Source organism: Heloderma suspectum, chromosome 4 (assembly GCF_057233095.1).
Source record: "Heloderma suspectum isolate Gila_16-S chromosome 4, 16-S_ref, whole genome shotgun sequence".
Lineage (NCBI taxonomy): Eukaryota > Metazoa > Chordata > Lepidosauria > Squamata > Helodermatidae > Heloderma > Heloderma suspectum.
Genome location: NC_139461.1, coordinates 141,114,603 through 141,573,886, shown reverse-complemented (window position 1 = coordinate 141,573,886; position 459,284 = coordinate 141,114,603). Strand labels below are relative to the sequence as shown.

The 459,284-nt window shown below is 44.1% G+C and overlaps 4 protein-coding genes, 1 long non-coding RNA gene and 1 pseudogene across 9 annotated transcripts; 2 read left to right on the top strand and 4 right to left on the bottom strand.

Annotated features, from left to right (window-relative positions):
- Positions 1-591: 591 nt before the first annotated feature.
- MTRR (5-methyltetrahydrofolate-homocysteine methyltransferase reductase) lies at positions 592-34,681 on the bottom strand. The gene is made up of 15 exons (XM_084850686.1): positions 34,540-34,681; positions 32,469-32,626; positions 28,489-28,642; positions 26,288-26,405; positions 17,255-17,600; positions 15,852-15,971; positions 14,979-15,132; positions 13,257-13,345; positions 9,660-9,840; positions 8,640-8,682; positions 7,372-7,537; positions 5,855-5,973; positions 3,594-3,686; positions 3,306-3,488; positions 592-1,404 (listed from the first exon to the last, which is right to left on the bottom strand). The coding sequence occupies exons 2-15, from the start codon at positions 32,610-32,612 to the stop codon at positions 1,260-1,262; spliced, it is 2,055 nt and encodes a 684-aa protein (XP_084706812.1). The 5' UTR covers positions 32,613-32,626; positions 34,540-34,681; the 3' UTR covers positions 592-1,259.
- Positions 34,682-34,728: 47 nt separating this feature from the next.
- Positions 34,729-48,803, top strand: FASTKD3 (FAST kinase domains 3). 5 transcript variants are annotated; one of them, XM_084850688.1, is made up of 7 exons: positions 34,729-36,479; positions 39,159-40,624; positions 41,911-41,996; positions 43,000-43,174; positions 44,349-44,418; positions 46,633-46,747; positions 47,946-48,803. In XM_084850688.1, exons 2-7 carry the CDS (start codon positions 39,184-39,186, stop codon positions 48,042-48,044), a joined length of 1,986 nt encoding a protein of 661 aa, XP_084706814.1. In that variant the 5' UTR covers positions 34,729-36,479; positions 39,159-39,183; the 3' UTR covers positions 48,045-48,803. The 5 variants fall into 5 exon arrangements, 4 of the variants coding, with proteins under 4 accessions (XP_084706814.1, XP_084706815.1, XP_084706813.1 ...); XM_084850689.1 differs by having other exon boundaries at positions 36,456-36,736; XM_084850687.1 differs by having other exon boundaries at positions 36,456-36,977.
- Positions 48,804-49,278: 475 nt separating this feature from the next.
- Positions 49,279-53,996, bottom strand: CFAP90 (cilia and flagella associated protein 90). The gene is made up of 3 exons (XM_084850692.1): positions 53,717-53,996; positions 50,687-50,803; positions 49,279-49,722 (listed from the first exon to the last, which is right to left on the bottom strand). The coding sequence occupies exons 1-3, from the start codon at positions 53,903-53,905 to the stop codon at positions 49,543-49,545; spliced, it is 486 nt and encodes a 161-aa protein (XP_084706818.1). The 5' UTR covers positions 53,906-53,996; the 3' UTR covers positions 49,279-49,542.
- A 3,278-nt stretch (positions 53,997-57,274) lies between these two features.
- Positions 57,275-248,273, bottom strand: ADCY2 (adenylate cyclase 2). Its single transcript, XM_084850684.1, has 25 exons — positions 247,692-248,273; positions 210,356-210,553; positions 184,395-184,556; positions 168,744-168,893; positions 152,637-152,785; positions 151,249-151,360; positions 149,180-149,307; positions 140,017-140,175; positions 138,607-138,739; positions 137,629-137,805; positions 132,879-132,922; positions 131,056-131,136; positions 127,864-127,933; positions 125,691-125,788; positions 121,163-121,247; positions 116,410-116,547; positions 96,804-96,935; positions 94,697-94,881; positions 90,862-90,946; positions 84,735-84,893; positions 79,784-79,930; positions 68,253-68,360; positions 65,813-65,927; positions 59,529-59,653; positions 57,275-58,102 (listed from the first exon to the last, which is right to left on the bottom strand). Exons 1-25 carry the CDS (start codon positions 247,938-247,940, stop codon positions 57,950-57,952), a joined length of 3,342 nt encoding a protein of 1,113 aa, XP_084706810.1. The 5' UTR covers positions 247,941-248,273; the 3' UTR covers positions 57,275-57,949.
- An 80,951-nt stretch (positions 248,274-329,224) lies between these two features.
- On the top strand, positions 329,225-346,806 carry LOC146347465 (uncharacterized). The gene is made up of 4 exons (XR_014789882.1): positions 329,225-329,554; positions 335,769-335,890; positions 338,880-338,961; positions 346,490-346,806. It is a non-coding gene; the product is annotated as an uncharacterized LOC146347465 (long non-coding RNA).
- Positions 346,807-408,134: 61,328 nt separating this feature from the next.
- Positions 408,135-408,230, bottom strand: LOC146347464 (small nucleolar RNA SNORA17; annotated as a pseudogene).
- Between the last annotated feature and the right edge of the window lie 51,054 nt (positions 408,231-459,284).

Sequence of the window (459,284 nt, the reverse complement as noted above, 5' to 3'; positions counted from 1 at the left end):
AAAAAAAAACAGTGTTTTGTTTGATCATCTGCCACATAAACCCTGGATAGTGCAATAAACAATGGGTTAGATAAACCATGGGTTAGTGTTATGTGCTAACCAGGTCTAAGGCTAATCTATATATATCAGGAGAGCAGACTTCAGGCTTGCGAGATCTACTTTGTTAGGGCGGTTTACTAGAAACCCCAAGATCAATCACCTTAATCCAAGGAATTTGTTTGGAGTAACAAAACTGAATGGAACTTGGTCCATCCACACAAAAATCTACTGCTGGTTACCCCAAGCTTTATTCATTTCAACAATATAATTTCATGGTTGTGTGTGTGGGTGTGTAGGATGATCATTTTGTTGCTGCTATTATTAAACAACTGGGAGTCAAAAATCCTTGCTGATCTACTGCAAATCACCCAGAGATCTGCCAGTAGAGGCGGATCTACCTTCTGCCCACCCCTAGTATACGCACTTACTTGGGAGTAAACCACACTGAACTTACTTCTGAGCAGACATGCATAGGACTGTCCTGTTAATCATATCTGAATTTGATACAAAGCAGCAGAAATATTTTTTAAAAAACTAATAAAATAAGCTATAAATAGTTGAGATTTTTTTATTTTCTCTCTCAAAAACTGGGCTACTGCACAATGTCCAACCGCATCCTAAGGTACAAAAGTTGGGCTTGAAGGATAGCTATGAAGTAATCCGGAAGAAAATCCTTCTATTCCCAAACTCCCCTACAATATTTTTTAATGTTATTTACTAACACCATTTGCTAAACAATAACAAAAAAAGTTATTGGTCAAAATGAAATAATGTTACATATGCTACCTTATTTTCAAATGCATTCTTTAGAATATTTCCTGCTTCAGCATGCTTTAGAATATTTACTACATCCATGCTCTAAGACAAAATAAGTTCCATTTGTCAACGTTTGCTCAGAAAAGACCTACAAACGAAAAGGCACGTATAAAAGTTGAATCTTCTTGAAAAATTAGGTGGCAGTAGCTGATGTTGATTCTGAAAAATCACTTAGATTGTGAAAAAATCTCTGAAAACAATTACTTCTGATTGTGCAGGTAGGAGTATCTTTTAAGTAGGAGAAGATAATATACATTCAGTACTGGACAAGAAAACTTGAGTGACCAGAGTATAAATTTAAAAGGTTATTGGTTTAAATTGTTCACATGAGTTAAAACTGAAGATCAGAAGGGTCTTCCTGCAGATCAACAGTTCTAAACTGTCTAGCTGAAAGTGGCCAATTCTTAGGTCCAGATGTCCTGCAGATATCTTTTTTCATCTCTTAACACAGCCAGGATTTTCAGTGCTTCCAGTTTGTCAACTCCTTTCTCAGTGATGAAGATATCCACTAAAGTATCACTCACATCTTTTGCCATATTCTTTGCATCTCTGACAAAGAAAAAAAAACACACATAAATGATCAACCAGACAAAACCAAAACTGGAAGACAGGCACTGATTCAGACAGCATCACTTTCAGACTGGTATGGGGAAATATGTGGAAGAGAGCAGTTGGTCACATTTAAAAGGGGCTGGTATTCCAGTCAATTGACTGGTCAAATTATTATTTGACAAGGTTTGAGAAATGCAAAATATTGCATACAGTCAAGCATGCCACTGTATCATTGGAAGCACCCCCTTTTAATTTGCATAATGGTATTATTAAATAGCAAATACAGACTCCCTGCTCCCCAGCTCTGCAAGACTATGAGCATAAATACTCCCCCCCACCCCCGTTTAGAAGAAGGCACTCACTATAATAATAACCAGATTTTAAAAAAAATGAAATTAGCTTTTTGTAGTTGCTTTGTTTGGTTGGTTTAATTTCAGGTCCTGCTTTTAAATTTGTAACTCTCTGCATTATCCCTGGGGTTCCAAGGTTCATGCTTAGAAGAACTGTTTCTTGAATACTGTCTGCATACATTTATATTTGCATATGACTTAACTGTAAGTAAAATATATTACAACAATTTTAGAGTTTAAATTGTATAATACAACATGAGGCACAATCCTCCGGGAGCAAATCCGATCTCACTTTTCCACAACTCCCATTAATTCCAGTGGACTTGTGTAGGAGACGCTCTCAATGGATTCTGCCCAAAAGTTGTTGCAATTTGCATAGGTCTCTCATTTCATTATATTTTTACTGAATTAATGGTTTGAAGACCTGACTAATATTTAGGCATTATCTGACCAGTCAAGTATCCAACCTAAAAAAGCAGTTGTCTGTTGTACAGAATCGGACCTCCTGAGATATTTGAGGTTAAGTGACCACTTGCACAAAGATTAGATGCCTCAAAGCATCCCACACCTGAGGGGGTTTTTTTCACTTCAGCACAACTGCTGATTGTGGTGTTTCTAGTTTCAAGGATACTGAAGTCAAGGAGGTCTTGATGAGATTAGATGCCATGGGTCAGTATAAGTTGTGATAATGCTAATGGAATGCAACTCTTACAGCTTTAAATTCTACAGTCTTGAGCCATAAATTTTTCTTTAGTGACTAGCCTACACCATTTTCTCGAGGATTCCTGAGATCAGTTTTTTTTATGTAGCAAAAGTTCAGCACTTCGAAGTCCAACTGATAGGAGAGCTATGCACATTCTTAAATATTTGCCATTGTAATCAATGGGCCATAAAAGTGGTTAACTGTTTAGATGGTGCCCACATAAAAGACCATTTAGCTTAGGTAAAATATACTACTTAAGAGGCCTGATGGGATGAGACAAAAGGCCCACCTAGTCCAGTATCCCATACAGTGGCCAACCAGAAGCCCAACTTATGTGCATGTAAAAGCTACAACAATTTCAATTTTCCTAGTGTCCATTAGTGTTAGATGAGAAAGATCATGTTTGTGTCATCAGCAGTGTATGTAGGGCACTAATTTGCTCTATTATCTCAACTCCCTTTCTTGCCTTAACTTGTGCCCTGCCTTTCTCTTATTATTTTGTCTCAACAAGCCCAATCTAGAAACTATTGCCCTTCCAGTTCACTTTTTGGCTTTTTAAAGAAGTTCTGCAAGCCTCTCTTATTGCAATCCTCTCATCTTCCCGCAGAGCACTGTAATGAAACTGTGCCTCCAGGAATATTTCCTTTTCAAAAAAACACACACCCTACCAACCAAACCACCTGGTCTCCCCATTAATTCTGTTTTTCTGTCTTTTGTTCCCTGCTCTTTGTGCTGCCAGTATTGAAAGCCTGAAGGGCTGAGTCTGTAAGTGCTAATCTAAAAACAGTTAACTGTTTTACAAGTTCTTGCAAATCCAACTTTTATAAAAATTCAACATTACTCACCCACACACATAAAAATATCCTTTTTCCTGTAGCAGAATCCTGCTAATCTCTTTACCACAAAGCCGAAGGTTATCTTGAACATATTTAGGAGTGGCAGTTTCCATCATAGCTGGGGCGTCTCTCGAGAAACAAACCCTCAGATGAGTTAATGTGCCATTTTCAACAAAGCATCTGAGCTCATCTCTGAAAGATAAAGCCAAGGATCACAGCAATGATGAAGACATAATTCCCATGCACAGCAGCTAGGGGGGTAAAGTACTAACAGGGAACATGCAGCAACTAACTTACTGAAACAAGTAATCCTTTGTCTTATGGCGGCAGCCAAAAAACAACCACGTCTCTCCAAACATCCAATCTTTGTGATCTTCTTTAAGCTTCTGTCTAAATAAGAACTAAAACTTTAATAAACATAGCCATATATCCTGTGCATTAGATAAATCAGTAGCAACCTAACCCAAGTTCTGTATCCTAATTAGTTATGCTGATTCGCATTTATTTTCTGATTCTGCGTGATTAATTCTGGTTCTGCTGGTCATGAGGCAGATCAAGAAGCTATCTTGCACCCTCAGACTACTGCCAATCCTACAGAGTCCCCCAGTGGCTTCCGACAGTTCACTAAACATTGGCCGCACCATCTATTCTAGCCTATTTGCCCATCTTGCGATGTTTGTTTTGTGGGGGATAAGATGTCATACACTGCCTTGATTTTAACTGTCTCTCTGGAATGACCACCTATAATCTAATTCTCACTGATCTTATTCAAGGACTGAGTACACTGAGTGAAATCTAACCAGGGAAGTGGGGGGAGCCATTTGTGCGCCCTTGAAATCTGCTCTGGAGGGCTGGAGGACCTTTTGGAGCAGATTTTCGGGTGTGTTGTTCTCACTGATTAAATCAAAGAAAAACAGAGAAAGAGAAGTTTCAAAGTAGAAAGGAAGCTTGAAACACCGCTCCTCATCTTTCACCTCGCTATAGCTACTTAAAGTCTGATGAATGCAAACAACCTTCCTTGAGGTTATCACATCCTCTGCTTCTGCCACTTGATACTCATTCAGCACCAACAGCGGGCTTCACGGTGGCATGATAACTCTCAAATGCTTTCTGTTGCAACTACATCAAGGTTTTAGTCAATTTCAGTTCGTGGCTGCCGCAAGCTGCCTTTCAGTAAAAAGCACAGGCCATTGCAATAATTTGGAATAAATTAGTCACAGCAGCTTGTTAAACATTACAAGTTCCCATTATTAGCAGTAATGATAGCAAGTCCGTTTCCCCTCCATTTTCAAAGGCAGCTTCTGGCTGTCCCAATTAATGTTTCCCCAAGAATTTATTACCCAGTTTAAAAGAGAAATCATCTAGCACTGCAACAATTCAATTTCATGCTCCACATACAGACACTCCCCTAGATTGTTCCCCTTATTACTCTTCTCCAGATTGCAAACCCAGGCACCAAGTTGACACTTTAAATGCATGTTAAATCAAATGTGATTTTGAAACATAAAATGGCAGAGATGAGTCAAACGTTGAACTTGGGATGTTCTGCACATGAACAGTTCAACTCTGACAGCGATGATCTTCAAGCATTGTTGAGGTGGTGTGAAAAAAAGTGCCGCAGCCCAGATCAACCTACAAGAAAAGGGGTTGGCACCTGGACAAGCATGATCTGCTAGTGAAGATGCCTTTCTTAGAGTTACTGAAGTAAACAAAGCCCAACAGGCCAAAATTCAAACAAGCTTGGAATGTATGGTCCTGCATTTTAGCCCTTCTATACAATTGTAGTCGTCACTTACCCAAATGTACAACATTTGTATAATGCTTTTGTTTCCTAGCCTGTGTGTAAGAGGGGTGGGGGTGGGGTGGGGTGGGGTGTCAACTGCTCCACAGTGTTTGAGAGCAGATAATTCGAAGATGCAAATATCATTCCCATTTAAAGCCACCATATCTCTTATATTGTTGCAGCAGATAAAGTGTTGACAATCTGTAACTGAGAGTTAAACTGAAGGAGAAAAAATGTAAGGACATTATCGGGGGCTTGCGAGATCCCATAGGTATTAACACTGGAAATTGGTCCAAGTGGTCCAGTCCAGGTGCTCCTCCACCATTCCTGTATCATTGTATACCTTTATTATTAAACACCCCCCACTGCCCAGCACCACACATAGAAGCCACTTTCCCATGGTGCCATGCATGAGTGTATTTTTTCTCCCAAACAGATGGGTGTGACCAGTCACAAGGGTCTTCCTAACTTGACTGGCACCTTCTCTTCTGGCAAGGTGCTAACTCCTTTCCCCATCATATAGTTACAGGCATCACAATCATGTGGGATAGCAGCATAGGGAAGCATACGGAGAGGCCTTCAGTTGCTCAATGCAGTTGGAGTGGCTGAATCTCCCTTTCTGTACATCACACCAGACATCAGCTGGCTGGCTGAGACAAAGGGCTCTGTGCCTCTGTGGTAGCTGCTGTACCTTTCTGCTTCTTATTGGCAGTGATCAGGTAAAGAAGTTGCTAGACACCAACAGCTTCATCCATTTTTTGTATAAAGTACTTGCCTATGTTGCAGAAAGCCAATAAATGGTGCAATTCCAGTTCCTGGACCAACCATAACAAAGGGAATTGATGGTTCATTTGGTAAGTGAAAAATGTTGGCTGGACGAGAAGATATGGAGATCTAGAACGTAGTCAGGATATCATTAAAATGTAGCTGGGGAAAACTGGCAGGCCCATTTACAAACTACCCAAAAGATCAGATGCAATTGCTAAATTACTCAATTAAAAAAAATTAAAGTTTCTGGAGAAGGAACAAGATTGGAAATCATGACTCCTGTAGAAAGAGGGAACAGAGGGGAAAACAGACAAACAAAAGTAATGGCTTAACTAAATGCACACATTTGTCTTTGAAACTCACTGCCACAGCATGTTGTTATAGTCACCAGAATAAATAGCTTTTATTAAAAAAAGAGAGAGAGAGAGAACAGAACCAGTCTTCCACATTTTCATAAGGAAGATTCATGAATGCCACATCAGAAATGTTATGAGCTACAATACAGCGGATTTAATTTCCTGTAAACACAGTTTCTGCTAATGGAATGAACATCTTGTGTCATGAAGTACATCTCCCACTCTGCTGGAAGGACTCCTGCTACTGGTAGTAAAAAATGTTTTATGTCACAAGGTAATCACTTACATGGAGCTGTTGCCATTTCTCTTTTGGCTATAAAAACATTTCATATAGTCACATGTTAATCCCTGTAACCAGGAGAGGTTAGTTTGTTTCCTTCAAATGAATACTGAAATTGTTAGAATTCCCATACAAGAGTGTACAAACCACATTCAGAAACAGGCACTCTTTATAAGTTGTCAATTTCTCCTACATTTGTAGACTGCTGACTAAGAACCCATACAGATGATCAAAGCATCAACAAATGACTCTCCCTCCCACTGGAATAGCCTATATCATCCTGCCAAGTGGTGAGGAGGATTTTTACCTCACATCAGATGTCGATATTTGGCAAAACAATCATGTGAATCCATCTTGACAAACCCACATTCTAGAGTTTAGAATGCTCATCCCAACCTGAGTCATTCAGTGGAGTACATATGTTAAATCAACAGTCTTCAAACATTTCAGGTCTGGGACCCACACTGAACACCAGCCGACAACATGGAACCTGCTTCCAATTCTTTATCATATCAGTTGTCCATCCTTCTCTTTCCCTGTCTGGTTCCCTCCACGTTTCTCCTCTTAACCCTCAACTAAAAAAAGGAAGTAGTGCAAGCCACCTTCAGTCAGAGTGTGACCCACTTGCAAATCAAATTCTTAATCCCTCAGCTGAAGACCAAGGTGTTGGAAAACTATATTAGCTGAATTAATCTGAAACACACACACACACACACCATTTGCTGAAATAGGTCTCAAGGATTGATGTTACAACTGAGAATAGACTTTATAGCTTCCACTACCAAAACCAAAATCATTATAACAGGAGTGGAAGACAGTTTTTATTTCAAACATACACAACCTGTACCTGGCATAAGAAAAACCTGCAATTTGGACTAGTTTTGATACCTTTGGAATTAAGAGTCCCTCACCCTTCGTACTCGACTGAAGGACAGGGACAACCAACTTCGCCAACCAGCCGGTACAGACACCTCTTCGCAGTTGACCTAGATGGGATGGAATCTCCAGAATATTAAAGATGAAATGCATTTTTCCAGGCTGAAATAAACTGGAGCTGCAATGAAACAATGAAAATAAAATCAAAACGTTCATACAATAAAAGGATTCCACCACAGACAAGGGCTATTGTGGTCATCCTCGCCCAGAAAAATGGAACACTATAATCTCCAAAGTCATGTTGCTGCTGCTCCTTCCTGGAAATCTTATGCAACATCCCCTCCAATATCTAAGATTTTACCTGGAATTCCCCACACACTTTCAAGTGTATCTTCCCAGCCAAAAAGGCTAGAAACCTTTAGGCAATAGAAGCAGAGATTCTCAGGATGCTGAATTCTGCACCTAACTCAAATTTTGGCAAGATTTCTATGCTAGCCTAGAATACACACAACCCTGATTATGGACTCTCCTGAACAGTACTGATATACAAGCCTTTCAAATAATTTTAACTCACTAAAGGTGCACTTTTTACTTTCTGCAAGCCTTTGTTCAATTACTGGTCTTGTAGATATTATTAATAATAATAATAATAATAAAAATGAGCATTTACATACGTTGTAATCCTTACAACAATCCTGTAATTTTTATTTTCATTATTTTGAAACATCATCACCATCATCACCATATTGCAGATGAGGATCTGAGCTGAAAGAGTATGGCCTGCCTGAGGTCAGCATGGAAGAGGCAAAGTTTAAATAAGTGTTTCCTGATTCGTAGTTCAGTCTCTTATCACTGACATTATACCAGGGTTGTGGTGACTGGACTCACACACAAATTGGCTAGAGAACCACAACCAACACCATCAACCAGAAAGCTGTGGTGGAGAGGAAAAAGCTGAAAATTGCCAATACACTGTTTCCCATAAAGACCTGAGATGTGGCTGTAACTTCCAGAGGTGACTTGCATGTACAAATGAGCTATCACAGACCAAATGCCACACATCGTACTTTTATACTAGATACAATGCAAAGATGTTAATTCACACATTCTGCTGAGTAACAAAGTGATGAGAAATCAAGTGAAGTACATGTATATGGGATTTATGTATCCAATTTACCACCTCAACAGCCATTTCCATCCATAAGAGGGTGAGGCCCAATTCAAGAAAAAAACACCGCCACTCAGTTTACAATTAAAACAACATTCACATATTACATTACCTTGCAGCCGAATAGGGTCTGGCTTGCAATTTTGGAAGATGTTCTGAGGGGAAAAAAACAACATCAAGTAACTAAGTTTTCACCCTTCATGCCATTCCCACCTACATGTAAAACCAAGACATCTATAGCATCTTCCAATAATAAATAGGTATTCCAAAGTGCTTCACACATGTTATCTCAGTAATCTTAGGAAACAACTCTGTGAGGTAGACCAGTATTATGATTTCCATATTACCGGGGGTGAGGGGCGGTGAGGCTGAGAGACAGTGCTTGGCCTATGGTCACCTACTGGATGACAGTAAAGAGCTGAACTGGGGACTTTCTAGTTCACAGCTTTGTTTTTAGCCACTATGCCACATCAGCTCGTTGTCAGATATGTATAATTATAATATACAACAAATGCAATGTGAGAGTTCTAAATTTAAATGGGATATTTTCACATGACATTCAAGTTAAGCACATGAGTTTCTTGGGTAGATATAGGGGAACAGAAATCCCACCATTATAATTTTGATATCTTCTTCTATTCTTAAAATAAGAGGAACTTCAATGAGAATCTTCCTTTTTAAGAAGAAGGTTGACTGCTCTTCTGGAGGGATGTGTTAACTTAGGTGCTGCAATATTGATAAATGAAAGGAGACTGCTGGTAGATGACATGGGAGTACCAGATATACCAAGCACACTGCAATCAGTGATCCTTATTTTTGATACACCACTGTGTTCACAGTGATCTGGTTCGCATGATCATCACAGCTTAAACAGGCCATGGTGGCTTATTTAAACCACAGGCCAGGATGGGCACCATTTTCCTAATTACCCACCTGGGCACCGCTTGTTGTATTGTCCAACAACAGCCTGTGGGTTAGTTGAGGGTTGTTTCCCCCTCCAACAAGCCATGCCGCCTGGGTTCAGATGATACAACAAGCCACACCTGGCCAGGTAATTAGGCATAAGGCGCCCAGCATGTGTGAACTGATTATCTTACTTCTGTAGCGGTATATACTCCATTCAGCTACTCACCAATCAGAAGGCTAAGTGGAGGCTTGCATGTTGGGAAAGTATGGAGTAAATCCAACAAGCAGACACCAGCATCCCTTATGAAAGTGTTATAATCCGAGGATCCTTGTTTGCTACACAGCTCCTGAAGTCTCCTTTTTTCGCCAGCATCAGTGGTATATTCTATCAGAGAGCGTAAAAATGCCTAGCAGAAGAGAAGAGGCTGTTTTCAATTTGGTTTGAAGTGAAATATTAGAGAGATGCTTAACCACCAACACATATGGCCCCACTAATCTTATTTATCAGATTTGTGATAAATGCCTTTCCTTTGAGCCTTGTCCAAGTGCTTTGCACACTGAAGTACCACAGAAATGGTTAACAGAAGCAAGTGTAACACCCTCTAACCAATATACTGATCTTAAACACTATTAAAATGTAAATATACACTACAGATGCATCTACAGAGGGGAGACGGCTAGAACGCAGGTGGAGGAAAACTTGTGCTGAGTCTGACCAAACACAGGTAAGAGCCCACTATCAAGCCTACTCTGTGGCGGTGAGGGTGGCAAAGAGACAGTTCTTTTCCACCAGCATTGCATCTTCTCAGTGTCGTCCAGCGGAGATTTTCTGAGTGGTTCGCGGCCTGTTACATTCTCGGCCAGGGAGAGAGATGGTGGAACCCTCGGTAGCACGCTGTGACGAGTTTGCACGGCACTTTAAAGATAAAGTCGCTCAGATTCGTCATGAATTGGACACCACCATTAATGCAGTTCCATTGGTAGAGGCGTTCAGAGCACCGTCTGGTCCAGTCTTATTGGATGAGTTTCAGTTACTGAGGCCTGAGGATGCGGACAAGGTGCTTGGCCCAGTCCGATCGACCACTTGTGTGCTTGACCCTTGCCCTTCATGGCTTATTAAATCAAACAAGGAGGGGATGTCTGGCTGGGTCCAGGAGGTTGTAAATTCCTCCTTGAGAGAGGGAGTGGTGCCTGCCGCTTTAAAAGAGGCGGTAATTAGACCACTCCTGAAAAAGCCTAACCTGGACCCAGAGGATGTTAACAATTATAGGCCAGTGGCCAACATCCCCTTCCTGGGCAAGGTGCTTGAGCAGGTGGTTGTAGGACAGCTCCAGGCACTGTTGAATGAAACGGATTATCTAGATCCATTTCAATCGGGCTTCAGGCCTGGTTTTGGAACAGAAACTGCCTTGGTCGCCCTGTGGGATGACCTCTGCCGGGAGAGGGACAGGGGGAGTGCAACCCTGTTGATTCTCCTGGACCTCTCAGTGGCTTTCGATACCATCGACCATGGTATTCTTCTGGATAGGTTGTCTGAGTTGGGAGGTGGAGGCACTGCACTACAGTGGTTCCGCTCCTACTTGGATGCCGATTCCAGAAGGTGGTGCTGGGGGATTATTGCTCTGTGCCATGGCAATTGTGCCATGGGGTTCCACAGAGCTCTATTTTATACCCTATGCTGTTTAACATCTACATGAAACCGCTGGGGGAGGTTATCTGGAGGTGTGGGCTGAGGTGCCATCAATATGCGGATGACACCCAGCTCTACCTCTCTTTCTCATCAAAACCAGGTGAGGCAGTGGCTGTTCTGAATCAGTGCCTGGGCACGGTAATGGACTGGATGAGGGCCAATAAACAAACTCAATCCAGACAAGACGGAGGTACTGTTAGTGGGTGGTTCGTCTGCCCGGCTAGGTGATATTCAACCTGTTCTGGAGGGGGTTGCACTCCCCCTAAAGGATCAGGTTCGTAGTTTGGGGGTGCTCTTGGATCCAGAACTGTCACTTGAGGCACAGGTGAACTCAGTGGCACGGAGCGCTTTTTATCAGCTTAGGCTGGTATACCAACTACGCCCTTATTTGGACAGAGATAGCCTAGCTACAGTTATCTATGCTCTGATAACTTCTCGTCTGGATTACTGCAATGTGTTATACGTGGGGCTGCCTTTGAAAACGGTCCGGAAACTTCAGCTGGTCCAAAATAGGGCAGCACGTTTGTTAACAGGGACTGGCCAGCGAGCTCATATTACGCCAGTACTTTTCCAGCTGCACTGGCTGCCAGTCCATTTCCAGGCCCGATTCAAAGTGCTGGTGTTAACATTCAAAGCCCTTAACGGCTTGGGGCCAGGTTACCTGAAGGATCGCCTCCTCCCATATGTGCCTGCCCGGACCTTAAGATCATCGTCAGCGGCCCTTCTCCGTGAGCCCCTGCCAAAGGAAGTGAGGCGGGTGGCTACTAGGAGGAGGGCTTTTTCTGCTGTGGCATCCCGGCTCTGGAATGAGCTCCCTAGTGAGGTTTGCCTGGCACCTACATTGTATTCCTTTCGGCGCCAGGTGAAGACCTTTTTATTTTCCCAGGCATTTTAGCTTTCTAAATATTTAGCTTTGCTGTTTTAAATCTGTATTTTAAACTCCTGCACTGCTGCTAGGTTTTATTGTGGTTGTATTGTTATATTGTGGTTTTAATGTTCTATATCTTTTAAATTGTTTTATTGTGTGTTGTTTGGTTTTAATTTTTGTGAACTGCCCAGAGAGCGTCGGCTATTGGGCGGTATAGAAATGAAATAAATACATACATACATACAGCCAATACATGCTTCTGCTGACATCTACTGGGCTACTGGGAAAAAGAACACCTCAAAATTAATCTGCAACCACATTTAATCTAACACTGAGTGTTCAATTACTGATTATTTTAGTTATAAAATCACCTGTCACCCTTTTAATATCTGTATTTTCTTATTGTTCAAACATGTTGTTTTTAAACTGTTCTTCTACCACTTTGAGCCCTGCAAAGTGGATTATACAAGTTTTAAAGAAAATAAATGCACATTTTTCCTCCACTGCTTTATAGCAGTAGCAAGATGTCTCTGGGCAAGAAGCAACCAGCAGCTCTAACAGTTACTATAGACACCCACAGAAAGCCTTTTCCAACCCAATCTTCGCACCACTGCTAACTATTCATTCACCCGTCCCCTCTAGCAACACCTGACTTCTTTATGGACTGAGCAGCAGAGAAAAACAAGGAAGCTGTAGTGAGCAGCCAATTTCTTGTTCCTCTTTGCTGCTCCAACTCCCAAAAGAAGGTAAGTATTGGTGGGGTGAGGGAGGTGAGTAGACAAGCAGGTGCTAAGAGAGGAACTAAAAGGGATTTTCTGCAGATGGTTGTAGTAGTTGGAATCACTGGTGCTACAAGAATGGGTGGCTTTTCACCACAGCAAGCCTCATTCATTGGCTTCTGTGCAAACTGGAGTCAAGTCTTTTCTCCTCACTAATTAAATGGTCATAAACACTCTATGACATTGCAGAAATTCAAATTGGTTGAGTGGCTTGCAGTCAGGTGACAACTACTTTTTAAAGGCTTATGATTCTGTACTGGTTGGCAGAGATGAGAGGTAAAATGAGAAACAACATCAGTCAAAAATGGGTTTGGATGGACAGTGCTGATGTTCCAAGTTCTGGACATTACTATTACAATATGGAACTCGAATCAGATGGAAAATATACTGCAGAGTTATTTAGAAACTGGACTTTAAATGTGTCAAGAATGGTAGTTAATAATTATTTGAAAAAGTACGTATTTGGAAAAGTGTAAGGGAAATAACCTTTTTGGGAATTGCTCTTATTTCCAAACACCACATCAAAATGAATTTCACAGTACTCTTTTCTGGTATATACTGCGGAATAGCTGCTCCTGTTTAAAAGAACAATAAATTAGAATAGGTTGCATACCAAGAATTAGTTTTGCTCTTCCATATGATTACTTGGGAGTTAGTTGTGAAGCTAACTCCTTGAAGACTCAATCATACTATAAAGCAGTGGCTTTCAAATTGTATTCCAGGGAACCCTGGGCCTCCTTGCAAGATTATCAGAGTTTCCTTAATTAGAAGAACAGTAATTGTGGACAAGCTCCCTTGAAAAACAGCTTGCCCACCACATCCCAGGTGTTGAGTATGTTCTGGAACAATGAACAGGCCTAACATTCTTGGCCACCACTCCACATAAACCGAGCATGCACTCTGAAACACTTCCTTGTTCCTCTGTGTGCAAGGGTTCCTTGGCATACAAGTTAAAGTGTAAGGGGATCCCTGTAGATAGGAAGTTTGAAAGTCACCTATATAAAAATAATAATAGTAAGTGCAGTTCATAAGAATGTAACTTCTGATGGATTCCCAGGACCTACAATGCTGAAAAAGAGCCCTGCTAGTACTTAGATTTTCACCTTCACTATTATTAACAGGGAATACTGTAGAATGGAATGTATCTTGATACACTCCAGAAGAGAGATATGAGACTTTACTATTAAGGATAAAACAGCTGCCTGTTACTTAGCAGTCAAAATCTGTACTGGGCCAGGTTATTTAACTTATACATAAATTGAACTGAACTTTGCAGATGGACAAATTATTCAAGATGGTGAAATCCCAGTAAGACCAAGAAAAACTCTGAGAAGATCTCAACAAGCTGGGCAAATGTGCCAAAATAGATAGATTAGATTAAAGCTACAATCCTGAACACATTTATTGTGGAGTAAGTCCCATTTTTCATGAATGGGACTTACATTACAGTAAACATCTGGGTTATATCTCAGGTCTGAGCTGAAAATAAAAGCAAGAATAAAGCAATGCACATTGGGGGAAAAACTCCCAACTTCACACATAAATTGATGGTATCTGAATTAGGGGTATGCATTCGTTTTAAAATGAAAGGGGGGGAAAGGATCCCCATTCATTTCAGTTATAAAAGCCAATGACAACTGAAATGGATGAAATGAAAGCATTCATGTTTATTTCCATTTTGTTTTCCCATTGACTTCCATGGGAGAGCCAGCCAGTCTTGTGCTGCTTGAAGCTTTGGGGTTTTCAGCCTCAGGCATGCCAAATTTCAGAAAGGGAGCAGAAAGTGTCACAATGCAAGTCATGCTCACCACTATGTTGCTACTCACATGAAACAAGGTTCCAGCTATAGATAGGCAAGGCAGTGGCATCCCCAAGCTTTGGGATAAAAGGAAAAAGAAAAAGCTATGGAGCCCCCAAGCTTGTCTGATCAAGCTTCATGAAAGCTTTTTTACCAAGCTCAGAATAAAAGCTACTGAAATTTCTGCAGCCAGACCCCCCAAAGTCTATATTGCCCTTAGCTCTTGAGCTCATTGTTTGAAACCAAAGCATGGTCTCCTGGATGCCTCAGGATTGCAACCTACACTGCAATGTATGGAGAACTCCCGAGTAGCCTTTTTGGTCTCTAAATCAAAGGGTAGTGAATTTACAGTATTTGTCAAAGGGCAGTATCACATACAATGTAAATCGTGGTACATATATAAAGCTTACCTCTCTTTTTAGTGCCTGCTTTAATCTTCAAGCAAACAAAGTAATCTTGCTTCTCCAACAGCCCCAAGATTTGAAGAAGGTCTTTCACCTCACTGGTATAATTGGGGCAAATTACATTAAAGGCATCTCCAGGCTGGTAGCTAAATGTTGTTTTCTGTTTTTTAAAAACAAGTTTATCCCTATAAAACAGTGCTGAAAATGTGCCTTTTCCTTCCCTCCACAATACTATATCAAACATTTTATCTTTGAAGGTTACTATTCATGAAAATGGCTAATTCACAAAGCAATGTTTCCCCTTGTCATCCAATAGCTTTGCAGTTTATTGGCAACTATAACATTCACTGATGAAGCATTGATCCATATTAATCTGACCATCTACAACAGCATATGGAGACACACTTCAATCATTCTATTTCTCAAGTTGAAGGGTGAATGCTGATGCTTAGGTAGCCAAAACAGTTACCACTCATACACAACAGGGAGGCATCAGCTGGCTTGGGGTAACACCTAGGGTTACAGAAGTACCAAAAAGACCCCACAGCAAAACCCTCTTAAGTGCGGGGGGGAACGGCTCAGTAAGGACTGAGCATGCTCAGTGAGCACAGAATGCTGACTGACTGGGGTGGGTGGGGGGAGGAATGTAGGGGGAATGGAATGGAACATCCTGGAAAAAGGCATGAGTGCCTGGCCAGAACCCTGAACAGGATCACTCCACACTGCAACCTTTATTGCAGGTCCAGCTTGTAAAATAATATTTTAAAATTCCCATAGTATTATCATTGAAACAATTTTCAAAATGTTTTTTTCTTATACAGTAAGTTCATCAGCATTAGTTCCTCCAAGAAATTAAAAACAAAAACAAATTCAACTTACAGAAATATCAAGTTCTAGCAGCAAAGCCTTTTTTACTGCATCATCCCTAGTAAGCTGAACAGCCTTGGTGACAGGAACCTGGAAGACTGAGCTCTCTGAAACACAATGCAGGCTGGCATCCTGAAAACAAGCTAGCAATAGTTTAGACTGAAGGAACATATGTGATAGCAGCAAAATAGGGGCATGATCCTGCCCAATAAAGCACTTTTAAGGCCCACTGATTTAAATGGAAGAGTTTACTATATACTTAAACTGTCCCACTGAAGTCAGTGGGACTTAAAAGGTGCTTCATTCTGGATGGATCAACTTCATCTTGTGTCTCTTCAAATAATGTTTAACTGCCATTCAGAAATAATCTTCCTGCATACTACCATACACAAAGCCTGTGAAAGCAACAGCAACAGCAAATGCAACAAACAAACAAATGAGATTTAACAAATCAGGTAGGTGTTTGGGGCAGGGGGGGGTGGGGGAAGAGAAGACATCAGAATGATTAGAAAAGTAGACAGTGAACAAGAAAGAATGCAATTGATAATTAATGTTTCTTACTAATTGTTGGGAACTAGTAACATAGGGTATTTTGAAGGCTGCAAGCCAACATCAAGTTGCCTGCATTAGTTATTTATAACTATGTTCCAGCAATAGTCCATCACACTACTTCAGCATCTTGTACATGGAGCTGAACTCTGGAGACTACTCAGAAATTTCAACTGGTCAAAAATACAGCTGCTAGGTTATTGACCAAGACCAGACAGCTGGAACAATGCAAAGCGCCTGTTCTAAACTTTAAAGACCTCAATGACTTGGGACCCATATATCTAAATGACGGCCTCCTCCCATGTAAACCTCCCCGATTATTATCATCTTCTGATACTACATGAGACTACTGGGGGAGTCAAGTCAAAGCAAAAGAAAACAGAAGCAAATGGGTTTGAGGCACAGTCACAGAACTCTAGTCAGGAGCTGTTGACCACCTTGTCAGCAGATTCTTCCAGCTTCCTTTTACAGGGGCTGTAACCAAAGAAGGTGGGGAAGGTGAGAGTGGCTTCTGGTGAGCTTGCATCTCAAGAGAGGACAAAATGGAGGAGGAGCAGTCCCTTCTAACCTTCTGGCAATCAGTGGAAACACAGAGTCCAGAGAATGGGGCACATGCACCCAACATCCATCAGCAGTATGAACTAGCCCCGAGTACTACCTTTGTGAATTACAGTGGCACATCCATCGTAGAGAGACCATTATTCACAAAGGAACAGCTTCTTAAAGATATCCTTATCTTCCTCCACAAATAAATACACATTTATTTGTGGATGTATAAACATTTATACATATTTAGTTCAGGAATGCAAAATTCCAAAAGATCAGAGTTCTGCAGCTAGAATTCTCTTCACCGTGGGAGACCTTACCTGGTCAGAGCTTTCCTGAAACTCTACTTCTAGGTATTCTGATGGTAAAGCAGGAACATTAAGAGAAGACTGTGAAAGAGGAGGTACCGATCGAAAAAGTGAAGGCTGAGAGCACCGAGTGGAAAGTTCTGAGTTAATATTTGCTTTCGATGAAAGACCATTTCTCACTTCTGAATCTTCTAGCTTCAAATGTGCTATTTTGGATCCAATGCATGAATTAGAAACTGTGTTGGCACAAAAGGATGCAGTCTTGTCATTGAAGTTTGTGACTTCTTTCCTGGATGCAAATTCCTGATTAAGGGCAACCCAAAGTCCAGAAATCCATGGCTCAACCACCAGTTCCAAACTGAAATAAAGTAAATGGATCAAATTTTTAAAAATAAGTGAAAAATCAGAGTAAATGCCAGTACCTCAACAACAAATGTCAATTATTTGTCAATTATCAAATGTCAATTATTGTCAAATGACAATTATTCTGCTCCGTTTACGCTGGCTGCCTGTATGTTTCTGAGCCTGATTCAAGGTGCTGGTTTTGACCTATAAAGCCTTACACAGCTTGGGACCATGATACCTGATGGAGGGCCTCTCTCGGCTCAGAAGGCAGCAACAAGGGACAGGGCCTTTTCGGTGGTGTCCCCCAATTATGGAATGATCCCCTGATGAGACATTGTTATATTTTCGGCACCAGGTTAAAACTGCCCTCTTCTCTCATGCATCTGGCAGCATATAATTTCAATCATGTCCAGGACTGTCTTTGTCTGATTGTTTAAAAATTGTTTTTAGATATGCATTGTGTGTGCGCACGCACTATCTGTTGATATGTTTCTACATAAATGGCTTTTCTACTTTGTATAATGCATTTTAATGATTTTTAATTTTTGTGAACCGCTCAGAAAACTTTGGCTATGGGGCGGTATAGAAATATAATAAATGAATGAATGGATGAATTATTTAGACACAGCAATGAGTGTTATTTAAAGGGATGTTGAAACAGAGTCCTTCACCACCAACAGACATATAACCACAAGTAAGTATCACAGTGAGGGAAGTCATGTGCTGCTCCTTGGACTGAATTTACACAAAGAAAAGCAAGGAACTTACTGAAACAAAGAAGGAAAAAATGCAGGTTGCTCACCTGTAACTGTGGTTCTTTGAGTGGTCATCTGTGCATTCACACATACGGGCTCTGCGCCTGTGCAGAGCCTCGATTCGGGAAACTTCTATAGCTGAGGAACATTTTTGGCGGGGACCCTCCCCCACCGTCTACTGTGCATGTCCTACTGGGTTCCCGCCCATTCCCTCAGTTCCTCGAGACCACCTAATGTGGCCTTGGACCCAAGGGAAAAAAATGACGCCTCGGTAGCAACATCAGATCCAACATTGACAACGAAGCACGGATGGTGGGAGGGTTGTGTGAATGTACAGATGACCACTTGAAGAACCACAGTTACAGGCAAGCAACCTGCATTTCTTCTTTGTGGTCTCTACGGATCACACATATGGGCAAATAACAAGCTAACTTACCAGAGATGGGTCGGTGTTTCAATGTAAGATAGACGATAGGACTGTATGACCAAAAGTACAGTCTGCTCTAGCCTGAACATTGAGCCTGTAGTGTCGTATGAATGTGGATGGCTTCGCCCAAGCCATAGCCTTGCATAGATTAGGCAATGCCACACCTCTGCTGAATGCTACCGAAGTAGCCACTCCTCTTGTTGAATGAGCTGTTATGTGTGGCGATAGCGCCAGGCCAGCTAGTTCATAGGCCAAACGAATGGTTTGGACAACCCATGAAGCTAGCCGTTGCGATGATTACATAAAACCTTTTCACTGCCCTCCGTAGCAAATGAACAGTCTATTGGACTTACAGAAAGAGTCTGTATGAGCTTTGTAGAAAGCCAGTGCCCTCCGAACATCCAGCAAATGTAAAGACACTTTCAATGGAGATGTGGGGTTTGGGAAGAAAGCTGGCAAATTTACGTCTTGGTTCAGGTGAAACTCGGACACTACCTTAGGAAGGAAAGTAACGTCCAGGTGGAGAACTACTTTGTCTCTATGAAAAATCAGATATGAAGAATCTATTCTCAACGCAGAGAGCTCACTCGATCTCCTTGCCGAAGTAATGGCTACAAGAAAAGCCACCTTCCAAGACAACAGACGTAAATCGACCATGGTAAGTGGATCAAAGGGTTTAGTTGTGAGGGCATGCAGAACCACTGATAAACTCCATTGAGATACTGGTGATTGAACTGGAGGAGCAATGTTCTTTAGTCCTATGAGGAACTGTCTTAGTAAAGAATGAGAAAAAAATGTACAGCCATCCACGGGTGAATGGAAAGCAGAGATGGCTGCTAGGTAAACTCGGATGGAAGAGTATTTCAAGGCTTTGAGAAATAAGGAATGCAAAAAATGCAGAATGCAATCTGAAGAACAATGCAGAGGATCCACGTCATCGGTGGCGATAAACGTAGAGAAAGCTTTTCATTTATTAGCATAAAAGCACCTTGTTGAGGGTTTCCTCGCCACTTCTAGAACCGACCACACAGCAGGTGATAAAGAAATTAATGAATCTTCCAAGCTGTTAACTTGAGAGTTTGCAAATCTGGATGCCTCACTTGGCCTTGATCCTGCGACAACAGAGTTGGAGTCAACGGGAGGAGCCAATACCTGCCCTTGGAAAGGGCTAGCAGGGGAGCAAACCAGCTTTGTTGTGGCTACCACAGTACAATTAGAATCGCCTTTGTCTTGCCCATCATTAATTTCTCAATGATTTTGATATCAGTGGAAAGGGGGGAAACAGGTAAAACTGCCTGTCAGTCCAAGAAAGGAGAAAGGCATCTTCTCTGGCAGATGCCTTTCTCATCAAATTTGCAGATGACACAAAATTGGGTGGGATAGCTAATACCCTGGAAGACAGAAACAAAATTCAAAGTAATCTTGATAGGCTGGAGCACTGGGCTAAAAACAACAGAATGACATTTAATAGGGATAAATGCCAAGTTCTGCACCTAGGAAAAAGAAAACAAATGCACAGATACAAGATGGGTGATACTTTGCTAAACAGTACTACAAGTCAGAAGGATCTTGGAATTGTTACAGATCACAAGCTGAATATGAGCCAACAATGTGATGTGGCTGTGAAAAAGGCAAATGTTATTTTCAGCTGTATTAATAGAAGTATAGCTTCCAAATCACGTGAAGTACTAGTTCCCCTCTACTCAGCACTGGTTAGGCCTCAGCTGGAGTACTGTGTCCAGTTCTGGGCACCACACTTTAAGAAGGATGCAGACAAACTGGAGAGGGTTCAGAGGAGGGCAACAAAGATGATCAGGGGACTGAAAACAAAGCCCTATGAGCAGAGACTGAAAGAACTGAGTGTCTGGAGGGCCCTGGCGGCCTCTTTCAGTCTACTCCAATAGCTAACTCAAGACACAGACAAAAGGATTATTTTCAAGGCTTTAATCCTTTTACAATTTAATGACTCTTTCAGATGCTAATCACCAGCAACTAAGCAAGGAACAGCAGAGTAACTTATGCTCCAGGTTAGGCAGTTGGTCCCCATTTGAAGGAGAATCACGAGAAGACCCTGAACTTATGAGCTAGGGAGAGTTCCTCCCTCTTTCCCTTGGGTCCTCGGGACGCGACCGTTGCTTGCGCACCAAACAAGCGCTACGCCTCCTTTCCGCGCCCTCCATCGCTCGTCGCTCCCTGCGTCTGCGCCGAGCATCAAGCAAGCCCCCTCCCTCACTCTCTCACTGCCAGGGTCACTATCTATCCCAGGAATGCTGGCAGGAGGAATCTCTGCTAGCTGCTGTGCCAGTGAGAGATGAGTGCACTCTCCCACGGATTGCTGTTCCTCCTCAGAATCAGAACTGCTCTGGGGTTCTATTGGCTCAGTTTCCACCCTGACACTGAGCATGTTTAGCTTTGAGAAGAGAAGACTGAGGGGAGATAGGATAGCGCTGTTCAAGTACTTGAAAGGTTGTCACAGAGAGGAAGGCTGGGATCTCTTCTCAATCATCCCAGAGTGCAGGACACGGAAGAATGGACTCAAGTGACAGGAAGCCAGATTCCATCTGAACATCAGGAAAAACTGCCTGACCGTTAGAGCAATATGACAATGGAACCAATCACCTAAGGAGGTAGTGGGCTCTTCCATACTGGAGGCATTCAAGATGAAGCTGGACAGCCATCTGTCAGGAATGACTTGGATTCCTGCATTGAGCAGGGGGTTGGACTCAATGGTCTTATAGGCCCCTTCAAACCCTACTATTCTATGATTCTATCTCCTAGAGATAGATTTCCTATCCCTGCTCTTGTGCAAAATTTCTCGCATACCGCATTGCTTGGAGTCACAAACAGGTCCACCGTGAGGGTCCCCCACATCCGAAAAAGACAGCGGAGAACGTTGGGTGCAAGCTGCCATTCGTGGGATTGTTGAAAAAGCCTGCTTAAGGAGTCTGCTAGTACGTTGTCTTTCCCTGCAATGTGTACTGCTGACAAAGAAATTCCCCTGCAAATGGCCCAATGGTAAATCTTTAGGGTCAGAGATAGCAAACCCTGTGCTCGAGTCCCGCCTTGTTTGTTTATGTACCAAACAACCACTGTGTTGTCTGACGCAATTCGTACACGATGACCGGACAAGATGCATCTGAAGGCCTTCAATGCCCTCCACACCGCTAACAGCTCTAGGTGATTTATGTGCCACCTTCTCTCTGATGGGGTCCAGAGACCTTGAGTTTGAAGAGAGAGACAATGCTCTCCCCATCCGAGGAGTGAAGCATCTGTTTTAAGTACACAGTACAGTGGAGGTGGGTGAAAAGGGAGCCCTTGGCAAAGATTCTTGACCGTTATCCACCACAGGAGAGATCGCCAGATGCCTTGCGGCACTCATAGTCGAAACTGATGACCATTTTCTGTCATGGAGAATGCCCGCAAAAACCAATTTTGAAGAGGCCACATCCAAAGTCGAGTGCGCTCCACCACCGAAACTGTGGCTGCCATAAATCTGAGGAAACGTTGGATATAAAAAGCTGTGACTTCCTTCCAACGGAATATTTCTGTGGCTAGACCAGTAATGGCCGCTATTCTGCTTGGTGAGAGAAAAACCTGTCCAACTCTGGAGTCCAAAACAGCCCCAACAAACAGGATTCTTTGTGAGGGGAGAAGTTGTGATTTCTCTTTGTTGATGCGCAAACCTAAAACCTGCAAAAGGTTGCATACAAAAACGATTTGTTGAGACAGTCGCTCTGGACTGTCCCAATATTAGCCAATTGTCCAGATATGGATATATCTCTATTCGCTGGGTCCGAAGGAAAGCACAAACTATGGCCATGCATTTTTTAAATACCCTTAGAGCCATGGCCAATCGGAAAGGGAGCACTTGGAACTGAAGAGCCTGCTGGACAACCGCAAAATGAAGGTACTTGTGATGCGAGGGGTGGATCGCTACATGAAAGTAAGCATCTTTGAGATGGATTGCTGCAAACCATGCACCCTCCTGTAGAAGTGGTAGGATGGTCACAAGTGTGGTTATGCGAAACTTTGGTGGAGACAAAGAAATTTAGATTTCTAAGGTCCAGGATCGGCCAAAGCCCTCCATCCCTTTTCAGTACCATAAAATAACAGGAACAGAACCCGTCCGGGTGTAGAATCCGTGACACATGCTGAATGGCTCCTTTCTCAAGGAGAGAATCTGCTTCCAAAAGCAGTATGTCTGTAGGCGTAGAACATTTTACGGTATCGAGGGGTGGGAGGGCTTTGAATTCAATCCTGTATCCCTCTTGAATGATATTTAGCGCCCAGGCATCTGATGTTATTACCATCCAATTCGTGAAAAAATAAGCCAGATGGTCTCCGAACAACGGGTCCAGTAGTATAGGAATATGTGGGAGCTGGAAATCAAAGATGATGCTTTGAGGCTAATTAATTCTTCCCTCTGTTTTGGCGAAAGCGACCAGGCACATAGGGATGTTTCTGTTGAGTGAATGGCTGTTGGCGCACTGCACGGTCATTACCCTGATGAGGACTGTAATAAGGTTGTTGCTGGAACCAACGACATGGTTTGTAAGGCTGCTGAGTTTGTCCCAATCCCATTTTTTTCGCTGTGTTCTTAGCCTTTTGGACATTATCCATGGCCTCATCGGTACCAGCATTAAACAAGCCTGCCCCATCAAAAGGCAGGTCTTCAATTCATGATCTGGCCTCCGGGGTTAGACCAACTGAGTGAAGCCTGTGGAGCACTCTATGCTCCGGATCTCCTATGGAGATTGCTACCGCTCCGACCATCGCTTTTGCATTGCAATCAGATTGGTGTCGAGCGGTATTGATTTGCTGCTTTGACAATGTGAAAGCCTCTGCTTGAAATACTCTGGCCAGTTCGCACTGATTGCCTGGTAGATAGTCACACAATGATCCAACTTTTTCCCACAGAAAAGGTTGATATCTGGCCATCATTGCCTGGTAGTTAGAAACACGAAGTCCTAACGCAGTGGATGAGTAGATCCTCTGACCAAGTAGATCTAGTCGACAGCCCTCTTTGTCAACTGGTGAAACATGTATTCTCTTCAATTTCCCCTGTGAAAATTCTACAATAATGGAATTTAGTTTCGAGTGCGTGAACAAAAAACTTGCCTCTTTCTCCTGCACCTTGTACATTGATTCCAAATGTTTGGAAGTTGGAGCCATTGAAGATGGAGCCTTCCTCGAGAGATGTACGGTTTGAAAAAAGGGAGGTAGAAATGGTACTGTTACCAGAACGGTAGTCTCCGTACAGATGGCATCAAATACGGGATCTTGCCATTTTTCCATAGGTTGCTGTGTTTCAATTCCCAGCAATTGCACCATACGAAGCACCTGATCAGTGAGATGCCCCATATCCTCCGAAGGTGATGCCCTGTCATAGGTACAGACATTTTCATCCGGCAAAGAGATAGGAGGCACTGACAAATAAGAAGTAGAATCCGACTGATAGTCTTCAAGTTCAGACTGTTGTGATGTGACCGCAGGGGCCTCTTATCTGCGTGGTCTCCGATGTAGCCAAAAGAGGTAGATCACGACATGATTCTTGTTGTCTGTTCGCCAACGAAGAAGCACGCAGAGGGACTGGAGGAAGAAAATCATGCCCCACTGGTGGAGGCGGTGACGAAGAGATTGGTCCTACTGGAAGGCAGGAAAGCGATGCTGAAGGGGTGGCTCGGTATTGAGGTACTGGTGCTCTCAGGTAACACATACAATCATGATATCTGTCTCGATCATATTGTTCCCAATTCTCCCAATAATTAAATCTTCTAGGTGGGTCTTGGTAATTAGAATATCGGTCCCACTCTTGCATTGGTGACCTAGATCTAGCATGAAAATCTCCATGCCTATAGGGCTGCAACCTACAGTCCAATGTGAACGATCTTAGTGATTCCAGAGAACTGTCTCTTGAGCATGGGGCATCAGGGTGACAAGTCGATGGGCGATAAGGTTGTACCAGCGGTGGTGTAGACAAATGAGACTGAACAGGTGAGGGGTCACGTATTTCACCCTCCGATATGGATACTGGACGGCCTGTATATACAGTCTGTACCGAACCCCTCGGTACCGATGCCAAGATGGTCGGTACTGGATATTCTAAGAGTGGAGGAGGAGGGGGGAATAGAAAGTTTCTCCTTTTTCTTTCTTCTTTGCTCATCCATGGATAGTTTTGGAGTCTTCACTTTCTTTGTGAGCTTCTTAGCTGCTGAAAGCAACAAGGAGCGACCAGGCATCAGTGGAACTGCAACTCTGTTGCTGGAGCCAACTGTTTTGGTGACACAGGTTTTGGTGACACCATACTTGAGGATTTTGCAGAGGCCTCTGAAATGCAAGACCTCTGTACCTTGGGTGTGTCCACTGCTTCCAAAGCCTTTTTCCAAAGGGCCGCCTTCAGTCTATCGGCCCTATTCTTCTGCGCTTGTTTCGAAAAAGACTGACACTGCGGGCAGGCCTCCACTACGTGAGCTTCTCCCAAGCAGAAAAGACACAAGGAGTGTCCGTCTGTGGGGGGGAATTTACTCCCACAATGGACACACTTATGAAATGTTGCCCATAGGGCCATCTGCCTAAGGCAGACAGCGATCAACCATCGCAACGTGAATGAAATAAAAATTCAGGAAAGAAAGACAGAACAACAACAGAAGAGAAATGCTAGAATAAAATGGAAAGCAAAAATAATTGAACCTCAGCAACTGCAACTATCAAAATGACGCAGAAAAGCTCCTGACGAGGCAACCACTACAGCGGTTGAAAGAGAACTGAGGGAATGGGCGGGAACCCACTGGGACATGCACAGTAGATGGTGAGGGAGTGTTCCCTCCAAAAATGTTCCTCGGCTATCAAAGTTTCCTGAATCAAGGCTCCGCGCAGGCGCAGAGCCCATATGTGCGATGCACAGAGACCATGAAGAAGAATCCAGCCTTTCTGCTTTCCTCCCAACCAACTCCCTCAATTTTCCTTCACCTTACTTTTGCAAGCTTAAGACACAAGAGCAGCTCCATGGAGCAGCAGGACAAGACAAAAAAAAGGAAGCTGTGCCTAAGAGTTTGGGATTCCTCCTGCCCAGTAGTTCTGCAGAGCCTGCAGGCAAAAAGTACACAGTGTGGGCATATCAGCTGAGGCCAAGCAACTTGTGCTTGCTTAACCTGAGTCATCAAAATTGCCCCACAGGCCCAAGGCTAGTGCCTGCACTCTACCTGCTGCTTCTGGGAATATTCCCTGGTGCCTGAGGGAAGGTTGGGGCATTTGGGGAGCAGTGGAGGGTCATTCCAGCCCTGTTTTTAACCAGGAAAGGGGTAGATGATCTCTATCATCCCTCCCTAGTCCAGACACAGACAGATGTGGACACTGGGAATTACAAATCAATAAAAGATTAATCCAGCAGAAGGAGCAGCAACCTCATTCCACTGAATTCTCTGGAAACAAAACCATGTCATACAGCTGAGACTGGGACCTAAATACATTTTGGAGGAAATGAAAAGCAGACTTATCAGAGAAGTTCTGTTCTCTTACCCTGTAGCATCATCAGCTAATCCCACCTCACAAAAACGCTGTGCTCCAAGTTCCTGGAACCGTCTGTCTATTATCTTCCCACCATTGCAGAAGAATGTGTATTCTGAGTCTCCCAGACCTGAGAAAGCCAAGGTTTAAGGAAAGAGACAAACACAAAAACCTTCATCAGCCCGCCAGAGCAATTCAGTGGATAAGGACTTTCACAATAATTCAAATTAAAGAAATTAAAACAAAACACCAAAACAAAAATCCCATATAAGTGCAATATCCCAAGATTGTCAGCCTAGGTGTCCTTGTGCAGACTTGTACAGCAAAGAGCAGCAAGGACACCGTTTTGCTCCACATAAAGGAATTCCAATTGTGTTTTGTTCCAAGCTCAACCTAAGGGGTTTGGGTAGGTCAGGGTGAAATTTACCACAGCAAGCCATCCCACCGACTACTCTACCATTCAGGTAGGGCAGACCAGAGAAAGCGAAAGGAAGGGCTTTGCTTTTGAACTGGAAATTAATGGCCCCCCAGGACCAATACAGCCCTCGAGCAGGGCTGGCCCCCAGATGCCAATCCAGAAATGCTTCTCTTCCAACCTCTTCCCTACACTACTTGAAGTCATTGGCACGAGGGATGGAACAGAGAGAGGAAAACTTGCAAATGAAGAGAAATGTAGGATGAAAAGCTTTCTTTCCCCACCTCGCCTCACCTCCATCACACCATTCCTCCTCTCCAAATCGCTGCCCCATGTGCAGGAGGAAACTGCTGACACATGGGTACAGTTACTAGGCAGCAACCTCACAGGATCTCTTAGCACTTCCAAACTATCTGCAACTAGCTGCAAAGCAGACAGAGCTGTTGCTAGAACAGCCTCATGTGTCAACAGCCCCACTTTCTCCATGCAGAGGGAGAACAGAAAGAAAGGGAAAGAGGGACACAAAGCTGGAAGCTTGGGCTCCTGCTCCCGTTTCTCAAAGCAGCCATCTAGCAAACCTAGTTGTTAACCAGACTCCAGGAAAGTAACAACACACCAGCAGCATTCAAACAGCACGCTAAGCCATGACTTTGCACAAACCACTGCAAGCCTTGAACTTGCACTCCCCCCTTGGACTTGCACTCCCCGCTCGTCCTGCTGCAGGGTCAAGAGGAGCAGCTTGGAAATTTCCGTTTTTAGATAACTGGGGCGTGCCATGCTGTCTAGAGCAACAAACTGCAATTGACATCAACTATGTTAAGTCTAAAACAAGCCATCTTCAGAACCATGGATTGTGAAGCACACTTGTTTGAACGATGGTTGTGCCCTCAATGACCGTAAGCCCCCAAACTTGGAGGCTTACCAGGATCCAACGCAAGGCGGGAGGTGCGGTGAGGCAAACTTCACCTCCGCATCCTCCTGCCCTGCATTTTTCACTAGGCAGGCTTTTTTGCCTGTTTACCTGGGACACTTGGGGTGGGGGAGGAAAAGAGACTGGAAAGGCCCTAGGGTAACTCATATCCTGGTCTCTCCAGTCTCCTCCCTTCCTCTCCCCTCGAAATGCCCCCTTCTCCAAGGTTGAGTTCCCAATCTTGGAGAGCAGCCAGCACAGCTCTTTCTGTGCTGGCGGTAAGGGGAAGGGGGGGTTCGATTCCCCCTCCAAGGTCTGAGTGCTGTCTCCCTCCAGATCAGGGAATATGAAATAACCTATGGCCCCTCAGACACTGTCTAGGTGCCACAGGATTGCTCCCTTAGAAGGTTGAAATATGGAACGATATAGCAAAGACAAATAGCAAAGACAAATCCGCAAGATGTTAAATTTCATTTAGAAAATAGGGTGCATATTTCCCAATACAGAAGAAACAGCTAAATCCATATTTCAGAAATAAGTCACATCCTAATTCTATGACTGACAGTTCAAAGTTGTTTTTAGTTATATGTTGTTTGTGTATGTTCCCTGTGTGCTTTTATGTAAATGGCTTTAAAACTTCTTATATTGTATTTAATGTTTTAACTGCTGTAAACTGCCCAGAGAACTTTGCCTATGGGGCGGTATAGAAATATAATAAAAAATAATAATATGAGGTTATTCATAAATGCCTTCAATGAGAACCACATAAGAATATAACACTAACTGTAACTTTTTCCCATTTATAAATAGTTTGATAAAAAATTATAATTATTTGCAATGAAAATTCTTTTTCTTCACTATATAAATAACAGATTACAAGTCAATTACCTAGCAATCCATATCGTAAATGGGAAAAGTGGTCCGATGGCAGAGTTTTGTTGTTAATTTCCTTAACAAACTTAACTGCCGTGTCTGGTGGTTCTCCTGTACCCGTAGTAGAAGTAACGATAACCACGGGGTCCTTTTCACTGTCCAAGTTATACTACAAATCAAGAGGAAGACACCAAATTAAAGCTTCATTGGACAGACATCCAAAACAACAGGATATTTGCATGCACAATCAAAACTGAACATCTAGCAATGTGGGGTTAAACCTTTGTAATGCTTTAGCTGTTATCAGGCTTTCAAGTAGATAGCTTGCTTTTAAATCTGTTGTTTCTGACCTGAGCCTGCAGTATGTGGTGGGCTACATATAGACAAAGGTACTCAGGATATATACTCATGATGTCCCCAGGGCCCCTTGGAGTCCTTAGCCTTCTTCTTTAACACATACCAAAGGGCATCACTAGGTAAGATAAGTGCCTAGTTGCTCCAGCTGTACCACTAGGGCTAGATCTAGGGATGTATGAATCCCTTACTTGGTTTCAGTCGGGGCATCCGCGGGCAGGGGGGGAGGCGATCCGTCCCTCCCCCCCGGAATTCTCCCCGGCCAGGGTCAGACTTCCGGCCACTGCTGCCACGCTGCAGACTCACATGGCGGCTGCTACGCCGGCCGCCATTTGCATCCCTGCCTTAGGCCGTGATAGGCCACGTAAATATTTACGTAGCCTATCACGAAAAGAGCAGGGACACGAATGGCATAACGGGCGCCATTTGCATCCCTGCTCTTTGCCGTGATAGGCTACGTAAATACTTATGTAGCCTATCACGGCCACGGGCAGGACTACGGATGGCGGAGAATTTCTCCCCAAAACTTCGGGGGGCCAAGCGCCAACGTATTCGGCCCCCCGAACAAGTTTCGGGGAGAAATTCTCCGCACCCCCCCCGCACCCCGCACCCCCCCCGGGACGGGACTTACCTTTGCCGAATGTCCCTCCCGGCGGCGGGTCCGGCCAGCGGTTCGGCGGGTCTTCGTCCGGGGCGGGAGCGGCAGCCGGTCTTTCGACCGGCTGCCGCCGCCGCCACCATTCCAATGAAAGAAAAAAAAACAAAAATGCCCCCGTGATAGGCTACGTGACGATTAACGTAGCCTATCACGGCTAGATTTGCAAAGTCAGCCGTGATAGGCTACGTAAATCGTCACGTAGCCTATCACGGGTGACTTAAAAAAAAAAAGCGCGTACGGATAATGGCGGCCCCCATAGGGAGCCGCCATTCCCGTTCCTTATTTGGTCGCTGTAGTCTACGTAAAGATTTACGTAGACTACAGCGACCAAATAAGGAACGCGAATGGCGGCTCCCTATGGGGGCCGCCATTAGCGTACGCGCTTTTTTTTAAAGTCACCCGTGATAGGCTACGTGACGATTAACATAGCCTATCAAGGCTGACTTTGCAGATCTAGCCGTGATAGGCTACGTTAATCGTCACGTAGCCTATCACGGGGGCGTTTTTGTTTTTTAACTTTGGAGTTCGCGGCCGGGCGAGGCGGGAAGCCTCCTCCCCGGCCTGAATTTTGGCCGGGCGAGGCGGGAAGCCTCCCCCCTGGCCTGAATTTCGGCCGGGCGAGGCGGGAAGCCTCCCCCCCGGCCTGAATTTCAGCCGGGCGAGGCGGGAAGCCTCCCCCCCCGGCCTGAACTTCGCGGGGGGAGCAGCGAAGCGCCTCCCCCCCACCGCGAACAAGCTTCGACGATGGGTGACTTTTGTCCACCCCTAGGCAGGACACAAATGGCGGCCGCTACGACAGCCGCCATTTCGTTCCGCAGGCTGGCTGCGGAAGGAGGACAACTTGACCCGGAGCATCCACCGCCAGGTAGGGTCCGTCCCGGTGGAATTTCAGGGGGTGGCGGTGGGGGGGGTAGTCTGTTCCGCCACGGACTCCATTCCGCCACCAACACCTCACTGGAGTCTGTGGCGGATTTCTCCAACATCCCTAGCTAGATCAATCTTAAAGAATCTACAGCTGCTGCCACCTACTGAATTATCAGAGCAGTACAAGAGATCTAACAGGGCTACCAAGGGTGTATCTACATTAAGCACCCTGCACTCCTTTCTGGGGTTTCCTGCTTTCACTTTCTTTGTGGGATTAGGATGGGCTTCTTTACAAAGCAGACATGTGGTTTGCATAGAGGAAGCACCTCCCTGGCATGTGTGCAAAGAAAAGGGGGGGAGACTTGCTTTCATCACTTAACTTGTGCTGTACCATTTCCCCGCAGCCCTAGGAACACTTGGGAGTAAGGCCCAATGAAGTCAATGGGATTTCCTTCTGAGTAGACACAAGATCATGCTGTAAGTCTGCAACCCTTGGTACACTTACTTGGGAGTAAGCCCCACTGAACTTAATGGGTTGCTCTGAATCAATAGAGGACATTTATTCTGAGTTTGGTGGGGTGGGGCATCAGATCTCTTTCCCTTCATTGCAGGAAGGCATTTTACTCTCTTCTCCCTCTGATCGGCAATGATTTGAATCGAGGAAAATTCTTCCTCTGCAAATTTATGGCACTTAGCCAGTATTACACACAGCTGATATGGCGGCATTAACTTTTATTACTAGTTTATCTCCGATCTTTTTGAAAGCGTGATAAAGTGGGGAATGGGTGTGTGGCATCCTGGAGGTTGACGACTTCATGTAAAGGACCTGCAAAATTCCATGAGTGACCAATCATGAGTGTGCAATAAACTACTCATGTAGAGATACCCTAAGTCACCACTCCACCAGTTCTCAGCTCTGTCCACCCAACTTCCCTAGTAGGTCAACACATTCTTTTACAGTAGTTTGACCTGAAGGATTAATATGGCATGAGATAAGGTAGGGTAGAATCTCCCCAGATCAGAACACATCAGCTGTAATTAACAAACAAAAAAGTTAAGGTTATTAACAAAAAGCAACAAACACAGCTATACAGTCAATGAAAGAAACAGATAAAATGGTTCTAACTCTTGAGATTTACCCTAGCTTGTATAATAAACAGGTTGGTCACATATTTTGTGTTGCAAAGGATCTCAAGTAAGAGGCAATAGTTGAACTGAGAATCAAAAGCCTCTCTACAATGCCTTCTTGGCAGAAGATACAACTTGTACTTCCAGGGAGCATAACGAGCTAATTCCAACTGACTACACTCAGCAGAGGACTGGCTGTACATTTATAAATCTTTGCTGTGAAACTGACAGAGGCATGATCAGCCTCAGGATGCCGAGCATAGGTGAAAGAAAGGTCAACATATACTTTTGCCTCTTAGGGAAGAAGTCAGGAAGGGTGTCCAGGTGAATTAAAAGTCAGATACACTTAATCTGTTGCATTCCAACTCTTCATGACAATATCTATATAATAAACAGTGTGGTGTCTGGATCTGATACTGTGTTGGACTTGGTCCAAAAGTACCTGCATTCAAATCCCTACTCAGCCATTAAGTTCACTGACCTTACCTATGCCAGTCACTCTCACTCTCTCTCTTTACCTAACCTACCTCACAGAGTTGACATGAAGATAAAGCAAAATAATCTCCCTTTAAGCCAGCCTAAGGAAGGGAGGGATACAAGTGTGAGAAATTAATGTACAGGTAATTGAGATGAAGCCCAAGTGCATGTAACTGCATTTGCTTACGTTTCCACCTTCTTATCCTCTCCCCTTTCCCCTCTCAAATTTATTTTCCCTGTAACAAAATTTGGACTGTAAGCTCCTTGAGGCAAGGAGCAGTCTTCTGTGTGTCACTGTAGGATGCAACCTGCACTGATGGCGCTATATAAATAACAACAAACAACCTTCTTTACCCAATGACTTCAACAGAGATTTAAAGAAACTGAAGTGTACCTTCCAACATAAAGTTTTCTAAGGAATACTTTGTTCAAAAGAAATGCCACAAGAGAAAGTACAAATCACATGCCCCGCCTCATTCACCGCTTCTTTGGCTGTCAAGTATGAGAACCTCACCTCGTCCAACTCACTAATGCAGTGAATATCAGCTTCAAATCCATGTTCCTTTGCCTGCTGGCATATTTCCTCAGCTATGGCTTTTGCCTGGCCCTTCTGGCTTGCATAAAGCAGCAAAAACCTCCTATTTGTTTTACAGCACATCTTTCAAGGTTCAGCTACATGGGAAAGAGAAGGACAAAGGCAAGGCAATTACTTCATATGGAAGTATTAGATCACAATCATTTCTAGAACCAGCAACTCCCCCCGCCCTCCTCCCAGTACATCACTCACGCTCTCTCTCTAGTTCTCTAACCAGCTGCAGGTTGCAGCATACTTTCAGGGTCATGTAAGACAATGATTACACAGGGAGCACAGTAGCTCCCAACTGCACCAGTCCCTTGACCCATCTTTTCTCCTGCCTCCTGCAGAGCAAAAGTGAGTCCCATTTACACTAGCAGGAATGGGAGGTGGGTTGCTAAGGAGCAAGAGGAAACTAGTGGAGGAGCACGGCAGGAGGCACAGAGACTGCTTAGGCCTTTAAGGGTGCAATCCTACGGCCGCTAGTTAGTGGAGACAACCATAGGATAGGTCTGTTCCTGGAGAACCGACCCCCACCCCCTCCTGCGCCGCCTCATAGGCAGCGTGGATCAGCCCCGCACTCCGTGCTCATAAGAGCAACACAGAGTGGAAAAAAATGGGCATTCCCAGGGGCAGGGAGATTGGAAATGTCAGTACAACACATCCTATGCGTCGTCCGGCCGCTGCTTCCCACGCTCAAAAGGTCCCATGGCTAGACAGCCGAAATTGGCTGTCTAGCTGCGAACGCTGAGTGGGGGAAGCAAGGAGGAGATCCGCTCCTCACCACTCCTCCTGCCCTGCACTGGATAGGCGGTCGCCCCTGGGCTCAGAGGAGACCATTGATCCAGATAGGATTGCTCCCTAAAGGTAGGCATGATATCTGTGTTGACATCTGGCAATCCTAGCGTTACACAAATAGGTATTGCCTAACATAGCATTCAGCTCTCTCATCCATCCTTTGATGCTTATAAAACAGACGGCCACAACAAAGGCCAATAAGCACAAGGATCAGCTCCTATCAACTTGAAAATCCCACCCTCCCTTTTGAGAAAACCTTGTGCAGATTATTTATTTAAAACATTTGTATCCTGCCCTATATCATTAAGCTCTCACAGCGGCATACAGACAAAATCAATTTAAGCAGTATAAAACAATGAATAATTTAAACAGCTAAAAGCATATTAAACCATGAAACAAACTAATACCAATTAGAAAATCTAAAACAATAAAACAGTTAAAACAGCATGCAACTTTATGGAATTCAATTAGACCTCAAAGGTTTGGTGAAAAGCCATGTTTTAACTTGGCACTGAAACGCCAAGATTATCCTATTTGCTGCTTATGGGGAATCCCACAAAAAGTTCTATTTTTTCCACTTTAAAAATGACCACAGACTAAAGTCTTGCTGAGAAAATGCAGAGTGCTTCTCTCCATTCCAACCATGATATTTTTTGAAACACATGACTGCCTATCTACACAGACAAAGCATCTGTGAGCATATGAAGAGTGTTTTTCCTTCGGGAAATACACATGTACGTGTATCTGCACAAAGCATCTCTGAGCATATGAAGAGTATTTCCTTTGGGGGTCGCTTCTGCTCTGAAAAACGCTGAGCTCAAGATGGCTTCTGAGCACGTGTGGAGTGCCTTTCACCCTCAGACGGAAAGCATATGCGAATAAATGGAAAGACGCAGTCCCCTTAATAGAAAGTAGGAGAACAGCAAGCAAAACCCTTGGGCGCAGACCGTCTTCTGGCTTTCGATCCTTCCTTCATTCTCAGAAAAAGACACAGAGGCCCCGACACATGCTAGTTATGCCGCTGCTCGGGTTCTTCTTAGGACGTCGCCGGCTGGATTAATTCCGGCCGGCCGAAGGCCCCTCCGGCCACGGCTCCGGCAGAAGCCGCGCGAGCCCAACGCGGCCGGGCGGACTCGGCCAGCGCGTCCCCTCGGGAACCGGCGCCCCGCCCCCAACCGGCCCAGCGGCCCCGCCTCGAGCTGATCAAGCTCACCCGTCCAGCGGGCGCTGGCCGGAGCCCCCGAGCCCTCCGCGAGCCGGGCCGTCAGGAGAGCGCGGCCAGGACCGCGCCTCACGCCCGCAGGCCGGCAGGCAGGCAGGCGGGGCGGCCTCCTCAGAGCCGTCGCGCCTCGCCCAAGGGGCGGGACCAGTCCCCGGCTGCGCGCAAGAGAGACCAAAAGGCGGACCGATAGTGCCACTGTCCGAAGAGCGGACTTCCAGGCTCCTTCTGGCATTTCCCCCGAGCGGGGGTGGGAGCTGCTGTTCCTCGAAAACAATGGAGAGCTCCGGACTGCCGTAGCTGGGAATGAGCAGCCGCGCGGAAGAAGGGGCTGCGGCGGCGGCGGCCGGTGGCTCCAGTCACAGACTCATAGAATAGCAGGGTGGAAGGGGCCTACAAGGCCATCGAGTCCAACCCCCTGCTCACTGCAGGAATCCAACTCAGAGCATCCCCGACAAATGGCTGTCCAGCCTCGTTTTGAACGCCTCCAGTGTGGGAGAGCCCACCGCCTCCCTAGGGAATTGGTTCCATCGTCGTATTGCTCTAACAGACAGGAAGATTTTCCTGATGTTCAGCCAGAATCTGGCTTCCTGCAGCTTGAGCCCATTCTTCCGTGTCCTGCACTCTGGGATGATCGAGAAGAGATCCTGGCCTTCCTCTCTGTGACCACCTTTCAAGTACTTGAAGAGCGCTATCCTCTCTCCCCTCAGTCTTCTCTTCTCAAGGCTAAACATGCCCAGTTCTTTCCGTCTCTCCTCATAGGGCTTTGTTTCCAGTCCCCTGATCATCTCTGTTGCCCTCCTCTGAACCCTCTCCAGCTTGTCTCCATCCTTCTTGAAGTGTGGCGCCCAGAGCTGGACACAGTACTCCAGATGAGGCCTAACCAGTGCTGAGTAGAGGGGAACTAGTACTTCCCGGGATTTGGAAGCGATGCTTCTATGAATGCAGCCCCAAAGGCTTTGTTTCCAGTCCCCAGATCATCTTTGTCAATGTCAGTAGGGCAGTGAATCCGCTCTGGATTTCCGTCAGGACCAGGCAGAACTCTAAAGGAGCTATCCAAACTGCTGAATCCTATCCCCCGAATGGGTTCAGAACCTGGGAGAGCTCCTTCACAGTTCTGGCTGGTTCTGACCGAAACCCAGAGCGGATGCACCACCCCACTGATATCGGAGCCACCAGCCTCCACCGCAAGTAGAGTCAAATTCAAGAGTTTGCGCTGCTTTTAACAGGTTTTTATAATTAAACGTCTCCTTTTTTAAGTGCCCTGCCAGCATAAATACGGGCCATAGCTATTATTCCCATACTGCGAGGGCAAGGAAGGGCAGCAGCCACAAGGAGGGTGGACTACAACAGCCCTGCAGTGCAGTCCAGTGGTTCTTGTCCCGCTACATTGCGGGCTGGGGCAGGACTGAGAGACAGTAGTCGCTTCTGGTCCCCTAGAGATGTAGCCTACTGCTAATATTGCTCGTTTGAGGTGAGGCTGAAAGATGGCTTTTTCCGACAAGCTGCTCCCCACATGTGCGGGGCTACAACTCCCATCATCCGCAGCTAGCGAACCCCTTTGGCTAGGGAGGGCTGTTCTAAATCAATTGCCATCTCTAACTCCGCCCTCCCGTGAACGGAGACGCGAGTTACGCGGCTTCGTTCATTTTCATACAAAGGGTTGTTGCGCCTTTACTCCGCTATTGGCGTGAAATGGAGCTCCGAGGTGCAGGAAGCCGAGGAATGTGTCACTCTACACTTTCTGCCTCTTCGGAACAGAACAGCGAATCAAAACCAGCCTGAGGGGGGAGGCGGCCCGCGAAGAAATGTAGCCAATTAATGAAAGAGGTAGGAAGGGCGGGAACAGGGAGGCGAAGGAGAAATTCGATTGGGTCTCTGGTTATGACGAGAGGAAATCAGAGGTCGTTGAGGCCGGAAACGCGGAGGCTGAGGTAAAACTCGCGTAGAACATGCGGGGCCTCGGAGGGGAGTGTGAGCGCGGGGCTGACCGAAGCGTTGCCGTGGGCGTGCTGTGTGCCACCCGTTAACCCCTTCGCCGACAAGTTGGCGGACTGCCTGTCCCTGACTCAGGACTAGTCTCTTGTTGTCCTTGTGGGCTACGGGCCAGCAGAAGGCCCAAACTTCATCTCCGCATGTTTACGCTCAGCCAGCCGTAGGGCGGGGCTTTGTCTCTGCGCGAGTCGACAAGGTGAAAGGAGTCGCTGGGGGGCTGGTGAAGGGACGGGCGTGACTGCGCACGTAACTAGGGTTGCCGGCTTTGCGGGCTTCAGAATTTCCGGCACCATTGGCAGAGCGTCCCAGGGCAGGTGCCGCTACCTCCTCTTGTACTGAACAAAGCTCCCCCCCCCTTTCGAAGAGGGCCTAAGAGCAAGGCCTTTTTGAGCATGGTGTGAGTGCCTTCGTCCATCGTCCCTGCCATTGGGAGAAAGGTAAACAGGGCTGCTTTTAAGGGCTGGAGAATTATAAAGGCAAGGTGACTCTCCGCTGTAAAGGGAAGCAGCTGTTTGGGGTGAGGGACTAAAATAGAGAGCCCCTGAGCAAGTGCAGTGTGTCATCTACCCTTAGACCAGGGGTACACAATTTGTGGCCCTTAAGGGCGCAGTCCTATGCGTGTTTAGACAGCAATAAGTCCCAGAGTTCCCCAGCCAGCAAAGCTGAGAGTCGTAGGGCTTATTGCTGTCTAAACATGCATAGGATTGTGCCCTGAGCAGTTTTGGCCTACAACTCCACTGGCTATCTTGGCTTGGGCTGAAGGGAGTTGTAGGTTAAAACATCTGGAGGGCCACAAATTGCCCACCCTGTGAAAGCAGCTCTCTTTGCCCTGAGCTCCTTTCTACTTTTACAGTGAGCTGCTTCTCTCTGTTCTTCAGGCGTTAGTTGTTCCTAACTGCATTCCTATCCACATGTGAAAATAAGGCCTGTTGAACACAGTGGAGATTATTTATGGGTAAACATCGCAAAGATTTCTAGTAGGGTAGCCTTGTTAGTCTGCTGCTGCAAAAACAACAAAGAGCCTTGTGGCATCTTAACATACTTATTATGGCATAAATTTTCATGGACTACTAGGTGCATCTAATGAAGTGGTCTGTAGTCCACAAAAGTTTGTCCCATAATAACTAAGGAAGCATTATAGTAAAAACCCTTGGCTTTAAGATGTCACAAGCCTTTGTTGTTTATTGTTGTTGTTCAGTCGTCAAGTCTTGTCCAACTCTTTGTGACCCCATGGACCATAGTATGCCAGGCCTTCCTGTCCTCCACTCTTCCCAGAGTGTGCTCAAGTTCATAGGCGTACATTCTTACTGTATTTTATGAGTCACTTTTCCAGAACATTCAAAGCAGCATAGAATAAAAATGCCCACCCGCCCCCAAATCACGGAAATAAACCCGCACAGCCAAAACCTAGTATTGCCTTAGTTGGGTCCGCCTCTCGCAAACCAGATCCACTCTTGAATAGTACAATATAAGCCAGCCTTCCTCAACCTGATGCCCTCCAGTTGTGTTGGACTGCAACTCCCATAACTCCATTGGCCATGCTGGCTGGGGATCATGGGAGTTACAGTCCAACACATCTGGAGGACACCGGATTGGGGAAGGCTGGCATATGAAGACTTAACGATAGGCCGGTGAGCATGCCTTTTTGTGGACCCTTGTGATGCCAAATCCTGTCACAGTGAGAGCTGCAGCAAGGTCTTGCTATTAGACCTTAACTGGTGGCACAGGAGAAGGATCTCTTGAGAGCATTTTGAAGTCGTCTTTTCCCTTGCCCCACCTGATATAAGAGATTATGTGCATTTGTTTGTACATTATTGTCTGCAATGCCTCCCAAAGGGAGTCCTGTTTAATTTGAGGTTAGGTTGGTGGGAGAGAGGATGGTGGAACTGGGGCAGGTGACAAGCAATAGCAGCAGTTGTGGGTGACCCTGCAGCAGCAAAACTTCAAGGATTCTTTATAAGTGAAGCTGCACAAGGTTTTTTACTATAATGCTCCTTTATTGATTGTGTGCTTGTATTCCTGTTAGCTGCCCAAATTACACTAAATGAGATAGGCAAAGGCCCAGTGGATCACTACAAATACTTATTCACTGCCTCTTCATTATGGGCAGAGCAGTTTGTACTTCTTGCCGCCACCACCACACCCTCCCCAAAATTCTGTGCCCCGGTAATTGACATTCCACAACAAGAAAAGCTGAATCTTGAAAATTGAGAAGAGCTTGCAGAGCTGTACTTGGCTTGCGCAATTTATCTTGCCTTTTAAAATTATTTTGTGTAATTTCTTCTGTGGGGAAAGGCAAAATGCTGCAGGATACCACAGCCTCTTACCTGACTGCTGGAATTCTTATTCAGCTACTTCTCTGGCTTCTGGGACTAAAGTAGCCCATCATACTTTCAAGCATACCTTTGCAGCCTTAGGAGGTAAGAATGTGCTTTTCTCAGAAGATGAAAACTTCTCGGGAAGCTGGATTCTTTGGCCATCATCACATTCTGTACTTTTTCTGCAGAATTATGGCATAAACATGGCACTGATGATGGGACCTCCTGGCTGCCCTTTCAAGCTGCTTTATAGGAGGTGACCTCTGTGGTGACGCTGACTTTCCTTTTTTTGTCTTCCAGGGGCAATGTTCAGAGCTGACCTGAGATGGCCTCAATTAATTTCAAATGTTTCCAGGCTTATACTTCCAGAGTACAAGCATTCACACAACTGCTAACTGGAAGCAGAGCCTTGAAGCTCTTCAGGCAGCAAATTCAACAGCTCAGGTTCTGCCACTGTGGTTCTTCAGCATTACGAACAGTGTGTTCAGTTAATAGTTTTCGGCGTGTGTTTTGGAGAAACTACCATGTGGAATTGGGAAACCATCCCAGTTCTGTTATGGGAACGGTGCAACTCCATGGTGAGGCTGGTGACAATTTAAAATCTCATGGCAAATGGACAGATGAACAACTGTTCTTGAAGGAGTTGAACTGTTTTTCTTCATACAAAGACATTTTCAAATTTGTACATTCATTGCAAAGTTTATCTGACACCATGGTGGCAGCTGCCTTTCAGAGGGTGTGTGACATCCAACTGGAGGACAACATACTGAAAAATCCTGAGGAGGTGATGGAGGATGATGTCTTCAAGTCACTTTGCTTCCAGCTGGAGCATGAATCTCAGAATCTATCTGACTCTGGTCTTGTAAACTCACTAAATGCTTTGATAAAGTTGCGTGTGGACCCTTGGAGCACCTTGATGGTTCGTTTGGTGTCAGAGAGCCAGGAACGTCTTGATAAGGGCCAGATGTCTATTAGAAATTTGTGCGTTCTTGGAGAAGGGTTATTTAGCCTGGAGGGTCCAGGCTCTGCTGTGCTGGAACAAATCATGAACCAAATTCAAAGTACAAACCTTAAGGACTGGAAGGCTGATGAAATGGCCATGGTCTACAGAATTCTACAGCTGGGTGTAGAGGGGAGAGGGAAATACCAAGACCTGCTAAACAAAATGAACAATTTCACCATAACTCAAGTTTCTCAGTTCAGTCCCAAACTGACAAGTACTGTATTAAATGCTCTGGTGGTTCTTGATCAAACCCAAGCCATTCCCTTGGTGATAAAGCTTTGTAAGCATTCGGTACGGCACATCCCACGCTTCACAGATGACGAAATAGTAAACGTCCTGGAGGCTCTAATTCATTTTGGGCACAACGACCAGTTCTTCACAGAAGCTCTGGAAAGACATGTTGCCAAATATGCTTTCACCATGCATTCTGATGCAGTTTCCAAAGTCATGCAGTACTGCAGCAGGAAGCACATACTTTCCAAAACCATCTTCAATGCAGTAGCAGAAGGTTTTATCTACAATGCTGACAATTTCACCACTTCCCAGATCACTGAACAGGTTGTCCCATTTGGGAAACTCAACTATTTACCACCATGTGCTGCATCTCTTTTCCGAAAGCTGGAAAGGATACTCAGCACTCGATTTGCTCAGTTTCAGCCTCATGTGCTCTTGAATCTTCTTCATGCATGCATCCTTGTTGAGCGCTATCCACTCAATTTTCTGGCAAAAGTATTTAGTCCCTATTTTCTGCAGCAGTTGCAAGGTAAGCATGTTAGGTCTATGTTCCTATTACTGCATTCTTCTTAGAGTGGTGGTTTTCTGACTGCTCTTAGGAACCCCAGGGGTTCCTCACTACGAAGATCAAAATGGAAGGGGTAGGAAAACATGGAGGGCTATAGTGAAAAAGATGACCATTATTTGAAAAATAGAAAAACTCAAACGGTTAGTTTTTAAAAAATCAATAGGGTGGCCAACTTCCTGGAAAACTACTCTGGTATTTCTGATCTTTCTTAATAATGTGTAGTCTCAAGGAAGCCCTGAACACATTGTAAGGGTGTTACAGGGGGAGAGGGTGTGGCCATCTGGGAACACACACACCCCGGGGGGGGCAGATTGAGACTCCAGATGGGCTGGATTTGTCCCCTGTAGCAAGACATTCTCTGTTCACATGGAGCAACAGTGAGGCCCCAGGCCTGGTTGTTGCCCTGCAGAAACTGAGAATCCACCCTAGAATGTGCCCTAGAATCCTTTCAGTGGCTGGTGGCAGAGACTGTGGGGCAGACAAATCAATAAAGAAAGTAGGTTTGAAAACTACTGATTTGGGATACCCCTAGACCTGTTTGAGTCATCTGGAGAGCTGCGATAGCGTAGGAGCTAAGAGACTGAACTATGAAATGTGAAGTCGCTGGTTTGACTCCCCCCTCTGCCATGAACTCACTATCTAGCTACTCTGTCAGCCTCAGTCCCCCTATCTGTAAGATGGGGATAACAATATTAACCTTATAGGGTTGTTGTAAGGATTACAATTAGATAAAGTGTTAAATGCTTTGAACACTTGAAAGCACTGTACTAATTTTAAGTATGATTAAGAATTATCTTGCATCACTTGTCTGTTGCTTAAGATACTGCAAGTATAAGAAGCATTTAGGGCTGAGAAAGAAAGGGATGTGGATCTTAAGAGAAATATTTCAGACCAGTGACATGTCCCTGTTAGGTCAGTTATCTCACATGGGGCCCATTCTGAAAGTTGGGTATTCACACTGGTGCTCAGGAGTGGGTCTCAGTGGGTTTTTAGGCACAGGACTGCACATCTGCCCAGGACTGAAGTGAGGCAAATGCTCAGGGATATCCTTCTGGCATGTTGTCAATAGTGTGAACAGTTTTGGTTGGGCTTTGCCTACTTTTCCCTCAACTTCGATGACTACTATAGCTTTATACTTAAATGAAAGCTTAACAAACAGCTTTGAATAGCTATATTTCTTGCCTTAAAAACAACAACACGTAACAAAAATCTTCCTTGATGTGTCTGTGTGGTTCTTTGTGTCTCAGCTGAAGGACGTGGCTTGGAGAAGTTGGTTCTTTCTCAATTGACCCAGCTATTTCTAACAGTTACACTGGAGTGTCCATCCTATGAGGTATGAAATAAAGGCTGATCTCTTTTGTTCCTATGCCTGATTCTGTGCATGTTTACTCAGAATCAGTAATAATATTGCTTTATAATACTAGCAATCATAATAATGCTACAGTTTATGTCAAGTATTTTTATCCCGCTCCTTAGCCAAAAAGGCTCCTGGAGCAGCTTACATGCAGTCAGTAAAACACGACAGTCCCTACCCACAGGCTTACAGTCTAAAAAATACACAACACACAAGGAAAAAGGGATGGGGAGGGAGGAGGAAAAAAATGAAGTAGTCTTTTGGCATGGCTGGTGAGATGGTCTCGCTTCCCCCTCTGAGCTCCCTCAGCACAGCCTGCTGCAATGGCTGGTGGTGGTGGTGACAGTTGAGGGAGGAGGAGCTCCCTCCTCCCTCAACATAAGTAACAGCAGTGATAATGAATTCTGTTGGTAGTTTAGGTTGCAATCCTGTTGTTCCTGGGAGAGCATTCAAAGGGCCATGGGCTATAGCTGGCCTTCCTCTCCATCTGCAAAAAGGAAGGTCCATCCTCCGAAACCTTGGTGCAGCAGTGGAAACCTCTGCTGCCGACAGCATTTCTCTATCTTTGCTCTGTTCTGGTGGCAATAGCCCAAGGGGGCATGCCAGGGGCTGATCCCTGGACGTGCCCCCAGACTGTGCCCAGTGGGCTTGTTTTCTTTCCCATTGGAAGAAGAGCAGCTGGCAAGGAAAAAAGGAAAGGAATGGGTAAAAAGCCACACACACTTCCTGCCCTGTCAGCACAAGCCTGGCAGGGCTTTGGATTTAGTAGTTCCTCTGCCACTGGTTCTCCCTTTGCTGCCCCGTGGGGCTTGCTCTGCCTGCTAAGCCTTCAGTTCAGCAATATACCAATGCAAAAGCCACTCCCAAAGCCAGGCTACAAGTAACTTGCCAAGTTACTCCTGTTTGCTTTCCACTTGTTTATCTATATGCATTTGTGCAGCTGGCATAAATCAACTTTGCTTTTCCTCTCCTGTGTTAACAGGGTCCCAAACTCCTTTCAAAATATCAAGTCAGGTCCTTTCTCACTCCAGGCCATTCGCTAGAGTCCTTGGTAGATATTCAGCTCTACAACAGAGTGAAGGCTGGCCTGACTGACCTCCTGGGGGCCCGGATATATTTTGCCTCCCATGTGTTAACACCGTACTGCTATACTCTAGGTAGGCACACTGTTGCTCATTTTAGTGTAGCTGTATGTAAATGTGTATGTAAAGCTGTATGTAAAGGGGCCGCGGTGGCTTAGTGGTTAAGACGCTGAATTGCAGACCGGAAGGTCAGCAGGACAGCAGTTCGAGACCCGAGTGCTGCGTGACAGAGTGAGCTCCCGTCTTCAGTCCCAGCTCCTGCCAACTTAGCAGTTCGAAAGCAAGAAATTGCAAGTAGATAAATAGGTACTGCTTCGGCGGGAAAGGTAACAGCGTTCCGTGCACCTCGGTGTTCAGTCACGCTGGCCACATGACCACGGAAGCGTCTTCGGACAATGCTGGCTCTTCGGCTTAGAAATGGAGATGAGCACCACACCCTAGAGTCGGACACGACTGGTTGGGGACACCTTTACCTTACCTTATGTAAATGTGAATGGCCCTTGCCTGGAATTTTGCAATATGTTTTGTTTCAGTGTGTAAAATAACGCTGTGTTCGTCCTAAAGAGGCCTGCACCTGGCATGCATGAGTGCAAGAGTTACGGCTGGGCCTCCAAATGATTGTAGGGGTTTGGGGGAGGCTCACGCAAAACACACAGCAGGCATATGCTTCTCCCAAGTGGTAATTCAGCCACCTATCAGCCTAGATGTTACTTGTCAAATGCCTTTCCACCTAGCATATAGGAGTACTGCATGTACTTCTCGGGGATTCTGTGAGTAAGGGCCATTGGCCCCCACACACTGCAGGGGTGGGCAGCCTGTGGCCCTAAGGCTCTCTGTGGCCCTTAGGCTCTCTGTGGCCCTTAGCCTAATTTTAAAAGCCCTGTGCAAACTGTCAGTTCAAACTTCTGGCAAGAGCAGATTGCCCTATCCTGCCAGCCTGCTGGGCGGGGAGGAAGGGAGTTGGGAGAGACAGGAAAGGGTTGCAGAAAGAGAGAGAGAAAATGCGTGGTCCCACCCACCATCAGCTTGTGACCCCTGACAGATTACCTGAGTGAATGTAACTCTTGACAGAAAAAGGGTTCCCCACCCCTGCGCTACACTCTTCTGTGAAGGCAGACAAAAAAAACATGCTGCAGTGTCTGTGGGTTTAACTGTATAGGGCAAACAAAAAGAAATATAACAAAGAATAGAACAGCAGAGCTGAAGGAGAATTCTTAGCTTTTTCCTCTTTGTTCCTTCCTCACACCAGATATTGAGATTAAACTTGATGAAGAAGGATTTGTATTACCAGCTAATAGATATGAAGAGGTGTACCGAAGGTAAGTGCAACTCAACTGTTGGTGACAGTGTCTTCATGGGTAAGGGAACCTTGGGCTTGTTTTTAAAAAGAACTCACAACAGGTTGTCTGACCCTGAACAAGCTTTTTCTGTTATTTCTTTTTCATACAGTGGTCAAAGTAGTGTAAAAATTTTTCCTACTCTTTCAATGTGTGTTTATATTTGAAATGTTGGTTCTAAGCCATGCTGGTAAGTGGTAGATTCTCACAGATCATGAGGACAGAAGTAGGGGGTTACTCATGTGCTGCAGTTGCCAGATTATCAGTTTGGAATTTTTCTCCCAGAGCTTTAAAACTCTCTGGTCTTGCTCAGCACATGGGCGCGGGGGGCGGGGGGAGTCTCCAGCCTTGGCCTCTTCCTGCACCCTTCCTCTTTCTCTCACAGCTGCCACTTCACCTCAGGAAATGTCTTGGGAAGCAGTACAGTTGCCATGTTCTTCCCTGCCCCTCACGTCCAAACTAATTCAGGGTTCTTCCTGTTCTCTGCATCTTTCTCCCCTTCCCCTTTGCATTCCTTTTCACTCCCCCAAGGGTGCTATCACAGGAGGGAAGCAGTGTGCAGTTCCTCAGGGTAATCTGAGAGGGAAGGAAGCCCCACCCTTCACATGTTGCTGCCGCTGTAGATGCTCTTTGTGCAGGAGAGGTGTGAGAGGCCTTCCTTTCCCCAGCAAGCCACCCCTGATTTGAGCAGCAGGAGCAGTAGACCAGATAGAATCCACCCCCTTTTCATCCATCCATTACATCCTTCCACCTCTGCCCTTGAGATATGGTGGCCATGCTACGAGCTGCTGTTGTGCTTCCCTTCTCATAGGAGCCAATGTTAGGGCTATTCTGAGCCCTTCTTGTATATTTATGCACAGGAGTGCAAAAGCTCTTGGATCTTCTGTGGATACAAGATTACTGTACATCTAGTCATTCTCTAGTGTGCATGTAGATTTAAGTAAGACACTGCTATTCAGTGCCTAAAGTTGGCTAGGCTGTACCACAGCCTTCCCCAGCCCAAAACCTTACAGGTGTGTTGAACTGCATCTCCCATAATTCCTAGCCATGGGGTCAAGCTTTTCGTGTCAGTTGGCACATGGGGAGTTTTGAGAGGGTGACATGGATGCTCTCACAAAATGGCTGCCATAGGGGTGGGGCTTGCCCATTCATAAATGCCTGTTGAGGCAGGCATTTGGGGTGGGCTAGGGTATTTTAGAAAATGTTTTTATTGTAGAATTTTATTGTTTTAAACTGTTTTTATTGTATGTTGTACATCGCCCAGAGTGGCTGGGTGACCAGCCAGATGGGCGATTAATAAATTTAATAATAATAATAATAATAATAATAAAATGGCTACCATGGTGGGTCACAAAACACTTATTTCTCAACATGGCAAAAGAAATGTGCTCATGCACCTAAATACAAGGCAGAGGTGGGGGGGGTCAGCGCTCCAGAGCACAACCCCACTCTTTTGAACCCAAATAAAGATGGCACTGGAGGGCAGGCCTTCGTTTTGCAGCAGGTCACTGTCCCAGTTTTAATTTAAAAAATCTTAAGAAATAAAATAGACATCAGAAAGGGCAGGAAGCCCAGCAGGCACCAAGAGAGGGGTCTGTGGGCAGATTAGTGCCCACAGGCACCGTGTTGGAGAACTTGGTCCTAGCCAGCATGGCCAGTTATGGGACTTGCAGTCCAACACATGTGGAGGGTTGGGGAAGCCTGCTGTACATGTCTCATAGACTGATCCACCTGGGGTTGCAAACTGCCTGCATTGTAATTAAGGAGAGTGTTCAGGGCTCGCTTACCTCCTAGTTGCTGCTTACATGTGGCTGGATCCTACATGAATCCAGAAATATCCCAACAGCAGCATCATGTTGACCTGACAAGATGACACAGGAACATCCCGTGTCTGTGCCACCAGCCCATGACAGGGTGCAGTGCTGCTGCCACTGCAGGATCTTTCCCTGACGTCCAAGTGCCTCATGAGAGTCTGCTGTTCAGATGTTACTGGAGTAATATAGCATCCAGCCACAGGGAAATGGCACCCACACCACATCAGTAAGGCATGAATCTGGCTGGGTACTAGCATTATCCAGACATGTAATAGCCTACAGTTTTAGGTCTTAAAAATTAGGAACAGTGTGGGGTGTCCTAAATGTTTGATTCTGCTATGGTGATAGCTCAATTTAATGACAAATTGTGTTTAATTGGCAGGATAGCGCTCTGCATTGATGGCCAAAAGAGATTTTGTGCCAACAGTCACAATCTTCTTGGAAAAGAAGCCATTAAACAAAGGCACCTGCAACTCCTTGGTTATGAAGTTGTGCAGGTAAATCTTCAACATAGATCTTGTAAATCAACCAGCTTACTATGCCAAGGTGTACTGAGAAGTGCAGCTGTCCCTTTCAAATGACAAGGTGCCATGCACACCACATAGTTCTTGTAGCTTATTGTTCCAAGCACCCCTCTCTTCCCAAATGTCTGGGTCACGCTTGCACTGGAAGTCTGTATCTGGGTCACTCTCCAGAAGCCTGGATTTCTCCAAGAGCAGATTCCCTGCCCCCCTTCCAGGCCATGCTGTTCATGGCTGCACAGCTTCAAACTGCTACTCTCTATCCTCCATGAATTGAGAGAGATGGGCAGGCTCTGTGTCCTTGGCCCATGGGTGGTCCACAGAGAATGACCAGGGTATGTTCAGCCATTTGGCCTTGGACATCAGAAGGACACAGGAGGCTGCCTTACACCAAAGCAAGCTATTGCTCCATCTAGCTCAGTATTGTCTTCACTGACTGGCAGCACCTCTCCCAGGTTGCAGACAGGACTCCTTCCTAGCCCTACCTGGAGATGCTGGGGAGGGAACCTGGGACCTTCTGCATGTAAAGCAGGGGCTCTCCCATTAAGCTCTGGCCTCTCTGAACTCCGTGGGACTGACTTATGCCGTTAGATGAGTTCAGTTAGTACCTGTGCTTAGAGCTGCAGCCTCAATAGAAGGCAACTGTTGTGTAAAACTGAGATCCCACTATTAAAGCAAAGTCCAGGTGGTTTTCGCCTTGCAATCCAGATGCTGGTCAAAAGTGGGAGGCAAGGTGGTTGCAGCTCCTTCTGCCCTTTTCCTCTGAAATCCTGTTCCTTCCCCGGCTTCCTCACCTGCTATGCAACACACCTGGAGCCTTGCTCACAACAGTAGGTGACCCAGGATGGATGACAGGATCACAAGGGTGGGCAGGAGGAGCCATGGCTGCCTTGTAAGAGATTTACAGTGGACAGGTCATTCTCACTGAATTTAGGTGAGTATAGGATTTCAGCCCTAAAAGTCTGTGTCTCATGTCCGGGTTGCAAGGTGGCAATCCCAAAGCCAGGTAAATGCTGAGGTGTCTAGCTGTGTGGAAATGAACCAAAGTAAAAATGCTTTATGTCACAGACCTACTGAGCAAATTTCACAAGGGAAAACTTAGAAGAAGTTTTATCGACATTTGCTCCCTACAAAAATATTTGAGTAACAGAGTCTTTGTTTTTTTAACTTTCAGATCCCATTTTTTGAATTTGAGCCACTGAACAACAGAAGTGATGTACTGAAGTATCTGCACAAGAAAATCTTTCCTAACTCATATAGACTGAGCTGGTGATAAAACAGAATCCACATGATGCTGAAATGTCTGTGGAGACTGGTTTATTTTTACATTTTAATGCTGGGCTTGCTAAACTACTCTGATTTTTAAACTAAATATTGGAATTAATTTTATCTTGTTTTCAGGCTCTTGTCTTCCAATAATATGAAGGGAGAAAATGTCAAAGAGTGGTAACATGCAAATAAATTTATTTTTTTGTGTGCTCTGTCGAATTCAGTTGGAGAACATTTGGGCGATGCTTGCATCCTTTTTTTTTTTAAGCATGGAGAACTGCCCTTGAAAATGCATGAGGTTGCTGCCAAAGGATGCTTACATCCTTTGTGCATTTGAGGGCTAGACACATCACTTGAAGTTGTGTGCATTTTATTTTACTGTTAATCTACCATGGGGGAATTTTTTGTACAGGCTGAAGAGATGAGGCTTTTCCCTTTCCTACCTCACTGCAATCCTGATGAAAAAAACAGTCTCCTCCAAAATCTGATGTTAACCCTGGGGCATGAGGAAGCTCCCATTGGTGCCAATGGAAGCATCCTTTCTGGTGCTGATAGCAAATTGTGTCCATGGGGGGTGGTTGGTTCTTGGGGCAACAGTGGGGAAAGAGTTAACTCTTCAAGCATCGCATCTAGTTTGGCCCTGATTGCTTCTCATTAGCAGAGTCTGTCCCTTGCTTTCTTCAAGTGATCTTTGTGTCTTCCTATTTTGACAGGCATGTCAATGGCTATACAATAAAGATACTGTATAGGAATATAGAGATTTGAAATAAGGCTTTACACTTACTATCCCATCTATCAAGTACTAGGCATACCCAATAGATGGGTGGGCATGTTTGGTTTATGGAAGTCATAGTATGTGCAAAGCTTGATGTAGTATAGTCAAGTTAAATACATACCTTTTCCTTAGCTTTCCATAACATACCTTATGAAGAAAAGTTCATAATCAATGTAACTAGTGCGTTGGCACCGTAAGACATGGTCATGAAGAGCAATGTACAGTAGAGTTTTGTTTCCAAGACTGAGAGAAAAGACATTTTAAGCAAGAACAAGTACTGCCAATGCCTTCATTTTTAATCAAACATCTGATTCATTTACGAATCAAAGCTGCAACAGACATATTTTTTAGCAGGTAACAAAAGATGGCAGAGGTGGCTAAGGTAGCTACTCACAGACAAACACATGGCTACTTGGGAAAGCCAGGTTACTGGAAAAAGCGAACATCCCTTTTCACCAAAGGAAATGCATGATTTTCATGAGTATTCCAGTGTTATGCTATACAGATGAGTAGAGTACTAGTGTGAGCTGCTAGCAGCACACATGTCATAATGTTACGGGTGCATAAGAATAAGGTATGCCCCACTTAATTCAGCTAAAAACCCTCTGGTCAATTCATAGGGATGGTATGATGATACATTTGAATTGACGCCAAATCACAGCAGCATTATTAGAGGGTGTGAAAAAGAGACCTTATTGCTCTCTGATACCAAGCACAGCAGACGGGCTCAGACGGGCTCAATGCTTCTGGAGGATTTTTCCACCAAGCAAGCTATTCCGTTTTTCCTGTAGAATTCTGCCTGTACACGGTTAATGCGCACGTGGTCTCGGATCAGCTCATCCACAGGCTTGTCTATGCGTCGTCCATATTCAGAGGAGGACAGGACAGCCATAGGCCTTGCTTTTTCCTGTAAGAATGTTTTGAGAAGTTTTTTCTCAGTAAAAGCAACCCAGATGAGGCAGTCAAAGGGTGAAAGTAGATGTGACATTCAGCACAGTCCTGACTGCTGATGCCCAAAATTGCAGTCATGTGATGTGCTGAGTTCCTTAGGATTGGGGTGTGCATTTGGTTCGGTAGAATCTTGGACGAAGTGGGCCACTTCTGACACACTCAGGCTTTGTTCGAAGTGACATTTGTATCCTGCCCTTCTTTCAAAGACCTCTGAGCACCCGACATTTCTGCCCTGCCCCTAATTTTGTCCTTGCACATAGTGTGATATCAGTGCTGTTGGGTGCTTTCCTGCTTTTGTGCCACCCCATTGGCGTCCACTGGTGGTAGCAGGGAAACAGCTGGGGTCTTGAACTTCTTTCAGCCTGAGGGCTGAATTCCATTTAGAGAAGCTTTCGGGGGCTACATTCTAGTGGAAGATGTGGCTGAAGGTAAAGAGGCAGAACCAAAGGCAAGGAGCAGGCTCAAAAATTCCAGCCTATTAGCATACTGCTCTTACAGCCATTAACAGCCTTAGGAGAGGCATTTTAGAAAACCTTATAGAAAAACATGCAGAACCTGGAAACCACAAAATGATTGGTGGTTGGGGGAAAGGGTGTGGGGCCAGCGAAGGGGGAGTGGCATCTGGGGAACCCTGGAGGGCTGAATTAGGACCTCAGGAGTATTTGCCTCCTGGGCCTGAGGCTTTGCACCCCTGGGTTACAGGGAGAACAAGATGAACATGACAAGGCAGCCTCATGTGGAATGCAACATCGAATTCCACCCAAAGCTGTGAGGCCATTGGACAGCACAGTGCTATCAGGCAGTGAAATCAATGATGCTGGTGGTTTCAGAGTTTCACCCAAAGACAACCAGAAAGAAAGTTGAGAACTGTGGTTTCCATCAGACTACAACCTGATCAACAAAGCCAGCACAACGGTCACCTCATCATTAATGTGAAGTCCTCTGCTTTTCGCATGTTCCCGGTCACACCGGTGGAGTTTTTCATTGTAGCCAATGGGTCTTTTAAAGATGCAGTCATATAGGGAAATGATTCCTGCCTTAAAATAAGGAGGACAGGGGAAGAAACACCATAGTGTTACTTGACAAGGTGAAACAGGTTACAAAAGAGCAAAGAGTGATACCAATAATATTGGGTTGATTCGGTCCAGTGGGGGCATAGTGGCCATGTGCAAAAGGGTCGCTATGGGGCAGCCTTCCCCAGCTGGCTGGGGCAGCCTTCCCCAGCTGGCTGGGGCAGCCTTCCCCAGCTGGCTGGGGCATGCTGGGAATTGTAGTCCAGCACTTCTGTAGAACACCAGGCTGGGGAAGGCTACCATGGAGTATAACAACCATGGTTCTCCCCCAAACATGCACACTTCACATGCATGTATGCGCATCTGCAGAGTCACCACACACATGGCCATCACAGGGAAGACTGCATGCCCACTGTATCCTCAGCCTGCCCTGGGGGTCCATCACTGTCCTTAAATGACAGAGCTCCCAAACAGAGATGGTTAAATGTTTTTTTCAGGAACAAATCGCTGAAAAGCTTTTATAAGTATGGCTTCTCAGATGACACCATCCCATGTTGTTTGCCAGGAGGCAATCAGAAACAACGTTTTCCTGGGCTTACTATGACCAGCTAACATTTGTACTCATCCACCATCGTTGTGAGAATGAAGCTAGTTCACAGCCATGCATAAAAACATAATCAGCACCTTATTCAATCAGACCAAGATCCACCTTGTCCCAGCATACTGTTTCCAACAGTGGCCAGCCAGATGATCCCAGGAAAACCACAGGCAGGACAGGAATGCAATAGCCCTACTGTGATGGTTTGTCCTGGAATTCTAAGTACCAGATGCTGAGAAGTGCACTGCCTTTGAACATGGAAATTCAATTTCAGACATCATAGTGAATAGCCACTGATAGGCCTGCCCTCCAAAACTGTGTTTAAATTTGCCCTTTTTAAAGGCCATCTAAGGTAATGTCTATCACCACATGTATGTGAAGGAATACTTTCTTTTGCCAGTCCTGAATCTACTGCCAATCACAGGTTCTGATATTATGAGAGAAGAAGAGAATCTAGCTATTTTCTCCACACTGTACAATAATGTTATAAATGATTACCCCGTCCCTTCTTAATGGTCCATTTTCCAAACGAAAAGTCCCAAACCTGTTGGCCTTGTCTCGGACGAAAGGTGCCCCACCAACCCCTGGTTCATTTTGGTTGTGGGGTCCTTTACAATTTCCAAGTCCTCTGCAGCTCCCTGAGCCAGGGCAGCAAGGGGAAATGCCCTTGTTACTCTTGTGCAGTACTTACCTTCTAAAGTGACATGTGCTGGGGCTCAGACACACCTGGAATGCACAGCATGTGCCTTGCAAGACCTCCTACTTAATGCTAGCTTTGTGTGGGCCAGACTGTGATGTGGTGAAGGAAAAGTACTTTGCACATGGCCAGAGACACTTTGCATTACTAGTACATCAAGCAGTTCAGCATTCAACCCTGGCATCGAAAATTACTCCATAGGTAAGCTCTGGGAACAAATTTAAGGACTGCGTTTTGCAATAAGAGAGCAACTACTATGGCTGTGATGCAAACATACATGACTCCTGTGATAATTCCAAATGTGTTGGCATGCCACATTTATTTCCGGGCAATTTATCATGTTAAGAGCTTTTGTGATGGTGCTGCTAGCTGAAGCCCGTAGCAGTGATTGGCTGAGCTGCCCTGATGTCACAGAAAGGCAGGACAGGCAGAAGGTTCTTTCGTGGCCATTTATTATTGAGATGCTGAGATCACAAAGAGAAGCAAGGCTAGCAAAAGGGTTCTAAGAAAGGGAGAAGAAACACGAGCCTAAGAAAGCAAGAGCCAGGGGGCTGAGAAGCCAGTATGCCCAGAAAGCCTGTGTGTCTTGGGGCAGGTGATTGGGAAAGAAAAAACTGGCAGAGAGCAGAGCTGCACATGGCCAAAGGCTGCAGTGGTGTGGAAGCAAATTGATCAGAAATTCACCAACCACACCTTTGGCAGTGGGTCTCCACCACTTGCAGGTCTTCTGCTGGTGTGAGATGAAATCCGTATCTGTGGCAACTAAGCCACAAAAGGGGTTCTACACATTCATCCAGAGAAGCCAATGAGCACATTTGGCTATTATATATGTGGGACAGACGGGTGCATGGGGCGAGGCAGGCATGAGATATGGATGCTGGCAGGCAGGAGCTGCCCCTGCACTGAGTAATGGTGTGCAGCAGTGCAACTAGGTGGGGAGAATAAGGGCATCTCACCCCAGGCAAAAATCAGAATACAGCCAAAAAGTAAGCCTCAGAGGTTGCATAACATCTTGACAAGCAATTAAAATTGTTTTAATTGTGCCACCCCCACCCCCAGTTTGGAGCAGACATATTTTCAAGGTGCTAAACAGAAAGGCAAAGATCAGGGAGCCTTCAGAAGCTCAAGAGGCAGCAGGCAGAGTGCCCTCACTTCTCAGCTGCTTTGCCTACAACTCCCATCATGCCTCCCCATTGGCTCTGCTAGCTAGGGCTGATCGGAGATGCAGGCCAAAACACTGAGCGAGCCACAAGTTGCCCGTCCCTGCCGTAGAGCTTGGGTCCTGCTGATGTGCACATCCCAACTGCAGACTAATACGTGAAAGCATATTCAGGGTATTTCTGATAGAGGAGAAAATCGACACATGGTCCATTCTTATTTTGCCAGTCATTCTCCAAATGGGCCGGTCCAGACCTAACTCCAGCCAGAGGCTGTATATATAAAAATTGGGAGCGTACTTGGGGCATAGATATACGTCATTAGTAGTACATGACCAAATTTCTGGTGGGTTCCTGAAAGGTTTTGAAAGACCCTTCACTTCCCCTCTGCCCCTTCTAATATGTTCCTCCACCATAACACCAGTTCAAACTCTGATCCCTTCCGCCACCACTACCCCATTGCTCCTCCGCCTTTCTAGACACACCTTGCTCTCTTGGTGAAAATAGCTGAGTTCAGGGGGGTCTTTGTGTCGGGGTGGGATGTAGCTGAAGGCTGACTGTGCAGAGAGTGGGAGCTTATGTTGTCTTATTAGCTTCTCATTGATGCCTCCCAGTTCTTCCAACTCCTCCTCCTCGTCTGCTCCCAGTTCCTTCCCATTCTGGGCTTCTTGCATTCCCTAGCCAAGCCCACAGTTTGACTGGGAGGCAGGCTGGGTTGATTTCAGGGCTCCCACTGTTTTTTCTTTTCTTTTCTCCAGCTTGTGTGTCTGCAGAATTCTTTGGTTACTAAGAGACAGTCTTTGTGTCCACTGTGATGTCAAGTAACATATAAAGGGGACTAGAAATCTGAGTAAAGCTGCTGCTGGGGAAGCAAAGCCTCAAGCTGCTCTTAACAACCTGTCCAGCAAGTAACATGTCTCTTTATGAATTCATATTTGGGTGCAGGAACATGTAGCAAAAGAACATTAGTAATGACTGGATCAGATCAGAGTTGCTAATACTGTGCTTCTGAATGAATTCACTATGGAGTATCTTCTGGATGAAACTGCACAATTTCTGAAATAGGAAACACTCTTATCAGGGGTGGATAGGGTCCTCCCAGGCTCCAGGAGGTGGGGATGAAGCGAATAAAGCACAGAGAGTGACTGAGTTGCATTCAGCTGGAAGACGGACACAGGGTTCCAAAACAATGGGGAGAGTATTAATGATTGAATAAGCTGGGAGCTCCATCTATAATTGATTCATGATTGCAAAGAGACTGATAGGAGTCTCAGACGTGTCTCAGCTGCTGCTGCTAATAAAGAGTACTAACAGCAGGAACCAAATAGCAGACCAGTTTGCATTTTGTCTGCCCCAGTTGTGCATTGTAATGAGGATGGAATGTTGTATGGACTACACAACGGAACAGCTTTCAAACAAAACACTGCTACTAGTCATTAGGGTTGCAGTGATAAGCTTGAAAAAATGAGAGCAATGCCTAGTGAAATTACCAAATGTAGGAGAGAAATCCAGAACTTTTGGGAGATCAGGGAGAGATGGCAGTACTCCGCAGAGCTCCTGCTTCTGGACTCATTGCTAACAGAATGAGAATATATTACAGAAAATGAGAAAACAAATGCAGATTTACTTAGTTTGCATCATTCATTCAATCCTCAGAACTGGGATTTTCTTGGTGTGAGAAGGTGGGCGGTGTTGGTACAGAATATCAGCAGCCTTGTTATAGATGCTGTAATATAGAGAGATAGACGGCAGTTGCTTCCACATGAGCCAGTTTCTCTGGAATTGCCCTTAGTTCATTTGTGTTTTACAGCGCATTCACATTTTTTCAGACCTGATTTGTAATATTTTGGTAATAAAGCACAGTTGCAGCCAGTGGTGTAGTGGTAAATTTTGAAGTGCAAGCGCTCATTGTGACAATCTCCATCACCGTGCCCCCAGAGTCCAAAAATGAACCATATCAACAAACCAGTTCTATCAGTTTTCATCTCCATCAGGAGCAGGGGCGATCACTGTGTTTGCAACTTTGTTGCGATGTTTCTCCAGTCGCATCTTCTCCTTTTCCTGTTTCCACAGTCCTTAAAGACCCGGCTTATCATCGCTGCAGCCTGGGTCTACACAAACAGAGTGCTGTTTCTACTGAACTCTAATCGAATTATTTTTTTGATGGCTGGGTGGAGTCTGGGTTGGGTCTGATTACCTCATCAATGTTCCCCCCTCCTCCTCCTCTTGCCGATTCCCCCCTCCCTTGCCCCCTTCTGCTCTGCTCCAGTTAGTAGCTGGCTAACTAGCTGGCTAACTAGCTGGTTCTCCCCCCCCCCCCGCGCACACACCCCCCCTGCTGTTGTTGCTCTTCCCCCTTATTCTGGCTTCCCAACCACCCTGCAAGGTGGGCTAGGAGATGCACTCCTATGCATGCCTACTCAGAAGCAAGCAACACAGATTTCAGTGGCACTTACTCTCAGGAAAGGAAAGCCTTACAGCCAATGAGTTTACTCAGAAGGAACACCCCTAGCACACAACCACACAAAGCAGGGCAAAGCACTAAAGGAGAACTACACAGGGAGGAAATGGTGAGGACAGCCAGTGGATGATATACTAGTTGTACATCCCTCGCCCCCTTCTGCTCCGTTCCAGTCCTTCTGTTTTTTCCTTTAGTTTTAAAGCACACTTTCACTACGGAGTGCAAAGTCATGTGTGCATCCTCCTTCCCTTTCAAACTCTTTCTTCCCCTAAACCAGAGATGCGCCTTAATGACTTAACGACTCTCCATGAAGCCGTCTTCGCGGCTCTCCTGATTTCCCTGCCACTACCTTGACTGGGAACTTCATATGGATACCCAGGGTAGGCAGACACTGCACTGGTATGTCAGGGGTGCTTCTGTGTGCATATCTTCATCTCTGCCTGACTGCTCCCTCCAGTATCATCTCCCCCTCTCCTTCACACACTGCTTCTGGTGATGTCACAGGCAGGTGAGCGATGCACCAAGGGCTGGGCTACATGCCCCATGGGCAGGACTATGATACCGAACCCATTGTGGTTGTGGAAACAGCTCAGTAATGGAGCCGAAGTAAGCTGGAAAGGTTGGACTATAACCAGTCTCAGAAGAAGAGGTTTTTCAGCGATACAACGCGGGGCTGGTGCTGAATGGCCATGACGTCATGGAAACACAGAGACCTGTCTGCGCTGCCAGGTTGGAGTAAATTGCTGGTGGAAACACAGGTCTTTTTTTAAAGCTAATGAGTTTAAACTGTGCACTCAGGACCAAGCCACCCCCAAGTACCTGTACTATAATAGAGAGACTTCACAACAGTATACTGTTGCTGGAAAAACCCAGTCTCCTCCCACCTCCCCAGCTACTGTGAGGATTGCAGCAAAGCTCAGAGGGAAACGGGAAACCTGAGGGAGGGTGGTGGCAGATGATGTCACCATCCCTGCTAATTAAAACATTCAGGTGCTTCAACCCTGTGAGTTTTCGCTCCGCTACAACAATGCCTGTAGTACCAACTTGTCCAGTGTGGACAGGAAAAGCACTAATAAAGTTTTTCAGGGTGCCTGTGCCTTTAAACTAAAAATACTTCCTCTTTGCAGATTCAGCCTATTTTATTGCTTCCTGTTGATCCCAGCAAGAGAATGACTGAGGAGTAGCCTATTAATTGCCCCTTGAATTGCTCCAGTTTCTGTAGCTATGGTGTGGGAGGCTATCATCATCATTGAAACTGGGCTAAGCAGCACTAAGGGGCTCTAGTGCAGAAGTAAACCTCCACCCCACCCCCACCCATACAAAAAGCAAAATTTGTAACCATAAAAGAGAATAAAAAATATGAATTACTGCATTTGTTCACTTTCTTTCCTTCTTACTCTGGCCTCTCCCTTGCCACCTTCCCTTTTGCTGTCTTCCACACTGCCAGAATTTAGATTGTAAACTCATTGGGCCAGAGTTATTTTTTCCTTCTTTTTTTCTTTTTTGCATATGCTATAAAGCACTGTGTGCCATGTATGTATGTATGTATGTATGAATGAATAACATAATATAACCTCAAGTTTAAAGAGAAAGTACATATAAACTTTTAATGAGTTCATTTTACAAAAGACAATGGCGTCAAAATGTTGGACACATTTTATACAAAACTGGTCCTGCTCGGCTACTTCCTTCAAGAAGGTGGTCAGCCAGGGGCCCCATTTTGCATCCTGGTTGGCTGTGAGAAACCTGATACACACACCCTAGCTGTAGTAGATGGAAGGGACAGAATTAAATATTACAAATTCAGGACTAGAGTATGTTATTGGGGAGCTACCATACTTTCCACAAAGTTCCATGCAGCTCTAGTTTTATTGCCATAAGGGTTTTTTTTTGTTTTGTATTTTTGTTTTCCCTCTTAAAACCTTCTTTGTACTTCTCCACCTCACCCGAAGTCTCAGACCTTTAACTTCTCAAACTACGTTCAAGTGTTGTCTCTTTTCTTTTCTACTTAAGAGTTGACAGTGCAAGTTGCCGCTAGTCCTCTCAGCCCATAGCACATGCTTCAGCTATCCTGGAACATTAAGACTACTGAGGTCTCTTGATGTTGGACGGTGGAACTAGACTGTAGATATGACTACAGCAACATTTCTATATACCAGAAAACTACACACATGTTCATGGTATGGGCCAAAAGAGTTAAGAAAGATGTGATGCTTTTTTTCAAAAATGTGGGACTGCCCACACCAAAGAGTATATTTCAGGATGCCACATTCCCTTGTGAAAGGGACTTTGTCATTTCAGTATGTACAAAATAGGTCTGAAGATCTCCTTTTCCTTTGACGTTAATGATGCCTCGGCAGGTACAAATGTAGCCCAGTGTTTGTAAGACATTACTTGTCTCTTCTGTAACCTGAAATGCAAAACAAGTTGTTATTTTTTCCCCCCAAAGAAAATCTAGATGTGCCTACGGGTGCTTCCAGCTGAAGGGCTCCTAGCTCTACCAGTCAAAAGGCATTGTGCACCTACTCCATCTTTTCCTCTTAATAATTAAAGAGGAAAAGATGGAATAGGTGCACAATGCCTTCTAATAATAATAATTATCATTATTATTTTGCAGGGGAGTGGGTAAAACAAATACGGAAGAAGTGGTGGGAAATCACAGGAGAGAAGCCAAAGCTGCCTGGATCTCCCATAAAATTCCATGAATGAGGCCGAGCAAATGCACAATAAAAGCCTCATATGGGAGCACCCTTTATGTCTCCCCGCCCCCACCACCCATTCTTTATTCTGAGTCTGGAACAACTGACATAATAGCAAGAAAGCTTTTCATTGCACCCATGTCAGCTTTACCTCGCAGAGGAGAACCCCATGCACATTCTATCACTTGCTGATCTTAAAGGGCAGGTGAGTGACCCAGTACATATAATACGTTATAGGACAAAACCATCACAAGATTGTTTTTAATTGTATTTTTTAAAGTGTATATAAATTTAAACTTAAAAAAACAAGTGTAAACGTAACGTATCATTTCTCTCAAGTTACAAACAGAAAAAAAAAACATCAGACAACACTACTGCATATTAGAATCAGTTAAAAACAAATGTGTAATTTCTACAACATTAATTTTTCAGGCTAGCCATGAAGTATATTTGTCATTCAGGCCAATACAAGAACAGGATTCTATATTGTTGTGCTCTAGTCCATTAGTCCTCACCTGGTAGACTGGAACTCACAAGTGGGCCACACCCCAAGCTAAGGTGAGTTGCACTGGCAGCGCTGCCACTATTTTCTGTTATTTTTGTTTATTTGGGTTTCTTTTTAAAGAGAAGGAGAGAGGCAGAGAGAGTGCAAACTTATTCGGAGAAAAGGGAAAACAGAGGCAAGGGAGATCCATTATCTTAAGTTGTGCAAAAGAAGGTATTTTGGTAGATTCACACCTTTATGAGAAACTCAGCCTGGAAAACGTTTCTCTTCCAAACTAGTTGAAATATAGGAGCCCTGTTCACCTTTCAATCTGCTCCCCCTAAAGAGAGGAGGAGGAGAAAAACAGGCATAAACTGTTAAATAAAACTGAATTGTTGCAGTTTCCTAGAAACCTGAAAAGGTATAAGACTACAGCTGTAGACCCTTAGGGAAGTTTCCTATGCATTTTATCCAAGGAAGCCACAACTCTTTAAAATGTATTTGTTTTCTGGTGTCCTGCTGTTATCTTCACGTGGTGAGTTAAGTTTTCCATTTGTGCAATATTCCACATTTTGGCATGGCCCTGATTTTTAGTTGGAGGATTCCTTTGCTATGCAGGAGCTGTTGGCTATTAGCAAGAATGGAAACCATACCTGTATTTTATCTAAGACGCCAGTGCTGTCCATCCTACTAGCCACGTTTACAGTGTTGCCCCAGATGTCATATTGTGGTTTCTGAGCTCCAATAACACCAGCAATTACAGGTCCGTGGTTAATACCTGTAAAAATGGCGAGTTAATTTATTGTTTGTCATATATACAAAGATGCTTCAAACTGACTGACTGAGTCATAGGGGTTGCAAAAGTGTTAGGGTTCTGTCATAGTACCTAGAACCCTGGAATTAGGTACAGAAATAACCCAAGGACAAAAGTAGACGTGACGGTGGCAGATCTGTACCTTGAAATCCAAGAATCACACCGACAGCAGGGGCTGGGGAGATTTTAAGGAGCAAAAAGGACAAGGTGGGTGAGGAATGTGGAACTCTCCCCCCACCTGCAGTGCACTTCCCCACATCTCCTCCCCAAGTGCTTTTCTTCAAGCCAGGCCTACCTCCAACATCGCATCCTGTCTGAGGGGAATGTAACAGGCTTTCTGGGGGTCAGAATGCAAGGAGGTAGGCCTCAACGGGGAAGTTCTGCATCCTCACCCGTATGCCGATTTGCTCTCCAAATCAGGCCTCACCCCCATTTTCTATGTGGGGCACTGGGGATGCCAGCCACTAGGACAAGTTTCACGGCTGCCACCAATGTCACAGGCGGTGGCAGAAATACGACTTTTTAAAGCCAGTATACAAAAAGAAATACAGAGGGAGGGAAACACCCATCACTTGCCATAATGCCAAGCTCCCCTCTGAAACCAGACACAACATTTTAGTTATCCACCGAAAAAAAGAAAAAGCCCCCCACCCCCAATCTGCCAGCTGAAAATGGGCTGGAAAAATTGGAGGAGGATTTCATCCCGATCTTAACTCTCTCTCTCTCTCTCTCTCTCTCTCTCTCTCTCACACACACACACACACACACACACACACACCATGTATAGCTTATTATTTCCTACTGACATTGCTTACTTTCCCCTTATATGAGAAAAAACTGCCTAAACATTAGATGCGATTGATGTAAACTAGCCATTTCAAAACTGGTTGAAGCTCCCCACATCCACAGCGCCTCCCCTATTTTGTCTCTACCTTCTCCTTCCTGTCATAGCTCCCACCAACATCAAGGACACCAACAGCATGGATGGGCAACCTCTGGCCCACAGACCAGAAGCAGTCTGCAGGGGGACCCACCCAGCTGGCGTTCTCCTCTCCTTGCACGATGTGACCCCCACCCTCAAATCTCCTGATGGGGCAATAGGCTTGAGAAAATTCTCCCAGTGGCTTCAATATATGTCATGTGTCAACATATGTGCGGTGGGGGGTGTATGTGTATATAAGTGTGTGTGCTGTGTGTGCATGCATGACTGAAAATGAATAGGTGTGTACTTTGTTTGAGAATTGATGTATATGAATGCATGTGGATATGTGTGTGTAGGAATGGTTTCAGCCATACCCACTGCTGGTATGCTTTCCCCAGAAGGTTAATCATGAGGGAATGTGAAAAAGGTTCCCTACCCTTGTTCTACAGATGCTGTCCCACATAAACTTGTTCAGATCTAAGGCTGCCAAATGTGACGTCCTGGCTAGAGAGTTGGTTGAGTTTAGAAGTATGGATCCAGGCATTCAGTTGGTCGAGTTTAGAAATATGGATCCAGGTTCAAATTCCTGCTCAGGACTGAAGCTCACTGGGTGGTCTTGGGCAAATCACTCTCTCACAGCCTAAGCTACCTTGCAGGGTTGTTGTGAAGCTAAAATGCTGTTCAGAGCTCCTTAGAGGGAAGGTAGGGTTTTGAAAACACACACACACGGTGGCTTTCCTTCCAATTTTAAACATTTTGGAGCGTGTAGTACATGAGCAAATTAATACTTATTGATCCAGTGTTCGTTTTATTACTGACCAAAAGCCCTGGGATCCAGGTGGAATTCATAGAATCATAGAATAGTAGGGTTGGAAGGGGCCTACAAGGCCATCGAGGCCAACCCCCTGCTCAAGGCAGGAATCCAAGTCAGAGCATCCCTGACAAATGGCTGTCCAGCCTCGTCTTGAAGGCCTCCAGTGTGGGAGAGCCCAGCACCTCCCCAGGTCATTGGTTCCATTGTCGTATTGCTCTTACAGTCAGGAAGTTTTTCCTGATGTTCAGCCGGAATCTGGCTTCCTGTAACTTGAGCCCATTATTCCGTGTCCTGCACTCTGGGATGAACAAGAAGGGATCCTGGCCTTCTTCTCTTTGACAACCTTTCAAGTACTTGAAGAGTGCTATCATATCTCCCTCAGTCTTCTCTTCTCAAGGCTAAACATGCCCAGGTCTTTCAGTCTCTCTTCATAGGGCTTTGTTTCCAGTCCCCTGATCATCTTTGTTGCCCTCCTCTGAACCCTCTCCAGTTTGTCTGCATCCTTCTTAAAGTGTGGTGCCCAGAACTGGACACAGTACTCCAGATGAGGCCTAACCAGTGCTGAGTAGAGGGGAACTAGTACTTCCCGGGATTTGGAAGCTATGCTTCTATTAATGCAGCCCAAAATAGCATTTGCCTTTTTTGCAGCCACATCACATTGTTGGCTCATATTCAGCTTGTGATTGACAACAATGCCAAGATCCTTCTCGCTTGTAGTGTGGTTGAGCCATGTATCCCCCATCTTGTAACTGTGCATTTGGTTTCTTTTTCCTAGGTGCAGAACTTGCCATTTATCCCTATTAAATGTCATTCTGTTGTTTTCTGCTCAGCGCTCCAGTCTATCCAGATCACTTTGAATTTTGTTTCTGTCTTCCAAAGTATTAGCTATCCCGCCCAATTTTGTGTCATCTGCAAATATGATCAGCATTCCCTGCACCTCCTCCTCCAAGTCATTAATAAAAATGTTGAAGAGTTGAAGAATTATTTAAGGTATTACTAATGGCAAGTGTCGATATTAAAAAAAAATTGCAAAATTCAATATATTAAGCATTGGCTAATTATGGTATAGCAGATCATGTTATTGGGCTGTATCCAACATTATGCTAATGCAAAAGTACAAGAGTTGGCATTCTGCTAGTGTGTACACAACTGTTAGTGAAACAGCCAGCACAACTAGTGCAAGCAACACTTAGTCTAATGAAGTTGTAATAAAATACTTTGTGCAAGCAGAATCAAAGTATTGGGTTAGGCACATTTCCAAGGATGAAAATGGGATTTCTGCAAGTGGTAAAGGCTTTGTGCTAGTAGAATGGCACCACTGGATACGACCCATTAAAATTACCCACTTTTGACTGTGGGGAAATATGGGGAAATTGAGAAGTATTAATCCATTAATGGAGCGATATATGCAGTATTGTAGAATGTGTTATGATGGCACAAGTATCGATTGTTTTGAAGTTGGTTGTTTTCTTTCTCTGGTATAGTTGTAAAACATTTGTTATGGAAATGAACTTTGCTCAATTACTGATTTGTATTTTCTATCTTACCTTTTGTTTTCTTTCTTACCTTTTGTTTTCTATCTTACCTTTTGTCTTCTAGGAGTATGTTGTACAATTGGACAAATGAATGAAAAGACGGGGAAGATACAGATATGCGCATGCTCACACACACGCACACACACAACCTTTTAGAGGTGGATCCACAGTTGGCTACAGAATCGGACTCAAAGAGTGCTTCTCAATGGGACCTTCTCAAACTGGGGAGAGGTAACGAGCGGGGTACCGCAGGGCTCAGTCCTGGTATACATTAACATTTTGTTAATGACTTGGATGAGAACATGCAGGGACTGTTGATCAAATTTGCAGATGACACAAATTTGGGTGGGATAGCTAATACCCTGGAAGACAGAAACAAAATTAAAAGTGATCTTGATAGGCTGGAGTGCTGGACTAAAAACAACAGAATGACATTTAATAGAGATAAATGCCAAGTTCTGCACCTAAGAAAAAGAAACCAAATGCACGGTTACAAGATGGGCGATACTTGGCTCAACAAAGCTACAAGCGAGAAGGATCTTGGAATTGTTGTAAATCACAAGCTGAATATGAGCCAACAATGTGATGTGGCCGAAAAAAAGGCAAATGCTATTTTGGGCTGCGTTAATAGAAGTATAGCTCCCAAATCCTGTGAAGATCCCCTCTATTCAGCACAGGTTAAGCCTCATCTTGAGTACTGTGTCCAGTTACGGGCACCGCACTTTAAGAAGGATGCAGACAGACTGGAGAAGGTTCAGGGGAGGGCAACGACGATGATCAGGGGACTGGAAACCAAGTCCAGTAAGGACAGACTGAAAGACCTGGGCATGTTTAGCCTTGAGAAGAGAAGACTGAGGGGAGTTATGATAGCACTCTTCAAGTGCTTGAAAGGATGTCACAGAGAGGAAGGCCAGGATGTCTTCTCAATCATTCCAGAGTGCAGGACACGGAATAATGGGCTCAAACTACAGGATGCCAGATTCTGGCTGAACATCCTGACCGTCAGAGCAATACAACAATGGAACCAATTAACCAGGGAGGTAGTGGGCTCTCCCGCACTGGAGGCATTCAAGATGAGGCTGGACAGCCACCTGTCAGGGATGCTCTGACTTGGATTCCTGCATTGAGCAGGGGGTTGGACTCAATGGTCTTATAGGCCCCTTCCAACCCTACTGTTCTATGATTCTATGAAGAAGAATATACAAGAGAAGGTAGGGGGTGGGTAGAGGGTAGGGCAAACGAAGAACTGGAACTTTAGATCTTGTCCCCTGGATGGGCCCCTTTTGTGACAAAATATTCTCCCGCAATCTGCATAGTTAGAAAACAGAAATATTTACTGATTGCCAGATGTTTGCCACTAGGTGACACTATAAGCTAAGATGACCAGAATCAGCAGGAAGGCTACACTATAATTATACAGAATAGATGAGAATAGAAAGAAAAAAGTACAGTTGAATTAAACTTCAAATATTTTAGATATATTTTTACAGGACAGATTTATTCACTGTTTGCATTTCATACTTCCGAACCTCATAGTGTATTCAAAAACACTCGGCATTACTAAAAGGATATTAAAATCTTGGAATGCCCTTTGTCAGCAAGGAATTTAATGTTCCATTTTTGCATTCTACAAACCCTAAATATTTTTAAAAGAAAACACAGTATTTTATTTAATATATATTTACCAAGTATTTTAATGAAAGAAAGAAAACACATTGTTCAGTAGAACTGTTAGCTGTGTTGTTAAAGGCTCAAGATCTCTAGATGAAAGAAAGTAAGGGCCAAACTAAACCTTCTGCCTAGTAAGCATGGTGGAGCCCTGCGTGCCCAATTTCTTTACCTCCATGTAAGCGCACGCAGCCTCAATTCGGATCGGGACCAAGATGCTCTGGGAAAGGGTATTGACGCTGAGGGAGGGGGTTAAAAAAGAAAAAACATCTCCATTAGAATCAACAGAGCAGTTTTTTCTTTTCTTTTTAACACCTCCCCCCCCCCCCCCCGAAGGGGGTGAAATTTCTGGATAAAAACAGGTGGGCTGAGGGGGAGCTTTTAAAAACTAGTTTTTAAAGTACATAAGCCAATCACACATCATTTGAAGAACATTTAGTTTGGCTCTAAGCAACAGAGGAGAAACATAACGTAATCCATTAGGTGAGATTCTTCCCACACTTCTAAGCTTGTTCAGAAATGCATAGATGATCTCACACTTTTTTAAAATTACAAAAAACACATGCTGTCAAAGCAGTAATGTGAATAATTTCATTAAAAAATTAAAAATCCATGTTTTCCGTATATGTGTAAAAGGTGATCTTTTTCTTACTTGTTCTAGGCAGCTTCCCAAAGAAAAGAAAACCAACCAGCTTCTTTATTGTTATTATTTATTTCTTTAAAGCAAAAAAACTGCTCCTCAGTCAAAAAGGCTCCCAACTTCACTGTTGCCTTGATTTTCTGTGATGGTTGTGCTCATTACATGGCCGCTACTTTACCTTTCTTGACAGAAATGATAACAGCAACTTTCTGTATTGATAAAAGGATCCACACTTTATTTAGCCTTTCTCTAGCTTGTGATGTATTTCTAGGAACTCCGCTTATATTTTTGTCATCCGTTGGATTAACTTTGATCCGCCATGTTTTTTTCTTTGTCTCGCAACATTCGTGTGTTATTTCTCTACTTGTTTTCTACATCTTTATCTGCAGGGATGTGTTGAGATTATCACAGGGTGGGGGTGGGGGCGTTATATGAACTCAAGATACTGGAATAACAAAGTGGAGGAACTTGCATCATTAGCAGTATATACAAAAAGGATCTTATCACTGTAGCTGAGACAAGATGCAATATTTATGCTGCTTACCTACTCGTAGCTTGAAGTCATTGAAGGAATGCTTGTTGATAACATCCAGTTTTGCTCCAAGGGCAAATGCAAACTCCACCATGGTCCCAATATGCATGTACTGTCGTTCAGGTTCCTGAATGTACACGCACACACACACACACACACACACACACAAACATCAGTAAGGCAACTGCAATCATCACAATGTTTTCGCTATTTTTTTGAATGTAAACCCCCATATGGACATTGCAATTTACTGTGCACTTACTGGGAGCAAATGTCTTAATTCTAGGGTTACAATCCTATGCATCTTACTTGGGTACAATTCCCACTGAATTACACCTCTTTAGGTTTATTACTGATAAATAAAAGTGGAATATTCACTGTTTAAATGAAAAGAAAATAATTGAGCTCAGTGGGACTTCTGAGTAAGCATGCCTTGGATTAGGTTGTACATTATTTTATTCATGCTGTATCTATGTAAGCATATATCACTTTTACATTAGACGCATCCTGATGGGAAAACAACATGCATGATCAGCATAGATCCAGGACTGACTCTAGGGGTCTGCGAGAGCTTTTCTACACAAGGCATTTGTTGTGCACTTGTCATTTTCTACTCAGGGTTATTTACGGGTTCTTTAGATGGCATTGTGACCCTCCAGTTTTGCTTCTGTTTCTAAACAGCACATTTGGCTAATTTTTTTTACAGCAGGGAAAATGGGGTATTATTTCTGATGGTGAAAAAAAGGGTTGTTTCTACATGTGCATTTGTGCTATTCTACTATACCACAGTGCCTCCTAGAGTTTATGTAGTGGAAAAGCAGAAAAGGACACCTCAGATCTCAATTCTGAGATGAAACCGAAAGTAGATGCAGAAAAGCGCATAGCTGCTGGGCAAGACTTACTGTTGGCCTCCTGCAGGTAAGAAACCTTCCAACCTCCTAGCAAGACCACGCCACTCGGTCATTTCAGTGATCCTTAGTCCACGCTCCCCCACTGATATTCCAAATGCTTGAAGAATAGCAGGGAGAGTGGGTAAGGAACATTGCTAGATGTTAGTCTTGGAACAATGGGAGGATTCTTCAGTTTTAGGTCTCAGGCAGCTGCCTAAGCACGGATCAGCAGCATAACACCTCTGTTTGAAGTTGCATTCCCAATTTTATCTAAAATGCAGTTAGACTGGAGGGAGAAATCCCTCAGGGGCTCATATCTGAACTTGCTTCTGTCCTTACTGGTGATAGCTCAGCTGTCTTTTGGGCCAGGTCTTCACTAATAATTATTACACCCCAGAGCACAAGCCCCTTTTTGAGCTGCCACAATAAAAAGAAGAGTACAGGGTGGAGCGCTTTCAGGGTGCTGCGAGTATGTGGCATGATTCTTCAAAAAATACCCTATGTGCTCAACAGGCATAAATCCATTCTTTCCCAGAACCCGGCCAGGAAGGGCACTGTAAGTATGCATGAAGAATATTTTCCCCCTGAAATTTTGGAGCCTTTCATAGGCATTGTACATTTACTGTAGAGAAACCAAAAGTAAATGTTGTATTATAATAGCAAATTATTCTGCAGATTATTTCTGTAGAGAAACCAAAAGTAAATGTTGTATTATAATAGCAGATTGTTGATTTGGGAATTAAAAGCATAGAAAAAAATCAAACGTTATTGTTTTCTATTTCATTAGAGAGAACTGTATTTTACAGCTGGTCAAGAAATAGTCAAAACATGAATATTGATAAAGAAATCTTTGTTGCTGGAAAAATGGTGAATCACACACCATTGTGAGGACGGAACTGCATGTTTATGAGGCAAAGAGGGCTCCCAACCCCATGTTTGCTTTGTAACATGAATGTAGGGATTGATATTTGCTGGGAAGAATCAGCAGACAGGAAGAACCTAACTGTCTGTGCACTCCTGATTCCCCCTTACAAACGCTGCCTGGCCCTCTGTGTGTGTGTGTGTGTGTGTGTGTGTGTGTGTATGTGTTGGGGAGGGGCACCTGAGGCAGGAACTCTGCAAAGAAGAGTTGCTTGGTGGTAGGCAGGTGAGGTGCCCCTTTTCTTATCACTGCTTCTGCCCTGCAAATGTCCCCTCACCCTCATATTTGTGTTACATTAGTAAATGTGGGTTTGCAAATGGCCATGCTGGCTGGGGAGGATGGAACTGCATCTGGAGGGTGCCAGGTTGGGGAAGCTTAATCTAAAAGCTCCACAGGTGCAAGCCGATGCTTCTGGACACAAACCGGGACTTTCTCAGTTTATTGTTTGGTCTGTAACCCCTCAGATTGCATCTCAGAATGCTCCAAAAGTTCCCCAGAGTTTCGAAGGGGCTTCCTTTGGATGGGGGTGATTTCGAGCTCTGCTGCACACCCACAACTCCCCACACAGGTCTTTGAACCCCAGACTAAATTGGAAACAAGAGTGATATACAAGCTGCATTAAGCATTGATGTGCATGTACCTGACTGTGTTCTTGGCTGGGTGTTGCACTTAATCCTGTGGCTGCCATGTATGTGCTTCCAATGGTCTTGATCTTTTCAACGCCACTAAATTTGGGTTTAGACAACAGCTGTGAAGAAATAAGGTTCTCAGATATCTGATGGCTAAGTAGTAATGCATGAGCATTGTTAATACAAGGGTCCTGGGCATTGTCTCTGACCACCTGTTTGGAGGAATATTTCAAGCACAGTTAGCAGATCCGCATCCAGAAGTAACTCATTTCCACTTAGGACTAAACTAGATGCAACGGTAGTAAACTGTTCCTTTAAACGCAACTGCACCCAAATCACATATAAAATAGGGGATCGAATTTTAACGCAAAAGGGGCCATGCTGGTGAGAAGACCTGAACCCACCCCACACTCTCTGCATGCCAAGCACTTCTCTCCCAATAAGCTGACTAATGGCACTTACTGGAGCTCAGCTGGGGAGGCTGCCCTGCTGGGCTGGTTTCTCAAACTCCAGAGCTCAGTCTTTCCTAGCGCAATATGACAGTGGGACCAACACAAGAGGCAACTCTACACATGGACATCACCAGATGGTTAATATCGAAATCAGATTGATTATGTACTTTGCAGCCAAAGATGAAGAAGCTCTATACAGTCAGTAAAAACAAGACCTGGAGCTAACTGTAGCTCAGATCATGAGCTGCTTCTTGCAAAATTTCGGCTTAAATTGAAGAACGTAGGGAAAACCACTAAACTGTTCAGGTATGACCTAAATCATATCCCTTATGAATATACAGTGGAGGTGAGGAATAGATTGAAGGGATTAGACCTGATAGACAGAGTGCCTGAGGAACTATGGATGGAGGTCTGTAACATTGTTCAGGAGGCAGCAACGAAATCCATCCCAAAGAAAAAGAAATGCAAGAAAGCAAAGTGGCTGTCTGATGAGGCTTTACAAGTAGCTGAGGAAAGAAGGGAAGCAAAAAGCAAGGGAGAAAGGGGAAGATATATCCAACTGAATGCAGAGTTCCAGAGAATAGCAAGGAGAGACAAGAAGGCCTTCTTAAATGAACAATGCAAAGAAATTGAGGAAAACAACAGAATGGGAAAGACTAGAGATCTCTTCAAGAAAATTGGAGATCTCAAGGGAACGTTTTGTGCAAAGACAGGCATGATAAAGGACAAAGAAGGCAGGGACCTAACAGAGGCAGATGAGATTAAGAAGAGGTGGAAAGAATACACAGAAGAACTATACAGGAAAGATCTGAATGTCCCTGATAGCCATGACAGTGCGGTCACTGAACTTGAGCTGGACATCCTAGAGAGTGAAGTCAAGTGGGACTTAGGAAGCATTAGCAACAACAAAGCTAGCGGAGATGACAGTATTCCAGCTGAGCTATTTAAAATCCTAAAAGATGATGCTGTTAAAGTGCTGCACTCAATATGCCAACAGATTTGGAACACTCAACAGTGGCCGCAAGACTGGAAAAGGTCCGTTTACATTCCAATTCCAAAGAAGGGCAACGTCAAAGAGTGTTCAAACTACCGCACAATTGCACTCATTTCACATGCCAGCAAGGTGATGCTCAAAATCCTGCAAGCTAGGCTTCAGCAGTATGCGAACCGAGAACTACCGGAAGTACAAGCTGGGTTTCGAAGAGGCAGAGGAACTAGAGATCAAATCGCCAACATTCGCTGGACCATGGAGGAAGCAAGAGAATTCCAGAGAAACATCTATTTCTGCTTCATTGACTACGCTAAAGCCTTTGATTGTGTGGATCACAACCAACTGTGGCAAATTCTTCAAGAGATGGGAGTACCAGACCACCTTACCTGTCTCCTGAGAAACCTGTCAAGAAGCAACAGTAAGAACCAGACATGGAACAACCGATTGGTTCCAAATTGGGAAAGGAGTACGACAAGGCTGCATATTGTCACCCTGCTTATTTAACTTATATGCAGAGTACATCATGACAAATGCCGGGTTGGATGAATCACAGGTCGGAATTAAGATTGCTGGGGGAATTATCAACAACCTCCGATACGCAGACAATACCACCCTAATGGCAGAAAGCGAAGAGGATCTAAAGAGCCTCTTGTTGAGGGTGAAAGAGGAGAGTGCAAAAGCTGGTTTGAAACTCAACATTAAAAAAACGAAGGTCATGGCATCTGGCCCCATCACTTCCTGGCATATAGAAGGGGAAGAAATGGAAGCAGTGACAGATTTTATTTTCTTGGGCTCCAAGATCACCGCAGACGGTGACTGTAGCCATGAAATTAAAAGATGCTTGCTCCTTGGGAGGAAAGCTATGGTGAACCTAGACAGCATAGTAAGAAGCAGAGACATCACCTTGCCCACAAAGGTCCATATAATCAAAGCTATGGTTTTCCCAGTAGTAATGTATGGCTGTGAGAGGTGGACTGTAAGGAAGGCTGAGCGCTGTAGAATTGATGCATTCGAACTGTGGTGCTGGAGAAGACTCTTAAGAGTCCCCTGGACTGCAAGGAGGTCAAATCAGTCAATCCTAAAGGAAATCAACCCTGACTGCTCATTGGAAGGATAGATACTGAAGGTGAAGCTCAAATATTTTGGCCACCTAATGCAAAGAGAAAACTCCCTGGAAAACACCCTGGTGCTGGGAAAGATTGAAGGCAAAAGGAGAAGGGGACGGCAGAGGATGAGATGGCTAGATAGCATCACCGTTGCAATGAATATGAACTTGAGCACACTCCGGGAGAGAGCGGAGGACAGGAAGGCCTGGCGTGCTATGGTCCATGGGGTCACGAAGAGTCGGACACGACTTAACGACTGAACAACAACAAGTGGGCTCTCCCACACTGGAGGTATTCAAGATGAAGCTGGACAGCCATCTGTCAGGGATGCTTTGAGTTAGATTCCTGCATTGGGCAGGGGGTTGGACTCGATGGTCTTATAGACCTCTTCCAACCCTACTATTCTATGATTCTATTGAGTTTCTCTGGAACCCAGAGAGGGTTAAAGGGCTGAAGCTTGTGAGACAGTGGGTAAAGCTGTCCCAAAGTGAAAGCAGGCATTCCTGAGGGGTTTGGTTCTCAGTTTCTGAGGGGGAATCTGGAGAAAGGTGGAGCCCCAGGCAGGTATGTCAAAAGCAGTATGAGGAACGTTCCGCTTGCAGGCACTGAACCCATGTCAGAAATCAGCTCTGGCATATTTCTTTTTGTGCTAGTAAGCCATCATGATTTTAGTTCAAAAGAAGGGCAGATGCAGATTCAAAAAAAGTAAATAAATGAATCAACCTGTCTTACTGTCAATTATTTTGTCAAAGAGGCTATCATGAATACTGTTTACCCTAATACTTTTTTTTAAAGACCTCTATAGCTATGGGATAGCTTAATAAGGCTTTCCATGCTTTTGACAGCAGAAATGAGTTTGCCTTCTGTCTGTTGAGCAAAACACATGCTGCATTCTTCTGAGAGGGACTTTGCTTGCTGTCCCTGGAGTTTCATGTCCATACCACATGCAGCTCAGGTTTGCTGCACTTCAAAGTGAAAAGAACATTTCATATAGTCCTGCAAGATGTACAAATTCAGCCAGAGCATCAAGCTGTGTTTTTTCTTCTTTCCATACCTTCACCAACAATGGCAAAAGTACATAGCAAGCCATGTTACATTTATACCTCTTTGGCTTCACAGTTGGTTCTAAAGCTTTGCATGTTTAAAATAAAAAATATTAAGCAATGCTTTTGTGGGCATGCTGCTTTGAATACTTTATTTGTTTCAGCCATTGACCATGAGATAGCAACTGGAAAACAAGAGATAATTAGAAGCTAATGACTGGAAAACAATAGATAAATCCAAACAATAACAGAAGAAAAAAAATGGTAGACTGCCTAAAAGAACATACTGTACAATGGAAGTTCGATTTAGATTCAGATAGTGCTCCACAGCAAAAAACTAAATTACAATCCACTACACGTAAATCAAAATAGTTTTGCAATTGCTTTGCAGCCACAAAAGCAAAAACAGACAGTTTGAGTAATCTTCTTTTCACTAGCTAAGAAATTCTGTTTTCTGCCAACATTCACCATCTTTCAGTAATGGCTATAGATACCTGTTCTGTTCATTCTCACAGATGACAAGATAAAATCTATAATGGGGATTGTATTCAACAGTCTCCTCCCCTCAGATATAGTGCCATGAACTGAAAAGCACATTAAAAGCACATTTTAATACCACCCATTTAAAATTGCTGAGGGCATTTGTTGAAATCTCAGTAAAATTAAAGCACACTTAGACTGCTTCCACACTAGCCCTTTTCTCTGGAGTTGCTGTCCTTTGTCCACACACATTTTACAGGGAATGTACACAACATCACTGTAAAATTGTTGCCTCCCATTGTTCTCTGGGCTCTTTCTGTGCTTTTTCAGTTAGGATTTGTGGTGCTCTTTGGGGGCTATAAAAGCATAAGTGCAGCACAAGCCTCTCTAGTGTGGACAGGCAACACTCTATTAAGGCTTTTAGGGAGAACTGTTGCTTTCAGTGGAGTTTCCTCTTTGCAGATTCAGCTTATTTTACTGCTTCTCTATTCAGTCTGGCTGTGAGATTAGTATTTAGTCAGCTTTTATACCTCTGCTAGGGGATATAAAATTACTTGTTTCTGTTATTTTTTCTTTCTATTATAGTGAAATAGTGCTATCATGTAGGGATGGCAGAGAATTCCGCCACGGATCTCAGTGAGGCCGAATGCCAGTGCATTCGGCCCTCCGAAATCTGTGGCAGAACGGCCTGCCACCCCCCCCCCCGCCGCCCTGCGGATCCCCACCCCCGGGATGAGACTTACCTGGGGCGGATCTTCTGGGCTGCGGTGGCTGGTCTTCCAACCGGCCGCCACCGCCATTTGCGGTCTTGTTAAAAAGAAAAAAAAGAAAAAGAAGACGTGATAGGCTACGTAAAGATTTACGTAGCCTATCATGGCTAGGTTAAAAAAACCCCACACACGACGTGATAGGCTACATAAATCTTTACGTAGCCTATCATAGCTGGGTGGGTTTAAAAAACAAAACAAAACCCGCATCCGCAAATGGTGGCGGCTACGGACGCTGCCATTTGCATTCCTTATTTTTCGCCATCTTAGTCTACATAAATATTTACGTAGACTACGACGGCGAAAATAAAGGGGAATGCAAATAGTATAGCGGGCGCTATTTGCGTCCCTTTTTGATTTGCTGTTTGAGCCTACGTAAAGATTTATGTAGGCTAAAACGGGGAATCAAAAAGGGACGCAAACAGCGCCCGCTAGGCTATTTGCGTTCCCCTTTATTTTTGCCGTCATAGTCTACGTAAATATTTACGTAGATTCAGACGGCGAAAAATAAGGAACGCAAATGGCGGCGGACACAGCCGCCGCCATTTGCGTAGGCGGGTTTTGTTTTTTCCCCAGAGCCCTCCGTGTCCGGAAATCCAGCTGTGGATGGCTCTGGGCTGGCTGGGCCTGGCTGGCTGCTCCGCGGAGCTGCCGCGGAGCACAGCCAGCCATCGAGGATTCCTGGGGGGAGGAACAGATCGCCTCCCCCCCCATCCAGAATTCTGGGGGGAGGGACGGAACGCCTCCCCCCCCCAATCAACATAATCCGCGAAAGGTAAGTCACTTTCGTACATCCCTACTATCATGGAAAGTAAAGAGAAAAAGTCACAGAAACAAATAATTTAATACATCTGTCTTTCCTGTGTGGCACAACAGCTGACTAAGGCTGCAAGCCTATACACACTTACATGGGAGTAAGTCCCATTGAATATGATTAGACTTACTTCTGAGTAGACATACTCAGGATTGTGCTGTAAAGCACCAATTTCAGAGCAATTCAGCACCAATCCCTCAGCCACCCTTATCAGGAAAGTGGTAAACTTCGCTGAACCTGAAAACAGGTAGCTTTTAATTAACATTAAAAAAGGTCCTTTGCTGAATGAGCAATAACTACACTTATAAGAGTCATTCTAACAGTGTATTAAAGAAGAGGGGGTAAAAGTATGCAAAAGGTGTAAGCTACAATATATTATGGGTTGGGTCCAAAGTTGCACAGAGCAGAACTCCACAGTTTGGATTGTCCCATGGGTGGAAGGGAGGCGATTTTCACTCATTCCCCCTCACTCCTGCGGTCCCCTGCCCTCTCAAAAATCTGCTCTGGAGGGTCCAGAACTGCATGTGAGGTGGTGCTGTGGGCGCCTTTCTCCAGTGGAGATGCTCTGCTGGACCCTGGTTTCCTCCATCAATGGAAGAAGCCCTCCCATTTGCAGAGGGTGAATTCTGGATCCATCCCAATGTTTCTGTTAGCTGATATGAACACTTCTAGAAATGGAGTTTGAAACACAGAGAAAGAAAAATCTAGAGTGGCTCACAGCTTGGAATACTGGAACTACTGAAAGCTACCATTGGCCATTTATAAGCACAGAATGGAATCACTCCATCCATTGACACATCCCTGAAGAAACAAAACAAAACAATTTAACTGGAAGTGACTCAGTTGTAACTGGAAGTGTCAATATTTACTATCTCTAAAAGGAGAGGATCTTTTAAGTGGTGGCACCCCTGTTGTGGAATGCCTCTCCAGAGAAGCTCACCTGGTGCCTACATTGTGGTCTTTGGGGCACTCAGTGAAGACCTTCTTATTTTCTCAGGCATTTCAGTCAATCAGCTTTGTTTTAAAATGTGTTACTGTGCTTTTAGATTTTTATACTGCTGCTGGCTGTTACTCTGGTTTTTACTTTGGATTGATGCTGTTTTCAACTTTTAAAGGTTTTATATTTTATCATATTGTATTTTTAGGTTTTAACTTCTGTGAACCATCCAGACAGCTTTGGCTATTGGGTGGTAGAGAAATGTAGTAAACAAACAAACAAACAAATAAAACATGTTATATTTCACAATGTTACACTCTGTGGTTTGACTTCCATGATACCATTGCCTGTCACAGCATTGCTCTACAAGTCACTCTGCTGTGTATAAAAACATAGCATGGGATGAGTCTGTACTACCCATGAATACTTTCCATAGAAGCACAAGCACTGCTGTTTCTCTCTTGGAGAAGTAGTTTCCTGGGAAGTAGTCCAAATTATGAGCCCTTCCCATGTAACTTTCTGATGAGATACAAGAGTGTCTTATACAGCCCAATGTGTTCCACAGTGCCCTATGCCAGGACTCATATCCACAGTGAGTTTTCAGGTTGTGCACCACTGTTCAGCTCTGGCCAAAGGACAGAAACTAGCCGTACCAGCCAAGGAACCTTCCTTGCACCAATATGCTGGAGTGGGTCAGAACTGATGCTTTCTGATTCCTCTAAAGGTGTCTGAATCAGACAAACTTAATGGTCTGAGCAACTTGGAGACAGGCTCCTCTTAAAAAAAAAAAAATTCTATATTTTTGTAGAAATATAGAAATTTTCTATATTGATGGTCAACACCGAAATCAGATTGACTACATCCTTTGTAGCCAAAGGTGGCGGACATCTATACAGTCGGTAAAAACAAGACCTGGAGCTGACTGTAGTTCAGATTACGAACTTCTTATTGCACAATTTAGAATCAGACTAAACAGAATAGGGAAGACCCACAGATCAGTTAGATATGAGCTCATGAATATTTTATTTATTTATTTATTTATTTCATTACTATACCGCCCAATAGCCGAAGCTCTCTGGGCGGTTCACAAAAATTAAATCCAAGCAACACACAATAAAACAATTTAAAATATACAGAACATTAAAACCACAATATAACAATACAACCACAATAAAACCTAGCAGCAGTGCAGGAGTTTAAAATACAGATTTAAAACAGCAAAGATAAAAATTTAGAAAGCTAAAATGCTAAAATGCCTGGGAAAATAAAAAGGTCTTCACCTGGCGCCGAAAGGAATACAATGTAGGCGCTAGGCAAACCTCACTAGGGAGCTCATTCCAGAGCTGGGGTGCCACAGCAGAAAAAGCCCTCCTCCTAGTAGCCACCCGCCTCACTTCCTTTGGCAGGGGCTCACGGAGAAGGGCCGCTGATAATGATCTTAAGGTCCGGGCAGGCACATATGGGAGGAGGCGATCCTTCAGGTAACCTGGCCCCAAGCCGTTAAGGGCTTTGAATGTTAACACCAGCACTTTGAATCGGGCCCGGAAATGGACTGGCAGCCAGTGCAGCTGGAAAAGTACTGACATAATATGAGCTCGCTGGCCAGTCCCTGTTAACAATCTTGCTGCCCTATTTTGGACCAGCTGAAGATATAAATAGCACAACAGTTTAAAAGAATATAAAAGATAAAATAGATAAAAGAGAACAGCAGCTAAGAAGGAGCAGATAAAGTCCACGTTTGCCCCTTTCCCCTTGTCTTTAAAGCTGCTGCCCTCATATTCCTCATGAATATGCAGTGGAGGTGAAGAATAGATTTAAGGGACTAGATTTAGTAGATAGGGTCCCGGAAGAACTATGGACAGAGGTTCGCAACAATGTTCAGGAGTTGGCAACAAAAAACGTCCCAAAGAAAAAGAAAACCAAGAAGGTAAGATGGCTGTCTGCTGAGACACTGGAAGCAGCCCAAGAAAGAAGGAAAGCAAAAGGCAACAGTGATCGGGGGAAGATATGCCCAATTAAATACAAAATTCCAGAGGTTAGGCAGAAGAGATAAGGAATTATTTTTAAACAAGCAATGAGCGGAAGTAGAAGAAGATAATAGAATAAGAAGGACAAGAGACCTCTTCCAGAAAATTAGAAACATCGGAGGTAAATTCCAGGCAAAAATGGGTATGATCAAAAACAAAGATGGCAAAGACCTAACAGAAGCAGAAGAGATCAAGAAAAGGTGGCAAGAATATATGGAAGATCTGTACAGGAAGGATAATAATATCGGGGATAGATTTGATGGTGTGGTCAGTGAGTTAGAGCCAGACATCCTGAAGAGTGAGGTTGAATGGGCCTTAAGAAGCATTACTAATAACAAGGCAGCAGGAGATGACGACATCCCAGCTGAACTGTTTAAAATCTTGCAAGATGATGCTGTCAAGGTGATGCATGCCATATGCCAGCAAATTTGGAAAACACAAGAATGGCCAACAGATTGGAAAAAATCAACTTATATCCCCATACCAAAAAGGGGAAGCACCAAAGAATGTTCAAACTATCGAACGGTGGCACTTATTTCACATGCCAGTAAGGTAATGTTCAAGATCTTGCAAGGTAGACTCTGGCAATTCATGGAACGAGAATTGCCAGATGTATAAGTGGGGTTTAGAAAAGGCAGAGGACCTAGAGACCAAATTGCCAATATCCATTGGATAATGTAGAAAGCCAAGGAGTTTCAGAAAAACATCTATTTGTTTTATTGACTATTCTAAAGCCTTTGACTGTGTGGATCATAACAAATTGTGGCAAGTTCTTGGTGGTATGGGGATACCAAGTCATCTTGTCTGCCTCCTGAGGAATCTGTATAACGACCAAGTAGCAATGGTAAGAACAGACCACAGAACAATGGACTGGTTTAAGACTGGGAAAGGAGTACGGCAGAGTTGTATACTCTCACCCTACTTATTTAACCTGTGCGCAGAACACATCATGCAACGTGCTGGGCTTGATGAAGCCAAGGCTGGAGTTAAAATTGCTGGAAGAAACATTAACAATCTCAGATATGCAGATGATACCACTTTGATGGCTGAAAGCGAGGAGGACCTGAGGAACCTTATGATGAAGGTGAAAGAAGAAAGTGCAAAAGCTGGGTTGCAGTTAAACCTAAAAAAAAAACACAAGATTATGGCAACCAGCTTGATTGATCACTGGCAAATAGAGGGAGAAAACGTGGAGGCAATGACAGACTTTGTATTTCTAGGCGCAAAGATTACTGCAGACGCTGACTGCAGCCAGGAAATCAGAAGACTTTACTTCTTGGGAGGACACCAATGACAAATCTTGATAAAATAGTAAAGAGCAGAGACATCACACTGACAACAAAGGTCCGCATAGTTAAAGCAATGGTATTCCCTGTAGTAACCTATGGCTGCGAGAGCTGGACCATAAGGAAGACTGAGCGAAGGAAGATAGATGCTTTTGAACTGTGGTGCTGGAGGAAAATTCTGAGAGTGCCTTGGACTGCAAGAAGATCAAACCAGTCCATACTCTAGGAAATAAAGCCAGACTGCTCGCTTGAGGGAATGATATTAAAGGCAAAACTGAAGTACTTTGGCCATGTAATGAGAAGACAGGATACCCTGGAGAAGATGCTGATGCTAGGGAAAGTGGAAGGCAAAAGGAAGAGGGGCCGACCAAGGGCAAGTTGGATGGATGATATTCTGGAGGTGACAGACTCGACCTTGGGGGAGCTGGGGGTAGTGACAGCTGACAGGAAGCTCTAGCGTAGGCTGGTCCATGAAGTCACGAAGAGTCGGAAGCGACTGAACGAATAAACAACAACAAATATTTCTATTTACAGAATAAAAATGTAAATCAATCCAAAGACTAAGTGGCTACAGACCACCTTTATTTTGGTTCTCTCTCCCCCACCACCTCCCATTTGCCTAATTCTGGCCTCAGCTTCACTGGAACCTCGAGCCAATCTACATGAAAACAGGTTTTGAGGTGAGTCCATTGAAATTCAGATTTTCATGACATCAGGTTAGCTAGTCCCAGGGCAAATGGTAGCCAGTAATGCAGTGTACACATTAAAAAAAACCCATTTGCATGGGGCAAATGAGTAGAACTGAAGGTCATCAAATGGGTGGGTGCAGGGAAGCAAGGAAGCTTGTTCTCTGTCCCCTCCTCTCGTGCTCAGTGAAGCTTTTAAAATCAATAAGGGACTGGCAGTGATTGCGCGTAGGGTCGTAACAGCGTCCTTTCAAAGCAGCTCCCCACTCCTGCACTCAGTGAATATTTAAAGGGACAGGCAGCGATTGAGCGCAGGGTCGACACAGTGTCCTTTCAAAGCAGCTGGGCTGACTCCCATCTCCAAGGCAATGAGTTACTTCCGGGTAGACATAAACCCCTGCCCCATGCAACTCTTACCTTCCACAAATCAGCGCTGCTTCCACCAGCCCACGCTGAAGCCAGCTGAGGTCACATGGATGCCCAAACTGCACTGAAGCCGCTGTGACTGGAAAACCCGCCACAAACAGAGTTTCAACCCCCCCCCCCTGGATTTAGGGCAAGAAATACACATTAGCTATGGGAAGGGGCATGCGTCATCTGTCATGATCGACTTGGGTGTGAAGCAGAACCGGAGTAAATTATGAGCCCCTGGTCTTGTCAACCGGTGACTCTGCAAATAATTTTCTGATGCACTCTTCAGTTTGCACATAGATATGCTGGAAGCAGCATGGTAGGCCCTGCTTGGATTTTACTCATCTAGGCAACTGTCTTTTCTGCCTGAAAGGATAAACAGGCCTTTTGCGAACAAAGTAAATATATAGGACATTGTAAATTGTTTCTATTGGGATTAAGCACATTTAAATTTGTGTTGGATTGTGCCCATAATACAGGAAGTATCTCTGCAACAGCTTAACTGCTTGCTCGTATTTTAGCTGAAGACATGAAGTACTTACATCATCAAAGTCAGCAATGATCTCATTTAGAAGCCTGAGACATTCTAAGCCCTCTTTGTTGACATCAGATTCTGTATAAAACTCTTTGAAATCTGGAATGGAGGCAAACATGACACAGACGCAGTCATACGACTGATGGTATAAATCCTGTTCAAGAGAGGAGAAGGGAGACCTTGTTACACAATGTTCTCAGTAGATGGCATTCATAAAATAAAGCACAGATGAGGGGGAAAAGAAAAAGTAAGAAGGACGATGAATTATATAGAAGGTGTCCTTGCACCTGTTTATCACAAAGATAACTTGTCTCGTTTACTATTACTGGTTTTATGATGAATTGCTTTCTTCTATGAATCTTTTCCATGAGTAAAACATTAGTACTACCTAATTAACCTATTTATTAAATTAAAATAATTATCTACACAAACTTCTCTGTGGTGCACATAATATATGTTGGTGATAGTCAAGAGACAGACTGGCCAAAGCAGATGATAAAATCTTGAAACTAAGAATACGGAATTGAAAGATTTCTGTTATTTTGAAGAAAAGAGTTTAGACAACCATGACACTGTTTTTTTCATGTTTTTAATTAAGTTGGAAGAGCATGAAAAATGCTATAACCAAAGAGAGTCAAAGCTACTTATCATCACAAAGTTGTTTCAACACAGGAAACTGGAAATACATTTCTGATTCAGAGTCCCAAGTTTGTTCCAGTTTTCACATAGAACTCCTGCACAAGTGTGCTTCTCTATTCATTTTAATGGAAGAGGCAGTTCAACGAATTCTTCCCTGTGCATATGCACAACTGCACCCTCCAAAGCTGTGCCCTGGTGGTAGAGCTCTGGTGCATGTCAGTGCTCCCAAGGCTGCAATGGATCAGTGAATCAGGGTGAGCAAATATGAATATTCAGTTGTCTCTAATCAGCTGAACTGATTGTGTTTTGAGTAGCTACAATGCAATGTTATCTCTGAGAAAGCAATCCCCTCCTAAAGTAGCGTGTAGCAACAGACCTGAGACGAGGAATAGTGCCATTGGGACCACCGTAACCCTTGCTAATGTTTATTTCATGTTTGCACTACACAAAGTGCTGTAATAGCTGTTAAATGGCCATCTTTTGTTAAGTAGATTGGTTGGTAAGATTTAGCACTTGGTAAGATTTAGCACGTGGTCTATTCTTTTGTTCCATCCAGGGTTAGAGACCAGTGTTTTTCCAGGGTGTGAGAGAGGCTAGTAGAAATGTAATTCTGAGTGGAACATAGCAGTGAAGACACAAATCTGGGGTGTGTTTCCACACTATCGCCTTCACTTCTTTTCCAACTTTGTGCTGTTCCCATGTTCCAAAAGGACCTGGTCTGGCTGCGCTGTTTCCACAGGGCCCTAATCACATTATTCTCTTGATGGCTGGGTGGAGCCTTTTTGGAGTGGGTTGGGTCTGCTTACCCTATCTGTTTTCCTGCCTCCTCCTGTTTCCGATCCCCCCTCCCTTGCCCCCTCTGCCCCGCTGAAGTTTCCTGCTCTGACCTAGGGATGTCAGAGAATTCCGCAACGGATCTTGGTGAGGCCGAATGCCAGTGCATTCAGCCCACCGAAAACCATCGCGGAACAAAGCCCCCGCCCCCCCACCCCACGAAAGGCGCAGGGGACGAAGTGCCCGCCGCCCCCACCCCATGAAAGGCGTGCGAAACGGAGCACTTACCTGCTCCCGTCTGCGCTGCTGTGTGAATGGCGGCTGTCCTGCGGCCGCCATTCGCTTCCTCCTTCAGTCGTGATAGGCTAAGTAAATACTTACGTAGCCTATCACGGCTAATGCAGGGACGCCATTTGCGTCCCTGTGGAGGCCGTGATAGGCTATGTAAGTATTGGCGTAGCCTACCACGGCGGCGGGGGGGGGGGGAACCCCAGCGTACGCAAATGGTGGCAATCGCCACCATTTGCGTATGCTGGGTTTTTTTCCCCCCTGCTGTGATAGGCTACGTAAATATTTACGTACTAAATACGACAGCCGCCATTTGCGTCCCTGCAGGGCTGCCCAGCGGCCGGATGTCCGGCTGCAGGTGGCCGGAGCCGACCAGCGGCTCCGCAGCTTGGCCGCAGAGTGGAGCCAGCCGACCAGGATTCTGCGGGGAGGCACGGAGCACTTCCCCCCCCGGCAAAGATTCCGGGGGGAGGGACAGAGCGCCTCCCCCCACCTGCGGAACCCGGCGGAGCCAGGTAAGCGGGGTTTCGTACACCCCTACTCTGACCAGTCTCCTCCTTGCCTTCCCAGCCCTTTTGTTTTGCTTTAGAGAAGGAGCAAAAAATCAAAGCACTGTGTCTGGAGTATCCCCCCCCCCCTTTAAACCTTCCTCGTTGCCCCTAAAACAGAGAGTGAAACCACAATTGTGCATTAACAAAGGGGCAAAAAATCAAAGCGCTGCGTCTGGAGCATCCCACACACCCTTTAAACCTTCCTTGTTGCCCCTGGAATGGGGACTTAAAGCGCAACTGTGCATTAATGAAGTGGTGAAAAATCAAAGCACTGTGTCTGGAGCATCCCACACCTCTTTAAACTTTCTTTCTTGCCCTTAAAACAGGTGCTTATGTGTGTATCTTTTCATCTCTGCCTGACTGCTCCCTCCAGGATCATCTCCTCCTCTCCTTCACACAACTTCAGTGTTCTCGTCTCCTCAGAAGCTAATGGAGGAGTATGGGATTTCTAAAAAGGCTTTCCCCTTCTCCCCGCCCCCCTTTCTCCTTTCCCCTGAAAGTCCAGATGCTCCTGCATTTCAGGAGCAAGCCTCATTGAGCACAATGGGAGTTACTTCTGAGTAGACACACATATGCTTGTGCTGGGAAAGTGCGGGGGGGGGGGACACAAAGAGGGAAAGAAGCCCCCATTTTAACCCAGAGGACCTCATTGACCACAATGGGAGTTACTTATGACAAGACAGTAATGGGTTTGTTGTGGGAAAGAGAGCAAAACCAGCCTCCATTTTAACGCACAGGATCTGTATTTGGAAGCTGTGAAGGAGTTATGCCCTAAGGAAATTAACTGAAGCTTCAAGATTGAGATCTCTGTAAATTCTGATGTGGGCATTCAAAGGCAAGCCTCACTCAGCACAATGGGAGTTACTTCTGAGGAGACACTAATATGTTTGTTGTGGGAAAGAAAGTAGTAAAGACAAAGACAGCATTTAGCCCCCATTGTAACCCACAGGATAGCTATAAGTACTGCTAAACTGCTAAGTACTTTTGTCCTAAGGCAATTCATTGGAGCCTGGCTTGGTCACTTAAAGGCATTTAAGCAATTGGGCTTTAATGTGTGCCATTTCAATTGAGGGGGAATCTCAGCCTCATCCACAGCTATGGGAATTACTTCTGAGGAGACGCTAATGGGTTAGTTGTGGGAAAGAGACTGAAACCAACCCCCATTTTAACACACAGGATCTCTATTTGGAAGCTGTGATGGAGTTACGTCCTAAGGCAATGGACCAAAGCCTTGAGATCTGGGCTTAATCCCATTTCAAGAACTGAGGGCTTTGATATGTGCCATGTCAACTGAGGGGCTTCTCTGTCATTTCTGTGGTCACTGAGAGGGCAAGCCTCATTCAGCACAATGGGAGAAAACACCCCTTGACTGGGGTCATGGGCTGTGTTCTAGTGCTTATTTTCAATGAAAGCTATGGCCAACCTAGACAGCAGAGACATCACCTTGCCGACAAAGGTCCGTCTAATCAAAGCTATGGTTTTCCCAGTAGTAATGTATGGCTGTGAGAGCTGGACTATAAGGAAGGCTGAGCGCCGAAGAATTGATGCTTTCGAACTGTGGTGCTGGAGAAGACTCTTACGAGTCCCCTGGACTGCAAGGAGGTCAAATCAGTCCATCCTAAAGGAAATCAACCCTGAGTGCTCATTGGAAGGACAGATAATGAAGCTGAAGCTCCAATATTTTGGCCACCTAATGCGAAGAGAAAACTCCCTGGAAAAGACCCTGATGCTGGGAAAGACTGAAGGCCAAAGGAGAAGGGGACGGCAGAGGATGAGATGGCTAGATAGCATCACGGATGCAATGAATATGAACTTGAGCACGCTCCGGGAGAGAGCGCAGGACAGGAAGGCCTGGCGTGCTATGGTCCATGGGGTCACGAAGAGTCGGACACGACTGAACGACTGAACAACAACCCTTGGCACCCTGCTCCAAAATGGCAATGACACTTCTGGAAAACAGGGAGGGAAAGGGTTGGGTCACTGAGGTCAGAGCGACACACCCACAAAAGCTGGGCTACATGCCCCATGTGCAGGGCTAAGACAGCGAACCCAGTGCAATTGTGGAGACAGGTCAGTAATGGAACTGCCATAACCGGGAAAAGTCAGACTATAACCAGCCTCAGAAGAAGCCGTTTTTCAGCAATAAAATGTAACGCTAGGGCTGAATGGCCACGATGTCATGGAACCACAGAGCCCCCATGGCGCAGTCAGGTTGGAGTAAATTGCTGGGGGAAACACAGCCCTGATTTTTGTAGCTAGCTTGGAAGAAGGAGCCACAGAACTGGGGGACTCCAAAGACATGCTGTTAGCTTTGGGGAACTGATGCAGCTTCAAAAACTGTCACTGCCTGTCTGTCTTCTCGTGACTGCAAGTTATTTGCAAATAAACCAATAATGGGAAATGTAAGGTGCCAATAATCTTTCATCCAGAGGAAATAAAACCCTGTAGCACTGTCCTTGGAACTCCTCACTGCTTGGGCACAGTGTACACCCGACAAAATTTTCTACAATCTACCTTTCTCATGCTTTGTTCTTGCAAACTGAAACTAGAAATGGAGGCAAGCTGCTTTGCCAATTCTCACTTCCAGTGAAGGCAGCAATCTACAGTGTGCTTTGTGTGTACCGATTGAAATTGTTTCTAAAGGTGTGCATAACCCTGGTCAGTTTTATCTCAGAACACCTGAGGCGAGATATGGTAAGGACTGACCTCATTCTTCAAGTTCCTGGCCAAGAAATGCTCAGCCACGTGAGCTGGCAGCACGTTCTCCAGAAGCAGTCGATTCAAATTCTCCATGGTCTCTATCTCCTCACGCTCTTTTTTGAACTTGTTCTTCCACAGGAAATCTAACCTACAGTAATATTCATTCTGTTACAAAGAGGACACAGAAGTAAAGAAACAATAGGCATCTTGTCCTATCAGATGGTTTTAAGAGAGAAAAAATACACATTCACATTGAAGTAATGAAGCAGTGTGTACTCACCCTGATCCAGCAAAGGACTGAATGTGCACGTGTTATTGATTTGATTTGATTTTATATTATATTATGTTTATGTAGTCACCCCTTAACATGGCTCATGCAGGCTTCTGCATACATACTGCTAACTGGAATAGGGACTGCATGTGCCAAATGAGAGCTGTACATACAAGTCCCCGGCCTGGTCCAGCAACTACAACTGTGTGCAAGAAGCCCCATCAGACAGTCAGTGGCGAGGGAAGATATGTCAAGGCTATGGAAGAAGGGCACTATAAGAAGAGGTCCGGTGTCTGAATAGTTACAGCTGAATGGTAAAGTTGTACTACCCAGATTTAGGTGCAAACAACACACAAGTGTAGCTGGAAAGTCATTTAAAATGTGGGAGGGGGGACTCTTAGGTGGGGGCAACTGGGAGTGGAAAAGCTATGGTGAGACCCTTAACCCCCCCCCCACACACATATACACACCATGTTTCCCTTTCAAAACTGCAGGTATTATTTTTCTAGACCATGGCTGGGCAACTTGGGCCCCTACAACTGTTTTGGCCTGTAACTCTCTCACCATCCCTCACCATTGGTTATGCTTCCTAGGGCTGATGAGAGTTGTTGGTGAAAACATCTGGAAGGCTACAAGGTGCTCATCCCTATTCTAGGTAGTTTAGGGTGGGAGGAGAGAATGAGAAGTGTGAGTCAGTCAAATTTCAACCCTTCCCCATAGCATTTTTGGAACAGTTGCAGTGAGGAGAGAGCAAAGGTAACTAAGGGAGGATAACGGGGAGGCACATCGATAGTTTAGTTGTGGCAGCAGCTGCTTGCCTCTTTCCAATGCCATTGCACTAGCCTCAGTTTTACAGCAGGAGTATGAAAAATGTTCATACAGACAGAACAAGCCCCAGTTGGGAAGTGGGAGTGAGGTGCAGTAAAAAGAGCAAAGAATTAAAAAAAAAGAAGAAGAAGAAAATGCAAATATTAATGCTCTCTGCCTTCCATTAATCTCACCTAAAAGAAGGAAGGTACACAGAGCACAGCAGCTCCAAAACTCAAGAGGCCAGGGAGAGAGATATGGGATATAGGAAAAAGCATTCCTTAATAACCTACACAATGCACAGGCTGTTTGCAAGATAGTACATGAAATGAACCAGAAATGCCATCCATAGCTAAATTAATTTACAGTGAGATTTTCTTTTGGGCTGAAGGAGGGAGAGTCAGGGAGTTCCCTCTGTTTGCCAAATGGAAACAAAAGTTTTACATAAAGCATTAGAACACACTAGTAAATCACAGTGTTCAAGAGACCTTGCTTCAGAACTCACATCACAATCTGCTTTGCATTCTCCCCATTTCAAAACAGGTGTGTAGGGGTCAAATCTGACACTCTGAATATGTCTCCTAACTTTCACTGTGATATCTCTCTTCTCCAGAGAGATATTCTACTGCATTATGTTTTACATCTTTCCTTCCCCCTTGAAAACAGGTGCAGGGAGCAAGCAGGGGTTTATACTTGAAACAGAGAATAAAACTGCGCACCGATTTTGACTCTGATAACTCAGTCTTCAAGGTAGATATCACAATTATGATATTTTTTATGATGTGATATTTTGGATTCTCCCCCTTTGAAATCAGGTGTGTGGACTAAATGAGTCTTTGAACTTGAAATGTAGACGTGAGGCCTGAACACGTATATCAAATTTCATTTCAAATTTCACATCTCAGCATGAATGAGAGTCATTGTGTTATAAACAATAAATGGCATGTGGAAATTCAAAACATATACCAAGTAAGAATGACCTAGCCACAGCAGCAGTAATTGGTAACATCAATGTAATAGACGTAATATAAATGTACTGATGACAGCTATAACAGTATTTATTGGATGTGACTCTAATATAGCTTTATAAAAAGAAATGCTTTAAAAATCATGTTCTGATACTTTCCAGTGGACTATCCATATGGCATGTAATACTTTTACAGGCTTTTAGAACTCCCACACGCTCACACACTCAAAGTGCCTGGTCACACTTTGTTATATTTTAACTAGCAGTCAATCCCTTATTTACTATAATTTTCCTACATCCTCCCTCCCACCACTTCCCACCTTGATGGATGGTCTACAGGATGAGGGCTTCTATTGGTCAAAGGTTCAGCTAGCCCTTCAAAAATAATAACTTGAGCAAATAATAACTCCTCTCTCTCTCTCCCTTTCCCTCACTACAGCAATGCCTCTGCGCTTTCTATGGTAGTATTCACTTCACAGAATTGAAGCGGGCAGGACATTTGCCAAGAAACATCCTTTGTCCCTCTCCCACCGACAGATAAAAAACACCGCCCCCATCCCCACATTTCCTACCTTTTGGCTGATTCTTAGACCCAGTGTGCACATAACATCAGCAAATCGTGGGTTAATTAACCCACAATTTGCCATGGTGTCTGCTGCAGTCATTTTGAATATTCAACCTCTAATTGGGGATTGCTACGTAATGTCCAAACCTGGACACAGTAAGTTAATCGTGGGTTAAACAGCCCACAGTTAACTTACAATTAATAGTTGTTTAACCCACAATTATCCTATAGGCTGGGTTCACACAATGAGTAGGGGCAACTATGTAGTATGGGTTGTTTCCCCCGTGCATGCCCATCATTTGCTTAATTACCTGTGCCACGGGGTGCCAAGTCGTCTGAACCTGGCATACAACATGGTGGGGCTAGCTTCTAACCCACTCCACAACCCATGGCTTGTAGCAGGGGTTGTGGGGTGGGTTAGAAGCCACCCCTACTGTGAGGCACACCAGGTACAGACAACACAGTGCGGGTAATTAAGGAAATGCTGGGCATGCGAGCAGGACGTGCAGGCAGGGGGAAAAAATCCATACTGCGTCGTTTCCCCCACTGATCTTGTGAACCCGGGCATAGTGTCTGGGTTCAGATGTTGCGTACAAACCCCTGTTCAACTTGATCGGTGGCTAAATATTCAAAAAGGCTGTGGAATGTGCTCTGCACATGCTATGGCAAATCATGGGTTAATAATTCATTAACCCACAATTTGCCACCATGTTCTGTGAACAGCTCCATTCTGTTGCTGTTCACCGAGTTGTGTATTTATGCAGCACTTTTAATATTCTACTTATTTTTTATTATATTTTTATATTTGTGTGTATCAAATCAGGTATTGATTTTATTTTCTATTAAAAGATGAATCATCATCATTACTAATCATAAAAATCTGTCAAAAGTTTTAAATAAGCAAATGAAAACTTTTTTGGGGAAAGGTAAAAAATTGCACTGAAATGGATATGAACTAGATCAAAGATCTGCCTTCCGCAAGAGGAAGAGACCTTCCTGAGAGGACGGCTCTGCTCATAGATGGTCCTCCTGCCTGAGTTTTGTGATCTCCCCTCTTTTCTACACCATAGCTCACCCCATTCAGCAGAGACTCTTGATTCTTTGTGTAGCATTTTCAGGGTGCTGTAGGGGCTGCCATGAGAAGGATGAGTGGGGAACTCCACTTCCGCCAGTGCAGCTGATCCAGCGTAAACCCTGATCTAACCCTCTATGTGTGTGTCTTGTAATCAGTGATGTCAAAAGCACTATACATTAGTTGTCCGTGAACCACATTACACACCAGAGCTCAATGCGGTGGTGGCACTAGTGACAAGACTGAGGGTGTGGGGTAGAATTACAAGCTGCAAGTGTTAATTAAAACTAACGTAATAAATTACTCGACTTGCTTCACCCGAGCTATAAGAAATAAAGGCTACTCAGGGCTTAATAAGATACTTCATTGCAGTATTAATAATTCCACAGTGGTATGGAGAGTTTCAATTAAACTGCACACCACAAGCACAACATTTGCACAGACCACAGGAGAACAATATCTTGATGGAATTAAACAGCCTTACAGTCTTTGGCTGTTCCTGCTGGCCAAGCCAAGGCTCCTCTTGGCACCACAGGGCAATAATTCAGAGCAAGGCAACAAATCTGCAATCATGCTGAGGCAGCAATAAGTATAGTTATAATGGGAAAGCCAAGAAAAACAACAGTGGTCTAAGAGAGACATGTGCAAAACTGGCAGGCGTTGTTTTTTAAGCCAACATAAAATAGAGAGTTATAATAATATTATGAATGGTGTTGAGAGAGAGAGAGAGAGAGAGAGAGTTCTCTTTCTCCATACCATTCATAAGATTATTAAGTTCTCTCTCTCTCTCTCTCTCTTGAGGGAACTGGTTCAGGACTGGCAAAAAGAAGCACTTTCCCCTCACAATGCACAATTAACTGAGAAAATCCACAATCACAACTTGTGGTGATAGTCACGAGCTCAGGTGGCGTTAGGAAAGGATCGGACAGAGCTCATGACTGTCGGCCATGGTACCTCTCCATGTAAAGGGGGAGTATACCTCTAAGTACCAGCTGCTGGGGACATGCAACAGGAGAAGATGTCACCTCATGGGGGTCTTATGGGCTCCTCATCTGGAAACAGAATGCTAGATTAGACAGACCTTTGATCTCATCCAATAAGGCAAGGCCTACACCAAGGAATGAATAACTTGTGCAAGGATCTTGGCCTTGACCTTGGTTCCTACTCACAGACATTTACAAGTACTGCCATCATGAACAGTCCAGGTTCAGCACTGACCTTTTAATGCAAAATACAGTGGAGAGACACTTTTTCAAATGCATATTTATCATGGAAATTAGCACCGTGGCCTTTCAGTGCCTCATTGCTATCCTAGGCTAATTTAGTGAGAGAAAACAAACAATTTCTCTTCCAGCCTATAAAGACAGAGCACCAGTCCTTGTGCTTTAAAAACACACCTCTCGCAAAACCAGTCTAAAAAAATTCCTGCAGTAAACTGGTCATTATCAGGGAACTGGAAAGTGCCAACACAATCCTGAATTTATATTTAAAGACCTCTTTTAGAATGTTATGAAAAACCTTTACTTAAATATAAAATAATGTGAAAAACTCAACACCATGAACATTGCAGTTTTTCAAAAAGCTAATGGATTGTTTTTATAATCAACAGAATCCTCTACTTTACATTAGAATACATAAACACAACATTGTTTTTCATTTGTCTCATTTATTCCCTACATATCCACTCAACAGGCCCACACAGCAGCTTATAATCCTCACCCCCCACCCCCAATGCAATACAACAGTAAAAGGGAGCTACTTTAATTGTTAATTCCATTAGAAGGTCTTTATTGAGCTGGGAAGCATATTCTCTTGATTTTGCATTCTAGACCAGGAGGGATTCCTTCTTAGTTAGACAAATTGTCCCCTACCCTACCTGCAGACCAAAAGAATGAGGAAAAATCTGATATAATGAACTGAGGTATCCAAAGAAGTTGTTCTAACCATAACAGAATATGTTCAAGATACTGTAGAAAAACTGCCCTGTTGTTTAGTATTGCTGATATAAACTAGTCATGCTAGCAGCAACTTCAGAAAAAGCAAGCTGCATACAAGCAAATACAGTCAGAGTAACAACATAAAGGCAAGCTTCACGGGATGGAGGTTCAAAATGAAAGATTAAAGAAAAATTACAAAAGAAGGCAATAATTTCATGCCTTAGAAAATATACAGTGTTAAATTGGTTTTTTTCTTCTGCGGTAATCTGATTTCAAGCCAAAACATTTTTCTAACAAGAGTGAGGGATTCCAGCTGTGTGATGTGAGGTTAATGTGAACATTTGTGTATTTTATGCTTGTGTGCTATGGTCCATGGGGTCACGAAGAGTCGGACACGACTGAACGACTGAACAACAACAACAAACGTTTTGAAAGAAAAAGAGCCGGAAACAATGGGAGCATCATAAACAAGCTCATAGTGAAGCTTAAGTAATATGAAAGTGGGGGCTCCTACCTGTCTGCTGAGTACCAGCAATGTGATGAAGAAGATGAAGAGAGATACCGAGCCCATTGTCTTCAGATCTTTCAAGATCCCTGGCCTGTGGAAACAAAGGCACAAGTGGAATTTGCAGGGAAACAATAAGGCTATACAAATTCTGAGCCTGATTATTTTACTTTGAGGGGCACGAATTGCTGTCTAGTACTACAATGAAGAACCATGTTGTACAATTGGCAGAATCAAGTTGTAAAGCACTTTGGGTTGCCAACTGGTGCAGGATTGCATGGTTTAATGTTCTTCTACACAGGAAATTCTCTGCATGAAGAAAACTGGGAAGCACAGCCAGCCCAAGATATTTTTCTGCCTAAGGTGGAGCTGCAAATGCTGCCCACCCCCTCCAATCTAGCTGCAGACTATCCAAGGCTAATCAAGCTATCTGGCACCTGAGGCCCAAAATCCCACAAGTACCTCTCCCCATTCCTGGCAGTAAAACTAACTAACAATTTGCTGCTCTTCCAGATAGCCAAAACCAGTGGCCTGAGGCAGCTCTTTCACTCTACCTAGTGGTAGGACCAGCTAAGTCTTCTCTTCGACTTGATCATTTTATATGTGTTTCATGTCTCCCCCCGCCCCTTCATTTTATTGCAGTGAGATTTCAGACAGTAAGGACAACTGCTGTAAAGAGAAGGCATGAGGAAAGATTATGCCCTTGTGAGTCAAACATGGCAGGCAGAAATCTTGGACCATTGTTTGTTCACATGCCCCCTTTTAATGCATATATGAAATCAGTGTCATTTTATTGACAGTATAAAATTTTGTACATGGTAAAGAATCAAAATACCTCATTTTTAGAAAAGATTAATTTCTTATTCATTATGCTGCAATAACTGCACTTATAGCTACTAATGTAAGAACAGTTTCTATGACAGAGAATGCTGTCTCTTGCCAGCACAACGGAGCTAAAGGGTTTGTGATTCCTAATTTAATGACAACAAAGGGACCTGTGGCACTTTAAAGACTAACAAATGTATTCTGGCATTTCATGGACTGCAATCGATCCTCTCTGGAACTTATTTAATGAGTTGGTTCTGCAATCATGAAAATTATTTTTTGTCCTTAATTATTGTTTTTGCCAGTGTTGATGGAGGTTGGACTCGATGGTCTTATAGGCCCCTTCCAACCCTACTATTCTATGATTCTATGATGATGGTATTGTTATTGTTTCTGTTATGCTAATAGCCAAACCAACAAAAAACATGTGTACAGAATGTAACTCTTTTCTCCCCAGCTCAACTCCACGAAGAAGGAGCCACACTAGACATGGGCTGTTCTAGAGTTTTAGGGAGGTTTGTAAACCACCCCAGCTATCCACCCTTGCCAGGTTCAGACGTCATGACAACTTGCACCCAGCGAGGGTAATTATGCTAGTAAGGCGGCTTGCAACCAGCACACACGGGGAGGGAAAATAAGCCACTGTAGCTTATTTTCTATCTGTGATCACATGAACTTGGTCATGAAGTGGCCACCGTTCTGAGTCTTTTCTCTCTTCTTTGTAATATCTAACACAGGGGTCCCCAACCTTTTTGGACCTGTGGGCACATTGGGAAATCTGAGAAACTGCAGTGGGCACCACCACAAAATGCCTAATCAGTGGATCACCACTTTGGAGTCTACCTGTCACATCTATGGATCTTAAGCTGCATCTTATTCAGCAAAAACATTCATTTCCTGTCTACTGGACACCACAACGTCTCTTTCATAAGGGACTGTCTAATTGCTGGCAGTGCCATAGAGCAAATGCTTCTTTTAAACATATGTTTTGGCAATGTTCAGTAATTGTTTCTTTGGGGGAGGAGATTATCACGCAGATAAATTTTGTACTGGAACAGTCTTTAATATTCACAGATGTACACACCCTTTTAAATTATTTGCCTGCTTAATGGAAATGAACAAATGGTCAGCGTACATGCATGCTCTGCACCCTGTTGACAACTAAAAAGCTGATATTACAACACTGGAAGGATAAACGTTCACCTCCTCTAGTGTAATGGAGGGCCTTACAACGCTTTCAATATTTGAATGGGTAGCATATAGATGTCACCTTCAAATGGATACTTATTTGGATATTTGGTCTGCTTCTGTTGAAGCCTATGTATAATTGCTAGAAAGTTGTATACATTTCATACAAATCCATGTAAGTATATTAAAAAATAGGATTATTTTTAAGGTTTGGGTGCCCACGGCACCGTGTTGGGAACCCCTGATCTAACACATGATATCACGGTCCAGTTTGCAGGATTGCGGGGTGGTTAACAAATCACCATGGCTTGTTAACCACCCTGCACATGTCGGTTGAATGCTGGCTAGATTTGCATAATTACCCTCGCTGATGTGGCGTCTTGTGTTATCTGAATCTGGCAAGGGCGGCTTGTTGGGATGGGTAATAAACCACCCAGAACCCATGAGCTGTTGTAGGGTTGTGGGGTGGTTTGTTACCCACCCCAGAAGCCATGCTCACAGGATTCCAATAACTCAAGAAGCCGCACTAGCAAGGGTAATTCTGCAAATCTGGCTGGCATGCAACTGGAACGTACAGGGTGATTAACAAGCCACCGTAGCTTGTTAACCACCCTGCAATCATGCAAACCAGGCCCTTTTGTGCTCTGGATCTTCCCAGGCCACCTCAAACAATTGGTTGACAGGAATGCACAACACATATTGCCACATGTTGCTTCTCTTTGATATTACAGAAGATATCTAGGTTTGGATCCAGATTTACACAGGATCCACTGCCCAGACAGAAGTGGACTTCTCCGCCCCTTCCTTCGCACAGCAACCCCTGCATTCCCTGCAAAATGTTACACAAAGAGTCAAGAGACCCTGCTTCATTGGGGCAAGCTCTGGTGTGGGAAGGAGGAGGGTCCTCAAAAGACGGGTGGAGGGACCTTCCATGAGTGGAGCCCTTCCTCTCACAGAAGATGCCTTCCTCTTGTGGAAGGCAGATACTGGATCCAATCCTCGGGGTACATCTTATACCGACCTGGTTCACACAACACAGCAACCCACCATGGCTGATCACCCATGGTGGGTTGTCGTGCTGTGTGAACCTGGCACAGTTTCTGCAGGGTGGCTTATTTATCATGAACATGCCATCCTGAGAGCCCATGGTTTGTTTTAGGGTTGCGGATATCCATGGTGGCTTGTCGTGTTGTCCAAACCAAGCATGGCAACTTTGTCATGGATTGTCAGGAACGGCTGCAGAACTGGCTGGCCAGAGTGAAAAAAACAAGGCACCTGGCATAGCTGCTGGAGCCAGCGGGAGGACCAACAGGGAAAGAGGGGGGAAACAAGCCACAGCAAGCCTGACTGTCTGTCAGGTTAGCAACCAAACAACTAACCCATGCTGTTTTATTCACAGGGTGGCTTAATGTGATGTGCAAACCCTCCCAGTGGGCTGGTTCACATGATCAAAGAAGCAAAATAAGCCATGATGGTGTATTGGCTGCACGCTGCCTAATTTCCATAATTACCCTCACTAAACATGGGTTGTCATGTTGTCCAAGCCCTGTGAGGGTGGGTGGTGACTTACAAACCATCTCAGAACCCATGGCTTGTTTTAGGGTTGGTTTGTAAGCTACCTCCTGCCACCCACCCTCACTGGGTTCGGACAACACAACAACCCACGCCCAGCAAGGATAATTATGGAAATTAGGCAGCATGTGACCGGCATGTGTGGGGCGGGAAAATAAGCCACTATGGCTTATTTTCCCTCTCTGATTGTGTGAACCCAATCATTATCTAGTTTGGTCTTAAGTAGCTCCTTAACCAAGTGACAGAATAACTCGCCTACCTTTTTAGAGGTGCCATTGTATATAGGAACTTGCTGTAGTTGTCCAGCACAGAGCCATGCATGTGCAGAAGAATGACATTGTAGACAACCAGAGCAACCAGCATGATTGCCATTTTCAGCTCATGATTTATCCGGAGGAAAACGGAACAGGAAATCAAGCCCAAGATGCAGCTGTAGATAAAGTACTAGAAGAAGAAGAGAAAGACCAAACCAAACAAGGATTTGGGTTAGCAGCTAAGGCTGAATCCTCACTATCATGGTAAATCTGTGTCTGGGCTGTACCACTCAGCACTTAACTGCGTGCTCCTTCATAAAAATACTCCAGCCACATAGAAAATTAGATGTCAGGGTAAAGGATTCTAGCTTAGCCTTCTCCCTGACACACACATTTTTTATGTATAGGAATCTCCCCCCAACCCCTGTCACACACAACATGCGCTCCATTAAAACTGATGAGACGACGGGCACCTCATGCATTACCACAATGGCATGGATGCTGCATTTCTGGGGTTTCATACCACATCACGGTGATAACATTTAAAAGACTGGAACCCCGAGGGCAAGGCCAACCACTCAAATTCTTCCAATACAACTGTTGTATTCACTTCCCAGCCAGGAGACCTTTGAGTGAGTAGGGCCCACATAATGGCCCCCTCCCCTTTGTTCCAGCCTTTGAAACTTTACCAGCAGTAGTGTAGCGGAGCGAGGGCTCACAGGGACACAGCATTGACACTTTTTTATTAGCAGGGATGCTGAGACGGTCTCCCACCCCTGCCTTCTCAGACTTCCCTGTTCCCTCTGAGGTTAGCTGCGATCCTCACAGTAGCTGGGGGTGGAGTGAAGTTTCTCAGCAACAACATACAGTTGTGAGCTAGTCCTGTTGTAATGCGAAATATTTTGGGGTGGTCTGGTCCTGAATGGCCAATTAAGACCCAATAGCTTTATAGAAGACTTGTTCCTGGTACAGATGAGAACTGCTAGAACTGGTTTGTTGATACCAACACAGCTGCCTGCATTTTTGGATTCTCCTCGGGGGTGTGGCAGTGGGGTCATGATGAGTGCCTGCACTTCAAAATTTATCACTACACCACTACTTCCCACAATGGTGTGGGATGAAGCCATGGAAAAGCAGCTCCCACACCTCGGGGATGCTGACTTCTATGCATACCTAGTTAAGATTGGGCTAGAAGACTGCAATCCTTTACACTCTTACTTGGGAATAACTTAATTATTTATGTATGTATTTATTTTATTACATTTCTATACTGTCCAATAGCTGCAGCTCTCTGGGCAGTTCACAACAATTAAAACCACAAAATGCATCATAAAATACAATATAAAATGTAAAAGCTTAAAACTGCAGTATAAACGTACAAACCACAATAAAGCCTGGCAGCAATGCAGAGATTTAAAATATAATAACAGACTTAAAAAAACAGAGCTTGTTTATCTTATTTCTGAAGATGGAACTTGGAATTATTTCAAGTCTTTGGTTTTTCTTTCATTCTAGCATCTACATTTAAGTAAATTTAATTTTTCACATGCCTACAGGAACTTAGTAATGCTTTAGCTTAGCTTTTTATTTTCAAGTGCAGGAGAAAGTAAAAAAGGAGAGTTAGCAATTTTAACATGTTTTAGTTTAGCTTTACAACACAAGTAGTGAACAAGAGGGTTTTGAGGAGGAGTCTTAACAATAATGTTAGAAGCTCAATTTGTTATCTTGCTCACTACATTTGTAGTGCTAGCTTTGTAAGTCCCATCAAACCCTGTTGGGTTTTCTTCTGTGGGATCAGACTGTAAGGCTGGCTTCTCACAAACTAGCAGCAACATGCTGGCCTCTTTCAATGCAGCGTCTGGATACTGCTCTGCAAGGCCCTTTGGGAGTGTGACTAGCAGCTCCTTGGGTGGGATGTCATTTGCACGGAATGGTAAACAGGTAATCAGAATGAGCTGTGTGAGTGGAGGTCTTCGTACAGACCTGGATCAATGAGGGAGCAACTTCAGAGAAACTGCTAGATGTGCATGTAAATGGGATCTTGGTCTTTCTCATTCCATTGACAGTAGGTGTTCCTGCTACAAGCCATAAATAAATATAATACAAACTTACTGGTAGGAAAAAATGGTTGCTTCGAATATACCAGAGTGTCTGATCACTCGCATCGGGAGAACTTGCATTTGATGAATTCAGAATAGGGAGGAATTCAATCACATCAGCATCAGCATCAGCATCCAAGAAAAACTAGAACAAACAAACATGAAATCTCTTAGGGTCTTCATCAAGTATACAGAGAGTGTCAAGAAGAAATCTAACATCCGGAAGGATACAGACAAATGGAAGTTTTGATATTAATTTAAACATGAGGTATGTTGCACTCTTTATTACTTTAATTTTTCCATTGTGAAGAGAATAAAGCTACTATGATACTGCATGTTTCATAGATAATTGTCTTCAGCCTATTTGAAGTTTCCCATTTGACACATTACTCTGTTACGCACACTCCTCTGTTAAACAGCCATACATTATTTTAAGAGACTGAAGGAGATAATAAAGTCTACAAGTTTTATGCACAGTCTTCGATGCTAGCTGAGAATTATAGTAAAAACATCCTGAAGCAGGCTAAAAATAAAAGCAGAGTAAGAACTAAAGTCCTTCTTTTGAATGGATGCAAGAGGTTCCGTCATGCAATCACCTCCTCATGCATACATGCTGTGCAAATAGTCTGGACTCTGCCCCCTTACCACCTGCCCCTCTGACAAGTTTGAAAGGCACTTTTCTCCCAGCCCTGCTCCAATGGGGGAAGTGAGAAAAGTATCCTGGGAGATGGAACATGGGCTGGTAAGTTAGGGAAAGGTTCAGCTCTCCCTCTTGCTGTCAAAATTAAGACTCCCTCAACCTTCCCCCGCACATGAGAACAGGGCAGGCAGTCGTGTGAAATAACAAATGTGGTTGCTTCTATTACATCACGTTTGATCCTCAGATAGAATGAATTTTGATGCATAGTATTATCTTCACAGCTGTGCATGTCCCACTTTGACCCATCCAAGCAATGCATTTTCTGAAACTACATTTCATCTAAAGTTGTACTGGATATTGTTGTTGTTGTTCAGTCGTTAAGTCATGTCCAACTCTTCATGACCCCATGGACCATAGCACGCCAGGCCTTCCTATATTGGATATATTGGACATATTTGATATTAAATGCTAGTGCCTGAAGTAATATGGAAAGGTGGTTTTGTTTTAATGAAAAGATAAAAGAAGGAAAATGTAACAGAAATGTCAGTTTATGGGAGACAACTGTCTCTCTATCCAGTCACACTCCACCTTTCGTCTACTACTTATTAAGTGGTATGTGTTCTTTTCATCTCTCTCAGATATGCAACTTACATATACAAAGGAGAGACTTAGGGAGCAACCTTATAAGGTTGCCACCTGCTGAATGGAAGCTGCCTGCGAGACAGGAGGCTTCCAAGATTTCTATGCCCTGCCGGGCTGCTGCTAACTGAACAGGAGCAGCAATGGAGGTGATTTTCACCTCTCTGTCCTCCTTTTAAACTGCTTCCGCTAGACAGGACCCATCTTAGTTAGGCCTGTGGCTGTAGATACCACAGGATACTTCCCACCCGCCAGCACGGCCTCTCCCCATTCTTGTCCGACGTGGTCACATGGACCTCGGAAGAGGAGCCACGGTGGAGCTTCTGCAGTGGCTGTGCGAAAGGCGGGGTTGAAGATCCAAGCAAGTATTTTCACTTCCAAGGTCATAGCTCTGTCTATCCTATGGCCCCTCAGACATAGGGTTGCACGCTTAATAGTATTTAGAGGGAACTAAAAAGGGTTTGCTTCCTACAGTTCATATGCATTTTTGTCCCATTCTTATTTCTGATTAAACAGGTTTTGGAGTCTTACTCAAACTGAGAAACCTGATTTACCAGAGGCAGAAGTGGAATCAGCATGCACCACCACCAGCAGTTCTCCTTTCAAATAGCCTGAACCCCCGGAAAAAAAACTATCGTCTGTTCCAATCTATCTTGTTTCCAGATTGGCCAATTGCTTCTGAATCATTAATTCTGGGGATCTTAAGTGTGTAACATGGCCTAACAAAAACCTTGTTTTTATATATATTGTATTTTATTTGTCTGAAATATTTCCAGTTCATGTTTTCCGAATGTCTAGCTGAACTATGAAAAAAATTACCAAGACGCAAGAAACCCAGCTGGGCTGCATGAGAATCATGATTATTCATCAGCAGGAAACTGTTAGCAAGAGAACATCCTTAAACGCTGCAGATTTAGATAAGAGTGTAAGGAGAACCCTGTGGATCAGACCAAAGGTCCATCTAGTTTCCTACAATAGCCAGCCAGATGCCTCTGGAAAGTACACAGAGGACATGAAAGCAGTTGTTACCGTTAATGCTCTCCTGCAATTGGTATTCATTAGTTTGTTCTCACGGCAGCTTTCAAATCAGAAGTCAAATGTCAGTTTGGCTGGGAAAATCTTAAGCAAGGCCCAGGGACCAGAGAGCTTGTATGCCATTGAAAGGCATGGTGGAGGAAGAGGAAGTCAGCTGGAAGCCTAAGGGCAGAGAAGCTGATGAGTACAGCTACCCTAAAGAAGTGATATGAAGTAAACTGTGGCAGGGGAACTAAGGATCTGAATGAAGGATGAGTGAAGGAGGCAGCACCTCCGTTAAAGGTTCTGGTAGTGGCCCTGGCTCTGGAACGCCCTTCCCAAGGGAAGTTCGCCTGGTGCCCACACTGCTATCTTTTTGTTGCCAGGTGAATACTTTTCTGTTCTCCCAGGGTTTTTAACTGTTTTCATATTACTAATATTTAAGTCCTATTATTTTAGTCCTTGTGGCATGATTTTAATTCTTGTGCCAATTCATGGTGGTTTCAGTTTTTCATCTGTATTATAGTTTATGCTGTGTCAGTATGCCTATTGGTTTTATGCTGTGTTATTGTTTTTATTGCATTTTATTAAGTTGTTATTGGGTTGGATTCAGGACCTGGCTTCTGTGGAAGGGCTCCGTTCACAGAACGCCCCTCCACCTGATTTGGGGGTTCCCCCACACACACACACACCACAGCTCAGCCCATGCAGCAGGGTCTCCTGACTCTCTGACCTGGTTTGCACAGCATGGTATAAGCCACCGTGGCTTAATTTACCTGTGGAGGCTCTGTGCCATGTACCAGCTACCATCTTGCATGTGCAAGCCACGGCAGGGGTGTGCCGTGGCTTGTTGTGGTGTGCAAACCCAGTGAGGGTGGGTGGTGGGCATGGTTAACATATCGTCCACAACCTACGGCCTGCAAAATGGTGGCCAGTGTGCAGCACGGAGTTCCACAGGTGAATTAACCCATGGTGGCTTGTCGTGACATGTGAACAGGCACTCTGCTCTGGGCAGCATTTTCAAGAGGCTGGAGGGACTATCATGGGGACAGGGAAGTCCACTTCTGCCAGCACAGTCAACCCAGCATAAATCTGGATCCAACCCATTATATTTTAAATTATATTGTACAATGTTTAGAGCAGGGGTGCAGTAGTTCTTTCAGTCCAAGGGCTGGGGGCCTCATTCTAGTGGTGTGTGTGTGTGTGTGTGTGTGTGTGAGAGAGAGAGAGAGAGAGAGAGAAGGCAAATTTGGTGGGGCCAAAGGCAGATGGGCAGAGGCAAAAATACCTGCATATTTTAGCTTAAAACTCTTACTGACAATAACTAAGCCTTTGGGGAAGCATTTCAGACTGTTGGAATAGGGCAAAAACTGCACAAAAGCCAGGAAACCACCATGACTGGTGGTTGGAGAAGAGGGGGTGGGTCCGGGGAAGGGGGTGTGGCCAACTGGGGAACCCAGGAGGGCTGGATTTGGCCCATGCACCTGAGGTTCTCCACCCCCGGCCTAGAGAAATCTATTTTAGGAGGCATTTAACAAATAAAATACAAATAAGTAAATAAGTAAATAGGAGCACAACAGGAAACTGAGGAAAGTGGAGGAAGGAGAAAGAATTCTTGGGGGGGGGAACCTCATACAGGGCTTCAAGACAGGGAAGACTGTGCACTCAAGGTAAGTGAAGGAGCCTGAGAGTTTGGGAAGTCTGGACTCACTAGGAAATGAAGCCAAAGATGATGCATGCAGACTGGCAGAAGTGAATTTTACATAATGATTGTTTAATATATAGCCAGTGGAAAGTCTGTAATTGTACTTTTACTTTATTTGGCCAATCAGACCTACTTTTCCAGGTAAAGCATCTAAAAAAGAGCAGATTTGCTTCCTGCTTCCACACTGGCCTATCAAATAAGAAAGAATGAAATACTAATAGTAACAACTATTTTTGTTGTTGTTATTTAAAAAATCAAATGGTAACCTGCACCTATTCCTGACACAGTTTTTCATGCACACAAAATCAGTCAGTCAGTCAGTCAGTCAGTCAGTCAGTCAGTCAGTCAATCAGCAAACCACAGTGGAGGATATTTTCTGAAGTACTTCTCCTCCTTTCCCCCGGTCTTCACAGCTTCCTAATGATGCTTCTTGTCATAAGGCTGGTTTCATATCAACTAGAATTCAACCTTATTGAATGAAAAACGACTCATTACCGAGAAGGAAACTCAGCAGCTTGGGACTTTGGACAAACTCTTTCAAAAAGAGAATTATTTCAGCTAATACTACAAAGAGAACGAGATCATGTCCCAGTTGTCAACATCTCTAGACGAGAAGGAATTTGGAGTGAATCTGACCCAAATATCTTTATCTTCTGTCACAACTATCAGTTGATGTTTCTAAACCTGAGGTGAGACACAGAAGCCCTTTCCAAGGATTAGGCCAGTCGTTGGCTCCATCTACCAGCCGTGCATTGTCACAAATGAAGTGCATATCAGCATGGTTGGGCAGCTGCTGGGCAGTACCACCTCCCTGCTCTGCTGTTCCTCCTCCTCCCTAGGTGCACTGCTGCTTCTCCCAGCTGCACTTTCTACTTCCCAGCTGTGTGTGGGGAGATCCTGCCAACACACTGAAAGCTGACTTTAATAGGACAGAGGGGCAAAAGGACAAGACAGAAAACTGAGGCTGCCTGTCGCCCACTGTAATGGGGGGAATGGGCATGGCGGGGTGGATGTAAGGGCTCACATAACTCTAGACCTGGCTCTGCACATGCTGATTCCCCAACCATAAATCAAGCCTTTCCCATAAACCCTTTTACAATAAGACCAGTCACTCTGCCAAAGTGGCTTAAATCATGCAAAGGTATCCCAAAGGTATCCTTTCAGTCTAAAAACATTTTGCAGGTATGAAGTCAACAATGAAGTCAATAAAAAATATTGAAACTAAGGATTCTGCAATAATCCAGCAGGTTTGATTTCTGATACAGATATTTAGCTCTGCTGGTGTATACAATTAACTCATGTTATGTTCAAGATGTACCCATAAGAATATAAGAGACCTGCTGGATCAGACCAAAGGGCAGTATGCAATGGGGTGCTTATGCCCCCGCCGATCTGTTGCACCCCACCAATTCCCTTCTGCAAGCGGCACCCACCACTTGCGGAACAGAGGTTAAGTGCTTCTGGAACGGAGCAGGTCAGTGTAGCTTGCATAAGGGAGCTCCGCTAACCTGCCCCTATCCAGATATGAGCAGTTCTGCTCATTTTGGGGCTTTCTCGAGGAAGCGTTAAATCTCTGTTGTGCAAGTGGTGCATTCCGCTTACGCAACAGACTTGGTGGGACCCACTGTTTGTGTAACAGAATTGATGGGGCACAACAGAATCAGTGGGGGAGTAACTGTCCCTTTGGATACTGCAAAGTTGTCTGTTATTGAGAAGCTCAGCGCTGACAGCTTTTATATTTGTATTTTGGGGCATCACACTAGCACTTTGGCTAAAGTATCCATTTTATTCCAGAAGGCTGTTTGAGTGAGAGACTCATGGCAGCTGGGAGCCAAGAGTCCTAGGCAGTAATGTGCAACCTAAAGCATCTAATAATCAAGGTGTGACCTATGCATCCTCTACTATAATTGAATTAGCAGGAGTTGCTCTCAAGTGAGTATGCAAAACATGGAAACTCTGGATAAATACAAATACCTTCCTAACCATCAAGGCCCCATCCTAGTCAAACAACACACAAGGGTAGTATAAATTGGCCAGTCCCTTGATGGGAAATAGTTTTCAATCTGAAAGTGTCCCCACCTCGGGAAAGGTCATTAACAGTCACTGGTGATAGTTAGGATAAAGTATCACCAGATTGTCCCTTGGAAGCATGGCTTTGTGATGCCTAATTAGCCAGCTAATTAGTCAGGAGTTTTAGGAAGATTTCTATTCACTCTAAGAGCCAAGCTATTGAATCCTTTGTTTAACTCCTACTCACAGTGATCTCCACTGTGTTCCCTAGGCAGTAATGTGCAACCTAAAGCATCTAATAATCAAGGTGTGACCTATGCATCCTCTACTATAATTGAATTAGCAGGAGTTGCTCTCAAGTGAGTATGCAAAACATGGAAACTCTGGATAAATACAAATACCTTCCTAACCATCAAGGCCCCATCCTAGTCAAACAACACACAAGGGTAGTATAAATTGGCCAGTCCCTTGATGGGAAATAGTTTTCAATCTGAAAGTGTCCCCACCTCGGGAAAGGTCATTAACAGTCACTGGTGATAGTTAGGATAAAGTATCACCAGATTGTCCCTTGGAAGCATGGCTTTGTGATGCCTAATTAGCCAGCTAATTAGTCAGGAGTTTTAGGAAGATTTCTATTCACTCTAAGAGCCAAGCTATTGAATCCTTTGTTTAACTCCTACTCACAGTGATCTCCACTGTGTTCTCTGCGCTTACCCAGTAACAACTATTGAGTTGAAACTCTCAGGGTGACTGAAGGACTTATTATACACAGACCCTCTGTTGCATTGACTTGCAATTCTCCCATATTCCACCTGGCATGCTGCCTGATCCTCATGATCTGCTCCTAGCACTATGCCTGCCGCTGGGGGTGAACCCACATTTACAGGCCTAGAGCTTTTCTCCTTGCTTGTGCTACCTTGTTGCCTTGTTTTCCAAAACAGAGATATATCCCTTGTGATGCAGCCATTGCTGCATTTAGGCCACTTCCACTGCAGTGGTGTTGCCAACCTGCAGTGGGAGCTTAGTTACCTGCCCGAAGTACTCAAGGGACTTCCACAGTGTGTGTATAGCTGCAATACTGGGCCTGCAGAACTGTGTGAGTTGACCCCCTCAGAGATCCAGAGACACCCATGTCTCACAGTGGGAGTAAGAAGAAGGGCTATTTTGAGTTGTTGGGTTTAAGCTCAGTGGTTCACCCTTCCGCTGGTAAAGCCAAGAGTCAAAGGAACTTTGCTAAGGTTTTGCAGGTTCCCAAACCAGGTGTATCCAACATCTAGCTGGCTTTCCTCCTTTGCCTCTTTTTCTCAGTTCCCTTTCCTCTCCCCAATGGTTGTCATTTTCTTCAGGTTAATTAGGACCTCAGGAGAGGCAGCACTTTACTGGTCTCCCCATACAACTCTATTTTTGAAACTGCATTTTACACTCTGCAACGCTCAGGGATTCCAAGAAATGGCTTAGCCTGCCATCGGTCCTCCATCATCGCCTTTGTCCACACAGGACAGAAAAATCACAGAATACATGGTGGTTTTCAAGCCTGGGATGATCCCACCATTGTAAATGTGTGACCAGATGTTTGCAGGAGTTAGGACAGCCATTGCCCTATGTGAATTTCCCAGTGATTGTGAGCAACTAGGAAGTGACAGCCTTTCCCCCTCCTGTGAAACCGGTAAATATATCCGCTGACTGCTTTCTTTTCCTTATATCACTCTGAAACTGTCCATTATGCCCCTTGTGTAGCCAACCCTGTTGCACTGAAACTCACATTTTCCCCACTGAGTAGAAGCCTCCAAGTGCCACCTCTCCATTACCAAGCCACCCTCACTCGGTACTCCTTATTTGGTGAACCATAACTCCATTTTCTTCTCACTCTGTCACTACTATTATGAATCATAAGGGAATAGTCTGCTGGTGCAGTGCTAAGGGAGGAGTACTAACCAATCTTTTATTTCTGTAACACTTGTGGTAAAATAAAAACTTGTGTCCTTTAAGCTTAAGCTTTGTTGGTGTTCTTGAACTTATTTACCCACTATATCTGTCAGAGCACATGGCAGGAGTCAACAACACAATAGCTGCAGCCACCTGGGGCGCCCTCCAAGAGGGCCCACCAGACCCTGCTGGACCCCTCTGGCCTTTCCTTCCTCTCCCTGCCATCTGCCGCCATGGCTTTTCCTTCCCTCCTGCAGATCAGGAGATAAAGTGAGCGTGGCAGGAGTCTGGGGGGGAAAGGAGGAGGAAATAGTGAGGGGAGGAGCAGGAGGAAATAGTGAGCAGGGTGGGGGGAGAAGATCAGGAGGAGGAAGAGGAAGAAGAAGGAGGGGATCATGAGCAGGGGCAGGGGAGAGGAAGAAGGAAATAGTGATGGGGAGGAGGAATAGGAAGAAAAAGAAGATGCACCCACTCACACTGACAGCAATTTTTGGTAGGGCTGTGGACTCATTTCAAAATGTAAAATGTGCCCACAGACCCAAAAAGGTTGCTTATCTCTGGTGTACTGTCTGCCCTGTGCATGCCACATCTCTGCCCAAGAATCTAGTATCTCCATGCATGTCGAGTACACATGTATAGATATGTGTTCTTATGCATGTGTGTTCAAGGACAAGAAGGAGCAGCCCCTGTAAGAGGTCTGTCTAGTCCAGGATTCTGAATCAGATTCAGAATCTAGTCCAGGATTCTGCTTGCCACAGTGGTCAACTTGATGCTTCTGAAAAGCTTACAAGCAGTGCTTGAAGGCAAGAGACCTCTACTACTCCTGGTCCCCCCCACCCCCCAGGAACTACTACTCAGAAACATATTGACTATGAACCTGAACCTGGACGTTCCATACAGCCATTGTGACAAATAGCCAGGGAGCTGGTACTGTACTGGTTCGAGTGTTGGATTAGGACTGATGAACCCAGGTCCAAAGCTCCACTCAGCCATTAACTCACTGGGTAACTTTTGGCCACTCACTAACTCTCATCTTAATCTACTTCCCTTGGCTGTTGTGTTGTTCAACAAAACTTACATCAGGATTAAGTCCAAGACTCTTCTTCTGGTTAGTTTCATGATCAACTGTTCAAAGGCATAATCATTTAGGATATGAACATAAATTTACACAAACTATATGACAGTAACTGAAGTCAACCATTATTACAATACTTTCTCCATTGGGATGCCTCCCTGATTTCTTCCTGTGTCTCAAAATCACCTTCAGTATTTTGGTCAGGTGGTTAATAGTATGACTCAAATATTAAATTACTTTTGGTTCTGGTATTATTACTTAGAGTGATTCTTTGGAGGAGTTTGTTCCTCTTAAGCTTTTGAGTTTATTGGACTCTGTGCCTAATACACCCTTCCCAGTTCTTTCTACAGAATCTGTATCTATTTGTGTTCCACTGATGCCATCCCACCAGGTTTCTGATACGCCCACTATATCTATGCACTATGTTCTTGCTCACTACCAACCAAGCACTCCAGCTCCATCTTGGCTTGGAGACTTAAACCCAAGTTATTTTCCATCAGGGGAAAAATATTGGTAGCTGGATGTTTGCTCTGCAGGTATCTCTTTACTATGTTCCCGCTCTTTGAGTACATGTACACAACAAACTTAAATTAGTTTTATACTATTTTAATGGGAATTGTAGCTTGGTGAGAGTGCTGGATATTCTGTAGAAATCCCTAAATCCTCTGCACAGAACTATTTTCCTCCAGGGATATCTCCGAAAGAGGGAACTACTGTTAAACCAATTTAAGTACAGACATGCTATTTGCAAATGGTACACTGTGCTCTGGATTGCACAGATCTGCATATGGCCAGTAAGGATGAAAATGGTTCTGTCTTTCTGAAGGGCTTTGGCTAAACGACTGCCACTTCCTACCAACTCTACAATTCTATGATATGATTCTGTTTGGGGTGCTGGCGAGCAGCAGAACATAACTCTGCATGTAGATTTATTTAAAGTTTTACCCTGCCCTGTACAGAAGGTTCATGTTTCACTTTTCTTGGTGCAAGTCAAGTAACATCAGAAATCTAAAGAGGGTTTAAAGTCTACATAGCTCGTGCATGTGTTCAGTCCAACATGCATGGGCCCAACAACACATGATCGTTATCCAGAACATTGTACAGGCATAGGCACTACTTACACCAAGTAGGTGTAAGTGAGCTGGGTAGAAAATAAGCACGCAAATGATACCCTTCCCCACTTATTGTGAAAACAATGCATGTTAAGGAATATGAAAATAGCCCTTAAAAGAAACACAGCCGCCTGCTAATTCCCAATGCTATTTGCAACCCGAGTCACATCATGAGCATAACTGCTATTAGCACATTATGAAATTGTGAATTTTTGCAGGACTTACCAAGCCAGTGCATAATGAGGGAGTGTATGACCATCATTTATCTTGTAGCTGCCCTAACTGTTACCTGGCAGTCACAGGTGTCATCACAAAATGAAGTTCATGGGAGAAATACTTCCTGGCTTTAGTCGCTGCTATCTGAGAATTACTACTGTGGGCAAGAATCCCTTAGAAGAAATGGAGTAGCACTCATAGTCAACAAAAGGGTGGGAAAAGCGGTACTGGGGTACAATCTTAAAAACGATAGAATGATCTCAGTATGAATCCAAGGCAAACCATTCAACATCACAGTCATTCAAGTCTATGCCCCAACCACTGATGCCGAAGAAGCTGAGGTTGATTGGTTCTATCAAGACCTACAACACCTTCTAGAACTAACACCAAAAAAAGATGTCCTCTTCATCATAGGGGATTGGAATGCTAAAGTAGGAAGTCAAGAAATCACCGGGATAACAGGCAGGCATGGCCTTGGTGCACAAATTGAAGCAGGACAAAAGCTAACAGCGTTTTCCCAGGAGAACACACTGATCATAGCAAACACTCTTTTCCAACAGCACAAGAGGCGACTCTACACATGGACATCACCAGATGGTCAATATCGAAATCAGATTGATTATGTCCTTTGCAGACAAAGATGGAGAAGCTCTATACAGACAGTAAAAACAAGACCTGGAGCTGACTGTGGCTCAGATCATGAGCTTCTTGTTGCAAAATTTCGGCTTAAATTGAAGAACGTAGGGAAAACCACTAAACCATTCAGGTATGACCTAAATCATATCCCTTATGAATATACAGTGGAGGTGAGGAATAGATTGAAGGGATTAGACCTGATAGACAGAGTGCCTGAGGAACTATGGACGGAGGTCCATAACATTGTTCAGGAGGCAGCAACGAAATCCATTCCAAAGAAAAAGAAATGCAAGAAAGCCAAGTGGCTGTCTGATGAGGCTTTACAAGTAGCTGAAGAAAGAAGGGAAGTGAAAAGCAAGGGAGAAAGGGGAAGATATATCCAACTGAATGCAGAGTTCCAGAGAATAGCAAGGAGAGACAAGAAGGCCTTCTTAAATGAACAATGCAAAGAAATCGAGGAAAACAACAGAATGGGAAAGACTAGAGATCTCTTCAAGAAAACTGGAGATCTCAAGGGAACGTTTTGTGCAAAGACGGGCATGATAAAGGACAAAGAAGGCAGGGACCTAACAGAAGCAGATGAGATTAAGAAGAGGTGGCAAGAATACACAGAAGAACTATACAGGAAAGATCTTAATGTCCCTGATAGCCATGACAGTGCGGCCACTGAACTTGAGTCAAGTGGGCCCTAGGAAGCATTACTAACAACAAAGCTAGCGGAGATGACAGTATTCCAGCTGAGCTATTTAAAATCCTAAAAGATGATGCTGTTAAAGTGCTGCACTCAATATGCCAACAAATTTGGAACACTCAACAGTGGCCACAAGACTGGAAAAGGTCAGTTTACATTCCAATTCCAAAGAAGGGCAATGCCAAAGAGTGTTCAAACTACTGCACAATTGCGCTCATTTCACATGCCAGTAAGGTGATGCTCAAAATCCTACAAGCTAGGCTTCAGCAGTATGCGAACCGAGAACTACCGGAAGTACAAGCTGGGTTTCGAAGAGGCAGAGGAACTAGAGATCAAATCGCCAACGTTCGCTGGATCATGGAGAAAGCAAGAGAATTCCAGAAAAACGTCTATTTCTGCTTCATTGACTACGCTAAAGCCTTTGATTGTGTGGATCACAACCAACTGTGGAAATTCTTAAAGTGATGGGAGTACCAGACCACCTTACCTGTCTCCTGAGAAACCTGTACGAGGGTCAAGAAGCAACAGTAAGAACCAGACATGGAACAACCGAGTGATTCAAAATTGGGAAAGGAGTATGACAAGGCTGCATATTGTCGCCCTGCTTATTTAACCTATATGCAGAGTACATCATGAGAAACGCCGGGTTGGATGAATCACAGGTCGGAATTAAGATTGCTGGGAGAATTATCAACAATCTCAGATACGCAGACAATACCACCCTAATGGCAGAAAGCGAAGAGGATCTCAAGAGCCTCTTGTTGAGGGTGAAAGAGGAGAGTGCAAAAGTTGGTTTGAAACTCAACATTAAAAAAAACGAAGGTCATGGCATCTGGCCCCATCACTTCCTGGCATATAGAAGGGGAAGAAATGGAAGCAGTGACAGATTTTACTTTCTTGGGCTCCAAGATCACCGCAGACGGTGACTGTAGCCATGAAATTAAAAGACGCTTGCTCCTTGGGAGGAAAGCTATGGCAAACCTAGACAGCATAGTAAGAAGCAGAGACATCACCTTGCCGACAAAGGTCCGTCTAATCAAAGCTATGGTTTTCCCAGTAGTAATGTATGGCTGTGAGAGCTGGACTATAAGGCTGAGCGCCGAAGAATTGATGCTTTCGAACTGTGGTGCTGGAGAAGACTCCTACGAGTCCCCTGGACTGCAAGGAGGTCAAATCAGTCCATCCTAAAGGAAATCAACCCTGAGTGCTCACTGGAAGGACAGATACTGAAGCTGAAGCTAAAATATTTTGGCCACCTAATGCGAAGAGAAAACTCTCTGGAAAAGACCCTGATGCTGGGAAAGACTGAAGGCAAAAGGAGAAGGGGACGACAGAGGATGAGATGGCTAGATAGCATCACCGTTGCAATGAATATGAACTTGAGCACACTCCAGGAGAGAGCGCAGGACGGGAAGGCCTGGCGTGCTATGGTCCATGGGGTCACGAAGAGTCGGACACGACTGAACGACTGAACAACAACAACAATCTGAGAACAGCCAGGAAAGCTGCAAGACAACTTTGTGCCTTAAGTCCCTCACTGCTCACCAGATCAATCCTTTGTCAGTCATGTTGGTATGAAGTAAGAAACATTTGAAACTTCACAGAAGTATTTTGCTTTTAAGAAATAAATTAATCTGAGATTCATAAAAGTCCAGTGCTCATATACAACAGTACACAGCACATTTTAATAAATTATTTTAAGTTAATGGACTTGTGCAGTAGATTTTGTTCTCCCAACAGTACACATCTGAACATGAGAAATGGTTTTGTGCTCTCACATCAGAATATTTTAAGAGACATTTGAGTCCTTTTAATTAACCATTTTGCACAAGAAGCCTGCAGTGAAAGAACTGGCTAATTAGTTCAACTTCATATGTGAAACTCAGCTTTTCATCCTGTCTCTGTCCCCAGTATGCACACTGCTTCGTGACCCCAGTTCCTCCTTTAGAATTGCCAGGTTACACTGCTGCAATAACAGTGGAAGCCACAACCAGCGGAACATCTCATCTATGCGTTTCCTTCAGGCTTATCGGTCCTGTTGGTATCAAGATGTTAGACCTAGAAACCCAGCCCCCCTTGGCTCCCGGGCTTATGGTCCAGAGCCCTCCAAACCTCCCTTGCCAATAGCACACAGCCCCACCATACGAGATTTTGCTTCTGTCCTATTTTCTCCTTGGTGCCTCCTTTCTTCAATGGGCGGGTTCACACATGACACTAAGCCACGCTGTGAATAAGACACGGTGTGCTGGTTGTTCACTTAACGACCCATGGTACAGCAGACAGACAATCGGGTTTGCTATAGCTTTTTCTCCTCCTCCTTCCCCTTCAGTCCTCCAGCCAGCTCTGGTATGTGTCCCAGGTACCTTTGGGGCATAACCCATCTTTTCACCTTATCCCAGCCCCCTCCCCTTTTCATTTGCCGCCATTTTTTCTGGTGCTTCAGTATTACACAAATGTGTTTGTAATTTTTTAATTATCCCCCCCCACCGTTCTTTTGCAAATGCGCAAGAGTGCACTTCCACCTATCCAATATGCGTAGTCTTGCCTTTCAGTGACTTTGTATACTGCAGTGTCAATGGACTGCCGAAGTGAAGTAGGTAATATACAAGGAACTCGAAAAGGGAGGGGGTGTTAATAATTCCCATTTCTGGACTAGCTGGAGATTCAGGGAAGTGTTGAAAACATGGAGGACACTGAGAAGTGTCAGTGCAACAAATGCAAGAGTATTACATTGCCAAGTGGGAGATGTTGTCTCCCCCTCTTTTGGTGCACTTACTTCATTCACCTTTCCCCCTTATTTTCAGTGCTTCTGAACTGTGCTACTGGATCCCTCCTTTCTCTTACTATTATTTTTCCCTTTGTCCTTTACAACTGTGCGCAAAGTAGCCTATATGGAGCCTCGTCTTGTCAATTTCCTCATATACTACCTACTCCACTTTGGCACTCCCTCTGACAGCTGCAATGTACAAAGAAATTGACCAGGCAAGACTACACGTATTGGACAACCAACGTAGGGAATGGGCTGGCAATAAGAGACCCGAGGGTGAGATGTCTCATGAGAAGGAAGGAGCAACGCTGAGTTGCGAGGCACTCCATGAGGTTGGCAGCCAGAGAGGTGATTCTCTGGAAAGACCCAACTTGACAGCAGGACAAGGGTTAGACTCCTCAGGTTGGGAAAGGATGGCCATTAGGGATGGCGGAGAATTTCTCCCCGAAACTTCGGGGGGCTGAGCGCCAACGTGTTCGGGCCCCTGAACAAGTTTTGGGGAGAAATTCTCCACCCCCCCGCCCCCCGCACCCCCCCCGGGATGGGACTTACCTTTGGCGAATGTTCCTCCCGGCGGCGGGTCCGGCCGGCGGTTCGGCGGGTCTTCGTCCGGGGCGGGAGCGGCAGCCGGTCTTTCGACCGGCTGCCGCCGCCACCATTCCAATAAAAGAAAAAAAAAAACGCCCCCGTAATAGGCTACATGACGATTAACGTAGCCTATCACGGCTAGATTTGCAAAGTCAGCCGTGATAGGCTACGTAAATCGACACGTAGCCTATCACGGGTGACTTAAAAAAAAAAAAAGTGTGTATGGATAATGGCGGCCCCCATAGGGAGCTGCCATTCCCGTTCCTTATTTGGTCGCTGTAGTCTACGTAAATCTTTACGTAGACTACGGCGAAAATAAGGGCAACGCATATAGCGTTGCCCTTATTTTCGCCGTAGTCTACGTAAAGACTTACGTAGACTACAGAGACCAAATAAGGAACGCGAATGGCGGCTCCCTATGGGGGCCGCCATTTGCGTATGCGCTTTTTTTTTTTTTTTAAGTCACCCGTGATAGGCTACGTGACGATTTACATAGCCTATCACGGCTGACTTTGCAGATCTAGCCGTGATAGGCTACGTTAATCGTCACGTAGCCTATCACGGGGGCGTGTTTTGTTTTGTTTTTTACTTTTTAGTTCGCGGCCGGGTGAGGCGAGGCGCCTCCTCCCCGGCCTGAATTTCAGCCGGGCGAGGCGGGAAGCCTCCCCCCCCGGCCTGAACTTCGCGCGGGGAGCAGCGAAGCGCCTCCCCCCCACCGCGAAAAGCTTCGAGGACAGGTAAGTGACTTTCGTGCACCCCTAATGGCCATGGGGGCCACCACAGTTTCCTTGCAAGTTTCTTTTATAGTGCTGTAACCTGAGGCAGTTAACTGCAGCTTATGTAGGTCTTTATTATGCAAAGCCAGCTGGTGAAGTCTGCTCCTGATTTCTGCATATGGATTACATCTGTAGCCTGAGGCAATGCTGATCTTAGTCTGCATAATAAAAGTGTTTGACTAGCAATAAGACTGACTTGTGTGACTACAAAAGTAGCCAGGAGCTAGGCACTTGACAGCCGAATCTGTGCTCTTGTGCAAAAACAGGGGCAGAAAAATAATTTTTAAAAGATTACAAACACATTTGCATACTCCCACGGATGGGAAGATCTAGATTCCCCCCGCTTTTCACAGCTCCCACTCACAGCTGTTACTGGCACGGTTACTGAAAATGGAAGCCATGAAAAGTGGGGGGAGTCTAGATCATCCCTTTCTCGAGTAGCTAGAGACTCCAGTAAGTGCTGAATGGAAGGAGGATGCTAAGAAGTGTCAGTTCAACTCTTAAAACCCAGAGGATCACCTTGCTAAGTGGTCAGTTTTTCCCCAGCCCCTTTTTGGTGCACTTACTTTTCCAACCTGTCACTGTCAACAGTGCGCAAATTAGCCTATATGCAGTCCCCTCTTGTCAATTTTCTTGTATGTTTCCTACTGCATGTCATTCCCTTTGACGGCTGAAACACACAAGGGCATTGACAAGGCAAGGCTATATATTGTCAAGGGCTCCTTGGAGGGCTCTCTCAGTCTAATCCAGTAGCCAAGTCCAGACGCAGACAAAGGGATTCTTTTCAAAGCTTTATTCTTCTTTTACAACTTAACAACTCTACAGGTAGCAACTAGATCTGAGCAGCAGCATCCCTATGCCCTAAGTTGGAACAGTTGGTCCCCGTTTGAAAGGCAATTACTGGCAGACCCCTGAATATAAGGACTAGGGAGAATCCCTCCCCTTTTCCCTTGGATCTTCTGGGCGCAACCGTTCTTTGAGCGCCAACTGGGCGCTACGCCTCCTTTCCGCGTTCTCCATTTGGCGCCGCTCTCTGCGTCTGCGCCACGCATCCAACCAGTCTGCTATCGGTGCTGGGTCACTCCCTGGATTGCTTTCTAATCTAGGAATGTTGGTGGGAGGAATCTCTGTCAGCTGCGGGCCCTGGGGAAAAGGGGCATGCTCCTCTCCCAGGAGCGACTGCTCTTCCTCCGAATCAGAACTACTCTGGGATTCTATGGGCTCAGTGTCCACCCTGACATATATATTGGACAGCCATACATGTGCACTTGCGTACCTGACAAATAATGAAACAAAATTACAGCCCCATTTATACACATTTCTGGGCTAATTTTTTTTTAAGGGGTTGGCAAACAAGCGACAGCCCCTCCAAAGTGTGATTTGGACACTGTTGGAGGGCAGTCACTAGCAATAGAGGCCTGAGGCGGCAGGTGCAAGCACAATCAGGACTAGCAGCAGGGGTTTTTGCCGCTCTTGCCAAGCGGCTTTGTGCCCGATCACCACAACCCATGATCGACTGGCTCTGCCAGTCTGGACATCACAACAACCCATCGTGGGTTGAAACAAAACAAAACAAAACAAGCCATGGGTTTTCAGGGTGGCTTGTTGCCCCAAAATAAGCCACCCTGTGGGAAGTGGTCTCAGTTCAGATGACACGACAACCTGCCGTGGCTAGCTACCCATGATGGGTTGTCATGTTGTGTGAACCCAGTCACTGTCTGTCGGCAATCTTCCCTAGCCATCCTATTTCCCCTTCCCTCCTGACAAAGTTCTGAGATGTTTCTTTAGAGGACCTTCTCTTGTAGCCCCTTCTTGCTTCATTTCCTTGTCTTTACTGCTCTTGACTCCTTCTGCCTCTTATTTTCCCTACCTCCTAGGACAGCTTTCCCCACCCCTCCAGATGTGTTGCACTGCAACTCCCATTATTCCCAGCCAGCATGGCCAAACAAATGAATCCAGTTTCTGTCTTTTTTCTGTCACTCTAATAACACATTAATTTTGCCATCCAAGCATATTCCCATAACTTCTCAAATTATGGACTGGCTCTTGGGAATCTTCCTTCTCTCTAATACATAAAGTGCAATCTCATACATGTCTACTCAGAAGTACAGCTCATTGCATTTCATGGGAATTATTCTCAGGTGTGTATAGGATCTCTAGAGATGTCAGACAAATCTGCAATGGAACCAAATGAATTTGGATTTTCATGAATCCAACCTGTTGGGCAGATTCCCCAGACTTGTAGACCGGTTTTCTAACTTTCGGGAATTTTGTACATATTTTGTTGTAAAAAAATGCACAAAATAAAAAAAAAACCAACCAAAACCGAACATTTCCCCCACAGGCTAAAATGTGAAAATGTGCATTTGGGGGGAATTTGCACATTTTTGCATGTGCAATTTTGTGCAAATTTGGAAATACCCCCCCCCCCCCGATTCCATCCATGGGTGGAGGACAGAACAAATGGCACCTGACAATCCATGAAGCACAGACAGAACAGATTTTACACAATCGGTACATCCCTAATACATACTTACCTGGAGTAAGTCCCATCGAACTTAGTGGTACCTACATATGAGTAGACATGCATAGGATTCTGATGTTTCTAATTAATTTCTCAGGTTTGTTAATGTTCATAAGGTTTTTTTTTCCCAGAAGAGAATATAAATATATTCTAATTCAAAAATATCTGAACCAAGGTCTTATTTTGTTCATTTTGTTCTTGACCTCATTGTAAACTGTTAGTTTGTATAAACTGAATCTTTTTACTATACATCTCTTATCAATTTACTTATTTATTAAATTTATATCTTGCCCTACACTAAAAATAGTGCTCAAGGCAGGTAACAATAACGCATAAAATACATAAATTCTTGGATTCTCCATATTTTAAAATTCCTTCCAATCAATATTAAAATCTGGATCATCTATTAGTATAAATGATCTTTAAGACTTAACCATGCTTTATATTTAGTTCATTTCTTAACAAAATCCAAAGTAAAAAAGTTACTGCTGGGAAAATGATTGTAACCCACTTTTGTCTCACTCTGGGCAGTATCCAACGGTGACATTCTGCAAATGCAAATAGCGCTAGTGGAGCTCCACTGAATCTTCCTGCTGCACAACTGATTGCCCATTATGCTTGTGCAACCAGTTGTGCGAGCAGATGCGCAACCGGTTGCACAATGCATTGCACAACGGGTGCACGGAGTTGCACAACTGGTTGCACAAGTGGAACACACAATGTATTGCACAAAAGTTATGCAAAATTGCTTGCGCGACCATGCTTGCATAAATGTAACTTTAGTTGGATTCTTCTCTTGTGCATAGTTCAGAACCTAGTTTCTGCTGGTGCTATATCATTTTCGCTATCAGAATGACACTGTTAGATACTGCCCTGCATATAAAGGTAATTCTGAATTCTTAAACTACTCTACTATCCAAATAATGCAGCTAGAGCAATAATATATCTTGATCTGTTTGACATTTTAATCTCAGTCAAACTGACAACTTTCCCTTCCATCACAGAAGCTGGACTGCTGCTTTGTTCTCCAAGCAGTTTGAATGCTTATGAACATCCTATCCCATCAGTTGCCTGAGGCTTTGCTGCCAGTTGAGCAATACAAGATACATTGCCATAAACCTTTCTCATGGAGATGAGAGAATTAAATATATAATTATAGAGCTCATTAAGCGGTTTCTGCATTGAGATTCTTCTGAATCATTGCAAGGCCACTGAAGTCACTGAAACTGTTACACAGAACAGACCATATAAACATAGAAAAATAGTAACAGAAAGAACAACAAAATCTCATTAAACTTACCATATTGAATACTGCCATTGTTAATATTATAGCAGTTGTAATCAAAGTGAGCATGATCCGTGGCCATGGGTGGTTTGCAATGACTCCAGATGACTTCAAAATCCACATCAGTGAAGCTGAGACTTTTTTGTTGCACTGCTGCATATGGAATACATGAAAATGCATGTCTATAGATATTTCTGTGTCTCCTGCTTTAGCTCCAAAACAAGAACGCTCACAATTCTACACTGCAAGAACATGCTGGTCATGCAAAAAAAAACAAAAACAAAAACAGGAGCTGCTTGGTAGGGTGTATCAAGCATTGCCCTACCATTGATCATTATTCATCTCAGTGGAATGAAAATGGGCACTGAATTACAACACTTTCCATATCTGAGCTGTAAGGTAGAAAATGACTAGCTACTCACATGAAATATGTTAGCATTAGCAAAAGACTGAGGGGGTTTCTCCTCTCACAGTGGGATATGTATCAAATATTTTAGCCCTGCCTTCTCCTGGAGAAATTAACCCTTTCCTGATGGCTCCACCCTCCGTTGACCGAGAAAAGGGAATTAACCACATGGGTCCCTGATTGCTGACTCCTATGTAGGTGCAGGGACCCACCTAGGGTTTTATTTCATTTTTTGGTACATAAGAAGACTCCCAGAGTGGCTAGCAAGTACAAAATAATTTTAAAATTCACATATTAACAAACTAAAATACATTAAAAACCCAGCAAGAATACTAAAGATTAACAGTAGAATGATAATGGCAGTATTAAAAAGACACCCCACTGGAGCTGCTCCTATGACTACCTTCTACTTCCACGTAAGTAAAAAAATCTATAGTATGGCACAATGACCTGATCTGAACAGCCAGATCATGACCCATTCATTTATCCATTACTTACCTAGTTTCATTCTGTTTCTGAGATAATTTCACCATGACCATCCATTGCCAAATTATTTTGTTACAAACCTTTCTCTACATCCCCTTTTCCCTTTTAAGTTTCTTTTGTTGGCACTGTTTAATTCAAAGAGATACAGACAGTTGAACACATTTTAGATTATTTCTCCAGTGCTGGGTCCAAGTCATAATGGTCTTCTTGAGCAGAGCTGCTGTTTGGCTGATTGTTTAAAAGTTGTTTTTAGATATATGTTGTCTGTGTGTGTGCTGTCTATTTGCATGTTTTTATATAAAGGATTTTGTGCTCTGTATAATGTATTTTAATGGTTTTTAATCTTTGTGTTCAGCGATGGGGCAGCATAGAAATATAATAAATGAATGAAATGAAATGTGGAAGAGGCAGCTTCACTGCATCATTTTAACCTTGATCATTTCAACTAAGCATACCAGGAGACTACGGAGACAATTTGGGAGCTTTCAAGGCCAAGCAGTGATGAGTATACGCACCACAAGCTGTTTATTCTAGGCATGACGCAGCCAAAGTTAAGTACTTTTAGACATAGCCTATTGTGTCAATAGGGCCTATTTCCCAGTATGTGGGTGTAGAATTGCAGCCTGAGGTTCTATTGATTTCAATGAGGGGTTATAGTTTAGTGGCAGAAAACATGCTTTGCATGCAGATACCAAAGCTAAGTGATGGAGCATGTGCTCTGCATGCAGAAGGTCAAAGAATCCATATTCAACCTCCAGTTAAAGAACTTAGGTGGCGGGGCTAGCAAGGACCTGTGCCTAAGACCCTGGAAAGTTTCTGCCAGTCTAGCTAGACAATCTTGTGCTAGAAGATCCCATATAAGGCAGCTATAAGTTTAATGAGTTATTTATTTATTTATTTATTTTTATTTGGCGTATGGCACACGTTGCCAGGGAGTCTACAATGTTTTTACACGGTAGATGTTCTGGCGCCGGTAGTTGCTAGTCGTTGTTGCACTGATGCACCACAAGAGGGCGAGCTAGCTTTGCATCGCTCCTCCGCTGATCGCGTCCAGGCCGATCCAGCGCCGGTTCCTGCTCCCCACATAGAGTGCTGCCAGCGTTTCCCCCCACCGAAATGGGGGTACCTATTTATCTACTCGCAGATGGTATGCTTTCGAAATGCTAGGTGGGCAGGAGCTAGGGATGAAACGACGGGAGCTCATTTCCATCATGCGGAGCTGGGCTCGAACCACTGGAGTGTCGACCATTTCTGGCCGGCAAACTCCAGCGTCATTAAGCCGCTGTGCCACCCGTGTCCCCTATAAGAGAGTTAAGCATGTGCTTAAATATCTCCCACTGAAATCAGTGCGATTTAAAAGCACAACTTTGGCTGGAATAGGACATCTATTAGCAATGGTAAATATGTATGTATGTATGTAATTGAGGCCAGGTTAGCTGAATGATCACCTCCTCCCTTATATACCTCCCTTAAGATCTTCATCAGAGTCCCTTCCCCAGGTTCCCACACATAATGAAGTAAACCAGGTGGTCAGGCAGAGAGGGCCTTTTCAGTGGTGGTGACCCAGTTATGGAATGGCCTCTCAAAGGTGATCAGCACCTACATTGTGGTCTTTTTGGAGCCAGGTGAAGATGTTTTAATTTTTTCCCCAAGCCTTTGTTTTTATTGTGTCTTAGAGCATCTCTACATCAGCCTAAAATCCCACATTTAAAATAAGACTTTCTGCTTCCATTTTAAATGCAGGATCATGACAGACTCCCTTTACATGCGCTTCCTCCCCCTGCTTTCCCCCCCTTATACAGCTGCCGTTGTGGTCTAGGTCCTCTTATTGCACATTTTCCTCTTTTCATGAGGGAACTCAACCAGAACTCAAGCGCTGTAATTTGATAGCTCATTATCTCCTGTCTTTTAGGAAGGTCATTTAGTGTGGGAGACGCCCTGAAGGTTGATGATGTTATCTAAAGGACCCGCAAACTTCTGTGAGTAACCAATTTCAATAGCAGGATAAAAGCTCCATGTGGAGAAGCCCCTAATCTCTGGCTCTAATCATTTTCACCCTTGCTGTTTTTATGCACTGGTGTTTATGCTTGTGTTGTTTTTTATGCTTATTGTTCTTGTTTTATGCTGGGGTTTGTAGGTTTGATACTGGTTGCATTAATATTGTTTTCAATCTATTTTGATATTACTTGATTTTATCTTGTACTTTACTTGATTATAAGTTTTGTAAATTGCCCAGAGGACTTGGTTGATGGTCATTATAAAAACACTTTCAAACAAACAAACAAACAAACAAACTACATTTAGGCCTTGGAATAGGCAAAACTATGAATCCAAAAGAATAAATAGATCTGATCCAAAGAAAATTAGTTGTGCTTATATCCTATTGAAGCCTATAGGACTTAAATTAGTTACAATTATCCCATAAATTTCAATGGGAGTTCAGCATGATTTCCTTTGCATAGGGGCCAAATATGTTGGGAAGAGACTTTTAAAACCAATTATATGGAGCATTATGAGTAATGAATACAAAGGCCATTTAAGCTGTGGGTCTTTCCAGATGGTTTTTATTGTGCAATTGCCCTGCCGAATAGTACTGAAGGCAAGGAGGGTTGTTTCTGGACATCACTGCCTTCCATTTCTAACTCTCCTGTGTTTTCCCAGTGCTTCTGCCATCTTTTTTATTATTTCAGAAAATCTGTTAAGCAGGGAAAGATGAAATAGCTGCATTTGTCTTTTGATTGGCAGCAATAGGAGCTGTCCATCTGAAAGCACCTCCCAGTTTGTAATAACAAAAGCAAGAAGCAAATATACATTCAGTCAGAATGTATGCTGCCTAAACTGAAAATGAAGGAAGTCTTGTCTGTACTTTGGTCTAACAGCAGTGATATTGCCTGCACTGAAAGGTAAACTATGAAGGGCATTCATCACTTGAGCTATACAGCTTACTTGAAACACCTTCACTCAAAAACTGTAGAATGAACAAAAATTAGAATCCTACTACCTCTTTTTTGCATCCCTTTAGAATTACATATGTAGCCATCGTGCATATTTTGTTAAACATTTAAAACCATATGAACCAAATCTCTGTCTTCAGCAGTATGGCTGTTTTCTCAGCATACCCTAAATGATCACTAACATCCCTTATCTAATCGCTTAAATGAAAACTTTTATTATTGTCTGTAAAAGCGACTTTTAACTAAAAAGGTTTAGATCTGAAGTATCTGTTCAGCATGCCCACTGAACACAGTTGCAGAACTGCACCATTCAGTTAAGGCACTGAATTAAGAAGGAAAAAAGAGTTATCATCGTGCCTTTCATCAGAATGAATGCTTTATTCTTTTCAGATTCCTTTCTTGCTCTTTTAAAAGTTATCTATAGCACTATGTGGAGTAGGGGCAGCTCTGACCTGAAAACAATGTCTACATTTTCCCCTCAAGATTTAGTTGGTTTCCATTTTCCAAATACTGTTTAGGGGCACACCAGGTCATGGCTGTGCACACTTTGGGGGGAGGGGGAGTATACATCAAAACCATATTATTTTTGGAAAATTGTCCAGCTAGCAAGACAACTCTGTTTAAAAGAAAGCAGTCTATCCGTGGGTAAAAAAGAAACTGTAACCTTGACAATGCTGTGTGATGGCAGTTCTAGAAAGCATAGTAAATTTGATAAGTAATGGTAAACAAAAGTAAACTAACCCCAAGAAAGAAAGTCTTCAGAGGTCTATTTTCTTGCCCAGGCAACTAAAAGAGATATTATTCTAGAGCAACTTTCTTTTGTAAGGAAGGTGGCCTTGGATAATGTAGTGGTGTTATAGTCCCCTAATTTATGCAGAAGGAGTTGTGTTGCTAGGGGAGTCGACATGCTCTTAATACCTACCAAAAGCTGTCCAGCAAAACAGATAAATAGAATGAAGGAAAGCACAAGAAAAGCAGCTCCAAAGGAAATTCCAAGTATAGCCTTTCTACAAAACAACAAGAAAAAGTCCTATTAGATACAAGCATGGTTGCAGTCACTGACAACTGAACTAAATATGGCGGTGATAGTCATGTTCGTTTAATCCTGTATTTGCCTCATTTGAATATAAAGCGGGGTGGGGTCTCATTTGAACATCAAAAGGGGCATGCTGATCAGGGGACCTGAATCCTCCCCTCTCTCACCTTGCCTGGACATGGTCAGTTGCCCCAGACAATGTTCTCCTACCCTGGTGTCAAAGATGAGCTGGGGAGAGCAGAAGGTGTTCAGGGGACTAGCTGTAGCGAAGTAAGCGCCCTGCACTTTATGCATAAATGGGGCAGACACTTTCTAGTTCTTTACAAACAAGTAATGACTCCCTTTTTCATGTATAACTGTAGAATTTTGACTAAGGAGTAATACTTAATCCTGAGTGGGTAATATTTTACTCAAAATTGTATTACTTCCTACCTTCCTTCACACCTAAAAGTATTTTGGGTGCTTTACAAAACGAACCAACTCAAAGCACCTCACAATCAAAACGCATGCTTCAAACCCTTTTAAATCTGATCAATTTCAATGAGAGTGATCTAAAAATGAAATTAATAGGATTTAAAAGTGCTCAATGGATTTAAAAGGGCTGGTTAGTGCTGCAAAAAATTAAATGAGGAAAACCAAAGGAACAGGAATTTGCAAATAAAAAGATGCCCAACACAGTTTAAGTTACAGTGGTATCTGTCTAGAAAGATGCCTTCCTTAGTTAAATGCCTGAAATATACTTTATAGGCAAAACTGCACCCATTTTAATGGAGGTTTTGCTACAGCCAAGGGTAAAGACAACCATTGCTCATGTATTTTTTTAAATTAATGTTCCATTTGATTCAGGATTTCTTGGGAAAAAACAGCCCAGCAGGGAAGGTGTGGGAACATGTGTAACCACCACCAGGGTCACAGTTTAGCCAGCATCATGTGGAGGCCTCCAAGTGGGGTCCATACATGCAAAAGCAGTAATTTGTGCTACCATAGAAGTCTCTTTTCTGTGCATAGCATTTATCAGCTGCCTTTATATCCAAGGCAACATAAAAAAACAAAATAGCCACAAGTATAATAAAAATCCCTAGCCATTGTGATCCCACAAACTACAGTAGCCATGTGGTCACATAGGGTTTGATGAAACACTGTTGTTCCACTGATGGAAACAGTTCCATCAGGAAAACAGGGAGGGAGGCAAATTCCTCCCCACTCCCCCCCGCACATGCAGTCCCCTGTGAACCTCAAAATCTGTTCCAGAGACCTGGGAAACCCTTTGGAGCAGGTTGTTGGGTGCTATGGAGGGCTGCAACGGGGAGGAGAGAGGGAGAAGGTTCTGTCATGCTAGCAATATATTGGTCAAATATATATTTAATTAAACTTTAAATCAACTATAACAGTATGTGTCAGATGATTGTGACATTCACAACACAACACGATATCGTAACACTTTTCATTGATGAAAATATCTTAACGTGTGGGGAGGGCTGAATTTAGTTGTGTGTGGCCTCCTTTGGTTTTACTAAAATCCCCATGGTACACTGGCACATTTTAAATTTACAAAGCAAGAGTCCATATTAAGGATCTCTTAATATTTAAGGTATAACTAATCTGTGCCAAATGAACATGCACTCTTTCTTAAGCACATAAGGAGTGCCTTGCTGGGTCAGACCAATATCCACCTCATCCCAGCATGCTGGAGTCAGGTGTGGGCGGGGTTAGGCATTTGCTAGGGCCCAGAGAATGTTGAAGGGCCACCATCAAACCCTGCCACCATATTCCATGCTGGTGCACACACATGTACTGTGTTCTCCCATTCATGGGGGCAGAGGGATATCTGCTGCAATTTGCAAATGTAAATTTCATAAACACATGAGAGCTGTTGCTCAAAAGAAACAGCCTTTGCCCTGGAAGCCCAGACTGAGAAGTTTTTAAGCTAACTGTGATTATGCAATGGATAAGGGGAAATACTATGTACATTCTTAGGAGTACCTTCTTTTTTTAGATGGCTCTGTCTAGGAACAAACTGAATCTGATGAGGGACCACTGGAAGCCTATTGCCCTAGGGCCCACAAAATGTGGAGCTGGCTCTGTAGTCCAGCAGTCTTTGCAAGACTCAACAAGAAGGTACTAGGTGGTCCGCCACAGATTGGCCAGTAGCTTACCAGTGGTTCACAGTCTACTTCTGCTCACTCATGTCTTTATGGATTCAGTAAATGTATTGATAGATTCCTGCAGGGAGCTAATTCTCATGTTCAAGAGCTTTGGCTTGAGTTTGATAATTTCAGTGGCTGTTCTTTTCCTCCAGTTTTTTTGGTACATTCATGAAGCTTTCAAAAGATTTCAATCAGTGCAGAGGCTTGGAGTGCATAAGAGGTTCATTGTTAGAACATCTTTTGAATATAAACATTCATGGCAGCCCTCCCTTTCTTCTACCAGGTGCAGCAGAAAGAAAGTCCTTATAAAAAACGAGTGGCTTTTTGGAACTTTCTTTTTGTTATTTGCTTCCAAGGATACAAGTGTTGTTTTTGGAAATTCAAAAGGGCTGAATGTGCTGTGCTAATGCCCCCGCCCCAATATCAAAAGTTTCCTATTGATAAATGCATGAAATTCAACTGCAGTGTGAATGGTTAAAGGCTTGTTCACTTTGACTTTTGAACAGTTTTGCATAACTCTTGTATCAAAAAGGAATAGCGGATACAGTGTGTGGCATAACACTGCCCAGAGAGCACTATTCATAGGATCATCTTAAGGCATTCTTTGAAAGCTTCTGTCTGAAAACTAGCTCAAAACATGTTAACACTGGATTCTGGAATGGACATTCTGAGGCTTCAAAATGGAGTTCAAAATGGCTGCTAAGCCTTACCGCAAATCAGAGATACAATCAACTCACAGTGAATCCCAGGTTCAAAACCCAACTCCTTGGTGAGATCTTGAGGAAATCTTTCACATTATCCCAGTTCCCCATGTGTAAATAGGAACAACAGTGACCACTTGACCCACAACTGTACTGAGAGGATAAATTGGGAGGTTTGTGAAATACTTTACAAACCATAAATAAATGTGGAATACCACATCCAGTTTTGATCAATCATTTTCAGAAGGATGAATTTACACTGGAACAAATCCAAAGAGGAACAAGAAGAATGTAATGGATTAACACGGCAAACATTATATATTTATTTATTTAAAAGATGCTCTTCAGCCAAAAAAGGCTTCAGTGCAGCTTACATACAATCAATAAAACAAGACAATCCCTGTCCACACACACACAGTCTAAAAGACATGTCACAAAGGGGGAAAAAATGATAGGGAGGGAACTCCAGACCAATTCTTAAAATTAAATAGCAGTTCATATAATGATGAGCTGGAAAAAGTTCAGGGACAGAAAGAGCCTGACAGAGCTCTTCTTTCAGCAGAGCTGAAGGAATGGCCCTGCTTCCCAGTTTTCTCTGCTGCAGCCTGCTGGAATTACTGCTGTCTGGTGAAGCTGAGGGAGGAACTTGATGGAGCTGATTTTTCTGCAGGGCTGCTGGAATGGATTACTTACTTATGGTGGGATCCAATCCTTCTGCAAGTGGAAGACTGCTCACACAAAGGGACTTCCCTGTCTTCTCCTCCCCTCTGCGGCCCACTGCACATGACCCAAATCTGCTCCGGACCCCCCCCCCCATCTCTCCAGAACAGATTGGGGTGCATGCAGGCAGGCTGGAGGGTTAAAGGAGAAATCCGTTCCACCAGTGGTTCCCTTCTGCTGGCAGAACAAAACCACTGGCTACACCCTTGAAGCTGAACTGCAGTATTATTTAGATCTAAAACTAAAGATTATACAGGACTGGTGAACAACTACTAGGCTGGGATTAGGAATGCCAGGTCAGAACCTTTTTGTCTGTACACTGGCTGATGTGGCAACTGAGGTGTGGGAGAAAGTAGCGTCAGGCCAGGTCATTAAGTGGAAACTGAGGAAGAGGGCCCCGACATCCTTATTGGGGGTTTTAAACGGTGGTGTTAGAAGCAAGGACTGGCCAGCAGCACCCTGCTGATGCCTTATGTGAAATCTGACAAACCTAGTCATGACCGTCAACTAGATCATGCCCAGGCTAAGGTGGGTTGCACCAGCGGCACTGCCATAATTTTCCTTTTGGTTCTTGTTTCAGTTTTTAAAAAAGAAAGATGGAAAAATACAAAGTGAGAAGGAGACAAAGGATGAAGGGAGAAAGACAATGCAGAAAGAAAAAGAAAGAAAGAAAGAAAGAAAGAAAGAAAGAAAGAATTATAGAACATGATTTTTTTTTTTAAGTTGGTCTGATAATAGAGTTGGGGTTAAAGGTAGGTAGGTCCCTCCCAGATCTGACAAGGATGATACCGACAATGGCATTGATGGTGTTAAACAAAGAGCTATACACATTCCTCACTTACTTACTTGGGTAGTACTAGAATCTGCACAAGAAAAATGCAGAAGAATATAAGACAAGCACAAGTCACATAGTACTTGAACGCAGGTAATGTTGTTGCTCGATACTAAAAGAAAATTAGGAAGAGATTACAAATTATCTAAAAATAGTTAAAATAAATTGCTAAGATCAACACAATAAGTGACACACCTTGCATGTTAAACAGGCAAATGCTTGCTGATGTAATTATGGCCATTAACTAGATGGCTTAAAAAAAGGGGTTGGAAAAACTTATGGACGACAGGTCTACCAACAGCTATTCACTATGCATGATAGCTAAAGAAAACCTCTCAATATTAGTTGTTGGCTGCTGAGGGTGGGGTGGGGGGACAATGGGGAAGGGCTGTTGCCTTCATGCCCTACTGATGGGGTTCCAAGAAGCATCTGACTAGCCTCTATTGGCCATAGAATGCTGGATCAGATGGACTCTTAGTCTGATCCATCAGGGCTTTTACATTCTCATGATGAACTTGGGCCAACAGTATCTCCTTCAAAGCTTATTCAGCAAGAAAATAAACAACAGCAAGCATCGTCACTAATAGTTTTGCCTCTCTTGACATTTTTTTAATGCTCTACAGCAGGGGTGGGCAGATTCCAGGCTTCTGGGAATCTCCTTTGTTTTTAATGAGAACGTCAAGGGCCACCAATTGGAGTCAGATGCAAAATGGTGGCTCAAGGAAGACATACACTGAGTAGAATTAAGAAATAGAGTGCCTCTAAGCATGTGGCTCAGACCAAGAATTTGTTTTCAGTATCAGAACTGAGCTCACAGTCCTTTTACACAAAAATCTACCCCTGGTTTCTGCCACCCACTCACCCATCCAGCTGTCTTAATTTCAGCAGCCTAGCTTAGGTGGGCAAAGTCATTTTATCGATGCTATTCTTAAGCAGTTGGCAGTCAAAAACACATGCCAATCACCCAGAGATCTATCAGTCAATCCCAATCTACCTTCAGCCCACCCCTACGCTACAGAAACTAATCTCTCATAAATTATGCCTTCTTACGATGAGCACATGACTATAATTATAAGGCATAATCCACCAGGAACTTTCCTTGCATAAGCTCCATTGACATGCATAGGAGCTGCACAGGAACATCATTACGTAGTTCAGTGGAGTAACATCCCAGTGAATTGTGCCTAGACCTATCATGATAAAAATATTTAATGGAACCAGGGAATGTTTCTCTTTTTTCCTACGAGGTAAATGAACAAAACAATTTGACTCAGAAATCCCAAAACAGTCCACTCCTAGCCTGAGAATAAGCTGACAGACTTCAACCAGAATTGTTAAAAGAAGGAACTGAGGATGATTATAGCACAGTAACACTGATGCCATTCAGTACACAAGAAAGGGGGAATAATCAGCATTATGATCAGATATTTTGATTTCCCAGACCTCGTGGACAAGGATATCATTGGTATACGATTGAAAGAACTGAAAAACAACCATGTTCAAGTGCTCTGACTGACATTTTTGTAAAATTTAAAGCACCCTACAGGTAGGGTTGCATGTCACAACCTGGAGAACATGCATCATTTCCTGATGAAGCAGGAGACAAGATAGCCTGTTCCTCTTCTGGATCCTTCTGTCTGTCTTCCCACACATGCAATAGGAATCTAAGCTTGCCCAAATGCATGTCAGAGACAATACTAGGCAGAACAGAGAAGCACAGATAAGAGAAGCCACAGATACTTTGGGCAGTATCCAATGCTGCTGCTGAGCCTCTGCTGAGTATGTTGCGCCAGCGGAAGCCAGTGCTGGCACAAGAAGCTAGCGCTTCCTAAAGCAACCGGAAACTAGCTGAAACACTTGTTTCCTTAACACAACAACTCAGAGGAGCTTGCAGAAGGGGGCTCCGCTGCCCTGTCCTATTCCAGAAACTAGTGTTTCAGCTTGTTTCTAGGGTTGCTCTAGAAAGTCCAGTTGCACCACAGTGGGTTCTGCTGGTGCAGCATACTCAGCAGACACGCAGCAGCAGCCTTGGAGGCTGCCTCTTGTCTCCCACATCATCAGGAAACTCACATATTTCCTTGGTATGAGTAACTGCAGGTAAGCATAGAACCAGCCACTGCTATATCCTTAAAAAAAAAAAAAAAAAAGAATACAGAACCCAAGGGTTCTATGTTAAACATAACTTACTTCTTTTTCTAGTGTTTTGTTATAGAAGAGTAATGATATCCTTTGAATATCCTCAGACTTAAGCCATTGCCTAGAAGAGAAAAAAAGATCATACAGAATATTATATATGCTGAATACATCTTTGTTCCCGATATTTCTCTGAAGATTTAAGTAAGGGAAAAATCTTTGCATAATGAGAGAATGAAAAATCTTTGCAAATCAAACAGTTTGGACATATCTACATTACAGGCTTAAACTAGTTTAACAGTAATTCCCTCTCCACAGAGAAGCCCGGGAGTGAGAACTGTAGACTGAATTCTCCACACCCTCATCAACCTACAGTATCCAGGGCCATGTTTCCATGGCAATGGAAGGAGAAGCTAATGGAGGAGTACCAGATTTTTAAAAAGGAATCAGCTTTGCTGTGAGCAGGGCTCCATGAGCAGATTCTCCGCAGTAGTAAAAATTGCTTCACAGAACATACTTCCTGGTGGGGGTGGGAGTGAATGTCATCTGACTGGCAGGGGCTGCTCAACCAATAAGACAGGCTTCCTCCCTCTCCCCTGCCCCCTTCTGCTTTCCCCTGAAAGTCCAGATGCACCTGCATTTCAGGAGCAAGCCTCATTAAGCACAATGGGAGTTACTTCCGAGTAGAAACACATATGCTTGTGCTGGGGGGGGGGAGAACACAAAGATGGAAACCAGCCCCCATTTTAACCCACAGGACCTCACTGATCACAATGGGATTTACTTCTGAGGAGACAGTAATGAGTTTGTTGTGGGAAAGAGACCAGTAAACACAAAGATGGAAACCAGCCCCCACAAGATATCTATAACGAAGCTGTGAAGTACAAACTTCCTAAGGCAATTAATCGGAGCCTCGAGATCACGCTTGATTGCTTAACCGCACGTAAGGAATTGGGCTTTAAAATGTGCCATTTCAATTGAAGGGGAATCTCTGTAAGTTCTGATGAAGGCATTCAAAGGCAAGCCATATTGACCACAATGGGAGTTACTTCTGAGGAGACACTAATGGGTTTGTTGTGAGAAAGAGACAGAAACCAGCCCCCATTTTAACGCGCAGGATCTCTATAGGGAAGCTGTGAAGGAGTTACATCCTAAGGCAATGAATCTGAGTCTCTTGCTTAACCACATTTAAAGAATTGGGCTTTGATATGTGCCATGTCAATTGAGGGGCTTCTCTGTTATTTCTGTGGTCACTGGTAGGGAAAGCCTCATTCAGCACAATGGGAGGAAACACCCCTTGACTGGGGTCATGGTGAAAGGTACACCTAGGGGTGTACAGATTCCCCACCGTCTGTTCCGGTGAGGAATCTGTGGGGGGGGAGGCAATCTGTTCCACCCCTCCTGCAATCCTCTGGAGTGGCTCCGCTCTGCAAGGATTCCGCGGAGCTGCACCGGCTATAGGGCCCCTTACCTTGCTGGCCAGAGCCATTTGCCTCTCCACACCAATCGCCATTTCTTTAAAAAAAAAAAAAAAGGCGATCGGCAGGATGTGTCCATAGTTGTTGTTGTTCAGTCGTGTCTGACTCTTCGTGACCCCATGGACCATAGCACGCCAGGCCTTCCTGTCCTGCGCTCTCTCCCGGAGCGTGCTCAAGTTCATATTCATTGCATCCGTGACTTATATGCAAAATAGAGCTGTGAATCTTGCATATTAGCCTATGGACACATAGACTTATACACAAGATTCATGGCTCTATTTTGCGTATAAGTCTATGGGCACATCCTGCTGATCGCCCTTTTTTATTTTTATTTAAGAAATGGCAATCAGCGTGGAGGAGGCAAACGGCTCCGGTGGAAGAAGCAGCTGAGCGCCATTACACCTCCAATCTTCCTGGAGTGGAGGTAAGTGGTGCTGATCCGCCACGGATTCCTGAGGCCGGATTGCAAAGAATCCGGCCTCATTTGAATCTACGGTGGATTTCTCTAACATCCCTAGGTACACCCCTGGGCAGGGCTAGCATACCTGAGCTAAATGTGGGGGTTGGGGCATACAACAACTATACCGGGGAGAACTCAACTTAAGGAAAAGAATCAGATTTTAAGCAGTCTCAGGAAATCCAGTTTTTCCTGATAAGCTCCAGGGTGATTGCTGGATGGCCACGATGTCATCTATTCCTAACGACCTCAACATACAGCCGGCTCAGAGTAAATCGCTGGTGGAAACACCCCCCAAGAGGTGCAACTTTAGATCCAATTTTACACAAGTCCAGTTAAATTAACTGGGGCTTAAGGATGTGCAACTATGTACAAAGACTGAGCCCAAATAAATAATACGTATTTGCATATGTTTCAATCTGAGCGCTACTAGGGGTATAACGATCCTGCCCCCTGACTATAACTGCAGTCTTAAATTTGGAAATGGGTGGATTGTGCCCCGGTGTGCAAAGTTCTCTGTGTGAGATGGGGTGCTCCATTCTCTTCCATGATGCTCCACTACCACTAAGCATGCAGCACATTGCCCAACAACAAAGAGGAGAGGGTAGTCCAGTTTTACAGTGTGCTCTAAAGAGGTATTTGAACCATTGGATCAGAATAATTGCTCAGTTCTTCTCATTTATTTCCAATAAAGTACATATGAAGGTGAAGGTGTCCCCAACCAGTCGTGTCTGACTCTAGGGTGCGGTGCTCATCCCCGTTTCTAAGCTGAAGAGCCAGCGCTGTCCAAAGACGCTTCCGTGGTCATGTGGCCGGCATGACTGAACACCGAGGTGCACGGAACGCTGTTACCTTTCCCGCCGAGGCGGTACCTATTTATCTACTTGCAATTTCTTGCTTTCGAACTGCTAGGTTGGCAGGAGCTGGGACTGAAGACAGGAGCTCACTCCGTCACGCGGCACTCGGGTCTTGAACTGCTGATCTGCCGACCTTCCAGTCTGCAGTTCAGCGTCTTAACCACTAAGCCACCGCGGCCCCTAACAAAAGTACATATAGCAAGTAACTAAAATACATATTCCTTGACCTACAGGCAGTTCAGTAACACAGCACCTTACTCCTTCCTAGTCTCTGTCTGTGTCATCCTATAATCTGGGCGAAATGGGGACAATGAGAAAGGAGCTTTCAAATAGGTTCCTCAAGCCCCAGCACAGGGAGTGTGCCAGAGATCCTTCAGGTTCCTCACATGGCTGCCATTCTGATTCCATGATCTGAATGGCAGTGATACGGGGGCAATTCCACGTGCAAACGTACTTTTGAGCATTTATGCCATCAATTGCTCGAATCATCCTTTCATTCAGTTCCTCTTCAAACTTTTTCTTCTGAGATTTTGTTCTGTAGAGAACAAAAGGGATAGGGGCAGGGGAGGAAATAGGAGTTAGTATCCTAGAGGGCAAATGAATAAAATATGGCAAAAAGTAGAGAGATCAAAACAAAAGAAATGAGAAAACAAAAAGAAAGGTAACTCCATTCCTATTTCCTGCAGCAACGTATAACATAGGCCTGCACAACTTGCCATATATGGATCTCCATTTAATATCAACCTTCCATTTTACAATATAAAGCTGACCTGTCACTCACATGATCTTAAATTGTCATAACCAACAGCTTCCCTCAAGTCAGTCAAAAAGGCTGCTTGACAAGAATCTAGAGTCTCCTCTTCACAAAGTCACAAAGTTCCACATGTAGAATGCAACAAAAGTCACTGGGGGGGGGGAGGATAGTGCGTGCCCCCTCTTTGCATGTCTACTCTCCCTGGATTAGGAATGCCTGAATAGGGCTAATATTCATATTATATTGTGCTTGTGGTAGCAAAGCCCATGACACCGATTGAGAAAGCTGGTGTGGATATCTTGGAATGTGCAGTTGCTTAGGGAGCAGACGAGTAGTAGTTAGCTTCTCTGAGGAAAAGAAAGTTGTCATTTCGACTGTGACTAAAACCTTTCACAGGGTCAGACTGAGGATTAAGGATAAGTCCCAATAAGTACAGAAGCTAAAGGACACAGAGCCTAGAGGCTGAAGAAAGGGTGAAGAGCAGACTGAGAAAGAACCTGAAGTAAAGTTAGGTGGAGAATGAGGACTGAGAAAAAGGGCAAAGGAAACAGGAAACTGAGGCAAAAAGGGGCTAATCAGAAAGCGGGAATGAGAAGAAACTTCACCGAGCTTAAGATCAGGAGGTACTCTATGCTACAGGGAGAGAGGAGTGCTAGAGAGTCTGGTCAGGATATATTATTATTATTGCTTGCTTACTTGCATTTCTATACCACCCCCATAGCTGAAGCTCTCTGGGAGGTTTACATAAGGTAGCTAAAGTAAACAGTGACTTGAAAAGCAGGGGCCTTGATAAAACATTGAATGGTGAAGACATGGATTTGAAGAAGAGACCCCAATGACTGGGCAAAATGACATATAAGTAATAAAAGCAGGAGATGTTGTGCATTCCTGGCAGCAAGGAAGTGGACTGGCAAGGGAAGGAGCTAAGGGGCCATAGGGTTGCTAAGTGTAGAGTCTAGAGTAAACCCTGATGGGGAATTCTGCCAGTTGTAGCTGCTACTGTTCCTGCAGCACTGGGACCTTAGAACCCTAAAGGGCAACAGGGACCAAAAATATGGGTAAATCGCTTGTCTGAACTAAACAGCCAATTCTTTAGCTACACACTTCTAGTACTTTTTATATTGAAACCAATAACATTTTGGTATGGTTTCTAAATATTACAATGAATAAGTAATTGATTTCTAGTCTAAATCCCTGTGTTTTGCTGATGACTTCATTCCACCCACAAATACTTCTTAAAACCAACATGAGAATTACTATAAGTACTTCAGCAAATCCCAATTAATACAAAAGAGTAAATATATTATTGCTCCACTTCAGCCTGGGTCAAGCTGAAGGGGATTTATATGATCTCAATTATAATGCTAACAGCTGTTCAAAATGACCTAATTTTGTAACTGAAATTACTTAAGTTAGCTGTTCAAAATAGCTAACCAAGTGAATGCTCACATAGACTTAGCATTGTTGGTGGAAGGTAGTATGGTTTTCTTCTTGCGAGATTAATGTTAAAGACAACAACATACCTTTCTCTACAGCGCTGGAAATTATACTGACCCATGGGCATGTCCTAAGAGAGAGTAACATAAAATGTCATCCAACTGCACAGTATTATAAAAATATTATTAATTCTGAATGAATAAGGCTGTAGTATAATGCAAACTATGTGTCAGTAGATATTTCCCTCACCTACAATTCAAAATCCCCATTAATTGTATTGGGTCAGGATTGCACCTAAACAGTGTAATCCCATGCATGTCTTCTCAGAGGAAAGAGGTGAGTTCAGCAGGATTTCCTCCCTGGTAAGTGTATATAGGTATAAGGTATTTGAAAGCAACTTACAATAATAAAAAATGTAAGAAGAGCTTTGATGGATCAGAACAAAAATTCATCTTCTAGGCCAGCATCCTGCTTCTCACAGGGCATGAACCTACAGCGCATGAAATGCACAACCGTGCCAGTTCATTTTCCAACAACTGGTTTTCAGAGGTTTATGCCCTCTGAACCAAGGGATTCTGGGGCTGTTCTGTCTTGTAGCACTACCTGGGAAATGTGGGGAATTGGGAGGTTTCATGAAGGAGGAAAAAGGAGACTTTTTTCTTTCCCACTCTTGTGAAACATTCCCATGCTGTACTATATAGTGCTAAATGGCTCAGGCCCCTAAACCTGACAACTTTATTGCTGTATAGCAGCAGAACTTGGGGAGGGGGGAGATCTGGGTGGGATCTCCACAGCAACGGCTTTAGTTCACTCTCTACTTAGTTGCAGTTTTTACTGGAGTCGAATCAGCTCCATCTAAGGACACGCAGGGGTCGAAAATCTGGATTATCCCAAAGCTAGCCTGGGCCTCTGGGCAGGTCAGATGCAGGCCCATTGATTTCATTTTACTTGGAGTGCTGGAACCATCAGATGGAGTAGTTCTTTCCTGGGGGACTTTGCCCATTCCCTCTTGTTTCCCTAACGGAAGTAGTTTTTCCCATTCCCACTGAGAAAATCCCCAGGAGTGCAGCAACGACCTCTCACATTACCGGAGTAGTGGGGACACTCAAATCACTTTAGGTAGCCTGCTTTCAATCTTTAACATATCCCCCCCCCCCCTTCTGTGCATGTTTACTCAGAAGCAAGAAATAAATCTCACTCGGCTGCAGTGAAAGGGTTAAAGGCTAACTGTAGTAACTTGTGCTAAAGCGCTCTTCTGATGCTCTCTGATGCTCTCTTAGATTGTTATTGCAATGTTGTGCTTCTTTGATGTTCTGTAGTTTCTCTGTTGTTATGTAAAGTCCCTTCTCTGCTTTATCGCAGAGACACCCCACTGGAAAGTCAGAAAGGGAAAAGGCATATTTCTCCTTTCCTCCCACCTGAAAATTCACTGTGTATTGCAGGGAGGCTCTTTAACTTCATAACACAAACCTACCTCCAGGATACTATCAGCTGTTAAGGACTCAGTGCAGACTAATTCTTTCCTCTATATTTTCTTTCCTGCCCCCACCCCTCTCAGCTGACATACTCAACATTATGTGGTTCAACTGCCCTCAATATTCCACAAGTCTTGAAAGCCATTGAGCATCAGTCCAAGTTCAGCAATATTTGAATTTTAATACTTTTTTTTTTTAGTGCTTTTTACAGATCTAAAGTCATTTTGTTGCTTTAAGGCAGCCTTCACCAACCTGGGGCTCTCCAAATATTTTGGACTTCAGCTCCCATCAGCCTCAGGCAGCATGGCCAATTGTCAGGAATGCTGGGCACTGCAGTCCAAAACATCTGGAGGGCCCAAGTTGGGGAGGGCTGCTTTAGGAACATAAAGCAGCCTTTCTGTTCCTAAAGTTATTTTATGTATAATTTAGTTTGCTCATGAATTTATCATTATATTAAAAAAAATTAAAACTAAACTCAGTTAGTACATTTGTAATTATTGTCTGAATAAATTAAATCAACATTAAATGACTGCTACCGCATCAGAAACACAGGACGCTACAGAACAAAACCGAAACTGTCAAGAATGCACATTTGCTGTCAAGAATACACAGTGGCGATTCTACTCACATGTTGGGAAACTGAGCATAAATGTCCATCAGTAAAATACACTTTAGATCAATAATTTTAATAAGCAATGAAAGAAATACGTATGCTGGGAATCTTACAGAGAGGATTAAAAATATTTCTCCCCATGGCTTCATTATTTCCAGACATTTTACATCTCTAGTCTTTCTATAAAAGTCTTATTACACAGTTTTTAGAAATCATTTGGGGGGGAATAAAGGCTGGGTAATAATATATAAATACTGTGTCTTAAATTCTAAAAGAAAATATTTCATAATCCAAAACTGTTCAATTTTTCCAATTTTTCGTAAAGAAACAAAAATGGTCCTTGGAAAAAAACAGAAAAAAAAACCAGTTTTTTCCTGAATTTTTCCATTTTTTTCTGGGCCCTCACATCTCTAGGCCTGCCAAGTTCAGTATTATAGGGAATGATGACATAGCTATCCTTCATCACAACCACAGTTTGTATCACATGAAGAAAAGCAAACAAGCTGTTAATAATACATATGTTTTTCATCTGTGTATCCTTTATATTTGTCAGGATTCCTTTTACCCACACTGATCTTCAAATGCCGAATCAAACACAGACAAGAGGCTTCAGTCTACAGCGTTCAATCTATTACCACAAAGGGCCATACAGATGCAAATTCTCAGTGACTCTCAGTCTGCAAGGAAATGCCTTCCAGGGGTTTAAAAGGTAACTATGAAAGTTGCCCACCGTTTGAAAGGAAGGCGGGCTCACTAGCCTAACTTAAGGGGTGGGGGGAGGTCTCTCTCAAGAGGCTTCTAAGCGCTGCTATTCATGCAGGGCCAATCAGGTAGACCTTCTAAGTTCCGCCCCGGCCTTCTCTCCTCTATTAATTCAGACTTGCCAAACACCAGCTCTCCCTGTTCACTGTCTCTCACAGGGGGGAGTGAAGAGGACCTTCCTCTTCCAGCTGGACCTTTGAAACCTGAGAAGCCTGGCTAGCCATGTCTGGACTACCTTGGGAAACTTCCTCCCCCATGTCTGGCGGTTCTTCTTCAGCATCTGAACTACTCTCCTACTCCCTGCGCTCAGGAGCACTCCTGACAATATTATTAGCAAACTCATTGTCTGAGTATAGATCCTTACATAGCCAAAACGAAGGAAAGTATCAGCAGACTCAGGAAAATGCCAAGGTTTGCCAATATACAAAAATCTTTTTACAAAATCATCTAATGGGGACTCCTCCTCCCCTCAAAACCAAGGGAAATTAAATATCCTTGAAGAGGGTATGCAGGTCCCACTTGTCTCTCTGAACTTGTTCAGACGTAATGGCGGTGTTTGGTGGCAGTTTGTGGGTTAATTAACCATAGGTTAACTTGGGTTTGTTTAACTCACGAGCAATCCCAAGTGCCCGGGTTTGGACATCACGGGAACAACTTACAAATGCGGAATTCATAAGTTGTTGCTGGAAACTGGAAGTGGCTCATGCACAGTATGCATCCCCACAATCACTGGGTTACTTAACCCATAAATTACCACCAAATACCGCTGTTACGTCCGAATACCCCATCTATGAAAACCAGTTCCAAAGGTTGTTACATATTCTCAAACTTGACCAACAGAATCTAGGATGGGGTCATGCAGATAAGAAGTGATGCTATATAAATAGTTAGATAGTTCTAAACGTCTCTCGCCAAATTCTGTGGAGCAAAGTAAATGCATTGGCATTCACTCCTATGGGGACAAGTAAAGCTCTGCCCATCAGAACAATTTTGCCATGGGAGCAAACCCGTGTGCCAGTCCTGTGGGGGGGATGGACTGCAGCTCCCTTCCTCCAGCTGTCCCTGGAAAAGGCAGGCAGTCCCTGCACACACACCCTCTATCATAATTATAAACAGTTGCTACAGTTGCTAGTAATAAATAAAGATTAACACTTTTTAAAAGAGACACTTATCTCAGCCACAAAAATGGAAAAGAAAACCAGGACTTCAAAACCAAAGATTCTCACCATCAATGAACCAAGGCAACAATGCTGTTTTTAAAAAAGGGGGTAGGGAGGGGCCTATGCAGGCCCAGTATTAACATCTTGCATCCTTGCACAGCTGCCAGGACCCCAGCACTCTGACAGGGCCCACCAGCACTGACATCTGCCCTAGAACCTCTACTCCAGGCATTCAGGTCTGAGAAGCTGCCATTTTAATTTCCCACAATGCCATGAGTGTGGTGGGAGTGGTTGCCCACATAATTCTATAGTGTCTCAGAATGCCGCTATGTTGGGGGCATTATAGAAAATTTAAAATGGTGGTTTCCTCGCCATCTATTGCTGCTGCCAAGTAAGCCAATGGCCAAGAAGGCTGGGTGGGCACTGACAGAGAACACACTGGAGGGCACTCAGCCAAGGGCCCTCCCAAACCTGGAGCCAGCCCTGGGCCTAGGCAGTAACAGAACTCTGCATCCAAGGAGTTATTCAAATTCACATGACACTAATAAGGCCTCACCGGCTTTGGTGTTATCAATTTAACAAAACCATTGGTCAATAGAAAAGAGGCCATCATGACAATTGGTTTGGAATTTGGTGTGTGTATATATGTATGCGTATTTCATGAAAATATTTGGGTTTTTTTTTCCAAAAAATAATTTGGCTGGGGGGAGGCTGGAGAGGGGAAGGGCTTACTGTTTATATGGCATTCGAAAATGAAAAAAAAATCTAATAAAAGGTTAATAACAAAATAATTCAACTTATTAAAATGATATAAGAAAGCCCATACCATGGTGCTGATCTTGCCATTTTCGGTAATCATGCTGTCCCGATGGTGTAAGTGAGCAAACGGCTTGGCTGCTCCCCAAGATTCCAAATACCTTGTCATACGAACAGACGCTCTCATTTTAGCTCCATCTAATGTGTTCCGAGGTCGGAAATGATGCTGCGGACTTCGCTTTTCTTCCTAGTTAAGAAGTAAATGAACACAAAAGGAAAAAAAAGAACACAATGTAAAATGACCACAAAAGAGATGCAGGTGATATACATTTTGTACAATGTTTGCTATTTTGCATATTTTTTTCTAGTTCTGCTAGTAATGGGGAGAAGCTATGGGGGTCAGCGAAGCCCCAAGCATTAGAAATCTTATTCAGCCATCCTTTTAGATTTTAGGAGGAATTGGCCACAAGTGAATGAGGGCTAGAAACTTGTTCTTAGAAAAAGAAAGCTGAGATTCTCAGGAAGCTGAATTCTGAGCCCATTACCATGTTCTACTTCTCTGGCACTCCCACAAAATTGCAGCATATACCCACCCTGGATAATACCACAAAGCGGTACAGCCAAAAGTATGGTGCAGCCACAATGCTTCAAGGTGGACAGCTCCTAGCAATCCAAACACACTGTAAAGCTATTCCATTTTCCTGTCTTTTTTCTGGTAAGAGAAGGGGTGGGAGAAACTGTAGGGAAACATACGAGGGTTACAAACTGAAGACAATGATTCTGGACCACCTGCAACATTCCATTAATGAGTCAGGGAATTACACAATAAAAGCTGTCTGGAAGCACCCTATGTAACAGAAAGGTTTTAACACCAGCAAATCCAGACGGGTGTATGCTGATGCTCATTGTTACATTACTTGTGCAATCCAGATAAAAAAGGCAGTGTGATCCTAGGAGGCACAGAAGCTAAACCATTGCTCTTGTCTGCTTCTAGGGTTTTTAAACACAGTAGCCTAACTATGGACAAAACAAATGAAGCGCTCCTAACCTTGGGATTGATTATAAAGTAGGTTTTCACATTATGTTCCTTGAGATATGGGTCTCTTGCATCTCCGTCCCCGTCTTCCACTTTGTAAGCTCCATTCAAGTGCGCCAAGGTGACTGAAGTAATGTGAACACGGCTGAAATTATGGTTTATTTTAAAATGACCATTATACAACATTAAGAATGTAACACTGCTTTTTGCTTCTTTGTTTTACTATTGAGAAATATTTCCCACAGTTTTATATACATGATGAGATGTATGTGAATTAAATGACATGTTGTTAAATATATATATATTTGCATATATAAACCTGATGATTGCTTGGTTGCTAAACATAAAAGCAAATGCAAGTGAGGCCTTGTTCTACTGAGCTCATCAACCCGTCACTAGACTTTACCATTTCAGACTGTAGATGGGGGCTTGCGTGACTGAGTATTCCTCCATGCCCTCCAAAATTGTCTACAGAATACTAGCATGCCAAGGAATATATTAGTTAGGACCTTTCCCCCGACATCTAGTTTTCTATGTGGAGCAATTGGGGGAGGGGTGAGCCCCTATCATGTGAGCCCCCACCTGCAGTCTAAAGTGGTACAACCCAGACTCCAGTTGGCTACCTCAGTGAGAACTAGGCCCACCTTTTATCTGTAATCCAGAAAAAGATCCACTATACCTAACACTGAAAAAGCTCATCAGACTTTCTCATTTGTCCCAAGCAAGTTAAACCTTGCAGGCCTGAAGGCTTCACCTGCCCCCAGCAGCTTCCCCATTCAATTAAATAGCAGGTAGCTCCACATTTTTAAAAAATGTGGAGCTGTTCTCTCCATGCATTTATTAAACTTGTATCTTTCTGTTCCTCAGAAGAGGTCAGAGTGGCTCTCATCTGGTTTCCAGGCTCCTGTCTCAGCACCTTATGGGAGCCAAGATGTGTATCAGCAGTGAAACGGTATCCTGTGCCTTCAGAGGCCATTCAATTTCAGTAAATGGGGAAAATCTACATTTGCAGTAGCTCAATGGACGTATTGCGGCAAACAGGGAACAGTGGATCAGAGCAACTGAACAGGAAAAAATACATGAATTTCAATAGCCGACACAATCTAGCCAAAACTTATAGTCCTATTGGGTTTAACCGGAGAGCTAAATAAATTTGAAATAAATTTGACTTAGAAGGACTTCAGTTTGACAGGATCATGCCAATGAGACAATCAGGCCTATTTAAAATATGGCATTTCCCAGTGAGGAGAGAGGGCTGGGCAGCAGTATAGGTTTGCCTGATGCATACAGGGACGAGCCCATGACTGCATGGTGAGCTTGTTTTCTGTCCCACTAGCACCAAAGTCCACAAGCAGCATGCCATTCTGAAATGAGCTATGTTTTTATTTCATATGGGAAAATGTTTTTAAATCCATGTCTTACCCAGGAACTCCTCCAGCTTCCATGTGATTGGCCAATGTAACATCATGTGACCATACATCATACTGCCATTTCTGCAGTCCAATCACACCACAGAGGACATTCCCAGAATGCACTCCTACTCGCATATTAATATCAACCCCAGTTGCATCTCTGACTTTCCTGTTATTGAGAAATAATTAATCACAAGTGTTATTTTCTGGAAGTTAAAGAACTGCTTTCACATAATGATGATTTTTAATACATCACTTTTGATATTTTAATAAAAAACAGTATAGAAATATTCTAAATTAATAAAAAGCCTTAGCCATATTTTTAATAACTTATTTAGAACTAAGATGTATTAATGTATTGATTTAATGAACAACCATATCAACATCAATAACAAAAACAGACAACATAAAAACATATAAATAAAGGCCATATACAGAGCCTATTTTCAAAGAATTCATTCTAAATTAAAAATACAACTGGCCTTTCATTTTTTAAAACTGGTTGGCAACATAGATGGGAAACATTGGTCTTAGATCACAAGGACTTTTCCCCCAATTTTAGTGCTCCTACAGACTTCACATCCCTCAACAGAAGAACTCACTTCTTAAAACTTTCTCAATATTTTCATCTCATCATCTAAAAAAATTAATAAAATTCTACATCTTAATATTTTAGAACTGGTGGTTCTGACTTCCCTCCCCTCTCATACTGACCCAGTTTGGATGCTCAATTCCTAGTTTACCAAGCCAAAGTTTAGCAGCCAGAAACAAGTCACTGGACTGCATACTTCTTCATGAGCTCTCCTCTTCCTTCTTCCCTCCATCAGCCCTAATATCCTGGTTAAATTAGATCACAGTTTGCTCTTACGTTTGAAATGGTGAACTATGGTCTAATGTCAGTTAATTATCAGGATCTTAAACCAACTTCAAACTGTGGTTTAAGATCCTGGTTGGCAGACTGACATTAAACCACAGTTCCCCATTTCAGATATTGGCCATATCTGCACATAATGGGAAGCTAGAATTTCTGTCTTATCCTGGTTTACTATGGACAAGCAGTATGCTTGTGCATGTATCCCGTTCATTTCTGCTGTGCTTCTCCCTTCACATAAGCATGTAAAACTAACCAGGATGCAATACTTTATCATGATATTTGAACCTGGGATCCTGGTTTGTTGCTCCAAACAAGCCAGGATTGTAAGCCAGCATCAAACCAGGGTGCTCCTTGTTCAGGAGCAAAATCACACTAAGCTTTTCCTTCCTCATTTTACATGCTCACACAAAGGAAGGAGCAAGTGGGAGTGACCCAGCACACTGCTAGTTCACAGTAAGCCAGAATAAGCTTATGGTGTGAACACAGTTCTGGCTGCATTAGCACATCACAATAAACCATAGTTTAATGTGATGTGAATGAGTTGCAGTTGAGTCTTGAGCTCATGCGCTCCCCCCTCTCTTCTCCTCCCCACACATCACTGAGAATTTTGGAAGCTTTCACTTCTGCTTTTGCTTAACCACAGTTCATTGGTTTGAGTAGACATGTACAGGATTGCACTGTCAGTATCATACCTCGTGTTCTTAAACTTTCTGATAGAAGATATCTAACTTGAAAATATTCAAACTCTGGCTGCCTTATTATCTCCATCACTTCCTGAAGATTTTACATTTACTTTTTCTATCCAGTTTGTATATTAATTGAGTCCATAATATTTCTAAATTTTAAAAGAGCCAATACAACCATTCTTCTTAATTTGCAGATTCCGAACTCCAGAGTAAATGTAACAACATCATTGGAAAAGCCTGGACAAAGAACATATGTAAACTCATCCCAGGTCTTCAGTAATTTCTCAGTACTTAATATTCTAATAACTACTTCAGAAAATGTTGGCAACAAATTATAACTTTATTTAAGAAATGTATGTCTCACATTTTAACTTCAAAAACCATCCAAGGGGCTTACACTGAAATTCATTTAACATGCAATAAAAGGAAAAGAACATCAAGACAAAGAATAAAATAAGAACAGCATAAAAAGCATTAAGAAACAACAAAAACTATACCTATAACAAAAACTATCGGATAACAGAGATCTTACATATATTCATTACAGAAAACAAAAACCCTAGAACAAAATTGAGGACAATAGGCAAGAATGAGATTTGGCAGTCCCAAAAACATGTACATATGAAAACAATCTGAATGGGATGTTGGAATGGTGTGATAAACCTTAAGATGAAGTTCAATAATATAAAATATAAAATAATATAAAATATTAATATAAAATAAACCGACTGTAAGACCCCATTGTATGCAATGGTGTTACCAAAGGAAAGACCATTAAGGTTCTGTCTTCATAGCATTACGAAGAGTTTATTTTACGTATGTCCAGAGCACTCTGCACAGGATGGGATCAAAGTAATAACAAACCAAACCCTGATTCAGAAATTAAAGCCCTTCAGTTAGGAAGTGAGGTGCCTAGTTTTCACTAAAGTCAATATCAGTGAACTCTTGAACTTAACTCCCTTTGTCTCGCCTGAAAATACCAGCATTAACAATCTACATAGGTCCATCCCTATTCTACAATGCCCAGAATTTTATCCATATTTGTATTCTAATTTACTGAATTAGCGGGTATGGTGCAAGCTCTCCTGCTGCCTGAGGCGGGAGGGCACATGTGGCCTCCACTGCACCTCCCACTCCCTGTGCCTCCCATCTCCCACTTCTCTCCTCATTGCCGCAGCTACCATTGTTGCTGCAGCTCCCATAAAAAGTGGGTGGCACGGCTCTGCAGAAAGATGGCCAGGACAAAATGATAGCCTCTGAGGGGGGTCCTTCCTCAGCGCCAGGCAATGTGGGAAGCAGTGTCCCTGCAGATCACCCACAATATAAGCAATCTCCAGGGATACCCCTCCCACAATGCCTGGCTGTAAGGAAAGACCCCTCTGAGCCAGGCATTTGTGCCTGGCTGAGCTGCACCAGACTCCATTTATGGCCAACGCAGCTCTTCAAAGAGACCACCCACTCATCCCCGCTCTGGATCACCCTGAGGGAATCCTCAGGTCAAGCCAGATGTGGGTGGCTGCTCTGGAGAACTCCGCACAGCTTTGTTGGCTCTGTTCTCTCCCGTGGCAAAAGCCACAGGGAGAAAGTGATCAATAGGGCTCTCTGGAGCAGCTGGCCAGCCAGCAGCACCTGCGGTGGGGGGCTGTCATGGCAGTGGGAAGGGCACATAAGTCACCACTGCCTGAGGCTGGTGCTTCACTCCAACTCTTGGGAGGGGCAGCCCTGTGAATTAGTCTTCAGACCATTTCAAGAGTTTGATCAGTCTTAAATCTTCTGAAGTGCTGGATTTAAACAAGATAATTACAAAGCCTATACACAGCTAGAACCTTTTAATACTTCATTGTTATTTATTTTAAAACTTTTGCCTGCATAGGTTCTGACCTTCATAGAATGAGCTAATAAATGTTAATATTAAATATTATTGTTAATGTTATTTCTCTCCCTGCCCCATTATTAAATGAGTATCCAGTTTATCTAAACCAGCTGTTCCCCAGCCTGGTGCCATCTACATGTTTTGAACGGCAACTCCCAGCACAGCCAAACATTTAATTGTCAACTGTTAATTGTTAGTATTTTTAGTGGTCAGGATTGCAGATAAACACCAAATTACACAGAGTAGTTAAACAAAAAGGGACAGCAAGAGCTCCAAGCTGGGAGAACGGGCATCTAAATGGCAAATGCGGATCAGGGTAAACAAGTGTAAAGCAATGCATGTTGGGGCAAAAAATCCCAACTTCACAGATACGCTGATGGGGTCTGAGCTGGCAGGGACTGCACAAGAAAGAGATCTTGGATCTGTGGTGGACAGCTCAATGGAAATGTTGACCCAGCGTGTGTTTGCTGTGAGGAAGGCAAAATCCATGTTGGGTTCCATTAGAAAAGAAATCAAAAATAAAACTGCCAACATGATATGCCTTTATACAAATCTTTGGTCCAGCCACACTCTGAATACTGTGTACAGTTGCAGTCACTGCACCTCAAAAAGGATATTGTAAAATTGTAGAAGGCACAGAAAAAGGCAACCAAAACAATCAAGGGGCAGAAGCAACTCCTCTATGAGAAAACGTACAATGTTTGGGGCTCCTTAACTTAGAAAAAGGGAGAGCGAGGGGGGAAGGGACATGTTATAGATGTATAAAATTATGTATGGTGTGGAGAAAGTAGAGAGTGATAAGTTTTTCTACCTCTGTCCAATAACTAGAACCTATTGTTGTCCAATGAAGCACATAGGTCAACTACATAGGTCAACTATGGAATTGGCTACCACAAGAGGTAGTAATGGCCACTAACTTGGCTTTAAAAGGGGATTAGACAAATTCGTGGAAGATGAAGCTATCAATGGCTACTAGTCCTGATGGCTATTTATGACCTCCAATAGCAGGGTCAGCATACCTCTCAATATTGATTGCTGAGGCACATGGGCGGGAGGGTGCTGTTGCACTCACACCCTGCTTCTAGGCTTCCCATTGGCCAACTCTGTGAACAGAATGCTGAACTAGATAAGGTGTTTGGTCAGATGCAGCATGGCTCTTCTTATGTTCTTATAGTTATAGGGTTTCAGGGTGGAAACTGAGCCAATAGAGCCCCAGAGCAGTTCTGATTCTGAGGAGGAACAGCAATCCGTGGGAGAGGAGCTCGCTCTTCTCTCACAAGCAAAGCAGCTCGCAGAGATTCCTCCTGCCAGCATTCCTGGGATAGATAGCGACCCTGGCAGTGAGAGAGCGCTGGAGGGGGGCTTGCTGGACGCTCGGCGCAGATGCAGGGAGCGACAACAGATGGAGGGCATAGAAAGGAGGCGTAGCGCTCGCTTGGCGTGCAAGCAACGGTCACATCCCGAGGACCCAAGGGAAAGAGGGAGGATCTCTCCCTAGCCCATAAGTTCAGGGTCTTCCCGTGGTTCTCCTTCAAACAGGGACCAACTGCCTTACCTGGAGCTTAGGCTACTCTGCTATCTTTCCCCAGTGCTGTTCCTTGCTTTGTCGCTAGTGATTAGTATCTGAAAGAGTCATAAAGTAATAAAGGAATAAAGTCTCGGAAAGAATTCCTCGTCGTCTATGTCCTGAGTTGGCTATTGGTGGGGACTGCAAGAGGCAGCTAGGGCGCTCCTGACATAGGGCTTCTTCGCATGGAGCTTTTACTCTGCTGTTGAGATGGCTCTCTCACAGATGTTTGCGGGCTCTTTAGATGACATCGTGAACCTCCAGGGCATCTCCCACCATTTTCCCCAGCCTAACCCGTGTTTTCCTCAAACGCAAAAGATGTGGTATTTTTCCCCGCCCATGGAACAGGAGTACTGTGACCTCCATGTTAAATTCTCCAATAACAGAAGAAAGCACTGTGTCTGGACGGCTGTGGGCGTTTGTTTTCGGTTGCTGGGGGCGCGCTCAGGATGACGAAGGCACTGAGGATGGGCTGCGGGGCATGTTGCACCCAGGAGATCCTGAGCAGGGATCCTCTTGGCAAGGAGGGAAGAACAGGTGGGAGGGTTCCTTGCACAGAAGGAGACCGAGCAGGTTTAACAGGTGCGAGGGCAGGAGTCGCCCACCAACTGCGCTCTCTCCCTTCCTTGCAAGGAGGGGAGGGCGCATGGTTGGAGGGCTACACCTGCCTTCCTCGATTCAAACCATATGTCTGCCATGTAAATGCTTGAGCACATTTCTCAACTGGAGGGAGAAGAGGGTAAAATGCTTCCCTGCAATGAAGGGAGAGAGATCTGATCCCCCACCCCACCAAGCTTAGAATCAACATCCTCTGTTGAGTCAGAGCACCCCGTTAATTTCAGTGGGGTTTACTTCCAAGTAAGCGTGCCAAGGGTTGCAGTCTTAGAGTGATCTTATGTCTACTCAGAAGTAAGTCGTAGCTTTTCTGGGGGCTGCGAGGAAACAGTACAGCACAAGTGAAGAGATGAAAACAAGACCCACCCAACCCCGCTTTACTCCTTTGCACTTGTGCCAGGGCAGGCGGGAGGGAGGCACTGCTTTGATTCAAACCATGTCTAAGTGGCAACCATCTAGGACGGCATGGAAGAAGGTGGGGCAGACATCTCCACAGGATTGGCATGTACATACATACAGCCATTGAATGGACTTGCACTCATGCCTGTGAAAACATCCGTATGATTGGGAAGCCAGCCAGCCACTATCTCTTCTTCTAGCCCACCTTACAGGGTTGTTGGGAAGCCAGAATAAGAGGGAAGAGCAACAACAGAGCAGGGGGGCGGGGGAAAGAAAGCCAGTAGATGGGAAGCCTCCTGTGGAAGCACCATGAGGACCAAGCAAACGCATCTGGAAGGAGGGTTGCCTCCACTTTTAAAGTCACTAGAAGTGCTTCTGATTTTGCTCCTTCTGCAGAGGAGTGGAGGGACGGGCAGAGCCATCAATTATGTCACAGGAACCAATGATCAGCCTTCTCTCCTGATTTTTCTGTGCAGCCATGAAAAGGTATAGAGAGGAGGGAAGTGCTATGAGAGATGCCTATATACAGGGCCAGTCTAAATCCCGGAAAGGATCTGGAATACAAAGGACTGGTTTGTAGTGGGATAAAATGGCAGGGGTGAAGACAGCCATAGTCTCTCTTCCTAGCATGTCAGGTGATAAAGGTGATAAACTGGTGGCTTCTGGAGAGTTGCCGGAAAATAGTGGAGAGATGGAAAGAGCCCTTTGTTGCCCCAGCCACCCACTGTGTCTGCAAAGCATGTGCGCTACCACTGAATCAGAGCCCTCCCCTAAAGCACCCTACACCAGGACTGGAGTGCCTTGGACTAACTAAGTAAATGACCATGGCTTGCCTTGGGATTCATTTGCCCTCCAGGAGAACAGCCCACCTCAACATTTTCTTCACAGATCCCCACCTGTATCTGAATATTCTGAACACCTACCCAACTGTTCACTCTTCTCGACAACCTGACAAGTACATTTATATTCCATTTCTAATTTCTAATTGTTTCTTTACTATCTCCAAGACCATTTTCTCAAAAGGAATTTATTTCCGAAAGTCAAGCCAAGATCAGATGGTAATTATCTTTGAAAACACAAAGGAGGGAATTGGAGAAATAACTAATGAAGGAAAACCAGCAGGGCTATATTTAAAATATAAAGTCTGTTAGCACAAATTAACTTTATACCTAATCCACAGAATTAAGAAAAAAAATGCTGATTGTACAACAAGCATTTGGAATGCATGTGGTTTAACGGGAGCTGTGAGAGCCTGAGCTTCACTAAAGCAGATAATAAAAGACGCTGCCCATTGTGTACTTATGACTGCGTAGGGAGTTATAGTTATAGTTGTTATAGTTGTATATTGTTATAGTTGTAATTGAAACTTTGAATTCCTCCATAAGGTTAGATGGAACTAATTATAACTCTTGACTAAGGGGTGGTCTTCACATCACCTCTATCAGGCAAGTAGTAGTATTATTTATCATATGCTTTATTTATCACATGCTGACCCTTCTTTAAGGAGCTCAGAGTGGCATGTGTGGTGGCTACCTCATTTTATCTTCCCAACAGCCATCTGACCTTGGCTTGACCCTGTGTGGTAGGTTAGGCTGAGAGATCAGAGAGGTTAGGCTGGCCCAGACTGTCACTCAGTCAGCATCACGGCCAAGCAGGGATTTGAGCCCCAGACTTTCTGGGTTTGAATACAAGTCCTCCAAGCCCACACAAGGTCAAAGCAGGCTCACGTGGTGTTCTCTACCACATCACCACCATAAGAGCTCATTGTCCAGTTCTTCCAAAGTAAACTGCTGCCATGTCAGCACTACTGTTGATCAGAATGCACGGTGCTGGCATGGAAATGCTATACATGGTGAAGGAGATGATGAAGAGCCATGTTAAATATTACAGAAACACTCTGCAGGAGATATGGGGACTCTGGGTTGTGCCCCTTTTCAAGCACCACCTACATGGCAATGGTAGTATTTTAGCCAGCCTTAATGGGTCTGTTTTTGTAGATTTAAAAGTAGGCATGGGCTTAAGAATTTGCTAAATAGTCATCTGTATACATGTAAGGAATTATTATAAAATATTATTCTGCAAAGATAAGTCAACATGTCATACTGGCCTAACCTCCAAATCCTGAAATGAAGCCTAAGTATCTATAACTGCATTTGCTCACATTCAGATCCTGTTACCTTGCTTTGCCCATTCTTTCCACTCTGTTTGATGTCCTTGCTTCTGCCTTCCATCTGCTGCCTCCTCTACCACCAACATTTAGATTATAAGATTTTTAAGCCAGGGCCCAGTTCCATTTGTTTATGTTACTCCATAAAGCACCATATACACTGATGATGCTGTCTAAACAAATCAAATTTTCAATTGTTGTACATTTTCATATATGCTTTGGCACCAGCCACATTTATGATGTAGTAAATTACATACCAGCCAGTCTTGGTTCCAAGGTAGGAGGTTTGGCCCACTCTTATAATTCCTTTTGACATTCCTGGGAGAGCAATGCTGTCATGGAAAGTTCTTAGCAGATCTCGATCTTCTAACATTGGTTGGGGTAGGAATGGGCACACACTGCTATGACTCTCATGCTACTCAATTTACATTAGAAGGGGTCATAAGTGAAAATTGCCTTGTGCCTATTCTAACACATAATCTATCATATGATTATGGTATAATATATTTCATAGGTGGTTGGGGCCAGGGTATCAGAAAGACTCCCTCCGGCCATATGAACCTGCCCATAGTTTAAGATCTGCTTTGGAAGCCCTTCTGTATGTCCCACCACCAGCAGAGGCTAGACTGGCGAGAACACAGGACAGGGCCTTTACTGTGGTAGCACCCCAATTGTGGAACTCTCTCTTTCTGAAGAGGTTAGACTGGCCCCTTCTTTGTTTAATTTTAGGCAGGCTGTTAAAAGATTTTTTGTTCTGGCCAGCTTTGGGATGATTTTAAATGCATTAGCTCCACTCTCTGTTTTTAATCTGTAATATTCTTCATTGCTATAGCTATAGACAGAACCAAGATTGCCCCCTTTGGATCTGGAGCTAAAAGCACTCAACTATGGAAATAAACCAAAGAAAGAGATGTAGATTTAAAGCAAACGCATGGGGTTTATTTGTTGTTAAGGATAATAACGGTGTTGAGTTATAACATGTCTATACCTACTTTATGGCTTCGCACATGTCCAGCCCCATTTTCACACAGTTCTTGGCATGATTTTGAAGAGACAAAGGGAGGCCAGACACACAGTAGTAGCAATCTCCTAAGATTTTAATTCGCATACATTCATTTTCCTGAAGGGAAAAAAAGGATCAGTTAGGAGATGGTCAATACAGCTGTATAAAGCTTACCAGTAATGCTGCAGTAGCTGGATGTACCAGATATCATCAAATGTATTCCACCTAAAGATAAGGAGGAGGAAGATAACTGGGCTGGAATGTGCTGTGAGTGCTAATTTCCACTGTCCTACTTTCCCTGATGTGTGAAATCAGAAACACGCACAGGCTACGCAGTATCCAGAGACATAGGAAATTAAATAAAAACCTCCTCCTGCATGGTACAAAAATAGAGAGGTCCTCTGGGAACAGGTTTGAAATTTTAAACACAGGATATTTGTTGTCATCCATATTCAAGCACTTGCAGGAATAACACTAAGCTTAGCATTCAAAATTATACTGCTACATTATTGAGCTCTTTAATGGCAATATAATTAGCCTTTTAAATAATGCCTGACAGCATTATTTTTAATCCATTCAGAACCAGTTTTTTTCCCATTAGATGTTAGCAATTTGCAAGCCGTATATTGCAGAACTCTATTGTTCTTCTCAGGGGTTCCTTGATGAGAAGATCAGTAATGTTGGGCAAAATGCATGGAAGTCAGCTAGCCCTCCAGTGCTGATGTTCTCTTGCAATGCTTATCAACAGAGGTGTCTTGGGCATATTCCAGCGTACATTCTCAGGCCCCTATGTATACATTCAGCAGAATCAAGACCACAGGTATATGTTCGGATGTTCTGCCATGACAAACTCCCTACCCAGAAAAAAGAAGCATGTCAACGAAAAGCCAACGTTGAGCCTGTTCCTCTAACGTATTGGGTTTTTTTTCCCAATGCAAGAAGGTTTTTCTTTGTAGGGGACCATTTTCTTATCTGCAACATGAAATGGCAAAGCCCGGGAAAAGCTTCAACACTTCATATTATTGAAGGTATAAACTGGCATTCAGTTTTCATGTGGCTGCAGGCAAGGCAAGCCCGTCATGAATGGAGACCACAGGCCCTGAATCTTCTGCAATGCACAGACATGCAGTGGTTCCATTGTGGATCAATTAATGTGGAAAGTGTTACAAGACTAGGGACTTCAAAAACAATTCCTTTTAGTTCAAGGGCAGGCAACTTGTTGCCCTCCAGATGTTTTGGCTTACGACTCCCATCCGCCCTAGCCAGGACAGCCAATGTGAGAGATCATGGGAGTTGTAGGCTAAAACATCTGGAGGGCCACAAGTTGCCACCCCTGTTAGAGTCCATCAAATTGAGTCTGAACATTAGTGTAATGTACGATTCAGTGAGCCCTGTTTCTGGCATTCAGAATGTTTGCCTTGCAACAGTGTGTTAACTGTCCCCAGGACCCCAATAATGCCAAGAACGTATCTATAGGTAAACAATAAGCCATCAGAATGGTGACACATCTGGTAGAACAAGTTGGTTCTTGTGTCCAGTTCCCTAACCGGACTGCCAAATTTCTCCTCTTAGTACCTTCCCAATGTCTTATCCCCCAAAAGAAGGTAATTAAAACGTCTGTGCATTCTTAATGTCATCAATAAACATATTTTCTATTACTCCTGATATACAGAATTGCTGTTTTATCCTCTTAATTTGTGCAACAAGAAACTATGGTAGGATGTTCCTTTCCCCCCTCCCTGCATTAAGTTGTGACAAAATAGGAGTGTAAGCTAGAGATCAGCAACTGGAAGCCCCAGGACCAAATTTGAGAAATATGGTCTGGCTCCCCACTTTCCCATGGTATTAAAGTTTGGCCTTGGGGTTCAGAGGTAGGAGGGGGTAAGTGTGGCTGTGGAAACTGCATTTGCTACGGTCCACTTTGGAGGCTGTGAGAGCAGCAAACCAGAGGTCAGCTATTTACCATCCCATCCTCATGCCACTGTTACCAATAATAACAAGATAGATAGTAAAAACATTCAAACACTAGCCATTACCAGAGCCCTCATAGATACTTACTTTTGCAATCTGATCAAACTTGCCAAAGAGTTCATTCAGCATGTGCACCAGCTCTCCAGGGGAGCAATCACTAGCCAAGCGAGTGAATCCCACAATATCGGCATATAAAATGCTGCAAGTAAAATAACTGGCATTTACAATTCTTTCTAATTTAAAAATGTGGTATTATTTTACCTTAAGAATTCTTTGTACAAAGAAGCAAGAGTGAAGGATACGCTAAATACCTCAACAGGAGCCAATTCAATTTGTCCACAACCACACTGCAATACTGAACTCACTGGGGGCCAGTTCACACAGCTATTTTTGGTGGCCTGATGGAGTGGTCCTATGTGTTGTGATCTTGGCCAACAGATCCCTCTAATAGTGACTCCTCACAGTGACCCTGAGCCAATACTGTCTGCCCAGAAAGTCTTGTTCCCCTCACCAAATCTGCAAGACCTGGAGGTTGAGGTGGTACTCCTGGAAGACCTCTCTGAAAAGGGGAACACGTTACTGGCGTACAAAGATGGGGAGTTAGCACCTCTTGCAGTCTGAACTGAGCCACCCACCACCTAAACCATGGAGTTTCCATGGAAAAAGGCACAATCTTAGATAAATCAATAGCTCCATGATGGAGACTACTGGGACAGGGCTCTGGCATTCATCAAGCACTGTCTGGGAGTATAACAGCTCAGTTAAGTTTTAGATTCCAAGGTTAAGCTCAAGTAACCCCTACAACAACTGACTTTCCTGGGATCTCCCACTGGTGGCTCTCTCAGGTTCTGCACAGTCTGAGGCTATCCTGCTGCCTTTCCAGAACTTGTACTCTGGACCTCTTAGTATGGAACCTGCCACCTCCCATTCAGTGACTCCAGTACATGCAAGGTCTACTTAGTGCGCCATACGTCCAGAGCCTGGCTGAAACAGGCCAATGCAATTGTTCCATCTCATTTCTAATTACACCTTACCACACCCTTGAGACTGAAATACATTCAGCTTTGCCACACTGAAAATCAACTGAAAATGGTTGTGTTAATCAGTGTTGATTGCAGCCATACAGCTAGTTACCATGTATCCCCACATTTTCCATGAAAAATGTAAGATGATTTGTTCAAGCAATAATACTTCAGCCTCTGAATTGTTTTTAAATTTGATATACCCAATTAAATTCAGATGTATTCCCAAAATAAATGTGTCACAAAGTTAGCAAAGGTTATTTATTTTCACAGCTCTATGGAATCATATACTAAATTTAATATATTTGTCTGCCTGTACATCTGTATAGAAAGAAAGAAAAGAACAAGCTAACCTTCTAAATTCTGTATATTTGTGATGAAAGGATTTTGCCATTGATACTAACTAAACCATTTTAGCATTGAGAACTGGCAAGTGGTGGTATCAAACAATACCTTACATTGGTGTGCCTTTTGACATATAAATTATGGAAGTTGTTTGTATTTTCCAGCTGGCCTGCTTTGGGTCCTTGTAATCTCTGAATGATCTCAGCTTTCATCTCCATGGCTATGTGGGCAGGAAGTAGAGAAAGCAGGAGACGCTCCTGGGTTTGAAAAAGGAAAGATAAAAAGATCCAGTGTTCAAATGAGCTTAAATGAGGAAAATTTGTTTTAAAAAAACTAGTTACATAAGAACATAAGAGCCCTGCTGGATCAGACCAAGGGTCCATCTAGTCCAGCATTCTGTTCACACAGTGGCCAACCAGTTGTTGACCAGGAAAACACAAGCAGGACAATGCAAAATGCAACAGCACCCTTCTGCCCATGTTCCCCAGCAACTGGTGTACATAGGCACACTGCCTCTGATACCGGAGGTAGCACATAGGCCTCAAGCCTAGTAGCCATTGATAGCCTTCTCCTCCAGGAATTTTTAAAGCCATCCAAGTTGGCAGCCATCACTACATCCTGTGGTAGTGAATTCCACAGTTTGACTATGCACTGTGCGAAGAAGCCCTCCCTTTTATCTGTCCTGAATCTCCCACCAATCAGCTTCATGGGATACCTGGGTTCTAGTATTATGAGAGAGAGAGAGAGAGAGAGAGAGAGAGAGAGAGAGAGAAATGTCTCCCTATCCGCATTCCCCACACCATGCATAATTTTGTAGACCTCTATCATGTCTCCCCTTACCCTCCTTTTTTCCAGGCTAAACAATCCCAGCTGTTGTAACCTTCCCTCAAAGGGGAGACGCTCCAGGCCCTTCCCCGCAATGAACGCATCTCAGGCAGTGGGATGAAGGTTGTCCCAAGCATACTTGGGGCAAAACTCTACATGATGTGCTGTCATTTGTAGTTTTCTCCTAACTTTTGTTCTCAGCTGCAGAGGCTGAAATTTTCTGCAGAAGGCTGCGGAGCGGGAGGGTTCTTGAACCTTTCTATTGCAGTGGTTTTTCCATGGTAGGAAATGCAGCTGGAGGATGAGGGAAAGGGTTAAGCATGCACATACACATGTGCGCACGCGCACGCACACACTTCTCTGCTCAAAATCACCCCTTATCAAATCTGTTTGTTTGCTTTTTTTAATATCATAAGGACTCAGTCACACACATTTGCCCACAGGGCTATAAATTCCTTAGGCGATGTCCACACCAATGCCCTTCCATTGGCCCTTATTATTTGGCCTTTGCATGTATACACACAAAGATAAGAACAGGATAGACACACAATAAAGGGAAAAACAGTTGGTTGTGAGTCCTCCATTCCAGTATATCTTCTCATGGGTAAGCACTCCAGCCTGAGCATCAAACAGCAGGGATGGGGCACCATGTCAAAACCTACTTGTGGGAGGCAGACTGCAGTAGCATCTTGCAAACAGATCTACTTCTGGGCAGGTGCACCAGCTTTGCGTTTGAGGGGTACCTAGAACCTTTTAAATCAGGTACTCTCCTTCCCATAACAAAACCCTCAAGTGAAGACCTAACTCGGGCACTGCCTGGGACCAGCTACCAATGGCACCAACTGGTATGTCCTTGGACCATATCCCTGGAAATAAGCTGTTTGCAATAGGGTGCCTCCAGATGAGGCTTTTATGGTGCCACCACCCTCCCTCATTCACTGAGGTTTTTGGAAGGGTCCTGTGTTTTCTTAGTTAAGGAGGTAAAGACGGAACAGCTGCACAATGCCTTCTGATAGCTAGTGCTAGGAGTCCTCTCTCACCAACCCTTAGCGCAACACATGACACCAGTGCTTGGTTATTATGCCACACATAAGCAACCAACATAGTTGCTGATCCCAAGGATGCCCCCTTATTGTGCACATCTTAGCCACTTTCTGTCATGCAAGCCAAGATGCAGGCAAAGGGCTCTGTAGCGTCTTCCTTAGTCCTCCTTTACATTCAGACTAGTAAAAACAGTACAGGGTTTGGCAGAGCCCTCTCACCAGACCTTTCCCCTTTTGCACCTTATCTCAGCTCAGGAGTGAGTTGTGAAAGCAGAAAGAGGAGACACTGAGAGCAGCTGTTGTACACATAGGAGGAGAAAGAGCTCACCTGGGGATGCCTCGGCTGAAGCTCTGTTGTCACTCTGAGGAAGAAGGCGTATAAGGGCGTCTCTACATGAGTGATTTATTGCACACTCGTGACTGGTCACTCATGAAATTTTGCGGGTCCTTTACATGACACTGTCAACCTCCAGGATGCCTCGTGCATGATTTTACCCTTTATCGTGCTTTCCAAAAGATCAGAGATAAACTAATAATAAAAGTTAATGGCACCATGTCGGCAGCACGTAATGCCAGCTTAGAGCCACGAACTTGCTGAGGAAGGACTTTCCCCGATTCAAACCACGTGTCTCTCGATCGCCAATCAGAGGGAGAAGAGAGTAAAATGCCTCCCTGAAACAAAGGGGGAGAGAGCTGATCCCCCACCCCACCAAGTTCAGAATCAACATCCTCTGATGACACAGGGCAGCTCAAGTTCAGTGGGGCTCACTCCCAAGTAAGTGTGCCGAGGGCTGCAGACTTCCAGCACGATCTTATGTCTACTTATGTCCACTGACATCATTGGACCTTACTCCCAAGTAAGTGTGCCGAGGGCTGCGAGGAAACAGTACAGCACAAGTCAAGCGAGGAAAGTAAGACTCCCCGCCCCCGCTCCTTTGCACACACGCCTCTATGCAAACCACGTGTCTACTGTGTGAAGAAGAAAGCAAAAACAGAAAGCCTCGCAAAGGATGCTTTTTTTTTTTTTTTGCTTAACGCAGAGACACCCTTCATGTCTCCGGCTGTGCAGGACTCAGTGCAAAAAGCCAGTATTACTGGCCCTTCAGTAACTGTTCAGCCTCATTCAAAATATGGCCCATATTAAACATTAAGTTTTTGACCATGGTTTATGAGGTAGTTATATGTAGCCATAAGACCCAGCCTCCGTACACTAGCTCATCATCCTTATTCAGAAACCATCTTCCTGCTGCATATAAGTAGGAAGAGAAAGAGGTGCATTCATCACAGATTAGGTCTCAGCTGAAGTAATTTTCTTCCCTTGAGGTTCTTTCCAATGCAATACTTTTGTGTGAGTTCTCATGTGGGCAACAAAGAACAGGCTGCATTTCCGACAGATACATGACAAGGCATTGATGTGCCTATTTATTCTCCATACCTTATTAGGCAAAAACATCTTTTAACCCTCAGGCACATCACTTTCTTCAGAACCAAAGCACAGTTCTGATACGGAGGCCAACAAATTTCCATACATCGATGCTAATTCATTTGTCATCACTGGATAAATCACTTAGTTGGGAAAACAGCTTGGTACCATCACTCCTAACAAAGCATTACAACAGGCAAAGGCGAAATGTATTCCTCAATTAATAGATTTCAATCACTCCCCCATTATCTCTCTGCCTTCAGATTTCAATATATACCTGCCTCCTCCAACTCTACCACCTCAGCCAAACAAATCCGCTGCTTGCGTAAATCACTCTGCCTGTTCTCCCTCATTGCCCCTTATGCCTGGAACCTCCTCCCAGAGTTTATACATGGTGTTTCCTCTCTCCTTCCTCAAACCCCATGTTTTCCAGTGACCCCTTTACTCTTCACCACCTACAAAAATTAAACCTAAATACGTGTAACTGTGTTTGTGGATATTCTTGTCCCATTCTTTCCTTCCCTGCATCATCTCCTTTTCAAATTTAGACTCTAAGTTCCTTGGCAAAGGAACCTGTCTTTTTTGCATATGTCACTGTGTAAAACATTGATACTTCTACATAAATGGGATTTATACCACCACTCAATGGGACTTACTCCCTACCATGTATGCTTACGATTGCACCATAATAAATGCTATTAAAAAGAGAAAGGGTGTCTCTACATTTGCGATTTATTGCACACTCGTGACTGGTCACTCACAGAAATTTGCGGGTCCTTTACATGATGTTGTCAACCTCCAGGACATCTCCCGCACATTTCCCCCTTTATCCCGCTTTCATAAAGATCAGAGATAAGCTGGTAATAAAAGTTAATGGTACCATATCAGCAGTATGTAATGCCAGCGTAGCACTATGAACTTGCCGAGGAAGGACTTTCCTCAATTCAAAACAAGTGTCTGCCATGTAAATGCTTGAGCACATTTCTCAATAGCAGGCCAATCGGAGGGAGAAGAGGCTAATATGTTTCCCTGCAATGAAGGGAAGAGAGAGATCCGATCCCCCACCCCACCAAGCACAAAATCAACATCCTCTGTTGATTTGGAGTACCCCATTATGTTCAGTGGGGCTTACTCCAAAGCAAGTGTGCTGAGGGTTGCAGACTTGCAGCACAATTACATCTACTCAGAAGTAAGTCGTAACTTTCCTGGGGGCTACAAGGAAACAATACGGCACCAGTTAAGTGATGAAAACAAGACTCCACCCCCCCCCCCCGGCTCCTTGCACACATGCCAGGGAGGGAAGGAGGTGCTCTCGATTCAAACCATCTGTCTGCCACGTAAAGGAGCCTATCTTAACCCCACAAAGAAACCAAAAGCAGAAAGCCACGGTAAGGATGCAGGCTTTTTGTTTAATGTAGAAACACCCAAAGAGAGAGAGAGAGTGCAAGCAGAGGGGCACACAGGCAGGCAGGCAGGCAGGTGGGCGGGCTAGCAGAAAGTTTCTGAGATGCATATATGGAATTCATCCTGTTGGTTAGGCAAAGTCCACAGCCCTGCATCCTCAATGGCAGCGGCAACTCTGCAGGAACCTGATCCTGTCTGCAAAAGGAAATACTATTTCCCAGCCTCTGCCTGCAGCTTCCTTACCAATAACTGGTATTTTTCAAGTGGTTCAAGAAAGCAACATTTCTTGTGGCTAGCAAGAGGGAATTGGGCAGGAAAGCGTGTGCCCTGCCCCTAGGCATACATTGACCTGGTTTGCATAGAATCATAGAATAGTAGGGTTGGAAGGGGCCTACAAGGCCATCGAGTCCAACCCCCTGCTCAAGGCAGGAATCCAAGTCAGAGCATCCCTGACAAATGGCTGTCCAGCCTCGTTTTGAAGGCCTCCAGTGTGGGAGAGCCTACCACCTCCCCAGGTAATTGGTTCCATTGTCGTATTGCTCTTACAGTCAGGAAGTTTTTCCTGATGTTCAGCCAGAATTTGGCTTCCTGTAACTTGAGCCCATTATTCTGTGTCCTGCACTCTGGGATGATCAAGAAGAGATCCTGGCCTTCTTCTCTGTGACAACCTTTCAAGTACTTGAAGAGTGCTATCATATCTCCCCTCAGTCTTCCCTTCTCAAGGCTAAACATGCCCAGGTCTTTCAGTCTCTCTTCATAGGGCTTTGTTTCCAGTCCCCTGATCATCTTTGTTGCCCTCCTCTGAACCCTCTCCAGTTTGTCTGCATCCTTCTTAAAGTGTGGTGCCCAGAACTGGACACAGTACTCCAGATGAGGCCTAACCAGTGCTGAGTAGAGGGGAACTAGTACTTCCCAGGATTTGGAAGCTATGCTTCTATTAATGCAGCCCAAAATAGCATTTGCCTTTTTTGCAGCCACATCACATTGTTGGCTCATATTCAGCTTGTGATCGACAACGATGCCAAGATCCTTCTCGTTTGTAGTGTAGTTGAGCCACGTATCCCCCATCTTGTAACTGTGCATTTGATTTCTTTTTCCTAGGTGCAGAACTTGGCATTTATCCCTATTAAATGTCATTCTGTTGTTTTCTGCCCAGCGCTCCAGTCTATCCAGATCACTTTGAATTTTGTTTCTGTCTTCCAAAGTATTAGCTATCCCGCCCAATTTTGTGTCATCTGCAAATTTGATCAGCATTCCCTGCACCTCCTCCTCCAAGTCATTAATAAAAATGTTGAAGAGCACTGGGCCCAGGACTGAGCCCTGCGGTACACCACTCGTTACCTCTCCCCAGTGTGAGAAGGTCCCATTGAGAAGCACTCTTTGAGTCCGATTCTGTAGCCAACTGTGGATCCACCGGATCGTTGTTTCATCTAGCCCACTTTGAGCTAGTTTGCTCATCAGGATATCATGGGGCACTTTGTCGAAAGCTTTGCTGAAGTCGAGGTATATGATGTCTACAGCATTCCCACGGTCTACAAGGGAGGTTACTTGATCAAAAAATAAGATCAGATTTGTCTGGCAGGACTTGTTTTTGACAAATCCATGTTGGCTTCGAGTAATTACTGCATTGTTGTCAAGGTGCTTCCAGATGGATTGCTTTATGATCTGCTCCAGAATTTTCCCAGGGATTGATGTCAGACTGACTGGTCTGTAGTTCCCAGGTTCCTCCTTTTTACCCTTTTTGAAGATAGGGACAACGTTAGCCCTCCTCCAGTCATCTGGCACTTCCCCCGTCCTCCATGATTTCTCAAAGAGAACAGACAGTGGTTCTGAGAGTTGTTCTGCCAGTTCCCTTATTACTCTAGGATGCAGTTCATCTGGCCCTGGAGATTTGAACTCATTCAAAGTAATTAGGTGTTCCTTGACCATACGCCTATCGATCTCAAGCTGCAATCCTGCCCCTTCAGCCTGTACTTCGCCTTTGCCAGGGGGCTCATATACCCTCTTTTGGGAGAAGACTGAGCCAAAGTAGGAATTGAGCACCTCTGCCTTTTCTTTGTCATCTGTTATCGTTTTGCCATCCTTATTTAATAGCTGAACGACCACTGCTTTCCTCTGCCTTTTACTATGCACGTAGCTGAAGAAAGCCTTTTTGTTGTTTTTAGCATCCCTTGCTAACCTCAGCTCATTCTCAGCTTTAGCCTTCCTGACGCCATCCCTGCAATTCTGTGCTATCTGCCTGTACTCTTCCTTTGTTACTTGGCCTTCTTTCCACTTCCTATATGTGTCCTTTTTTGTTTTCAGGTCATCCCTACGCTTTTTGTGAAGCTACATTGGCTTCTTCTGTTGTCTTCCACCTTTTCTTCTTGTTGGAATTGTTTGTGATTGTGCCTTGAGAATTTCCTTTTTTAAAAGCTCCCACCCATCTTGGACTCCTTTTCTTGTTAGCGTCACTTGCCATGGGACCTTACTGATCATTGTTCTGAGTTTATTAAAATCAGCTTTCCTAAAATCCAGGGTACGCGTTTGACTACACTCAGCTTTTGCTTCCCTTAGAACCAAGAACTCAAGTACAACATGGTCGCTTTCCCCCAGAGTTCCTGTAACTGCTACTTTATCCACTAAGTCATCTCTGTTGGTTAGGACCAAGTCAAGGATAGCCGATCCTCTAGTTCCTTCCTCTACTTTCTGTAGGAGGAAGTTATCCGCCACACAAGTCAGGAATTTCCTGGAGGGGCCATCCCTGGCCATCCCTTGCATGTCAAGTTAAGCCCTGGTGGGTTGTTATCATGGACAGTTGCAGGGTGGCATAGTGTGACGTCTGAACCCAGAGCTGTTTTTCCATTGTGGGTTGTTTTCCCACAAACAACACCCCTGAGAATCCACGGCTTGTTTAGGGTGGCTTGTTCTCACTGTGGCTTGTTGTGATAAGGTGATTTTGTTGTGGGTTGTTGAGGGTAGAGAGCCTCCCAGCAAGAGTGGAAAAACCCGCTGTTTTTCCTTACAGTCTTGAAAATGCTGCCACCATCCTTCCTCATCCCATCTCAGCACCCCGTCTCCGGATAGATTCTTAATTTTTTTTCATAGAAATCTTGAAGAAAGGACACCAGAGAGTTTCCCAAACACATTCACAATATTTTTTTTAAAAATGGTCCTGCACAGGAGTGAATGTCCACTGCTAGGAATTTTGCATAATTTCCTCCTCCGTTTTACTGCTCTGCCTTGAAATTTGCGCAATTTCCCCCTCTGTTTAACTGCTCTGCCTTGAAATTTGCGCAGTTTCCCCTTCCGTTTTACTGCTCTGCCTTGAAATTTGCATATTTTAGCAATCTGCCTCACTTGTCTGCCTTGAAATTTGCATGTTTACTGATCCACCTCACTTGTCTGCCTTGACATTTGCATATCTTTGCTTACTCAGTCCCTGCTCTGCCTTGAAATCTACATATGTTTACCCACTCAGTCAATCAGTCAGTCGATTTTTTTTGCATATAACCATATCTTCTTACAACTTTGCCACATCAACAAAAAAAGGGTCACAGAAAGAAAATGGTTGAACAAGCTGCTCAAATCAGTTCATCATGTGCACAATCTACAGCAACAGTTTTAGAACCTTTGCTCTAATCTCTTTAGCAGCCACTGGAATAAGGCTACTTGATTAGTTACATAAGGATCTGTATCTACAAGTAGTTGACACATCTGCTCAACCAAAGTTCTATCAGATATTCCTCCTAGTAAAGTTACAAGAAATCTTTTCCCGTGACTGGCATGCACTTCACACAAAACATATATAATGAATAATATCCTATATTTGTGGAGCCCCACTCAGTCCCTTCTCTGCCTTGAAATTTGCATATGTTTAGCGATCCTGCTCACTGCTCTGTAACCCTCATGTACATCTGACAGCTAACGATGGAAATGGCAAGCACAAAGTGTGTTGGCAGCTGAAAGTGGCTGGCGGCTGCAAGAGAGAAGGCGCTTTAGAGGCAGTTATTACTTCAGAAGAACATGAAACAGCCTTTTTTAAAAAAAGTTGTTCATAAGCAAGGGAAATGTGGAAGTGGAGGATGAAATTGACAGGGAGACTGAGAAGACGGAGGTATCGGTATGCCAGGCTAAACAGCGGACAAGCGGTCTTGTACACTTGTACAAGACCCTGAATTTCTTTTTTAAGCCTCATCTTTTTCTTTTTTTAAACCATTCCCAGCAGTGGGTTGATTTTGGCATGAAAACAGGTGGGGGAAAGCTTAAATACCACCTCCCAAATAGCCATGGTCCTGAATTGGGGGCATGTACTTACCCAGAAGTACGTCAATCACACATACAGGCATAGCTGTGCTAACAAAAGGAACGGGCTATGAGGAGGAGCCAAGGATGCATCTTTAAGCATTAAAGAAAATAAATAAAACCCTCAGTCACCTCATCCTAAAAAGTAAGGTAAGACCACTCCCCCCCCACCGCACTCTGAAGATATATGGCATATGGATATATGGCCAACACAGGTGTTTCACAAGACAAGAAGCGGGGAGAAGTATAGAGGACTTGTGCTGCAAAAGTCCCTGGGATACGTGCTGGGAGCGGGTGGGAGGATGAAAGGGGAAACAAACCATGGCAAGCTGTTGAGCACTTGATTGTCTGTTGGCACCAGCGTGGCTTAGTGAGCGATTAACCAACCCACCATGGCTTGTTCTCAGTGTGGGTTATTGTGATGTGCAAAGCTGCCCATGGAGTTAAATCTCCTCGATGGCATGAAGCAGGAGCACCAGCTCCATGGCCAGGACTTTTAAAAGATCCAACAGCGTACTCTGTACAAGCACAGAATCCTATATGTATGACTACACAAAGGACCACTGGAAGAACATCAGTTAGAGGCAACCATGCCAATGGTGCACATTCCCAAAGATGTCAGATCTCACCACAGTGACACATGCTTTAGTTACATCCTGTTTGGACTACTGTAATGTGCTCTACATTGGCTACTGCCTTTGAAGACTATTTGGAAATTTCAGCTGGTCCATAACGTTGTGGCCAGATTGTTGACTGGTGCTGGTTACAGGGAGCATGTGAACCCGATGTTACAACAGCTTCATGAACTAGGATCCTGACCCACACTCTCTGTATTTCCATGACACATCAACCCCCCGGTGGGGGTTAGATATATAAAGTGGCACTTGTGGGCACCAATGCTTGTCATGTGTTAAATAACCCACAACAAGCCACTCCATGTCATGCGAACCAGGTCATAGACAAGCTTGTCTGGCTTCCAGCCCCAGCACCACTCAGGTCTTTGTGGCGCTGTCCTATTCCCTGACTTGTGTCCCTGGGAAACCTGCCCTGCCCCAAACCTTGGTAATGGCACAATCTGTAGTGGAATACTGTAACATAGGCCTCACCAACACCAAACAACCCTAAACCTAGTCATGAGAGAGAGAGAATAGAACACTTCTCTGGCTGCCAGTCTGTTCCTAGGAACAATTCAAAATTCTGGTTATGACGTAGAAAGCCTTGGCACCAGCCTATCTGAAAGCCCACATTCTCCCTTATGAACCTGCCCAGGTTTTAAGAGCCCTGGGAGAGGACTTTCTCTCTGTCATTTTACCACTGGAAGCATATTTGGCAGTACTGTGAGAAAGGGCCTTCTCGCTGGCTGCTCCCAGACTACTTGCTGGTTGCTCTAGAACTTCCTGCCAAGGCAGGCAAGCCTAGATCCATCTTCATTGTCCTTCGGCTGGCAGGCAAAGACCTTTTTATTGAGGCAAGCTTTTGGTTGTTAAGCCTTCATGTTTGCTGAACTAGGTTTTTAACTGATGGGTGCTGTTTATTTCTTACTTCTTTTAAACTGATTTGTTTTAATGTGTTTTTAATTGTTGTGTTTTTAAAGTGTTTTAATTGATGTGGTTATGCTCTAATTATGTTACATTTAATCTGTATTTTATTATTGTTGTTTGTCCTGAGTACTATTTTTAGTGGAAAGAAGCAAAATAAGTAAACGAACAGACTAGGACCAAATTAATAAGAGCATAGGGGAGTCACAAGGGGTCAGGTGGAAAAGGGAAGGAGGACGTTTGTCCACCCTTGACTTAAGAGTTAACAACAGTCTGACACAGGTCCATTTAGAGATGTATGGATTGTGTAAAATCTGTTCCATGTGTATTCTGCAGATTGTCAGGCGCCTCTTGTTCTGCAGTTCACCCATCACTGGAATCAGATTTTTTTTTTGTTCCCAAATTTGTGCAAATTCGCATGTGCGAAAATGTGCACATTCCTAGAAAATGCGCAAAAACCCCCCAAATGTGAATTTTAAGACTTTAGCCTATGGGGAAATGCATGTTTGGCCGTTAAAATTTTTTTTTTAAAAAAAAATCGACAATGACATTTGCACAAAAATGGTAAAGTTTGACAAACTGCACGTCGGTGGAATCCACTTGACAGGGAAAAAGCCAGTCTGCTGCAGAATCTGCCGGTCAGATTCATCAAAATCCAAACTCATTTGGTTCCATTGCGGATTTTTCTGTTCCCTAATTCCATTCTGATAATAAATATTTCCCATACAGTAATGTGGTGGGTTGGGCAGGCCTACCACAAGGCCAATGGTTTTCCAACTGTGTTCTTAGAAAGTCTAAGGTTCCCTGGGAGCTTATCATGGGTTCCTCAGTGAAAAAAAAAGAAAGTGGCAGGCTTCCCACAAGGACAACTTGCCAAACATTATAGAAATGCTCCATCAATGCACAGCTACAGGGCGGGGGGGGGGGCAAGGTGTTGAATATGATATACTCACAACTGCCTAGGCTGCTGGTGTGGCTCAACAGACTTGCCAATACATCCATGTGTAGAGCCTCTTCAAAGAAAGTGAAATACAGGGGTGTAAAGGAGAAATTGAGTTATTACAATCAACCAATCCATATGTGATACAGAGGATCATGGTATTTGTGGTGAAAGCCGCTACTTGTAGAGCAAAGTTTTTGGATGCCATCAGTGTGAACTGTTATAAAGATTCAGAGATATGACTGTAAGGTGATTGACATGATATTAAAGGTTCCTTTAATGCTATATTATTGTTGGATATCCACCCTATTTTAACCTCAGTAAAGACTTGATATGTATTTTATAATTTAGCTGTTTTAACTTTATGTGTAAATTTTAACATTGTATAATAGCATTTTAAATTTTAATCTTACATCTTTTGCAATGATCTTTGGATTGAGCCATAAACGTACTTACTCATATTCATACTGTACCCTCGTATAAATCTAGGGGGAAGGACTCTGCGGCTGGTACTTTGGAGGGGAAGTGAGATGTAAACATGTCATTTTAACTATTATTTTTGCATTGTTTTTAAATTGGTTTTTATTGTATTTTATCCAGTGTGTTTTTTAAATTGTGAGGGCCTACAGCTTTGAACAGTAAAGGTTCATTCATTCATTTATTCAATACATCCATATGAATTAAGAGTGGCTTAGATTGCACCCCAGAATTCACAGCAACGCACATAATTAAGTGACAGGCACGTAAGGATCTTCAACAGACAATCTGAAACAGAAGTGGTTCCCTAATCACAGAAAGTTAAAAATAACTGTACTAGGCCACCATCATAGTCTGGCTAAACAATCCCCCTTTTCCCTCTTCAATCCCCTGTGCCTACAGACTGAAAAGAACATCCACTTCTTATGTCCTGAGCATTAGGCTGACTAAACCAGCTTTACTTCTCCACTTTTTGTGTTATAATTCAGACATCTTGAAAAAAGAATACGCCAGAGTTCACAAATGCCTAAGAAAACGATTATTTTTGCTGAAATATGAAATAAATACCATATTTATAGGTATTAACATTTTATAGCATTGTAAATTTGAATGGCCTGATCACTCTGAATTAATTTCTCTGACCAAAGAAAAATGTTACTGTTACTTAATGGCTATAGAGGATTCCTCAAATGGCAATTCAGCTGCAGGTGAGGCAGAGACCACATCCAGATGAGCATGTAAGGGTCAAACTACACTACGTTAAGCCTGATGGCTACATGGTACCTCCAGTATCAGAGGCAGTATGCCTATGTACACCAGTTGCTGGGGTACATGGGTGGGAGGGTGCTGTTGCACTCATGTCCTGGTTGTGGGTTTCCCATGGGCACCTGCTTGGCCACTGTGAACAGAATGCTGGACTAGATGGACCGTTGGCTCTGATCCAGCATGGCTCTTCTTAGGATCTGAACACAGAGTATAGTTCTGTCTCTTTAAATTTCTTGCAAATAGCATTTAAGGGGAGGAGGACAATCCATACTGTGACTGCCATGTGAGGGGGTTAACTATTTCCCTCCATGCCAAATTTTGATGAAAATTGTATTCCTCCTCCCAGTACCACCACCCCCTTTTGTTCCGACAGCAAAAATATAGAGGTTCTCTGGGAGATCTTCTGTCTGCATTAGGAATGCCTCCTTGCCTCCAGTTATGCTCAGCTTGTATATTTGTAAATAAAACAAATATAATCTAAGTCTCCAGTGGTCTCTCATCCAAAGGAAAATGAATCCTATAACATTGGCTCTGGATTTCTCTCTGATCAGAAGTAGAGAGCTTGCAAGGATGTATTAATTTTATGTAAAAACCCAATGTAATAACTTTTCACTAGTTATTAACAGGTTTTTCCCCTTTCAAGAGCTAGACATTCCAATTTATTTAGAATGAAGATCTTTCCTTTTGAAGTCAGTTTGTATAAGGCAAGTGAAAAACATTTTTTATTCTAGTAAAGAAAGGCATCGCTTCGGTTACACATCTACCATCCCACTCAGTTACCTTGTTCATTTAAACCTGTCACAGCTTCTGAGTCCTGTTTCTAAGCCCATTATTATTAGGATCTTGCCTCCTCCTTGAACATGACATTCAATGAGCTCTCTCAGATACCAACACTGCCTCCTTCTAGAATCTTTCAAAACATCTTATAAGTCATACCATGCAAAACACCTGAAATGAACAAGGGTAATTATGCTAACTGCTTGTCAATGTCAAAACTAGGAACGGAAGCTTCGAAACTGCCTTAGTTTATTTTCTGTGACAGTTTCAGTGGGGCAAACAATTTTATAGGGTAGTTGAAATATATGTGCTCAAAGGGCTTATTGTATGCATTATCTTTATGAAAAGAGAGAGATGTATGCATTTTTCACAGAAACAATAAATCAGATGAGATGGCACAGGCACACATCATTTTGCATTCTAGCAGAAAACCAGGATGAGGCAGTACCTGAGGGATAAATAGAAAGCTAAGGGCAAACAGGCAAAGCTTTGTCTCTGCCATTCCTTCTGAGCTCAGGTCTCATTCTGCTTAGACTTATACCTTAGAACATGACACTGGAATGATATTTTTGGCAGTCTTCCCCTGTTGCTATAATATGCAGTTTTTCTCTGATCACTACCTGCTATCTATCTATCTATCTATCTATCTATCTATCTATCTATCTATCTATCTATCTAATTTCTATACCGCCCAATAGCCAAAGCTCTCTGCTATTCATTAATAATGTTAAAAGCCCAGACCAGGGATGCTGAAACTGTAGCCCTCCATGTGTTGCTGGACTTCTGCTCCCCTAAGCCCCAACCAGCATGGCCAACAGTCAGGGATTAAGGTAGCTGTAGTCCAACAACATCTGGAGGGTCACAGGCTTCCCATCCCTGGTCTAGACCAAAGGAGAGCCTGGCCCCAACCATTGGTGGCTCCTAGGAGCTATTCTGATGGAGGGAGAATGTCTTTTAAATTCAGGCTCACTGGCTCATCTTTGAGGTGAGATCATTTGGCAGCAAAGACCTGAAGTATCTATTTCAGGCATTTTTAAATGCATGCACTGAATGATTTGAATTCAGGGAATTTACAGTGCAATCCTATGCATTTTGACTGCCACCCTGAGTTCTATTTTTCTTGGTAGAAAGACAGGGAACAAATCAAATAGACAAATAAGAGAGCAGCTAGACGGCCATAGGATTGTTCGGTTCTGGGAACTTACCTTAGAGCCAGCGCTCCAAGGTTGGTTCCTCGAAAAGCACCTCCCTGCCCCTTCGTAGGTGGAATGAACCGTCTCAGGCTCTGCGTTGGGAAGAGCAGAGCGGAGTGGGGCAAAAGGGGGTGTTCCTGGGGGCAGGAAGGGATGGAGAGTGCAGAAGTGCTGGTACAACACTTCGTCCGGCCTCCCCCACCTGCTCTGAAGTGCGCGGCTAGACAGCCGAAATCAGCCATCTAGCTGGTAATGCAGGGTGGCCAAAACATGGAAGAGAGGTTCCCCTCCGCTCTCTGCCTACCTTGCATTGGATAGTTGGTTGCCTCCGAGTTCAGATTATCCGCATAGGATTGCGCCCTGAATAAATCTTTACTTAGAAGTAAGTCCCACCGTTTAATGGGGCTTACTCCCAAGTACATGTGCATAGGATTGCAGCCTTTAATGAAGTATCTATCACACACAGAAAGACTTACATCTCACAATAGTATAAGCAGAGCTGTGAATATACCCAGACTCTGAGGATGTGGTATATGGTGCAGAATTCAGCCTCCTGGAAGTTGCAGCTTTCCTTTTTTAAAAACCCACCCATGGTTCTACCCATTATGGTTCCAAAGAGAGGTGTGAAAGTGTGGGCAATGCTTGCTGAAATCTCAGAAGCCAGAGGAGTAGATGAATAAGATTTCCAGTGGCTGGGGGTGGCCTTCAGCAGTCTGCATAGTTCCTTGCCCTTTTTCCATCACCAGCAAAACTAGAAAAGTAGTGTAACTGGATGAGGAGGAAAGCTAAGGGTAAAGAGGCGGCAAACCAGCAAGAAGACCAAGCAGAATAACGGAGAGGCAGGGCAGAGTAAAGTAAAGGAAACAAAGAAGGAAGAGTTCAAGATACAACCAAAGACTTTTAAATGAAAGCTGTTGACCAGACTGCCAGCTTCTTCATATAGGGGCTTTAACTGGCACAGATTTTGGATTGCTTAGGAACAGAGTTATTACTACTAGTAGTAGAAGTAATAGTAGCATTAGTATTAAGTATGGAGTCTCCTTAGTCCTGAATTTATCTGAGTAAGCATTTCCATTTTCTGTTGTTACAAAACAGATCATCTTATTAAATTCTCCCAACTCTTCTGTAATGAGTCTTCTGTCAAAAGAGCTGGCTCTTTCCTTAACCATCTATATGCACATTAGTTTGGAGAATGCTCCTTAAAACTGCACAACGCTGCTCTTTAGCATAAAGGATGGGTATTCAAAGAAGTTTCAAAGTAACAGACCATATCAAAAGAAAAACTTTGATGTCAAGAACCTAATGTCCCTTTTATCTTCCAGTTTTCTTTATTATAAACCAAAGTAAGGGTAGGAAAAAAGCATGAAGACAGTAATAGTAGTTCCATATCTTCTACACTTGGGAGGAAATTGTAACAAACAATAACCTTAAATAGATTTCTGAAGAACTTTCCCCCCTCCTGCCTGATCAATAGTAATTTTAGCACATCCAACAAGAGAAAACAAAGAACAGGAGGAAAGGGTGCATGAAATGCTGAGAACTTTACCTGCTGCCGCTTCTCAAACTCCAGCTTGATGCGTGACTTGATGCAGTTGCAGGTGTCCTGATATGTTTGCTGCAGAGCAAGTTCCATCAACTGTTTGTGGTATGCTCCTGCGAGGTTCCCACAAATAAAAATGATAACATTTGCCAGGATCTACAAGAACAATGAAACAGATCAAGGCTTCAATCAGGCATGTAACATTAGTCAGATTTTTTCTCTCTCCAGTTCTGGCTTAAAGTTTACTTTAAAGTACATTTTATACTTTCCTACATCCTCACAAAAATTGTCACAAAATAAGTATTTATTTTGGACCCAGCAAAGTAAACGCTAGTAACACTGTATTTGAACATTTCTACACCAGCCTAAAATCCCACAACTTTACCGGGGCTTTCTGCTTCTGTTTTAAATGCAGGATCACAGCAGGCTCCCTTTACACGCACTTCCCTTCCCCCCTCTTTCCCCCCTTATTTGTGTGTTCTATATGTTTCATTATACAGCCATGAGATGGCGCTGTGGTCTAGCTCCTCTTATTGCATGACTTCCTCTTTTTACAGGGAACTCAACACGCTGTAATTTGGTAGCTCATTATCTCCAATCTTTTTAAAAATGAGATAAAGGTCATTTAGTGCAGGAGATGCCCATGTAAAGAACCCCCAACCTTCCGTGAATAACCACTCTCAATAGCAGGATAAAAGCCCCATGTGGAGAAGCCCTTTGTCTTCTGGGGATAATTTATATCATCAAACAAGTCAATCCTTCTCTCTGGTATTGAATATTATTTGTGCCCTACCCTACCCTCCTCCTTACTTTTTGCTGCAAAATTGTATTTCTGAAGTTTATGGGGCATTTCTAGTGATTATAGGAATGATAGTGCCAACCCAGGACGTATCTCACAGAAGATAATTCCCTGCACACAGAAAGCCAGCTTGTTAGGAAGAAGGCTGCTGAGTTTTCTCCCCGACATAGAATAAGTTACTTTAGACATAATGGCGATGTTCCAGATTCTATAAACTCAACATGATCATCTGGGCAGTAGCACCCAACATCCTTGGGCAACTGTTGGGCCTCAGCACTCGGCAGGATCTATCATTCAATGGCAAGTGATTGGGAAGCTGCCATTTTCACATTCCCACAATGCCCCACAACAACTCTATGTCAAGGCATTGTGGGAACATCAAAATGGTGGGCAGTTGAGAAGTAAATGTAAAAAAAAGAACACCTCCCAGTCTTAAGCAGTACAGTCCATTCTGCCACCTTAGGAAAACACCACTTCATTCTGCTGCATGGGTAAATCAGGGCAAGCTGAGGGGCAAAAAGTTGTCCAGAAACACCCCACTCCTCCCCTGTATAGTGGCTGATTGGTGATGTCAGAGCTGTACAAATATGGTTAATCTATTAAGATGAGGAAAAAAGGGTAGGGATGTACGAAAGTCACTTACCTGTGACGAAATTTGATTCGTGGGGGGGAGGCGCCCCGTCCCTCCCCCCAAAATTCTGGCCGGGGGGGAGGCATCCCGTCCCTCCCCCCCAAAATTCTGGCCAGGGGGGAGGCGCCCCATCCCTCCCACCGCGAATCCTGTCCTGCCGGGACTGCAAATGGTGGCGGCCATAGTCGCCACTGTTTGCGTCCCTGCAGTCAGCCGTGATAGGCTACGTAAATGTTTACGTAGCCTATCACGTCTGAGTGGAAAACAAACAAACAAACCGTGCACATGCAAATGGCGGCGCCCATGGGCACCGCCATTTGCGTTCCTTATTTTGGCACGTCTAGTCTACGTAAACATTTACGTAAACTACGGCGAAAATAAGGGGAACACAAATAGCGTAGATGTGCCAAAATAAGGAACGCAAATGGCAGCACCCATGGGCGCCGCCATTTGCGTACGCGCGGGGTTTTTTTCCCCCCCACTCAGCCGTGATAGGCTACATAAACATTTACGTAGCCTATCACGGTATTTTTTAAAAATCTAGCCGTGATAGGCTATGTAAATCTTTACGTAGCCTATCACATTTTTTTTTTTTTTTAACTTGGAAATGGTGGCGGCGGCAGCCAGTCGGAAGACCGGCTGCCGGAGCAACCGCCGGAGCCGAACCGCCACCGGCAGGGAGATTTGCCCAAGGTAAGTCCCGTCCCGGGGGGGGCAGGGGGGGCAGACCGTTTCGCCACCGATTTCGGGGGGCCAAATGCGCTGGCATTCGGCCTCCCCGAGATTCGTGGCGAAATTCTCTGACATCCCTAGACAAGGGGCACCTGGATTCAGATCCTTTGTACACAAACAGCTGATCAATTGTTCCTGGAGTGTGCCACTTCAGACTCCATCTGGGAGAACTTCTTGATTGACTGCCCCCATATATTAAAAAAAACCAAGGCTAGCATGTCAGGTAGAAGATTTTGGCTTCATCTCTTCCCTGACATACTAGTTTTCTGTGTGAATGGGTTTTCAGCACAAGAGTATTCAAACATCCCCCCTGCCCCCCATCTACACACATACTTGCAGTATGAAGTGACACAGTGCAACGCCAGTTTTCTGAAGTGATATTTTGCCTGGAGTGGGCTATGGGGTTCTTCAAGATGAGGCTTTTATTGTGCAGTTGCCGTGCTTCATTCATGGAATTTTGTGTGTGTGTGTGTGCGCGCGCGCGTGCATGTGCACACAGACGATATTGAGTTCCATTTTTAGCCCTCCTCTGTTTTCCCACCACTTTTTGCATCTCTTTTCTTGCCACAGAAAATTTGTTACAGAGGAAAAGGATGAAAAGACAGATGTATTTGACTGATTGTGCTAGGAGCAACTGGAAGTACGCATGGTCTGAAGCTTTGGGAGGGGCCATAGCTCAGTGTGATAGAGCCCCTGCTTTGCACGCAGAAGCTCCCAGGTTTAATCCCTGGCATCTCCAGGTAGGGCTCGAAAAACTCCTGCCCGAAATCCTGGAAAGCCGTTGCTGCCAGTCAGTGTTGACAGTGACTCAGTATAAGGCACCTTCTTATGTTTTAACACCAATAATCAGCTATTGTGAATTGGGGGGTGGGGGGAGGGTGCTCCCTCTGATGATGCAAGATAGCTATTTTCCCATCCTCGCCTCTGCAGCTGGCTTTTCCACTGAGGCTGGATGAGGATGAAGATACATAATAGATGGAGGGAGCAATCCTATGGACCCTAGACCGTGGCTAGACGGCCATAGGATATCTGGTTTTCTGGGAACTGACCTCCCTGCACTTCCGCGCTACCTCGGAGGCAGCGCTTAACAGCCCCATCCTCCGCGTTTGCAAGAGGAGCGTGGAGTGGCCGAAAAGGGGCGTTCAGGGGTGGGCAAAAATGCCTGTACAACACATCCAATGTTATACTGTATGTGTATCTGCACACAGCATGCACTAAGAGGCTGCTTATTTAACTCAACATGCATGTTGACGTTTGCTGAGGAAAAAACCCACAGATTTTCCAAACAAAACACTTGAACAGACCTCTCGTATTCATTTGAAATTATGAAAATGACAACACTTTTCACACACTAAAAAGGACTATTGTGGCACACAAAGGGATGGGAAGGTAACAAAACACTGAATAAGGCATTGTTTTCTTTAAAACTGAAAAAAATAGTTTAATGACAAAGACCTGGTTCATATGTCATGGCAGCAAATCATGGGTTACTTAACCGACAGTTTGCGGGGACGCACGCCACCTGCAAGCCACTTCTGGTTTCTGTAAACAATCTCCAATCAGCTCAGTCAGAGTTGTGAGCATGACACGTGAACCAAGACCAACTGTGCACAACTCTGCAAATTGTGGGTTACTTAGCCCACGATTTCCCTCTGAATGCCGTTGTGACGTGCAAACAGCCCCACTGAATATGCTGAGATTAGGTGCTGATGAAATCTTTCCTTTAAATATCTCTTAGGTGGGAGATACAATGCTTCTCTGGGTTCCACACACACTGAGAAATGTGGCAATCTCTTCAGGCCACCCACTGTCAGGGTGAAGAGCAGCTTTTGCTCTCCCTGCAATAGTCTTCCCCAAATATAGCATTTTAACTTTCTTCATAGGACTGAGTGGCACTCATTTACTTATACAGGAGAATGGTAGTTTCCAGAAGCAAATTTCTGTAACCTCATTGTTAAAGACAATAGGCATGATCCTTCCTCCAGTGTTAGCACAGGCCATTGTGTATGGGATATCCATTACATGGTTCTGGCATAAGAGCACTGGATTTTATTATATGCCCCATAAGTGAGGCATATTGGTGGGTAGGAAGGCACAGACTTGCTGCCCCATCACATATCTGTACATGATGTAAAGTTCATATGAACTGGTCAAGAGTTAACCCAAATACACTCAATCCAGAAAGTAAAGACAAGAAAGTTATGACCAAAAATTTCTAAATAAATTTTGCCTTATGTGAGATTGCCTTATACCAAGTCAAACTAGTTGGTGGGGATTGAACCTGGATCTTCTAAGGACAGAAAAATATAATTAGTCACCTTATATAAAAAAGGTCATATGAATTAAAACTTCTACGCTGCAAGATCTTTGTTTGTTCAGTAACTTGAACTCCCATAGATGACCCAAAGGCAGCAACATCTGGAGAACATTCTACCTCTTATCAACTTGCTGTGTCATCTTCAAATTATGTTGACTAAAGAACAAGACTGTCTCAAAGACAGAGTGCATAGCCAGTAAACTCGTCCTTATTTAACAGCAAGACAAAAACTAAGCACAGTGTGTTTCCTTCTTGTAGAACTCTTAAAAGATCAAACATGTCCATTTGGTAAAATTAATTGGTTTTCTGTTTGCAAATTATATATTTTTCACTTTGTTTGGAAAGTGACAAAGTCCAGTAGGAACATACATTCAATAGTTTAGTATATAGGAGAGCTCAGTCTTTTAAATAAATGAACACTTACCAAATTATGTATGACTTGAATGTTTAAAAAGTTTGCCTCTCTTTGTAAAGTAGTGCTTTTCTGTCATGCTGTTATAGATGCCTATACATCTCACATCCTTGGGATATAGAAGCATTTAGAGCAAGCCAAAATAAACAAAGCGATTACCTTCTTTCTGTACATCTTTGAATTAAACTGCTCCATGATAGGGCTGTGATAAATGTCTGGAGTCAGACATTCTTAGTGTGAAAAATGGGCATCACCGGTCCCAAATGTTCTCCCAAAGACCTCCAAACCTTTCACGTTCATCTGTCACCCAGACTGGCTACTAGCTTTAGCACCATTTTGTTTGTTGTCATAGACATCTTTTTTTCTGTCTAGGAATAGTGATGGCATCACAAAGTCAATCTGATTTGTTCTCACCCAGAACCAGATGTAGCCAAATCAGATGGGCTACATGATATTCCTAGGCAGAGTGAGACCTATCTAAACAATAAAGATAACAACAACAATAGCACCAGAGCAGCAGCCAACTGGGGCTGGGAAATGGCTCATTCCGCAACTAGTAGGTATTACTACTCAGGTGAATGGAGCATGGTGGTTCCACTCCTGCTCCTAAAGCACTTTCATCCAGTTTCACACACATCTCCAAAATTGCCCAAAGGTGAGGAGCACGTTTTGCAAGGGAAGAAAATTCTTACAAAAAGTAGCCCCTGTTTCAGTCACCTCTATTCTATTGCATTGTTTACTTTCTAATACTCAGTGGTTCTCCAGTGGAGAAACAACACAAGGAGTCAAGTCTTCAGTAGCACCTTTATTTCCGCATTGTGTATTGTGCACGTTAGTGCACACATGACACCTTGGGCCATTCCTGGATGTCAGGACAGATAAAAGAAGACCAAAACTGAGGTATGTAAGGCCCAAGCACTCCAAGTCATGACAGAGCAAGCCACCCTTCATTCATGAAGATACATCCTTGTCAGGGCCGCAGAGGTAGATTCCATTCCGACAATGCACTTAGGGCAGCCAGGACTGCAAGCGCATAGCCCTGTTTAGAAGGGTGAAATCCCACTCATCAACCCTTTGGTAGGAAAGAGAAAGTAAAAGGGAGTGAATCCAGTCCCGTCCCCGTCCCCCCCGAAATGGCAGAGCAGCTTTTTAACCTACCTATATGAACTCCCAGCCTGTTGGATTTGCTAGGGGAAGGGCACCTGTCCCACTTTTCATGCTCGCATGGCACATAGCTGGATCAAAAATATTCCAAGCTCTGTTTCTGCAGCAAACTTTCCCCCATCTTCCATTGTTCTGGTCAATCAGCGCAAAGGTAAAGGTGCAATCCTATGCAAGTTTGGACAGAAAAAAGTCCTACAGCTATGCTGGTTGGGGGATGCTGGGAGTTGTAGGACTTTTTTCTGTCTAAACATGCATAGGAATGCATCCTAATATTTTTATTTTAAACATATTAGACTATTTGTATTTAGGTTTGACTTACAATGGGTCTCCCAGTACACATCTAAGCTCTTCACCACAAACTTTCTATTTGCCTGATTTCTTTTAACGCAGAATTTCTCAGACTTGTGATAGCCGAAGCATACTTTATTTTTTCTAAATTGAACTTGGATGCACACTTTAGTCTTACAGCTGAAAAGGTTTACTCTTAGGGCTAAACTAGACATGTCATTAATCACATGATTAGTTCTTGTGTGTGTATTTTTAAAACTGAATAGCAGGAGTAACAGAGGGCGATCTGGATTGTGGTGTAAGGGAGGGGGCGTTTAACCCTCCCCCTCCCCCACTCCCACCCCCAGTCATGAGCCCAGTCACACACACATAGCTACCATTTGCTCTGTGGAGGAAAGCACCCACTGATCCCATGCCTCCCCATGCCACAGTCCTGGCCCAGATTCTCTCCCCCACCTCTATACAGCTCCTATCTAGTAAACAGAAATCTTGCACACTCCTGTGATTAAAGGCCCTTAGACTGTTTAAGACCAAGAACTACCTGTCCTCGGAGGAGTCCACCACTCTGTTTCTGCATGTATCACTGATATGGGCAAGCCTTCTATCTCGACGGAGATACAAGCAGATCAGTGACCCATACAGATATGCAAATAACAGCCTCCTCTGTGGAAAGCTAATTCTCCTGTACCTGGTTTGGGAGTGATTCAGTGATCCAGTCATACCTGATGACACAGAAGGGTACCTGCTTCCAGTAAAAGGTAAGGCAGAAGCGGTAAATCACCAAAGCAGAGATGTAGCAGGCTGTGCCATGGGCTTACAGGAGCCTTGCTCCTTATCACATTCGTTGCAGCACACCAGGAGCTCTCTCAAGGCACACAGTTTGGGAATTACTGTTTTACCGGAGCTTTTCCGAGTGGTTCGCGGCCTGTTACATTCTGGGCCAGGGAGAGAGACGGTGGAACCCCCGGTAGCACGCTGTGACAAGTTTGCATGGCACTTTGAGGATAAAGTCGCTCAGATTCGTCATGAATTGGACACCACCATTAATGCAGTTCCATTGGTAGAGGCGTTCAGAGCACCGTCTGGTCCAGTTTTATTGGATGAGTTTCAGTTACTGAGGCCTGAGGATGTGGACAAGGTGCTTGGCCAAGTCCGATCAACCACTTGTGTGCTTGACCCTTGCCCTTCATGGCTTATTAAATCAAACAAGGAGGGGTTGTCTGGCTGGGTCCAGGAGGTTGTAAATTCCTCCTTGAGAGAGGGAGTGGTGCCTGCCGCTTTAAAAGAGGCGGTAATTAGACCACTCCTGAAAAAGCCTAACCTGGACCCAGAGGATGTTAACAATTATAGGCCAGTGGCCAACATCCCCTTCCTGGGCAAGGTGCTTGAGCGGGTGGTTGTAGGACAGCTCCAGGCACTCTTGAATGAAATGGATTATCTAGATCCATTTCAATCGGGCTTCAGGCCTGGTTTTGGAACAGAAACTGCCTTGGTCGCCCTGTGGGATGACCTTTGCCGGGAGAGGGACAGGGGGAGTGCGACCCTGTTGATTCTCCTGGACCTCTCAGCGGCTTTCGATACCATCGACCATGGTATCCTTCTGGATAGGTTGTCTGGGTTAGGAGTTGGAGGCACTGCACTACAGTGGTTCCGCTCCTACTTGGATGGCCGATTCCAGAAGGTGGTGCTGGGGGATTATTGCTCTGTGCCATGGCAATTATGCCATGGGGTTCCACAGGGCTCTATTTTATCCCCCATGCTGTTTAACATCTACATGAAACCGCTGGGGGAGGTTATCCAGAGGTGTGGGCTGAGGTGCCATCAATATGCAGATGACACCCAGCTCTACCTCTCTTTCTCATCAAAACCAGGTGAGGCAGTGGCTGTTCTGAATCAGTGCCTGGACACAGTAATGGACTGGATGAGGGCCAATAAACTGAAACTCAATCCAGACAAGATGGAGGTACTGTTAGTGGGTGGTTTGTCTGCCCGGCTAGGTGATATTCAACCTGTTCTGGAGGGGGTTGCACTCCCCCTAAAGGATCAGGTTCGTAGTTTGGGGGTGCTCTTGGATCCAGAACTGTCACTTGAGGCACAGGTGAACTCAGTGACACGGAGCACTTTTTATCAGCTTAGGCTGGTATACCAACTACGCCCTTATCTGGACAGAGATAGCCTAGCTACAGTTATCCATGCTCTGATAACTTCTCGTCTGGATTACTGCAATGCATTATACGTGGGGCTGCCTTTGAAAACGGTCCGGAAACTTCAGCTGGTCCAAAACAGGGCAGCAAGATTGTTAACAGGGACTGGCCTGTGAGCTCATATTACGCCAGTACTTTTCCAGCTGCACTGGCTGCCAGTCCATTTCCGGGCCCGATTCAAAGTGCTGGTGTTAACATTCAAAGCCCTTAATGGCTTGGGGCCAGGTTACCTGAAGGATCGCCTCCTCCCATATGTGCCTGCCCGGACCTTAAGATCATCATCAGCGGCCCTTCTCCGTGAGCGCCTGCCAAAGGAAGTGAGGCGGGTGGCTACTAGGAGGAGGGCTTTTTCTGCTGTGGCACCCTGGTTCTGGAATGAGCTCCCTAGTGAGGTTCGCCTAGCGCCTACATTGTATTCCTTTCGGCGCCAGGTGAAGACCTTTTTATTTTCCCAAGGTATTTTAGCATTTTAGCTTTCTAAATTTTTATCTTTGCTGTTTTAAATCTGTATTTTAAACTCTTGCACTACTGCTAGGTTTTATTGTGGTTGTATTGTTATATTGTGGTTTTAATGTTCTATATCTTTTAAATTGTTTTATTGTGTGTTGTTTGGTTTTAATTTTTGTGAACCGCCCAGAGAGCTTCGGCTATTGGGCGGTATAGAAATGAAATGAAATAAAATAAATAAATAAATAAACCTTATGAAACGTGAAAAACTAAGCAGAGCAAGATCTGCTGTGAAAAACACACAATGCTTTCTTTAGTGCAGGGGTGGGCAATTTGTAGCCTTCCAGATGTTTTGGCCTACAACTCTCTTCATCTCTTACTATTGGCAATGCTGGCTAGGGTTGATGGAAGTTGTAAGCCAAAACATCTGGAGGGCCACGAGTGGCCCACCCTGCTCTAGTGACAGAGGCTTGGAAAACAGTTTGAAAGCAAATTTTTAAAATGCTCAAAACTGGCTTAGAGGCTAAAATAAATTCTGCATTGCTAACTAAAATCTGCTTCTGCTGAATGGAATAATTAAACCCATCAACTTTTTTCTTGATAGGATTTACATTTTCTGAAAATACTAATGTGTTTATGCAGGTTTGTAAATTGTCACTTGCCTGATTGCTATCAGCGAGTAAGAATGGCATCTAGAAAACCAGGTAGGGAAGTTTTTACAATCTGGCAGAAAATTGAGGGCTTCTTTCTTTTCTCTCTCTTCCATTTAAGCAGTCAGTATGCTACAAGGGAGTTAAATGGATAGGTGTGAAGAGGCCAGCCAGGAAAGCTTTTGTAAGCTAGTAACTTCTGTAGATTTTTTTCAAGGCTGTGTTAAAGTGTGTTTTACATTTGTTTAGGCAAGTCTCTTGTGTGCCATTTATAGTAAGAAATGTCACAGGAAATGTCACACAAGGAGCATATTACATTTCTCCTGAAATAGCTGCACTGGCTCCCAGTTACAACCAAGAACTTTGTGGCACCTTAAGGACTAACAGATTTATTGTATCATAAGCATTCATGGACTAGAGCCAACTTCATCAGCTGCATGCATGGAGTGTTATCCTCAGTTGGCAGATTATAAGGTACAGACAAACAGAACATAAACACTAGGGCCTAAAAAGCCATGAAATGCAATGGGCGCAGTAGGTCTGTAACATTTCATTTCCAAGCTCCAACATATACAAAATAAGTTCTTACCCTGGATTGTTTTTTATTCGTTTTGTATTTGGGGGAAAGTTTTACTAACTGGGGTGGTAGTAAGCCACCCTGAGGATCATTTTCTGGAGTCATGAGGTTATTGAGGTATACATTTCAAAAATAAAATAAAATTAGCATGTGCCTAGGAAATTAAAGAGGCATTGCACTTAGAAAGCAGTAAAGATTCTTTAAAGTTTCTACCTGATACCTTCAATCTGTGCTGATTGCTATGGGCTCAAACAGCACAGGCAGCATAGGACCACAGAGCAAACACTCCTGTTGATTACTCTTTTCTTATAATACACTTTTCCCCACTGCTGCTTTAGTGCTATGGTGCAAAATCAGTTGTAGTCGATGCTGCAACCTGAGCAAACCATAATGGGTTTCGCTATGAACATGTATGCCTTAGCCCCACATACCCAATGGAGCTCCCTTTGTGAGTACACCTTGGCATCAGGAAGCCCTGTTACAGATTCCAGCCTCTTTGGATGCTGGATTGTCATTCACTAGGTGCAAGGCTTTCCCTGTTCAGGCCCTGGCATGATGAAATTCCCTCCCCAAAGAGGCCCACTTGTCTTTCTCTGTCATTTCCTGTTGGAAACTAGTAAAAACATTTTTATTCCACCAAGCCTTTGGGAGCTAAACCTTTCCAGAAGATATATTTAGGTATTACTTTTAGCTGATGTACATTTTAAATTGTTTTTTGGGTTCAAGATGGTCTAATTGTTGTTACATTTTATTATATAAATAAAACTTTTTTCTATATGCAGTTTACATATTTTGGCCCTGATGGCTTCCACACATGTACTGGGATTTGGGGGGCTTCCCTTCTATACAGCAGCCTACCACTGCTGCTCAGGGGACCCTTCAGTGCAGCATTTGGCACAGCACAGAGTGACAGCTGGAAACAAACATCAGCCATATCCTGCACATGCACATAAGTGGTTTAGGTTCAAACAAGGGGCACTTTGGATCCTAACTATGGCACATATGTTGAAATTTGATATGGTAGCCTATAAATGAATAAACCAAAATCAGCCGGGCCAAGGGATGCTGCAGAATTGGGCCCCCGTTTCCACTGACATGTTCCTTACCATGACTATTTTTATCGAAATAAATTTGTTTTCGCAAGACAGGAAGAGAGAAGTGAGAAACACTGTAATGTTGTGTGTACCTTTTAAAATAATAAAATAAAAATGTGAGATGCTCCCAACAGAACTTCAGGAACTCTAAAATTCAGTAAAGAGGGACACAAGCCCGGCAGTCTTCAAAGCACTTGCTGCAAAGACATTGCTCCTTTGAAATAAGCAATTTGAGGATATAGTCAAGGCCATTAAGCATTCTGATATCACTCTGAGCAGTAGTTTTTAAAAACTATAAAGCAAGAGCCTGAATTAAAAAAACAACAACAACTGAGGCAGTGACAGACCATGTACTGATGGTAAAGAAACCTAAGAAGATTGCAGAAAGAGACATGCTTGTCACTGGGACACAAAGGGGGTATTTTTTTCCTTGTGAGGATGTAACTGATAATTTTCAGAGAGTAATATGCTCTATAGCTTTCAGAGAGTAATAGGCCCTATAGCAAACAACCGCACTTGGGAAAACCTAAAAAACAAGAGCAAGATCACCAACAGACCATCATTCTATGTTTGTTCTAGAAGAACAAGAGGGGAGAGGAAAATATTTTTCTTTACTGGCGAGAACACACATGCAAATGCTACAAAACATTTGGAAGGGACAGTATATTATGTTCCAAAAAACAGGCCAATTTTAAGACTTTAAATATTTTTCTAACACTTCGGTGCCATCATCAGTTTCAAGTCTTCTTAAAAAGACAAAACTGCTCTAAACCAGAGGGCGTATTCTCACCCATCTTTTGAAACAGGAATAATTTATTCTAGCAGTAAAATACTTCAGTTCTGTACTCCTGCTAAAGCACTGCTGCTCCTCTCTGCCTTGTTTCCAGGCTGAGAAGAAAAATGGCGGCTACTACACAATCCCTTGCAAATAGGTGAGGGAGGATGGAGGATCCTGCCTTTCAGAAGGGCAAGGCACTCAAGCCGTTTCTCTGCCCAGGGAGACAGAACTACTCATAGGCCCTGTACAAATGTAGCCCACTTATTTATTAACCCACAAATTGCTGCCAGACACCACCATTACTTCCAGACAAGGTCATACTCTACTCCTGAACTGTCCAAGGGAAAGCACAGTGTGCCTATGTCCACCAGTTGCTGGGGAACCTGGGTGGGAGGCTGCTGTTGCACCCATGTCCTGCTTCTGGGTTTCCTGTGGGCAGCTAGTTGGCTACTGTGTGAACAGAATGCAAGACTAGATGGACCCTTGGTATGATACAGCAGGGCTTTTCTTCTGTTCTTAGCAGTGAGGTATTACTGGAACTCCCAGCAGTAATTTAACATTCAAGTGCTTCTGGTCGAGTGGCAACTGCCAGACCACTTGGAGTCATTTCTCTGGAGCAACCTGCCATCTGAAGAATCTTCCCCTTCACCACAGCTTCATCAAACTACACAAATGTGGATTTGGAGTAGTGAGATGACAGAAAGAGGCTTCAGCATCTGGCAAATTAGTCTGGACAAGTGGACACAGCTGTCAGGAGGAGCAGTTCAGAGCAGCCTCGCAACCAAGTTCACAAACGTTAGCAGCCCACAAATACATTCATTAGCCTACCTTCCCACACATACCTATGTTAGATTCTTGTAACCTAAGCCACTTGTAGGTGATTTGTATTGATCATAGGTAGGGATGTACGGACTGTGTAAAATCCACTCCATCTGTGTTTGGCGGATTGTCAGGTGTCTTTCATTCCATCGTCCGCCCACAGACGGATGCGAATTTTTTTTTCGTCATGTGGAAAAATACGCAAATAATTACATAAATATTTACATAATTATTTACATAATTTACCTCAGCCTGTAACATTTAGTGTATTGTCCCCCATTCCATTCAGCATTTCCTCAGCGGAAACTTATGTATTTTTCTACGGATTTGTATGCGTAAATTTTGGGAAAGTAAAAAAATCATTCGAAAGTCCATGCAGCCTGAGGGGGATGCTCCGCAGCAGTTTCCGCGGGTTGGATTCTTAGAAATCCGAGCTCATTTTAATCCATGTTGAATTTCTCTAGCATCTCTAATCACAAGTGGCCACAGCTAGGGAAGCTGATCATTTTAAACAGTTGAAGGTTGTATGAGACGTCATTGCCTATGGTATACTTGTTACTTTTGTCCATTGTTTCTCTGGTCAGACACGTTTTTACATTTTTAATGCCTAAAACCTGTTGACCAGAGACAAGGGTAACATGTGTATACTCCAAAGACAAACAATGCCTCTATCATACCACTTCCACTCTGTGGAAAAAATATATCTGTTACAGGTGGTGCTCAGCCTTAGAGTTAGAAGTCATAAAGTTAAGGAAGTTGAGGCTGTGGAAGTGCTGAACTGGTGCCTGGATTCAGTAATTGGTTGGATGAGGGCCAATAAACTGAAGCTGAATCCTGACAAGATGGAGGTGCTGTGGGTGAATGGTTCTCATGTTTGGGGAGTTGCTGTTCAACCAGTTCTGGAAGGGGCTGCACTCCCCACAAAAGACTAGGTTCACAGCTTACTGGTCCTCTTAGATCCAGCTTTGTCACTAGAGGTCCAAGTTGCTTCTGTCGCACCGTGTCTTTTACCAGCTACATCTGGCCTGCCATCCGTAGCCACTCCTAGACAGGTATAATCTGGCTATATCCATTCCCCGATAACCTCCCAGTAGGATGATTGAAACACACTGTACGTGGGGACTGCTGCAGAAAACTTCAATAGTGCAGAATACAGATGCCAGAACTGTAACTGGTAGAGCTTCTTCAGATCACATATCACCAGCTGTAAGAGAACGACACTAGATGCCTGTTCATTGCCAAGCTAAATTCAAAGTGCTGGTGCTTTGATAATCCCAACAGTATTATGCAGGGATCCATAAATTTTAGCAGGCCTTGCTGGCCAAGCCAAAAATTAAGTGGCCAGCCCACCCACGCCCAACCTTTCCCAAGAGAAAAGCCAGGTGGGAGGAGAGAACATGCCCTGTTGAGCTCTGCTGTCTAAAGATGATCCATGTGCCCTCAGGCAGCACAGCCTAGCTCTTTCTCCCTTCACCCAATGTAAAGGCTGGGCAGGAGAAGGAAGCATCCCCTCCCACCTGCTTTTCTTGTGGGATAGGCCAGCAGGAGGTGGGAGGCACAGGCCCTCCTCCAGCCTTTCTCCCAATGATGGAGCAACTGCCTGGACAATGCCTGTCCTCCTTGCCAGCTTCAAAGTAGAGAGGAAGGCTCAATGCATGTCACACTTGCCAGCAGAGGGCGCAACACTCAGCATGGCAGGCATGGCAAGTGGATTCATTGAAGCCTGGTTAACACAGAGATAATAATAGCGGCCTACCTTGCAAAGAATGCTGAGATAATGTTGCAAAGATTGCTGAGATAACTTTGGATCATACAGTGCTATTCCTAAGTTAAGTACTTTTAAGTCTGTTTAGTATCAGTGGTGGAGTTAAGCAGCTGCTTAAAATTGTCCACTGGAACCTATGAACACACTGGAATGTGTAATTTGTATGAACAACATGTATACATTTTTACAAAAAAAAATAATCGAATACAATTTATTTGAACAAAACAATGAAAACTGAAAGCACAGGTATCAGCATAGGAAACAAGCCTTGATCTGTTTTCAAAGGAAATATTTTATTCTGGATATGTGAACTTTTGCAACCCTGTTGAATGGAAATAATGTTCAGGCCTTTGGAACTAAACATTTGAGATGTACAGTATATGACATTATATGCAATGTGGTGTAGTAGTTAGTGTTGGGACATGACCAGGTTTCATGTTCCAACTCAGCCATGAAGCTCACTGGGTGACTTTGGGCCAATTATTGACACTCGCCCTAAACAACCTCACAGGGTTGTTGTGAGGATAAAATCAAGGAGGAGGAGGGTTATGTACACCGCCTTGAGCTCCTTGGAGGAAAGGCAGAATATAAATGTAACAAACAAACAAATAAATAAATAATGCTGGAAAAATGGCAGAATCCTATGATCTGTGTATTATTCTTAAGCATTTACATCATTTTAAATGTTTAAGAATAATACACAGATTATTAATTTAAAAAAAGATTAAACTGTACACAATCACCGAAATCAAGCATTTTCTTGCATACACATAGAAACTCCAGGATATACATAGAGCTCCTACAGAATTTTAAAGATTGTCTCAATGAAAAACAGGTAAGTCGAATTGCAATGCAGACTTCTTTTTCCCAATGCAAGAAGTGATTCAGTCATATTCCTAATCACAGACCAGTTATATTTGCTGTCCAGGATAATTATCAACCCATTCAACACATAATGACCCACATCACTCGAAACATACCTGCCAAACCAACTGTTCCTTGATGATATCTGTTGATGATAGACAGATGCTTAGCACAATGGTATGAGATGCAGAGGTTAGAACGCTGGCAATTATAGCATCTTGCATGTTGAAGGGCAGCATAGTATAGACCACAAAAATGATGAATAAGAAAAATGACACCTGTACAGAAAAGACAAATAATAATAATTTTAAAACTCTTCAAAGTATATAATAGCTAAAATTACGCTGTTTGGAATTAGAAGAGCTATTTTAAGTGTGCCTATAGGCTTTTTGAAGTTTTTAATATGATCAATAGAAACACACAGTCTGCTGTACCACAACCTGCTTTTTTAAAGTCCCCTCTGTTTCGAAAGAAGCTTGCTATATGTGTGTCGGGGGGGGGGGAGTGCTGCTGTTGAAGAACCACAGTCCTGAAGCCCTCTTGGGTACAAGGAACTAGTTGCGCAGTTCAAAGTTAATAATCCTGTTTTGTTATATTTTATGACAATATTTGCATAATTGCCTTTTTTTAAGCATAGAAATTAATTCTGTTAACCTCTTTTGAGTTCACAAATGTTTTAGCAAGGGTATGCTAATCAGGCTTGTGAGATCTCCATGTGTTTGGGGATTTGTTTGTTTTTACTGCAGTCTGCATGGTCCACTGAGGGGTTTTAAATGTACAAAGCAAGGATGCATACTCAGCATCCCTTAGGGCACAACCCTATGGGGATAGTCGGCCACCTCCGAACTCAGAGGTAACCAACTATCTTATGCAGGGTGGGCGGAGTGCAGAGGGGGATTCTCTCCTCTGCACTCTGGCCGCCTTGCATTTACAGCTGGATGGCCAATTTCGGCTGACTAGCCAGGGCACTTTGGAGCGGGGGTGGGGAGGCTGGATAGCGCATAGGAAGCATTGTAATGGTGCTTCCGCCATCCCCTCTAAGGCTAAGCAAGTGCTACTGATCAATGCTATTTTCAGTTTAGAATTTCTGGCTACTAATATCCAAGAATCCCCCCAACAGGAGAGGCTGAGGGGCCAAAGAATCTGAGACCTAAGCTCCAGCTGAAATTATCCATGACGAGACAAAGGGCAAGTTCACATGTCACAATAAGCCATGCTAGAAATAAGCCATGGTGGGTTAATCCATGTTACTCATGAGAGATGATCAGGCACTCTGAGGTTTGCTGTGGTTTGTTCCCCCCTCAGTCCTCCTCCCTGTATGTATCCCAGGAGCCTTTGCGGCACAACTCCTTGAATTCTCATATTCCCTATGGCCACTGGTTCCACCTCCCACACACACTCTCTCTACATAGATGTGTAATATACATGTTGGACAACACAAAACAAAGTCTCCATTACACAGAAACACTGTATTGGGTTACATAAGTGAAATAATGACAATTATAAAAAGAAAACCCCAATATATATTGAAGTGGTCAGGCGAATCTGCACACTTGCAACAGGAGAAAATAATTTTGGAAAAAAAGATGAACATTTGCAATTCGTGCAAATTTCCCCCACAGACTATAATGGCCCTGCTTCAGCCTATGGAGGAAATCTGCGTACATTTTGAAAATTTGTGTAACTTTAGGAAATTTGTACAAATCACACGGGGGAAATTTGCGCAGATTTCATGTTCAATCAAAGAATGTAAATAGCAGGCAGGTGAATCTGTGCACTTATGAAAAAACGGGGAAAAATCTGAACCCACTTGCGGAATTGCAAAGGACTGGAAAAGAAAAAAAAATGTTGTGAATGCATTAAGAATAATCCGAAGTGTCATTTCAGTACCGATGGATGGGGGGACAGCTCTGATGACAGAGGAGGAAGGTGGCCCTAGCAAGATCGTGAGGAGCGGCCAGGGTTTTTGCTGCTCTTTCCAGGTAGCTCTATAGCCTGTGCTGAGAAGCCACTCAGAATCCACTCTGCTGGGTTCGGCTGTCACGAAAAGCCACTCTGAATAACTGAACAACAAGCCATGTGTTCTCAGGGTGGCTTGTGTGTGGTTAACAAAGCATGGTGAAGAAACCGTGCCAGGTTTGGGCTTCACGAAAAGCCACTCTGAAACAAACAAGGTTGACAACTTATTGTGGGTTGTCGTGTCGTGCAAACCAGGTCAAAGAGATGGTTCACACATCACAGTAAGACACTGTAGGTTAATTAAACCGCAGGGCTCCAAGATGCACGCCGACCGCCATTTTGCATACGCAAGCTGTGGCAGGTGCACACACGGGCTTGTCATGTCATGCGAACCCAGACGTCACTGGTTACTTGAGGGTTATCTGAGGGTTGCTTAATCCTAAAAAAAACCCCACAACATCTGGAGTCACATGACCGCCATGGCTAGCATATTCAAAATGGCAGCCAGCACACTTCTCGGAGCTTCGCAGGTCAATTAACCCATAGTGGCTTCTTGTGACATGTGAACTAGCTCATATCTAGTGGTCACTTTAGCTAGTCCTGGATTGTTTCAATAGTTTCATAACCATTTTAATATTACCACTGAGTGTTGTTTACACAATCTCCACACCCGCCATTAGAGACATTTCATTCCCACAGCTTGTTATGATTGATTGACCACATTTACATGCTGTCTTTTAACACAAACAAGGTGGTTTACATACACTAAAATAATTAAAAAATGGAATACATACACAATTTGAAAACACGTTAATAAAAAATGAAGAAAGCACCAATACAAGCATACTTCAAGTTAAATCCCTAATGCCTGGCGGAATCAAAATGTTTTCACTTGTCTCCAAATAGAGAACACAGGCAGCCCTCTTGAGAGAATGTAGAATCACAACCGAAAAGGCTCTTCTCCTAGCAGAAGCGAATCCAACCTCCCCAAAAGATGGACTTGGAGTGCAGCCTCATTCATGGATCTTAAAACCCTGGGGGGCTCTTATGGTGAGCATTGAAATATATTGCACTAGCTTTGTTGGCTTCAAATCCACTTCTGTGCTCAATTCAAAGTGTGTCATAGTGTAATCCTATGCCTTCTCAGACGTAAACACCACAGAGTTCAATGGGATTTACTTCCAGGTAAGTGTGTATAGGATTGTGCCCTTAAAGCCCTAAATAGCTTTGGCCATTTGGTACTTGCAGGACCATAAAACTGACTATTCAGTCATAAGAGGCTCTTCTTTGCATCCCACTTTCATCAGAGGCATCCCTGGCTGAGACATGAGAAAGGGCATTTTCCATGATAGTCTATGCTGTCGAACTCCCTGCCCTGGGAGATCCACTTGGAAAATCTCTTTAAATGCATTTAGATGTCATCTGAAAACTTGGCAAATTTAGCAGGCAGATAGTGTGCTGACGTTGCATTATCCCTCTTGACTTACTGGTTTGCTTTTATCTGCTGTACTTTTATTGTCTAAGGCTACAATCGTATGCAACGTAGACATGCATAAGATTTGTACCAATAGTCATTTTTTTATGATTGTTGTCTATTTTCTATTATGTGAGCTGTTTGGGACATTTTAGAAATAAAGTGTAAATATGAGATATTAATACTTTACTAAAATAAAATAAAGTAAATATTTTTCCTTGAGAGATTATCAAATCTCCCTCGGCCAGAACTTCATGGGGTCAAGTCACTCTCAGCCTAGCCTACTTCACAAAATTTTTATGAAGGTAAATGTGGGAAGAGTGAACAAAAACACCACTCTGGCCTCCCTGGAGGGAGCACAGGATAAAAATGAAATACATGAAATAAAAATTAGCACTCTGAATCAGGTTCAGAAACAAATTTTTAACCAATGTGGATGTTTCAGAACTAGTCTGATATGTTCTTGCCAGATCACATTTATGAATAAGGAGAGGGCACTTTTGTACCAGATAAAGTATCCCGATGATTTTCCAAGGCAGCTCCAGATAGAATGCATTGCAACTCCTCTAATTTATGTGAGGAGCTGGGACCTCAGATTAAAAAGTCTCCTGGAGTGAGTCCTGTACGGTGTATGTACTTTAGGACTGCATAAAAATCACTGATATGATTTATTTAATTATTTATAAAAGTTCTCTGTGAGGATTATATGATATTAAAAGAATAAAATCATAGTACACAATAAATAACAATGAACAATAATAATTAGCACAGAAGATAAAAATACAACATAAAGTATATACAAGCGGCCATTCTAACACTCTATGGACACTTAAAAGATGCTCAGATTGAAATGGTAAAGTCTAAAATGCCTTTGAGAAAAGAAAGGCCTGGCACCAAAAAGATAACTGTGTGGGCATCAGGCAAACCTCCTTGGGGAGGGCATTCCATAAATGGGACACCACAACTGAGAAGGCCCTCCCTCTTGTAGCACCTGCCTAACTTCCTTTGGCAGGGGCACCTGAAAGACGGCCTCTGAAGATGGCTTAAGGGCCCAGGCAAGTAGAAATGGGAGGAGTTGTTCCTTTAGATACTCTGGCCCAAGCCTTTTTTACAGCTTTAAAAGTCAACACCAACACTTGGAATTCAGCCTAGAAACAAACTGATAAAGCATTAGTGTCACATAACTGTATTGACCAGTCCCAGTTCATAACCTAATAGCTCTATTTTAAGTGAACTGAAGTTTCTAAACCATTTTCAAAGGTAGCCTCATATACAATGCACTGCAGTAATCCAACCAAAAGGTTAACTGTTGCCATGCTATCTCTGTCTAGATAGGGTTGCAGATAGCATATCAGCCTAAGCTGATAAAAGGTGCTCCTAGCCACAGTGGACACCTGTGGCTCAAGTGATAATGACGGATCCAGAAGCACCCCAAAACTGTGTACCTGGTCCTTCAGGTCCTTCCAGAACAGGTTGAACACCACTCAACTGGGCAGACAATCCACCCATGAACAGTACTGACATCTTGTCTGGATTAAGTTTATTAACTCTCAACCAGTCCATCACACTGGTCAGGCACTGACTCAGAACATCCACTGCCTCATCTTGGTTAGATGAAAAGCATGTTGATGACATCTTAGCCCACATATTTGTATAACCTCCCCTAGCAGTTCCATGTAGATGTTAAATAGCATGGGGGTTAAAACTAAACCCCGTGGAACCCCATGGTGTAATTTCCACATAAAAGGTGAAAGGTGTCCCCAGCCAGTCGTGTCCGACTCTAGGGTGCGGTGCTCATCCCCGTTTCTAAGCCGAAGAGCCAGCGCTGTCCAAAGATGCTTTTACCTTTAAATGTGCCTTTTAAAAAATGTCAGTACACACATTTGGTACCTTTATTTGAGCCACTTGTAGCCTTGTGGCCTATAACTTCCAACAGCTCTAGCCAGCAAAGCCAATGACAAGGGATCATGGGAGTTGTAGGCCAAAACATCAGGAGGGCCACAAGATGCTCACCCCGGCTTATGGGGTGGGGAAGCAACTTGGGACAATTAGGAGCACATAAACGGTAGGCAGAACAAAGACTAAGTATCACTTCCTCCAGTACTTTTCTGTTCCATATTTCCAACTTCCAAAAGCTGCTTTTTCCTGTATGAGACAAGTTTCCAGGGTCTTTAAAGGGACATAGCATGACTGATGAAACATTTGTAAACCTCGGATTGCACAAGCAATCTCAATTGTCATCAAAATAATTTAGAAAGGAAGGAAGTACAGTACAAAAGTAGATGAGGTATAAAAAGAGATGAAAAATGTCACTGAAACACACTGATAATTTATTTCATTTGAAGTATTCTTCACCTCTCACTGACAGTTTCTGCTATAAAATATTGTATAATATGTTGCTCAGAAGCAGAGAGAACCTAATTCCTGAACTCAAAACTGTTTTCAGTACATCAAGGACACAGTAATAAAGGAAAGCAGTCTGGATCCCATTACAGCCCAATACACTTGAGAAAAGATATACAGAAATATTATTCCACTGTTGCCAGTTCTCTCTCTCTCTCTCTCTCTCTCTCTCTCTCTCTCCTTCCCTCTCTCACACACTCACACACTCACACACTCACACACTCACACACTCAGTGGAAGAGAGTGTAAATCCAGAATACTACCCTCACTCTTTATGCCAGCCAGTCAAACATAAACAAATGCAGATCTCTGAAATCTGCTAAAGATATCAGTTAAATTATAGTAAGCACTTGATTTCCCCCTTCAAAATGCTCAACTTTCATCATCTTCAAAACAACAACTGTTCTTCCCTAGCCAGCAGGATACTGTCACTGCCAAATATAGCACATGAAATGCAAATGTATTTGGTTTCATATCCCACACACAAACAGGTAGAACATCTTGGTGTGGAAAGATTAACTGGTCTGCTTTGGAGTTCTCTGTGAACTATTCAGCTACTTCCTTCACGGGAACTCATGCTGGGGTAAACATGAATGGAATCAGATTTATCGGCTCTGGCTAATATTTGTATGCAGTGCAGGGGCTACTAAATAAAGCCATCATTCCTTCACTCCAGCATGCCTTGCCGCAACCTGAGATCTTTCTGCTCTGTAGCCTAATCTAATTAAGACTGCAAGCCTATACAAACTGACCTGGGAGTAAGCCCCACTGAACTTAATGCAACTTACTTCTGAGTAGACATGTATAAAATTTCACTGTAAGTCTGCATACTATCTCCTCCATCTCATCTTAAAGACTAACTACTGGCTGGGCTTTTGGTCTCACCCAGCAACATCTTTTTTTTCTTCTTCATCCCTAGTGGCCCATTTTTGTTTAACATCCAGCCTGAAGAGAGTTCAGGTAAACTCAAAAGCTTGTTCACTACTCTGTAATTTTTAGCTGGTCCTAATTAGAGAGGTGAAGGCCTGGAAGAAAACCAGAAATTGGGGAAACCCCAGTTTTTTTCTATGTCCCCGCCAGGACTGTTATTGGTTTTTTCCAAAAAAAAATGGGAAAAATTAAACAGCTTTGGATTATGAATTTTTTTAGAATTTAAGACAAGGTTTCTATATATTGTTACTAAGCCTTTACTCCCCCCAACCAAATGATTTCTAAACACTATGTAATAAGACTTTTATAAGAACATAAGAAGAGCCATGCTGGATCAGACCAAGGGTCCATCTAGTCCAGCACTCTGTTCACAGAGTGGCCAACCAGCTGTCGACCAGGAACCCACAAGCAGGGCATAACAGCACCCTCCCACCAATTGTTGGGACACCAATTGTTTCCCAGCAATTGGTGTACATAGGCTCACTGCCTCTGGTCTTGGAGGCAGCACATAACCATCAAGACTAGTAGCCATTGATAGCCTTTTCCCCCAGGAATTTGTCTAACCCCCTTTTAAAGCCATTCAAATTGATGGCCATCACTACATCCTGTGGTAGCAAATTCCATAGTTTAACTATGCATAGTGTGAAGATATTTTGAACTACAATGCCCAGCATTGCTGACCAATGGCCATCCTGCCTGAGGCTGATAGGAGCTGAAGTCCAAAGTATCTGGAGAGCACCAGCTTGGAGATGGCTGTCCTAAAGCAGTGAAAGAGACTTTAGATTTGTAGAGTGCTAAAAAAAATAAGTGCTGCTAATTTTTCTGTTTTCTCCAAAATTTCCATTTTTCCCACACACACAAATCCAGGGAAAAAAACATTTTTCCTATGGCTTCAAATTTTTCAGGAAGTTTACATCTCTAGTCCTAATGAAGGTATTGTTTGAACACTGTTTCTGCCTAAATCCATCCTTTCCCTCCAAAATCTCATGGGGGTTTCAAACCCTTGGTTCTCCAAAGGCTAGAAAAGAAAAGGTTCAGTGGGAGGGAGCAAAGGTAACCTACACATAAAGCTCCTGACCACAGCCTGCTGAAGCTCTCCCACCTCCTCAGCCCACTCCAGAGACATCCTTTATCCAGTGCCAAATTCATCTCCTTACCAAGTCAGGAGACACCCCAAGGTTGTATCCGATGTTAGTCCTACTTAGGTAACAGACAAAGTCCTATAAATTTGGAAAGTGTAAACAGGAGTTAATTGGGAGTTAATGTGGGTGTGCTCATCCTGATCAGGTGTGCATTTAAGCCAAAGATCTGAGGCACAAAGGGAGAGGGGAAAATGCATTCCTGCAGCTGTTGCTAATTCTTGTTCAACAAGGGCATTGAAAGAATAGATTGGGGGGGCACTGATAAGGAGTCTAGGAGTGTTGTCCTACATTTTCATGCTTCCTGGAGAAGACTGCTGCGTTGATTCTGCTGAGGCCAGAGGCTGCCTGCTACTGGAAACTGAGAGAGCCTTTCCTTCAAAGAGTGAGGACTCAATCATTGCAAACTGGCACCTGGTGGCTACTGCAGCATTGGAGTTTGGAGGCCTGCCTGTTTTCCCCTGGAGCCAAGATGGAGCTGACTGTATGGGTGGGGTGGCATGTCACTTTAAGCCATGGTAGTTTATAAGCTACTTATAGTAGCTTATAAGCTACTGTATCCCCACACACAGTTGGACAAGCTACTGTGTTTAGCTTATTTTGTCTGCCCTTGCCCCTCCTCCCTCTACAGCCCTCCCACCCAGCTGGAATGGTATCCCAGCTTCCTTTGCACTGGATATCACTCCCCATCACCCCTCGCACTGTAGTTACATCACCTTCCTTTCTCCAAGCCACACAAAGGAGCGAAAACCCTGTGTGCACAGAAAAGGGGGTGGTGGCAATAAACCTTGGAAATTTGCAGGAGCAGGACAAAACTTCATACACAGCTTCCCCCAGTAGGAAGGCACCCAATGCGCCATCAAAACCCTGCATTGCCTCCCCACCCTTTTGTTTCCCCCACTGGAAGTAGCGTGCTTTTGACACAGGCTTCTTTTCCTACTGTGAACTATGTCACAGTAGCACTATTTTGCTGTAGTGCTATTTCATTCATTCACGACTTTGAAGCTGTGCATTTTGGATATAGGGCAATTGGCACTATATGATGCTGCTCTTCATTTTTATGCTGTGCCATGCCGTGGTAGTGCTATTTCAAAGTTGCCCACTTTGGATTTAGGGCGATTGGCACTATATGAAGCTACTATTTATTTTTACTTTGCACTATGTTGCGGTAGCACAGTAGTGCTCTTTTGGGGTTTCAGGGGCAGTTTAGAGTTTTTCTCATTGGCCCTCTGTACCTAGCTGCTAGGCAGATCTCAGAAACAGAGATCTGCCAGTTGGAGCACAGTGGCAGCAGCGGTTTTAACCGCTCTTGCCAAGCGACTCTATAGGCAATCTTTACGCCACGGTGGAGCACCAGACGACATGATAAGCCACGATGGTTTAAATAAACCTTGTTAAAACCTGATTTAAACCCACAATGGTTTAAATCAGAGTGGCTTTTTTGGCTTAATAAGCTACCATGGCAGGGGAAAACCACTTGCAGTTGACATTATAAGCCATGGTGGTTTATAAACTACTGTGAGTAGCTTATAAACCACCATGGCTTATCATGACGTGCCAACCCAGTCTATATCTGTCTGTCTATATACTGCTACCCTTTGGGATTGCTATGGGACTCTGGGCTTGTGATGTTGGGATTAATCTGCCAATGGAGATATGAAGAATTGAGTTATGCTTCTCAGTTTCATTTGGCCATCCTGCTAAGGCCTTATTGGGGTGGGCCTTGATGTTCTGTTGAGAATGTGGTATTTGTCTAGTATGTATTAATAAATCCTTTGTTAACTGATTTGCCCTTGTTTGACTGTATGAATAAGGGTGACTGCCTGGGGTTAAGTAGTAAGACTTGTGTTAGGAATGAATGGAACATAAACTAAACTAACACTGGGTGCAACCTTCAAGCTCCCCTAATCCTAACTTCCAGTTTCCTACCATATCCTGCGGAAGGAAACTGGTTTGCAGTGAGGTAACTGGAGTTGCCTCAGACATCTATAGTCATAATTGATATGTCACTGTTAAAAAGAAAAAATGCTAAAGTAAACTGAAAGTTGGGAATGGAACAAATCTGATGCAACAACAGAAAGATTCACATATTTTAGTAAAATTGTAGCCAGGAAGAAATTTGGAAGCAAAGTTAAAAGAAATCCAACATATCTTCAGTTTTATCAAGAATAATATTCTTTCACAGCTATCCTCTGCAACCTATCATTTTATCGAACTTACCTTCACCATTCCTTTTATCCCTCAATCCCTTACCTCTTTTACTTGCTAAATCCAAATTTAGCCAGCTGTCCTGTAAATAGGTATGTAATGGCTTAAACAGAATGGGGGATAGGGAAAAGCGGGTTGGGCTATCAGTAGTGGCAGCAGTGTTCTTTCGGGTGACTACCAGCTGCCATGCTTTTGTCCCAGAATCCCCTGCCACAACAATGTTATCATATAATGTCATTCTGAGGGAACTCCTTTTGGGGGAAGGAGGTTCTCGTGTTTTTTCCCTCTAAAGCCTGCTTCGAATGATGCTATGTGATTTTGGGGAGGGGGGCACATGGCAGCCACCAGCTGGAAGGAACACTGGCATTGTAAAACAAGTAACGAAGGCAAACTGTTAGAAGGTTTTGGCCAAGCACAACAGACAAGGGGTGCTTCCAGACAAGGATTTTATAGTGCAATTGCCCTGCCTTATTCATGTAATTTTTATGAACGTGACACTGTGACCCAGGTGACACTGTCTTCCATATGAGGGGTCATTGTTTCTAGGCTGAAGGATAAAAATGCCACTCTCTGCCAATTTATTCCCCCAATGTTTAGGACCTTGTGTCAGGTAGGCAAGGACCCTCTAGTGAGAACATAGGGATAAAGGGGCCTACCAGATTAGAGCTGGTGGAGCAATAGAATTAGCTCTCAGTGAAAGAGAAGTCAAATCTAGGTGAGTGGGCATTTTAGTTTGTGACCTTGACTGAATTGAGGAACAGGGACCAAAATATCCGATACTAGTTACTTGAACATATTTTCCTAGATAATTTCCTTGCCTTGTTTTTACTGTATCATCATCCTCATTTTTTTGCAGGAATGGGGATATGTAGGTTCCCTGATATGGAAGGGGATGGTTCCTTGGGTGCAGGCTCAGAGACTACTGACTCTGGAGGTCCTAATTCTGGTCCAACAGGCTCGGCCCTGGCCATGAGCATGGGTGTTTGAGCCTGGGGCTCAGGTCCGTTTTAGCACCTCTACCTCCGTTGCCACATGTCTGACTGCTCTGATAGGCCCCACCTGGACTGGATTTGTGCCACAGCTTTGGAAACCTAATCCAGGACAGTGAAGGCTGTTGGTTGTGGGTGAGGAGAGACTGTTGGCAATTCAGGTCAACAGGCAAGAAGTTCTAGGCAAAACCTTCTCAGCTGGGGAGGGGGGTGTCAAGTGAGCATGAGGTACCAATCACCTTCCACTTCCTCCTCTTTAACCCCTAGGGCCTATTGCTGTACTGAAATCTGAGGAACTGGCTGATCAGGGAAGTTTTGTGGTTACAACACTGTGCTACCTCCTCACTTTGTTGGCTTTACTTTGTTCCTTTGGTTTTGACATTTTGCCTGCCTATAGCCTTTGCAACACCACCCCCCACACACGCATTTATCTTGGTAAAATGACCCCCTTAACACTTCCAGAGCTTGCTCTTGCCCTGAAATCTTTGCCTGGTAGCTTAGTTCCAGGCAAGGGCGTTGTGAGAGAAGGGCTCACCTGGGCATGGGCCCCAGAACTTTTTTGAGATGTCCTAACTGCCATTTTTAAAACATTTTCCCATTGACTTGCACTGGAAAACAGAAATGGCCACAACTTTTTTAGTTTGTATAATAAATACATGAAATTTGGAGGCATGGTAGCCCCCATGGAGCTGATTGAACCTGCCATATTTCAGGCAGTTAGGTCCAGTGATTTTTGTGCTAGACACAGGTAAAATTCACTTTTTTCAAGGAAACCTGTTGAAGCAAAGAGCTATAATTCTTTTTGTGCTTCCACATAAGTGCATGGAATCTGGGGACCTGGCAGCCCCTATGGAGCTGACTGAACCTGCTAAATTTCAGACAGTAAGTGTCAGGAATGAATATGAGCATGTGGAGGTGTCTGGCAGCTCAGATTTAGATTCAGAATGGGAACAGCCAGAACAGAGGGAGGCACCCTCCCTAGTGAGCTCAGATACAGCAAGGCTTTCTTCCCAAGATGTTGACACACAGATGGCTCAGCCTAAATGGCCCCCCTTTCCTCTACCATGAGAACCCAGGGTTCGGAAGAGGAGAGCGAGGGGTGTGACTTGAGAGATAATAGGGACTGTCATAGAGTGAAGCAGGAAAAGTTAGAAGTGGGGCCCAGATGCTCCATCAGGTTAGCCACTTGTGAAAGCCTTCATAGGAGAGAGCCACCCTAAGGAAGGGGCATCCCTGCAAAGCTAGTCTGGCCAAGAAGTTCTTGCTCAGACTGCTGGTAACTTCTCTAACTTCCACTTCAGCTCCTCTATTGATATTCGTGGATTAGCTGTTTCACTGCAGTCTAAGAGTTTCCTAAAATCTACATTTGTAAAGAACCTAGTCATTAACTAATAAAGTAGTGAGCCTAAAGCCTTTTTTCCTAGAGTGTGTTGATTTCAAATGGGGAGGACAAAAGAACATGACAGTTAGGTCCAGTTTTGTGCTAGCCACAGGTAAAATTTACTTTTTTCAAGAAAATCTGTCAAAGCAAAGAGCTGTATTTTTTGTGTGTGCTTCCACACAGGTGCATGGAATTTGGGGACCTGGCAGCCCCTATGGAGCTGACTGAACCTGCCAAATTTCAGACAGTTAGGTCCAGTGGCTTTTGGGCTAGCCATGCATAAAGTTTCCTTTTCTCAAAGACTAAAACAAAAAGCAAAAACTGTCAAGCCACACAGGGGATTAGTGATCCTAATCAGAAGGTGACCATTAAACGGTAACCATTAGGAGGACACTATCCCTAATCTCTGGTGTAGGTTTCTCTGAAGTGCAAATAGAATTTTCCTTTTGTCTGTCCTGAATCTGCCCCTATTCAGCTTCACTGGAAGACCTGAGGCTCCTCATTAAGAAAAAAACATCTCTTTGGCTGCAATACACATTACCTGGGAAAAAGTCACACTGAACTCAGCTTATTTATTGCACTGCTCCACTTTCACTACTCCATATAATTGTATAAACCTCCCCCTTATTTGCCTTTCTTCTAAATTAAATAGCCCAAACATTGAAGCCTTTCCTTATAGCGATTGCACCCCACTCTCAATCACCCCACTGTGATTGGAGACTGCTGGTTTAAAAGTTCAGCCCTATTGGCAGCTAGATGTCACCTGCCAAGGCTCAGTTCCCCCCTCCCAACTTCTCCTCTCCTCCTCCTAATCTTGAGGAAATTGTTATATTTCCCAGACAGGCTGTCTGGGCTTCAGAATCATCCAAAGCTATCTGAATTGATTTGGACTGATCCAACACACTTTGGACTGATCCGGACCTGCTACTGATCCAGACCAATTTGGTCCAAATTACCCTGCTTCAGTTCAGCATTTGGATCCGGATCTGAAGCAGTGCACAGCCCTACTTGATACAAGCTTGCTTCTTCCCTCTGAGCTCAGTAGCCCTTCTGTTACTAGGAGGCCTTAGGGCTCATTCCCTTGGCAGACCAATAGGGACTCCAGTGTGAATGCACCAGGCTTTTAAACTAGAGGGGAGACCACCACCTTTCCTTCTACAGTCTGCTCATTGTTTTTTCTCTCTCCCCCTACATTTCTGCTCTTACATGCCCACTGTTGGAACCTTGCTTGCAATGAAATTTTGAAGAGGGGGAAGGAAGGGAAGAAAGAGCTCCATGTGAAATACTGGTGTTTCACCCAGATTTTACTGCCCCAAACTGGAACCTCTGGCTTCTGCAGAACTTTAGTAGCTTCAGTACAACAAAGGCTCCAATCAGCCTCCACAAACTTCTTTTTTCCCATCCACTTTAATTTCTCCTAAATAGCTGTAGGAGTCAACTTATTCCAAAAGGAGGGTTAGGACTATGTGGCATCATGATTGAGAAACTGCTGGGGCTTTTAAATAGGTTCTATAGTTTTAAAAAAGCTAGAAAAAACCCTTAGCCACTTCACCTCATAAAGTTAATTTAAGTACTTGCAATCCTTACAAACCCTGCACAGCCTCCTAAATTCCTCTGGACTACTACCTCTCTGAAAGGAGCCACTTGGCTTAGGGAATTCTCCCCCCCCCCGCCCCCACCCATCCAATCACCATTCTTCCTCCCTCCCCATATCCTGCTCTTTCTTTCTCTTCTTTATTCCACCCACAGCATATCTTGAAGAATTCTTAAGGAGAATTCTCTTCACTGGGCAAGAGAAGTTCTGAAATGTATTTGACTTTATACAAACAGACAAGAGGGTTGGTTTTTCTCCTTCTCCTCACTCAAACCTTTGAGAAAAGTGGGTTCACATGGTTGCAGAGAAACAAATCTGGGGCTATTTTGTCAGTTGCCATTATCCAGCAATAGGAAGGGCTGCAGCTCAGTGGCAGAGCACATTCTTGGCATGCAGAAGGTCCCAGGTTCAATCTCCAGGTAGGGCTAGGAAAGAATCCTGCCTGGAATCCTGGGGAGCCGCTGCTGCCAGTCAGTGTTGACAATACTGGGCTAGATGGACCCAAGGTCTGACTCAGTATAAGGCAGCTTCCTATGAACAGAATGTTTTAATAAAAATAGGAGTTTGGGGTTTGTTTTTTTAAGTGGAGGGAAGATAAATACTGCTCATTTGTATATGTATGCCTACTCAGAAGTCCCATTATGTTTAATGAGGCCTACCCACAGGAAAGTGCATAGGATTCCAGCACAAGTTACTTTTGCAGGGAGGTTTGCACCCTGATGCTCTGCATGTTTATTCAGAAATAGGTCCTGAGTTGTGAGAATGGTACTGCAAGCTTAATACAGTGCCTACCCAATTCCATCTAATGAATTGACTACCCTTTCAGCTCAGTCCTATGCATGTTTTGTCATTTGTGTTTTTTTCATTTTGTATGAACTCTAGCTTCAGTGGTGAGGGAAAGGCACTTAGTACATGATCAGAGTTTCTCCATAACTTAGCCCTAGTTTTGAAAACAGACTCATTGGCTGAATCCTGGTGAAGTCTTGGCACAAATGAAGTTATGGGGAGGAAGATGCAATGAGAGCTTGTGCATAACAAGGAGGAGGTAGAGGAGAGTTGCATAAAACAAGGCATCTGTTTTGATGAAGAGTTGCTGGAGGATGGTAGGATGAGGAGGGATGGTTGCATGGAGGGGAATAGAATTGGTAGGGGGAGAATGTAAGTGCTCGGTGGTGAAAGCAAAGCATTCTGCATATGCTCAGAGGCAGTCTATGTTTAAGAACATAAGAATCATAGAATCATAGAATAGTAGGGCTGGAAGGGGCCTACAAGGCCATCGAGTCCAACCCCCTGCTCAATGCAGGAATCCAAGTCAGAGCATCCCTGACAAATGGCTGTCCAGCCTCGTCTTGAAGGCCTCCAGTGTGGGAGAGCCCAGCACCTCCCCAGGTAATTGGTTCCATTGTCGTATTGCTCTTACAGTCAGGAAGTTTTTCCTGATGTTCAGCTGGAATCTGGCTTCCTGTAACTTGAGCCCATTATTCCGTGTCCTGCACTCTGGGATGATCAAGAAGAGATCTTGGCCTTCTTCTCTGTGACAACCTTTCAAGTACTTGAAGAGTGCTATCATATCTCCCCTCAGTCTTCTCTTCTCAAGGCTAAGAAGAGCTGTGCTGCATCAGACCAAGGTGCATCTAGTCCAGCATTCTGTTCACACAGTGGCCAACCACATGCCCACGGGAAACCCATAAGCAGGACATGAGTGCAATGGCACCTTCCCACCCATGTTCCCCTGCTGCGAACATTGGTGAAATCTAAATAAATTCTAGTAATTCTAAATTAGAATCCATCTATATCCTTCAGGAACTTTGCGGGTTTCTTGCCTGGGGGACACCTCTAATGACCTGTGGTTTTTCATACAAATTTACCCAAAAACTCGGGGGGGGGGGGGGAGAAGGGAAAGCAAATCCCTCCCTCCCCCAAATTGGAGAACTCCCCTTCCACATGAACTGCTGTACCTATCTTTCTGAAACTTTGCTGGTTTCTTACTTAGGGACACCTCTAGGCTGTACGTAATTTTCAGAACAATGGTCCACAAGGAACATAGGGAGATAAGTATGTCCTCTTTTGGATACCTCAAAACGTCAAGACCACCCTTGCAGAAAAACCCCTGTGGCTATCATTCTGAAACTTGGCAGGCATGATCTCCTCTGATTGGACAATGAATCCTGAAATGTTTATCCCATTTTTCCAAGTAATAAAAATGTTATTGGCATTTCCTTTTAAAAGAAAATCAAAATATAAGCCCTGCTCCTATTTTTCTGACATTGGGCAAGTGTAATCCCCTTCTAGGGGGCTACTATGCCTGAAATTATCATCCAGTTCTGACCAAGAGAAAATAGTTACAGTTTTTTTCTAATTTCCCATGGTAGTCAACAGGAAACATAAAGACTCGTCTTTCCAAACCTTGACTCAGTTTTGGTGCTGAGCTGAAGTGAACTGACTACAAATTGGCCCGAGCAGAAGCGGAATGTTTTCCAAAACACTGAATCAGGGTCTGAGTTGAAGTGGGATAGGGGGTCAGTGCTCACTACTTATGTATGTATGTAATCTATATACACACACTACACACACACACCAGAGGCGCTCGTAGACTCAGACATGCAAATTTGTGTTATGGGCCTGTGCCCCGGATCTTTTAAGAACCTAGCAACGTCCCTGGTTCCAGGTTATAGAATTTTCAGTCTTGTGTCAATTGCTCCCAGCTATGCTAATTCATTCTTGCTTTAAGATGATCTTTGTTGCTCTTACACTGGCTTCCTTGAGATTCTTTTCTGTTCACCAGTTATCTAAAAAAGTTCTTTAAAACCAACATTAGATATTCAAAAAGGCTGGCATAAGTTTTTATAACCATGGTTTCCATGCTTGGCAAAGCAGTTTTAAACAAAAACTCTAGCAATGAGAATGTTGACCTGCCATTTAATTATTTTTTCATTAATTTTTCCAACCTGCTTAGATTAAAATGATTCAATGTCTTAATCTGATAGACAGATAGGTAGACAGACAGACAGATATCAAAAGCATGAAGAAGAGAAGTCAATAAATCCTGCAGCTCCATATACTTTTAATGTGGTCTGAAGGTTTAACAGTCTTCTCCTGAAGGCACTCTTAGAGGCTGCTGAAAGCTGCAATAGCTTTAGCCATTCAATTTGCAATTTCATCCTCACTGTTTGATTCATGGAACAGAGTGCGGCACAATTTTGTGCATTTAATCTACTGCCTAGAGGAAAACTATCTTCAGCAATTTCTGGTGCAATTTTTTTTTTTCATTTGCTAATTTTAACAGATTTTAAATACACAAAATTTCATCTGTACAGTGTTAAAATTCATAAAGGGGAGATTGTGGAATGTTGATTATGTAATGGCATGCAAGCATAGGCTGTGTTCACACCTAATGCTAACCCATGCTGTGGGTTGCTGAATTCTGGGTTGTTGTGTTGTGCGAACCCAACCATGCTAACAAACCATGGTTTGTTAACCACAAACAACCCAGGAAGAGACCCATGGTTTGTTGTTGAGTTGTGAACTTCGTTGTTAAAACAATGGTTGTTACATGTGAACCCAGAAATGTGGAATGTTCATGGGTTGTCTTGCCAGGCTGCAGAGGAGTCGGGCAAGAGTGGTAAAAAAAAACCCAACAGCCACTCTACATGCCAATACCACAGTGCCACAAAGGGATTTTGGATACAGGGAGGGAGCAGGTGATGGAGGAAGGGAACAAGCAACCCAGGGACTGAGAAAACAAACCACAGTTTGTTCGAACATCTGCCACATAAACCCTGGGTAGAGCAACAAACCATAGGTAAACCATGGGTTGGGTAAACCATTCGTTAGCATTATGTGCGAACCAGGTCGTATTACTTTAGAATGGGACTTTAACATTGCTCTTTAACAAAAGCAAGACAAGGTGCTCCAGACCTTTGTTTTAAACTGTACTTCAAAGAATTTATGACTGCTGTATATTTAGAACTAGTTCCTTTTAGAATAAAAGGTTATATTTTTCTTTTAAGGCTAGAAAAGGTTGGGAATGAGAGCTGAAGGATGTCTAGATTATACAATATAACTATGGTTAGAGTGCAAATGCAGTGAAAACATATCTCCCAATTAGAAGGTGGAGTGCTAGACAGTGCTGTTCTGGAAATGTTTGGCGGGCTTTTAGGCACCAAGGATGCAGTGCAAGACAACTGGGGTGGGCAACTTGTGGCCCTTCACATGTCTGGGCCTACAACTCTCAACAGCCTTAGACAGTGCAGCCAATAGTGAGGGATCATGGGAGTTGTAGGCTGTGAACATTTGAAGTCTACAGAGGCAAATGGAAAAAAGGTCAGGCTTAATGGCCTAGGTTTTTCTGTTGGGAGGGGGTATCCCTGAAAGGAGTAGTTTCATTTCCATGGTTACGTTTCAGTTCCATTTCCCCAGTTAAGTTTCATTTCTTCAGGTTTGAAGCAGTACTTTTGGTTTTGAGGGAGGGGGGTATATAAAGAGAGTGAGAGAGCCAGTAGGAACAGAGTCAGGGAGACCAGAGCACAAAGAGGGAGCAGGAAGAAGCAGCCTGAAGGAGTCTAAATGCAGCTAGGGTAGAGGAAATTGCGTTTTTGCAACTTCTATTTTCAATCAGCTTTTGTATCACTCAGCTCTATTGAGAAAATACCTTTAGTTGTGATTTGCTTATTTTAATTTACCAGTAAACTGTTGTGTTAAACCCCAGGTGTCTGGAGTGTCAATCACCCCAAGTCTACAGCCTAAACCCTACATTATTGAAAATGGGAAGTTTAAAAGAAGGAAGGTAGGGCTCTTAAGGAGGCAAGAGATCCTTAAGGAGTTGCTCAGGGGATCCAGGTCATAAGGGGAACCCTGACATAGGCCAAAACATCTGGAGGGCCACAAGTTGCTCACTCCTGCACTGAGTTATCTGCAACTAACTGCAAGGAATGTGGTGGGGCCGGGCAGCTCAACCTAGTATTCCCCCCCCCCTCCCCAGCTATACAAATCCAGAAAATCAGGCTCAAAGGGGCTAAGCAAGTATTTATTTAATTTTTTTTCTGTATTCTGGAGGTGCCCCTCCACCCATGCCTGCTTATTTGTACTGATTTATCTGAAATGAAGTTCAACAAGAGATAAATGAGGAAATTTAGTTGAGAGAGATAAATCTGAGCTACTAGATGCTACAAAGCAGATAAAGTAAACTGATAATGGAACTACAATTTTTAATCTGCTGTGTTCTTTTCTCTCCCCCACTTCCCCCCCTTCCTTTTCCTCCTTTTGTTTCGTGAAACATTTTATCAAGCTAAGCTTTTTCACCATCTAACAAGAGCTCTTACAGTTCTGCCCCCAGCCGCATACCTTAGCAAGAGTCATTGTCCACTGCTGTTGGAAAACAGAAATCAACAAATGTATCCATCACAGAATCAGCATGAGGTTTATTTTCTTTGTCATTCTAAAGTCACAACCCCTGTGTAGAAGGTTTGGAAAGCAAGTTTTATTAGGGGGTTGCTAGGTGGGAATTTGAAGTAATACAGAACAGGCTTTGGTTCCAGGGTGTCGTATCTCTGCACAACCTGCGCGTGTATACCACAGCCATGATGTGCATGGTACTTTATAAATTAACAATGACAAGACAGGCCTCTGCCTCAGGGAGCTTACCATCCAAACTTTTATTCAGGGGAGACAAGGGAGGGAGGGAGGGAAGGCAGAAGCAATGGGAGTAAACAGGACTGATTGCATATTCCTCCCAATTTAAATATAATTAGGCAATGGGTTAGATCATTGGTCATTCCATTCACACAAGGGCTTCTTCCATTCATGGAAGGCACAAGGCTCCCTGCTTGAGGAAGAGGGCGGGGGGGGGGGTGTGATCTTTGCTGATTCCCCCTGCAGCCTTTGCATCACTTCTCATGCTGCTCTAGAGGATCCCCCAGCCCTCCAGAGCAACCTTTCAGGCGACAATGGGTTGCAGGTAGGGATGGTGGAGAATTTCTCCCCGAAACTTCGGGGGGCCGAGCGCCAACGTGTTCGGCCCCCCGAACAAGTTTCGGGGAGAAATCCTCCGCACCCCCCCCGCCCCCGCACCCCCCCCGGGACGGGACTTACCTTCGCCGAATGTCCCTCCTAGCGGCGGGTCCGGCCGGCAGTTCGTTGGGTGTTCGTGCGGGGCGGGAGTGGCAGCCGGTCTTTCGACCGGCTGCCGCCACCGCCATTCCAATGAAAGAAAAAAAAAACACACGCGCCCTGATAGGCTACGTGACGATTAACGTAGCCTATCACGGCTAGATTTGCAAACTCAGCCGTGATAGGCTACGTCAATCGTCACGTAGCCTATCAAGGGTGACTTAAAAAAAAAAAAAAGTGCGTATGGATAATGGCGGCCCCCATAGGGAGCCGCCATTCCCGTTCCTTATTTGGTCGCTGTAGTCCACATAAAGGTTTACGTAGACTACAGCGACCAAATAAGGAACGCGAATGGCGGCTCCCTATGGGGGCCACCATTAGCGTACGCGCTTTTTTTTTTTTTTTAAGTCACCCGTGATAGGCTACGTGACGATTGATGTAGCCTATCACGGCTGACTTTGCAAATCTAGCCGTGATAGGCTACGTTAATCGTCACGTAGCCTATCAGGGGGCGTTTTGTTTTGTTTTTTTAAACTTTCAAGTTCGCGGCCGGGCGAGGCAGGAAGCCTCCCCCCCGGCCTGAATTTCCGCCGGGGCGAGGCGGGAAGCCTCCCCCCCCGGCCTGAACTTCGCGGGGGGAGCAGCGAAGCGCCTCCCCCCCACCGCGAACAACCTTCGAGGACAGGTAAGGGACTTTCGTCCACCCCTAGTTGCAGGGGGAAGGAAGAACTGCAAATAACGCCTCCCCACCCCCTTCCTCCAATTCAAGAGAAACTCCATTAAGTGCTCATGTAAAGTGAGTATCTGAGAGGATTTTGTGTTTTACACAACTGAGATTGGTCAGGCTTCTGTCCTCTTACAGGACTGTGAAGCAACAGGCAGGACATAGGCTTGTTTTTTAATTATTTATTTTATTCAATTTATAACTCACCTGTATACAAATACTCTAGGTGGCATACAAATTTAAAAACAATTTAACAAAAAAAATCTAACAATAAAAACAACACAGCATAAAAACAGTATATAACAGTCAACAAAATAGGAACAAGAGTTCTAAAAAGGGAAAGCCTGCCGGAATAAGAGAGTCTTTAATTCCAGCTTTAAAACCTTCAAAGAGGTGAGCAGGCACATTTGAACTGGCAGGTCAACTGAGGGGCAACAAAGGAAAAGGGCCTCTTGCGTGTGGCTGCCAGTAGCCGCAGCAGAGAGCCCTGAGGACCTTAGGTGGCACCACAGACTGGGACATAGGGGAGAAGGCGCTCCCTAAGGTACCTTGTACTTAGGCCATGTAGGGTTTTAAGGGTTAAGGATGGACTCAACTAAGCTTAACTAGTGAAAATGAAAGAATATTATACCTATAAAGTTATAGTTATTTTTTATTTTGTGTGTGGTTTATAATAGTTATGGATTATGGCTCACACCTGGACCTCACTGAGGTTGCAAACCTGTGCAGGACTATATCAGTTCAGACTAGAGATGGAGACTCACATGGTTAATACTCAGTCATAACTGAACTAATGTCAGGCATAACCGAACCCAAACTGGAAGTAAACCAAAGTATTTAGTGGTTTGACTCCCTGCTTCTCATGAGACCATTTTTTAAAGCTGCTATAATAGCAAGTGAAAGTCATGCAGAAATGTGATGGATTTATACAGGGCAGAAGGGATCCATGCTCTCCATTCAAACATGCCCACTTGTGCATAGCACTACTACAGAAGGCCAGAAAGTGCAACAAATTCACATTTTACAGTAAGTACAGACAATATGGCCACAGAGGTGACAGGAAAATCCATAATGGTTAGGTAACCATTTTATTTTTTTAATTTTGTACAGGTCTATTCTCCCTTTCAGCCTGACCATTCCCAGGTTGGTTTACAAAAAAACAGAATGAAATCAAAGCTCTTCGCAACTTGGGACTACAAAATCTAAAGGTCTACCTCTTCCCTTATGTTCCTACCTGTGCCCTGAGATCATCATCTGGGCCCTGCTCTGAGTGCCCTCAAATACAGATTCAGCGGGTGGCTACTCATGAGTGGGCCTTTTCTGTGGTGACATTCTGAGATCCCCTCCCTAGAGAGGTCTGCCTGGTGCTTCCTTGTTGACTTACCAATGCCAGGTAAAGATCTTTTTATTCTCTCAGGCCTTTTAATTTAATTTTTAGTTGATGCTTGGTATACTTTCACCAATATGTTTAAAGCTGCTCTTTAATATTGTCCTTGTTTGTGCTTTTAGCTGCTCAGTTTTTTAGCTACTTTTATATTTATCTTCTACTTTAAAATTATTGTTGTTGATGCTGCTACTGCTTTTGTTGTTGTTCAGTCGTTCCGTCGTGTCCGACTCTTCGCGACCCCATGGACCATAGCACGCCAGGCCTTCCTGTCCTGCGCTCTCTCCCGGAGTGTGCTCAAGTTCATATTCATTGCATCGGTGATGCTATCTAGCCATCTCATCCTCTGCCATCCCCTTCTCCTTTTGCCTTCACTGAGTTACGCAAGCCCCTTTGCCACAACAAGGCAGTGATCCATGAAGGAGCTACTGCTTTTACATTCTTTTAAATTATTTTTATTTTACATGATGTAATTAGTTATGTTATTGGTTTTATTGCTTTTGTTTTTATTGTGTTTGTTGTCCTGACAGCTTCAGCTATAGGGCGACTCATTAAATAAATGAATCATACTATCAATACAAAACACACAAAACAATAAGTAATTAAAACATAAGATAACAAAACTCAGAACTTAAACAAAAATGTATTTGCATGGCATCAAAAAGGGAACAGGATGGAAGCCAGGCAAGTCTCTCTAGGGAAGATTTTCTAAAACAGGAGAGTACTGCTGAAAAAGCTCTTTCCCAGGTCTTGCCACCACCACGCTTCAGATTGTGTGGCCTGGTTTTGAATGCAGGAGACCCAGCACACTTTGTTGTCCTGGGCATGTCCCCCATAATGTCTCTCATGAAGTTGTTACAGGGCTATAATGAGTGGAAGATGTATTGTAATCTCACAAAAGCCCTTTCGATAGGCCAAGGAAGACATGTAAATAAAAGTATTATGATTTTTGTTAATAATCTGAGCTATATATTAAACCAAAATATACACCCTTGTTGGAAGAACAAGGGTCTTTTCTAGACAAGGCATTTATCATGCACTCGTTAGTCATTACTCTTGGTTGTTTACGGATTCTTTAGATGACATTGCGACCCTCCAGTTTCGCTTCAGTGTCTAACAAGCACTTTCGGCAAGGTTTTTTTTGAGGAGGGAAAATGCAGCATTTAATTGTGAAAGCAAAAGCAGTTGTGTATTTGCACTATTCCACAGTGCCACCTAGAGGTTATGTAGCAGAAAAGCAGGAAAGGAAATTTTCTTCATGTAATATTCAGCTCTCAATTCTGCAACAAAACTAAAAGTAGATACCATGGACTAACAGTCTCACGCAGAAAAACTCAAAGACTTCATTGGGTTTACTCACAAATCCATCACAAATTCTGAAGGTAATATATTTGACTTTTCTAACACCTCTTAAGTCAAATGTGCAAGGTCTGAGCATGGTGTAGTGTTGGTAATGTCAGTGGTTAGCTTCAGCTTTGACAATTTTTACATTAGCATTTGACAATACCAGGTGACCCACCATACTGAGAAAGGGAAAATGACTTCCCTCACTTTAAGCCCTTTTCAGGTTTCACTTCCATTCTTTAAAACTGGACACATTTCCTTTTTAATCCACTAATGCATGTTCATTCCAATGAGTCATTGGAAAACACTGTGGTGTGAGAGAGATCCCTACTGCCTGCATCATACTCCTGCACAGCTGGCAACACATTACTTGGAGGCTGCTTAAAAGCCTTTTTAAGACATACTGAGTTCTGAAAATGCTACTTCAAGAAAAGACACTTCACAATACATGCCACTTTCTCTGGCCACATCTTCTAACAGTTGAACAAGCATCACAGGTTGAGTTGAGCAACCTGGTAGCCCTCTACATGATGTTTAGCTGCCCAATTTTAAAGCATTTTTGTTTCTTCCCTTCTCTACTTCTCACCATCTTTCATATAAACTTTAATCTCCCTAGATTACACATTCCTGCAGCTGATTATGGATTGAATCCAGATTTAGGTGTGTGCAACAGTTTACAGAAGAGGACTTTCCTGCCCCTCCTCTCCATGGCAGCCCCTCTAGCCCTCCAAAAACTCTACACAGAGGGTCTGGATGCTTTCAGATGAGGTTTTTATGTTGCAATCACCCTGCCTCACGCATAGAATTTTAAGATGGGGGGGGGGAGTCCACATTGTGTCATCTTCCACTCTTTACCCTCCCAAGTTTTCCCACCACTTCTTCCATCTTTTCTCTTACTGCAGAAAATCCATGAATGAGGGGGGAAAGACAGAAATAGCTGCACAATGCCTTCTAACTGGTAGCACTAGAAGTCCTTTGTCTGAAAGCACCCTCAGTCAGATCCCCTCCTTCCCCATCATCCCCTTGCACTACCACCTGCCCTGTTCAGCAAGGTCCCCCGACTCCCTCTTTAGCATTTTTAGGGGGCTGGAGGGGCTGCCATGAGGAGAAGGGGACAGGGAAGCCAGCTTCTGCCAGCCCCACTGCACATGTCTACATTTGGATCCAATCCTATGAATCTTTTCTGAGGTTTTTTAAAAAACAAACTACTGCAATACCTTAGAGATTCAAGAGAGGTACAAAGGAAAGTTTCCACCTAGAGATAAAATGACATTAGACGTCCACTTAGTTGACAATGGGAGAATTTTATGTCCTATCCCTATTATACCTCAGTGGTGAATGTTTAGCACAAGTAATCATGGAACAATTACCAGATTTTATTATCTTATGGTGGTATTTCCCTGTGAAATATTGGGGCATCTCTACACCAGCCTAAAATCCTGCATTTAAAACAGGGCTTTTTGCTTCTGTTTTAAATCCAGGATCACAACCACTCCCTTTTTAACTCGCTTCCTTTCCCTCCTCCCCTTTCCCCCTCCTTCTCCCTGTATCTGAGTCTTCCTTTATCTTTCATTGATCTCACTACTCTTCTTGCTGCTTGCCCTCTTTTCACAGACAGAACTCAAGCCACAAAGGGGTAATGTGATAGCTCATTATCTACGATCTATCTAAAAATGGAACAAAGGGCATTTAGTGTAGGAGGTGCCCTGGAGGGGCACAGCGGCATGTAAAGAGCCCAGAGCCCGCAAACTTCCATGAAGGAGCAATCTCTATCGCAGGATAAAGCTGTGTGTGAAGAAAGCCTTGGTCATGTAAATTCACCTCTCATCTCTTTAGGATCTTCTATCCAGTAGTTACTGCCTTACCCTAAAATGCTTTTATCTGGAAATAAAGGAAGGATAGAGGAAATAAAGCAGACTGTGATACACTCACGTAGTCAGCGGACCTTTATGTGACTCAGCTATTTGGTCAACTGATTCAATTTTACTTGCCACTTACCATGTGACGAGAATGCCAATGATCAGCTATTTATACTGTAAGAGATACCACAATGGATGTTTTCAAATGGCAAATCCATGGTAAATGGTCATCTGTGCAGCTCCAGTTCATTTTAATGGGGCATGTACAGAGGAATTCCTCACATAATTGTGCTGTATGCTTCTAAATATAGAAATATAAATATTTTGAACTATTTGAAAATCCAGTATTTCCAGTGAATGCTCTGGAAATCTGCAACCCTTTGCATTGGAAGTTTTCCTACCTGGACCAAGGAGTCTTGATTGCCTAATCTTCAAACACACAACTTCTTTTTCTCAATTCTCCTTAGCCATTCTTCGTGCGTACACGTGCACACACACTTCTCCTCCCAAAATCAGTAGAAATCAATTTTAAATAAAGAAGAAACAAAGTAAACAACAAATAAGCAAACAAAAAACCCTACCTGGTCCCATGGGCAGATGATTCCTCCAAACCACATGAAGAGATATCCCATGGCAACCAGACACACCCAGACTACCAAAGAGAAAACACGAAGAAACTTCTTGAATAGCGGCTCTATGCAGGCAAGGATAAATACGGCAAAGAAAATTGCCAGGGCTGTTGGAACAGTTATTAAGAATGCCACGTGGTCCTCGGTTTCCTGAAAACAAGAAGAAAGGAAAGCTTACAATTTAACCCATACAACAGGAAACCAACGTTCACCTTAATTATGATGAATCAAGAAATACCTGATTAGCCAGGTAGTTTCAGATCTATTGCCTATTTGGGTGTGAGGCTTACTAGACCTGGAATTAAGTTTCCAAGGACCAGCTACCGTTTGTTTAAATTAGAGGGGGAGAATAACAGGGTGGATTGTTTTAGGTCACAAGTAGGCAAATGTTTTGGACTTTCTGGGCACATTTGACCATTTGAAAAACTGTCCTGGGCACCCAAATGGGCACACTGCAGATGAAAGCATCAGCCTGTAGCCATCTGCCATCTTCATTTCCCAAGAATGTCTTTGAGCCCCACATATAGCCCAGAGGCATTCATTCATAGGAGCAGCTAAAGGCCCCTCACTTGGTTTTGAAGCAATCCCAGCTGCCAGTAAGTTATTTTGTTTTTTTCAAAGTAGGAGGGGTAGGGCACCTTGGCAGGTGTCAAGAAATGTGTCAGAGGGTGCACTGGTGCCCACGGGTGCCAAGCTGCCCACCACTGGTTTAGATCAAGATGATTTTACTCACCAAGAAAAAAAAAAGCAATTTTGTAAGTGATACAAAAACTAGATGTAGTATATTTCCTAGCTGGTTGCTAGAACAATTTAAAATGTATTGGTTTGCAACTAAATTGAGCCTGGGGGCATATTCTCAAACCTTCTGTTATGCAGCCCACTTGCCTTTTGCACTGTAGAATTATGTCTGCTGGGAGGCAAAGGAACAATCATGAAGTTAATCAGTTTCTGTTTAGCATTCTCCATACATATGCAAGGTCACTACAGCTGCAATCTTAAGCACAGTTACTAAAGAGTAAATACTTATAAACTCAGTGGTACCTACTACTGAGTACACATGCTTAGTTAGGATTGCACTATAAGCAAATCACTTACTCGAACACTAAAGCTAGGATCCAAAGAATCAAGAAACTAATTCCATGAGCTCCAGGAAATTTTCATGGCAGCCTTTGCACGGCAAACAGCTTTTAAAACTCATTGAAGTTTTCAAGTAGTTTATTATACATCAGGATGGTCAGCTGTAAATTTTCCACTGAGTGCCCTCAAGCCCATTACATGAGCCTAAGCAGCTGTTTGGATCCCTCATGGACTATTTATTTATTTAGAGAACTTCCACCCAGTCTTTCCATTAAGTGAATCCACAAGGTAGCTCACAATAAAATAATACATAATAGCAAGCAATGGGAGCATTCATGTGTAATGCTAAACCATGTTTTAGCACTATATGCATGACCAGAAAGGAGGCCACATGGAGGTTTGGGCCTGCATGCTCCAACCCTGCCCTCACCTCTTCCCATGCTACTGAAATGAGTTTCACTTTAACAGATCCCTGGCTTATCGCTGCATGTGAACCAGGAGTCATGGTTTTTAAAACGTGGCTTGCTAAACAAGTCAACAATAAACCTTGGGTTGTTTTGCTGGCTTGTTTAATAAAAAAAAGAGTTTATTTTAAACCACAATCCCTGGTTTCACATAACAAAGCAGAAATCTGCTCAAGCTAAACTGGTCTGGTTTATTCTACCTGCAAGTCATGTGGGAGCTGGCACTTCACGCAGGCTCCTTTCTGCTCATGAATGAAGCAGTACATTATGGTTGTTCGTTATGTGCAAATGCTGCCAATGCCTAAATGCCCAGTAGATTCCAGGAGCAAGGGCAGAACAGTGTTTCTCCATGACTTGGAAAGGAAATGTACATTACTCTTGTTTGGTATTGTCATGAATATTCATAATCTACCCCAATAATACAATACATTACGTGCTGTGTCATATTCATAGTAATTGACCCCAAGATTTGGTTAAGTTATATGTGTATGTTTCCCCCCAAAGTTAACTTCCATATTTAATTCAGTGACCTGGTTTGCACAATCACCGCAGCTTAAACCAGGCACAGTCACGGCATGTGCCAGTATGTGCCAAGCACCGTTTGCCTAATTATCCATCCAGGCGTGGCTTGTTGTGTCATCCAAACCCAGGTGGCATGGCTTGTTGGAGGGGGAACAATCCTCAACCCAACAGCAGGCCATGCATGCACAGCCGCTTATACAAGCAGGGGCAGCACTAGAGAGGGGGCAGGGGGACAAGCACCCCCCTCAAACAAGGAGGTTGCCCCCCACTCCCCCCCATTGCTGGGCTCCTGTCATTGCTTGAAGGAAAGGCATTTTTACAAATAGAAGTGCATTCATACGTTATCATCTCTGTGCCTCTCCTACAGTTCATCAGATGCAGCTCTTGAGCCAAGACCATGAGCTCTTGCAGCTACTGACATACCCTTTGAGAGGATATGTCAAGTGGCAATCTGCTAAGGGGAAATGGGGAACATCTGATATGCAGGAGAGAGGAGCCATGGACAGCTGCATTGCTGGGAGCAGCAGGGGGAGGGGCACTAGAGCCCCAGTTGTTTTTTCTTGAGCCCCCCTCCCTTGTTGTCAGTCAGGCTGGTAATTGCTTTGTTATGCAATCACAACCCCTCCTCTAATTGGTAGGATAACTCTTTTAATCCCAATTTCTCCATCTCTGTTGCCTTTACTGTGTAACCCTCCTATGCATGTTTATTACTCAGTTAGGAAAGTGTGCATGGAATTGCAGCCTTAGATATCATGCTGAATGTTATCTGGGAGTGAGCCATAGCCTAATCCTATAGATAAGCAAGAAACATTAAAGTTGATTTTTGTTTAGATTTGTCTTAGTGGAGCATGGCTTGGCTTGGGAGATGTGAATGTGAGTATTGGAGCAACTTGGGGAGCTGAGTAGATGCCAGTGGCTAGGCACTATTGCACTCCTCAGTTGCCAGCAGTTCTGTTGCAGACCAGGAGCCCTGCACTCGACCCAATCCCCTACACTGCACAGCATGCACATACTTAAGAAGTGTATGAAGAGACCTGGTGGCTCCTGAGAGATGTGAACAGAGGGTGTGGAGGAGGACTGCAAGAGGCTCAGCCAAAAAGGAACAAATTCAAGCCTGGAGAGAAAGAGAAGAGGTTGCTAAGGACAGTAGAAGGGCAAAAGCTCAGTTAATATTGCCCTGTGAAGAAAACTTGTTAAATGCTGGTTTCATTTTCCCCCTTGTCACCTGTGTGGGTAGGGTCCCACCCACAGTGTATATGTTTCTTGAGGACTAAGAGGTTGGTGTGTTCTAATATAGTCATTTTAATAAAGAGGCCTGTTTGATATCAAAGGGTCTCCAGTGTGCCTTCTGGACAGCAGGATCATGAATGCAATTCCAGAAGATTAGGTAACCCCTCCTCTCCTATCTTTCACATTCTCAGGGACACTATGGCAAAGGCGGCTGGTGAGGGTGGACAAACAGGGTGGCACCCCCACTCCTGCTGTCTCCCTTCCTGATCTCCCTCAGTCCCCACACCCCCCAGGGCCAAAACAGCCAGGCCTTAGCAACACTGTTCAGAGACAGCATGCTCCTCTCTTCTTCCTCTAGCTGGCTGGCGGAAAACATGAGAGAAAGCTGCCCTGGTTTTGATTTGTTTTCTTTCGTTCTGAATGGGAGGCACATATCTGTCTTTGTTGGGGGAATGGCTTCCTTGCAGGGTGACATGTGCAGCGCCCTCACGAAAGCTGGAAACCCTCAGGCGCACTCCCTGGTGGCGAGTCAGAGAGCAAAATCCAACAGGCAGTCCCCCACTGTCCTAAAATTGATGGCTGCAGAGGTACCATGGAGCCAACCCCGCCCCCCGCCAATCCATACTGTGAAGACAAGCACAGAGCCAGTCCACAGCCAGTCACGTAAAGAAAGTCACCCCACCATGGAGGCCCTCAGAGCAGCCCCAGTCAGCATGTTTTTGGCCTCAACAAAAGGGAGGGAGGGGGCTACAACTCAGCAGTCATTCCATCTGTTGGTGAATTTATCCACTGACTTAGAATAATGGAATAGTAGTGTTGGAAGGGGCCTATAAGACCATCGAGTCCAACCCCCTGCTCAATGCAGGAATCCAGGTCAAAGCATCCCTGACAAGTGGCTGTCCAGCTTCATCTTGAATGCCTCCAGCGTGGGAGAGCCCACCACCTCCCTAGGGAATTGGTTCCACTGTCGTACTGCGCTAACAGTCAGGAAGTTTTTCCTGATGTTCATCTGGAATCTGGCTTCCTGTAGCTTGAGCCCATTATTCCGTGTCCTGCACTCTGGGATGATCGAGAAGAGATCCCGGCCTTCCTCTCTGTGACAACCTTTCAAGTACTTGAACAGCGCTATCCTATCTCCCCTCAGTCTTCTCTTCTCAAAGCTAAACATACACAGTTCTTTCAGTCTCTCTTTATAGGGATTTGTTTCCAGTCCCCTGATTGTCTTTGTTGCCCTCCTCTGAACCCTCTCCAGTTTGTCTGCATCCTTCTTAAAGTGTGGTGCCCAGAACTGGACACAGTACTCCAGATGAGGCCTAACCAGTGCTGAGTAGAGGGGAACTAGTACTTCTCCGAATTTGGAAGCTATGCTACTATTAATGCAGCCCAAAAGAGCATTTGCCTTTTTTGCAGCCACATCACATTGTTGGCTCATATTCAGCTTGTGATCTACAACAATTCCAGGATCCTTCTCACTTGTAGTGTTGTTGAGCCACATATCCCCCATCTTGTAACTGTGCATTTGGTTTCTTTTTTCCTAGGTGCAGAACTTGGCATTTGTCCCTATTAAATGTCATTCCGTTGTTTTCAGCTCAGTGAGCCAGCCTATCAAGATCATTTTGAATTTTTTTTCTGTCTTCCAGCTGTCCCGCCCAATTTTGTGTCATCTGCGAATTTGGTAAGCACTACTTGCACCTCCTCATCCAAGTCATTAATAAAATTGTTGAAGAGCACTGGGCCCAGGACTTAGCCCTGCGGGACCCCGCTCGTTACCTCTCCCCAGTTTGAAGAAATACCACTGATAACTACTCTTTGAGTCTTGATTCTTCTTGCTTGCAAATGGTATGTTGCTACATTCTTATGACTTCTCCCTTTTATCGAGGAGGATAGATCTGCAGCAGGGAGGGGGCAATCTGATTTCTCATCATCTAGAGGTAGCTCTATTTGAACTCCCCTCCTTCTGAACTTGAGCTCTGGAACTTGCTTATATGCATAGTGTGCCTCTGAGCAAGTGCACAGTGGCTTTCTTTCACCTGCCCTTGTGACACTGCAACTAGAAAGGAATTTCTTGCTGGAGGAAAGGCTGGCTTGTTCTTCTGAACTCATGAACTGGGCTTGTGGGGAGTATTCTCCCCACCCCTGCCCCAGAAGTTAATCTGAACCACAATGTGAGCCCCAGAGCCTATATTCCCTGGAGCCTAGAGTGTAGTTCTAAAGCCCACTGAACCTCTAAGCATATATGAAGTTGTATCAGTTGTTACAAATCACCCCAAATTCTGCCCTTTTGGGAAGAAAGGGCCTGTATCTGGAAGTGCACTAGGGTTTTTTGGTCTTGGGGAACAGCACAAAAGTAGGTTCCATAGGATATTAAGGGCTTACACATCCCAAGTGGAACTACAGATTTCCTGCATACAAGTTTCAGGCCAACCATTGTACTCTGAGTGCCTTGATTTCTTAATACTTGCAAATTTCAGATCTTGCCTCAAGACAACCACCTCAGAAGCCCCTACCATGAAATATTTTACATTGATTTCTAACCTTGTTTAAACAGAAGGAAAAATAAAGAATTCAATGTCTTTTAAAGCTGTAAGACCCTGAAAACGCAATACTGTGTAAGCAGACATGCCTACAAGGCACTTTTGGCACCTGTGTTTAGACAATCAGCAAAATCCCCCCCGCCCTCCGCTATGGCTGTCTTGCTCACCTGGATTTATGATAGCTAGCTCATCAACTTCCATCCTTTCCTCACATCAGGAAAGAAAGAGGAGCCCATTGTCTTATTTCTTCCCTTAATGTCTGCCATCTCAAAATCCATTTTCCAATATCCATGAGCAATCTTAGAAGAAATACTTGTTTTATTTTATTTTGATTACGAAATCCTGAGAGAAGAGCAATAAAAATAGCAACCTAAATTAATGTAACACACTGAGGGAGAGAAGGAAAGAGGATTCCTTCCATCCTTTCTGCTCAGAAGAGCAACACCCCCCCTTCTCCTGTTCTCCCTTCTTTTCCACAGGAGCTAAACAGAGCTTCCCATCATTTCACAAGTCAGCGGATACGGAGAGGTAAATTTTTGCATTATCTTCTATTTTCCTTCTAAGTAGTCCCATACTCAAATTATTCTCTTTTTCCTCCCTGTTTCCTAATATTCCATCCCATTCCAAACTCCAAAAGCCCTTGGCTTTAGGTGCTCCCTGTTGCTCTTTTATTCTTCTCCATCCGCTTTTCCCCCAAATCCCTTTGTTGTTCAGTCGTTCAGTCATGTCCGACTCTTCGTGACCCCATGGACCATAGCACACCAGGCCTTCCTGTCCTCCGCTCTCTCCCGGAGCGTGCTCAAGTTCATATTCATTGCATATCTAGCCATCTCATCCTCTGCCGTCCCCTTCTCCTTTTGCCTTCAGTCTTTCCCAGCATCAGGGTCTTTTCCACAGAGTTTTCTCTTCGCATTAGGTGGCCAAAATATTTGAGCTTCAGCTTCAGTATCTGTCCTTCCAATGAGCACTCAGGGTTGATTTCCTTTACGATGGACTGATTTGACCTCCTTGCAGTCCAGGGGACTCATAAGAGTCTTCTCCAGCACCACAGTTTGAAAGCATCAATTCTTCGGCGCTCAGCCTTCCTTATAGTCCAGCTCTCACAGCCATACATTACTACTGGGAAAACCATCGCTTTGATTAGACGGACCTTTGTCGGCAAGGTGATGTCTCTGCTTCTTACTATGCTGTCTAGGTTTGCCATAGCTTTCCTCCCAAGGAGCAAGCGTCTTTTAATTTCATGGCTACAGTCACCGTCTGCGGTGATCTTGGAGCCCAAGAAAGTAAAATCTGTCACTGCTTCCATTTCTTCCCCTTCTATATGCCAGGAAGTGATAGGGCCAGATGCCATGATCTTAGTTTTTTTAATGTTGAGTTTCAAACCAGCTTTTGCACTCTCCTCTTTCACCCTCAACAAGAGGCTCTTGAGATCCTCTTAGCTTTCTGCCATTAGGGTGGTATCATCTGCATATCGGAGGTTGTTGATAATTCTCCCAGCAATCTTAATTCCGACCTCTGATTCATCCAACCCGGCATTTCTCATGGTGTACTCTGCATATAAGTTAAATAAGCAGGGTGACAATATGCAGCCTTGTCGTACTCCTTTCCCAATTTTGAACCACTCGGTTGTTCCATGTCTGGTTCTTACTGTTGCTTCTTGACCCTCGTACAGGTTTCTCAGGAGACAGGTAAGGTGGTCTGGTACTCCCATCACTTTAAGAATTTGCCACAGTTTGTTGTGATCCACACAACAAATCCCTACATTTACTCTAACCTCCTCCTCCTCCAATCTCACAATTCCCCAAAAGAGTCTGTTTCTCCCAGCATTCAAATTATCCCAAATGGAAACTTCTTTCTCTCCCCCGCCATTTCTCCCCCTTTCCTCCATGATCACCTACACCAACACACGCACACACCTTGCTAGGAGTTAAAACTTCTCTTTGAGGTGCTGCACTTTTAACAGACTTCTTTTTAACACATACACCTTACCAGAAATTAAAACTTATCTTTTGAATGCACGCGCGCGCACACACGCACACACACAATTTTCTATAAATCCCAGTATACCTAGCTTCACTATTGACTTTAAATGCTTGATTACCTTTAACCTTCTCAGTGTTAATGTATGATCCTAAGTCCCCAGATATATGTATGATTCTAATTCCCCTGAATGATTTTATTTCATTTTGAATTCTTTACTAAAATAAAGAATTGCTTTCAAAGACCTTGTTGTGGTCTTTGGCTCTCTCAGCTTTTGGAGGTATCAGGATCTCCTAAGCGCCCAGAGCTCAACGCCAAAACATCTTTCATGTATGTAATATGGACGTTGTGGAAAGAATCCTTTAACCTCACCCCTAATGTGTTATGTGTACCCCAGACTGGCTTACGTTTAGTATGAACCAGAGTTATTCCATGTTTGTTGGCATCACAGTCTGTGAGAAGCAAATTGCAGCCTGTCAGCAGATTCTCTGTGAATTATTAAGGAGGATAGGGAAGAAGTTCTTCCCCAGAGACTTGGCTGATAAGACTTGTACTCTGTGAGCCAGCTCCTGGTACTGAGTTGGCGAATGTCCACCCGGTCCAAGAGAGAACATTCAGCTCCTCTGCTGATAACAAGGTGTGTGTGTATGCCTTCATGTTATGTGTCTAATAGAGCATGGCTAGAGTTCTTCTCTATATGCAATGTATTTCGCTGTATAAAAGCCCACCCCACTGAACAGTCGGGGCTCTCTGCCCCTTTGCTGACAGAGTGCCTTGCTGGCCATGCAATAAAGCACTTTCAGATCCAGAGTCTTACCTGTGTCTAGTGGATTCATTGGGCCTCCGTCTAGACAACGAACATGTGAGCACATTCTGTTCATACAACAACATCCATGTAAATTAAAGCATACTTTGTAACACTGTCTTGGCACTGAATAACCACATCCTGAAGACAGTACCTAATTTTTAATTTTTCTTGTTGACATCATTGTTCGGAAGTAAGATTTAACATGTGTGTTGGTGTAGCTGTGTGTTGAGTTTCCACTTGTAGAAACAAAAGAAGCGTCTCTGAGAATATGCAAAGTGTTTCTACCTCATCACTGAGCTGCTGTAGCCACCATGAAAGGATATATCTGCTTTCATCTGGAAGGATTTATTGAGAAGGTGGCGGGGTGAAGGACCTCACAGCCCTCTTGGTGGGAGGGCTCAAAACGGTTATAGAGCTGTCTGTCTTCACAACAACAGAGGGCTGCCACTTCTTTGAAATTAGATTATTAGGCCTCTAACAAAAGAGGTGGGGGTCGATGTGTTTTGACAGAAAGCTGTTTTTAGTGACTCCAGGAGTACTCACCCAGGCCATATCTGGTTTTTAAGCTTTAGGGAAAATGTTTTTCTCTACTACTTTATGGACTAGAAAGTGCATTTTCAATTAAGAATGCCCAAAATTGTGATCAAATGTGCTTGGTTCTATTTGTGATATGCGCACGTCCGCGTGCGCACACACACTACATGCTCTGTGATGCAACTGAATTTGCACTGAAAAGAATGTGTGTGAATAATTAAAGCTCAGAACCCTATATAGGTTTAAGGAAACTGTCACCAAAAAGTAAGGCAGTTGCTGCTTGCTAATGTTGCTTACTGCCTGCCTTAACTGAATTTATTATTTATATATGGGTTGACTCATAGTAAAAAGAAATTCTAGACACAAATTAATATTTTTCAAAATTAAAATTATTTTTCCTTTCTGTGGTATAAGCCCAAAGTAACCCTTTTCCCATTTATTTCAGAAAAAATATGTTCAGGACAGCAGTTTTAGCATGAAATATACCATTATTTTTCTTTCAGAGATCTTAACATATGGGACACAGCTCGCCCACCTAGAAATATACTTTGGCCCGCCTGTCCGTCCCCCCCCACATTTTTTTCCTGGTGCCACCACTGTATACAAGCCACCATGGCTCATTTATTTATTTATTACATTTTTATACTGCCCAATAGCCAAAGCTCTCTGGGTAGTTGTTTAACCCACAGTGATCATGCGAACCACTCCAATGTGTTTGAATGTGTCTCCTATGGGTCCACTAATTTCAAACCCGCCCTTCAATTTGCAGCCCTTCCCCCAAACTACTCTGCAGGGTCCCCTGGCCCTCTAGAGCAAATTTTTGGGGAGATGCAAGCAAGAAGGGGATTTACCACGCCCCTACCATGAGAAGATACTTCTGTTCTCACAGTGGGATTTTGTTCCAAACCATTCCTTCCATATGCGTTTCCCGTAATGCTTCCGCCAAAGAGATTTTCAAAATATCAGCTAACATCTTGTAATAGTTAGCTATTAAACCATCTGAACTGGGTAGTGCTTCATCATAAACTGCGCAGACAAGGTGATCCCTCAACATATCCTCTAGAAAATCCCCAAAGTTGCAGTGTTGAGAAAGATTATGCAGTTCTGCAATATAAGCAGCAATACCCTCTCCAGGTTGCTGCATTCATTTCTGAAATTTAAATCTTTGCACAATAACGGAACCATTTGGTGGGAAGGTTCATCAAATGTATTCGTTTTGGGCGAGGCAGGAGCAGTGAGGGATCTTATTATGGCAAATGTCTGTGGCCCACAAACAGTTAAGAGCACAGCTCGTTTTTGTTCAGGATTAGCGATCTTATTTGCTTCAAGATAAAATGAAAGCTGTTATGTATAAGTATCCCAGGAAGCAAGTTGACTCACATCAAACTCTTCACTATGTCCAAGAGCAACCATTTTAATTTTGAAATTTTTTTGCACAGGAGTTGCTCCAGTTCTAAGTGGGCCTAGTTGACTGCTTACCAGTTAGCTGTATAATTGGATTCACAGTTCTTGCTTCCTGTATAGCTCTCAAATCCCACCTTCATCACCAACAAATGTTGTACAGGTAGTAGAGATGACTGCAAGAATCAGAAGGCCTCAGACACAACTGTTCTTTATGCAGCACACACAGAAGTGAAGAACTTAGCAAAAGCTCCACCACTTTTGCTACTCCAAGTTCTACAGGACCTGCCAAAGTTCAAAAACAATAACTAACCCACAGTACCCCATCCCCCAGATACATAATAGGAACCTAACCAAATCTGAGTGTTTCCGTGGAATTAACCACCTCTTACTGTGCAATAAAAGCATTCATAACAACTTGACTTCACCATTTGATTGTGGGTTATTAAATCCATTTAAGAAATTTTTAACATGACAAGTCTCTGGCTTTTGTGAAATACATCACGATTCATAACAATCAAATACTTGTACAATTTCACATTGCTAGTAGGCAATATATTAATTTTCCTTTTTCACAAGAGGATCAAATCGTAATTTTTTTTGCTAATTGACATGCAAGTAGTTTTCTTGGCCTATCACTGGTATGAAAATACTTTTTCTTTAATGTACTTTGTGCTTCTTTATGTTGAATATGCATCTATAATATCCCATTACTTTTACACCTATTTTGCTTTTGCAATGTTACTTAATATCGTTTTTCAAATATTTATTATAAGCTCTGCTCTCTTTCTTGATTTCTTTGTTGTAATATGCAGATGCACTTAAAAATAAGCTTCTGGCATATACTTCCAGTTTTCCATACTATTATTGTCCTTGTCTCCTGAGTAATATTAATATGAAACACCCGTATTTCTATTTGATGATATATCAATTTATTTAGTTATTTAATACATTTATATATCACTGCTCATATTTTAAAATATCTCTACTCAGTTTATTTCATAAATGTCTAACTATTTCTTTGTCCTACAATATTTTCTGTATTATTGTTTTTATAAGAAAGCTGCAAGTGGGTGGTGCTTTAGTGATCAAAAACTTATCAATTCTAGGACTTCCGGCTGGGACCGATGTCGCTCTGGCAGCTTCCCACGGGTGCTCCATGGGAGCTTTCTCAAACAGCTTTTTAAAAGGTTGAAAAACCTTTTCACCTCCCCCCTGGAATTGAAAGGGGGGGCAAGGCAGCAGCTCTGGATAACATCTTGGAGAAAAGTAACCCCCACGAGATAGAGGGGGGGCTGGATTCCAGGATTATCTCTCCAGAGCTTTACCAATGCAAAAAGCTGTACTGAGACTCCTATTTTATAGGAGAAAACAGGACTGACGTGTCCCATAATAATATATGCTTTAAGAAATATCAACAACTTCTGAGGGATGATTTAAGAAATGTTAACAATATTTGAGAACATCTGTGGACCTGCAAGATCTGTTTGAGAGAAACATGTCTGCGCCGAGGAGAAGAAAGGAGCTGGCATTTACCCCCCCGCATCCTCAGTGTCAAAAGTGTCAAGAACAGAAGATATAGGGGAATTATTTACGCTGATAAAGACTTTATCTTCGCAATTTACGGAGCAAGTCAAAAGGTTGGATTTAATCCAAAATTCCATCACCGCCTTGCAAGGAGCTGTGGATTTAATTAATGCATCACGGCAAAAAATAGAGATGAAAATTAATGAGCTGGAAGACTGAGTGGCAGGAAATGAAACTACGACACAAAGTTGTTTTAAAAATATCTCTGATAGAATTTCTCAACTGGAGGCCTTCACGAAAAGATCCAATGTATGTATTATTGGGATTAAAAATTAGCCTAATGATGTAAAATTGCCTATTTTTGTGGATAAGTTTTTGAATGAGATACTCCCTATCCCATCTGATTATTTACTTGATATTGAGCAGGCATTTCATGTGCCAAATGCTAAAGGGACTGATTACACGATCATAGCTCAATTTGCAAAAGTCTCCACAAATAATTATATCCTGTGTTTGGCAAGGGAGGCTGGAAGCCTTTCCTGGAAACAAGATAAAGTTATGTTATTTCCAGACTACATCAAAGAGGTGGCGAATAAAAGAAGGCAACTTATCAAAGCAAAGAATATGGCAAAACAAATGAACTTACAATATTACTTAAAATATCCTGCTACACTTTGTATTGTGTCTGAAGGTCAGATGAAGAAGTTTCTAAATCGCGAAATGGCGGAGGCATGGCTGAATGTAAAAATGCGCGAGAATTCTGTTACAACCCCATGAACTGGAATCTTTAAACAAGCTTTGTTAACTGTTTGTGTTTAGTCTACATGATCCAGGCTAATTCAGAAGATAAATGATTATACATATATATTGGTTTATTCTCTTTCATCTTTTATTCTTTCTTGCTTTTCTTTATATTTTTTATTTCAAAATAGATAATATATCTAGCATAAAATATATTACGGACTGTTGAAGGTTTATATTAAGTTTTATTATTATATAATACTATATATATACAGTACTGTGCAAAAGTCTTAGGCCACCATTAGATTTGTTGTTTTAGCAATGGTATAATGACCATATATAATTATTTCTCAGTCTCTTCATTAGAATACAATCAGAAAATACAGGAAATTTGTATGCAGTATTCAACAATAGAAAAAAAATCAGAAAAAACAGCTTTTATAGGCTAAAGTGGCAAGTATTTGGTATGACCTCCCCTTACACTAGAGTAACGGCAGGCGCCTGGCCAGGAATGGTCTTCGTGGAAGGGTAGCAGCCAAGAAACCACTTTTGTGGAAGGGGAACAAGGTGAAAAGGCTAAGATCTGCTAAAGCTCACAAAGATTGGAATGAGGATCAGTGGAAAAGAGTATTATGGAGTGATGAATCCAAGTTTGAAATTTTGGGTCCAATCGTCGACAATATGTGAGAAGAAGAGTTGGAGAGAGATGGATGATGAGTGCTTGCAGCCTTCAGTGAAACATGGTGGAGGATCTGTCCTGGTTTGGGGCTGCATTTGTGCCAGTGGTGTTGGCGATCTTGTCCGTATTGATGGGATCACAAATGCTGAAAAGTACAGACAGGTTTTAATTCATCATGCCATTCCTTCTGGAAAGCGCCTGATTGGGAATGGTTTCATTTTTCAGCATGATAATGATCCCAAGGACACTGCTAATGCAGTGAAATCATATTTAGCAAGGAAAACAGCTGATAAAACACTGACAGTCATGGACTGGTCTCCACAGAGTCCAGACCTGAATATTATAGAGGCAGTATGGGATCACCTGGACAGAGAAAGAAATGAAAGACAATCTACATCTAAAGAAGAACTCTGGGAAGTGCTGAAACAAGCCTGGTATAATATACCAGAAGATTACTTCAGAAAACTTCAGGACAGTCTCCCCAAAAGAGTTCAAGATGTGCTTAGAGCCAAGGGAGATCACACTAAATACTGACTTTTGCCTGTACATATTTCCTGTATTTTCTGTTTGTATCTTAATACAGAGACCGAAAAATAATTATGGATGGTCATTAAAACTTTGCTAAAACAACAAAGCTGGTGGTGGCCTAAGACTTTTGCACAGTAGAGTGTGTGTGTGTGTGTGTGTGTATATATATATATATATATATATAATTATTATTACTAATAATATAGGTTTTGGGGACTGAATTGTAGACCTGTTTCTTTGATATAAGACTGATGATATAGAAATGTAAGGTTGTTTATTAAACTGTAAGATTGTTATGGTTATATAGTTTTTAAAATAGAATGGCATCGGAGGCAGGGGGGTGTTGGAGTTTAAACTCAATCCTTGGAGGGGGAGGGGAAGGGGGAGGGAAGGGAATTTTATTTTTCCTTCACTTCCTTTCGTCCTCCCCTTCCCTCTCTTTTTTTTCTTTTTTTCTCTTTTTTTCTCTTTTTTCTTCTCTGTTATTGTGGTGTCCTCATCAGAATATTGTACTGTTGGGAAATTGAAGTACTGATTAGGTTGTTGGTAATTTTGATATTGTTTATTTCACTTATAAAGATAAAATAAATAAAAAATTTATTTTAAAAACTTATAAATTCCAGAGCAACTGTTTCTTATATTAAAATAGAAAATACATTCATTTTCTTCTAAATGCTAGACTCTTCCATATTTCCCATAACTGAAAATACTTAATTCCTCTTTTAAACTAAGTTCTGTACTGACTATAAGTTCTGTACTATAATCCACCTGGGCCTCTGCTAGCTACTCTCAGTTTATTTCACATAACAATGCTGATAAGACTTAGCGAAGGCAATTCCACAACATGTACTCTTGTCCCCATGCCATTGCCAGTGGGAGACTCAATGATCCAGGAAGCTTAGTGCTACATGCGTGGAGGTCAGAGGTCATGTACCTGCTTTCTTGAGGCACCTCCTGAAGAAACCATCATTGGACTCCACTGATTTTCATGACTATAGGCCAGTCCCTTATTTGTCTTTTTTGAGCAAAGTGCTTGAGAGGGTAGCAGCTAAACAAATCCAGGGTCTATTGGATCAAGCCAGTTATCACAACCCATTTCTGTCTGTTTTCAGGCCTGCAAGTTCATTGCTGTTCATTGTGACCTTCGCTGGGAAAGGGCAGGGGGAGAGGAACCCTGTTGATTCTCCTGGACCTTTCCACTGTTTTCAATACCAGTGACAATAGTATCCTCCTGAATCATCTCTCTGGGCACGCTGGGAAGAAGCACACGATATTGCAGTGATTTCGGCTCTTCCCAGAGATTGGGGCTGTTCACACGATGAATTGTGGCTTACTTGAGCCATGACAAGCAGTGGCACCTGTTGGCGCCGTCCTGAATATTCAACCCCCTAGTTGTGGGTAGTCATGTCATGCGAACCTGTCTGGTGGGGGTTATTTGAGAACCGACCATAGGTTATGTGAGGGTTGCTAAAACGTCACATAACCACCGCCAGCTGGGTTTGCATGACATGACAACCCATAGTTGGAGGTTGAATATTTCAGATGGCGCCTGCAGGTACCGCAGCTCATCGTGGCTTAAATAAGTCATGGCAGTCATACGAACCCAGTCAATATGTTTCAGAAAGTGGTGCTGGGAGGCACAAGTCTTCCTCTCTGTGGGAACTGCCCTGTAGGATTCTCTCTCTGAGTGATGAACAATTTAAAAAATTACAGTCATATTTGTAATTTACAATTAAAAATAGAAAAACCCACTTACATGGCAGTGTAATTGACATGTGCTCCAGTGGAATTGACAGTGCTCCATTTTTGTAAGGTAATTTGCAATCAGGAGCTTACCCGTAGGTATGTGTGTACAGGACTGCAGCCTCAATCATTAACCTCAATTCCAGGATTGCTCCAGACTACAGACATTACCATATCAAATATTCTCACATCACAATATCCATTGCAGTTTTCTTCCTTATGGTTACCTCTGAAATGACTTTATACGGGATATCATTTCTGGTTTATTGGGATCTGATTGAATAATAGCCCTATGCAGGCATTCTAGCACTCATGAGATTAGAATCCCATGAACGGGGAAAGGAAATGCACTAACTGATTCTGCCCCCTCCATCGCATCTCCCTCACCTAGCCCCATCAGCCTCCATGTGAAGGAGGAGAAGGTCTAAAGGCAGGAGCTCGTTCGACATGTGTAGGCACCTGATGCGATCCAGAAACCTGGTTGCACAGCATTCTAAATCATGCGGGGGGCCTATGCATGTAGAGAAGGCTTCCCACTTCAGCCCTTCACCCTCCAATATGTGGAGGGTGGCAGAGCCAGGTGAAAGGGTTGCAAAGGAGGGGTCGGAGCCAGCTAGCACAACCCTAATCTCCCCTCATGTGATCTGGGCTAGAACTCCTAAATAGGGCTAATAATTTTAAGTATTTCTTTTAAGCGAACAGTAAGATCATCACCCTCTACTTTCTCCTGTAAACCTTTTGCTTTTATGTTAGCTTTATTGTCAAGTTCTTCACTTTTGTCTTCCAGGTCTACAAACCTATCCTAATTTCTTCTGGTTATATAACTTCATTAAATCTAGCTTTGGCTATGATTTGTTCTAATTTATTTTCTAACTTTTATCTATTCTTGTACCTAACTCTTTGTTTCTTTACGTTATCTCATTCGAAAGTAAACTTTTTGTATACACAGAGTATATGAAATTAATCTATTGAAATTCCAAAACACACATAGTTATACCTTAATTTAATACTCTTTCCACTTTCTAGAAATTTGCAGATTTTGTATTGTCCCTTTAATGACAATATAAGGTGAGCTTGGCAGAGTAAAAGAGATCAAGAACTCTTTTTTTAATAATAATTTACAGAATAACCCGATGATATGTACATAGAAGTAAGTCCCACTAATAGGGCTTATTCCCAGGTGTCCACAGAATTGCAGCCTAACTCAGCATGCAATTAATGTTTTGTGGTGAAAACACTGGAGATTGTTTGCTTTTGTACCATACTATAATTAATTGTTTGTGAATCTTATGTATGTATTTCGGGCCAGCTAAAAACCAGCCACTGTGTGAGTGTCCACAAGCTTGTCACTGTTGGAAACAGAACGCTAGGCTAAATGGATCTCCCATCTGATCCAGTAAGGTGCTTACAAATATTGGCTTGGCTTACTTACTAAGCTGCCTCTATTTGTCCTGCCAGTGGGGGCAGCCATATTTTTCCCTATGCTATGACTTCTTACAGGCCTGAAGAATGCCAATGGGCAGCTTGTTGTAGCTGCACTGGTGGTTGAAACAGCAGCAAAATTTTCGAGGGGAAAGAGAAGAGTTCAAAAACTCTCTGACACCTTGTCTTAATTCTAAGCGCCCTGTCCCCAACAAAAATTACTAGGATTTCAGAGAGCTTCTCCCCCATACCCCAATTCACCTGAAGTGCCACAAAAGAGCAAGATGAATAATCTGGGCCTGCTCTAATTTAAATATGAAGATAACTTTTACTTTATTTGAAGATTGTATTAAATGTATGGTGTATGAAGATTGAGCTAGACTTAAGCACTTTGAAGTCCCACTGATTTCAATGGGAGATAGTTAAGTACATACTTAGGTTAACTCTCCTGCTGAAATCAGTGGAACCTCAAAATTCACAACTTTGGCTAATTCATGCCTTGTATTTTGAGATATAATATTACTAGCCCTGTGAGGAGCAAGGCTAGTTGGTAAGGCCCTGCTCTCTGCTCCTGTGATGATCTATATGGGAGCACAAACACCTGAATGTGGCCTTTGTTCAAACCACTTCTGCCACGCTTAAAACGTTTAAACTTCTTCACTTTTACATTAAACATCACAAAGACTTTCCTAGCTGCAAATTCACTTTTGAAGTGGAACACACTGCCTAAAGCAGTTGAGCAAGCATTGGTGTGGGAGGGAAAGGGCTGCAGTTTAGGAGCAGAGCACCTGCTTTGCATGCAAAATGTCCGGCGTTCAGTTCCTGGCGTCTCCAGACAGAACTGCAACGCTGGAGAGCTGGTGCCAGTCAGCACAGACATTACTGAGCCTGATGGAGCCGTGGTCTGACTCTTTACAAGACAGCCCTGATGGCCCTGCATTTAGATGCAGGATGCCCTGCATGTACCACTGGAACAGATGATCCAATAAATACATCTCTGTGTTCCTAAAGCACGAATTACATACATTGGGGAATCCACCTGCATGGAAAACAGAAACATATTTGCACAAAAAGGGAATTAAAGTAATAGTGGAGGAGCACAAAGAAATAACAGAGGATGAAATTGAGCAGATCATTATTAAACTTAAGCATAACAAATCACCAGGCTCCGAGAGACTCACAGGAGAATTTAATTAACAGAAGTAAAGAACAATCACCCCCATGTTTGATTACCCTATTCATTAATATTTTAAAGGGTACGTCAATTCCTAAAACATTCAGAGTCCAGAATTATGTGCCAAAGCCAGGAAAAGACCCAAAGGAAGTACAATAATTTAGGACCATTGCATTATGAAATCAAGATATGGCATTGTTCACAGAAGTATTAGCCACCAGGTTATATAAATTTGTTATGTCACACATATAATCAGATGAAGCAGGATTTATACCACACCAGCAAATCTTGTCAGGATGCTATTAAATGCAGTAAACTTAAGCGAAGCCACCAAAAAAAGAACACTTTCAATCCTGAGATTCTTTGTGACAAGTATTTGCCCCAGAAGTCTTTTCTGTAAAGTCTAACCATTGGCAAGGCTCTTGCACCAACCTGCATTATAGGCTACCTTGCAAATATTTATCCGAAAGAGTTATTGGGCCTCCACACCTTTCTCATAAGCTTACAACTTTTATTAAAAGTGTTTGAAATATTAAAGTATATCCCTATACTAAATTTGAATCAGTTTGATTCCAGCAAAAGCATTCATGCTGACATGCTGTAACTTTTTACTCAACTTTCCACAGGCCTCTATTATTGTTACAGTAAGATGGGAAAACAAGGTGGAAACTTTTCTCACCTAAAGTCAGGAAAAAGCAACATGTGCATCAGATAAGAAATGTGAAAGAATGATGTCTGCTTACATGTAGTATTGTTCATATGTTCTGCTTATGCCAGAAATAAGTAAAGAAATATTTTGGGAAGTGATTATAACTGGAAAACTGTTCTAATGTGGGTCTAATATACTCTTTTCATTGAAGAAGATGCAGTTGTCAATTAAAGAGGAAGGATTTAATTTTCCAGATCTTAGTTTATCTCATAAAGCTTAGTTGTTACGTTAGCCCACAGTGATTGGAAAACAACTTTTCTTTTAATACTCCTCCAAGGTTGGTTTGAAGTCAGACTATTTGGAACCCCTTTTGGCTGGATGGCGTTAGGATCTAGGTATATTAAAAAGGAAGGAATGGCTCCACTAACAATTTTAGCAGCGAGAGAGACTTGGGGGGGGATCTTCATGGAATCAGCTTTGGTTCATCAGGGACACACGAAGCAAGAAAAGTCGAGTGTACAGTACCTTTAAAATCCGCTTGAAAGGAACATACTTCTGGGTGGAGTGGGAGGAATAGAACTGAACATCAATAGATTGGCAGGGGCTGCTCAACCAATGAGAGAGGTTTGTTTCCACCACTGTCCAAGCTCCCCTCTACTACTACTACGTTATTATGTAAGGAGAGCAACTAATTCGCTATTCTGAAGGCTCCTCCTTGCTACTACATTATTGCCCCCCCCTTCCCCAATGCGCACGCTTTTGCCTTGAGAAGCCAAAATCCCCCCTTTCTACCCCACCCTTTCTCTTTTTCCCTGCTTGCAATGAGATGAGAAGCTCCCATGATCTAGAAGGATGAGTACTGCCACTTTACATAACACAAACTCTTTGAACATCAAAGAAGCACAGCATTGAGATAGCTATTTCACAGAGAAGTGAAATATCACTTTAGGGCAAGTTTCTAAACTTAGTCTTTAACCCTTTAAATGCTTACTTCTTACTTCCAAGTAAACATGCACAGAACGGGGTGGGGGTTGCTCTGTTTGCTTTGCCCTGAACGATCTCCCTTCATTTACAATGTATGAAACCTCTGCTGTGTGGGAAGTGTTGAGTGAAAGGTGATGAAGCCCTGCTTGCAGCTTGGGAAGGAGACAGTATTTGTAAACATGCTATTTCGAGAGATAGCAATGTCATCTTAACTCATGCGTGCACTGCTTGGTGATACTTTTCTGAATGGGAGGGGAAACACCCCTTGACAGGACTCAGCAAGGTCATGAACAGGTAAAAGACACACCCCTGGGGATAGAGCACACAGCACCAGAAGCCAGGAGAAGGTGAATCATCATCATCATCATCCAGCCTTTTCCACAGTACTGGGACTCAAGGTGGCTTTACAACATTAAACACTTTTACAGTTAAACCATATAAATAGAAATATACAAAATATCAATAAATCTGAGTATAACCGGTCTCAGAAACTCCGGTTTTTCCACTGAAAACTCCAGGGTCTGTGGGATGGCCACAATGTCATATGCAACAGACAACCGTGGAGCGCTACAAATTCACAGCAAAATCTCCATGAGAACAGTCTCTTGGATGCAATGGCTCATCAGCTGCAGTTTGATCCATATTCTTATGTTAAATTAACTTTATGGGAGAATCCAGTTTTGAAAATAGAGAAACAGCCTTTCATGTGGAGGAACTGGACTGGCAATGGAATTTATACTTTAGATCAGTTAATAGGTTTGGATGATCTTTTACCATTTTTAGTACTACAGATTAGATATCATCTACAGTCTAGTGCTAGTTGGCAGTACATTCAGCTTCAATATTATTTGGAGTCTATACATGGGCAATCAGCAATGAGTGCTTCCGGTCTCCCCCCCCCCCCCCACTGCCCTGAACCGCTCTGGCTAGACATCCGAAATCGGCTGTCTAGCCAATAATGCAGTGCAGCCGGAGTGCAGAGGAGAAGATCCCCCCCACACTCCGCCTGCCCTGCATTGGATAGGCAAGTCGCCTCCAAGTTCAGAGGTGGCTGACTATCCCAATAGGATCGCTCCCTTATACTTCAAGCTTGGAAGGAAAAACATACACCACCTATCACTCAATGGACTGAAGATTTCATTGCTCTTGCTACATTTGAGCATATCTCCTACAACCGTCAAAGTCATATGGGTGCTTATTTAGATATATGGGCTGCTTATATTAACGTATATATTTGAAACAGAATTGTGAAATCCCCCTCCTCTTTGTGTTCTCCCCGCCCCCTTATCAAGATATTAATGATTACTGTGTCTTGATAAGTTTTATGATTGTTTTTGTTGTTATTGTTGTGTTCCAATTAAAAAAAAATAGAACTGAAAAACTGTTCAAAACTAAAATAACCAGGACAATAGATCTGCAAAAAAAAGAACACAGGTGTAACTTATTAAGTTTCCTATTTTGGGAACTTAAGGAAATGTGTTAGTCAGCAATGCTCACAAGGATATGAAGTAAATATATTATTCCCAAATCATAACTGGACATTTTGAAAAAAATAATAGTTGAGTTAAAGAAGTGCTGCTCTAGAGTTCCGTTCTTTGTAAAAATATCATACAGACAGCTCTTAAGAAATCATGTAAATATGAGAGCCAGAGCTAAGAAAAGTTAGGACACCTGTACTCCTCGGCTTCTCTACTTGTTTTGCTACAGATGAGAAATGTTACTGCAGGTAAGATACTTTAAAAGCATGCTCTTAAAACAATTCTTAAACTTTTAAAGATTTTTAAAAAGTGTTTTGTTCATGGTCTGTGCTCTTATATTTTAATCATGTAATGATTGCTTAAGATTTTGAAGTAAAAGATGAAAAGAAATGCCTGATTTCAAGAGTCCTGTTAAATTTGTTTATACCAGAAGTCAGTAAGCCTGCATTCCTGGCAATACTTTGTTCTTAGGAAATAACATGGGATGTGTTACCTGCTGATCCATGATCAATCTAAATACAGAAACCCCATCTCATGGAATCCCTGGACAAGGACAAATTCAACACAACTTATAAGGCCTTTGATCATTTGAAAGGGTCTTTTCTAATTGGCTTGTTTGAAATAATACAAATGGGGGTTAGGCTTATAAATACAGGATCTAACTTGTACTTGAGCTCTAATGCTATAATCTGAGCCAATGCCTATGATTCCTCAAGTATGAAGTTGCACAGAGGCACCAAACAGGACTGCTTGCTTTCCCCTTTTATTCACCATCTCTCTGGAGCCACTGGCAATGGCCTTAAGACTCCATCCAAACATGGCCTTAACATTGGAGGGACTGAATGCCTTCCTAATTTGTTTACAGACCATGTTGCTCAGATCCAGAATCATCTGATGATTCAGCAAGAACTTGCCCATTACAGAACTGTAGCAGGACTGAAAATAAATCATGCCAAATATGAAATGGTCTTTATAAATATACCTCCCCCAAACCCAGCAGCAAATCAAGAAGATTTCAAGACTAACTCTTCGATATAAATCAATAAACTACCTGGGAGTGAATATTCCTATATAATTGGGCAAATTTATGTATATATATACACACACACACTCAGTTATTACACTGATTAAGAATTTTTTACACTTCTAAAAACAGAAGCTATTTATAGCAGTGCCGATACTTAAATTGTCTTAATATTTAAGTAATATATTATTATATTAGCCCCTCCCCTGGCACTTGCAATGAGAAAGTCTGCAGGAAAGAGGCCTCCATGGGTACAGCTGTACATGCAGATATTTGTGCTATATATGCATACACTAGGGAGGGGGGCTCTTCAGTGTACATGATGTTAAGTGTGGAGCTAGTTCGCACATCCCCACTCCCTACTTCCATCTTGCTCTACACAGGGACAACAACACCTGAATAGTGCTAAACCAGGGATTGGAATTCTCCACCCCAAAGGCTAAGATGTTTATCATCTGTGCTCTTGGGCCAGCTCTACCAAGATGGCTCATCCAGACCACAGGGCCTCTCCCCATAACAATGCCCCCTCCCTGAACCCCCACCCTCTGAAGTCCAGCAGAAAGATGAATCCCTGCTATTATCTCCAATCTGATCAGAGATAACAGCAGAAATTCCCTAGTGCATTACACACACCTCTCCCAATTGTACCAAAAGCCAAAAATGTGTTGGTGCCCTAATGGTTTAAGGGTCTGGGGCTATAGCTTCCACAGTTTTTGCCTAACATGGGGGCCAGGAATACTCAAAGTGACTGGAAGGGATCCACAATGTATTGAAATAATTGGTGCAGGCACCATACAGAACAGATTGTACAAAATGTGCATGGAGTACATTTTTTAAAATCCTTGTTTTTCAGATTTCACTTATGGATAAAACAGTTTTTGGAACCAAGAGTTTTGGCCCATCTGTTATGTAGTATGTATAAGCAGCACAACAGCAAAGCAACAATGATAGTTTTTAATAGTTATTAATAACAGTTATTATTACTATTAATATTAAATTATTAATAATAGTTTAATAGTTTTTGGATGCAAGTGTTTTGGCCCATCTGTTATGTCCTCTCTCTCTCTTTCTCTCTCTCCCTCTATATATCTATATTATAGAAAGGTTGGTGTAAAGTGGCACAACAGCAAAGCAACAATAATCATGTTTAATAATAGTTTTTAATATTATAATTATTAATAATATTTTTAATAAAAGTTTAATAGTTTTTGGCACCAAGTGTTTTGAGCCATTTGTTATGATCTATATATCTATCTTACATAGAGGTTGGTGTAAAGTGGCACAACAGCAAAGCAACCCGGAACCTCTGGATCCACTGTGGATGCAGTCAGTCTTAAGGTAAAATGTATAAGAAAGAGAAAGACTAAAAACAAAGTATTCAAAAAATATATTTTAACCTAAACATTTTAGCTTCTGTCCTCATCAGTAGCTGTGCTGTTAACTTGGAGTGGCAGTTAAATATGTATTTATTATATATATATATATATATATATAAATATAAAAATAAAATATTATACATTCTTCATTTTTCTTCATTTAGCCTGCTATCAGGTAATGTACAATGATCAGCCATATCACTATTGATGTAACATTTCTGGAATACAATATGCATCCTCCTTCTTGCCTACCAGCACTATTATTCTCAATTTCTCGCAGAGATGTGTACTTCACTGTAACTCTATACAAAGTAACTGTGGAATAAATGTATGTGAATTTAAAATACATTATTTTAAAATGGTGGGTGCCTATGTGTTTTCATAGGAAAATAATATTTTGTTTAATAGCAAAATTAAAGAAAAACAGCATACACAAAGCTAGTCGTTACAAAAATACTACACTCAGCAGGCTTAAATTCTATTTTAATCTCTCCAGGAAGGTTTGTTTTTAATTTTCAACATTAAAATTAAATAAATAATTGTATTTAAATTATTTTAAATAATTAAAATGTAAAGAATAGGCAGATAAAATGGATAGGAAAATCATTACAAAGTTCTACCATAGTCTTCTGTGTCTATTATTCTAGACCCAAAATATATGCAAATCACTTATTGGAATCAACACACTCACCAGATTTGATAAAACAGGAAAGGTCTAGAAGGGGTACATGGTGTGGGGCCTGCAAGCTCAATGAGACTATGGAGTACTCAAAGCCATGGAGAAAAAATAGTTCCCAGATGGTGGAATAAAACAAACACAATGAGAGATCTCATCCAACGGCCTAACGTAGCCACTGCTACATGTGAGCTGTATGTGCACCGTAAACCATGCCCTAGAAACTTCTGCAACACACAGTATTCCTCAGCAGCCAAGTCATTATTGAAAGGATTCCCTGAAGGCCAGGTTTGAAAATCACTAATCAAAGTCAATTTCCTTGTAATTTAACACCACTACCTTCTTGTTCTTTCCTGGGTGTATAGGGTGAGCTATTGCTTCAGCACTTCCAAGCCCTTGTTACATTTGTGCCCCATTCTTTGAATGGAGCTCTGGATGACATATATGGAATCATCCCATTTTATTCTCACAGCAGCCCTGTGAGGTAGGTTAAATTGAGAATCCAAGGTCATAAAGTAAGCATCATACTTGAGCAGGCAGGGGTTTGACCCCAACTCTCTCCACTCCAAATCTAGCACACTGTCTACAAGGACAACACTTGCCCTCTAAATTTGTGTTGAACAGAGTGTAGCTGGTATGTCAGACATGTATCAGGCAGCCTCAGAAAGGTTTAATTACGTGATGGGCCTCAATATCCAGCTAAAATGCCACATGTGGGTTATAGACACAAGGCTGGCAAGTAGGGCAAGAGGTTAGGATGTTGCAGGAAGTGGCCCTCACACTGTGAAATTCCCTATTCTCAGGGGGTGGCTCTTTTTACATCTTTAGATATCAGGTAAAAACAGCATTGTTCAGATGTGCATTTGTTTCACAGTGCTTCCTGAGAATATCACGTAACCTGGCTTTGTCTGCTGTGCTGATGTATTGCTGCTTCTGCTTTGATGCTTATGTTATTGTTTTATTGATATTTATGTTTTTAATTAGTAGTACCAGCCACCTTGGAGGTCCCAATATAGGAGAGGAAGGTGGAACATAAATATTTAAATAAATCTGACTGCTGACTCTTGTTTGGCTTACGGATCATGATAACATCTGAATCTATCCCCCAAATGCTACTTCCCTGCCTGTAGCAAGTTATTCCCTTCTTGCAGTTGTGCCTTGGGCTTTTTCCTATTTGTAAGGTATCATATTTGTTTGCTGTCTTCTCCGCTCTTCTGTTTACTGAGAACCACCAAAACCATAAGCAACTTTCTCATTAAATGCAAAATATTTAAGCAAGCTCTTTAGGGATTAGAGATAAGATAAGCACACAATAAATGTCATACTGCTGTATATACTGGAATTCCAATCCAGAAATAGGCCATGCATGTGGAAGCACCTAGCAACCCAACAGATACTCTCACTGTGAGCCCTGACAGCACCAATCAGTTGTTTCGGAGGGATGGGAGCCTCAACTCAAGGCATTCTCCCCCTTCTCTAAGCATCCATTCTGTTCAGCACTGTACCACATAGTTCCCAATCCAGTATTAGAAATAATCCACAGAAGCCCCAGTGCTGGAGGAACAGTAAGATTGCCAGACACCCACCCAGCACCCTTTTGCTTGGATAGTACCCAATCCAACAAAGATAAGTGTGAGTAATGCTAAAATACTTGCAAATATTGCTCATTAAAAATATGTAAAATCACCCATCTGAACCTACAGGGTAAGGCAGGGTATACATTTAACTGAGTACATTTTTCCAGTACTTGGAGCTGAAACTGGGCTGCAGGAAAAAGATTTTTTTAAATGCGGGGGTTTTCCCTTCAAAGTGAAACAATATAACCTCTAATGAGCAGGGCAAAAGAAAGAAGCAGAACAAAAGAAAGCCAGAAAGCCATAATTTGTTTAGTTAATTAAGGCTCCAATCCCATACCCACTTTCCTGGGAGTAATCCCTATTGAACTCAATGGGACACTACAGAGTAGATATATATGGAATTGTGCTGTGAGTCTGCACTCCTATACAGCCTTATCTAGGACTAAGTCCCATTGAATTCAGTTGAATTAATTTCTGAGTATTCATGCGGAGGATTCATTTAATAGAATAACCTTTGCATGACAAAAGCAAGAAGGGTAGATGCATTCTGTCATCAGGTGCATGGAGGGAAGCAGTTCTGAGGAAGACCAGCAGAGAACTGAATACCAGGGCAGCAGCCATTTTGAGTTCAGCTATTGTAAAGGTTTGTGTTAAGTTTATTTGTTCCACGCTTCAGTCTCCTTTGGCATAATTTCACAAAGTTTGCAGCTGAAAATATTACAGAGTTGCTATTGAATAGTTTTGGCTCTGGTACACTCAAGAAAATGTTTTTGGCCAGCATCTACTTGTTTACAAACACAAAAGGTGAAACTTGACTAAAAAAATCCTCCATGAATCTAGCTACATATTTCTGAGAATTTTGTTCCATTTTTTTTCCTCCTCCAGTCCACTCCAGACTATTGCTCTGATCTTTTCTTAAAGGAATGAAATGAGAGCTCAGGTTTGAAAAATTCTTCTCTTTTGCAGATCCAACTTGGAGGTTTTGCAAAGAGTTCTTGGCATCCACTAGTTCTCCAGAGTCTCTGTGCAAAACTGCCTCAAATCTATTGACATGTGATCTTAGTTAAACATACTGACATCCAACGTTCTTTAGAACAACAACAAATGAACATTTCATATATACCTACCACCCCATTCTTTCATAACTTGTACCCCAAAAGTGGTTGCTCTACCTGGCACAGCCTAACAACTGCCCACACACACACACACACACACACTTACTTTGAATGACAGTCATGTTGGAATATTAAAAACACAGCAACAGTTCTTAAGTATCTGTGCCCAACAAGAGAGGGAGCAGAGGAAACATTACTGGTTATATTCATACACTGAAATTGTATCTATTTTCCAGACACAGTCCTTTTCCTGATGTCCGTATATACTTGACCGTATATACTTTGGGTTGCCTCCAATAGTTGTGTGAACAGACGTAAGGTTACACAACTGATCTTTTCCTCTGCTCCTTCCCCCTGCAGCCTGCCACACTCCCTGAAAAACCTCTCGGGAGGGGGGCTCCTGAACAATGTGGACTGTTTCACAGGGGTTCTGGGGCAATTCCCCCCTCTCCTTTATCAACACAGCTCATACTATTCTGGAGGGACTCCCTGATTTCCACCCGGGGGCGGGGTGAGTTAGGAAGAGCAGGTTCTCTTCTCTTTGCTGTTACCTTTTGGGTTTGGAGAGAGTGAGGTGGGTGTGGAGACACTGGTACTCAATCCTGACTACATTAAAATCTCGGATTTCTCCACTGATTTCTATGGACAGCTCTCACTTCTGTCCTTGGGAACATTTAAAATTATCTTCTCAGTGTGAACCATAAAATGACCTACCCAAATGATGAGATGGTGCTCTATACTCTTTTTATAACTATGTGCCTCTTCCTCCCTCCTCTTTTGCTTGATTCTCTAGGACGAGGAAAAAACAAAGAAATAGAGCAAAGGACAATGGACACATAGATAGAGTTATAACTGGCAGCCTTCCATTCTTCTCCTTATCCCATCTGCACTCCTTGCTTTCACCTAGCTCCTCCTGCCTGCCAGCTGATCAGCAGTGTTTTGAACCCTCTGGGGCTGCCAGGACCACACTTTTCACTGGCCACCTCCAGCCAATCTATTCCATTCCCCTCCCCCACCATTTTCTTTTCCAATTGACGTAATGTTATGTGGCTACTGAGCATGCTCGGTCCTCATTGGGACAGTTTGGAGCATCTTTACCCTTAGATCCCACCCCCACTCCATCCCTGCTAACATTCTTTTGTACTTTTGCAACCCTTGAAGCTTCCTCAAGTATGGTGATATATCTCTCTTGTGTGTAGAAGGTACTGTTTTGACTACACAAGGATCTGCACTCAACCCTGAACTTTGGAAATAACGGGAATAAGTGGGAACATCAACAAAATGTTGCTCCTTTTCAGAGTTCCAGCCAGCCCACTATGTGTCCTGCATTGGCTGCAGCAGACTCTGAGTTTGAGCAAATTATGGGGCAATCCAAAAGGCAAGGCAACACAATAGCCAATTAGTCATGCACAAAAACCCTGTATGGGATCAGGCAAAGGCAGGAGTGGTCCAGATACAAGCAAAGGTCAAAACACACTTAAGCAGTAAATTATCATACAAAGCCCACAAGCAGAGTCAAACAGGAGTCCAAAGGTCAATTGCAAAGTAAAGTACAGCCAGCAAAGCACAGGAGCTGATGAACAATGTTGTTCCAACATTGGATAGGTCTTCAATGAAGGCTTTTAAGTCCAAAGCCAGCTGAGCCCCACCCAGAGCTCAGCTGCAGTAATCAGAGCTCCCTGTTCAGAAGCCTACCCCTGAGAAGTCACTTACTCCTGAGGAGTCCTTCTCTGCAAGCGAGCAGTCCTCCTCATAGGGGTCCTACTGGCCTGTCACTTGAGGGGATGATGCTCCTGGGGACCAGGGTTTTGTTCTGCTTCTAAGGGAGAATCCCCTCCTCCTGACAGGGATGGACCTGAAATCTTCACCCCCAATGGCCCAGGCTCCTGTTGGTCTGATGGCAGTACCTGATCTGGGGTGGCCTGAGTCTCTAGGGGCTCCAGCTCCTCTTCTGAGGAGGACTCCTCCAGGGGGGCCATGAGACCGTGCCCTTTTCCAGACTATTTAATTCCCCCTTCTCTACGTTTTCACTGCCTTGCTTGGCATTGTGTGGCCACTGAGCATAATCAGTCCTCAGTGGGCTGTTATGGGTTCTCCATTTTCTTAAAGCCTTTTTGTACTTCTGCACACCTTGGAGTTCCCTCAAGCATGCTGATACCTCCCTCTTGTGCGCGGATGTTGGCTATATAAGAATTGGCATTTCGCAAATGATTTTACAGTTAGAATATAGGATGATAATAGTGTGGGAGGGAAGGAACTATGGCTGTGATTCTGAGTGTGAGAAAAGAGGCTTGACAAGTACACAGCATGTCTGTTTTCATTTTTGAAATGTTGGAGGATATGTGGTTATAGGTATTTGGGTATGGCAGAAACCAGGGGCACTATTTAGAGAGGACAGGGGCCCCTCCTGTTCTTCAGAGCACAGGAAATCATTCTTTAGGAGCAACTATCAGGTTCTTCACACATAAGCTCTATTGATTCTGTGTGGATAGGTTGCCTGAAGTAGTGGGTGTGGATGTTGGGATTGTTCCCACTGGCCCCACCCCAACAACCACACATTAATAATTACTTGCATGCATACAGTTTGTACATGCATAGACTCTATTCGGAAGCTATGATGATGTGAAGGTCAGGGGCAGGACCAACCGCTCCTTCCATGTGATCATTCTATGTGGATCTGTTGCCTGAATAGAGCTCGAGTGATACTGTTAGCGCCATTTAATTGTTTATATGTATGCGTGTATGTATGTATAGGACCAAAGGCATGAATACCTTCGCTTTAAAAAAATATCACTGCTTTACCCATTGGTAATGATTCTATAGCCATTATGAAGTGCAGAAACTACAACAAATTGACATACTATTCCGATCTCCCCCCACCCTTCAATTTAATCTTGAATTATATCCAAGAGCAGGTCTTTGAACGTTGCTGTGAATCTTCCTTCCCCACTGTCCATCTCTACCTTCTAAAATTTGACATGGGATTGAAATCCAGAAAGAACATGAGGGAATACTCATAACAGATAGGCAGAGTTTAAAAGCCAGCATCTGAGAATTAGGAAGACCATGAAAATAATGGAATAGCATTCTATACAATATAGTGGAACCTGATTTCCAGTATCAGCAATATTACAAAACAGAGAATAACATTCCAAAATTATCCAACGCCCTCTTTAAAATGGGTAAGAAAAGGAATTAAAGAAATGGGGAAGATTATTGCTACATACAGTTTAACAAAATGCTTTTTGAAACTCTTTCCAGGTTGCTCTGCAACAGTGGCACTGCCATTTGAGAAGCACAAGTCCAATGCCTTGCTGGGTATGCACCAAACTGATCTCATATTTTTCTGGATCATGGCTTTGGCGAGGGAAATTCTCAGCAGTATAAAACCATACAGAGAAATGCAACTGCTTTGGCTCTATTATGCTGTCCTGAAAAACATGCCTGAATTTACAGTGGCATTAAAAGTTGCATCTGAAGTTAGTGAATTCTAATTTATATAGATATCAGGATTATAAACAAGATGTCCAGGGGAAAAGTTATTCACTTTTATTGCCAATTACAGTGCAAGTACAAGTTCTAAAAATGAGGCAAGGGGAAAATAATGGGTTTCCTCCTGCTTCTTATGTGTGGATCTCAACTATAAACAGGCAGCTTCTGAAAATAAAAGTAATCTACAATTCTTTGTTAGCAAGGAGCTTTTGAAAATGTGCCAGGGGGTGGGGGGGATTTGCTTGCTTTCATTTAAAAATATGTCAAAACTGAAGCCTGATTTCCTCAGTGTATACTTTATTGGTCTTCATTTTTCTGTGCATCGGGAATAAAGAGGTAAGAAAGGTACTTGGTTGCAAGAATAAGTAAGAAGATGATACAGGAAAAAGAAAATGAAGAGTTGTCATTTGAATGCATGGCATTGCTAGCCTACCATGTTCATCTCTAACGTTGCCTTAGAAAACGTGTAAGAAAATATATTTGGAGCCAAGATGATTGGTTTGAAAATTTACCAGTTTGGATTTGTTCAAAGAATCAGATATTAAAGTTCAATAATTAAGCGTCGGGATGGAGAAAAGGTCTTCCTCTTTTAGGCTACAATCCTGTACACACTTGCCTGGCAGTACGCACCACTGAACTCAGTGGTACTTGCTTCTGTGTAAACATGTATAGGATTCTGTTGTTAATGTTGTTCCTGTAAAAAAATATCTTAAGTATAAAGAAGTCGGCATCAGTATAGTTGGTATTCCAGCAGGGTATGATGTATTTAAAAAGTATTTATTTTTTAATGCTGTGTTATAAACTGTTGGACTTTTTTGTGAAAGGTGATATTAGGTTGATTACTATTTGTAATCTGCATGACTATTTGGCATAATCCAGCCAAAATTAAAGTCCCTCTTATTTAATGTGAGATTTAAACCCAAGCCTAAATGCCTGACTGGATTGTGCTGATTATTTCTAAGCTGCAGCTTCTTTAAAGATAATTGTTAATTAAAAAAATTAAGAACACCTTATTTGTTTTGAAACTGATGTAATACTTGTTTTGAAACAACCAATGCACCCACTGATACAAATCAGGAACGAGATTATCATGGTGGTCTACTTATTGCAAATTTTAAAAATCAACACAGTAAGAATATTGAAAATGCTGAAAATGTATTTCAATTTACACAGATGTATAATTGCAGGTTTTATATTCCAAACTATTTTGCAAGTTAGAATATGGAAATAAGCATTATTTTCAAAACTTTTAATCTTTTATTATTCTATGTACACCTAAGGTTTAAATCATGTAGTATGGCTATTCATACAGTTTACAGATAATTAACTGTGAACCATGTAGAAATTATGAATTCTCATGCATAGCAGATATGTGTGCAGTATATTATAAACAATCGAAGGGAAATTTACACTTGATAAAATGCATGACCATGAATAATATCAGGGCAAAAGGAGCAAGATTTTTTTTTAAGCTTTTAAGTAAAAAGAAAAAATGTCCATGACCCAAAGGCTTTAGCTCAGCATCCACTGGCAGATGTACCCAAGGGCAACTATTCTTTGTGGATGTAAAGCAAAATTGCATCTACTTTCATGGACAAAAGAGTAAGTGGGTAATTCTTTCTCCCGTTCCACATACCATTTTTGTTGTTAACCACTGGGAAACAAAGCCTGCTAAATACATTATAAATGAACTTCCCCCCACCCTCCCTGTGGCATGTCTGGAATGCCAAAGACAAACTAACTATAACATTCACAGCATCTCTCTAAGCCTGTCCAGGGTCTGCCAGTACATACAGTGGCTTCCGTAACTCTCAATAGCCCCTTAGTTCAGAGCTGCAGCTATGACACATTTACAGCAGGGTATATTGAAATTGGCCTAAGAAGATTTTAGATATAAGGAAATTATGACGAAGAGGATTATGCAAGTTTTCAACACAGGCTGTTTAAATGGATTTCAGTCCTGTGATGTCTGCAATGGAAGATTTGTATTTTGTAGGCAATACCTTTCCCCCAATTATTTTATACACTTGAATATATACAAGATATTTAGCGGGGGGAGACCATCAGTCTAATTTGAACTGAAAGATTACCGCACTAGCTTACCTCTAGCTATTTCTCTGACTTCAGTTGTTTTGATTTGTATCTGCTCTGAAACTGACATAGCTCTGCATACCATAAAAACATGTATGAACCTTGAAGGTCTATTAAACTCAGTAAGTTCCATTAGCTCATAGCCATTCATGACCCAGGTGACCCAATTTAGTAGAACCTGCTTGCCAAAATCTCTGCATGTTTATCCAGTTTAAACCCTATGTAAGTCCTTCATACAGAAAGGGCAGTGGGGAATGCTAAGGAAGATCCTAGTCTCTCTCTTCAAAATAAAAAAAGGAAAGGTGTCCCCAACCAGTCGTGTCCGACTCTAGGATGCGGTGCTCATCCCCGTTTCTAAGCCGAAGAGCCAGCGCTGTCCGAAGACGCTTCCGTGGTCATGTGGCCGGCATGACTGAACACCGAGGTGCACGGAACACTATTACCTTTCCCGCCGAGGCGGTACCTATTTATCTACTTGCAATTTCTTGCTTTCGAACTGCTAGGTTGGCAGGAGCTGGGACTGAAGACGGGAGCTCACTCCGTCACGCAGCACTCGGGTCTCGAACTGCTGACCTGCCGTCTTCTCTAAATGTGAAATAGTCAGATTTCCAATAGACTGTCCATTGTGCTCAGAGTCAACCACGCCACAGCCTTGTTTACAGATGCATGATCATCGCTGTACTATCGAATACTGACCTGCACGTGTGAAGACCACAACAGATCCCATACCATCAACAAAACTCTCATCTCATATTACCCTGGAGAGCCGCTGCCACTCAGTGTAGACCAGCCTCTCCCAACCTGATGCCATCCAGATGTGTTGGGCTACAACTCTCATCATTCCCATCCAGCACAGCCAATGCCATGCTGGCTGGGAAGATGGGAGTAGTAGTCCAACACATCTGGAGGGTACCAGGTTGTGGGTGACTAGTGTGGTAGACAATACTGAACAAGATGGATCAATGGTATGACTCGGTATCAGGCCACTTGCTAAGGCTATAATTCCATACACATTTACCTGCGAGTACTGGAACTGACTCTGCACAAACACATACAGAACTAGGCTAAATAAGTCACCCTCAGGGTTGTCAGGTTGCAACCAAGAGAACTACACTGTACCTTTAAATTCCCCAATGAATCAATGGATGAGGCATCCATAGCTTCTCCCACCTTGTTTGCCCCCCAATCTTTTTGCCCGCTCTCTCCTCCACTATAATCGAAATTCCAGGCATGCTGCACAGCAGGCAGGTGGAGAGGAATAAAAAGGGCTGTGAATATAGAATGGGCAGGAGAGCCTTCATCTCTCCATTCAGCCACTACATATCTCCATTCAAAAGAAGTTAAACAGTACCAGCACAGTTCTGCGGGTCACAACCTGACAATCCTGTTTTATACCATTCAGATGTTTGTAAGGGTTGCACATAGCCATGAAATTAAAAGACGCTTGCTCTCTGGGAGGAACGGTATGGCAAACCTAGACAGCATAGTAAGAAGCAGAGACATCACCTTGCCGACAAAAGTTTGTATAATCAAAGCTATGGTTTTCCCAGTAGTAACGTATGGCTGTGAGAGCTGGACTATAAGGAAGGCTGAGCGTCGAAAAATTGATGCATTCGAACTGTGGTGCTGGAGAAGACTCTTACGAGTCCCCTGGACTGCAAGGAGTCAAATCAGTCCATCCTAAAGGAAATCAACCCTGACTGCTCTTTGGAAGGACAGATACTGAAGCTGAAGCTCAAATATTTTGGCCACCTAATGCGAAGAGAAAACTCTCTGGAAAAGACCCTGATGCTGGGAAAGATTGAAGGCAAACGGAGAAGGGGATGAGATGGCTAGATAGCATCACCAATGCAATGAATATGAACTTGAGCACACTCTGGGAGAGAGCGGAGGACAGGAAGGCCTGGTGTGCTATGGTCCATGGGGTCACGAAGAGTCGGACACGACTTAACAACTGAACAACAACAACAATCTGGTTCACTGCATCTGATTACACACCTGCTTGTTTTCCTGAACTACAAGCTTGGGGTGCAATCCTGCTCCTATACAAATCAATAGCAAAAACTGCCATTGATTTTAAATGGAGGAGTGGAGCCTTGGGAGTAAGCTAGTAAGGAATCCAACAAACCCCAGCAAGTTTTCCCCTGCTGAAAATGAGAGGCTTGTACTAAGTCAATGTTGCATGTGAAGCAGATGGTCTGAGCAACAAATTGGTTTCTAATTATTTAAAACAATGTGATTGAGATATATATATATATACACACACACACACACACAGAGGGACCTGCAGTGTAGAGTGTTCAAGTCAGTCTGTCATGCCCTCCTCCAGAATACTCCATTCCACTCCCTACCCATCCACCCACCCCAGTTTACATTCCCCCCCACACTCACCCATTTTATTTATTTGTATTTATTTATGGCATTTCTATACTGCCCAATAGCTGAAGCTTTCTGGGCAGTTAAATGGTCCTATATAAGTCAATACAATACAACCCAACAGTCACCATTCCATGGCCACTGAACACACTCAGTCCTCACTGGGCTGTTTTGGGGGTCCCCCCCCACACACAGGCTTTTTCCTTAAATATGTTTTATACTTCTGGATCCCTTGGATCTCCAACCCTGCTGATACCTCCCTCTCATGTGTGAGTGGAGTCATTTTGGCTACATAAGGAATGATACACCTGAGCATCAGAAACAGAGCGAAGGATGGTCCTTTCAACTCCTTTCTGGGGAATGAAAATACTGTAAATACGTTGGATACCTAATGCACTTTTTAAAGCTTTAAAGTCTTGTTACTTGAACAATGCCAATAAGGTCAATCTGTCAGCAGAAAGGAAACCAAGCAAATGAATTAGAGGAATTAAATGTGGACTGCAAGCCTAAGCACACTCATTTGGTCATGAACTCCACTGAAATCTATGGGCCTGATTTCCAAAGAACCATGTTGATGACTAAAGCAGTGGTGTGTTTGTTTATTCCATTCACAGAGTATTTAACCTGAACAGTGTGAAACTGCCCCAAAGCAAGCCTTAGGGATAAAGTCTGTTAACTGTCTATCCTTCTGTCATTTACATGAATCAATGTATACAAGTTAACCAAGAGAATACACAAAGTAATTCCCTGCTAACAGATAAAAAGGCAGTCACAGCTCAAATCAGCTTGAAAAATACCAATCAGCTAGTGCAGAGGATAGAAGAGGGTCCTTGCTTTGCTGGAGACCACACCATGGGGAAACAGCAGCAGCATCCCTGCAATTAGCATCATCCACTGTTCAGAATAGAACATAAAATTATCTGCCAGTATCAAAATGAAAAAGGGAAGAGGGCAACTCAGGCTCTGGAGTACGGGAAAGCAGGAATACATTCAAACGAGGATATGCTAAATAGCAGTATGACAGATTACAATAGAAAGTAGAGCTATAAAACAACACAGGGGCTGAAGTAGCTGGGATGAAGGTAAGGCTGCAATCCTATGCAAATTTTTCCTCTGACAAGTAAATCCCACGGAATGAAGTGGAACTTACTTATGGGTAGAGATATTCATAGGATAAGGCTGCACAGCTAACCAACAGTGGCAGCAAAATACAGAAACTAAACATGATCACACTAACTTTGCCCCAATATAGTCAGGCTGTATTCGAATTCGAAATTAGATTAAATGTTTTGCAAACAATTAAATTATGTTTCTGGCCCATGGTCCACTGGCCCGTGGTCCATGGAGCATGGTATTCTAGCAACGCCAGCATTAACACCTTTGTAAACCATTTTGCACCAAAACACACAAGAATGAAACCTTCCCATTCATTAAATGTTAAATCGCTGCAAAAATGCTTCCAGTTTAGGCAACAGAGAGCTTTATAAAGTAACAATAACAACGTTCCACATTAAAACTCAACCGATCCATTCGAGAAGGAAGCAAGTTGCAAATTTATTTATTTATTTTAAGTCAGCAAGGGAAGGAAATGCACTCTACATATGCTCAACGGGCTGCTATTTTTAGAAGCTTGGGAGGGCTAGAGCAAAGCCAGGGCAATTGCCCCAGAACCTATTCTCAGTGCCACAGCTATGTGCCACTTGCCTAAAGCAATGGCCCAGAACCTATTCTCAATAACACAGCTAAGCACCGGAGGTTTAAAGCGAGTGCTGTACGGGCTCTGCCCCGAAACCTATGCTCGGTGCCAGGCCCGGAGGCTAAACAGGAGCCAGCACTCCGCTCCGGTCCCAGTCCTCGGTGTCCGAAGGCAGCCCAGGGAGCAGCGGAGCCAGGGCTCAGCGCTCAGCCGCGGCGCCCCGTCCTCGTCCCGGGCAAGCCCTCCGAGAGACCCTCCTCGGCGCTCCTCCCTTTCCCCGCTGAGCAGGGGGCGCCCCGTCGAAGCAGCGGCGGGGCCCCTTCGCCGAGGAGCGCGCCGCAGGGGACGGGCGCGAGCTGAGGCGCGAGGCGCGGCGGGGGCCCCACTTACCAGCCCCGAGGCGACGAAGAAGACGGCGAGCAGAGCCAGGCAGGCGCCGATCACGATGAGAAGCAGGAAGACGAGCAGCGGGTGCTGCTGGCTCATGCAGTAGTAGGACTCGTACAGCCAGTCGCGGCGGCGGTGGCGGCGGCCGAGGCACCGGCACAGGGGGCCCCGGCCGGCGTCCTCTCGGGCCACGCTGCCCTCGCCCTCGGCCGCCGCGCCGCCGCGGTCCAGCAGGTACCGGTGCCTCCTCATGGCCGCTGAGCACCGGCAGCTACAGCAGATTCTCTTCACAAGCAGCGCCGCCGCCGAACTCCTCCGGAGCAGCCCGCCGCCAGGCGCCTGCCTCCTCCCGCGCCTCCCGCCCCAGCCTGCGCATGATGGGCGCGCGAACGGAGCAGAGGTGCGGCGCCCTGAGGGGAAGCGAAGCGGCCGGCGGCCCCACCTCCCTGCTAGGGCATGCCGTGCCCCGCCCGTCCGGAGTGGGGGCGGGCCACCAAGCAGCCGCGCAAACCCGGAGCGCTGAGGCCGCCGCCGCCGCCGGGGGAGCCGCGACCTCCTCCGTCCAGCCCCGAAGAAGACGGGCTCCCCCCCGCCCACCAGTGAGCTCTCTGCTGGCTACCTTCCCGCCGGCCGTCGGGCGGGCGTAGTGGGAGCCTGCGCTGTCAGCCTCGGGGAAACCTTCCGTACCCGCCAAAGAGAGGGCAGCCTCTCGTAAGCATATGCGGAGGGCAGGGGGCGAGCCGACAGTAGGGACACAGCCCGTACGCGTGAGGAGAGGCGCCGGCGCTCAAACGGGCCGGGAAGCCCCCTTATATGGGTAGGCGATAGTTTCTCTGAGCATATGCAGAGTGCAACTCCCTCATCGCTCAGAAAACACGGTGCATTCGCGCGTCAGTGCGTTCCAAGCCGGCTTTCTGAGCCCCACAGCTCTCTTCTTTTGGGGCATTTGAACCACCGGCTTATCGCCACGGATTAAACACAGCAATTCTCCCAGCCATGATGAGGCAGAGCGGGTTCGTGTTAAACTGCACATTGGTCAACTTGCACAAAGCCACCAGGTCCAAACTTCTGGCTCTCTGAGGCACCACAGAATTTACTGTTTAGGGAGCACGGTCCTATTCTCCACGCAGCCGTCGGGTGCTATCCTTTAACTTTATTCAGAGTAGCAGTACATCCCATTTATTTTAATGGGACTTGCTTCCAAATACCCACTTGGTATTGCGTGGGATTGCAGCCGTACACCGCTCGTTTACTCTGGAGTAAAAGTCTGGTAGAGTTCGATTGGGCTTACTCCCAAGTACGAGTGTTAAGAATAATGGCAGGTTTTAAGGGATGTAATTAGACGATAGAGCAGTGCACGCTCCACCTGCATTTCTGCCCTATAGCGCGATGCTCATGTAAACATTAATCGCGGGCTATGCAAACGCAGGGGCTGCCTAGCTGGCTCCCTGCGACTGTGCAAGAAATCTTTCCTAAGCGCGATTGCTAAAGAACATTCCTGTGTTGGTGAAGGAGCTGTAAAGCAAGCAGGGCTCCTCCAGAAAAATATGAATGGGTGGGGAGGATATAAGGGGGACCCTGCATTTGTGGGCAGAGGGTCTTTGTCCCGCTGGTTAGATATCTGACAAACGTACATGTCTTAAACATATTTTCCTTGAAGTAAGTCCTGTTGATTTTGATAGGTTTTGATAATTTTCAGGTAAACTTGTTTAGGATTGCAGCCTGATTTTAATTTCCACTTTATGATTCAGTTGGAAGTTTATGTGAAAACCACCTTTCATTCGTGCACCTATAGAGGTCCAACAATTGGAGGGCAGGGAGCTTGCCCAAACCCCTGCATATGGACACTGCCCATAATTTCACTTTTTAAAAAGTAATAAAGGAATAGGGGGTGTAGAAGATGGGTACTGTTATCCACATGTGTGTGGCAATTGGATGATTATCATTTATTACATTTATATCCTTTCTTTTCTCCAAGGGTCTCAAGCCTCCCCCCCCCCGTTTTATCCTCATAACAACCCTGTGAGGTAGGTTAGGCTGAGAAATAATGACTGGCTCTAGGTCACCCAGTGAACTTTATAGCTAAGTGGGAATTTGAATTATCTGGGTATCCCCCGTCATAGTGCAACACTAGCCAGTATACCATGCTATGCCACCGTGCAGTGGTAGAAGGTGCTTTCCCAACAACAGTGAGCTTTCTGCATGAGGCTGTTAATCAGCTGTTAATCCACTGTATCTACATTTCATTTTGTCGCAGAATTGAGATCCAGGCACTACATGAGGAGTGTTTCCTGTCCTGCTTTTCCACTACATAACCTCTAGGTGGCACTGTTGTATAGCAGAATAGCACAAATGCACAAGAGGAAATCACACTTTCTTTTGCTTTCACAATTAAATGCTGCATTTTCTCAGCTCTAAAAAACTTGCTGAAAGTGCTGGTTAGATATAGAAGCGAAACTGCGGGGTCACAACGTCTCTAAAGAATCCATAAACAACTGTGAGTAGGGAATGACAAGTGTACAATAAATGGCTCAAGTAGAAAAGCCCAATATCTAGCCATTTCAATGCTTGGAAAACGTGAGAGCAAACAGAATCACTACCACAGAGAAAGCTGTATTACTTGGCCTATAACAAGTGAGTAACAACCACTCTTCTGTTTCTTAAAAGAGTGACCACTGAGATAAGCTCATAGGCATGGCAGGAATTTGTCAGCCTGCACAAGGAACAGACAGAGCCTGGAGTGGGAGGGGACCCTTCTCTATTGCCATAGGTGATAGCTGCCTTAACAGGCATTTAGGGAAGGCAGCCCCCACCACTGCGTTTCAGATCACATATATTTACAGGGCTATATGTAGGCTGTGGCCATTTGGAGCCCCAGGCAGCAAGTCTCAGGCCCCATTGCCCACTTGCTGAGCTGCACACAGCCACTCCAAGTTCTCCTCCAGTTGACGTGAGTGCTGGGCTCCTGGCTGGTTTGCAGCAGCATGAGGTCTGGCTCAGGGTCTCCAACCACAGTATCCCAGCTGGCCACACTTCCAAAATTCAAAGTTGGAGATAGAGAGCAATAGTTTAATAGCAACTGGTAAAATGGGCATCTCTGATTGGAATGCTTGGTTTCCAGTGACAGGATTTTCTGCTATCCTTGCAGAATGGAGGAAGATCAGAAACCAGCTTTCTCTGTCAGTGGTTTTAATAACCGGAAGACCGTGCTGGAGAGCAAAACAGGATTTCCTATGCATTGCTCATCCAAATCTTGCATCACAGCAATGCTTTCATGGGGAGATCAGAAGCTGAGGTCAGCAATAGGGAAAGAAGTTTTATCCTACTAGTTACTGAACCGATTCAGAAAATATGTACTACGAAGTTCCTAGCAATACATGAACTGCCTTTCGTGGCTACACTAGTCAGGTTCCCTGACTCGTCTTTAAGAACGTGACCTAGCAGTATGATGCCTGTAGAAGTGAGAGGTCTAGTGCTGGTATTACCAGCCTGCTGCCACCACCTGAGGAATTTTCCTTCCATTACCCTGTACTCTCAAGAATACCAGGGCATCTGTGTTGGTGCTGTATAAAAAACCAGTTCCAATTCACATAGGTACTGACCTCCACTAAACCACAGTTCATAAATAATAGTGGGCTGTATCCAACCCTGCCCGTGCACCAGTGGGACCGAGCACTAGTGCACTGGGGAGCTAGCAGTTCTAAAATAAACCAGAAATGAGCAGAAATGCTTGTTTCTGCAACAGGGCAGGTCAGCAGAGCTTGCAGAAAGAAACTCTGCTGACCTCTCCCGATCTGAAAAAAAGTGTTCCTGCTTGTTTCCAGGGTTGACTTTGAACCACTAGCTCCCCATTGCACTAGCGGTGAGTCCTTCTTGCACAACATATCAAGCAGGAACACAGCGGCAGTATTGGATCCTGCTCATTGTGTTTATTTTCTTATTTGGTAAAAGTAACAGCAGTTTACATTCTTTCAAAGCCAAGGATGTAGTCCGCCCCTCCTTTTACTCAGGCTTTCCCCTATTATCCCTTCATGCCTAGGATAATAAGCCTAAAGGAGTGGGGCATCACTGCCAAGTCAGCTGTACCCACTGACCTGGCTAACCTTTTACCTGACCATAATTAATGCCATTCTTCAATGACGTCATGAGCTAAACCGTGAAGGGACACCCAAGACGGGAAGGTCATGGCAGAGAGGTCAGACTAAATACGATCCCTGGGGAAGGAAACGGCAACCCACCCCAGTATTCTTGCCATGAAAACTAAATGGATCAGTACAACCAGAGATATGTTGGTATACCATCGGAAGATGGGACTCCCAGGTCGGAAGATGGTCAAAATCCTACTGGGGAAGAACAGAGGATAAGTTCAACTAGCCCCAGATGTGATGACGCAGCTACCTCAAAGCCGAAAGGACAGCTAGCAGCCGATGGTGCTGGTGGTGAACGACGAATCCGATGTTCTAAAGATCAACACACCATAGGAACCTGGAATGTAAGATCTATGAGCCAGGGCAAATTGGATGTGGTTATTGGGGAGATGTCAAGATTAAAGATAGACATTTTGGGTGTCAGTGAACTGAAATGGACTGGAATGGGCCACTTCACATCAAATGACCACCAGATCTACTACTGTGGACAAGAGGACCACAGAAGAAATGGAGTAGCCTTCATAATTCATAATAAAGTGGCTAAAGCAGTGCTTGGATACAATCCAAAAAATGACAGAATGATCTCAATTCAAATTCAGGGTAAGCCATTTAACATCACAGTGATCCAAATATATGCCCCAACCACAGATGCTGAAAAAGCAGAAGTAGATCAGTTCTATGAGGATCTGCAGCACCTACTGGATAGTACGCCAAAAAGAGATGTTATTTTCATTACAGGAGACTGGAATGCTAAGGTGGGTAGTCAAACGACACCCGGAATTACAGGCAAGCATGGTCTGGGAGAACAAAATGAAGCTGAACATAGGCTGATAGAATTTTGCCAAGACAACTCACTGTGCATAACAAACACTCTCTTCCAACAACCTAAGAGACGACTTTATACATGGACTTCACCAGACGGTTGACACCGAAATCAGATTGACTACATCCTTTGTAGCCAAAGGTGGCGGACATCTATGCAGTCGGTAAAACCAAGACCTGGAGCTGATTGTAGTTCAGATCACGAACTTCTTATTGCACAATTAAGAATCAGACTCAAGAGAATAGGGAAGACCCACAGATCAGTTAGATATGAGCTCACTAATATTCCTAATGAATATGCAGTGGAGGTGAAGAATAGGCTTAAGGGACTTGATTTAGTAGATAGGGTCCCGGAAGAACTATGGACAGAAGTTTGCAACATTGTTCAGGAGGCAGCAACAAAAAACGTCCCAAAGAAAAAGAAAACCAAGAAGGCAAGATGGCTGTCTGCTGAGACACTGGAAGCAGCCCAAGAAAGAAGGAAAGCAAAAGGCAACAGTGATCGGGGGAGATATGCCCAATTAAATGCAAAATTCCAGAGGTTAGCCAGAAGAGATAAGGAATTATTTTTAAACAAGCAATGTGCGGAAGTGGAAGAAGATAATAGAAGAGGAAGGACAAGAGACCTCTTCCAGAAAATTAGAAACATCGGAGGTAAATTCCAGGCAAAAATGGGTATGATAAAAAACAAAGATGGCAAGGACCTAACAGAAGCAGAAGAGATCAAGAAAAGGTGGCAAGAATATACGGAAGATCTGTATAGGAAGGATAATAATATCGGGGATAGATTTGACGGTGTGGTCAGTGAACTAGAGCCAGACATCCTGAAGAGTGAGGTGGAATGGGCCTTAAGAAGCATTGCTAATAACAAGGCAGCAGGAGATGACGGTATCCCAGCTGAACTGTTTAAAAGATGATGCTGTCAAGGTGATGCATGCCATATGCCAGCAAATTTGGAAAACACAAGAATGGCCAACAGATTGGAAAAAATCAACTTATATCCCCATACCAAAAAAGGGAAGCACCAAAGAATGTTCAGACTATCGAATAGTAGCACTTATTTCACATGCCAGTAAGGTAATGCTCAAGATCTTGCAAGGTAGACTCCAGCAATTAATGGAACGAGAATTGCCAGATGTACAAGCTGGGTTTAGAAAAGGCAGAGGAACTAGAGACCAAATTGCCAATATCCACTGGATAATGGAGAAAGCCAGGGAGTTTCAGAAAAACATCTATTTCTGTTTTATTGACTATTCTAAAGCCTTTGACTGTGTGGATCATAACAAATTGTGGCAAGTTCTTGGTGGTATGGGGATACCAAGTCATCTTGTCTGCCTCCTGAGGAATCTGTATAACGACCAAGTAGCAACTGTAAGAACAGACCATGGAACAACGGACTGGTTTAAGATTGGGAAAGGAGTACGGCAGGGTTGTATACCCTCACCCTACCTATTCAACCTGTACGCAGAACACACCATGCGACGTGCTGGGCTTGATGAAGCCAAGGCTGGAGTTAAAATCGCTGGAAGAAACATTAACAATCTCCGATATGCAGATGATACCACTTTGATGGCTGAAAGCGAGGAGGAGCTGAGGAACCTCATGACGAGGGTGAAAGAAGAAAGTGCAAAAGCTGGGTTGCAGTTAAACCTCAAAAAAAAAAACAAGATTATGGCAACCAGCTTGATTGATAACTGGCAAATAGAGGGAGAAAACGTGGAGGCAATGACAGACTTTGTATTTCTAGGCGCAAAGATTACTGCAGACGCTGACTGCAGCCAGGAAATCAGAAGATGTTTACTTCTTGGGAGGAGAGCAATGACAAATCTTGATAAAATAGTGAAGAGCAGAGACATCACACTGACAACAAAGGTCCGCATAGTTCAAGAAATGGTATTCCTCGTAGTAACCTATGGCTGCGAGAGCTGGACCATAAGGAAGGCTGAGCGAAGGAAGATAGATGCTTTTGAACTGTGGTGCTGGAGGAAAATTCTGAGAGTGCCTTGGACTGCAAGAAGATCAAACCAGTCCATACTCCAGGAAATAAAGCCAGACTGCTCGCTTGAGGGAATGATATTCAAGGCAAAACTGAAGTACTTTGGCCACATAATGAGAAGACAGGATACGCTGGAGAAGGTGCTGATGCTAGGGAAAGTGGAAGGCAAAAGGAAGAGGGGCCGACCAAGGGCAAGATGGATGGATGATATTCTGGAGGTGACGGACTCGACCTTGGGGGAGCTGGGGGTGGCAACGGCCGACAGGAAGCTCTGGCGTGGGCTGGGCCATGAAGTCACGAAGAGTCGGAAGCGACTGAACAAATAAACAACAACATGGTACACTTCCCCAGTCATATAAAATGAGGTTTCATCTATAATAGGATGTATCGTAACTGAACACACTTATTTAATGTATAGAAATCGAGAGGTGGATTTCTATCATCTGAAAGTTGATGAAATATTTGATTTTGTTGATGTAGAACCCCTATCAGTTGCAGTGAGGTTTGTCAAGGAGGGTAAACCTGTTGATCACCTTCTGGCACAAGCTTAGTAGTCTTACTGCTAACTCAGTAATTAATGCTTTGCTCAGAGTTCTCCCTGACAGTGGCTTTAATTCTTCTCAGATCATTGTGCAGTGCTATGATGGTGCCATGATGTCAGGAAAGTCTGGTTGGATGCAAAGACATATGCAAGAAAAAACAGGGAAAACGACAACATACATTCAATGTTTTAATCACTGAATGCACTTCATAATTGTACATGTTTGTTCCAAAATAGTCTGGTTGGGTACTTCCTTGAGGTGTGCAATCGTTCGTTTAATTTCACCAGAAAGCATTGCGTTAGTCAGCTTTACTGAGGCAACCACCAGGAATGTCTTTTGGAGCAAAAGTGGATAGGACACTTAGCTACTGCAGCTACTGTCTGTCAGGACATCCTATCAAAGTTCTAAATTCTTTTGCAATACCAACAAGGAAAACAGTGGTTCTAGTTGACCTCAAAATGGAGGCAGCAGCATTACAAAGCCAATGTGCTAATAGAAACTTCATAGGTTTAGCTCTACTTATGAGAGATGTGCTGTCTATTTTGCCCCCAGCAACTCAGCATCACAGAGCAAGGGGGTGCATTTAGGCCCAGCTGCAGAAATTGAAAGTATTTGTCTTGCAACACTGAAAGAAAGGAGAAAGAAGGCTGACAGCCTATTTGAGGAGCTATGGAGCAAGGCACACCAAGTGTGTCATGACAATGGCATAGGACATTATATGGGGAAAGCAAAATGAAGATGGAAGAAAAATATTAAATTGGAGAGATTCTGGACTGAGAGCAGTCTTGGTGCATGCAATGGATCTTCTTCACACATTCACCTGGAAGCAGCTTTCAGTGAGGTTCATGACTATGTTTCAGAGAGTGAAGCATGGTTTTCCAAAAGCAATACTGAGTATCTTTCATCTCTGGATGCACTATTTCTGACTTCTTCTGCTTGGAAGAGAAAGCAGTTATGCCTCTCTTGAAGCTGATTAATGTTAAAGCTGAAGTCTTTAGGCAGGAAGCCACATTTGTAAAATGTCTGTTTTGGAACCAACTAACGATTTGGTGACAAAGGAAAGCAGTATTCAAAATGACCTGAGTATCCTGGCCCTTACAAAGATGCACTCCCAAATGTGTATGAATTGCTAGCTTGTGCTGTGACATTTGATGAGTCAACAGCCACATGTGAGGCATCATTCTTTGTCTCACACGTACTGTGTGTCCCCAGAGACAGTCCATAGGGGAAGGCCAGAAAAGCCTATGAGACCATGGCTATGAGAAACCACTTACTAAAAACACTGGAATTTTCTTTACCAAATTTCGTGTTAAAACATGTGGACAAGTATCATGAACAGCATCATTTTCCCCTCCTTGGAACTGTGTGGGTTTGCGTGATCACCAGTGCGGTTAACAAGCTACGGTGGCTTGTTAACCATGCTGTGCATGCTAGTCAGGTTCTGGCCCAATTTCCTTAATTACCTTTGCCGGCATGGCTTACCATGTTGTCCGAACATGGTGAGGGTAGGTGGCTGCCCTGGGTTAACAAACCACCCAGAACCCATGAGGTATTTTAGGTTTCTGGGGTGGTTTATTAACCAGAGCAGCCACCTACTCCTGTCATGTTTGGATGACATGGTATTAATTAATTAATTACATTTATATCCCGCCTTTTTTCCTCCTTAAGGAACCCACAGTAAGTCGCACTAGCAGAAGTAATTAAGCAAACTGGGCTAGCATGTGACCGGCAACTCAGTGTGGTTAACAAGCGCACAGTTGATTGTGTGAACTGGCCCACTGGATAACAGCAGCCCTAATCTAGGCACTGTCTAACAAGCGGTATGAGTTGGTGGGTGCTGTGGGTGTTTATAGCAGGCTACATTAGCTGAAAGCCTCATTCAGACACAGCCTTTTTGAGCAACTATGGGACAAGACATAGCAAACAATGGCATAGGAAATGATATGAGGAAAGTGAAAAGGAGACAGAAGGAAAGTACACAGTTGGAGGGCTTTCCAGTTGAGAGCAGCCTTGGAGCACACTGTGAACCTTCTTCACCTTTCCAGCTCTGCTGCACAGTCCAAGGCCACTAGAGGAGGGAGGGGTGGAGGAGGGGGGAGTAATTCCACAGATCAAATTCTTAGGGGAAATGTTCCAAACTACCCCCAGGACCTAAGTAGTGCACAGCCTGCACAACCACACCTTCCCAGCCATTCAAACAAAATGTGGAGATAGAGAGTGATGCATTAATGGAAATTGGTACAACAGGCATCCCCAGTTGGATACTGTCAGGTTTCCCAATCCCCCCAGCACACATGCTCAGGCAATCTGACACTGGGCACCCAAATCAGTGAGATTTCTTCATTGCAGGAAATCCCACAGCAAAAGCTTCATGGTTGCACTCTTCAGAAATCATATAGCTGATGGTCAGTAGCTATAGGCTCTATTTAGCCTTGAGAGGAGAAGACCGAGGGGAGACATGATAGCGCTCTTCAAGTATGTGAAAGGTTGTCACAGAGAGGAAGGCCAGGATCTTTTCTCTATCATCCCAGAATACAGGACATGGAATAATGGGCTCAAGCTACAGAAAGCCAGATTCTGGCTGAACATCAGGAAAAACTTCCTGACTGTTAGAGCAATACGACAATGGAACCAATTCCTAGGGAGGTAGTGGGCTCTCCCACACTGGAGGCATTCAAGATGAAGGTGGACAGCCATCTGTCAGGGTTGCTCTGACTTGGATTCCTGCATTGAGCAGGAGGTTGGACTCAATGGTCTTATAGGCCCCTTCCAGCCCTATGATTCTATGATTCTAATTCCAGAACAGTCCAAAGTTAAACACTACCACCGTGACTGAGATCCTCATCAATGTGGTTTCCCCATTGCCTTCTCCATGGCTCTAACACAAGGGAAGGGACTTGGGATTTCTGGCATATCTAACCCAGGCAATCCATACATGGGGTTCCAAACCCTGGACAAGGAATGGGAATGTTTCCTGGAATGATCCGTTAGGCAATCAAGGGGTAAATTCTTGAAAATCTTAAACAAAACCACACCCACAGAGAGTTAATCCAACTTTGAATCTTTTGTTGATAACTCCAGGCTACATGGTCAAGGCCTATGAAGACCAAGGGAAGGGTAAACCCACACACACGTGCCACCGCTTTCACATTGGTAACTCCACACTGCATGAGACCAGGCAGAGGAAAGTCCAAAAGTTGTAGATCAAACCCAGGCTGCCAATACACTGAGCTGACAACAAAGACACACAGTTTATAGCAAATGAGAGTTCAAGTCTGTGAAAAGCCTCGCAATACTTTTCATGGCAAGTCTGTAGCAATCCAAAGTTCCAATTAAGGGAGAGTCCATGTGCAGAGTGCCTCCAAAACCCAGATGATGATGTATCCAAACAGAGAAGGCTTCAGGCAATGAAGATGAGATGTTCCTAGCAAAGGCTCTTTGCCTTTGCATCAGCTTAGAAGGGGAAGGCGTGACTGCAAGACATACCCTCCAGATCAGCAAGGCCCCTGTCTAAACAGGGTGTCACTGCTCAGCCCTCCAGCATTGACACTTCAACCTGGACAACCCTTCTGCAAACCCCACCCCAGCTCTGTCAGGTTCTCACTGACAGCTTCCAGCCTCCCTGCCTGCAGGTGGACAGGGAGTTGGGTGACTCCTCCTGGCTCTGGGAACACTGGCAGAGATGAGCTCACACAGACTCTGACATTCCAGAGGCTGAATAGGCCCAAGCCCTGCCAGGCTACTTTGAATCAAATCCTGGCTATAACCTACAAGGCCTACTGCAGTGCTGAAGCTGGGCCCTGACAGATACCCAGTCTCCAGTGTCAAGGTTTTTCTGCAACCCTTGCAGAATATATACAAAGGAGGAAGACAGGAAATCACCTTTCTCTGTCTGTGCTTTCAATAACTGGTAGACTGCTCTAGAGAGCAAAAATGGATTTCTAGGCACTGCGTAACAAGGGGAATGAGTTGGCTACTGTCTCTATTCCAATCTACGTTTACTGAAAAAGCTTTTTCTAGAAGCTGAGTAACAAGGGGGATGAGTTAGGCACTGTTTTATACAAGTCTACATTTACTGGAAGTCTTTTCCAGGAGCTGTGTAACAAGGGGAATGTGTTGGGCAGTGGACATTCACAGTGGAAGGCCTCGGGGGCGCCATCAGACTTGGGTGGAGTCAAAGGATCATGCCCAAACTCCACCCACATTAGGTTCCCAGGAGTGCACACACCTGTGTGCACATTTTGTCCTAAGACAGTCTGCCCCAGGATAATTTCTTGGGCCCCAACAAGATAAATTTTCTGGTTACACCCCTGTATGTTTATGCCCTCAAGGTACCTATATTTCTGATTAATAGGAGGTGAACACCAACATCTCTTTAAATTCATGGCTGGCTTGCTTGCTTGCTTGCCTGCTTTGCAGTTTCCTTGCAGGCTTTGCTGTGAATATCCCCTCCACCCATATCATTACTTCCCCACAATGAAGCTTCAAATGGTGCCCCTATGTCCTGTTCTCCTTTACAAGACCACACCTCTTGTATTGTGAAATGAGGGAGGGAAGAGAAAGTTATTGTTATTTATTGTTACTCATTTTAAATGGAAAGAAACTTTGTTAATATACTCAAGTATTTGTCTGAATTCTTTAATTCCCCACTTAATTAAGGAAACCCATGGCCCCAGCTGCCACATCAGCTTCAGAGGCCTTTCTCTGAGTGCTTCTCTCGGAGGTGTCAGTACAAGAATGGGCCTTTTCTGTGATAGCCTCATGTTTATGAAACTCTCTCCCCAAGGAAGCTCATCTGGTGCCAACACTGTTATATTTTCAGCCCCAGACAAAAACATACTTATTTTCCCAGGCATTTGGACATAAGTTCTGGCTTTTGTGATGTTCATTCTAGGCTGTGAGCAGGAGATTTTGTGTATTTGTGGATGAACACTTTTCACATCATATTGTTTTTAGTTAATGTTTCTGTAGTATTTTTATTTCTGTTATTGTGCTGATTATGATTTATATTGATTTGGGGTTTGTTTTTTCCTTTTCTTCTTTTTATATTAATCATGGATTTCAGTATTGTGTATGTAAGTCGCTTTGAGACTGCTTTTGTAGTGGAAAGTGTTGCATACATTTAATAATAATAATAATAATAATAATAATAATAATAATAATAAAAACTGGAACAGAGAAAGAGATTGGTTTCTCCCATCTTCTGGTGGGGAACTGCATTAGATCCCGATTATCTTGGGTAGTTGGGAAGAGAAGTTATTTCATCAACCTGGCTCCTAGATGATAGGAATATGCAACTGGCTAGAATCTGCAGGGAGGAGGGGCCGGGAAAGAAAAAAGAAATCTGCGACGGGGGGGGGGGGGAGAAGAGGAAATCCCCTCCCAAATGTCAAATGTGCCCATGGGCCTGAAAAAAGATTACAAATGTGCCCACAGACCCCAAAAGGTTGCCTACCTCTGGGTTAAATCCTCTCCAATAACTTGGTGTAGAAGCTACTGGCCAAGAAATAGGTTCTTCCTTTGCCCACTTTCTAGTACAGGCCTCCAGAACCAGTGACCTATCAAGATTAATGCAGTCTACCAATCATACATTGTGGCCCGCCAGGACCTTGACAACCCCCTCCCCTTGTATTTGCAGTCCCACTCAGGCAGCAAAATTAAGACATTTATCAAGCCCTGTCCCCTGGTAGCTTGACATGACTAGCAGGCTGCACTTGGCTGGAGTGCTCTAGAATTCAAGAATCCTTGCACTGAAAGCACTGGGAAGTTAACCAACTGTGATCCCAAACTTCTTACAGCAGAGAAAAAAAGCTGATGCAGTGTTGGGGTGGTGGCACGGCAGCAGCTATTTTCCCACTCCATTCCCCAGTACACTTTTTTTTACTGGGCACTGGATGCTTCCCACAGTGATATCCACTTTCCTTTGCAGTACAGGATGACAACTCCAAGAGATACCTTTCAGTTTCATAACTTCTGCAAAGCCTGTTTCATGCAAATGCACTGATGCCACTCAGATCATCACTGGTGCTAGGAGTGATGCGTCTGGAGGCACCAGCTTGGAGAAGGCTGATTTATGACAACAAGCAAAAGTGGTGGGGATGTATCTTCTGCCTTCCACCTCCAACAATTGCTTTATTGCCTGAGCAGCTTGTCAGACTGTAACAGAAATACTAACGAGATTTACAGGATGGCTGAGGATGTTCTCGAGCACTGCAAACAGATATAGATATATATATATATATATATATATATATATATATATATATATATATATATATATTCTAGTTTTCTATGTAACTGTGGGAGTTTTTGTCCATAGAATGGATGGAACTGGTAGATATTGTAGTGGAGGCCTCGTAACACCTGGTCGGAAATGTGGCATTTTGAAAGAAGGGGTATCTGATAGGACTGGTTTAAGTGCAGATTGAGGATGCAGAATTCATGCTTTGGGTATCCCACCTCTCTTGTATCTCTCTCCTCATGTCTGTTTGATTGTTATCATCCTTGGATGAAAATTTCAGAAACAAAAGATAAGTCATACCATTCTGTTGTGCAAAGTGACTTCCATTTTCTATGGCTTGACACTTAAAATAATTGCTTAATGAGCACTGATGCTCAACTGATGTTCCTAGAAACTGGAATGTAGGTTGCCTTCTCCTGCCAGAACTGGGACGTGGCAAGGTGGGCTGAAACAAACTGTTTTGTAGTTTTAATCTAGCCAGGGAAAGGGAAGCTGGTTCAGAGTTGTGGAATCTGGTGGGAAGGAAATAATGTCAGGGAGATGGAAAGGTGTGCTGTTGTTTGGGGTACTGCTAAGAAACTCAGCCATGATGATATGTGTATATTTTGTATTTTTGTTGGCATCCCCCTAGCATATTGTCTAAAAGGACTTTTGTTCTGGGGAAAGCTGCACAAACAAGGGTCTCATGGCAGCTAGGAGCAAGGGGATCCAGATGGTAGTACACTAAGCTATGTGCCTTTATGGCAATTGAAGCTGGTGACCTGTATGTCTTCTACCTTAATCGAGATAAACGTAGTTGCCTTTCTGCAGTATGCAAAGCCTGGAAACTCTGAATAAATGCAAAAGCCTCCCTGACTACCAAGTCACAACCCTAATCAAGCAATCCTCAATCAAGCAATTGAGGATATTTTCAATCTAGCCAGTGTATGGCCTTGGAAGGAAATCTGGCCCAACCCTGAAGCATTGTCACCTCAAGATAGATCAGTAAGTTAAAGCACCATCTGGGCACCCCTCATGGTACCCCTCTTGTTCTAAGTACCTCTACCTGAGTCTCAAAAGAATGGTTTTTGTAATGTTTATTCAGCTAGCTTTAATTCAATCAAATAGCCTTCCTTTCATTCCCCAGAGTCAAGCTGTTGATCCCTTTGTTCTACCCCAAAGTCATTACCTCTTTGTGCTCACAACCGGAAGTCTGTAATTGCCCATTGGTCCGGGTACCCAGTGCTCTGTTTGATTGTGGTATCCAGCATAGACAGACTCCCTGTCACACAGTTTCAAGATCTGCCTGGGGTTCTCTTGGCTCATGATAGCTAGCTCCCTTCTCTCCTATTCTGGTGCCTTACCCATGTTTCCAGGGCCAACATTTCTCCTTGCTTGCACCACATCACTGCCTCATATTTCCAGCTAGAATATCAGATTATTTCCAGATTATTTTGATTGCTTTCCAGATTATTTTTATTGCTTTGGTATTTTTTTGGTCACAATGTGAGCCCAATATTTCTTCTTGGGACGCCTGCAAGCCTCTTATACTGTGTACACAACCACAGTCTTGGGGCCATTGACCTCCTACAGGCCTCTCAATATCCTAGGGAGCTGTGCTTTGCAGTAAGAGAAAAAGCAGTGTCAATGTGTGGACTTGCAAACTCTGCACCCGGTGGTTTATTCCCTTGGTGGGCAAACTGATTGCTCTGGGGCAGGGCTAGGCAATCTGGTGCCCACCAGATGTTTTGGATGACAACACCCATAAACCTCAGCTGGCATGGCCAATGGTCCGGGATTATGAGAGTTGTAGTCCAAAACGTCTGGAGGGCACTGAATTGCCTACCCCTTCTCTAGGGCATTGTGCTGAGATATCCTAGTATCTTGAGACAAGTACACAACCTTAGCTAGCTTCCTTTGCTTGCCTCTCTCCATGGTTATTATTTTCCTTGTTTTAATCAAGGTCCAAGGAGAGATCTTGCTCTTCGATTCTCCATTTCAAATCTTGTTTTTGCAGCCAAATCGTGTTTGGCGCAGAGGGCCCTAAGAATGACTTAGCCAACCATTGGGACTCCCCATCATCACCTTTGGCCCAAGAGCCCATTCATGGATATCTAAGTCTTTTCATTGTTTTTAGACAAACTTGGTGTGCCAAGGTATCTAGGCAGCCAAGGTGAATCCGTGGCGGAACAGCCTGCCACCCCCGTGGATCCCCCCCGGGACAAGACTTACCTGGGATGGATGTTCCGGGCGGCTTCAGCAGCGGTGGTAGTGGCAGTGGCTGGTCTTCCGACCTGCTGCCGCCGCCATTTGCAGTCTGGTCTTTTTTTTTTACATAGACGTGATAGGCTACGTAAAGACTTACGTAGCCTATCACGTCTGGATAAAAAAAAAAGCGTACGCAAATGGCGGCTACGGCGGCCGCCATTTGCGTTCCTTATTTTTCACCGTCTTAGTCTACGTCAATATTTACGTAGGCTAAAACGGCGAATCAAAAAGGAACAGAAATAGCGCCCACTATGGTATTTGCGTTCCCCTTTATTTTCGCTGTAATAGTCTACGTAAATATTTACGAAGAGTAAGACGGCGAAAAATAAGGAACGCAAATGGCGGCCGCCGTAGCCGCCGCCATTTGCGTACGCGTTTTTTTTTTTAACCCAGACATGTTAGGCTATGTAAATATTTATGTAGCCTATCACAGTTGAATACAGGGACACAAATGGCAGCGGCTACAGCAGCCGCCATTTGCGTCCCTGCTACCTAGTGTCCGGATGTCCGGCTGCCAGCGGAGCCGGCCGGCGGCTCCACGTAATCCATGCAGAGTGGAGCTGGCCAGGCAGGACTCTGGGGGGAGGGACGGAGCGCCTCCCCCCACTGCGAAGCAGATCTGCGAAACGGTAAGTGACTTTCGTACATCCCTAGATTACTCCATTTTGAATTTGTGACCAAAAGCCAATAAAAAATAGGATAGGCTGTGCCCACTGTAAGTTTCCAAGTATCCATGACCAATCAAGAATTGAGGTCCTTCGGGTTCCCATTACTTTGAAAAAAGGTAAATATATCTACTTAGACTCTGTTTCTTCTTCTTTCTTTTTTTAAAAATACTTTTTATTCTACTTTTATCTTTTTAAATGAAATAAACAGTACCAACAACCTAATCAGTAACTACAGTTTCTCAACAATACAGTATTCTTAGGAGGACCCAGCAATAACAAAAAGGAGAAAAAGAAAGAAGGAAAAAAGAAAACAGAAGAAGGAAAGAAAGAGGAAAAAAATCCCTTACACACCAACTTCAAATCCCATTCTACTTAAGAATTATACCTATAACATTGGCAATATTACAGTTCAATAGAACATAGATCAGAGCTTTCCAAACTGTGTGCCATGACACATTAGTGTGTCGCCGGCAGTGTGTAGGTGTGTCGCGCGAAATTCAGAAAGTTGTGCGGAAGGGCACTGCAGTGCTCCCTTACTCACGTTTGCTTCCCTTGGCCCCTCCCCCGGAACTTCCTAAAGCATCTAATGTTAAAGCAGCTTAGCTGCTAAGGCTTAGCAGCTAAGGCTTAGGTGCTTTAACATTAGCTGCTTTAGGATCATGTGGCATCTTGACGTAGGACGCACATGATTGGCGGTGTTGGAGCGGTACGGCGAGGAGTGTGGTAACGCTGGCTGCACGAGGAGTGTGGAGAATTCGAAGTTAGCAGAGCAATTAGTTGAACAATTTGCAATCAGCTCGGGCGAGAGGCTTCCCCACATCCTCAGTGCGGCTGCAGGGCAGGGGGAGAACAATGGCCTGCTGGACGCCCCCAGAGCAGGGAGGGCTGCACCGGGCAGGCAAGGAGCTTCAAGCCTGCGCTCCCCGGAAAGGTAGAGGCACAGGGCGAAGAGAGGGGAAGGGAGGTGCTGCCCTAGGAGCAGAGCTTGGCCGACGCCAGCGCGGAGAAGTGGCAGCGGCCACCAGCCCTGTGTGGTTTCGGGCGTGCCCTTTGCAGACTTCTGCACCGTGCTGCCACGCGGCCAGGCCAAAGTAACACGCAGGCGGAAATGCCGCCTGGGACTGGGACTGCACCGAGCGGGCTGTCCACCATCTTGGCCAGCCAAAACGGAGTTCAGTGGAGGCCAGAAGCCTCAGAATCACTGTGCTCCCAATCACCCGGGCGAGCGCAGCTGCAGGCTGTCACCTAGTCAACCCACCTGCTGCTGGCTGAAGGGAGGCCACCCTCCCAAACCCAATGTGTCAAACAGCAAGCCACCCACCACATGGCACTTATGATTTGATTTCTGCCATTTATTTTCAACAATGGCAAATTAAAAGACACTGAAACATGGAAGCTTAAAAATGCTTGATGACGAAATACGAGTGTCTTTATCTAATATTCCACCAAATATTGAAAAGCTGTGTTCATCCCATCAACCTCATACATCCCATTAAAATGGTAAGTAGTTATTGGTGTTATTCACCTTTTTAAAATTCTTGCACATATTTACATACTGTTACTCATGAATGACAACAATGTATGTTATTATCTTACAAATCATATATTTTTAAAAATATAAATGAAAGGTTTTTAATGAGATATGTTGTATCCCCATACATTTCATTATTACAATTTATGTATGTGTCCGTATCTCTTATAACGGGTTAGTTTAACCTCCGGTTTGCTAGTAAAACTGAATTACCATGTCACGAAATGATGCATGTCTAAAAAGTGTGTCACCAACATGAAAAGTTTGGAAAGCTCTGGGATAGATAATCAACCTTACATTTCAATATTCCATCATCAATCTTGTAGCGAGGGAGCAGGCCTACAATTCATTTCCATTAACCATATATTGCCCTTCAGTTAACATTTAATTATAAAGCTTAACAATTTAACCAGCCAAAAATCTTACTAACCAGTCTCATAATAATGATAATAATAGTAATAAAAAGGAAGGAAATTAAAAAGGATAAATAATAATAATAATAATAACAAATCACTAATAAATGTTATAATATTATATAATAAAAACAACCGTACAGCAATCACTAATGTATTTTGTACTAGATATATAAATGAGTGTGCACATTTCTATACACCCTCAAAGAGTAGATTTAAGTACAATATATCATATCCATTTTAAAGAGAAAGGATTTTTTAAAAAGGGGGGGGGGAATGAGAGAAAAAAGACGGATCTATATATGAGCAATTATCTCTGGCCTAGCTTAAATCTTACAGACTAGACATGGCCAGTTAACAAAACATATTTGTAGATTCCAGCTCATGGGGCTGGGACAGAGATTTCATGCATTTTTCTGTTTAGCCATACCTCCGCCATTTCGTGATTCAGAAACTTCTTCATCTGACCTTCAGAAAAACTGCAAAATGTAGCAGGATATTTTAAGTGATATTGTAAGTTCATTTGTCTTGCAAGATTTTTCGTCTTGATAAATTGCCTTCTTTTATCAGCAACTTCTTTGGTGTAATCCGGAAATAACATAACTTTATCTTGTTTCCAAAAAAGATTTCTGCCCCCTCTTGCCAAACTCAGGATATAATTTTTTGTGGAGATTCTTGCAAATTGGACTATAATCGTATAACCAGTCCCTTTGGCATTTGGCACACGGAATGCCTGCTCAGTATCAAGTAAATAATCAGATGGCACAGGGAGTATCTCATGCAAAAGCTTATCTACAAAAGTAGACAAATTTACATCACTAGGTAGATCTTTAACACCAATGAAACGTACATTTGTCCTGCGCGTAAAAGCCTCCAGTTGAGAAATTCTGACAGAGAAATTATTGAAAAAAGCTTGTAACGCAGTTTCATTCGTTGCAACTCGATCTTCCAGCTCATTAACCTTCGCCTCCATTTTTTGCCAAGAAGTGTTGATTAAATCCACAGCCCCTTGCAGGGTGGTGATGGAATTTGGAATTGTATCCAACCTCTTAGCCTGTTCAGCAAAATGCAAAGACAAAGTTTTTATCAGAGCAAGTAACTCCCCTATATCTTCAATTTCAGAACCTTTGCCAGAGGCGGTATGGGGGGGGTAGGTGGAGATCCAGTTACTTTTTTTCTCCTTGATGTAGCCATCCTTCTCTTCAAACAGATCTTGCAGATCCTCAAATATTGTTAGTATTTCTTAAACCATTCCTCAGATATTGTTGGTATTTCTTAATCCATAAACTACAATGGAGCATGTCAGCCCTGATTTCTCCTAATTAGATAGGAGTTTCAAAACAACTTTGAGCAATGATTACGCTCTGGCAGACTGGTCTCGGTATCCAGCCCCCCTGCTCCTTTCCAGAGAGGACTAAACTTCCAAGACTTCATCCAGATGAGCTCTTTGCCTTCCCTTTTAATTCCAGGGGAGAGATAAAAAAGCTTTTCAACCTTTTAAAAAGCTGTTTGAGATAGCGTCCTGCAGAGGCTCCGCGGAATGCTGCCAGGGCGACATTGGCTCCAGCCGGAAGTCCTTTTCTTCTTTCTCTTGATATTGCTATAAATCTATCCATTCTGCCCCTTGCATGGTCCGCTCCATGCCACTGAAGCTCCAGGTCCTCCTGCCATGCTTAGGTCTCCAAGCCCTTAGGCTGCCATTTCCCTAGCTTAGGGATGCAGAATCTCAGGCCTAGGGGCCAAATCTGATCCTCCAGCATTCCCCAAAAGGCCATGGGCCCTCTCCCCCCTCTTTCCCCCAACTACCAATCCTTTGGTGGTTTCCTGGCTTTTGTGCAGTTTTTTCCCCTATTCTAAAAGGTTGAAATGCGCCCCTCCCAAGGCTTAGTTACTCTCAATAAAAGCTTGAAGCTACAATATGCTGGTATTTTTTTTTGGTATTTTGGCCCTGCCGCTTTCGATTTGGCCTTACCCTTTTGCCTTTGGCCTCACCTACCTTTGGAATGTGGCCCCCAGGATCTTCTCCAAAATGGAAATTGGCAGTCGGGCTGAAAGAGGTTCTGCACCCATAGCACCTTCCCGGCTCTCTGTTTGGAGAACCCTAACTCCCCACCTCCATCTGTCTCTGATTTTCTCTCTCTTGTTAGGAATAGTCTGCCAGTCCAGTGCCAGGAGTTTGATAGACTAATCAAGTCTTCTTTCTGTAAACGTTGATGGTAAAATGAAGCTTGTGTTCTTTAATCTTGACCTTTGTCAGTGAGCTAATTTCCCTACTTTGTCGAGGTACAATGTAAAATCTACCATGTACGCACCATGCCTCTGTAAAGGATCCCTATATTTCAGGTACTTCAGGTACACATGCAAGTTTGCATACACACGTGTACAAGAACTTTCAGTAATGAGGGGAGCTTATGCTGCTTAAAAGACTGCCACCACTGAGTTGTGTATGTTTGTAAACAAATACCAAAATAAGAATTAAAATTATTTTGGTGTCACTTTCTATCTAAGACAGGCATTTTATTATGTTTTTGTATGTGTATGGCCTGATTGGTTAATAAGCAATAAACTGAACTGACTTGTAAACAAATACTGCAAAAACACCAGAGGTCTCTGATATTCTCTCCATAGAAGGAAACTGACCCTCTGAAGCTTCCCCTAGAACTTCCTATCACTCAGGAGAGTAGAGAGTGTGAAACAGAATTTTTGGTGCAGTAGGATCTTAAAGATAGGGCGTTATTATGTTCCATGGGACTTTGATGCATCAGGAATAAGAGGTCTGACAGCAGGATTAATCTTTCTCTTTACGCAGCTACACTCTTAGTTCCATCTGTGGAGCAAACTGACAGGTAGCATATCAGCTTCCTCCTCCAACTCTCTACTACAGCTGAGAGACTGACAATCTTGTAGTACTGTGTGGAAAGAAGGGATGAAGAAAAGGACAGCTTCCACTGTGCTTAGTCATTGAAGACTTAGGAACTTAGGAAATTGAGTTCAGGGTTCATCCTTCTTAACCATTAGACATAGACCAAGTGATGCTAAAGGGCTCCACATCACACATTTTTCTGAACATAAAACATTCTATATAAAAATATGAATGGGAAAGCAAAAGTAAAGAAATAAAAGAAGAGAGCAGGGTAGAAACAAGAAACACAAGCAGCCCCCCCATTGTGCTGGCTGAAGTACAAACCAGCAAGGCATGTAATCGGGAAAATAACACAGAAAATATAGGTTAGGTAACATCATTTATTGAACCAACTCCTGCTGTCAGAAGAAGCAGACCCATTTTAAAGTCTCTCCTGAGAAGTTTCTGTACTGAAAGAAAACCTGAGCAACAGGTATGAACCCTTAAGAGAAGGGAAAGACATCTGATTGAGATTCTGGAGGACTGCTGTGTTTGAAGGATCATGTAGCCTGCCAAGGGCAGGTTCCCTCCTGGGGGCTCAACCTGAGGCATGCCCTTACCTAGTTGGCAATCCAGCCAAAGAGTCACCACTTCTAGTCCTGCGTCTGGGGCCTCTGATGACTGTAGCTGGCCTTGCCCTGGTTTCAGATCCTAGTTAGTAAGCCAACATTAAAGCACAGTTTCTGGTTTTAGACATAATACAAAAATGTGGGCTTCTCCACACGAAGCTTTTTTCCTGCTGTTGAGCTTGGTTGCTCACAGAGGTTTTTTAGATGACATCATCAGCCTCCAGGGTATCTCCTGCACTAAATGACCTTTATTCCATTTTTTAAAAGATCGGAGTTAATGAGCTATCAAATTGCAGCACTTGAGTTCTGCTTGAGTTCCCTTGTGAAAAGAGGAAATCCCGCAATAAGAGGCACTAGGCCACAGCACCATCTAGTGGCTTTATGATAGGGGGGAAACAGAGGGGGAAAGAAGCGCATGTAAAGGGAGTATGTCATGATCTTACATTTAAAACGGAAGCAGAAAGCCCCGTTTTAAATGGGGGATTTTAAGATGGTGCAGAGATGCTCTATGTTTTAAAGACACCATGACTGAAGTGCAACAACCGGCACATAAGGGAAAAGGAGGAGGCAAGGGGAGAGCGTGCAGGCCCAACTCTAATTTCTAGCCTGATAAGCCATAGTTCATTAAGGCAGGATGTTTGTGTCCAAACAGGCCCATTGATTTGGTGCTGGTACTCCTGTTCATGACTTTAAGAGCAGTGTGGAGCATCTCAAGTTCAGTTCTTCGCACAACTGTCTTAAAGGCAAAGTGCTCTTCCACAGCACCCATTCATTGAACTGGGATAACTTTATGGTGAATTGTGTTCAGCATTAGATTTTGTGGACATAAGGGAACATCAGGTTGGGTACACTCAGCAAAAGTAATTCAAAATGTCCTCTAAAATGAACAGTTTCTTCATACTTCTGCCTCAGAGTGTAATAAGGGTCAGTGTGATCTTTGCTGCACCAGTTTGCTATCTTCAGACTAGGGCTGTCAGTACTGTCATCATCCAAATGAAGGGATAAATCAGGGGTGGGGGACTTTTTTCAGACCAAGGGCCAAATTGCTTCCTGCTGCCTCACTCACACCCCATTCATATATATATATACACACACACTTATACTTCCCCCCACCCCAAATTGATCCATGCAGATCATCTGGCGGCAAGGTGGTGGTGGTATTTTTCAGCTCTCTTTCCCAGTGTTGACTAGAGAAAAGCTCTTATCTCCAATCAGGTGATCTTAGGAGATAAGAGGTTTCCCCTGCTCAACACTGAGAAAAGCTTCCTATACACACGTTCCAGGGAGTAAGACCTTTTGAATTCAGAGGGACCTAATTCTGAATATGCTGATGGATACACCTGTTAAAATTATCAAAGTTTGCTGCCCTGTTTCAGACCCCACATTGTTTTTTAGAACATGTTTTGAGTGAAATAAACATTCTGATCCTTTCATTCATGGCAGTATGTCTTACTGATTTTTACTGCAAGAAGGCATATTTAGGACCAGGAGGTAAGTGGCTTAAGATCACCAATAAAACTGTTACAGTTTACTGACTGTAGCTGTCATCTCTTATACTGTTAACATGGCTACCCAATTAGCTATGGCGTCAAATGGAAATCTTGACTGAAAAAAGCAGAGTTAAAAATACTGGGTTGATTCCAATTCCATGTGAATGGAAGGAAAGTAGCTGCTAGTGCTGTTTTGCAAACGCTTATGCAGAAGCTTGTGCAAGAGTTAGTACAGTGTTATAATAGGTTCTATAGCAGTTCTTATGTATTCAAGAGTATATGCAAGCTGTTGTGCAAGCAGAAGAATAATTTGGATTTAATATAACTTTTCTCTAGTCACTAGAGCCTAGTATATGGTGTAAAACAGAGCTTCCACGAGTGGAAGACAACATCTGCATGTAGAAAGTCACCTTTCGATTCAACCCATTAAGGGCACACTCCTATGCATGTTTAGAGAGAAAAAAGTCCTACAGCTCCCAGCATTCCCCATGGGATCCCCTCCCAGCATGGCTGGCTGGGGAACGCTGGTTGTAAGGTTTTTTCTGTCTACGTATGCATGGGATTGCACCTTAAATGACATCAGAGTGGTAGTGGTGGGGTATTCTACATCCAGATATTTTTGTTAGTTGTTGCATAAAAGGCACAGTAAATAGATGGAAAAAAGAGAGGTAACTGCATTACAGAAATTGAAGTGGAAAGTGTTACTGATAGCTCCACACAAGCAGAACCCACAGGCTGTATAAAAGGAAGCATTTCTCCATATACTATTTTAATATCCTTGCTTCTTCTGAATTGCCCATGCTGTTCAACTGTTAGCATAAATAGCAAGTTTTCACTAAGACCTTTTCCCATGTTGTTTCTTTCATAAATGAAATGCAATTTTGTTCTTATTTCAAATTAGAATTAGTAATAACATTCACACTGTAAAGGCAGATTCAAGGTGGATATATGCATGCAGGAGAAATGAAGTGGGAACAGGGAGGAAGAGTCAGGGGATGACAAAATGAGCTCTACTATTCGGAATGCAGGTAGGGAAATAGCTACTACAGCCAGAAAGCGACTGCTGCCTTTCTCCCCAATGTGCTAGTTTTCTACTAGGGTTATTTTTAACATGGAGAAGCATTCAAAAGTAGTACACAAGTACACCCTGAAGTGGTACAGTCCACTTTACCCCTTGAGAACCCTCCCATCTTGTTCCACTGCATGTGTAAGATAGGGATTCAGAGATTACTTGCTTTACAGAAGTGAGAGTGATTCCTCTGTCTGTATACATGAGAAAATGTTTATCCTGTCTGGATAAACTCTTGTCTTGTCAGACTGTTGTGTGGGGTATTCCTGGCTAAAATTAGGTGTTATGTAGTTCCCAAGTAAGGGGATGCCAAAATCCTTACTTAAATTCCATAGCTTCCATAAACATGAATAAGCAAAAAGAAGGTTAATACAGTTATTTCACTGGCTTAGGCCTTTAATACAATAGATTTCTCAGACACACACACACACACAGTTGCCCCACTGGAGTAGACCCTCAGCTATAATTGAGAGAGCTCTTACAGAGCCAGGTTGCATTGGATCGCTGTAATGGCCCTCTCGGGTAAGTCAAGGATTTTACTTTCCTTCCAGTTCTCTTGGCTCAACAACAATTCATTTTCAGAGAGTTCACCCTCATGTTTCTCCTCAGAATCCAACCTCTCCTGGGTTACTAACATTGCCAACCAGCTCAAGATGGACCCAGGGGTCTGGGTATACTGTTCCCCGAGATTGCGAGTCACATAAATATGAGTACAGGTTTCTTCTCCATGTAGCCCCACCCCCCAGGCAGAGGGTTTCAAGGTGCTGGTTATTACCTATAAAACTCTAAATGGCTTGGAGTCAGGATATCTGAGTGTCTCTTCTTGCATGAACCTGCTTATCAGTTACAGTCATCATCAGAGGTCCCGCTCTGTGTTCTGCTGCCAATGGAGGTGCGGCTCTTGGTAACACAAGATGGCCTTCTCAGTGGCAGCACCCCAATTATGGAAGTTTCTTCCAAGGGAGGTTCAAGTGGTCCCTTTATGGATAGTTTTTAGGCAGGTAGTCAAGACATTTTTTTTTTATCTCACCAAGCTTTTAAAGGGTTTAAACTGTATGTAAACATTGCTGGCTGTTATTTTTATTTTGTTGTTTTTATAGTGACTTCACTCCAATTTTTATTGCACCAGGATTGTGTTTTTATTGTTATGAGCCACCTGGGGGGGGGGGGGTTATGGGGGCTGAAAGGCAATATATAATTGTCTATAAATAATAAACATAAACGAAGAACTGCAGGGCTAGAAGGATCCATGGTCTGAATCAGTATAAGGCAGTTTATACGTTCGTATGTGCTACAGTGAGCCCAGTAGGCCATGATTTTTTTTTTAACAGTAGGACCATGGCATTTTTGCAGCCTGGTCAGCCTTGGGTGCCAGTCATGATTTTCATCTTAAAAACGGATTTCTAGCCATTCCAAAGAAAGCAATGCTCAGCATCATGTGGGAGGTATCTGCTGGAAGAACAGTGCAATGCAGCTGGAGACTCTTCTGCGTAAGCCCCATTGAAATGAATAGGAACTGTGCAAGAGTATTTGTAACATTTGTTCTTATCCAGGACAACTTCTAAAGCCATCTTCCATAACATGGCACCTGCCAGATGTGTTGGACTACAACTCCCATAACCCCCAGCCAACATAGCTTGCTGGGGGCTATGGGAGTTGTAGTCCAACGTGCAGTGGAGGCTGGTGGCTTCAGTTTCAGCAGGGCACCGATTCCATTCTGGATCTTAGTTAGAACCAGCCAGGAATGTAAAGGTGTTATCCAAGGTGTTATCCATTATTCTGCACCCTATCCCCAAAATGGGTTCAGTTGCTTGGATAGCAACTGTGGCGTTCCAGCTGGTTCTAACTAAAACCCAGAATGGAAGCACAGCCCCTCCAAAACTGGAGCCACCAGCCTCTACTGCCAACTTGTCTGGAGGTTGCCAGCTTGGGGAAGGTTGTTCTAAAGCATGTTAGATGCATAAATAGATGCATAAATCCTGTTCAGTTCAATGGGAGGGGCATCAACACATTAAGAAGTTCTGGTCTCATTGATGACCTGAAAGAAGAATAAATTAAGCAGAATAAGTGAATTTATACAAGCTTGATTGGCAGAATCTATTGTGGTTGGAGACTATTTTAGTTTCCTTGGTATGGGATATATGAACCTTCTTTGCTAGGCTGCACCATGCTGCCACTCTTGCTCTGTATTCTGGCTGTAAGAAGCTTTCACAGCTGCTGCTAGGCCTCATGTGCAGCCAAATGTAGAACATGTAGAGTCCATGTTCCCTCTTTCCAGCTATACATAGTATGGCTGATGTTCCTTTCCCCACATTTTTTTCCTCTTCCTTTGACATCCTTGCATGTTTTGTTTGATGGGGAACTGCAAGATGCAAATGTTTTGCTTTAGGAGAAATTTCACAGCAATAACAATTTAGCATACTGTTACGTATGCCCACCATGCTGGTCTGACCATATTATTAGTCAGACAAATGGCTTGTTGTTGTTGTTAATGACCCAAGATGTTCAGGGAATGGTTCCTTGATGCAGAGACCACTCTGGAATCTGAGAGCCATTGGGGAAGGAGACGCTTTCCTGTCCCGCCCGTCCCCAGCTAAGAATGATGTAAGTTAGGTCTGTCTGTGTGGAAAACAATAGAAATGGGCCTTTTTGGTACAATGAGACAGAGAAACTGACATTTTTGGAATGAGACTGAGAAAGAGACTGCAAGAGCTGGAAATCATAAACAAAAAGTATCTGGGGACGCAGGGGTGCCCCTCTCTGGAGATCTGATGTGGGAGCAATAGAACTGCTGTTTTTAACTGCTATTTTTTAGCAGCGCTATGCTACCTTCTTCCACCTGTACTCAACATGTATATTTGTAAATAAACCCAAATATTACACAAATGCATTAAGTCTTCAGGAATCCCACCTTCCAAAAGAAACCAAACCTTGGTAAGCACTTCCCAAGGAACCTCTCACTGTGTGTGGAAGTAGGGCATGCTTCCCCTGATCACCTGTACAATGTGAAATGACAGGTGATCACACCCCTTTCTCCCTGGCCAACTCCACCCGAGTCCCCCACTCCATGGCTTCCCGGTGCCTATGGATGACATCAGCTGTGGGTGCTGAGAGCCACAGCAGCCACACTTTGACCTGACAGCACCTGAGAAGAGGTGGGCTTTCTTGGCCAAGCCCTGACATCTCCTCACAAGTGCAGGGTGGCTGCAGGCAGGTCAGTGGTGATGCCAACAGTGGGTCCTCCTGAGTGCATGGGCTGCTGCTCAGTGCATGGGCTGCTGCTCAGCAGCTGCTCAGCAGCGTCCAACCCTGATGCCAGCCCTGCTTGCATGCATGTTGTAAAGAAGCACTGTATCTTCATGTGTTCGTTTATGTTTACATACTTTGTGTGACCTCTGTGAGGCTATAATGTAACCGAGTAGGCCAGAGGCCTAGCTTTGTTACTGTGTATGGAGCCTTAAACAGTTGTGGTTGCCTTGGTTATGGTGGTTTACAAAGGGAGGCCTCAGGCTGGCTAAAACGTCTCGGGGGAGAAGTTATCTTTATTTCAGTCGGTCAGGTGGGTTGGCAGTTAGAAGTTTCATAAGGAATATGAGCGGCCAGGAGATTTCGAAACGGTCATGGAGATGTCAGTTGAAGACTGTTAGTTGGGACAGTTAGAAAGGGGGTGACAGAGAGTGCTAGTTAGCGGAAGGGAGCAGTGCTCAGGGCTGGGGAAAGAGAAATCCAGGCTGAGAGAATTCTTCTGGAGGGAGACCTGGAATCTGGAGCTGGTGACTGGAGAGCAGGAGGTCCTGCTGTGAGGTTGCAGCAATACTTCAGACAGGCAGCAAAGCCCAGCACCAGGGGGATTCAGTCAGAGGTCTGACCAGAGGGAGCTTCAGCAAGTGATCCCTGATACAGTATCATCATCCCAAAAGCCAGAGGCAGAAGAAGGGGCTGAAAGCAGAGGAACACCGATGTACAGCATCTGTTCAGGGTTGTGAGGGACTGGCTGGGGTGGTTTAAGGGAACTGGATCTGGGGGGAAATTACTGAGAGGTTATTAGCAGAGAAAATACTCTTATTATGTACAGTAAGCACGGATATTTAATTTAAGTATGTTTAAGCATTTCCCAACCTATAATTTGAACAGCACTTTATCCCCTGAATAAACCTCTTAGTTTTGTTCATCTTGTTTCTAGTGGTGGTGTCAATTCCATGCCTATACCCTAGTTACCAGGCTACTGAGGTATAAGATACAAATGTTTTATTTTAGTGGCAGTGGTTTTATGATTAAGGGCTTTTATACTTGATGTGGCCTTTTGGCAAGGAGTTCCACAGACCCAAGTCTCACAGTATTTGAAAAGGGAATAGCGGTGGTTTCACCACATTTGGTGGCCACAGCAGTGGGATACCATAGTAAAGGGTGGTCCTTTCAGAATTGCACTAGGAGTCAAAATGCATCCACCTTCCCAGTCAGGGGTTTAACATCTAGACTCAAGTGAGGGGGCTGCAACCCCAAGAATACCAACTTTACTACACTTCCATACAAATGACAGGGTTTTTAAAAGACATCTGTCAAATAGAGACAGTGATTTACCAGGGACAAGCTTTGGGTTAATAAGAACAGTTGGGATGTATGTAATTCTGGTCTTTTGTTTCTTCCATATTTTTTAGACATGTCTGGTAAGGAGGAGTAAGACTGATAAACAGAAGGTTTCCAAGGAAGTGAAATGTGACCAGGAAGAGAGATTCAGCCAGTGCAGTGTAGAGGTTAGGGGGTCAGACTAGGACTGGGGATACTCAGGATCAAATCCCCACTCAGCCATGAAGCTCACTGAGTGGCTTTGAGCCAGCCATACTCTCTCTCAGCCTAACCTATCTCACAGGGTTTTTGTGAAGATAAGTTATGATAACCAATTTTGTTATGGTTTTATTGAGAGCATTTCCAGTAAATATAGGGTTAAATCTGATGTCACACTAGCAGGGATCTGCTAGTGCAACAGGACTTTCTCCCTCTCTCCTCCCCACTGCAGCCCTCTGTGCTGCCCAGAAATCTGCTCCAGGGGGCTTCCAAGCCTCTGGACAAGTTTTTGAGGGTATGTGGGGGGCTGCAGGGGAATCCGCACCCCGTACCTGCCCTCTTGGTTCTGTGGATAGAGCTGCTTCCATCGGTGGAACAGCACCATTGGATACAACCCTAACGCTAGTATTTAGTCTAATTGCGTCCTGGTTGAGACATTAAGCCTGGCTTTACACTAAAGAAAAACCCCAAGTCCTCCCATTGTGTAGCCTTTCTGTGTTTACAGTGCACTCCCAGACAGCAACCATGTGATTACTGAGAGGGGAAGTTTTTAATTTTCAAGGTTCCTTAGAGATCAATGAAACAGCGCCATCTAGTTGCTGTTTTAATAGTGTAACGATCTGACTTAAACAGATATTTCATTATTTCTAGATCTTTTTGAGATGGAATAACCAGGAAATACCTCTGGATGTGCCCTGGAGGTTGACGATGTCATGAAAAGGACCCGCAAACCTCTGTGAGTGAACAATCTGAATAGCAGGATGAAACCTCCATGTGAAGAAGCCCTAAAAGAATTAGGCAGTATCTTGGACATTTTAACACTCCTTCTGTTCCTTCATTATGTGTCCTGTGCTGTTTGAAGACATACTGTGGTTTACCTTTTTGAATACTATATTTAGGTTAGCACATTTAAATAGATCAGTCCTAAGACCACTTGTGCTTAATTCAATCTCAGCAGGAGCTGTATGTCTTCTGAGGAACAATGTACTCTCTTTTTTGAAAGACTCTGGCTCTTTTTAATTGGTTTTGGCTGTAAGCAGCACTTAAATGTAGAAGAAAATGTAGGAGAAAATAGGCAAGGTTTTTATGATATGGTTTAAATATTTTGCAACCTGCTCTTAAGTAGTTTGGAGAGAACAAAACAATAATTTCTTATTTTCATTTTTCTACAGAACGCAGTGTTTTAGTTGATATTCACTTCATATTTTTTAAAGTAGGAAACTTTGAAAATGCCCCAGACAGTTTAGTAGCACTATATGGGCTCCTCCAGGCTTGTAGGATTTGTTGCCTGGGACTAATTCAATTTCCCCTTTTCCATATATACCTCCCTCCCTGAACAGCAGATCTAAAATAACTTACTGAAAGTTTTGGATTCAGGAACAGCCTCTTGGTGGCACAGGTAGGTGTCTGACTTCTTCCCCCTGAGACAAGCAGGCCCATTGACTAGCCATGTTCTTCCCACTTTCATAGTTGTGTCGAAGAGCACTTTTCAGGAGGTGTGGCTTGAAACACAGGGGAGGCTGGAACCTCCTGCCATACTGTGGATGTCAAATGCCTCCCTCCTGGCCCCCCAAAAGTTACTGCAACTGGTATTACTACTGACTGTTTCTTTTCTTCCACCCAGGCTCCTCAGGACTATAGCTAATGAACCTCCCAAAGAGAACAAAAGGTCATATTTTAATTTCCAGTTATAGTAACACACCAGAATCAAGATCATCTCAAAAGATAAATGTGTGCTCTTAGCTTGCAACTCCAGCCATTACAATGTGACAGATCAAAACTGCTCTGCATCAATAAATGAACAGATCATCTAGAGTCTAGGTGGTTAATCTACCAATTCAACCATTTAAACCTTACAGCTCTGGTAAAAAGCTGAAATAGAGAGGGCAGAAGGAAAGAATAATGGAATCCCAGGTATTGAGCATATATGCACCTGAAATATAGTCCTTAAAAGTAGGCATTGTGGCATGGTTACAGTATAGATTAGTTGTTATCAAGAGACAGTTGCTGCTTATTTGGAAAGCTAAGCATGACCAGTGGATGGAAGATAGGGTGAGAGACACAGACAGACAGACAGACAGACAGACAGATGCTTGTGCACAGCTGAAGGAATGAATGAGAAACTTCCCTTTCCACCTGGAAGAGACTGAAAGAGATGCCTTGCTGATCACCCAGTAATATGGACAACCTAAAAGGAAAACAGTGACATTACTACAATGTCATTAATCACACACACCAACAAGGAGATGTACCATGTCCTCCCCTCCCCCTATTCCTTATCTCATTCTTATTTTAATTGCCTCCCCCCACAATAAAATCTCTCCCACTCATTAATATAGTTTGACTTAGTTTTCTACTCTCTCTTTTGTAAACATGTCGACAAAAAAATCCATAAAACTATTCATAGCAAACAGAGCACACAAAATTGCCTGTTTCTGAGTACAGAATGTGGTTTCCTTGTTGTAGAAGTGGATTTTTAATGCCCCACCCTAGAATCCCTGGTTTCTACTGTAGTTCTATAAATTAGCAAGAGAGCTTTGCTACTATGGAAAGATTTTAAGGGATGATGAAAGCGCTGTACTAATGTGCGATGTGGAAAAGCTATTTTGATATCCTAATCTACATGAGTCTCTGGATGATTTACCATCTGCTCTTTAAATCATTATTCCTTCTCCTCCTTTGCATTGAGCCTGTAGATGCTCTATAAATGTCAGTGCTCATTTGTGCAATAACCCCGCAAGATATTTTCTCCTACCTCAAAATGATTTCTGGACCCTTTGCAAGAGCATCCCTGAAAATCTTTCAGTTAGAGTTATTTCCCTCCCCCCCACTATACGTAACCAAGACTAGAATCTTTTCCTCAAAGGAGATGCTGCAGAAACGGGGCAGCCAAGAATAGGAAGCCAGAATTGCAAAAATGAACAGCAAGCTACAATGAAGCAGAACAGTCGTGCCAGTGATGTCAGAAGTGCTGTCAAGGACTAATGGATTGGCAGAGGAACAGCAGTAGCAGCAGCAGTGTCTAGAACTGGAGGATCAGTAACAGCCTACAAGGAGCCAAAAGACTTTGCACCTGGTGAGAATCTTTCAAGGGGCTCTTTTGAAAGAGAGTTGCAACAAATCCTGGCTCTCTGATGAGCGTACTTATATGATACAAGCTTCCAAACTCATGTTTGTCTCACTCACATGTTATATTTTTAGGTGGTATATACTTGAAAAAACAGCTGTACAGCTAACAAAGCACCATGTGAAAAACAGCTCTTACTTTCAAGCTGCCCAGGGCTGTATGTTAGGCCTGGACTCCACAGCATGCCAGCAAACATGGATTCACTTGTTGTTCAATAATGTGAACGCAGGGGTAGGGAGCCTTTGCAAGGCAGATGTGGCGGAAGGGAAGCAGGGCTCTTAACCCTTCCCATGCATTCTTCCTTCCCCTTGCAGCTCTGCCTCCACCCCATAGCTGGGCTAGAAGACCAGGGAGAAGTAGGAGAGCTTGAGGAATTCTTTGCAAATTGCAGTGCAAATGGACTCAAATTTGCATCTCCTAGACAAATGTGCAGATTGGAACTAAGGTTACCCACTGGTGTTCACACTTCCCAAATGTTCTGGCACCATTTGGGGCTCAAAAACCATTTTATAATATGTTTTATAATGCATAGTTTGAGATAGTATGTTGAAAATACATATTTAAATATGCAACTAAATATGAATTTGGGGGCAGGTTAAAAAGAATTCTCAATTAAATGTTGAAACACTGGAATGGATTAATTGGTGAACATAAGTGAAAGTGACACAGATGGGAAATAAATTTGATTTCCAGTTTTAGCAAAAATGGCTCAGAGGGAGGGGATTGGAGGGGGAAAGCTGTGGGTGGGCAAAAAATAAACTGTAGTTATTGCTATTTTATTTTTTAAAATTGCAATTGTTCTTATTGTGTTGTTTTAAGCCACCACAGAAAATGGTTTTGAAGGGCAGGGCAGAAACTGATTAAATTAATAAATTACACACACGCACACACAGAGAGAGAGAGAGAGAGAGAATGAATGAGAGAGAGATTGTCCTATGCAAGTACCCTCTGTCCCCACTTTTGTGGTGGTCAGAAAACACAGAGTTTGGGAACCCATGCTTTCTAGCGTCACAAGCAGTTCCTGGGTTAGTCTGTTGGGAAAAACTAACAGGTCATCAGTTTCTGGAGTTGTCTATTTTGCACTGCTATAGCAGGACCCCAAATTTAATACTGCCCAAGACTGTTTCCTTTAAATTGTGGGATAACAGTGGGTTCTTGGGCATGACCACAGAGTAGAGAAAGCCCAAGGGACACTCCACTTTGCCCAGAATAACCCAGCTACATTTGAATGCAGGATGCAATTCCAGTACAGGAGCAGTCAAAAGCACAGATGGCAGGATAACAAATGTTCTGTCAGCAGCAGCTGCATCTAACAGGCATGAATCAAATGCAATAAATCAAGAGTATGATGAACAGAAACAAACTGACCTGCCTTGAGGCTGCTATGACATATTCCTCTGGTCTGTATTTGAATTTATTTATCTGGATGCTACTGTGATCCCTTACAGGAGCACCTGTATGCAGTGGTGCTGTGTGCCTCCTTGTTGCAGCAACCCTTCTCAAACTGTGCCTACAGTCATACCTTCCAACAGTTCACAGATGGGGAGGGGGAAGACGTGTCATGATGCAGGCCTCATGCAGCAGCCAGGACCTGGAGACAGAGGAGCCAGCCAAGTTGGGCTAACTAGCACCAGCAATGGAGGCTCTGGACTCCAGTGCTAGCAGCAAGCCTGAGAGCCAGGAGCTGCTAGTACCTAAGACTGAACTGGGACACACACACACACACACCCTGCAAAAAGCCCTTGACCTGAACATGTCCTTTATTATTTTATTTACTGATTAATTACAGTAAGGGGATACAAATACAAAATTAAAACCAAAACTGCCTCTGCAATAGTCTGCCCCCCACTAGCTTCCTTTGTAAACTGACAAAAGGGGCAGACTAGATGTGATGTATGGATCACCATATCTGTCTGCCTTTTTCATGTATAAAGTGGTTGTTGTTGTTGTTGGTGGTGGTGGTAGAACGGGCTAGCTGTAACATTAACATTGCTGAATAATTTTACAGTGCTACTAAATGCAAGAAATCTGTACTGAGGGCATGACACCACTATCAGTGACATGGCATGGTATGATGCATCTTTTGTATTCTACAGGGAGTATAATATCATTGCTACTGTAAGGCACCCATGGACTTCAACCACCGAGCAAAGACCCAGGTGCCTTATTCTCTCTGGCACTTGGATAGCTTGCAGGTGGATGGACTGGCTGTTAATCCCACTGTGTTTAATAGGACTTACTCCCAGGAAATAGTACATCGTTTGTTGTGCTGGGGGATGGAAGAATTGATTTGTTGCTTTTAATGTAAGTTAAAATAAACCTTTTTATTGTCAGAGGGAAATGGGTGAATGGGGTTGATAACTGATTTAAAATAAATCTTGTGTTGCTCGAGGAAATAGATTACATTGATTGTTACAATTGACTAAAATATAATTGCTGTGTGTGCATGAGGGCAATACAAGATGTCAATTAAAAAGTGTGTTGATTCAACACTAAAAGGCCACAGAGAAAGCTACTTAAGCATAAAATGGACACAACACAAAAATCAATGGGTTCTAGTGGAAATGTATTGGCAGGTTCTTGCAATGGTGGCTTTTTCTCCTAAGCTGTAGTGCTCTTCTCCCCACTAGAGATCCTAAGATGTATGCGAACTGTGAGGCTTGATGAGAAAACTGCATTTTCAGTTGTTAATCCAAACACAAGATTAAAATATAAAGGAGGAAATACGAGCAGATACCGACAGAATAAAATATGAGTGGGACAAATGTATGACACTATACTTTGGGAAAATGCCAAATATACCAACGCGTATTATATTTAGTTTACAGCACAATCCTATACTTGTCTATTCAGAGGTAAGTCCCACTGAATTCAGTGGGGCTTACTCTCAGGTAAGTGGGTACAGGATGGCAGCCATAATAGTATTTCAGCTCATAATCTCACATCACACACAAATACTTTGCATATAGTCATTCTTCAAAGGGTTATTGCACTGGATAGAAATGTGAGACAATAACTTGCTAACAACAGCATAGAGAACATTGTAACCGACTTCGCCACTCTTGGAGCCAAACTAGAGGTGATGTTAGTTGCCTAACTACAATCAATCCATGTGCAGTGGGGAAGCCTCATGAGCTCTCCAAGGTGCTACCTGCATCCTGAGCCTTTCCCCTGCTTTGCTCTGTACCCCTGCTGGAGCCAGAAGCCTCATACCACTGAGACCACCATCACTTGGGACAGAACACCATTTAGACTCATGGAAGGGGCTTGGTCAAGCCCAGTGAAACATCTTTTTAGCAGCTTTCCGATGATACTTCACAAACATGCTTCAGTTTCAAAAGCAGTTTGCCATCATGGACCTTGCTTTGCTGTGCAAGGAAAACAAGCCTCAATTTCATGGAGTTTTGAGCCTGCCCATAGCTGTTTTTTAAAAAGAGGCCCCTGGGTAGACCAGCCCAACCTCTCACACTGGTGCTAGATGCTCCATGCCTAAAGGCCAAACTAGATGTGACATCAAATGCAGCTTTGCACATTTAAAAAATATTATTATTATTGATGTAATAAATTTCTATACTGCCTTTCTGCTAAGGCACCCAAGGCGGTTTACAATGTCTAAATACTGAAGCAAACAAACAAATGTTGCCCTCCTTAACCCAAACACCAGAATATAGTTCTCTCAAGCCAACTGAAGGTTTCTTCAGGCGCTGATGGCACAAGCTCCTGGCCTGGGCTTCTCTTCTGCCTCCCCTCAGTAGCCCCAGGGAAGGCGGGGGAGGAGCTGCCCCAACAGTCCTCTCAGGCCTTTGATTGGCAGGCACTGAGTAGGGGCTGATGACTAGTAGCAGGCAAGGTGGAGGAGTTTATCCTTTTCCTCCCCTCCTATGGTCCTGATGAAAAATATATATTCTAAAATTGGTATGCAAATGTTTGGATGTATACAACACTATTTGTATGGCACCAGACTATCCTAAAATTGAAATACCACTAGCCTAGCCAACAATAGGTACTTGTGGTAGCTTATGTGTACATATAAATATACATATAAAACGTGTTTTACATACATTAAGAAAAACCCTAGATTGATTACGTTAGTTGCTCTTGGGTCCCATTGAAATTACTGTGAAAAGATAAGCATGACTAACTGAAGTGCCTTTGATTTCTATGGAAAATATATGCAGCTCACTTAGTCTGGATACAATCCATTGTAAAAATAAATGATTATCAAACTCATGACATTAAAAGTGCACGGTAATCTCTTTTTAAAAACCAACACTTTATCAGGTTTCCCTCTAAAACATTTTCCATAATGGTGGGCCTTAGAAAATTCTTCTTATTTTATTTTTTTAATTGAAGCCCGAGAATTTCATGAAGGAAGTTGGTTCTGGAGGCATAGCATATCACAAATCAAATTGTGGGGCTTTGGGATAATCAACCTTTGTGGAGAACTATGGAGGAGGAGGAAGAAAGATGAGCCTGGGGGACCAATTTCTCGGCGGCAGTTCATTGATGCTACTCAGGCATGCCGAATGTTGGACTGAGTCCCAGGCAGAGTTACAGGGGAAGCCATTATAGTTACATGGCTAATTAAGCTATTCCATAGGTCTCCAATTTGTGTAATCAAACACTCCTGCACATGGCCTGGGGCCATATTGCCACAATGTATATGACACTGTTATGACAGCATGGAATTAGTGTAGCAATGAAATCAGCATCAGGGTATGAAATGGCCTGATTTTCAAAAATGCCAAATATCCACTGAAATAAGCAAATGCAATTCGAGAGCCATAGGCTTAAATCTAACAGTACACAAGCAGAAATCTGCTCACACGATGGGTCTTCCCCTTGCTCTCCTCCCCCTGCAGTTCTCTGAGTGCCTCCCAGATCTGCTCTGGAGGGTTCCCCAACCCTTTGGAGTAGATTTGAGGGGCGGGCTACAGGGGTGAGAGGAAACCATTCCACTGATTATTTCTGTTGCGCTGTCAGACAGTCAGGATGGGATACAACCCATACTTAAAACAACAACAACTGACACACCTTTTTTTTAGGGTTGTAATTTCTGGATAGCTGACTGACGCAGTTTAAATTTGGATGTTTTATGCAGGTTAGAAGAAAAGGTAGCTTTTTCAAACCTGAAAGTGTTTTGAAAGAAGGTGATTTGAAAGAGGTGTTAAATTAATCAATTTAAAAGATTTATATCTCACCTTTTGCCAGTGGTCTGAAGGCAGCTTACAATGTAAATCAGTAAAACACAGCCAAAAAGACCAATAAAAAGCAATAAAATGATAAATTAAACAGCAAAGCAAGCTTGTGGTGTGTCCACTGATCCCACTTTTGCCTCTGATAAATAGTTTTTGCAGCTGTGTGTGTGTGGTTTTAAAAGCCTATGGGTCAAAATAGACGTGAAAGCAAATCCTGGATCTACTACAATCACACAGAAGACAAGGGTCTGATTTAAGAAACAGAAGGGGTGCCGGAGTGAGGGCACAGAATCCTTCCCTTTGTTTATAGCTTACCTCCTCCTCGCAGCCCTTCTGTCCATCCGGGTACTTTCCTCCGACCGGAGCTCCTATGCCAGAAGTGAACCAAGCTGAGAGAAAAGTGCTTGTGGGAGTAGCTATAGGGAGGCAAGCAGCAGAAGGTGGGGCGTAAGTGTGTGCACAGCCCAGCAACAATATAAAACAGACAAAGTGATCTACTAAAATAATTACTTTCAAAATAATACAAAAGTAAGAGTGCAATCCTAAACCCACTTACCAGGGAGTATATTCCACTGAACATAGTTGGAGTTACCTCTGAGTAAACGTGGAGGATAGCGCTGTGTATATACTATTAATACTAAATATGAATTATAATTATTGACCAAATAAAATGCAGCAGGTATAACAGTAGTGGATTTACGGGAGTCAGAAATGAAGTAGGAGAAATGGAAGGGGAGGTAAACAAAGCAGATCAAGGAAGGAATAAACAAGCGTCCCTTACAGCTGTCCTTTGGCCCTGGCACACCTTTTGGGCAATAGGGATGGTTTTCTTTGTTTCAGTCTGGAGCTGGGTCCTGGATGCTCCCCTGAGGCTCAGACCCCAAGAGCAAAGGGGTGGTGCCTCATAAGTCAGGAGATTGATGGAATGGAGTGGTGCCTGCTAAGGGTACTAGGTGAATGAGGGGGCAAAGCCGGGCTGTGCCTGGTGGCTCTGGGTGGAGCATAATGAACAAGGGGGTGGAGCTAATAGCACAAGTTCTCAAGTCAGGCAGAAAATGGATTGCCACCTTGATTCTGGCCCTGAATTTTTAATCCTTCCCCTGAAGACCCCAAAGCTAAAGACCTTCTACACCAAACAAAAGTCCTGTTCAGGTGTTATTTAGACTAGCATTACCACACAAGCAGGAATGGGACCACACCAAGTAGCCCCACCTCCCTATCACACTGGGTTCTGAATTGCATGAACGCCTACATGCGTACAGCTGTATATGATGAAGGCCTCCCCACTGTAGTGTTCATGCTGTACATGTGGATGACTTTGGGTGGAGCTATATGATGACACCGTGTCAGGAGGCGGGGCTATTTGGCATGGCCCTGTTCCTGCTTGTGTGGGGAGAAATAATAGTTTAAATAATGCCTGAATAGGGCTAATGTGGGAGCAAGATTACATGCTAGCTCCACATGTCAGATGTTGAACAGACTCTTCCTTTCAGCTGTTCTGCTAACACTTTTTCCAAGTTGCAAATTGGGTGGGAGGGACTGGCCAGGATAGGGCAGGGAATGATACCCAAACTCTCCCCAAGCTCCTCAAATCCAGAGTCCCACAACACAAGTAATGCATGTACATAATCTGCAGGCCAGATGGGGAAGGTTTGATAAACATTTTGCAAGTGATGCCTAGACATTACTTGTCCAGTGCTGATCGTTACAATAGTTTCCTCAGGCTTAGAGGAAAGATTTGCTGTCTTGTTTATTCTCAGAGTAGCTAAGTTGGTAAAGATAAACTCCACCATTAGCTTTGAGGATGGAGGAGACCATGCGTCCTAGATTCCACCCTCCACTTAGGGGCTATGGCTCAATGACACATGCTTTGCATGATGAAAGTCCCAAGTTCAGTCCCTGGCATCTCCAGGTAAGGCTGGAAAAACTGCTGCCTGAAACCTTGGAAAGCTGCCACCCGTCAGTGTTGACAATCTTGGAGTAGTTTCATTTCTCTGGTTAAGTTTCAGTTTCATTTCCCCACTTAAGTTTCATTTCTTCAGGTTTGAGGCAGTACTTTTGTTTTTGAGGGAGGAAGGTATATAAAGAGAGCGAGAGAGCCAGTAAGAGCAGAGTTGGGGGGACCAGAGCCTGAAGAGGGAGCAGGAAGAAGCAGCCTGGAGAAGTCTAAGTACAGCTAGGGTAAAGGAACTTGCATTTTGCAACTTTTATTTTCTCTTAATGCCTTTTGTATCACTCAGCTCTATTTTGTAAATACCTTTAGTTGTAATTGCTTGCTTTAATTTACCAGTTAACTGTTGTGGTTAAACCCTGTGTCTAGAGTATCAATCACCTCATGCCTACAGCCCAAACTCCATATTATTGGAAAGGGGAAGGTAAAAGGAGGATGGTGGGCCTCTTAAGGAGGCAAGAGATCCTTAAGAAGTTGCTCAGAGGGTCCAGGTCATAAGGGAAACCCTGACAGTCTGACTCAGTATAAGGCAGCTTCCTACGTATGTTCCCATGACCTCCATTGCCAAAGTGGGGCAGCAGGGTCTCCAGTGGGTTTCATCTGATGGGAAGGAACACAACTGCAGCCCCTCTGGTCAGCCCAAACTTATCCAGTTCTGTGTCCTTTAAGGGTGAGGATTGGTTGACTAGGTTGCGCTTGAACGATACCCAAAGGAAGGAGCACCTTCTCTATGTAGGACCACCACACACTGGGCTCTGAAATCTTCATAGGAGACTGAGCCACTGCCTTCTGAGTTAGCCTTTTCAGTGATGGCACCCTCTCTGTGGAGCTCTCAAACTAGAGAGGCTCCTTTGGCCAGATCACAGACTTGTATATGAAGTTGGTTAAAACCCCTCTGGTTCAAGAAAGCTTCAGTCTGACTGGTTAATGTTGCTGCTGAGGTTCGTTTCTTATCTGTGATTTTAATGTCTTACTTAGTGAACTGTATGTATGCATTTTAACTTGGTTGTTAGTCACTTTACCAGTGCCATTTGGATAAAGCAGCGTTGTTTAATTGGGTTGTGGAGCAGCCTATTTGTAAATGTCACATTGTTTGCATCTTTACTATCTGAGTAAGGGTGCAGTCCTATGGGATCTGCCTGGGCTACTCGGAAGCCTCCAAACTTATGAGGCTTGTGAGTATCCTATGCAGAGCAGGAGGTGTGGTGTGTCTCCCGCTCTGCATTTTAGCTAGATGGGCAATTTTGCCTGTCTAGTGGAGGCTTTAGGAAGGGGAAGGGAAGGAGGCTGGGGTGGCCATAGAATTTCTCATATGGCTACCACCCCAATCTCCTCTGCACCCCCGGAAACACCCCTTTTTCCCCATCTCCATGCTCTGTTTTCTGAGCACAGAGAGGTAGCCAATGCAGTTCTCTCTGCACCAGCTACGAGGGGGGGAAGGAGAGGGCAGGGAGCTCAGTTTGCTGGCTCCAAACTCTGAGCCCTGTCACTGAGCTCGGAGCCAGCAAACCGAAATATCCTGTTTGCCCCAGATGCTGTCTAGGGGACATAGGATTGCTCCCTAACGGGATAAAAATAAATTTAGCATGGTAGCTATGCAGAAAGGAGTTTACATTTGTTACTTGGCAGAATAGGCCAAGTCACAGGGACAAACTAGATTAAATACCAAATCCATCATGTTCTTTAGGGCTTTTCAAACACCACTCTTTTCCTATGCATAGCTCAAAGAGAAGGTATCTTGTGAGATTCTTGTCAAAAGACTACTCCACTAGTACAACAATGGTATATTCTTAGTCCTCAGTAAGGACTATGAGAAAGTCCATTTTCATTGATTATGTAAAATCCTCAAATCATTTATGTTGGTGTAATCCCACTTCCTTTAATGGGAACACTCTAAACTATGTTTGGAAGAATTTTATTGTTCAAAACTGCTAGCAGTATCATGAGTACAAGTCTGTCTGCAAAAAGGTGGCAGGGCTAAGGATAAGGAAATGGTTGACAAAGATCACATGCAGCTTTTGTCCTGCTACTGAGATTGCTCACTCACGGAAGTTTGCAGGCCCTTTAGATGATGTTGTTAATATCCAGGGCATCTCCTGCACTAAATGACCTTTATTCTATGTTTAAATAGATCAGAGATAATGAGGTATCAAATTACCCTGCTTGTGTTCCACTTGAGTTCCTCCATGAAAAAGGAAAAGTCATAAGAAGAGGAGCAAGATAATGGAAGACTCAGATGAGGGGGAGAAGGAGGGGGGAAAGGAAGCACGTGTAAAGGGAGTCCGTTGTGATCCTGCATTTAAAATAGAAGCAGAAAGCCCTGTTTTAAATGCAGGATTTTAGGCTGGTGTAGGGATGCTCAAAGAATATGGGTGCTTCCAGATGAGGCTTTTATTGGGGTTCCAGACATTTGGTGCTTCCATACAGAAGGCTCCTAGCACTAACCATCAGAAGGCATTGTGCAGCTATTCTATCCTTTCTTCTTTAATGGATTTTCAGTGATGAAAGATGGAAGAAGTAGTGGGAAAACATGGGAGGGTTACAAGTAGAAGACATGATCTGGACCCACTATAAAATTCCATGAATGAGGCAGCTGATGGCACAATAAAAACCCTATTTGGAAGCACCCATTGTTTCCTTCCATTTGTAACCCTCCCATGCTTTCCCACCACTCCCTCCCTCTTTTTTTTTCTTAGCACAGAAAATCTGTTATGGAGGGAAAGATGGAATAGCTGCACAATGCCTTTTGATTGGTAGTGCTAGGAGCCCTCCATCTGGAGGTACCCTCTGATGAGAAAAATGGATGAGGAGAAAGGCCTTTCACAGAGAAAACCCCAAATCTAGATTTCCTTTGAGAGCCGTTCCCGTCACGTTGGTTTTGAACATGTGGAGAGGCAGATCCTCCAGGCCTTGGTGACTTTTTCAGCCAGGAAGTAAATGCAGCTTTCTATAGTTTCAATCACTGGAAAAGACCCTGATGCTGGGAAAGATTGAAGGCAAAAGGAGAAGGGGACGGCAGAGGATGAGATGACTAGATAGCATCACCAATGCAATGAATATGAACTTGAGCACACTCCGGGAGAGAGCGGAGGACAGGAAAGCCTGGTATGCTATGGTCCATGGGGTCATGAAGAGTCGGACACAACTTAACGACTGAACAACAACAAAATAGTTTCAATAGGAGGCCTAAGAGAATTGGAAGAGAGAGAGAGAGAGAGAATGAACTGAGGTAAGGCTGGAATGATAAACATGCTATGCAATTCAAACTGCTGCATGGAGTTATATTTGTTTTTTGGTCTTCAATGATTTCTGCTAGTTTCTTTGGGGAAGTGGCTCTTATTCCTGGTTTAGATTTCTAGCAGGATCTAAAAAGATGCAATGAAGCATAGATAAAATTTTGGGGAATAACTCAATGTAAATGTCTTGGGAAATAAGGCATTTTTATAACAACAAGTAGGTCTCTAACAATACTTATAACTAGTAGGGGAAAGTGAGAGCAAATTGAGCAAGAAATGTGTGTTATGGCTGCTGTCACCCAACAGATGTAAGTACAGACACCATGGGAAATTACAGAGTTTTAGCCTTAATAGGAGCTTTTTATAAAGTAGCTTTGTGTTTGCCAGCTGGCTTTGCCACTGAATGACTTTCACACTCTGTATTGAATTTCCTCAGTGTTAGCTTCTGAACAAGCCTGCTTTTAGAGGAGGCTTTGCAGGAGTGTTCAGATGCAGGAACCTATTAATGGACTCTCTGCTTCCATCCCAAAGGCCAGAGATGAGGCCAAAATTCACATCTGGCGGCTACTGGAGTATTTGCAAAGTGCTTTGAAATTCTATGAATCTATAATACTTAAGATAAAAGCAGACCCAAGAAGATGGAAGCACACTGTCTCTCTGATCACTTTCCTTTTGCTGCAGAAAACATTACTCTTTGAAAAACATCCAGGACATAAAAGGTTAAAATGCCTTCCTTCCCTAAATCCTTGTTTCTTACGAAATCTCATTACACTTTTAAATATGTACAAGCACCAAATAATGTTCCTTCCACCAGTTTAAGGTATTAGATCAGCCCCTTCCAATTATATTTTCAATGTATTGGCTAACGATTGGGGGGGGGCCACACCCACTATAGTAAGATCCCCCAATCTTGCTGCATCTGCTAGCCCCATCCCTAACCTCTGCACATTCACCAGAAGATCTAAAAGGGGTACCTATGCGCATACAGATGTATATGCATACTTGCTCTGCATAGTTAGGAACCCTGATCATGCAGCATTCCCAGTGCGTTTAGGTAGGTGCCCCTTTCAAGCCTTCAAGTTAACATGGGAACGGCAAGGGTGGGGCCAGGGCTAGCATTTAGTCTGTATGTGGCAGGAATAACTGAAATGGGCAAATAATCAAAACCCCTTAAAGTGCTTTACCCCACCCCCCCAAAACACAGTGCTGCTGTATTGATCTGGTTCACACGTACTGCCAATTCCTGGGTTAAATAACCCAGGGTGGTCACATGGGAATGAGTGAGCACGCTACCTATTGCCCGCTCACTTCTTCCGCTTTGAATCATATGTAGTTGATTAATTATCTGCTTCTTAATCACATGTAAATAAATTCGCATATCACTAAAGCTATAATATGAGCACCTTCTAAACTTTCAGCTTAAACAGAAGCTACCACTCCGTGTTCAAAGGAAGGGCCACCTTTAATATTTTGTTTTTCATTTGCTATTGCAGTAACATACCAGAATCAAAATAACCTCAGAAAATAGTCAGGTGTTCCCTTAACATCACCACTCAACTAAAGCATGATTTCATTGACCTAATGATTAACATCCATGTTCCATTGCATATCCAACAACCTGGAAAGCTTGACTGAATTACTCTACAACTTTAGTTTGTTTGACTCCTGTTGAAACATAGCCCTGTAGGAGATGGTTTTAAGGCAGAAATCATAATCAAAGATCAAATGGCAGGTGAGCTCGGAGCTGTAGCTAGGTGATCTTTACTATTCTATTTATAAAACAAGCCTTTCACTCAGCTCTCTTTTTTTAAGTATAAGCTACAATTATAATTTCATGATTTTGACACTGGCATCCTTAGTGTCATGCTGAGATAATCAAGTTTTCTGGAGCATTCCTATTGAAGGAATCGGCTGATTGTACACTACAGAAGCAGTACAGAATGTTATTTCCATTATTTGCTGGTTTGGTGGGGTGGGGCAGATGTTTAGTATAACATATAGAAGTTAGTCATGCTGCTTTGAATAGCATTTGCAGGGAGTCATGTGGCTAAATTCTGATTTGCTGCATTGAAAGCATATCTCCCTACTCATTAAATACAAGCAGCTAACTGAACAGTCCACCTCTTGGGATACTATTTTGGAATTATTATCCAAATTTTAGCTGCATGTAGTTGTGGGATAATAAGTTTAGACTTCTTAGCACACTACTGAGATGGCATTTGACATTGCTTTTGTCAAACCACAGGCACATCATCAGTTGGAAATGAAATCCTAGGGTCAGAACCTTTGGCTTAAAGCCCTTACAAGGTCAGTCCTGCAGCAACAACGAAAGAACAGACATTGTAAGTTAAGGCACCAGCTTGACCTCTGTGCAATAAAAGTAGGAAGCATGTTCCCCAGCCTCAAATATTGTGCTCACTTGCAAATTAGTGCACCCACACTTTCCCCTGGTCTTTGAGCCTCAGTCCTTTAAAGCAGCCTTCCCCAACCTGCTGCCCTCCAGATGTTTTGGACTTCAACTCCCATCATGCCTGACCATTGGCCATGCTGGCTGGGGCTGACTGGAGTTGTAGTCTAAAAAATCTGGATGGCACCATGTTGGGGAAGGCTACTCTAAGGGGTGAGGTGACAACTGCGTAGCTGCACACTGGCCTTTGCTTTCCCATTTGCTTTGGGTTTGAGGGTTGGCTTACATTAGTGATGGGCTCTGTATGCATGGAGAGGCAAGACTGATCAATGGAGCAGGTAGAAAGGGACACAAGGCTGGGGGCAGATAGAGGTATTAGGGGTAATGTCATCATGAAGTAGGTTACAATCAGGAAAAGAAAGAAAGATGTGCAGCCTGCATTTCTGAGTAAACAACACACATAGGACTGGCCTTTACAATAGGATGGCTTCATTTAAAATGAATGGGCAGAGCAATCCAGTAATCACATTTCTGCTGGGAGCCAGGGAGATCCACATTAGTTACAGCTGCAGAATATCCACAACATCCAAACTATACCCAGCTCAGAGGCGAGGGGGCAGAGGAAAAGTATGATAGGAGGACAGACCTCTGTTTTATCCTATGCTGTCCCATTGCAGTCAATGGGAGGGGAATTACTTACGGCAGGTCCTGGCCTGGCATAGATTCCTGCAGTATTTGTGAGCATGCAAAGAGGGGTTAAGGGCACAATCCTATGGAATGAGCCCTTGCTACTCATAAGTTTCTGACCTCAGAGGCTTATGAGTATCCTATGCCGAGTGGGAGGTGCATTGCACCTACTGCTCAGCATTTAAGCTAGGCAGGTGTTTTTGCCTGTCTAGCAGAAGCTTCGGGGAGGTGGAGGGAAGGAGGCTGGGACAGCCGTAGGATTTCTCGTATGGCTGTCACCCCAGTCTCCTCCCCTCCACGCCCCCAGGAACACCCCCTTTCCCCCACCTCTGCACTCTGTTTTCCAAGTGCAGAGAGGACGCTGGCACAGTTCTCTCTGTGCCAGCTATGAGGGGGAGGGGAGTGTGGTTTCCTGGGTCTGAGGTTGGAGCCCTGCTTCCAACCTCGTAGGCAGGAAATCGAATAATCCAATGTCCCGCAGAGGCTGTCTAGGGGGCATAGGATTCCCCTCTAAGAAACAGTATAGGTGTGCTCCTCCATCTTGCCACCCATGCACCAGCCACAACTCCATCCCATTTTGGGGAATCCAAGGATGGAACTCCGTTGGCAGAGTGGCTTAGTCAGCAGAGCCTTTCTACAGAACTCAGTGGCATTTTCATGGGTATGTTTTTGATGGGAAGCAGTGGTTTCCCACTTCCTGTCATGCTGGGAGACTTCTTCCTCTTTCTAAGGCCCTTCAGCTGATGAACTGGTGACTGTAGGTATGGATATATGGATTTTGTAAAATCCGTTCTGTCTACTTCAAACTCAGTACCATTTGGAGGCCTCCAAACAAGGGAGTGTAATAATGGGTGACTTCAATTACCCCCACATTGACTGAATAAATGCATGTTCCAGTCACGACAAAGAGATTAAATTTCTTGGTTCCCTAAACAATTGTGTAGGGCATGTCCAGCATGTGATGGACATGTAGACTGCATGGTGAATTGCCTGCCTAGTGTGAAGGTTGTGGATATCATGTGCTGTCTAGATAGCCAAGTAGATAGTGCTGGGGTGAAGTCAGTGGTCATGGGTCATGTTGATACCAATGTTGTGGGAAAATGTAGTCATGAGGTCCTGGAAGCCAAATTTAGGTTGCTAGGTAGGAGGTTGAAATCCAGGACCACCAAGGTAGCTTTCTCTGAAATGCTATCTGTTCCACGTGCAGGGCCAGCTAGACAGGCAAAGCTGAGGAGTCTCAATGTGTGGATGAGACGGTGGTGCCAGGATGAGGGGTTCAGATTTGTTAATCACTGGAGAAGATTTTGGGACAAGCTAGGCCTGTACAAAAGGGATGAACTCCACTTGAACCAAAATGGAACCAGACTGCTGGTGCAAAACATAAAAAAGGTGGCAGAGCAGCTTTTAAACTAAACCCCGGGGGAAAGCCAACAGGAGCTAGGAAGCATCTGGTTTGGGTTAAATCATCCCAAGGGGATGGAAATTAAAATGTTTTTGATTGCCCAAATGTAGAAGGGGAGGAAATAGGCCAGGAGTACATGGTAGAATATAATAGCCAATCAAAGAGGCCAAAGTCCCATAGCAACAGATGCCTACACCAGAGGCATCTGGGGAGGGACACCGTGTAGAGGTGAATAGGTGTTTCTACACAACCTGGATATAGTGGGCATTACAGAAACCTGGTGGAGTGGAGAGAACCGGTGGGATATGGTCACCTCTGGATATAAACTCTACAGGAAGGACAGGGAAGGGCATAGTGGGGGAGGTGTTGCCCTGTACGTCAAAGAAGGCATAGTGTTGAGTGGACTAGAACACCTAAAAGGGATAGGCTCTTTCACAGAAGCTCTGTGGGTGACAATACCAGGCTCCAAAACTAATTTAGTGCTAGGAACATGCTATCGTCCCCCAGACCAGAATGTTCAGAGTGACCTTGAGATGGAAAACAAAAGAAGGGAGGCCTCCAAACAAGGAAGTGTTGTAATAAAGGGCAACTTCAACTACCCCCACATTGACTGGAGAAATGCATGTTCCAGCCACAAAAAAGAGGCTAAATCTCTCAATGCCCTAAACAATTGTGCCCTAGAACAGTTGGTCATGGAACTGACCAGAGGGGAGGCGACCCTTGATTTAATCCTAGATGGTGTCACCCAGGACCTAGTACGAGAGGTAAATGTTGTTGAACCAATTGGAAACAGTGACCACAGTGCCATCAGATTTAATATATATTTAAGTGGAAAATTGCCCAAGAAGTCCAGCACAGTCACATTTGATTTCAAAAGAGGAAACTTCTCTAAAATGAAGGAACTGGTGAAACGGAAGCTAAAAGGGGGAGTCAAAAGGATTAAATCCCTTCAAAATGCTTGGCGATTACTCAAAATCACAATAATAGAAGCCCAGCAAAAATGTATACCACAGGTTCGGAAAGGTAGCACCAAGTCCAAGAGGTTGCTGGCATGGTTAATGAGCAGTGTTAAGGGAGCTATTACAGAAAAGAGAGCTTCCTCCAGAAAATGGAAGTCTTGCCCAAGTGAGGAAAACAAAAGGCAGCAGAAGCTTGCACAAAGGCGATACAAGCAGATCGTAAGAGATGCAAAAAGGCTTTTTGAAGAGCATATCTCTAACAACATCAAGGCCAACAATAAAGAATTCTTTAAATATATCAGAAGCAGAAAACCAGCTAGGGAGGCAGTTGGACCACTGGATGACAATGGAGTTAAAGGAGTACCCAAGGAGGACAAGGAGATTGCAGAGAAGCTGAATGAATTATTTTCATCCGTCTTCACTACGGAAGATATAGGACAGATACCTGTGCCTGAACTGATGTTTTCAGGAATGGAGTCTGAAGAACTGAGGCAAATAGTTGTGACAAACGATGAAGTTCTCAGTTTTATTGATAAAATGAAAGCAAATAAATCACTAGGCCCAGATGGTATCCATCCTAGAGTTCTCAAAGGACTCAAATATGAAATTGCTGATCTTCTAACCAAAATATGCAGCATGTCCCTAAGATCAGCTTCTATACCAGAGGACTGGAAGATGGCCAATGTAACACCAATTTTTAAAAAGGGATCCAGGGGGGATCTGGGAAATTACAGGCTGGTTAGCTTAACATTTGTTCTGGGTAAATTGGTTGAAGGCATTATTAAAGAAAAATTAGAATTCTTTGAGAGTGTCATTAAACATGTAGACAGAGGTGATCTGGTAGACATTGTTTACTTGGACTTCCAAAAGGCTTTCGACAAAGTCCCTCACCAAAGACTCCTGAGAAAACTTAGCAGTCATGGAATAAGAGGACAGGCCCTCTTATGGATCAGTAACTCGTTAAAGAAGAGAAAGCAGAGAGTAGGAATAAATGGTGAATTCTCCCAATGGAGGGAATTGAATAGTGGGGTCCCACAGGGATCTGTATCAGGACCAATGCTTTTCAACCTGTTCATAAATGATCTAGAATTAGGAGTGAGCAGTGAAGTGGCGAAGTTCGTGGATGACACCAAATTATTTAGGCTGGTTAAAACAAAAAGGGATTGTGAAGAGCTCCAAAATGATCTCTCCAAACTGGGAGAATGGGCATCTAAATGGTAAATGCAGTTCAGTGTAAGCAAGTGTAAAGTGATGCATGCTGGGGCAAAAATTCCCAGGTTCAAGTATAACCAGATGGGATCTGAGCTAGCAGTGACTGGCCCAGAGAGACATCTTGGGGTTGGTGCGACCACACCAGGGTGTTACCGCACTTGGAATACTGTGTACAGTTCTGGTCACCACACCTAAAAAAAGAGATTGTAGATCTGGAAAAAGTGCAGAAAAGGGCAACTAAAATGATCAAGGGGCTGGAGCATCTCCCCTAGCACATTATATAGATGATATAAAATATTTCACATTCAGTTTTGGGGAAATGTGATGTTCCAACAACAGAACTACTACCTCTAAAGATTATGGATGACTCCCCTGCAACAAATAAGCATAACCTGTGCATTTACTTAACAAAAACAAATAACCTATAATCTGGAATGAAACATGCAGAGTATGAAGTTATATCTCTAGGGCATCTTGTTAATCACAAAAAATGATACAAAGGATCCCCCATGAATTAATCTTAAACAAAAACTTTGATTAAAATGTATCCACTCTCCCAACAGCCTACAGCAATGGATTTTCAAGTTATATATAAGCACTGTGTGTGTGTGTGTGTGGGGGGGGATATTTTATTTTAAGTATTCTGCCTCTTAATACATTCAAATGCATTTAATTGCTTTCAAAATTTACTGTTAGCATGGAGATTTCAAAGTGCTTATATATAAATGGCACTCACTGTTGCTATACAATCAGCATTACTAAAGAAAGTCACGTACAAATGTTATTAAGATGTTCTTGTGAAACTGAATATGCATATTCATAAGAGTTTTTAAAAACACACACAACTGGAGCAATATCAAACTAGCTCAGAACTGGCTGTAGATTATTGTGAGATTTCTATAAGAACCATCTGCTTCTTCAGTCTCTTCAATTCAAAGGACTCCCTGTGCTCCAATAAGCCCTATTTTCTAGGGTTAGTCAGTCCCATTTTTCTGGTGCTGTTCCTGAAAAACACATCCCCTGGCTTGCCTTTTGGGAATATAAGAACACAGTGCCCAGCTGTATCTATTTATGTGGTTCATCTTCTATCCTGTTTCCAGCAATGGCTGGCTAGAAACATCTGGGAGGCCCCACAAGCAGGGAGTGAAAGCAAACCACCCCCTCCTGCTGCTTCACCTCCCCAGCCACTAATATTTAGAATCATAGGACTTCTGAACCTGAAGGCACCTTTTAGTCATCATGGCCAAGAGCCGTTATTAAACCTATCTTCCGGGAATTGATTGAGGTATGGTGTGTGTGTTTTTTTAATAGTAGTGTTTCGCCCTTACACCTCAATGCTCCAAGCGATGAGGGGCGGCAGCATCTACCCAGTGTTTGGTTTCCTCTTCATGAGTTCACTGGAGACATTTTTGTAATGTTTGGTTTATTTGTGCATATATACATACTGGGTTGCATTCAATGTTGTTCTGAATTATTTTTAATGATTTATTTATGACATCTGCTTTTCAGATATACAATAACCCCATAGCACGGTACAACCAATAAAACTCGATAAAATCATACAACGACAACCCCCCAAAAGCAATCAAACAGGGGAGGACAATAATACAGTAATAAGAAATAATAATAATTTATAAGGTGCAGCAAAACAAAAGCCAAGGGGAACAAATAGTTGGCGCCAAAAACCTGTGAGACTCAGCACCAACCATATATGAGAGGAGAGAGAGTTCCACAGCTGGGGTGCCTGTATCAAGAACGCCCACTCTCAGGTTGCCACATATTGAACTCCAGGCAAACATGGCACCATCAAGAAGGCATTCCCACTCAGTCTTAATATCTGCAACAAGGGAGAAGACGCTCCATCAGGTATCCAGGTCCTAAGCCATGTAGGGTGTTATATTGTCCACACAAGCACCTTGAACTTGGCTCAGTAGCTTATTGGCAGCCCCATTCAGTCTAATGGGTCTACTTCAGGTAGGACTAACATTGGATACAACCAACTGAGCACAGATGGAGATTCACAGTTTTAACACTCCAAGAGATAGTGCTTCCCCATTAGGGTTCTAGGGGGACAACCAGTCACCGCAGGATTCTTGCAGAAAGCAACTCCACTGTGCATCTCTTCCAGTCTCATTTCAAAACTGCTGGCTTGTCCTTTTGTTTCCTACTTACACATAAACCTGACTTGCCCCCTCCTCCTTTCAGGATGAGCCGCCTCCTCTGACAATCATCTATGCCATCTTGGGCCATCTTAGCACCCATTGAGACACATCACCTGAATATTAGGAATATCAACAATAATGTCAAATCTTAAGATGCATTGCCTCAGGTCTGCCCACACTGATAGCTCTACTCAGAGAAATCTTAGCGTCAAGATTCACAGACCGGGTTCGCACATGCACAAATGCTTAATAACCTACAGTGGCTTATTAACCATCCCCGTGTGTGCTGTGTGCGTGCTGCCCAATTCCCCTAATTACCCTCGCTGGGGATGGGTTGTCGTGAAGTGTGAACCTGGCAAGGGGGGTGGCTGGGGTGGTTAACAAACCATCCAACAACCCTGCAACAGAGTGTGGGTTCTGCGTGGTTTATTAACCACCCCAGCCACCCGCCCTCACCAGGTTCACATGTTACAACAAGCTGCACCCAGCGAGGGTGTCAGTGTTCCCCTTAAGACCTGGACCCCTTGGTCTCTTGCTTCCTTAAGAGTCCCACTTTCCATCTTTAAAACTTCCCCTCCCCAGTAATGTGAGGTTTAGGCTGTAGACTTGGGCTGCTTGACACTTCAGACGCCTTGGGTTTAACACATCAATTTCCTGGTAAATTAAAATAAGCAGGTCACAACTAAAGGTATTTTCTCAATAGAGCTGAGTTAAGGCATTAAGAGAAAATAAAAGTTGCAAAAATGCAAGTTCCTCTACCCTAGCTGCATTTAGACTCCTCTAGGCTGCTTCCTCCTGCTCTCTCTTCATGCTCTAGTCTCTCTGACTCATGTCTTACTGGCTCTCTCTCCCTTTTGTCAAAGAAAACTTCACATATACATATGCGGAGATTCCTACAAAATTCTGTAAGGAGGTTCTAGTTTATATTTCAAACAAAGCTTTTATACAATGTATGACAAGGTACAATTTTAGCTAACACTGATTGGATACAGAACATTACAGATGTAGGATGAGTTGCATAATACTTCTGATTGGTTAGCAAAACAATGAGTATTAGTTGCCAGTTTGATAAGCAATTCTTACTGTTCTAGTTTTATCTAGCTTTTCAGGTGGCATCGAAACTTGGGGCTTGGAATTGTCCCCTTTTACCCCGGCACTTCCTTTCACCCAGACACTCAGTCTGCTTGCTTTGTTTACTGTACTTTGGTACATGCAAGGTTAGTGAAGTGCAGGGTCAGAGCAAATGTGGGCCTAACTAATGGCTCATGGAATTTTCTTCCACACATTTTATTCCTCAAAACCAAAAGTATTATTTCAAATCTGGAGAAATGAAACCTAACTGAGGAAAATGAAACTTAACCAGGGAAATGAAACTACGCTTTTCAGAGTTACCCCCTCCCAACAACAAAACCCCAGGCCTCTAGGCCTGGCCTTTTTACCTTGCCTCTGTAGGCCTCAAACCTTCACAGACAGTAATTAGGAACTTAGGGCAGAATGCACTTGACACGTGCAAGCATGATTCACAAGCCACTGTGGCTTATTAACCACCCTTGTGTCATGCGAAATGAGCAACAGAGTTGGAAGGGATCCAGAGGGGCCATCCAGCCCAGCCCCCTGAGCTTACAACAGTATGCATACAGAGGCACTTCCATTGTTTCAGGTTATAGGCCCCTCACCCTGGATTTCTAGAATGTAAAGCTCTGGGAGGAGGAATGCACCTTGATTCTCATGTGCCTGCATGTAAATGCACCTATCTGTACTCCCACAATGCCAGGGCACTGCTTCCTGCCCAGTCCCCATTCATAACTGCCAACATAATGCTGCTGAATAAGTTTTGAGTTGCAGCTATTTGATGCAGAACCACATTCATTGTGAGATTTAACATTCCTCATTTTAAAAGAACCTAGCTGTCGCTCAATTTACTAACACCTGCTTCAAAATACAGCACAGGACAAGATGCTGTTTGGAGTTTAAAGGAATGCAACATATAAGAGGTGGTGAAGAGCCTTCAGCAATGAAGAAGCTGGGAGGGCTGGGGGCGGGCTCATGCATTGATAGTTGGTCTAAGAAGAGAGCTGCTACAAGCACAGAAGGCTGTCCTTGTTTTCATCTGTGAAAGTTGGAGGATGGCATGGCCTCCTTGTTCCTTGGAGGTTAAACAGCACCTTCATTAAAGTTACAATGACTAAATCACCAGGTTCGGGCAGATTTCTCACCTTCAAGGTGCAACACAGCAAACAGACAAAGGGAAGTGGGAGCAAGGCAGAATCTTCATATTAGAACAGGGATGGGGAACCTCAGGCCGGGGACCAAATTTGATCCTCCCGAGGTTCCATTCTGGCCCCCCAGGATTCCCTAGACGGCCACGCCCTCCTCCTCTGGCTCCACCCTTTTCCCTCAACTGCCGATCGTTTGGTGGTTTCCTGGCTTTTGTGCAATTTTTTTCCCATTCTGAAAGGATGAAATGCTTCGCCTAAGGCTTAGTTACTCTCCATCAGAGCTGTAAAGCTAAAATGGGCTGATATTTTTGGCTTTATCCGCTTTGCCTTCAGCCTCATCCACCAATGGAATGTGGCCCCTGAGAGCTTCTCCGAAATTGAACTCATTAGTTCTGAGGCCAGGGCTGATGAATGGGGTCAGTTGCCTGGAGACTCAGGTAGGCTGCTGCTACAACCAAGATGACACAGGTTGTAAGGTACCAGAACCTGACTGCTGGGAATCCTAGTCGGACACACACAGGCCCAGCACAAGGTCTCTCGCCATCTGAAGCGAGAGAGAAGATGCGCCGCTACTGTGTCACACCCCCACCCCCATCCCACACCCCCTTCCATTTGCCGCCACTGCTGCGTCCGCTCTATGGAGAGCTGTGTGCCTGGAAGAAGCTGCTGTTGAGCTGTTGTTAGAGCTTGCAGGAGTTCATTCAGGTCTTGTGAGAGCTCTGTGGCTGTGTCTTCAAGCTATACACGTTGAGGGAAGGAGAGGGTGGGCAGCTGCCGTACAGAGCCCTGTAGAGAGCAAATGCAACTGCAGGAGAGTGGCTCCTGGGGTTCTCCAGAGCACCCACTGGAGGCTGTGGGGATGGAGGGGAGCACTTCACCCCCACTCATCCCTCTCTGCCACCTGATGCAGGCACGTCACCCTGCTTTTTGGATGGGCTGGACCTGCACACCCTATCTTACTTACACTGTCTCCCCAGATGACACTGTGAGACTCCATCCCTCCCCCAACCTACCCAGACTTTCTTACCTGGCTGTGGCTCTAGCAAGAACGCTGACAGTTCTCTCCTTCCCCACCTTTCTTGGCTGCAGCTGCTGCAGCAGCAAGAGTCCTCTGTAGAGGGCATGACATAGCAGCGTTCCTGATGCCAGGCTGCAAACAGGTCAGTGGGTAGAATGGGATGGGAGGAAGTTAAAGTTTTTCTCCAGGTCAGATGAAGCCAGAAAAGAACTATGAGGTCGCCATGCTTGCCTCAAATTGGCTTGTAAAGCCTCATCAGACAGCCACTTGGCTTTCTTGCATTTCTTTGGGATGGATTTACATCCCAAATAACAATGTTACTCCTGAACAATGTTACGGACCTCCGTCCATAGTTCCTCAGGCACTCTGTCTATCAGGTCTAATCCCTGAAATCTATTCCTCACCTCCACTGTATATTCATAAGGGATATGATTTAGGTCATACCTGAATGGTTTAGTGGTTTTCCCTACGTTCTTCAATTTAAGCCGAAATTTTGCAATAAGAAGCTCATGATCTGAGCCACAGTCAGCTCCAGGTCTTGTTTTTACTGACTGTATGGAGCTTCTCTATCTTTGGCTGCAAAGTACATAATCAATCTGATTTCGATATTGACCATCTGGTGATGTCCATGTGTAGAGTCGCTTCTTGTGCTGTTGGAAAAGAGTGTTTGCTTTGATCAGCGTGTTCTCTTGGCAAAACTCTATTAGCCTTTGTCCTGCTTCATTTTGTACACCAAGGCCATGCTTGCCTGTTATCCCGGTGATTTATTGACTTCCTACTTTAGCATTCCAATCCCCTATGATGAAAAGGACATCTTTTTTTTGGTGTTAGTTCTAGAAGGTGTTGTAGGTCTTCATAGAACCGATTAGGGATGTCAGAGAATTTCGCCACGAATCTCAGGGAGGCCGAATGCCAGCGCATTCAGCCCCCCGAAATTGGTGGCGAAACGGTCTGCACCCCCCACCCCGGGACGGCTTACCTTGGGCGAATCCTCCTGGCAGCGGCAGCTCTGGCGGCGGTTTGGTGGCGGTTCGGCGGCAGCAGCTGTGGCGGCCGGTCTTCCGACCGGCTGCCGCCGCCACCATTTCCAGTAAAAAAACAAACAAACAAAAAACATGATAGGCTACGTAAAGATTTACGTAGCCTATCACGGCTAGATTTTTAAAAAATACCATGATAGGCTACGTAAAGATTTACGTAGCCTATCACGGCTAGATTTTTAAAAAATACCATGATAGGCTACGTAAATGTTTACGTAGCCTATCACGGCTGAGTAAAAAAAAAAGCGCGTACGCAAATGGCAGCGCCCATGGGCGCCGCCATTTGCGTTCCTTATTTTGGCACATCTAGTCTACATAAACATTTACGTAGATTATGGCAAAAATAAGGGGAACGCAAATAGCGTAGGGTCTACGCTATTTGCGTTCCCCTTATTTTCACCGTAGTCTACGTAAATGTTTACGTAGACTAGACATGACAAAATAAGGAATGCAAATGGCGGCGCCCATGGGCGCTGCCATTTGCGTACGCGCTTTTTTTTTACTCAGCCGTGATAGGCTACGTAAACATTTACGTAGCCTATCACGGCTGACTGCAGGGATGCAAACGGCGGCGGCTACGGCCGCTGCCATTTGCAAGCCTGGCCAGCCAGGATTTGGGGGTGGAGGGACGGAGCGCCTACCCCCTCAGCCAGAATTTCGGGGGGAGGGACGGAGCACCTCCCCCCCCGGCCATAATTTCGGGGGGAGGGATGGAGCGCCACCCCCCCGGCCAGAATTTCAGGGGGAGGGATGAAGCACCTCCCCCCCACCGCGAATCAAATTTCGTTAAAGGTAAGTGACTTTCGTACATCCCTAGAACCGATCAACCTCAGCTTCTTCGGCCTCAGTGGGCATAGACTTGAATGTTGAATGGTTTGTGCAAAGACAGGCATGATAAAGGACAAAGAAGGCAGGGACCTAACAGAAGCAGATGAGATTAAGAAGGGGTGGAAAGAATACACAGAAGAACTATACAGGAAAGATCTTAATGTCCCTGATAGCCATGATAGTGCAGTCACTGAACTTGAGCTGGACATCCTCAAGAGTGAAGTCAAGTGGGCCTTAGGAAGCATTACTAACAACAAAGCTAGCGGAGATGACAGTATTCCAGCTGAGCTATTTAAAATCCTAAAAGATTATGCTCTTAAAGTGCTACACTCAATATGCCAACACATTTGGAACACTCAACAGTGGCCACAAGACTGGAAACGGTCAGTTTATATTCCAGTTCCAAAGAAGGGCAATGCCAAAGAGTGTTCAAACTACTGTACAATTGCGCTCATTACACATGCCAGCAAGGTTATGCTCAAAATCCTACAGTAGGCTTCAACAGTTTGCAAACCGAGAACTACCGGAAGTACAAGCGGGGTTTCGAAGAGGCAGAGGAACTAGAGATTGAATCGCCAACATTTGCGGGATCATGGAGAAAGCAAGGGAATTCCAGAAAAATGTCTATTTCTGCTTCATTGACTACACTAAAGCTTTTGATTGTGTGGATCACAACAAACTGGCAAATTCTGAAAGAGATGGGAGTACCAGACCACCTTACCTGTCTCCTGAGAAACCTGTATGAGGGTCAAGAAGCAACAGTAAGAACCGGACATGGAACAACCGATTGGTTCAAAATTGGGAAAGGAGTACGACAAGGCTGCATATTGTCGCCCTGCTTATTTAACTTATATGCAGAGTACATCATAAGAAACGCCGGGTTGGATGAATCACAGGTCGGAATTAAGATTGCTGGGAGAATTATCAACAACCTCAGATATGCAGACGATACCACCCTAATGGCAGAAAGCGAAGAAGATCTAAAGAGCCTCTTGTTGACGGTGAAAGTGGAGAGTGCAAAAGTTGGTTTGAAACTCAACATTAAAAAAACTAAGATCATGGCATCTAGCCGCATCACTTCCTGGCATATAGAAGGGGAAGAAATGGAAGCAGTGACAGATTTTACTTTCTTGGGCTCTAAGATCACCGCAGACAGTGACTGTAGCCATGAAATTAAAAGATGCTTGCTCCTTGGGAGGAAAACTATGGCACACCTAGACAGCATAGTAAGAAGCAGAGACATCACCTTGCCGACAAAGGTTCATATAATCAAAGCTATGGTTTTCCCACTAGCAACGTATGGCTGTGAGAGCTGGACTATAAGGAAGGCTGAGCGCTGAAGAATTGATGCCTTCAAACGGTAGTGCTGGAGAAGATTCTTACGAGTCCCCTGGATTTGACAAGGAGGTCAAATCAGTCCATCGTAAAGGAAATCAACCCTGATTGCTCATTGGAAGGACAGATACTGAAGCTGAAGCTCAAATATTTTGGCCACCTAATGCGAAGAGAAAAGTCACTGGAAAAGACCCTGATGCTGGGAAAGATCAAAGGCAAAAGGAGAAGGGGATGGCAGAGGATGAGATGGCTAGATAGCATCACCGATGCAATGAATATGAATTTGAGCACACTCTGGGAGAGAGCGGAGGACAGGAAGGCCTGGTGTGCTATGGTCCATGGGGTCACAAAGAGTTGGACACGACTTAATGACTGAACAACAACAATTACAACTTGACATGGTGTATATTCTAAAACTTAGCAACATCCCTAGTGCTACTTATGGTAAAGTGCCAAATGAAAAGCAAAACTTCAGGCACTGGCTGGACCTCTGCCCTGAGACAATTCCCTTATTCTCCCTAGACTGGCCTAGCTGTAAACCCTGCTAAATCAGACTTAGGTATTTTCTTGGACAACACTCTCTTGCCTATCTGTGTTACTATCTCCTTCCAGACACCTTCAGCGACCTGTCGGCTGCGTCACTGCTTCCCAGTCCCTCAGCTTTGTCAACAGCTCCTCAAAATCCCAGGCAATTCTGCCCCACACTCCAATCCTCTTAAGTACTCATGTTTGGCAGTGCCTTGGCTGCCTGCAGTCCAGTGCTCAGAAAAGAGTTTCCTATGATCAGAAGTCCTGTATATAAAAAGAATGAGATGTGCTTTTAACAGCAAGGATAAATGTTTAGAAACCAAAGCCAATGCACAATGTTATATTTATTTCATATTAAAGGATTCCACTCTGGGCACTTGGATTGCCAGCTTAATTAACTCAGCTCTTAGCATTACTTGTTTTACTTCATTACAAAGATGGCAATCATACAATAAAACCATTTTAGGTCTGATTACGGATGGCAAATACAGTATGGTGTGTCCTCATAGTGTATTTTAGACTAAACGTTCTTCATTCTTTCCAAGATGCCTCAAAGGAAATTTATATTACTTCCCAGAAGCTGTCTGTCTTGTAATGAATGCTCCCATCACTCTAAAGTGCTCCCATGCACCTTGTGGTACAAACTGCATCATGGAAACATAGGGGTCTCTTTTTGGCCTTGGCAGGACCTAGAGATGTTGGCAACTTAAGGGTGATTCAAATCCAAAAATGCTGCTTTTACATCAAGCTAGGCTAGAGGTTGATCACTAGGACTGGCTTCAGTGCAGAAGAATCTCAGATGTTGTGAAACTTAGTAAGTCTGAGCTCTGAATTGCAAGCTACCTTTTGGCACAAATATAGCAACCAGGGGCTGATCTACACTTACTGTTTTTTTCGCTTCCAATGAGGTTTCACCGCCCATCTTTCACACTACGCAGTACCCGCCTCAAATTGGAACTGGAGTTTCCGGCTTCCATGCTCCCGCTTTCAATACCCTGTTATCCCAGTATTTCCCCTTAATGTGCTCTGATTTTCCGCCTTCACTACGGTATATGGTCATTGTCCCCTCCCATGCATGCCCATATACGGCAGTGTTTCTATTTCCCTGCTGGCCAATCAGAGCCCTCCACTCCCCCAGGTCGTCTTCTGGCTATCGATCTTGTTTCTTCCTGAGCAGCCGTCATCCGGGAGCAAACAGGTAGCTCCCCTGTGCCCCTTCCCTTCCTTTTTTTTTTAAAACAAGGAGCACATCTTCGAATCTTCGAAGAATTGAAGTTCGGGGCTTGGTGGTGCCGCTGCAGCCTCCCCGTCTGCCGGGATCGTATGTTAAGTGCTTAAACACCACTCCCTACCTTTCGTGTCCGCGTTGCATTCCGCCCTGTGTGTTCCTGCCCCCCACTCTGTTCTTCCCCCCGTGGTGCCACTGCTCGACACCCACCGTGCCCTCCCCCACTTTGTCTGGACACCACTCTCTTCCTCGCTGGGCTTCCCTCCCCCCCGCTGGGGGTATATCACGGCAGTTCGAGCTGCTCCCGCTGCGGCAGCGCAGATAAAATTTTCCTGGGGAGACTTCCGTGCTGCTCTCATCGCTGCGAATGCCGTCCCTTCTCCAAGAGTTCCCCCGTGTACTGTATGAGGTGGCGGTGTCTCCTCCTCCCTACCTTCCCCAGAGTTTTCTGGGTGTTATTTCCCTCCACATGAGGGGTGTGTTCCCCCCTCCCTGTGACTGTCGAGGCACACCTGTTGTTTTGAAAACAATGCGGGCTGAGCCGGCTGGACTTGCATTACGGGGACTGTGTGCTGATCAGGCTGCGGAGGACATGTAACGTATCTGGGCACATGGGGCCAGGGGATGGCATTTTCCCGGGCACCTGAGTCAGGATGGCTTCCCCTGCTTCTCCTCCCCCAGAAAAGGCTGCGAAACCCGCCTACTCCTCTGTCGTGTGACCCTGCCTAGGCGCTGGGCTCGGTCTCACTTTTGCAGTCTGCCATGAGAGGCTCCAGCTGCTAATGGGGGGGGGGCTGCACCCTGCGTGGAAGGGGCTCCAAATCCGGCCCATGACATGCAGCTGCCCTGTGATGCCCCCCTGGATTGTGACGACTATATGGGCCAGTCCCCACTCTGAGATTTACTTCCCTGTGTTCTTTTCTTAGGCTCTTACAACGCGGAGCACCGGGTGACCCTCGACGGCAGGGAGATCCCACTGCTGCTGCTTGAAATATTGACCCGTGTCATTCTTGGAAACATCTGCTGCATCGGGCCCCCCTTCTTTCCACCATCCACACCAACAGAGGATGGCATCGACTGGCAAGGGAAGGGGGGTGTCGTGGAGGCCCGTGGAGATAATGGACTTGCTGGACATTTGGGGGGAGCAGAAGATCCAGGAGCAGCTTCCTAGCAGCCACAGGAACCTGGTCTTCTTTGAGGAGATCTCCAGGCAGATGACTGAGTGGGGCTAGCACCGTAGCGCAACTGAGTGCAGAGGAAAGACCAAGTCCATGCGCCAGGAGTACAGGAGGGTGGTTAGCCATAACTCCAGGTCAGGGAACAACGCTACAACCTGTCTGTATTATGTGGAGTTCCACAGCACTCTCCGGGGGGATGCCACTGTTCGCCCTAGGCACGTGGCCGGAAGTTTGCAGATCACATGTGGCGCCATGCACGTGGATACCCCGGAGACGTACCCTCAGGAAGGACCACCATCGGAGACGTCCGAGGGATTGCAGGAAGAGGGGGATTGCCTTCCCTTGGAGGTGCGTGACGTGGGTAGGTGCTGGGGCACGGTTCTGGTCAGGGCACCCCCCCAATTTTCGGATGTGATTGCCTCAGGTGGTAACCCGTGTTACTGTCTCCCAACATTATTTGCCCATTCTATGTTCCACCCCCATGTTGTGATTATGTTTTCTTTGCAGTTAAGGGGGATGCCGGGACAGAACCTGTCTGGAGCTGGCTCAAATTGCATCTTGGATGGCAGGATAGGCTCTGCACTGGAGAGAGGCCCCAGCGAGAGTCGACTGCACAAAGAGAAGTCCCCCGCACTGCTCTGAAGGACCCTGTTCAAGTTTCTCCCCTGTGTGTTCCCCGTCATCCCAATAGTAAAGTTCTCTAGAAAGAAAACTCATCTCTCCCACAATTTGTGTGTCGTGATGAAAGCAGCAGGGCAGCACAATGGCGGGTTTATGAAAAAGATTTATTTAAGTGCTGGTGTGATTAACAATCACTATTTACAGAGGAAACAGACCCTCCCCCCCACTGCTGCTACCAACCCAACCCTAACGCTGACCACCACCCCTTCCCTGAGCCTCATCCTGACAGGTCTTCTTTGCGTCCCGCGCTTCCCTCTCCAGGCGGGACAGCCGCTTCTCCATCTTGCCCACTGAAAAAAAGGGAGAAGTCCCAATCAGGGCCTCCATGAAGAAGAATCAGTGTACTACCCAAACATGGAAGCTAACAGCCTGAGATACTCACTGGTCTTCTTCACGGAGACCTCGAGGCGGATGACGGCTCCGAGGATGGTGTTGATTGTCCCCAGCTGTCCCACAGATGCTCCGCTGGGCCCCATGACAGCAGCCCCCGTGGAGCCTGGGGCACGCTGCCCCACCGCCCCCGGCGCAGCTGCACCTGTGGTGGGGGAAGGGAAAGTGACATTAGCGCGACTCTAGTGATAGGATGCCCGTGGACGGCATGATACAACACCATTGGTTGGCTCTTGGCATAATTTGGCATGTCAGTGGAGCAGGGAGACAGCATTTGATGCCCATGGGACGGTGGGCTCGCCCTGCGGCGGGCCAGGAACCTGTTCGCCTTTTACGCTCATTCCCTCTGTGTTAGGGATGGCATAGAATTCCACCACAGATCACGGTGAGGCTGAATGCCAGTGCATTCGGCCCCCCCAACTCCGTGGCGGAACGGCCTGCCACCCCCCCCGCCACCCCGCGGATCCCCCCCGGGATGAGACTCAACTGGGGCGGATCTTCCGGGCAGCGGTGGCTCTGGGGGCCGGTCTTCCGACCGGTTGCTGCCGCCGCCATTTCCACTCTTGTAAAAGAAAAAAAGAAAGAAAGAAAGAAAGAAAGAAAGAAAGAAAGAAAGAAAGACGTGATAGGCTATGTAAAGATTTACGTAGCCTATTATGACTAGGTTAAAAAAAAAACGACGACGTGATAGGCTACGTAAATCTTTACGTAGCCTATCATGGCTGGGTGGGTTTAAAAAAAAAAAACGGTGTACACAAATGGCGGTGGCTATGGCCACCGCCATTTGCGTTCCTTATTTTTGCCCTCTTAATCTACGTAAATATTTACATGGACTATGACGGCGAAAATCAAGGGGAACGCAAATAGCGTAGCGGGCGCGATTTGTGTCCCTTTTTGAGTCCCCGTTTTAGCCTAAGTTACGTAGGCTAAAACGGGGAATCAAAAAGGGATGCAAATAGCGCCCGCTACGCTATTTGCGTTCCCCTTGATTTTCGCCGTCATAGTCCACGTAAATATTTACGTAGATTAAGAGGGCAAAAATAAGGAACGCAAATGGCGGCGGCCGTAGCCGCCGCCATTTGCGTACGCGGTTTGTTTGTTTTTTTACCCAGAGCCCTCCGCGGCCGAAAATCCAGCTGCAGATGGCTCTGGCCTGGCCAGGCCTGGCTGGCTGCTTCGCGGAGCTGCCGCGGAGCACAGCCGGCCTCGGAGAATTCCGGGGGGGAGGAACGGAGCGCCTCCCCCCCCGGCCAGGATTCCGGGGGGAGGGACGGAACGCCCCCCCCACCATCAACATAATTCGCGAACAGGTAAGTGACTTTCGTACATCCCTACTCTGTGTGCGGCAAAGGGCTGCTCCTGGGCAGCTTGGTGTTCCCCCACCTGAATTCCACTGTCCAAGTGGCATCAGAGGCCGGGGACCGCTCCAGGAGCGGACAAGGCCATGCCGGGAAGATATTCCCTAGCACTCTTGTCAGGCTTACCTGCCAGCCTCCTGGTGGACGCGACCTGCCCCGCGGTGGCTGCTGCAGGCGATGATGAGGGCCCTGGCCCCCCCGGAGCTGCCGAAGGCGTCACTCACCGTCCGGCCAATGCTCTCTGCAGTGCTGTAAGAAAGAGGTTTGTAGTAAGAACAACAGCAGGCCCAAGGGGTGCGGGGACCCTACTCTGACCTCATGCGCAGGCCTGGTGGCATTTCCACCCGTGGCGTGACAATCCACCCACAAGTCGCCTGTGGGCGCACGCATGGCAAAACGTGCGCACCCGCAACGACCGTGGCGCTCTGCCACGCTCTCATGAGCACGTGCTTTCTTTAGCTCTAGCTCCCAAAGCTGCCTGGCAATATGGCACTGAGGTGTGGAGCGCTGTGCTCCTGTCAAGAGGGGCCCTTGAGAGGGGCAATCCCGGGCATTGTTTTGGCATCCCCAGGCCATGCCCCATCGCCCACCCCCCGCTTGGCCAGGCACCCCCAGGCAGAGCCCCCCCCCCAGTGGGGACAGTGCAGTGGAGGGTTCCATCTGGGCTGTGGCGGAGTGGGGTGCACAGCCGGGTCAGCGCAGGCCAGGGGGTGCTACTGTGTCAAATGTGGGCAAGGGGGGTGTAACAGCACCATGCCCAGCTAGAGTCGGCCCCAGGGATTAACCTATGCCATCATTGCCCTGCTGGGGCCCATTACAAACCCTTCCCCTGGGATGACCATGACCCATTCCTTCTGGGACACCCCCCTGCAACATAGGCGCAGCCCCAAAGACACAGTTGCGGCAACACCCCATGGCTGACCTGCACTGCGCCTATCGGCGAAGCTTGGCTGCCCGGCACACTCCCATAGCACATGCAGCTCCCTATAGTAGGGCGGCTCCGCTGCAGGAGGAGGCAGCTCTGAATGCTGCTCCAGGGCCTCAAAAAAATGAGCCTTCAAGGCCTTGAACTTTGTGCAGGCCTGCAGGGCAGTGCGAGGGAACCCCGCCTGCAGAAGCCCCCTTGCTACCATCCTGTATACTGCCTCGTTCCCGCGCATGGAGCTTCTCATTACTTGCTCCACGCACCGGCCCTGGAGCAGCATCTGCAGCATCAGCTCCACCTCCCTCTCCTGCCAATATGCCAGCCACCTCGGTGCCATTTTTCTGGCAGGAGAAAGACAGTTGGGCAGTTTTGACAAGAGCGTAGAGCAGTCCTCCTCCCCTGTTAACACGCAGTGCCACCTGTTGACGAATCTCCGAATCTCTGATTCTTCAAAGATCCTGGTAAGGGGGTGGGCTGATGTCTCTTGCACGCACAAAGGACAGACGGGCAGGGAGCCAGTTACAGTTCTTAGAACACTTTTAATCATAGAAAAAACAACGTGAACAAAACTGGGCAAGCAATCTGGAGCACCCGAAAAACACAGCAGATATAGAAACCACAACTCCCCACCACAACCACCACACGACCCGGCACCCACAGGCTTCCCAGGACATGTCCCCTCACCGCAATCCTCCCCTGTTCTCCCACATGAACGCGCAAAGCGCCCTCCGGACCTCGTTCCCCTGCTCATTATGCAGGTGGTTGTCATTGATGTAGGGAAGCCCCAGCGTGTCCAACACAATGCGGTTACTGTCCCCAGATGCCTCTGTTGAAGCGGCCCCGTTAGTCTCACAGGTGTGGAGAATGACACAGGCTGAAATCACTGATGGGATGTTTTCCTCTGCCACTGCCAGTCGTCCCGCGAGACACCTCCACCTGCTCTTTAGCCTGCCAAAAGCACGCTCCACCACGTTTCTAGCTCTGCTAAGGCACTGGTTGAAGTGAGCCTCCTCTGGTGAAAGGTACCCCCCAAAAGGCTTCATCAGCCAACGTTGCACAGGGTAAGCTCCATTGGCCAGGATCAGCGGCGCGCTCTCCACGTCGGGTTCCCAGGGACAAATGCCCCAGCATCCATTGCCTCACACCGTGAGGAGTTCCGGAAGACATAGGCATCATGGTTTCTCCCACTCTACCCAATCTCCACAGTGATGAATCATCCCGCATGGTCTGTGGTGCCTTGCAGAAGCATTGAGTAGTAGTGCTTCCGATTGATCAATTCGCTGCCCTGTCTAATTGGGGATACGATTGACAAATGTGTCCCGTCGCAAGCCACAAACGCCCCAGGAAAGCCAAGGGCAGAGAAGCCGAGTATCGCCTGGAGAGAGAGGAAAGACCATATTTGGTGGGAGGCAGCCAAAGCATGAATGGCCGTTGCCAAGCAATGGATGCATCCCACTCATGTCCCCATCTCCCCACACACTTGCCCGGACAAGCCCTGTCAAGCACAAAGCACACAGCGCCTGCTGCGAGGGTTGTGTGGCGCGTTCCCGTGCATGCGCGGACAGATACGCACGCACATGCACACATACACACGTCCAGGAGGACAGCGATCACCATGAACAGGGGAGTACCTCTCAAAAACCCCGCAGACCAGATCCACACTGCCCCCCAGACGTGAACCTCGCCTATACCCGTACTGCAGTAAGCGCAGCTTCAGTTCTTTGAAGATGTCAAGACAGAGTCCAACCCGGCGCACTAGAAGGAGCTTTGATTCTTCGAAGATACAAAGAATCGAAGATGTTCCCTCACCCTCAAATGCCGAGCGTCCCCCCCCCTCCCCCCGTGCCCCAGAGCTACACTCACTGCATCCATATCGCCCAGGGTCACTGTTCTCCACAGTAGAGTATGCTCCAGAGCAAGGCACACCTCCACAAAGATTCTTGCGACTGTGGATTTCCCCACCCTGAACTGCTTCGCCGCACTCTTGTACAAGGAATGGTTGGCAAGCTTCCAAATGGCAATGGCCACCCTCTTCTCCACCAGGATCGCTCTGCGCATTTGCGTTGAGCATCTGGCCAATAATGGGGCCACATCGCCCACGACATGAAAGAAGGTGCGACGAGGCATCCTGAAGTGCTTGATCCAGCGTTTGTCATTCCAGACCTGCAGAACAAGCATCTCCCACCAGTCCTGGCTGCTCGGGCACACCCAATACCTATGAAAAACCCTCAGCATGGGGAGAAGAGGCACGTTGTGCGCCATGGTCAATGTGTTTCAAAGCATCCTTGAACACAAGTTCAGACGGCGATGGCGGTACCAGCGCAGTACCCGGAGCCAAGACCTCCTCTGCTGGGACGACAGCTGTTCTAGAGCGATCAGTGCCTGGAGAGTACATATCATGGCATTTGTGGAGAGGAACAGCAGTCTGCAGAACATTGTCAGTTCTGGACTCATGGCTCCTGCCAGGATTCAAATCCAAAACAAGATACAATGTGTCCAGAAAGAGCTACCAGGGGATCAATGGGGCGAGGTGATGCAGGCGTGGTGAGGTTTCCCGCGAACGGCTGAGGAAGGACACAGGTGAGAGGAGGGGAGGGTTTGGGAGGGTAGGCGGTTTATAGGCGGAGGCAGGGGGAGTTGCCGCTCCCCCAATCAGGGCTGCCCTGCTTTGGAGCTGGGGAACTGCGAGGTGCTAGAGTGTGAACCGTGCTCTCGTGTTCGAGGAGGAAGTGGAGCGGGGAAAATGGGTGAGTGAGGATAATCACATAATAATGCGAGTGCGTATAACCCGACGTGGCCCCGACTTCAGTGCGGTGGTAGGTGCAATGTAGATCGGCTGTAAGTGTGCGATTCCATGCATGTTTAAACAGAAAAAAGTCCTACAACTCCCAGCATCCCTCTAGCCAGCTATGCTGGCTGGGCCATGCTGGGAGTTGTAGGACTTCTTTTTGGTGTAAACATGCATAGGATTGCACCCTAAGACTTTGAGCTGTGAGCCAGGAAATCCTCTTTTCAAATCACATCTGACTCATGGGCTTACTAGTAGCTACTGGCAAATTGCAATTTTCTCAGCCTCATTCCTACCTTGCCACCCCACCCCACCCCACTCCACCCCAAGATGTGGGTAGTGATACTAGTCTACCTCACAGGGTTGTTGTAGGGATTACTGAGCTACTATATACCGTGAACACTTGAAATGTACTATGTAGTTATTACAATGCTTTTGGCAATGTGACAAATGTGTAGTTTGAACACATGCTCATGTGGGCAACTCAGGTATTTACTGACCAGAGGGGGAAAAAACTCTAACCTTAGTCAGCTCCTACCACCTGAGAGCATATTGATTTGAAATTACATTAGTCATCCTATGAAAGTGATACAGTAAAAAAAAAAAAATCACCTTCTGTTGATTTACCCTGTCAGAATTAACACACTCATGAGGATCTTAATTCTCATTCTGTTGTAAATTCACATAGTTTCATAATATCCAATGGAAATATATTGTGTGTTGAGATGAGGACTGAACTGAAAGTTATTTGACGGGTGCTAAAGTTGTGCTTTCATTGTTCAAGTTATCCTGCTTTGAAGAAGGGCAAATATTCCTTGTATCAAGATTAAAAAATACATGAAGACGACAGACATCTGGTTTAACAATGTCATCAGCATCAGCTGATTCTATTTAGTGTGTGCATGAATGCGGGGCGGGGGGGGCTATTGTGTTGTATCCAATGTTAGTCCTCCTTGGAGTAGACCAATTGAAATAACTCATCGACTAACTGACGTTCATTCATTTCAATGGGTCTATTTCTAAAATGGTGGTATGGTAGTATGGGGATACCAAGTCATCTTGTCTGCCTCTTGAGGAATCTGTATAACGACCAAGTAGCAACGGTAAGAACAGACAACAGAACAACAGACTGGTTTAAGATTGGGGAAGGAGTACGGCAGGGCTGTATACTCTCACCCTACCTATTCAACCTGTACGCAGAACACACCATGCGACGTGCTGGGCTTGATGAAGCCAAGGCTGGAGTTAAAATCGCTGGAAGAAACATTAACAATCTCAGATATGCAGATGATACCACTTTGATGGCTGAAAGCGAGGAGGAACTGAGGAACCTCATGATGAAGGTGAAAGAAGAAAGTGCAAAAGCTGGGTTGCAGTTAAACCTAAAAACCCCCAAGATTATGGCAACCAGCTTGATTGATAACTGGCAAATAGAGGGAGAAAACGTGGAGGCAGTGACGGACTTTGTCTTTCTAGGTGCAAAGATTACTGCAGACGCTGACTGCAGCCAGGAAATCAGAAGATGCTTACTTCTTAGGAGGACAGCAATGACAAATCTTGATAAAATAGTTAAGAGCAGAGACATCACACTGACAACAAAGGTCCGCATAGTTCAAGCAATGGTATTCCCGTAGTAACCTAGGGCTGCGAGAGCTGGCCCATAAGGAAGACTGAGCGAAGGAAGATAGATGCTTTTGAACTGTGGTGCTGGAGGAAAATTCTGAGAGTTCCTTGGACTGTAAGCAGATCAGACCAGTCCATACTCCAGGAAATAAAGCCAGACTGCTCACTTGAGGGAAGGATATTCAAGGCAAAACTGAGGTACTTTGGCCACATAATGAGAAGGCAGGATACCCTGGAGAAGATGCTGATGCTAGGGAAAGTGGAAGGCATAAGGAAGAGGGGCCGACCAAGGGCAAGATGGATGGATGATATTCTGGAGGTGACAGACTCGACCTTGGGGGAGCTGGGGGTGGCGACGGCCGACAGGAAGCTCTGGCGTGGGCTGGTCCATGAAGTCATGAAGAGTCGGAAGCGACTGACCAAATAAACAACAACAACAAATTTCTAAAAAGGACCAACATTGGATGCAACGTATTAATATTATGTATGTATACTACTGGGAAAGGAGTACGACAAGGCTGCATATTGTCACCCTGCTTATTTAACTTATATGCAGAGTACATCATGAGAAGCGCCGGGTTGGATGAATCACAGGTCGGAATTAAGATTGCTGGGAGAATTATCAACAACCTCCGATATGCAGACGATACCACCCTAATGGCAGAAAGCGAAGAGGATCTAAAGAGCCTCTTGTTGAGGGTGAAAGAAGAGAGTGCAAAAGCTGGTTTGAAACTCAACATTAAAAAAACGAAGATCATGGCATCTGGCCCCATCACTTCCTGCCATATAGAAGGGGAAGAAATGGAAGCAGTGACAGATTTTACTTTCTTGGGCTCCAAGATCACCGCAGATGGTGACTGTAGCCATGAAATTAGAAGACGCTTGCTCCTTGGGAGGAAAGCTATGGCACATATATAAGCTATGGCTAGACGGCCATGGGATTTTTTGTTTCCTGGGAACCAACCTCAGAGCCAGTGCTCCAAGGTCAGTTCCCAGAAAACTACCTCTCTGCCCCCTCCCCTGCCACCTCACAGGAGACACAGTTCCTTCCCAGCTCCAGGCTCATAAGAGCAGCATGGAGCGAGGGGAAACGGGGCATTCCTGGGGGAGGGGAGGGGGACTGTGGAAGCACCAGTACGAAGCTTCCTATGCACTGTCCAGCCTCCCCTCTGCCCCGCTCCAAGCCACTCCAGCTAGACAGCTGAAATCAGCTGCCTAGCCACAAATGCAGGGTGGCTGGAGTGTGAAGGAGAAGATCCCCTCTGCGTTCCGCCAGCCCTGCATTGGAAAGTTGGTTGCCTCTGAGTTCGGAGGTGGCCAACTATCCCCGTAGGATTGCGCCCTTAAAATATTTATATCCCACCCTCTCATCATAGAACAATGCTAAGGACAGTTCACATCATATTGAAACAATCCACAAAAAGTTTCAAAGATAAGTTGGTGCCAGTGATCCCAGTGGCCCTTGCACCAAGAAAACGTGCACACTGGCTGCTTCATCTGTCGTAATGCACTGGTGACCACAGGGAAAATCTGCACTGGCTAGAGCCCTGCCAGAACTGCGGAATGCTCTAGGCTACCATCTCTATGGTCACAACCTGTACTCTACCCAGAGCCCATTTTAACCATTGGGCAGCACGATAGACTGGGCAGCCACCCTGGGGCCCTTTAACCCTGCTGCAGGGGGGTGGTTAGCTGGAATGGTTTTGGAACCATGGTTAGTGGATTTTTCTCCCCCCCACATGACACGCTAAGTCACCATGGTTTGCGCAAATTCCCTAACTATCATGGCTCAGCATTATGTGTGAACAGGGCCTCAAATTGTTGCCCACCTATCATCTCCCCCCTCCCCCCACCTACACACACCTTGCTACTTAAGCAGTTTGCTTCACCCAGTTGCAAGGCTGCAGGGTAGGGCTGGCCCTAGGATGGCTGTGCATCCTCTTTTACAGCGGACAGTCCTCTATTTGAAGGGCTGGCAGAGGACTGTCCTCTATTCTTTTATTGTTGTTTTTAAATTGTGTTTTTAATGTATCTGTTTACGAATGTTTTGACTGCACTCTTATTTTAATGTTGGCTTTTATTATTGTTGCTATTAGCTGCCTTGAGCTTTGAGCACCATTTCCTGGTAGAAAGGTGGGACAATAAATAAAGGAAGGAAGCTGTCCTCTATTTGAAGGGCAAGTACTGTTTAAAGTTAGACCCAGAGGTCACCTGCCCAGTATTCCCCACTACGGTGAAACTGTATTTCTATTTAAATTATATTTCTAAATTTGCATGTATACATACAAATTAGCATATGCACATTTTAAGCAAATCTCTGTTCTCATTTGCCTTCTTTGTTGGGGATGCATATGGCCACCCTAGGTGGCCCTGGATTCAGGGCTCCTTCAGCAGTTATCCTACCATTGTCACCATTTCCCCAGCTGCTGATGGCAGCTGCTGTCTTTCCCTGAACCCTGCCTCCGGCATCCTTCTTTGCTGCCATGCTGACATTTTTTCCTCAGGTGAAGGGGGAGGTTATGAAGAGGCCTAGAGGGAGAGAAAAGGGAGCAGCAGCACTTGAGCACAAAAGCGCCAGAGCAAGCAGAGGACACCAGCATATTGGCAACGTGAGTGACCTAGTTTCTATTCGTGACTGCTGATCCAGCAGCCACCTCTGCAGTCGTAATGAGAAAAATGGTAGACTCTAAACCCTTGACAACTGAGCTGATTCAGAATGGAATTTTGCAGGAAATGAAAGTTGCTGCCTTAAGCATGACCTTCCGTGCTCTCAGCGGAAGGAACGGCCATGATACAATGACAGTATCGGAGCCTCTGACAAAAATTATGCCAGGAAAACCTTCTGAGGAAAATCATCACACAAGTAAAAACACACATACAGAAATGAGAAGCGAATGGAGATAACAAATAAGAACAGAAAAGTCCCCTTCTAGATCAGTCCCAATTTGGATCAGGATTGCAGCAGACTTAACCCTTTCCCCGCACACCATTTTCCCAAGGAAAATTCCCCATCCCCTGCTACTATTTGCCCCTTAAGTTTTCCCTAATTGGGAAAATAGCTTCAGAAGGAATTGAGGGTGATATCTGCCTGGGCTATAAGCAATCTTTAGACAGGGTCTCAACAAGGAAATCAGAATGTGGCTTGAGAGAGTAATGCAGCAGAGTTGCTCTAACATCCAAATTTCAGCTTACTTGAGGGCCAAACCAGATGTGATGTTTTGTCACACGGTTTTCCTTGTAGTGGTATAGCTAATTTTTGTTTAATAATAAGCCAGTGCAGGTGGGGTGGGCAAGAGAGCTGGATCAGGACCATGGTGTGGGAGAGGGTCTTCATTCCCCTGACCCTACTGCAGCCTTGGGAAGAATCGCCCGCCCCACACCAGCTATTCCCAATTGGAGCTTTCCACCAGTTGCAAATAATGGTGTGTGAGTGTGTGTGTGTATGTGTGTGTTAGATTCTAAGTGGATTAACGCTCCCCTCCCCCATACCACAGTCCAGATCCAACACAGGTTCCCCCACCATAGCTATTTCTTAAATAAAAATCAAGTGTTGTTGTTCAGTCGTGACAAACATCACTACCAGTTTGGTCCCGAGTTGCTAAAGCTTCGTGTTTTTAGAGCTGCTTTGCCTTGGTTCCTTTTTATTTAAGCTCCAGAGAGATGGAATTTTTAAAAGAGCACTCAGTAGGGATGGCGGAGAAATCCGCCATGGACTCCAATGAGGCCGGATTCCTTAGAATGGACTACCGCCCCCGCCACCCCCTGCAATCCCCCCCGGGACAGAATCTACCTGGTGGCGGCTGGTCCGGGTCGCTGTCTTCGTTCCGCAGCCATCCGCTGCCAGGCTGCGGAAGAAAATGGTGTCCGACGTAGGGGACGCCATTTGCATCCCTGCCCTTGGCCGTGAGAAATATTTACATAGCCTATCCCAGCAAAGAGCAGGGATGCAAATGGCGTAGCAGACGCCTTTTGTGGCTGCAGCCCAGCAGCGGACAGAAGTCCGGCTGCAGGCGGCCCTGGCTGGCGGCTCTGCGGACTTGCTGCGGAGTGGAGCCAGCCGGGCAGGATACCAGGGGGAGGGACGGAACGCTTTCCCCCGCCCCGCAGACACCCAGACGGAACAATAAGTGGGTTTCATACACCCCTAGCACTCAGTCACTCCTGCAGTGTGAGCCCAGCACCACAACTTGCATTCCAAATGTACATAGTATAGGTCAAATATTGGATCAGATTTCAGTCTTGCCCCTCTGGTTGTGAATCAGGTAGACTGTTTTTTTTTCTTCTTTTTTAAAGGCACATACATACTTATTTGTTATATACCCATCCTTCACTTACTAAAAACCACACACCTGCAAAACTGGCCCACAAACATTTTTAAAGATGCAGAAGTACTTGGGGTTTGGGGAGCGGGGTTGATGACATCACAGGCACCAACTAGTAGGTACCATCCACAACTAGATTTCCCTTGTTCATCCTGCACCACGCTGAAACCCTACAAAACAAAGTGTAATGTCTGTTGCCTATGTAAGCATTTACGCAAATCACAGGACATCCAAGTCTTCTGTAAGTTTCAACATTTATTAATGTATTGAGAAAAGCTTCACCAAACACTCTCAGGCCAGGACGCTGAGGGAACCTTTTCTAGTTTTACTTCCGCATTTGGCATATGAGAATTTCCTACAATTTTCTTAAAGGAACAGTACATCGTTCCAAAGTATGTGTGTGTTTTCAGTTTCTTATCTTGGAACAGAAGGTGTATGACTGTTAAAGAGCAGCAAACACCCTTACCACTATTACAACCTTATGTCTGCTTTCACCTTCTCTCACACACTTTCACCTCTTGTCTTACTTTTACATGTATAACCTTAGTATTTTGCTGTTTTCATCACTTGGTCTGCACTGACCTCCCATTGCTGCAGCTGCTCTATGGGCTATTAACCACTGGAAGGATCTGTCTTCTCATAGAAAGTCTTCTTTAAATTACTTGTGGATGTCACAACTGAGGCCCATTATAGTTGCCAACTGGAACACATCTTAATTAACCTGTCTGCAGTATTGCTCTATGCAAAGTAATTCTCACCAGAAGGCGTGTCTGTGCATTGTTATGCTCCTCAAACATGGTAGCAGGAGCAAAACGACAACAACAAAGTAGGAGGAAGATGGCAGTGGCTAGATGAAATTTCTGAGGAGTGAGTGAATTACTAGTCAATTACTGAGTAGTAACTTATTATGGTGGGCACGTATCCACTTAGTAAGCTACTCTCATCAGTTGTGCCTTGTAAATAGTGAGGAGAATCTTACCACTCCTTTTTTTCCTGGGATTTTTGATCAGCTGGTAAAATTCTTCTCACCACTTGGCAAGACAATAGAGAAGACCAGTTTACCACATGGTTAATATGCTCACTATACTAAGTTACCATTTAGCAAATGGCTGACTGTACTTATCATTTCTAGTAAGATTATGTAATGTTGGTGAATAAAGTATAAAGGGGAAATTTAGGGTGGCTCCAGATGAAGCCTTTATTATGCATTTCCTTCATTTACAGAATTTTACAGGCAACAGGTCCAGGCAATATCCATTTCCACTTGTAATCCTCCTGTATTTTCTCACTGCTTCTTCCGTCTTTTTTCTTACCACAAAAAATCTGTTAGGGAAGGAAAGGTGGAATAGTTGCACAATGATTGGTAGTGTTGGGAGCTGCCCCTTTGAAAGCATTCTACAACAGCAGCCTGTTATTTCGAGTTTATCTCTGTCTAGAGTAAGCCTTGCGACCAACCAAGCCAAACTAAGCTCACCAGCTTTGTTTAGGTGCCTGCTTGGTCAATCTGTCTGTCTGTCTGTCTGTCTCTCTCACTCACACACACGTACATTTCTGGAGCCCCAGGTTCTGTAATTGTGTCCCTAGTGGGCCACTATACATATATGAATGACTATGTTCGTCTTACCTAACACACGCATATTATGCCTAGATTTACTGTCAAGAATTCCTAGGAATAAAGTAAGTGGAGTATAAGAAGGAAAAGTAATGTGGTTATGTTTTAATTATGAAACAAGAGGGAGAAAAGTAGAGCTGGGGAAGTTTGTATATTAAGACTGTTATATAGGGGAAGGGATTATAGATTTAGATGAAAAATATATAGATGAGATTAAAGTTGAAAGACTGTACTGATTAATCACTGCCCCTGGTGCTTATCAGTTTGGCAGTCAAATGGGACGACCTCCCCCAAAGGGACTGGTTTCTACAGAATCGGGGTACTCCCTATATTAGATATGCAGAATTATCCAAGTTTGTAAATTCAAAATGGTCCTATGAGTCTCCAGGATCTAGGAACGCTGACAGCATATCCATACGAAAATACTAGAGTAACTCATCTCATTGTCTGGCAGGGAATCCTTTTTGTTACCATTGGAGGGATCACAGCTACACTACAATTACTTCTCCATTGTTTTCTATGGGCAACTCTCACTTCTAGTGTGGGGGAGAGAAAAAAGAGTGACTTAGGGCACAATCCTATGCAAGTTTAGACAGAAAAAAGCCCTACAACTTCCAGCATTCCTCGTTTAGCATGGCTAGCTGGGGAATGCTGGGAGTTGTAGGACTGTTTTCTATCTAAGCCTGCATAGGATTGTGCCCTAAAGGGGGAATTAGACGTCAGGCAGATTATGCATCCATAAATTATATCTATGGCTAAGGGTAGTGGAGCCGTGGAATGCTGAAAGTGTCTGTTGTGTGAAGAGGAAAACCGAACTGAGGGAATAGGCCTGATTGAGCCCTTAAGAGCTTATAGTATCCTGGCAGCTGAGTATCAGGGTTGCGGGGGATGCCCTCCATGAGGTTAAAAAACATGTTACACACACACACACACACACACTATACCACCATAAGAAGAGCACTGCTAGATCAGACCAAAGGTCTGTCTAGTCCTGCAGCCTGTTTCTCTCAGGATGAGCTACGTAGCAATAAAATGCTCAGGTTTTGATCTAGCAGCCAGCCCTGATCCTGAACTCTTTAGTACAATACAGCATATTGAAGGAGGGCTACAGGACAGTAGGACAGGGGGGAAAATGGGTGTGAGCCCCAAACAGCAGTGCAAGGCTTCTGTTCCAGGCTGGGTAGAACCTTGGCCAGGAGCACACTGGTATAAGCATACACCGCAGCATTTTGTTGGAGGTCCCCACCTGTTGTAATTATCAATTATCCACATGAACCTGGTTTTGCTTCATTACATTGTTCTTAATCATAATTGTAGCCAATCTTGCCTTAAGGGAACTCAGCAACTTACATGAGATCACCCCTTTTATCCCCAGCAAATCCTTACAAGGTAACTCCAACAGAGATGTAGTGACTCATCCAGGGTCATCCAGTAGGCTTCATGGCTGAGGCAGGATTTGAACGTGGGATTCCTTCATCTAAATCAGCCTTCCTCAAGCTGGTGCCCTCCAAATGTTTTGGAGTACAACTTCCACCATCCCCAGCCAGAATAGCCATTATAAATCATGGCTAGAGGTGATGGGAGTTGTAGTCCAACATCTGGAGGGCACCAGAAGGCTGGTCCATATCCAATATTCAGACCATCACATAACACTGACATCAGTATTGTTGTTGCAATATTGTTCCTTTCAGTTGCATCCAGTGGTTTCATTCCACTAGCTCCAGGTTTCTACCAATTTCAGAAACCTATTTTCATCCTTGAGCAAGTATCAGATCCTTTGCATTGATTCCATTTGCACAAGCCATTGCAGAAGCCGTTCCAGAACAGATACGATGATATCAGGCTAGGTGATGCTTGCACTAGTTGTGCTAGTTTTTCCACTAGTGTACGTGCAAGCCTCAGCAGAACAACACCTCTTCTACTTTTTATACTAGCATAATGTTGATACAACCCAATGAATCTAAATCTTCATATAGAAGTACTGAAAAACAATAAAAAGATAGTTTAAAAATAATTTGCTATGACAGAAACCATATGGGTCAGCTTCTCTCAGCATATGGAGGGCTGTGTAGGAAATATCTGTGTGTGCATAGTGTGTGTGTGTGTGAGTGAGTGAGTGATTTTTGCAAGTCTGATTGGTAATAGGTCTATAAATAGTCAGGCTTTCGGGTTTCCCAAAACATGGGTTGCCGCACTGCTGAAATTGCTAAAAGGAAAGGGCAGGCTTACAAGTTCAGCACTGCTACAGGCCTACTCCTCCTGCATAGAATACCGGTGCAGGGAGTTTGCCTTGGTTGGATCTCATGCTATTTTGGTAAAGTTTGACAAAACAGGATCATGTGGAACAGGTGGATCATGTGAGAAATTTGTATGTCTCTGGGAAGCAGCAGCAGTAATGTGGGGCCTCCCATGTAATCCAGCTAGAGCTAAGCACAGACTTTTCTCTTGGAAAGGGGTGGGAGGTGAGGCAAAAAAACAACACAACTGCTGGTGGAGGAGGAATTCTTGAAATTTGGGGGGCAGAGGGTAGGGTTTACTAAAGACGGAGTGGTGGATCCCTTCCCCCCTCTATTTAACATCATCTAGGGATGGGTGAGAATTTTGTGCAGTTTCATTATTATTTTTTTAGAACTTATCAAGATTCATAAAGGTCTCCATAAATCAAGCAGAAAGAACTTGAGATTAAAAAAAAGAAAAGAATGTGGGACAAACAAAACAGACAGGTCCTCTGTCTGTACTTTTCTCCCCAGCCATCTGGTGGGAATTACTTCTGGTCACAGAACGACATGAGAATAGGACGTCTGGTTGGAACCAATGTCGCTCTGGTAGCATCCCACAGGCTCTCCATGGGAGCTTTCTCAAACAACTTTTTAAAAGTTTGAAAAACCTTTTCATTCCCCCCTGGAATTAAAAGGGGAGGGCAAGGCAACATCTGGATAACATCTTGGAGAAAAGTACCCCCCTCGAGATAGTGGGGGTCTGGATTCCAGGATTATCTCTCCAGAGCTTTACCAACGCAAAAAGCTGTACTGAGACTCCTATTTCATAGGAGAAAACAGGGCTGATGTGTTTCATAATAATATATGCTTTAAGAAATATCAACAACTTCTGAGGGATGATTTAAGAAATGTTAACAATATTTGAGAACATCTGAGGACCTGCATGTTTGAGAGAAACATGACTGCACCGAGGAGAAGAAAGGAGCTGGCATCAACTGCCCCCGCACCTCCTGTGTCAAAAGTTTCGAGAACAGAAGATATAGGGTAATTATTTACTCTGATAAAGACTTTATCTTTGCAATTTACAGAGCAAGCCAAAAGGTTGGATTTAATCCAAAATTCCATCACCGCCTTGCAAGGAGCTGTGGATTTAATGAATGCGTCATGGAAAAAAATGGAGACGAAAATTAATGAGCTAGAAGACCGAGTGTCAGGAAATGAAACTACGACACAAATTTGTTTTAAAAATGCCTCTGATAGAATTTCTCAACTGGAGGCCTTCACGAGGAGATCCAATGTACGTATTATTAGGATTAAAAATCTGTCTAATGATGTAAAATTGCCTATTTTTGTGGATAAACTTTTGCATGTGATACTTCCTATCCCATCTGATTATTTACTTGATATTGAGCAGGCATTTCGTGTTTGTTGTTCAGTCGTTAAGTCATGTCCGACTCTTTGTGACTCCATGGACCATAGCACGCTGGGCCTTCCTGTCCTCCGCTCTCTCCTGAAGTGTGCTCAAGTTCATATTAATTGCATTAGTGATGCTATCTAGCCATCTCATCCTCTGCCGTCCCCTTCTCCTTTTGCCTTCAATCTTTCCCAGCATCAGGGTCTTTTCCAGTGACTTTTCTCTTCGCATTAGGTGGCCAAAATATTTGAGCTTCAGCTTCAGTATCTGTCCTTCCAATGAGCAGTCAGGGTTGATTTCCTTTAGGATGGACTGATTTGACCTCCTTGCAGTCCAGGGGACTTGTAAGAGTCTTCTCCAGCACCACAGTTCGAAGGCATCAATTCTTCGGCACTCAGCCTTCCTTATAGTCCAGCTCTCACAGCCATACATTACTACTGGGAAAACCATAGCTTTGATTATACGAACCTTTGTCAGCAAGGTGATGTCTCTGCTTCTTACTATGCTGTCTAGGTGTGCCATAGCTTTCCTCCCAAGGAGCAAGCGTCTTTTAATTTCATGGCTACAGTCACCATCTGCGGTGATCTTGGAGCCCAAGAAAGTAAAATCTGTCACTGCTTCCATTTCTTCCCCTTCTATATGGCAGGAAGTGATGGGGCCAGATGCCATGATCTTCATTTTTTTAATGTTGAGTTTCAAACCAGCTTTTGCACTCTCCACTTTCACCTTCAACAAGAGGCTCTTTAGATCCTCTTCACTTTCTGCCATTATCGTCTGTGTATCTGAGGTTGTTGATAATTCTCCCAGCAATCTTAATTCCGACCTGTGATTCATCCAACCCGGCGTTTGTCATGATGTACTCTGCATATAAATTAAATAAGTAGGGAGACAATATACAGCCTTGTCGTACTCCTTTCCCAATTTTGAACCAATCGGTTGTTCCATGTCTGGTTCTTACTGTTGTTTCTTGACCCTCATACGGGTTTCTCAGGAGACAGGTAAGGTGGTCTGGTACTCCCATCTCTTTAAGAATTTGCCACAGTTTGTTGCGATCCACACAATCAAAGGCATTAGTGTAGTCAATGAAGCAGAAATAGACATTTTTCTGGAATTCCCTTGTTTTCTCCATGATCCAGCGAATGTTGGTGATTTGATCTCTAGTTCCTCTGCCTCTTCGAAACCCTGCTTGTACTTCCGGTAGTTCTCGGTTCACATACTGCTGAAGCCTAGTGTAGGATTTTGAGCATAACCTTGCTGGCATGTGAAATGAGTGCAATTGTACGGTAGTTTGAACACTCTTTGGCATTGCCCTTCTTTGGAACTGGAATATAAACTGACTGTTTCCAGTCTTGTGGCCACTGTTGAGTGTTCCAAATTTGTTGACATATTGAGTGCAGCACTTTAAGAGCATCATCTTTTAGGATTTTAAATAGCTCAGCTGGAATATTGTCATCTCTGCTAGCTTTTTTGTTACTAATGCTTCCTAAGGCCCACTTAACTTCACTCTTGAGGATGTCCGGCTCAAGTTAGGTGACCACACTATCATGGCATTCAGGGACATTCAGATCTTTCCTGTATAGTTCTTCTGTGTATTCTTTCCACCTCTTCTTAATCTCATCTGCTTCTGTTAGGTCCCTGCCTTCTTTGTCCTTTATCATGCCCGTCTTTGCACAAAACGTTCTCTTGAGATCTCCAATTTTCTTGAAAAGATCTCTAGTCTTTCCCATTCTATTGTTTCCCTCGATTTCTTTGCATTGTTCATTTAAGAAGGCCTTCTTGTCTCTTCTTGCTGTTCTCTGGAACTCTGCATTCAGTTGGATATATCTTCCCCTTTCTCCCTTCCTTTTTGCTTCCCCTCTTTCCTCAGCTACGTGTGCCAAATGCTAAAGGGACTGGCTATATGATCATAGTCCAATTTGCAGAAGTCTCCACAAAGAATTATATCCTGCGTTTGGCAAGAGAGAGTGGAAGCATTTCCTGGAAACAAGATAAAGTTATGTTATTTCCAGACTACATCAAAGAGGTGGCGAATAAAAGCAGGCAATTTATCAAAGCAAAAAATATGGCAAAACAAATGAACTTACAATATTACTTAAAATATCCTGCTACACTTTGTATTGTGTCTGAAGGTCAGATGAAGAAGTTTCTAAATCATGAAATGGTGGAGACATGGCTGAATGTAAAAATGCATGAGATTTGTTACAACCCCATGAACTGGAATCTTTAAACATGCTTTGTTAACTGTTTGTGTTTGTTAACATGTTAGTCTACATGATCCAGGCTAGCTCAGAAGATAAATGATTATACATATATTCGTTTATTCTCTTTCATCTTTTGTTTTTTCTTGCTTTTCTTTATATTTTTTATTTCAAAATAGATATGGTATGCTGTATTTAAATTTATTGTTTGAGGGTATATTGTGTACTTATATATCTAGTATAAAATATTTTACTCACTGTTAAAGGTTTATATTAAGTTTTATTATTATATAACACTATATTTTTAAATTATTATTTAAAAATATATGTTAATAATAATAACATAGGCTTCTGGGAATGAATTGTAGACCTGTTTCTTTGATATAAGATTGATGATATGATATTGAAATGTAAGGTTGTTTATTAAACTGTAAGATTGTTAAGGTTATAGATATAGTTTTTAAAATAAACGGCATCGGAGGCCAGGGGGTATTGGAGTTTAAATTTAATTCTTTAAAAGGGAAGGAGAGGGAGAGGGGGAGGGAAGGGGAAAGAATCTTCTTTTTCTTCACTTCCTTTCCTCCTCTCTTTTCCTTTTCCTTTTTCCTTCTCTCTTTGTTATTGTGGTGTCCTCACCAGAATATTGTATTGTTGGGAAATTGTAGTATTGATCAGGTTGTTGGTAATTTTGGTATTGTTTATTTCATTTATAAAAATAAAATAAATAAAAATATATTAAAAAAGAACGACACCGGAATAGCACAGCTTGAGGAAAAGCAACATTCAAGGAGTAAACCAAGGTAGAGGAAAGGGTTGGTTCCCCTTTCTCATGTTGTTCTTTAAATCTCCCCCCACCTCCCAGCTTTATAGGAAAGTGGCAGCAACTTGACTCCTAGCAGATGGAATTCCTGCAGCACTTCCTGGCCGATTGCCTCTTGCAGAAAAAGCATTTTGTTTTATTTTATTTTTTGTCATGACCGCTGGACACCTTCCTGCCTTGTTGTACAAATCCCACAGCCTCATATTGTGATTTTTAAATATAGATATATTTATTGATTTTAAACTTATAAAAAGCAGTAACATGTCCAGTATCTGATCAGATGGATAGCATGTTCAGGCTGTGTTACAATGAGTGAATCCCTTCTTGCCAAGATCATCAGTCAGCTCTTCCCACCATGAAGCTGGGCCTTGCTCTCAGGTACGATACAATCTCCTGTGAACGTGTTATCTGTGTAGGTCCTGGTGTTCCAGGCCAGGCTCAGCCTTTGTTAACTGGGAAAGTGTTAACAGCTGGACCTGGTGGGAAGCTCCTGCCTCCTGGGGTTGAGGGTGGGGACCCCAGGGACTGAAATCCAGGGCTGGGTGAAATCTGCCTTGGTTTGCCAGGACTAAGCCTTAAAAGGAGCTGGAGCAAAGGCAGGGTTGTCTCCCCTCGCCATGGCAGCCTTCAGACCTGTTTGGATTGCTGGGCTCTATCCTGGGAGGCCCTTGCTTTGATAATGTATGAGGATAGGGTAGCCAGCTTTTGTTATTTTGCTTGGGTGTGCTGTTACAAGGCTCTCTATTCAGAAGGGTTTTCCTTTTGGTTATTTTAGACTGGTAATCGTCTATACAATCTACTACCTCACACCTTCCCTTTTAAAATAAAGATCTACTCTCTCCTAGTTGGTGTCCTTCCTTCTGGGTAACCTCAGTGCTAATTTCAGTGCCTTTTGGCCAGGGTGGGTGGCTGCTGGATGCTTCTTGGGAATTTAAGGCCAAAAGTGGCCTGTCCTACCTTGCAGGGAAGTTGGAATGAGTTCCAGCTTCTCTTCACACTTATCATTTAGAAATGTCCATCTCATCATGTTGCTATGTTTCTTTCACCCATTGTGGTTGAGCTAACACTTGACCATGGTGATGACATCGCACTAGAACTAATTGTTAGTTGGGTCAAACCAATGGCCTTTGGGTGTCTTCAGTCCGGCCCATAGCTTCTCCAAAGTTAACACCTGCATAGTAGGCACAGCGGTCTGCACACAGTGCAAATATCTGTGAGATGACTCAGCAGGAACAGGCTGGAGCCTGCCTGGAGGATTCAAGGCCCTGCTGCATGCTAATGACTCTGAGCTGTTATTGGTCCCGTCTGAAATCATAATCCCAGACTTCAGTGGCATCATTAGTAGATGAGAAGCTGACCTTTGACGGGGATCCCTCAGTTGGGGGAGACAAATGGCAGCCCTAATGGTTCTTTCATCAGCTCCGTTAGAAATTCATGCCCAGAACAATGAAGAACAGAGGCCCTGCTCCTCTTTTTCATGATTATTCTTCTGAAGCTAGAGAACTTTGCATCCACCTCTAGGTGTAACCCATCCATTTTGGCAAGATGTTGAATACAGAATTGCATGGGTGAAATCCTCCCTCCCGCTACCTGTAGCTTGGAAGCCTCAGTAGCTGGAGGTTCAGGGACACCCAATGCTTAGTTTGCAAGCTGGGACTGTCAAGGTTAACGAAAAGACTGAGGCATGAACCCACAAATAGATTCATTAACAATCAATGCTCATGCTGCAAAAAACAAAATAAAGCCAAGGAAAAGAGTGTTCCACAGAGCTTATCCCTATCTGGAAATAAGAGCTATGTAATACTTCTTGGAGGGAAAAGAAGAAGCTACAAAAATCCATTATGACTTACAACTTATCAGAAGCTGATCCAGCTTCTGGAACTGATAGAAAATTGCTGGCAGCTCAGACATAATTTAAGTGCCCTAAATTTAGAGAAGACAATTACTCTAAAAATGTTTTGTCTTCTATGTTTCTGGCTCCTCAAGCACTGGCGGGTATAATCTTCCTATTAAAGAAGACAATTTTCTGTGACTTGAGAAGGGTTATAGATTTGTTTTTAAAGCCCCTAACTAAACTAAACAATATAAAGGATATATGGCTACTGAAAAGTAGCCTATCCTGATAGGGTTGTGCTTGTGCCATTAGAGAAGAAAGTTAACTAGTATTGCTATTAACCAAATAGTGACATTTTCAAGGTTGTTAAGGAGTCCTGTTCAGACATTACCCCTCACACAATGAGAGGAGAGCAGGGATGCCCTACCCACTCTATTGCATCCTGTTTTTTGCCCCCCCCACCATGCATGCGTTGGAGAGTGAAGGTCTGCTGTGGAGAGGCTGCCCTAGATGTGTAGATGCCCTGTGTGGTTTAGAATCCTGATCAGGCATGGTTCTACATCACAGATGGACCCTACATGGAGCAGGCTCCTGTCCCTGCTGCAGACTTTCACTTTCCAATGCATGCAGACCGGTGGGGCCAGGCCACAGGAATGTTCCAGAGAGTGCTTCCCCAGTCTCCCATCATTCATTTCTCATCACTTGAGGCCTAGAATGCCTCAACAGGGCAGTTTGTTGTTCTCTCTTGAGTATGAAGCAGTCTATTGTCACTTTTGCATGTGTTCTTTCAAAAATCTGTTGTGCCCTATTTCCACATTAATCTGCATTTTAAAAAATGTGTGAGAAAATTCATATTTAAATGTGTATTCAAATATGTATTTTGAATATATTTTGCCACTAAATATATATTTTTAAATACATGTCCTCTCAAAGTACACATTTATAAACATATTTTATCCTAAAATATGCATTCTAAACACATTTTTGAGCTGAGAATTGCATCTCAAAATTCAGAGAAGTGCGAAATCCGAAGGATAATTATGTTCCAATCCACACAGTCCACTCATTCAGGAGGTGCAGAACAGGTCAGTTCATACTGCAAAGAATGAATTCCTCATATGTCTCTACGTGCGAGGTATTGTCTTTTAGTACTTTCAATAATTATGAGAATTAATTCCTCTTCCCTGAAAACTGTACTGACAGATCCAGTTTCTGTTTGGTGGACAAGGGATTGGGGGGCTGAGGTACAAATACAGACCCACACTGACTGGGTCTGGACGACATCCTGCAGCTCGTCCTGGGTTGTTTAACCCACGATGAGCTGTGGCACAGCAAGTGCCGGGTGGAATATGCGACCCCCACTCAGGGGATTGCACAACACAACCACCCCTGAGAAGTGGGTTGCATATTCAAAATGGCAGCTGTATGCACTGCAGCCTCACTGTGGGATTAAATAACCCATGGTGGGTTATTTATCCCCTTGTGTCATGCAAACAGCCACACTGTGCAGCTTCAGGGTTGACTTGGAATTTCCTTGTTACGCTTTAACTGAGGCAAAAAACGCAATGCATCTGATGCAAGTTAATGGACACAACACTTCTGCATGCAACAGAGTGCTGGATTTGGACTAGGAGGGGTCCTGAGCGGGTAATTTAACTAGATTGACCTTCGCTGCAACCTCTGCTGTGTTTTGTATTGGGAATATATGCTCTGGCTAGAAATCCAGCAAAGTGACAGAGTGCAAGGGGAGAGGTTGTTGTTTATTCGGTCAGTCGCTTCCGACTCTTCGTGACTTCATGGACCAGCCCACGCCAGAGCTTCCTGTCAGCCGTCCCCACCCCCAGCGCCCCCAAGGTCGAGTTCGTCACCTCCAGAATATCATCCATCCACCTTGCCCTTGGTCGGCCTCTCTTCCTTTGGCCTTCCACTCTCCCTAGCATCAGCATCTTCTCCAGGGTGTCCTGTCTTCTCCTTATGTGGCCAAAGTACTTCAGTTTTGCCTTGAATATCCTTCCCTCAAGTGAGCAGTCTGGCTTTATTTCCTGGAGTATGGACTGGTTTGATCTTCTTGCAGTCCAAGGCACTCTCAGAATTTTCCTCCAGCACCACAGTTCAAAAGCATCTATCCTCCTTCGCTCAGCCTTCCTTATGGTCCAGCTTTCGCAGCCAGGCGGTAATACGGGGAATACCATTGCTTGAACTATGCGGACCTTTGTTGTCAGTGTGATGTCTCTGCTCTTAACTATTTTATCAAGATTTGTCATTGCTGTCCTCCCAAGAAGTAAGCGTCTTCTGATTTCCTGGCTGCAGTCAGCGTCTGCAGTAATCTTTGCACCTAGAAAGACAAAGTCCGTCACTGCCTCCACGTTTTCACCCTCTATTTGCCAGTTATCAATCAAGCTGGTTGCCATAATCTTGGTTTTTTTGAGGTTTAACTGCAACCCAGCTTTTGCACTTTCTTCTTTCACCTTCGTGAAAGGGGAGAGGAGGAAATAATTTTCTCTACAGCATTTTAAAGCACGAATAAACAACAGTTAGACTCAAATTACACATTTTTTTTGTTTAGGGAAAGACAGGTGAGGGGCTGTAAAGTTTATCACAGCAGTGGTGCTGGGAGACGGATAATAATTAATGTATTTCCTGCAGGTTGTTTTTGCAATCCAATTCTCCCACCAACTGCTCTCCTCTGCATGTGTGTGTGTGTGTGTGTGTATGAGAGAGAGAGAGACAGACACAGACAGAGAGAAATAGGGGTTCTACTCCAGGTGAGAAAGCAGGTGCGGGTGACAATCTCAATCATAAGGGCTGATTCTCTCTCCCTGCCCCCCATAGTGAGTTCTTATGATTAACTTTGCCACCTCCTCCTCTCGCCCCAAAACAGACAAAAAAATCACGGTACCCAGACACTGGCTAAAGACATTGGCCTACATGGAAAGGTAAAGTGTCACCTCTTTCTGCTTCAGTGTCACCTCCAACCTACAATATGAAGGTAATTAATGATGGACTATATTTACATTTGCCGTGGTAGAACAATTTTAAAAATGTTTTGAAGTTTAAGGATCACATTTTCCACACAAAATAAGATATGAATTAGAAAAAGCATGAACTCTGTCTCTTTGTTCCTGCATTTTGTTTATTGGGGAGATCCTGCCACTCAGTCACAGCCATGCTAAAATTTTGGATTTTTCCAGAGTTTCCTGTGGGCAGTGTCACTTCCTCCTTGGGGAAGACAAAACAAAAGTGTTAAAAGGAAGCCAGAAGTCAATGGAATTGTCATTCTAATTCTTTATGCATCTGCTTTCAAGAAGCGGAGTCCCCATGTTACATAGGCTACTGAGCAAGCCTAATCCGGAAATTTTATAGGGATCAGGTGGTAACATACAACCCACTTTGGCCTATTGCTCCTGCTGGTTTCTGTGTACTTCCTTCCTTTGGTGAGAGCTTGGTGCTGGTGTACAGTGCACAGGCGTTCCCCAACCTAGTGCCCTCCAGATATTTTGGACTTCAACTCCCATAGGTCCAGCCAGCACGGTCCATGTTTAGGGATTCTGGAGGTTGCAGTCCAAAACATCTGGAGAGTATCAGGTTGGTGAATGCTAGTATACAGGCTGAATCTCTGCATGTGGACTCGGGTCCCCAGGAATCATCCTGGGCTTGAGTCTCGCTAAGTACAACCCAAAGTCAGAAGTGCAACAGATGGGAGATTGGATGGAGTTGCATTGTGTTGTATACCCAAATGCACCCATGCTCCAGTGTTGACACAATAAAATGGACCTTGGAAGGTAATGTGCTGGACCACTGGAGAGTAGTCCTAAAATATACATAGCCGGGAAATTGGTTTTGTGAGCATGATTCCTGATGAAATACATTGACCTGGGTTACGCTACAGTTGTATGGAGATATCACGCACATTCCCTTTCATAGAATCATAGAATAGGGTTGGAAGGGGCCTACAAGACCATCGAGTCCAACCCCCTGCTCAATGCAGGAATCCAAGTCAAAGCATCCTTGACAAGTGGCTGTCCAGCTTCATATTGAATGCCTCCAGTGTGGGAGAGCCCACTACCTCCCTAAGTAATTGGTTCCATTGTCGTATTGGTCTAACAGTCAGGCAGTTTTTCCTGATGTTTAGCCGGAATCTGGCTTCCTTTAACTTGAGTCCATTATTCCATGTCCTGCACTCTGGGATTTTCAAGAAGAGATCCTGGCCTTCCTCTCTGTGACAACCTTTCAAGTACTTGAACAGCGCTATCCTCCCCTCAGTCTTCTCTTCTCAAGGCTAAACATGCCCAGTTCTTTCAGTCTCTCCTCGTAGGGCTTTGTTTCCAGTCCCTTGATCATCTTCGCTGGCCTCCTCTGAACCCTCTCCAGTTTGTCTGCATCCTTCTTGAAGTGTGGTGCCCAGAACTGGACACAGTTCTCCAGATGAGGCCTAACCAGTGCTAAGTAGAGGGGAACTAGTACTTCCTGGGATTTGGAAGCTATGCTTCTATTAATGCAGCCCAAAATAGCATTTGCCTTTTTTGCAGCCACATCATATTGTTGGCTCATATTCAGCTTGTGATCGACAACAATTCCAAGATCCTTCTTGCCTGTAGTGTTGTTGAGCCAAGTATCTCCCATCTTGTAACTGTGCATTTGGTTTCTTTTTCCTAGGTGCAGAATTTGGCATTTATCCCTATTAAATGTCATTCTTTTGTTTTCTGCCCAGTGCTCCGGCCTATCAAGATCACTTTGAATTTTGTTTCTGTCTTCCAGGGTATTAGCTATCCTGCCCAATTTTGTGTGTGCAGGAATAGTTGAACATCAAAATGCAAAGCTGACTCATCTGTGACTTTGTGAAATATTCTTGGACAGCACCAGAATCAGGGAATATACAGGCAGGTATTCATATGATTGTAGCAATGAGAGGGACTGGTGGGCATAGCAGAGGCAGTACAAATTGACTGAAGAGATGAAATACATCTTGGAGGATGTTATAGCTCTTTATGTAAGATGTGACCAGAATAGAAACAGGTATTTTAGCAATGGGTTCAGCAAGCAAAAACATGATCTTGGAGATTTTGAAAAAGAATTGGCCAGAATTTATGAGTGTTTGATACGCAAAGCTGAGCTCCAAGTTCTGAGTCTGTATGAGCAGCATCACACATTATGGGCTTAAAAGTGGGTGTCTAAATTATCTCCTTTTGTCTTCTGAGGTAAAAGGACATAGGAGAAACAAGCTGCACTTGCAGTTCTTCTTAATATGGAGTTGCCCCATTAGTACAAACATGGAATTGTATATTTGCTTTTCACTGCTTCTTGCAGTGTGAAGTGGCAACCAACCCAAGATGGGTTGGTGTGTCGTGCAAAACCAGTCATAACTGTTAGAGTACCAGTAAAATAGTAACAGTAAAAGGGGGAGGAAGGATTAGAAGCTCTGTCTTTGCCATAACCAAACTGAAACATCAATGGCATATCTGGGAGAAAATGACCATCAGGCACTTTGAGATATGGGATTGAATAGAATACTGGAAACCAGGATGATGACGACGATGACGACGACATTAAAGACATAGAGGAAGCCATGATAATGATTAAGATCATTCAGAGTGAGAGCAAGTAAATGGAAAAGAGCAGGGAACCGGAGAACAAATCCTGTGGGTCTTCTATGGAGAGCATGGGGCAGGTGGAAAGGCAAAAACACAAAAGACCTTTGGCTTGGAAGCAGGTCTGTTGGGTTGAATGTTGTTTTTATTCCATTATTGTTGTGTTTTTAATTGCATTTTAATGCATTTGTTTTATTGTTTTAATCATTTTTGAGTGTCATTTCTCTTAGTAGAAAGGTGGGCTACAAATCAATCAATAAAAAGACAAATATGTGATAGGATGTCCAGAAAGGGACAAGAATGAGTGTCAACAAGAATGAGAAAAGACTTCAAGAACCGGCAAGCAAGAAATTATTAGAAATCTTGGAAAACAATTCTGTTATTCTTGTATTTTTGAGCCTTAATAGCCGGGGTTGCATCAATCAAGTCAATGAGTGGCAACACACATTTTCACCTCAGTTCTTATGAACAAATGAATGAATTTTGCAATTAATTCCTGCACTTATGTTTGTCAAGTCCCATCAAAGATCAGCTTGCCTGTCCTTCATATTCATAACTCAGCCAGGTTTCTCTTTCCCTGCCCCGCCCCACTCAAGCTGTGGTTCTTGAATACAAAATTTAACAAGAAGCAAAAGTTCCCAGAACAAGGGGTTGGACTCGATGGTCTTATAGGCCCCTTCCAGCCCTACTGTTCTATGATCCCGCAAGAGTTCTTTGATCTCCCAAATGATTGCAATTCTGACTACAGTCCAAGTTTTATATACTGTCAAGGCTACTTCATGGATTACTTTGTATACTGCCCATTTATGTACACTGGAAAGTGTAAATGGCGGAGTGAGAGTGTATTGTTCTAATGGGACATGCATTCCAATTGTGCAGGTGTTCTGCCCGAAATAGAGCACTGACTGAAATCCCAGGTTCCAGCTGGGTAGAACACTTTCTGTACTAGGTGTGGAACTAACCTGGTTCTGGTGGGGCTCAGTTCCTGTCCAGGAAAAGCATGGCCTGGAGGTGTCTGCATGTGGCACCAGGCCTCACCCTGCATGCCTGGAAGCCTCTAGGGTGATGTAGAATTGATTATGTTGCCAATGTCCATTAAATATGGTGTAGGATGTTTGGGGCATAGCCTGCATTGCACAACTCATTCTGAATTTCCCAGACTACATTTTAGTGAACTAGAAGCAGCTTATTGTAGGATCCATTGAGACTTTCCTTAGCAGAACCCAGTGACTCCACTCATCACTTCTTTCCATTTATATATCTGTAGATTGTGATTTCCATTCATTTATAATAGACAGTCCTTGTGCATTTCTTATAAATGTTCAGGCTAATCAAAGTCTGGAGCTGTAATCTTGGCCTCTGCTATGCTCACATAAGTCCTGTTGATTGCAACTGATTGCGGGTGGGGGGGACGGACCTATGCCATCCTTCAATATAAATATTTTCAGAGTGGCTCACAGAAAAACAGCAAATATAACCGGATAACAACAGAGTTAAAAAGCATAAAACAGCAGATAAAAGTATGTGAATTAATAAAATGAACAGAGAATCACAGCCTGGGTACTTAACTATACTGGAGGTTAAAATACCTCATGGAAAACTAGATTTTAAAAAAAAAATCAAGCAACAAACTTGCAAATGGATATCTGGGATATCTTTCCTGGCCACCTTGAAAATGGGTGCAAAGATCAAGAGGGGAGGTTCATTATCTGAAACTCAGAATGCTCATAGCAACATTTGCTAAAGCATTTCAGTGTTCAAAGGAGATATTTTTACATTTTTCTCTCCTTTTGAAAATGGATGCCTGGGTTAAGCTGGAATTTGAAGCTGGGAATGCAAAATTGTTCCCTGAACATGTGCACCAAATTTCATTCCAGTATCTCAGTGTTCAATGGAGTTGTCACATCAGAAATAAACTGTCAAAATCTTACCAAACAGATGAGTTAGACCAAAGGTCTCACTTTGCTTTGCCAACAAAATTGGAAAGTATTTAATGGACAATAAATAGATTTGTACAAAATTGTACACTCATGCACATACATCATACGTTAGAGGTCTGAAGTCTCAGGAAATCTTGGCTTTTTGATGGTGAAACCTTCCTTCAGTAGAAGAAAGAAGCCCAAGACTGATGTCCCTTTTTGAATCCTGGACATGGAGAATTTTTTGTTATTGAGCAGCATATGGGGAAAGAATCCTGACACAAAATTGTGAAACATAATACAACATACCATACATACAAAAGAAAACCAATTTTTATTTTTGTTGTTGTTTATTTGTTCAGTCGCTTCTGACTCTTCATGACTTCATGGACCAGCCCATGCCAGAGCTTCCTGTCGGCCGTCGCCACCCCCAGCTCCCCCAAGGTCGAGTAATGTAATCGGGTATTTTTATTTTTAACTATGGAATAATGTCACACCAGTTTGTACAAAATTTTTCAGGACCTTCAAAAATGCCACAGATTGCCACAGAAATTTTCCTCAGTGTTTCCTAAAGTAAACAATTACTTTAATTTAGATAGAAATACAATACAGCTCACCAGAGTGGGGAAGACTGTGACCTGTGAGTGAGGCTGCTCAATTTGCTGTCCAGGTGCTATCGATGGGCAAGATTCCTGCTCTCCCTTTTTATGGTATCCTTAAACCAGACTTGGACTGGGCAGCCCTTCAAACAGAGGACTTCCTTCTGTAAAGTAGAACACATGGCCTACCCTAGCTAGCATTCATATGATACAATGTACATGTGTGCACTGGGAATACGCATGTAATACATTCATCCAATGCATGTCAGGCCCAGAAAGGTAAAAACAAAACAAAACTCCTGCGGAGCCCACTTAACAGCATAGGTATGGGTGGTGTCAGGTGGACCCTCTCAGAAACTGCAGCCACCCCAAGTTCTCTAAGTACTCCCTTTTTCTGTAGATCTGACCAGACTATTAATTCTCATCCGATCAGGTACTTAGCACTTTCTGCTGTGTCTGTGGGTGATGTGCATTTTAAGGTTGGGGTGTTGTTTTTTTATCTCTGTTATAAAGAAGATCTTTCTGGGAATTTTAAGGCAGCATTTGATAGAATACTCTAAATTTGTGAGAGTTTGTTTCCATGAAAGTAACCCTAGAAAGCAGAAGCTCTTTTTAATACTGAAACATTAGCTACTGCACCTCGTGAATGCACCTTAGCATAATTACAAGGTGCAACTGAAACAACCTTTACATTTTCTACCTAAGTTTGTATCATTTAAGTAGATTATAGCGAAAAGCACACTGCGTAGATGATGTTCTCTTTCTACACCCAGCTCAAATTTAATCTTATTTTAGATTATGCTCGGTGTGTGGTGTCTTAGCTCAGCAGTGTGTCAATATAAACTGCGGTAATTGAACTTAATCTGCCAAGAAGCACATTTCATCTGGCAAATTGAAGAAAAGGTGCCAGAGGCTTCACTGGCTAAGGAGACCACGTGAGGCTTTTCTCCATACTATTTCAGCCACTGAGAAGTAGCTGCAAAGGCAATGGCTCATTTTGCAGATTTTAATTTGCTAGTTGGAGCTCAAGGCAGGAAGACAGGCCTAAGAATAATGAAAGGGTAGAAAAAGAAGGGTCCCCATAAAGAGGATGGCACAAGTGTGAGCAGGCCTGGAAGAGGGAGTGCCCAGTAGAATAAGGGAAAGTGAAGGCCTGAGGGAAAGAAATGGACAGAGGAGAGTGGTGGTTATGACCAGGAGCTATAGATATTAGGGTTGACGTCACAGATTGATTTGAAATAACCAGCCAGTTCTTTGGCTGTACATCTCTAATTTATTATAAGAGCACCTATTGCCTAGTGATAATTTCTCAACACCAAAATCACTCCATTTTTAAAAAATGTGCACATGAAAACATACCATGCATTATCCCATGCACAAGCCTGTACACTGGACACCACGATTTGGGATGTAGTGTATTATTATCGCATTATTAGCCACAGGCAGAAAGTGGGAAATAAATAGAAATAAACAAACAAACAAACAAATAAAAAATGTAACCTTCCTACACTTTTACCAATGTTTAATCCCTTATTCACCAAAAAATCCTCAAAGCACACCATAAAGTAGACACTATATTCCCACCCCCCACCCCCATGAATTCACAGGGGAATCCAGCCATCTCCCCTACTTCTCACCTTTGAGAAGTAATTGCTAGCTTTGATTGCCCTTTTCCCAACATTCCCTAGCTACTGGGACTCACCATATTGGCCAGTGGCTTTTTCGGTGTCAACAGTCCTTGCTCCACCCCTTTCTGAGCCACTCTCCATAAAAACAAGGACTTTTGAGCCTACTTTGTCTTTTGCATGGCAAAACTGTGCCCCCCCCCCCTTGGGGACAGACCCATGCTTTGGCATGCAGGAGGAAACAACCTCTTGCATGTAAGTTAAGAGAATTAAGTTTGAATTAGTGCAAAAGAGCAGTCAGACAAGGGACAGTTCACAGGACATGACAGCTTGTCAAGGGTTACATTACCCTCAAGGAGCTGCGGGTGGATGCAGGGCCACCATTATGAATATGCGACCTGGCCAAGTTCACAGGCAGGACAACTGGTTGGGGGCTGCATATTCATAATGGTGGCCAGTATGTCCATAGCTCCTTGAGGGTAAATTAACCCTTGATGGGCTGTCACGTCGTGTGAACCAGGTCACATTATTTTGAGGGCAACTTCTTATTTCTCTGACTTCTTTAATCTGGATCCTTAATAACATACTGTAATTTGGGAACCTGGAGTGGATAAAGTGCTAGTTTGGATGTTTTCAGCCACAGCCTTCTTGGCCTAATGCTAATGAATTATTAGAAAGGAGAGCTGACTCAGGTCTGTCTCTTCTTCTGGAGATATTGTAAATTTGAATTTTCCTTGAGATCAGGTAAGGTATTAAAATGTGGATGATGGGGGGTGCTACCCAGGAGTGAGTAATATGAAGGGCAGCTCTCAGCCTTTGTTCTACCTCACAAGAACAGTGTGAGTGAGCTGTCCATTATACTCTCTTACACTTTTACCAATCCGTTCAGAATGATCTTTTAAAAACATTTTCTTCATATGTTTGCTGTTATTGAAGGCTAGTGTCATCTAATGGTATCACCTTTTTGCAAGAGTATGCGAAAGAAAATCACAAAAGAATGTATAATCAAATCTCTTGCCATACTTCATTTCCCTCGTGCCAGCTTTGTTCTGCGCTGTATTACATTAGGAAGCGTGCATTTCAGCAAGTTATAAAGACAAGTAAATTACCATTGACAAATTGACTGCAGAGTTACAGTCCATTTTTTCAAATTGGATGTAATTTCTGCAACATTTGGCATTCATCTGTCATTAAGCAGTACTAACTGGCAATGCCAACTTGGAAGTTCAAAGAATACAAACATTGTCACAATTGAGGGTGGGCTTTAAAAAAAAGAAATCACCCTTTCCAAAACTGCTACTTTCATCCTGAAAACAGTCTCTCTGGGGTTTTTTCAGTTTAATGACATTCAGAGATGATGTTCAGTGTAGGCATACATCGAGAGAGTGATTGCTATTAGAAAATCCTGAGGAACGCAAACTCTGAGATTATACAATCTCCAACCACCATTTCCTTCCCCTCACGAATTTTTCCATTAAAACAAAACCAAGAAAACAAACAGAAAACAAACAAGATGCGTAGGGAATAAAGTTGCCACTGAATTTTGCTACAGATGAGTTCTAAGGCAAATCTGGAACAGTCCAGTTTGGTGGAAGGATCCAAAGAATTTTGTGAGAGGCTCTTAAGAGCAACTTTGATTAAACTTGCAGAATATTTTAGGGAATTTTATAGCTGACAGATTAGGAGGTGATTTGAGCTGGCCAAGAAGGAAACAGGGCTCCAGTTTAAAGCCCTGCTAGGAATTTCTGCTCCCTCTTTTGCTGTGTTGCCCCGATTTCATTGATAGTTCTTAGCAGCACTTTCTAAGTGCTCACAGCACTCTGTATTACATAATCTCAAAAATCGTCAAAACAACCATGTAAGATCATTATGATTATCCTCATATTACAGCTTAATGTGGAGGGGTGGGAGGGAGAGAGAGAGAGGTTTGAACCTGGAGCCTCCATGCACTTAGCCTCTATGCTACATTAGCTTTTCATATTAAAGGGTTTGATGAGTAAACAGTTCTACTCCTGTATTATACCAAACAGCCAGGCAGAAATAGGACCAATTGATCCCTCCAGTGAAACATGCAGGCCTGCTATTGTTATTACCATCAATCAGTTGCAACTGCATTCAGACAAGAGCTCTCTCTCGCTCTGTGTGTGCGTGTGTGTGTGTGTATGTGTGTGTGTGTGTGTGTGTGTGTGAGAGAGAGAGCGAGAGCGCACATTTCAGACAAAAGCTTTCATCATTAGCCCATTAACTGCTGGACTCAAGGTGAAATCAATGGAATGGATTAAACTAGGGCATTACAGTTCTACAAGATGCTGTCAGGTTTCAGTGCGTTTGCTCAAAATGCTTTGTTCTTGGCATTGATTTATAAAGAAATTCCAACCAAGGACAGACTGTTGCATAGTTCATCAAGAAGGTGCCAGCACTGATGTGCTTTTCTTACACTGAGGTGAAGGAAAACAATCCAGTTAACTTCAGTCCACGGCACCATTTAAAGAGCTTTGAAGTGACATGAGAGTGGTGATGTGATGCACCAGACAAATTTAGGCTAACCAGTTGACACTAGGAAAAAATATGTTTTTGTTGGGGGATACAGAAATATTTTGAGGATTGATTACGCTGCCTGTAACTTCTGCCACCAACCCTAAAATGGCCTTTTTGGTATTAAGAATTGTAATGATATCAGTCACTATGAAACCCAGCACATTAATAAGAAGTAGGTGGTAGCACTTAAACAGTATGTAAATGCTATACGGCAAGTGTGCAGAACCTCTGGCCTGAGGTCTCCGTCTGGCCCTTCAGAGCTCCCTAGAACTCCACGCCCCCTTCCACTGACCACTGCTCATTTGAGCTTCCCAGCTTTTGTGTCAATTTTTCCCCATTCTGAAAGGTTGAAATGCCTCTCCGAAGGCTTAGCTACCAGTAGTGAGGGCTTTAAAATAAAATATGCTGTATTCTGGGGATCTGGGGCCTCTTGCTTTGGCCCTGCCCACCACTGGAATATGGCCCCCAAGAGCTTCTCTGAAATTGAATCCAGCCCTGGGGCGGAAAGAGGTTCCACTCCCCTGCTGTCTGGCCTTGCATTAAGGGATTTTATGTCGAAACCTCTGGCAGTGATTGGCTGCACTTAGGTCTTAGTGGGGGTAAAGCAAAGAGCCTAGGAAAGGAAGCATAGAAATGTGGGCCTAGGAAAGAAACAGAGGTAGAAGAAGACAGTAGGCCAAAGGAAGCAGGAGTGCCTACCACAGGAGCATTAGAAGAGGGATGAGAGATCTCCCCCATTCCATCCCTTTCTTCCTCTAGTTTGCCTTGCTCTGCATTCCACCTAACTAGTAAATAGGAGATGCTATAAAATTACAATTCCAGAATTGGAGCATGCCTAATTTTCTTCAGCTTTCAGTTCCTTCAGAACATTTGCATGCTCCCTCCAGTGCACTATTGATGCATACATTTGTAATAGTGAAACACTGCAAGAAGAAACCTCAGTGCAATCGTATGTATGACTGGGTGGTGTTTTCCAGATGTGTACATGCAGTTCTACACATTGCATCGAGATGGTAACACACCAACCCAAGCCACTCATGTGTATAATTGCATCAAAATTGCTTTTTTTAGCAGTATTTTATTTATGTTTTCAAATTAATTCATCTCTTCTGTGTATGTGTTTCAGTGTCCCATTGAAATCAATGAGAATTCGGGGTAATTGTGCCCAAATCTCTAGTCTTTATGACTGTGAAAATACTCTTACCATGGACAATGCCTAGTGAAATATCAGAAGCCGGCACAGTTGCTGAATATGATTTCCAGTGGTCAAAGAAGATGGGTCTTTGGTGCCCTATTTTGCTCCTTGCCTCTCTTTACAGCTAGCATAAGCAGAATACATTTGGCAGAATAGCTTAAAGTTGCATACAGGTTGCTGAAATCAGGTTAGTCACACACAGAATTATTTTAGTGCAGAATACACACAGGACTGCAAACAGTGAGGCAAGCAAAATGAATGAGAAGTAGCCATAGGCCTCGATGTTACTCAGTTAGACATCCAGCATTGTTAGCCTTCCAAGCTGTATTCCATGGTCTTTCAGCCATTTGTGATATCTTCTATTTCCATGTATGAAGAGTTCAAGGCTTGCTTCCATTCAGTTCCATCCTCTTAATTCAGAGAGGCTACGACCCCCACGTCTAGATGGCTATTTGATAATTACATGTAGTTGCTGTGTGATTATCAAGTGATGCTCAATTGCTTTTGCTAATGGATTTGTTTTTCCTGCTGGTCTTTGTGTGCTTCAAAGAGACACTAGAGTATTCTGATCTCGAAGAGAAGGAATGAATATGATGCATAGAGAGAATGTCCTAGATTTATATTCTTCACACAAAGAGAGGTATATGTCCAATTCAGGACTCTGTTTCTATTCATGTATTTATTATTTAATATTATGATTAAAGCAATCTTTGATTGGTTTAATCAGTAGATCAATCAACTGAACTTTTGTTGATTAATGAGTTCAGGCTGTTTTAATGGTGAGGCTTGAGAGTTAAGGGCATACTTGTTTATTTTATTGAGGCTATTTTGGTTCTTGTGTGTTACCTATAATCAGGAATTACAAAATAATATTACAGAACATTCTTTCTATCAGTGACTGATAGGTTTTGTTGATTAAACGAAGTTGTCACAGACTTCCTGAAGTTTCTCAAAAAGGCATATACATTTAGTTTTCTGGTTGTATGGACATTTATTTAAATCTAAATCAATTGGCGATAAAAGACACACAAACAATATATTTAAAAGCTCTAATGGTGAGAGAAATATCACACCACTACCACCACTCCTATCAAACCCCAGGGGAAACTACAAGGGAGACTTCCAAAACCAAGTATGTATGTTTGTATGAACCCAGCTTTAGTACCATGGCCATCAGCAGGCCATGCTCAGGCAAGCATGGTCAGGGGCAGCCTAAGGAGCATGGTGCAGCTGCCTGTAACTGCTTTGGGCCATTTTAGTTGCTTGGAGGAGCAGAGAGAGCAAGGTAAATATCATTTGCGGTAGCTGCAGGTTAGCTTTGATTATCACATTGCTGGCATCATAAATACAGATGTAACTACCTTTCTGCAGTGGTATGTTTGTATGAACCCTTTGCCATTATGCTACACTACACCAGTTCCCATAGTTTATTCCTAATATTTAGGGCGCAATCCTAACTAGGTAGGCGGCTACCTCCGAACTCGGAGGTGACCGCCTATCCAAAGCAGGGCAGGAAGAGCACAGAGGGGATTGTTCCCTCCGCGATTCTCCTGCCCTGCTTTTTTGGCTAGACAGTGTCGTACACACAGCTACACTCTCCCTGCCCCGGAACGCCGCCAGCCACTCCCCTTTCCAGCTGCTCCGCACTCCTCTTGTGAGCGCAGAGGACGGGGCTGTTCCGCACTGGCTCCAAGGCAGCGCAGAAGTGCGGGGAGGTCGGTTCTCTGGGATCTGACCTTGAAGCGCAGGCTCTGAGGTCGGTTCCCAGAAAACAGCATATCCTATGGCTGTCTAGCCACTGGCTAGCAGCCATAGGATTGCTCCCTCCATCACTATAAGACAAGTAGGATTTTATCACAAACAAACAGCCAAACAGATGTCTGTCATGTATGAGTTCTCACTTTGTAAGGACTATGTCTGCCATGATTTAAAATATTAATGGTTTAATTCTGATATATAGAATTAAGTTTCTTCTCAAACAGTTTTCTTTACACTGGGCATTCATGTTTCCTTAGGAATTTACTTCTCAAGACACTTTGTCAAAGTTGTCAAAATCTCTCCGATGTTGAAAGTTATATTATCCCAGAAGAGCTAGAAAGCTGGATTTTATGTAGCTGCAGCCTGGAGAAACCCAGCGTGGGACAGATTGCTAATAGGCAACAGGATTTTCGTGGACATGCATGCTGGTTTTTCTACTTAGTGTTGAAAGAACCTAATATTTTAGTGAGTTCCATAGATTACACGTTCCTTGCGAATGCGTCTTGTGCCCTTTCTTCCGTTCACCATTTTGTATTTATAAATAAAATACCTTCCAAAAGCACTGAATGTTAGTAAAAATAACTGCTGTTATGCTTCTGCATGAGCACTGAGTCTGAACATTTGGAAATAAGCTTTCAAATTAAATTAAATTCAGGTTTAAATGTAAATCCAAGCAAAAGCAAAGAGAATATAAAACAGAACAGCCTTACAAAAATGAGATAATCCCTAATTAAGTAAGGCAAAGATTTTAAAACGCTATCTCAGGTTATTTACATAAATCCAGATTTAGGTACTTAAATGGTAAGAGCTGTCAAGAGTAGACAAACCATTTCATATTTGACAAAGAAGCAAAATGTTTCTGTCATGGACTGAATATGTATAATACTTAGGAATAAGAGAGGACATCCAAAGGAATTACTTAGGTTCTGTTAACACAAGCAAGGCTTGCATATTTATTATGTATAGTTTAATTGAGATGATTGGTACTACCTGTCACACAAATATGAGGTTATTATTATCTTGTTTCCCACCTCCCAGCTGAGCAGAGCAGAGCTGAGCAAGCTGCTCCATTTGGTCCAGGGACTACAGAAGCAACCAAGCTCCCAGAGAGCGAGCGACCAGAGTGAGCGAACAGGGGGAGCAAACAGGAGTTGGCTAGGGGAGTTGCAGTGGTTGAAGAGACAAAGGTAGGGGTGGACGAAAGTCACTTACCTTTTCTCGCAGCTTGTTCGCGGTGGGGGGGAGCGCTTCGCTGCTCCCCCTGCGAAGTTCAGGCCGGGGGGGGAGGCTTCCCGCCTCGCCCGGCCGAAATTCAGGCCGGGGGGGAGGCTTCCCGCCTCGCCCGGCTGAAATTCAGGCCGGGGAGGAGGCTTCCCGCCTCGCCCGGCCGCGAACACGAAAGTAAAAAAAAAAACAAAAACACGTCCCCTGATAGGCTACGTGACGATTCACGTAGCCTATCATGGCTAGATCTGGAAAGTCAGCCGTGATAGGCTACGTGAATCGTCACGTAGCCTATCACGGGTGACTTTAAAAAAAAAAAGCGCGTACACGAATGGCGGCCCCCATAGGGAGCTGCCATTCGCGTTCCTTATTTAGTTGCTGTAGTCTACGTAAATGTTTACGTAAATAAACGTAAATAAGGAACGGGAATGGCGGCTCCCTATGGGGGCCACCATTATCCGTACACACTTTTTTTTTTTTAAAATTCACCCGTGATAGGCTACGTGACGATTCACGTAGCCTATCACGGCTGACTTTGCAAATCTAGCCGTGATAGGCTACGTGAATCGTCACGTAGCCTATCAGGGGACTTTTTTTTTTTTCTTTGATTGCAATGGCGGGGGCGGCAGCCGGTCGAAAGACCGGCTGCCGCACCTGCCCCGCTCGAACACCGGACGAACTGCCAGCCGGACCCGCCGCCGGGAGGGACATTCAGGGAAGGTAAGTCCCGTCCCGGGGGGGGTGCGGGGTGCGGGGGGGTGCGGAGGATTTCTCCCCGAAACTTGTTCGGGGGGCCGAACACGTTGGCGCTCGGCCCCCCGAAGTTTCGGGGAGAAATTCTCCGCCATCCCTAGACAAAGGAGACAAAGATTAAGAGGTAAGTGGGCTGCAGGAAGCCCAGGGGACTGCCCTTTATCCTTCTGAGTGGCTGTGAGCTCACCAGGTGCTTCTGAGAGCTCCAACTGAATTGGGTGTGTGTGGCCTGAGTACTCCCAGCAGTTGAGTGGGCGGGAAGCTTCAGTCTGTTTCCTGCCTCCCAGCTGAGCAGAGCAGAGCAGAGCAGAGCAAGCTGCTCCAGCTGGTCCAGGGACTACAGAAGCAAGCAAGCTCCCAGAGAGGGAGTGACCAGAGCAAGCGAACAGGGGGAGCAAACAGGAGTTGGCCAGGGGAGTTCGGCAGTGGAGGTCAAGGGGGAGGCCCCTAACCTTTTCTCTTTTTTTCATTTTTTCATTTAATTTCATTTTTTAACTAACTTTTTTTTCATTTATTTGTCATGTAACACACACTTCCACACCAGTGGGACTCTGCTTTTAACCTCTACTCAGTAGAGGAGCAGGCATGGGCTAGTCTAGAACAATCACAAAGCTAGACACAAAAAGGGGAAAGAGGCAATGGAAGGACAAGACTCTCTAGTGGTGGTGACCTGCAAGGTGTGTGCAATGTTTGTTTTCTTGCCTGAGAACAACCTGGCCTACACCTGCAACAAGTGCAAGTTGATCACGCTGCTGGAAGAAAAAGTAAGTGGACTGGACACATACAGGAAGTGGAAAGAAGGCCAAGTAACAAAGGAAGAGTACAGGCAGGTAGCACAGAATTGCAGGGATGGTGTCAGGAAGGCTAAAGCTGAGAACGAGCTGAGGTTAGCGAGGGATGCTAAAAACAACAAAAAGGCTTTCTTCAGCTACATGCATAGTAAAAGGCAGAGGAAAGAAATGGTTGTTCAGCTATTAAATAAGGATGGCAAAACGATAACAGATGACAAAGAAAAGGCAGAGGTGCTCAATTCCTACTTTGGCTCAGTCTTCTCCCAAAAGAGGGTCTATGATGCCCCTGGCAAAGGCGAAGTACAGGCTGAAGGGGCAGGATTGCAGCTTCAGATCGATAAGCATATGGTCAAGGAACACCTAACTACTTTGAATGAGTTCAGATCTCCAGGACCAGATTAACTGCATCCTAGAGTAATAAAGGAACTGGCAGAAGAACTCTCAGAACCGCTGTCTATTCTCTTTGAGAAATCATGGAGGACGGGGGAAGTGCCAGATGACTGGAAGGGGGCTAATGTTGTCCCTATCTTCATAAAGGGTAAAAAGGAGGAACCTGGGAACTACAGACCAGTCAGTTGGACATCAATCCCTGGGAAAATTCTGGAGCAGATGACAAAGCAATCCATCTGTAAGCACCTTGAAAACAATGCAGTGATTACTCGAAGCCAACATGGATTTGTCAAAAACAAGTTCTGCCAGATGAATCTGATCTCATTTTTTGATCGAGTAACCTCCCTTGTGGACCGTGGGAATGCTGTGGACATCTTATACCTCAACTTCAGCAAAGCTTTCAACAAAGTGCCCCATGATATCCTGATGAGCAAACTAGCTCAAAGTGGGCTAGATGAAATAACGATCCGGTGGATCCACAGTTGGCTACAGAATCGGACTCAAAGAGTGCTTCTCAATGGGACCTTCTCAAACTGGGGAGAAGTAACGAGTGGGGTACCGCAGGGCTCAGTCCTGGGCCCAGTGCTCTTCAACATTTTTATTAATGACTTGGAGGAGGAGGTGCAGGGAATGCTGATCAAATTTGCAGATGACACAAAATTGGGCGGGATAGCTAATACTTTGGAAGACAGAAACAAAATTCAAAGTGATCTGGATAGACTGGAGCGCTGGGCAGAAAACAACAGAATGACATTTAATAGGGATAAATGCCAAGTTCTGCACCTAGGAAAAAGAAACTGGAGGCGTTCAAGACGAGGCTGGACAGCCATCTGTCAGGGATGCTCTGACTTGGATTCCTTCATTGAGCAGGGGGTTGGACTCGATGGCCTTGTAGGCCCCTTCCAACCCTACTATTCTATGATTCTATGATTATTATTTCATCTTTTCTTGCATATCTATACGTTTGACCCGGGGGTGGGGAGTGTGTGTCTACAAATAGAAGCCCATTTGCATTTGAAAATTTCAAGGTGCCAATGTAAACCTTGGGTCCTTCTATAGAGATGGTGCTAGTTATTTTTTTTTCCCAATTGCTTGTGGCTATGGAAATGGTAGATCAATCAATTAAACCTTTGTTGACCATTTGGTGAGGACCTATTTTAATCTGTGGGGCTGTGAACTGTGGACATGTTTCTTTGTTTTTTGAGGATTTTCATTCCTGATTATAGTAAAAAAAATTAACAACATATGTTGTTTTTTAATTGTAAGCTCACTTACATCTCCTTTGTTATCTCAAAAAGGGACCTATTGATACTGAAGTTTGGCAGTATTTGTGATTTGATAATAAAGGGCGGTATATAAATATTTTAAATAAATAAATAAATAAATAAATACATTTGAAAAGTTACTTAAATACAAATCAAACAAGTTAAAAGGCTGATGGATCAAACTTCTTTAAACCAGTTGACAGCCTGCTTCTGACCACAATTAATTACCTCGTGTGAGCTAGTATAAACCCTGGGGTCCAAAGAACTAATTCTGACCCATCCAAAGGTGTGTGTATGCCAAGAGGGAACTTTCTCCTCCTTAGCTCTCTATGTTATAGCCTTATTTTCAGATGTTTCAAAAGTAGTATGTCATGTAACATGGGAGTCATGCAGAACTAGTTGTGCAGTTCTTTGGATCCTGACAAATAGTAAGGGAAATCAAGGGTCCTGGACATCAATGGATCAAGATACAAACAGCAATGGACATAATGTGTATTTATAAATTATCTTTGAGTTCACATACATTGTTGCAGTAATAATTACAGTGGGTTGGATCCAGATCCTGGCTTCCACAAGAGGAAGGGACTTTCTGTGAAAGGAAGGGCTCTACTCCTGGAAGGCCCCTCTGCCTGATTTTTGGGGATTCTCCCCCCCCCACACACACACACACCTCACTGTACTCAGCGGGGTCTCCTGACTGTGTAGCATTTTCAGGGGGCTGGAGGGCTGCTGTTGGAAGGAGTGGGTGGGCAGGTCCATTTCTGCCTACACAGTTGATCCAGTGTAAATCTGAATCCAACCCAATATCCTTATTTTATTATTATTTCTGCACTGCAGACAGGGGGCTTATGGCCTCATTGCATGTGACATTAAATGCATTGCTTGCAGCAACGTCAAGATTTTTTAAAAATTAAACCAAGCACGAGGAGCCCAATCTGCATCTGAGCCACAGAACATAGGGGGAGAGGTTTAACGTTTCCCTTCCCTGCTGCAATATGGCTGGCAGTAATCTGCGGTGTCAGATTTAGAATATCTCATTCACACATGCGAGCCATCACCTGATGTACTAGTCTTCATGTGATGAACATGCATGTGCGAACTAGCTCTTCATACCAAAATTGTGAAATGCAGAGTAGCATGCAGATGAGAAACTTTGAAGAGCCACAGAGTTGTGTGGAGTATGGGTTCTGCCTACCAAATCATGACATCTAGCCAAAAGTGAAGACCACTTCTGCAAAGTAAATGAGACATATTAAATGCACATTTGTTCCTATCATCTAGTCATTCATTTAGGATGCATCTGGTGCCAGCAATTAATTAGATGATCTATATTTATTCTTAGGCCTTCATCGTTTTGCCCAGTTCAGTGATTTAGACAAAGTGCCACGTGTCACCAATTGAGTCCCTGATAGGGGTCACTTGTGAAAAACACACATGAAGAGAGTTAATTTCAGCAAATAAACTGAAATTCATTTCAGGTAAAAAAAATAAAGCGAGACATAGATGTTTCAGACTCCTCTCACTCCACCAGCCATGGACAAAGAAAAAAGTACTGGGGTTGGAACTAGGATCTGCCTTCTGCAAGAGGAAGGGATTTTCCATGAGAGGCTCCACTCATGGAAGGTCCGTCCAACCAATATTGGGGGATACCCCTCTCCCCGCACACACAAACACCACAGCTCACCCCATTTTTCTGGGACTCCTGACTCTCTGTGTTGCATTTTCAGGGGGCTGGAGGGACTGCCATGGCAAACAGGGACGGGAAAATCCAATTCCATCAGCATAGTTAATCCAGTGTAAATCTAGATCCACTCTGTGATCTTGAAGTAGTAAAATCAATCAACTATACGGCATAATGGTGTTACTGCAAACATTGGCTTTAAAGATACACTTCCCACAACCACCTGGACTCTGTTGTACCCACTTAGTAAAAAAAAAAAAAAAAAGGAACACAGATTTCCCAGAAATAAATACAACTATTGCATGGTAAACGTGTGAATGAATCCTTAAGGGTCGGGGGACAACACTTTAACAAAGTAAGTGGGCATCACTGAAAATCTGTAGCTCCTTGACCTGTGACAGATACAAACATGTACTGTTCCAAATTATAGCCTGTTTTGTCACCTGTTTGTGATAATAGGAGGAGCACCTGTTGTGTGTCAAGCCTGATTATTATGCAGCCATCCCAAACTGGCATAAAAACATTCATGGTTTGGACTGTGAATTTCACTGTTAGAACAGGGTGGGGTTTTTTGCTTTCCAGTGGAGAAAGAAGGATATCCTCCTGAAAGAGAATTCTTAATCTAGGGCCAGTATTTGATCAATTCCGTTACACCTGATAATAAATCCTGAGGATGGAAGAAACATCATTTTTATTTGTGCATGTTTTTCAGGAGAGAAAGTATGAGAGGCAGGACAAGGCAGAGATTTTGCCTATTAATAAGCTGCAGTAAATGAAAAAAATTAAAATGGAAGAACAAACATTAGAAACAATTTTCCTAGCATTGCAAAGTGTAGTGGCAGAAATAGCCTTCAAATGCCCAAATATATATTGCAATTTCTTTTCCTCTCCCCTTCCTGGGGTCACTGGATAGCAATTCTGAGATGCTGCCTATTGCTTTAAACATTCCATGGCAGCAGAACTAGATGCAGGCATTATGCAGCCCTCCAGCTTTATTCCATAGTAGGCAATCAAAAAAGAGTAGACTAGGCTGGGTGGAGAATCAGAAAAAAGCATGCTTTGAGTGAAATCATGCTTCCTTTGTCTGTCCTGAACCCACCGCCCATCAATTTAATTGTGTGATCTCTAGTCCTACTGTCACAAGAAATGGAGACAAAATAATTCTCCTGTGTTCCAGTCACAAATGCAAAGCCCTTGCACTTCATATTCCCCCAGCAGGGCTTTCCAATGATACACATGACAGCACTTGACAGCTCTGGAGAGAAAGGGCTCCTTCACACAGAGCATTTATCCCACTGTTGAGATTGCTCAGTCATGGAACTTTATGGGCCCTTTAGATGACGTTGTCAACCTCCAGGGCGTCTCCTGCACTCAATGGCCTCTATTCCGTTTTTAAATAGATTCTAGATAATGAGCTATCAAATTACCCCACTTGTGTTCCACTTGAGTTCCCTCCCTGAAAAATGAAAAGCCACAAGAAAATGAGTTAGATCAATGAAACCTATGGAAGACTCAGATATGGGGGAGAAGGTGGGGGGGGGGGAAGCACATGTCAAGAGAATCCGCTGTGATCCTGCATTTAAAACGGAAGCAGAAAGCCCCATTTTAAATGCGGGATTTTAGGCTGGTGTAGAGATGCTCTAAGACAGAGTGGTGTGCAAAGTGAATGAAACTTGGCTAGGAGGATGCACATGCACTGGGACACTTCAGGTTCCCCTCTTCATGCCACAGCTTCTTGCATCCCCTGGCCCACCAACAAGCTGCTCCTGAAAGTCAGGAGGTCAGAGGGCTCCAAGTGGATGGGAAAACTCATTGTCCGCCCACTCATGCATAGTCCTTTTAGGATCCCAGCCACAGTCAGCAGCAACATGCATAATTTTGTTGCAGAGCCAGTGTGATGTAGTGGCTGGAGTGTTGGACTGGAAGTCGGGAGATCCGGGTTCTAGTCCCCACTCGGCCATGGAAGCTCACTGGGTGACTTTGGGCCAGTTACTGCCTCTCAGCCCAACTTACCTCACAGGGTTGTTGTTGCGAGGATAAAATGGAGAGGAGGAGGATTATGTACACCGCCTCGGGTTCCTTAAAAGAGGAAAAAAGGCGAGATATAAATGTAATAAATAATAGAATAAATAATAAAATAATAATTAAGCTTGCAATTGTAAGCATAGTAATTAGGGAGTACATCTCATTGAACTTACTTCTGAATAAACATGTTAGGATCATGTGGTACAAATAATCTAAGCATGGGATGGGTGGAGTGGAGTGGAACCTTAATTTTGACTTGTGCCTTAAAAAAAGAGACAACTTTGCAAATGTGGACACTTTCTGCATTGTACTATGAACAAAATAGGTCATATTTTAAAGATATGGCATTCATTCTTCATATAATTTGTCCTTCTAGGAACCTTAATTCCTAGGTGACAGGGAATGTTCCAGCAGTGTAAGTCGAACATTAAAAGGGAAAAGCTTGTATCTGCAAAAATAGTTCAATATTCAAAAAAGAAAACAATTTCCTGTGCAGGAAGAAGACTGCTCCTTGAAATGAAATTGTTTTGCTAGCATATTGTGCCAAATTAAATATTTGGTTAGTAGTTTTCCAAGCTGTGAAAAGGTGCTGAAGATTTTGCTTGGACCCAGAGTCTCACTCTACATGCCCCCCCACACACATGTACTGACACATGACAGGAAGACATTCAATAGCTGATCATTTCCTATCTGCACACCTCCACACTGAGAAAATTGCACCTGTTGAATATCTGCCTGCCACACCACTGTTAAAGGCTCACACTGTGCCAGGAAAAACGTGTTGACTTTACAAATACACTCTTTCGTCATAAATTTTAGCCCTGCTCCCATGAACTGCATTTCTCCCCCTCTGCCCACCCATTCTGCAAAGCCTTCCTAGGCTATCGCTAAGATCAGGGCAAACAAGGAAGAATGGGAAGAGAAACCCACAGACCATCTGTCTTTTTGATGGTTCTGACATTGCCAAAGGCAACATATAGCAAAAACTGGCATAGCATCCTGGTGAATTACTCCTGTGAGAGCAGCATTGAACTGATTCCCACATCTGGGCCTTTTCAAGCCAGTCTGCTTCTACTTGGCATAAAAAAGCTCTTTCCCCACTTCCCCGCCCTGACAGTGGAGCCATCTAAATGGAAACGCTTTTCAACCTGATTCTGTTTTAAACCACATTTTCAGGAAATCAGGTTTGGGCCTTCCACTGTACACACAGCCAATTACAGCGGAATATCCCCCCGCCCAAGAATCGCTTTGGTGTGGCAGACAGGTGGAGCTTTGTGGCATCAACAAGCTTCCCCCCCAACCCCCATAGGCTTCCCCCACTCCCCTCTCAGCCCTGCTTTTAAGTGCAGTGAGGGAAAGGAGTGTGTGCGTGTGCACACGTGCATACGTGCACACACCTTCCTCTCTCCAGCAGCCCCGAGCAGTGTGCTCAGCAGGAGCAGCCCAGCCATGGAGGCGGAGAGCAGGCGGCGCAATGGAGGATCCGCGGCGCCCCTCTCTCCCGCTGCGACAGCTCCCCAGGCTCCACAGAGGCCCCTCCCTGGAAGGAGGGGGGATTCAGCAGCACCCCCCATCCAGCCCTTTTCACCCCCCCCCCCACAGCTCTGCAGCTGCGAAGGAGCGGAACCTCAGTGGAAGTCAATGGGAATTATTTCCGAGTTGACATGTTTGCACTGTTCTTGGCAAAGAAGCAGAGACTTCAGAAGAACAGAAGCCATCCCAAAGTGCGGCTCATTTGGGGGGAAACAAGGCACCTTTTAAACTCATTGCCCCGGTAGCGATGCTTCGCACCTCCAGAGAAGCGCAGGTTCAGAACAGCCTTCCCCGCCCCTCTCACCCTGTGTTGAGTAAGTGCAGTGCGGGTCAATGAGAATTACTTCTGCGCAGACATATGTAGCCCCACAGCTGCGGATGAGTGAGGTGGGGGAAAAACAAAAGCAAAGGGGCACCCCACAGCAGTGACGTAAGACCCGAACACACCCCTAGGCACACCCACCATACCGAGCTGAATTTATTTTGGGGAATCGGGGCAGACTCTGTGTGAACCGCATTGAAGCCACAGCAAGAAGGAAATCCGGGGCAAAATGCCTTTACGAAAATGCGGATTTTCAGGCAGGAAACCACGCCGTTGCTGCAAAGTGGCGGCTACGTCATGCGTCCTTAATGAGGCTGAGATGCAGCAGCACCACAGCAAATCGCTCATGTAGATGGGCCCAGTGTCTCTCTTGCTCCTTTAACTGCTTCTTCACACAGCCCCACTGACCTTTGCCTTATTCCCATGCAACATTTGGTTTCTAAAAATGGGGGTGGGGGGGATAGGGAGCAAATGAGAATCCCTTTCAGAGAAGAATGAGCAATCCCTGGAAGGGTGCCGGGGAAGGGATCGTTTGTGTGATAAAAGCATGCCATGGGTTAACTAAGCCTTGCTAAAGTGGTATTGAGAATGCCAGGGTGAATCTCAGCTGCATTAATAATCCTGAAAAATAGACACAACAGTATGCTATTGATTCCTGCTAAACTAGCCTGGAATGAAAGCCTACAATCTCCTGAATGTCTCTTGAAAAAGATAATGATTAGGGTGGGGGTGGAGAAACACAGAGGCTGGAGACAGACAATTGTTTTGAAGAGAGCTGAAAGTGGTTCCACAATGGCATCGCTTCCCATGTTGTTAGGGTTGCCAACTTTGGAACCGTCCCCTGTAACTATGCCTTCAATAGCAGCTTGAGCTGTAAATATTGGCAAGTGATCCTGTTTGCCTTCATGCTGTGAAAAGCTTCACCTGCTGATTGCTATGAAATAGGGAGGTTGAATGACTTCCCTTGTAATGAGCAGATCATTGCTTGGCTAAGTTTAGACTAATGAAAACTACCCAACTCTGTAGGGGTGGGGGGCCTATTAGAATGGCCCGCCCCCACAGACTGATGTTTACATTTGGTTTCCACATCACAGGTGTGTGTGGATTTTCTGGCTGGTATGGATAGCAATTCTGCTGGCTTGCTGGTCAATCTCTAGAATGCAAAGATGTCCCAGGAGTTCAACCCAATCCCTCCTAAGCGTCCTCTTCCCCTTCACAGAGCTCCCTTGTTTATTGGAGAGCTGGGAGCGATGAAAAAAGGTGGGGAAATGACTAGAGCGAAAACCCAACATGAGCTCAACCGAACATAGCTTAGAGCTCGTTTCTGTGCCTGTTCTGTGGTGGTGACAAAGGCAAACAAATCCTACTTTTTTGCCACCATCTCATCTGCTCAGCATTGGCCACTGGAGCTGTTCTGTGTTGTGAAGGGCCTGCTAGAGTTTGGTGCTCAGAAAGAAACAGGGGAGTGCCCAGAAGCCTGCTGTGACCAATTTGCAGTTAAAGTTGCTCAGATCTGCTCTGACTCTAGTTGTTCAGCAGCAAGCCTAGCGCATACCATGGCTCCTTCTTGTCTGGTTTCACTGGACACCTTTCAACTTTTACATATGTCCCAATAATGTGGACAGGATCCTTGGAAAGATGTGGCCAGCCACCTGTTTATTTGAGCCTTCCCCATCCTGGCTTATAAAATTGATTCAGTCAGGTTGATACCCCTGGGTTGTGCGAATGCTTTTTTTTACAGGGATATTGGAAAAGATGGTGTTACGGGCTTGGCTGAAGAAACCATAAGTGGACCCCTCCGATTTGAACAATTACCATCCACTGTCAAATGTTCCCTTTTGGGGCAAGGTGTGCGTGTGTGTGCGTGGGCTGTGCCATTATGGCAGCCAACCTTCAGGGGTTTCTGGATGAAACTGATTATCTGGATTCTTTCCAGTCTGGCTTTCAGCCTGGTTTCAGGATTAAAACTGCCCTAATGGATGACCTGTGCTGGAAGATGAATGGCGGGCATGTGGCCCTGTTGAGTCTCCTGGACCTCTGAGCTGTATTCAGTACCATCAAGCCTGGTATACTTCTGGACCCCTAGCAAGAATGGGGGGGGGCTTGTGCTGACTTGGTTCTGCTCATTCTCCTCGGAGGCAGGACTCAGAAGGTGGTGCCGGAGCACCACTGCTCTTCCCCTCGGCCTGTGGCCCATGAGGTTCCACGAGGATCCATCTTGTCCCCCAGGCTGTTGTATGGAACTGCTGGGGGAAGTTATCCAGAAATTTAGGCTGTGGAGTCATCACCTTTGAGATGATACCCAGCTCTGTCTCTTATTTCCATCTGATAGCTAGGGAGGTGGCGGAAATCCTGAACTGCTGTTTACTTCCATTATCGATGTTGTTTGACTGTCTTATGTTGTATTGTACTTCTTGTTTATTTTATGCTGTGCTTTTATTTAAGCCACATTTAATTCACCTTGTTGAAAAAGTTTAAATATACATTTCTTGATAAATACCTGTTTAAAAATGTATTTTTCTTTTGTCCCAATTTTGCCTCTAGCCAAGCAGGTTTTTGGAACAATATAACTGTTTACCAGAGGCAAAAGTGAGATGTACACAAAATCAGTAGTGATTCCGTCTTCAAACCAGCTGCAAATTGCTGTCCCCCCTACCCCCAAAACAGTCTGTTTCCAGCCTGAGTTCTGTAGGCCATGTTGAAAGAGTAGACCTTTGTGGGTGGGCTAGAAGCTGTTTAAAAAAGATCTCGCAAAACGATTCTGTCCTGAGAGTGCCTCTGCTTTCTTTTGCGTTAGCCTTGTACGGCCTTCCCCAACAAGGTGCCCTCCAGGTGTTTTGGACTACAACTCCCAGGAACCCTGACCATTGGCTGTACTGACTGGGGCTGATGGGAGTTGAAGTGCACAACAGCTGGAGGGCACCAGGTTGGGAAAGGCTAGCCTTGTATATACTGTATATTGTATAACACCTGGGAGTTATATAATACATGTATAACTATACATATTGCTCCATCCCTCCTCTACCAGCTTGCTTGGTTACTGTGCTAGCTGAAGTGGAAGGAAAGTCTCTTCCTACGCAACTACCATGGGAAAGACATTGGGCTGGCGAGGGACAAGACAGATCATTCTGGTTCTTCTAGATTAGCTCACTTGGTAGAAAATCCCTTTTTTTTTTTAGCCTGCTAAGAGGCTAATAGCATTTCCATGCTGATGATGGAGGAGGGGGGCTTCTGTGGATGGACAGATTATGTTTTCCCAGCAGTGGTGGAACCAACAAGGCTTCCTCTACCCACCTACCACCCACACTTCTGTACAGGGAGGAAGAAGGTTAAATGTGAACCCCCCATGCCCAAATTTGTGAACTCTGTGGGGAAATGGTGGGTGGGGGTCTAAAGAATCACTTCAATCCACAGGTTACCTAAACACACACAAAGGATGAAATAAGATAGTAAATCCACCTCCTGGGATGGACATCAATCAGTTCTAAAACCTGATACAAACACAGACATTTACGACTGCATCTGTGATTTTTACCCATGCATGGCAACAGCAAAGGAAGTGCTCTAATGTGCTTTAAGTAGCACATGTTATACCTGTACTCTTGGGTGAATGCATTTGTAGACTGAGGCAGAAAGCAGGAAATACTGAGGTCAGAAGAAACCTGAAGACTATCAAATTCAGAAGTTGAAAACTTGATTCTGAGGAAATCTAAATTTTAGAAGCCAAAATTGTATTCTATGGACTTAAAAATACCAACTATCAAGCTACCAAAACCCAGACTTGTGCACACTTATCTACTTTATCTACACTTATCTACTTTACCTTCCTGAAATCCTGGCAGTGTTTATTCCCTGTATCTTCTGGTTTCTGAAGTAAAATTAATAATTGACCCATCAGTGCCATCTGTCAACTACTGACTCTGGGAAGTCATCCAGGGCTGGGTTTGCCCAGGACTTCTGTAGTCTGAGAGAGAGGTTCCTGACATGACTTTGAAAGTCCACCTGAGTTGAGTGACCAAGTTTGTAATACGGAAATGTAGTGTTTGTGTGTGGGGGAGGGCAGGCCTTGGGGTTTTCTACAGCTGAGCTACCTTTGGACCAGACAGCATTCAGCATCCAGAAATTGTGAGGTTTTCAGTAAGCCAAACAACAGCAGTTGATCCCTTGACAGTCCTCGCAGGGAATTTGTTTCTGGTTTGACTCTGTTTGTTTCTGCTGACTCTTAAGCTGCCTCTTCCTTGATTGGATAGGGCAGGAATGCAGAAGCTCAGGCCCTAGGTCTCAATCCGGTCCTCCAGGGTTCCCCAGAGGTCCCTGCCCCCTTTCCCTTAGCCCTGCCCCCTTTCCTACAACCACTGATTGTTTGGTGGTTCCCGGCTTTTGTGCAGTTTTTCCCCCCATTCTTAAAGGTTGAAATGCCCCTCCCAACACTTAATTACTGTCAGTAAGAGCTATAAGCTACAATCTGCTGACATTTTGGTCCCTCCCTTTTTGCCTTTGGCCCTGCTCACCACTGAAATGCAGCTCCCAAGAGCCTCTGTGAAATGGAATTCAGCTCTTGGGCTGAAAGGCATTCACCACCAATAGGAGGTCATGACTGCATCTGTATCTGGCCTCCACCTTGTCTCATTCACATGATGCAAGGCAAAGCAAGAAGAGGTCAGCTCCTCCAAGACTTCAGCATATTGCAGGAAGCTTATCTCTGTCTTTGCTGTGATGAAGAAGAGAAGGCGTGTTTCATATCCTAAAGCAAGACTCTGGGATATGAATGTAGGGCTGCTACACTGCTTGCCCTTCCTCCAGGCTTCCATGAAGGATTTGTTATGGGAATCCTCCAAAAGCAAAACAGCATTCTGCTAGAGGTCATGAAAGGCCAGGGGCCTGTCTACATGGGAGGTTTTCTCCAATGCTGCTGTAGCTTAGGGACGTTAGGGACACATAACGTCATGGCCACTCTGCACTCACCCTGTGGGGAAGCTGCATTTTTGCAGAGTACTTTTATGCCATTGTTTTTCTTTAATTCAGCTCCCCTGCGTTTCAGCTGCTGTGTACCCATCCCTCCGTTTTAAATTCAGTACGACTGGGGCATTCCTAGGGGTTGTTTCTTTCACCTGGCCATACCCTTGGTAACCTAGGTAAGTAGAATAACTAGCCTGCCTTTCCAACACATCAAAGTGCTAGAGTGCTCTTTCGAGCTTTCAGAATCCTGCTGCATTTCCTTTTCACCTGTGGGAGCCTGGGTGATTATGCACTTCTCTGATGTTTGTATTACTTAGCTTCTGTGATGTTGTGTGACGTCGCTTCTCTGCTGTTGTGTGAAATCACTTCTCTGATGTCTCGGAACTTCGCTTCTCTGTGATGCTTGCAGTAAAGGCTTAAGGGCATAAGTCCTTAGGCTCATAAGAGCTTTACTGCAGTAGCAATCTACCATGGTCTCGGGATGACGGGAGCAGAGAAGCCTGTCACTGTGAGCAGGGAGAAGTGCCCAGGGAAGGAGAAAGGGGGGTTGGAATCTATAACTCCATGACAGTTTGCTGGAATGGGGCAAAATTGGGAACCTTCAGATGCTGCACTGGAGAATTGGGGATTTTGTAGGGATGTCAGAGAATTCCGCGATGGATCTCAGTGAGGCCGAATGCCAGTTTATTCGGCCCCCCCAAATCCATCACGGAACGAAGCCCCTGCCCCCCCACCCCACGAAAGGCACACGGGACGAAGTCCCCACTGTCCCCACCCCATGAAAGGCGCATGAAATGGAGCACTTACCTGCTCCTGTCCGCGCTGCTTTGCGAATGGTGGCCGTCCTGGCCGCCATTCGCTTCCTCCTCTTCCTAGCCATGATAGGGACGCCATTTGCGTCCCTGCAGAGGCCGTGATAGGCTACATAAGTAGTTATGTAGCCTATCACGGCGGGGGGGGGGAACCCAGCATACGCAAATGGCGGTGTCTACCGCCATTTGCGTACGCTGGGGTTTTTTTCCCCCCTGCCATGATAGGCTACATAAGTATTTACGTAGCCTACCACGGCAGGGGGGAAAAAAACCCCAGCGACAGCAGCGTACTTTCTAAATTTTTATCTTTGCTGTTTTAAATCTGTATTTTAAACTCTTGCACTGCTGCTAGGTTTTATTGTGGTTGTATTGTTATATTGTGGTTTTAATGTTCTGTATATTTTAAATTGTTTTATTGTGTGTTGTTTGGATTTAATTTTTGTGAACCGCCCAGAGAGCTTCGGCTATTGGGTGGTATAGAAATGAAATGAATAAATAAATAAATAAAATTTGCCTACAGTGGGTTTTTTCCCCCTGCCGTGATAGGCTACGTAAATATTTACGTAGCCTATCATGGCTCAATACAGGGACGCAAATGGCGGCGGCTACGACAGCCTCCATTTGTGTCCCTGCAGGGCTGCCCAGCGGCCGGATGTCCGGCTGTGGGCAGCCAGAGTCGGCCGGCAGCTCTGCCGCCATTTCCATACGCTGGGGATTTCCCCCCTGCCGTGATAGGCTACGTAAATATTTACATAGCCTATCACAGCTCAATACAGGGACACAAATGGCAGCGGCTATGACAGCCACCATTTGCGTCCCTGCAGAGCTGCCCAATGGCCGGATGTCCGGCTGTGGGCGGCCGGAGCCGGCCGGGCAGGATTCTGGGGGGAGGGACGGAGCGCCTCCCCCCCACCGCGGATGCTCCTGTGCGGAGCCAGGCAAGGGATTCGTACATCCCTAGGATTTTGGCCTCTTCATGCAAAAGTGTACACATTGGGGAAACGAGGTGGGGAGCACTAAGTCTGTGACAGTTTGCTGGAATGGAATTGTGAATTAGTTACTCTCCATTCATAATAATGTAGCAGCAGGGAGGAACCTGGACAGGCTCAGGGAAACAAGCCTCTCTCATTGGTTGAGCACCCCCTCCCCCCACCCCACCTGGAAATATGTTCCTTTCAAGTGCTGTTTGAACTGTGAAAAGCAGAATTTAAAGGTATGCTACACTCGGCTTTTATTGCTTCATGTGTCCCTGAGAGACCAAAGCGGATTCCATGAAAATCCAGATAATACTCCAATGCACTTCTCATTCTGTTGTCGTGAAGATCCCCACTAGGAAAGCGATCGTTGAAATACCTTGTTCTCATGCTGGCCAGACAGATCTGCTCCCCTCCCCCACCTGAAGCTCAGCACTGCTCCCGGCTGTGCTGGGAAGGTTTCAAGGCCTCATTGCCAAAAGCATGTACTAAAGCTATTGCCACCCCACCACTCAGAGGTCAAGAACTTTAAACCTCTGGAGGTTACCCCCAAAACACATTTCTCCCTTCTGCAAAGTGTCATACCAACTATCCAATCTCCAGAGGTCAGTGCGAAAGCATAAACATTATCTGAAAGAAAGGTTTCCAGCACTTTAGCTGGGGATTGGGAAAGGGAGCTTTTCTTCAGCAACCTACAAGTGGTGCCAGGAACAGCTGATACATCTTCTATGCCCCATGTGTAAAACAGACCAATGGTAAGCAGGCAGCTGATGGGGTGAAGTCTTGCCAGTATTACAGGGCTGCAAAGGCATTTGGGATACAGGGAGGGAGCAGGCAAAGGAGGTGGGAGAAAAACAACTCAGGGATCAAGAGAACAAACAGCAGTTTCATTGATCATCTGCCAGACAAGCCCTGGGTAGGGCAAGAAACCATGGTTTAGTGTGATGTGTGCAGTCATTGCATCTTCCCTCCACCAGTGGTAGCCAATTTACCTGCGGTAAGTGATATGAGATGTTATAGGTCTCACATGGAACACATCATTCTGCCCCAAATATTCAACAAATATTTCCATGCCCTATTATTATACAGTGCTTTTTGGGTTCTGGAAAGTGATGTGCAAAAATATTCCGTTTCTATCTTGTACATCCAGTTCTGCACCTATTCATTTATTCAAAGTGATATCTGCTGGACATGATAAATATTCAGAGAGGTATGTAATAAAACAGCTAATTTAGTGAACAGGGAATTGTTCCTTATGAAGCATTCACAGAACTGATTATCAGTGACACCTGTCTAAACACATTGACGGCTGTGGCAGCATAATTCAGAGGTGTACCAAATGGCTGATGCCAACATGTACGAGGTGTGAAAACAAGCAAAATGCGTACCAAATTGCATGCGTTGGTCTGCTAATAGCAGGGCTCTCCAGAATATTCACCACCTTTTTTATTTGTGGGTCAAATATATCTATTTCATCAGTGCAAAATATCTCCCCTGAAACACTGATAATGTGAATATTCAGCTTAAAACACCACCACCGTTGTTTCCCTTGGAGTGGTGATGGTGGTGGCAGCTGCTGCTGCTGCCCCATTTCTCCCATAACAGCCAGTTCCCTCCTAGATTAGTGACCATAATCACTATCATATAGTGAATGGGATGACGTCACAATACTCTGTAGCCAATCAAATCTGTCTGTATGATGTCATCACCAAGGGCAACTGAGAATAAACGCAAGTGGCGGTCATGTAAATGAGGAGCTGAATATTTTGACAAAACAAAATGGTTTGAAAAATGTATATGCAGTTTTCAGCCCTGCTGGGAGAAAATCATGAAAAACTGGGGAGTAAGTTTTGCTTGACTGTAGAATTCAATAGTCTTTTTATTTAAGGAAATTTGGTCTAGCAATCCATGACTGCACATTGTGGAGCAGCTGAAAGGGAAAGCAAGGCTGATGGAATACTCCCCCTCCCCCTGCTAATCTGAAGAAAGGAGTGTTTTCAGACCAATCACTTGACATATTTTCAGACTAATTTTATCCTGCTACCTTGATAGAAAAGACTATTTTCAAGTCATTAATTGCTTCTATTCTGTGTGCCCCTTACAGATGCTATCAAACCTCTTTTAAGTTTTCCATCCATAAATGGAATGCATAACTACAAATGCACTTCAGAGTTATAGATTCATTAATGTTTGTCAGGTATTAAAAGTGTAAAGCAAGATTAATTGCCTTTACTATTTTTGCATAGATATTGACTGTAAATTCATCTCCCTCATCCACCCCAGTTTGGGTAAATCTTCTGTAGTTGGACTCTACCGACCCTCAAATAAGCACAGAACTTCTTACAATGCTATTTTTTAGAATATTAACAGTTTTCTTAAAAAAAAAAAAAACAGCATTAGGAGGATATCAACAGACTGGTTCGACCATTTTGATATCCTTCCCAAGGGCTTTCTTAGCTCAAGACATTCTGGGAAAGTCAAAACAAGTTCCATGGGTGATTAATAGGGTAGCCAGATGCAAGAGAGGACAGGGCTCCTGCACCTTTTTGGTTGTGCAGAAGATGGAATTTCACCAGAAATTGGCTCTTCTACTCCACTATTAAAGTTCTCCCTGGCCCTAATTTACATGGCTGAACAGAAGGCAACTCTACTTTCTCGCCCCTTCCATCTTCCTAAGTCAGACTTCCAAGAGAGAGATGGAGTCTCCTTTTACATCCGATCTACTACATACTCTGAAGACTCTCAGATGGCACTGAGGATTTGCAGAAGATAGGTAAGGGCTGGGCCTGGTGAACACAGCACCAAATTTCACTCCTCCATCAGCTGCAGCCGACACAATACAGTGGTGATGTAAGATGAAATTTCACACCAAGGGAATCCAGTTCAAATGTACTTCATACAAAATATTCAAACTTGCAATAGCATCCTGAAGGTCTGACTATAATGCAATTCACCTTCTCTCATAGTAAGTGTCTGGCTTCTCTCTTGTTATTTGTCTGCAGCATAATGGTTTACTTTGTGTAATCAGCACTGTATTGTCTGCTGGGAATCATCTTTCTTTCTTATTGGTTAACCTCTTTTGACATGAAGCCACCACATTTGAAATGGTCACACAAATCAACCCTTCTAGATGTTTAATTATGAGGAGGAAGAGAGGAGAAAGGTTGCTTTAGATCTGGTGGTTTGCAGGCAAACTTTCTGGCTTACAAAGCAAATAGCTATTATGAACTCTATTTCGGTCATTACACTATTGATGCAAGTAATAGACAGACCTCGTTCATATGGAATGAATTATGCCTTGAAAGCTGCACTAAAGTTAATTAATACCCCTCTCTCACATGGTTCAAGACCAAGCTGAAAAACCCAGAAATAATACTTTGACTTTATTTTATTTTATTTTTATTTTATTTATTTCATTTCTATACTGCCCAATAGCCGAAGCTCTCTGGGCAGTTCACAAAAATTAAAACCAAACAGCACACAATAAAACAATACAAAATATATAAAACACTAAAACCACAGTAAACAATACAACCAGAATAAAACCTAGCAGCAGTGCAGGGATTTAAAATACAGATTTAAAACAGCAAAGCTAAAAGTTGAAAGAGCTAAAATGCTAAAATGTAGGGGTGCACGAAAGCCACTTACCTGGTCTCGCAGCTTGCTTCGCGGTGGGGGGGAGGTGCTGCGCTGCTCCTCCCGAAGTTCAGGCCGGGGGGGAGGCTTCCCTCCTCGCCCGGCCGAAATTCAGGCCGGGGGGGAGGCTTCCCGCCTCGCCCGGCCGATATTCAGGCCGGGGAGGAGGCGCCTCGCCTCGCCCGGCCGCGAAATAAAAAGTTAAAAAAAAAAAACGCCCCCGTGATAGGCTACGTGACGATTAACGTAGCCTATCACGGCTAGATCTTCAAAGTCAGCCGTGATAGGCTACGTTAATCGTCACGTAGCCTATCATGGGTGACTAAAAAAAAAAAGCGTGTACGCAAATGGCGGCCCCCATAGGGAGCCGCCATTCGCGTTCCTTATTTGGTCGCTGTAGTCTACGTAAATCTTTACGTAGACTACGGCGAAAATAAGGGCAACACAAATAGCGTTGCCCTTATTTTCGCCGTAGTCTACGTAATCTTTACGTAGACTACAGCGACCAAATAAGGAACGCGAATCGCGGCTCCCTATGGGGGCCGCCATTAGCCGTATGCGCTTTTTTTTTTTTAAAAGTCACCCGTGATAGGCTACGTGACGATTTACATAGCCTATCACGGCTGACTTTGCAAATCTAGCTGTGATAGGCTACGTTAATCGTCACGTAGCCTATCACGGGGGCGTTGTTGTTTTTTTTTACTTTTATTGGAATGGCGGCGGCGGCAGCCAGTCGAAAGACCGGCTGCCGCCTCTGCCCCTGTCGAAGACCTGCTGAACCGCCGCCGGGACCCGCCGCCGGGAGGGACATTCGGGAAAGGTAAGTCCCATCCCGGGGGGGGGGGGCGGGGGCAGAGAATTTCTCCCCGAAACTACTTCGGGGGGCCGAATATGTTGGCACTCGGCCCCCCAAAGTTTCGGGGAGAAATTCTCCCCCATCCCTACTAAAATGCCTGGGAAAATACAAAGGTCAATGTAGGTGCCAGGCGAAGCTCACTAGGGAGCTCATTCCACAGCCAGGGTGCCACATTAGAAAAAGCCCTCCTCCTAGTAGCCACCCACCTCACTTCCTTTGGCAGGGGCTCATGGAGAAGGGCCGCTGAGGATGACCTTAAGGTCCGGGTAGGCACATATGGGAGGAGGCGATCCTTCAGATAACTTGGCCCCAAGCCGTTAAGGGCTTTGAATGTTAATACCAGCACTTTGAATCGGGCCTGGAAATTGACTGGCAGCCAGTGCAGCTGGAAAAGTACTGGCATAATGTGATCTCGTTGGCCAGTCCCTTTTAGCAATCTTGCTGCCCTATTTTGGACCAGCTGAAGTTTCCAGACCGTTTTCAAAGGCAGCCCCACGCATTGCAGTAATCCAGATGAGAAGTTATCAGAGCATGGATAAATATTACATCTGTGAGTGACAAAAATTCCCACTCACCACTGTCAACTGAACAGACAACATTCACATTCAGATGAGCGATTGGAAAATGTAATCTGTGCAGGGAAGCACCAGAAGTCTGAATCAGAGCAGTTCTTTATCAAATGAGCATTTTAGTGCTACTTCCTGGGAAAGGACACATTTATAAAATGGTGATAAAATTCTTCACATCAAGGAAGTAAGCATCTACTGCTACCTCGATGACCTTCTTCTCATCAGATCACCCCTGAGAAAGAAAGCCCTCACAGACCTAAACCTAACCACCTCTGGCCTACAGTAGCACAGCTTCTTCGTCAACTGCGAGAAGAGCCACCTTCAGCCTACAGAGATGCTTATGCACCTAGGGGCCATATTAGCCACAGCCAAGGGCTATGTGTTCCTTTCTCTGGAAAGGGCAGCCAAGCTTCAACACCAGACGAGGAATCTTCGAGCCAAGAAAACTGCAGATCTGATGGCTCTTGCCCACTACTAGGCCTGATGATCTCCTGCCTGGGGATAGTTTGGTGGGCCAGACTCCACTCCTGCCCTCTCTAGTGGCTACTTCTCCCCTTCTAGCTATAGATTGCCCTCAAGCAACATCACAACATTCCCTTCTCACCTCAACTCAAAACTTCTCTTTTCTGGTAGAAGCTCCCCAAGAACCTTCAAAGAGGCACACCTCTCCAGGAACCAACTAACATCACTCTGACCACAGACACAGGCCTGGAGGGATGGGGAGCACACCTCAGTGACTGAGTAGACCAGAGGTGATGGACAGACACAGACAAATCACACAGCATCAATTGGCTCGAACTTCAAGTGGTTCACCTAGCCATCAGACACTTCTCCAGTCAGATCCAGCACTGCCTTGTCCTCTTCCAAATGGACAACATCACTACAAAATCACACATGAACAGGCAAGGAGGAATAAAGTCACATCCCCCCACCCCCATTGGGAGGCCCAAACCATGCTCCTCTGGGCCGAATGCAACCCGGCATCCATCTCAGCCCAACACACCCAAGGCAAGCTGAGCCACACAGCAGACAGCCTCAGCTGCAAACAGATAGATCCAGTGAAATGGAGCCTTTACTGCTCTTTCTTTCGTGACATTCAGACAAGGTTCAGGCCCCTCATGGTGGACCTCCTAGCACCTCATCACAACCACAAACTCTTGAGGTTCTTCTTCAGGTTCCACTCCTACAGGACAGAAGCCATAGATGCTCTCAACACCAAATGGCCAGAAAAGTATTCCCTCCACCCCCAACTCCCCGCATAACAAGGATCTTGCAAAAGATCAGGTCAGAGCAGGGGACTGTCATCCTAATAGCCCTCTTCTGGCTCAGGTGCCCTTGATTCTCCAAAATCCTAACTTAGCTCTCAAAAAACCCTGGCTCTCCCTCTGATACCAGATCTCCTCACTTAAGGCCCAGTTCTGCACCCAGACCAAGGTTGGGTGCATCCTGTGACCAGACTCTACCTTTACCCCTACAGTGAATTCTTTCTTTCTTTCTTTCTTTCTTTCTTTCTATCATGAAATTTTATTTAATTTTGAAACAAGGTTGACAAAATAAAGGCAAGAAGCAGCAGCAGCATAATAATAATAATAATAATAATAATAATAATAATAATAATAAATCACAATCACTAAGGAAACAAAGGAATTCACTAATTATAAATCCAAGTAGGAGCTCAATTTCTAATGAAAGTAAAAATGCAAGTTCTAGGACATATGAACGGAGCATGTGCAGGTGTATGCCATTTTGTGTGTTTGTGCATAGCAATCAGAAAAAAAATATAGGCAACTGTATTTTGTTGGGACTTCTATCAAAAGTTCAAAGTGCCTCAGCATAGGAAATGAATGGAAACCATGGTGTCATAACATCATTCCTTACATTAGGGTTCCTTGCTTGCTGCACTTGCTGAGTAATTTATACATACTCATCGTCTCCCAAATTGTATTAATCCACTGCTCTTTAGTTGGTTGCTTTGGAGACTTCCAGTTACAAGCTAGACATAGCTTTGCATACAATTGCCTAAGAAGGTCTTTATGCAGGAATCCAGGACCATTGGGCTCAAGAAGATGAAGCAGCATAGCAGCAGCATGAAGGAGCTACCAATGGTCTATCATGAAGAAATTTCCGACAATAATCAGCAACCATGTTCCAAAATTCTCACACTGTAGAACATTCCCACCAAAGATGAGCCACACCCCTTCCAACAATATTGACTGTAATTTGGATGTATTAGATGAAGCCTTGCAGGAGTAATGTACCACCTACTCAGAACTTTGTATTGTGCTTCCTTTATATTAGTGTTTATTGACAAAGATGCAAAAGAAGTCCAAATGCACTGCCAATCATCTTCTTCCAAAGTCTCACCGAAGTCAGTCTCTCATGCCCACACATAGGATGGCTTATCATCCAGTAATGGTGTGAATGCTATCTTTCACAGAGCAAAGGAGTTAATTCCACCTTCCTTCTGCCCTAACCCTTCTTGCTACCAGGAGAGGGTCTGGCACAGGTTAGACATATGCAGGGAGGTCAAAATATATCTCAAAAGAACCACTACTTTCAAAAAGTCAGACTTACTCTTTATCTCTTTCCATCCCACAGCTATGGGGGCAAAGGTATCCAGATCCACCTTTGCCAAATGGCTTAATGCCTGCATTTTGTTTTTTTTTTTGGCCTATGAGGCTTCATGCCTCCCAAAACCTATTAATGTCACTGCACATTCCACATTGGTTACTTACCAAGAAGGTTCCTTCTGGGTTGGTGTGTGGAAGGCATCCCAACCATACCTGTCGTACTTTAGAGGATATAATGTGATTACCTAGAGTCACTGCACTCTGTGTTTCTCTATTTTCTGAGCAATAGCCATGAATGGGACCAGCAGACAAAACAAAAATCTGATCACATGGTTCCTGCTTTTCCTGGGTAGCAGAGGGAGTTAGCCCATTGTGGGATGCCATCTGCACACCAGCCTAGAAGGAACCATCTCAGTAAGTAACCAATATTTTGTTTACTTATGGTACGCTCTAAAACAGCTATGATCATAGCACAATGAACAAACATAAATCATGCTCCATAAATAAATAATAATTTAACAACAAAATGAGAAATACAGTCACCCAGAAAACTAAAAATAATCCAAAAGATTTTTTTTGACAAAACAAAGAGTGCAAAGAGCTTAAATGAAAACACAATGGGCTCTCATGCAAAAGATCTACAGACTTGTATGAAAAAATACAATCATCACCTATTTAAAATATATATGGGACTAATTATAGCACTGCTATTCAGAAGCCTGCTGTGTTGTGGCATATGTTTTATAAGCCACCTGCATTCAGAAGTCCATTTAAAAGGTACCACTTTTCTTTCTGCACAGTTTATTAGCCATAAAGTCTATTCCATCGAACAGCTGTCATGGACCTGCAAGACTTAGCACTCCAAAATGTTGTCACAGTTTCATCTGGAACTGCACAGCTGTAGGATACTGATAAGACCCCAGAATAATCATGCAGACATGATTGCAGAGCACAACACTGCAAAGCAAAATGCCGGATATTCAGTAGAACGCCCACATCCACTTTTTACAAATTCGCAAGAAGTATAATTTTGTTCTTACCTTTTGTAGCGCAACCTGAACTTTGGGAAAGAAAGGAAGTGATAAAATACACTTATTTTTATGTGTTTCATGTAACTAGCTAAGTACAACATTCAAACGACCTTGCTTCAAATGCTGCATTAAAATGTATGTTGCATCTTTCCTCTCTCCCCACCCTAAACTGGTGAGTGGACGATCTTACTGGTATTTGAACTTCAAATGCAGAATTGCTTCAGAAACATACATACCAAGTTTCATTGAGAGCTCCATCCTCAAGGCTGATAATCTCGTTATAGCGTGTTTTACTTCTTTCCTGACGCCCTTGAAAATGGGTGCAGGGATCAAGGTTCAAACCTGAAATATAACATTATGTCCTGAACATACACATATCAAATTACATTCTGTTATCTCATATGCAAGGGAGACTTTGTGCTGCAGACAAACACATATACAGATGTGTAACTGCACAGAATGCAGAACAGGTGAATTAAACTAACATCCCCACTTTGCTTTGCCAACTTTTTAGCACTATTATTTAATTTTTAGTCAAATACATTGTTAGGTGCTAACAGTATGTTTGCTTTCATCTCTTTACATTTTTTATTTTTTATTCAAAAGCTAAGGGTTTTAGGATTTTGGTCTTCAATTCACACATTTCAATTTCTGTGAGCCAGCTGGGATGATCCCCCATTGGATTAGGAACTGTGCACTGTTACAGCACAGTTTTGGGCTACATCTAGCATTTGGGGCTATTTATGGATTTCCCATCACTATATCGGGAACCATAAGCGCAACCACTGGGCAGACTGTCAGCACAGACAGCATCTGTTTCTAGTTTAAGGCTGTGGGAGGGGAGCGATGATTCAATTCTGCCTTCTCTACCCCTTATACAAGCAATCAGTGACTATACTGACTGGCAGGTAACCATACCCACCTAAGTATTTATGTAGGTGGATTGAGACCACTGCATGATATAAATGGTTGGATGTGAGTGTTTAATTGTACCTTCTGTGTTCGTGTTTTTGTAATATTGCAAGTCGCCTTGTCAGGGCAGTGCGCCCTGAAAGGTGGGTTTTTAAAAATCAAATCAAATCAATCAATCAGCTGCTGCATTAGCAAAGTACTCTATGGGATTGGCTATGAAGTTATCTCCCCCATGCAATACTACAAGAGGTGAGACTGTGCTGCTGGACCAAACCCTGATCTAAGCACTAGCACATCTAAAGGCACTGGCGTTCCCGCACCTTAAAAGACTCTCTGTTTCCAGTTCAGTAGTGCCCAGCATGAGAACAGGCTGTGCACAATGTGGGAAGGAAATCAAGTTTTCAATATGAAAGCTAGCTGTGACAAACATATTCCTCCAGACACTGCTAGTTTGATGTGGGTGAGGTTTTTTATTCTTGTGCCTCTTAATATGAACTGCTGAATGAATTTTTTAATGTGGGCCTACTGTTGATATTATTGTTAGCTGATCTATTAGTATATTTCATGCTCATTTAAACTTTTAATGTTTATGATGACTTGTAACACTTGATATATTGTAGTGTATATTGTTATTTGTTATTGTATTGAACTTTGTCCATTTTGTGAACCACTTTCAGCATAATGTATTGTGTACAATTATATTAAGCACAATATATAAACTGACTGACTATGACTTTTGGGAATGGGTGGAAAGGTCTTCTACCAATAAGGGCTAGGGATACATCCATCAAAACTTGCGTAAGCTCACTCTCCCAGCTGGTGGCAGATGGGCAATCCATTTTCTTGTCCTGTCCACCTATGGAGAGAAAAAGATAGAGTGAACTCTCACCTGCAAGTTTCCATTTATTTAAAAAAAGCAAGGTGTGTGCCTTTTAAAAAGTTGTTGTTGTTGTTGTTGTTGTTGTTGTTGTTGTTGTTCCTGCTCTTTGAGCTCATAATAGAAGCCAAAACTGCAGGAGTTACCTGTGGAGTAATAGCTGATGGAACTGCTTCCAACATATCACAACAAGGAATAGTTTGCATTTCTGCCTCTGTCATTCCTGCAGAGAAGATGTTTGTGCTTCATTACAACAGCACCGGTACTGCACCCGCCCCCAGTGCCTCGTTTGGTTACTTGCTTCTCAAAATCTCCTGCAGAGAAGACACGTGTTCAGGAGGGAAAGTCTAATAAGCTCCATCCAGTTTCTTTGGGTGGGAGATAACTTATGCCACCCTTCACCATACGTTTTCAGGGTCATTTACAACATTGCAAACAGAAAGCAAATCACAACAACAGCATTATAAAACAACACAAATAGCAAGTAAAGCAGCATAAAACTGGCATAAACCATTTTAAAATCCTGAAAGATTAAAGAGGTATTTTTGCCTGGCATTGAAAAGATGGCAGTGTAGGAGAGTGAGTTCCAGAAAAGGGACACAAGGGCTGAAAAAACTGTTTGCTTCCCACCTCACCACAGATGGTGGATGCATGTGGAGGAAAGCCACCAGAGAAGTCATCAGTACATGGGTAGGGTGATGCAGGAGGAGGTTTCCTTCAGATATCTGGATCCAAAGTGCATAGGGCTTTAAGCACCAGCTCCTTGAACCGAGCTCAGAAATAGACTGGTTCTTTCAGCACTGGTGAGATGTGTTCCCAACTATTGCTCCCAGTTAGCATTCTAGCAGCTGCATTCCCCACTAGCTGCAGCTTCTAGGCTATCTTCAAAGGCAGCCTCACCCATGGGGAATGGGCACAGCTGATTGGCAGAGCACAGGTTTTGCACGCAGAAGATCCCATGTTCAACTCCTGGCATCTCAAGGTAGACCTGAGAAAGACTCTTGTTGGAAACCCCAGAGAGCTACTCCCTGTCAGTGGGCTGGTTTGCATGACACAACCAGCTCACCATGAATTATTCAACACATGATAAGTCATGGCATTTGCCAGGTAACATTTTGAATATGTGACCCCCGAGCAGGAATTGCAGTGTCATGTGAACCCATTGAGGGTTAAACAACCCACACATAACCCTACGACAAACCAAGGGTTATGCAAGAGTTGTTTAACCCTCAAATAACCTTGGTGGCCAGGTTGCATATTCAAAAAGTCAGCCGCATGCACTGGGCATGTACCATGGCTCATCATGGGTTAAACAACCCCCAATGAAGCCACCATGTCATGCAAACCAGGTCAAAGTGTAGACAATAGTGAATGAGCTTGATGGGACAATGGTCTGACTCAGAGTATGGCAGCTTCTTATGTTCCTAGCACATTATTACAGTCATCCAATCAGTCAGGATAAAGTGGGGGAAACCTTGGTAACATGGGAAGTTCAGCCAAATCAAACATGTATCTACAAAAGTGAACCAATCTTGAGCTGCAGTGCGAAGTCTAAGAAATAGCCAAAAGATTTACGTTTCACAAAGACATGCCCATCTACAGCACTTTTTTTTAAACAAGAAGAACTAATGTCTTCCAAGAACATTTTAAAGAAAGGAGCCTTGTATATTTAGTGGTGCTATAGAATTCTCCCTGTCTAAAACACCTGGAATTTAGCATTCTGCATCACCTAGTCTTATTTGTTCAGTGGTACCAATGCACTGGGAATCCCCGGACATTCTTCCATTGCGATTTCTAGACTTTGTAGAGACTGCTGCCCATGCTCAAGCTTGCCACAGGTTTAATTTCCTTCCATTCTTGTCTTTTTTCTTCTTTTACCAGACTGATAATGCACAAATGTTTGTGCATTTTATTAAAACATAGTGCAACACACACACACACACACACAGAGCAGATTGATATGCTTGTCTGCTCATGCAATTGTATACGCTGTGTTTCATTGATGCACATGATCAGTTGCGTGCATCAATAAGGTAGAAAGGGGAGGGAGAGAGGAGAACAAATGGAAGGAAGTGGAAGCTCCATGTGCTCCGAATATTGGAATTAATTTTAGAAGTTTTCCATTTTATATCAGAAGGAAGGCAGATGAGAATATAGACTCAGCAAGCCCATGGAACAATAACACAACCAGGAAAACCTACATAATGTTGGGGTGAAGTCTCAAACTAGGGGTTGTATCCAATGTTCAGTCGAACTTAGAGTAGACCCACTGAAATGAATGGGGCTTAAATGGGAGTGGGCCTGTATAGAGGAAACACCCAGTTGGACACAGAGAAAATAAGAGGCAAAGAAAGGAAGATCTGTGAGTTTCTAGCTGGAACTTGGGCTGGAGCTTTTGAGGGGGTTGCACATGTTACGTTGTGGGTATCTGCTTTCTGCTGGAGGAGTTCCTGTTCACCTGCACTGATGCTCTGCTTGAATATTTGTGAATAAAGCAAAGATAACAAAGTTACCGTACGTTTCCAGTGCTCTGTCATCCAAAGAGAACTAAACTCATTATAGAGTATGCAACTCCATGATAAGTTGGAGGCATTATGTAGCTGTCAGAAGTTCATTGTATTATGTCTTGGGCTGTGTTATATTTTCAGGATCAAGTTGTACAGGGATAACCCAGCAATGACACACTTCAGTGTAATCTCTCAGATTTGTAAATAAGTGGTCTCTGGCTTGCAAGCTCCTTCTTCTTTCCAGAAAATGTCGGGTTACTGCTGGATTTGTGTAAGTACCTACTTGCTCTGGTTTCCTGCCTAAGCATATGTCACAGTTTGCTTAGCTTCATAATAAGTATTCGTTCAATATTACAGAAAGACGCACAGCTGTGTCTTTTGCCTCACGTGGCCACAGCACCCAACTGACTAATTTACTCATAAATGCCTCATTGTTGTGCTTATCTTTGCAGACACCAGGAAGAAGTAATCGATATCACTTACGCCACATGTCCCCGTGGGCTTTCGATCCAAGCTCAGGGCTACCTGTTAACCACAGGGGAAGAATAACTGCAGGAGTTTAGGTACATATGCTCAAACCACTGCAACAGAGGCATGCAGAACACCATGTCCTTCCTTGCTGTCATTCGGTCCGGCTGGTGCACCGGTTCTCAGACAGAAACAGGAAATAAAATATGAGGCATAGCAAATGAGACAGAAGTGATGTGATAACCCAGCTCTTTGATAATATATAGAAGCCAGGTCAGGGTTCTATCATATTCTAGAACCACACAACAGAACCCAGATGGGGATATGCAGATATGGGGCAGGCTTCTTCTTCTTCTGGTGCCATCTCCTACTGGAGGTTAGCTATCATCACAGCTATTTTTGTTTTTGATGCCGCTGCTCTGAATAGTTGTATAGAAGTGTAGCTGAACCATTGCCTCAGATTCTTTAACCATGAGGTTCATCTTCTTCCCATTGATCTTTTCCCTTCCATTTTCCCTTGTATAATGAGTTGGAGTATGGCGTATTTTTCACCTTGGATAGTATGTCCAAGGTATTGTAACATTTTTCTTTTGATGGTCCTTACCAATTCTGTTGGTTTGTTTACCCTGTATAGTATGTTCTCATGTGTTACTCGATCAGCCCATGGTATTTTCAGCAGGCTGACATTTCTATTAAGTTCTAGGAGACAAAGTAAACAGGCAGCAGTGTTGAGAAGCGACAAAACAAAAACCATCGTTGAGAAGGAACAAAACAAAAAGCAAACCCACACCTTCCAATGCTGCTTAAGATGTTGGGGCCACAGGGACAGGAGACAGATTTAGTCCTCATTCCAAACCCCCCCCCCCACTCCCAGCTATACATCTTTATGTTTCTCCCATAGACACTAATGAATATCGACGATGTACTTTTCTGGGAAAAAGAGCTACGCTGTGGGATGTTGTCACGGCAGCGCAGTGAATCCTGCCTTTTCATGCTTGATAGAGAAGCAGGGCTGCCTCCACTGACTGGGACATCTCTGGGACAGGCACAATGTGTCTCTGTGTTTGGAGTGCTCATACGCTTGTTGCACCTCAGAGATGCATGTCTCAGATCAGGCTTCCTCTCCGCCCCATCTGCCATAATGACACGAGGCACTGCGATTTTCAGGTGCTGCAACTCCCTCCCCAAGGCAGACACATCTCGCTGACTTGTTAATAGCCTTCTGGAGGTTGATGAAGATCTTTCCTTTTTAGGAAGGCATTTAATATGTATTTTTAACTTGCTGTTTTAATCTGCCTTTTAAAACGTTAAATATTTTGACTGCTGTTGTAATTTTGTCTTCTGCTGCTATTTTCATGTTTTAATGTTTCATGGTTTTTATTTTAAGTTGTAAGGAAGGTCTTAATTGCTGAAAGTATGATTTTTATTGTTAGCCTCCTTGAGTTTCTAGGAAGACAGGCAAGGCATTAATGTTCTAAAATTATTACAAATAAAATGTGCTAGTTTCTTTATAAATGATGGCTCCAAAGATTCAACCAATCCCTTCTCCTTTCCAGCGTGTTGTTCTTGATGCATCCGTCTTCTCATTCTGTCATCCTTCATTAGCTCTACTCCTCAGTTTGTTTTTCATTTAAACCAAACACTTTTCTAATGATTTCAAAAAGATTTATAAAAAGAAATAGCAGTAAAGCTTTATGGCATGTGCCATCTTTATCAAGTAATGGGAGGTAATCAAGTATACTGTCCATGTTCTTTGGGGGAATTTCTTGAGCTTATCCCCTGTTGCGATAATTTGAAAATTAATGTCTTCTTTTAAAACTAAGCAGTTATGTGCTTATAACACTGCTGAACACCAGTGGTAAAAGGCAAGAACAAAGCATCCTCAAAAAGAATCTCTTAAATAGATTTTTCTCTGCTGTGTTGTTCACATTTTTGAGGCTACACTGATAAATGAACAATCGTTGTGTAAGGGAAGAAATACTGCATGACAAATGGAAGCACCAGGGACTAGCAAGGTAAATGCATGTAAGCATTCCCATTCATCTTTAACATAAATGGCAAGAAGAAACATAGCATAAAATAATGCTACCAATATAAAATACCACCAACACGTGGAAACACCTCTTATAAAGGATGGGCATGATCCGGCTGAACTGAAGCCCTGTGCAGCCTGGTCCTATACATATTGCCTCAGGGGTAAGTCCTTCTAAACGCATTGGGGATCAGTCCCAAGTAAGTTTACTGATGCAGTCTTAAAAGTCCCTCCGACTTCAACCAAAGCACAGGCTTAAAATCTCTTCATTAAAAACAATGGTGCTTAAAAGCTCCCCAAGGTATTTGGGCTCACAGGGCAACCAGAAGGCTGGATAGGTGTAAGATACTTGCCCCCCTTCTCCTGAGGGTGCTGGGGGGTTGGGGCACTGCTCTGCAGTGGTTCCACTCCTTTCTCTCAGGACGGTCCCAGATGGTGTCACTCAGGGGTGGTTGTTCCTCGAAAAAGGAACTATTATGTGGAGTCCCTCAGGGCTCCATTCTATCCCTGATGCTGTTTAATATCTACATGAAACTGCTGGGAGAGATCATCAGGAGGTTTGGGGCTGAGTGTTATCAGTATGCTGGTGACACCCAAATCTATTTCTCCTTATCATTTTTATCCAAGGGAAGTATGACTCCTCTGAATGACTGCCTGAAGTCGGTAATGGGCTGGATGAGGGAGAACAAGCTGAAGTTGAATCCAGGCAAGACAGAGGTGATCATCGTGAAAAGTCCTAATTCAGGTATTGAGGTATGTCAACTAGTTCTGGATGGGGTTGCACTCCCCCTGAAGGAGCAAGTTTGTAGCTTGGGGGTGCTTCTTGACCCAGCCCTCCTCCTGGCACCCCAGGTGGAGGCAACGGTGAGAAGTGCCTGTTATCAGCTTCGGCTGATACACCACCTATGCCCATTCCTGGAACACGTGGACCTGGTAATGGTGGTGCACGCGCTGGTAACCTCTAGGGTTGATTTCTGTAATGAGCTGTACTTGGGGCTGCCTTTATATTTAGAGTGCATCCTTCTTTCTTCTTTTGGATCTCTCAGTGACATTCAATACCATCGCTGTTATTGCCTCCCCTATACACATAATGCTGACTTTGTCTCAGAAAAGACTTCAAACTCAGCAACATTCAGCAGAATAAACAGTCAAACTCTACATCCCATCTCTCACCTGGAATGTACACCTAATACTCTCCTCCCATCTCTCGCCCGGGGGTGAGGGGCACAATTCAGTACCAGCAGGCTCTCACCCTGGGGTATAAAATCACTTTCCTCTCACCCATAAAAATAATAAAGAGCCTAACTGGAAACAAACAAAACACATTCAAAGGCCATACCCAAACAGCCCCAGAAATCCCCCCGTCACTCCCCACAAGGGGAAGAGAAAGAAGGGAAACATAGAGGAGGGAAAACCAAAGGATATGGCCCTTGCCCTCGCTGCCCCCGAAGCGGCTCCCCCAGAGGGGTGGGGATGTTGGAGAAATCCGCCATGGACTCCAGTGAGGCCGGATTCTTTAGAATCCGCCCCCCCCCCGGAGTCAATAGCAGAACAGCCTCCCCCTCTGCCACCCCCCGAAATCCGCCCCGGGACAGACCTCCCTGATGGCTGCAGCAGCAGCGGCAACTACGACAGCGGCTCCAGGTTGTCTTCCAGCTGCTGCGGCCGCAAATGGCAGCTGTCGTAGTCGCTGCCATTTGCGTGCTTGCATTAGGCTGTAATAGGCTACGTATTTACATAGCCTATCACGGCAAAAGGCAGGCACGCAAATGGTGTAGCGGCCGTAAATACTTACGTAGCCTATCACGGCCTAATGCAGGCACGCAAATGGCGGCCACTACAATGGCCGCCATTTGCAGCTGCAGTGGCCCAGCAGTGGCCGGAAGTCCGGCTGCGGCCGGCCCCAGCTGGCGGCTCCGCAGCCTTGCTGCGGAGTGGAGCCGGCTGGGGAGGATTCCGGGAGGGAGGGACAGATCGCCTCCCCCTCCAGCGGACCCCAGCAGCGGACCGGTAAGTGGGATTCGTACATCCCTACAAAGGGGCGACCCCCCCTTTGTTGTCAACCCCTTTGGTTACATGCGAACCTGGCAAGGGTAGATTGTTGGGGTGGTTGACATGCCACTCAGAATCCATGGACTGTTTTAGAGTTGTGGGTGGCTTTTTAACCACCCCAACAACCCACCCTCACTGGGTTCACATGTTGCGCCCCCGCTGCAGCTTGAATATTCAAAATGGCAGCCCTTGCTACAACAAAAAGCCCCATGGGGAAATTCACCCATGGTGGCTTCTTGTTTCATGAGAATCAGGTCAGACTGTTAGTTGGTTACACAACAGAGGGCAGTTTTAATCAGTGAAGGAAATTTTGAATCTGTAGGGTTTTTTTGTATTGTAGTGAAAAATGCAAAAGGAAATACTAAAGATGGTATTGCCATTCCTTCTAACAGCAGCTACCTTTTGTTTATTAAACTCTCAGTTATCTTAACACTTCCTTCTCAAAAGGACACCCATATTGCAGTTTTAGTAATATGTAATTTTATTTAAATTTATCCAATTACTTAAAAAGCAGACAATTTATCAATAACAACAAAATCATCACTTGACAGTCTCATTTAAGTTGAGACTTAAGTTGCCTTCCTGATATATGCTCAAAGCAACATGCAGTGTTAAAAATGCACCCATCAATATACCCTAAACATCATTAAAAATAAGACCTCAGGTTAAGGCTCACATGATTGATTGGTCCTCTATTAGAAGAAAGAAAATATCACTCCACAAATTCAACATGAGGTCTAGTTTTGTCACTGTAAATGTAACAGTGTAAAGTTGGGTAGATCTTGATTTGTTCCCGTGTGTGTGTGTGTGTGTGTATTAAACACCAGCAGTGATGTAGTGGTAAAAGTTGTGCAGGCATTCATCATGATAGTATGTGTAACCCACACATCCAAGGAGTAACAAAAAAATGCAGGCAGCCATGTTAATCCATATCAACAAACCAGTTCTACAGTTTTCATCTCTATCAGGATGGTCTTTTATAAAGCTATTGGTTCTCAATTCCTCATTCAGGACCAAGACACCTCAAAATATTTTGCATTATAACAAGGATAGCACACAACTATATATTGTTGTTTGTGAAGATTCATTTTCATTTAATTCATAAATTCATTCATTCTTTTTTCAGTGTCTGTATTTTCTTCTCTTTTCATATTGTGTGTTTCTTACTGTCAGAAGCAATTTGGAGAGGAAGGGTGGAATTAAGGGCAAACAAAATGAAGGCACTGTTTGTCAAGATACATATATTTACAAACCAGCCCCCTGAGAGATTTCTGTATTCATCTTTGGGTAGAATGTCAAGTATGACGTAAACGGAGATTAGACAGGGGCTATTTTTGCACTTGAAAGATGGGAGTTTTCATACTCTGGAGCATGCAGGATTTATGCTTCTGTCCCACACCATCAATAATGGCTTTGTTTGGTGCACAGCACTATGAAAACAGTTGCTGTTCTTTTCCAGCTGGAACTAATGTACCCTTTGAAATCCATCACCATTGTGGAGACTGAGCTGCGGTCAGAGTTTAGACTTCTTGTCTGCTTTCTCCCCCCACCCCCTCCAGCTCCATGGATTACTTACCATCTGTAGATTTCTAAGGATGGGTATGAATGGCAACATTTCAGCTTTCGGTGAAATGTACTTACTTAACAACGTTTAACAATATTTTGAACAATGTTAAAAATATACTTGAGTGATATTGCACAATGCTTCAAAAATCCCACCCCAAAGAACTCATCTTTGAATAGCCCAATCTCAAGGCTTCCTGCACCACCCAATAAGCGCCCAAGATGCTGCAATACATCACAGCAGCCTTCCTCAGCCTGTGCCCTCCAGATATATTGGACTTCAGTTCCCATCATTCCCAGCCAGCATGTTTTCTGGGGTGGATCAGACCCTCACAAACTCACACTTGAAATGATCAGGAGGAAAGGCGTTCATTTCCTAGATGTCTGCTAGATGTCTGAATGGTTTATCTGGACTCTCCTTTCTCCCTGTCCCCCTGTTTTCAGGGTGCCTTCCATCAATTTAATATGAAACTTAGTTTGGATGTGTCCTCAAGTAGAATCTTAGAGTTGGAAGGTACCTCAAAGGTAATCTAATCCAACCCCCTGCCAATGCATATACAGGTAATATATGGGCAGGGGTGAAATGGCAGCGGGCTGTTCTATGCTTTGTTCATATGGGTCTCTTAGATAATTGCATGTTTCTATCGTAACATGCTAAATTTAATAAAAAGTTAATTTTTAAAAAAAGTTAATCCAGACTTAGGGTTAGGTCTGAATTAAGCTCCTAAAGACGCAATCCTATGAGTGCTTAGACAGAAAATTGTCCTACATCTCCCAGCATTCCCCAGCCAGCTTGGCTGGCTGGGGAATGCTGGGAGATGTAGGGCATTTTTCTGTCTAATATGCATAGAATTGCACCCTAAACCTGGCCATGAGTGACCTCATTGCTAAGGACCATTGCCTGGAGACAGGAATAATTTCAGCCCAAGAATATCCAGTACAAACTGAAAATGAGATGAAGGGAAATTGAGAAGAGTAAGCCATTCCACCAAAAAAAAAAAAAAAAAAAAGATTTACAGATTGCAAATATCTTTTTCTGCTGCCTCTTACTCTGGTGAAAATTATGATGAATCCAAGGGCGTGTAAATGGAGTTACAAAATCAGGATGAATGTGATCTGTATCCAACGCATTAATCTTTATTATTCTAACCTAAATGGAATAATTTTTAATACATGGTGATTTGTGTCATTTGTTAATCTAAACATTCTGGGGGTGTTTAATCAAAGAGCAGGCCTTCTAATTATTTAAATTATAGCTGTCACCTTTTACTCCCGATTTTCTTTTTGAGACAAACTATCTTCATTTAGAGATGCTTATAGAAAGTAACCAAGGAGATGTCCTTCCCTTTGCAGAATCTAAAATATAAGCAGCCAGGAATGCAAGAACAGTGCACACGGTTACTCCATGCACCCAAGGCTGGATTTATCCACAAAGGAATACGGGCTTGTCCTTCATGGAGGCTGCTTTTGAACCCAAGAGCAGCTTCAGAAACTTGCTCAGAGTAGTTATTAGTAAAAACAGATATGCAAATTTTCACAGGCACTGGATTCTCCAGTGTGTAAATTTGCATGTTATTACAGATCCTAGCATTAGTATGCATTGTTCGCCATTCATTTGAAGGCATAGAGACTTCTTCTTTTAACAGAAGTACATCCTTTTTCTTAAAAGAAAAAAAAAAGATTAACATTTGTTCCAGACTCGGGGAGACAAAGAAAAGTTGCTTAGAGAACAATCATAAACCCCTAATGTTACCTTCTGGAAGGGGTTAGGCTATGGCAGAGATGCCCCTCTCCACCAGCAGAGAGGAGCTCTGCCATGGGAGGAGGGGGGGCTCTGCCACTGCAGAGACCCCCATTGCATCCACGGGGAACTCTGCAGGAAAAAAAGCAACAACCAGCAGAGTTCCCTCTAAAGGTAGGTAGGAAGTGAAGGGCCCCCAACAGAGCATTCTAGGGGTGGGATGGAGGCAGGTCCAAGCTGGCTTTAGATGTACTGAAGGGATCCAAAATTCAGAAGGAACTTGTAGACTCCTCTAGCCTGCTCTACATACTATCCCATTGTACTGTTGGAGGCCACATAAATGTTCAGAGCACCCAACAGTAATAAGTTTCACTGGGCTTAATGTCAACGCTCTGATTCTGGCATCAGACAGATGGAGATTTGGAACATACGTCACAGCAGCAAATTGTGGATTAGTTCTTAGGTTAATTCTGGGTTGTTTAACCCATAAACAACCCAGATTGTCCAGGTTTGGCCACCAGAGAAACAACCTAGGAATGGGCCATTCGTATGTTTTTTATGCAAATTGGAAATGGCTCCTGCAGTCCTTGTCCTGGCCAATCCTGGCCAATTAACCCACAATTTGCTGTGGTGATGTGCAAACTGTGATATGTCTTTTAATCTGCCAGGCTGGCCAGCCAACCTACCTCCATCCATATTTCTAGGAGTCACCAACTGCTACTACTATTCTCCACTTAGAGCTAATCTACATATGCATGGTTACCATGTGATAAATGATCACTTGATGAATCACAGGCAAAATATATGAATGCTTCCTTGGGAAATCACTGTGATTCAGGGGAATTGGACCATCATGATAGGTAAAGACCTAGTCTAATAAGCCGCCTGGGTGCCTATAGGAATATCAGGCTGTAGCATTGGTCGCTCTGTTTGACAGGCAGCATGAAGCCTCTAGCCTGACTGAGCTTGATATAAACACTGGTGGGCCTAGCCTCCTTCTGCCTGGTCAACACGGCAGTATCTTCTCCCTGATGCACGTCAAACCCCCACCCACCTGCTTCAGCAACTCAGCTCAAGATCTGGATTCAGATTTGGCTGCCCATGCCCCAAGCCTGCCTCTGACAAATGAGGTGATACAAAACGTCTGTCTATGAAAGCTTCCCCAACCTGATGACCTCCAGATGTGTTGGATTACACTCCCATGAGCCCATAGTCAGCATAGCACCAGGTTGGAGAAGGCTGATCTAAGGTATTTGGTCTGTAATGGCTGATTCAGCCATGTAACTCATCACTTGATCTTGCCAGGCTGCCACCATCAATCTGGGAACATGTCTGTGTGAATCAGCCCTCAGGTTTGATAGTTGGAGTCATTTCAGCATTCCCAGGTGGTTTTCTGAAAGAGTATAGAAGGCAAGGGCTAAAAAAAGAAGTGGCTGGGTTAATTAAAAATCAGCATTAGAAGAGTTTTGTTTCTAAAATAAATACATTACATTGGACTGTTCTGTCATTGCAGCCATGATAAATTGGCCTGCCATTCATGATATCTCAGTGGGCTGAGAAGAGGTAGAGCAAATGAAGCGTGAGCCATGAGAGAGAGCATCAATCTCCTTGGCATCTCTAAAATGAGACATCCAATCCTAAAACTATTTAGGAGACAACTTTTGGGAGACTCTTCACTTGGTTGACTTCAAGATAAAAGGGTCAAACTAGACATCACAGTGGCAGACCCAATTTGGGCCTTGCTGAGGGGGGATAAAATGGAGGGGGGATGATTGAAAGTGCCACATTGACAAGTTGGAGGGGGAAGCTGAACCCTCTCCCCACAATGCACACAGCTGTACTTTTGCCCCAAACTGCTGCGCCACTTCTGCTTTTCTTGAGGTCATTTTCTTCAGACCTCTAGTCAGAAATCCAGCTGAGGTGCAGTGGACTGGGGAAAAAAGGTGGGGAAGGTTCAATGTCCCCCTGTACATAGGGACATAAGAAGTCAGCCCTGCTGGATCAGACCAAAGGCCTATCTCATCCAGCATTCTGTTCACACAGTGGCCAACCAGGTGCCTGTGGAAGCCCACAAGTAGAAAATGAGTGCAACAGCACCATCCCACGCATGTTCCCTAGCAACCGGTTATACAGAGACCTGCTGCTGTTGATACTGGGTAGTATATGGCCATCATGGCCAGTAGCCATTGATAGCCTTATGAGGCTATCATGCTGTGCTTTAAGTACTCCCCACTGTCTCCCTCTTTGTACTGATTTGGGGGCAGAACCAATTTTAACACCTTGGCCTGTTGCCGTCACATCTATTTCACCCTAATTTAACTTCTCTTCCCTGATGGCTAATGAGTAAAACATAGGACACACGCCAACAAACAAAACAAGCAGAGCTGGTATATAGAGCCACTAGTAGAGCCACCAAACATCAAATTCTGCCATGATTAATTTTGCAGTTCTCTTTGGTTCACCTGATACTTAAATGAATACTTAAATAAAAAATAATAATTGTTGAAGGAAGACATTTATCATGATAATGGCAAATGCATATATTTCACCTTTGACATTGCAGTGCTTCACACACACACACACACACACACTGTGTGAGAAATTGCTTTGAGCTTATGCATAGTTCTGTTTTTATATGGGATACGTCTGCATCGCAGATTGAAATCAGCGTGAAACGGGCACAAAGAAGCACCGACCACCTGCTATACTAGAGACTATGTGCACATTCCTGGATGCTGTCCATCTGATTACATTGTCCTCCCGGAAGCCATTTCCACACTTTGGGAGGCTGCTTGTAAGAAGTAGATTTTTACAAACCCTCTTCATTGGATTAGGGTATGTTCCTCTCTTGAACTGCAAATCACAATATTAGAATGTTTGAGAGCACCAAAAATGCAATACTGATATATTAAATGGTGTGTTTTTTTTTAATTACTGGGTGGACCCACACTTTACTTTTGAAAAGTTTTCCATTTGAGATCTTAGGGCCAAGTAACATGCAGTTCAGGGAATCTCTCCCACCACTTTTTTTTGTTGTTAACCACAACAGTGATGACCACCTACTTTCCTACCCACGGAGGGGTGGGGAGAGTTACAGGAAGCTTGCCCAGATACTGGCAAAGGCTGACCCACATAACTGGGGAGCAGGGGTGTTGCTAGGTTCTTAAAAGATCTGGGGCATGGGCCCATAACACGGATTTGCATATATATATATACATACACACACACACACACACACACGAGTCTAAGTGCACATATAATGTATGTGTGTGCGTGGTATGTGCATGCAGTGTGCTTGCGTGTGTGTATAGATTACATACATAAGAAGTGTGCACTGACCCCCACTCCCACCCCATTTCAACTTAGACCCTGATTCAGCATTTTGTAAAACATCCCGCTTCTGCTCTGGCCAATTTGTAGTCGGACCACTTCAGCTCAGCACCAAACCTGAGTCAAGGTTTGGAAAATTTATTTATTTATTTATTAAATTTATTAATCGCCCATCTGACTGGTCACCCAGCCACTCTGGGCGATGTACAACCCACCATAAACAATTTAAAACAATAAAATTTTACCATAATTTTTTTTTTAAAAAAATACCCTAACCCACCCCAAATGCCTGCCTGAACAACCACGTTTTTAATGCACGACGGAAGCTTATTAAAGAGGGGGCATGACGGAGTTCCCTAGGGAGGGAGTTCCACAGAGTGGGGGCCACCACAGAGAAGGCCCTCTCCCTCGTCCCCACCAGTCTAGCTGTCCTGGCTGATGGGACAGAGAGAAGGCCATCCGAGGCTGATCTTGTTAAGCGGCCTGTCTGGTGTTGCTGGAGGCGCTCCTTAAGATAGGCTGGGCCGGAACCATATAGGGTTTTAAAGGTCAAAACCAACACCTTGAATTTGGCCCGGAAAACAACTGGTAACCAGTGCAACTCCTTCAGCACTGGAGTGATGTGATCTCGCCGGCGGCTGCCTTTAATCAGGCGAGCCGCCGCGTTCTGTACCAGCTGCAGTTTCCGAACTGTCTTCAAGGGTAACCCCACGTAGAGCGCATTACAGTAGTCTAAACGAGAGGAGACCAGGGCATGTACTACCGATGGGAGCAGATGGTCGGGAAGGTAGGGGTGCAGCCGCCGTATCAGATGGAGTTGATACAGCGCTGTCCGGCTCACAGCTGACACCTGAGCCTCCATGGACAGCTGGGAGTCCAAAATGACCCCCAGGCTGCGGACCTGGTCTTTCAAGGGTAGCTGTACCCCATTCAACACCAGGTCAACATCCCCCAGCTTCCTCTTGTCTCCCACCAAAAGTACCTCGGTCTTGTCAGGGTTGAGCTTCAGCTTATTCCTCCCCATCCAGCCACTCACCGTCTCCAGACATTTGGACAGGGATTCTACGGCCAACCTTGGTGAAGATTTGAATGAGAGGTAGAGCTGAGTGTCATCCGCATATTGATGACACTGCACCCAAAACCTCCTGATGATAGCCCCCAGTGGCTTCACATAGATGTTAAATAGCATCGGGGAGAGGATGGAACCCTGTGGCACCCCACAAGTAAGTGGCCACGGGTCCGAAACCTCCTCTCCCAGTGCTACCCTCTGGTACCTGCCAGAGAGGAAGGACTGGAACCACCGCAATACAGTGTTTCCAATGCCCAACCCCTCCAGGCGGTCCAGGAGGATACCGTGGTTAACGGTATCAAAAGCCGCTGAGAGGTCGAGGAGAACAAGGAAGGAGCATTCACCCCTATCCAGAGCCCTCCTCATATCATCCACCAAGGCGACCAAGGCCGTTTCTGTCCCATGCCCAGGCCTGAAGCCCGACTGAAATGGGTCTAGATAATCAGTTTCTTCCAAGTGTGCCTTCAACTGCACCGCCACCACCCGCTCAATCACCTTGCCCAAAAATGGCAAATTTGAGACTGGGCGAAAGTTGTTCAGAACTTGAGGATCCAAGGAGGGCTTCTTTAAGAGCGGTCTTATCACTGCCTCCTTGAGGGCTGATGGCATCACTCCCTCCTCAAGGGAGGCGTTCACCACCGCCTTGATCCCCTCACCCAGTCTCTCTCTGCAGCTCATAATGAGCCAAGATGGGCAAGGATCAAGTAAGCAGGTGGTTGGCCTTACAGATGAAAGCACCTTGTCCACTTCATCAGGAGGAAGAAGCTGGAACCGATCCCACAAAACCGGTTTGCCACAGGCCGCCTCTTGCTCACTAACTGTATCCACAGTGTGCAGAGTAACACACCTAATCTGATCAATTTTATCTGCAAAGTGCCTTGCCAAAGCCTCACAGGAGGCCTTAGAATGCTCCAGTGGTTCCGGAGCCACAGGACCGACCAGGCTCCGGACCACTTGGAACAGCCTCCTGGGGCAGCACTCTGCAGACGCGATGGAGGCAGCATAATATGCCTTTTTTGCTGCCTTCACCGCCACGTGATAGGCTGAAGATATAGCTCTAGCCCGTGTCTGATCGTCTTTGGAGCGAGACTTCCGCCACCGGCGCTCTAGCCGTCTCACCTCCTGTTTCAGAGCTCGTAACCGCGGATTGAACCATGGTGCAGTCCGAGCCCTGTTCAGGGGGAGAGGGCGTTTCGGAGCCACCTGATCTAATGCCCCAGTGATTGCGGCATTCCAGCCACTCACCAGGGTCTCGACCGAGTGGCCGTTGGCATGCCCCAGAGAATCCCCAAGCGCGTTCAGGAATCCATTTGGATCCATAAGACGCCTGGGGCGGACCATTTTAATGGGTCCTCCACCCCTGCGGAGGGGTTGTGGAACCGAGAAGTCCAACATCACCAGATAGTGATCTGACCATGACAAGGGGGTGGTGGATATACCCCCGACTTCCAGATCACTCCCCGCTTCTCCAGAAACAAACACAAGGTCTAGTGCATGACTGGCTACATGGGTGGGCCCAGTTAGAATATGGTGCAGCTCCCAGGAGGCCATGGTCTCCATGAAGTCCCGAGGTGCTCCTGTGAGGATGGCCTCCGAATGTACGTTGAAGTCCCCCAACACCAGTAAGTTAGGGGACTGTACACGCACATCAGAGACCACCTCAAGCACCTCGGCCAGGGAGTCAGTCGTGCAGCGGGGTGGACGGTACACGAGCAGAATCCCCAGACTGCCCTTCGGGCCCAACCTCCAGTACATGCACTCAACAACCTTGGTCTCCCGGAGAGGGGGTCTGGTGAAGACCAAGGAAAAATGAGTCTTTATGCTTCCTGTTGACTACCATGGGAAATTAGAAAAAAACTGTAACTTTTTTCTCTTGGTCAGAACTGGATGATAATTTCAGGCATAATAGCCCCTTGAAGGGGATTACCCCTGCCCAATGTCAGAAAAATAGGTTCAGGGTTTATATTTTGATTTTCTTTTAAAGGGAACTGCCAATAACATTCTTATTACTTGGAAGAATTGGATAAAAATTTCAGGATGCATTGTCTCATCAGAGGAGATCATGCCTGCCAAATTTCAGAATGCTAGCCACAAGGGTTTTTGTGCAAGGGTGGTCTTGACATTTTGAGGTCTCCAAAAGAGGACATACTTATCTCCCTATGTTCCTTGTGGACCATTGTTCTGAAAATTACGTACAGCCTAGAGGTGTCCCTAAGTAAGAAACCAGCAAAGTTTCAGATGGATAGGTGCAGCAGTTCATGTGGAAGGGGAGTTCTCCAATTTAGGGGAGGAAGTGATTTACTTTCCCTTCCATTCATGCATTCCCCAATAGTTTTTGGATAAATCTGTATGAAAATGCACAGGTCATTAGGGGTGTCCCCCAGGCAAGAAACCTGCAAAGTTTCTGAAGGATATACATGCATGCACATTTAGAATTATTAGAATTTATTTATGTTTCACCAATGTTAGCAGGAGGTGGGAAGGTGCTATAGCACTCATGTCCTGCTTGTGGGTTTCCCGTGGGCATCTGGTTGGCCACTGTGTGAACAGAATACTGGACTAGATGCACCTTGGTCTGATGCAGCACAGCTCTTCTTATGTTCTTAAACATAGAGTGCCTCTGAGCATATGCAGAATGCTTTGCTTTCACCGCTGAGCACTTACATTCTCCCCCCACCAATTCTGTTCCCCTCCATGCAACCATCCCTTCTCATCCTACCATCCTCCAGCAACTCTTCATCAAAACAGATGCCTTGTTTTGTGCAACTCCTCTCTACCTCTGTCAGGGCCCAGCTTCAATACTGCAGTGGGCCTTGTAGGTTATAGCCAAGATTTAATTATCCCATTTTATATATAGGATAGTTAAAACTTCCTATAACCTACAAGGCCCACTGCAGTACTGAAGCTGGGCCCTGACAACCTCCTCCTTGTTATGCACAAGCTCTCATGGCATCTCCCCCCCCATAATTTCATTTGTGCCAAGACTTCACCAGGATTCAGCCAATGAGTCTGTTTTCCAAACTAGGGCTCAGTTATGGAGAAACTCTGGGCATGTACTAAGTGCCTTTCCCTCCCACTGAAGCTAGAGTTCATGCAAAAAACCCCAAACCCACAAATGACGAAACATGGACTGAGCTGAAAGGGTAGTCAATTCATTAGACGGAATTGGGTAGGCACTGTATTAAGCTTGCAGTACCATGCTCACAACTCAGGACTTATTTCTGAGTAAACATGCAGAACATCAAGGTGCAAACCTCCCTGCAAAAGTAACTTGTGCTGGAATCCTATGCACTTTCCTGAGGGTAAGCTGCATTAAACATAATGGGGCTTCTCCGTAAGGATACATAGGATTGCATAACTTAGCAATATTTATCTCCCCTCCACTTAAAAACAAACCAAAAACTCATATTTTTTTAAAGCTTTCTGTTCATAGGAACATAGGATGCTGCCTTATACCGAGTCAGACCCTGGGTCCATCTAGCCCAGTACTGTTGACACTGACTGGCAGCAGCAGCTCTCCAGGGTTTCAGGCAGGATTCTTTCCTAGCCCTACCTGGAGATGCTGGGGATTGAACCTGGGACCTTCTGCCTGCCAAGCATGTGCTCTGCCACTGAGCTGCAGCCCTTCCTATTGCTGGATAATGGCAACTGGCAAACAAAACAGCCCCAGATTTGTTTCTCTGCAACAATGAGAACCCACTCTTCTCAAAGACTTGAGTGAGGAGGAGAAAAACCAACCCTCTTGTCTGTTTGTATAAAGTCAAATACAGTTCAGAACTTCTCTTGCCCCCCAAAGAGAATTCTCTTCAAGAATTCCCCAAGATATGCTCTCTTCTCTAAAGAAGAAAAAGAAAGAATGAACAAACGAACAGGGGAGGGGAGGGGAGCAGAGGAAAGATGAAAAGAAGAATGATGATTGGGAATGTGGTGGGAGGGGTAGAGAGATTTCCCTAAGCCAAGTGGCTCCTTTCAGAGATGCTGTGCAGGGTTTGTAAGGATTGTAAGTACTTAAATGAACTTTATGAGGTGAGGTGGCTGAGGGCTTTTTCTAGCTTTTTTAAAACTGTAGAACCTATTTAAAAGTCCCTGCAGTTTCTCGATCATGACTCCACATAGTCCGAACCCTCCCTTTGGGATTATTTGAGTCCTACAGCTATTTCGGAGAAATTAAAGTGGAGGGGGAAGAAAGAAGTTTGTGGAGGCTGATTGGATCCTTTGCTGTACTGAAGCGACTAAACTTCTGCAGAAGCCAAAGGTTCCACTTTGGGGCAGTAAAATCAGATGCTGTGTGGAATACCAGTATTTCACATGGAGCTCTTTCTTCCCTTCCTTCTCCCTGTTCAAAATTTCATTGCAGGCAAGCTCACAACAGTGGTCAAGTAAGAGCAGAAAAGAAAGGTAGGGGGAGAGAGTTTTTTTGCACCTCAAAAAAACCCTACACCAGAGGTTAGGGATAGTGACCTCCTAATGGTCACCTTAAACACCTTCTGCTTAGGATCTCTAATCCCCTGGGTGACTTGACATTTTTTACTTTTTGTTTTAGACTTTGAGAAAAGGAAACTTTACGCATGGCTAGTACAAAAGCCACTCAACCTAACTGTCTGAAATTTGATAGGTTCAGTCAGCTCTATAGGGCCTGCTAGGTCCCCAAATTCCATGAATTTATGTGGAAGCACACAAAAAATGTAGCTCTTTACTTTGACAGATTTTCTCGGAAAAAGCCAATTTTACCTGTGGCTAGCACAAAAGCCACTGCACCTAACTGTCTGAACTTTGGCAGGCTCAGTCATCTCTATAGCGGCTGCCAGGTCCCCAAATTCCATGCATGGATGTGGAAGCACAAAAAAGATATAGCTCTTTGCTTTGAGGCATTTTCTTGAAAAAAGAAAACTTTACCTGTGACTAGCACAAATGTCACTGGACATAACTGCCTGAAATTTGGCAGGTTCCATCAGTTCCATGGGGGCTGCGAGATTTCCAAATTCCATACACTTATGTGGAAGAACAAAGAATGTATAGCTCTTTGCTTTGACACATTTTCTTGAAAAAAGCAAATTTTACCTGTGACTAGCACAAAAGTCACTATGTCTAACTGTCTGAAATTTGGCAGGCTCAGTCAGCTCTATGGGGGCTACCAATCCTCCAAATATCATGTACTTATCATATAAAATAAAAAAGATATGGCCATTTTTGTTTTCCAATGCAAGTCAATGGGAAAATGTAAAAAAAAAAAAAGGCAATTAGGACAGCTCAGACGTTCCGGGGCCCATGCCCAGGTGGCCCTTTCGATAAAGACGCCCCTGCTAGGGAGTAATTAAATATCTGGCTCATGGCCTGGCTGCCTGCCTCAGGAATGTGGGAGGGAGCACAGCAGATCTGGGAATTAGGAAGCCGTGCAGGATTGGATCTCTGGAGTCACATGACACCCAGGAGAGAGAGGACTCCTGTGATGTTAATGCCTTGGCCTGATTATCCTTCAGTTCCCTTCTCTAGCTAGTGGCCTCAATAGTGCAGGGAGCAGAGAGTTGGTACCTGACTTACAAACCCAGTATTTAGTCAGTTAGTTAGATGCCCTTTTCAATGTCAAGGCAGTGGTATTTAAAGTGGTACTAAGAAACTATAGTGCTTTATGCTTTGTTGAAAAGAACAGTAAAAAGCTACAGTTTAAGGCACATTTGCTGTGTGTTCTGTTTCATTATTATTTCTGGTATGGGGGCAGGGGGAGTCAATTTCTCATTGATGCAAAACAAGGTTTTAGAGCATTGAGTTGACTTTTTATGATAATATTGTCCCAAGATAATTTTCTAATTCTGCACTGTAATTTGAATTCATCCCTGCCTAGACATGCTAGGATGAATAATTAAATCTGCATTCAATATGATTTCCTAAAAATAATTAAAACTGAGCTCAGTGCAACTCATTTATGGAGATGCAATTCACAAATTTTCTTGTAATTTTCACTGACAACCTTTACAGGAGAAAAAAGGATTCTGAGATTTTACATAACAAAGTAAGCACTATATTACAGGCAAGGTATTCAATCAAAGATGAGATTCATTTTTCATCTCCACAGTATTCCCCAGGCATCCATGGCCTATTTTTAAACTCTGTTTTTTCTGAAAATTTTCTCTTTTGTTTCAAAGGCAAGCGGCAGGAAGGATGTCTCTCCACTGAGGTGTGTAAAAGCTATTGTTATTTTTTTTTTCAGGTAACATTTCCCATTTGTAATCAAAAAAATAAAAGCATGGTGTAAACCAGCCTGGATTTAATGTGTCTGAAAAATATGTCAATGACTGATTAGAAAGTGCCACATAAATGTGGGTCAAAAATTGGTTGTGCTTCATTAACTCTGCTACAGATGCGTTTGCTAGCCTCAGATAATAAATGCATTTGCTTCCAACATGCAGTCATACTTTAGCATGGCCAACAGATACAACCCGGAAGGGGGGTATTCAGAAAGCAGAGTAGTTGATGCCACATTGTTGAAGTCATCAGGAGAAGGGAGCATTTTTCTGCCCCAGGGCAACTGTGTTCCAGCATGTACCCCATTCACTTTCTTTGACACAAGTGTCTGGTTGCCATTTATTCGTATGGGGGGAAAGGGGGTGCTAAGCTGGGGACGTTGTTGTAGTGAGAGCAAAACCAGCCCACCTTGATAATGGGTGGCTTAACCTGCACTCAGAGACCCTCCCTGGGCAGGGCCACAGTCTCTCCGTGGGCACGGCGTGCAAACAGACACTGCACCTCCCAGTGGCCTTTGCAATATGCAGTCATTCCGAGCACACACACACGCCACCCGTTATAATGCTGAGCAAGTAACAGTAATGAGAGCTGGTGTCTTCTGGTGGCTTGGATCCCTCCATGTATCCTATACTCTTTGCTGGCAAGAGCCACACAGGGCAGTGGAATGACGGAGATTATTTTGCTTCCAGTTTCTCCTTAAGAAACGCAAAAAAAATTAATTCAGCTAGACGGGTCTCTGAGCCTGTCTAGCTGACTTACCAGTGGCAGGCATGCATGGTCTCCTGCATGTTCCGGGCTCTCTCCTCTTCTCCAGTGGAGACTGGTGGCGTCAGTGTCAGTGGGGCAGTGAATCCACTCCAGATTTCAGTCAGAACCAGTCAGGACTGTAGAGGAACTCTCCAAGGTGCTTCGCAGGGGGAGGGCTAAGCTACCTTGGATAGCTCCTTTAGTGTTCTGACTGATTCTGACTGAAATCCAGAGCAGATTCACAGCTCAGCTGACATGGGTGCCGCCAGAGTCCACTGCTGTCCTCCCTTTCTGCCTTCCCCAACCTATTGTGGCTCCAGTGGAGCGGCTGCTGTGGTGCTTTCCGTGGCCGGGGTGAGGAGGTGGGGGATTCCCCCTCCTGAGAGCCTCGGAATGTCTACAACCTTGGGAGGGGAATCAGACATTTCTCTCAGCCCCTCCACCTCGAGTATGGGGATAATAATACTGATCTACCTTACATAGATGTTATAAACATTAATTAAATAATGTATGTGAAGTGCTTTGGAAACATATGTGTGTATGTATGCGTGTATGTGTGTGTGTGTGTGTGTGGATAGATAGATAGATAGATAGATAGATAGATAGATAGATAGATAGATAGATAGATATATTGTTATAGTCTGCTTGATGGACAAATCCTGCATAGAACCAGAGTCTTGCTTTCAGGAAAAGCAAGTAGGGATTGCAGCAATTTCAGATGATGAATAATATGATTTCATTCTGCATTATTCTTCTGTAGCATGAAATTGCTTTTTCCTCCCTCTCTATAAACACTTTTACACTCTTTTGTCTAGGGGATAAGAGGAAACTGATTATTTCAGCCTCTGAAAAGGAATGCTCAACTAATTGCAGAGAAATATGCAATACTGTATTACTTTGGTTGTCCAAGCACATTAGAACTTCTGCCTGTAAAATTAAAGGATTTGATAAGGGGAGTGAAATTTCTCATTGACTAAATTGATCCCAATAGCCTAAGCTCACAATCTTTCTGACAAATGCAGTCTCTGCCCCTGCACAGACCAGATAAATCTCTGATGTAAAATTTTATGTGGTACCAGCATTTCTGGATGGGAGAAAGTTGTCCTTCTCTAGGGCCAGTCTGGTCATTAGGGTCATTGAGTAATTGCCTATTGGCCACGGAGGATCCAGGGGATGGGGGAGCAACATTTTCTAGAGCAGGCTTCCTCAACCTGGGACTTTCCAGTTGTGATTGACTACGATTCCCATCATCCCTTGCCAGCATGGGGTGATTCTTACTTACAATTCTTACTTACATGAGCATTGACAGAGTTTGATAGCTGGTAGCAGCTAGCTCCCAAATGCATCTCACCTGCTCAGGTAACACAAGACCAATGCAGTTTGCTACGTGGAATGGGGGCAGTGCAACAGACCATTGTATGCGTTTTGCAGCTGGTTGGAAAGAAGGAATCCATGTGGCAAGTAGAAGAGAATGGATTAGGAAGGCACCCTGCCTCTTGTGGCGCAGTGAATATATGTCTCTTCTCCAGCACACAAGCATGAGAAAACCAGGTGCAACGGTGTCTTTTCCTTTACTGTGTGTCTATCAGTCCCTGCTGCTGCCTCTTCCCTCAGCTTTGTCTCTTCTCCTTTTTTTAGGCTGTCACTCTGATCCAGGGGTGGGCAAATTGTGGCCCTCCTGATGTCTGCAACTCCCACCAGGCCTTGCCAGCATAGCCAACGATGAGGGATGATGGGCGTTTTAGGCCAAAACATCTGTAGAGCCACAAGTTGCCCACCCCTGCCCTAAGCTTACTTGCTTGGAAATCCCATGAACACCAGTGGGACTGGCCTCTGAGTAAATACAGTTAAAACTGGGCTTTTAGTCTGTAAGCTATTTGGGCAGTTTCTGTTTCTTTATGTGAGGTGTGGTTAGCAAATGATTGGCCACTGCTAAATTATAATTAAGTAGGAACTGCTTAACGAATTTGAGTTAATTCAGTGAAGCAGGACAGAAACACCAATGGAGGAGAGCATAGAACAGACGCCGGCATATCGGTGATAAAACAAGGGGTTGTTTTTTTCGAAGAGGCCAATGATTGGAAGATGTTGTCTAATAAAGTGGCCTGAACTGAGGACATTAAGACAGCCGAGCCAAAACAACAGTTTTCTGCGGGCATTTTTAGAAGTGCTGAAAACCCTCTCACCATTTCAGCAAACCCTGCAAAAAAAAAAACAAAAAAACAAATCCACTTATTTATTTACACTGTCCTTACTTGCCTGCAGCGATGTCATCAGGCAGCCAAATCTGATTGGCTAGGGAGCATTGTGATGTCATCCCATTCACTGAATGGTCCCATGTGCCTAATTCAGGAAGAGACAGCAGTTGAAGCCTAGGCAATTGGTACTAAAGCAGCAGCTGTCAGGAGAAACAATGGTGCCGGCCGGAATGGGGGAGGAGGTTCTGCGGGCGAATATATTCACATAGTCAGATGCATTAAAATGGCTAGTTTTTGTCAGAAAATCAGAACTGGAGAATAGTTCATGCAGCTCTGACGCATATTAATACAAGAAGCCCACAAGGCATGTATGGTCAAGCACTTTGGCAGATGTGTGACCACCCTACTGCTTTGAAACCTTAGGCAGAAAGCAAACAATACAGGTTAATTGAGGCACTGGATGACTGGCTACCACATGAGGTCGGTGGGCTGCCACTGGCCTGGCAGCTCACAAGTTCCAATTACTGTGAATATTTATTGTAAATTAAAAGAGAGAAGTCTTGGCACTGAGCGTACTGATATACAGGGAAGAGTGGGCAGCAAACAAAGTAGAACATGGGTCCCCAAGCTTTTTGGGTCTGGGAACATTTAGAAGTTTCAGAGAGTGCTGTGGGCACTCTTAGAAAATAGCTGCCAGGGGGCATGCCCACTTACAAAATGGTTACCATGGTGGGTGTGGCTGGTCACAAAACAGCCATGCCCCAGAAGGCAAAGTGATAAAACTAAGAAAAATGATTTGACCAAGAACCTAAGTACAAGGCAAAGGTGGAATTTGAGCTCCAGAACACAAAAGCACTATTCTGAACTTGCCATTTTTTGCTCTAGTGCCCATTTCATAGAAGGCAAACTGATGAGGCTCAGAGACAAGTAACTTGGCTGGGAAGCTGCATACAAGGCATAGGTGAGGGTCTGATCTCCAAATGTCAAATCACAGATTTGCACCCACAAAGCACTATGAAAAACCTGATTTCACAGAAGGTAAATTGGAGATACTCAGATATCAAAAACAGACAGGCAAAACATCCACCCATACCACAAGCAAATAAATTTTAAAAACCCAGGCAAAACACACACCCACACACTTGCAATCCAGGCAAAATATACACCACAAAAAAATAAACGAATGAGCCACCACACACACACACCACCTTCCTCCCTCTCCAGTCCCCCTCCAGCCCCCCAGGATGCTCTCTACCACCCCAGCTAACCTTTTTTTTTTTTTAAATTTTCTGGCCAGTTAGGCACACTCCAAAAAGGAGGTGCTGGGTCACAACCACCTACCATTTTTATGTTCGATGAATGCCTCTGGGGCCCACATGAGCAGCATCCTTGGAAATAAAGATGTCCTGCAAGTCAGAGCTTCGCCTTGCAGCATGCCAGCCTCCCAGTTTAAAGAAATAATCTTTTTTAATAAGGCCGGAAAGGCAGGGAGCCTGGCAGGCTCCAAGAGAGATGTCTGTGGGTGCACGGGTGCCATGCTGGGGGGCCCTGAAGTGGAAGACTCAGGACAGCAACGGGAGAGGCAGAGTTTCTTTACAAATCTGATCAGATTTGTAAAGAAACTCTGCCTTTCCTGCTGCTGTCCTGAGTCTTCCACTTTAGGGCCACCCAGCATGGCACCCATGCACCCACAGACATCTCTCTTGGAGCCTGCCAGGCTCCCTGCCTTTCCGGCCTTATTAAAAAATAATAATTAAAAAAACAAGGCAAATGAACAAGTAACTGGAAACCCCCCTTTTTTCAGCCAGCGTTCTTCGGAAGCGGACACAGGTTTCACCTTGCAGGCAAAGACTGCAAAAGTTCCAGGAAATGGAATCACAAATACTAGTTAATTCAATTCACACGGAACATAACGCTGTGGGAAGGCAATCCAGTAGAAGAGTGTTGCTGAAGATTACTGTTAATGCTGCAAATCTGTCACTGTGGCAGCTGTAGTACATGGGCAAGCTTGTGCTAGTCATGGGGAAAGTACATAAAATTGTGTCATGATGGCATAAAAGCAAAAGTGCAGCATCAGCAGGTGCACATATCATGTATCTGCTCGACGATACCATTTTAGACTGTCAGTGGTAGAATGTTTTACTTCCCTGTTTTGTTTTGTTTTAAAAGGCCGCCTCCCTTCACTTACAAAATTATCATGTCAGGAAGGATCCAAATACTAAGTTTGCACATGCATGAAGGAGGCTTGGTGCGCATGGGAGCATTCACACGAGCTTCCACTTGTAGTGTGGTCACTATTACTAGGTTGCACAGCAGCAACTTTGCTGATCATGTACTTTGCCCCAAAAAGTTTGAAGGGAAGACTGAAGCTATTATTCCCCTGAACACATCGCTTTCAGCAGTAGGTCGAGGACACAAAAGTAAGCCTTGGTGACATCCTCTTACTTTAAAAAAATGTACATAGTTGGATTGAGCGAATGAACGGGTAGTATCTTATCCTGTGCTGCCCAGGCAAAGTTTAAGAATTAATTGTGGACCAGACCTGCAAAATCTGCGCTTCACCAAGCTGAATGCATCCATCAGCCATATATAACGGGCAAGCAGATGCTTGTCTTTGGAGTCCCTTAAATCAAGACCCTGATAGGTTGCAAGTAGGGATGTCAGATAAATCTGCAATGGATTTAAATGAGTTCAGATTTCTATGAATCTGACCTGTGGATTGTACAGCAAAATGGCTTTTTCCAAGTCCCATGGTTTCCGTGGACTTGCGGAGCAGTTTTGAACTGGGGTTTGTGTGTGCGCGCGCGCACACATGCACACGTGTGCTAATGTGCATTAGTACATGTGCGAATTAGCATTAATGCACATTAGCACAAGTGGAACAAAATTCTCTACATCCCTAAAAAAAAATCCAATTCCAGCAATGAGTGGATAACAGAAAGGAAACTCAGCAGTTGAGATTTTTCCTGCCTGTTTCCCCCTCTTCATGTCTTCTGTCCCTTTACCTTATCTCTTCCAGCAGCTGGGCTCCAGTTGCCCTGCCCTGCACAGCAGGAGGCGAGCCAATGATGGAAGAGATAATTGGGAGATGTCATGTCTACTGAGTCTCTTACTTCACTGAGGAATTCAATGCTATAGAGTCAGTCTCAGAAGTACAAGCTGGGAACCCTGACCACTCATGAAAAAAATGTAGCACAAACCCACAAAAGTGTACAAGAGTGTTAGTTAATATGACAATGTAATAAAATTGCCCCAATGCATTTTGAGCATGAACAGCTCTCGGTCAAGGGAAGAAGTCTAATTGCTCATTAGTAAATTACAGTGTTCAAAGCACTTGCTGTCACAGCCCAAGAATTATACTCTAGACTGTCCTGGAAGAGCTGTGGGCAGAAAGCACTGAAGACTATATTTTCAGTGGCTCTTTCTAAAGTGGCACCTGCACTGGACAAAGACATTGGACTATACAAATAAATTATGGGCTATTGCCTCCAAAGAGATTGCACTAAGTTACTACAAAAAGGAGATGATGGTACCTAAAATATACAGGGAACTATCTTTTTCCTATTCGCTGATAAGTTGCAATGGAAAAGGAATGGAAATCAAATTAAATCCCATACTCAGGGATTTGGTAAAATGTGGGACTTAATGGAGAGTGGTGGTGGATATCAAAGCAGTTAAAGACATTGCAGAATTAATCTGAACCAGATGGGTTCCTGAGCATTTGGCATACTTTTATTTCTTTGAGAGAATGGCAAGCAATGCAATAGCTGTTTGACTACTGAAAGATAAAGTGATATTATTTAACCCAACTCAGGAGCTCAGATATACTTCGTTATATAGCACAAAAAGGGCTAATAGACAAGAAACAAACTACAGATCAGAGGATTTTCTCCTTACCACTGCAAACTAACTATATATATATATAACAGCACAGCTACTGATGAGGGCGGAAGCCAAAACGTTTAACTTAAATATATTTTGAATACTCTGTTGTTAGTCTCATTCATATATATATATAATCTCAGCAAGAAAATGTTAATTGCTTGTAGCCATAGGCCATTGCAAACTGGATAGAGATAGAGACAGAGACAGAGATCGATAGATATAGATATATAAAATGGTTGTTGTAATATGGAGAAAATTCCAAGATGCTTTTTGTGAACCATGGTGCATGAACAGTATTTTGTGCATGGAGATAACTTCCATTTAACATGGCCTACACATTAATCTCTGTTTTCAATCTGGAAGGGCTTCCATCATGCATATTTGTCACGTAATTTATTTTATGATACTGTTAGTAATTTCCCACTTTTCAGAATGGTAAGAAGTTCCAAGGGCAGTACCAATGAATTTAGTTCTCTTCAGATAGGACAATAAAGGAGACCATTGGTAAAATGAAAAAGCAGAGCACAAGTGAGGTGAACAGGCACTCCTACAACATGCAGCAAATCCACCAATCCTGCATCTGATTTTGAGAGAGATACCCTGCACCCCATGCTGCTTGCTCTCTCTCTCTCTCTCTCTCACACACACACACATACACACACAGCCACACACACGCACACATCCTCTCTAAATTCAAATTGCAAAACTGGCTCCTACTATTCTCTGTTCCTTACCCTCAGCCAAAATGGTGTCACATTCCGCAATCTCTGATGGGTATCACATTGCAAAAGTTACAAAGAGGTTTCCCACTAATAGGAGGATATCCTCTATCATTAATTCCCATTGATCAAATATCAGTCAGGTATTTGAGCCAAACATCAGCCTAACAAAGTCATCAGCAAGTATTGTAATGATAGGCACATCCTGCTATCCCTTGGAAAGCTCACAGTGGTTGATATGAGGGTTTATATGGGGATTCCAGTTGTTTCCCAGCCAGGCATTGATCAGTTCCCAAGACAAAAAAAAGAGAGGAAGGTATTCCCCCCAAACCACAGCAAAAACAATATTACAAAAATTAAAAGAGAAAAAACTAAGAAACAAATGCATATATACTAAATATATAAATTGAAAAAATAAAGCTGAAAAGTCACAGAAGTATCCAAATCACATGAATGATTACACTCGCCCAAACTTCCCTGAGAGAGGAGATGTTCCAGGGATGTAGTGCTTAACCCAGTTTGGTTCCCTTTGGGAGGAGGTCACAGGAGGCTTATGGCATGTGGTGAAATGTGAGTTTCTTTACACACAGATATACAGGTTGAGCATAGGTGGAGGCATACAGCTCAAGTGCTCCAGCAGCAGATTCTGCTGCTCAGATCATATCTTCCTGACAGGCAGCCAGCACCCCAATATATCTCCTCAGTGTACAGACTCCTCAAATTCAGCTGTCTGTCTCTCTGTGTCTCTCATCCATTGCCCAAAATGTTTCTATTGTTTTTTCCACTCACATCAAGCTTGTTCCCTCCCTCTGGCTGGAGCCAGGGAGAGAATAAGGATGAGTCATCTTAGCCAAACACCTTCTAGCATTCTTGGGTCGTTTACCTGTACTTTTCCTAACTGTAGATGAGCCTGTCAACTTTGTCTCTAGCGATTAAGGGCCATTTACAGTCATTCTGGCCCCATTGATCTTCTCTTGTCCAAGCTTCCCAAGCTCACAACAATACGGTGCACAGAAACAATTGCACACATATAGATCCAATACAAAATAAAAATAAACAATAGGAGAGAAATGCAAAAATCAGGGTAGGGCCAACATCAAAGTCATTTATGTATTCATGCCTTCATTCATTACATTGCTATACCACCCCCATAGCCAAAGCCGTCTGGGCAATTCACAAAAATTAAAAGTGTACATTACAATATGATAAAACAATATAAAAACTTTAACATATAAAAATTTAAAACAATTTCAAACAGCTAAAAACAATGCCTGGGAGTAGAGGAAAGTCTTAACCTGGTGCCAAAAAGATGACAAGGCAGACCTCACTGGTAAATGTACAGTAAATCGAGTCATATATTGCTCACGCCAAAAGAAAAAAGACAATCTCAAAATGATAAATACTTTTAAAAAAAGGATCCCCCTATTCTAATATAAGATAGTTCCGATGGTGGGCCAGTTCATCAGTCCGTTTCATAGTTGAACAGAACTGGAGAAGCTGTGCTGGAGCAGAGCAGTACTTTTTGAACATTTGAGTGTAATGACACCTCATACCAACTTCTTACTTAAGAATACAATGAAGAAACACTTCTGGAACAATCAATAATTTGAAATCCAATACAGTATTGATTCTTCACCTGTAAATGAAATGGAATACTACTGGTATTTAGTTAGTACCATGATTCTCAACTAGAAAAATAATTCCTCTTAATTCTGACAGATACCTTGAATTTACAGTTGCAGTACTGAAAAGAACAAAAGTACCTCCTCAGTCTTCAGACTTGAACCATAACTATTTCAAAACATATTCTGCTGAAAGGAATACACAAATTGCTTTTACACTAGGACCCCTTAGCACTACTGAGGCACTGCTTTTTTGCAATCACCTAGAAGAAGAATTAAACCAATGGCACTTAACATAGTACTATATTATCTGGCACTCCCTATCATTATGGCCAAGATTCTCCTATCATGTTTGCTCAGAAGTAAGTCCCATTCAGCAACGAGCCTCTGCAAGTTTAACTGAAATTGTGGTTCTTTTGGTTTCACCCACTTATAACAGCTAATGCTATTGTACTTTTAATCCTGATTCTGTCTTTACATTGTGCATGTAGGAGGCCTTGCAAATGTATTTTGCAAGTATATATTTTATATATATATTAGTGATCCTAATGTTGCTAACAGCACCATCCTAAGCATGCTTACTCTGAAGTAAGTCCCAGCATAGGTCTTACTTTGAACCCCTCCTAGTTTTGCTCCATCCGGAACATACTGAACATTCTTACCCAGATCACCACAACCCCTGACCAACAGCATCTCCATGTTATCTGGATTACATTTCAGTTCGTTCACCATAGCCATCCCTAAATGGATCCCAGACATCAATTTGTCACCTCCACTGCTTCCCTGAGATCAGAAGATGGACATGGGAAGCAGAGCTGTCTGTCATCAGGGTATAGGGTTGAGTGAGAATTTTGTTCTGGTTCATATTTTGATAAGAATTTACCAAAACTTGCAGATGTCTTCATAAACAGGTTTGAAAGAACTCGAGAATTAAAGGGGAAAAAATAAAACCTCGGCAAAAGTGAAACTGACAGATTTATCCCTCCGGGCAAAGCGAACTTTGAGTGCTTAGTTCTTAAACATCTGGGTTTGCATCCCTGTGTGTTCAACCATATGTTGCGGCGCTGAATTAGGATTTCCTCCTCTTTTTTCTGACAGGCCCCTTATCTTGAACAGCTGCATGGCAGGCAAGCACAGCATGGTCTTCTGCATGCTAGGATAGAATCACTGTACCTATTGCATTTGGCCAGTGCAGATGGGTGAGAATTTTGTTCCATTTGTTTCTTGATAGGAGCTTACAGAACTCACAGATTTCCTCATAAATGAGACTGAAAAAAATTGAGATTTAAAAAAAAACGGAATTTGAGAGAAAGTGAAATGAACAAATTCACCCAGCCCTGTCAGTCTGTTGATAACACTTCAGCCCAAACATCCAGCTGATCTCTCCCAGTGGTTTCATGTAGAACTGTAGATACTAAAAGCCTGGGAGTCACAATGGCACCTCATGGTACCCTGCAGGCCAAAGGCCACAGGATAAAACATCTGTCTTCCAGCTCCATCTTCTGGGACTGGCCTTCCAGGAATGGCAGGACCGCTGCAAAATAGTAAACTGTCATCCCATCCCTACCAAGCAATTCAGGAGGTTACCACAAACTGACAAGACCCATATCTGCTTAACTTCAACAGTATTACAGCACGTCAGGCTGAGCTGACCCACAGCTGAATCATAACCTTATCCAAGGTTGAGCACACCAGAGGTATCACAATAATCTTTTGGAGAGATGCAGAAGGAGTGGGAAGAGGAAGAGAGGGAAAGACAGGGTTTTTTTTGACAGACACAATAAAGCCTCTGTACATTTACAGGTTTTCTGGTAGAGACCTAAGGGATAATTAGACTTTGACATATCAAGGAAGTTAAAATATTAAATAAGATGTAATTAGAAGCAAAGCAAGTCACAAAGTATAATTATCCCCATTTCCAAAGTTTGTATTGCTTTTAATTATTTATTTCCACAGACCTGCACCTAATTTCTTCCTGAAAGTGTTTCTAGGAGGTGGCAGTGGGTGGGATGTTGGCTTCAATTAGCAGATTTTAATTCAGATCAATAATTAACAGTAGCGGGCAGCCTCAAGCCTTCCGAAAAGGCACTCCTGGAGGTTACTTTCATAATGAGAGTTAATTGAGTGATGTGATGTTGAAACAGTCCAAGCCCAAGGAGAAGAAACCAAAGGAATTGGCCTCCTCACCGCCACCACCAAGGTTAAGAGTGAATACATAAAGCCGAACATGTCCAGTATGGTATGATGAAAGAGGAAACATTTAAAGAACATGGAGTTGACTGGGATGCCAAAGGGCCACTTAATATGTCATACTAAGTTCATGGTTCAAAAGAGTTCATTGAAACCAGTGGGCTCAAATATATGCTGAATTGTAGCCAAAGTATCACACCCCTTGTATAATGGAAGCAGGATACTAAGAAATGGTTTTGTTTGATTCATTTATTTATTTGCATTTATAAGATGCCCGTGGGTGTCATACAATTATTTTGACAAAGAACAATAATACATTCAAATACAAAGATCTAAAATTACAACAATACAAAATCAACACAATACAAATACAGATACAAATACAAATACAGATACAAATACAAAAGGGTGACTAGCTCCTAGAGAACTGCTACACTGGATCAAGGGACTCCTGCATCTCTTTGGTTTTTAGATTGTCTCTTCTCAAATTTTTATTGATCGCATTTCATGCTGCTTAACAACAGAACATGAGAAAAGATCTGGTATGATGTTCCAGCTTGTTCATGTGTCTGCTAAGAAAGGGACTGCCCCTGTGGTACATGCTGGGTAGTTTTGCTCACCACCTACTGCTGAGGAGATGCTAAGACCTCTATGTCAGGCTCTTCCCTGGGAGGCAGAGTGAGGCAGGTCCCTCAGGAAGCAGATAGCGGGGAGCAGTAGTGAAAGCTTGGAGGGCAGAGCTATGTCTGCCATGATGCCTGGCTTGCACACAGCACCCCCTAAGCTAGCCAGCCATCCTCAGGTGGGACAGAGGATGCTGTCCCATTGCTAGCGTTGAAATAAGATGCAACTGCCGGTCCAAATGGCTTTTGCACATGGAATGGGGAACAGCACCATCTTGTCCACCTCAGGCAGAACAATATCTTGGGCTGGCCCCGAGGAGAGACCTTTCGCATTCCTTCCATAAACGAAATTTTCCGGTACCATCATTTTCTCTTTAACACTCTTAGCTCCAACAGGAGCAGGAGATGCTTTGTTGTTGTGCCTTTCATAGCAGGGCTCTCAGATGATGTTGAATAATGGAGTCCTCTCCCTGATCCATTAAGTCAGGGGCCTCATCCTCTGAGGACAAGGGGTTGGTGTCCTGGGCCCCATCTACACCAGGCTTTTACTTTGGGGCAGGTGTGAGCCGAGGTCCCTTATGACAGATGACGCAGTCACGACTTCACAGCCATCTGTGGTTTTCTCCAGGAAAATGCAGATTTCCAAGGAGGCGTTTTGCTGTGATGTTTTTGGTTTGCTGCGGGTTTGCTGCGGTTGCAGGCCATCTATCCCTTCCCCAAACTGACTTCGCATTTTGCGGTGGGCGTGTTGTAGGCGTGCATAGTGCTTGTGTCACTCTGTGACGCCCTTTTACTCCCCCATCCCTTCGCAGCTGCGCAGTTACAGAGGCACAGAGGGGCATTTTCATCTATTTAATTACACTTTTGCACAGTTTTGCAGCTTCGTATCTTCGCAATGGTTGCTTTTGGACTCCGTGCTCAAGGGCCGGGGGGGTCTTGGGGGAGGACCAATATTGCTCCAGCCACCATTTTGGAGCAACAGCTAGGCACGTAGTGCTCATGCTTGTGAGTGCAAACCATCGTGAGAGTCTTGGGCTGGGGAACTGCCAAACTGATGGTGCGGAAATGAAGGAGCACAAAACACCCACTTTTTACCTAAAAAGGGACAGAAAGACACAGCAGAGCCCCTAAAATACAAAACAGCCATTGAACTGTCTCACCCCCACCACTCACGGGACTGCACAGCTGCACATTTCAGTAAAATGGCAAAAAAAAGTGAGGGCACGGCGGGTCTGTTAGGGAAGCGTGCAGTACATTGTGAGTGTATCACAGGGCATATTGACTCGAAGTCGCATTGCTGCGCGGTTGCGACGGGGTGGAGAGTCAAAGCGGTGCCTTATAGATGGGGCTGTGGACCGTGACAAGCTCTGCAGCTGTGCATTTAGCTCCAGTCCCAAAGTTGAGCAGTTCCCTGCTTCCCTTCATATGTGGAGGGATAACGTCTGTGGCAGGAAGTAGGGATGTTAGAGAATTCCGTCACGGACTCCCATGAGGCCGGATTCTTTAGAATCCAGCACCCCAGAGTCCGTGGCGGAACAGAGCAATTCCCCCTGCCACCCCGCAGAATCCCCCCGGGACGGAGCCTACCTTTTTCGGCCGTCCGTTGCCCCGCAAATGGCTACCCCGGTATGCAGCCGCCATTTCCATTCTACTTTAGCCGTGATAGGCTACGTAAGTATTTACGTAGTGTACCATGGCTAACGCAGGGACACCATTTGCATCCCTGCAGTAGCCATGATAGGTTACGTAAATATATACATAGCCTATCACGGCTACTGCAGGGACGCAAATGGCATAGCGGCCGCCATTTGCGTCCCTGCAGTAGCCATGATAGGCTATGTATATATTTACGTAGCCTATCACGGCAAAAGGCAGGGATGCAAATGGTGTAGTGGCCACCATTTACGTTCCTGCCTTTTGCCGTGATAGTCTACGTAAATATATACATAGTGTATTACGGCTACTGCAGGACGCAAATGGCGGCCGCTATGGCGGCCGCCATTTGCTGCCGCAGCCCAGCAGCAGACAGAAGTCCAGCTGCAGGTGGCCCCGGCCGACAGCTCTGCGGGGTCCCCACAGAGCGGAGCTGGCCGGGGAGGATTCCGGGGGGGAGGGACGGATCGCCTCCCCCCCACAGTGGACGGCCCCAGTGGAATGGGGTAAGTAATCCGTACACCCCTAGGAGAAAGCCTTCTCTATCTGTGGAGGCTCCCTGCACAATTTAGAACTCTGAACTTCAATGAATAGGGCTAATGTTTATCGGAAGGTGGGGTGGGGGGGCGGGGTGGGACATGAACACTTTGCTGTTCCTCTGAGTGTATTGGCTACTTTATCAATAGATTGAAACTGGAAAGGGTTTCAACATATGGCCAATCTATTTGTTTAAAAATGTTCAGAGGCACATGTTTTCTCCTTTAGCCTTTCCATATGCTTGATTACGCACAGTGAATTTAATAGGGCTTGAAAATAGGTACGTGAAATTTGGAGATTATCAGCACTTTTCTAGCTTAGGAGAAAGAAATCATTCCCAAGTTTAATCAAATCTGTTGAGAACTTCCTCACTAAACTATAAAGGGGTTAGCTAAACCCAGAATAAAAATCATGAATAGGAAATGGCCTCTCTCTTTCACTGGTTGCAAGTGATGTGTCTATTTTACTTTTAGCAAATGTGCCAGTCAGTGGAAAAGGAACAAGGCTGTGTCCAGTGCCATGTTTCCATGACAACAGAAGGAGAAGCTAATGGAGGAGTACCGGGTTGTTTTTTTTTAAAGGAATTGGCTTTGCTGTGAGCAGGGCTCCATGAGCAAGTTCTCTGCAGCAGTAAAAATCACTTCACAAACCATACTTGCTGGTGGAGGGGGTGGTTGGAGTGAACGTCATCTGACTGGCAGGGGCTGCTCAACCAATAAAAGAGGCTTTCCCCCCCCTTTCTCCTTTCCCCTGAAAGTCCAGATGCAGTTGCATTTCAGGAGCCTCATTGAGCACAATGGGAGTTACTTCCAAGTAGACACACATATGCTCGTTCTGGGAAAGAGAGTGGGGGAGAACACAAAGATGGGAACCAGCCCCCCTTTTAACCCACAGGATCTCTATAATGAATTTAGCAGACAAGCCCCAAGCTTCCTAAAGCCTTGCTGCGTTTGATTGCTGTAATGGCGGGGGGGGGGAGTACTTACTTCCTATGTGTGCATTTGGCAGACAAGCCTCACTGAGCACAATGGGTGTTACTTCTGAGTAGACACTAATTGGCTTGTGCTGGGAAACACAGGGGTGGGAGACAAGAAACACTCCTTGACCGGGGTCATGGTGAAAGGCACACCCCAGGGCAAGGCTAGCATACCCGAGGTCGATGTGGGGGCTGGGGGACACAGCAACTATACTGGGGAGAACACGGCTTAAGGAAAAGAATTGGGCTTTAAGGTTTTCCCCCGATAAGCTCCGGGGCGGCTGCTGGATGGCCATAACGTCATGTATCCCTACCAACCTCAACACACAGCCGGCTTGGAGTAAATCGCTGGTGGAAACACCCCCCCCCCCCGACTCTAGCATGCTCATTTGATTTGCAGCCTCTGCTAGCAACCAGTCCCAGAAACTTTAGAGAAACACTTACTAAAGCCAATCCATTAAAATGTCTCTTAGCTGCATAAGCTGACTCATGCCCTGAAGCATAAGAAATTATATCTCTTATTTTTATTATTTATATCAATGTTCATCAATACAAGGCCTGAAGGCCAGGGTGCCTCCCAACCCACTTAAGTGCGGCTCTTCGGCTCGCTCGCTCTTTCTGCAGTAGCTGCTTACTCTTTATAGGGACTCTGCAGCTTTGCCTTCTTGCTTGCTTCACTGTTGGGCTGGCTGCTGTGGTCGGGGCTACCAGAGGAGGTGTCAGGGGTGGGAAGTCAGGAGGCCTGCCGTTTCTGAGCTGTAAAGTGGCTGGGGGAAAGAGCCAGTCAGCTGTGGTGGGCAGGAGCCCAAGAGGCAAAGCGCCACGTGGTTCTCTAGCCAAACTGGTGCACTGCACACCCCCTGGAGGCGGAGGGGGAACTGACTGTGTGGGCAAGAGCCAGAGCCAGGTGGACCCGCACCGGGAGATGTCGCAGCACTGAGAGGAACAGAGCGCACGCTCAGTGACGAGCGAAAGAGCCATCCCAACTGCAGAACCCAGCGAGCTCATTGGAGTTTGTCTGCCTGGTGATTCGCTTGGTCTTGTTTGGATTATGTAGGCAGGAGTGGGGAGGAGAGGCCCGCAAAGGCCTCCAGCCAAGAATGGTGCAGGGTGTTGCTGGTTGACTGGGGAGAGACGAGAAGAGGGAGCCCCCATGGCCTGGGAAGGCTCTTAAGTGGCCGCAGTGGCAGTTTCTGGAGCCAAAGCAGCTCCTGCTTGAAAAATCGTGAGGATCCCTGATTTGTATTGCACTCTTTCTTCTATAAATATGAATGCCTAGCTTTTTTTTTGGAATGAGAAATTTCTTCTTACTGCACATACAGGGAATCTTTCATGCATGTGCATATGTATATGGCTAAAAGAAGTGCTGCTTCTGTGTTCAGTTTTGTAGTAACCAACCTGGCAACAAGTGAGTCCAGAATGTAGCTTACTGGCTTCGGTAGGAGTTATTTACAAAAAAGGGTCACAGGCTAATGCTGGCCTACAGGTGTTGTTGTGACTCACCAAGCTCAAGGCAGCTCACCTGCCATGATGGTGGCTCACAAGGGGCTCAATAAAACCCACATTTCATTTAATTTCATTTATTATATTTCTATACTGCCCCATAGCAGAAGCTCTCTCAGCGGTTCACAAAAATTTGAAAACCATTAATCTACACTATATAAAGTATAAAACCATTCACATAATGACATAGAACAAATAGCACACACAACAAGATACATCTAAAACAATTTAAAACCATCGGCCAGAGACAATCAAAGAGACTTGTTATATGCTGTCAAGTGCCCGAGAAGAGGGCAATTTTAACCTGGCGCCGAAAAGATGGCAATGTTGGCGCCAGGCAGGCCTCATCAGGGGGATTATATCGGTCTTATATGTTTGGACCTTCTATTGCCCACAGTAGTGCAATAAAAGGGATTGTCAAATACTTGCCAGGCTACAGCCTGGACTATGTTTGACCTTAGGAGTCACAAGCCCGGCAGGCCTAGGCGAATAAAACTATAGTCAAAGATACATTTGTCATATGCTGTAACTTTAATCCAAGGGCATCTCTACACCAGCCTAAAATCCTGCATTTAAAACGGGGTGTTCTGCTTCTGTTTTAAATGCAGTATCACAACGACTCCCTTTTTCACGTGCTTCCTTTCCCCCCACCCCTTCCCCCCTCCTTCTCACCCGTAGCTGAGTCTTCCATTATCTTTCATTGATCTCGCGCCTCTTCTTGCCGCTTTCACTCTTTTTATGGAGGGAACTGAAGCGGAACACAACGGGGTAATTTGATAGCTCATTATCTGCGATCTATTTAAAAACAGAACAAAGGGCATTTAGCGCAGGTGACACCTTGGGTGATTGTGGCGTCATGTAAAGAGCCCGCAAACGTCCGTGAAGGAGCCATCTCAATCGCAGGATAAAAGCCCGGTGTCAGTGTGAAGGAGCCCTAAGTGTCAGGATTAAACCTAAGGTTCATAAAATCATAGAATAGTAGGGTTGGAAGGGGCCTATAAGACCATCGAATCCAACCCCCATAGGTTGATATCCTATGCCCATGTACTTGGAAGTAAGCCACACTGAAATCACTCAGCCTGCTGAGTTAATATGGGCTTCAAGAGGAAGCCTGAATACACTTACTTGTAGAGTGGCCATGAGCCTTAGTTTACAGGGAACAGGCCTCAGCCCTCTATCTGAAGATGTCCTCTATATGAAGGGTGGCTGAGTTTAAGTCTAGTTTAAAGGTCAGAAACCATACGGAGGGAGAGCAGGGCCCAGAAGCTGCCCATCAACAGTTAGCACCTGAGCAACCACTAGTCTTCCCTACTATGGTGAACTAGTGTGTTTCGACTGAAATTCTAGTAATTATTTCTAAATTACATATACATTATCATTTTTTAATTTCTTGTAATTTTTTTTATAAACAACCCCAAAGAATGGGAAATTATGTCAGTTCACAATAACAGAGTACAGACAAGACATATTTAAGCATATACACTGGTATATGCAGTCTAGCTATCAGAGTAAATGTCCAAGAGGTGTTCACAATGATACAATACGTGTTCAAATATGGAGACAGCGATGAGGCCCATTGAATGCTGGGTGATGCCTATTTATCCTTCCAAGCTCGGAGTATAAGAGCTTTTCTACATGAGGCTTTTAACCCACCACTTTACCAAAGCTTCTGTTTCCATATTCTTTGCAGGATTAAGAGCAATTCCTTTACATGTATGTTTTTCCAGGGCTTTTCATTCTCTTCCTTCCCTTATGTTCCATTACACAAGCACTTTGTACCATAATCCACAAATAAGACCAGACTTTTGTCAGACACCCCCCTGCCCGCCTGCTAAAGTGTGTGCAAAGCACAGGAGAGGCCCTGGAGGATGACCACATCATGTAAAGGACCTACAAACTACCATACGCGAGGAATCATGAGTGCACAATAAATGCCTCATGTAGAAAGGTTCTAAGTGTCTCTTCGACCACTATGACTTGCAAAACCCACTTCTGTTGGCTGTATGTTAACATCCACACCACAGGGATGTAATTAAAATGAAAAGTGCATGGACATCTGCAGATTTCAATGACTTTTCTAGAACAAAATTAATGTGTAATTAACTCCAACCAAAGGAAGCCACCCGAGGGCATGCCCATATCATATGAACCATTAAAGCATTATTGGTGCCACAGTGCCAACATTTAGGACCTGCCAAGTTCTTCCTAAAAGATGCACCCAGTAATTATTACATAAAGAACATTAATACTTCTGCAGTTTAAAAAAAATCTCACTTCATATACTTTGCCATCTTGGGAATTAGCGAACTCCCTGGTTTGAGGAGATTGCAAGCAAGACATCCAATCATGATATCTGAAATTACCTGTCAGGTTTCTGCCTCACACTTAGACATGAAATCTGAATATACAAAAAAAAAGTCCTTCAGATTTTTCATTCTCTGTAAGCCAAAGATAGGGACCCTGTCATATCCTGGTGTACCATCTAAAATGCATCAATGTCTGTATATAATAATGATTTGATATTTTGTATGCAATGTTTGATGTATATAATTTTACTAGACAATTTTTGATGCTACTTCATTATAACATGTGTCTAATATATTTTGAGGGTCTGTTTTTTTTAAGGACATGTTAATTTGTTGTGTTTACATCTTCTATATTATTTCATATCTGTAATTTAGGGAATTATACATCTGTAATTTTCTTATATCTGTATTTTCAAGTTCTATAATAACAAATTAGTGAAAAACTGAAAAAGTCATTGAGAGATCCAATCATATGTCTTCCAAATAATGTATACTTTGGCCCTCAGAATGCTTTCCAGGCAAAGCTGAGCTTTGTCCTAAAGAAAGAAATATGGCAGGTATGTGAAACAAAACCAGTGGCTAAACATGGTATATGGAATAATAAGCAAACACTGTAATTTGTAAGATACGCACTGTGATTCTAAGCATATTTACTAAGAGTTCAGTGGTACCAGGTCAGGGGTGCAGCCTTATTTGTACAAGTTGTTAGAAACACAGAAAGATTTGTAAAATGCCTGGAGAATGATTTTCACATTCACATCCCAAAGTCAGCAACCTAATCTCTTGGTAGGTTTTTCTTTCTTTCTTTCTCTGGAGTGTTCTTCTCTCAGGAGGAGCAGGTTGTGAGCAAATAATAACATGATCGAAAGAATCTGCAATGTGCTTTAGCAGGTCTATTAACCCTTTGGCAAGAGGGAAAGCTCCAGCCTCCCTGTACACTCTCCTGGGCACAGCAATACTCAAAATCTTCGGCACATCAGTATGCATGCAAGGAATTCAGGAGCATGGGAATTGCCTTGTACTTTTACAGGGTGCAATAAAATCTAAACAGCTTCTCGTTGATACAAATAGCCCGGGGAAGCTTTCAAATCATTAGGAGAAACACTTGTGTTTGCACATAATTACACCAAACAGAACTAATTGCAAAAGACAGCAACACATTTGCAAAGCCAGATAATGCACTTCTATAGAGATTAGTAATAGGACAATGGAGACCATGAAGGTTGGATGGGTCATATTCATAGGCTGGAGTTCACGTCTAGATAGTCAAGATGATGTCATAGCGTAAGAGAGGGGCACTCCACAAAAGGGGGAGGAAATAAAATTGAAATCATGTTGGTCTTGCCCACCTCTGGGTCCAGCTAGACCACAATGGTGGCAGTTCTGCAGGTTTAAACGCATGCCCATATCGCATAGAAAGAGGGAAGTTGGGTCTTCCCTCTTAAAGGCAAAAGCATATTAAAGGCAAAAGGAGTGCAGGGGTAACGAATACAGAACTGCCCTTCCTACTCCAGCCCTGCCCCCTAATCATATGTCTCCCAGCTGGGACTCAGATATAAACAACCCTGGGATGAAACAACAGAGCTTGGCTGAGAGCAGGTAAGGCATGGGAGGGGAAGGGTTCAACTCTCCTCACCTGCACATCCATTTTGCTTTTATAATGGGAACCCTAGCTCCTGCTTTCCATGTGGTTGAGGCAATGCCATGTTCAAACACATGGAACGGCCATCATAACTCCTGTTTGGTTCTTTGTTTGCACTTCAGATCTGTCATTGCATGAAAGAGGGGTGTTCCAGTCTCTGGGCTATGGACCATGGCAAGAACAGCAAGAACAGGAGTACAGCACTATGGTACAGGAACAGGTGGGTCTGATCTTCTGAAGATCAGGCTGGCAGGGAAAGGACCCCACTTTTCACTGTATTACTTTTGGAACTTGAGCATGTGCCTTGACTTGTCAAGTATACAGTGTAGAATGTGGAGGCCCCAGACATAAGGCCCTAAAGAAGGCCCCAGACATAAATCCCACAAGAGTTACAGAGATGTCTTTAAGTCTGGAGGGTCTGAGGGCATGGGGTGGGGGTGGGGGGAATCTTATGTGGCAAGGAGAGCATGCTGGGCTCTTTTGGAAACATCCTTGTGCAGCAATCAAATGGAACAAAGATAAATTAAGAAATGCTGTCAAACTAGCCATGGTACATTGCTCCAATCCCCAGAGGTTTCCCCCATGTACTTCTTCCAAAAAAACGAGGAGAGAAAGCCTAGAGAGAAGACTACGCCTTCCAAGGCAATTGCCTCAGATGCAACTGTGGCGTATTATGCCTTGCTCTCTACTGTCTATAGAAAAGGAAAAGGCCATCCTCGGGGACATGTTATTTATTTATGACATTTTTAACCTACTTTTCCTTCAAGAAGTTCAGGGTGCAGGAGTTCTCTCCTGCATCCTCCCCACTCCATTTTATCCTCACAACAACCCTATGAGGTAGGTTATCCTGAGAGGGAGTGACTGGCCCAAAAACACTTGGGGAGCTTTGGAGCTGAGTAGGAATTTGAAGCTGGGTTTCCCTTGTCCTCTTTACTTATTTACTTACTGTGTTTTTGTTCTGCCTTTCAGACCATCATTGACTGAAAGTAGTTCACATCAGTAAGAGAGAGAGAGAGAGAGAGAGAGGCCCTGCCATCAGACTTACAAATTTTTTATTTTATTTTATTTTATTGCATTTATACCCCACCTTTTTTCCTCTTGCAAGGAACCCAAGGCGGCTTACATCATCCACCTCCTCTCCGTTTTATCCTCACAACATCAACCCTGTGAGGTGGGTTGGGCTGAGAGTCTGTGACTGGCCCAAAGTCACCCAGTGAGCTTCCATGGCCGAGTGGGGACTAGAACCCGGATCTCCCAGCTCCTAGTCCAACACTCTTGCCACTACACCACACTGGCTCTCAAATGAAAAGGAGAAGACACACAAGGGAAGGGGAGTGGAGGGAAGTGGAAGAGAATCATTTCTTCCAGGCCAGAACAAACTGGTGAGCTGTAAGTGGGCATTTATATCCACTTTGGGGCCAAGCCATTCTTCCTTTGCCGGTGCTCTTGCTTGAATAGCAATTGATGGCTAGTCTTCCTTTGCCTGGTGGATGGGGCCAGAGCATTCCCCTTCCTTCTGCAGTGCCAGGGCAGTTGGGACTGATGGTTCTTTCTGGCAGGGAAGTGAATTCCATGAGCCGCTCCTTGTCGGGCCATGGGATGCCTTGCCTTGATGTTATTCCTGTTAGTCCAATACTCTAAACGCTACACCACACTGGCTCTAAGTTCTGGTCCAATGGGTGAAATCTGAATTCATTTCTCTGTGCTTTGTTGTTAGTGTTTATGTTACTGTGCTCAAACAAATTGTGTAAATTCACAAAAGTTTGCATGTTCATGCGTATGTTTCCATCATTTGTGCATAACTTTGAAATATATGCATTCTTTTCCCATGGATTAAAGTGTGTGTGCATTTTTCAAATATACACATTTTTATTGACATTTTTCAAATGTACACATGCTGTGAAAAGCTCTTTTTTTGGTCTGCAAATCACACTGCAAGCTCAGAAATGTACAGATTTTGGCCGTAGATTGCATCTGAGTCAGTGTTTGGCTCAGGAGGTGTGAATTGGGTGAATCCTGATAAAAATCAACAGAAATGCATTTCTCATACATCCCTACACTAGTCTTGGGATCTTGGAGGAAGAGTCTTCTCATCGGCCTAGATGGTTCATAGCTGACTCCCTCATCATTTCTCCAAGGAGGCACTGGCAGCAGGTCAGAGGAAGTGCTGGAGAGTGGTGATAATGTTATGCTTCCTTCCAAGCCTTCCAGTTGTTCTAGCTGCTAGTAGGGACGTTGGAGAAATCCATTTGGCGAGTAGAGTTCGACGGGTTTTCCTAGGCTCAGCTGTTGGGACTCCATTTTGGTTCCTGGTGTGGTGCCTGACTCGATCTACAGTGAGTTGGCCCAGTTCGCAGATTTTCTGAGAATTTTGCAGGGGGGGTTCTGCAATTTGTGCAAATTTCTGAGCAATTACAGTCAGATTAGTGTAATTTGCACCAATTTGGCCATGATTGCAGAACCTTGCAAAAAAAAAATATTACAGAACTTTCTAAAAAATGTGCAGAAAGGTTCCCAGAGTTTGGGGAACAGCCACAGCTTGGATCACGGACACACAATGAGTCGTACATGCTGCAGAACTCCATAGAGCCAAAAAAGAACCAGATTTTCCAGCAACATACAGCACTAGCTGTTAGTGTTGGTCTTGCTCCCAGAACTGCTGTCTTCCCACAGCATAGACCCATTTTTGCTGAGGGAGGCCATTAAGTTCTCCCTCTGCACTACTGAACTAACACTCTTGGCACAATACTGCCTGCCCAGTCAAAGCACCTGCCTGCTCTCCTTGGGTCTGAGCACTGTCATCAACTCTACTACAGAGAAGGTAGTAGTGAGCTGTGGAAAGAGGCTGGAGTGCAGGCCTGATTCTAGACTACCAGAACCTCTTCCTGTGGAGGAGTGCTACACCCCCCCCCCATGTGCCTCTGCCACTTGTGTCCCCTCCTGTGCTGTAGGATGGCCTCCCATAGCTCAGTCAAACCATCCAGACAACTTGAGACACCAGTAAACAAAGCCAGGCCATAAGCATCACTTGAAATAAAAACATTAAAAATAAAGAAACAGCAGCAAAACAAATGGCATTCCATTCAGGTAAACTCAAATATTTCTATTTAAAAAGTTTCATTTCCTGCTAAACGTTTTATTCTTGAAGACTCACACAGTTTTTGGGGCTGATGGTCTAAGTTCATAAATCAGTTGATTTAGAACTTGACAGTGGAATGGGTAAGCCCTGTTCAATGACAGCCTGCATTATGTCAGCTCCAGACCCTTCTGTTTCAGTTTATAGTGACAATTACAGCTGGGAAGAGGAGGGGGAAAGCTGATCTCCTGTGATTTAAAAGCCTATAATGTAATTACTCAAGTGATACAATTTATTGGGCACAGTAAATTAATAAAAGTGCACTTTGGAGCAAACTCAGATTCTTCTCCTGTGGCATCAACATTGAAAAACAATGATGATCTAAAAATGAGACTCATCATAAATTCTCTGCAGAGACTTAACAGTTATTATGTCAAAGGGGATTAAAAACATCTGTCTGGAACTTCCCACTGAGTAGTTAAGACCAAGTCTAAAATGCAGGGTGTAGTCCGCCAACAGCACTTTCTTCTGCACAAAGCCCATTGATATAAATGAGCAGAAAATGCAAGTACACAACAGCACCCTGGTGTAACTCCCTGTCTTTTTATGGAGCTCGCTTCCTGATACAAATAGCAGTTTCAGCTAGGCAATTTTCATCATCATCGGGGGGGGGGAGTTAAATTCCCCCTCCCTGCACACCATGGTCCTGATCCTGCTACCGCCCCCTGCAGGAATTACTTGCATTTTTAAAAATGTGGACGTCCGTTGCTTGCAGTTGCACCCAGTTAACACCATGCGTTGTTTGGCACCTCATGAGGCTTGGACAGCAGACCATCTGGTGGATTGTGCTCAGTTTGGCAGATGTCTCTGCTATATGATAAAAATCCTGAAAGCTGAAGATAATCTTGGAATTTAACGAGAATTTGCCAATATGAGTTTTCTTTGTATTTGTAAAGGAACTTATTTTAGTAATGATCTTCAAAACGATTAAGGCTTTGGGCTAAGTCTTATTTGCAGCTGTCTGAACCTTGGCATGTTTATGCAGAAGTAAGCCCCACTGAGTTCAGTGGTGCTCACAACCATATAATTGTGCATAGAATCACAGCCTTAGTTCAACTCATGGCAAGAAGGCTCAATTGGCTTTAATTCAAGCTTCAGTTCACTTGCCTAAAGGACTAGCTGTTAAGCTCTTTTTTAATTTGGAGGTAGAATATATCCAATTTCACAGCACTTTCCCATCCCATTTCATTTATGTTTCCCTTTCTAAATATCATCCATGCATGCCCTTAAAGTAACAAGTACCATCGGATGTACATAACAGTGGCCCCCTGGCACTTGCTCGGGAGTGCTGAACCTTTCCACCCAAGGGCCAAATTCCATTTTGGGAGGGAGGGATGCATTCCAGTGGTGGGTGGGGCTGGAGGGAAAAGGGGTGAGCCAAAAGTACCAATGTATTGTAGCTTCAAGCTCTTGCCCCCAGTTACTGAGCCTGGGGAGGGGCATTTCCACCTTTCAGAATGGGAGAAAAATGGCACAAAACCTGGGAAACCACCCAACAATCTGTGGTTAGGGGAAAAGGGGGTGGGGCTACAGGCCAGATTTGTCTCCCGGGCCTGAGGTTCTACACCCCTGCACTAGCTGTTGAATAAAGTAGTATGCCATATTCAATGGGAAAACTCTAATTCCCCCCTTTTATACATAGGTTTAGTTGTTCAGTCGTTAAGCCGTGTCCGACTCTTCGTGACCCCATGGACCATAGCATGCCAGGCCTTCCTGTCCTCTGCTCTCTCCCGGAGTGTACTCAGGTCCATATTCATTGCATCGGTGATGCTATCTAGCCATCTCATCCTCTGCCATCCCCTTCTCCTTTTGCCTTCAGTCCTTTCCAGCATCAGGGTCTTTTCCAGAGAGTTTTCTCTTCGCATTAGGTGGCCAAAATATTTGAGCTTCAGCTTCAGTATCTGTCCTTCCAATGAGCAGTCAGGGTTGATTTCCTTTAGGATGAACTGATTTGACTTCCGTGTAGTCCAGGGGACTCGTAAGAGTCTTCTCCAGCACCACAGTTCAAAGGCATCAATTCTTTGGCACTCAGCCTTCCTTATAGTCCAGCTCTCACAGCCATACATTACTACTGGGAAAACCATAGCTTTGATAAGATGGACCTTTGTCGGCAAGGTGATGTCTCTGCTTCTTACCATGCTGTCTAGGTTTGCCATAGCTTTCCTCCCAAGGAGCAAGCATCTTTTAATTTCATGGCTACGGTCACCGTCTGCGGTTATCTTGGAGTCCAAGCAAATAAAATCTGTCACTGCTTCCATTTCTTCTCCTTCTATATGCCAGGAAGTGATGGGGCCAGATGCCATGATCTTAGTTTTTTTAATGTTGAGTTTCAAACCAGCTTTTGCACTCTCCTCTTTCATTCTCAACAAGAGGCTCTTTAGATCCTCTTCGCTTTCTGCCATTAGGGTGGTATCGTCTTCGTATCGGAGGTTGTTGATAATTCTCCCAGCGATCTTAATTCTGACCTGTGATTCATCCAACCCGGCATTTCTCATGATGTACTCTGCATATAAGTTAAATAAGCAGGGTGACAATATGCAGCCTAATCGTACTCCTTTCCCAATTTTGAACCAATCGGTTGTTCCATGTCTGGTTCTTACTGTTGCTTCTTGACCCTCGTACAGGTTTCTCAGGAGACAGGTAAGGTGGTCTGGTACTCCCATCTCTTTCAGAATTTGCCACAGTTTGTTGTGATCCACACAATCAAAGGCATTAGTGTAGTCAATGAAGCAGAAATAGACGCTTTTCTGGAATTCTCTTGCTTTCTCCATGATCCAGCGAATGTTGGCGATTTGATCTCTAGTTCCTCTGTCTCTTCGAAACCCAGCTTATACTTCCGGTAGTTCTCGGTTCACATACTGCTGAAGCCTAGTTTGTAGGATTTTGAGCATAACCTTGCTGGCATGTGTAATGAGCACAATTGTACAGTAGTTTGAACACTCTTTGGCATTGCCCTCCTTTGGAATTGGAATGTAAACTGACCTTTTCCAGTCTTGTGGCCACTGTTGAGTGTTCCAAATGTGTTGGCATATTGAGTGCAGCACTTTAACAGCATCATCTTTTAGGATCTTAAATAGTTGTGCTGGAATACTGTCATCTCTGCTAGCTTTGTTGTTAGTAATGCTTCCTAAGGCCCACTTGACTTCACTCTCTAGGATGTCCGGCTCAAGGTCAGTGACCGCACTATCATGGCTATCAGGGACATTCAGATCTTTCCTGTATAGTTCTTCTGTGTATTCTTGCCACCTCTTCTTAATCTCATCTGCTTCTGTTAGGTCCCTGCCTTCTTTGTCCTTTATCATGCCTGTCTTTGCACAAAACGTTCCCTTGAGATCTCCGATTTTCTTGAAAAAGTCTCTAGTCTTTCCCATTCTGTTGTTTTCCTCGATTTCTTTGCATTGTTCATTTAAGAAGGCCTTCTTGTCTCTCCTTGCTATTCTCTGGAACTCTGCATTCAGTTGGGTATATCTTCCCCTTTCTCCCTTGCTTTTCGCTTCCCTTCTTTCCTCAGCTACTTGTAAAGCCTCATCAGACAGCCACTTGGCTTTCTTGCATTTCTTTTCTTTGGGATGGATTGAGTTGCTGCCTCCTGAACAATGTTATGGACCTCCGTCCATAGTTCCTCAGGCACTCTGTCTATCAGGTCTAATCCCTGAAATCTATTCCTCACCTCCACTGTATATTCATAAGGGATATGATTTAGGTCATACCTGAACGGTTTAGTGGTTTTCCCTACGTTCTTCAATTTACGTCGAAATTTTGCAACAAGAAGCTCATGATCTCAGCCACAGTCAGCTCCAGGTCTTGTTTTTACTAACTGTATAGAGCTTCTCCATCTTTGGCTGCAAAGGACATAATCAATCTGATTTCGATATTGACCATCTGGTGATGTCCATGTATAGAGTCGCCTCTTGTGCTGTTGGAAAAGAGTGTATGCTATGATCAGTGTGTTCTCTTGGCAAAACTCTATTAAAACCCTTTGTCCTGCTTCATTTTGTACACCAAGGCCATGCTTGCCTGTTATCCTGGTTATTTCTTGACTTCCTACTTTGGCATTCCAATAGCCTATGATGAAAAAGACATCTTTTTTTGGTGTTAGTTCTATAAGGTGTTGTAGGTCTTCATAGAACCAATCAACCTCAGCTTCTTCGGCCTCAGTGGTTGAGGCATAGACTTGAATTACTGTGATGTTGAATGGTTTGCCTTGGATTCGTACTGAGATCATTCTGTCGTTGTTGAGATTGTACCCCAGTACTGCTTTTCCCACCCTTTTATTGACTATGAGTGCTACTCCATTTCTTCTAAGGGATTATTGCCCACAGTAGTAGATATAATGGTCACCTGAATTAAATTCGCCCATGCTTGTCCATTTTAGTTCGCTGATTCCCAAGATGTCGATGTTCAATCTTGCCATCTCATGTTTGACAACCTCCAGCTTACCTTGATTAATTGACCTTACATTCCAGGTTCCTAAACAATATTGTTCTTTACAGCATCGGATTTTCTTTTCACCACCAGACACATCCACAGCTGAGTGTCCTTTCAGCTTTGGCCCAGCCGCTTCACTCTTTCTGACACTACTTGGAAATTCCCTCTGCTCTTCCCCAGTAGTATATTGGACACCTTCTGACCTGAGGGTCTCATATTCCAGTGTCATATCTTTTAGCCTTGTGATACGTTCCATGGGGTTTTCTTGGCAAAAATACTGGAGTGGGTTGCCATTTCCTTCTCCAGTGGACCACATTTTGTCAGAACTCTCTGCCATGACCTGTCTGTCTTGGGTGGCCCTGCATGGCATAGCTTATGGCTTCACTGAGTTACGCAAGCCCCTTTGCCACAACAAGGCAGTGATCCATGAAGGGGTATACATAGGTTACTACTCTATTAAAACCAGTGTGGGATAGTGGCTAGAATATTGGACTTGGGACTCATTGAATTTCTCACTCAGCCACAAAGCTCATTGGGTGACCTTGGGCTAGTCACTATCTCTCAGCCTAGTCTACCTCACAGGATTGTTGTGAAGATAAAATGACGGGGTCATGTATGCTGCCTTAAGAGAAGGATGGGATAACAGTGTAAATAATTATATTTCAGGTATTTCTCTGTGGCCAGTATAGTGTAGAGCAGAGCATGTTACAGGTTCAAATCTTTTCTAAATCATTGTTCCTTCTTGTGTGGCCTTTGGCAGGTCACTGTCTTTCAGTCTAACTTGACTTCTGCAGACAAAATGTGTCAAGACTGTTTATATTGCCAAGTGCTGCAGAAGATAATGTGTGGGGTCTTTACAATTTCTCATAAACATCTTTAGCTTTCTTTCAGTCATTCCCATTTAATAGGCTACACTAGGCAATAAAGCTGACAGAAATTACCAGCCCACTTGCCAACACATACTTAATTCAATAATTTGTAGCACATTGAAACCAGAAAGACAAAAAAGCTCAAATTCCCTTCCAGTTTCTAAAAGAATCCCTGCGTGGTCAGCTAGAATCAGTTCTCACCATCAAAGGCGACCAGAGAGAAAGCTGTCTGCAATTGTGGTCCTCCACCCTTAGAATACAGAGGTCTTGTCTCTTGTTGCTTTGGAGGGTCTCTTGGTGTAGTTGCTCAAGAACATTTCAAGTAACTTCTTTCATTGAAATTTAAGGGAAGAATGGGTTGTTCCATACTTGTGTCTAAACAATTCAGAAGCAAGGATTTGTGCCATGAAGATGTCCAAATTTGGTTCGTGTTCATCTACTCCAGCCTTCCCCAACTTGGTGCCAACTTGGCTCCAGATGTTTTGGATCACACCTCCCAGCACTCCTGAACATTGGCCACGATGGCTGGGGCAAATGGGAGTTGAAGTCCAAAACATCTGGATGGGCACCAGGTTGGGGTATGCTGATCTAGTCCAATTGTTGGCATATGAGAAGAGTCAGAAACATTTGCTTCTGCGAGCCAGATCATGCTACTACAGCATGAACTCTACGTGCAATAGGGTGGAAGAGTCAGACTTGGGCTCGCACACTCATGCCACTGCATGTAGAATAGGGGTGGACAACCTGGTGCCCTCCAAATATTGTGGACTACAACTCCCATCATCCCTGGCCATTGGTCATGCTGGCTGGACCTGATGGGAGTTGTCGTCCAGAACGTCTGGAGAGCATCAGGCTGTCTACCCCGATGTAGAACGCTTTGGATGAACTGAGACCTGCACATGTACATGATATGCAACCAACCTCATGGCCCATCTGCTGCAAAAAGCGAAAGACTGATTGCATGTGCAGGGGATATACTTATGGCTTTATGTGCAAAGCTGCCAGTTTACACGAAGCATTCTACATGCAGCGTGGTTCACCAAAAGCCTGAGGGCTGTGCCCACAAGATGTGTTCCCAAACGATGGGCGTATGCTTTCCTGTGCTCCTGTGTGTCCCTCCCCCACTCATGTCAGTGGTGGTGGACTGCTCTATTTCCCACCACCAGCAGAGGCATGGGTGGTTGACAATGTGAGAACCTGGCTTCTCTGTGGCAGGAACCAAGGTTATGGAACCTCCTGCCTGGAGAGGTCCTTCTGGCCTCCTTCATAACAGCATTCCAGTGCCAAGTAAAGACAATTTTTGCTCCTACAGGCTTTTGTTATTACCCAATGGCTTGTTATTATCTCTGTTGCATGTGGATTTTACCCGCTATGCTCGTTTCCGTTCTGTATAATTTAATATATGGTATGTTTTACATTTTGTTGATCTTAACTGCCTTGGAAACAAAATGGAAAGGTGGGACATAAATATATTTTAAAAAACATGTAGGGAGTACTTGCTGGAACACAATATAAACCGGCCTGAGAGGGAATGGAAGTATGAATGGACCAGCCTATTAAAGGAAGCCCATTTCTAATTCTTAACATTAGCAAATTCTTTGAAATACGATTATTTATCCTACACAAAGTTTGGAAGGATTATTTTTATAATGCTGTGTCTGATCTCCAGCCCCACCAATGCTTCTTAGAACTGCTGTGCTTCATCAAAATGGCAACATTCTTAGCCCCTGTCTTATGCAAATAATCCTACACATACCTGTCTACATCTTTGATGATGTGAAGAGTAGAATTCTGAAACAGAAACTCTGTGAAATAGTTCTCATTTTACAAATAAGCTGCACAATCCTGCATGAATTTCAAACACCGCAGACAACTTCATGCAGCTCTGGAGAGATAAAATGACAACTAGGTCACAAAGCAATCTCCAGCCTTTTCAAGAGAACAACCAAAAATCTTGCACTCTTTCCCATGAAATAAAAGGGAAACAAGCAATTGCTTGAAGTAGGAACTTCAAAATTCCTGCCACCAAGGAGAGAGTTAATATTCCATGCACAAAACGATCTCTGCCTTCCCTCCCCTCCAAACACAAACCCCACATGTGGTTCATTACAGTGGCTAAATAAAAAAGTTGCTTTTAATTACTGTTTCTAGGTCTCACAATACACATTGTTCCATTCTCTAGGGGGTCCCTCTCTGTTTCTATGTGTCAGGGTTGAGGAGATTGTGGAATACAGAAATGACTTGAGACGCAATTCATCGGGAAGGTCTCCTGCACAGTTCCCACTGAAATTAATGGGAGCTCTGCATGATCACGACTGAGCTCTTATGTGGATCCCATTCATTTAAATGGGGCATGAGCAGAAGGATTATGTGTTCTCATGGTTACATGGTGTGGACATAGATTAAGAGTCTGGACGAAGTGTGTGTGTTTTTTAAGTGGCAAGTTATTAGGCAAATAAACCAGGTGAAGGTATGCAAGCATGTCCATTTGGAAGGTAAGATGCAGTACATCATAGGGTTAATTCTGAAACACTTTGCTACTTCAGCAGAATTGTGAAGAGTTAATCGGATTCAGTATCTGATTAGCCAAACCTTGACTCAGAAGCAAAATACAAAGACCTTTTTGATGAGTTTTTATGCAGCACAGTCCAAATCAGGCCAGTTTGTTATGTTTCGAACGTTTCACAAAGAACTTAAATAGTGCCCAGGGTCTGCAGTCTGCGTGGACTAGAAAAGGGGTGTGTGTGTGTGTGTGGGGGGGGAGTATAGACTTCCTCGAATGCATTCAACCGAATGTTTTGACAACATTCATTATTTCTGCTAAATTAGGGTTCTACACTTGAATAGTTTATTTCCTGGACTTTTCCATTGAGAAATATAATTTGAGAGGTTGAAGAATCACAGGAGTGCCCAAGCTCAAAATCCTACATTTAGTCTCATATAAATCCAAAGATATGAACATACATATACATTCCTTTCAGGCTGCTGCTGCTGTCCCAGGAGGGGTCTCTAAGAGGTGCTGGATCTGCCGTCTCCAGAATACTGGTTCACATTCATGGCATCCCTCACATAGGCATCTTGGGAGGCTGCTTGTGAGTGAGCGGCCATCATATTGTAGAAGCGCCATTCTGCAATATGAGTGCCACTGCCAGAGCTGGCATCAGGGCCCAGCACTGCCAGGCAGCTGCCAACAGCCCGAGTCCTCAAGAGGCCCTGCTGCCAAGCCTGCTGGAGACCCCCAGGGTCAGCTCTAGCCATCTGGGCCTGGTGGTCCTCAGCATTCCTTTGCCCAGCACGAGAGCCTAAATAGCTTGCCATTTTGATTTCCCCACAAAACCTCTGGGGCCCAGATGTAGCATGACTCAGGTGTGACGCTACATTGGGGAACCAGAGTCGTTGTGGTTGAATTAAAATGGCAGGCACCAGCAACAGAACTTGCTGGCTAGATTGGCATTTCACTGACAAGATAAGGGACAGGAGTCTAAGGCATTGCAAGCATTGCTCTGTTAATCAGGCAAGGACAGAAAATATTTGTATCAGGCCTGGTCCAATCCAGGGGATTGGACCTGCCAATCCCAGGGGCTAACATTGCATATCCCTATTCCATTCTGCACCTGAAGGATGATCTAAGGCAGGGATGCACAACCTTGGGTACAGGACCAAATCTGGACCTCTGGGATTCCTCAGAAGACCATGCCCCTTTCCCCTGGCCCCACCTCCTTTCTCCCGGCCAATGATCATATAGTGGTTTTCCAGCTTTTGTGCAGTTTTTCTCCCATTCTAACAGGTTGAAATGTCTCTCCTAAGGCTTAGTTACCCACAGTAAGAGCTTTAAGCTAAAATAGGCTGGTATTTTTTGCCCTGCCCATTTTAACTTTGACACCGCCCACCATTAGAATGCAGCCCCCGAAAACTTCTCTGAAATGGAATTCAGGGAATTGGCGCCTGGGCTGAACGAGGTTCAACACCCCTGCTCTAAGGCTTGAGCACACAAGCCTCAGATATGCAGACAACCAGATACCAGCTTCAGGCCCTGAAGTTCCTTGTTCAAACCAAGAATCCCTAATATTTCTATGTGAAAGTTGGGCTTCTCCACATCATGAATTGCTTGCAAGATTACAGGCCAGTTATCTTAATGTCTGTTCCAGGTAAGTTGGTTGAAAGCATTATTGAAGATACAGTTAGTAGGCATATAGAAAAACAAGCTCTGCTGAAAGACAATCGGCACAGCTTCTACAAAGGTAAGTCCTGTCCCACTAACCCTTTAGAGTTTTTTGAGAGTGGCAATAAACATTGGACCGGGGTGATCCAGAACACATTGTTTGCTTGGGCTTTGAAAAGGCCTTTGACAAAGACCAAAGACACCTGAGCAAACATAGCAGTCCTCTTACGGATCAGGAACTGGTTAAAGAACAGAAAGCAGAGAGTAGGAATAAATGGTAAATTCTCCCAATAGAGGGATGTAATACACTGTGGTGGAAGCTGCCACTTGAATTTAAATGGGTCTGAAATGGGGATTTGGCTATCTCTAGCGGTTGCCATCTATTGGTGTATTTTATTTATTTCTTTATTCATTCATTTATTTATTTACATATTTGTATACCGCTCCCCATCCAAACAGATTCTGGAACGGTGAACACAAAAAGTACCATAGTAAAAAAGACAAAAGATTAATACAGCATATTAAAATTATTTTAAACAGAATGCAAATAAAAACTGTGGCTGGTCATTTAAGGAATGCTTCCTGGAACAGAACTGTTTTCAGGAGGCACCGGAAGCAACAGTGTTGGTGCCTGCCTGACCTCCAGGGGCGGGAATTCCAAAGACAGGGGGCCACCACACTGAAGGCTCTTCTCTGGGTGGACTCCAATCGGGTCATAGGTCCATGTGGAACCACCAGGAGCATGCCATCTGATGACCTCAGTGACTGGGTAGGTTGGTAAGGGCGAAGGCGCTCTCTCAGGTATCCTAGTCTCAAGTTATTTAGGGCTGTGTACACTAGTACCAAAACCTTAAACCTGGCCTGGAAGCGAATGGGCAGCCACTGCAGTTCCCTCAGCAAAGGAGTTTTCTCAACACATTATAAGCCAACTAATCACTGCCCTTATCTTGGAGTGCTGAAAGCACTTTATGTGGCCACCTTTAACATGGAAGCAGTCCAGGAAGATGGTGATGGAAGTACAGATCCAAGGCCCAAGGGGCAATAGAGGGCAGGAGATGAAATGGGCCACAGCAGGGATCAAGAGCAGGAGCAGTGACCTGTGGCATGCAGCTGCAAGAACCCAAATCCCCAGGCACAAAATTAAAATCCCACTAGGAGTTTTGACATTCATACAAAGACAGGAAGAAAATGGACACACAAAATGGACTGATTAGTGTAAGATCACAGAGATTAGCATATGAGACACGAGGTGCCCTTCATTAGACCAATGCCTTCCCAGATTTTTCAGTCCAATGTCACTTTTGAATGATTTTTAAAGGGTTTCATTTAAATTCTGCCTGCACATGAAACTTTAAATACTTGAAGAGTGCAAATTCAATACTGCAATGAAAGATAAGAAAACAGGAGGTGGAACAAGGCACCTATTTTTGCATGGCTGCAAACACAAGGAAGATGTCAAGCACAGATGCACAATACTTACTGGAAACACACTATAAACTACCCTTCCTAATAATTGCTTTTTAACAGAAAGCCAAACTAGATATGATGTGGTAATCACTGTTGTTTTTCATGTGTCTACACCAGCCACATATCGAGTGGAGTGGGATTGGGTTGTGGGTCTTATTTTAACATGAACCCCTCCTGCCTTATTTCCCAAACATTTTCATTTCCAACACTTTTCTCCCAGCCTGGTCCATTTCTTCCACCCTCCCCCTGCTTTGTGGATCAGGCAGACATGTGAACAACAAAAATTGCTGCCTGCATCACAGCTAGTTTAGCCCAGACCTAGTATAGCCAGTGAGGTAAGTTCTCTTTGGACAGGCTGCATTTCAGAAATTGGGGGTGGGGGTGGTGCAAGATTTAAAATGAGCAGCAACCTGTTGATTGGTCTATTTCAGTACCCTTTGATTCACCAGCCAATGGGAATCCTGAAGGAGTTAAACTTTCACCCAAATCTATGCCTCACCTCACACTGTTATCCATTCAGTGCTGATGGAGAAAGACAAGTGAAAAGAAAAAAGGAACGTTTATCTCCATCCCAGAAGAATGGGCATTTCTACATGAAACTTTTATCCCACACCCTTACTAAGGTTTCTGCTTCCGTATTCTTTGCAGGATTAAGATCAGCTCCTTTACATGTGGTTTTTTCCAGGGGTTTTCTTTCTCTGCCTTTCTATATGGTTTACTATACAACCACTAGATAGTGTTGTGGTATAGCGGAATTGCAGTTTTGCACGAGACTCTAATTCTGCCATTTCTAACTAATACCAAATTTTTCTCATTAGGAAAAGTCCCATGATAATGGCTGCAAAGCACAGGAGAGGCCCTGGAGGATGCTGTTGCTGTGTAAAGGACCTGCAAACTACGGTGAGTGAGCAATCACGAACACACAATAAAAGCCTCATGTAGGAAGGCTCAACCACTTAGGGCATACTGGTTGAAAAGATAGTCAGTCCTCTGTCGATGATAAGTGATAATTCCACTTACTTCCTTTTGACAATGATGCACTCTCAGGTCATTCTTCCAGCTTGACAGGCTAATATGCAGTTCTCCAGCCTGTTGCCCAGAAGAACTACAACATCCATGCTGAGGCAGCTTTGTCTGGAACATCTCAGGATGTTGCAGCCTCCATGACAACCAAGGGGCTGCCATAACATGTCATTAACCCCCCCCCCCAAATATGACATAGGTATTGGCAGTAGGTGGTTCATGTAACCAAAGAAGTGGCATCCAGATTTTTCTGAATGAGGTTGCACTCCCCTTTAATGATGAAATTCACAGCCCATGGGTGCTCATAGAACTAACTTCATCCCTGGAGGCCAGATGGTGACAGTGGAATGCAGTGCCTTCCACTCATGGAGGCTGGTGAGCCAGCTGTGGTTAGTGTACAGTTATCACTTTTGCTTTTCAAACGAGGCCCTTGAATCAGATTCACTGCAGCAGCAGCTGGGCCTATCTATATAAGGAGGCATGCTTGTGAGGGAGCCAGCTCTCCAAGCGCGAGGAGCCCCAGTGACAAAGCGTCAGCAAATAAGTGTGTTAAGCAACTGTGCGGGTTTAGCAACAGGGCGAAGAAGCCAAGGTGGTGAACTCTCCCCTCCTTACTCTGTACTCACAATACGTAACTGTAAATAAATAACTATAAATAATTTCCCCACCTTCTCGTAGTAAACAACTAAGTTTTCCAGAGAACCCCCCCGCCAAAGCAGTTATAAAGGCAGAAAGCCAGCAGTGGGTAGGGATGGACGAAAGTCCCTTACCTGGTCCCGCAGCTTGCTTCGCGGTGGGAGGGAGGCGCTTCGGTTCTCCCCCTGAAATTCTTGGTGGGGGGGGAGGTGCCGCACCCCTCCCGGCCGAAATTCAGGCCGGGGGGGAGGCGCCCCATCCCTTGCCGCCGAAATTCTGGCAGGGCGGAGTGCCCCGTCTCCCTGGCCGCGAAATAAAAAAGTAATGGGGGGGGGGGAACACGTGATAGGCTACGTAACGATTTACGTAGCCTATCATGGCTAGATTTTCAAAGTCAGCCGTGATAGGCTACGTAAATCTTTACGTAGCCTATCACGGCTAACTTTGAAAAACTAGCCGTGATAGACTATGTAAATCGTTACGTAGCCTATCACGTGTTGTTGGTTTTTTTACTTTACTTTGTAATGGTGGTGGCAACAGCCGGTCGGAAGTCCGGCCGCCGCCCCTGCCGAAACGCTGCCGAAACGCTGCTGGGACCCGCCGCCGAGAGGGACATTCGATGGAGGTAAGTCCCATCCTGGGGGGGGGGGGGGCGGAGAATTTCACCACCAATTTCGGGGGGGCGAATGCATTGGCATTCGGCCTCCCGGAGATTCATGGAGAAATTCTCTGCCATCCCTAGCAGTGGGGAGGGGGCTATCCAGTGTATTGCACTGAGTGCCACATGGATGACTATCTACCTGCTGGAAGGAAGCCATGGGTGCATGCTCAGTGTAATGAGCTCCTGACTCTCAGGGAACAAGTGTGTTCCCTTGAGGCCAAGGTTGCTGACCTGGAGAAGCTAAGACAGGCAGAGAGGTTGGTGGATGAGACCTTCAGGGACCCATTAGCTGTGTCCCACTCCCAGGGTGACAGCTCCTCTGCTGTCATGGAAAATGCGGGTCTCAGGGATGGACGGCGTCATTCTGAGGAAGGGGGAAATGATCCCTTAGAAGGCACCCATTCCTCAGAAGATGAATAAATATCCTCTCACGCTGAGGATGTGCCTCTGGGGGGAGGGGGGCTTGTGGTAGTGGGAGACTCAATCATTAGGCAGATAGACATCTAGGTTTGTGATGGGCATGTAGACCGCATGGTGAATTGCCTGCCTGGTGCGAAGGTTGCAGATGGCACACGCTATCTAGATACCCTAGTAGATAGTGCTGGGGTGGAGTCAGTTGTCGTGGTCCGTGTTGGTACCAACAATGTTGGGAAGTGTAGTTGTGAGGTCCTGGAAGCTAAATTTAGGTTGCTAGGTAGGAGGTTAAAATCCAGGACCTCCAAGGTAGCTTTCTCTGAAACGCTACCTGTTCCACACACAGGGCCAGCTAGACAGGTGAAGCTGAGGAGTCTCAATGCGTGGATGTAGTGATGTCAGAGAATTCCGCCACAGAATCCGTGGCGGAACGGCCTCCCCCCCGCCACCCCGCAGAATCCCCCCGGGATGGAGCTTACCTGGCGGCGGATGCGGCTCTGGCGGCGGATGCGATGGCGACGGCGGTAGCTCTGGCTGGTCTCCCGGCCAATGGTGTAGCATCCCTGCTCTTTGCCGTGATAGGCTACATAAATACTTATGTAGCCTAGCACAGCTGACTGCAAGGACGCAAATGGCGGCCGCTACGACGGCCGCCATTTGCAGCCACAGCAGCCCAGCAGCTCCGCGGAGCCACCCGGGGAGGATTCTGGGGGGAGGGACGGAGTGCCTCCCCACCACCACGGATTGCCTGGCGCGGAGCCAGGTAAGGCTTTTGTAAATTCCTACGTGGATGAGACAGTGGTGCTAGGAGGAAGAGTTCAGATTTGTTAGGCACTGGGGAACATTTTGGGACAAGCTGGGCCTGCAGAAGAGGGACGGGCTCCACTTGAACCAAAATGGAAACAGACTGTTGTGCTAAACATAAAAAGGGTGGCAGAGCAGCTTTAACACTAATCCCTGGGGGAAAGCCGACAAGAGGTGGGAAGCATCCAGTTCAGGTTAAATCATCCCAAAGGGATGAAGGTGAAAATGTTTTTGATTGTCCAAATGTAGAAGGGGAGGAAATAGGCCAGGAATACATAATAATAGCCAATCAAAAGGGCCAGCATCCCATAGCAAAAGATGCAAACGCCAGAGTCATCTGGGGAAGGATACCGTGTATAGGTGTTTCTATATGCCTTGGAGTCATTCCTGACTGTAAGCCTCACACATCTATAATTTCTCCCTCAATCCCCGGGGCTCCCCCGCCCCGGCAAACCATTAGTAAGAGCAGTGTTTATAATTAGGGAGACAAGCCCTGGTGATTCAGAACAACAGTGTGCTACATCTCTGTCTCTCAAAAATAGCATCTCATTCCAGATGGGGAAAAATCACACCCTAACTCCCAGTATGTTAGCATGAAGGACTTATTGAGGGACAAACTGTTGGAGTAAAAAATATTATTCTGAAATGTTGGCAACAAAGCCTCATTTAAAAATCATTATTCCCCCAGCCCTCCGATGTACTTTAAAATGGTAACATCGCTGCCTATTGAACTGCGAACTGCTGTCATGATTCTTGCGTCTCTGGCGAGTTATTCAGATATTCTCAGTGATGCTACTTTCAGCAATTTCAGTTTCATTAAAACTTTGATTAAAACGGCTCATAAACATGCATCTGCATTCTCATTTACAAACACCCGGGGGGTGTCTCCATGAGTGATTTACTGCGAGGTTGCTGCATTTGGAGGTCGTTCAGGGCACATGACGTTGTAGCCATCTTGCCGCCACCCCGGAGTTTTGCACCAAAAACTGTTTCTTATGTTCTGAGACTACCTTTAGTCCAATTGTTTTCCATAATTCGGCTAGTCTGTGCTTCTGTTGTGACATGCACCACCCTCCACATTTACTCCGGCATGATCCCCCCTCCCAGGGGTGTGTATTTCATCTGGCCATGACCTCACTGACCTGGTCAAGGAGTGTTTTCCCAATATTTTCCCTGCCTGTGTTTCCCTGAGGTTTCTGCCATTTCAGGGCTGGCTGTCAGAGTTCTGATTTACCTCATGACATTTACTTCACCTTGCCTACCACTAAACTCTGGTGGCCATCCCCACAAAGTATAGGTGTGCTCCAGGCAACCTCTAACTTTTTTTTTTTTTAAAGTAAAGCATTAAAGTGAAATACCGGTTTTGTCAGCAGTACCTACACCCCACTATCTCACTACCTTACTATCATGAAATAGTGAGATAATGAGAGAGGGGTTATAGGAATTGCTGGCAAATGCGCAATAGTGAGATAGGGGGTAGTGCTTGCTAATGCGGTTTTAAAGGGGAAGAAATACAAAAATTGGCAGAATCAGGCATAGGTTGGGGAAGCAGCTGTCTCCTCAGAAGTAACTCACATTGTGGCTAATGAGGCTTGTTCCCTAAATATCGATGCTGCGTTTGTTTACTGTTTGCTTTGTTGCTGTAAGGAAGTAATGAGAAGCTTCGTTCCTTTGCATTACGGGAGGAGAAAGGGGGGTAGAGCCTAGACTGGGGGGGGGGAGTCTCTCTTATTGGTTGAGTGGCCCCTGCCAGTCTGATGGCATTCACTCCAATCCCCCCACCCCACCCGGAAGTATGTTCCTGTGAAGCAATTTAGAATGGCGCGGTGCACTTGTTCATGGAGCCTTGTGCTGGCCAAAGCCAGTTCCTTGAAAAATCTGGGTAGGCCACCATTCGCTTCCCTTCCGTTGTTGTGGAGACACCCCCCAACCAAACCCAAAATTTACAAAGCCCATAGTGTGATTTCTTTAAAATCCTGCTGTGCAGGCCAAGCCTATCCATGTCTACCCAAAGGTAAGTTCTACTGAGTTCTATGGGGCTTAATTTCAGGTAAGTGTGCGTAGGGTCACAGCCTTTGGCTTACGATTTAAGAGTGGTTTTAAAAACTAATTTAGGAACCATTAACAATAACAGTGACAAAGAACATTTTCATAATAGCCCACTGTGAGGCATGTCCCCATCTGCTACCCCAGCTCACATACACATGGCTTAATGTGCCTATTGCCCTCTGTTGTCTTTCATGAAACCTTCTGTGCCTTATTCTATTACCACTACTGCTAAAGGTGCCACATAAAATGGCACCTCCCACAGGGCAGTCAAGGTAGCATCTGAACCAGTTTAAACCACACAGTGCTTTGCATTACACACATTTGAGAACACACACAAGAATCCACAATAGTCAGGCCTGAAAGCCAGCAAAGGGGGTAGCAAAAATTAATTTAGGAACCATTAACAGTAACAGTGACAAAGAAAAAAGCCTGACAGAAGTGTGATTTTCTTCTCTCCAGTCTATTTTCCTCATTCTCCTTTGTTAGGCAGAAAAGCTTTTAGTAAGTCTGCTCTAATGCCATGCCTTTGACCATGGTTTAAAACATTCATTCCCAACATGGAGCCCTCTAGACATGTTGCACTACAAATCCCATCACTCCCAGACATCATGTGGGTTGGGGATGATGGGAATTGTAGTCTGACACATCTGAAGAGTGCCAGTTTGCGGGAAGGCTGGTTGAAGTTACATACAACAAACACACACATAGTACAAACACACACATAGTACAAACACACACATAGTACAACAGTTCAGGGGAAATCATAGTTATGTGGTAGAGCACATGCCCTGCATGTAGAAGGCCCCTGATTCAACCCCTAGAAATTCTCCAGTTAAAAGTAGCAGATGCTGGGAAAGGGTCCTGCAGAAGACCCTAAACTAGAGAGCTGCTGCCAGTCAGGGTGAGGGGAAAACGGATCAGCAGAGGCACAAAAAAGTACTTCTTTACTCAGCACATAATTAATTTATGGAATTCACTGCCACAAGCTGTGTTGATGACCATTAGTTGAGACCATGGCTTTAAAAGGGACATTAAACAAATTCGTGGAGGATAGGTGTATCAATGGCTACTAGTCATAACGGTTACGTGCGGCCTTTAGGTTCAGAGGCAGGATGCCTCTCAATACTGGTATGCCAGTACTGGTATGCCTGTTGCCCTCATGACCTACTTAATGGGCTTCCCATGGGCATCTGGTTGGCCACTGTGGGGAACAGGATGCTGGACTACATGGCCCTTTCATCTGATCCAGCAGGGCTTTCTTACATTCTTAAAATCATGGCAAATCCTATTACCCAGAATATTGTTTGATTTGAGGTTTGGGTGCTGGATCAATAAATTCACAGGCTAAGCCACAAACACTACTGACAGGATTTATCTGGTCAGATGCTCCAAGTTTGAGGAGTCAGATGAATATTACTCACAATACAGGACAGGCAGGGTAAATTAAATTCTTAATAAATGACTCCCTTCCTGTTTTTCCTCCCCTCCCACACTTGTCGTCCAGGGAATCAGATCTTCTCTCTTCCAGCCTCATCACCTCTTGATTCTTCCTAACACAGTCCTTATTGGTATTTCCAGTCTAAAATTAAACTAGTTTCTCTACGGGCCCTTTTTGTTTTTTAAAAAAGTGCAGTTCCAAAAGAAAATGTGTGCAGCTCAACAATTCAGGCCATAGAAAAGTTGCATTCATGCTGTCAAATTCCCAGATCTGCGGACTTCCTCCCATTCTGTGTAGGCTTCTAGTTCTAAATGTCAAGAAATGTGACTCTTAAGTAAGGAAGTATTTGCTTGCACACGAGGAAAATGCACAGGTGTGAGGTAAAGGTGCATTCTATGTGTGCAAATTATAATTGCATACCACTGTGCCGTTCCAAATTTTCCTTTTGGAAAGTCTAGGTTTTCCTGTAATTTTCAATGGAAAGCATATAAGTTACTGTGGTTTCTCACCACAGATACATCCTTCCCCAACCTGGTGCCCTCCAGACATTTTGGACTTCAACTCCCATCACCTGCAGCTAGCATGGCCAATGGTCAGGAATGCTGGGAGTTGTAATGCAAAACATCTGGAGGGCACCAAGCTGGGGCAGGCTGGAACAGAACAACACCACAAATGAGGCCAATGGTGGCTTTCAATTGTTGTCAGACATTCCAAATGTGTGCTAGTATTTTTCTATCCCAATTGGTTCTCCCCCTCTTTCTTCATTAGCTCATTTGCTGAAATCATATAACCCTGTTTATTTTGGTTTTGGCTGTTCCTCGCCTGCTGTCTTGGCAAGTCACACATTCTACAGCCTCTCCCCCGCTCCTCCCAATAGCAACGAAAACAGTTGTTGGGTTACATTTCCCAGCTATAAAATATGGTGGCTCATGCACTGGTGATATGCAATATTTCCAGAGTAGACGTGGTTGTTCAAGTGATTGCCACATGCAAAAAACTACAGCGAATTTATTGCACTATGAATGGGTTGTCTGGAAAGTGGTTTGAATGAGACAGAAGTGGAGAAGAGTTGACTGGAAGGAGACAAATGGAAGCTGGTTCTCTTCTCCAACTGTGCCTATTTGAGCTTCATCTCTCTATTTGTTATATCCTTAGAGAACCATATGGTTCTGGCAAGATTAAAAGAACTTGGCTGAGAACAGGTATGTATGAACTCTGCAAATATATCAGAGGGAGTAGCACTGTAGAGAGGGAGAGACAAGTCTTCCAGACTGCAGTTGGAAGAATTAACTACAAATGGGCCATGTAGAAGGATTTCTAAAAGAAGGATATACAAAATTCTAGATAGCTTCCCTGAAACAATGGGCGCTTCCAGACAAATGGTCTTAACACTAACAATCAGAAGGCACTGTGCAGCAATCTCATCTTTTTTTCCTTAACAGATTTCCTGCAGTAAGAAAATAAGGCAAAGAAGTGGTGAGAAGACATGAGTTGATAACGATGTCCGCCCTCGTCCCCGCCGTAACATTCCAGGAATGAGGCAGGAAGCAGCACCATAAAAGCCTGGTCTGGAAGCAGCCAAAGTGGTATCAAATAATGAAATGTAATTTGGAAAGCAAGCGTGCTTCAGCTAAAAGAACGTCGGGAAACACCGGCTGAGCAAGATGGAAGCAGTAAAACGAGCAATTCTATTGCTTCCGATATTGCGTCGGTGATTCCTAGAAGTAAAGAAAGTATATGGTGCTGCTTTCAGGATTTTCCACCTCCCACTCAAAGACCCACATGCCACTCTCTTTCCATGAATGAGGCATCTTACCAGCCACAATCCGCTTCAACTCGAGTTACGCTGTCTCCAAGAGCGATAGCTGGTAGAACACACAGAGGCTTCTGCAAGCAATTTATGGAGATGGTGTGTGTCTGGTCATCATGCTTCCACTTTAAAACTCTCATACAATCACAAGCCCACATAAGAAAGTAGATAGTGATCTTTCTCCTCCTATGGTTGGCTATATACACATTCTTATCACAGCAATGGCAGAAACCAGAAAAGTACATAACCCTTTCTAGATATTCCACCTTTGTTTCTTCAGAACTGGGGCATCATCATGCAATTTGAAAGCCAGTGAGGTGTATTGGATAGAGTGCTGGATCTGGAGCACTCTATTCAGCTGGGACTGGGTGAACCAGGTGTGCTGGTTTCTCGGGGGGGGGGGGCAAACTACATGTTATATGTAATTGCCTGAACAGGATTCCTTTTTCCTGAGGTTTTTTTTTTTTTAAGAAAAAACATGCATAGGAGACTGGAATAAGGAGGGGAGGATTGGCTGAGGAAGAAAGTGCTACTGAACTCCTTCCCCATCATTCATTTATCCACTTAAAAACAGACATCTCTTCAGCTGCTTTCCTATTCATTGGGGGCGCAGGGAGAAATATAGGGATGTCGACATCATTTCCTCAATGAAAGAAAAACAGCTTGGGGGTGGGGGGCAATTTTAAGCAAACAGCTGGCAGGCAAAAGGTTAAGCAGCCTGCACTGCAAGTCTCCTATTCAAAATTTCAGTCTTCCAGGGTGCTTTTCCTTTAATTTTTTAATCCTTGGAGGGAAAACTCACACACTTTATGTAATGTGCTATCAGCCTCACAGGATTGCTGTGTGATGAAATAGGGTCCCCGTCCCCCGCACACACACCACACACAGCTATATGGAGAACAATGTGATCAAGAAACCAGGTCTGTAAAGAGAATGGAACGCAGTAGAAATGTACAAGCAACATAATACCGTTAAACTGTGTTGCAAAAATATTGTAAAAACATTGTCACTCACTCATGATAACTCCAAGCATTCATGACCAAGCATTCTGGATCCCTTTAAATCATGGGATTTCAAAATAGCAGAAATAGTGGCTGGCTGTACCTTTCAGCCACAAAGACTTGGTTCCAAAGAGATTCATGAATGATCATCTGGAACAGCTTTGGGGGGAGAATGTGGGGTGCAGCAAGGGTATGTGCAAGAAAGCTGAGGGGAGAGTTGTCTGTCTCTGGAACTCCTCTTGAACAACACTGAATACAAGCCTATGGCCTGGTTTTGTCTACACACCTGCAGAGTAGAACTCATGGTTCCCACCGCTTCACAGTATCCGTACAAAGGGAAGCAGAGATTAATTTCACCTAAGTTTGAAATAACCAGGCAAATCTTCAGTTGCTGAAACGTATTTCAATTTCCATCACTCTCTGAAAACAAAAAAAGAGCCTCTTCTCCCTAGAGAACTTCCTGCCAGCACCATGCCGTCTTACTCAGAAGGGTGTCTCATAAAAAAGGATCCTCATCATTGACATAATTAGGATACTGAGCACCTGAATTGTATTTGCATAGTTAAGAGACCCTGAGACCTACAAATAGGAAAGGTTTTCTGGCCTGAAAATCTGAAATGTTATCATCTGACACTTTTGAAATTGGAATCCCGTTTTCACTGGCACAAGATTACCTTTAATTGCAAGCCACTGCATTGTCTATTCTAAACAAAACATGTGCAGGGACCTGGTGAAATTTGGAGAGAGAAAGAGTGCAACCTGGAGCTGAAATCACTCCAACTAGTAGTTGCTTCAGAGGCCTCCCCAGCTCCGAAATGATTGTTTACCTGGAGCTGACTGTGGCTCAGATCATGAGCTTCTTGTTGCAAAATTTCGGCTTAAATTGAAGAACGTAGGGAAAACCACTAAACCGTTCAGGTATGACCTAAATCATATCCCTTATGAATATACAGTGGAGGTGAGGAATAGATTTCAGGGATTAGACCTGATAGACAGAGTGCCTGAGGAACTATGGATGGAGGTCCGTAACATTGTTCAGGAGGCAGCAACTCAATCCATCCCAAAGAAAAAGAAATGCAAGAAAGCCAAGTGGCTGTCTGATGAGGCTTTACAAGTAGCTGAGGAAAGAAGGGAAGCAAAAAGCAAGGGAGAAAGGGGAAGATATATCCAACTGAATGCAGAGTTCCAGAGAATAGCAAGGAGAGACAAGAAGGCCTTCTTAAATGAACAATGCAAAGAAATCGAGGAAAACAACAGAATGGGAAAGACTAGAGATCTCTTCAGGAAAATCGGAGATCTCAAGGGAACGTTTTGTGCAAAGACGGGCATGATAAAGGATAAAGAAGGCAGGGACCTAACAGAAGCAGATGAGATTAAGAAGAGGTGGCAAGAATACACAGGAGAACTATACAGGAAAGATCTGAATGTCCCTGATAGCCATGAGAGTGTGGTCACTGAACTGGAGCCAGATATCCTCAAGGGTGAAGTCAAGCGGGCCTTAGGAAGCATTAGTAACAACAAAGCTAGCGGAGATGACAGCATTCCAGCTGAGCTATTTAAAATCCTAAAAGATGATGCTGTTAAAGTGCTGCACTCAATATGCCAACAAATTTGGAACACTCAACAGTTGCCGCAAGACTGGAAAAGGTCAGTTTACATTCCAATTCCAAAGAAGGGCAACGCCAAAAAGTGTTCAAACTACCGCATAATTGCGCTCATTTCACATGCCAGCAAGGTGATACTCAAAATCCTACAAGCTAGGCTTCAGCAGTATGCGAACTGAGAACTACTGGAAGTACAAGCTGGGTTTCGAAGAGGCAGAGGAACTAGAGATCAAATCGCCAACATTTGCTGGATCATGGAGAAAGCAAGAGAATTCCAGAAAAACGTCTATTTCTGCTTCATTGACTATGCTAAAGCCTTTGATTGTGTGGATCACAACAAACTGTGGCAAATTCTTCAAGAGATGGGAGTACCAGACCACCTTACCTGTCTCCTGAGAAACCTGTACGAGGGTCAAGAAGCAACAGTAAGAACCAGACATGGAACAACCGATTGGTTCAAAATTGGGAAAGGAGTACGACAAGGCTGCATATTGTCTCCCTGCTTATTTAACTTATATGCAGAGTACATCATGAGAAATGCCGGGTTGGATGAATCACAGGTCGGAATTAAGATTGCCGGGAGAATTATCAACAACCTCCGATATGCAGACGATACCACCCTAATGGCAGAAAGCGAAGAGGATCTAAAGAGCCTCTTGTTGAGAATGAAAGAGGAGAGTGCAAAAGCTGGTTTGAAACTCAACATTAAAAAAATGAAGATCATGGCATCTGGCCCCATCACTTCCTGGCATATAGAAGGGGAAGAAATGGAAACTGTGACAGATTTAATTTTCTTGGGCTCCAAGATCACCGCAGACGGTGACTGTAGCCATGAAATTAAAAGACGCTTGCTCCTTGGGAGGAAAGCTATGGCAAACCTAGACAGCATAGTAAGAAGCAGAGACATCACCTTGCTGACAAAGGTCCGTCTAATCAAAGCTATGGTTTTCCCAGTAGTAATGTATGGCTGTGAGAGCTGGACTATAAGGAAGGCTGAGCGCCGAAGAATTGATGCTTTCGAACTGTGGTGCTAGAGAAGACCCTTACGAGTCCCCTGGACTGCAAGGAGGTCAAATCAGTCAATCCTGAAGGAAATCAACCCCGAGTGCTCATTGGAAGGACAGATACTGAAGCTGAAGCTCAAATATTTTGGCCACCTAATGCAAGGAGAAAAGTCACTGGAAAAGACCCTGATGCTGGGAAAGACTGAAGGCCAAAGGAGAAGGGGACGGCAGAGGATGAGATGGCTAGATAGCATCACCGATGCAATGAATATGAACTTCAGCATGCTCCGGGAGACAGCGGAGGATAGGAAGGCCTGGCGTGCTATGGTCCATGGGGTCACGAAGAGTCGGACATGACTGAACGACTGAACAACAACACCTCAGAAGGGAGAGGTTGGGCATCACGTGATCGAATATCCCCACCTTGGCCATTGTGTGTGTGTGTGTGTGTGTGTGTGTGCGTGCGTGCGTGCGTGTGTGTATATGGGTGGGAGAGCTAAGCGTCCCATAAGAAGATATTTCCAACCAATATAATTAACCACTCATGCCAGTTCAGGCTTAATACCTGTGTGCTGCCCTCTGTTTGCTGGAGCTAGTTCTGAGGTAGAGGTGGGATCATTTCAACCCATGCTATTTTCCTGTGACTGTAGGGTATCTTTGTTTGCCCACTTTCATCACCTGTGTGGTCCCCCAGAATGTCTGCACTTTACTACCAGATGGCACATATTACAACATTTGTTTCCAAAAATTATTCTTTGATTTATAAAAACAAAGCAAACAAAAAATAATAATATTGGATCTGACTCAGACCCAATATAATTTTAAAAACAAAAAGAACCAAGGTAGCACACGCTACAAATTAGCAGCCCAGGAGAGCAGGGTATTTTGTCTTTTTAATAAGAAAGGAAAACTAATGCAAGAGTGCCCCCTTTCTGTACTAAGGCTGGACAACAGCAACAAATCAATAGTGTGCCTGATTAAACACACACACACAGACACACACACACTAATCCAATCCAAGTCAGAACTTTGGAGTCAACACAGAACAGAGGTGTTTAGTTCTTAAAAAAAGAAGTGCCTATTGTTTTTAACCTCCCTTGGTAGTTCATTAGTGAATGAGTGTAAACACCATAAGGTGTCTATAGTAGACACACTACTATTTAACTCATATTATGTATCTTTCCATCTTTCTCTCTCTGTGTGTGTATGTAAGTTCCCCCTAGGATTAAAAAAATCTTTATTAAAAAAAGTTGAGGCACTTCCAAATTCACCCAAGCATAAAAAAGGATTGGACCATGGTGGCGATCACTGCTGGGTGAGCAGCCTTAGGAAGTAGTAGAAGTGCTGTTTTGTGGGGGAAAGGGACCTGTTGTCAAGGGCTCCTTGGAGGTCTCTTTCTGTCTAAACCAGTAGCCAAGTCCAGACACAGACAAAGGAATTCCTTTCAAAGCTTTATTCTTCTTTTACAACTTAACAACTATACCGATTGCAACTAGATCTGAGCAGCACTGTACCTATGCCCTAAGTTGGAACAGTTGGTCCCCGTTTGAAAGGGAATTACTGGCAGACCCCTGAACTTAAGGACTAGGGAGAGTCCCTCCCCTTTTCCCTTGGAGCCTCTGGGCGCAGCCGTTGTTTGCGCGCCAACCTGGCACTTCGCCTCCTTTCCGTGCCCTCCATCTGGCGCCGCTCTCTGCGTCTGTGTCGCGCATCCACCAAGTCTGCTATCTGTGCTTGGTCACTCTCTGGACTGCTAACTAAACTAGGAATGCTGGTGGGAGGAATCTCCGTCAGCTGTTGGTCCTGGGAAACAGGAGCGCGCTCCTCTCCTAGGAGCGACTGCTCTTCCTCAGAATCAGAACTACTCTGGGATTCTATGGGCTCAGTGTCCACCCTGACACCTATGTCCACAAACAAAATGTCTGCAGGTTGACTCTCTGCCCTGGCCACCCCTCCCCATTGGAATGCTTGTGGAAGGCTCAGTCGATGTGAGGGCTCTGCTGTCCAAGTCCCGCCAGTGGAGCAAAGTGGATCATGGGAGGTGTACAGGCAGGCTGTGGGTATGCCACATCCGAAGCTCTGTCAACTCACCCACCACATTGGTGAAATGTTACCCTGGGTCTGAGCCCAGTCCAAGATTTTCCTTCTGCCTGAAGTCTTCCACAAGGAAAACCTCCTCAGTCTGTAGCACAACCACAACTTCATTAAAAAAAAATAAGAAGAAGCAAAGATTGCTGGGCCATGGGGGGGGGGATCGAAAATCCACTATTGAGCAATACCTTTATTAGGACTGTTTCAAAATGGATGTTCTGCACCCAGGGCTCGCCCATTCCTTATGCAAAATGAGGCATTTGCAGTAGGCAACATACCCTGCAAGGCAACGTATCCCTCACTGAATAGCTCCTTGCTCCTCCTGTGGTGGCCGCCGCCACCTAGGGATGGGCGTTAAATAATGTAACTGCTAAAATAACAACATTCAAAACTTGGAACAGTTTCAGAAATAATGCGTTCCTCAGTAGATCCAATTCCAATATTAACATTTCAAGCGTGAGCAAAATGAAACTGTGGAATTACAACTACGGGTCGGGTGGTGAGTGCTAGGGCTTCTTCACATGGAACTTTTATCCTGCGATTGAGATTGCTCACTCACAGACGTTTGCGGGCTCTTTAGATGATGTCGTCCACCTCCAGGGCTTCTCCCACACTAAATGACCCTTATTCCATTTTAAAATACATCGGAGATAATGAGCTATCAAATAACCCCATTTGTGTTCCACTTGAGTTCCCCCTGTGCAGAAGGAAAAGCTGCAAGAAGAGGAGCCGGATCAATGAAACCTATGGAAGAGTCAGATGAGGGGGGAAGGGGAGGGGGGAAAGGGAGCGTGTGTAAAGGGAGTCTGTTGTGATCCTGCATTTAAAACAGAAGCAGAAAGCCTCGTTTTAAATGCGGGATTTTAGGCTGGTGTACAGATGCTCTTAGCGTGTGTTATTTTTCCTTCCTTTAAAAATGGCGACTCCCTGGAAAAAGACCAGTCAGGAGATGGTGGCGGCAGCATCGAAGAAGATGAAAGCAGCAGTCGGTGGTGGCGGCTGTGAAGAAGACGAAGGTGGTGAACGTGGTGGCGGTGAAGAAGAAGACGAAGGCGGTGGTGCAACAGAGAAGGCGGCAGTGCGGCAACAGAGAAGGTGATGGCAGCGGCAGCAGAGGAGGAGGTGGCCCAAGTAAGGAACTGGGGGGTTGCATGGGGGCGTTAGGGGGGACTTGAAGCAGGGTTCGCCATCCGAACCCTGCTTCGGGTTCAGGGCTGAGGCAGGTCGGGGGGCCCCGGGATCTGCCTGAGCCAGATTGGGCCTGCCTCAGAAGCCGCAAAGAAGCTTCCGAGTCAGATTGGGAGGTCCCTGCACAGCCCTAGTAATCAGTATTACCAAAGTCTAACAGTATCATTTTAATTACTCATCTCTACTTCACAAATATATTATATTTGCTGTTTGAGTTGGTCAATACCTAGTCTATTCCATCAGTAAACTGTTTCATTTTATATTATATATTTAATAAGGGAGCAATCCTATGGCTACTAGTCAGCGGCTAGATGGCCATAGGTTACGTCGGTTTCCGGAAACTGACCTTCCCCACCCCCTGGTGCTTGGAATGGCCCTGCACTCCGCACTTGGAAGAGGAGTTCAGAGCAGCGAAAATGGGGCGTTCTGGGGTGGGGAAGGCGGAAATGCTGGTATGACTCATCCAATGTGTCATCCAGCAGCTGCTTCCCCCACTCCGCCTTCCCGCGGCCAGACAGCCGAAATTGGCTGTCAAGCCGCAAATGAAGGGCAGCTGAAGCATGGAGGAGACAATCCCCTCCGTGTTTCTCCTGCCCTGCACTGGATAGGTGGTTGCCTCCAAGTTCGGAGGCAGCCGCCTATCCAGATAGGATTGCTCCCTAAATGTGTTAAACTAGTTTCAGTTTTATTTAATATTTACTCTCCCTCTCCCTCCCCTTTAAAGAATTAAGTTTAAACTCCGACACCCCCTGGCCTCCAATGCCATTCTATTTTAAAAACTATATCTATAACCTTAACAATCTTACAGTTTAATAAACAACCTTACATTTCAATATCATATCATCAATCTTATACCAAAGAAGCAGGTCTACAGTTCAATCCCAGTAGCCTTTATTAATAGTAGTAGTAGTAGTAGTAATAATAATAATAATAACAACAAGAAATACAGTGTTATATAATAATAAAACTTAAAATAAAACTTCAACAATCAGTAATATATTTTATATATAAATGCATGTGCACGATTGCCCTCAAACAATAAATTTAAATACAGCATACCATATCTATTTTGAAATAAAAAATATAAAGAAAAGCAAGAAAAAAAGAAAGATGAAAGAGAATAAATGAATATATGTATAATCATTTATCTTCTGACGTAGCCTGGATCATGTAGACGAAACACAAACAGTTAACAAAGCTTGTTTAAAGATTCCAGTTCATGGGGTTGTAACAGAATTCTCACGCATTTTTACGTTCAGCCATGCCTCCGCCATTTCATGATTTAGAAACTTCTTCATCTGACCTTCAGACACAATACAAAGTGTAGCAGGATATTTTAAGTAATATTGTAAGTTCATTTGTATTGCCATATTTTTTGCTTTGATAAATTGCCTGCTTTTATTCGCCACCTCTTTGATGTAGTCTGGAAATAACATAACTTTATCTTGTTTCCAGGAAAGGCTTCCACCCTCTCTTGCCAAACACAGGATATAATTCTTTGTGGAGATTTTTGCAAATTGGACTATGATCGTGTAATCAGTCCCTTTAGCATTTGGCACACAAAATGCCTGCTCAGTATCAAGTAAATAATCAGATGGGATAGGGAATATCTCATGCAAAAGTTTATCCACAAAAATAGGCAATTTTACATCATTAGACAGATTTTTAATTCCAATAATACATACATTGGATCTCCTCGTGAAGGCCTCCAGTTGAGAAATTCTATCAGAGGCATTTTTAAAACAAATTTGTGTTGTAGTTTCATTTCCTGGTCTTCTAGCTCATTAATTTTCGTCTCCATTTTTTGCCATGATGCATTAATTAAATCTACAGCTCCTTGCAGGGCGGTGATGGAATTTTGGATTAAATCCAGTCTTTTGGCTTGCTCCGTAAATTGCAAAGATAAAGTATTTATCAGAGTAAATAATTCCCCTATATCTTCTGTTCTCGAAACCTTTGACACAGAGGGTGCGGGGGGAGTTGATGCTGGCTCCTTTCTTCTCCTCGGCACAGACATGTTTCTCTCAAACAGATCTTGCAGGTCCTCAGATGTTCTCAAATATTGTTAACATTTCTTAAATCATCCCTCAGAAGTTGTTGATATTTCTTAAAGCATATATTATTATGGGACACGTCAGCCCTGTTTTCTCCTATGAAATAGGAGTCTCAGTACAGCTTTTTGCATTGGTAAAGCTCTGGAGAGATAATCCTGGAATCCAGCCCCCCCACTATCTCGAGGGGAGGTACTTTTCTCCAAGATATTATCCAGATGTTGCCTTGCCCCCCTTTTAATTCTGGGGGGAATGAAAAGGTTTTTCAACCTTTTAAAAAGCTGTTTGAGAAAGCTCCCACGGGAGCACCCATGGGATGCTACCAGAGCAACATTGGTTCCAACCTTTGTTCCATTTTTAAATCGATTGCAGATAATGAGCTATCAAATTACCCCACTTGAGTTCCCTCTGTGAAAAAAGGAAAAGCGTCAAGAAGAGGAGTGAGATCAATGAAAGATAATGGAAGACTGATATGGGGGAAGGGGGTGAGGGAAAAGGAAGCAGGTGAAAGAGGGGGTCGTCATGATCCTGCATTTAAAACTAAAGCAGAAAGCCCCATTTTAAATGCAGGATGTTAGGCTGGTGTACAGATGCCCGTTATCTCTGATCTATTTAAAAACAGAATAAAGGTCATTTAGGGCAGGAGATGCCCTGGAGGTTCACAACGTCATCTAAAGGGCCCGCAAACTTCCGTGAGTGAGCAATCTAAATAGCAGGATAAATGCTCCATGTGAAGAAGCCCTTGGAAAGGGCAGGCACAGCACAGCTCGCATGTGTGGACTGGGTTGTTGGGTATCATGAAGAGGAAGGCAAGCAAGCACGGGACAGCACCAAGGTATATACATGAGAAAAACTCATATATATGAGTTGAGGGTGCCAGTAAAATACATTACTAGAACCCCCAACTAGTATCAATTCTTCTCAAAGCAAATAGGAAAAGAAATCGGTATTTGAAATTTGATCTCTGATGAATAAACGTCTGCTGCAACTCTCTTGATCCTGCTGTTTTTTTGTCCTTCTAATTCTCCCCTTCACACACTGCCTTTTAAGTGTGTGTTTAATCCATTCCAAAGAGAAATGTTAGTGTAAACAGAACAGGATGCATATGCACATTTCAAAAATAAAATCGTATCCTTATCAAACCAATCTCATGCATGTTTAAAAAGTTACATAGGTGTTTGAAATGTAATTTTTGATTATTTAAACTTCTGGAGGTGAAGAATAACAAGATGTAGTTTGTGGGTTTCTCTAGCTTCCTATAGAGCTTGTGGTTAAGCTAACGTTTTCCTGTCACCTTTATAAACTTATGTCTAAGCTTTAACACATTATGAGAAACCACAGTGATGAATAGCAAATACAGGAGGGGAGGGCACGGAGGAATGTGGTTTAGTGTATGTTATTATCAACTATAACAGAGGGTTGAAAGTTCCATTCTGGGTCACTCAAATGTTTGAGGTGAACCATCCTGGTGCCTTGATACTCTTTCCTGAATAAAGCTTTTTGAGGGTCAGTGTGGTCCTTGAAAATCCAGCTAAGCCGCTGATCACGACAGTTGGGTGCTCATCTGGGAACTGGCATTTGGGGTAAGTGACCACCCAAGGTCTCATGTGACCCCAGCTTCGGCCATCCTGGGAAACAAGGGAACCCATTTGAAAAATACCCTTAAGGACTCGGATTTCTAGGAGATAATGGTGTGTCTTCCTTGTCCCTTGCCCAGATTCACAGCAGCAACACGGTTCTGCCCAGGACGGACTATTGAAATGGTGAGCTCTGTCTGAGGCTTGGAAGTCTCTTGTTAAGACAGGATGGTCTCCAGAGAGACCATAGCAACTTGGTGAAGTTGCCACCAGGAAAGGGGGTGCCCATGGAAAGGCATGGGTTTGTTTGTCTTGTTTCGTCTGTCTTTTGCATCCTTGCATCAGCGAAGACGCCCAGTGAAAGCCACTAGCCAATCCAGGCATGGAGCTGGAACGATGGCCAGAGCATTGGTGAAGGAGGTGTTGTATTAATCTCTGTTTACTGAGGAGATGGGGTCAGGACAAAGTAAGAGGAATGGGGCTCCTGGTGACAATTATAGTCCCAAGACTTGTAAATGGTTAAACAAGTGCAACAGGGACATTGCAGGAGACCCCAGGCCCCAGTTCCCAACTGAGGACAGCTTTAAATTAGAAATCATTGTGTATTTCGGAACCCAATTAGAGGGTCAAGGTTCAAGGATAAATCAGCCTCAGTGGGACATATATTATGATTGGTACACAGAGAATAGTAAACATTTGAAACAGAAATTAAGAGTCTTCGGAATTCTGGTCAGAAGTTGCAGTGGAGCGCCCCTAGACAAGATTTTACTGATGATGAGACTCCTGAAGACTTTCCTTTTGATGCCTGCAGTCAGTCACCACCATGCAGACCACCGCCTGGCTCCACTACATGGGTTCCGGTCAGGACCAAGAGAGGCCAGAGGACCTTCAGTGTCCTGTGTGCCAAGTGCCTTCTGAGGATGGGAAAAGGACAGTGTTCTACATGCCCCATGGTCTCCGCTTGATTTGAGGAACTTAGTCAAACCGTTCCCTGATCCTGGGAAAGACCCAGAGAAATTTAAAGAAGAAGAATGCCTTTGTGTTGTGAGTTGTTAAAATCCTAGTTGGGCTGATGTCAATCAGTTAACGCGTTTAACTGTTAGCCCAGTAGGCTGGAATAAGCTGCAAACCCAGTCACAATGGCCGCAGAACCCACCCGCGGACCGTGACACCGTGAAAGCCCGCCTAGATAATCTAGCGGCAACATTTGACAAGGTGTTCCCAGACATGTGTAATTGTGATAAAATGCACAGCATAAAATTGAAAACTGGAGACACAGTAGCAGATCTCCAAAACTGAATTATAGAAGCATTTGAAAGATGGTCTGGTATATACGACCTGAAAGTAACTGCCCCTAGAGTAATAGTGGACACTGTTGTGTCTGTTCTCCCTCCCCCAGTTCAAAAGACCCTTAAAGAAGTAGCCATAGGGTGGAGGGGAAAGAAATTAGATGAAGTCACTGAAGTTGTACAGCACTGCTTAGATGCAAAAAAGAAGAAGAGAGAAGACCTAGAAGGGCAGATTTAAGCCTACAAGTTGTGCAGTTACAGTAACAAATAGCTCAGTTTGGAGGTGAAGGGAATTGTGGAAGAGGTTGGTGAGGAGTTGGGGGATGAGGGAAAAATCATGGATGTTTTGAGAAAGGGGAATTGGGGACTGTGGCCCTGCTCTCTGTTCAAATCTTTTAGAGAGAATGTTTCCAGTGAGGACAAGTAGGTTACATGAAGAGAGAGTGTCCCTATGTCCCTGTCCAAAATAAGCAGTGAGGAGGCCCCGCTCTGACCCCGACTCTGGTTTGGAATGAAAGGAAGAAGTATGTTGACACGAATGTATGGTGCATGCAGCCCATATGGGCTGATACGCAGCCAAACGGGGGATGGCAAAATGATTGAGCAAGTGTGGTATGCCCTAAGAGTCACAGCCCTTTGTGAATTTACAGCCTCCTGGTGTGAAACCTGTCAGAGGCATAACAGCAGGAGACCATTAAAGAGACAGTGTGTTTTGGTGGTTAGAGTGCTGGACTGTGAGCCAGGAGATCTGGGTTCTAGTCCCCACTAAGCCATCCAAGCTCATTAGGTGACTTTGGTCCAGTCACAGACTGGACCAAACCTACCTCACAGGGTTGTGGTTGTGAGGATAAACTGGAGAGGAGGGGGATTATGCAGGCCACCTTGGGTTCCTTGCAGGGGAAAAAGGCGGGATATAAATGCAAGAAATTAAATAAATGAATAAAAAGGGGGCACAGCATCCTCTGGAGGGGCCCTTCCTATCACTGTAAATAGGTTCCATCCAAATGCCTAAGGGCCAAGTGGTTCAGTTAGCGGCCAAAAGTCTAGCCATGGGACATCATTTTCACTGCCCCTGTCACCCTTAGTCAGCCGGGACAGGAGAAAGGCAGAATGGCATTTTGAATAAAATAGCAAAAATCTGTGAACAAAACAAGTTACCCTTGCCAGAGGCACAGCCCCTGGCCTTATTCAAGTATGAGGGCCACCTCAGGAAGAAATGAACTTAGTCCACATGAAATTCTGACAGGGAGACCAATGAGAACAGGAATGTCACTCCCAGTGGCATGCAATCTAGACCACCTTGATTACCAGATGCAAGAATATTGCAAAGCTCTAATCAAAAGTTTCCAGCATTTGATTCCACAGGTTAAAGTAGTTTTGAGCCAGCCCTTTCATGATGGCCCCAAACCACTTGTTGCGACCAGGAGACCAGTTGTATATCAAGGCCTTCCAGTGGAAGAATGCCCTGCAACCCAGGTGGACCAGCCCGCATGAGGTGCAACTGGTGACCCTGACAGCAGTTAAGGTGAAAGGCAACCACACCTGGATCCATGTTACTCACTGCAAGAAGGAGGTTGCGCCCCGAGAGCCGTGAGAGAGCCCTGCAGATTGTTCAGCCCAGGAACAGACATGGTGAGCCTGAACCCATGGATCGTTGACGCTCAGGATCAGCAGGCAGGTAGACAGACCAGGCCCAGAAGTAGATGACTGCTGGAAGCAGACAGCTGTCCCAAGACCGATGAGCCCTCAACAATAAGAGCAGCTGGCGCTTGCGTGTGTGGTTTTGCTCTTCCTCCAGAGCGGGATATTCAGACCGCTTCTGTGGTTTTCAAATTGAGTGAAAAGAGTCAACAAAATCTCAAAGAGAGCCAAGAAAAGACATACTGCTGCATAATTGCTGTTGCTGTGCATTTATTTCCTTTGCTGAAGCTTATAACATTTGTGACTAAAAAAACCCATGTATGGGAGCCCCTAGAAAACCAGCTTCAGGGTTAGAGGATTACGCCATACCTTGCTTATTGGTCCTAAAAGTGTGGTGGCTTTACAAAGAACAAAACAGGCAAGCCCAAGTAGAACAATGGTTTGGCTTATAATAAGAGCTGTGTTCATGTTTCTATAGTCCCTCACTGTTTCCTAGGATGGGAACCTGGCCATCCAATGGATGTGAAGAGTGGCCAATTTGACAGAACAATAGAGTTGTGGAGTATGCTCACATGAGCCACATACTAGCAAGCAGGGTGTGCCGATGATTCCTATTCCCTTTGGGCCAATTGATCACACCATGATCACTGCAAATTGCACATGGGCTCAGGCTGGGTACAATCACATAGGCGAATATCTGCCCGTTGTTGCCCAAACGGGGGTTCAGTGTTTGGAAGTGAGAAAAGGAACAATAAGTTTGTAAGAAAGAGTTATTGTCAATGGACCATTTTCGGGGTGGGGGTGGGGAGACAAACACGGGAAAATACTCCTAAATGGCACTGAGTGTGCATATAGGTTCTGAACCTTTTTAGACCCTGAAAATCTCACAAAAGACACCACAGGAATGCAATGCTGGCCATACATACATAATTACACGGGAAACAGTAGTCAGACAGTGTGGGAGTGAGTGTTCACACAACCTTACCTGGGGAAACTGTTTCCCAAGTGGAACAAGGGTCACAGGCCCTAGTACAATGGGTTACGGAGTGCACTTTACAGGAAATTATACGTTCCTTAATTGACCAAGTACAAACTGGCTTGTAAATGAAGATCAGTATTTTGTATATGACACTCGGACATATAAGAAGCTCCCTGCAGGATGGTGGGAAACTTGTTATGTTGCATGGCTAGTCCTTGGCATGAGAATGGTTTCTGCCCTTCTGTCTGGTAGACACCAAAATAAACGAGATCTTAATGAAGCCCACAAAACATTAGAAAATATTCCCAACCCTATGATTAAGATTAATTTAATTAGTTGTTCTGCTATGGAGACAATACCCTTTGTGATTGGGGATGAATGTTGTGTGTTTGTGAACAGCTCCTTAGAAGTCTTAAATGCCCAAGTTAGTAATGCCCTAGAGCATGTTGCAAAAGGACAGGAGATAACACACATTCTCAGGGATTCTGGTCAAGCAGAAGAATAGCTTGGCTGGCTGACCAGTTGGTTACCTGACTGGTGAAGCCAGCTCCAGCCTCTTCTAAAATAGATCCTGGTTGGGTTCTTTTTGTTGCTATTCCTGTTTGTTTGGTTCTAGTTGTGTATAGCATGTGTTTTGTGTTGTGTGAAAAGAACAAAGGGGGCAGAAAAAACAATTTCTGCAAAAGAGATGAAAATCATGATCATGAGGGATTTACAGACTGAACAAGAATAGAAAGATGAAATCCAAAAGCTAATGGAAATCCAGGAATGTGAGTCTGAGGAGTGGACTCAAATGGGGGAACAGTCATGGCTGTAATGTACATTCAGCTTTGGCCAAAGAGTCTCCATTTTAAGTTAGTGGCCATAATAAGATTAGGGCAAGAATGCAAGGCAGAATACTTATTGAAAGGCTTTTGCTTGGAGTGGAGGTGAAGAATAACAGGATGTAGTTTGTGGGTTTCCCTAGCTTCCTATAGAGCTTGTGGTTAAGCTAGTGTTTTCCTGTCACCTTTATAAACCTATGTCTAAGCTGTAGCACACTATTGCTTTGTATGAGAAACCGCAATGATGAATAGCAAATACAGGAGGGGAGGGCATGGAGGAATGTGGTTAGGTGTATGTAGTTATCAACTATAACAGAGGGTTGAAAGTTCCAAGTTATACATAACGTATTTTAGGTTCCTATTTTATGTCTGGCCAGAGGAAAGATCAGCAAGTAGTCCCTGAAATATTTGAATAATCCTAGAAGCCAGAAGCAGGAAGACCTGGAAGGAGAGGAAGACAGAAGAACAACATCTATACCTGTTTGTAAGGAAGTTTTGGGGATTCCTAAACCTGTTCCAGTTTGTGGATGGAGCTTAAGGAAATCTGATCTGAAAGAAAAGCTACTGAGATTTTATTTAGCTGGGAAAGACTCTCACACCTATTAGGAATGGTAAGCAACCATGTTTCATTTAAGAACCTTTAAGCAATCTAAACCTATTATTTAAAGAGTGGCATTTTTTTATTCACTTCTGTAAATAATTTCCATTAATGAACATCTGATTTTTTGTTCATTTTGAAAAGTTGTGTCTAGCGATAGTGTCAATCCCATGCCTAAAAAAACTCAGGCTAGTGAGTTTCTTTTTGGTAGAGAGGATTTATTCTAGTGGCAGCAGTTAAAGAGTTTTATAGCTGAAGCAGCATTCTGTAGTGGTGAGTCTAACTGAGAACTTTATTAAAACCTGTGGTAGTGAGTTCTATAGACCCAAGCCTCAAAGTTCTTTTCTTTTCTTTTTAAGAAACATAGGTGGGATATAACCCACATGCTGTTGGCTTGCACCTGATGACAGCAGCAGGATAACTTACAGTGTTTTTTTTCACATGTGCATTTTAGATTAGAACTACATCGACTGCTACAATATCTAACCAGAACAAACCCAGAACTCTGTAGAACAAAACCCAAACTAAAAAATGCACATTTTATTACATATTGTGATACAGTGACTCTACACAGTTTCCCAACATGTGAGCATGACCTGGAGCACCCCTAAATGTCTATCAGTAAAAGATACATTAGATCAATAATTTTAATTAGGAATGGAAGGAATAACTATGTTGGGAATCTTACAGAGAGGATTAAAAAACATTTTCCCTCATGGCTTCATAATTTCCAGACATTTTACATTTTTAGTCTTTCTATAAAAGTTTATTGCATAGAAATCAGTTAAGGGGAAGTAACGGCGGGGTAATTATATAAACACTTTGCCTTAAATTCTAAAAGAAAATATTTCATAATCCAAAGCTGTTCAATGTTTCCAAATGTTCAGAAAAAAACAAATAGCTCTTTGGGAAAAAATGAGGAAAACTCCCACCCCCCATTTTTTCATGGTGTTTTTCTGAGCCTTCATATCTCTGCTCACAACAATCCTGTGAGGTAGGATAGGCTAAGCAGTTATGACTGGGCCAAGGTGACCTCATGAGTTTAATGGGGAAGGACTATATGATACTATGTGCATTGCGGGGTTGGTGGATGGGTTGGAGAACAGAGCAACAGCAGTGATACTTGGTATTGGAAGAACCAGGCCCACTCCCATCACTTCTAACATGGTGTGTGTATAATTTGTAGGTGTGTGAAAGCAGCATCATAAAAGCTCATCTTAGTCCTGTGTACATCTTTTCTCTGAGACATCAGTTCTGTCGCTTCTCTTCCGGTAATTGTTTCATTGTCAAGTCAATATGTACTGGGTTGCTGGCAGGGGGTGGAGTGGGGAAGAGGATTTCCTGGTTTGCCTCAAGCAGCAAAATGTCTTCAGCTGGCCCTGACTGCACCCCACAGACTCTGTCTTCCAAACAAACCTAAATTTTATTTAAACAAAGCCTCTTGACTGCACTCTCACAGGCAGAGGCCTCTCTCTCCTCAGACCAGAAGCAGTAGGTGTTGCCCTCAGTCACTTCCTGGTTCCTCCCAGGAAGCATAACCCACTCAGGCCAAACCCAGTACCCTTTTTCCTTATTGTTCTAAGGCCCAACCAAAATTCCACAAAATGTGTAAGCTTTTCAGTTTTCCACAATTCTTCATCAGGCTAGCTGGTACAAAAAGCAAGGGGTGAAGGAATAAACAGAAAAGTCCAAAAATTAGGCCAGATGTTGTAGACATGAGGCCTGCAGTTTAGATAGACCCAGTCTCAAAATGGAGATTGCAGACTGAATGAGTTAGTCAGCAGTCAGTGTTGCAGGTATCAGATTACACCTAGCAATGCACTTTCAGAGAGAGGAGGAGTAATGGTTGATCTTCATTTTGAAAACATCTATCTTTACGTATAATTCTCCCCTTGGATTTAAAAAAAAATACTTAAGAGAAAAAAGTTAAGGCACTTCCAAATTCACTCAAGCACTAAAAAGTCAAGAGGAGGGGAAAACACAACAAAAACAAAACCTTTCCCCCACCCACTAGAATGACAGGGGTAAGGATGTTACACAATTCTCTATCCAGTCACAGTCATACACACACACACACACACACACACACACACAGAGGCAGAAGACAAGTGAGATGATGGCTCATACCATGGAGTTGCTTGCAGTTGAGGAAAAAGAGGCAAACACTAATCTAGGAGTATAACTAGGCCACAACTTCATTTATTTTGTAGGCATTATTGAATCAACATGCTCATGGAGGATGGGCAGAAGGCCCTCATTTCCACAACCCTTATTTGCCCAAGGAACTGGTCGAGCTGTCCATACTGTTTTTGGCTCCCCACATGGTTAGCTGAAGCCTGACCCTTCTTGTCAGTGTGAAGACCTGTTTGAGCTATGTGTGGTTCCAATTTCCAGCAGTTATCCGAAGTCTGTTGGGTGGTCTCCACTCTGTGCCCTCCTTCCAATTACAAATGTGTCCAACTTCATCTTCTATGGGCCTTAATCCCCTATTGTACTTTTCTACTTGTCAGTGTTGTGACTGCATAAATTTATGTACATATCCCAAAGTGATACCCCAGGGAAGGTGAAAAACATGCTTATCCTCAGCCAACCTGGACAGCATGAAAAAAATTCTTCCCAGCCCCCCAATATAATAGCTGGGGAAATCCTGATCCCTGAGGGTAGGTGGGTTGTGTTGCCTGGCCAGATGACAGAGGCTAAGCCACATATGACAAGCCCTCATGTTGGCCTCACTGAAGTCTCATCCCCAAATGTCACAAGACGCAGGAAATCCGAAGTCTTACGTGATTCCATCTCTTTTCCTCTTACAATAGCCAGGAGCAGCCAACTGTAAAATATTCCTGGGTGGGTGTTCAAACTGTACCAGTGTGGGTTCTCTCTAGAATACAGTGTAGTTCTGGATTTTGCTCAAAAGCATAATCTGTATTTATTTACAGTTAATAGGATCAGAATATTCTGAGTGAACAAAGAATAAGAAAACTCAAAGTAAAAATGGTAGCACAAACAACTCATATCCTCAAAGTCAAACCAACTAGTTCCTAGTTCCCAAACCTCTCATCCCTTTCCTCGCCTCTCCCTCAACCTTCACTGAGCTAGCTCTCCCCTGCATTCTATCCTGTCTCCCTGGTAACCCAAAATACTCACTCCCATTCCATCCTTCTCCCACAAAGGGTTCACTGTCATGAGACTTCCCTCCCTGGCACCCAGGAAGCTTTCCAGGCACCACTGCAGACAGTGCTGCCTTTTCTCAACCTGCAGCCACCATGTTCTACATGTATGGCCACAGTTTGGTGGAGCCTGTCTAACCTCAGGCCGCAAGCACTTAGAACTCATGTGCTATGTAGAAAGGGCACTTTGCGCTGAAAGGGGAGCACTCTGAACTGAGAACGGGGACTCTGCACACAATGGAGGAACTTTGCATAAAAGATCCCCTCCTGAGTACACAACGGCACGTACACATTGCTAACACTTCTACTACTACCCTAACAGATAACCTGCCTCAGGACTCCAGCCACAATCACCCAGCACAATGCAGCCCAGCAGCAACACCCACTCCACTACAGCATCTGGGAGCAGGGAAAAGCCTGAGGTGTGAGCATTGGAGCACAGCACTTAGGTGGCACTACTCTCTCTTCCTCTCCCCCCACCCCCAACAGTTGCACCGCATGCAGGTTCAGGGATTATGTGCTCCAGCTGCCTATCTTCTGCTCATTATTCTGTGTCTCCCTTTGCTGGGCCACCCTTCCACAGGCGCAGGAGACCAGCTGTACTCACTTCTGCCCAGACCATGCGGGAGGCTGATCCACCTCATGACCAAGATGCTTCCAGCTGCTCTTCCATGGGGTTATTGACCTACTTGCTCCAGGCAAGCTCCTACACCTTGTATGCTCCATGACAGACAGTTATGCAACAGAAGGTGTGCTTTAACATGGTGCTGGTGTCATAAATGACACTGTCCTTATCGTGATGTCTGTAGACCTGCTGTTCAAGATACAGGAGCCCTGCTGGGGTGATTGGTTGGCAGCCCATGTCTTTGCCTCTCAAGAGCTCCTCCATTTCATATGCTCTCAATACAGACTGCTACACATATCTTTGTTACTAGGAAGTGGTAGATAGATCCCTCACCCACACACGCTTGTAGTATGTGAAAGTTTTTTGATGCTTTAATTGATCCTGGGGTCAATGTTCCTGTAGTTCACACTGGAGGAATCAACCTATATTGTGCTTGAAAATGTCTGTGACATTTCTATGGCCAAACTTAATTACAATATAGGATGGTTTGTATAGAATCATTCTAATTTCTTGAGTGGGAAGTCCTACCGGCACATGATGCTCTACAACAGCACAGTAAAACAGCAAACTATCAAGCTCCAATAATGAAGCACTGTTTCACATGATGAAGGCACCTTCCTTTGCTGGCTATGGTTGGAATTTAGAACAGGAGTTTTCAAACTTTTCAATCCCAGCTTCCACCTTTAGCCCAGACATGCACTTAAATGGAGGGAAGGAGAGAGATTTATGGTAGTGGTGTTGTTGTTGCAGCCCAGTCCTTAGGTCAAGCTATGACCCAGAAGTAGGCCCCAGTCAAGCAGTTGAAGACTAATGATTTAAAAGACAAGGTGCTTGCTATCACCTGAAAGACAAGAAACTCTGCATCAGAAACATACTGAAGGTGGTGTATCGTAATTCCAAGTATGTGAAATCTCAAGAAGGAAGGTGTTTCTGTCATGCCTCTGGACTACCCTCCACTGATAGGTATACATGTCAGTACTGTGAAAACAATTGAGAAAAGGTTCTCCTGCATTTGAGGCTGAAGATATATCTGATAAGAATGACTTTGAGTAGGATGTGATTCAGAAACAGAGACTACAAAAAATTCAACTATATAGTCCCCAGGTGGTTGCTGGGAAACACAATAAAGGGCCTTGCCTCACAGCCTATAGAACCTGTGGGTTAATCAATTAATTTGCAGAAAGTTAAGTAGACAAAAAACACACATGCAAACTTCTTCATGAGGCACCCAGCTAAAGTATGTATTTCACTACCACAAGATAAGACGACAGCCACATTGCAGAGAAATGAACAAAAGATGGATCTGTCAACAGCTATTAGCCATATAGCTAGATGGAGCCTCCAATTTTAAAGACCGTATGGGAGCAATCCTGTCGGGATAGGCGACTGCCTTTGAACTCAGAGGCAACAGCCTATGCAATGCAGGGCAGGTGGAGCGCGGAGGGGATCTTCTCCTCCGTGCTTATTTATTTATTTTATTTCATTTCTATACCGCCCAATAGCCGAAGCTCTCTGGGCGGTTCACAAAAACTAAAACCAAACAACACACAATAAAACAATTTAAAATATATAGAACATTAAAACCACAATATAACAATACAACCACAATAAAACCTAGCAGCAGTACAGGAGTTTAAAATACAGATTTAAAACAGCAAAGATAAAAATTTAGAAAGCTAAAATGCCTGGGAAAATAAAAAGGTCTTCACCTGGCGCCGAAAGGAGTACAA

Coding starts and splice junctions, on each gene's coding strand:
- MTRR (XM_084850686.1), bottom strand. CDS start 32,612: ATGTGCTGTAAAACAAATAGGAGGTTTTTGCTGCTTTATGCAAGCCAG. Junction 17,601..26,287: donor TTAGCTGATGATGCTACAGG/GTAAGAGAACAG, acceptor ACTTTATTTCAG/TTTGGAACTGGTGGTTGAGC. Junction 5,974..7,371: donor AGGGACTCTTAATTCCAAAG/GTATCAAAACTA, acceptor ACTACGTTCTAG/ATCTCCATATCTTCTCGTCC.
- FASTKD3 (XM_084850688.1), top strand. CDS start 39,184: ATGGCCTCAATTAATTTCAAATGTTTCCAGGCTTATACTTCCAGAGTA. Junction 41,997..42,999: donor TGGAGTGTCCATCCTATGAG/GTATGAAATAAA, acceptor CTGTGTTAACAG/GGTCCCAAACTCCTTTCAAA. Junction 44,419..46,632: donor TATGAAGAGGTGTACCGAAG/GTAAGTGCAACT, acceptor TTTAATTGGCAG/GATAGCGCTCTGCATTGATG.
- CFAP90 (XM_084850692.1), bottom strand. CDS start 53,905: ATGCAAGAAGCCCAGAATGGGAAGGAACTGGGAGCAGACGAGGAGGAG. Junction 50,804..53,716: donor ATTTTCACCAAGAGAGCAAG/GTGTGTCTAGAA, acceptor CCTTATTTTAAG/GCAGGAATCATTTCCCTATA. Junction 49,723..50,686: donor GACTTCACATTAATGATGAG/GTGACCGTTGTG, acceptor ACATTCTTACAG/GAAAAAGCAAGGCCTATGGC.
- ADCY2 (XM_084850684.1), bottom strand. CDS start 247,940: ATGAGGAGGCACCGGTACCTGCTGGACCGCGGCGGCGCGGCGGCCGAG. Junction 84,894..90,861: donor TGCTGGTACTCAGCAGACAG/GTAGGAGCCCCC, acceptor TCTTTGTAACAG/AATGAATATTACTGTAGGTT. Junction 59,654..65,812: donor TGACTTCAAGCTACGAGTAG/GTAAGCAGCATA, acceptor CCATTTTTACAG/GTATTAACCACGGACCTGTA.